At 42.7% G+C, this 576,716-nt stretch overlaps 1 protein-coding gene and 1 pseudogene across 30 annotated transcripts; one reads left to right on the top strand and one right to left on the bottom strand.

The window, feature by feature from the left end:
* Positions 1-125,643: 125,643 nt before the first annotated feature.
* CAMK2G (calcium/calmodulin dependent protein kinase II gamma) lies at positions 125,644-535,065 on the bottom strand. Of its 30 annotated transcripts, none has more exons than XM_073596628.1 (25): positions 534,664-535,065; positions 516,524-516,618; positions 358,453-358,512; positions 278,350-278,404; positions 268,510-268,575; positions 239,269-239,341; positions 236,326-236,428; positions 235,590-235,673; positions 234,454-234,548; positions 233,176-233,298; positions 232,867-232,950; positions 229,596-229,638; positions 216,447-216,485; positions 215,958-216,020; positions 192,869-192,909; positions 179,304-179,336; positions 166,226-166,294; positions 159,844-159,888; positions 156,700-156,748; positions 141,708-141,821; positions 137,835-137,960; positions 136,040-136,115; positions 132,102-132,196; positions 129,731-129,976; positions 125,644-126,831 (listed from the first exon to the last, which is right to left on the bottom strand). In XM_073596628.1, the coding sequence occupies exons 1-24, from the start codon at positions 534,726-534,728 to the stop codon at positions 129,744-129,746; spliced, it is 1,929 nt and encodes a 642-aa protein (XP_073452729.1). In that variant the 5' UTR covers positions 534,729-535,065; the 3' UTR covers positions 125,644-126,831; positions 129,731-129,743. The 30 variants fall into 30 exon arrangements, with proteins under 30 accessions (XP_073452729.1, XP_073452735.1, XP_073452739.1 ...); XM_073596634.1 differs by having other exon boundaries at positions 137,916-137,960; XM_073596638.1 differs by lacking the exon at positions 141,708-141,821.
* A 21,069-nt stretch (positions 535,066-556,134) lies between these two features.
* LOC141106933 (U2 spliceosomal RNA) lies at positions 556,135-556,267 on the top strand (annotated as a pseudogene).
* The last annotated feature ends 20,449 nt before the right edge of the window (positions 556,268-576,716 follow it).

The raw sequence follows: 576,716 nt of genomic DNA, 5'->3' as shown, positions 1-576,716 counted from the left end.
GATGGGATAATTGCCTGCTGGCGCTTGCTCCTCCCCTCCGCCCACCGGTGGCGTCATGGCCGCTGAGAACAGCGACTCACGTGTGGCTTCCCCGGCGTCCCGGAAGGCAAAGCCCAGACCACCGTAGTCACCTCCGTCGCAATACGTGTGATGTCACAGCGCTGTGCGCACGTCGGTTGAAAAACCGGACATGCGCACTTCACCGCAAAAAATCCAGGGGTGAACACGGGACGCCGCCGGCAAGGTAGTGCTCACCCTGGCGGCCAAAAATATTCTCGACCGCTGACAGAGCATGTTGGGGGAGATGCAGACCAACTCCACATCCCCCCACCTTGCCTGGAAGTCCAGAGTGATGCCAGAGTCCCCACCAGTGAGCCAGCGGGCGAACCGCACGAGCTTCCAGGACCAGTTCAAACCTGAAACTAAGATGTAATGATGTTAATAGTAACCACTAACAATGCAACATTGATTCACATTGATATACATTATACGAATTGGTTTAGTTTACTTTAGTCACATCCATAGGATTGACTGGTATTGAAGTATTGGCTCAGAGGCTGTGTGTGGGTGCAATAAGACCATCTCTTAAACAGTATAGTCAAAATTAATTAAATAATTATAATTGTATTAGGTACTGCATTACAGGAGACTACTATGGTCTTTTCTGCTGCATGCGGGGCATAAGGGTTCATTAGAATCTGGTCCCCCTCCTCGATAACGGGATCATACCCTGACACGAGGTTTGACAGTCATTCTTGAGAATTGCTCATGGTAAATGGACGGTCTAACTATAAAGTTGAGAGACTGGAAAAAAGCACCCCACAGCCAATGGCCTTGTCTCCCATGTGTTGTGGGGGATGGGGCGTTTAACCACCCAAAAAGAAAACGATAATGGAAAAAACACATGTGGAGGAGACATAGAGGCTGCACACCCCGAAAATGAATAGACAAACAAGGAAAATTCCCCCGTGGGGCTTTTTAGCAGCGATGTAACAAAGTGCAAAATGGAATAAATGTAGAAAATGTCATGTTACAATTAAAATATATAGAGAGATACCGGCTATAAAATACATACAATTTTCCAAGGTACAATAATGCAAAAGCAACTATACACAGTATTCCATGGTTGGATGTTTGGCTGTGTAGAGGACCCCAACGCGTTTCGACCTGTACATTTATGGTCCTCTTCAGGGGGATGAGTTGCTACAAAGATACATTTTAAAAATCTCAATTCTTACATAATAAGTTGTGCACCAAAAGCAATTATTGATAGTAGTGCTGTATTTGCCATTTAGGATTAGAATGGGTGGTCACATAGCCGGGGATATTTCTAAAAAACAGGTGAATGATCCAGAAAGCCCTGTGGCTCCACTCACTGCTAACGAAGGAGAGGGACCCAGCATTCAAAAGGGGCTTACAAGGAGTCAAACATAGGACACCACCCTCGGAGGGACTGAAGCAGCGGCGCCTGCGGCAAAATTCCCATGAAATAATAATATGTTAGATGAAAGGAAATAATCAAGATGATAAGTAATTAAAGTGTAAATGGACTAAGTACATGTTATTTAAGTTATCAGTATGTATATACGCTATTAGCATTAATTATGTAGACTCCTGGTTGAAGAGTACATAATATACATAAATTAATTACTAATATTTTGGTGTTGGTGAAGATTATTGTATATTAATGAGGGAAACTAGTGTGATGGTGTAAAAAAAGGTGATAGTGAAAGTGATTAAGGGAAAGTGAAGATCGAGATAAGTGTATTCTATAAAACGTTGATTAATTAAAAAATGTGACTGGTGACAGAAAAATGTGACGAAAAAATAATGTAGTGTGAAATCTAAAGCGGTCAGTGGGTGAAAACCACCCACTGATCACTCGTGTAAAAGAGTGACTCGTGATGCCATAGCTGCCCCTTCTTCATCTCCTCCTTGGGTCACATATCTATTCATCGGTCCAGATGTGGAACTTACACTAGGGCGTGGGGATTTTACCGCTACCTCTCCACCCCTTCCAGTCTTACCCCTCATTTACGAAAAAAAAAAAAGGTATGGCTGGGATGTAAGATTTAAACGATTTTCCCCTTTCTGTTTTTTTCACTCTACCAGTCTCATTAAAGTGATGTTTATATATCAACCAGAAAAAATCATCTAGAATTCCAGTACAGTTATATCTCAGCAACTGTTGTTTGTTACACTGTAGGCAGTCTATAATAAATTTATCACGACCAGTGCAGTAATCAGGTGAAAATATCAAACAATGTCTCCTTTTTAATGCAGAAATCTCAATAGTAGTCAGGAAAGGAAGACAATAGTAACGCCTTCCTCCACTTTCAGTTTACACTTTACCAAATCTTGTTTTTCATATTAAGAAATTTAGCATATGATTGCAACTTGTTACTTATCTGGAGGGGGGTTGTGGTCCATTTCCCATTCAGATGTAGGCTCCAATATCCCTAAGCAGCAACTGTTGTTTGTTACACTGTAAGCAGTCTTTGAATAAAATTATCACGATCAATGCAGTAATCAAGTGTAAAAATCATACAATGTCTCTTTTTTCGTGCAGAAATCTCAACAACTTATCCCTACTTGTTACTTATCTGGGGGAGCTATAATCTGTTTCCCATTCAGATGTAGACTCCAATACAGTAGTCAGGAAAGGAAGACAACAGTATCGCCCTTCTCTGCCTCCAGTTATCACTTTACCAAATCATGATTTCCAAAAAAAAACCAAGGAAACTTAGGATATTGTTACTTATCTGAAGGAGGGCTGTAGTTCGTTTCCTATTCTTCCACTTCAGTTCGTCTCTCCTCGAGGAATCTCCTGAGTGTACCGAGGAATCAGGGATCGTGGTCTGGTCTTTCTTCCTTTTGATAATCAGCTGTTTTCCCAGGTTCTGAAGGCTGCTCACCTCCTTGCCTATCTCTGTCTCAGAGGGATGCGTTCGCTCCTTATCCCGAACCGTTCAGCTCCACATACCGCATTCAGCAGCTCAGACAAGGGATCAGGTGCGGGAGAGTGAGAGAAATGAAAACTCCTCAGTGCTTCTCAGCGCTTCCCCAGTCTGTCTCTCCCTCTTTTGGCTCCGCCTCTCACCTTATTGCCCTGACTGACCCTGCAATCTGCTCTCTGGTATCTCTGAAGGAGAGCGGAGGAAGGAGGATCTACACCGGCGACCCTATACACCGCGGCCGAGAGCCGCTACTAAAACTCCCATCCCCGCCATGGTCTCCCACACATCTCACCACCATACGTACAGGAGAACACTGCTTTTATCCTTGTTGTTCGAATGGGGGGTTCTTTACCGGGTGGGTGGGCAGGTTGCCAGAAAAGAGATGTAACCTAGAGGAGGTCCATTAGTGAGGGCTCATGGGGCTGGAGACCCGGCGCTCCTACGGCGCTCCCTTACTCAGTGCCATTGCAAGGCTCCTCACTCCAGCGGGCACTAGGCTTTTAACACATACTTCTGTGTGTGTTACTGACAGTTTAATGCCATATACTTCTGTGTGTGCTACTGCCAGTTTAACGCCATATAGTTTTGTGCATTACTGCCAGTTTAACGCCATTTACTTCTGTGTGTGTTACTGCCAGTTTAACGATATTTACTTCTGTGTGTGTTACTGCCAGTTTAACGCCATATAGTTTTGTGTGTTACTGCCAGTTTTACACCATTTACTTCTGTGTGTGTTACTGCCAGTTTAACACCATTTACTTTTGTGTGTGTTACTGCCAGTTTAATACCATATAGTTTTGTGCGTTACTGCCAGTTTAACGCCATTTACTTCTGTGTGTGTTACTGTCAGTTTAACAGCATTTACTTCTGTGTGTGTTACTGACAGTTTAACGCCATATAGTTTTGTGTGAGTTTCTGCAAGTTTAAAGCCATATAGTCCTGTGTGCATTACTGCCAGTTTAATTCCATATAGTTCTGTGTGCATTGCTGCCAGTTTAATTCCATATAGTTCTGTGTGCATTGCTGCCAGTTTAACGCCATATAGTTTTGTGCATTACTGCCAGTTTAACGCCATTTACTTCTGTGTGTTACTGACAGTTTAACGCAATATAGTTTTGTGTGCATTACTGCCAGTTTAACGCCATATAGTTCTGTGTTTATTACTGCCAGTTTAATGCCATATAGTTCTGTGTGCGTTACTGCCAGTTTAACGCCATATAGTTTTGGGCTTTACTGCCAGTTTAACACCATTTACTTCTGTGTGTGCTACTGACAGTTTAACGCCATATAGTTTTGTGTGCGTTACTGCCAGTTTAATGCCACATAGTTCTGTGTGCATTACTGCCAGTTTAACGCCATATAGTTCTGTTTGCCTTACTGCCAGTTTAATGCCATATAGTTCTGTGGGCATTACTGCCAGTTTAACGGCATATAGTTTTGTGCGTTACTGCCAGTTTAACGACATTTACTTCTGTGTGCGTTACTGCCAGTTTAACGCCATTTACTTCTGTGTGTGTTACTTACAGTTTAACGTCATATAGTTTTGTGCATTACTGCCAGTTTAACGCCATATAGTTTTGTGTGCATTACTGCCAGTTTAACGCCATATGGTTTTGTGCATTACTGCCAGTTTAACGCCATTTACTTCTGTGTGTTACTGACAGTTTAACGCCATATAGTTTTGTGTGCATTACTGCCAGTTTAACGCCATAAGTTCTGTGTGTGTTACTGCCAGTTTAATGCCTTATAGTTCTGTGTGCGTTACTGCCAGTTTAACACCATATAGTTTTGTGCATTACCGCCAGTTTAACGCAATTTACTTCTGTGTGTGTTACTGACAGTTCAACGCCATATAGTTTTGTGTGCCTTACTGCCAGTTTAATGCCATATAGTTCTGTGTGCGTTACTGTCAGTTTAATGCCATATAGTTCTGTGCGCGTTACTGATAGTTTAACACTATATAGTTTTCTGCGTTACTGCCAGTTTAACCCCATTTACTTCTGTGTGTGTTACTGACAGTTTAACGCCATGTAGTTTTGTGTGCGTTACTGACAATTTAATGCCATATAATTCTGTGTGCGTTACTGCCAGTTTAACGCCATAAAGTTTTGTGTGTTACTACCAGTTTTTTTTTCTCCACTTCAGTGATCACTTTTGAGAGACTTATTTCAACTTGTCTTTCAAACTATGTCTGTTCTCAAATTCACATCATTGTGGCATCTTTGAAAAAACAAAAAATAATTTATTTTATTTGTACAAAAAACTACAAATTTTTTCTGTCCTACATCACCCACCCACTACCCCCCTCCCCAAACCTCCACCCGCCCCCCCCCCCTTTCTCACCGTTGAATTATTTCTTTCTTTCCCAAATGTTATCCTGTCTTAAGGCCCTATACCCTCCAACATCTTCTACCAGTAACTATCCGAGGTTTTGTATTTTTTCCCACCCGCCCCAGATAGCGTTGAATTTATCTAATTTCCCTTTATCCTTACAGCCTAATAGTTCCATTTTACTATAGTAATCCACTTGTCTGAACCATTCTCTTAAGGCTGGTCTTTCACTATTTAACCAATTTTTTGGGATAAATCACTTTGCAGCGTTTAATAGTTTTGACGTTACTTCTTTCATGTATTGCTTTTAGGAGTGTTAGAGTCGTGAAACAAGTCAATCTATTATTATCTTCTCGCCCGTTATTTCCTTTACACAATTGATTACTTCCTGCCAGAATGCTCTTATTTTTGGGCAGTCCCACCATATGTGTAACATTGGGGCTTTTTGTCCACAATTTCTCCAACACAGTGGTGATCCGTCTTGGTTAATTTTATGGAGTCTCTCTGGGGTCATGTACCACCTGACCAGGAATTTATAATTCATCTCGATGGTGTTCATGTCCCATGCTTGATTGTATCCTGCTACAACCATTCTCTCAACTTGTTGATCTTCTAAATTTATTTCCAACTCTTTTTCCCACTTTTCTATGAAGGAAGGCCTTTTTTGTCCTTCAAGATCCGTCAAGATTTCATAGACTTTCGAATGCCTCCTTTCAATGGCATTGGTACAGAGCTTTTCCAACCGGTTTAATCCTTCTCCGTCTCTAAACAGGTGTGGTGATGTATTAACTAAATGATTTAGTTGAAAAAATTCCCACTCACGTAGTTTCCCACTAAATATAATCTCCAATTCTTGTGCAGATTTCATCTTCCCCTTTCTAATAATATCTTTGATTTGTGGATTCTTTATTCCAAGTCTAGTGGTGAGTTATATACCCACTTTTGTTTCCGGTGTAGTGCGTCCCAAATTTTATCTGCATATAATGGTGGTTTGGTCGCCAAAAAAAATTTTACAGATTTACCTGTAACAACAAATCCAACACAACGGCGTCCCAGTGAGTCAGCAAGAATGGACTGCTGGCTATCCTATTTAAAGCCCCCCACCTGATTGGCAACTACAATTCGCCAATCAGGAGCAGACAAAAAGCGGCCTGTGTGCCTGCGCACTGACCACCGCCAGCCCTTTGGTGTCCATACAACCACGGGCTGTGACTGGGCGAACCAACCCAAAACATCGGGGAAGCCAGCAAGCCCCAAAGGAGACCAGGGCAGGTGGGAGGATGACAATGAGGTGGCAAGGGCAGGAAAAAAGGAGGGGGAGAACCGGACAAGGAAATGCCAGGCAATGCTCCTAAAGCCAGGCAGTTCAGTCAGCTGCACAGTCGCCGAGTAGTAAAGTGCACAGTGCTTAAAGTCAAATCATAATACACATTGATACAATAATAAGAATACAAAGGAAAAGAAACAACAAAAATATAATTTATATATATATATATATATATATATATATATATATATATATATATATATATATATATATATATAATATATATGTTGACTAAACAGTAAAAAAAAAGAATCAAAAAAGGGAAAAAAATGTACAAAGGAAAAATATGCAAATGAGAAGAAAAGTGAAAAATATATAATAATAAATGAAAAAACAAAACAGAAAATAGGGGGGGCTAGCACGTGCGTTGGGCCCTGAGGAGTTAAAAGGGCCAATGAAACAGCGATGATCATGGTATTGGAAGGGAGACAAGATGAAGAAGGGGAGGGACCAAATACAAAAATTAGATCAAATCACAGAAGGACCAAACAGGACCAACTAGATCGTAATTATGGATGTTATAGAAATGATAAATTATAAATTCTATAAAAAGGATTTGAAACTTATATATTCATTCAGGCCAGAATAATTAGTAGCATCTAGGCAGTGTATCCATCTAGTTTCCAATTGTAAAAGGACAACGTCAATACTACCTCCTCGAACATGTGCGGACACGTGCTTAAGCACCGTGAATCGCACAACATTCAGATCGCAGTTGTTTGGAATGACAATATGTCTAATTAGAGCAGTGGTGGCAAGTCGTTTATGAAGTGGCATAATATGATCTCTAATGCCCCGTACACACGGTCATACTTTGTTCGGACATTCCGACAACAAAATCCTAGGATTTTTTCCGACGGATGTTGGCTCAAACTTGTCTTGCATACACACGGTCACACAAAGTTGTCGGAAAATCCGATCATTCTGAACGCAGTGACGTAAAACACGTACGTTGGGACTATAAACGGGGCAGTGGCCAATAGCTTTCATCTCTTTATTTATTCTGAGCATGCGTGGCACTTTGTGCATCGGATTTGTGTACACACGATCGGAATTTCCGACAACGGATTTTGTTGTCGGAAAATGTTATATCCTGCTCTCAAACTTTGTGTGTCGGAAAATCCGATGGAAAATGTGTGATGGAGCCTACACACGGTCGGAATTTCTGACAACAAGGTCCTATCACACATTTTCTGTCGGACCGTGTGTACGGGGCATAATACGTTTAACGAATGGACGTTTCGTCTTACCGACGTAAAAACATCCACAAATGCACATAACCAAATAGACCACTCCAATGGTATTGCAAGTAATTCGATGTTTGACAGAATGGATTTGACCATTGGGAAGGGTAACAGCTTTAGAGTTGCTAATAAAGGGGCAGATATCACAACGCCCACAGGGAAAAGTGCCAGTGTTGACAACATTGACTGGATATTTTCGTGTATGATGGCTAGTGACCAAGCGGTCCCTCATAGAGGGAGCCTGACGGTATGTAGTTTACATCTAATTCTACGTTTAACCCATTCGGTTTCATAGAATTCAATTTAAATATCCAATAAGTTTCATTACGTGAAACCTCCCTTCTCAAGTTATTATTTATCCAATGTGGTTCTATTCTGTCAATGGCATAGAATTTGAGATGTTGGGGGTCTTTATTATGTTTTATTCTAAAGTGGTTAGAAACACTGTGATATTTGAACCCTTTCTTGAAATTTGTTATGTGTTGACTGTCCATCGGACTTTTTCCGCCGGAATTTCCGACACACAATGTTTGAGAGCAGGATATAAAATTTTCCGACAACAAAATCCGATCGATTAAATTTCAATTGTGTGTAGACAAATCCGACACACAAAGTGCCACGCATGCTCAGAATAAGTTAAGAGATGAAAGCTATTGGCTACTGCCCCGTTTAGAGTCCCGACGTACGTGTTTTACGTCACCGCGTTCAGAACGATTGGATTTTCCGACAACTTTGTGCGACCATGTGTATGCAAGACAAGTTTGAGCCAACATCCGTCTGAAAAAATCCATGGATTTTGTTGTCGGAATGTCCGATCAATGTCCGATCGTGTGTACAGGGCATAAGTGTAGTGCGTCTTCTGCACAGTGTGCACCTAAAGCTACCTGAAGAAAATTGGTGGTGTTCTTCTGATCCTATTAGTACTGCAGGCAGCTGCAGTATTTACAGTTAGTTTAGTGCATCCTCTGCACAGTGTGCACCTAAAGCTACCTGAAGACAATTGCTGTTGTTCTGATCCTATTAATACCACGGGCAGGCAGCTACAGTATTTACAGTTAGTGTACTGTGTCCTCTGCACAGTGTGCACCTAAAGCTACCTGAAAAAAATTGGTGGTGTTCTTCTGATCCTATTAGTACCACAGGCAGGCAGCTGCAGTATTTACAGTTAGTGTAGTGCGTCCTCTGCATAGTGTGCACCTAAAGCTACCTGAAGACAATTGCTGTTGTTCTGATCCTATTAATACCACAGGCAGGCAGCTACAGTATTTACAGTTAGTGTACTGTGTCCTCTGCACAGTGTGCACCTAAAGCTACCTGAAGAAAATTGGTGGCGTTCTTCTGATCCTATTAGTACCACAGGCAGGCAGCTACAGTATTTACAGTTAGTGTAGTGCGTCCTCTGCACAGTGTGCACCTAAAGCTACCTGAAGACAATTGCTGTTGTTCTGATCCTATTAATACCACAGGCAGGCAGCTACAGTATTTACAGTTAATAATATATGAGGAAGGATTTAGTGGGACTTTATATGAGGTATAGGGGTGCCGCTCAGGTCCCCCCCTCCATCCCGATTAGATGAAAATAATGAAAAATAAAAAATAAAAAAATAGCGGGACTTTATATAAACACACGGGAGCAAGAATAAAATTGATAGCTTTTAATGGATTCAAATTGTCATAGAGTTTTTGTATTCAAATAATTCAATGCATGATGCTATATAAAACCATTCGTACAACTACTGCAATCCATTGGAGCCAGAAAAAATATACATACATACATATTCCAACAAGGAATCAATACATAATATATAATATAAAAACATTTAAAGCATGAATACATGATTGAATGGAGAAAATAATCATATATGAAAAACAAAAAAAAGGGGGGGTTATTTAGGAAGCAGGAAACCAATTAATATGGAACGGCCTGACCAGATGCATCATTGTGTACACTAGGTTGATGTTGGCTCTACGCGTTTCAAGGTTTTTAACCTATCATCAGGAGCAAGGAACCATAGTGATAATCTAAAAAATGAAAATAAAAAATAAATAAATAAATAAAGGGAAAATATTTATTATTATTAAAAGAAAAAAAAAAAAAAAGGGAAAAAGAAAAAACTCAAACAGGCAAGAAGGGTCCTCCCTGATGGACCCGAACTGGCCGTACATTTACATGTGTGGTCCACACAGTGGTGGTGCGGCCATGAAATCCCCAGACCAAACCAAATATGCCCTGCACGGGAGCTGAGGGGACATGCCGCGGCGGGCCAAACACAAAAATGAACGACGCCCCGCAGGAATAACAGTGTGGAAAGGTGGTGGAACAATGGAACCGAATCTAGAAGGGAAAAAGGGAGGAAAAAAGAAAGTGTTGCTGTGGGGTGAATGAGGACAAAAAGTGAAAAAACAAAATTTAAGATAGAGATGGAAGATGTTAAAACAAGAAAGGGGAATAAGAAGGGTGAAAAAAATATAGGCGTGAATGGAAAAAAGGAGTGAAAATGTAGAAAGAGGTGAAGGGAAAAAGGGAGAATGAAACGAAAAAGGGGAGAGAGGAAAAATTTTGTTTTTTCACTTTTTGTTGATGCATCTGGTCAGGCCGTTCCATATTAATTGGTTTCCTCCTTCCTAAATAACCCCCCCTTTTTTTTGTTTTTCATATATGATTATTTTCTCCATTCAATCATGTATTCATGCTTTAAATGTTTTTATATTATATATTATGTATTGATTCCTTGTTGGAATATGTATGTATGTATATTTTTTCTGGCTCCAATGGATTGTAGTAGTTGTACGAATGGTTTTATATAGCATCATGCATTGAATTATTTGAATACAAAAACTCTATGACAATTTGAATCCATTAAAAGCTATCAATTTTATTCTTGCTCCCGTGTGTTTATATAAAGTCCCGCTATTTTTTTTTTTTTTTTTTTTTTTTTTATTTTTCATTAGTATTTACAGTCAGTACTGTGTCCTCTGCGCAGTGTGCACCTAAAGCTACCTGAAGAAAATTGGTGGTGTTCTTCTGATCCTATTAGTACCACAGGCAGGCAGCTGTAGTATTTACAGTTAGTGTAGTGCGTCCTCTGCACAGTGTGCACCTAAAGCTACCTGAAGAAAATTGGTGGTGTTCTGATCCTATTAGAACCACAGGCAGGCAGCTGCAGTATTTACAGTTAGTGTACTGTGTCCTCTGCACAGTGTGCACCTAAAGCTACCTGAAGACAATTGGTGATGTTCTGATCCTATTAATACCACAGGCAGACAGCTGCAGTATTTACAGTTAGTGTACTGTGTCCTCTGCACAGTGTGCACCTAAAGCTACCTGAAGACAATTGCTGGTGTTCTCATACTAATAATACTACAGGCAGGCAGTTGATTCTGCTAGCTGCAGTATCAGTATATATATACACCCCAGCTTTGTGCAGCTACATCTCACTGCAGGCCATTAGTATGTCTGGAAGGCCAACAAGGAGAGGCAGACAGTCACAAGCCAATAAAAGAGGGCAAGCAGGCTCTGTGTCTAGAGGCAGCAGTGCTGGTCATTGAGACGGTGCATCCTCATCAGCACGTGGCCGTGGGACATGCTTGTCCTTTTTTTCGGCAACTGTTAAGCAGCAACATGCGAAAGACTTGGTAGAGTGGATGACCAAGCCATCCTCATCCTCCTCATCCTCTTTCACCCAGGCTCAGGGTACTTTGTCTGGCAAAGCAGCTGCCAACGCGGCCTCTTCCCTCGGCTCAATGGCATCAGTCACTACTTCCCTAGCCCCACCATGTCCTCCTGAGGACTCCCCCGAACTGTTTGACCACAGTGTTGGGTACATGCTCCAGGAGAATGCCCAGCGTTTTGAAGGCTCCGATGATGGTACCCAGCTAGAGGAAGGCAGTAACGTGAGCCCAGAGAGAGGGGGTGCCCAAGAAGGACAGCAATCTGGCAGTCATGTTCCCCCAGGTGCAGCATACTGCCAGCTTTTCTCCAGTGATGAGGAGGGAGGGGATGATGAGGTCACTGACTCCACGTGGGTGCCTGATAGGAGAGAGGAGGAAAAGGAGGAGACACATCTCCAACGAGGCAGGATGCTCTCCAGGGGCCAGCTTAAGGGCAGCACACCGACTGCATCAGACCGCAGAGCTCCGCATGTGCAGGGCACTGCTGTCTCTGTGCGTTATTCCAAAAGTTATTCCAAAAGGTGTGGGCCTTTTTTAAGACAAGTGCATAAGATCCCACTGCTGCTATTTGCTACATATGTCTCAAGCGTATCTCGCGTGGCCAAAACCTCACCCACTTGGGCACCACATGCTTGACCAGACATATGTCGACCTGCCATGCAGTTCGTTGGCAAGCGTACCTAAAAGACCCACACCAAAAAACAAAGAGGACCTCTCCTTACTACTCATCAGCTGGGATCTCCAACCCCACTATACCTTCAGTCCTCTCTGAGACCTGCACTGAGAGGAATGAAGGTGTAGAATTAGGTGTGTCACAGCCAAGTACCTGCGGGCAATCTGCTATCAGTACACCGACGTCAGATTGTACCAGGCAAATTTCCCTGCCCCAGCTGCTGCACCGCCGAAAGAAGTTCGCTCCCAGCCATCCACATGCCCAGCAGTTGAATGCTAGCTTGGCTAAATTGCTAGCACTTCAACTGATGTCTTTTCAGTTGGTAGACTCTGTCCCCTTCTGTGAGTTTGTGGAATGTGCGGTTCCTCAGTGGCATGTTCCCAAACACTACTTTTTCTCACGGAAGGCGATTCCGCCTCTCTACCGGCATGTGGAAGGTAATGTCTTGGCCTCGCTGGACAGGGCAGTCAGTGGTAAGGTGCATATTACCGCTGACTCATGGTCCAGCAGGCATGGACAGGGACGTTACTTATCTTTCACTGCTCACTGGGTGACTCATCTGGCAGCTGGGAAGGATGCAGGACAGGGTGCAGTAGTGTTGGAGGTTGTTCCGCCACCACGCCTCCAAAATTCTACTAGTGGTGATTCTGCCACACCTCTCTCCTCCACCCCCTCCTCTTCTTCTTCCTCCATGGCCTCTTCCTGTGCTGATTTGTCCTCGGAACCAGTGGTGCTCCATAGGCGTTCAAGGGGCTACACAAGTATGCAGGCAAAAAGATGCCATGCGGTGCTTGAGCTGGTGTGCTTGGGACAGGATTCACACTGGGGTAGATATTCTGTCAGCTCTGCAGGGGCAGGTTCAGAGGTGGTTGACACCATGCCAGCTTAAGGCAGGTATGGTGGTTTGCGACAATGGCACCGACCTCCTCTCCGCCCTCCGACAGGGACAACTGACCCATGTGCCCTGTTTGGCTCACGTCCTTAACTTGGTGGTGCAGCAGTTCTTGGGCAGGTACCCGGGCTTACAGGATGTCCTGAGGCAGGCCCGGAAAGTCTGTGTGCATTTCCGCAGGTCAAATAATGCCAGTGCTCGGCTGGGTAACCTCCTAAAGGAATTTAACCGGCCCACGAACCGCCTAATCTGTGACATGCCCACCAAGTGGAACTCAATGTTGGCCATGCTGCAGTGGCTGCACATGCAGCAGAGGGCCATCAATGAGTACCTATGCGAATATGGCACCAGGACAGGGTCAGGGAACCTTGTTTTTTTTCCCCACGCCAGTGGGCTATGATCAGGGATGCATGCACTGTCCTGTCACCATTTGAGAAGGCCACGAGGATGGTGAGCAGTGACAGTGCATGCATCAGTGACACTGTCCCTCTTGTCCACCTGTTGGAGCACACGCTGCGTAGAATAATGGACAGGGCACTTGAGGCAGAACAGAGGCAGGAAGAGGAGGACTTCCTTGCCTCTCAAGGCCCCCTTTATCCAGACAGTGTTCCTGCGTGCCGATCACACAGGAAGAGGACGAGGAGGAGGAGGAGGATTGTGTCAGCATGGAGGTGGAGCCTGGCACTCAGCATCAGCAGCAGTCTTCAAGGAATCATTTACAGTCCAAAGAAGCCCATGGACTTGTACGTGGCTGGGAGGAGGTGGCTGCGGATCATGTCGTCCTTAGTGACCCAGAGGACTCTGGACCGAATGCCTCAGCAAACCTACGCTTGACTTATTGGGAGGTCAGGACTGAAGGTGTGGTGTGTGACTCGGCTCAGCCAGAACCAATTTGCCCTTGCTGGAACCTATCAGAAGTTTACATCGATTGCCATATAAGAAGTATCCCTGGGATCGCATCCTTCGTATTGCTCCTTGGTGTTGCTGATTAGCCATTCAGGAAGGAGGGTGGAGGAACGTCTACAGAGTTCCCTGTGGGATATCCCCTGTGGTCTATACACTTCTACTGAGCCTGTTTTGACCACCCTGAATAAGGGTGGTCGCAGGCTGTCTGGTAAGCCTCCATTTCTCTATCACAAGGTGGTGGGCAGCACCAGCGGTGGAACATTGTTCCAGAATGTACATCTGAACACCAATGTTTATGGATTTTATTTTTTGCTTTCACTTTATTACATTGATTGTTGTTCACTTTTTCTCACCCTATTATGCCATTTTTTATGAGCACTTTATTGATTGATTAATATATATACCAGTCGTTACAACTTTAATGGTTGTTACTCATTTCAGTTGAAAATGTATTTATTTATTTAACACATTTCACTCATGTGACATTTGTCCAGCGCTGCACTGTTTTGTCTATATCCACTTTTGTGCCCTCATATCGGGGTTATAGTGTCCAGCTGCAGGACTCCTCTCTCACGTATTTCAGTGATTATTTTTTAATTTTTCATATCTTATTGTTTATGCACCAAGCGCTATTCTTTCTTTTTATATTTTAAACCTACGCTGCAAGATGGCGATCTGAGAGGACGCAGGTTCTAGAGCTCTGCTGGAGATTCGTTCTTTATCCTTACTCCTGATTGACTTTCTTGCTATAAACTACCTAGCACTGATCTGGATGCCATACAGAACAAGGCACAGGGGGAAGAAGCTTTGTTTTCTGCCGGGAGAGGAGGATACAGCCCCGCAAGTGGCTCCCCACGTGGCAGTCTCCCCCAGGCACGCAAGAAATATGGCGTCACAGACAGAGATGGAGGAGCAGACGGTTGAGCAGCGGCTTGGCTTTCAGGAATTAATGGCTGCGATAGCCACATGTCAAACTGCCCTGATCAACACAATAGAGGCTGTACAACTGGATGTTAGCCTCATCCGACGGGACTTTGACAAACTCCGTATACGGGTTTCGGAAGCAGAGCAGCGTGTGGGATTGGCGGAAGACACTGTCACAGAGCATACAGCATCGATCCGCACCCTACAGACGAAGGTCAGAGCGTTGGAATATAAAGTCGACGACGCGGAAAATAGGAACCGGAGGAACAACCTTCGGATCGTTGGCATGCCAGAAGGTGCGGAGGGGAAAAATCCCACGGTATTTGTAGAGGAGCTACTGAGGGGTCTACTGCTGGCTGCGCAGTTCTCGTCGTATTTTACAGTGGAGCGTGCACACAGGGTTCCCCCGGTCCCGGGACCGCCTGGATCCAAACCTCGTACTCTGATTTTTCGGCTGCTTAACTTTAGGGATCGGGATGAGATCCTCCAAGCAGCTCGCAGAGCGGGTGAGTTAAAATACCAAAATGCCAACCTGATGTTCTTTCGTGATTTCTCCATTGAGACACAAAAGCTACGCAGATCCTTTGATCAGGTTAAAGTGGGGCTGCAGGCGCGAAACATTAAGTACAGTATACTTTTTCCCGCCAAATTGAGGGTTCAGGATGGAGAAACTGTTAAATGTTTTACTGCGCCCAGTGACGGTGCGGCCTGGTTGGAATCGCTGCCTACTAACCGTCAAGGATAGATAACAAGAGCAATTAGCCTCTAGACATGTAGCTCACTGTTGCTTATAAAACGTTTTTGCTTTTAGAAGTTTTACTGCTTACAGAACATGCTGTGGAAAAAAGAATGACCCACCCCAGATGCACACAAACTTTAGCTGCACAGGACTTCCATACACTATGATGGACTTGGGGAGGAACTGGGGTCGCTATTTCTTTAGTCATTTCAATGTGCCCAAACGGCTGCAGAGTATTGATCCCTTATTCATGCTCTACCTTGGATATTGGGGCTAGGCTAGTGGCGTTTACCGTGATCACGTGCCCTGTCCCTGTTTCGTGTCTACATGGGTGCTCTGTTCGTTGGACTATAACAAATGACCTAAGTACGGGGACCGGTGATATTACGGGGTGGATCCTGCTAACATAGCAGCACTACTGTCTAGCCTATCCCAATGCCCTGATGGTCTCATTCCTCGTGTATCTCTTTTGGGCCAGAATAGGGTCTATAGCCTTACAGAAAGGCATAGAAGCTGCAAGTGGGGTATCCACATTTCACGATTATTCTACTACAAATGAAGGATTTGCAATCTTTGGATTGGGCCCTCATGAGCCTGCAGCAACTGCCAGGAACTTGTATTTCTATTTTCAGTTGTGTCTCACAGGCTGGGGCCTCTGGAAGGCTGGATCTTGCTGTATGATGCATAATGGAGCATTTTTACCTTTTCCTGAAGCTGAACCTGTGGGCTATCTCTCCAGCAAGTTTCAATTTAATTAAATCATAATCTTCTGTTTACAACTGTAAGGTTGTTTAGTAACTAAGTTATGTACCCCTGGGGGTCACCCAGGAGAGAATCTATGCAATTTTAACCAGCATCTCTGTTGCCCTGTTAGGTAACACCTCTCGCTATAAGCGCTCGCCCTCTTTAAATTACTGTTCTGTTTGGGGTTCGGGGGTATGATACATCATCAGATTGTGTTGGTGATGTGGGGAGGGGGTGGTTTTCTCTGCCGTTGCAGAAACTCAGGGAAGTTATTGTTCACCTATGTTTTAAACTGGAGTTGCTTTCTTGTATTTGGAGTGTTACTATTTCACATAAGCACTATGTTCATACTACTGTACTGCATAATGTATTCTTAGGCCTAATGGGGACTGTGAGATGGTTTGAATTTCTACCCTTGAGAGACTGGTCAGGGGGGAGGGGGGACGTGCGGATCCTATTCACCTATTTGCACCCACTAGATGATGGCTGATCTCTCTGTTATATCTTGGAATGTCCGGGGCCTAAACTCGGCCACTAAAAGAAGGCTGGTTTTTAAATACTTGCAGAAATATAATCCCCACTTATGTATCCTCCAGGAGACTCATTTGATGGGCACGCTTATCCTGGGTCTCTGGAGGGCATGGGTGGGAACTCATTTCCATTCCACCTACTCTAATTACGCTAGGGGGGTAAGCATTTTGATCCGCAAATCCCTTCCTCTGCAGATCTTAGATGTCAGAACAGACCCGGGGGGTAGATTTGTTATCATAAATGCCTAGGGGGTTGGTGTTGGTGAGTCTATACCTCCCTCCCCCCGCGGATGTACAACTATTGAATAATATAATGCAGATTGTGATGGGCTTCAATATACCGGAAGTATTTTTGTTTGGCGATTTCAATATGGTAAAAATATATATAAAACACAAAGCGCTGTGATGCTAAATAGCTGATAATTACACATAAAACCAAGTGAGGCTGCTATCAAAAGAGAGTGTTTTCAGAGTCACTTAAAAAGAATAAATAATGATATTTGAAGCGCTTCACAATGTGCATGAAAATGAATATATAAGAATAAATATAAATAGTCAAATAAATCCAGCGGTGAGTAAAAATTCCTATAAAATCCAGCAATCAAAATAGTGTAGAAATTATAAAAAATTAGTGACACCAAATGTGTAAAAAATTCACATAAAAAATCCACGTAAAAATAAATATATAGGGATGTATTCAGAAGGTTCAATTATACAGGTGTAGAATCCTGATTGGTATAGAGCTTTTGATCACTAGCAAAGCTGTTTAAAAACACTTGCTTAATTAAGGTGCTCATTGATAGTACCAATGTGTTTTTTGCTTCTATTCACAACCAATGTGAGAATCATAAACAGGCAGATAAGAGAAAAAAACCAATCATTGTGCAACAGTTAGGATACCAAGGTACACAGGCAAACTTCAATCCACTCACATGTGCCTTATAATGATAAGGCATATGCAGGTTTTACTATAGCAGTCAGCCGCCTTAGACAGGAGCAGATTCAGTGCAGTACACTGTGTGAAACTGCTGATCTGCACAGAGCTTCCTTGGCTCCTCCCACGCGTTACATCACAGTCACGTGACTTTTTCAAGGATCCTTGAAAAAGTCACGTGACTGTGATGTAACGCGTGGGAGGAGCCAAGGAAGCTCTGTGCAGATCAGCAGTTTCACACAGTGTACTGCACTGAATCTGCTTCTGTCTAAGGCGGCTGACTGCTATAGTAAAACCTGCATATGCCTTATCATTATAAGGCACACGTGAGTGGATTGAAGTTTGCCTGTGTACCTTGGTATCCTAACTATTGCACAATGATTGGTTTTTTTCTCTTATCTGCCTGTTTATGATTCTCACATTGGTTGTGAATAGAAGCAAAAAACACATTGGTACTATCAATGAGCACCTTAATTAAGCAAGTGTTTTTAAACAGCTTTGCTAGTGATCAAAAGCTCTATACCAATCAGGATTCTACACCTGTATAATTGAACCTTCTGAATACATCCCTAGATATTTATTTTTATGTGGACTTTTTATGTGAATTTTTTACACATTTGGTGTCACTAATTTTTTATAATTTTACACTATTTTGATTGCTGGATTTTATAGGAATTTTTACTCACCGCTGGATTTATTTGACTATTTATATTTATTCTTATATATTCATTTTCATGCACATTGTGAAGCGCTTCAAATATCATTATTTATTGATTTCAATATGGTGCCATCACAGGATCTGGACAGACTGCATGCGACAACCCGCCCCTCCTCGGCCTTGGGGGGACTGGGCAGACACTTTTGCTCTCACTGATGTATGGCGACACTTTCATCCAAGTGAGAGAGAGTATACGTGTCACTCCACTTCTTATCGGGTCCTTTCCCGTATAGACCTAGTTTATGCGTCCTCTGGGGCCTTGTGCTGGGCCAAAACGGTGGAGCACCTGCCCCAAGGTATTTTGGATCATGCCCCCATCTGTCTCACAATCTCCTTGATTAAATCCCCGGGTCTGAAGCTATGGCGTCTGTCCGGATTCTGGGCGAAGGATGACAGAGTCCAAGAGCCAACGATGGAAGCTATTTGTAATTTTTGGAATGTTGAATGGGGACTCTGTTAATGCCACTACATTGTGGGATGCCTTTAAATCCTGGGTAAGGGGGGAATATATTGCCCGCATTTCCTTTTTGCAGAGAGAGGCTTCCCGGTCACTGGAGACACTAGTGGGGGAGGCTGCTAGGTGTGAGACAGAATATATTCAATCCCCTAATGAAGCCAATTACAAAATATGGCAGAGGACCCTCCGAGATCTCTCTTTACATAATATTGAGCAGACCAAAAAATCTATGTTACATACCAAGCACAGAGTATTTGAACATAGGAATAAGAATGGGCGACTGTTAGCGTGGTTGGCAAAGAACCAGATGGCACCCACTCAGGGTGGTAAGACTCCAGGTGCAGACGGCCTGCCAACAGAATTTTATTCGCAGCACGCTGACCTTCTTGCCCCTAGATTAAAATCCCTCTTCTCCAGCCTGGCAGAGACAGGTGCTCTGCCTGAGTCCATGGAGGAGGCCATAATTGTCTTAATCCCCAAGCCTGGTAAGGACCCACAGGAATGTGCGTCATTCAGACCCATCTCACTGCCTAACGTCGATGCGAAAGTCTTGGTGAAGATAATAGCTAATCATCTGTCGGTAATTTCTACACTGATCCATGTCGATCAGACCGGGTTTATGCCAGGCAAGGGCACTGACATAAATATCAGACGCCTCTTTTTAAACATGTCAATCACCCACAACACAGCTGGTACCCAGGTGATCGCCTCCCTGGACGCCGAAAAGGCGTTTGACTCTGTAGGGTGGGCATATCTATGGGGGGTGCTGCAACACTTTGGGTTTGGCCCCAATTTTTTACCCTGGATCCAACTTGTTTATAGAGCACAGAGGGCAAGGGTACGTACTAACGATCGGTTATCAGACTCCTTCCCACTACATAGGGGTACTCGTCAGGGCTGTTCCTTGTCTCCCGGTTTGTTTGCCCTGGCTCTGGAGCCCCTGGCAATTTTGATTCGGGAATCTCAGGAGGTCTGGGGGATACAGATTGGCAGTTTGGAGTAGAAAATATCCCTAGACGCAGATGATGCTCTGCTTTACCTGAATGATGCTGGCCCATCATTGTCTGCCGCTCTGGTGCTATTCGATAAGTTTGGGCTATTCTCGGGCATTCGTATTAATTGGAACAAGTCAGTCCTATCTCCTCTAGATAATCAGCCCCAGGTCACGCACAGTTCTACACCGCTGCAATGGGTTGTAGAGTTCAAATATCTTGGGATAAGAGTGTCTAGAGATGTCAACCAATATTATACCTTGAATGTGCTCCCCTTGCTCCGACTCCTGCGGGAGAAATGCCAGTCTTGGTCCGGACTCCCTTTGAATTTATTAGCCATATAAATATCCTTAAAATGATCATCCTACCCAAATTTAATTATATCTTCCAGAACAGTCCGATTTGGATACCAGTGTCATTTTTTCAGGAGATAGATAGATGTATCATCTCTTTTATATGGAACGGAGCCATACCGAGACTGGCAAAATCCACACTACGCTCACCAACGCACTTGGGGGGCTTGGCCCTCCCAGACTTTCGGGTCTATTATTGGGCAGCAATGCTGGTCACAACATATTGGTGGTTTGAGGTGAGAAGGTCCAATGCTGCGGACTGTCTAGAAGCAGCATGGCTGGGCTCACTGCAGGCATTACAAAATCTGGTGTATAGAGGAGTGGGGGCAGATAGGGACCTCCCTGCCGCGACTAGGGTGACGATCAAAGCTTGGATTGCGGCTCGGCGCAGGTTTTCCCGGGCAGATCGCTGGTCTCCGGTCCGGCCTCTCTGGGGAAGCCCTAACTTGCCCCACTTCAGGTCAATACCGGATCCTCTGGTATGGGCAAGATTCGGCATCAAGACATTAAGTGATATTATGCCTACAGGTACTTTGCTGTCATTCTCACAATTAACTAGGAAGTATGCTCTACCTGGGTGGATGTTCTTCCGCTATGCCCAGCTTAGACATGCGGCCAGGGCCCAGTTCCCTACGCCCCCTACTCCGCAATTAGACCTGGTAGAGGACCTACTGTCCTGTGGTGACCTGAAGAAGCCTCTCTCTGCTCTATAGGGTACCTTGCTTCCAATTGGCACTATAAAAATGGATAGACTTTGGGAACAATGGAAGGCTGACATCCCGGCACTAGAGAGGGAGGATTGGGAGGATAGTCTGGAACAAGGCCCCAAGTTGGTCATATCTGAAGGGGACAAACTCATACAAAGTTTCTCCACAGAGTGTATTTTACCCCGGTACGTATGTCTAGAATATACCCTGATAGAGACCCACATTGTCCTAGGTGTCTGGCACAATTGGGCACATACATGCATATGTTCTGGGATTGCCCCATGTTATCGACCTTTTGGGCAGGAGTATTCGACCAGTTGAATGTTCGTCTTGAATTGGCTGTCCCTATGATGCCTGAAATAGCTTTACTGGGTATCCATGACCAAAGATCACATCATAGCAAACTGCTGATCTCATATCTGCTTTTTTATGCTAAACAGGAAATATTGTGTAAGTGGACTTCTTCCGTCCCCCCAGATATAGCTACATGGGAAAATAAGGTTAATGCTGCCCTTCCATTATATAAGTTGACGTACATTAGTCGTTGGTTCCCCCTGGAAATTTGACAAAGTGTGGTTAACATGGACATCAATTTAACCAACAGGATAAAGAGATCCGAGACCTGTCTGTCTCCCTTCTGTCTCCCTCCTCATCTCCGCCCCCCCCTTCTTTGCCAGTCTCTCCCCTCTTCTCCTCTTTCTCCTATCCTTCCCTGTCAGACTTTACTTACCAGACTGGTGAGTCCGCTTAGGCAGAGGGTGATCTCCCATACGTATCCCACTCACGGCCCCTGGTAGAAAGGACAGGAGGCACAGGAGTAAGGAATGGTAAGAGAGCCTGATGAGGGATCCAGGTGCTGGATGGAAGAGGAACTTCAAGCAGCAGATGGTGAACTGGAACACAGGCAAACAGGTGCTGAGCAGGAGCAAGCAGGCAGGTTAGGATACAGGCAGAGTTCGGCAACAGACAGGCAGCACAGTACAAAGGAGCAGGCAGCAGAAGGGTCAAACAAGCCAAGGTCGGGTATGGGCAGCAATCAAAGGAGAGTCAGAGGCAAGCCGGGTCATCAGGAGATCAGGAACACAGGAACACTGGAACAGGTAATGGGGAGCTAAGGAACCGGAAGCTGATGATCAGGCAGCACCGAGCAGAGTGCATGGCAAACCTAAATAGGCCGATTGGCGCCAAACAGCGCGCGCACGTGCACGCCGATGCTCACAGGTGCGCGCGCACACCCGCACGCCAGTACACCGACTAGCGCCTGCAGGGACATGCACAGCAGCACGCACAGGAACGCGTGCACCGGCGCGCACCAGCACCGCGACCAACCAGGTGAACTCTCTGACAGCGCAGCCTCCGGACGCCCAGCTGAGCCAACTTGGAGGCATGAGCGTTCTTGAAAGACCGTAAAAGTTCCACACCTCTTCCTATCATACATCCTTTTGTTGTACTCTTGAAACTTGGCCATCATTTCCTGCAAAAGCTTATTGTTAGAGGAGAAAAAATCCATGGTTTCAGCAACTGCAGGAACGGTACACTCGGGTAAAGAGCTCGGCAAGAAGGCAGGATGAAAACCGTAGTTAGCAAAGAATGGCGTTTGGTTGATAACTGAATGCAATGAGTTGTTGTAACTGAACTCTGCAACAGGTAGTAGAGAGACCCAGTCGTTTTGCGAGAATGCAGAGAAGCAGCGAAGGTATTGCTCTAGGGTTTGATTGGTTCTCTCTGTTTGCCCATTTGTCTGGGGATGGTAGGCTGATGAGAATGCCAACTCTATTTCCAGGGAATCACAGAGAGCCTTCCAGAACCTCGAAGTAAATTGGACTCCGCGGTCAGACACAATACTTACCGGGACTCCATGCAGCCTCACCACCTCTTTAACAAAAATCTTTGCATTGTCCATGGCCGAGGGTGTGCCCTTCATGGGCAAAAAATGTGCCATCTTGGATAGCCTATCGATGACAACAAAAATGGTGGAAAATCCCTCCGACGGAGGGAGTTCTACGATAAAGTCCATCGATATCCTCTTCCATGGTCTCTCTGGAATGGGTAAAGGTTTTAGTAGGCCCCAAGCCTTTGTCCGGCTGTTTTTGCTTCGGGCACAAGTGGTGCATGAATCCACATAACTTTTGCAATCACTGGACAGTTGGGGCCACCAAAAGGTGCGCTGCACCAACTCTATCATTTTCAGCACGCCAAAATGTCCAGCTAATTTATGGTCGTGGCAAAGTTCCATCACCGTCACCCGTAAAGGTGCCGGGACTACGATTTTATCTTCATGCCAAAACAGACCGTCACTCAGATTGGTTTCAGGATATGGGGACATTCCCACAGAGGCCTGTTTTATCCGGGTCAAAAGGTCCACTTGAAGGAGCAAAAAGCTTCCAGAGGGAAGGATTGTGTCAGGAGGCAGAGTTTTTTCGGAATCCAAAAACATACGCGAAAGCGCGTCTGGCTTAATGTTCTTCGAACCTGGTCTATAGGTTATATGGAATTGAAATCGGGAAAAGAAAAGTGCCCATCTGGCTTGCCGTGGCCTCAATCTTTTGGCTGTCCTCAAATATTCCAGATTTTTGTGATCTGTATACACCAAGATGGGATGAGCAGCACCCTCCAGAAGGTAACGCCACTCCTCCAGAGCCGATTTGATAGCAAGAAGTTCCCGATCTCCCACATCATAGTTCCTTTCCCAGACTGAAAGCTTGCGTGAAAAAAACGCCACTGGGTACAAAAGAGCTTTGGCACCTTGCCGCTGAGACAGAACCGCTCCAACTGCTATTTCTGAGGCATCGACTTCCAGGACAAACGGTAAAGCAGGATAAGGGTGTTTCAGGATGGTAGCCGATGTAAAAAGCTCTTTAAGTTTCTCAAAAGCTGTCTGGGCCTGAGGAGTCCAAGAGAATCGGGTTCCCTGCCTGGTTAGTTTGGTTATTGGGGTGATTATTGCTGAAAACCCCTTAATAAACTTCCGGTAAAAATTAGAAAAGCCGAAGAAGCGTTGCACACCTTTTTTATCCACGGGCGCAGGCCAATCAAGGATGGCGGACACCTTATGAGGGTCCATCTTGATGCCATCCACCGAGATGATTAGACCTAGGAATTAGATGCTCTGGAGTTCGAATTCACATTTCTCTAATTTTGCATAGAGGCCGTGTAGTCTGAGCTGGGTTAGGACATTCCGGACATGTTTGCGGTGATTGTCCAGTGAAGAGGAGAAGATCAGAATATCGTCCAGATACACAATTACGTACAAATCCAGGTAGTCACGGAAAATGTCATTGACAAAGTGCTGGAATGTTGCAGGAGCGTTGCAGAGGCCAAAGGGCATGACAAGGTACTCGAAGTGCCCAAATTGAGTGCGGAATGCAGTTTTTCACTCGTCCCCTTCCTGGATTTCGAATTAAATTATAAGCTCCCCGAAGATCAAGCTTCGTGAACACGACTGCGGATCCCAACCTTTGAAAAAGTTCTGGTACTAAAGGTAGAGGATAGCGATTCTTGATAGTTATCCTATTCAGTTCCCGATAATCTATGCAGGGACGTAGGGAATGGTCTTTCTTTTCGACGAAAAAGATGCCCACACCAGCTGGGGAAGTAGAAGGGCGGATAAACCCTTTTTCCAAGTTTTCGTCGATGTAGGTTTTTAGTGTGTTTAACTCCTGCTCAGTTAGCGGAAAGATTCTTCCGAAAGGGACCTCAGTTCCTGGTAGAAGCTCTATAGGGCAGTCATAAGGCCTGTGCTCAGGTAATGTTTCTGATCCTTTCTTGCTAAATACATCTGCAAAGTCTTGGTAGGGTTCAGGAATGGACCGTCGTAGTTCCAGATCTGAGTCCATACCAAGGAGGGGAGAGGTTTCAGTAGAAGACCTGTACAGGCAGTGTTGTTGACAATATTCGGAAGGAAAAGTAAATTCCCCTGTGGTCCAGTTAATGCTGGGATTGTGGGCTTGCAGCCAAGGTATTCCCAAGATGATGGGAAAGAGGGGAGAGGAGATGGCAGCCAGACGAAGGAGTTCCTGGTGATGGGTGCCAATGATGGCCAGTAAAGGGACGGTCTCTTGGGTGACTGGACCAGAACGAAGGGTAGAGCCATCTGCCAGGTGTATTGTAAGTCCTTGGGTCTTAGGTTGAAGCGGAATGTGGAGATTGGCAGTGAAAGTCAGGTCGACGAAGCAACTACAGGCATCACAATCAATGATGGCCGTCACTGGGGTAGTCCCTCCTGGAAGCTGCAAAATGATGGAGAGAGCAAGGTGAGAACCAGTCTTAGGTACCATAGATGCACAAAACGAAGAAGCAGAAAGGCACTTACGCATCTTGTTGGGGCAGGCCCTCACGTAGTGCCCGGGTTCACCGCAATACAGACAAAGATTGCGGGCTCGTCTACGCAGCTTTTCCTCAGGAGTCAGTGTGGGACGGAGCAAACCAAGCTGCATAGGCTCTGGGGCGTCTAGAGCAGGTGCGGTGGAGATGGGAGGAAGCTGACTGACCGCACTGGGAACCTTAGGTAGCATCCAAGTAGGGCGGAACTGGTGAGAAGACCTTACTGACCGATGTTTCCTCAAACGACGGTCAATCTGGATGGACAGGTTCATGAGTTCATCCAAGGAAGGGGGTATCCCAACATGTGCCAGCTCGTCTTTTAGTAGATCCGAAAGTCCCATTCTGAACTGGTGACGCAAGGCAGCGTCATTCCAGTTGGTGTCAGAGCTCCAGTGCCTGAACTCCACCGCATAATCTTCCGCTGACCTGCGACCCTGCTGAAGAGAGTGCAGAGCGGCTTCTGCAGTCACAGTCATGGCCAGGAAGAAGGCATCTAAGCTATCTAAGGATGCTGATTTTTGTTCCAGCAGGCGGTGGGCCCAGATTTGGGGTTCACCGGATGGTAGTGAAATAACAAAGCCCACTTTTGTTGCTTCTAAAGAAAAGGTGCGTGGTTGCAAAGCAAAATAGAGCTCGCAGGCATTGCGAAATGCACTGTACTTGCTGCGTTCTCCGGCAAACCTTTCAGGAGTGGGTACTCTAGGCTCAGGAGGAAGCATTACCACAGAGGGTGCAGATGGAAGTCCAGCAGAAGATGCTCCCTGGGGATCAGAGGGAGCGGATAGGACCGAAACTCGCTCCTCCAATCTTGCATAGCCTTCCTGAAGGCTCTTCACAACTTGGGTAAGACCTGCCAGGTGTCTGCAAAGTTCATCCATGGGGGAGGCCCCCTGCCCGGACTCAGTCATGGCTGCCTGATACTGTCAGACTTTACTTACCAGACCGGTGAGTCCGCTTGGGCAGAGGGTGGTCCCCCGTATGTATCCCACTTGCGGCCCCTGGTAGAATGGACAGGAGGAACAGGAGTAAGAAATGGTAAGAGAGCCTGATGAGGGATCCAGGTGCTAGGTGGAAGAGGAACTTCAAGCAGCAGATAGTGAACTGGAACACAGGCAAACAGGTGCTGAGCAGGAGCAAGCAGGCAGGTTAGGATACAGGCAGAGTTCGGCAACAGACAGGCAGCACAGTACAAAGGAGCAGGCAGCAGAAGGGTCAAACAAGCCAAGGTCGGGTACGGGCAGCAATCAAAGGAGAGTCAGAGGCAAGCCGGGTCGTCAGGAGATCAGGGACACAGGAACACTGGAACGGGTAATGGGGAGCTAAGGAACCGGAAGCTGATGATCAGGCAGCACCGAGCAGAGTGCATGGCAAACCTAAATAGGCCGATTGGCGCGAAACAGCGCGCGTACGTGCACGCTGACGCTCACAGGCGCGCACGCACGCCAGTACACCGACTAGCGCCTGCAGGGCCATGCACAGCAGCACGCACAGGAACGTGCACGCCAACGCGCACCAGCACCGCAACCAACCAGGTGAGCTCTCTGACATTCCCCTCTCATTAAGAGATCATATCCCTGATCGCAGGATTGAGAATTGTACTACTTCATGTATTGGACCTTGGTCCACACTGATAGATATATTTCTAGTTATGTACTATGTGAAATGCTTATACCAATGGTACATATTGTATCTTTGTAACACATTGAATTGATTATGCTATACTGTATGTGTTCTTTCCTTCAATATAGCACACCTGATTGTTAAAAAAAAAAAAAAACCTACGCTGCATGGTCTCCCTGATCCTGCAAAGCCTGCGGAAGGATCCTCGTATTCGTGGTATCAAGGGGAGGGATGATTACTGGCTGGTAACCCTCCTTGATCCACGTTACAAGGGTAAGGTTGCGGACCTTATCTTGCCGTTGCAGAGGGAACAGAGGATGAACTATCTTCAGGAGGCCTTGCAGAAAAGTTTTTGCAACGTGTTTCCAGAGCCTGGGAGGTTACAATTTCCTGGTCCTCCTGGACAACGTGTTGCTGAGGCTTCGGTCAGTCACAGAAGGAGTGGTGGAGAAGGTGGCCGTCTGACTGATGCGTTCAGACAATTTTTTAGTCTGCAGCTCCAAGGTCTGACCGGTTCCAGCAACCATCGCCAGCGTCTAATTCACATGGTGCAGGATTACCTAGGGGCAAGATCAGACTTGGACACCTTTCCCACCAAAAATCCTCTGGGTTACTGGGTCTTGAGGATGGATCACTGGCCAGAGCTTGCACAGTATGCAATTGAGCTACTGGCCTGTTCTTTCGGAATGCACATTCAGTGCTGCTGGAGGCTTTGTATCCGATCACAGGGTGCGCCTGTCCACCGAATCGGCCGATCGGCTGACCTTCATAAAAATGAATCGGTCTTGGATCACCAGCTATCAAGCACCTGATGCTGATGTAACCGATTGATTTTTTTTTTTAAATGAATGTGAGATCCCTTCAAGACTGCCTATGCTGAGTGACTATCCTGTTATGCTGAGTCACAATCCTCTTCCTCCACAATTTTCATGCTGATAGCTTGTAAGAACATTTTTGGTTCTGGGCACCACTACCAGTGGCCAAGGCCCAATGTTTCTGCCCCTGTTTAACACGGGCGTATAATTACAATTTTTTATGCAATACTTTGCAGCAGGGCTCATTCCTGCTCTCCAACTATAGTATCTGTGAGGGGTTGCAGTGTTGTGGCACCAGTGCCTAAGGCTCAATTTTTCTACCCCTGTTCAACAGGGACATGTAATTACAATTCTTGCTCTAATATTTCACAGCAGGGCCCATTCCTGCGCCCACCAAGAGTAACTGTGAGGACTTACAGTGTTGTGGCACGAGCACCACCACCACCACCAAAGGCCCAATTTTTCTACCACTGTTCAACAATGGCATGTAATTACAATTTTTGATATAATATTTCACAGCAGGGCCCATTCCTGCGTCCACCAAGAGTAACTGTGAGGGCTTACAGTGTTGTGGCAACACCAACACCTAAGGCCCCAATTTCTGCAGAGTATATAGGGCAGGCCCCTACTTTCAAACATGCAACTTACAAACGACTCCTACTTGCAAACGGAAGGAGACAACAGGAAGTGAGATGAAATCTACCCCTAGGAAGGGAAATTCTCTCCTGTAAGAGTTAATATGGGGAAAACGTGTCTCCTCTTCACTGATGCTTTATCACCAATCCTTGTTTCACTAAAAACCCCAAATTTTCAAAAAACATTTGTCATTGGGACAGAAAGTGAGGTGAAATCTTCTGAAGAGTTGCACAGACAGCAAAACAAATGTTACAGGGGTGATAACCCTTCTCTATGTTTTCGAAAAAGCTTAAAAATTTTGGCTGGAGCTACACTTTAAAAATGTACCAGTTCAAAATTACAAACAGATTCTACAACAAACCTACAGTCCCTGTCTTGTTTGCACTGTATACTGCTGTTCAGAGTATATAGGGCCTGGGGGCCCCACGCCTTTCCTTTTTTTAATTTGGGTGTGGGGTTCCCCTTAATATCCATACAAGACCTAAAGGGCCTGGTAATGGACTGGGGGGGTGGGGGGTAGGGTGGGGGGTACCCATGCGGTTTGTCTCACTGATTTTCATCCATATTGCCAGGACCCGAGATTACATTAAAGCCGCAAGCAGTTTAAAATGACATTTATTCCTTTAAAAATGGCATTTTGTGCAGGGACTGTTCTAAGCACGGGAAACACGCGCCACTTTACAGGCATACTATAGACACCCCCCAGGTACGATATGTAAAGGAATATTTCACTTTTTTTTCACTATAAGCATCATTAAAATCACTGCTCCCGAAAAAACGTCCGTTTTTGAAAACATTTTTTGCATTGATACATGTCCCCTGGGGCAGGACCCGGGTCCCCAAACCCTTTTTAGGACAATAACTTGCATATTAGCCATTAAAATTAGCACTTTTGATTTCGAACGTTCGAGTCCTATAGACTTTAATGGGGTTCTAAAGTTCGCACAAACTTTCGGTCCATTCGCAGGTTCTGGTGCGAACCGAACCGGGGGGTGTTCAGCTCATCCCTATTGGTGAGCGTTACATATAGGGTATATAGGGCAGCATTACAGATAGGGTATATAGGTGAGCATTACATATAGGGCAGCTTTAGAGATAGGGTATACAGGTGAGCATTAGCGATATGGTATATAGATGCGCATTAGAGATATGGTATATAGGTGCCCATTAGAGCTATGGTATATAGGTGAGCATTTGAGATAAGGTATATAGGTGAGCATTTGAAATAAGGTATATAGGTGAGCATTAGAGATAAGGTATATATATGAGCATTAGAGATATGGTATAATAGTGAGCATTAGAGATAACCCCCAGCAACCCTCCTGGCACTGGCACACCCCCACCCCCCCACATGGGGATCATGGCACTTGCACCCCCACCCCGCGCGTGAGGTCCAGCACTTACCGGGCTGAAGGGCATCCTCTGTCTCCACCACACAGGCAGCGGCGGAGGCGTTCGCTCCTCTCATGCTTCCTCCACTTGCCAGAGCACCGCTAGGCATCCAATAGGTTTTGGCCAATCGGGAAACAGGTCTCACCTACCTGCCTCCTGATTGGCAGGGAGGCACTGTAGTGTGAAAATAGCGAAAAATTAATTTGCTATGGTCACACAATTAAACCACCCCCCGCCATAGAAATCCATGTGTCCAGCGTCCTGAAAGGGCTGGACGCATGGATAGGGAAGCGGCGGCATGGATAGGGGGGCAGCGCCCGTACGCCTTCAATGCATGGACCGCCACTGCAACAGTACTTTCAGGGTCTGGGCATTCCAATGGCACCTAAAGAGGGACTGGACCAGTTAGAATTCCCAATCACACAGGGGGAGGTGATAAAGGCAATAAAAAGTATGGCGACAGGAAAAAGCCCTGATGGATACACTATTATGTATTATAGAAGGCTCCAGAGATTGTTATTACCTAGGTTGTGTAAATATCTAAATAAACTTGGAGAGGAGCTAAAGTTACGGGAAGAGTCATTACTAGCATACTTAACCCTCATTCTAAAGGAAGGAAAAGACCCAACGACCCGTACAAGTTATAGGCCAATATTTCTGCTAAATGTCGATGTAAAGGTATTTGCAAAAATATTAGCCAATAGGCTAAAACCCTTGATGCTTAAATGGATCCATAATGATCAAGTGGGATTTGTGTCAAGACGGGAGGCGAAATACAATTGCCTTAAGACATTAATCCTGATCTATGAAGTTAAACGGAGAGGGGACCCAGTTCTACTCCTGTCAATTGATGCTGAGAAAGCTTTTGACAGGGTAGACTGGGGATTTATGTTTGCAACCTTAACCACTTGCCGACCGCTGCACACCGATATACGTCAGCACAATATCAGCGGTGGGCAAATGGGTGTACGGTGCCCACAGTGTTCCTGTGTCCTCCGAATTTCCTCCCCCCTCTCCCCTCACTCATTCAAAGTCTGTATCAGTGTCTCCTCCAGGCTGATGGGGGAGAGGAGAGAGTCACTTCTCATGTCCAGAAATGAACACGGGTAATCTCTCTACACACAGCACTGTGCTATATCAGAAGAGGAGACAAGGTGAGGAGCATAGTGACCTGTGCCCTATGTCTGTTCTCTGACATGCACACAGTGCTATGTGTATAGAGCATACCTGTATATAGGGATGAGCTTCGTGTTCGAGTCGAACCCATGTTCGACTCGAACATCGGCTGTTCGATCGTTCGCCGCATTGCGAACGATATGGGCCGTTCGCGCCAAATTCGTGTGGCGCGTCACGGCCCATAATTCACTGCGGCATCGCAGTGCATTGCTTGCTGATGATTGGCCAAGCATGCTTGGCCAATCACAGCGCCGCCTTAACAGAGAGCCATAATTGGCCAAAGCCAAGGAGACTTTGGCCAATTATGGCTCAGGGGATTTAGTACACGCCCCACACTATATAAGGCCGCCTGCACGGCGGCCCTGTGCAGTGTGTTCCGGTGTGCTTAGAGAGAGAGAGAGACAGTGTCATTTCATTTGAGTTAGCTAGATTAGGCAGGACAGTCAGTCAGTTAGCTGCACTTAAAGTGTATTGTGTATATATATGCATCCCAGGTGTTGCATATATATATATACACTGTATTCAGTTTAGCTAGATCCGTTCCTGTTATCTTCTAGACTATTTACATTTAGTGCAGTGCGTCCTGCTCACAGTGTTCAGCTAGATCCGTTCCTGTTATATTCCTACTGACAGGCAGGCTTGTCTTGTTACAGTATTTTGAAGAAAATTACTGGTGTTCTTTTGATCCTATTAGTACCACAGTCAGGCAGCTAGACTATTTACAGTTAGTGCAGTGCGTCCTGCCCACAGTGTTCTGCTAAACCTACAAGTAAGTGGGGTGCGTCCTGCTCACAGTGTTCAGCTAAACCTACAAGTTAGTGGGGTGCGTCCACCTCACAGTGTTCAGCTAAACCTACAAGCTAGTGGGGTGCGTCCTGCTCACAGTGTTCAGCTAGATCCGTTTCTGTTATCTTCTTACTGACAGGCAGGCTTGTCTTGTTACAGTAAATACAGCTACCTGAAGAAAATTGCTGGTGTTCTTTTGATCCTATTAGTACCACAGTCAGGCAGCTAGACTATTTACAGTTAGTGCAGTGCGTCCTGCTCACAGTGTTCTGCTAAACCTACAAGTTAGTGGGGTGCGTCCTGCTCACAGTGTTCAGCTAAACCTACAAGTTAGTGGGGTGCGTCCACCTCACAGTGTTCAGCTAAACCTACAAGCTAGTGGGGTGTGTCCTGCTCACAGTGTTCAGCTAGATCCGTTTCTGTTATCTTCTTACTGACAGGCAGGCTTGTCTTGTTACAGTAAATACAGCTACCTGAAGAAAATTGCTGGTGTTCTTTTGATCCTATTAGTACCACAGTCAGACAGCTAGACTATTTACAGTTAGTGCAGTGCGTCCTGCTCACAGTGTTCTGCTAAACCTACAAGTTAGTGGGGTGCGTCCTGCTCACAGTGTTCAGCTAAACCTACAAGTTAGTGGGGTGCGTCCACCTCACAGTGTTCAGCTAAACCTACAAGCTAGTGGGGTGCGTCCTGCTCACAGTGTTCAGCTAGATCCGTTCCTGTTATCTTCTTACTGACAGGCAGGCTTGTCTTGTTACAGTATTTTAAAGAAAATTGCTGGTGTTCTTTTGATCCTATTAGTACCACAGTCAGACAGCTAGACTATTTACAGTTAGTGCAGTGCGTCCTGCTCACAGTGTTCTGCTAAACCTACAAGTTAATGGGGTGCGTCCTGCTCACAGTGTTCAGCTAAACCTACAAGTTAGTGGGGTGCGTCCACCTCACAGTGTTCAGCTAAACCTACAAGCTAGTGGGGTGCGTCCTGCTCACAGTGTTCAGCTAGATCCGTTCCTGTTATCTTCTTACTGACAGGCAGGCTTGTCTTGTTACAGTAAATACAGCTACCTGAAGAAAATTGCTGGTGTTCTTTTGATCCTATTAGTACCACAGTCAGGCAGCTAGACTATTTACAGTTAGTGCAGTGCGTCCTGCTCACAGTGTTCTGCTAAACCTACAAGTTAGTGGGGTGCGTCCTGCTCACAGTGTTCAGCTAAACCTACAAGTTAGTGGGGTGCATCCACCTCACAGTGTTCAGCTAAACCTACAAGCTAGTGGGGTGCGTCCTGCTCACAGTGTTCAGCTAGATCCGTTCCTGTTATCTTCTTACTGACAGGCAGGCTTGTCTTGTTACAGTATTTTAAAGAAAATTGCTGGTGTTCTTTTGATCCTATTAGTACCACAGTCAGGCAGCTAGACTATTTACAGTTAGTGCAGTGCGTCCTGCTCACAGTGTTCTGCTAAACCTACAAGTTAGTGGGGTGCGTCCTGCTCACAGTGTTCAGCTAAACCTACAAGTTAGTGGGGTGCGTCCACCTCACAGTGTTCAGCTAAACCTACAAGCTAGTGGGGTGCGTCCTGCTCACAGTGTTCAGCTAGATCCGTTCCTGTTATCTTCTTACTGACAGGCAGGCTTGTCTTGTTACAGTATTTTAAAGAAAATTACTGATGTTCTTTTGATCCTATTAGTACCACAGTCAGACAGCTAGACTATTTACAGTTAGTGCAGTGCGTCCTGCTCACAGTGTTCTGCTAAACCTACAAGTTAGTGGGGTGCGTCCTGCTCACAGTGTTCAGCTAAACCTACAAGTTAGTGGGGTGCGTCCACCTCACAGTGTTCAGCTAAACCTACAAGCTAGTGGGGTGCGTCCTGCTCACAGTGTTCAGCTAGATCCGTTTCTGTTATCTTCTTACTGACAGGCAGGCTTGTCTTGTTACAGTAAATACAGCTATCTGAAGAAAATTGCTGGTGTTCTTTTGATCCTATTAGTACCACAGTCAGGCAGCTAGACTATTTACAGTTAGTGCAGTGCGTCCTGCTCACAGTGTTCTGCTAAACCTACAAGTTAGTGGGGTGCGTCCACCTCACAGTGTTCAGCTAAAGCTACCTGTAGAAGGTTGGTGGTGTTCTCATACTACAGGCAGGCAGTTGATTTTGCTAGCTGCAGTATCAGTACTTATATATATATATATGTATCCCAACTTAGTGCAGCTACAGGCCATTACTATGTCTGGAAGGCCAAGAAGGAGAGGCAGACAGTCACAAGCCAATAAGAGAGGGCAAGCAGGCTCTGTGTCTAGTGCTGGTCGTGGAGACGGTGCATCCTCATCAGCACGTGGCCATGGGACACGCTTGGCCTTTTTTTCGGCAGCTGGCCATGTTGAGCCGCAACATGCGGAAGACTTGGTCGAGTGGATGACCAAGCCGTCCTCATCCTCCTCAACCTCTCTCACCCATGCCCAGGGTACTTTGTCTGGCAAAGCAGCAGCCTCTTCCCTCGGCTCAATGTCATCAGTGACTCCTTCCCTAGCCCCACCATGTCCTCCTGAGGAGTCCCTCAAACTGTTTGACCACAGTGTTGGGTACATGCTCCAGGAGGATGCCCAGCGTTTGGAAGGCTCTGATGATGATACTGAGCTCGATGAAGGCAGTAACACGAGCACGGACAGAGGGGGTGCCCAAGAAGGACAGCAATCTGGCAGTCATGCTCCCCCTGCTGCAGCATACTGCCAGGTTTGCTCCAGTGATGAGGAGGGAGGGGATGATGAGGTCACTGACTCAACGTGGGTGCCTGATAGGAGAGAGGAGGAGGAGGAAGAGGCGGCACATCACCAACGAGGCAGGATGCCCTCCAGGGGCCAGCCTAAGGGCAGCACATTGACTGCATCACACCCCAAAGCTCCACATGTGCAGGGCGCTGCAGTCTCTGTGCGTTATTCAAAAAGTTCTTTGGTGTGGGCCTTTTTTGAGACGAGTGCATCAGATCGCACCGCTGCTATTTGCAACATATGTCTCAAGCGTATCTAGCGTGGCCAAAACATCTCCCGCTTGGGTACCACATGCTTGACCAGACATATGTTGACCTGCCATGCAGTTCGTTGGCAAGCGTATCTAAAAGACCCACACCAAAGAACAAAGAGGACCTCTGCTTGCTCCTCATCAGCTGAGATTTCCAACCTCACTAGACCTTCAGTCCTCTCTGAGACCTGCACTGAGAGGAATGAAGGTGTAGAATTAGGTGTGTCACAGCCACGTACTTGTGGGCAATCTGATTTTGGTACACCGATGTCAGATTGTACCAGGCAAATTTCCCTGCCCCAGCTGCTGCACCGCCGAAAGAAGTTTGCTCCCAGCCATCCACATGCCCAACGGTTGAATGCTAGCTTGGCAAAATTGCTAGCACTTCAACTGCTGCCTTTTCAGTTGGTAGACTCTGCCCCCTTCCGTGAGTTTGTGGAATGCGCGGTTCCTCAGTGGCAGGTACCCAAACGCCACTTTTTCTCACGGAAGGCGATTCCGGCTCTCTACCAGCATGTGGAAGGCAATGTCCATGCCTCGCTGGACAGGGCGGTCAGCGGTAAGGTGCATATTACCGCTGACTCATGGTCCAGCAGGCATGGACAGGGACGTTACCTAAGTTTCACGGCGCATTGGGTGACTCTGCTGGCAGCTGGGAAGGATGCAGGACAAGGTGCAGTAGTGTTGGAGGTTGTTCCACCACCACGCCTCCAAAATGCTAATGATTGTGACACACCTCTCTCCTCCACCCCCTCCTCTTCTTCTTCCTCCATGGCCTCTTCCTCGGAACCAGCGGTGCTCCGTAGTCGTTCAAGGGGCTACGCAAGTACGCAGGCCAAAAGATGCCATGCGGTGCTTGAGCTGGTGTGCTTGGGGGACAGGAGCCACACTGGGGCAGAGGTTCTGTCAGCTCTGCAGGGGCAGGTTCAGAGGTGGTTGACGCCACGCCAACTTAAGGCAGGAATGGTGGTTTGCGACAATGGCACCAACCTCCTCTCTGCCCTCCGACAGGGACAAATGACCCATGTGCCCTGTTTGGCTCACGTCCTTAACTTGGTGGTGCAGCGGTTCTTGGGCAGGTACCCGGGCTTACAGGATGTCCTGAGGCAGGCCAGGAAAGTCTGTGTGCATTTCCGCCGGTCATATAATGCCAGTGCTCGGCTGACGGACCTCCAAAAGGAGTTTAACCTGCCCAAGAACCGCCTAATCTGTGACATGCCCACCAGGTGGAACTCAACGTTGGCCATGCTGCAGCGGCTGCACACGCAGCAGAGGGCCATCAATGAGTACCTGTGCGACTATGGCACCAGGACAGGGTCAGGGGAGCTTGGTTTTTTTTCCCCACGCCAGTGGGCCATGATCAGGGATGCATGCACTGTCCTGTCACCATTTGAGGAGGCCACGAGGATGGTGAGCAGTGACAGTGCATGCATCAGTGACACTGTCCCCCTTGTCCACCTGTTGGAGCACACGCTGCGTGGAATAATGGACAGGGCACTTGAGGCAGAACAGAGGCAGGAAGAGGAGGACTTCCTTAGCTCTCAAGGCCCCCTTTATCCAGACAGTGTTCCTGCGTGCCCGCCGATCACACAGGAAGAGGACGAGGAGGAAGAGGAGGAGGAGGAGGAGGAAGATTGTGTCAGTATGGAGGTGGAGCCTGGCACTCAGCATCAGCAGCAGTCTTTAAGGGATCAGTCCCAAGAAACACATGGACTTGTACGTGGCTGGGAGGAGGTGGCTGCGGACCATGTCATCCTTAGTGACCCAGAGGACTCCGGACCGAATGCCTCAGCAAACCTACGCTGCATGGCCTCCCTGATCCTGCAAAGCCTGCGTAAGGATCCTCGTATTCGTGGTATCAAGGAGAAGGACCAATACTGGCTGGCAACCCTCCTTGATCCACGTTACAAGGGTAAGGTTGCGGACCTTATCTTGCCATCGCAGAGGGAGCAGAGGATGAAACATCTTCGGGAGGCCTTGCAGAAAGGTCTGTGCAACGCGTTCCCAGAGACTGGGAGGTTACAAACTCCTGTTTCTGGACAACGTGTTGCTGAGGCTTCGGTCAGTCAAAGAAGGAGCGGTGGAGAAGGTGGCCGTCTGACCGATGCGTTTAGACAATTTTTTGGTCCGCAGCCCCAAGGTATGATCGGTTCCAGCAACCATCACCAGCGTCTGTTTTACATGGTGCAGGAATACCTAGGGGCAAGATCAGACTTGGACACCTTTCCCACCGAAAATCCTCTGGGTTACTGGGTCTTGAGGATGGATCACTGGCCAGAGCTTGCACAGTATGCAATTGAGCTACTGGCCTGTCCTGCATCCAGCGTTCTTTCGGAACGCACATTCAGTGCTGCTGGAGGCGTGGTAACCGATCACAGGGTGCGTCTGTCCACTGACTCGGTCGATCGACTGACCTTCATAAAAATGAATGAGTCTTGGATCACCACCAGCTACCAAGCACCTGATGCTGATGTAACCGAATATTTTTTTTTGAAATCTCAGATCCCTTCAAAGACTGCCTATGCTGATGCTGAGTGACTACCCCTGAGTAATTATCCTCTTCCTCCTCAATCATCACGCTGATAGCTTGTAAGAACATTTTTGGTTCTGGGTGCCACCACCAGTGCCTAAGGCACAATTTTTCAGCCCCTGTTTAACAGGGGTGTGTAATTATGATTTTTGATGTAATACTTTGCAGCAGGGCTCGTTCCTGCATTCCAACTAGAGTGTCTGTGAGGGGTTGCAGTGTTGTGGCACCAGCACCAGTGCCTAAGGCCCAATTTTTCAGCCCTTGTTTAACAGGGGCGTGTAATTACAATTTTTGATGCAATACTTTGCAGCAGGGCTCGTTCCTGCATTCCAACTAGAGTGTCTGTGAGGGGTTGCAGTGTTGTGGCACCAGCACCAGTGCCTAAGGCCTAATTTTTCAGCTCCTGTTCAACAGGGGCATGTAATTACAATTCTTGATCTAATATTTCACAGCAGAGCCCTGTGAGGGCTTACAGTGTTGTGGCCACAGCAACACCTAAGGCCCAAATTTCTGCTGAGTATATAGGGCAGGACCCTACTTTCAAACAACTAACTTACAAACGACTCCTACTTGCAAACGGAAGGAGTCAACAGGAAGTGAGAATAAATCTACCTCTAGGAAGGGAAATTCTCTCCTGTAAGAGTTAATATGGGAAAAACATTTCTCCTTTCCACTGATGCTTTCCAATCCATTGGGACAAAAAGTGAGGTGAAATCTTCTGAAGAGGAGGAAAGACAGCAAAACAAATGTCACAGGGGTGATAACCCTTCCCTATGTTTTCCAAAAAGCTTAAAAAAGATTTTTTGGCTGGAGCTAAACACGTTAAAAATGTACCCGTTCAAAATTACAAAGAGATTCTACTTAACAACAAACCTACAGCCTGTATACTGCTGTTCAGAGTATATAGGGCCTGGTGGCCCCACACCTTTCCTTATTTTAATTTGGGTGCGGGGTTCCCCTTAATATCCATACAAGACCCAAAGGGCCTGGTAATGGACTGGGGGGTACCCGTGCCGTTTGTCTCACTGATTTTCATCCATATTGCCAGGACCCGACATTACATTAAACCCGCAAGCAGTTTTAAATGAGATTTTTTCCTTTAAAAATGACATTTGGTGCAGGGACTGTTCTAAACACGGGAAACATGCGTCACTTTACAGGCATACTATAGACACCCCTCAGGTACGATATTTAAAGGAATATTTCACTTTTTTTTTTTTTACTTTAAGCATCATTAAAATCACTGCTCCCGAAAAAACGGCCGTTTTTAAAAGTTTTTTTTGCATTGATACATGTCCCCTGGGGTAGGACCCGGGTCCCCAAACCCTTTTTAGGACAATACCATGCAAATTAGCCTTTAAAATGAGCACTTTTGATTTCGAACGTTCGAGTCCCATAGACGTCAATGGGGTTCTAACATTCGTGCAAACTTTCGGTCCGTTCGCAGGTTCTGGTGCGAACCGAACCGGGGGGGTGTTCGGCTCATCCCTACCTGTATACAGTACATAGGAGAAAGATAACTCCCCCACATCTAAAGTGACCCCTGATATGTCCCCAGATTCTCCTTTATTGTACATACAAATCACCTCTCTGTCACTGTCTTCCTATACAACATGTAATGACACTGTACGGCATGTGATGGCTCTGTTCGGCATGTGATGGCTCTGTTCAGCATGTGATGGCTCTGTACAGCATGTGATGACTCTGCACGGCATGTAATGGCACTGAAAAACATGTAATTACTCTGTACGGCATGTGATGGCACTGTACAACATGTAATGACTCTGTACAGCATGTGATGACACTGTACAACATGTAATGACACTGTAAGGCATGTGATGACTGCACGGCATGTGATGACTCTGCACGGCATGTTATGGCTCTGCACGGCATGTTATGGCTCTGCACGACATGTGATGACACTGTACGGCATGTGATGATTCTGCACGGCATGTGATGGCTCTGCACGGCATGTGATGCTCTGCACGGCATGTGATGGCACTGTACGGCATGTGATGGCACTGTATGGCATGTGATGAGTCTGCACGGCATGTGATGGCACTGTACAGCATGTAATGGCACTGTACGGCATGTGATGGCACTGTACGGCATGTGATGGCTCTGTTCGGCATGTGATGGCTTTGTTCGGCATGTGATGGCACTGTACTGCATGTGATGACTCTGCATGGCATGTAATGGCACTGTACTACATGTGATGACTCTGTACAACATGTGATGACTCTGTACAGCATGTGATGGCACTGTACAACATGTAATGACTCTGCACGGCATGTGCTGACTCTGCATGGCATGTGATGGCTCTGCATGGCATGTGATGGCACTGTATGGCATGTGATGGCACTGTATGGCATGTGATGGCGCTGTACGGCATGTGATGGCTCTGTAAAACATGTGATGACTTTGCACGGCATGTGGTGGCTCTGTACGGCATGTGAAACTGTAGTACTCTATTTACAATGAAGGGAACATTATTGCTCTAGGGGTACTAGGTAATACACCAATTATGGGGGAGCAAATCTCTGTCCATGTCTCAGGAGCTCTGTGGTTCAGTATGAAAATACAAGTAGATGTGAATGGAAGGTTTCATTGTCTCATATAAAAATCCAGATAGTCAATAAAAGGATTCATTCACAATGTCAGCTCTGATTTTATTTCATTTTACTATACCAGTAATGTATGGAATGCCTGTGTGCTGACACATCCATATGTGTATTCTGCTTTACAAATGTATTGTTTTCACTCTGGTAGATAGTAATATGCAGAGGACATTTATATACACAGCACTATCAGTGATTTCTCCTACCTTAGTCACTGACTGAAGTGCTCTTATCTCTGCCGACTCTTCTGACCATTGAAACATGCTGCGGGTGAGAAGGGAGGGGGTGGAGAGAGGGAGGCGGAGGAAAGAGAGAAGGGAGGGGGTGCAGCTACGCTCTGTGAAGTCTCGAGAGCAAGCAGAGAGCAGAGAACCAACATCAATCAACCAAAATGACAGGAAAGTGGGTGGATCCAGACTGCAGAGCCAGACCATTGTCTGTATTACACTGTATGAAAATCTGTAGACCCCCCCACAGGTATTTAGCTCGATTTTAACAGACTGGGGGAAATTCTGAGGGGGCTAGAAATTATTTTAGATATCAGCAGCTCACGTAGAATAGGTGTAAGCAAATAAAGGAAACCAATACAATTAAAGACAATTTAAATTCCTTGAAACATAGACCCATCTCCTGGTTGGGAAGAATAAATACATTTAAAATTAGTTTTATGCCTAAAGTGCTGTATAAATTCCAAATGCTCCCAATTTTTCTCCCGCAGGAATATTTTAAGAAACTTAGAATTCTTATATTGAAGTATATATGAGCACATAGACTTCCTAGAATTTCATATGCTGTGCTGGCCAAAGAGAATAAAGCAGGTGGGCTGCCATTGCCAGATCTTCAAAATTATTATCAGGCAGTCACTAACGTTAATAGATTGGATTCACAACAATAAAAATAAAAGTTGGGTGGAGATAGAGTTTGCACAAAAAAAAAGTAGATTCAGGTAAGATGGTGTGGATTTAATGGTCATATCGACATTTAACAAATAGCACAAATCCACTGACAGAGAATAATTATAGAATATGGGATAGTTTGTGTAGGCAATATCACTGGGAGCACAATTCACCTTTAAATTCTTTAATAGACACAAATTACTTTATACCTAGGAAAGAGGATTATTTATATTTTGTTAGATGGGCAAAAAAGGAAATACAGTTACAAGATGTGATGATAGGAGATAGGATCTACTCTTTTTTTTAATTAAAGCAAAAGTGGGGCAGTATGCCACTAGATGAATGGAGATATGCACAAATACAACACTTCACACAAGTGTTACCACAGCGACTACGTGGAAAAGATAGATGTAAATCAATAGAAAATAGTTCAGCTCTTCATCTAACGTCCAGCATAACATTTAAAAAATATATAAGGTACTAGTGAAAGAAATAGAACCTGAGTTCCTGCCTTATCTCAGGAAATGGGAGCAAGAACTAGGGGTAAGTCTAAAGCCGTGTACACATGGGCGGACTTTTCGGCATCAAAGGTCCGACGGTCTTTCCGACAGACTTTCGACGGACTTTTGACGGACTTTCGAACGAACGGACTTGCCTACATACGATCACACCAAAGTCCGACGGATTCGTACGGGATGACGTACGACTGGACTAAAATAAGGAAGTTGATAGCCAGTAGCCAATAGCTGCCCTAGTGTTGGTTTTCATCCATCAGACTAGCATACAGACGAGCGGATTTTTCGACCGGACTTGAGTCCGTCAGAAAGATTCGAAACATGTTTCAAATCTAAAGACCGTCTGATTTTTGCCCGAAAAAGTCCGCTGCAGGTCCAATGAAGCCCACACACGGTCGGATTGTCCGATGGATTCGTCCCGTCGGACCAGTCCGGTCAAAAAGTCCGCCCGTGTTTACAAGGCATAAATGAGCATCAGAAGAGGAAAAAACTTAAATTAGCATGCTTTTCATCAAGGGATGCTAAGACGATAGAAGTAAGTTTTAAACTCTTGGCCAGCTGGTACATGACCCCGCTGAGGGTGCGGAGCTTCAGGGCGGATGTATCTCCTCTATGTTGGAGGGAGTGCGGTTTTCCTGGGACTTTTGCGCACCTATTGTGGGAATGTACTAAGATACAGACCTTCTGGAGGGAGATTATTGAGGTTATTCAGGAAATAACGGTGGAGCATATACAGGCCGAACCCTGGAGATCCTTTTTTTCATAAAACTGATAAATCTATAACACAATATAGAACTAGATTTATTAAATGCAGCTAAGAGTTTGATCCCCAGGTATTGGTGTACATCGAAAATTCCCAGTGTGAAGAAATGGATATTGAAAATTGGGCAGATATGCTCCTTTGAAGAGATAAGAGATGCCAAGACCATACAGCGGTTTAACAGAACAGATTCCACTCAGAACAGGCCTCGCCATGGTTGACCAAGGAAGTTGAGTACACATGCTCAGCGTCATATCCAGAGGTTGTCTTTGGGAAATAGACAAATGAGTGCTGCCAGCATTTTTGCAGAGGTTGAAGGGGAGGGGGGTCAGCCTGTCAGTGCTCAGACCATATGCCGCACACTGCATCAAATTGGTCTGCATGGCTGTCACCCCAGAAGTAAGCCTCTTCTAAAGATGATGCACAAGAAAGCCCGCAAACAGTTTGCTGAAGACAAGCAGACTAAGGACATGGATTACTGGAACCATGTCCTGTGTTCTGATGGGACCAAGATAAACTTATTTGGTTCAGATGGTGTGAAGCTTGTGTGGCGGCAACCAGGTGAGGATTACAAAGACAAGTGTGTCTTGCCTACAGTCAAGCAGGATGGTGGGAGTGTCATGGTCTGGGGCTGCATGAGTGCTGCTGGCACTGGGGAGCTATAGTTCATTGAGGGAAACATCAATGCCAACATGAAGCTCTGAAGCAGAGCATGATCTCCTCCCTTCGGAGACTGGGCCGCAGGGCAGTAATCCAACTTGATAACAACCCCAAACACACCTCCAAGTGACCTCTGCCTTGCTAAAGAAGCTGAGGGTAAAGGTTATTGCCAAGCATGTCTCCAGACCTAAACCCTATTGAGCATCTGTGGGGCATCCTCAAATGGAAGGTGGAGGAGCGCAAGGTCTCTAACATCCACCAGCTTCGTGATGTCGTCATGGAGGAGTGGAAGAGGACTCCAGTGGCAACCTGTGAAGTGCTGGTGAACTCCATGCCCAAGAGGGTTAAGGTATTACTGGAAAATAATGGGCATACAAAATATTGACACTTTGGGTCCAATTTGGACATTTTCACTTAATGGTGTACTCACTTTTATTGCCAGCGGTTAAGACATTAATGTTTGTCTGTTGAGTTATTTTAGGGGACAGAAAATTTACACTGTTATGCAAGCTGTACACTCACTACTTTACATTGTAGCAAAGTGTAATTTCTTCAGTATTGTCACTCTAAAAGATATAATAAAATATTTACAAAAATGTGAGGGGTGTACTCACTTTTGTGAGATACTGTACATTGAATAGTGTTGTGTACATCTGCAACATGCATCACTGCCTGGTTAGAATTGTCATATCATGACATAGTGAGGTTTCAACACGGCAAGTGTAAATTTTACTATTTTGGAGGCAGCCGAGAGAAATGTTTTTATTAATATACAGTTGTGTTTGTACAAAAGTGTACTGTCATTGACAGTGTTTTTCAGCTGAACAACGTGATCACTAGATAATAAGAACAGCAGTGTGCAATCTGAATGCAGTATATTAACAGATTTATTGTGGTGAAAAGATAAATGGCGACTCACAATGTGAAAATCGGTTCATTACGTAGTAAGGGCTTCCGATGGACAGTCTCACAACAACAGGGAACAAGGAAACCAGACAGGAATACTGGGTGGATGGATACACCTGCAGGACCAAGAGAACACACTGGGGGCACCAAACTAAGTGCCGCATTAATTGTACTGAGAAATACTTGTAAATTAGCAACTCACATGGGAAGAAAAAAAATAACTTTTTATATGTAATATGTGAGCGATCAGCTCATGCATCTGGGATGAGGAGCCTCTTCCTATAACTTGCAGCCTGGAAAGTCAGGACATCAGGCTGGATGACAGCTTAGATGAGAAAGTAAAAACCAACAAGATGGCGGAGAGCTTCTAACCTCTGGACCTTCCAGGCTGCAAGTTGTACGAAGAGACTCCCCATCCCAGGTGCATGAGCCGAGAGCTCACGGCTCATATCCAAAAAGTGTTAGGTGGTGCCACATATAACACTGCAAAGCGCATATAGACGTCCTTTAATTAGTAAGGTCCATTCTAGCAGGTGAGAAGACACCCATAGATGGGGTGAAGGGCACTGTGGTGATCAGAAGCAATTACTGACAAGCTTTTGGTGTATGTGACTGCACTTTTTATTACGGATATTGAATCATTTATTTATGGACTGTATATATATTTAAAAGAAAAGATGCACTTTTTTGAAGGAGAGTGCTGCACTTTTTTGTGACTATACATATACAAAAAGCACCATCTCTTCTTCCCATGTGAGTTGCTAATTTACAAGCATTTCTTGTAAATGCTGCACTTAGTTTGGTGCCCCCCCCCCCCCCGGTGTGTTCTCTCTCAGAATAAGGTTCTGTTGCAAAAAGAACAGAAATGGATATTCCAGTTACAGGCCACATCACCTCCTGGCCTCAACAAATCTATTTCGTTCGTTCATTTCCTACGAGGAACCTCTTCAGTTAAAACACATTGATAATGGCATTTCTTCATCTAAATATCCCATAAGTTGTGAAAGACCATCTTGGGATATACATGCCATTCATTTAACATAATCAATGTCTCTATTATTCTTGAATCTTTTTTTATCTTTCCGACTATCCTCTTGATAATTTACTTGCTCCTGATTACTTCTTTCTCAATCTGTTTGTAACTGACAAACATCGGACATGTTGGTTGGGGGACCCCTTGGACTTTAAACCAGGAAATGCCCCTTATGCAACACTCTAATTTATGAATTTCTGGATGTTTCTTCTATACCATTCTCTCTCCAATTGGATAGTTAAGATGATATTATTATTTTATGTGGTTCCACGCCATTTATTGTATGACCAACATAAATTCATTTTGAATGCAATTAATAATATTCTATCACCTCTATCTACATATGGACTCCGTATCGCACTTTAATAGCTCACAGCCCTAAATAATTTTTCCATAATTCATGTTTAATCTTGTTTTAATTTTGTTTTCATAACTACCATTGTGTATTTTTGCCATTGGAAGTGCATATATGGCACATGTTGACAGATGATGTATTGACACTTACATTTGTTACGTTATCTGCTATACATCTGTAACCATCAGCCTCTCTTCTTTTGGTTTTCCTCTTGTTTTCCTCTTGTTCAATTTTACCCTCCGTCCCTGGCCTCGGCGAGTTTGAGACCCCTGCTACAGCGCACCTTCCTGGCAGGGTGGGGAGGCACAAAGGCCTTGTGCCTCCCCAAGCACCCACCAGGTGGCAGCACCACCTGAAGTGCATTTTCTTTCCCTGCCAGCGGCATCCTGGATCAGTCCCGAGTGCCGTGACCGTGCCCGCATGCGCGCAAATTCTCGCACGTGCATGTGATGTCACGGCGTCTACGCAATTGCGGCGGGAACAACGGCAGATGCCGAGACTCCCTCTTCCAGAACGCCAGGGAAGTCACGCTTGGAGTGACGCTGTGCGTCACTATCCCTACCAGGGGGGGATCAGCTGGAGAGGAAAGGACAAGCAGCTGCCTGTTATCATTAAGGTAATTGGTCTTACAATATAAGGAGATTGAGTATTGTGAGGACTACAACAAAGACATCCCCTATGCTCTATCCGGACGCTTACACATTTAAAGCACTATCTGAGGACTGGTAAGATTATTCATACAATCCTATATATCCAATGGTGTGTGCTTTTCACCATGGTTGCTAGCCTACATTTCACATTATGGACAATCTATTCATTGATATACTTTTGTGATATTGCAGGTTGCTCGACACCTTACACTGTGAACACATTAAGGGGGTACACCTATCGGTGCCCCCCGTTTTCCAAATGGAACTATTTTTACATCGATTAAGGTAAATTCACCGCAGCACATTCACTCAATGCACATTCATTTTTTCACATCCCTCACTCTTTTCCTCACGTTTCTCCAGGCATTTTGGGTTTGCATGGGATACACTGTTTACCATTCATTGTTGGTGTGGCCTATCACCGTCATGTTCTTCTTTTTTTTTTTTTTTCACCATCACACTTACTTACATTTTCACAGTCCCACTCACACACACACACCTTCATCTGCTTTCCTCACACCCTCATTCACCCTACACACAGTCACTTGCCTTTACAAGTAGTCACATTGACTTTAATCTGGATTTACATCAATACCCAACTAATGGTCGCTGTAGATTCGAGGGGGACATGCAATTAGAATAAAAACAACATTTTAGCTTGCACATGATTGGATGATAAAATCAGCAGAGCTTCCACTCATTTCAGATCTAACCCTTAGATTTAGAGGGACTGCACTTTCAAGTGCACTTGCAGTGCAAAGTGGATTTGCCTTTCGTAAATAACCCCCAACGCCACAATGTGAGTCGCCATTTGTCTTTTCACCACAATAAATCTGGTAATATACTGCACTCAGATTGCACACTGCTGTTCTTCTTATCTGTTTGCCTAGAGTTATTTCAGCCTCTTCAGAGGTGCTGCATCTGCTGCATTTAGATCAGCAGAACGTTACCCTGAAAACTCCAATTGGACTGAACGTTTTGCTCTTCTGCATAAACATGTATGTACACACAACACTTATTGCACCACATACCCTATTACTACAACAATGCAATCATTGCCTAGATTAAAGATGTTTGCACAGCCCAATCACTGCTTTCATACATACAGTGTGTACAAAGAAAAAGGAGAACCAGTGGGACTTTATATCAGGCAGTGACATGGTAAGGTCAATTGCCTCCATCCCTATCTATATGTCAAAAAGGAGGGGAAAGGGGGGCGTGGCTTCGGTATGCAGCAGTGAAGACATGCTTCTCTCGAGCTCTGGAGCCGACATCAACTTTCACAGAGTTAACTCGCACATCATTCCCGCTACTACCTCGCAAAACATGCGGAAAAGGGCAAGCAAATCCCTACCCAAGAAAGGACCCTCCTCGGGATCCATAAAGCGATTTCTGGTCACGGAACCAGAGGATATCCTTAACATGGATGGTCAAGGCCGATCTCCACGTGGCTTGGGCTCCGCTCCCCACCATAGGCCAGAACCCAGACACCACTCTCCAGCTTCATCAGCCAGCTCAGAAGGGGAGGGCAGCACTTCCAGACACTCTGGAGTGGCGTCGCTGGTTAGTGATCTGCCCACTAAATTGGACCTGACATCCTTGATTTTGGGACTGGAACGCTCCATCAAAAAAGAGCTCTCAGCAGTTCGCTCGGACTTATCACAGGTATTACATCGAGTGGAGGAGTCGGAACAGCGTCTCGATTGTCACGCAGCTGCTATAACAACCCTCCAAACCACCACTCGCAACCTCACCATTGCACATAGGATGGCTCTATATAAGATCGAAGATCAGGAAAACCGCAACAGGCGGAACAACATCAGGATAAGAGGCCTTCCTGAAGCTACCGGCGATGATGACCTCCTGCCATCCCTCTGAGGTATCTTTAACAGCCTATTAGGCCGCACGGCCGACCATCCTCTGATAATTGATAGAGCGCACAGAGCTCTGCGCCCCCGCAACTTATCATCTGAGATCCCAAGAGACATCATCTGTCGGGTCCACTATTATGAGGAAAGAGAACTTATAATGCGAAAAGCACGAGAAAAGGCCCCGATGGACTTTGATGGTGCCACCCTTCTGTTCTTCCCGGACCTGGCCAGAGAAACACTGGAACGCCGCCAGCGGCCTTTGACTGAGAAGCTCCGGGAGGCCTCCCTCAACTACCGCTGGGGCTTCCCAGCATCCCTTATTTCCAACAAGGATGGCAAGACATTGATTCTCTGCTTACTGGAAGAACTTGGAAATTTTTGCTCAGACCTCAATATCTCCCCACCAGAACTCCCTGGCTGGCAAGATTCCATCCCACCTCCACCTAACCAATTCGAACCGAGGTGGCAAAAGGTAGATCGCAAGCACCGATCGGATACCCCAGGCTCATCCTCCCAGCTCGGCTGAGCTGCAGATCTGAGAATCAGTGGGTGATGAGATGAGTCGACCGGACACTGCTCTTTAATGTTCGCAAGTATACGGGTGACTCATGCGTAATGTGATTCCCTTCGGGGTTATGGTTACACATCCAGGGTCCATGATGACCGTCTGTTTAGATTACTATAGGCTCCTTATTTCCAACAAGGATGGCAAGACATTGATTCTCTGCTTACTGGAAGAACTTGGAAATTTTTGCTCAGACCTCAATATCTCCCCACCAGAACTCCCTGGCTGGCAAGATTCCATCCCACCTCCACCTAACCAATTCGAACCGAGGTGGCAAAAGGTAGATCGCAAGCACCGATCGGATACCCCAGGCTCATCCTCCCAGCTCGGCTGAGCTGCAGATCTGAGAATCAGTGGGTGATGAGATGAGTCGACCGGACACTGCTCTTTAATGTTCGCAAGTATACGGGTGACTCATGCGTAATGTGATTCCCTTCGGGGTTATGGTTACACATCCAGGGTCCATGATGACCGTCTGTTTAGATTACTATAGGCTCCTGATAATGGACATAGTTTCTGTTTTATGTTAATGGGTTTTATTCATACAGTTTGTTATATTTTGGGTTAATTTCGTTATATGTTATAGGACATGGTGTTGGAACCGGAGCACAGAGACAGTGCCTGCACCTAATTTGGGTGCTCACTGTTCGTTGCCCTGGGCTAAATGACCACCCCTTTTGGGGCTCCGTGGGTCCTCATACTTGCGTGCGCTCGCCCCCACGGGGTCGGGGTGCATGGGGGTGTTGGGCTCCCGAGATGCCCCAAATAACCACAGCAGATTTATGCATGCACACTTACCTCCTATGACGGTATTTGGCTTTGTTGATATGCAATACTAATGCTCTCCCTCCTCTTCCTTTCTTCTTTCCTCTATCCCTATTCCCCCCCCCCTCTTAACCCTTCCCTTTCTGGTGTTCTGCCTCAGGTTGGCTCACTGCAGAGAATGTTGTGTACGGGTTTCCCCTGTCGATCCCAATGGCCATGACGAATTTAATATCCCTTAACATGCGAGGTTTATATGCACCAGGTAAGAGACATAGTTTATACAGAGAGCTGGATCGACTGCGGGGTGATGTTGTTTTCCTGCAGGAGACCCACCTTATGCACACTACCTCCGTGAAACTTTTCTCTCACCAATTCCCCACATGGTATTACAGCCTAGCTGATGTCCATAAAGTGAAAGAAGTGGCCATTGGGTTCCGTAGGGGTACCTCGTTTATTTTGGATTCAATGGTAAGTGACCCGTTGGGCCGTTATTTGTTCTTGAGGGGCAGCCTGGGCGGCGGTATGCCTTGCACCCTAGCAACGCTATATTCTCCCAACCGTGATCAAGCGAGTTTTATAGATTCCACCCTTACAAAATTGACCGACTTCGCTCAGGGTTGTGTCCTCCTGGCTGGAGATTTTAACCTCCCAATAGACCCCCTACTTTTGAATCTTGATGCTAAGCTATATGCCAAAGTTATAGCAAACAGGCTCCTCCCCCTGATCCCAAAGTGGGTCTCCTGTGAACAGACGGGGTTTATCCCCGGTAGGGAACAAGGGACATCTCTCTCCATACCCTTTCTTTGATGGCACATGCTCCGGGCTCTTCCCAGCCCACCCTGTTATTATCAACTGATGCTGAAAAAGCATTTGACAGAGTGGACTGGGAATACTTGTTGGCAACGCTATCTCAACTAGGTCTTGGCCCAAGGCTCTTAAACCATATATCAGCCCTTTACAATTTCCCCACCGCACAATTAAGAATAAATGGCACTCTAAGCAACCCCTTTACCCTATATAATGGTACTCGCCAGGGCTGCTCCCTTTCACCTATTTTATTCGCCCTATCCCTAGAACCATTTTTATCAACAATAAGACAAAACCCCAACATACACTGCATCAAAGTGGGGGATACAGAGCACAAATACGCAGCTTACGCGGATGATATCCTGTTTTACATACAACAACCCGTGATCTCCCTCCCCAACTTAATGTCGGCTTTTTCAAAATTTAATCTTATTTCCAATTTTAAAATAAATATGGCAAAATCTAAAATTCTAAATATTTCAATACCAAAAGACATGGTGACCCAATTGAAAGGAACATTCCCCTATAGCTGGCAGACCAGTTCAATGAAATACTTGGGAATTTTTCTCACCCCCTAATCCCGCTTCTTTGTTCCATGCTAATTTTATACCACTACTAAACACAATCCGATCTGATCTACAGAAATGGTCACAGCTCACTCACTCATTGTTGGGAAGGATAAGTGTGGTGAAAATGAACATTCTGCCCAGGCTGCTGTTCTTGTTTCAGATGATACCATATAGAATCCCTATAGGGTTTTTTACAATAGTGAGAACTATGATATCTAGATATGTCTGAAACAGAAAGCATCCTAGACTGACTTGCTAGAAGTCTCCTTACTAGACCAAAAAAGGAAGGAAGTCTGGCCCTGCCAGACATAAAACGATACTTTCTGGCAGTTATATTGAACAGAACTTCCAATTGGAAGTATCATAGGGATTCCAAGCTTTGGGTATCTTTAGAACTAGAACTCAGCGGTTGAGATCTCTACTCACAAATACGGATACCAAGGAAATATAGAACGCTAGCCAAAACTACATCTCCACTTACAAGCTCCACCCTAATGTCTTGGGACTCCCTGTGTAAAACACACAAATGGTCACACAACTCTCCTCTAATGCCTCTTACTGGACATAACTACTTTCCACCCAGGAATATAGATCCCAGACTTCACTCCTGGAATCTTGGAAACACGGCCCTGTTACACCAAGTCATTAATACATCTGGCATAGTGCCCTTCTCAACGCTAGCATCCATGCAAACAACATCAGTAATGGACCAATGGCGATATCACTAATTAACAGCTTTCATCAACTCTCTCCCAAAACCGATAAGAGACATTTCTAACCTAACACCAATAGAAACTGCCTGCATAGATGACCAACCAGTGGAAAAACCACTTTCATACTTCTATCAAGCATTACAACTACTTGCTTCCTCTGGTTATCCTAGTTTCATCTCTAATTGGGAGAAGGACCTTCACAAGGAACTCAGAGACTCAGAGATCTACAATCCTCCTTCTATTCCACTCATCGTCATTGTCCTCCAAACTGGCAAAGGTTAACTACAAACTTCTGACATGTTGGCACTATACTCCAGAGGTTTTACACAAAACATTTCCTGAAATATCACCACTCTGTTGGCGTGGTTGCGGGGAACGGGCTTCACATGCTTATGTGTGGTGGTACTGCCCGATTATCCAACCATCTGACCATTCTTTATTGTATTAAAGAGATTCAGGGTTCTGAGGTCCTGAATGACCCGTGGATAGTTTTACTGCATTGTACAGGCGGACCAATAGGACCATATAAGAGATCGATAACACCACATTTATTAAACGCTGCTAAAGCTCTTATGCCATGTTATTGGAAAAAGTCATCTACACCTACATTGCGCCAATGGCTAATGGAGGTGGACCACATATACTATATGGAAGATCTGACATATTCTCTTAGAAACAAAACTGAACTAGCAAAGAACATATGGTCCTGTTGGTTTCCCTTCAAATGCACATCTGCCAATGCGGAAATCATGGCAGATACGTATAGTATTAATACTTAAATTCATGATATATGAGAGCTGGCTGAGGCGAACACCCTCCCCTTAAAATATATATAGTGTAGTGCTGTGTGTGTAAATGGTAAAGGGTATAAAAACAGTGGGCTAGGCTCGAGCCATCTCTTAATGGCCAGCAAATAGACAGAAAATACTTCAAAATTAAATAAAAGTGACTCAATACAATCAAAAGTGCACTATATGTTATAAAATGACATGTAAATTATAATAATTACAACAAACCAGTGATTAATGGTGAACAAGAACAAATTATGTATAGATAAAAGTTCAGCCAAAAGAGTCCATAAATATTAGAAAATGTGTTCCTGATAAAAATCAAAAACCACCACCGAAAGGTCTCTGAGGGTCAACTGGTAAAAACAACGATGGAAAGCTTCTGGTAGATGAAAAGGTAGAGCACCAAAATGAAATGAGACGTCTAAATATAAGACAGGACCATCACCAGAGTATCTGAGGAGGCTTACCGGAAGCAGGGGACTTGAAAAGACATACGTCTTACAAGTCTCAGAAAGCTTAATGAGCCGCCAGGGCTGGCAAGATGGATCATCGGGTGTCCACAACTTCAAATGGGGGGAAAGGAAAATCCTTACACAGCTGGTGGAGATCCAGCTGGAGAGGGGGCTTCCCTTACTCCTCTTGACCAAAACTCCTGGCAGTGAGGACAGAAGGTGTGAAGACACAGAGTGGCACGAGGGCCGGTGTAACAAGCAGCATCAGCTGATGTTTGCAGGAAGCAGATGACTGTAGATCAACAGGCAGGAACCAGGAACCGGCAAATCAGCAGCACCTCCTCTTTGCAGCACCTCCTCTTCTTAGCAAAGAGGAGGTGCTGCTGATTTGCCGGTTCCTGGTTCCTGCCTGGTGATCTACAGTCATTTGCTGGCCATTAAGAGATGGCTCGAGCCTAGCCCACTGTTTTTATACCCTTTACCATTTACACACACAGCGCTACACTATATATATTTTTTGTTAATTTACTTCTACCTGTGTCTTAGAGGTGTGTTAGCTGCTTATTGTGTAACCATCTTTATAACACCATCGGAGCAGCGCTGTACTTATTCCCTATCGATTCGAACACCCTCCCCTTCCCTCCTATCATATCCCCCCCTCCCCTCAATCCCATTCCCCCCCCTTTTCTAGTTACTTTAGAAAAGGGGGGAGTACATTACAGAAAAGTACATTACTTTTCTATTTTTCTGATCTCTTACCAGAATGTATGTCAATGTGTATGGTAAGGTAAATGACAAGTTATGGTATAGATGCGAGATTAGGACGTGTTGACAATGAGAGTCTGGTCTTAGTTGAGTCGATTTGATATATCTATATGCGATTTATATGAATCTGATTGTAATTTCTGTTTAACCACTTCAATACCAGGCACTTGGACACCTTCCTGCCCAGGAACAATTTTCAGCTTTCAGCGCTGTCGCAATTTGAATGACAATTGCACGGTCATACAACACTGTACCCAAACACATTTTTTATCATTTCGTTCCCACAAATAGAGCTTTCTTTTGGTGGTATTTGATCACCTCTGTGGTTTTTATTTTTTGCGCAACAAATAAAAAAAGACCGAAAATTAAAAAAAAAAAAAAAAAGTTTTTCTTTGTTTCTGTTAAAAACTTTTGTAAATAAGTACATTTTCTTCTTCAATGATGGGCACTGATATGGCTGCACTGACGGGCACTGATACGGTGGCACTGATGGGCACCAATGAGGTGGCACTGATGAGGTGGCACTGACGGGCACTGATGATGGGCACTGATCGGTGGCACTGGTATGCAGCACTGATGGGCACTCATAGGCGGCACTGATGGGCCCTCATAGGCGGCACTGATGGGCACTCATGGGTGGCATTGATGGGTACTTATGGGTGGCACTGGTGGCACTGTTGGGTAATTATGGGTGGCACTGATATGGGTGGCACTGATAGGTGGCATGGATGGGCACTGATAGGTGGACACTGATGGGCACGGATGGGCACTGACAGGTGGCACCGATGGACACTGATGGGTGGCACTGATGACACTGATTGGTGGCACTGATGACACTAATGTGTGGCATTGCTGGGCATCACTGAAATATAATGGTGCCAATCAGTACCCATCTGTGGGCACTGACTGGCACAGATTGGGCACATGTGGATGGCCATGGGGTACATACCTGGCCATCCACATGTTGCCCCCTTCCCTGGTGGTCCTGGTGGCTTCCCTGGTGGTCTAGTGTGGGCATCCGAGGGAGGGCTGCGCTGATAAACAATCAGCACAGACCCCCCCTGTCAGGAGAGCTGCCGACCAGCTCTCCTCTACTCGCGTCTGTCAGACGCGAGTGAGGAAAAAACGATCAACGGCTTTTCCTATTGACATCGTGATCAGCCGTGATTGGACAGCCTCCGCCGGAGGCTCTTTACCAAGATCGGTGGAGCGGTGTGTCAGACTGACACACCGCTCCACCGATCGCCGCAATGCATGCCCCCACGGGCGCGCAGCAGCATGTTATCCTGCTGGACGTCATATGACGCCCAGTCAGGATAACTGAACCACCGCCCAGCTGTCAATCTGCTATAGGCCAGGCGGGAAGTGGTTAAACAATGCCTACTCGCAGCTAAATGTTAAACTAACTGTACTGTTCCACTTGTCTTTAATAAAAACTTATTAAACAAAAAAAAGGAGGGGAAAGGGGATTGGGACTTTGAATGAAGCATGTAGGTATAAAGAATTCAGTTTATTATATAAATTAACATACAAATGCATAATCATGAATGAGTGTATATCCAATACAATTAAAATAACTGGTACAATTCATAAAAATGTATAAACACAATACATACAATATGGACGGGTTGCCACATGATTATAAATGATTACTATAAAAAATTATACATACTGACAGATATCAATTGAATCATAGGGACACGGCATATAACTCTATGCATTTCATGGATTGATCCACTTTTCAGGAGCATGCATGTGAGTTCAATAAAAAATAAAATAGAAGGAGTTGTTGTATGGTCTGATCCTACCCAAGGAAAAAAAGAAAAATCATAAAGAATAAAGAAAAATAAAACCAAGTATAAAAACCCACTCTCTACCATACTTACAAGGTTGACTATATAATAAAAGTGTGGCACTGTATATCAGGGACCCCCAAAAGGGGGCCTCTTCACCGGGAACTGAGGTGGTGTGAGTGGCCTGCTAGCCAGCAAGAAAATCATCCAGGGGAGACAGATTTCAAAAATTTAAGTAGTCAGAGTGACCATAAGTGCTGAGACCATCAATGAAGGACTTCTGGGAAAAAAAATATACCTGTGTATATTTTATATATTTGTAGTATATGTGCAAGGTGTCCTGTGGTCGATAAAGAACAGGGGGATTGAAGTACTAAAAGGTATTGGTGGTAGCCAAGGTGTAAGAAGTGAAAAGTGATAGGGATATAAACGCATCACAAAGAAAGGTTGAATAAAACAATTTAGCAGTGCAGTGCAACTGGAAGTGAATTCTAGTTACCAATTGGACAGTGATTAGTTCATAGGGTCCAGGGATCCAAGGTGATTCATGTAGTGAACCGAAGTGAGAGATGACACACCAAAGTGAATCTGACGTCTCTGGGTGCACATTTCTTTGCATATCCATTGAAGCAAAATCATGCAGGCATTCAGGAATGTGCAAATTACTATCTAATCAAAGCTATATACTTTGATGCTGCAAGTATCGGCTTTTCAGAAATATTGGTCTTCTGCTACTGAAAGTCTTTAGCCACTGCACATAAACAGCCAGGTGGGCGCTTCCTCCTTCTGAGTGGACGTCCCTGGAGTAGGAGTAGGATCGCAGATTCGGATCACGCCCGCACAGCCGCACAACACTGATGCACTCGTGTCACCCATACACATAGCATCTTGGATCGGCAGGAGGGCTCTGTGATTGGCCCTTCTGATCACATGATGGCTGTGTCCAATCACAGCTATCATGTGGTGTAAATAGAGAGCCGGTTGCTAGGCAATCGGCTCTCCTTCTTCTGACACAGTGAGGAGATGGAGAGTGGATCTCTGCAGCCGGCCGGTGATCAGTGAGTATGAGCTTTGTCCCACATATGTCCCACATATATGTGCAAACATATTGTCCAAACACCTGTCCCACATATGTCCCAGTAAAATCATCTGTCCCAGTGATCATCTGCACACATCTGTCCGTGATCATCTGCGCACATCTGTACATGATTATCTGCACACATCTGTCTGTGATCACGTAAACCTATTAACATGCACTTATCAGGATTTTTTTTACCAAAGACATGTAGCAGAATACATTCTGGCCTAAATTTATGACGAAATTTGTTTTTATTGGATTCGAAAATAAACCATTATACTTTCTCTTGAAAAGGTTCAATTGGTTAACGTATACTGATCAAGTGCTAAGATATATTTTAAAGCAGAACTTCGGCTAAAAATAACAAGGTAAAAATGAACAGCCCAATAAAAGACAAAACCAATATATACCTTCAGCACAGAGCATTCCTCCCTCAAAACTTTTTATTCTATCAGAAGATGTCCTCAGTCTGATGGCCAGTATCATTCAACACACTTCCTCTGAGCTCAGGTCAGTCTAGACCAGTGTTTCTCAACTCCAGTCCTCAAGGCGCCCCAACGGGTCATGTTTTCAGGATTTCCCTAAGATGAAATGGCTGTGGTAATTACTAAGGCAGTGAAACTGATCAAATCACCTGTGCAAAATAATGGTAAGCCTGAAAACATGACCTGTTGGGGCGCCTTGAGGACTGGAGTTGAGAAACACTGGTCTAGACCCCCTAGCCTGTAACTGGATAGTAAAAGGAGAAGCAGCACGGTGACAAGCTCCTTTCTCTTCTATATCTAAATATCAGCACACTTCTTGTCAGCATCTTGCTTCTTCTTCTCATACCCAACTCTACTATACACAAACTGTTACCAAATCAAATTTCGGAATTTACACTGTTGCATCTAAAAATACATTTAGTCATGTATTAATGATTACAGAGCTGCATCAGTTTGTGTCTTTTATGTCTGCCTATAATTCTGCTTTAATATTGGCTCCTGAATTTTTTCTACTGAATTCTTCTGAATTCCAGACATACGCCACTACTGGCTGCTCACCAGCGTTAGTATTTACGTTGTTGTTGAATTGTATAATACAATATGTATATAGCTCAAACATGATTAGCTATTTTGACATATACAGTATAATGTGGTCCAACATAATGGAGTTTAAGGACTGCCTTTACCACTGTCATTTCCAAAGCCAACAGCTCCTGTCTCCAGTGTTTCCATTTTTGCTGTTGGGTGTGGATTCCACACTCTGCAGTGAGTTATGTCTTTGTAATGCAAGAGCTGAATTACCATAAATGTCTAGCTAGCAGAAATAATGCAGTTTTTACAATCTATTGCTGAGTTCCCATCCTCTCATCTACCTCTTGTTAAAATGCAGCAATCACATCATTCACTTTAAAGATACTGTGTCCTTCAGCTAGCAAGCTTAAGAACTGATCATTATTCTATCCAATCATGTATTTCTTTCCATACAGTAATGAATGCTTGCAATCAAACTATAGGAATTGTGAACAACAAGTTATAATTCAGCAGTTTATATGTGGCTAGAAAGGAGAAGGTTAATTCATTGCTTTTAATGTATGCTGAAAAGACAGTTGTCAAGACTTGGAATTAAATAGTGTTTCAACTGTGGAAGACATTTGTTTGCTTTAAGTCATGCACGAATAATATCATATAGATCTATCCCTATATCCAAATGGTAGAGCCAGATTACAACAGAGGTCTTTAAATTACTATCATTACAATATCCGTATCTGTTTGTGTTAGATTTTTGTTTAAATGGTTCTAGGGTTAAAATGTTTTTTACTTTAACGCATTCCCTGCTTTAAGGTAAAAACGTCCCATAACCTGTTCTGCAACATCCCACAGTCTTTAGAATAACTTTGTTTGACCCCACTTACTGTTCCAGCCTTTATGTCAGCACTGTATTATTATGCTTCTTGCTGCACTACTGTATGTTTTTGCATATGTAAGTGTGTATTGGAGTGTGTAACATTTTCAAATATTTGCAAAGTTATGAAACAGTGATTTCTTATGTCTGGATAGATCGCTGATATGGCAGTAAGGCTAATTTGGTTATCAAATGTCCATCTGTTTTCCCTACTGAAGGAAACCTTGATGCCAGTGGAGCTGAATGCTTATGGCAGGGGTCATAAATAAAAGATTTTATCTCCTGGATAAGATTTCATGCATAGCATCCTGCATTGCTTTACAGGGGTTATATCTGCCAAGGGTGATTGTGCATTACAGGCCCTGCTGAAAACATTTGAATCAGATTTGAAGCTGGACCTACCCTCATCTCTAACGGATGCATCGTAATCCTCTTCTGGACCGGGATCCTCTCGGCCTCCTCGATAGCCCTCCCAAGCATCTCAATGCTCTAAATCCGGATCCTAGGCACTGCGGGATCTACAGGCTCAACGTTTACATAAGTCCAACAATGGCTGAAGGTACTTTATTTACATCTTTGCGATGTTTAGTCTTTCTTGCTGCCTGTCCCTATGCCACAACCAATGAACCTGGTTTATCTGCTAGTATAACACCCGGAATAAGAGGATATGTTCTGGAACATGTCCCCTGTCTTACTAGCACCCTGCTCTGACATTTGCTCCAGAAGATGGAACTGGCCACACTGCCATAGGCCACCCCACCTGAGAGATCGCGGCGGAGGGTGTTGACTGCCTCCCCCTTGTCCCATGCAGAGGCACGGGCTGGTTTAGTGAGACATACCTCATCTCATGCCTCTGGTCTGTTTTTGTTGCCTTGTGTAGTATTCTCTGTCCCATACATGTTGTTCTTGATGCAATTGTTTACATGTATTTTTTATGTCTGATTTAACTATTCTATTTGGTGTATCTTGTATCACGTTTTTGTACCTTGTAATAAAATATCTTTTTTATCAATTATGAATCTTTTTTGGTAATGCCTTTAAAATCCCACCCCAGGGGAACCAATTGTTCATTTTCATGCAGAGGCACGGGCTACAGATGACATCTCATCTCTTTCCCACACAGCTGCACCCAAGATAAACTGAGTTTAACTACAGACTCCCCCCCCCTTTTTTTTTTGCACTAATCTCTACAATTGTTTTCGGGAATGTCATAATGTGGGGGGTAATGCATTCCTCACAGGGGTATTCTCCATAGATTTACCAACTTGGTTGTGGTTCCTGTTTCCGCATCATAGTTCTCCACTTTTGTTTGGTGGTTTGGCGGAACTAGGGGAGGGGCGGGGTTAAGCCGGTCCCCCCGGCCGCCTGTAGGCGATAGGCCTTTCGTCGTCGTCTTTGAGGGCCCGGGGGTCCTGGGTAGTTATGGCTTCACATGTTTTATATGTACTGAGTTAGTTACACGGTTTTAGCTGGTTTTAGCTGGTTCTTGATGATTGTGTTATCAGAAAATTCTTAGATTCTGTGCTAATAACATTTCAGTTGACTGTATTATTCTGCAACAGGCCAGTGGTTCAGATGGACCACTGCTCCCCCCCATGAGTTGGCAGTTGGCTAAGACGGCTATCTTGGCCAATGTCCCACCTTATTGTGGGCCTTACGGTCCACAAAAAGATGCATTTAAGCTCTTAAGGCTTACTCTCCTCCGAGTTCTCCTCAATACATTTATGCTGGATGTCTTGCTCTTTCTTTCCCTTTTTCTTCTTGTCTCTTCTACTCCCCACCCTCTCCTCCCTCTCAGTCCACGGGCTTTGCTGGAAAACTTCATAGGAGCACACCTCCGACCCCATGACACTCCACTGGTTGTCCCTGAATGTTCAGGGCATGAATTCCCCCCAGAAGCGGGTCAAGGTTTTTAAATACCTCAAACAACAAAAAATAGACATTGCCTGTCTGCAAGAAACCCATTTCTCTTCCTACTCCTGTCCCAAATATTTTGAGGCAGATTACCCCCATGTTTATCTGGCTAATGGTCCTACTAAGCAAAGGGGTGTCCTGATTGCCATATGCAAATCAGTCCCGTTTATTTGCAATAAACCAATAGCAAACCGAAATGGTAGATACCTAATTCTGCAAGGTACCGTTCAAGACAATGAGGTGACCATTATGACTTACTATGCCCCGAATAAGAATCCGGGGTCTTTTCTGACCCACATCAGCTCCCTGTTGAGATCCCATCAGAGAGGTACCCTTCTATTGGCGGGTGACTCTAATGTGACATTGAACCCTTCCCTTGACAACTACCCATCGGATCATAAACCCCCCTCCCCTGCCACAAAAACATTCTCACACTCCCTGCAAAATCACAACTTAATAGATATTTGGTGCGAACTCCACCCTCTGGGTAGGGACTACACCCACTACTCCCACCCTCATCACTCTCACTCCCGGATCGATCATATGTTTGTCCTGCATAGATCTATGTTTGACTGATGAAGCAGAATGCACCCTATGCAATGTTAGCCAACAGATTACGTACCTTTACCCCAAAATTTGCTCCCATTGCTCTGCGCACCCGCCACAACACTCTTACTGGGAACCCCCAGCGAGTTCTGGATGAATTCCGGCATCGCCTCACCAAACTTTATTCCGCCCCGATCATTCCTCTACCCAAGGCCTTGACACCTTCTTGACAAATTTATCTTTGCCTTCCCTATCTGAAACCCACACGTCCCTAATGGACCGAGATATACAAGTCTCGGAAGTCCTTCAGTGCATTAAGGAGTTGAAGGTGGGCAAAAGACCCGGCCCAGATGGCTTCACGGCACTTTATTATCGGAAATTAGCAGAAGTCATTGCTCCTTATCTAGCAAATATGTACAACTCAGTTAAAGAAGGGCATCACTTCACACCAAACCTGCCTACTGCTAACATAGTCATGCTCCCTAAATCAGACAGGGACCATTCATCTTGGGCAAACTTCAGGCCGATCTCCCTAATTAATATAGACATGAAAATCTTAACGAATATCCTGGCCAATTGCCTCAAATCCTTTCTTCCACGCCTGATAAAGAAGGATCAGGTGGGCTTTGTCCCAAGGAGACAGGCAGGTGATGCCATTAGACATCTCCTTCAAATACAACATAATGTCCACAGTAAGTCCCTAGAAACAATGTTCTTGTCGTTGGACATCAATAAAGCCTTTGACACCTTGTCATGGTCCTACCTGACACAGGTGCTTAGTCACTATGGATTCGGCACCTCCTTCATGAGCTGGGTTTCAGCTATTTACGATTCTCCCCAGGCCAAAGCGAAATATTATGGGTTTGAGTTGCCTACCTTCCCAATTAAACGGGGTACCCGCCATAGTTGCCCGCTTTCCCCACTCCTATTTATCCTGGCACTGGAACCCTTGGCGGAGGCCATCCGATCCCATCCGGATATATCGGGGGGTGGAAATAGCAGGTACTTCACACAAGTTGTCAATGATTGCGGATAATATCCTGCTGACCATCACTAAATCCAAAATCACCCTCCCTAACCTGCTCTCTCTTTTAAGTACCTTCGCCACGTTTTCAGGCCTATCGTTTAACCCAGCTAAATCCAAAGCATAGTCGATTAATCTATCGCCCTCTGAGCTGGAAACCCTGCAACCTGTATTCTCCTTCCAATGGTTAAATTCGTTACCCTACCTCGGGATCCGGCTCACCCCAAGTTACTCGGGCCTATATCAAGCCAGCTTTCCCTCATTATTTGGGAAATTGGCAACTATGCTCTCCTCCTGGTCCACTTTCCCGTTGTCCTGGTTCGGGAGGATTACAACTATCCATATGACCTATCTCCCAAAGCTACTCTATTATTTCAGGGTTTTGCCAGTCCAGGTCCCTTCTCACATCCTCCGTATACACCAACGCAAAATCATGCAGCAGTTTATTTGGGGTTCTGTGAGGCCCAGGATCAAAAGGCAGGTTCTGTATGCCCGCAGGATCAATGGTGGCCTCTCGGTTCCTAATTTACATGCTTACTATACAGCAGCGGCTATCGCCCCATTATCCCATCTCCAAGAGAAGCATCAAATGCCATTGTGGGCCACCATTGATCTGGTGGATTCTCACCCGATACCATTAGCCTCCCTTCCTTGGCTCCCTCGAGTCCATCGCCCACGTACTATCGGTCCATGTCTGGCCCACTCACTTCGGCCGTGGGACACGGTCAAATACTCGGCGGGCCTGATCTCCCCCCACCTCCACCTTTTTCAGTGCCCTTTATTCCCACCAGGTTGCGATAGTCCGCTGCAGTTCAAGTGCTGGACCGAGAACGGCTTTGTGGATGTCCACTCCATGTTCACCCCCACTAAGATCATTTCATTCGCTGCCTTACGGTCCTTACATGACATCCCCCTTAGGGAGCATTACAGGTACATGCAACTCCGACACTTCCTCCAATCTCTTATAAAATCTCAACCAACCCGTTACACTTTGACCCCCTTCGAAAGCCTTTGTAGATCATGACCCCAGTCCTCGGGTTTGATCTCTTTAATATATGCAGTCATGATAGGCTCCAAAAAACCACGCTTGAGACCATACCATCTCCAGTGGGAGACGGAATTGGGGAAACGATTAGACCCAGAGGCAGATCATGACTATTGCACTGTCCAAGCTCTCCAAGAACGTCCTCTTCTTGGAAAATGCTTATAAAGTGCTTTATAGATGGTATTACACCCCGGCTAGATTAGCGAGATTCATTTCAACATATTCTCCCTTATGTTTCCATGGGTGCTCTCAGGAGGGCACGATGGCTCACATCTGGTGGAAGTGTCCCAGGGTATGCAGATTGTGGGTTAGAGTCTATGCACTCCTCCATAACCTCTTCAACACTATTATAAAGAGGGATCCTTTTGAGGCCATTCTGGGGAAACCGATTACACAATTACTACGACCAGACACCAATTGGTGTTGCATATTTTTACTGTAACTAAATTGACCATAGAAAAAGCCTGGAAAACTCCAGCTCTCAGTTTTGAAGCAGTTAAAAATTGCGTAAATGACATCATGGTTAACGAGAAACTGACAGCCGTGTTGTCTGACACACATGACAAATTCCTCCGGACCTACCAACCTTGGGTGGCATATACCCACCCTTCCCGATTTGACCCAGCACTACTCTCTCTCTAGTAGGTCTCCACTCCCCCCACCCCGTGGACCCCCCCTTGTTTCTCACTACTCTTCCTTTTCTTTTCTTCTGCTTCTTCCCCTCTTTTTCTATCCTACTTACCTTATCCACTCTTCTTCTGGTCCTCTTCCTTCTCATGCCTTCTTCCTACCTTTTCTTTTCTATGTCTCTTTGGCCCACAGGCTGGGTCCTGCTGGGATTGGACACATGGTGAGAAAATGTTTACGGGTATATACTGCCTTTCTTTAAGTATGCTCAACAATTCCTTTATTTTTCTTTTTTTTCTTTTAATGCTGTTTTACATTATCTCTCGACACCTGTGCCATATTAGGCACTGCAAAACCATTTATACACAAGTGAAATCTAGCGTGTTACCACACCATCAGGATTTGTGGACCTCATAAGATCGCCCCTGAATTTTCAGCAGCTTGTGCAAACCCTTGCGTCTCGGACTAATATTTTTGACACCTGAAGTTTATGTGAATATGTATACAGGATGTGTCTAACACTGTTTCCTTTGTTTTTCTTTTTTGTGTTATTTTTCTATATTATTCTGTTGATCTCTATGTTCAATAAAACTCTTTGTACAAGAAAACATTTGAATCAAAGCACAATCATGTTGCTGTGTCCCACTGGTTCTGACAATCATCTCCATATTGTTCATCACAGAGGGATCAAAGAACAGAATGTAACCTAATGGTGACTTGGATCAAGAAACTTGCCCACAGTACGGCGGTGTCATTGGTGAGCACAGACGAATTGTATGAAAAATGCAGATTGAATGAAGGCCCCTTTAGGGCAGGGTTATGCAATTAGTGGACCTCCAGATGTTACAAAACTACAAGTCCCATCATGCCTCTGGGTGTCATGCTTGTGGCTCTCAGAGTCTTGCTATGCCTTATGGGACTTGTAGTTCTGCAACAGCTGGAGGTCCGCTAATTGCATATCCCTGCTTTAGGGGATCGTGAGTACACCCAAGTTAAATGGTGTTGAACTGGCTGTGTCTTAGTATCAATGTAGTCTTGTGTAAAATAAAAGTGCCAAGTTGCTGGCTTTGCAAATGACATTACTCCTTTACTTTAGCAGGTACCAATAAATAGGAGGACGATCAACCACAACTCAAGCAACCCCTATCAACCTCCTGAGGAACCTTAGGGTTTAATGGAACCCTGGTTGAGAATGAATGCTTTAGCTCAGGCTTGTCAAACTCAATTTCATTGACCTCAAAGGGCCAATTGTGTCTCTAATACTATATAAATGTATCTACTCTTGACCATAAATAATTATCTCTGCATTCAATTATTACTGTTGATAATAATAACTTAAGACTTAAGCTGTGAAGGGCAGGTGCAGACCAGCACAGAGATCACTCACACTCGTGTAGCAGATGATGCAAGTCTGAAAATAGGGTCTCACACCACAGGTATCATCCACAGAAAGCTTTATTGGAGACTGCTCAGACAGAACATGATTTTGCCATGGTGTTCTGTCTGAGAAGTCTCCAATAAAATTTCTTGTGGATAATACCAGTGGTGTGAGACCTTCCTTTTTAACCACCATTGTATTATTCTCATAATAATTATAAGCAGATGTCCAGAGCATCCCCCCCTACATCAGATTTTAAGAGTCCCCACCAGCAGAAGTCAAGAGTCTTCTCACTCTTACATCATAGTGTACCCCCCCCCCCCCCCTTATTTTGTACTCTAGCCAGGAAGATGCTGGGGCAGAGCAGGGAAGCAGAAAGTGCAGGGTTTAGCAGGGTCCAGAGGTGGGCTGGAGTCAGCTCCCGGAGTCTGCTGAATGCTGAGTTCTCTTAAGTTTTTATTTAAAAAAACTGAATGTTTTAATAATGATACATTGTTTTTATAGGAAAAAATGCCTGTTTACTAACACAACTTTATTCATGGGTCCATCATAGGCAAAGAGCACAGGAAGTTATCACCTCACAAGAGCAGGGTCAACAGATATTACAAAATGCTTTCAACTGTACATTTAATAGATCAAAAGGAGCAAAAAAAGAGAAGTTCAAGAATTTGGGTTTACATACACCTTAACTCCTGTTTTGTGGAAGCTATGAGTTTAAACTGTTGAAAACCAATACCTAACAAGGACACAACTGTCTTTACCAGTAAATAGACTAAGGTTTTATTAGTCTATGAAGGACAGTTATAAAAAGTCCACAACAGTATTCTTTTAGGTACAGCTGGTTCACTTATCCTAAATAGGATCTATATTAAAGTACATTACTGAGAGTCAAGATGTCTCAATATTTGGCATGGTCACCAATGTCCTTCAAATGTATAAGCAATTAAATATTAGAAGAGCCTAACCATAAAATGAATTCTATTTATATCCAATCAGACGGGCATTTGCACTGTACAGAATAGTTGCTTGTAAGAATTCTTGAAAGAGTGTTGCAAGGATGTGTTATGTTTCCCTGGTTTTCCATTTAAGTGTTCCCAGAGATGTTTATTTGGGTTTCTTGCTGATCTTCAATGCATTTTTAGGAATACTATTCCACTGTAAAAATTAATTCAAAGCTAGAGGAGATGAGATACAGTATATCTGCAGAATAAATTCATACTTTTGTTTTGATTAACACTAGCAAAAAGTGCCCATTCACTGAAAGGGCTTAATATGGAAGGGTGCATTGGTAGAGTGAAGGCAAACACTGAAATGCATGTGGGTGAAGTGGTGAGTGTAAGAGAGGTGGTAAGATCAGGGGTCAGATATGGCGGTGAAAGCAAGTCAGAAGTGCAAAAGTGTATGCAGGTGCGGTGACAAAGAATGCAGAATGTCTGTCAGTGGTGTGGTGGTAGGAGAAAAGGTGCCTGTTATTGGTGTGATGGGCTGGCAGCAAATGCAAAGGTGTGTGTTGGCAACTGCGAAAGTTAGCTTTGATGCAGTGACTGTGAGTGGGGCATTGCAGGGTGGTGCTGTGTCGGTGAGTGGAGCATTGCTCATCAGTGCAGTGGTGGTGAGTGGAGTATTGACATCATATTTCCTTATTGCGTATGCACAGTAATGTCTGTAATGTCAGCAAATATAGTGGCAATGATCCACTCATGGACAGTAGAGATGAGACTTTTAACTTTCCACTGTGTATGCCCGAGTAAATCACTACCATATCTGCTGACTGTTGTACACTAAGGTATGTGCTTATGTGTGCCATCATCCCTTTCATCACAAGTGTAGCCCTTACCCCCAAATGAGCTGCTGTTTTCTTGGGTCCCTTGTTCCCAGAGCTCTTGTCTTTATAGGCAGCACCACGATCTCCGACACATCCAAGCTGAAAAGGGGATAGTTATTGCAACAATATATGTATAAAATACTACAGTAACCAGAGAAATGGAAAAGGCAAAAACCCCTCAAACAGATATATAGAACTATAGTTGGGTATAATTGGGTATACAAATGAGAACAAGCAAACAGACCAGAGGATGGCCCCTAAACCCTATGCTTAGGAATATATAAATGTGAAAAAACTTTCCACGCTATACCTATGTGTAAACCACCTATTACTCAACTCTATATACTTTAGGTAGCAGCTAGCACCATTTTGCATCCAATCACCTGTACAAAATGCAATAAATATATATATGGTCACAAAAAAAGTGCAGTGCTCTCCTTCAATAAAGTGCATTCAAATTATAGTGCAAAAATAAAAATCTGAAAACAGTGTAAAAATCATCTACAGTATATATAATAAATTTACAAGTCCATCTTTTCTTTTGAACATATATACAGTCCATACATACAGTCAGGTCCATAAATATTGGGACATCGACACAATTCTAATCTTTTTGGCTCTATACACCACCACAATGGATTTGAAATGAAACAAACAAAATGTGATTTAACTGCAGACTTTCAGCTTTAATTTGAGGGTATTTACATCCAAATCAAATGAACGGTGTAGGAATTACAACAGTTTGTATATGTGGGATATATGGGACAGATTAACAATCATCCATCAAACTTTCACTTTTTAATACTTGGTTGCAGATCCTTTGCAGTCAATTACAGCCTGAAGTCTGGAAATATCACAGACATCACCAGACGCTGGGTTTCATCCCTGGTGATGCTCTGCCAGTCCTCTACTGCAACTGTCTTCAGTTCCTGCTTGTTCTTGGGGCATTTTCCCTTCAGATTTGTCTTTAGCAAGTGAAATGCATGCTTAATCGGATTCAGGTCAGGTGATTAACTTGGGCATTGCATAACATTCAACTTATTTCCCGTAAAAAAGTATTTGGTTGCTTTCGTTGTATGCTTCGGGTTATTGTCCATCTGCACTGTGAAGCGCCGTCCAATGAGTTCTGAAGCATTTTGCTGAATATGAGCAGATAATATTACCCAGAACACTTCAGAATTCATTCTGCTGCTTTTGTCAGCAGTCACATCATCAATAAATACAAGAGAACCAGTTCCATTGGCAGCCATACATGCCCACGCCATGACACTACCACCACCATGCTTCACTGATGAGGTGGTATGCTTTGGATCATAAGCAGTTCCTTTCCTTCTCCATACTCTTCTCTTCCCATCACTCTGGTACAAGTTGATCTTGGTCTCATCTGTCCATAGGATGTTGTTTCAGAACTGTTAAGGCTTTTTTAGATGTTGTTTGGCAAACTATAATCTGGCCTTCCTGTTTTTGAGGCTCACCAATGGTTTACATCTTGTGGTGAACCCTCTGTATTCACTCTGGTGAAGTCCTCTCTTGATTGTTGACTTTGACACACATACACCTACCTCCTGGAGAGTGTTCTTGATCTTGCCAACTGTTGTGAAGGGTGTTTTCTTCACCAGGGAAAAAATTCTTCGGTCACCCACCACAGTTGTTTTCCGTGGTCTTCCAGGTCTTTTGGTGTTGCTGAGCTCACCGGTGCGTTCTTTCTTTTTAAGGATGTTCCAAACAGTTGATTTGGCCACACCTAATGTTTTTACTATCTCTCTGATGGGTTTGTTTTGTTTTTTAAGCCTAATGATGGCTTGCTTCACTGATAGTGACAGTTCTTTGGATCTCATATTGAGAGTTGACAGCAACAGATTCCAAATGCAAATAGCACACTTGAAATGAACTCTTGACCTTTTATCTGCTCTTTGTAAATGGGATAATGAAGGAATAACACACACCTGGCCATGGAACAGCTGAGTAGCCAATTGTCCCATTACTTTTGGCCCCTTAAAAAGTGGGAGGCACATATACAAACTGTTGTAATTCCTACACCATTCACCTGAAAGTCTGCAGTTAAAGCACATCTTGTTTGTTTCATTTCAAATCCATTGTGGTGGTGTATAGAGCCAAAAAGATTAGAATTGTGTCAATATCCCAATATTTATGGACCTGACTGTAAATGATTTAATGTCAGTGAAAAAAAGGTTGAATTCCCATACACCTAAAACTCCTCAGTAATTGCCTCTGATTACCACAGTGCCCTTCACCCCACCTATGGGTGTCTTCTCACCAGCATGAATGGACTTCACCAATTAAAAGAGGTCCATATGTGCTTTGCAGTGTTATAAGTGGCACTACTCCCACTGGTGGTACAATCCAAATCCGTGGCTCTCAGTGTGGCGTCAATCATATATAAGGCAAGAGGAAAGAACCATAATGCAAATCACTTATAAAAAGTAAATAAAAAGGGCAACGCTAAGGTAATGGCTCAGCAGTCTTTGTACACTTTTTCCCTACTGGCCAGTGGGTTGGGGCCCAAATCTGGTATTAATAAATAATAATCCTCTGATCCTACACTGTATTCCAAGCAACCAATACTCTTCTTCTTTAATAGGGTGAAGTAGGGTTAGGCCAGTGTCCTCTCACCAACTTCTGGGTGATAACTTGTCTCCTTTCATTACCTGCTGGCAGCTCAATGAAGTCAGTGGCAGAGGCTTCCTGATCAGGCGGTAAGACCAGTCAGCCATATTTGCATCCTCATGTACCAGGAGATGTCCACTATTCTGCCTCTCTCTGCACTTCTGATGTTGTGATAAAACATTGTGCTAGCAGCTTGCTACACAGTCCTTCCCCCACAGCGTCTTCACCACATCTGCCCCAAGCCAGGGTACAGACCTTCCTTTCCTCCCCACCAAGTGATTCTGGTACATGCAGATCAAATGCCATTATGAAACACAGGCTTAGTTTGTGTGAGGACTACATCCCTTACAAGTCTCAGTTTTTCCAAACAGGCTCCTGACACAGCTGTCCACATCCCCTTGCTTTGTGTTCCCTAAGTGCCGGGCGGGCTTAAACTGGCTGCACAAAGCCCTATGACAAAAGTGTCCTCTTTCTCCTCTCCCTTCTCTTTCCCACAGCCATTTTTGTGCTTGACAGCTTGAGAACAGGAGAGGAACTGCAGGGTACCAGCAGTCTGTGCTGCCAGACAGAGTAGTGCCGTGGACCAGGGATTACACAGGATTTAACCAACCACATTTTCATGGAATTACACTGTTAACAACTGCACATGTGTGGTGCGATTACTGCCAGCTGCCATTACATGGGAGCCCTGTGGACTCCATCTTGGAGAAGTCCTAACGATAACATTATTCTTTCATTTTCCATCATTATTTACCTATACCCACCTAAAGTAATAATTATTATCTGACATTATTTTGACCAATAAGATTAGATTTCACCCTGAATTTAGGATGTAAACTAAAATGCAATTTCAATTCCTTTATTCATCCCTTGCACAACCTAAAGGAAAGGATGTAGTTGAACCTGTACAAGTCATTAAAGTGGTTCCAAAGCCTTAAGGTTTTTTACCTCAATGCATTATATGCATTAAGGTACATAGCCTTTGTATTTTTATTGAGCATCTTGTAATATGGCTATTAACAGCCTGACTTTGTTGTGTACATGTTCCCTTATACCTTCAATACATTTTTTTGTGGAACAAAAAAACAAAAACCTTCTGTTGCAGAGGATGCCCCCAGGCCCTCTTATATGTACCTAAGCCCAATCTTGATCGAGCAATGTGCACGAGAGCAGTGACACTCCTGTCTCTGTCCCGCTTCACTGGTCAGATTGATAGCAGCAGGAGCCATTAGATTTCAGGTTTATACTCAGCAGAGTTCATGGGTGCCATCTTTTAGGAGTTCTTCACTTTATCCTTATGGAAGGATCAGCAGCCATTTTTCTATAGTGCAAAAATGGCAAATAATACTATTTACAATAGTAGGGCGACAAAAAGCGCCTTTTACAGCACCTGGTATTCCCAGTTGGTATTACCAGTTTTTGCACTATAGAAAAATGGCTGCCAATCCCTCAATAAGTATAGAGTAAAGTAAAGGACTTCTAAAGGATGTCGTCTATAACTTCTGCTGAGTATTTGTTTAACTATAGTTGCATATGAATTTTAGACTAAGGAAACATGGCCGCTATATTTTGTCTTCTGTATGGACTCCAGGAAAATGGCACCAATGCATTTCCTGTTGAGTATAGGTCTAGCTATAGTGACATATGGCATGGGAACTAATGAAATACAGCCACCATAGTTTATCTTCTATTTAGACTCCATGAAATTGGCGCCCAAAATAAACAAACGCGTTATTTAGCAGGCTATTTAAAGGATAGGAAAGGACAGGTCAGCACTCTAGTATCCCCTGAAGAAGTGTATACGCACAAAACATGTTGGGAGGAGTTACGTGCTGATGTCACGCTGCTGCTTCCATTTTTGGGACCGATGACCATCTTAGTAAGTGAATGTCCCCACATGGCAGATTTACTCTCTGCTATACCTGTAATCCTTGCTGCATGGATTTAATGGATGGATAGAAACTGATTTTATGAATAAATTACTACACTATATACCCTTTTCTGTGGCTCCAGTTTGGTGAGCGTTCCTCCTAGGCTTGATATATTGGTGGTGCTGGCAACCCCCTGTGTGAGTGGAGGATTACAAGGCGAATGGATTCCGTTACTGTGATGTCCTGTCAGTGCTAAAAATGCTGTCTGCTGCATTTCTGATGCAGCTTAAAGTGGTTGTAACCCTAAAAAAAAACTAAGGTCATGTTCCTTTACAACATGATCTATAGCACAGTGCTTCTGCTGTGTAATTTTTCCCTTCCTATCCTGTAATATACCTGGTTAATCCTGCCTGTTCCTGTGTCCCCCTGTCTGTGCTGACCATCTGTGTTGCTGAGCCATGATTACCGTGGTCAGGTTATGTGCCTCTATCAGCCCACTGCTCTGCTGTGATAGTCTATTGAGAGTCTCTTGTCTCTCCCCTTTCCCCTTCCCTCCCTGCCTTACAGCCTGAGAGTGGCTTTCCTCCCTGCCCCTCCCACCACTATTCAGCTGCATCCGCTCCTTATCCACTCCGGATTATGCTGCCATTAATGATAGTGTATGTGTTTTTTTTTTTTTTTTTAAATGAAAAGGCTAAATAACTTTTCTCACACCGCCGCTGTGCGGTCATGTGATCCCCCTGTGCTGGCCGGCTGACATCACAGGGAATCCCGCTTCTCTCCATAGATCGGGAAAGACAAGCAGAGGGGATCATGTGACTGCACAGCTGCGGTATGAGAAAAGGTATTTAGCCTTTTCATTTAAAAAAAAACACATACACTATCGTTAATAGCAGCATAATCTGGAGGGGATACATGTAAAGTCACATAGTGACTTTACAAACACTTTATTATCTGGTGAGTCTGCAAAGGTGGTGGTTTTGAGCAACTCGTGGTAATATATTTGGACTGTTGGATGAATACTACAGACGAACAACTGTTGGAGTTATAATTTACCACTAAGAAGAGTCACAAATAATAATCTATACTACTACCATATTCACCAGTTACCCCGAGAGAGAATATGAAGGCTGCCTATACTGCCCTCTCTTTCTGAAAGTGCTAGATGCATATCCAGAGGATTCAATACTTTGAGTCACTGACCTGGAACAAGTATGCAGATAAGGAGCTCTGAATTCACTCTTACTAAATGTACTGTATACTGGTCAATGACTCAGGAAATATTGAAGCCAGAAACACATGAGTATTCTCAGGAGGTCAGTATTAAAGCCCTTGATATTTCTCTCAGTAGAGGTTTTCTTTAAAGCTGGAATGGGTGTTATTTTATTTGTATCTTTTTAAGTACTTTGCAGTAAAGCAAGGCAATGAAAAACCCTGTAGCACAGCCATGGCCAAGAGTTTTGAGAATGACACAAATATTAATTTTTGCAAAGTCTTTTGCTTCGTTCTTTTTTTGATCTTTTTTGTAAGATTTTACTATGGTATACTGAAGTATAATTACAAGCATTTCATAAGTGTCAGTTGTCAAAGGCTTTTATTGACAACTACATTAAGTTTATACAAAGAGTCAATATTTGCAGTGTTGACCCTTCTTTTTCAAGACCTCTGCAATTCGCCCTGGCATGCCATCAATCAACTTCTTGGCCACATCCTGACTGATGGTAGCCCATTCTTGCATAATCAATGTATGGAGTTTGTCAGAATTTTTAGGTTTTTTTTTTTTGTTCACGCGCCTAGTGAGGATTGACTGCACATTCACAATGGGATTAAGATCACAATGGGATTAAGGCCTGGGGAGTTTCCTGGTCATGGACCCAAAATGTAGATGTTTGGTTCCCCGAGCCACTTAGTTATCACTTTTGCCTTATGTTAAGGTGCTCCATCATGCTAGAAAAGGCATTGCTCGTCACCAAACTGTTCTTGGATGGTTGGGAGAAGTTGCTCCCTGAGGATGTTTTGGTATCATTCTTTATTCATGGCTGTGTTCTGTTGGCATGCCACAGGACTAATGGTAATGCTCACCTTTTCTTCTCCAGACAAGGTTTTTTCCGGATGCCCCAAACAATCGGAAAGAGGATTTATCAGAGAAAATGACATTACCCCAGTCCTCAGCAATCCAATCCCTGTACCTTTTGCAGAATATCAGTCTGTCCCTGATGTTTGGGATTCATCAGCGCTGAAACTTCACACATCTGGGGATAGCTTCAACCCTTCTTGTAGCACAGGGCAGCACTGTGCTAGGAGGACTGCAGAATCCTCAGATTCCCTTCAACTTTTAATCTGACACGTGTGGGCTGCAGCTTTTCTACAAGTTGTAATGCAGGTACAAATAACAGACAAACATGGAATAATAAACAAACAACACACAAATCATTTCTCTTCATTATGTAGAGTGCTGCAATATGGACAATTCTAGAGCAAAGGAGAATTCATCACTTACCATGTGATACACCTCCCAAACAGCTACTCCACTCTATGTTGGTCTACCACATTACACAGACTTTCTTTTGTTTTTCAAAGCTCTGATGAAGAAGGAACCCCTCGAAATGCATCAGCCAACCTTTGAGCACTTGCCCTTGCATGGGCATGTCTAATTGTTAATACATGTTTTGTAATCTAGTTTTTATGAATACGTAGTAACTTTTGTTTGTATTTATCCACTTTGTATAAGAATAAACTGTATTATTTTGATTCAAGCATTAGATCACGCGCCTTTCACCCCCCTCTTTTTCACTCGGCCTTCTTCGGACCACCCCTGGTCAGTTTAGGCAGCGGGACACGCATGATCATCCTTTACTTTCCACCATTTGAAAGTACTACCATTCTATACTTATACCGCCTACATGAGCCCAGGAGAAATACTTTTTCTGACCACATGAGTATGTTCCTAACTACCTCCTTTCTACATCACTTTCTATGAGGAAAACATTTCCAAATTTTAAACTCTAGATGGAATTGTAGTATCATACATGTCATAGGTCAAATATGTCAAAAGGTCAAGCTATTGTTGACTTTTATTGATATTTATCCTAGAAAAGCATAGATTTTATGTAAGTCTGAAAAAATCACATTCTGGTGAACAGTATACCTTGGGGAATAATGGGGAACCTTTTAAATAACAGGCAAGAATTTAGCTCTAATTATAAAGTATCTGCTATGATAAAGAGATAAAGAGTTCCTAGTTCCCATCCAGTTACATGTGTAACCTGAACCGTAGCTGATAACTGCTTTCTTTGTTGCTCCTGTATTATCCATCTACAGTGTGGACAGGGTTAAACTGAATATTCATTAATGCAGAAGTGCAGCAACCATTGTTAAGAAGACCACTTTGCAATGCTCATTTATAGAGTGTTTCCATTGCAGGGGGTAGGCATCTTGGCTGGGTCTAGTTCGACTGGAGCACAGTGATTGGCTGATACAACAAAGCAAGGGGAATTGTTACTGCAAGATGGTGAGGAGAGAGGGGAGGGCAGGCTTGGAGCAAGCAGGTGTGTTGGAAAGAGACTGAGCTGCTGCTGCTGGATGGACAGATCCCTGCCATAGCTGATCATAATCGGGTGAGATCTCATAGAAGTAAAGAGACTGAAAACCTTCTCATTAGGAGTGTGTGATTTGGATGCCTGGTGAGATCAGACTGCACTAGAGTACACGCCCTCCAATTGTAAGGTAGGAAAAGAGAGGTTGTCCTACCAGGATTGAAAGAGAGACAGCACAACAACTTTTATCCCTGTCTGACTTGAACTTGCCTTATGCTGAATCAGGGCACATGTCCGGAGACCCAGAGGAGGGTGCCCTGGGTCTGGTAAGAGAGTAAAATCATACAAGTTAATCTGTTGTCTGCTGCAGACTGTTAGGCTATCTGCAAGGGCCTACATTTTTTCTTTATTAATCACTGGTCAGTGAGAAAAACTGAGACTATTAGAGAAAGTTAGTATCTCTGAGCAACGTTATTGTCTTATGGATTGTTTGTATATGTACACTTGCTAATCATCTCTTGTCAGTAAGTGCTGGGTGAGCAAGGTGTGCCTATTCAGGTGTGCATGCAGATAAATCACTAAACAATTCAGCGGCTTCACATGCATGCTTTAATTTTGTCTTCTGAAGTTTTCATTATTAGTGGGACTGCTTCAGCAGTCCCACTATTGTTATTCATTTTTTATTTATTTATTTTTTTAATTTTATTATTCCGTACATTTTTTGGCTCTGCGTAACTTCTGCATACTTTCAGCTATTAAAACCATTCAACTTTTAAAATGTTCAGCTCTTTCAGCTAATTATGGGACTTCAACTTTTTTTCTACTATTTATACTTTTTAAAATATTAAGCTTTTTAACACTTTTTTTAACATTGAAGTGAATGAGAGCATGCTTCAAATACTTAAAATCTTCTTCCGCTCCCAAAAGTTTTGGCTACTTCATACTTTCACCTACAGACACCAAACAAACTTTAAAATGTTCACAAAATATTCAGCTATCTGGCTATATCTTTTCAGTTTGATATCTTTTACAGTTGTGAAAAAGCTGTTTAAGTTTATTGATCATTTCGGGAAATTTTATCGATTAAACAGAGTGTGTATTGGGCTGCTTAGAGTGGATGATGTAATAGGTAGAGCACAGAGCCTTAAAAAAATTATCTTAGTTCTTCTCTATAAATTGCTCTCACGCCCACAAGATCTACTTGTCATACACAATGTATACATCAAAACGTAGGTATTTTTGTCTAGTTTCAGGCAATGTGCTCAGTTTTGTGATACACTTTTTACTTTTGGCTGATTGAGCTTCCAAATGACAAGAGTTTGACACTAATAATAGTAAATAATAATAATAATAATAATAATAATAATAAATTTACCCATACGTTCACAAAGGCCATGTGTCTCTAACGGTGAAGTCGCTGTTTCGATAGCATGTACTGTTGTGGATTTATTAAGGCTTGTTTGAAGGGTTCTCTCACACTGTCTCTCACTCATTAGGTGTGGGGATTAATGATCAAAAAGCTTTTCAAAAAACCTTTAAATATTCCACATCTTTCATACATTAGTGGTGTTGTTAAACTTTTTTAATGAAATTCATGTTTATTTTAAAACCATTCCTACTTTGCCAACTATTCTCACTTCTTCAACTTTTTCTTACGGATTTAAGCTATTCATCCAGTTAGCTTTAGCAATTCAGCTATTCAGCATTCCCACTCATTTTTTTCAGGAAATGAATTTTCTAGTTAGACATAGAGTCTGTGTCAAGGTGGTTTGGGCTTGTGCCAATGGAATCACCTTTACATCTGTTTTGAGATATTTTTAAGATCATTCAAAATTCAGTGACAGATACATTTGGACTTAAGGGTGACCTTCTTTTGACCTGCTCCAAGTAGGTTATACATTTCTATAGGTTTGTATGAGGATGAAAAGCCTGTATGATGCAAACAAAAGCCCTTAAAAAAAGGCTCATACCGTATGTTCATGGTAAATGTATGTTTGAATTTTGGACAAAATTCCTCCTCCTTTAGGCTGGATTCACACCTATGCATTTTAAGTGCATTTTGCAGATTTGCACTACAGAACGTGTTCCATAGGAAACAATGTTAAATGGACGGTAGTGCAAATCTGCAAAATGCAAAAAGCACAAAAAATGCATAGGTATGAATCCAGCCTTAAACCATTAGGTAAAATCTATTTTCTTTTTAACATGGTTCTTGGAAGTTTATTTGAAATATGTATCATATACTGTATATGTGCAAAAGTCATTTGTTTAAAAATGCTGTACTGTGAAGATGCTTTCAAAATTAATGAAATTATTATTTATCAAATAACAACCTACCAATTGCATAAACATAAAAAGTACATCAAATCAATAATTGGTGGGTGCCCCCTTACTTTTAAACAGCATAATTTCTCCCATGTATGCTTGCATAATTAAAGTGGACCTTCACCTCATTCCTTAAGGCCATCTCTCCTGCCCCCCACGTTTAAAGCAAAAAAACAAAAAAAGGGAAATCTTGTTTTTTTTGGTTTGTATTCTCTACTCCCACCTAGGTGAGGACGATATAATCAGACTGCATGCATGTGCCGAAACCACTTGATGCTCGGTGAGTAAGATGACACACTCCGCAGTATGTACGTGCATAAGCAAGATGTCACAAGCTGCCTCCTCGGATGTCTGTCACACAGGAGGCATTTTGCAAGATCCTGAAGACATGCCATGTGGTCTCTGCCATTTTGAGCATGTGCAGTGGGTTCAGCAACATTTGAAGACATGCCACAGAACCAGCATCATGTCTGTACATGGAATGGATCTTAGTTCAAGATTGCAGAGCAGAAGAGCAGTTTAGGGAAAACTTTGCAAGCAAGACAATGCTGGACTCCACGGACTAGTAAGTAAAAGTACATCATATTTTACTAGTCATATATTTATATTTAAGAATGTTTGATATAACATATTGTTATCTTTATTACAGACAACTATTCAGCCATCTTTTCCTGAAGAAGCGAACGTTCATCCGAGAAACGTGTTGAAATTGTTGATATCCTGATACAAACCTGTTATGGAAATAGGAATTAGAATTTAACTTTTACATTTACAATGTACATGTACATTTGCTGTATTGGGATAGCTGGGGTAAAATATTTAGTACTTGAAATTGAATGTACTGTATAATGAATAGCATGAAATACCCATTTTATTTTGAATTTTTAAATGGAAAAATTCAAATTGTAACATTTTTATACAATTAATTTGTGACCTGGTACATTTAAAGTCCTTTAGCTGTTTTTGAATGGTTGGGGAGTTTCACATGTTTATGATGTGGTACACTTAATTAGGAATATGGTTGTCAAGTGCCTTCCCTTTGGTTATTTTTGTAAAAGGGGTGGACACACCAAATATTGATTTGATTAAGATTTTATTTTTCTGTTTTTGCACCATGTAGGCTGCTAATTCATAAAAAAAAGCAATTGCATTTTTTGAAAGCACCCACTTTACAGAGTATTTTAACACATGCCTAAATGTTTTGCACAGCACTGTACATACCATATACACGCAGATGTATTAATTCTCCAATATCATATTCTCCAACAACAAACCATGTGCAGTATTTGTTAATACTGTGAACTGCTAATTGTGCTGTAATTATTGACTGCATAATTTGGATTAAGAGCCAGTTGGAATCAACTTCCCTTTGCTGGCCTATCACAGAAAATGGCCTCACATCTTTTGCTAGTTGGATGGCCTGCAGTGAGAATACTTCTGATAGGAAGAAGAAACATTCTTTCAAGCTTTAAATGAGACCAATTAAGGAAGCCAGGCTAGTGCTACAGAGGGATTTTTACAGTTGAATTTAATGGCTTCTTTCTTTGCAGGGACACAGACTCTGTAATCATTTCTGATGCCCTGCAGCTAAAGAAACACAGTGAACTCAGCCTGTTTTTATTCTAACTATGTAGACAGATTGACAGCAGTATACAGTAATCATACTAAGTTGCTTTTAAAGGGTGCTATCATAAGTGTTTGTATCACTGGTATAAAAGATAAATGCATTACCACTTGAGGGAAAGTAGTTTATTTTCAGTGTGCACATCTTATATATATATATATATATATATATATATATATATATATATATATATATATATATATATATATAAAAACAAAACAAAAAAAAACTACAGTGCTTACTTAAAGGAAACCTATAACAGATTTCGATCATGTTTTTTGTAGTTTATGTGTTTTGAACGGTTGTTTATATCCGTTTTTTTCCTCAATATATATATACAGTGGGGACGGAAAGTATTCAGACCCCCTTAAATTTTTCACTCTTTGTTATATTGCAGGCATTTGCTAAAATCATTTAAGTTAATTTTTTTTCCTCATTAATGTACACACAGCACCCCATATTGACAGAAAAACACAGAATTGTTGACATTTTTCAGATTTATTAAAAAAGAAAAACTGAAACATCACATGGTCCTAAGTATTCAGACCCTTTGCTGTGACACTCATATATTTAACTCAGGTGCTGTCCATTTCTTCTGATCATCCTTGAGATGGTTCTACACCTTCATTTGAGTCCAGCTGTGTTTGATTATACTGATTGGACTTGATTGGGAAAGCCACACACCTGTCTATATAAGACCTTACAGCTTACAGTGTATGTCAGAGCAAATGAGAATCATGAGGTCAAAGGAACTGCCTGAAGAGCTCAGAGACAGAATTGTGGCAAGGCACGGATCTGGCCAAGCTTACAAAAACATTTCTGCTGCACTTAAGGTTCCTAAGAGCACAGTGGCCTCCATAATCCTTAAAAGGAAGACGTTTGGGACGACCAGAACCCTTCCTAGAGCTGGCCGTCCGACCAAACTGAGCTATTGGGGGAGAAGAGCCTTGGTGAGAGAGGTAAAGAAGAACCCAAAGTTCACTGTGACTGAGCTCCAGAGATGTAGTCGGGAGATGGGAGAAAGTTGTAGAAAGTCAACCATCACTGCAGCCCTCCACCAGTCGGGGCTTTATGGCAGAGTGGCCCGACGGGAGCCTCTCCCCAGTGCAAGACACATGAAAGCCCGCATGGAGTTTGCTGAAAAAAAACACCTGAAGGACTCCAAGATGGTGAGAAAAAGGATTCTCTGGTCTGATGAGACCAAGATAGAACTTTTTGGCCTTAATTCTAAGCGGTATGTGTGGAGAAAACCAGGCACTGCTCATCACCTGTCCAATACAGTCCCAAAAGTGAAGCATGGTGGTGGAAGCATCATGCTGTGGGGGTGTTTTTCAGCTGCAGGGACAGGATGACTGGTTGCAATCGAGGGAAAGATGAATGCGGCCAAGTACAGGGATATCCTGGACGAAAACCTTCTCCAGAGTGCTCAGGATCTCAGACTGGGCCGAAGGTTTACTCCAACAAAACAGCGACCCTAAGCACACAGCTAAAATAATGAAGGCGTGGCTTCACAATAACTCAGTGACTTCTTGAATGGCCCAGCCAGAGCCCTGACTTAAACCCAATTGAGCATCTCTGGAGAGACCTAAAAATGGCTGTCCACCAACGTTTACCATCCAACCTGACAGAACTGGAGAGGATCTGCAAGGAGGAATGGCAGAGGATCCCCAAATCCAGGTGTGAAAAACTTGTTGCATATTTCCCAAAAAGACTCATGTCTGTATTAGTTCAAAAGGGTGCTTCTACTGAATACTGAGCAAATGGTCTGAATACTTAGGACCATGTGATATTTCATTTTTTCTTTTTTAATAAATCTGCAAAAATGTCAACAATTCTGTGTTTTTCTGTCAATATGGGGTGCTGTGTGTACATTAATGAGGAAAAAAAATGAACTTAAATGATTTTAGCAAATGGCTGCAATATAACAAAGAGTGAAAAATTTAAGGGGGTCTGAATACTTTCCGTCCCCACTGTATATTCTTTTTTTCAAATGAACAGTGAAATGTGTTAAAAAAAAAGGGTTCCCAGAGCAGTATGGGTTAGTAAAACAGATTTCACAGCACAGCAGCTGGTTTTGCTGTTCCTTTTGTCTGATAGAAACCTCTGATGGGATCTGAAGGGATGGATCACTGTACAATCACTCATTTATTGTTCTGTATTGGGCTTCTTTCAGCACAGGCAAAAGGTAATTCTACTAGTAAAGTAAAAAGAAAACTAATCTCCATGCAGGGCACCAGAATTCTACAGGGTTTTTTTTTGCGAAGCACATGATTAGAACAGGAGGCTCTAATTGGCTACAAAAAAGGGGGTGCTCGGAGCGCAGAGCACTGCGCCCACCCACTTGTGACAATAGTGAATCAACATTCGCTATTGTCTTCCTGCTTCTTCTCCCAGCCAATCAGGACAGGAAGCTGGTCCTGAGACCGGATTGGCCTGGAGGAGAATCCAGGGAAGCTGGATGGGGTAAGTGCGGGGCTGGCTGGTGAGCAGGCTTGCGAGCAGGGCTGGCAGGGATTTGCTTATGTCAACCCCCCAAAAATGGAGCACCAGAAGCCATTGGCTAGGACTTCGATTCAGCTGGACTGCCTGGGAAGGCAGCAGCCCTCCAGGCTGAAAACTTTTCCTGGACATTAACAAGACAGATCCCAGACTATGCATGTGCTCTGCAACCTCTCCAGGGATTGCCTAAGACTCCATAAATATACAGGTTACTCATTTTACCTCCTCCACTCCCATGTTCTGCAGCCTTCCAAAAGGCAGGAAGAAGCAATCAAGCCTGCAGCATGTGAGACCTTGATCAGTCCAAAACAATCAGCAATTGCATCACTAATTACCGAACAGCCAAAAAGAACAAAATTTACTTAGCAGCCAAGCACCTAACTAGGAGGGTGCTACACATATTCAAAATATATGCATATGTAAAGTAGCTACACGTGAAGTTTTGTCATGAATTGTTAAAATTAAACATTTATTTTCCATTTCAATCTGTGGTAGTTGTAATTTTCTAAAACCATCAAAATGTTCAAAGGTAAATTTTTTACAATATGGCAACCAGGAGGAGATACTTTCCTGAAATCTCATTTTCTGCTTGTGTTTGGTTTACTGCCTTTTTCGGATGTCTACACTAAGATAGGGATCAAAGTTTAGGCATCTCCTGTAATAGGTATTTCATATTTGGTGAGATAGGACCATGTCACACTACCAATCTAGCTGATGCGAATAACTCACCAGTGTCAAGATCATTATACAGAGCTAAACAGGGTAGAGTAACTGCCCGGGCATGGGTAGCTGGCGAGGTCCCCGACCTGTTTCCATGTATCACTTTCTCACTGGTCGGATAAATGAGATGTCACTTCCTCACTGGCCAGATAAATGAAATGTCACTTCCTCAATGGCCGGATAACTGAGATGTCACTTCCTCAATCATCTGGCCAGCCAAGAAAGCAGGAAGCAGGTGGGTATTTTCTCTGGGGTTTTTTTTTTTAGCAATGGTGAACTGATGCCAGCCAAAGACTTTCATGACAGCTTCCTAGAACAGACATGTCCTACTCTAAGCATTGCTAAGAATTATAGGCCTACAATATAAAACGCCAAATTTCTATGCAGAACAATTGTATCGCTTTGAAATGCAAAAATCTGACATAATCATATCGCTAGGGTGGCTACACAGAACATATTATGTAGTAATGGTGGCTATTTTCCAGTTATATGCATTCTGACTCCAAACACAGTGCCACATAATCATACACTTTCATTAAACTGTATTGCCAGACTGTCATTTACTTGCCAATGAATAATTCTGTCAGCCTAAAAGTCAATATTCCCATGGTATGTGGTGTGCGTTTCCCGGTATGGGATTAAGTAGAGTATTTGTGAGGTAGAATTCTATACCCATCTTCCACAATTGCCTTAGACCTCACTGTGTGGTTACATTACATGTAAAAATGTAAAACAATATGAGGCCTATGCCATTAATATTGCCTAAAAAGTGACACAGAAATGTGTGCAAAAGCTATACTAAATAACAAAGTGTTCACAGCATAAAGACACAAACCTCTGTCATGAAAAATTAACAAAGCATATCCTTCTATAGCATGTTCTAACCTCAATCCAGAGCACCTAGTGTGATTTCTGTCTTGTTCCTCTGCTATCTGCATGAGTCATTCCTAACAGGTTGTGCCACCTCTAAGAAATTGTGGGGTGTAGGGGAAGGGGCCTCCAGCACACAGCCTGTGATTGACAGCCTTAGCTGTATATGTAAGGGTTTACATCCACTTTAAACAAGAGCTGGACTGAAGTTATCAACACAAAGCTTCAGTCTGGTTTACTCATTTAAGAACACATTTCATTTTATGGCAATATTGTTGTGATACTTTAGCAATGTCCTTGAAGGTCAGAACCTGTTCTTATTGATAACAATTACATTTTGATAGAACATAAAACAGAATCATAGAGCTTTAAGGCATCTCTCTGCTGTGGTGCAGCATATAGTTGGAAGCCCAGGCATGATTTATCCCAAGAGAGTGGCCCCATGGGGTTGGCAAAGGAGTTTGTGATGGGCTCAGAGTGTTCTCTGTGTGCAAAAAACATCACTGCCAGTGCGCATGGTACCAAGGCCATCCATCGGGCAACTAGAGGAAAAAAAAATTGTTTATTTTTTAAGTTTCTTGTGCTGATGTTTATGCATATCTGTATTTAAGAAGTATTACTATATATGTATATACCATTCAGATGGTAGGGTCAGAATTTGGTGTAAACAACATGAAAGCATGGATCCATCCTGCCTTATATCAATGGTTCAGGCTGGTGGTGGTGTAATGGTGTGAGGGGATATTTTCTTGGCACACTTTGTGCCCCTTAATATGAACTGAGCATCATTTAAACAGCCTACCTGAGTATTGTTGCTGACCATGTCCATCCCTTTATGACTACAGTGTACCCATCTTCTGATGGCTGCTTCCAACAGGATAATGCCCCAGGTCACAAAACTCAGATCATCTCACCACTGGTTTCTTGAACATGACAATGAGTTCACTGTACTCCAATTGCCTCCACGGTCACCAGATCTCAATCGGATAGAGCACCTTCGGGATTTGGTGGAACAGGAGATTAGCATCATGGATGTGCAGCCGACAAATCTGCAGGAAGGGCGTGATGCCATCATGTCAATATGGACCAAAATCCCTGGAGGAATTTTTCCAACACCTTGTTGAATCTAAAGAAGAATAAAGGCAGTACATAAAACCACCTATGGTGCTCTTCAGAAGTTGATCTAACAATTAATTTCTGCTGAATGGGACTGCTGGAAAACTTTTGTTGATCGGCAAGCTGCAGCATTCCCCATAGCTGTTTTATTTTTGCCTTGTCCCCAGATCCTACTCCAGATGTGGTGGTAACAATCTTTCATTTATTGTTTCCTTATTGCTGTAGCCTCATAACTCTATATGTAAACTGTGCCATTATAATGCCTTGTCTATACAAAGGGAAACAAAACGCCAACACAGTTTATAAACATTTATTCAAATAAGCCGCAACAGTACTAAACATTCAATCACATCCACTAAAATGTCCTCATATAAAATAGAAATTGTTTTATGTACACGTGTACAAACACAGGAAACAGAATGGGGAGGAGAAAGCAGCTGCCATAAATAGACTAAAAACATGACATAATGGGCCACTTTTATTGGAACATTTATGGAATGGTTATCATTTCTGCAGTTTTGTTTGGAAAATTGTTTATACATCATAAAAAAAATACATGCCTTGGCTTCCTGTCTTCTTTCCACTGTAATGTACACAGCTTTTAGCCTAATATTTTTTCACTAAAAACTGGAAAACAAGGTGTATCTAACAGGAGAAGACATGTAAGTGGTGTCATGGTGTTCTTTCATAGTCTAATGTGCATGCAGATGAGGAGGAAGATACAAAATGTAATAATAACTTCACCATTTTATCCTATCAACTGGTATTTGTCTGTGTATCAGAGAGATTTCCCATCGCTTCCTGTCCTGACATGACATTGGGGCAAATTTCCCTAATATATGCACAATAAAAACCTAAGACCCCTTTCACACTGGGGCGGTTTTCAGGTGCTTTAGCACTGGAAATAGCCTCTGCTAAGCGCCTAAGAAACCGCCTCCCAATTATTCCAGTGTGTCTTTTCACACTCGGGTGGTGCGCTTGCGGGACGTTCCGAAAAGTCCTGCAAGCAGCATATTTGGGGCCGTTTGGGAGCGCTGTATTTAGCGCTCCCAAAATGATGAATGAATGGGCAGTGTTTCCGAAGCACCGCAACATGGGAGTTTTCAACCCCTTCTTTTGGGGTTAAAAGCGCCCTGCTAGCGGCCGAAAAGCGCCAATTAAACAGCGCTAAAGCGCTGCTAAAACGAGCGGTGCCTTGCTGCGAACATGGCCGCAGTGTGAAAGAGGTCTAACTGAGGTTTGAACGTTTGGGGGGCACTTTGGTCAAATGTTCACACCGCAGCATTTTAATGAGCTGAGGTTGGGACTTCGCCTATTCTAAACTAGGAAGTTTCTTATGTTTAAACCTGTTGGTGAGATTTTTTAATTGTTTACTTGGGTTTGGATTATTGTCGTGTTGCAATATTTTAAGATTTAAAGCAGAATTCCAATAAAAAGAAGTAGAAGAGTGTAGTGGGATGCCATTTGTTGGAGGTACACGGAGGCTATTTTGGTTTTTATACTATGTAAGTGGCATCATATATTTTAAATAAAGATTAATATACAGTGAGCACTATTATGCCGCGTACACACGGTCGGATTTTCCGACAGGAAATGTTCGATGGGAGCTTGTTGTTGGAAACTCCGGCCGTGTGTAGGCTCCATCGGACATTTTCTGTCAGAATTTCCGACAAACAAAATTTGAAATCTGGATCTCAAATTTTCCGACAACAAAATCCGTTGTCGGGAATTCCGATCGTGTGTACACAATTCGACACACAAAGTTCCACGCATGCTCGGAATCAAGCAGAACAGCAGCACTGGCTATTGAACTTCATTTTTCTTGGCTCGTCATACGTGTTGTACGCCACCGCGTTCTTGGCGATCGGAATTTCCGAGAAGATTTGTGTGACCGTGTGTATGCAAGACAAGTTTGAGCCAACATCCGTCGGAAAAAAAACATGGATTTTGTTGTCAGAATGTGCGATCGTGTGCACGTGGCATTAGTCTTACCCTCTTTTGGGCCATACATGAGAATACCCATGGAGGGGACACAGGATGGTGATGGATTGACTTTCCAGCATCAAGTCTGAGGGCAAAGAAAGCACAGGAGAATAGCATCGTCCCCAAAAAATTGCTATTGATCTTAGTCACATCAGATCCATTCGATAAGGTGAGAGTGGTGGCACATTGGTGGTGGTGCAGACACAGAAAAAATACACAGTAGAATTCTTCGATTTCTAGAAAAAAAAATACAGCACTATAGTGAAATATGTATACAGTGAACGTTATGTGATAAGAGGACATATACCGATACATGTATGTACAACTCTTGGTTTTCTTCACTGGCACAAATTATTTAGTCATATAATGTGCATAATAAGTAATCACTGAGTGGTATATATAATTTAAATGGGGTGATTGCGCTTTGGACTCCTAAACACTGCACAGAGAGGACTTTATTTACTGTATATATTTATGAGTTTGGATATACAAAAGGGTGGATTTAATAACAGTGGATTGTACCTACATGAATTATAGCACCATTATTTTTTTAAAGCACTAGGTTACAAATAGCAGTATTAGATAAATCATTATATTGTTCAGCACTGTCACTTTATTTTTAAAGTACAGGCGGCGTTTGATGGGCACATTTGTCTACGTTTGATGGCACAGTGGCTGCATTTGGTGGGCACAGTGGTTGCGTTTGATGGGCACAGTGGCTGCGTTTGATGGGCACAGTGGCTGCGTTTAATGGCAAAGTGGCTGCAACTGATGGGCACAGTGGCTGCATTTGATTTGAGGCTGCAATTCGTTTTTTTTCAAGAATTTTTCAGTTTGTTTGCGCCCCCCCCCCAAATTTTTAGCACCAGCTCCCACTGCACCGCTATAGACATGAATGATACTGCCTGCACATGGATGCATGGACACTTCTGCATCTCATGCAGGTGAAGACCATCTTTCACATGGATCAGTACGTTCATGTGACTGAGGCCTTAAAATCATGCTGAGAGAAATAAAGAGACTGCCATTGCTGAGCTATACTTCTGTAAATGCTAATTGTATTGCCATCTAAGTGTCAGACTCCAGGGATAGCTCACCATCCAGCATCCTTCTGGAAATGCTAATTGCATTGCCATCAGATAATTATCGAGCACCAGCCACCACTGATGGCAATGCAATTAGCATTTCCAGAAGGATGCTGGATGGTGAGCCATCCCTGGAGTCTGACTGTGGTGGCTGGTTTGTCGGTCGGTCTTCCCCTGCTTCTCCCCTGGCCGTGTGTCTCCTCCTCCTGGCCAATAAGATTGATTTTGCTTCCAGCCAATCAGGAAACGGGGTCTCATGACCCGCTTCCTAAATGGCTGGGAGGAGAATCAGTGTGAGAATAGTGAATATTCATTTAAATTAACTTAATATTAAAAAAAGTAAAAAAAACAACACTCACCCCCCCGCCATTGGAATCCATGCACCTGGTGCCCTACATGTAGATTAGGGGGGCGGACGCCCTCAATGTAAGGGCCGCCACTGATTGCCATCATGCTGATCTAAATGCTTTTTATGTTTCTTGAGTCATTGATTAAAGTATGCAACAGGTGTTGATCTAGTTTCCCCACTTGCATATTTGTGACATGAGTTGTTAAAGTATTGAATTTAAAAAAATCAGAGCCACCATCAGCAACTAGCATCTTCAAGGTTTGTGTAAATGGTCATTTGTTCATATCTGAACTGCTTCTCTATACAGATTAGTGTGAATGCAAAAACAGCTGTTAAAGTGATTGTTCATGAACCACTTGACCTCCGGAAGATTTCCCCCCCCATCATGACCTGGACATTTTTTGCGATACAGCACTGCGTTATTTTAACTGCCATTTGTGTTTACATAGGCAGATTACAGTTCTGTCTCTCTGACTGATGATTGGCACCCGCTGTGTATAAGAACAGCGGAAGCGAGCCGCTGCCAGTGCACATTCTATCCAGAAGTAGGAAGTGATCCAGTGCACAGCTCCTGCTCTGTAGCTGTAAAATGGCTATAGCGCAGACCTAAAGTGCTTAACCACTTCAGACCCGGAAGAATTTACCCCCTTCCTGACCAGAGCACTTTTTGCGATTCGGCACTGAGTCGCTTTAACTGAGAATTGCGCGGTCGTGCGACGTGGCTCCCAAACAAAATTGATGTCCTTTTTTCCCACAAATAGAGCTTTCTTTTGGTGCTATTTGATCACCCCTGCGGTTTTTATTTTTTGCGCTATAAACAAAACAAAGCGTCCATTTTGAAAAAAACGCATTATTTTTTACTTTTTGCTATAATAAATATCCCCCAAAAATGTATAAAAAAGCATTTTTTTTCCTCAGTTTAGGCCGATACTTATTCTTCTACATATTTTTGGTAAAAAAAAAAATCGCAATAAGCGATTGATCGGTTTGCACAAAAGTTATAGCGTTTACAAAATAGGGGATAGTTTTATGGCATTTTTATTTATTTATTTTTTTTTTAAATGGCGGCGATCAGCGATTTTTATCGTGACTGTGAAATTATGGCAGACACATCAGACTTTTTCGGGACCATTGTCATTTATACAGCAATCAGTGCTATACAAATGCACTGATTCCTGTGTAAATGACACTGGCAGTGAAGAGGTTAACCACTAGGTGGCAGTGTAGGGGTTAAGTGTGTCCTAGGGGCGTGTTTAACTGTGGGGGGCATGGCCGTGTGTGACACGCCACCGATCTCTGCTCCAATGACAGGAAGCAGAGATCAGTGGACACTGTCACTAGGCAGAATGGGGAGATGCTTGTTTACATTAGCATCTCCCCGTTCTTCCTCCCCATGAGGCAATCGCGGGTATACCCACGGCGATCAAGTTCACGGGACCGCGACCCGGCTCATGGAGCTTGCCGCGCGCGCACACTGGCCGCCTCTTAAAGGGGAACGTACAGGCACGTGATTCTGCCTGTACGAGCCCTTCTGCCACAGTATATCTGCGTGAGGCGGTCGGCAAGTAGTTAAACAATGTTTTGAGTGCTAGATATGTGTGAGACCCAGTTCACCTTTGCACAGGGATTATATGCGTTACATATGTTAGTGTGATGCAGTTCCATTCATTCTTGATATGAACCCCAATGCACTTGCATTGCAGCACAGAGGAAAATGCTGTGTGCACCTTTTTGGGGCTTTAGGCAGGCCGTTTCGATGAATGGGCTGCAAACATGTGTTGACACATGCGCTAATGCAGCACAACAGTGTGAACCCAGCTTGAAGGTAGATTAATTTTTAAAGTGTATGTAAAACCTTAAAATGACACTTTGCTCCTTTTTGGTCTGTTAAAAATTCAATTGAAAGCGTTTTGTTACATCTGTTCTTTTAGTGCATGAAGAATTCCTGTTGATAAATCAACAGCTGCTCTGCCTCTGCTAGCTGCCATCAGTTATATTGTTCTCAGTAGTAGGATGACAATGCTGATTTTTTATAGACATAGGGGGTTATTTACGAAAGGCAAATCCACTTTGCACTACAAGTGCAAAGTGCACTTGAAATTGCACTGCAAGTGCACTTAGAAGTGCAGTTGCTGTAAATCTGAAATTAGTGGAAGCTCTGCTATTTTATTATCCAATCATGTGCAAGCTAAAATGCTGTTTTTTAATTTCCTTGCATGTCCCCCTCGGATCTACAGCAACTGCACTTCCAAGTGCACTTTCAGTGCAATTTCAAGTGCACTTTGCACTTGTAGTGCAAAGTGGATTTGCCTTTAGTAAATAACCCCCACGGTACGGTGAGTGAGCATTGTCACCAGACCTGGAAGAGGGAGGGGCAGAAGGGACATTTGCCCCAGGCACAGAATCTGTGCAGGAAGGTGTGTGTATTGGAAGCTCTAGCAACGCTCTTTCTCGTCTCTCACTCTTACTGCAGTGCCACTTCCAACAGCAGAGCTTTTTTTTTTTCCATCTGAAGCACATCAGTACTTGGTACCAACACCCTCCAGCAATAGCCCTGGGCTAATGCTGTCACATGTTATTTTAAGAGAAGTCAACTTTCTGTGCTGGCTTCTGTGTTTACAACTGGCAGCATGCCTCAAGTGATAGTTTGTCTTCTGGGCAGGAGAAGTGGCTGGCAGGAGCTTGGGATGTTATGCCGCAAAGCATGGAACACTCAGCGTAGCTAGGGGTGGATAGAAGAGCTCTGTAGTGGGATGGAGGTGGGAGGAGCTTTGTAGTGGTGTTTCTTCTAATGACATCACTGACCCATTAATTCCTTTTAGTGATACCACCAACACTGGGCCTTTTTTTTTTTTTTGCAGTGACACCACTGACATCGGGCCATTTTTTTTCCTTTCAGTGATACCACCAATCCAAGTTAATTTTTCATTTTAGTGACACAGACTCAGGAACAATTTGGTTTCTTCCAGTAACACCATTGACACCATTGATTCAGGGACATTTTTTTTCATTTTAGTGACACCACCGATTCTGTGACATTTTTTCCTTTAAGTGACACCACCAAACCAGTAACATTTTTTTCCTTTGCCACTGTTACCTCCATATTTGTGCACCAATTTTAAACTTATCAGTTCATTGTAGTGAACTGCAAACATTGGCACTATTTTCAGTACCAGTTTGTGCATGCCACAAACATTCTGGCATGCTCTGCTATTGACACCAAGAGCCTTCTCCACCCAACTGGAGGGAGTGACCAATAGGCGGGGGGTTAAGAGGTAGCGAAGTGACGGGGGAGCCTTTGCCCTGGGCACTGATCATCACCCTAGGACAGTGTTTCTCAACTCTAGTCCTCAAGGCACCCCAACAGGTCATGTTTTCAGGCTTTCCATTATTTTGCACAGGTGATATGATCGGTTTCACTGCCTTAGTAATTACCACAGCTGTGTAATCTGAGGGAAATTCTGAAAACACGACCTGTTGGGGCACCTTGTGTACTGGAGTTGAGAAACACTGCCCTAGGACAGTAAGCATCCTTTCACATGGGCTTTGCCAGTTCTGTTCAGCATGGGATCTGTGATGCTCTGCTGAATCAGAGCTGAACAGTTGTCTCCACATTTTGACATCAGACTCTAGTAGACCCGTGATGGCTCTATGAGCAGCAAATGTAAATAGATGCATGTCCATTTATACAACCCCTGGCAAAAATTATGGAATCACCAGTCCCTGAGGATGTTCCTTCAGTTGTTTATTGTTGTAGAAAAAAAGCAGATCACAGACATGGCCAAAAACTAAAGGCATTTCAAATGGCAACTTTCTGGCTTTAACCACTTAAGGACCGCCTCACACCGATGTACGTCGGCAAGGGCAGGCAAAATCACGTACATATACGTGATTTGCCTCCCGCGGGTGGGGGGTCCGATCGGACCCCCCCCCGGTGCCCGAGGCGGTCCTGTTATGTCCTCCGGCGATCGGAGGTGAGGGGGAGGCCATCCGTTCGTGGCCCCCCCCTCGCGATCACCGCCGGCCAATCAGATCATTTCCTTTGCTGCTGTATGCTAAACAGCAGCAAAGGAAATTATGTCATCTCTCCTCGGCTCGGTATTTTCCGTTCCGGCGCCGAGGGGAGAAGACAGGTATGTGAGTGAAAACACACACACACACACACACACACACACACACACACACACACACACACACACACACACACACACACACACTAGAACATGCCAGGCACACAAAACACCCCGATCCCCCCCCCCCCCCGATCGCCCCCCGATCCCCCCCCCCCCCTGTCACAAACTGACACCAGCAGTTTTTTTTTTTTTTTTTTCTGATTACTGCATGGTGTCAGTTTGTGACAGTTACAGTGTTAGGACAGGTACTGTTAGCCCCCTTTAGGTTTAGGATACCCCCCCTAACCCCCCCTAATAAAGTTTTAACCCCTTGATCACCCCCCGTCACCAGTGTCGCTAAGCGATCATTTTTCTAATCGCTGTATTAGTGTCGCTGGTGACGCTAGTTAGGGAGGTAAATATTTAGGTTTGCCGTCAGCGTTTTATAGCGTCAGGGACCCCCATATACTACCCAATAAATGTTTTAACCCCTTGATTGCCCCCTAGTTAACCCTTTTATCACTGATCACCGTATAACCGTTACGGGTGACGCTGATTAGTTCGTTTATTTTTTATAGTGTCAGGGCACCCGCCGTTTATTACCGAATAAAGGTTTAGCCCCCTGATCGCCCGGTGGTGATATGCGTCGCCCCAGGCAGCGTCAGATTAGCGCCAGTAGCGCTAACACCCACGCACGCAGCATACGCCTCCCTTAGTGGTATAGTATCTGTACGGATCAATATCTGATCCAATCAGATCTATACTAGCGTCCCCAGCAGTTTAGGGTTCCCAAAAACGCAGTGTTAGCGGGATCAGCCCAGATACCTGCTAGTACCTGCGTTTTGCCCCTCCGCCCAGCCCACCCAAGTGCAGTATTGATCGATCACTGTCACTTACAAGGCACTAAACGCATAACTGCAGCATTCGCAGAGTCAGGCCTGATCCCTGCGATCGCTAACAGTTTTTTTGGTAGCATTTTGGTGAACTGGCAAGCACCAGCCCCAGGCAGCGTCAGATTAGCGCCAGTACCGCTAACACCCACGCACGCACCGTACACCTCTCTTAGTGGTATAGTATCTGAACGGATCAATATCTGATCCCATCAGATCTATACTAGCGTCCCCAGCAGTTTAGGGTTCCCAAAAACGCAGTGTTAGCAGGATCAGCCCAGATATCTGCTAGCACCTGCGTTTTGCCCTTCCGCCCGGCCCAGCCCAGCCCACCCAAGTGCAGTATCGATCGATCACTGTCACTTACAAAACACTAAACGCATAACTGCAGCGTTCGCAGAGTCAGGCCTGATCCCTGCGATCGCTAACAGTTTTTTTTGTAGCGTTTTGGTGAACTGGCAAGCACCAGCGGCCTAGTACACCCCGGTCGTAGTCAAACCAGCACTGCAGTAACACTTGGTGACGTGGCGAGTCCCATAAGTGCAGTTCAAGCTGGTGAGGTGGCAAGCACAAGTAGTGTCCCGCTGCCACCAAAAAGACAAACACAGGCCCATCGTGCCCATAATGCCCTTCCTGCTGCATTCGCCAATCCTAATTGGGAACCCACCACTTCTGCAGCACCCGTACTTCCCCCATTCACATCCCCAACCAAGTGCAGTCGGCTGCATGAGAGGCATTTTCTTTATGTCCTCCCGAGTACCCCTACCCAACGAACCCCCCAAAAAAGATGTTGTGTCTGCAGCAAGTGCAGATATAGGCGTGACACCCGCTATTATTGTCCCTCCTGTCCTGACAATCCTGGTCTTTGCATTGGTGAATGTTTTGAACGCTACCATTCACTAGTTGGGTATTAGCGTAGGGTACAGCATTGCACAGACTAGGCACACTTTCACGGGGTCTCCCAAGATGCCATCGCATTTTGAGAGACCCGAACCTGGAACCGGTTGCAGTTATAAAAGTTAGTTACAAAAAAAGTGTAAAAAAAAAAAAAAAAAATAAATTTAAAAAAATAGTTGTCGTTTTATTGTTCTCTCTCTCTCTATTCTCTCTCTCTATTGTTCTGCTCTTTTTTACTGTATTCTATTCTGCAATGTTTTATTGTTATTATGTTTTATCATGTTTGCTTTTCAGGTATGTCATTTTTTATACTTTACTGTTTACTGTGCTTTATTGTTAACCATTTTTTTGTCTTCAGGTATGCCATTCATGACTTTGAGTGGTTATACCAGAATGATGCCTGCAGGTTTAGGTATCATCTTGGTATCATTCTTTTCAGCCAGCGGTCGGCTTTCATGTAAAAGCAATCCTAGCGGCTAATTAGCCTCTAGACTGCTTTTACAAGCCGTGGGAGGGAATGCAATCCCCCCCACCGTCTTCAGTATTTTTCTCTGGCTCTTCTGTCTCAACAGGGAACCTGAGAATGCAGCCGGTGATTCAGCCAGCTGACCATAGAGCTGATCAGAGACCAGAGTGGCTCCAAACATCTCTATGGCCTAAGAAACCGGAAGCTACGAGCATTTTATGACTTAGATTTCGCCGGATGTAAATAGCACCATTAGGAAATTGGGGAAGCATTTTATCACACCGATCTTGGTGTGGTCAGATGCTTTGAGGGCAGAGGAGAGATCTAGGGTCTAATAGACCCCAATTTTTTCAAAAAAGAGTACCTGTCACTACCTATTGCTATCATAGGGGATATTTACATTTCCCGAGATAACAATAAAAATGATTAAAGGAAAAAAAAAAATGAAAGGAACAGTTTAAAAATAAGATATAAAAGCAAAAAAATAATAAAGAAAAAAAAAAAAAAAAGCACCCCTGTCGCCCCCTGCTCTCGCGCTAAGGCGAACGCAAGCGGCGGTCTGTCGTCAAACGTAAACAGCAATTGCACCATGCATGTGAGGTATCACCGCGAAGGTCAGATCGAGGGCAGTAATTTTTGCAATAGACCTCCTCTGTAAATCTAAAGTGGTAACCTGTAAAGGCTTTTAAAAAATTATTTATTTTGTTGCCACTGCACGTTTGTGCGCAATTGTAAAGCATGTCATGTTTGGTATCCATGTACTCGGCCTAAAGTCATCTTTTTTATTTCATCAAACATTTGGGCAATATAGTGTGTTTTAGTGCATTAAAATTTAAAAAAGTGTGTTTTTTCCCCAAAAAATGCGTTTGAAAAATCGCTGCGCAAATACTGTCTGAAAAAAAAAATGAAACACCCACCATTTTAATCTGTAGGGCATTTGCTTAAAAAAAATATATAATGTTTGGGGGTTCAAAGTAATTTTCTTGCAAAAAAAAATAACTTTTTCATGTAAACAATAAGTGTCAGAAAGGGCTTTGTCTTCAAGTGGTTAGAAGAGTGGGTGATGTGTGACATAAGCTTCTAAATGTTGTGCATAAAATGCCAGGACAGTTCAAAACCCCCCAAATGACCCCATTTTGGAAAGTAGACACCCCAAGCTATTTGCTGAGAGGCATGTCGAGTCCATGGAATATTTTATATTGCGACACAAGTTGCGGGAAAGAGACAAATTTTTATTTTTTTTTTGCACAAAATTGTCACTAAATGATATATTGCTCAAACATGCCATGGGAATATGTGAAATTACACCCCAAAATACATTCTGCTGCTTCTCCTGAGTACGGGGATACCACATGTGTGAGACTTTTTGGGAGCCTAGCCGCGCACGGGACCCCGAAAACCAAGCACCGCCTTCAGGCTTTCTAAGGGCGTGAATTTTTGATTTCACTCTTCACTGCCTATCACAGTTTCGGAGGCCATGGAATGCCCAGGTGGCACAAAACCCCCCCAAATGACCCCATTTTGGAAAGTAGACACCCAAAGTTATTTGCTGAGAGGTATAGTGAGTATTTTGCAGACCTCACTTTTTGTCACAAAGTTTTGAAAATTGAAAAAAGAAAAAAAAAATGTTTTTTCTTGTCTTTCTTCATTTTCAAAAACAAATGAGAGCTGCAAAATACTCACCATGCCTCTCAGCAAATAGCTTGGGGTGTCTACTTTCCAAAATGGGGTCATTTGGGGGGGTTTTGTGCCACCTGGGCATTCCATGGCCTCCGAAACTGTGATAGGCAGTGAAGAGTGAAATCAAAAATTTTCACCCTTAGAAATCCTGAAGGCGGTGATTGGTTTTCGGGGTCCCGTGAACGGCTAGGCTCCCAAAAAGTCCCACACATGTGGTATCCCCATACTCAGGAGAAGCAGCTAAATGTATTTTGGGGTGCAATTCCACATATGCCCATGGCCTGTGTAAGCAATATATCATTTAGTGACAACTTTGTGCAAAAAAAAAAAAAAAAAAGTGTCACTTTCCCGCAACTTGTGTCAAAATATAAAATATTCCATGGACTCAATATGCCTCTCAGCAAATAGCTTGGGGTGTCTACTTTCCAAAATGGGGTCATTTGGGGGGGTTTTGTGCCACCTGGGCATTCCATGGCCTCCGAAACTGTGATAGGCAGTGAAGAGTGAAATCATAAATTTACACCCTTAGAAATCCTGAAGGCGGTGATTGGTTTTCGGGGCCTCGTACACGGCTAGGCTCCCAAAAAGTCCCACACATTAGGTATCCCCATACTCAGGAGAAGCAGCAGAATGTATTTTGGGGTGCAATCCCACATATGCCCATGGCCTGTGTGAGCAATATATCATTTAGTGACAACTTTTTGTAAATTTTTTTTTTCTTTTTGTCATTATTCAATCACTTGGGACAAAAAAAAAAAATATTCAGTGGGTTCAACATGCCTCTCAGCAATTTCCTTGGGGTGTCTACTTTCCAAAATGGGGTCATTTGGGGGGGGGGGTTTGTACTGCCCTGCCATTTTAGCACCTCAAGAAATGACATAGGCAGTCATAAACTAAAAGCTGTGTAAATTACAGAAAATGTACCCTAGTTTGTAGACGCTATAACTTTTGCGCAAACCAATAAATATACGCTTATTGACATTTTTTTTACCAAAGACATGTGGCCGAATACATTTTGGCCTAAATGTATGACTAAAATTGAGTTTATTGGATTTTTTTTATAACAAAAAGTAGAAAATATAATTTTTTTCCAAAATTTTCGGTCTTTTTCCATTTATAGCGCAAAAAATAAAAACCGCAGAGGTGATCAAATCCCATCAAAAGAAAGCTCTATTTGTGGGAAGAAAAGGACGCAAATTTCGTTTGGGTACAGCATTGCATGACTGCGCAAATAGCAGTTAAAGCGACGCAGTGCCAAATTGGAAAAAGACCTCTGGTCCTTAGGCAGCATAATGGTCCGGGGCTCAAGTGGTTAAGAAACACTAAAAGAAATCAAGAAAAATAATTGTGGTGGCCAGTAACAATTAGATTTATAGAACAAGCACAGGGAATAAATTATGGAATCACTCAATTCTGAGGAAAAAATTATTGAATCATGAAAAACAAAATAACACTCCAACACATCACTAGTACTTTGTTGCACCACCTCTGGCTTTTATAACTGCTTGCAGTCTCTGAGGGATTGACTTAATGAGTGATAAACAGTACACTTCATCAATCTGGCTCCAGCCTTCTCTGATTGCTGTTGCCAAATCATCCTTGCAGGTTGGAGCCTTGTCATTGACCATTTTCTTTAACTTCCACCACAGATTTTCAATTGGATTGAGATCCGGACTGTTTGCAGGCCATGACATTGACCTTATGTGTCTTTCTTCAAGGAAAGTTTTCACAGTTTTTGCTCTATGGCAAGATGCATTATCATCTTGATAAATGATTTCATCATCCCCAAACATCCTTTCAATAGATGGGATAAGAAAAGTGTCCAAAATTTCAATGTAAACCTGTGCATTTATTGAAGATTTAATGACAGCCATCTGCCCAGTGCCTTTACCTGAAATGCAGCCCCATATCATAATTGACTGTGGAAATTTGCATGTTTTCTTCAGACAGTCATCTGCATAAATCTCATTGGAACGGCACCAAACAAAAGTTCCAGCATCATCACCTTGCCCAATGCAGATTCGAGATTCATCACTGAATATGACTTTCATCCAATCATCCACAGTCCACGATTGCCTTTCCTTAGCCCATTGTAACCTTGTTTTTTTTGTGTTTAGGTGTTAGAGATGGCTTTCTTTTAGCTTTTCTGTATGTAAATCCCATTTCCTTTAGGCGGTTTCTTACAGTTCGGTCACAGATGTTGACTCCAGTTTCCTCCCATTTGTTCCTCATTTGTTTTGTTGTACATTTTCTGTTTTCAAGGCATATTGCTTTAAGTTTTCTGTCTTGACGCTTTGATGTCTTCCTTGGTCTACCAGTATGCTTGCCTTTAACCACCTTCCCATGTTGTTTGTATTTGGTCCATGTTTTAGACACAGCCGACTGTGAACAACCAACATCTTGTGCAACACTGTGTGATGATTTACCCTCTTTACCTACATACTAACAAGCAGATTTAATCTGATGCAGGTGTTAGTGTTTGTAATGAAAATTTACAGGGTGATTCCATAATTTTTTCCTCAGAGTTGAGTGATTCCATCATTTATTCCCTGTGCTTGTTCTATAAATCTAACTGTTACAGGCCACCACAATTATTTTTCTTGATTTCTTTTAGTGTTTCTTAAAGCCAGAAAGTTGCCATTTGAAATGCCTTTAGTTTTTGGCCATGTCTGTGATCTGCTTTTTTTCTACAACAATAAACAACTGAAGGAACATCTTTAGGGACTGGCGATTCCATCATTTTTGCCAGGGGTTGTACCAGGCTACCTCCGTTTCCTCGTGTTTAGATAAAAAAAAAAATTCTGACCCTGGATGGATTCGGAGGTAGGACACAGGTTCATTTACATCCACCTGCCCAAAGAGATGCATGAATCTTTCAATCAGGTCTGCCTGAAAAGCTGACAGGTGGACCTGATTGTAAAGGGGCCCTAATTACTGTCAGGATCACCAGATGAAACTAAATAAATGTAGCTTGAAAATAAAATCTAATACAACCACTACATCTAAGGATTTGCAAGCTGTAATATATTACATTGGCACAGTGAAGATACATGTGATGAGTTCCCAGGTTACGGCTTCACTTCAGATATACTGTTTGACCGACCACCGCAGACGAGATCTAAGGCAGCTGCCCATCAGATATTCATCCAGGCGTGTCTGACCCCCTGTAATTAAGGGGTCCATCCTTTCCGGTAAGCGTACCCATACAATTTTGTATATGAAATCTGAGACCCAGGAAAAGGGGACCAGTCTGTTTGTGCCAAGAAGAATTTAATATATGTCTTACTAGATGGACTTTTTATTTAATGCTTTTAACAGTTTGCGCTGCACTTTCATTTGTTTAGTTAAATATATTACATGTTTGTTCTTGGATTTAGCTATGCTTTAAGCATTTAAAAAAATATATAGAATAATGAAACGAGTGTTAATTAAAATGGTTCTAAGATTAAACATTTTGGGTATGAATAGTGTCTCTAGAACAAGACTGGTAAACTTTTCTAAAATTAATCATTGAGCGCCACCTCGTGGACACAATTTATGCTGCCAATATCATCTGATTCTATTTTTATACTGTACTGGAAATTACTTAGATGCTATCTAGAATTGATTTCCAGTTGGAATCCTTATGTTTGATGGTTTCCCTAGATTTTTTTTGTGTCCTGGGCTTTGATTCTAAATTTAAATGACCGAGTTTTCCATAAAGCTCTCTTTTTTTTTTTTGCAGATTTTAAGGAATGAGACAATCCATTAATGTTCTTTGGGGTTAATACTTGTTGACATATCTTGGATTTAGCTAGGCTTTAAGCATTTAAAAGATATATATATATAGAATAATTAAACAAGTGTTAATTAACCACTTACCGACTGGCTCCTGTACATATACGTCGGCACTTTGAAGATGGATATCACGGTAACGGCAGCAGCTGCTGCGACAACCGAGGTATCCATCTTTACAGGAGCTGGTTCTGTGTACGATAATGGTGGTCTCTGTGGCGGGTTCGCCGCAAGATCACCGTTACCGGCGGCAGGAGAGGTGAAACCCCCCCTCCCGCCACTCTCCCGCGCCCTCCGCCGCTTACCGGAGCGTTGGTAGCGGCGGAGGAGATCGGGACCTGTCACTGCTGAGGTAAGGAGACAAGTGAGGCTAAGATGGCCCCCACCTGTCTCCATACCATAGGAGGGTGGAAGCGACGTCATGACGTCAGCTCCGCCCATATGTCTTAAAGGCATTTTTTTTTTGTCAATTTTTTTTTTGCATTTTAGTGTAGATATGAGATCTGAGGACTTTTTGACCCCAGATCTCATATTTAAGAGGACCTGTCATGCTTTTTTCTATTACAAGGGATGTTTACATTCCTTGTAATAGGAATAAAAGTGATCCAATTTTTTTTTTTTTAAAAAGTGCAAAAATAAATATAATAAAGTAAATTAAATAAGAAAATAAAAAAAATGTTTTTAAACATGTCCCGGCGAGCTCGCGCGCAGAAGCGAACGCATACGTGAGTAGCGCCCGCATATGAAAACGGTGGTCAAACCACACATGTGAGGTATCGCCGCGACCGGTAGAGCGAGAGCAATAATTCTAGCCCTAGACCTCCTCTGTAGCACAAAACATGCAACCTGTAGAATTTTTTAAACGTCGCCAATGGAGATTTTTAAGGGTAAAAGTTTGACGCCATTCCACGAGCAGGCGAAATTTTAAAGCGTGACATGTTGGGTATGAATTTACTTGGCATAACATTATATTTCACAATATAAAAAAAATTGGGCTAACTTTACTGTTGTCTTATTTTTTTATTCAAAAAAGTGAATTTTTTCCAAAAAAGTGCGCTTATAAGACCGCTGCGCAAATACGGTGCAAAAAAAAGTATTTCAATGACCGCCATTTTATTCTCTAGGGTGTTAGAAAAAAACAATATATAATGTTTGGGGGTTCCAAGTAATTTTCTAGCAAAAAAACCTGTTTTAAACATGTAAACACCTAAAATCCAAAACGAGGCTGGTCCTTAAGTGGTTAAAATGGTTCTAAGTTTAAACATTTTGGGTATGAATAGTGTCTCTAGATAGAACAAGAGTGGTAAACTTTTCTAAAATTAATCATTGAGCGCCACCTCGTGGACACAATATATGCTGCCACTACCGTCTGATTCTATTTTTATACTGTACTGGAAATTACTTAGATGCTATCTAGAATTGATTTCCAGTTGGAATCCTTATGTTTGATGGTTTCCCTAGATTTTTTTTTGTGTCCTGGGCTTGGATTCTAAATTTAAATGACTGAGTTTTCCATAAAACTCTCTTTTTTTTTTTTGCAGATTTTAAGGAATGCGACAATCCATGTTCTTTGGGGTTAACACTTGTTGACATATCTGGTGGACCTTCTACACCTTTTCCTTTGCTGAGATCAAGTAAATTAAAAAAAAAAAAAGGACCTGTTTACAAATTAGATGCTCAGAATGAGGGTAAATAAACCTTTCCATTCTTCACACATAACATGACATGGATAAGAAAAAGAGGTTTGCCTTCAACCCATTCCTTTTGCGGGGGGGGGGGGGGGGGGGGCTGGGGGCTATACCTTGTCTGCACACTGTACCACAAATATTTCATTAAAGAGATTTATACATACATCCTATATATCCTAGAATGAGTAGCACCCAATGGCCCAGGCATGCAGGAAAGGTTCATGGGATTTTTGTTGTGCCCAGGATGTGGATGTTAAAATAACAGTTTAAGAGGAAGGCAAAGACCAAGGCATGTGCAAGAGAGTCTCTGTCTACCTGGCACTCTGGAATCTCGCAAGGGGAAAAAATGTGTTGATTCCCTGGACACCACTTCATTTAAAGGTTTTTCTCATGGTTGGGAAACCACTTTTGGTTTGATAAAGAAAACATGCTATTGATGAGATATACAGACCAGTGGCTGTGATTCTTCACATTTTCTGGAACGAATAACTAGGTCAAAAACTCTTTAGTCTAACTAAAAGCGTTTTTTTTGTTTTGTTTTAGGTGGAATAGAGAGGGATTAGAACTGGTTTTAAATCTTGTTTTTACATAGTTACATAGTAGGTGAGGCTGAAAAAAGACACAAGACCATCAAGTCCAACCTATGTGTGTGATTAAATGTCAGTATTACATTGTATATCCCTGTATGTTGCAGTCGTTCAGGTGCTTATTTAATAGTTTCTTGAAACTATCAATGCTCCCCACTGAGACCACCACCTGTGGAAGGGCATTCCAAATCTTTCCCGCTCCTACAGTAAAGAACCCTCTACGTAGTTTAAGGTTAAACCTCTTTTATTCTAATTTTAATGAGTGGCCACGTGTCTTGTTAAACTCCCTTCTGCGAAAAAGTTTTATCCCTATTTTTGGGTTACCAGTACAGTATTTATAAATTGAAATCATATCCCCTTTCAAGCGCCTCTTCTCCAGAAAGAATAAGTTCAGTGCTCGCAACCTTTCCTCATAACTAATATCTTTCAGAACCTTTATTAGCTTTGTTGCCCTTCTTTGTACTCGCTGGTGCCCAGAACTGGACAGCATACTCCAGGTGCGGCCAGACCAGAGTCTAGAGCGGGAGAACTATCGTTTTATCTCTGGAGTTGATCCGCTTTTTAATGCATGTCAATATTCTGTTTGCTTTGTTAGCAGCAGCTTGGCATTGCATGCCATTGCTGAGCCTATCATCTACAAGGACTCCCAGGTCCTTTTCCATCCTTGATTCCCCCAGAGGTTCTCCCCCAGTGCACAGATTACATTCATTTTGCCACCAAAATGCATTATTTTACATTTTTCTACATTAAACCTCATTTGCCATGTAGTTGCCCAACCCATTAATTTGTTCAGATCTTTTTGCAAGGTTTCCACATCCTGCGGAGAAGTTATTGCCCTGCTTAGCTTAATATCGTCCGCAAATACAGATATTGAACTATTTACCCCATCCTCCAGGTCGTTTATGAACAAAATAAATAGGATTGGTCCCAGCACAGAACCCTGGAGGACCCCACTACCCACCTCTGACCATTCCAAGTACTCCTCATTTATCCCCACCCTCGGAACTTGTCCTTATAACCTGTTTTCAATCCATGTACTCACCCTATGGTCCATGCCTTATTTTGTACAGTAAATGTTTATGGGGAACTGTGTCAAATGCTTTTGCAAAATCCAGATACAACATGTCTACGGGCCTTCCTTTATCTAGATGGCAACTCACCGCCTCATAGAAGGTTAATAGATTGGTTTGGCAAGAATGATTCTTCATGAATCCATGCTGAATACTGCTAATGTTACCATTCTCGTTACTAAAAACTTGTATATAGTCCCTTATCATCCCCTCAAAGAGCTTGCATACTATTGATGTTAGGCTAACTGGTCTGTAATTCCCAGGGAAGCGATGGGGGGAAAAGCGAACTTTGGACTTTAATTGGGACGCAAGGGAAAGTTTGCGCCCCCATCCTTAATATCATGAAAAAGAGGTGGGGAGGTTGGGACTTTAAATGAGGTGCGCATGATGCAGCCCAATCACACTCACAGAGGTGCAAACATATGTATGTTTATTAAGGACCAATGATCAACATGGCAAAAAAACGCATTGCAAACATTAGACATAAAATAATCACATATAAACAATAAATCTATGTATATACAACCATGGGACATGGGTAGGTACAATTATGCATCTTAATCCCCCAAGCAAGATAAAAGTCATGTGAAGTAACAAACATCTGAAAATTGGTCAATGTGTATTTGATGCATCAAAGGTAGGCCCGACGCTGCGTTTCATGGACTTCAATCCACTCTTCAGGAGCCGGATGCATCTAAATTCTATAAAAAATGTGTGAAAAGCAATATAGTTTCATGGGTCTAACAAAATCAGCAGAAAAGGGGGAAATGAAAAGGGACCGTGCGACAAAACAAAGCCAGGGGCGAGCCATGGAACCTGGCCCGGGAGCTGAGAGGGGGACCTCAATGAGGAACACCGGACCGCACACACCAACACCCCGCAGTGGAGGGGACTTCTATAATGTGGGAAATATATAAAATGTATCTATGATGATACAAGTAACAAAAAACGAGATGGTACAAGCTGCAGATATCACCAAGGTGATTGAAAAAAGCACCCGGAAAATTACCTTGAAAAATGCATGTGATGTTTGAAGCCACATAGATGGGAGAAGATCAGGGTGTACATAGGTTGTATCAGCACCATCTCTGAACACCATGAAGCAGGGAGTGAGATGCAGCCCCAGCATGGAACGCCAGCTCCCCCTCAGTGTCACGTAGGCACGACACAGTGGAGCAAAACCTCGGCAAACGCCAGAGGTTTTTTAAATATTGGTGCTACATTGGCTTTTCTCCAATCACCTGGTAGCATTCCAGTCAGTAGACTCTCAGTAAAAATTAGGAACAATGGTCTGGCAATTATTTGACTGAGTTCCCCACGTACCCTCGGATGCAAGCCATCTGGATCCGGTGATTTATTAATGTTAAGTTTCCCAAGTCTAATTTTAATTCTGTCCTCTGTTAACCATGGAGGTGCTTCCTGTGATGTGTTAGAAGGATAAACACTGCAGTTTTGTTTACTGAAGCCCCCCGATTCCCTCATGAAGACTGAGGAGGAGAATTAATTTCAATACCTTCACCATCTCCCCATCCTTTGTAACCAGATGTCCTTCCTCATTCTTAATGGGGCCAACATGGTCTGTCCTCCCCTTTTTTTTACTATTTACATACTTAAAGAATTTCTTGGGAATTTTTTTCACTCTCCTCTGCTATGTGTCTTTCGTGTCCTATCTTCGCCGCCCTAATTGCACCCTTACATTTCTTGTTGCGTTCTTTATAAAGTCTGAATGCAGATGATGATCCATCCTTTTATTGCTTTCTGTATCCCTGTTAGGAAATTCACCCTCTCTATTTGTCCTGGTGACTATAATTGAAAGTGACAGAAAATCCCAAATTTTGGGTTGTCACCAGAACAGAGAGAGGTAGCAGGTAGCTCCATTTCAACTTCTTTGGACCTCTGTGACTGGTGGGGATCCTGGGCAACTCTCACACTACACCACCACAATATTCCCGGATCTATGTGTATATCCTGTTCCTATGTACCTCTCCAGGCATCTCCAGATTTGCAGGCTGACAGGTGTTTTATCTAGGCTGATAAGCATATAACATCTTAGCTACAGTACTGTGCAGAAACTTTAAGCAGGCGTGGAAAAATGCTGTAAATTAAGAATGCTTTCAGAAATAGAAGTGTTAGTTTATTTTGATCAATTAGCAAAATGGAAAGTAAATGAACAGGAGAAAAATTTTTTCCTGCAAAAATATGAGCATTTATTATTTTTTCTGAATAAGTGAACTTAGCTTTTAAATGACATTGGCTGTATGTTTGGGGTCTTTGAACTGCTGCAGAATAAATTTGGGGCCAATCACACACCTCCTTGATGGTAAGGCATGATGGATAAGTATCTGCTTTTTTTTTTTTTTTTTGCAGCAGTGAGGACACCATTCAAATCCTGACCAAATCTGGCCAGATTTCTCTGGACATTAGATGGGTGTACCTGGGTCCCATGTGTTTCCACCAGTTCTGTGCTGATGGCACTGCTGGAAATTTTCCATTGTCAAAGGGAAGTAAACATGATGTGTCTTTCATCTGCTGTATTTCGTTTCCTTGGCCAACCATTGAGTCTATGGTCCTCAATTTTGCTTCATTAATGGTGTCCTTAATGCTGAGAAATACAAGCAGATACTTACCCTTCATGCCATACCATCAGGAAGGCGTGTAATTGGCCCCAAATTTTTTCAGCAGCGCATGGAAGAACTGGAAGTGATGGCTTGGCCCCCACAGAGCCTTAATCTTAACATCGAGTCCCTCTGGGATTATATAGGTTCTCATCCAGGATTTTACAATACATGGCCCCGTCCATGGGCCCCTTAATGCAGCAAAGTCAGTCTGTACATTTAGCAGTGAAACAGCCCCAAAGCATAATGTTTTCACCTCCATGCTTGACTGTAGAGATGGTGTCCCTAGGGTCATAATCAGCATTTTTCTTCCTTCAAACACGGAGAGTTAAGTTATTGCCAAAGAGCTCAATTTTGGTCTTATCTGACCACAGCCCTTGCTCCCAGTCTTTCTCTGAATCATTTAGATGTTTATTGGCAAACTTCAGATGGGCCTGTACATGTGCCTTCTTGAGAAGGGGGAACTTGCGGGTGCTGCAGGATTGCAATATATGGCGGCATATTGTGTTGCCAATGGTTTGTTTGGCCACTGTGGTCCCAATTGCCTTGAGATCATTCACAAGCTCCTCCCGTGTAGTTCTGAGCTGATCCCTCACGTTTCTCATGATCATCCATGAAGTAAAATCTTGCATGGAGCTCCAGACCGAGGGAAATTGATGGTTATATTGTTTTTCGTCCATTTGCAAATAATCACTCCAACAGTTGTCTCCTCACCAAGCTTCTTGCTGATGGCCTTGTAGCCCATTCTAGCCTTGTGCAGGTCTACAATCTTGTCCCTGACGTCCTTTCACAGCTCTTTGATCTTGCCCATGCTAGTGAGGTTTGAGCCTGCGTTCACATTGGGCTAATTTGGAATGCGATTTGACATGTGAAATCTGAGCCTATTGCTGGCAATGGCACCGTCCAAATCGGTGCAACGCCGACTTTGGGGGCAATTTCAATAGACATCTGTGCATGAACCCAAACAGATGTTTGTCAATTCGCCTCTGAAGACAGACGGAAATGCTGGTTTGAAATCATGCGAGTTCAGTTGAACGCGATTTCAAACCCGTCCTCAGTGTGAACGTGGACTGAAAGGAAGGAAGATTCTGTGGACAGGTGTCTTTTATACACATAACGAGTTGTCGTTAGGAGCACCTTCTTAAATTGACAGGACTAACCTGTTTACCACATGAGCACATACTGTAGCCGGTCTGTGGGAGCCAGAATTATTGTTGGTTGGTAGGGGATCAAATACTTATTTTACTCACTGAACTGTAACTCAATTTATAACATTTGTATCATGTTTTTTTCTGTATTTTTGGTTGATATTCTGGCTCTATCATTTAGGGCCCTTTCACACTGGGGCGTTGTCGACGGTAAAGCGCTGCTATTGTAAGCGGCGCTTTACCGTCGGTATGCGGCCGCTAGCGGGGTGGTTTTACCCCCCTGCTATCGGCCAAGAAAGGGTTAAAACCACCGCAAAGCGCCTCTTGCCGGCGGTATAGCCGCGCCGTCCCATTGATTTCAATGGGCAGGAGCGGTAAAGGAGCGGTATACACTCCACTCCTTCACCGCTCCGAAGATGCTGCTGGCAGGACTTTTTTTACCGTCCTGCCAGCGCATCGCTCCAGTGTGAAAGCCCTCGGGGCTTTCACACTGGAATTAAAGCAGCGGCTGTTTCGGGTCGGTTTGCAGGCGCTATTATTAGCGTAATAGCGCCTGCAAACCGCCCCAGTGTGAAAGGACCCTTAAAATACACCTATAACAATTATAGACCCTTCATTACTTTGTAAGTGGGCAAACTTACAAAATCTGCAGGGGATCAAATATTTATTTTCCCCACTGCATATCTTTTTGTGAGCCATGGCAAATTGGGGCCATCCTGTTCTTTTTGATTTTGCTATTCTTTGGCTGCATACTCCCAGCCCTCCTCTGCCAGTCTTTTATACACACTGGTTCCCGATCCAGTAAAATACACACAAGCCATTTGTCAAAATATTCAGAGCTGGACCTGCACATGCACAGTACATTCAGTTCAATTAATTGAATACCACTGGAACTCCAAGTACAAAACTATCCCATAGGACTGAATGGTGAGTTACTGCACTTGTGAAAGCTCATCTCAGAAGGTTGACAAGTGACTTTGTAGGGGAATATGTTACTGGTTCAGGGACAGGTAAGTAAAAAACTGGCAGGGAAGGCAGGAAACGTCAACATTACCATACATACAAAACGTTTAAATCTGATTTCCCTGTATATACAGTATTCTTATAGCACCGTAGATTTTTAATCAAGGGAATATTCAATGTCCTTAGGGGATCTATGTTGGAGCAAATTGGAACATGCTTTATAAGCATTTTTTTGGTCTTCTTTGGATCAACTGTGGCTTTAAGGTTCTGTGGATGCACGCTTTCATTTCATTTATATATTGGTTGAACTCCATAGAAGTGCCTTTCTTCAAACAAAACTATGTAACCAATTGCTTTATTAATAGAGTTCAGCCTTACGATAAGCACTTGGCAACATATCCAATCCAATAGCAGATTTGGACCAACCTATTGTGCTACCACAGAAAAGGGATATGTAAGAATGGATAAGTATTTTTAATGGTGAATGCTATATGTACTGTATGTGAATGCATGGGATCCCATGCTGTGGTATATATACACATTTAGTCTTAAGATTTTTCTATGCAATAAGAAGGTTAATATGTTATACAGTAGGTTTGTGTACCCTAAAAATCTGGAGATATATTTTTACCACAAATGCACAATTTTAGCTATTGGCATTTCTTCTGGCTACAGTATATGCAAAGAGCTTTAATATTGCAATCAGCTGGTTGTATATTCCTATACTACCATCTACTGGCCAAACATATATACAACTTTTTGCCAATAATGTTCTTCCTGAAAAAGATAACCCATCAAATTACTTTAACTCTTTATTGGCGAAGAGCCAAACTACTCTTATTGCCTGAAATCAGTTTTTGAACTATTTAATAATGAATCCAGGTGAATTACCTTTTTTCCCCCAGGACAAGTTGGGCCTTCATTTGGTGGTAAATGGTAATGGATATCTCCTGAATATTTTTTTTTTATCATCCATAGTAAATTGAGCCGAAATCATAAAAAAATAAAATTTTCGGTCATTCAGTCTCAGAAAACGTAGCCGCGCTCTTGAGCGCCTGTGGCATAAGACTAAGACCCAGGAAGACTTCACACAATATAAATCTGCCCTCCTAAAATACTACTCCTGCCTTCACACTGCCAAACAGACCTACTTTATCACACTCATCAACACCTTCTCATCCAGTCCACGTCAACTCTTCTCTACCTTCAACACTCTACTCTGTCCTCCACTGCCTCCACCCACCAACTCAATCACCGCCCAGGAGATTGCCAATCACTTCAAAACTAAGATTGATACAATTCATGAGGAGATCGCCAATGCGCAAAAACCTCCCCCATGCAACACCCCATGTCCACAGATACAGTCATTACTTCCCTCATTCAACCCTGCTACTACTACTGAGGTTGCTAAACTTTTATCTAGCACTCATCTAACCACTTGCCCCCTGGATCCTGTTCCCTCGCAAATGCTATGCTCACCCTCTGACTCAATTCTACGCTCTCTAACTCACATTTTCAACCTCTCCCTCTCTTGTGGCATCTTCCCAAACTCTCTAAAACATGCGCTAGTCACCCCCATACTAAAAAAGCCCTCACTGGATCCCACCAATCTCAACAACTTACGTCCCATCTCCTTACTCTCCTTCTCCTCCAAACTTCTTGAAAGACTGGTCTACAACCGATTAAGTGACCATCTGACCATGAATAAACTTCTTGATCCCCTTCAGTCCGGTTTTCGCCCTCAACACTCCACGGAAACTGCTCTCCTTAAACTCTCAAATGACCTACTATTGGCTAAAGCCAACGGACACTATTCTGTACTACTTCTCCTGGATCTCTCTGCTGCCTTTGACACAGTGGACCACCCCCTCCTCCTCGAAAAACTCCACTCCTTTGGTCTCCGTGACTGTACTCTTCGCTGGTTCTCATCCTACCTATCCCACCGCTCCTTCAGTGTCACTTACAACTCTACTTCCTCCTCTCCTCTTCCTTTTTCCGTTGGGGTCCCCCAAGGTTCTGTTCTCGGACCTCTCCTTTTCTCAATCTACACCACCTCCTTGGGTCAGTTGATTGCCTCCCACGGCTTTAAATATCATCTCTACGCTGATGACACCCAAATCTATCTCTCCACCCCCCAGCTCTCTCCACCTGTCTCCTCACGCATTACCAACTTATTAGCAGACATATCAGCCTGGATGTCACATCACTTTCTCAAACTCAACCTATCCAAAACCGAGCTCATGATATTTCCTCCCTCAGGTGCCACTTCCCCTGATCTCCCTGTCAAGATCAACGGCTCAACTATCAACCCATCTCCCCACGCCAAGGTCCTAGGTGTAATCCTGGACTCTGAACTAACCTTTCGACCCCACATTCTATCACTATCCAAAGCTTGCCGCCTCTGTCTTCGCAACATCTCCAAGATACGCCCCTTCCTAACCATCGACACCACAAAGCTTCTAATCCACTCCCTGGTCATCTCCCGCCTTGACTACTGCAACTCCCTCCTCATTGGTTTACCTCTAAATAGGCTATCCCCACTTCAGTCCATCATGAACGCTGCGGCCAGGCTCATCCACCACACAAACCGCTCAGCGTCTGCTACACCCCTCTGCCAATCCCTCCATTGGCTGCCACTCAGTCACCGAATTAAATTCAAGATACTAACTATAACTTACAAAGCCATCCACAACTTGGCCCCTAGCTACATCTCTAACCTAGTCACAAAATACCAACCTAATCGTTCTCTTCGCTCCTCCCAAGACCTCCTGCTCTCGAACACCCTTGTCACCTCATCCCATGCTCGCCTTCAGGACTTCTCCAGAGCCTCCCCCATCCTCTGGAATGCTCTACCCCAATCCGTCCGTTTTTCTCCTACTTTATCCACTTTCAGACGATCCCTGAAAACTCATCTCTTCAGAGAAGCCTATCTGGCCCCCACCTAACAACTGTACATTTATCTTCTCAATCAGCACATCACCCACAGTTATTACCTCTTGTATCTCTTGACCTCCCCTCTTAGATTGTAAGCTCTAAGGAGCAGGGCCCTCTGATTCCTACTGTATCAAATTGTATTGTATTTGTACTGTCTACCCTCAAGTTGTAAAGCGCTACGTAAACTGTTGGCGCTATATAAATACTGTATAATAATAATAATAATAATTTAATTGTATACTTTTTGCCATTACCAGGACCCACCACCAAATAGCCAATAATAAATTCTACTCCTGACAATTGCAGCAATACCACATTTGTGTAAGAGGTGTGTCTAAATGGTTCAGTGAATGGTATCAAAAAACAAACAAAACCGAAGATGCAAACAAATTACCTTTATTGGCCTTCAAAATGATCGCCATCCTTCACAACACACTTTTGGCAATGTTCATAAAGCTTCTGAAAACTGTCAGCAAAGGCCTCTTTGGGAATCTATCGCAGAACCGCTGTCACACATTCTTGGATTTCCTTTAGGATGATGCCATCGTTGTCGAACATCTACATTGTCTTGACCTTGGACTTTTGCAGGTGACTTTTTTGGGTCGTGGGGAAGACAATGAACGCCATTCCATCAATTGCTGCATGGATTTCAGATCGAACTGGTAGCACCAGGTCTCATCCCCTGTGATGATGGTTTGCAGAAAGAATGGATCCTGGTCACATATGGTGAAATCTCCAGAGGTTTCCATCTGTTTGTCAGCTTGTGCGGAACAAAACCCGGGAAGAGATCTTCCGCTTACCAAAATCTTTGCAGATAATGGTGCACTCCGCATCCTTGCTGATGCTCAATTCCTCTGCCATAAATCGTAGAGTGAGTCGCCAATCTCATACCAGCATTTGTCGCACTCGCACGATCATGTGTGGGGTTCTACTGGTCGACCCAGACATGGATCATCCTCAGTCATTTCCTTCCCGTCGTGAAATCGGTTGAACCAAACACATTTTCTGCTCACAGCTTCCGTCCTGTACACTTGCATCAACATTTCTTGCATCTACGTCGCCGGTTTCCACGATATGTAGCATAACTTGATATTCACTCGTTGCTTCATTGCACTGTGACCCTCTCACACTGATTGCGTGTGGCTGTCCGCAGCAGGTTTACCCTGACCGTCACGTGTACTCAACGCAAGGTGGCGCTTCTCGACTCATCTCTGGATAGCCATGTGCATGCACCTGCCCCATGTTGTCCTTGAGATATCGGACCATTCACTGAACTTTTTAGATGCACCTCATATATTATTTGTCGAAAGTACCTGTAGTAGGGCCCAAGAACAATAGTATGCATTTTTTTTCTTTTTAATACTCTAAAATACATTGACTTAGATCAAACAATGAGCTAGATATTTTAACTTTTTTTTTCTTTTTTTTACAGGCAATTTTGTTTACCTTTTTCTCCACTAGCAAGACGAAAAAGATACTTTGCATCTTTTTCTCCATTCAAGAGGAGAGAAAGTACAGGGGTAGGCTGTACAGTTACGGATTTCTGTGATAGCCTCTCACAGGATATTACAGCAATCATGTATCAAGACCTAGAGCTGTCGGAGACAGCTCAGTCTCTGTGCCAAGAGCACACTGTACAGAGCATTCCCAGCACATTCATAGGTACATACCGTATGCCATGCTACAGAAGACCCACTGCAGGGAGGTCAGATTTGTGCATATGCTTAGTGGCAAGGAGTTAAGAGAAATAAATTAACAGTAGAGGGTTTGTACTGCTGTCAAAAAGTAAAAGATATAAGACTTTGGTTTTGTTGATAAGCTGACTGCAATTTTGAATCGCTGAAATTAGTTGGCATTTCCAGAGTCACACAGTGCTGATTTTCATTTAGTGAAGTGGCCTCAAACCAGCTAAAGCAGTGGTCATCAACCCCGTCCTCAGGGCCCACTAACAGGCCAGGTTTGCAAGATAACTGAAATACATCACAGGTGATATCATTTGCTGCTCAGTGATTGCAGTATTCTAGTCTGCATCTCCCCAAGGTAATGCATAAAACCTGGCCTGTTAGTGGGCCCTGAGGACAGGGTTGATGACCACTGATCTAAAGCATCTTATAGTAGATAGGTAAATGCCAAATGATTGGCATGGAAAGCGGAATTAATCCCTCCTATTGCTTTCAGTCAAGGAACCCGCCATTTTGGCCTTTGTTTGATTTTCAACTGCCATAGTGCTGCACATGTGATCAGTTTTGACTCCAACCATTTGATGGTTTGACAGTTTGGTAGAGTGCACAAGCTATTTGACAGTCACATTCCCAGCATTTGCTGTGTTTACTTCCTCTTCTGAATACAGAAGAGACGTATCTTCCTCTCCTTGCAGGAGATGAAGCTGTAAAAAAAAAATTAATTAAAAAGAAAGAAAAATAAAAAAAAAATTATGGTATGCCAGGGTTAGTGTTAGGGTCAAAGGTCAGTGTCAACATATTTTGGGTATATATTTTTTTTTCTTTTTTAAAGTAGCATCAGTGTGTTTTAGGCAAGATAAAAAAAATGCACACCATTGTTTCTGGGCACTACTATAGGTACAAACAACATACACATATGTGGTACCGCTGCGATTGGAAGGAGCAGGAGAATATATTTTGGGTTGTTCTTTGGTGGTAAATTATGGTAATAGCAAGAAATATACAGCTAACAATTATTTTGTTTACAATTTTGGGCCAGTTTTCCTTTGATAATAAAATAAAAATCAGGAGATAGAAGAAGAAAGCCCAATTTGTCCTGACAAAAACAAGGTATAATCCACCCGGAAACACAAAGTACCATATTTATCGGCATATAACACGCACTTTTTTCCCCCTTAAAATCAGGGGAAAATCGTGGGTGCGTGTTATAGGCCGATGCCCGCATATTTGGTTTGATCTGAGCGATCGCTGCGATTGCCGCCGACAAACACAGCCGTGTGTAAATTCAAATATGGCGCCGAGACTGCAGGGACTCGGCAGAGCCGAGATACACATAGCCGAGTGTCCTCGGCTTTTCTCGGCGCCGCTCACAGTCCTGCCCAGTCCCGCCATTGGACCTGTGTTATGTCCATCAAAGGGCGGGACTGGGCGTGACTGTGAGCGGCGCCGAGAAAAGCCGAGGACACTCGGCTATGTGTATCTCGGCTCCGCCGAGTCCCTGCAGTCTCGCCGCCATATTTGAATTTACACACGGCTGTCGGCGGCGATCGCGGTGAGTACACAAAGCTGCACTGGCAAGGCTGCACTGGGGCAAAGCTGCACTGATATGGCTGCACTGACATGGTTGCACTGACAAGGCAGCACTGGGGCAAAGCTGCACTGACAAGGCTGCACTGGGGAAAAGCTGCACTGACATGGCTGCACTGACATGGCTGCACTGACAAGGCTGCACTGGGGCAATGCTGCAATGGACACTGGGGCAAGGCTGCACTGACACAGGGAAGGCTGCAGATGGACACCAACACTGCATTGATGGGCATTTTAATGTAAGTTTTTCTTCCTTAAACTTTACTCCTAAAAGTTTTTTTCCTTAAAATTCCCTCCTAAACTTGGGGTGTGTGTCATACGCCGATAAATATGGTAGTTGTGATATGTACAATTGTATTAAACACAATTCAAAGTTAAATAATGGTGCTTAGGCATTAAGGTTTTACCCTTAGGTGTGAAGAGGTTAAGTTATAAAAAAAAAAAAAAGAAAAAGAAATTGTTTAGGTAAAAGTATCACTGACTCACCACCCTCGAGTGTTTGATTTTAGCAGAGTGATTTGGAAGTTCCATTTAAGATATCCAGCAAAAGATATCCAGCAAAAAAAAAAAAAAAAAAAAAAAAAGAAGGGGGATTACCCTCGCTTCCTGGGTAAATCTCTAAAGAAACCCATTAAAAACTCAAAAGGAGTCCCCCCTCCTTTGAAAACTGGAACATTTTTTGGCTATAGATACGCCTAAAATATATCTAAAGCCAATTTTTTTTTCCCATTTTGGATAGAGTAGGAAAAGCACTGGCCAGACTTTGTAGCACTGTAAATAAAACTGGATTGCATTAAAATTGGTTTTCCCCTTCATATGTTCTCTCTTGCACTTTACACATTCTTTACACATACTGGTGTTGATTTATTAAAAGGTAAATAGATTGTTCACTTTACAAACAGAAGATATTTCACTATCCATTAGCTTAGTAAATGTGGCTAAAATGTATTTTACAAAGAATACCCAGTGACGTGCAAGGCTAAAAAAGATATTTTTGCACAGGATTTGATTATGGAAGTCATCAGAGCTTCACCTCATTCACTAAGCAAAAGGTAAACTCCCTTGGTAAGTTTAAATTACCTTGCAAATTGAACAGATAGTCTGCAAGTGTCAAAGAGTAAATACAATTAATCAATGCATTATTTAATTGTATTTACTAGTTCACTCTTATGTGACATTTGTTCTGCATATGAAATCACTTAACCTCCCTGGCGGTATGATTATTTCAGATTTTAGGTGCTGAAAGCGGTACAATTATTTTGCATGGAAATTTGGCGTTTTATATTGTAGGTCTGTAAATCTTAACAATAACACACTTAAATCTGTCCAAACCAGAGTCTAGTAGATATCCCGGGTATGATAAAGTTTGAAACACAAAAACATAAATTATAATATAATAAATAAAAATAAATAATTAAAAAACAATTTAAAAAAATAGTAATAAAATAAATTTCCCCACAATTCACTATCGCTCAATTCTGCAAGTGTTCTAATTTACTATCGCTGTTTTCTAGCTGGTCTAAAGCCACTTTTGACGTAAAGGGACACTTTTTGGTTGCTATGGACAATCTCCAGTTTCCAGGCAGAAAGAACAGTGCATATCATGTAAAACTGCATGCAGGGCATGGGCCAGAGCACTGGGGACAAAAGGGATGTGAAATCATTTCATACAGTACTGTAATCTGTAAGATTACAGTACTGTATGTGTTATGATTTTGTCATTTTTTTTAATTTGCCGCCAGGCTCCGCCCCCGTGCGTCGCGCCGCTCGCAGGGAACGGAGCCTGGCACGGAGAGGCTTCGGAGGAGGACGGAGCCCTCGGACACTGCGGGGGACATCGCAGGATCCCGGGGACAAGGTAAGTAACGCCGCCCCAGGATCCTGCAATGCGATCCCGAGTGTGGCTCGGGGTTACCGCTAATGGTACTGAATTTTAACCCCGAGCCACACTCGGGAAAACCGCCAGGGAGGTTAAAGAAACCTTACAAGTTGCATTTAAAAAAAAAAAAAAATGCAAAGCTATTTAACCCCTTACTAACCGGTAGTTAATTCTAATGAGTTCTATTAACTCCCCCCCCCCCATTAGCTATTTTTTTGCCAATTATTTTTACTACTATTATTTTTATTCATTATACCTTTTCCATGATTGCATAACAAGAAAATATGCAAAATTGAAATTATTTTCAAATAACTTTGCTATGCTTTGTACCAGAAGCATAATTTTAGTGTCATTTTAACAGACAATTTATAGAATAAATTGTATACTTTTTACAGTAAAACTACTTTTTTTTTTAACCACTTCAATACAGGCCACTTTCACCCCTTTCCTGCCCAGGCCAATTTGGAGCTTTTAGTGCTAGCACACTTTGAATGACAGTTGTGCAATCATGCAATGCTCTACCCAAACAATTTTTTTTTGAGACAGATAGAGCTTTCTTTTGATGGTGTTTAATCACCGAGTTTTTTATTTTTTGCTAAACAACTGAAAAAAGACCAGAAGTTTTTCGTTTCGTTTATAAAATTTTGTAAATAAGTAAATTTTCTCCATCACTAATGTGCACTGATGAGTCAGCACTGATGGCTATAACTGGCGGGCGCTGGCAGGCATTGCTGATGATCATTACACTGATTATTAGTGCAGATCCCCCGTCAGGAAAGTTGCGAATCAGCAATCCTCTACTCACGCGCTGTCAGCGTGAATGCTGATAACTGGCACTTCCTATTTACACTGTGATCAGCTGTGATTGGATACAGCTGATCACATGGTAAAGAGTCTACATCATAGGCTTTTTACTGTGATTGGAGATGCGGTGTGTCCGAGCGACACTCCGCACCACTGATCCCCGCCCATCCCCTGGGGGGCGCGCACGAGCGGCTTGTTCTGAAGAACGTTGTATTATGTCCAGTCAGAAAGGGAGAACCACCGCCTCGTCGTTATTTTGTTACTGGCTGGGCGGGAAGTGGTTAAACACTGGTCATCATTTTGTCTATAAATTTCACCGAAAAAAAATAATTTTTCAAGTCTGTATTACCAAGATAAAAGCGAGTTGACCCGAAATGGCAATGTACTTCTTACCCTGCTATCTTGGGTAAATGGAAAAGTTATTGCCAAATAGACAGACCCATAATGGAAATGTAAAATTTGCTCTGGTGTCTGAACTTTTCTTGCATTATGCACTATATAAAATGAGTACAAGCTATGTTGGTAGGACGTAACATTTTTCTGAACCACGATTATTTAATGATTCATATAAAATATATTGTACAGTTTCAAATGTGTTGTCCTGGGTCTCCCAATGTCTAAAACAATGCATACAGTAGGTGCTGTTATAGATTGTTGTACCATATAGAAACTATTATTTAATATAGGTATTTATGTAGTGCCGACAATTTATGCAGCACTTTTCATATACAGTGCGTCTGGACAGTATTCACAGTGCTTCACATTTTCTACATTTTGTTGTTACATCCATTATTTTCCTCAAAATTCAACAAACAATACCCCATAAAGACAACGTGAAAGAAGTTTGACATATTTTCAAATTTATTAAAAATAAAAAAAATCACGTACATAAAATATTCACAGCCTTTGCGCAATACTTTGTTGAAGCACCTTTGGCACCAATTACAGCCTTAAGTCTTTTTGAGTATGATGCTACAAGCTTGGCACACCTATTTCTGGGCAGTTTCTCCCATTTTTCTTTGCAGGACCTCTCAAGCTCCAACAGGTTGTATGGGGAGCATCGGTGCACAGCCATTCTCAGATCTCTCAGAGATGTGGAATTGGATTCAAGTCTGGGCTCTGGCTGGGCCACTCAAGGACTTTAACAGAGTTGTCCCATAGCCACTCCTTTGTTATCTTGGCTGTGTGCTTAGGGTCGATGTCATGTTGGAAGATTAAGCTTCACCCCATTCTGAGGTCCAGAGCGCTCTGGATCAGGTTTTCAAGGATGTCTCTGTACATTGCTGTATTCATCTTTCCCTCGATCCTGACTAGTCTCCCAGATTCTGCTGCTAAAAAACATTCCCAAAGCATGATGCTGACACCACCTTGCTTCACTGTAGGGATGGCATTTCCTCCAGACATGACGCTTACCATTCAGGCAAATGAGTTCAATTTTTGTTTCATCAGACCAGAGAATTTTGTTTCTCATGGTCTGAGAGTCCTTCCGATGCCTTTTACTGAGGAGTGGCTTCTGTCTGGCCGCTCTACCATAAAGGCCTGATTGGTGGAGTGCTGCAGAAATTGATGTTTTTCTGGAAGGTTCTCCTCGCTCCACAGAGAAACGCTGTAGCTCAGTTAGAGTGACTATTGGATTCTTGCTCACCTCCCTGACTAAGGCCCTTCTCCCCCGATCTCTGTTTGGCTGGACCGTCCAGAGGTGGTTCCAAACTTCTTCCACTTACAGATGGAGGCCACTGTGCTCATTGGGACCTTCAATGCTGCAGAAATGTTTGTGTCTGTGCCTCGATACAATCCTGTCTTGGAGGTCTATAGACAATTCCTTCCTGACATGCACTGTTAACTGTGGGACCTTATATAGACAGGTGTGTGCCTTTCCAAATCATGTCCAATCAACTGAATTTACCACAGGTGGACTCCAATCAAGTTGTAGAAACATCTCAAGGGTGATCAGTGGAAACGGGATGCACCTGAGCTCAATTGTGAGTATGTGGCAAAGGCTGTGAATACTTATGTACATGTGTTTTTTTATTTTTAATAAATTTGCAAGGATTTCAAACACACTTCTTTCACATTGCCATTATGGAGTATAGTTTGTAGAATTTTGAGGAGAATAATGAATTTAATACATTTTCGAATAAGGCATAAGGTGGAAAAAGTGAAGCGATGTGAATACTTTCCGCATGCACTGTATTCATATTACATACATTCACATCAGTCCCTGCCCTCAAGGAGCTTACAATCTAAGGTCTCCAACTCACATTTATACATACTATACATTTAGACAGGAGCCAATTAACCTACCAGAATGTCTTTGGAATATGGGAGGTAACTGGGATACCTGGAGGAGACCCATGCATAGGGATATATTTTATGGGGTTTCTGATTTAAACGTTTTTATGGGTTAGAGTTGTGTTTGACCATTCTTTTTGTTGCATCAGCGGGATTTGGCCAGAACCCATGCCATGCAGAGACAGCCTGAAAGCAAAAAGTTTTTGTTGTACTCGCTTTATAAAATATTTGTAAACAAAAATGATTTGTATAAAAATTGTTTAAAACAATTGGTCTACAAATGTACACTTAAGCCCCTTTCACACAGCCATTCCAATCAGGTCTGCCTGTCAGTTTTTCAGGTGGACCCGATTGGAAGGTCCCTGCAGCCCTATGGACAGGCGGGTGTAAACAGACTTGTGTTTGTTTACACCCACCTAAATGTGGGTGCGTTACAAAAAAAAAGGAAGAAGCAGGCCCAGTCAGAGGTAGCCTGGAATCCATTTACCAGGCCACCCAGAGAGATAGCAGAGCAAGGTCTGTTTGAGTCTGCGCTTCATAAACTGAGAGGACACGGATATGACATCTGTCCCACTCTGCTCTGGTCAAGAGGGGATCAACCCACAGATCACCTGATGATCAAAAAAGAATCCGCCAATTTAAGGCACCCTAAAGAATAAAATTGTCAGAAAGCCACCATCAATTACCTTTAATCTTAGGTTATGTGCTTTCAGAACTGAATGACCATTAAAAAGTACAAGACTACAGTAAGCCCTGTGAGCTTTTAGGCCCCATTTCCATCAGTGCAGTATAGTTTTCCATGTCACATTGTTATGCATGTTTTACACAGGTTTTTAGGTGTGCTGCCATTAAACACTATTAGAACGCGTATTTTAATGAAAGTCCTGTAGTCCTGCAAAGTCCAAGTCATGTAAGTCCTGCATGCTGCATCTTTGATGCGCTTTCATAAAATGGCTTGGGAGAGCAGTGGCCATCTTGCTGGAACTCGGGAACAATTTTTTGTGATTTACACTTCGCCTGAGACAGCTGGTAAATTTGCTATATAAAGCGATGACTTTGCGGTCAGCTCCAGTCCTTTTTGAATGTCATATTCTGACTAAACCAGTCAGGGGAATCACGCACATGATGTCATCGCGATCTGGATGTGTCCTTCATGTTGATGTGATTATTCAGCACTGAATCTGCCCATTTTCTGTGTAAGTGCAGTTATTAATTTTTAATACAATTGTGGTATCTGGTTTACACTATGTGGAGCATGGATCTCATTTTATGCATTTTTTTTTTGAGTGGCAAGTGCAAAAGAGTTTGGCATCAGAGGAAGTCCTGTCAAGCTCCTCTCTACCCTTAATGTAAGAACAATCTGACATCTTTGGGTGGCTTTGCATTTGAACTACTATCGAGTTGTGTCCTACGGTGTGCCAGGTAGCTTCTATCCATGCAAGTTATGACCTATTAATTTAGGAGGTCATGGAACTCTGGTAAGCCTTCATACATTCATTTTGGTGACATTTTATTACACTGGTGGAGGATGCACTAATTTGATTTCTCAGTGAAGAATGGATTCACTACGTCGACTGAGTTACAAGTGAACATTTTTAAAATGTATAGGGCTTGTATTTTTTTATGTTAAATAGCTTCTTTGGTATCTCACTATTCTTTTCCACTATAATTACTTTGTTTAGCACAGCACACAAAAAAAATGCATGTAAAACGTACATAAAAATGCAAGGTTGAAAAACTGTACAGCTCTAATGTGAACCCAGCCTTAGAAATGAGCACTTTCCCTGTTTAAATGAAATGACACTGGAATTTAGAATACTACTATACAAACATTAGTAATCAGCATAAGAAATACTCTAAGATACCACATGCAACCTTTTGGTTTATGATATACTGGATGACTCTCCTGACAGCATGTTCGCAGTTCTGCAAATACAGCAAACATTAAATGTAGTATTTTCAATTACTTCAGGCATCTATTCACACCTGAGCACTTTGTAGCTCGAAGTGCCAAAATGCTCAACATTCCAAAATCCCATGCATTACAATTACGGCTGTTCACATAGGAAGGCCTGAAGCTCCAAAAGCTACATGAGCTACTTTTGGGTGTTTGTAGCCCCACAGACTGCAATGGGAATGCCCGAAAATGCTCACATCAAGCATTTTAGAGACTGTACACTGTGTGCACAATTAGGCAAGTGAGTATTTTGACCAAATCATTTGTATGCATATTGTTCAACTCCAAGCTGTGTAAACTTATAGTATATCAGGTGATGTGTATTTGTGTAATGAGTGAGGGTGTGATCAACACCCTATAGCAAGGTGTGCAGAATGAATAGGCAGCCTCTTTTCCTCAGGCAAAATGGGCAAAAAAAAGGAGGTTTAACTGACTCTGAAAAGTCAAAAATTGTAAAAAGATTTTCAGAGGAATGCAGCACTCTTTAAATTGATAAGATATTGGGGCATGATCACAAAAACCATCAAGCGTTTTGTTGCAAATATTCAACAAGGTCGCAGGAACTGTGTTGAGAATGAGAACAAAAAAAGATGCAAATTAACTGCCAAAGATTTGATAAGAAACAAGCGTGAAACTACCAGGAACCCATTATCCTCCAGTGCTTTCATATTCCAGAACTGCAACGTACCTATTGTGCCCAGAAGTACAAGGTGTTGAGTGTTCAGAGACATGGCCAAGGTAAGGAAGGCTGGAACCCGACCACCACTGAACAAGACACATAAGTTGAAATGTCAAGACTGGGCCAAGAAATACCTGAAGACAGATTTTTCAAAGGTTTTATCAGTAATGGGCACAGAGCTCCACTTTGACTCAGATGAAAGCTAGGTGTAAGGGGGGTACTGGTATGGACTGGTATTATTATAGATGAGCTAGCTCGATCTTTTTGGGTTGAAGACAGATTTAAAATCAACAACCAAACCTACTGCCAGTTTTTAGAAGATAATGCAAAATGTGGACAAGGTATGGTGAGAAATACTCCTGCGCTAGTGATTAGTTGTAAGAACAGGATAGTATTGTAGAAGGTGGGAGGACTGGAGGAGATGGTGAAGCGAGTCCCGCTGCCTTAACTGACCAGGGGTGGTCTGGAAAAGACTGTTTAGTAGGAGGTGGATGGAGGGCGCGTGATCAGACGCTCACATAAAAGCAGGTTAGGTTTAATCAAGTATAAGGCATACTAACACATAAATATTAAATCATACAAATACTACTTGCATAAAAACAGGTAACAGAATAAGCACTAAAAAGTTAAAATTGGGGTATGCCCATGTTGAGGCAGGTAATTAAAAAAGGCTGATGCGTTTCGAGGGTAACCTCTTCATCAGGAGAACAGGAGCACAGTCTGTATGGGCCGGTAGGCCGACATGCGTACATGGGAAGGAGTGGCTAGTTGGAGGGTATGTCCTGTAATGGATAATTAGTTATTCTAAGTTCCATACCAGTCCCCGTCCAGGCGTTCCAGGTGGAATACAGATCAGAACAGTATAGTATGGGGCACATGGCAAGTATATACCATACACTACAGACGTATAGTAAATTTACATTAAAAAAGGTCAGATGTGTAGACTTAAATAATAAAAAAGGTACCATATCAATAAAGGGAATCAATGGTAGGTAGTAGACATTGAAACAGAAAACATGAGATTCTAAATAAAAATATATATAAATATATATACATAAAAATATATATAGAAAGGGGACATAGGTGAATGATGTAAAATGCATAGTGAAACTCTGAGAGATCTTTTTTCACCACATGGTGTAACAAGTTGTGCTTCTGTACGAAGGACATGCGCAAGCGTGTGAAGACATCTCCGCCAGCATATGAATCGCTGTGCAGGAACAAAGTGTGGACGCATGTCAATGCATGCAGAAATGAACGTGCAGTTGTCCAAAAAACAAATATATTCATATACACATGGAAACACACACACACATATATATATATATACACACACACACACACACACACACATACATATAAATAAAGGGCCCACGTATAAACACATAACATGTGCCTATGTTGAAGATGTGTCATACCAGTGGGGTGAGAATATACAGTTTATGTAGCATGATGGCAGAAAGTGACGGAAGTAAATGCGTTGGAGTATGAAGGTGTATGTAGGCTATGAAAGTACAGGAATATAGCGGTACTGGTTTGCAAAAAGTGAGAGTGGCAGACAGGTAGATTGATGAGGGATCGCACCTACCTACAAATGTAATGGGAATGTATATAATTGTATTTTCTTTGCGGTGGTGCTTGGCTGTCAGATGTGCCTGTAGTTTTGATGAAGCTGTTACCCTCAAAACACGTTAGCCTTTTTAATTACCTGCCTCAACATGGGCATACCCCAATTTTAACTTTTTAGTGCTTATTCTGTTACCTGTTTTTATGCAAGTAGTATTTGTATGATTTAATATTTATATGTTTGTATTCCATATACATGATTAAACCTAACTTGTTTTGATGTGAGCGTCTGATCACGCGCCCTCCATCCACCTCCTACTAAACAGTTTTTAGACGATACTTTCTTCAAGCAATAGTACAGAAAAAAGTCTGCATCTTTCAAGACCACCATGATATTAATGCAGGACAATGCTCCATCGCATGCATCAAAGCACTCCACTGCATGGCACCCCACTGAATGATGTGGCCCCCTTCCTCACCTGACTTTCAACCCCATTGAGAACTTGTGGGCCCTTCTTAAATGGGAGATTTATGGTGAAGGATAACAGTACACCTCTCTGAACAGTGTCTGGGAGGCTGTGGTTGCTGCTGCACAAAAAGTTGAATGCCAACAGATCAAGAAACTGACAGAATCCATAAATGAAAGGCTTATGGCTGCTATTGATAAGAAGGTGACTATATTGGTCACTGATTTTTTTTTCGAAATGTCAAAATGTTGATTTGTAAATTTTGAGTTGTTTGTTTATTCTCACTTTAACAAATGATCATTTAGCTGCATATTAATTCTGCACATAGTTGCCCAATAATTGTGCACACATAGATATCCTCCTAAGAAAGACAAAACCTCACTTTTAATCTTTTAAATATTCAGATTTGAGATTTATTAAAATTTTGGATTGACAGAGCACTGTACTTGTTCAATAATGAAATTAATCCTCAAAAATACAACTTGCCTAATAAATGTGCACAGTGTATTAACACTTGAGCATTTTTCTTCTCGTTTCCCTTCTGATTATGCCTTACAATGCAGAATCCCATTCATTCCAATTGTGCTTGTTCGCACTTGAACATTCAGTCACTATACGCTCAAAAAGGGTTTTTTTTTTTTTTTTTTAACATATTTGGGCTTTTTGATCCCACAGACTTCAATCGCAACTGCTCTGATCATGTGACAACTCGATTTTATAACGTGCCACCATCAAAATAAAAAAAATAATAATAATAAATTGAAGGGGCAGCCAAATTGTGCATGATGCAAGGAAGTTTATTTTACCCTTTGTAATGAGAATTTTCCTACAGTGAGTTTGCAAAACCCAATTTAAGTCAAAACTATTTTTCAGTTTTGAATAGGGTTATTCAAAACTCTTAGGCCTTATGTAATTTGTTCGCTTTATTTTTATTCCTTTGACCAAAACAAGAAATTAGGGGCTTGGTGAGTTACTGCCCCAGGATAGGAAGGCTAGACAGCAATAAAATCCCACCTAGAGATTCGAACCAATCCCCAGCCCGCCAAAAATGTTTTTTGTTGCTGTCTCTGTCCCCATTGGAGAAATTTCACTTCCTGTCTCTCCAACCTCCTGTTCCTGAGCCAAAAAGTGAGGGAAAAGTGGGGATAAAGGCAGCAGTAGAAACATACCAAAGTTTCCAATCCTTCCTGACTAGCAAAAACAAAATATAGGATGTTAAGTTTCAAATTGTGTAAAAATGTGAATCATCGTGAAAAAAAAAAAATGCAAAGAAATCATTTTATAAAAGTAACAAGAACATTCTATACAATTTGTTTCTTAAAGAAACCTTTGTGTGTGTAAAATACTGAGACAAAACAGAAAGCATGGTTTAATTGTTATTTTATTAAATACCTTCTTCCAAGGTTTCAATATAACAAAGCTATGAAGATCTACCAACATTCAGAACAAACAAACACAGGGTAATTGTTTTATTTTCTATTATCATGCAAAGATTCTGCATCAAATGCCTTTCCAAGTCCTGTTTAAAACGTGATATTTATAATATATATTATATATATATATATGCTTACATTAGCCCCATAAGATAACAGTAACAATGCTAGAAGTGGTTTGTCAGATAATGACCATACCAAGCTAAGTTTTTTTTTAATTAACTTAAAAAGAAAAAAATCCCCAAAGACAGTGCAAAAGAAAAGAAAAAAAAAATAACAGAAAAATATAAAGTTTTTTTATTGTTCTTAGAAAGATGCACTAAATACAGAGCGATTCTCATATTTTAATCAAGTAAACAGACAGTGACGGAGCAGACCTAAAGAAGACATGCATAACTTTTCTTAACTGCATATATTTTTTGTTTGGTTTTCCCTTTTAACTTAAAAAGCCAAAAGCTTTTCTTCCCAGCTTGTTAAGATTTAGTGCTGTTTAAATAAAAACTAAAAAAAAAAAAAAAAAATTCTCCCTGAAAACCATGAAAAAAAGCCCACCCCCCACCCATCCCTCCACCCATCCCTCCCCATCCCCCCCCCCCCCCCGTGTGCTCTTATAAATTTCACACAAGCATTCCAAACTGATTTGTATTAACCCCATTCTCGTTTACGTCAATATCTGATTTAATACTTAGCCATCTAATAATTTCTTTCCATTACATCTTGCACTGGTCATCTCAGGAATTCTGGAGAACATGCTTAGGCCATGTGCAAATTTTCACAAATACAAATGTCTTCTGTAAGCCCAACATACTATTAATTTTATCACAAGTGGGGTTGACATACCATGACATGCACCTATCAAAACATTTTTTTTTAAGTCCAAATTGTGCAACAATGGCAATTTAACAATTTCCAACAGCAAACCTTCAAAGAGCCTTCTTATTCATATTAGCTGAACTTCCATCTTTGCGTTTTTTTTTTATGCATTTTCCATGGCAATCAATATAAACACATCAAAATTCATGCTTCAAGATGCATGTTGATGCATCATAATGCACAACAATGTGTGTTGTGACACACACACTGACATTCAATAGAAAGTGCATTGAAATGCATTTTGGAAATACAAGACTATACGCGTCAACACGCATCGATGAGCCTTGACGTGGGTTTTGATCTGCTTCCATAGATTTCACTAGAAAACTTATGAGAAAGGAAAACACAAATTTCAATCGTATTGTAATTTTTTTTGTTTTATATTTTGTGCGTGTAATTAAGGCGTCCAAAGAAATTCAAAACTCATAAAAACAGACTTTCTGTTGCAGTTCTACATCAGCGTGTATAAATGCTCAAAGTGGATTGCTGTTTATTGGACTTGTGACAAAAAAGGCAAATTACAGTTTGTGCATTTGTATGCTTAACAATGCTTCAACGCTTGATATGCAAACTCTAGATTACACATCTGCTTATTCAGATAGGATACAAAGAAAGCCTAGCTCTCTATAAAGGACAACCCACAAACAAGAACATCAAGAGTTCTTTTGAATCTAAATGGCATTTTGCAAATGAGGTGAATGTCATTTTAGATACCGTTTATGAGGGAAAGTGGAGGGTTTTACAAAAAAAAAAAAAAAAGACGACATCTTAAAGACTTAGTTTAAAAAAAAAAAAAAAAAAAAAAAAAAATGAAGTTGTCAGACACTATTCACCCTCTTGCACAAAAAAGAAAAAAATGAGGGGCCATCAGAGCACACAGTTTAGAAGGTGCAGGCAAGTATAGAAAGACATGCATACATCTCTACGCATTTGAGTTCAGTGTATCGTTTCACTCATGACAGACCACACATGACTTACAAGCAGACTGTCTCCAAATCTGCTTAATAGTACACAAAGCTTTATCGCTGTGAAAATATATGAGCCCCCTTTACATATATACCACAAGGGAAAGTGTCTATGCATCAACACTTCCCATAACATGGCAGTTTCTATTTTTTGTCTATTTTCTCTGAAGAGTTCATACCAAAAATTAATTATATTAACATTGCCACTAATGAATGGTTCCTTCTGCAGGATGTACATTCTATATTCATTTCTATATAGCTTTGTATCTCTGTAATAATTCTCCCCTGCCCATTCCCTTCTTAACCTAGACCAAGTTCTGCTCTTGGGAGCCAGTTGGATGGATAACAATATCTCCAGCTCAGTGCTACATTGGAGGTTAACCAACAGCTCAGCTGACAATACCTAGAAGGTTTTAATAGTCATTAAAAATAAAATAAAGAGAGGATGCAACAAAATCAACACCTCCTTTCGTGGCTCTATCTTTTCATTTTTGAAAGTCGAAACTTAACAGATGAAGACGCCAGTCCTCAAACTACACCCCTTCTCTATAACAGTATTACATGAACCAGCAGCTTGTTCAATGAAAAGATCTGGTCCATACATATCTTACTAGTTTTGTAATTTTCCCCAAATGATGCTTCAGGTGGCAGTCTCAACCTTCCTCATTCTAAAAGAAGTTGCATAATCCTCAGCCTGATTTTTATCTAACAATATATATATACTATTTTATATTAGTTTTTGCTCATTTTGAAACTTTAAAAACACCTCCGTACAGCAGGAACAGACACGATGGATCCATGAAATACAACAAATTAGCCAGCAGCTGCTTCAGCCTCAGAATGCATGCAGGGTTTTCGTGCATTTTTGGCTACTGCCGGCATCAATATTTTTATTTTTTTTTAAATTTTATGTACTTTTTTATCTTTTTTAAAACTTCCGAACGAACGGGACAGTTGCCGTCGTTTGGGCGATCCACACTCGCTCAATAGAAAGAGGTTCTTCCAAGGGAGAGGCTGTTTAAAGAAAAAAACAAAAAACAAAACAAGGAACGTGGTTATAAAATGAAAGGAAAAGCAACATTATAAAAGAAATTAGGGGAACGATATACTATAACGTACACTACGGCAGCATTTGCTTTTATTTTATTACAGAACCTGGCACTTGGCTTCCTAAAATCGGACTGCAGCTACAAGATTTTGTGACAATTACAGTGTAAGAAGCCATATCCTACGAAGCGGATTCTAATTAGGAGTGGATCTAGAAGCTTGTGGAAACCAGAGTAACAGAAGTGAACACCTGTAAGCCATATTTTGCCATAACAGCTTCTATAGTATTGAGCATGCCAAAACTGCTGCTTGCTTCTCATCTATGATTCAGTAAAAATGTAGTGTCTTTAGTATTCTTAGTCATTACCTAATAAAAGCATTTAGCAAACAATCCTAAAGTCTATATGAAGGCCAGCAGCATAATTTACTGGCAGAGAAATCCCATAGTTCTGTAGTTCAGCAGGCAGGACTGACAATGCTGCTTGGTATTTCAGTATAGCAGAGACACTGGGGTTGATTTACTAAAAGTGAAGAGTGTGAAATCTGGTGCAGCTTCCAAGTTTTTTTGTCAAACCTTAATTAAACAAGTTGAAGTTAGGCCAGGTTCACACACTGGTATGACAAACGCTCCGACATTGGGAGCTCATGTCGCATGACATGTGAAAATCAATGTTTCCCTATGGGAGTCGTCTTAACTGGTCTGACACAAGTCCACTTGACTTTGAAAATGCTCCCTGCACTACTTTGGTCTGACTTTGATCCTACTTCAGCCCATTGAATATCACTGAAGTCGGCTCAAAGTCAGATCGCTGTCTTGACACATCCGACTTTGGCATACGACTTGTGCTATGATGATCTTGAAGGAGAACTTCACACCAAATATTTTTAAAAAACGGGCATGGGTTCCCCTCCAGGAGCATACCAGGCCCTTTGGTCTGGTATGGATTTTAAGGGGAACCCCCACACCAAAAGAACGGCGTGGGGGTCCCCCCAAAATTTATACCAGATCCTTATCCGAGCACACAGCCTGGCAGGTCAGGAAAGGGGGTGGGGACGAGCGAGTGCCCCCCTGAACCATACCAGGCCATATGCCCTCAATATGGGGGAGTGGGTGCTTTGGGGCAGGAGGGCCCCAAAGCACCTTGTCCCCATGTTGATGAGGACAAGGGCCTCTTCCCGACAACCCTGGCCGTTGGTTGTCGGGGTCTGCGGGCAGAGGGCTTATCGGAATCTGGAAGCCCCCTTTAACAAGGGGCCCCTCAGATCCCGGCCCCCCCACCCTATGTGAATGAGTATGGGGTACATTGTACCCCTACCCATTCACCTAAAAAAAAAAAAGTGTCAAAAATAAAACACATTACACGTTTTTAAAGTAATTTATTAAGGCAGCTCCGTCGTCTCTTCCGATCTCTTCTCCCCTCTCCGGCTCTTCTGCCTCTGCGGGTTCTTCTCTGCTCTCTCTCTGGTTCTTCTCAGTCTGTCTTCTGCCTCTGTTGGGTCTTCTCCGCTATCTTCTCGCTCTTTTGCTGGATCTTCTGTACTGTCTTTTCCCTCTGTTCTTCTTCCAATGTTGACTCAACGCTCTCTCCCGCTCTAATGCCGGGTATGTAGTGTGCCACTACTTATATTGGCATGGGGCGGGGTCACCGGAGACCCGCCCCTTATGACGTCACCACCCATCATGCCCCGGGTGGTGACGCCATAAGGGTCGGGGCCCCCGGATGACGTCACACGGTGACCACGCCTCATGCCAATATAAGTAGTGGCACACCACGCACCCGGCATTAGAGCGGGAGAGAGCGTTGATTCAACATCGGAAGAAAAACAGAGGGAGAAGACAGCAGAGAAGACCCAGCAAAAGAGCGAGAAGATAGCGGAGAAGACAGCGAACAGAGGGAGAAAAAATGTTGAGAGAGCGGAAAAGACCCGAAGAGGGGAAAAGAACCAGAGAGGGCTAGAAGATATCAGCAGATCAGAGACACCAGAGCTGCCTTAATAAATTATTTTAACACCCCGTGTGCTGTTTTATTTTTGACACTTTGTTTTAGGTGAATGGGTAGGGGTACAATACACCCCATACTTATTCACATAGGATGGGGGGCCGGGATCTGGGGTCCACCTTGTTAAAGGGGGCTTCCAGATTCAGATAAGCCCCCTGCCCGCAGACCCTGACAACCAATGGCCAGGGTTGTTGGGAAGAGGCCCTTGTCCTCATCAACATGGGACAAGGTGCTTTGGGGTGGGAAGGCACAGGCCCCCCTGCACCAAAGCACCCACCCCCCATGTTGAGGGCATGCAGCCTGGTACGGTTTGGGGGGGGGGGGGGGGCGCTTGCCGAGCTGTGTGCTCGGATAAGGGTCTGGTATGGATTTTGGGGGGGTGGGGGGATGTAGAGATTGGTCATTAAAAAAGAACTATACGTTTTTAAAGGCATTCCTCCTCTGTCTAGTCATACATTAGCAAACTGCTGCTTATTTTTCTTTGCGACAAGCATAAACTTCATTTTTTTCCTACAGCTCATTTGACTATATCTCAAACATTTTAAACGGTTAAGTTCAATGTCCTATTACTGTTGGTGCGTTAGATAAAAGCCTTTATTATCAGTGGATGGTGGGAACCCCCAGTGTTATTGGTCCATTAGGCAGATGATCACTTGGCCCAACAGTGTTGAAGGTACACGGCTGAGTTCTGGCATGCTTAACACCGGCTGCCAGTCTGCATACAGGGGCACAGATGTGCAAAGTGAAGGCCTTGTATTCAGGGCCTTCTCATTATGGAGGCTTTAAAAGACAAGCAGCAGGCATGCCCATAGGCCGAAGTATGAGGACTGCTGGTCTATATCTTTTCCCAACTTTTTCCCATGTACCTGAATTGGTTCCTCACTGAAGGGGGGCAGCTGGGGCCCCAGAGCAGTGATAGTGGACATTCAACCACTTGCCATCTCTACGATACCAGACCCTTGTCTCTTCTGATTGTGTAGTACGAGGTCGTCCCTGGGCATCAATGTATTGTGTAAGTCGGATATAAGCAATACAGGCAGCATCTTCCCCAATTACATGCACGTGGGGATTTAGGATGGTAGTATGGATAGGCTTAGTATTCTTGGACAACACTAAAAAGAAAAAAAAATAGAGAAAAAGTTATTCAATCCACAACAAAGGAAATCATATTTAAAAAAAAAAAAACAAAAAAAAATGCTTTGGGTGGGAGATAGTTGTTGATTCTACTGTAAGAACCACAAATCTAAGTGAAGGTTTTGTCAATAGCATATGTTGTGCTCACATTCTGATTCTGTAGCATATGTGAGTTACAACCTTTCCCCTTAGGCTGGATTCACAGCAGGAGTCCGGTGCATCTCTATTCACCGTTTCAGGTCCGATTTCAGCCCAAACGTTTGGCTGAATTCGGACCTGAAACGGACCAAAAGATGCACAGTATTCCTGTGCAATTTGCACTGGAGCCGCTGCAGAGATGTGTGAACCGGCTCCATAGAGAGCAGGTCACAATCTTCTGCTATGCAAATTGGATGCAGGAAAACCCACATCCAATTCACATAGGTGTGAACCCAACCTTAATCTCTCCAGTACATTTTAATATAGACAACCAGTTGGAAAAGAAAACAACCTCCGCTGTAACATTTGTACTAGTGAATGTTACCAAAGATGTAAAAAAAAAAAAAAAAAAAAGGTATTCAATGTACTGTATATATTAAACAGATTCTCCCAGATGTTCTCCACAAAGCTGGAAGTCAGATTACAGTCATCTGCAAATACAGTGGGGACGGAAAGTATTCAGACCCCCTTAAATTTTTCACTTTTTGTTATATTGCAGCCATATGCTAAAATCATTTAAGTTCATTTTTTTTCCTCATTAATGTACACACAGCACCCCATATTGACAGAAAAACACAGAATTGTTGACATTTTTGCAGATTTATTAAAAAAGAAAAACTGAAATATCACATGGTCCTAAGTATTCAGACCCTTTGCTGTGACACTCATATTTAACTCAGGTGCTGTCCATTTCTTCTGATCATCCTTGAGATGGTTCTACACCTTCATTTGAATCCAGCTGTGTTTGATTATACTGATTGGACTTGATTAGGAAAGCCACACACCTGTCCATATAAGACCTTACAGCTCACAGTGCATGTCAGAGCAAATGAGAATCATGAGGTCAAAGGAACTGCCTGAAGAGCTCAGAGACAGAATTGTGGCAAGGCACAGATCTGGCCAAGGTTACAAAAACATTTCTGCTGCACTTAAGGTTCCTAAGAGCACAGTGGCCTCCATAATCCTGTTTAGCACACAGCTAAAATAAAGGAGTGGCTTCACAACAACTCCATTGACTGTTCTTGAATGGCCCAGCCAGAGCCCTGACTTAAACCCAATTGAGCATCTCTGGAGAGACCTAAAAATGGCTGCGCACCAATGTTTACCATCCAAACTGACAGAACTGGAGAGGATCTGCAAGGAGGAATGGCAGAGGATCCCCAAATCCAGGTGTGAAAAACTTGTTGCATCTTTTCCAAAAAGACTTATGGCTGTATTAGATCAAAAGGGTGCTTCCACTAAATACTGAGCAAAGGGTCTGAATACTTAGGCCCGTGTGATATTTAGTTTTTCTTTTTTAATAAATCTCCAAAAATGTCAACAATTCTATGTTTTTCTGTCAATATGGGGTGCTGTGTGTGCATTAATGAGGAAAAAAATGAACTTAAATGATTTTAGCAAATGGCTGCAATATAACAAAGAGTGAAAAATTTAAGGGGGTCTGAATAATTTCCGTCCCCACTGTACCTTCCAAGACTCTAAGGCTAAGGAAAAGCAGATGATGCTTGTTTTTCTTAACCACAGCAAATCCTCAGATTTAGCATTCAGTTTAAAAAGGAAATGAAAGACGTCAATAAAATTGGTTAATATCTTTAACATGATTATAGTTCACCTGAGGAATTTTTTTTTTTTTTAAACAAAAACTGCAGTTCCACTTAAAACTACAGTTTTGTTTTGTGAAGAAAGAAGTGTGATGAGATAACGTTAATTCAATTTCGCTTTTTGGGGACCTAGGATTGTTTTCTCTATAGGGAAGTTTTCCTATGTTATTAAAATATATTCTAGTAAAACATTTCCTGTATTCTGGATTAGATTGAACTGATGTACTCCAGTGAGGTGCCATCATGAAAATTTGCATAGTGAGGTTTTTGTATCACAAAGAAAAACAAAAAGGTTAACACTCACAATTGTCAAAATAAAATTTATGGAAGTCCATTCCTTCAACAAGGTTACCAAGAGCTTCAGGTTCAAATGAAGTCAATCCAGGGTCACAGATCTTTCTGTGTAATGAAAAATAAATGGAATGAGTAATCAGATCTCATCATAATGTACAACTGCTAGCACCGCATCGCTGCAATGCTACAAATATAAATATATCCGTTAGTATTCCTTTTGGCATGTTTTTGCGGTAATGGATCAGCACAGTGGCTTACAAAAGTAAAATGGTGCTGATGAAAATCCATTACTATTGAGGAAATTAGCGCTTTTCCATGTCCACAATATAGGCTCATTAAATCGATACAAAATCTAACCAGCAAAAAAGCACTAATAATCAGTATTGGTTCACATCAGAACATGGTTTGGGAGAGGCGTGTTCTGTGCGTGTTTCCGGCACCACATTCAAAACACACCGCCTTTACAATCTGCTGTCAATACATTGCTAACGGCACCCAAAATGCAGATCGCCTGGTAATGCAGTGCCATGTGATTTGGAGCAGTGTGGTTTTTAAATTCAGTGCATGCATTATTTTGTGCGGTCCAGTGCAATTTGCAAGGCTGCTGAATCGCAGAGGAACATGGACTGCGTTCCTGTACGATTCTGGTGTGAACCAACCTTGAAAGCACAGGTTAAAAACTTTTGTTTTATAATCAAATTGTTAAACAGTCTTTTTTTTTTTTTTTTAATATGCTAGCTATCTGGTGAGTTGGGATATTTTTGTATTGTCCGTTTTGCAAAAAGTCCTGAGTTGACACTATTTTTGTTTCAATTTGATAAATTTGGTGTAGAGATACAATGGAATCCCCTAGACATATCCATCCTCAATCAATGTATTCTTTGATATACATGCTCCAAGATGGAGGCTCTCATAGAATTAGGGCCAAATCCAGGTTGTTAGTGTAATTTTTTATTTTTTTTTTGCTGGCTAGCTGGTTTTGTATTGTTTGTCCTTTCCATGTGCATACATTGCCTGGAGTGGTTGCCATTTTTGTTTCAGTTTACAACTTAGGTCATTGGCAGACATGCAATCCTATTACTGGCAAATGCTCTTCGCAACAGGGCTGCTAAAAAGTGCACAGAAAATATACACTTGCTTTCATGGTATGGCTCCTTTTCTGGCTGGATAAGAAAAAAAGTGTTGCAGTCTTGCTGACAAAAACTCTGCAGAATGTTATCAGCCACTGAGTGATGCCTCTCTCATCAGGTGAGCAAAGGAGCCACAGTAGAAGTAGGTGAGAATTTCTCTGCCCTGTATAGCAATCCTGTGAGCTGTTCTCAGTGTCAATATCACAAGTGTGACATGGCCCAGGACTGCAGACAGACCAGTTAAGCACCTGGTTTCTTCTACTATGAAGCCATTCGGTTAGCATAGATGCAGTATTATTAGTATACAAGATTTAAATAGCACCAACAGTTTGCGCAGCACTTTACAACATGAGGGCAGACAGTACAGTTACAATAAGATACAGGAGGAATCTGTATGTGGTTTAGCATTGTCCTGCTGATATATGAAAGGCCTTCTCTGAAAGATGTCGTCTGGATGGGAGACAATACTGCTCTAAAACCTGAATATATCTTTCAGCATTGATGATGTCTTTCCAGATGCTGCATATTTCATGCACAATAATTGCACCTCCCTACCATCACAGATGTAAGCTTTTGAACTGAGCGCTGATAACAAGCAGGAATGTCCCTCTTCTCTTTAGTCCAGAGGACACGGTACCAATGGTTACCAAAAATTTCACAATTTTGATATGACTGACCACAGAATGAGCCTAGGCCAGAAAAGATGCCAGCGTTTCTGGATCATGTTCAGATAGGACTTCTTTGCATGGTAGAGCTTTACCTGGCATTTGTGGATGGCACTGGAAGCTGTGCTCACAGACAGTCATTTTTTAAAGTATTCCCGAGCCCATACTGTGATGTGCCTGTTTTTAAAGAATTGGCGTTTGAGGGTCGAAAATCATGGGCACCTAATAATGCATTTTGGCTTTGTCCCTTGCACACAAGTCTCTGAATATTTTGATATGTACTGTAAAGGATAATATATTTAAAGTCTCTGCAATTTTACACTGAGGATTATTCTGAAATTGTTCAACAATTTCTAGATGCAGCTTTTCACAGATTGGTGAACCTCTGTCCATCTTTACTTATGAGACACTGAGGGAGATTTACTAAAGCTGGTGCACTCTGAATCTGGTGCAGCTGTGCATGGTAAGCCAATCAGCTTCTAATTTTACCTTGTTCAGTTAAGCTTTGCATAGAAACCAATCAGCTTTCAGGTTTTATTGCCAGAGTTGCACCAGATTTTGCACTCTCCAGCTTTAGTAAGTCTCCTTTCACACTGGGGCGGTTTTCAGGTGCTTTAGTGCTGGAAATAGCCTCTGCCATGTGCCTAAAAACCGTGAAGCTAAAACGAGCGGCACTTTACTGCGAATGTGGCTGTGACCCCAGTGTGAAAGGGGTCTAAATAACCCCCAATGACTCTCTCAGATGCTTTTTTAGACCTAGTCGTGTTATTGACCTGCTGCCTATTAACCTAATTAGTTGCAAAACATTCTCCCTGCTCTTACTTGTTAGTACCACTTATTTTGCCAGCTTTTTGTTGCCCTGTCCCAACTTTTTTTGAGATGTGTTGCTGCCATCAATTTCAAAATTACATGTTCTCTGTTTTCTATTGTGAATTAAGGGGTTACGAGATTTGCAAATCATTGTATTCTGTTTTTATGTAGATTCTACACAGCGTCTCAACTTTTTTGGAATTATGGTTGTAAAATGTCACCAACACTCCTTTGCGTGTCCTAGACTTCTGAAAGGTTTAGTAGTTGTGCTTTATAAAACAATCCTCATGGCGACATCTCTCTGAACCTTACCTATGTGAAGAAATTCCTTTAGCTTCACCTATGTATAATGAGAATATCTACTGCTACATGGCATTTCAAGAAAAAAAATTAGGATTACTGATTGCAAAACAATTTTCTTGGAGTACATTCCAGGACATGGGATCTTTGTTCTAGATGATTGGGTTAAGCAGCCATCTTTAAGTGACTGGACAATGGCAAACAAAGATGTAAGGGCAGCCCCAGCATAACCACAGGATCTTAGGCCGGCCATACATGATTCGAATCTCGGCGGGTTCAGCAGGAAACCACAATTTCATTTGACATTTTTTGTCGTAAGAAAGTTTGCTTTTCTATCATTAGTGGGGTCAATTCAAAGTTTGTTTAGACTGCAGTAAAGAAAAATTCAAGGGAGCAGGATGGCAAAGTTAACAAAATCTTGAACTACTTTCAAAATTACATTTGAATGTACTGAGAATTTTGTATTTATTTTTTTTCCAAACAAGTTTATTGTACTGAATTTTTTAAAGAATTTTCATACAAATGTTCAAGAATTTTCTTACGATTTTCGTTTAAAGATTCTACTACTGTATATTCAGCTTTAGACACTTAGAGGTCTCTACATCAGCTCTCATTCACCTCTGCTACAGATAAAGGTCAGCCTTCCTGAACAGGAAAATCTCTAATACTCCCTGGTCGTGATGGCATTTGTCAAGCCCCTCCCACCTTACAGATGGTCCTACTGGCCAGCAAGGCAGCTCATCACAGTGGTAGGCCAAAAGGAACGTAGGAGTTGAGAAGGACCAGGCAAGCTCTGGAAGTGAACAGAGCTTAGCTTGCTTAGAATGGCTGACATTCAGAGCTGAATAAGAGAGGCTGCAGGTATGTACAATATATCAAGGACGCAAACTATACTCTACTTGATCCAAACCCCCCCCCCCCCCGGAAAAAAAAAAAAAAATCTGACTTTAGACACACATTAATTTCCAATGTACCAACTAGAAATGGTGCAACATTTATGCGTGATGAAATAATCAATTACTAAAAAAAAAAAATTCACTCACGTGTAAGCATCAAAGTCTCCATTGTTAATAGCTTCAATCAACTGCTCTGTGATCTTTATAATCTCCTGTTTTCGCACTGGAGAAGAAGACAGAGACTTGGTAACATGGAATACACAGAACGATTTTGTCACAGTTGTAGTATTTCTAAAGACCTTATAAGGTTAATAACACAAACGAAAGTATGATTTACTGGGTTCATTGGGTAAATCAACTGGAAGACAAAAGGTAGAACATAAAGATGTCCAGCAGCAAACTCCACTCCAGTATCTAACCTCCTTGGGCTAAATCATGATAAACCCATAGTCCTCACACAAACTGTATATTTGCAATAGGAAATAATTTCAAACCAATAATTTTCAGCTGTAAGTCTCTTCTTGTAGTAAATTTACCAATACATTTATCTATAAAATTCAATAAATGGGGCTTCATATCTGTATATTAAAGCCTATAACGAACTATGGCTACATCTTATAAGTGCTGATGCTATTGATTTTAGTGGTATAAGGGAGATATGGGCAAAAATCTCATAAAAAGGAGGGAGAAGGCCTTATCACATTACATGTTCCTTACTTTGCAAGGTGTAGCATTCCTAAAACTACACACTTTTTTTTTTTTTTTTTTTTTTTACAGAACACAGATTTAGCAGTGCAAGCCAATATATGTATATAAACTAAAAACCAATGGACCACAGAAGCAAAAATGTCTTCACAAAAGGCATATTTTGTGAAATGTGCCACAGCACTCAAGTACAAGAAATTTACTTTTCTGCTGTTGACATTCACACAACACATACTATACTGTATGTATTGTCAGTGTCTGCCTAATGACGTTATCAAATGACAGTAATGTTCTGGATGTCAAGTTACCCACATGTGATAAACTCATTCTACCCCCAAAGTAATCCCCCCCCCTCCCCTATAAGATCATTTATACTTTCTTGGTCTGCTAAATTGACGGATGATTAGTAACAAAATATGGGTACACAATGGAAATGTTCTCCCTCTTCATATCCTACCAAGTCAACAAGAAAGGTTAAGACAGACTGCAGCAATTTTACACCACATTTTGATCCCAACACTTTGACTCATAATTGTAAGCTAACTAGGCCAAAAAAGCAGGTGAAAACACAAGATTTCACACCTAAAGTAGACCTTGTATGTATCTGAAAGCATAAAATAAAGGCCTCATCCTTTTCAATGTAATATATCAGCATTTCAAAGAACAAACTTTTAAACACCAAAAAGAAGAAAAGTACACCGTTTACGATATACAGCCATGTGATGAAGAAAATAGCACAAGAAGCCCATAGTGATCAGTTGAGCACAGGTAGACACTACCTACATTGAGATACAATAGGTCAGTACAGTTAACAGGCGAGGGCTGGCACGGGGCAAAAACCACACAAAGGACTTTAAATCTGTGGGGGCTCTCCATGTTGTCATGAGATTTTAAACACATGGTTTTAAAAGAGGTTTTGTGTTCTGCCGTGAGCATATGCAGAAGGCACTATGTTCAGTTAACTACTACGTCTGTATTTTTACAATTACATTTAACAATAAAAATTAGAAAAAAAGTGCAGTGGTTTTCTACACTGTGATAGCTCGTGACCCCATCATTTCCCCACAGGCTGAGGGTTGCCAGCCCTCCTCTGATAGGTAGGGACTATATAAAGAACTGCTAAAGGAAAAGGTAGGTAGGTGTGAAAATTAATAGTGATGATTAACATATACTGGTAACTAGGGTGGGTCAGTACCAAAAGACGCTCTACTGGGCTGCCATCTAACAGCTAACTTACACAGTGAATTGCTAAGTGAAAATGGTACAACTGGAGTGAGCATAGGCTCGGGCTGGGCATGCTCTATCTCCAAAGTCTGACCTGGGCTTTCCCAGGCTAGAACTTTCTCCTCGCAAGACTGGGTAGCTGTAAAGAAGCATACATGTTAGCAACATAATGACCACTAAAACAAATAAATCTACTGCAAATCAAAACAAAATAAAAAGACTTTAAGACAACAGCTGTGCTTTTCCGTTTAAAACAAATTATACACAAGTAACTCATTATAACTAAAGCTGATCATATATTGAAAACAGCAGTTAATTATTACCAATCTTTTTTTCATAGGCAACAAAATGTGGATTTTAGGTACTGCAAGAGAACATAAGGGGTTGGTCAAAAATATGGGAACACTACATGATTTGCAGGTGTGAAAGTGACATATTTTGCGTTGAAAGCAGAAGTGATGTAACATTTCTTTTGCTTCCACTGTGTGATGAGACACCTGAATAACAGATGGGAAGCCTCACGTTTGCCATTTACTGCATACTCTGCTAGTAATATGGAGTCATGTCAGAGCTTACGGTGTTTCAAAGAGGACAAATTGTTGGTTCCCACTTAGCTGGTGCCTCTGACTGAAGTTATTTGTGGTGTCGAGAGGTACAGTATCAGTTTCCAGGAAAATGTCATCCGATGAGCATAAGCGCAGTTGGCATGGTCAACTGACCAAAAGAGACAAAAGGACATTGCGTAGGATTGTTACCTGAATTTTTGAATTAAGAGTGGTATCAGATTCCACCATCCAAGACTTAGATTTGTCAATTCCCAGAATTCAGGCTGTCTTGGATGCTAAAGGCGCTCCAACACCATAATATGTAACCTATACGTTCTTTTACTATACTTGTTTCCATAATTTTGTCCAACCCTGTATCTGTATGCAGCTCATACTTGTTTCCATAATTTTGTCCAACCCTGTATCCATATGCAGCTCAGACACCCTTAGGCTTTATGTACAAGGACGCTTTCAGGCATCCGATGTAATCTGCTGGTGTATTTCCGCACCCAAGATACACAGCGCTAGTGTACAGCCACCTCTAGTAATCACTGGCTATACCCAGGTATATGCCGTGCTTGTGCAAACTACACACACACAAAAACATTTTTTTTTATTGCAGCAGAACACTAAGCTATCACTATATATATATATATATATATATATATATATATATATATATATATATATATATATATAATTTTTTCTCCCTAAGTGACCATTTAATAGAGTATTAATTAATATCCTATAAATAAGTGTATCTCCCATAGAAGCAAATCAAAATAGCCACAGTTTGTCATTATTTTGTTTGCATACTGGGATATTTAAATGCAAATTCCTACTCTGGGTGGGCACCAATGGTTAAAATTCCTTCTTAGGTTCTGATATTCTAGAGGTAAGATTTTTTTTTTTTTTTTTTTTTTAACAGATGCTTGTGTCTTTCCTTCCTACAAAGCTATAACAAATGTGTCACCTGAATTGCTAGTGCATTTAAACCCTAATTGCTCAATTGTACACCCTGTCTACATTTACAGTGGCAAAACGTTGCAAAATCGCACGTGGTTCTGCGTTTTCCCACAGACGGTGGTCAAATCGTTCCTATCCTGAATGCGATTTTTCCACATTCAGGAGAGGGAGGTTGGACCTCACCTAACTGCAGCAGCGCCTAAACTCTGCTAAAAGCCTATGTGTACACAGGCTTTTATGAAGTTGAGTTTAGGTGCTTTGGCAAAAAAAAACTCCAAAAGCTTTAGGAGCTTTAGGAGCTGCTAGTGTACATGAAGCCTAACAATGAACTTTGAATGAACTGTGGGTGGCTATGAGGAGGGGTGGAAATGAGAAGAGGTTATGTTCTTTGTAAATCATCAAAAATTAAACAGGGGGAGCGAATAACACATGCTTTGGAATTCAGGGAAAAAAAATAGTGTTGTCATGTCAAAGCAGAAGGTAAGGCAGGCCATAGATGGTGAGATTTTCTTGCAACCTGTGTTGCAGAAAATTGCTTGATTCCCTCCCACAAAGCTATAGTGTTTTCCTGGTGTGGGTAGCCATCCTTGCTGGGAGAACATAGTAAGAATTGCCAGTGGCTATAGCCACTGGCAATATTTGTATGCCAACAAGCCGACATGCTGGTTGATCGATGCATTGACTTGTGTACATTCAGCCTGCCCATTGATAGTTCGAATCCCGGCCGATCCCTGCTGAGCCAGCCAAGATTCAAACCATCTATGGCTGGCTTAAGAGCACAATATAATTTTTGGCACATCAACAGTGTCTGCACTTGCAGTGGCAGGGAGGTGGACATGTATGTAGAAGCCTTTTTTAAAACCACAGCTCAAAAAACACATTCAAACAGTTACCAAAATCAGTCACAACGTATGGAGCCAGAGTGGCACTGTACCTCGTGATCCAATCACAGCCATCACAAGTGTAAACACTAATGTTTACAAAACATTCAGCCCATTCGCTAAGGGAAAACCCCATTCTCCACTATGAATAGGCTGAATGTTTTTAAACACAGCAAGAAGGAGAGGGAGCTAAGTGCCACTGATCAATGATTGTGGGGATGTTTTTGGAGGTGTTTCTACAGTGCCACTGAACCCCGATTGTGGGATTTATTTTAAGGGTCGAGTGGGGTGGGGTTTAAAGTGCACCAGCAATGATTAGATCCCCCCCCCCCCCCCAAAAAAAAAAAAAAAAACAGTAGGGTGAATAAAGTGCCACTGGCCACCCATGATTGTGGGATTGTTTTTTTTTAAAGGTAAAGAAATGGATGGTAAATGTAAACAAATCAAATTGTCTTTTTCCCTTTATATAGTAAAAAAAAAAAATAAATAAAAGTAGTAAATAATTGCAAGCAAAAGAAAGCTCTGGCTGCCTGAAAAAAAATATATAAAATAAATTTGGGTACAACGCCACGGCCTGGTAATATAGGAGTATGTGCAAGAGAGTACTCAAGTGGGTAAAGGGATAAAACATGAGGAAATGTGCACATATTGCAGCGAACACAAAATTTCAACTCAGAAAAATCCTTTGAAATAACTTTCCCATCCCAGGGAACCCCTGCTAAAAATTACTATATCTACTACTCATGATTCATTAGTGTGATGGTTAGTGGGAAGAATGCACCTTACGCTTATGGACATCGAGAAGAATTACCTCCTTACAGGTAGATACAAAAATCAATGGTGTCAGTGGGAACTTATCTGAGAGGTAGAGATTGCTCAAGGAACCCCTAGCAACCTCTGGAGGTTGAGAAACCCTGACATAGGCTTTAATGCTTTTGTAGGAAATATATAACAGGAATAAAAAAGCATGGCACCATCAACAGGCCTTGTAAGATCTATGAAAGGCTCGTAAGAATTCTGATGGAGGTAAACTCAAGAGAAGCAAGAGGAGTCCCCAAGAGAAGTAAGAAGCCAGAATTTGACTCAACTTATGGACAAGACTGTTAACACGGACGTATCAATTTTAGATTAGGTTGACCTATAAATAGTATGCAGTAAACTCTTTTTTTTTTTTTTAAGAAATGCACTGACAGCAAACTAGAGGTAAGCATATGAGCCCTGAAAACTGTTTTATTCCCTTTGGTATTATTAGGTTCCTGAGCATTTAAATAAGTCCCTGGGTCTCTGAGCTTGCAGATCATAATGAACCGCAAAGCACTAAATGCTACATCATGCACTGATAAGAACATGCATGCTGAAGAGAACTGAACAAGTTATGGGGCAAAGGACTGGTTTCTCACACGGGTTCATCATTTCAATAGGTATCTATGAACAACGTACAACAGTAAAGGAAGAATGTGAGGGAAAGAACACAGCACTCCACTCAGAACTTACTGGCTGCAGTACACAAACCAAACTGTGACTGCAAGGACTGAGTCTGTATTTTGCTTTCACTTTGGCTCCATCCTTGGAGAAGCAAAGGGCCATCCCCAGGACAGAGAAGCGATGCTGATCCGCATGCAACAAGTTAAATGCACAGGAGACAGGAATGCAGTTATTATACTTACAAACAATAAGAGTTGTTTCCATTGTTGATCATAAACATAACATATAACAAGTAAAGTAATTTAAAGTGACAAAATTTCCCCTTTAATAACCTTAAATATACGCAAGAATAATAATACAGCCATATAAATGCATTTCTGAATTGGGTAGTTATCCTAGTCCTATATGCAGATGTAAAATTACCTGCATTCAGTGCCCTACCTACTAGTACAGTAACTTAGCTATGTAGAGGGGAGGTGACCATGTTTTTATCATCATTGTTATGTTAGGCTTTCAGTGTTAAAACCGGAACAGTAGTGCTAATCTAAATCAATTTATTACACAGCAAGATGATCTTATGTTGCAGCTTTAATGTAAACTAGTTCCTTGGCAATTCACAGCAAAGCAACCAATTTGCTTTAAAGGACAACTTAAACATTTGTTAAATTGTCTGGACCAGATAATGCTACTACCAACTCTGGTAAGTATTTATAAATTGAACCTGCATATACAGTCATTGCCAAAAATATTGGCACCACTGCATTTCGTCAGATAATGCACCACTTCGCCCAGAAAATTGTTGCAATTATAAATGTTTAGGCATTCTCATGTTTATTTATTTTGTTTGTATTGGTATGACACAAAAAGCCAAATCTGACACATTCCACGCAAAACTCCAAAAACTATTTTCAACATGACTAACACAAAATCCTCTTTTACACAACATGCACTCATCAAAGTCTTTCTTTATGTATGAAGATGTCAGAGTAAATACAAGCCTTAAGACATTGATACGTTCAAACACTATTTCAGCTACTCATTCCTCTGATCACCACATCTGACTATGTTAGCGCTATATAAACCCATTATAATAATTACAAATAAGAACTTAAAAATCGGTGGCAGGCAGGGGCGGACTGACTCATCGGGCACGGACCGAGGGCCCGTGCCGCTAGGGGGCCCGTGAGAGCCTCTGTATCCGCAATACATGCAGGGATTCAGGACACGTCTGTGATAATACCTCTCACAGCACGCTGCTCGTTGCCAACTCCTCCTTCCCTCCCGTCCACCCCAGGTGCTTGTACATGACATCACCTGGGACGGACGAGAGGAGGGGCTGGCGGGGAGCAGCATGCTGTGAGAGTTGTCCAGCATTGGGCGAGGTTCGCAGCAAGGCATCGCAGGTCTTTTTGCATGGCTGCCATCGCGGGGGCGGCAGCAGACAGTACAGGGGTAGGGGACCCGGGCCCCAACAGGACTGCATGAGGCCTCGTGATATTCTCCCAGTCCTCCACCCACCCAGTGTCCCCCTGTGCCTTCCACCCCCCCACAATGCCCCCTGTGCCTTCCACCCCCCCCACAGTGTCCCACTGTGCCTTCCACCCCCCCCACAGTGTCCCACTGTGCCTTCCACCCTCCCCACAGTATCCCCCTGTGCCTTCCACCTCCCCACAGTATCCCCCTGTGCCATCCACCCCCCCTCCAGTGTCCCCCTGTGCCTTCCACCTTCCCCCAGTGTCCCCCTGTGTCCTCCATCCACCCACAGTGTCCCCCTGTGTCCTCCATCCACCCACAGAGTCCCCCTGTGTCCTCCACCCACCCACCCACAGTGTCCCCCTGTGTCCTCCACCCACAGTGTCCCCCTGTGCCTTCCATCCACCCACTCGTGTCCCCCTGTGTCCTCCACCCACAGTGTCCCCCTGTGCCTTACACCCACCCGTGTCCTCCACCCACAGTGTCCCCCTGTGCCTTACACCCACCCGTGTCCCCCTGTGTTCTCCACCCACCCACAGTGTCCCCGGGTCCTCCACTCACCCAGTGTCCCCCTGTGTCCTCCACTCACCCAGTGTCCCCCTATGTCCTCCACTCACCCAGTGTCCCCCTGTGCCTTCCACCCACCCACAGTGTCTCCCTGTGTCCTCCCACCCCCCCACGGTGCCCCCCTGTGTCTTTCACCCCCCCACAGTGCCCCCCTGTGTCTTCCACCCCCCCACAGTGTCTCCCTGCCTTCCACCCACCCAGTGTCCCCCCCGTGCCTTCCACCCCCCCCCCAGTGTCCCCCCCCGTGCCTTCCACCCCCACAGTGTCCCCCTGTGCCTTCCACCCCCTTACAGTGTCCCCCTGTGCCTTCCACCCCCCACAGTGCCCCCCTGTGCCTTCCACCCCCCCACAGTGCCCCCCTGTGCCTTCCACCCCCCCACAGTGTCCCCCTGCCTTCCACCCACCCAGTGTGTTCCCCTGTGCCTTCCACCCCTCCCACAGTATCCCCCTGTGTCTTCCACCCCCCCCCAGTGTCCCCCTGTGTCCTCCACCCATAGTTTCCCCCCCCCCCGATGGCTGCCCTGAGAGACACTGTCCTGAGTCTGGAGGATCCCAGTGCTCTGCTGTGTGCCCTGTGTTTTGGTTTGTGCCCTGCTATTTGCCCTACTGCGTGCCCCATGGCCTGTGATGTGTCCAATGCAGTGTACCCCCCAGACGTGCCATATGTCCTGCTATATGCCCCATGCCCTACTGTGTACCGCCTGATGTGACCTACTGTGTGCCCTGTGATGTGCTCTACCGTGTGCCCCATGCCCTGTGATGTGCACTCCCTGATGTGCCCTACTGTGTGCCCCATGCCCTGTGATGTGCCCTGCTGTGTACCGCCTAATGTGCCCTGTGACCCATGATGTTCCCTACTGTGTGCCCTGTGATGTGACCTACTGTGTGCCCCATGCCCTGTGATGTGCTTTGTGACCTGCTGTGTACTCCCTGATGTGCCCTGTATGTGCCCCGTGCTTTGCTGTGTACCCCCTGATGTACCCTACTGTGTGCCCCATACCCTATGATGTGCCCTGCTGTGTACCGCCAAATGTGCCTGTTTCCAATGATGTACCGTGGGATGTGTCCTACTGTGTGCCCTACTATGTGCCACATGCCCTGCCGAGTACCTCCTGATGTGCCCTGCTGTGTACCCCATGATGTGCCTACTGTGTGCCCCCTGTGCCCCCTGTGATGCACCATGTGCTCAATAATGTGCCCTGCTGTTATGTACAGCATAATAAACCCTGCTGTGTGCCCCGTGATGTGCCCTGCTGTGTACCCCTGATGTTCCCTGTGCCCCCTGTGATGCACCATGCTTTGCTTAATAAAGTGCCCTGCTGTGTACTGCATAATAAAACCCTGCTGTGTGCCCCATGCTATGCTGTGTACCCCCTGATGTGCCCTACTGTGTGTCCTGTGATGTGCCCCATGCCCTGTGATGTTCTCAGTGCCCTGCTGTGTACCCCCTGATGTTCCCTGTGATGTGCCCCATGCCCTGTGATGTTCTCAGTGCCCTACTATGTACCACCTGATGTGCCCTTTGCCCCATGATGTGCCTTCCTGTGTGCCCTTTGATGTGCCCCATGCCCTGTGTTGTTCCCTGCTGTGTACCAGTGTGATGTGCCTGTGCCCTGCTGTGTGTCCCCATGATTTATGTAGGTGGGACTTTGTGTAGGTGTGGCTTGCATGTGGGTGGGGACACAGAAGGCCCCATAATCTTCTGTTGCCCAGGGGCCACATGAGTTGTCAGTCCGCCCCTGGTGGCAGGTAAAGCCAAGCCATGCAAAGTTCCCACTACAGAAATACAGATAGTTTTGCTTTTGAAGGGCTGCTTTTTTGCTCAATAGGCTTTCCATACAGCACGTGATTCTGTCTTATGGTTCATCTTTCTAAAATAACATTTTTATACATTCATATACATTCATGATCCTGACCAGTCCAAATGAATGAGAAGCTGCAGATGTAACTTAATGGTTTTGTTACAAGCTCAGATGTAGGAAGACCGAATGTAAGCATGCAGCCACCAGGGGGCAGAACAAGGCACAGACTGTGCAAACACAATCCCGGTGTCTTGCCGAGAAAGTTCCCTCGGCGGAGAACGACCCCCCTGTACTGCGCAAGCGCTGCGCTTGCGCAGTGCGAATGACTAGGAGCCGCCGAAAATGAAAATCTTCAATCAGCTGTACACGGCGCCTGAGCCCTGGCTCCAGGCTGAAGCCCCACCATCCAAGTGGACCTAGAGGGGGAATAAAAAAGTGGCGAGCAAAGCGAGGCCGTACCCGAAGCGTGGCGAGCGAAGCGAGGCCGCGTGGGGCCCTCTTACAGGCGCCGTGTACAACTGATTTCTTCTCTTTTTTGCTTCGGCTATTTCCGCCAGCTCCTACTGCGAAGGCGCAGAGGGGCGTCCTTATCTGCCGAGAGGAACTTTCTCGGCAGAACACCGGCAACACAAAAGTGCTAAAAATACAGACTGCCAACATTGAACAGAGATTTTTTAGTTTTTTTTTTATTGAATACAACATGCTCATCAAGGAGCTTTATAATAGAATATATATTTTTAGGATTAACTTATTTACTGCAATAGATCAGTAAAATATTTAAGTCCACTGCCAATGTAAAGTAGGACACATGCTATAAGAATTTCATGGCATCTGAATGGCTGAAAAGGTCAGACCTATTACAGCAGCTACAGAGATAAAGTTTAGCGCTTTGACAGCACAGCTGATGTCTTCTTGTAAGCCTATTAATCAGTCCAAGGATCAGTTTTCCCCAACTCCACATTGGGTTTGTTGTTTTTAACCTAAAGGCTACATAACTGTCATAAATGTAGGGCTTTCACATTTCAATATGTAAGCATATAACGGCATTTGTAAAAATGGAACATGTTAACAAATGCTAACTGTTCTACAAACACGATGAGACAAAAATCAATGAGTGATAATTAACGTGCCAATTCAAGGTGAGGATTTTTTCTGAAGACAGCACTTCACAGGCTGTCCAATGTTATTTTCCCATTTAGTGTTATAAATAAATAAGCACTGTCTTGTAGTTTAAAAGATTGATGCCTCTTCTCCCTATACTCTGCTCGATCTTGGTAAAGTACATGTTGTCTCAGCATTTCACTGCATCATTTATGAGATGCAACACATACTATTACAATGATCTGGGGCACAGCCTCCTAGACAGAGTTCTAAATACCTTGTACCATTGTCTCCTCTGTCACCGTTACACAAGATAATATGGTGGAGACCAATAAGTAGCCTTTGGGAAAAGGATGTCCAAGTCCTTGGATTAGATGGTATTTTAGGCTAACTGGAAGGAAGGAGCCATTACTTGTAGTAAACAAATAAACAACTGCATTCTTTTGCCCAAGGTTCACTTTAACCAGTGCCATAAGGCTCACACATAGGGTTCACACTGCGGCGATGGTGACTTTGCCCTCCAACTTCCTTACAAATTGGATGTGGAGCCAGTACAAGGCCTGAAATCGCACTCAAGTCAGACCAAAGTAGTGCAGCAATGTTTTGTAAAGTCGGAGTAAATTGCGTAATATTTTAAGGCGGCTCTCATAGATAAACATTGAATTTGACATGCCATGCGACTTGGTCTGATCACAAGTCTGATCTCATGTCGCAGCAGTGTGAACCAAGTCTTACTCTGATCTCTATCTTTGATTCTAGACATACATGACACACAAAGGTCTAATATTTGCATGTTCTCAAAGTAAAGTCTTACACAGGCACCCTAATGTATCAGTCTGTAACATTCCTGGGAAGAAAGTTTTGAAACATTGTCTACTAGTAACTTAAAGCACAGTTCCACCCAAAAATGGAACTTCCCCTTTTTGGACCCCCCCCCCCCGGTGTCACATTTGGCACCTTTCAGGGGGGAGGGGGGGAGCAAATACCTGTCTAATACAGGTATTTTGCTCCCACTTCTGGGCATAGATACCCGGTCCACCCGTGGGCATCTACGCCACTTCCGGCGCCTTCTCCGTCCCCCATGCTGACTACTGGGAGACACACAGGTCCCAGAAGACAGCAGGGACCAGTGGGAATGTGCAACGCGAGTCGGGCATGCACAGTATTGAACCGGGAAGTGAAGCCACAAGGCTTCACTTCCCGATTCCCTTACCGAAGATGGCGGCGGCAGCACCCGAGAGCAGAGGGACAGATCGGCTTCGGGTGCAGACATCGCAGGTGCCCTGGACAGGTAAGGGTAAAAAAAAAAAAATCGGCGGAGCTCCGCTTTAAACAAATGTTATATAAACACCAAAAAATAGGATTTTTTAAAACAGCTTACCTGTAAAATCCTTTTCTTTCGAAGGACATCACGGGACACAGAGCCACAGTAATTACTGATGGGTTATATAGGTATCACTGGTGATTGGACACTGGCACACCCTATCAGGAAGTTCAACCCCCTATATAATCCCTCCCCCTTGCAGGGATACCTCAGTTTTGTAGCCAAGCAATATAGTGTATTAGAAGAGGGGCGGGACCTCTGTGTCCCGTGATGTCCTTCGAAAGAAAAGGATTTTACAGGTAAGCTGTTTTAAAAAATCCTATTTTCTTTCTCGAACATCACGGGACACAGAGCCACAGTAATTACTGATGGGATGTCCCAGAGCAATGCTACCTGAGGGGGGGGAACCACGACCAAGTAGGGTGCAATCAGACCTGAGGACCCTGTACCGCTGCCTGCAGCACACTACGCCCAAAGGCGATATCCTCATGCCTTCTCACATCCACCTGATAGAATCTGGTGAATGTATGAACTGAAGACCAGGTTGCGGCCTTGCAGATTTGAGCCATAGAGGCCTGGTGATGCACTGCCCAAGAAGCACCAATAGCCCTTGTGGAATGTGCCCTGATCTGAAACGGAGGAATCTTCTGTTTCAAACCGTAAGCTTGAATGATCAACTGTCGAATCCATTTAGAAATGGTAGCTTTTGACACTGCCTGTCCTCTATTGGGACCCTCTGGCAGCACAAACAAAACATCCGTCTTGCGGATCTGAGCAGTTGCCCCTAGATAGGCCTTAACTGCTTTTACTACATCCAACGAATGTAGAGATCTCTCTTCCGGGGAACAGGGATCTGGAAAAAAGGAAGGTAGAACAATGTCTTGGTTTAAATGAAAATCAGAAACCACCTTCGGTAAAAAACTAGGATGAGGGCGTAGTACCACTCTATCCTTGTGTATAATCAAATAAAGCTCCTTACAGGAAAGAGCTGCTAATTCTGATACTCTTCTAGCAGAAGAGATGGCCACCAGAAAAATTAATTTCCTTGTCAACAAGACCAAAGGAATCTGACTTATTGGTTCAAAAGGCCGTTTCTGTAACACAGCCAGGACCAAATTCAAGTCCCAGGGGTTTAGGGGCGCTTTAACCGGAGGATTAAGACGCATCACCCCCTGCATAAAGTTTCGGACCAAAGAATGCGAAGCAAGTGGCCGCTGAAATAATACTGATAAAGCAGAGACCTGGCCCTTGATGGTACTCAAGGCCAGCTTCATCTCTAATCCCATCTGTAGAAAATCAAGGATTCTACCTATGACATATTTCCTGGGATGCCAACCTCTGGATTCACACCAGGTTATATAAGCCTTCCAGACTCTATGATAAATCATCCTGGAAGCTGGCTTCCTTGCATTAATCAAGGTAGATATGACAGGACCTGAGAGCCCACGACTCTTCAGAACGTGGGTCTTAATAGCCAAACCGTCAAATTTAGCGTTTGTAAGGCAGGATGGAACACTGGACCTTGAGATAACAGGTCTGGGCGTTCCGGTAGTGTCCACGGGGAACCTACCGTCATCCTTACTATTTCTGCATACCAAGTCCTTCTGGGCCAAGCGGGGGCCACCAGAAGTACCGACTTCCTTTCCTGCCTGATCCTGCGAAGGAGTCGTGGTAGTAGCAGAATAGGCGGGAATGCGTAAATCAGTGAGAACCGATGCCACGGAATCACCAACGCATCCGTCCCGCATGCAAGAGGATCTTTTGTCCTTGCCACAAATCTATCTTTTTGTTGAATCGGGATGCAAAGAGATCTACATCTGGAACCCCCCATCTTTGGCATATGGCCCAAAAGACGTCGGGATGCAGAGACCATTCCCCTGGAAGTAACTGCTGGCGACTTAGATAGTCCGCCTGCCAATTCTCTATTCCCGGGATGAAAACTGCCGATATGCATGGCACATGCATCTCTGCCCAGACTAAGATCTGGTTCACCTCTTTTTGAGCAGCTCGGCTCCGGGTGCCTCCCTGATGATTGACATAAGCCACTGCTGTGGCATTGTCAGACTGGATCCTGACCGGACAACCCTGTAGCCTGATAGTCCAGGCCTTTAGAGCTAGATGTATCGCCCGGATATCCAGAATGTTGATGGGTAAGGTCCTCTCTGTCCTGGACCATACCCCTTGGACCGCAGCCTGTTCCAGAACTGCTCCCCAACCTGACAGACTGGCATCTGTTGTTACCACCGTCCAGGTAACTGGTAGAAAGGATTTCCCCTTCTGCAGGTTTTCGGGTATGAGCCACCAATTGAGGCTCTGACGCACCGCATGCGACAGGTGTATCGGAAAGTCTAATGCCTGAACCTTCTTGTTCCAGGTCGACAGAATACTGTGTTGCAGCATTCTTGAGTGAAACTGAGCATAGGGAACTGCTTCGAATGAAGACACCATCTTCCCTAGTAGCCTCATACAAAGGCGGACTGAGGGACCCTTCTTGGTCCTTACTGTCAGAATCAGCTCTCTCAAAGCAGTGATCTTTGCCTGGGGTAGAAATATTTTCTCCTGGCTTGTATCTATAATCAGACCTAAATACTCCAGTCTTCTTACTGGTTTTAGGAAAGACTTTTCTAAGTTGAGGATCCAACCCAGGTGTTCTAGATACCTGACCGTGGTCCTCAAGTTTCCATTCAAAGAGGCTACCGACCGATCTATCAAGAGCAGGTCGTCTAGGTATGCTATGACAGCTATACCCTGAGCCCTTAATCTGGCCAGAGGAGGAGCCAAGATCTTTGTGAACACTCGAGGTGCAGTGGCTATCCCGAAAGGCAGAGCCACAAACTGGAAATGGCGCCCTCCTACCTCGAAGCGCAGAAACTTCTGATGAGCAGGAAAAATGGGCACATGCAGATATGCATCTCTGATGTCTATTGATGCCAGAAATTCTCCTCCCTGCAGGGTGGGAACTACTGTTCGAATTGATTCCATGCGGAAGGATTGAATCCTTAGGAATCGGTTCAGATCCCTTAAGTCCAAAATGGGCCTGACATCCCCATTTGGCTTTTGGACCGTAAAAAGGTTGGAATAGAAGCCCAATCCCTGGTCCTTTGCGGGAACTATCATAATGACCTCCTGCGACAAAAGTCGCTCTAACGCTAGAAGGAGCGACTGCTTCTTCTCTGGGTCTCTGGGAACATTTGATCTGAGGAACCGAGGAGAAGGGAATTCCTGAAACTCCAGCTTGTACCCTAAGGTTACCGTGGAGATTACCCATCTGTCCTGGAAGTCCTCGTGCCAGAGCTCTGAGAACTGTCGCAGTCTTCCCCCCACTCGAGTGAGTGGGGGCGCCCCCTCATGCAGAGGTCTTAGTGTTTTGCCTAGTAGGCTTCCCCAGGACTTCTTTTGTCCCTGGGGTTGACTCTTGTCTCTGGACCCCGATGGAGGCGGCCGTCGAGACTGCCTGGAGGCTGAAGCCCCCGGCGCTGGGGAAAGAGTCCGTTTGAAAGAGGGACGCTTACTCTTCTTCTTGACAGGTAAGAGAGTGCTTTTCCCACAAGAGATTCTCTTGATATAGTTATCCAAGTCCTCTCCAAACAACCTTACACCACGAAATGGAAACCCAGCCAGTAGCTTCTTACATGGTGCTTCGGCTGACCAATTTTTCAACCATAGGATTCTACGTATATGCACCAACCCCAGTGAAAGACGGGAGGTTTGCACGATAGAATCTCTAATGGCGTCAACCACAAAGCATAAGGCCGCTGGAAGGTTAGCAAACCCCTGGGCCTGCTGTTCAGGTAATACTTTGATGACCTGCTTAACATGGTCTCTTAAGTATTGACAGACTCCAATCGCTGCTACTGCAGGTTGGGCCACTGATCCTGCTAAGGAGAAAACATCCTTCAATAGGGATTCCATCCTTTTATCTACAGGATCCCTGAGCATCTGAGCATTGTCTACAGGACAAGTCAGGCTATTATTTACGGAGGAAATGGCGGCATCAATAGCTGGTATTCCCCCCATTTTAATAAACTTTTCTTCCATCGGATAAAGTGTTGAAAACTTTCTCGGCGGAAAAAAACGTTTGTGTGGGTGATCCCACTCAGAATAAATGAGCTTTTCAAGTAAAGTATGAACAGGAAAAGCATGTGCTGCTTGGAAAGGTTTCAGTGACCCCAAAGCAGAAGAGGATTCTTTAGCAGTTTCAGGTATGGGCAACTTAAATGTGGAGCGGACCAATCCAGTGAGGATCTGCACTAAGACTTTCTCCTCTTGGGAAGTCGCAGAGGGTCCCTCTCCACCTGATTCCCCCGAAGAGGAATCATCCGTCTCATCCCGATCCTCTGAAAGGGATTCATTTCCTTTATCCCAGAACTCCTCTGTCTGAGGGTCTTGGAGAACAGAGGAAAGCCTAGTGCGTTTTCTTCCACTGAGTGAAGACGTAATCACGGCCATTAATCTTTCCTCTAGACCATTAATGGTTGAGGGAAAAAACCTCTTGTGTAATATATACAGGGGCTAAAGTGCCAGAGGCAGGTGTAGCCCCTGACCCCGATGGCTCTCCCTGGCTAGCCGTCCCTGGCCCATCTTTAGGGGGGGAGGATGCTGCCGACAGGGGGTCCTCAGAACCTGAACGAGATCCCCTAGTGTCTCTGGTTCCTGGGGTGCTTGAACCTCTTCTACCCATAGTGCAAAGCAACAAGGTGTTAGGTATACAAATGAACACTGCCCGCTGAGCGATGTAGTCTGGCTAAAAGCCTTGCTACCCAATGCTCAGTCTGGTGTTACTTCAGTAAATGCTGCCTAGGAGAATGCCTGTGTCCCACCTTACATGCGACCGTCAGCTCTGTGTCTCTCAGAAGGCTGAGTGCACCTGTACAGAGTGCCTTTAATAGCCTGCAGCTGGCCTGAGTGGGAGTCTAAGCACTCTGTGCTGACGTCCCGCCCCCCTCCTCTACCGCCCCACCCTCGAGTTTTGAAAAAAACGAGCGCTTCCCGCGCTGGCCGACTCTCCTGTCATGCTTCTGGAGAAAGGCTGGGGATGGGGGGGGGGGGGGGGGGGAGAGGAGGGAGGCTGGTAACAAGATCTGCCTGAACGGCTATCTTCAGAGATGGTGGCCATTAGGCCGCAGAGCCCGGGTGGTATAACCACTTTCTAGACCCCTGTGGCCCCTCTCTAGCCTGGGGGGGAACATTCAAACATGAGAAATCCCCCCTTCCACCTTACCTGTTTGCAGCCTGCTTGAGACGCTGGGACATAATCAGCGATTACAACACCTGAGACAGACAGTCAGCATATGCAGGTTTGTGCTCTTGGCAGCCCCCGGTGGTCACAATAGGCATAGCATGCATTTACCTTAAAGGAGAAAAGCCACTAGAACTAAAAAATTCTGTGGAATCTCCTCTTACCTTATCCAGCTGCAGGGTGCTGTTTATACAGACCCAATCTTCACCTCTCACGGTGGGCTCCGTTTGAAAAAACCGTCAGAGACTGGGGCCCCCTACGAATAGGGGGATCCAACAGTTCTGGGACCGTAAAGCACCTCGCCAGAAATTAGGAAGTTTAAAGCCATTTTCTGATCTGCGGGGTCCAGCTCTCTAAAAAGAGAAGCATTATGGGTAAAACCTCGTTTCTTCGGACACGAGGCCCGGGTACCATTCAATTCGGCCATGAAAAGACACTTTGAATGGATCCGGTTCGCCTGGCTTGCCCCAGTATAGGATCTTAGGATATTCCCTTTGGAGCTCAGCACAGGACATCTTTACACGTCCATCACCTAAGACACTGGCGTAAAAACTGAGGTATCCCTGCAAGGGGGAGGGATTATATAGGGGGTTGAACTTCCTGATAGGGTGTGCCAGTGTCCAATCACCAGTGATACCCATATAACCCATCAGTAATTACTGTGGCTCTGTGTCCCGTGATGTTCGAGAAAGAAAAAGGGGACTTTAGAGGTGCACCAATGCAAACCCAAGAACAGAAGAAGAGTACGTACTCAAAGTAAAAACTCACAAACACTTTAATAATCCATAAATTAAAAACATGTAAAATGTTAAAAAGGTGCCCTGCCCATCCCTGGGAAAGGCATTAGGTTCCTGCTGGATCCCATTATAATAGTACATACAATATTGTTACATGGTCATTATACAACAAAACGGTCTACGCAAGAACACTGTAGTAGTGACCGACACATTTCACAAACATTTATTGCTTCTTTAGGATACATACAACAAAATAATTCAATGTGCTTGTGGGGTCACGTCCAGGGAAAAACCACCAATTTATTCAAATAACAGATTTATAGCTGCCTTAGAGCAATCCCCAAGACTGGGAAAATACTGGAGAAATTATGAGTGGCCAGATGGAGCCCCTGATTACAGGAACCAAACCATGGGCTTCAATATAAAGAAAAAACAGCCCACCATGGAAGGACAATTTTCCACTTAGAATATTAAAATACACTGCAACTACGTTGGACCACGAACAAAAAGGCCCTCCTACCTGCACCCCCTCCAAAATCATCCACAGGATGTATAGCGATGTTCCTTTCATGGCTGGCAGCCTTTTCTATATATTCAAGCCCGTGTTTTGGTTCCTATAACCAGGGGCTCCATCTGGCCATCCATAACTTCTCCAGTATTGTCCCAGTCTTGGGGATTGCTCTAAGGCAACTATATATCAGTTATTGGATTAGTGTTTTCCCCTGGACGTGACTCCACACGCACATTGAATTATTTTGTTGTACGTATCCTGAAGAAGCAATAAACTGCGAAACGCGTCAGCCCTACTACAGTGTTCCTGCATAGACTGTTCTGATAATTGTAAGATGACCAATGTAACAATATCGTATGTACAAATATAATGGGGTCTAGCAGGAACAAGAGTCTTTCCCAAGGATGGGCAGGACACCTTTTTTACATTTTACATTTTTTTAATTTGTGGATTAATAAAGCGATTGTAATATTTTGATTTGAGTACATGCTTTTCTTCTGTTCTTGGGTTTGCATTGGCGAACCTCTAATGTTCCCTCTTTTTTGCTGTTTAGAGGATTCTAGTAGTTTGGGATTGTGGTGCCAATTACATCAGGTCATGCCCTTCATTTGTGTTTCCTTAAATGAATGTTATGTTACTACAATAAAGAATATGTTACCCAACATTTCAAATTCCTGATACATGCCTGTTGTGTCATGTACTTGTATAAAAAAAGAGTATCCTGTTCTCTTTGTATTGCTTCCTTTGTGTAAAATCCCTGTTCCTGTCAGCCTGCTCTCCTCCAATGATTAGATGTTTGCTGACACACACTTCTTGCACAGCCATTAACTGGGAAGACCAGTGTGCTACTGCTTCTCCTCCCCTAGCTCTGAGCTTCTTATGCATCTGAGAACAGTAGGTGGCTTCAAACATGCTTGGGACAAACATAGATCTATACTCAAAACAAACAAAAAAAAAAAACATGTATACTTTAAAAAAATAATAAAAATGGGCAGACTTAATGGACCACTTGGACTTTTTCTGCCGTCAGTTTTCTACGTTTCTATGGTATCCAATCACTTATAAATTAGGAAAAAATGCATTTAGAATTTATTTTCAAGTGTATACACAAATGTTTTGCCTTTCTTTTCTATTTTAAAGTGAATGCGTTGTTTTTCAAGGTGAGGGTTCACATATGAATGCATAGAATGTATTAAGGTTAAAGAATTTACAACCACTATCAACTATTGAGATATTGGCTGCACACAGTTTGCAATTTTTCAATGAGTCGTCCCAAGCCCAGACTTGCATTGTGAGAAGCAGCAGTAAAGTAGAACTGAAGTGCAGTGTTGAAAAACAAGAAGCAGAGCCTACCACTGCAATAAGCACATATGGCTGTCCTGCGTACGGATTTTACTTAAAGGCTAAGTTCACCTTATGGGAAAAAAAATAAATAAATGCACATATTTCTGCAGAAAAACAAAAAATGGGCATTTATTATTTTTTTCCTACAGGAGCCTGGAAAGCATTGAACTTTTGATCAGTAGATCGTGGGTGCAATGCCAGGCTCCTGCAGACTCCTAGTATAGTGGTCTGCTTGTACCTCCTATATGGGCAGACATTTACTTAAAGGAAGAATCAATGAACTACAGGAGCGCTCACCAGGGCCCTTGCAGTTCATTGAGAACAACAAGCTGTCTGCCACAATGACAGACAGTAGTTGTAGTTCGTTCATTCATTCACAGAACTCTGTAAATGAAGGATGGGGCCCTAAATATGAGTGTAACATGTTCTCAAAAGGTGAACTAATCTTTTAAAAACAAGCTTTTTTCTTTAAAATAACATAATTATAATATTTCTAACATCAAGCTGATCACATTTACATGTATAATAACTATTAAAAAATAAAAGTTACTATACGCTACCAATTTTGATTCCTAATGTATGTAATCATTTGTTACACGTAGATATGAAAACAGCATCAGGTACTGCAACAGTGTTCATCATATTGGCTAAAACATGAATGTATATGTAGCCAATAATGAATATAAGGGTTTATAAATAATTGCATCGGGCTTTAACGGAACTCTGTAGTGATCTGGCCACTTGACTCAAGCATTAAGTGAATCTTTAGCCAATTCAGACACAGAGGTTGCCAAATTGTACGAAAGCCAGCCATTTTATCAGCTGCAGACTACAAAGTCCACAGAAGACAAATATATAACAGACTATTAAATTAGCTCCAGTTGTTGGTGTAGCCACAAATAAGTCATAGATAAATGCATTTTAGTTCAGCAAGTGTTCACGGTATGTGACAGAAATAGCTACCTTTCAAGTCTTCATCTTCAGTTGTGGTATTACAGCTCTCAGTTGATCCCTGTAACACAAAAACACGTGAGTTCATATGAATACAAAGAAAATACATAGTGCAGTAGACACCATCATTTTATAAGCAAATTTGGAAATTTTTCATTTAAATGGGTGTTAAACCCAAACACCGTACATACTAGAATATACCAATATAGTGCTCACAAAGAATTTACTATTTAACCAAATATTATCAAGTGGTATCTTTTCTTGTGGAACTGTGAGAATTTGAACACCAGCTGCAGTCCTGGAAATGGCAATTGTGTATTTTCAGGGTAATTCAAGTCCTAAATGTGGATATCAAAGCTACAATGTAACAAATTAGAGGCAGTAAAACTTCTCTCCCTTGTGCCTAGATGTACAGTGGGGACGGAAAGTATTCAGACCCCCTTAAATGTTTCACTCTTTGTTATATTGCAGCCATTTGCTAAAATCATTTAAGTTCATTTTTTTTCCTCATTGATGTACACACAGCACCGCATATTGACAGAAAAACACAGAATTGTTGACATTTTTGCAGATTTATTAAAAAAGAAAAAAAATGAAATATCACATGGTCCTAAGTATTCAGACCCTTTGCTGTGACACTCATATATTTAATTCAGGTGCTGTTCATTTCTTCTGATCATCCTTGAGATGGTTCTACGCCTTCATTTGAGTCTAGCTGTGTTTGATTATACTGATTGAACTTGATTAAGAAAGCTACACACCTGTCTATATAAGACCTTAGAGCTCACAGTGCATGTCAGAGCAAATGAGAATCATGAGGTCAAAAGGAACTGCCTGAAGAGCTCAGAGACAGAATTGTGGCAAGGCACAGATCTGGCCAAGGTTACAAAAACATTTCTGCTGCACTTAAGGTTCCTAAGAGCACAGTGGCCTCCATAATCCTTAAATGGAAGACGTTTGGGATGACCAGAACCCTTCCAAGAGCTGGCCGTCCGGCCAAACTGAGCTATCGGGGGAGAAGAGCCTTGGTGAGAGAGGTAAAGAAGAACCCAAAGATCACTGTGGCTGAGCTCCAGAGATGCAGTCGGGAGATGAGAGAAAGTTGTAGAAAGTCAACCATCACTGCAGCCCTCCACCAGTCGGGGCTTTATGGCAGAGTGGCCCGACGGAAGCCTCTCCTCAGTGCAAGACACATGAAAGCCCGCATGGAGTTTGCTAAAAAAAAAAAAAAAAACACCTGAAAGACTCCAAGATGGTGAGAAATAAGATTCCCTGGTCTGATGAGACAAAGATAGAACTTTTTGGCCTTAATTCTAAGTGGTATGTGTGGAGAAAACCAGGCACTGCTCATCACCTGTCCAATACAGTCCCAACAGTGAAGCATGGTGGTGGCAGCATCATGCTGTGGGGGTGTTTTTCAGCTGCAGGGACAGGACGACTGGTTTCAATCGAGGGAAAGATGAATGCGGCCAAGTACAGGGATATCCTGGACGAAAACCTTCTCCAGAGTGCTCAGGATCTCAGGCTGGGCCAAAGGTATACCTTCCAACAAGACAATGGCCCTAAGCACACAGCTAAAATAATGAAGGAGTGGCTTCACAACAACTCCGTGACTGTTCTTGAATGGCCCAGCCAGAGCCCTACTTAAACCCAATTGAGCATCTCTGGAGAGACCTAAAAATGGCTGTCCACCAACGTTTACCATCCAACCTGACAGAACTGGAGTGGATCTGCAAGGAGGAATGGCAGAGGGTCCCCAAATCCAGGTGTGAAAAACTTGTTGCATCTTCCCCATAAGACTCATGGCTGTATTAGATCAAAAGGGTGCTTCTACTAAATACTGAGCAAAGGGTCTGAATACTTAGGACCATGTGATATTTCAGTTTTTCTTTTTTAATAAATCTGCAAAAATGTCAACAATTCTGTTTTTCTGTCAATATGCGGTGCTGTGTGTACATTAATGAGGAAAAAAAATGAACTTAAATGATTTCAGCAAATGGCTGCAATATAACAAAGAGTGAAAAATTTAAGGGGGTCTGAATACTTTCCGTCCCCACTGTATATCATAACTGGCAATGATAGTTTAAAAAAAAATGTAGTATGCCAGCCATCCAAGTCAATAAATATACTAGTAAGACCCCTTTCACACTGAGGCGCTTTGCAGGCGCTATACCATTAAAAATAACACCTGCAAAGCGCCCTAAAACAGCAGTTCCATTCACTCCAGTATGAAAGCCCGGGGCTTTCACACTGGAGCGATGTGCTGGCAGGGCGTCAGAAAAAGTCCTGCCAGCAGCTTCTTTGTAGCGCATTAGGAGTGGTGAACTTACCACTCCTAAAGCGCCCCTGCCCCTTGAAAACAATGGGGCAGCGCTGCTATACCGCCGGCAAAGCGCCGCTGTAGCGGGGCGGATTTAACCCCTTTTCCGCCGCTAGCGGGGGTTAAAACCACCCCGCTAGCGGCCGAATAGCGGCGCTAAGACGACGGTAAAGCGGCGCTAAAAATAGTACCACTGACGCCCAGGGAGGCTCAGTGTGAAAGGGGTCTAAGTCAGCATGATTTGCACAACACATTTATTACAAAATTTCAGACAGTATCAAGGACACCTACACTCCAGTCTCTACTACATAAAAGGTATTCAGTTTATTTGACAAGCTTTAAAATGAAAGCTGGTTTAAAAGAGATTCTAAAGTCTTGTTTGTTTTTCTTTAAAAATAACAAACATGTTATACTTAACTGCTCTGCACAGTCGTTTTGCACAGAGTAGCCCAGATCATCCTATTCTTGGGTCCCTCGCTCGCTCCTGGCCCCTCCCTCCTGTCGAGTGCTCCCACAGCAAGCAGCTTATGGGGCACCCGAGCCAAGCCGCAGCTCTGCGTGCCCCACCCTCTCTCTCTTGATTTGCTAACTGATTTTGATTGACAGTAGCGGGAGCCAATGGCACTGCTGCTGTCTCAGGCAATCAGGAGGGAGAGTCCCAGATGGCCGAGGCACTCTTGGATCGAGATGGAGCTCAGGTAAGTATTAAGGGGGGGGGGCTGCTGTACACTGAAGGTTTTTTTTATGTTAATGCGTAGAATTACTTTAACATATAGGTAAAGATCTACATAAAAGTATGTATATTCAGAGATGGTAATACAAATGGCAAGGCTTACTTTTATTCCATCTGTGGCATTATGGACAACAGTTGTCTGAGGTTCCTATTAAAAAAAAAAAAAAAAAAAAAAAAAAAAAGGAAAAAAATAATAAAAAAAAAAAAAAAAAAAGGAGGAGTGGAGAGAAAAAGAAAATAATCAGGATAAGGAAAATGATTACGTATCACACACATTACAAAAGAAAGACTTCTAATTTAACACTATAGAGTGTATACAACACAAACACCACACCATAGAAGAACAGTTAACTTGTGAATACTACAAAACTGTGCAAAGAGGGCTAGCAACAGACGTAAAACTGCTGTGCATGTAAAAACTTTAAAGTACAGTAACAGCAAAAACACTATATAGAAAACTACAGTTGTGGAAAAAGTTAACGTAACACAAAACAAGCCACCATGTTTAACATTTTATGAGTAATTTACAGATGGGAAAATTAATACAAGCCCCGCTGAAGAAAATTGTATCATGTTTTTTTTTTTTCTTCCTCTGGATCAACTGTGTGTATAGGTGTGTAGGTGTGTGTGTTTTCCCCCTTCTATTGGTTGAACTAGATGGACTTGCGTCTTTTTTTTCAACCAGACTATGCAACTCCCCCCTTGATTTGTAAGGATAACCATAACTAATGGTGGAAGGAGTACAAGGAGCTAAGCCGAAGACCGGCAATATGGCAACTCTATTCATCTAAAATAGTGATGTGCTACTGATATTGCCCAAATAAACCAAAATGTAAGCATCTAACCACTCAAATACAAAATAAAATAAGTTAATTATAATGCTAATAAATTATCTTAATAGTGTGTCAATTACTGTGCTAATTTCAGTATAATGTAGTCACAGTGGATTTACACATTCAATACTATATTAAAATTACATCTCACCATCAATGTGCTAGAAGCACATACATCCTCAAGAAAAACATATATATAGATGTTTAAAAAAAAAAAAAAAAAAAGTTCCCCACATATATTAAGGAAAAAAACAGTCTTCTAGTGTCTACAAAAACAAAGATCACCAATTCTTTCACCTCTCATTCAAAGACCGTGTACAGCGCTTCAATCCAAAAGACCACCACAGGTCAGATGTGCCCTCAACGTTAACATAGGACCTATATGTGAATATAGGTCACCTGCACCTACCGTACAGCAATAGGGACAAATAAATAGATGTATGGACTCCTCACTCAGGGCTAGTGTCTCTTTAAATCGTCTGCTCGGTAACACTCAAACTCAACCTCAAGTTTCTGCCTGCTGAGACTCTGTTCCAGCTCCAGGTAGGCCAGCCTTTCCCTGACTGCCAAATTCAAAATCCAGGTAGATCAAGCTTTCCCTGACTGTCAAATCCCTGACCACCAGCAATAGACTCTGCAGTGACATGGGTGGAGCTGGAGCAGAGTCTCAGCTGGCCTAAACATAAGTTTGAGGCTGGGTTCACACTGCAACACGAAGCGGCTCACTGCAGGGGTCCGGTGCGTCCCTGTTCACTATTTCAGGTCTGATTTCAGTCCAAAGTTTTGGCTAAATTCGGACCTAAAAACAAACCAGAAGATGCACAGGACTCCTGTGCAATTTGCTCCATACAAAGCCGGTCACAATCTCATGACATGCGAATTGGATGCGGGGAAACCCACACCCAATTCGCAATAGTGTGAACCCAGCCTTAGCGTTACCGAGCAGACCTTTTAAAAAGGTACACTAACCCAGAGTGACTAGATGAAGTGTGAGGCGTCCATACACCTATTTATCCCTGATCCTACAACCCCTGGCAAAAATCATGGAATCACCAGTCCCTGAGGATGTTCCTTCAGTTGTTTATTGTTGTAGAAAAAAAATCAGATCACAGACATGGCCAAAAACTAAAGGCATTTCAAATGGCAACTTTCTGGCTTTAAGAAACACTAAAAGAAATCAAGAAAAATAATTGTGGTGGCCAGTAACAATTAGATTTATAGAACAAGCACAGGGAATAAATTATGGAATCACTCAACTCTGAGGAAAAAATTATGGAATCATGAAAAACAAACAAAATAACACTCCAACACATCACTAGTACTTTGTTGCACCACCTCTGGCTTTTATAACTGCTTGCAGTCTCTGAGGCATTGACTTAATGAGTGATAAACAGTACTCTTCATCAATCTGGCTCCAGCCTTCTCTGATTGCTGTTGCCAAATCATCTTTGCAGGTTGGAGCCTTGTCATGGACCATTTTCTTTAACTTCCACCACAGATTTTCAATTGGATTGAGATCTGGACTGTTTGCAGGCCATGACATTGACCTTATGTGTCTTTCTTCAAGGAAAGTTTTCACAGTTTTTGCTCTATGGCAAGATGCATTATCATCTTGATAAATGATTTCATCATCCCCAAACATCCTTTCAATAGATGGGATAAGAAGAGTGTCCAAAATTTCAATGTAAACCTGTGCATTTATTGAAGATTTAATGACCGCCATCTGCTCAGTGCCTTTACCTGACATGCAGCCCCATATCATAATTGACTGTGGAAATTTGCATGTTTTCTTCAGACAGTCGTCCGCATAAATCTCATTGGAACGGCACCAAAAGTTCCAGCATCATCACCTTGCCCAATGCAGATTCGAGATTAATCACTGAATATGACTTTCATTCAATCATCCACAGTCCACGATTGCCTTTCCTTAGCCCATTGTAACCTTGTTTTTTTTTGTGTTTAGGTGTTAGAGATGGCTTTCTTTTAGCTTGTCTGTATGTAAATCCCATTTCCTTTAGGCGGATTCTTACAGTTCGGTCACAGATGTTGACTCCTGTTTCCTCCCATTTGTTCCTCATTTGTTTTGTTGTACATTTTCTATTTTCAAGGCATATTGCTTTAAGTTTTCTGTCTTGACGCTTTGATGTCTTCCTTGGTCTACCAGTATGTTTGCCTTTAACCACCTTCCCATGTTGTTTGTATTTGGTCCATGTTTTAGACACAGCCGACTGTGAACAACCAACATCTTGTGCAACACTGCGTGATGATTTACCCTCTTTAAGGAGTTTGATAATACTCTCCTTTTTTTCAATTGACATCCCTGGTGTTGGAGCCATGCTTCATGTCAGTCCACTTGTTGCAACAGCTCTCCAAGGTGTGATCACTCCTTTTTACCTACATACTAACAAGCAGATTTAATCTGATGCAGGTGTTAGTGTTTGTAATAAAAATTTACAGGGTGATTCCATAATTTTTTCCTCAGAATTGAGTGATTCCATAATTTATTACCTGTGCTTGTTCTATAAATCTAACTGTTATTGGCCACCACAATTATTTTTCTTGATTTATTTTAGTGTTTCTTAAAGCCAGAAAGTTGCCATTTGAAATGCCTTTAGTTTTTGGCCATGTCTGTGATCTGATTTTTTTTCTACAACAATAAACAACTAAAGGAACATCCTCAGGGACTGGTGATTCCATCATTTTTGCCAGGGGTTGTATGAGTAAGGTGCTGGTGACCTATATTAGCATATAGGTCCTATTTTAAAGGTGAGGACACATCTGAAAACACCTGTGGTGGTCACTCTTTTGGACTGACGTGCTGCGCAGGATATTTGAATGAGTGGTAGAAGAATTGGTGATCTTTGTTTTTGGAGACACTAAAAGACTGTTTCTATTCTTATTTTTTTCCCTTTTTCTTGAGAATATATGTGGTTTTAGCACATTGATGGTGAATTGTAATTTAAATATAGTATTGAATGTATACATCAACTGTGAGTGCATTATACTAAAATTAGCAATAACTGACACAAATAAGATTATCATTTATTAGCATTATTATTTATTTGGGAGCTAGCTGGCAGTGCATCACTTTTTTAGCTGACTACTACTTAAAGGATATGTAAACGTTTGTTTATTTTTATTTAACTGGCCGCCTCTGTGCAGTTGGTTTTGCAGAGTGGCCCCGATCCTCCTCTTCTGGGGTCCCTCAGCTCCTGGCTCCTTCTCTTCTCGAGGCACCCGTGTGGGCGTGCTCCCGTGTCCTGCTGCTGCGTCCATTGACACAGACAGCAGGAGTTGGTTTCGCTCCCCCATCATTGGATTTGATTGACAGCAGCGGGAGCCAGTGGCTGCGCTGCTATCAATCTATCCAATCAGGACCCAAGACCTGGCTGGAGCAGGTGTGTTCATCCCGGCACAGGAACAATCGGGCTCAGGTATGTAAAATGGGGGCGGGGGCTGGTGCACTACAAGAGGTTTTCACCTCAATGCAATCATTGAGGTGAAAAACCGCAAGGGTTTACAACCCCTTTAAATTATATGGGAACACATTTGGTGATAGCAGCAGCTAAGTGAGAAAGTTCTTTCTTTTTTATTATTTATAGATGGTAGTGCACTAGTTTGTTTTCTTTAATATGACAACTCTAATGTCAAAAGAGGAGGTGTAGCTAAGAGTATCCATAAACCAAACAGTTGCCTGGCCACAATCAGTCCCTATGATACGTATAACCAATATCTGACTCCATCTTACATAGACCTTATACACATTCTGAATTGAGCTCACTATGCTGTAAAAAGCAAAGAGTGTTATCAGTAAATATTAAAGTGACCTCAGCAAAATAAGATTAGACAAAAATGGACTGGCATGTCTTAGTGTGTTCACGTTTCTGTTTAGTTTCAGTTTCTAGGAATAATTTATAATAAAAAGTGTAAATGTAAAGCAAAAATAGGACAATAGACTAGGGTTTAGGTTTATGCAACTACATTTTCCCACTTTGCAAATGACCCAGATTGTCTCTAGAAATCCAAACAACTCTGCATCAAGCCCTGTAATGTTGGCTCTCTGGAACTTTTTAAAGTTATTATTTTTTGTTTTTTTTACTAATACCAATCTTTCACTAAACACTTGTGCAAGGATCTCATAAGAAGGTTGTGCCTACAGCAAAGGACATCTGTATAAATGCTGCTAAGGAGTAAAGGCACTGAACTCTTAGGTGATCCTTGCATAAGGGCTAAGGCCAACATTATTGGGCCTGGCTATGAATAGGAATAATAAATAATATAAATAAATAATAATAAAATGTAGATTTATATACAGTCACCATAAAAAAGATAAAAAAAAAAAACAAACATTTTTTAGTGTAAGAGCTAGGAAAAAAAGAAAAAACAGCCACGCAAGACATGTGAAGACTTCACACTCCAAACAAGCATTGAAACCTGCAATACAGCTTTGATTCAGTTGTGTAATGGTCCACAGTGGACATCTGAAGGGAGGGAAGGACCATGGTAGATGTGGGTAATATTTCAAAGGAACAATTTATGAATGGATAATGGTTGTACTTTCTTTTGTATTCTTAGTATTTGGGATACACATCTGAAAGCACGTTGTAGCTCTTTATATAGAATGCTGTCCACCAGATTACATGGTCATTCCCTCTAAAGATTTATCTTCAGTGAGCTAATGGAAAGTGATGGGCCCAAGGCACTACAAAAATGTACCAATAAACTAAGCACCAATTATTGAAAATATAGTAGTAGCAGACAAAATTTGTCTGGAAGGATTACAAATTACCCTACTATTCTGCCTGCATTAAGCCCCACTACAGCCCATCACTGCCCCAGCCATATGAAATAAATTAATCCCCCCCCCCCAAAAAAAAAAGTTAATACCAATGAGAAGCTTTTCACCAAAACAATATAAACATTCAGGGTAATTGTTAGTTGTATACCATATTCACAAAAACTAATGATGACAATGACACACAGTGGTGAGTGATGACTGTTGTCAATGGTACTAATCTGGTGACTGCATGCATCTCTCGACAATAAAGCCATAGGTACTCATTTAGATTGTGGGCAGAACTATGGACGTTATGAAATCTGGAGGAGCCACAGGGCTTTGGGTACTGAAGAAAAAGTAACATTTTTAAGTAAAATTCTCCCGCTGTCTCTCTTAAAGTATGCAGGCTAAAGAATATGGGCTTTTTGGGTTCAAAACAGTTAAAGGTCTTTCTAAAGGGAATGCAGCACCAGCTTAGTAAACCATGACCACTTGGGGAATTTTATGTTAGTGCTGGCCTTACCACTCCTATATCTGGGGCAGCTGGCCACCTGGATCCTCTTCCCCTTTCACTACCAAATGTATTCATTAATTTACAGTCACAATAATATGACTGGGTAGTGATAGAGATTGTCAACTGGTTTTAATTTTGAATAAACCAACACCAGTCATGTAGAAATTCCAGGGGGTCAATGCCAAATCCCTTCCCAACATGTTACCAAAAAAAGGAACCATATACAACAAATTAAACATGAACACAAGTGCAGAAGTAAAATAAAATGCAAACATGAATTTTGATTAGCACACCACAAGCAGCATTCACACTGCTCACATCCCAGACACTGAAACCCCAGAAGAGTAGATGGGGAAGGTACCATTGTTGTCTGCAATGGGGGGTTTTCTTTTGCTGGGGTTATTATGCTGTTTTTGTTGTTGGTCTGTGGCTGAGACAGAAAAACAGATGGTTTAGTCCTACTGATGGTGTGAACTGGCTTACAATGTCACAAGGTAAAAAAAAAAAAAAAGCTTTGTTTCCTCCTCCCCAAAACTCTGAACTGGAGAAAACACTGGTTTCCTCTGAAAGCAAGAGATAACGAAGAAACCTCCAATAAAGCTGTTGAAGGAAATGAAGAGCAATGAAGCAGACTAAAATGTACTGAAGGCAAGGTGATCACTTCATATACTGGTAAACCCCTTGCAGCATAATGCACTATACACAGAGGTAAAATAATGAGCAAACATGGAAGATATGATACACAAAAAAGACAGGCATATGTCTTGTCAAACACTGTAAATGGTCAACTGCGCTAATGATGAAATTTAGGAACAGCTGTGATATGGAAGCAAAAGTGGGAAAACTTGAGCTGGTAATTGAATGGCTTAAAACTAAGACCCCTTTCACAATGACAGTGCCCACCATTAGCGCTAAAGCGCTGCTCATTTTAGCTGTGTTTTAGCGTTGTTTTGGCAGCACGGTTTTAACCCCCAAAAAGGGTTAAAACTCCAGTTTTGCAGGGCTTTGAAAGTAATTTTAAGGCGCTTTGGAAGAGCTGCCCATTCATTGCAATGGGCAGGGCGTTTTGGGATCGCTAAATACAGCGCTCCCAATCCACCCAAAGATGCTGCTTTCAGGACCTTTGGTAACATCCCGCAAGCGCATCGCTCCAGTGTGAAAAGTCACACTGCAGTGAATGGGAGGCGGTTTACAGGAGCTTAGAGGCCATTTCTAGCGCTAAAGCGCCTGAAAACCGCCCCAGTGTGAAAGGGGTCCAAGTCTGAATTTGTGCTAGATGTGGTGGTCATAAATAGAGCATCATGGGTAATCCTCTTTTTTACAGTTTACTTGCAGAATTCTAAGGACAGGTTGGTGATAATTGTAGCCCAGCAACATCACAAGGTGTAAATGGAGTGTAAACAGAAAACACATACCAATGCATGGTACATGTGCATGACTTACTCTATCCAATAAACCAGAATAAAGTCTATCACCACTTGTTCATGTGCCCCTAAACTTGGTTGATTTTCAGTAGGTAAGTCAGATATTTATGGGTGTGACCTAATGGAAAATAAGTGAATTGGTGAGTAGATGTTTCATTTATGGAAATTCAGTTGATCAATTTGCTCAAAACCAGCATCCGAGGAATATGAAAAGCCATACAGCCATACTCTGGGCTGATAATCACTAATGCCACTGGATCTTACCAAAACAGCTGTACCCTTTTCAAATCCAAACACATATTGTGCGGTACATAGGCAACACATTTCCTTTAGTATACACTCCAATCCTACGTATCTATATATGAAAGACCCCATATTTTCCAGAAAATTTTTTAACTGCAAAAGTCAAGCTGGTACAACTACCTTAGAAAATGAAAAAATAGAATCCACCGCTCAAGTAGATCCAAACCGAAATAAATGAATCCTTTACCTCCAGAGAAGGAAGAGCCCCAGGTGTTGGCTAAAGTCCTTGCAGATAGAAATGGACTTAGTCGTCTGGACAGCCGCACACCGGAAGACATTTCATATGCCTTTAATTGTAAATCAGGATCATAAAGTGCACAAGACACCACGGCAGAGTGGTACAGGAAAACACTGACGCGTTTCACACTTACACTAAGTGCTTACTTATAGCTGACATTCATGGAAATGAGAACCACATATATACTCTATGTTGTAAAACATGTGACCGTATAATAATACTCAAAACAGTTGGGAGCCAACCATATGAGATCGTCACACGTGATGCTGAGTAGTAGATTCTAAAGTGGGAATTCCCATGGTTGTATAAGCAACAGGATGGAAAGAAAAAAGTAAATGGAAAAAATAAAATAAAAGGCTTTAGTCAAAATAAAACGTAAGTTAAATTGTGAAGCGCATCAGGTGTTTTCCTGTACCACTCTGCCGTGGTGTCTTGTGCACTTTATGATCCTGATTTACAATTAAAGGCATATGAAATTTCTTCCGGAATGCGGCTGTCCAGACTTCTTCCTCCATTTCTACTTTAGAAAATGATTAAGGCTAAAAAGGATCTGGAGACATCACGTTTACAGCTTGGTTAAGTATGAGAAGTAGTCCCTGCCTTGAAATAGGGCTTTAAATCAACAATACCTATGACTTCCACAGGTCTTTTTCTATAAAACAATTTAGGGCCGTTTTGAACTTTTATCATATATAATTATTTTTTTCACCAACAGACCAGTCAAACTGAGCACCAGATACAGTACACGGAGTAGAAATTGACTCTGCTAAAAAAAGATGCTACCGCAGAGAGTCATATGCTTGTCACTGACCCAGAGCAAAAGTTCAGCAAATGAGAGATTTTTTTAAACAAATTGGATTTTTCCTTTATATTTCTGGGACACCATTAGAATACTTATTCCTCAGAGTGGCCTTGTGCTTCTGACTGTGTTAATCGATATCAGGCATAGCCAGGTAAAGTAAAATAAAGAGCAAATTGAGCACATTCAATCTACATCTGAATCTTGTGTACTGATTCAAAACACCTTACCAAATGTATTTTTGCTGCAACTAGATACATGAAATATTTAATGGCTGCCATGAGCGGCAGTGGGTTTCCCACTGCTATTTACCCTATTGAATCTATCTGTGATTACTCTAAGTCAGTGTTTCTCAAGTCCTCAAGGCACACCGACAGGTCATGCTTTCAGACTTTCCATTATTTTCACCGGTGATTTGATCAGTTTCACTGCCTTAGTAATTACCACAGCCGTTTCATCTGAGGGAAATCCTGAAAACATAACCTGTTGGGGCGCCTGGAGGACTGGAGTTGTGAGCACTGCTCTAAGTGTAGAGTTTTAAAACTATAAAAAAACATTATCCACAACACATCTCTATGATGTTTGTATACTGTGTAAGCCATTCAACGTCTTGAATGAAAACTAAAAAGTAGGCCAGTTGAGCTGAGCATCAGGCCTTAACAGTTTTTAGTTTTGTTCTGCATTCCTGAAGAAAAAAAAATAATTTTTCAGATTAATCATAATCTGCTAATAAAGTGATAACCATTAACGTGTATTCTATGACTACCATCTGCCCAATAATTAAATTATGTACTATATCAGGGGTCTCCAAACTTTCTAAGTGAAGGTCCAGTTTACTGTCCTTGAGGCTTTAGGGGGCCAGACTGTGGCCAATTGAAATAGAAAATGCCTCAGCATCAGTGTTCCATCATTGGTATTATTGAGAGGAATAGTGCCTCAATGTTGGTATCAATTGAAAGCATAGTACCTTGTTGATGGCGTAAGCAGGGGGAATGATGCCCCATTATTTGTGTCAGTTGGTGAAATAGTGCCCCAAGGGCCAGATAAATGCAAGCAAAGGGCCACATCTGGCCCCCAGCCACAGTTTGGAGACCACCATACTTTATGATTTTCCGTGAACACTTCCTTGATACCCTTGCTTCACTCCATTTTAAAGAGGGTTAACATGTCCCCACTATCCATTTTTAATTAAAACAACAGCTCATCTAGATGTTCATGAGCTATGAGTCACCATATAATAAGCTTCCTATTACAGATCTACTATAAGGTTTAGAACATTGAAGCCAACAGTGCTCATGCTCCAAGTAATCACTTTCAAAGAAAATCTGCATGACTGCATCTTAACTGCTGACCACTTAAATGATTGATTAGATGCAATGATGTAATCAGGAATCCAAGCTGAGTAGTGGTTTGTAAGAAATGCAGAATTAAGTATGCACTGCCATCCACATTGTACTGAAAGTTTACAGAAATGCTGTTAAACAGTAGTGAAAAAAACTAAGCTAAAGAAAAAGCAAACAGGAGAAATATGGCCATTCTGACACTTTTCTGCTACCACTATTTAATCTAATGTCCCAGCAGGGTTGTTTAACTGAAAAAAGTGAAAAAGTAATTTTATACACCAAATTCAAATTATAGCTCACCCACTAAAAATGACAAAGGTCTGAAGAGACAGACAATTTTAAGTTGAAAGCTCTTTAACCCTAGATCATTCAAATAAAGGATCTTTCTTTAAGGGCATTTGTAAACGATTCACTTAAATGCACCCAGGTAGGTTGCGGTAATTATGACATAAGGGCACATTCCTTGCTGACTTTGGAGCACTCAGCTTTTTCAGGAGCCATCCCTTAAGGCAAGTGCCCACCAGCGCCTACAGGAAGCGACCACAACCTGGGGTCCAAAGTAATTTTTTTTTCCTTCGATCCTTTGAATGTTTTTACCTTTTATTTCAGTAATAAGTAGGCCTTGCATTTTCCACTGAAGTGTTATTTTGGAATTTGTGATATACTAGTAAAGGTTCAAACATTGGCAAACTGTTTGTTTAGAGATGCATTATGTGTTTAGAGACTATAAATAAAAAAAATAAATATGGGAAAGCTCATATAGGAGGGGTTAGATTGTACACCAGCTACTTCATATGCATAGCAATGACCACGGCAGGATAGTTGCACCTGTTTAATCTACAAGACAACGTGGACTTAAATGAGCAATACGTGAACATGGCTGGCTATGGTAAGGTTACATAATCTGTATCTAAAACTTCTTGTTGTCCCCAACCAATCCGTGTGGTCCGCCCTGACATTTGTTCAACAGCAGTGATTATTTAGTGCTGCTCTGTAATTTGGCATTCGTATGGAGGAGGGTATCTTTTACATGATAAAACACTCTAATTTTCATCTGTCATGGCAGTTATTAGTTACAGTTCTTTGCTAGTGGTGGCTGAGAGTCTGCCAAAATAATAGAGTATTTTCTGCAGCAATGCACACTTGTTATTAAAAATAAATGGCTTGTAAAAGGTTTGCAGCCATCCTGGTACTGACATCACTAATAGAGGCTTTTCTATTATTGATCAAAAGGACAAAGAGAAAACAGTGTTTTGTACTCGCATTCAAATCTTTATGTTGGAGTCAGTTTAGGGACACAATGTCTTATAACCTTCGGGATATACTACTGCTAACAGCAGAACAGGACACTGGCAAACAATAAACTGTAGGCCAAAGAAGAATACCCCCCTTATTGGGACTTTAACAGACCACCAACTCTAAAGATAAAAAATATATGTTTTTAATGGTATACAGTAAAAAGACGTGCAGAGGTCTATAACAGATAAAAATACATTCCATACAAGAACAGAGCAGAAGATATACAAAATGCAAAATGATCGTATTATATGTACTCTGCTAGGGGTGATGTACCTCGATACCCGACGCGTTTCCAGTATTCTGATACCTTCATCAGGGATTTGAGAGTTGAGGAGGTTTTGCAAATCTGTGGTCTAACACATCAGGGCTGGGACCACCGTGCTCTCCATTTGATATGATGGAAGCCTCTTTTTCCCAACAAAAAACTGTAGGTCAGCTCAAGATAACCCCTTCCCACTACCAGCATCCCTCAGTTTTAGTAGCAAATTAGTACTAAGAGCATGATCATAAAAACTGAATTTTGTCCCTCAACTGACTCCAAAAAAAGATTTTGTGTAACGTACAAAAATCCAATTTTCTTTCTCATCCATTGAAGGGCACAGGAAGGCTTTAACCTAAGGGAAGTTCAAAAGCAGTCCAAATGAGGGGTGAGCAATGCAGCAAATAAATGCTAACAGTGCCTGCAGCACAATGAGCCACCTGAAGTACCTTAAAGCAAAGCTATACCTTGGCTCCAGCAATACGGTGTCCTGGAACTCCCTGCTGGCTGCTGACATTTTCTAGCTTCTGGGTATTGAAAGCCGGCTGACATCACTCCCACACATGCGCAAGAGTGCAGTCAGTTTTGGCATTGTCGAATTTCTACAGTGAGCTCCATGAGACCATAAGCTTGGAAGAGCCACCTAGAGATGATTGAATGAGACACAGGTGCACCCTTAGTGGTCTATCCAGAATTACCAAGCCCCCAGTCCAAAGATCGCAAAGGATCACGCTGCGCGTTTCAGTGCAATTTAGATGTGGTTCAATGCGGTGCAATATGAGCCTATTTATTTTGAATGGGCTCAAATCGCACCAAAAAGTACTGCATGAAGTACTTTTGGAATAAACTGCAACCGGATCGCATCGTACTTTTGTGCAGGCAAATGCATTGCAGTTGCGACTTGCGTTTGAGGTGCCGTTAACATGGACAACTGATACAGATCGCAAATGGAGTGTATTCTGAATGCAATGTGGGAAACACGCACGGAATGTGGGTTTCCAGCACTGCATCCTAGTGTGAACCTAGCCTAAAAGGGAATAAGTCTTCCTGAAAGAAGCAGAACCACAGCCCAAACCACATCCAGACAATAGAGAGAACTTTCCTTTTGGTCAACTAGAGCTGGGCAGAGGGACAGAAAAACGATGTCCTAGTTGAGGCGAATGGCTAAAACTACCATTAAGAAGGGAGTAAGTAGTAGTAAGAAGGGAGTCCTGGGTCCCAACACAACTTTGCAAAACCAGAAAGGGTTTTTAGCTTACAGGAAGAGCTGCTAGGTCAAACACTGGCCTTAGCAGAAGTGATGGCTACAAGGAAAACCACCTTGTGGGTAAGAGCAGAGAGAGAGAGGAATGTCTCTAATGCATTCAAATGGTATTTTTGTAGAGAACCACATTCAGAGTAAAGTAACAGGGAAATGAACAGAATGGGCTACAAGTGAGACTCACTATAGTAAGGTGTAACTCAAATAAAAGGCCAACAGTCTCAGAAACAGAACAAAAAGGGCAGAAACCTGTACCTGTGTTTAAATCAGACATGTTGCAAACATGTAATGGTAAGTCAATGCAAGGCTCAGGTTAACAGGCAACTTTAGGTACTCGTGACACAGCTGCTAGCAGGTGAGGGTCAGATGGCCAAAGGGTGTCAAAGTCACTGAAGGTGGGCACCGAGTGACTTTTTGCAAGCTACAGCAAAAGTAGGGAGAGGTTTCCTTTGGCACTTTGATGTGTGTGTGTGTGTGTGTGTGTGTGTGAGAGAATGTAAGTACGGTAACACTCCAACCAGCAGATGAAATCAGTTCTCAGTCTTACAGCATTAACCCATAGAAGCTAGTGGAAAACTGGGGATTTTAAAGGCGCCCAGCAACCTATAAAACTGAAGTAGCAGCGAATGCCCGGCTCAACTGGCTTACTCACAAAGTGAGTCTTCAGAGACAGGGCAAGTGCTAAGGTAAAATCAATGGTTCTGGAATCTCACCATACTCCGTGCCTGAAGGTCACTGCCAGGCTATCCTCACAAAGTCCAAACCAGTGTGGTCTGGACGTAGCACTCCTAAATCCAGGCTAAGGACAGCCATGGCAGAACCAAGAAAAAAAAAAAAAAAAAAAAAGGTGGTAATCAAAACAGGTTAGTCTTTCCACATAGCAGAACTGAAGAAAAATAATAAATTTTACTGAGACACAAAACAAAAAGTTTTTTTTCTTGAGCAGGTTTTTGTTTGCCAGTGTCCACTCCTCCTGTGGGTGGAAGTATAACCAAAAGTCAGACTTCCTGCATCTCTTAATGGATGAGAAGTACAGATTCATACTATTGCGGGTGTGCATGGAAATCAAATGCTTTCCTGTACCCGCAGGCAAAACGCTATGCTTTTTAGCAGATGTGCGGAGATACCAATTATTCGGGTGAGGCACCATGTAGTTCCCTGCACGTGCGTTTTAAGAAGAGAGTCAGGGACCTGTTCCCTGCATTTCCCACATGCATAGGCGCCTATTCAAATGAATGGGCTGCTGTCCTCCTGCAAATGCACCTGCACAGAACTCAATAGTGTGCACTTAGCTGAAAGATGCCTAAGCACCTGCTTCAACAAATTACACTGCACTTTAATTGAATCAGCTTCATGTATGCACACTTAACTGTAAATTGGTGTTTGTTACAGCATCTTTAAGCAATGGTGAAAATGGTTTTCCTTTTCATATCACTTTAATATAAATTGCCGAGGTCTAGCAACAGTCATAAGGTTTATGGAATACTTATGACCTCAGCGTACCTTTGGCAGAACGTTCATTCCCCTGTAAAAAAAAACAAAAAAAAAAACAAAAAAACTTTCTATGTCTATGTAAAGGTGGCCAATGTCACTAAAAAGCACTGTACATAATCTAGAAACTCAGTTCCCTCAATTACACTCACCTCTAGCAAAGCCACTACTTCTGTTGCGCTTTATGCCAAAAAACGCATTTACAGCGCTGCCCTTCGTCCCATTTTCACTTGGTATAGATAAAATTCTCCCCTGTGGGATGTCCTCATTCCCATGCCTTGCTTCAGTTCTCTCTCCTGGGGTGTGCTCTGCACCTTTGTCTTGCACCCCCCCAGCACCAGAATGGCAGCACCCGCTTTCTCACAGGCAGCACAGTGACATACACAGTGCAGTGTGTTTTACTGCTTAACCAGAGTGCAGCAATCACCTACTTCCCTGCAGTGAAGTGTTATTCTGTTATACCCAATTCAGGCCGGGTTCACACAGCTCCGACATGGAAGTCCGATGATCCGACTTTACCCTACCATTTCATGTCTGACTCCCATGCGACTTCAATGAATGGGACCTGACTTTGATCCAAGCATACAAGGCCCTGAGTCTGGTAGGAATCTTGAGGAGGGAACCCCATGCCAAAATAATAATAATAAAAAAAAACCCGACGTGGGGTCCCCCCAAAATCCATACCAGACTCTTATCCGAGCATGCAGCCTGGCACGTCAGGAAAGGGGGGGGGGGGGGATGAGCGAGCGCTGCCACCCCCCCCCCCCCCAGACCATACCAGGCCACATGTCCTCAACATGGGGAGCTGGGGGCTTTGGGGCCATGTTGATGGGGAGAAGGGGTCCCCCCCCCAAGTGAAGAATGGGGTACATTGTATCCCTGCCCAGTCATCCAAAAATTGTCAAAAACAAATAAAAACACAACACAGTTTTTTGACAAAGTCCTTTATTATAAATGAAGAATGTCCCCCGTCGTAGCGCCAACGTGTCCTCTTTCACTGATGATGTCTTCTCCCTCCGGTTCTTCTTCCTCCTCCACTGATGTCTTCTTTCTCCAGTTCTTCTCCCTCCACTTACAAATGCTTTCTTCCTCTGGTTCTTGTCCTGACACTAGCTACCGCACACTAGCTCCCTGATGACATCACCGGATGGCCATGCCCCATTTCTATATAAGAACCAGCAGAGAATGGAGCTGACACAACTGCGGGAGCGTCAAGAGAAGAACCAGCAGAAGAATCGGAGGAAAAAGACATCAGCAGCGGAGGGAGAATGGGAGGAAGAATAAGTACTGGAGAAAGAAGACACGTTGGAGCTACGATGGGGGGGGGGGACATTCTTCATTTTTAACAAAGGACTTTGTATTGTTTTTTATTTTTGATACTTTTAGAACCAACCCCCTCATGTTGAGGGCATGTGGGCTGGTATGGTTTAGGAGGGGGGAGCTCAATCATATGTATATATATATATATATATATATATATATATATATATATATATATATATACACACACATTCATATATACACACACACTAATATACTCCAGGTATAAAAAATTTAATTTACACATGTATTAATAGCCACAACACATACATTCATCAGCCATTACATTATGACCACTAGATAGAGCGAATAATATTGATTATCTTCTTACAGTGGCATCTAAAAGTGGGTGAGATATAATAGGCAACAAGTGAACATGTTGTCCCTGAAGTTAATGTGTTGAAAGCAGTAAAAATGTGCAAGCATAAGGATTTGAGCAATTCTGATAAGGACCAAATTGCATTGGCTAAACTGGGTCAGAGCAAGCCCAAAGCTGCAGCTCTATTGGGATGTTGACTTGACTTAAAAGTGTTCCTAGGAAAGAAAACCGGTGACAGGGTCATTGATTTAAGTGGGGAGAGAAGGCTAGCCTGTGTAGTCTGATCCAATAGAAGAGCTACTGTAGCTTCAATAGGTAATGCTGCTTAAACTATATGCTCAATAAATCACAAATAAATAACGTATACACAAGGCCTCCTGTGCACATATACCAATTAAATAAAGTGTTCTCAAAGTGTAACTGATATATAGTGCTTATGAACAGTTCACAGTTCATATGTAAAGTGCTCCATTCTTCATTGTAAATACACTACAAGTGCCTTGTGATCCACCTTTAGTGTGCCAAATACACACTCCAACATTGGTGATCAATCACATGCCAATCTCCCCTAGTGAAACCAAACTCAAGGGATTATGTGACCCCTTGCTTAATAAGAGGGTCTCAATGCGCGTTTCTGTATTAATTGCAGCTCTCCAGGATCCGTCTCATCTCCCTCGATTTTACCACTTGTCAACAGTTGCCAGAAACCTCCAACACCACCACAGAAAAAAACAGGAAAGATCCCTTAATTTTGTAATGCCACCTTATTAAAATTGAACAAGCTATCCCAAAGTGTGTAGTTACATTAGGTAGCAATACAAGAGCCTACGTCACCAGCTCCTTCCAAGATGGCTGACATGACATCACAGGTACAGGTGCAGCTCCGCTCAGCACGTTTTGTCTGCAGGACATCTACAGGGATAGCCCCTGATGATTTTGTGGGGAATCCCACTGCTTCTGCAGGTGAAATGCATTGCCCAGAGGAAGCTTACAATTTAATGTCTCTACCAGACAGACAAGCACAACAACACACAATCTAGGGCTAATTTTGTCAAACACCTGATAACCTACAAGTATACACCAATCAGCCATAACTTTATGAGCACCGTCCTAATACTGAGTAGGTCCTAGCTTTGCTGCCTTGACCTGTCGAGGTATGGATGCCACTAGCTGTGGTATCTGGCACCAAGCCGTCAGGAGCAGATCCTTTACGTCCTGTAAATTGCAAGGTGGGGCCTTCATGGACAGGTCTGGTTTTTCCAGCACATCCCAGAGATGCTCGATTGGATTGAGATCTGAAGAATTTGGAGGCCAAGTCAACATCTCAAACTCGTCCTTGTGTACCTCAAACCATTTTTGCAGTATAGCAGGGTGCATTATACTACAGAACAATGCTACTGTAATCAGGGAACATTGTTTCCATGAAGGGGTGTACTTGGCCATTAACAATGTTTAAGTAGGGGATAGGTGTCACATGAATGATTGGTGTCACATGAATGGCAGGAGCCAAGGTTTTCCAGCAGAGCAATGCCTAAAGCATCACACTGCCTCCGTCAGCTTGCCTTCTTTGAATACTGCATCTTGGTGCCATCTCTTCCCCAGGTAAGCAAGGCACACACACTTAGCCATCTGCATGACGTAAAAAAAAAAAATGATTCATCAGAGCAGGCCTCTTCTTCCACTGCTCCATGGTCCAGTTCTGATGCTCATATGCCCATTAAAGACATTTTTGTCTGCAAACTCGAGTCAGCATGGTCACCCTGACCAATCTGTTGCTATACAGTTCCATACACAACAAACTGTGATGCCCATTTTTTCTTCTTTAACACATCAACTTCAGGGACAACAAAACACTTGTTGCCCAATATATGCCACTACTTCCAGATATCAATGCAACTAAATAATCAATTTTATGCACTTTACCTGTCAGTGGTCATAAAGTTATGACTGATCCATGTATGTTTGAGCTGTGGAAGGAAACAAGTGAAAGTGGTGGAGTCATGGAGAGAAAGCACAAATGCCATGCAAATAGTTCCCCTAGTACCTGAGACCCAGCACTGCAGGTAACAGTATTAGACACTTAGGGACCCAATTTAAAACACAGCTTAATGGCCCAACTAAAACTGCTGCTTTGAAAAAAAGCATTCCAGCACATTTATACTGCACAGCTGTGTGTTTTAACAATGTACCTCCGCTTTGCATGCTTTGGAACTCTGAAATTAAACCCCATACAAAAAGGAGGCCAAGAGCCTGGTCACATGACTCGTCAATGTCATGGCATCGTACTCTATCAGAGTGTTCTCTGCAGCATTAGTCAAAAGGACACTGCAGGCTCCACACTGAACTGCATTTTAGGAACGTCACGTATAATGCAGGCACAATGTAGAGTAAAAAGTTTGGTGCCCAGCGTGTGGACTGCAGAACCAGCTCATGTTTTAATAGGGTTCTGAGACACTATGATGCTTAAATAATTAATGACAGAAATGACAGATGTTTGATTGGAAACTTTGGACCTTATTTGTAGAAACTAGAAAACTGGCCTGCTGATACTTAACAGATTCCAATTTTCACGTATATACAGTCAACCACAAAGAACATGGTTGCTCGGGGCAAAACAATGCTCTTTTGTTCAGTTTTTATAGATTATCTTACATGACACTATGGAATCTATTGATAAAAAAAAATAAAGAAAAAAAATGGTGTGTAAATTTCTGAGCATTCGCACAGCCATCACAAAAAACCCTGTAATCTATTTCCTTTGACTGTCAGCTCCATCTAGTGGCCATAACGCCGTAGTTTTCTGAAGTACAGCTTTAAGGAAAATACATTGTGGGCACTAGATGGAGCTGATGGTCATGGGGAAAAAAAAAACATATTAAACACATAATGGGGAATTCTTCATGATGGGTATGAGGATGCTTATATGCTCACAAGGCAGTTTTTTTTTAATAAACAGACCCCTATGTTTTTCCCTTTTTCAATAAGCTATTAAGAGCATGAAAGGACATAAAAAGAGCCCTGTTCATTCTTTAGCAAACATCTCAATGTATCAGGTGTCAGAAAACTATTCATTATAGAAATGCACTGAAGATATTAGGCATAATTAATATTTGTAACCCCTACCAACATTACCAAACTCTAAAAAATGTAACTATTTTATTTTAACAAGGTTTATGTAGCCTGCTTTTGGAATCACTGGAGAATGAAATGAACACGGAGTACAGACTACGGAGCAAAGACTTGGACCAGGTTCTCACGGTCACATGTTCTCAGATGTCTGCAGGTGCATGCAGTAGATGGTGATGAACTCAAGCAGGACATGCATGGAATTATGAGAAGGTGAGCCATGTAGTGATGCACAGCGGCTGAGAAGAGGTGCTCACCATTAAATGCACACTGGAACTTGACTTCCTTTTCTAAACAGACCAGAGGAGGGAGAAGAGTAAGAATAGAAATAGATAAAAAGAAGCAGATAGATATAGAAGGAAAGGGGCATGGTAATAAAAAGAACAGACAACGGTAGACCACGTTAGTGAGGCAAACGAGTGGGAGAGCCAATCCCAGCTGAGAGCAGGATAACAAGCAAACATTTAAAGTAAAACCACAAACAGAAACATATAGAAGCGCAGAAAAACAAATTCTTAGCCCCAGTATAAAAAATTACAGATAGTGAAATGTAGTGTATCTGATGTATGGAATTTATAGCTGTTCTTCAGTCTTCTCTTTAAGATTTAAAAGTCAGCAGCTACAACAACTGTAGCTGCTGATTTTTAATAAACACTCACCTGTCTAAGGAACCAATGCCGTCCTCACCTGGCAGGGGGGGGGGGGAGCAGAACTTCCCCTTTTGGGTGAAATTCTGCTTTAAGTACTACTATTTTTGTAAATGGTAAATAGCATCATTCATATAAACTGTGCTGTTTTGCTAGGTAATTGCAGCAGAATGAATTAGCTTCACCATTCTCATCTCTGCTGTCCCCCAAGCAGTTACATAAAACAAAACACAGAATGCAGCTTGGAGGGGGAAAGTCCTTGTGGCTGCAGCAGCAGGTGGAAGAGAACTCCAACTGTGCAAGACTAATGCAGCGTACACACTGTCGGAATTTCCAAAGACAAATGTTCGATGTGAGCTTATTGACGGAAATTCCGACTGTGTGTAGGCTCCATCAGACATTTGTTGTCGGAATTTCCGACAACAAAAATTTGAGAGCTAGTTCCCATAACAAACAAAATCCAGTGTCAGAAATTACGAATGCACAAAATTCCATGCATGCTCGGAATCAAGCAGAAGAGCCACACTGGCTATTGAACTATTTCCGACAACATTTGAATGACCGTGTGTATGCAAGACAAGTTTGAGCCAACATCCGTCGGAAATAAATCCAGGAATTTGTTGTTGGAATGTCCGATCATGTGTACGCAGCATTAGAGCGTTTATAGTGGACCAACCCAGTTTAAAGAACTACATCTTCCTAGAGAGCCAAAATTGTGGTTACCCCTTTAAGATAATGATGTTAACACCTGAATTTTTTTTCATATTCACCATAAAATCCTTTTCTTGGTGTCCATTGAGGGAGACAGGAATGTTATGATTTTCTGGGTTATACTAGAGGAGAAGTGGGCAATGGCAAAAAACAAAAACAAACAAAAAAAAAAAAAACCACAACGTCCAGCACAGCATAACTCCACCCCCTACAACCATGCCACAGGTTCTTAGCAAAGTAATTTAAGAGCATGATTATGAAACACAGAGTGATAGGATCTCCATTCCTCAATGGACTCCAAGAAAAGATTTTTACAGTGAGTGCAAAAATCCCAATTTCTTTCTCATCCATTGAGGGATACAGAAATTCTGAGGCTGTTAGGATGTCCACAACCAGCTGAACTGAGGATTGTGCAACATAGCAACAAGGCTAATAGATTCAGGAAAAAAAAACAATATGGAAAGTTGCTTGATGCCAAGAAGAGCAAGAAGCACTCACAGTTTTAGTAAAGTATGTGGTGCACCCTTCTGAGGTGCATCAGGGATAACAAAAAAGTAAAAAAAAAAAAAATAATCACACATCCAGAAAATGACGAGAAATTTCTTTTGGTGAACTTAAGCTAGGCAGTGGGACGGGCAATATCCTGGATGAGGTGAAAGGCAGAACTACCTCAGAACAGAAATAAGTCCATGGCCTCAACACCAACCTGTCCCCATGCAAAACAAGAAAGAGGATATGGTTATAAGTTAACCTTGTGGAAGTGATGGCTACAGGAAATACCCCCCTGTGGGTGAGAAAGAAAAGCCTCTAATGGGTTGTTCAACCAGTGGTTTCTGAAGCGAAGAGAAAACAAGATCCACATACCATAAAATCACAGAAGAAAAAACAGGGTGACCTATATGGGTATATTTTCTGTACAAAGGACTTAATCAAGGGGTGAGAGGTCAATGGTCTTTGAAACAAGAAAGACAGGGCAGAACCCTGGCCCTTGATAGTGCTGAAAGTCAAACATTAAACTGGACCCAACTGTTGGAAGGAGAGGATTCTACCTATGGAAAAACTCCTAGAGGGGAAGACCCGAGACACCAACTGAAGCATGCCTTCCACATCTGATGACAGAAGTAGCCTTCCTAGTTTTTTTTAGCATTGTATGAATTACCGATTTAGATATGTCCATCTCATGAAACCAGAAACCATGAAGCAGGATGGTAAATTGGTCCTTGAGACATAAGATTCTGATGATGTACAAGAGCCCACAAAACCTCCTCCAGAATTCTTACCAAGTTGGTGTAACAAATTCCTCTGGACCAGTTTGATGATATGAGAATCGTAGATGGAATCCCCTCTATCTTGATCCTATGAAGCAGACAAGGACGTTTTGAAGACACAGGCATGCATAGATCATGGTGTACTAATCCCCAAAAGCCCCCAGAGCATCCACGGTTTCTACTGGAAGATCCATGTAACTTCAGACAAACCTGTTCAGTTTGTTGTTGAACCTGGAAATTAGGGAGTCCACAACTGGCATTCCTACCAGCAACACAAGACCTGGAACACCTCTAATTGTATGGACCACTGCCCTGGGTCCAGGCGCTATCAGATAAAAAAGTCCACCTGTCAATCGTTCATCCTGGGGATATAAATGATGGACTAGCTAGCTAATTCAACCAAGTCTCTTGCACTGGCAGGGTGTGCAGGAATCTTTCCCAGCTGGACAGTCTGGCATTAATCATGTGGTTCTTCCAGAAGATGGGATGGAAAGACTTCCCTGAAAATAGTGCTGGATTACTGAGCCACCTCAGTGGCAAAGGAAACCTGATCCCTCAGTGACAAAGGAAACAGTCTGTGCAGGGGCTTGACTAACTTGTCCCACAACAACAAAATGTTGCAATGTAATGTTCTGGAATGAAACTGGACAAAATGGGAGTGCTACAAATTCCATGATCTCATGCAAAGGAAAGATTCAGGTGGCCGCAGGACTGGAGATCCAGAAACTGAGAAAACTGTGTAATGACACCTAGGCAAGGAAGTCCAGAGATCGCTTGAATGAGATCTGCTAAAAAGTGTGCGCTGACAAAGAAGGGACAGAAGAGGAAAACTGGGGAGAAGGCAGGAGTGGAACTTCAATTAGTAGTTCTCTTAACCCATTTCCTAAACCATTAGAAATGCAAGATTTGGAAGCCAATGTACAGATATTCTGTGCTCTCTAAAATATTTACAGGCATGCAAGAAAGGAACTGCCCTGACCACTTGAAAAACTGTATAAAGCACCCTGCTGAGAACACCTGTGTCTGGGATTGTACTGCTGCTTGGGAACAGTACCCCATGTGATATCCAAGGTAGCTCTTGTATATCAGAAAGTCAAACACTAGAAGTACTTAACGGACAGTGGTCTGTGTGGTAAAATCTGCATTAGCCAAAAGCCACTTGCTCAAGACTCCTAGAGCACCAGCACAACCAGCTCCCTTGGACAGCCATCTGTGGGAGCAATGCAATCAATACAGTGGAATTTAAACTTTTTCACCCCATAACAGGCACAGCTTGGAAACAGCGCTGTGCAGATCAATTAGCAGACTAAAACACCAGTGGTGGGCCCCTGACAAATATGAGGGCTAAAAGATTTCAGACTGCCATCTCCAAACGCAACAATTTCACTTTTCCACCTTTGTTGTTTAAGTGTACACAAGAGGCAATGAGGAAGCAGTAGGGGTACATGATACCTCTGAACTCAGCATGATAAGAGGTAGGAGAACTAAAAATCCTTATCTGCATGTGTGCATTCTCCCTGCTTTAGGTCTCATGCACCTGGAGCTTAAAACACCGCTTGTACAAGTGTCCAGGTTTTTTTTTTTAGCCTGTAAAAGCACTCTATGTTATCTCATGTGGCCATGCATACATAGGTATTTACAGGAGTATTTGAAGAGAAGTGTTTCCAGGCAGGAAAAAAAAAAAAAAAAAAACACCAGAGGAGCATTCTTAGAGGCCTTATATATCTGCATCTTCAATACAGGTACTGAAGAAGAAAGGGGGCAAGAAAGTAAAAACTAACGTTTCCCTTGTATGGCCAATAAAAGAAAATAAAGAGAAGGGTTCCCCCAACCGACCAACTTGCACAGTACATAATGCAAGCATAGTTAAAAGACAATTTAAAAATAAATAAAAGACATAGTAAAAAGACAATTTTAAGAGTCAGTTAGCTACAGTTGGCTAGAGTAGCAAACACCATATGCCTCAGTACTTTAACAGAGAGATCTCAGTCTAGCATAGGCCTGCTAGGAATATACAACATTGACTTGCAGAGACAGGAAAACTGCCTCAGCTCTAGACCAATAACTTAATAGGGAATCTCCAGACATCCTGTTTTGACCTTAATAGTGGACTCCTACGTGAGCAGGAACACAGTCAGTAGTCACTGCCGACTGCAGGACGGTCACAGAGAGAACAACAGTATAGAAAATTAACTGGGAACCTGTGCAGCATAGATAATTGGAGAGCTTTTCAGGAATTCCATTTACGGCCTGGGAGCCCCTTCACACCAGAATGTGGTGAGGGAAATTCACGTTCCATGTGCATTTCCTGCACCGGGTTCAAAATGCACTGGGTGTGCGATCTGCTGCAAGTGGCAATGTAATTTTAACAACAACCCAAATGCAGATCGCAGACGCAATGAGTTTGCATGCAGCGGATCGCATTGCACTGCAATTTATTTTTTTGCATACTTTGGGGTGATCCAGAGTGATTTCAGCCTATACACATAAAGGGCTGAAAATTGCATCAAACCAATCACATAGGAACCAGCACTGAATCTACTAGTAGCTGTAGTTGACTTAAGCAACCTACAGAAATTCAGGGCTGTTGTAGACAGAACACTAGTACAAAACTGGAAAAACCCACACTCGTAGATTGACTGGAGAGACTTCTAGCATTTCACATATCCATCATTAATCTACCAACAGCTGTAGAAAAACCTTCCAAATTAAAAGAAAGTAAAGCTGAAAAAACCGCAACCAACTCTCCTGAGGACACTAGCAAAAAACTGAGGCATGCTGGCAATGGTCGGGATTCTCTTATGCTAGTCAACCTTTTTTGTTGCCAGTGGCCATTTCTCCCACAGGTGGCAACATGCTCCTGACAGTCTAAGAATTCATGTGTCCCTCAATGGAGAAAAAAGGGTTACTAGTGTAAAAGTGTACAGGGGGCACCTTTTAAATGCATGCAGGAATGTAACTGGTTGTATTTTATATTGCTTGTATGTGCTCAGTTAAAAAAGAAACCAGTGTGCCCACATTCTACTGTCCTTTTATATGTGCACAAGCACATTAGGGTTTAGTATTGCTTATGTTACAACTATCAGGCAGACCAAAAGATGTTCTTCATAACATAGCCTTCAGGCAAAGAACCCAAAGGACAATGGCTTTCAACTTGTGTAATTGCTTCTTAAAACTATACAATCTGCTTCATGAATTAACAAGTATTTACAGACAGTGACAAGATTACAGTATGACATTTGCCAAAAAAATAAATAAAAATAAAGGCCATGGTGCCAATCAAAAACCGTTCCAAATAAACAAGGATTATTGGATAGGTGCATAAAGGTTTGGTGCATGGCAACTAAACGTTGCCAAGAAAAATAGCTGGTAAGTTGACACGTTATCTACACTGACAGACCATTTGGTTTATACCAGAAAGTCAGGGCAGCAAAGTATGGCACAAAATCAACTGCTACATCTTAAAAATGATTCTGTCCTAAAGGGATCCTTACACCAGCATAATCCTATTTCTGAAAGCCAACAGCATATTTCTAAACATACTTCACAAAGCAGTCTTTTCAGTATTTTTAAATATATATATATAAAACTGTGTTTAAAAATCCTGTGTCTGTATATAATTTGTAATATTATATGTAAATGGGGCAAGCAATATTTAGCCACATGCAAACTCTTTCTGCCTCACTACTACAAAATGTTTTGGCTCTACTGTTCTCTATCATAATGCAGTCTGAGAGTCAAATGACTCAAGCAAAACTAATAACTTCATCTTATTGCTAACCTATAAATATTTTATGTTAAATGAAATAACAATAGGGAAAAGCAATTGTGAAAAAATTAATATATATATAGTGGGTCTAATGCTGCAATTTGTGCCCACATTGCAGGTCGCCTCGTTTCCTTGTGGTGTCATCATCAAGCCACTGCCGTATTCTGTATGCTCACAGGACCCTACTGCTGATGGACTGCCAATAGGTAGTCTTCTGACCCTGCAGAGAGGAGAGCCCTTCTTATGATGTCCTCCTCCCTGTCTAGTGATGCCCTTGACCAATTAGGTAAGTATCTTAAGTGTTTATCTGAGGCTTCTTAAAGGCTGAAGGATTTTATGATTTCTTTTTTTGAGATTTTGAATCAAAAGGTTTTTATTTCAGGTTGTTTTTAGTGGTCACATAAAATGATGTACAATAAATAATCTCCTTTATATGGTCATTATTATTTTGTCACCAAATTAGAACAGGTCTTCCATTACAACGTATAAGGTGGTATTTAGAGAAACAAGGGCCCTTTTTGTCAAATGTTGTCTTATACAGCAAAATTTGAAGTGGTAATAAAGTAGCTTTGCTTCTGTGGTGAGAGCAGAGACCTTTCTAGTTTCTGCTTTGTGTCTCCATTTTTATAAGCATCTTCAAGCCATTGTTGTTATGGAAACAGACAAGACACTACTATCTGGGAGACACAATCTGCAGTCGCTGACTACGCATAGCGAGGCTTCAACGTACAGATTTGTTAAACCACATACTGGAATCACTGGAGAATCTAGTTAGCCTTTCTGTCTTTGAAAACACTGAATTATTACCGTAGAAGAACAATACATAGGCTAAAATGCTGAGGATACTGTATTTGGTTTATTCAGAAAGGAAACCAGCAATGTGCATCTTCCCAGACCCCAAAGAAACCACATCTAATTCATGTCTTAAAACATCCAAGATACATTATGCTGACCAGTTGCTATGTGTTACTACATACTGTAATTACTCATTACCTTACTGAATAAGCCTGGAAATGCTCTATTAGAATTAGATATACAGGAAATAAACATAGGCTGCATTCTTAGTACATATTGTATGAACCTAGTGTGGGAAACTGACTGCATGGAAGTGATAAAGCTCTTGCTTGCTCCAGACGATCTTAGATGAGTGTGCTTTGACTATACAGTCCTTGTCTAAACTTAATCTTGGCTGTTCTGAAATGAAAGTTCATAAAGTCACAGCGACCACACTGTGATTTACTTGTATAAAACCCCTAAAAGCCCAGTCTCCATGCTAAGCTGCACTTTTTCTGCAGCTATTACTTGAGAAATAACATCTAGAATGTTTTTTTCCCATTTTAAATGCTTTTATGAACACAAGTATCACTGCTACTGTAATTTGAACACATTTAGGAGAATTTATTAAAACTGAAGCAGCTGTACATGGCAACCAATTAGCTTCTTTTATTTTCAAACTGTAAAAGTGGCTGTGACCAATCAGTGATCATATGTCAGTTGTAAACCAACAATGGCTTGTCATTCATGGCCATTGTGTACTATTGAAATCTCTGTGATGGGCCACTGTTTTCATATGGTACAGGGCCAATCCCAGTGGACCTGTACCACGTGATAGCTGTTACCAATCACAGCTATCACAATTGTACACAATGGCACATGAATGGATACCATTCACAAAGTTAAAATGATTGCTTATACAGTGATCATCACTGATCACCGCACACCAGTCATATGGTGACAGTGTACTGCGCTGTTGACAGTACGTGAAATTGAATTTCTTAATTTTCCAAAAAATTGCGCCAGAAATACAACTTTAAAAAACGCACAATGCTTTTTACTAAATACCTTGGGGTGTCTTACCCCCAAATAACCCCTTTTTGGAAAGTATTTGTACTGTCCTGGCATTTTAGGGCCTTAATAAATGAGATAAGCTGTCAGTACATAAGGACTGGTCATTTTTCAAATATATATACCATAGTTTGAAGAATCTAAATCTTCACACAAACTAAATAATATACACTGATTTGGGTTATTTTTACCAAAGAAATGTAGCAGAATACATTTTCGTCTAAATTCATAAAGAATTATTTATTTTCTGTTTTCATTTATAGAGCAAAAAAAAACCCCAGTGGTGATTAACTACTTCAGGAAGATTTGGCTGCTCAATGACCAGGCCATTTTTTGCGATATGGCACTGCGTTGCTTTAGAAGAAGAGCGACAATTTTGAAAAAAAATACAATATCTTTTACTTTTTGCTATAATAAATATCCAACATTTTTTTATCAAAAAAACTATTTTTTTCCTCAGTTTAGGCCTATATGTATTCTTATACATATTTTTAGTTAAAAAAAAAAAAAAAAATTGCAATTAGCGTATATTGATTGGTTTGCGCAAAAGTTATAGCATCTACAAAATAAGGGGATAGATTTATGGCATTTTTAAATTAGTAATGGCGGAGATCTGCGATTTTCATCGAGACTGCGACATTATGGCGGACACATTGGACACTTTTGACACATTTTTGAAACCATTGATATTATACAGCAATCAGTGCTATAAAAATGCACTGATTACTGTGTAAATGTCACTGGCAGGGAAGGGGTTAACACCAGGGGGCGATCAGGGGGTTAACTGTGTTCCCTATGTGTGTTTCTAACTGTGGGGGGGATGGGACTGTTTAGGAGGAGAGAGAGAGAGAGAGATCGGTGTTCATACATAGTATGAACACACGATCCATCTCCTATCCCCTGAAAGATTTACGACATTTTTATTATTTATTTATTTTTTTTACTAGTAATGGCGGCGATCTGCGACTTATCAGGACTGCGATACTGCGGCGGAAAAATTAGGAGGAGAGAGAGAGAGATCGGTGTTCATACTTAGTATGAACACACGATTTGTCTCTACTCCCCTGAAAGAACCGGATTTGTGTGTTTACACACACAGATACCAGTTCTCTCTCTGTCACGAGCGATCACGGGTGCCTGGCACTCGCATCGGCTCGGGGCATACGCTGCGGGCGAGCGCCTAATGTGCTAATTTATGTGCTGAGCAATTGTCATTCAAAGTGTGACAGCGCTGAAAACTGGCCTGGCAGGAAAGGGGTGAAAATGTCCGGTACTGAAGTGGTGAAATAAAAAAGCCAGAGATAGAAACGGCTTGACTGCCATGCACTGCTGCTACAGATTCTGTCTGTTCCAGTTTTTAGGCATTCCCCCCATTGAAATGTAATCCATGCACATGGCACGTTCTGGACATTAGCCAAATTTCAAAGGATTTCTTTTTAGGCAATTGGAAAGAGTGAATGATAAATATATTTAGAAAGATTGTGAGTTATTTGTAATGCAAATAAATTAGACGTATAGAGGAGCCATGGATTTCAGTTAAGCTAGTTACTTCATCAGATATGGAAAAACCCGCTCTATCATGTATTGATGTTGGCCAGACATGATCTCGTTTTATGTATTTTTTCAAGAAGCTTTTTGAAATCACTATCACCCTTACACTGGGTGATACATTCCCAGTTTTTGCAACCCTAATTTCAGGCTGGTTTGCATTATAGTTATTATAATTGCATCAATATAGCTTTCAGATGGAAGACGCTTTCTATATCGTTTGCCATCCAATAATGATTTCTGAAAAGACTGATAGCAGAAGTAGTGACCCATTATTTCAAAATCTGGACTATGTTTCTTCTCCTGGTCTTTACTACATTGTGTGCATGAAACCCCATTAAGTTCACACTGAACATACACTCTTATTTGTCATACAGCCTATTCCTGCTTATAAAATCAGTTCTTTCTGAAATCAAGAGTTTTCACTTTGTGTAGAGGGCATTTTTACCATTTGAAGTTCTCATTATTGCGCACAAAGATTTTTCACCTCATTGGAAAAATCTTGATGTGAGTAAGCACCAAATGTTCCATTCTCTATATAGGAAGAACAAGATCTCTGTGCATGCACTGTTAACAATTGCTGCCAAAAATGCAGAAAAGATTATATCAAGTCCTGGCAGCGCAGTGATGGATTCAATGAGAAGAGTTTTACTTAAAAATTGCTGTCAGTAAAATTCCTACTTATTTTTATCAAGTCACGTGCAGCCAGCCTTTGGCTAGTCATAAGCAACCTAGCCAATTTATGTGCTAATTGGAAAAGCAAGCCACATAGGGATGGGGTACTAGGCACCAATATATATATATATATATATATATATATATATATATATATATATAAAAAATCCAACATTGCTTAGTGTATAAAAAAAGTTTTAACATGCAAGCATGCACGTAACGAGTATACCTGCTCGCTAACCTGGGCAAGAGATCGAGACAGTACTTGGCATTGTACAAGATATTGGGGGATAGTTATAAGTCTTACTGCCAGTCCTCGGTCTACAATAAAACATATGCACGCTATGGTCTCTCTAATGGGGTACAAGGCTGGAGACAATTCCAAAATGGGCCAAATCTTCTGCAATCCAGGATATAACTACAGGATCGACCGGTACCAGACCCTTAAGATCATCAAGGTCCTAACCATAAATACTATTCTTTTTTTTTTTTTTGCTAGCTGCGTGCTTAGAATACATTTACCGAGTAAAGCAGCATTTACCTTTGTTTCACACACTGCTATTCTGTGATCTAAAACTTCAGTTTCAAATAAATTTATGAAGACTAAACAAGCTAAATTTCAGCCATGTTTTTACAAACTTAGTACCCTTAAGGGTTGGATGAGAATGCATGAAATATGAGAGGCTCCATATAAAAAATATTTCACAAGGTCCTTGTTGCCTTAACTTATGCCAAAATGTACCACAGTATAGGGACTACAAGTCCCCGGGCTATAATCCACATAAACGTATTAGAAGTCCTCCTTCATTGTATGATATTCATATTATTGATTCATGAGCAGTCATAATTTAGCCAGAATAAGTGCTGTTTTATTAGTGGATTTGATTACACAGTTTACCAAGTTTACCAAGTTGAATAGAATATTAATATAAACAAAGCATTTGGCATAATGGGATAATTGACCCCCTGCTGTTCCTGTAATTCCCGTAAATCCATTTTTCTTTACTCAGCTGGAGAGGATCCCTTTATTTTTGAAAAAAATTAAAGGTAAGCAGCAGCACTAAACCAATTTAAAATGGATTTATGCTTTATGATAAAATGCAACGTACAGAGAATCATAATACAGCATTGATCAGATTCAACATAAATAATAATTGGGTGAAGAACACTGCTAGGGGAAAAAAAAAAAAGTTTAGAAGTGTTCTGTTTCAAAAATCCCAAAGCCCTAGAGATCTTTGGATAACTATATATTGTCCTTGTAGATGACTGCATTGTGATATTTCTTAACAGTAGTGCTTCCACACTGTTTGAAGGCACAGAGCTGTGGAATGAGCAATTATATGTCAAAACTGCCTGCATATTGTCACAATATTGTTAATATTAAACCCTTAAAGCGCTAATATTTTGGCCTCAACCCCAATTTGGCTTTAAGTGTTATGCAATCAATTTAGAAAGATATTTTACACAGCTAGCTTTACTTCAACTATCTCTACCCACCCATTCCCAGAGATTCTCTGGTTCACGAGTTTGTAAAAGTATGGCGATTATGTCTAAAAGACCTGGTAAGAATGCAATGTATGTGCATTTAAATAAAGCATTTATATGATACCATGATCAATATGGCAAATGTGATGAGCAAAACTGGGCCAATTTGCCTTTTTGATTTGTAAAATAAAGTCCACATGAAGTTAATGAGGGGACACTGAAACATCATGCAGACACTAAATATTTTTTCTAAGTGCATACTTATTCTACCATGATGCCCTTCCCACCTCACTATTTTTTGGTAAAGAGAACTCCCAAAAGTTACAAATAATACACTTTAAGCCTGATGGAATTGGGGGGGTTAAAATTATGTATACTCAAAGTAACCAATAGGATTTTACAGTCTCATTTTCTAACACTTCAAATCAAAGTGAAGCTTTTTTTTATCTGTTGTGGTTAAAGAAAAACTATTTTTTTCTCAAAATGTCTTTAAAGTTTAAGGTTATAGACTGAATTTTTAAAATATATCTTGCCATTTCTTGTAGAAAATCCTTATTTAATAAAAGGTGCTTCAAAGATACTTTGGGGATGATTTACTGAAACTGGAGAGTGAAAAATCTGGTGCAGCTCTCTACATAAAAACCAATCAGATTCCATTTTTTTTTGTCAAAGCCTAATTGAACAGGCTGAAGTTAGAAGTTGATTGGCTACCATGCACAGCTGCACCAAATTTTGCACTCTCCTGTTTTAGTAAATCAATCCCTTTGTTTGAAGAGCTTTTTAGTATTTCTTAAAAGAAGACCTGTTACCTGCCTATTACCCCGGTCTACCTGAAGATTCATAAAGAACCTAAATGAGCGAGCAGCAGGGTGGAGTCCATCCTATGGTCAATCAGCTTTGTATCTGCTATAAATAGACCTAACTTACAGAAGATCAAAATGAAAAAATCTATTCACTGTATAGCAGTAAATGACACAACATAACTGCAGGAGAGTTGCCTTGAGAACCAAAACTGCTGATGCAAGTGATAAGTAATATTTATATGCAATAATTAAAATGTTTGAACTTAGGGCTGGTTCAAACCACATAGTCTAGTGCATTTTTATTCTGCATTAAAAAGACATGGGCAGTGTTTAACATGGATTACAATGGCCCTAGTTCACACCAGCGCAGTGCGTTCCAGTGCAGTCAACAAAAGTAGAATGTTGCATTTTTTCTGTATGGAATGCATCTGGAACTCGGCAAAATGCCTCAAAAACACAACAGAACACATGTCCTCAATTGAGATGAAGGGGGGTGGAGTGAAAAAATGCACTGAAACCATCAAAAAAGCGCATGCAGAAATGCACCCGGAAGGTAGAAATTGTGGTGTGCACCAGCCCTTAAACAAATGTTGAAAACAACTTGTTAAACATAAATAGATTTAATATTTAAAAACTACTACACAGGGCAGTATTGTTTAGAATGTAGTATGGATACAATAAACTGAATCATGAAAAAGGACGCTATTAGAAGGTTATGGTCATCATGTGAATGAAGCTCAGAGTGTCAACCCAGATATAAACACAATTTAAAACCGATTTTCAACCAGCATTCTGACCTATATAAATTATAGTCACAAATGCAACCTCGTATCCACTGCACAGTTATTTATTTCTGTTGTGTACAATATCAGTAAATTGGAAGTGAGCAACTCTACTCCAACCTCTCTCATCCAATATTTGAAATGATAGACTGTAATAACCTAAAATCTCCAAAGCCTGAAGGGTAGAGCAAATGTTACCACATAACATCCAAGTCATCATTAGCTTCTGATGTACATTTTTTACAAAAAAAAGAAATTCATTGTTAAAACAGATAATTTAATAGCTTACCTTGACTCCATCTGTCTTCTTGTTTAATAGACTTTTGGCAGCTGTAGGGAAAAAAAATACAAAAAGTAGATAGTCATAAGATGTAAAGAAATCATACCATTTCAGTTTTTTAGTTGATATAAAATTGGTGGGTACCAGGGTTTTTAAATACATGACTTCCTACAACCAACTGTTAGCAGTACACAAAGAAACATCTGCAGAGAAACAGCCAACACAGTGTTGAACACTGTCACCTCTTTTCATCCTTCTAGCTCAATGTTCTCCAAACTGTGGCCCTTTGCTTGCCTTTATGCGGCTCTTGGGGCAACATGCCATTCACTGACGTCAATGAGGGGACACCATTCCTCCCAGGCACCAATGATGAAGCACTATTCCTACCTTTAATACGAACGATGGGGCACCGTTCCTCCCACTGATACCAACAATAGGGCACTAATCCTTCCACTAAAACCAATGATGGGGCACTGTTTACTCTCACTGACACCTGGGCATTTTCAAATTCCATTGGCCACAGCATGGCCCCCTAAAGCCTCAAGGACTGTAAGTCAGGCCCTTTGTTCAGAAGGTTTGGAGACCCCTTATTTAAACAAAGGATTGCATACATATATATATATATATATATATATATATATATATATATATATATATATACATATATATATATATATATATATATATATATATATATATCCATCCATCCAAGTACAGTACAGCCACCATTAGATACCCTCCTGAGTACATTCCACCTTGTCCATGCATCACAATCGCTGAGAGCGACTGACTGAGGTTCCACAGACAGCAAAGAAGTTTTGTGAAATCTGGCATTGCCAGTATCCCCATTACACAAAACCCAGGTGCTAATATCAAAAGTTTAGGGTACTAGAGTTATAAAACAGGCAATATGTAATTGTGAGCAAAGATGGTCCGCAACTCATCGCTTGCTCTTTAAAAATCTTCAAAATGTATTGATTCTCCATAAAATACACAGTAACAGACAGCAGATGTAAACACGTTTTAGCCTTGTGGGCCTTGTTCACTACAAATGCCATATACAAAAATGCCACAATATATAGTGTATAAACCCCTCCTGGCAGCACGTCATTAATTTGCCAATTAGTGAATAACCAACTAATTGGCAAATTATTGGATTATCCACTTATTGGCAAACAATACATTTTTTGAGAATCAATACATTTTTGAAAATTTTAAAGAGCAAGCAAGGAGTTGAGGACAATCTTCTTTCATGATTGCCATTGCAGCTGTGTGACTGACTGCCTTTCCACACCCAGGTAGCGCTGAAAAACATTTATAATCTTATTGGGTATTAGCACCCTACAATTAGAATATGTAATTGTATATAATGACAATAAAAAAGTAATGGGGAAGCTGTACACCAGGAATCCTAAACTGGTAAACTGGGTATACACAAAGTATTTTTTTCATTCAATTGGCAAGTTAAACAAAAAACCTCACAGATTCCTGCAGCAATGCAAGCGTTGTGGATGCAGGGATCTCCCCCACTGTGTTATTGTATTCTGACAGCAGGGACTCTCCACTCTGTCAGAACACACACATCAGCGCTGCAGTAGCTAAATCAAAAGCTTTATTCCAGCAGGACCATTCAACAGAAGCTGTAATAATCGGCTTCTGCTGAACAGACAGGGGTACACGCAGATTGCAATTCAGCCTGTTCCAGCAGAATCGGTCAAATTTTGATACTTGTATTTCCAGCGTTACAATTCAGAATACATCAAACAGGGCAGTAGAAACGGACTTATCTATGTGCTTCTTTTAAAGGTATAGAGGCTGTCCCCCATCCTTGGCCCGGTGGTTGTGAGAGTCTGCGGGCAGGGAATGTATCATATTCTGAAAGTCTCCTTTAACAATAAGGGGCCCCAAAATATTATCACCCCATGTGAATGAGTACGAGGTACATAGTTAAAGGGGGCTTCCAGATTCCAATAAACCCCCACCCACAGGGCCAGGGTTGTGAGGAAGATGCCCTTGTCCCAAGGTACCCCCCATGGTCATGTGGCCTGATATGGTTCAGGAAGGGGGGAGGGTGGCACGCTTTCCCCACCATTGCTGGCCAGCTAGGCTGTAAGCGCTGATTAAGGTTCTAGTTTAGAAGGGGAATGTAATTTGCCAATAAATTAAAACCATGTTTCGTTTGTAAATGTCAGTGCTTTTGAAAATTGAAAATCAGTGGGGTTTGGGTTCGGCATCCAAACTTTTTTGAAGTTCCTGAAACCCTGCCTGAACCAAACCAAGGGCAGATCGGCTCATCACAAGTCACTAGGATTAAAAAATTAATTCAACTAAATATTCCTGGTTATCTACCTTTTCTCTACACTGCACAGCTGGTAGTAGAATTACATCTTTTGTTACTGTTCGCGAACTGGGCTATACCTCTACCCTTTTAGCCGTTGCTGATGCAGATGTGCATATAGCAAGTATACACCAATCACCCACAACATTATGACCACCTTTCAGAATATTGAGCAGGTCCCCTTTTGCCACCAAAACAGCCTGGAACCATTACGACATAAACGCCATTAGATCTCTAAAGTTATGCTGTGATATCTGGCATCAAGCCGTCAGCAGCAGATTCTTTAAGTCCTATAAATTGCAAGGTGAGGCCTCCATGGATCGTACTTGTTTTTCCAGCACGTTCGACAGATACCCAACGGACTGAGATCAAGAGAATCTGAAGACCAAGTCAACACCTCAACTTCGTTGTTGTGTTACTCAGACCATTCTTGAACCATTCATGCAATATGAGGGCACATTATCATGCTAAAAGAGGCTACTGCCATCAGGGAATACAGTTTCCATGAAGGGGTGACCTTGGTTAGCAACATTGTTTAGGTATTTGGTATGTGTCAAAGTAACATCCATATGAATCAGTTTCTATTGTAACATCCATATGAATGAGCCAAGTCAATCTACCCTCGCATTACTAACAGACATATCAGCAAGAATGTCACACAACTTCCTCAAACTTAATCATTTTAAAACTGAGCTCATAATATTTCCTCCTGCCCATGCCCCCTCCCCTGACTTCTCTATCAAGATCAATAATATAACCATCAGTTCCTCCCCTCATGCCAGGGTGCTAGGTGTAATCCTGGACTCTTACCTGTCCTTTCAGCCCCAAATCCAATTGCTGTCCAAATCTTGCAGACTTCATCTCCGTAATATCTTCAAAATAAGCTTCTTTTTTAACCATTGAAACCACTAAGAAACGTATTCACTCCCTTGTTATTTCTCTCCTTGACAATTGTAACTCCATCCTCATTGGCCTCTCTCCCCACAAGCTATCACCTCTTCAGTCTATCATGAATGCTGGTGCCAGACTTATCCACCTTGCCAACCACTGTGTCTGCTACTCCTCTGCCAATCCCTCCACTGTTTTCCCATTGCCCAACAAATAAAATTTAAAAAAATAACAACAACATACAAAGCCATTTACAACTCTGACCCGAGCTACATAAACAATCTGGTCCCCAAATATCACCCAAACCATCCTCTCCACTCCACCAAAGACCACCTGCTCTATAGCTCTCGCCTCCCCCTCCCATGCTCATCTCCAGGACTTCTCCTGAGCCTCTCCCTGCCTCACTAATGCAATCTGTCCGGCTATCTCCTATTCCACTTTTAGGCAATCCTCGAAGACTCATCTCTTCAGGGAAGCCTATCCTGCCTTCAGCTAATAACCAAATATTTTTTTCTCCCATCAGTTCATCCCCCACAGTTATTGCTTTTTGTTCCACCAGCCCCTCCTTATTAGATTGTAAGCTCGCAGGAGCAGGGCCCTCCAAACCCTCCTGTATTAAATTGTATTGTCGCTGGATCGTCTCCCTTTTTATTGTAAAGCGCTGCGCAAACTGTTGGCGCTATAGAAATCCTGCTTAATAATAATATGAATAGCAGAACCCAAGGTTTCCCCAGCAGAAGATCGCCCAAAACATCACACTGCCTCTGCCAGCTTGCCTTCCTCCTATAGCACATCCTGGTGTAATCTTCTTCTCTGATAAGCAGTGCAGATGCACCCAGGCATCCACATGATATAAAAGCAAATGTGATTAATCAGCTCAGACCGCTTTCTTCCACTACCCTGTGGTCCCGTTCTGATGCTCATGTGCCCTTTGTAGGAGTCTTTGGCTGTAGACACAGATCAGCATGAGCACCCTGACTGGTCTGCCCCATACACAAACTGTGATGCCCATTTTTTTTTCCTGCTTTCAATACATCAACTTCATGGACAACCTGTTTACTTTCTGCCTTATATATTCCACCAACTTTTAATGGCCATTATAAAGAGATTATGAATGTTATTCACTTTACCCGTCAATCTTAATGGTATGGCTAATTGGTGTATGATTAGCAGCACCAACAGAGGACCTTGTAACAGAGGTTGTAAGGACACCACAGTTCAGATAACTTCCTTCCTGGTTGTGCAGGGGGCTTGCATCAAGACATACAACACTTACACTTACACTTAGGGATGCAAATTTGCACATACTGACATGTATGGCAATGCTAATGTATATTATACTTCTGGATATGACTGCAGTACTTAATTTAACAAAAAGCAACATATGAAGATCAGACATTTGTGGGTATAGCTGGTAATTATGGTAATGCAGACCATACATTTTCTAGAAAAGGGTGACAAACCAAACAGCAATGTCAAATGATTGCTGTGTTAACAAATAGCAGCCCACAAAATCTTTCTGTGTACAAGGAGAACAGATTGTAAAAGCATCGTATGCATTTTTACTACTTAAAGTAGAAAATATAATTCAATCACATACTAACTAAAATTCCGATGTGTCAAATTCAAAATTCCAGCACCTATACTAATAGCCAGAATATCAAATACTTCACATACAGAAGGAAAGTTGAATAACATTCGAACCAATATACAGGTGAACGTTTGATTCTCACTCTAATAAATTGTGAGTACACTCAAAATGATACTTCAGTATGGAAAAAGACATCAGAAGGATAAGTCACTCACTGGCTTTTTATTTCTCTGGTGGACTACAGTAGGGATATATCCCAGCTCCACCTACCTGCCATAGCTATGAAGTTTCTAAACTTTTAAATGTACCATATTCACTGCAGAGAACAAAGTGGGAGTAGACCCCCACCTGAAGCTTAGAGGTGGCAGGGGGCTAGGTTTAAGTTCAAACTATAGTCTTTAAGGCCTCATGCACACAAGTTTGCCCAGCTCTACTAGACACCTTTACTCCTTGTAGCAGCGTTTTGGCAGAAAAAAGACATTTGATGCTTGCGAATGTGTAATGCTTTTAGGCACATTTATACGTGTCACTTGCTTGCCCGTTTTATTTATTTCATTGGCCAGAATAATTTTTATTCTGGTCATTGAAATGAATTAACGCTCAAGCTCTAAACTCACCTAGTGTTAATGTGCGTTTAGACACGTCAAATGTTTTTTCTGGCAAAATGCAGCTTCACCTGGACAGCTGGCCTGGACACACAGGCTAACATGCAGGGGTGATTAGAGGCAGAAATAAATAAAACCACCATGTGGCCCTAGGAACAGCTTTAAAAAACGGCCAGTGTGCATGAGGCCTTAGAGATATTAGACTGCAGTTGAAGAGTCCAACTACCAATGTCCTTCCATACCTTGATATCACCACTGGGTGGACTTACTCTTCTATATACTTGAAACTGATCAATGACAACACAAGGACTACAGAAAAAAAAAAAAAAAAAAAAAAAAAAAGCTAAAACCAACATCAAACATCATGACATCATGATTCATACAACTGCATTACATTACCACAGTGCCACATATCATACTGGTTAATTGATACTGTGACATAGTTGTTCATTCATGCATGCATGCATTTTTTTCAATGCACAATGCAAAAGACAGACAATGCATTAACACTAAAGGGCACCAGATATGCAAAAATTAAAGGATCTGTGAACCTTGTCCAGCACCGATATTACAGTTAATACCACTGATATTGCAGTTAGGACACACAAAAAGGTTAAAATGTAATTTTCCCCTCTTTTCAGTTAGTGGTCACATGACTATTAAGATGCTACTAGGCTGCAAGCCAGGGCTGTGGGCAAGACAATGCCACAGCAAACGGCAAGTGATGGTTTCAAGACTACAAATTCTCATGCTCCCTTATGGCTTTCCCAGTGCTAGAGGCTGTTACGGTGTTGGCTGACCAACTTGAACTTAGAAGCACACTGTGTACTGTAAGCTCAATACAGGAACACATGCTGAGGAGAGCAATCATAATCTTGCTACTTTGCAACATTAGCAACTGGGCCAAGTGTTAACCAGTGTTCATGGGAAGGGTGGCTGCCTGCGATGGAACATCACAGTGTGCTGGCCATATCTTCAGGCAATTGTAATTTTGGATGTGGTAAAATAAATTGCTTGATTATTATATTATTATTATTGGAAGTGATTTTCTCCTCTTAGATGTAGTTTCAGAGCAACAAGAAAAAGTCTGAGACCCAAGCACTGGGTAAGCAAAGCCGAGGCCTAGGTTTCTGTAAGGACCCTGCACAGCAACACTGTGAAAAAAGAACAATGGGAGAGAGAACCACTTTTCAGGTTGTGCGTGTGTGTGATCAACGTATCCTACTGTCGATGGTGAAGTAGAGCAAAGAGTGCAGCTAATTTGCAGATAATATTATTATAAAGGAGAGGTTTGAAACTGGCAGAATCAACAGGGTAATAGGTATTTGCTAGCTGTAATAGAGTGCACTGTAAATGTAAGGTTTGTCTCTGATGGGAGATGAAAGGTGGACATTTCACAAATTACAGTTAAAGGATAAGTGCACCCTAACACTAAAATCTCTACATCTACAGACATCAACGATCTAACACTAACCTATCTAACCCTGTAAAGAAGAAATCAGTATACATCCCTTTTTCAAAGCTGACCTGATCAGATCCCACACTGAGCTGTCAGCTGCGGGTTCGCTGTGGAGGTGGGTGCAGAGGACACAGCCGACAACGGAATCACCATAGCAAGTCTATAAGTGACATCACTCCCCATTTATTTCACAGCCGTTGCCGGCTGTATCCCCTGAAGAGCTTCTGCCTCTGGAGACCGGACCGAATCAGCATAAAAAAAGGTATGTATACCGATTTCTTCTTTATAGGGCTAGATAGGTTAGTGTTAGAGCATGGATGTCTGTAGATGTAGCGATTTTAGTGTTAGGGTGGACTTATATAAATTTATATAACTTGAAGGAAGTTAAAATTTAAGAGTTATATAAATTTCATGAAGGGTTTTAAGTACAAATCACATGACCCTTAAACAATTTGAGACAGCCTTAGCATACAGTACTGTGCAAAAAGTTTTAGGCAGGTGTAAAGAAATGCTGTAAAAGAAGGCTTTCCTAAATATATATTTTAATTGTTTATTTTTATAAATTTACAAAAATGCATAGTGAGCGAACAGAATAAAAATTTACATTTTTCCATACTTGGTGTGACTACCCTTTGGCTTCAAACCAACATCAATTCTTCCACTTGCAAACTTTGTACACTTGCACAAAGTAAGGGATTTTGTAGGACTGGAGTCAGGTGTACCAATTATACCAAGCCGTTTCATGTCACAGGTCATACACCATGGCAAGACTGCGCAGAGGCAAACAAGACACGTGGTAGTTATACTGCATCAGCAAGGTCTCTCTAAGGAAAAGATCTCAAAGCTGGGGTTTCAAGAGGTGTTGTTCAAGCTCTTTTGAAGAAGCACAAAGAAATGGGCAACGTTGAGGACCGTATATGCCATGGTCGGCCAAGGAAACAATGCAGCAGATGAAAGACACATCATGCTTACTTCCCTTTAGCATCAGATGTCCAGCAGTGGCATCAACACAGAACTGACAGAAACCAGTGGGATCCAGGCACCCCTATATACTGTCCAAAGAAGCCTGGCCAGAAGTGGTCTTCATGGAAGAATTGCAGCCAAAGAGCCATACCTCCGACATGGAAATGAAAACGTAGAAACTGGGGTGCAGAAAAAGGGCAGCAGGTGCTCTGAACTGATGAGTTAAAAATTGAAATATTTGGCTGTAGAAGGAGGCAGTTTGTTTGCTGAAAGGATGGAGAGCGGCACAATAATGAGTGTTTGCAGGAAACAATGAAGCATGGTGGAGGTTCCTTGCAAGTTTTGGGCTGCATTTCTGCAAAGGGAGTTGGAGATTTGGTCAAAATCAATTTTTGTCCTTAATGCTGAGAAATACAGGCAGATACTTAACCATCATGCCATACCATCAGGGAGGCGGGTGATCAGCACCAAATTTATTTTGCAGCAGGACAAAGACCCAAAGATACATACAGCCAAAGTCATTCAGAAATATCTAATCATAAAGAGACCTGTAAGTGATGGTTCCCCCCCTCCCCCAATAGAGCCCTGATCTTAACATTGAGTCTGTCTGTGATTACATGAATAGAGAGAAGGATTTGAGACAGCCTACATCCACAGAAGATCTGTGGTTTGTTCTCCAAGATGTTTGGAACAACCTACTTGCAGAGTTCCTTCAAAAACTGTGTGCAAGTGTACCTAGAAGAATTGATCCTGTTTTGATGGCAAAGGGTGGTCACACCAAATGTTAATTTGATTGGATTTCTCTTTACCAAAATAGAAAGTAAACTATTAATACCTCTATTCCTGAAAGTATTCTTAATTTACAACATTTTTTTCGAACTCAAACCTGCCTAAAAACATTTGCACCTACCGGAAGAGGATAGTTGAGAATTGGCAAAATGCAGATACCTTTAACCATCAGATAGAAGTGAAGGACTAATGGGACACATAAAATGTAGTTAGCAAAAACTATATAGGAGTGACTTCAATCAAAGATATTAATAGTGAATGTGGTGTGATTACATTTGGTAGTAGCATGGGAAGTAGTTGTCTCGTAGCTCAGAGAACCAAGTGGTTAAAAAAAGCCCTGAATGCTGTAACAGATGCAATAAAAAAACAGTATTAAAAATGCATTGCAAAAAAAAAACTTAAGCTTCATGGATATGAACAATTATTAAAATGAATAATCTGCACAAGAAAGGTTCTTTATGTTGTCCGGTTTTAGGCACTGTCTGCAGCAGAAACTAGAAAGATGCAGAGGGGAATGGGTGCTGGTAGAGCAGTGTTGCTGCAAAAAATAGGATTTTTACGTCATACTTACCTGTAAAATCCTTTTTTTTTTTTCATACATCAAGGGACACAGAGTCAGGCTAATATTCATTACCTGCTGGGACATCCCAGAGCAATAGCCTTGAGGGGAGGGAGACACCCTGCCAAACAATAGCCATCAGAACTTATACGGCAGCCCGCAGTACACTGTGGCCAAAAGCCGAATCCTCGGCTGCTCGAATATCCACTTGATAAAATTTTGTGAACATATGCACTGAAGACCAGGTAGCAGCCTTACAAATCTGAGCCACAGATACCTGATGGCGAAAAGCCCAGGAGGTTCCAACACCCCTGGTAGAATGAGCTCTCACCCTAAATGGAGGAGCTTTATGTTTCAGACCGTAGGTCTGAATGACCATTTGACGGACCCAATTGGCAACGCAATGGAAGCTTTGGAAGCTGCCCTTCTTGGGTCCTTTTAGTAAAACAAAAAAGGAAAAAAAACAAAAAAACAAAAAAAAAACAAATCAAAACAAAAAACAAAAAAGTCTGATCCTCGGATCTCCGCAGATCTAGACAAATAAACCTTGACTGCCCGGACAACGTCCAAAGAATGCAGTCGTCTCTCTTCCGCCGAACGAGGCTGAGAGAAAAAAGGCAGCAAAATAATGTCCTGATTTAAATGAAAGGCCAACAATACTTTTGGCAAAAAGGATGGAACAGGTCGTAACACGACTCTGTCATGGTGAAGGATCAAGTACGCTTCCCTGCATTAAAGAGCCACCAACTCCAACACCCTTCTAGCCGAGGTGATAGCCATCAGGAAGGCTAGCTTGCATGACAGCAAGTCTAATGGAATTTCCTTAATAGTTCAAATGGTTGTTTGAGATAGTACCAAGTTCAAGTCCCAAGGACACATAGGTGACCTGATGGGGGGAAGCAAGCGAGTTGCCCCCTGCATAAAGGTTCGGATCAGTGAATGGGAGGCTAAAGGCCTTTGGAAGAATACTGATAGGGCCGAAACTTGACCTCTGATTGTACTCAAAGCCAATTTGATTTCCAAAGCTGACTGTAGAAAAGAGAGAATTCTCCCAATTGCACATTTCTGAGGATGCAATTTTCTGGCTTCACACCAAGCAATATAAGTCTTCCAGACCTTATGATAAATCTTCCTAGTGGACAGCTGGTCCCGAGATGCCATGGTCCTTTAACACCCTGGCTTCAATAGCCATGCTGTCAAATTTAGAGACTGTAAATTGGGGTGGAATATAGGACCTTGAGACAGTAGATCGGGGCAAAGTGGAAGCGTCCATGGCCAGTCTATCGTCCGTATATAGGATCAGACCTAAATACTTTAGACTTTGAGCTGGTCTCAAAGCTGACTTTTCGGTATTTATGATCCAGCCTAAGCTTTTCAAATACCGCACTGTGTATATTATGCTCTGTTCTAGAGCCTGTACTGAGTGATCTATGAGCAGGAGGTTGTCCAGATACCCGAGCACCAGGATCCCTTGGGCCCTTAAAAGATCCAGTACTGGTGCTAGGACCTTGGTGGACACCCGGGGAGCTGTAGCAAGCCCAAAGGGTAGAGCCACAAACTGAAAATGACGTTCCTCTACTGCAAAACTTAGGAACCTCTGCTGAGGCTGAAAGATAGGTACGTGTAAATACACATCCTTTGTATAGATGGAGGCAAGAAAGTCTCCCCTCTGGAGTAAGGTTACTACTGTGCGGACAGACTCCATCTGAAAGGACTGTATCAAAAGATACTTGTTCAGGGACCTTAGGTCCAAAATGGACCCTGTGTCCTAGTTTGGTTTCTGAGCCGTAAACAGGTTTGAGTAAAACCCTGTGCCCCTTTTGAGTACAGGAACCTCTACAATCACTCCTTGATGAACTGGATGATGTAGTGCCTGAAGCAATACATTTCTTTTTGGAGGATCCAAGGGGACGCTGGATCTTAGAAACCTGAGGGGGGACCCCCGTAACTCCAGCTTGTAACCGCAAGATATAATTGAGGTGACCCACTCGTCCTGAATTGTTGTTTTCCAAATGTCCGCAAAGTGCAGCAGCCTTCCCCCCACCCCATGGAGTGGGGGCGTCCCCTCAAAAGGAGGGCTTGGTGCTGGGTTTAGAAGAACTTTGGACCCTGTGCCTTTTCTGGCCCTGCGGCTTGCCCCTAGCCCTAACGCCCTGTTGGCGGCGAAACCGCCCTGACGCTGAGACATTTGAGGAAGCAGTCCCTGAGTTTTTACACGAGGGACCTCTGGTGCTTTTCTTCACAGGAAGTAGAGAACCCTTCCCTCCGGAAATCTTTTGGATATATTTGTCCAAGTGATCACCGAATAATCGTTCCCCATTAAACGGGAAACCTGCCAATAACTTTTTACAAGGAAGCTCGGCTGACCAGTTCTTAAGCCATAAAAGCCTGTGCATATGTACAGACAAGAGAACCAGATGAGAAACCTGCTGTATTGAATGCTTCAAAGCATCAACAGCAAAAACACAGCGCTCGAGGAATATGTGTCTTACTTTCAGGCAGATCATCCTCCTGGTTAGGCCTATCAGGCTGTTTGACCTGATCCTTTACGGACTGGCAAATACCAACTGCTGCAACAGCTGCCTGAATAGCTGAACTGGCCAAAGAAAAGGAAGCCTTTAATAACTCCAATTTCTTGTCAACAGGGTCTTTCAAGCTCTGTGCGTTATCTACTGGACGAGTTCTTGTTTAAGGAAGAGACTGCTGCATCTATGGCTGGCATGCTCCATTTTTTAACAAACTTTTCATCCATTGGATATAAAAGGGAAAACCTTTTAGGAGGCAAGAAAGTCCTGTCAGGATGTTCCCAATCACCATACACCGCCTGTTCCATCAGGGGGTGTAGCGGTAAAGTCTGTGTGACCTGAAAAGGCCTCAGAGATCCCAAAGAGGACCAGGGGGGCTCAGTCACCTCTGCAAGAGGCAACTTAAAGGCAGAACGAACCATTTCGGTCAGAGTCAGGATCAAAAGCCTCTGCAAGAGAGTAATAAATAGATTTGAGTATGGCCTTACGGAATAATGATCAATATGAGTTAAAAACGTACTATCATCCAAATTGAAACAGGGGAAATTAAGGGAGATGGAAGTGTGAGAGGGCAGTTGCTATTGCTGGCCAATACACAAAACCACCTAGAAAGGTTGATGTACTATCGCGGTACTGATACGCTGACCCAATAGTAATAATAAAAAAACAAACTTTAATACAATACAAAAAGAAACATACAAACATGTTAAAAAAATACACCACAATATCACTGACTACTAACGGGTTCCCCGTAGAGCTAATGGTGGAGTGGAGTATAAATATTTGTCCTCAGATTGCTCGGAAACAGACTCATCTGTCGGGCACTCCACCGAATCCTGAGCTATAAGCTCTTCCCCATCCTCAACCCATTCCTGCTCCAGACTAGGGGACTCCGGGTAGGGGGATCTGTCACGCTTCCTTCCACCCTGCGGGATGGAGGCAATCATGCCAGCAATCCTGTGCAGAGTACTTGGGTGTAGTATTAAAACACCTCAGAAGGGAGACCCTTTAATAGAGTTCACCGAGCCCCTATGTAACAATCCTGCTAAGCACCTTTAGCCTGCCAAGCAACACCTGGTGACTCACGTGACCAGGGTAAGCAAAAGTGAACCACTGCTAGTGTCTGTTCAAAGCCTGCTGTGTCCCACAGCTGCCTTCTGGAAGTACCACATGCTTGGCCTACACAGCTTAAATAAGCTGGGTGTGCGCCAGAACATTCTGTGCGTTCCCAGTGAACGAGCGTGACTATTTGCGTATGACACAAATATTCATGCGCCCAGATAAAGGCTACGGCGCATGTGTGGCAAAGCCACATGCGCCATGGAGGCCAAACAAACTGCTGAGCCCAGCGGCGCTCTTGCGAACGCATGTGTGCCATGGTGAACCAAGGCGAAATGGCGCACTGTCGTGCGCCATCATACAGGTAGATAACAGCTAGACACAAGCAAAAAAGGTACACTTTGCAGACACCAACAGTTAGCCCAAAACTCCCCCGTATGGTCATCGCACACAGGTGTCCAGCTTTTAGCTAGCTTGACTGTTTGTTACAATCACTGGGACACCCCACAATAATAAAATGAAGGGGCTGGGCCACTTAGAAACTAAGGGCCCAATCTTCACCCTTCACGGCGGGTTCCTGTCACTTGGACCTTCAAGGACTGGGTACCCTTTTTCATGTTTATGGTTCACTCCCTTGTACCTGTACAGCACCCTGCAGGAAATGCCTTAGCGCTGTAGTTACCAGGATTTCCACTCCGCAGGGTGCAGCGATCGGAGGCCACATTACAGTTCTTTGTGAGGCTCGGGTACCATTTATCTAAGCAAAAAAGCCTGTATCAAATGGATCCAATCGGTCAATCCCTTAATTCATTTTGGAACCGTTTGTGGGACTAGAGACCTGGAGCTCAGAGAGTTCAAACAAACCCTGCCATCCACCTTGCAGACACTGGTAAAAAACGAAAGTACTTCCTGTATGGGAGGGGTTATATAGGGGATCACTTCCTGTCTGAAGAACTTTGGTCTACTAGTGTCCATTCACCTAATGATGAAGTATAACCCAGCAGGCAATGAATATTAGCCTGACAATCTGTTCCATGATGTATGAAAAAGAAAGGATCTCCTGTGGCTACAGCAGTCAGAGCTATACATGTGTTGACATGGCCATTTTAGTGATTTTTAGACTTTTTATCTAAAAAATTACTGAGCTGTTTTACACTATGAATTCTCTTCCTGTGATTTCCCACTGAGTTGTAATACTGGGCTACAAAACTTAGCTGAGCGAATCCAAGAGGAGATGAATATTAAAGGGAAAATGGCCCACACGCACAATTGACCACACTAGCGATAGATGGTTGTGTCCATTTGTTGAGTGCAAATCTATGTGGGGCACTATATGCACCAGAGGAATAAAGCACCAAGTTATGTTTTTAAAGAGCACCAGCACTTTATTCACCTGGGAAGATGCATATGGAACTTTGAATTTGGTACTTATATTTAAATGAATTTATTAAACGCATAAGTTGTTTAGGATATTTTTTTTTCACCATTTGAGTTGAATTTGAAGTAGTGGTAATTATTGTGACACGCAGGGTTTGTTGAACATTTGATTAGATGTGTTACTGTAGTGCACATAGTAACTGTGGCAGTCACAATAATGAGTGTTTGAGGAATAGACAAGTATAGTATTTAATTTCTTTTTAAACTTTTATGCTATTTAGCATGTATCCAAGCCACAGAACAATTTTTTCATTATTACTAGCTATTTGTTTTATTATTTGCACTTTTTAAATGTAGACAGCCTCCACTCACCATACGTTGAAATGTTGAACACTTAACATAGAACTAATAAAACTTTTTTCTTTTTTTTTCCCTAGAAAGTTTTAGGGGGGCTTATAACTCCTGTGAGCTTTTTTGCCATCTGTGTCCATTGGGGAAGTTTTCCTTTGCGTCCTGTTCCAAAATGCAAAACAAGAAGAGGAAATCCCTCCAAAGTGAGGGAATTCCTGGTTGTCATGAGAGTCTTCAGAACTAGTGTCCTCACAGGAAATTTTTTCCCTTTATTATTGTTCTGGGAACAAACCAAAATTTGGGTCAATAAATATGACAAAGGGGGAATCTCTCCAATGGGGCACATAAAGTAATAAAAACCTGACATGTGTGCCAATCCCCCTCTACTCTGAAACTAAAAAAATGCCTTTAGTTATACTTTAAGCTCTACCCACCAACGTGGCACATTTAACCTTAATCTGCATAGGGGGTTCTTTACTGTAAGAGCGGTTAGGAAGTGGAATTTTCTTCCACAGGCAGTGGTTTCAGCAGGGAGCATCAATAATTTCAAAAAACAATTAGATATGCACCTGAACGACCACAACATACAGGGCTATGTAGTGTAATACTGACAATACTGATAAAATCACACACATAGGTTGGACTTGGTGTCTTTTTTTAACCTCGCCTATTATGTAACTTAAGTGGCCTCTCGGCGGGTGGGCTTTAAGGTGGAGAGGCTGCATATATGGGGCCTTACGTAAACATGCACCTTGCGTACTCCCAGCACAGTCACTGGCGGGGACTTAAAAGCTCCCAATGCATACTTGCGATAGAGAGCTTTCCGATCATGTGACCGCTGTGACAGCCGATCACAGCAGTCACATGACCTGAATGCCTGCCTCTTCCCGGCATTTAGAAGCTATTAAAGGGCTGGGGGGCAATGGTGGAAAGGGGTTAAAAAAAACACCTGTAGAATAAAAAGTTAAATAATACATACCTTTCTCCTGCCTTACACAGTGCAGAGAGTGACATCATCATACTGCTTTCAAGATCCTGAGCACGTCAAATCTCACAAGAAGATGCTGCAGTACAAAGCAGGATCCTTCTCTCAGCAAGATTTTGGCTACTCAACATTCCCCAGGATCTAGCTAGGAGGCGGATGTTGCGCTCACCTAGGAGTCAGGGAAAGGTATGTAATATTATCCAACTTCTCCCCCAATGGATGTTTTCATAGGCTTTCTTTGGCATTTCAGCAAAGAGGAGGGGCCACATTTAACAAGCAGACTTTGCATTTTTGGTGCAAGGTCAACTTTAACTTTTATTCTACATAGAAATCTAATATAAAAACCTACGTGTTGGAGCAGGATTGGCATTTTAAGCAGTCCTAACAGCCAATACATTTGAACACTTCTTCACAGCCTGTCCAGCCACAGGCAACTGTTAGATCTTTGTAAGCAAGTGCAAGTCTCTGAAATGCCACCAAGAGCTCCAAGGAATAACAGCTATGCATCCAGCTGTCTGGCTGTCACATACTCACACACATGCACACACAACTGCAACCGAAAATGAATATGAACATGTAAATTACAAAAAGTTATTAATAGAATTGGAATGTGCTCATCCATAATTTGCTGGAGAAAAACAGCATAAGAAATAGCGAGCAGCAAAACAGCAATAAGAATGATTTCTAATCAAAAACTGCTTCTGCATGGCGCTATGGTTGGAATGCAGGAAGAATTTACAGCAGCGAAAAGTGTCCCATAATACTCTTCTCTGTGACATTTCTACATTCCACACAACAGCAGCATGTACAGTAAACTCCCTTTACATAGAGAATTTTAGGTCTATATCATTTTATTTTGCCCAACAACTTCTCTATTTTCCTAACCTAAGTGGACATGGTTATGTAAGCAGGTTTTGCATTCCCTTACCAGTCTATGTGCTGCAAAACCCACTTTAAGTAGGTTAGGTAGAGTTCAGAAGTGATCAACTGCAAGTCATATGTACTGGTAAATGAGTTATAAATGATCTCTTAATAAACTGATGTCATAAACACAAGCCCAAAGTCTGCCGAGACAGGTTCCAATTCTCCTTAAAAGTTGGATGCGCAATTCTCACTGACATGCTTCTTACCCCATGCTGAAGATAAAGTAATAAATCATGGGTATAAATAAAAATTGGGCATTATTTAATTCTGCAAGTAGTAGGGGAATTTGAGAAGGCAAGCCTTTAATAAGGATTGTGCATTGCAAAGTTTATTAAGCAGGACATTTAGTGTTAACTATGTTTCTCGTAAACAGATTATGAGGCGTGTATGTTCTTTAACCTCTGAAATATGAGCAGCAAATCTCAAGAGCTAAATTCACGCCAGTCATTATGCTTCTGACCTTTTAGGAAGGACCAATCTATCCTCCTCTCTTATCACCTGCACAGACATGCACTCTCTCAGCTTACTTGTATAGTACTAGTGTCATAGAGATACTAGTATCTGTTCAAAGCCCAGAACAGAGAACTCAGTCTGGCCTGCTAACACTCCACTGTGTCACAAGGACTGGCAGATGACACCTCTGATGACATTCTATGAATGCCACGTGGTTTTCAATGATGTACACTCTTGTGACACTGTGCAACCCAGGACATTACTACTTACTGTAATTAGAAACTAAAGCAGCTGTTTCTGGTGTTGGCTGTTTCAATGAAGCATGAGCACAGACATCGTCAGTAACCAGTAAAAGGCAGCTAAGGTAAATTCATAAATACACTGACATCCTATGATTCCCCAATATAGATATTATCCCCAAAATATAAATATTACTACCAAAATATTTACTAAATTAACTGCTTGGTAAGCAAAAAGGCCAAAATACCACTGGAGCAGGCTTAAGTGGTGCAGCTTCTCTGCATCTTATCTGTTTTGTGTATATCCCACAATGACAGTATATCCAAGCGCAGTATTTCCTCCCTTTTTTTTTTTTTAAAGTGGTTGTAAACCCTCTCATATACCCAGTGAAGTGAATAGCCTCAGATGATACACAAAAGATAAAACAAATCCTCCTACATATGTTTTACTTGTTTATCTGCAGTCTTCTCTTTTGTACATCCCTTCAAAAGTGCTGATTTTAGAATAAATATTTCTGCATTTTTCAGTAGCACAGAGGAGGGGGTGGAGAGCTTCAGTCAGAGGTCTGAGACACTGTGTGAGAACTGACTGGAAGAAAGGAACACCCCCCCCTCCACACACAGCAAAACGGCGTTCTGAAAAGACAAGCTGTGTGCTGAGCTCTCCTCCCTGACACAAAATTTTTCTCCCCGGGAAATCAGAAGTGACTCATGCTGATAACAGAGGAACAAAGCACCAGAGAGAAACCAGTGTTAGGAAGGCCATACACGATGCAAATTTCTTTCCTGCAATCATGGGTTGCAGGAAAAAAATTCACACGATTCCCTCATCAACACAGACGGCAGGGGTGTGGGAATGGGCGGGGGAAGCCTTCCCCACCAGAAGACAGTGATTATCACTTGCAGCTATAGCAGTCGCTAGTGATAACCGCAAGAGAATCCAGCAGGCTGGTTGTACCCCAGTTGACCGAACAACTTGGTACATTTCTCTTGCCCATTAACGGTTAGACTCTCGGCCTGCTGAGCTGGCCGGGATTCGATCTGTGTATGACTGGCCTTAGAGATTTGGAGATGGACAAGTAAACACTATAGATTCATGTGTTTTGTTCAGATTTCTTGACTGAGGTTTATAATCACGTAAGAGTTGGATGGAATAGGGAAGTGTTAAAACTCCTGCAGTGTTTTTTTTTTTTTTTTGCTGTCTACATACCATTGGGAAAATTCCCTTCATTTGCTAACCCACAGATACAACAGGATGTTAGTGGAGATTTGCAAAAGTGAGGGGAACTCTCCCCTTAGACAGTTATCTCCATTAGATGATTTCTCCTCATCACTTGTTCCTGGGACAATTGTAAAATTGAGGATTTCCTCTCACTTTGTTTCTCTGTGACAAAGGTTGCCAATTCCAATAGAATAATGAATCCAATAGAGTGGTGAGGTTAGCAATAAAAGACTTGACTGAAGGTCTAACCTTCCTCACACTATCTAAAACAAAAACGACAAAAAAAGTTTGCCAAGAAATAAACTAATTTAAAACAAAATTCTTCTACCCTCCCAGTAATTAAAGGGCCATTCTTTCCAAAATAGATATTTCTTTTTTAGCTGAAGCTTCGGGGGGAAAAAAGGCGAAATTAGTTCCAGGCCCTCTTCCTGACCGAACCTTGGTCTTCCATTAATTATCTCCACCTTGGCCTTCCCACTCCTGCAGTTGCCTCCTTCTTAAAGTGATTGTACTCCCTTACATATAACCAGTGAAATAACTGGCCTCTTCTCTACATCTGTTCAAAGTGCTGAATTACAAAGCTTGTCTAAGAGTCTAGACAAGAGTCTTGTCTAAACTTGTTTGAAGTGATTCGTACTGATAGCAGAGGAACAAAGCAGCAGACAGGAATGACACTTCGTGCTCTTATTGAGAAAAGGAAACACTATAGAGGGATATAGGTTTTGTTTTATATTTAATATCTAAGGTGTACAACCACTTTAAAATGATAAAAACCTCCCAGGGAAAGTGGGGACCAGTTCTAAGGGTGGCAGTAGGTAGGCAAACCTTGGAAATAAAGTGTAAAAAGCTTAGCACTAGAGTTTGAGAGACACAAAAAACGGTTGGGTGGTTTAGCTCACCAGCATTTACTAAATAACAAAATAATCAGCTGTGGATGATAAGCCATTTATTTAATCATGGATTATTATTTTTAGTCAATACCTAGCTTTTCGTTTCTTACTCATGTTCTGAATGGTAACAATGTCTGGCATACTCCATATCGTAGGTACTAATTTTATTAGTGGAATACTGGCCATAAATTATACAATTTTCCTATTCAATTTCCTTTAGTTACCTTCGACTATGTAGTGCAAATACCTGCCCGATTGCATACAAATTGAAAGTGTTTAGGTTTGACCTCATATTATATGGTTTTGGTATATCTAAATGAAAATTGTTAAAAAAAAAAAAATGTATAATGTATGGTCAGGCTAGTAAAATTCAGCTTGTTCAATTAAGCTTTAACAAAAAACCTAGAGGCTTATTGGCTGCCAGGCACAGCTGCTCCAGATTCTGGCTACTCCTATCTTAGTAAATTCCCCTTACTGTGTCATTTGGGACAAGTGGAACCCCCCCCCCCCCTCCCCAACACTGCCTTAAGGACTGGCCAGTATTTGAACCGAGGACCCCAGCATTGCAAGAGAGAAGTGCTAATTTAGTTAGTCATAAAAAAGGTAGCACTTTTCTCCCTGCAAATGTATTGCTTTCCAATATGTTTTACGATTTTCCTGTGACGTACTTTTTTTGTCTTCTTTTTCCATGCAACAAGAGCGATCAACAGATGGTCAGCACAGTCAATCACTTGCAGCATGGGTAAGCCCACAAATAAACAGTGGTATGCACAAATTACTCAGGAATGAATCCTTGTATTGGTTACTAAGCTTACCAGCCCTGTCTGTAAATGAGTTATGTGAAAACAGAGATTGACAGAGCCCATCTTTCTATGAGAGTATGTCTGCACGATCTATCTCATCAACTCTGCGAAAGAGCTCTTATGCCCCGTACATGCGATTGGATTTTCCGACGACAAGCGCTGGACCGTGTGTATGCTCCATCGAACATTTGTTGTCGGATTTTCCGCCAACAAATGTTGGCTAGCAGGTTCTCAAATTTTCCACCAACAAATGTTTGCTGTTGGACTTTCCGATCGTGTGTACACAAGTCCGATGGACAAAAGTCCACGCATGCTTGGAATCAAGTACGAGCGGTCTTGTAAAACTAGTGTTCGTAATGGAGATAGCACGTACATCTTGTACATCACTACGTTCCTAATTGTTGGCCAACATTTGTGTGACCGTGTGTATGCAAGACAAGTTTGAGCTAACATCCCTCAAACAAAAATCCATGTTTTTGTTGTCGGAAAGTCAGATCGTGTGTACGGGGCATTAGTGTAGACAACCACATGATGCATTCTCCAGGCCCTAGTTCCCCACAGTGAGCACAGGCCATGTCTGGAATAAGAAGCCTGCTCATATCTTGAAGATTAACAATCTACCCTGATCATGTCCAAAAGCCATCGCTTTTTAATATTCTGATGTGTCATGTGTGCACCACAAATGTCTAGATAGAACACATCAAGAAGCAAGATTTTAAATGTATGTATTGCCTAAAACGTCTTGCACAAATATAGAAAAAAATCTAAAAACAATAAATGCATGAAGGTGTTTATCTACCTATTTCTAATAGTAAAAATGTAGAAATACAATTGTTGCTTTTTGCCTAATGTGAAATGGGGGCCAACCAATACTAAAGCTGGCCATACACTTGTAGAATATCGTTCAAAACTTTTTTTATTAAAAAAAACTATTGTTCGATTTTCTAGTCGTTATTGGGGCCAAATCTATGTTCATTTTTTTACTGTAGTGCCAAGAACATTTTTCTTGACTGCACAAATTGAATGTTGTTTTCCTTTCAGAAAGTCCATTCATTCCAAAATGAAATTTTGAAGTACTTTCGGATTACATTTGTTCAGTTATTGAATGCATTGGAAATGTTTGCATGAATGTTCATAAGAAAACCTAAAAGTGTATGGCCAGTCTAATGCCCCGTACACACGGTCGGATTTTCCAATGGAAAATGTCAGATCGGAGCGTGTTGTGGGAAATTCCGACCGTGTGTGGGCTCCATCGGACATTTTCCATCGGATTTTCCGACACACAAAGTTGGAGAGCAGGAGATAAAATTTTCCGACAACAAAATCCGTTGTCGGAAATTCCGATCGTGTGTACACAAATCCGACGGACAAAGTGCCACGCATGCTCAGAATAAATAAAGAGATGAAAGCTATTGGCCACTGCCCCGTTTATAGTCCCGACGTACGTGTTTTACGTCACCGCGTTTAGAACGATCGGATTTTCCGACAACTTTGTGTGACCGTGTGTATGCAAGACAAGTTTGAGCCAAAATCCGTCTGAAAAAATCCTAGGATTTTGTTGTCGGAATGTCCGAACAAAGTCCGACCGTGTGTACGCCCTATAATGCTTATCAACTTCCTATAATAGGATCAACTCACAGCATAGCTGTATATATTTTGCAATATAATAAAGATGCCCCATCCAACCCTACCAAAGAAAAACAGAATCCCTGTATTGTCCACATTGACTTCATGTGGAATCCCCCAGCATCAGAAATGCAGAAACCAAGTGTAAAAGAGGAATTATTTGTAGCACAGGATATCCACAATTAAAGTCTAAACCGAAAAACAAAACGGTATTACACTACAGTTTACCAGTGCAAAAATAAGACGGCTGCATTTGTTTTCCTTTTTCACATTTGTTTTCACCTAGTAATCCACTGAATAAAACTTTCTGATCACTACTGTATCTATAAAGGGAGCTAATGATTGCCACCCAGGCTGGACTTTTAAAGCAAGAAAAGATTCCGTTCAGCTCACAGGAAGTGACAAGGATGCTGCATTCTGGCAAGATCAACAAGTGTTTACTTTCTAAAAACAATCTTACCCTGAAAAACAAAAACGAATGCAGCCACCACATCGATGGTCTGGCAAACTGAAAAAATATACAATTTTTGTTCTTAGATTTAGATATCTTTTAAGTATTGTTTTACATATAGATTACCTTTATTGCCCTGTAAAAATCATTTCAGCACAGAAGTCTTCTTTAACCCAAGCAAAGTGTAGTGTGATCGTGTTAACATAAAAATCCTTGAAACTCAATTTTATTTGCTTATAGTAAAGCGTGATAAAGGCTGAAAAGGACATATGGACACCGGTCCTTACCTGGAAATCATAGTTTCAACAGAAGGGCTAAGAAATTTGATCAAGGTTTGCAAAAAAAAACAAGCCCTTTTTTTTTTTTTTTTTTTAGTAAGCCATCTACCAATGATATACGAGACTTGCATTTATGTGGTGTGGGATGTATGTGTCTGCTTCTGTTAAACTGAGGACTGCAAAGTAAGATACAGGGGCCAGTTAAGGGAACAACCACCAGATTTGACATTAACGGCTACCAAATAACTGAAAAGTTCTTTTTCCTTTATGTTTCATGCTTGAACATCTACATTGTTGCAGCGTACACTTACAACTCAATTCAAAGAAATGAAAAGAAACACCAAGCAACAAAGAAAAATTCAGGCTTCAAGCTCAAGAACACTTCTGGTATTTCTTGCCCATTTCACTTCTCCTCTTCCCATAAGAAACAAGAAAGAAGAGAGAGCAGTCAAGAGATGGTTAGCATGCAGGGTAAAGTTAGTAGCAGATCCATGGAAAGAAACTCCACAAAGGGGTCAACTGGGTCTTCATGCCAAAAGTAATTGTTACAGGGCACAACAAGTCCTGCCCCTGAGCATGCAGGCACTGGCATGCAGTTTCATCAGGGGCAGGAGTACAGAACAAGGAGGGAGAATAGGTACTGGAAGAAAAGGGAATCAGTAAGGACAAAAATCAAACTGAGGTATAAAGTAATTGGGATATGGGACAACTCATGCCACGTACCTTGCTCAGCCAAGTTGGCAGCGCTGGTTGCGGCTGCAACGGGGGCGGAGCTCTGCCTGCCAACTGATTGGACAAAATCATTCAGTGGGAAGAGCCGCAACAAAAGCCCATATGAGCAACAATAAAAGCAAGATGCAAGTCAAATAAGCATTAATAAAAAAAATAAAAAAAGAATGACAAAAAAACAGAATACTGTGAAGGTTCAATAGACTTTAAATGCACATGTACATTAATTTCATGTTTGTCTAGAGAAGTGGTTGGGGTAGAACTTGCAAAGCACAAAAGATAAAAGCCAAGTCTTAAGTGGTGCTGGAGGAAAAAAAAAAAGTCAAATAGAATCAAGCAATAACACCAATTATATTTCACCCTCAAGCAGCGAGTGGTAGCCAAGATTGTATGCAAAGCGAGCTTCATCTCTCATTTAACTTCGTTGGTGGCTGAATGATCAGACAGAAAGCAAAAGGATGCTAAGAAGTGCAATGTCCCCACCTGTAGTGTTTTCCTTTTTCTCTCTTCTATTACCTCCACCTAGTTTTCAATTATAGAAAACCCATTAGATGTAACATGGTCACACTACATTTGGACATGCTCTATGTGGCTTTGCATAGACACATGCTGGAATTAAGCACATTTTAATTACTCTTATGTGCTATAAGTTCCCCCAGAACTTCTCAAGCAAAAAATATAAAGAGCAAAGAAAAAAAATAAACTATTGCAACAAGCATAGAGGGCAGCAATGGAAGAGATGGATAGAATAAGAGCTTCTGACAAAGGAGATTCAGGGAAAAGTGAATAGTGGGAAGAGGAGGAAATCGTGGCAATAAACCATAGTGGCTCCATTGCAATTCTACCACTCCTGTATACTGGATTAAGGCACTGGAGGAGAAAGGAAACATCTTTTTTTACACATAGGTTATAAAAGTTACAAGTGAAAAAAATAATAACAGACAGGAAAAAAGAACACAAAACCTTTCATTGAATTAAGTTACAAATGCAGCCTTATAACATTTAAGCCACAGCTGAAATTTAACATTACATTTATTAAAGAAACAATTGCTTTTATTAAGTATTTTAATGTAATAATATAACCGGTCATTTGTGTACTCTATATGAAACCTGTCAGCAAACATTCCCAAGGAATAAAGGAGGTGCATATCTCCATTGGTATCTGCAAACAGTTTTAGTTTATGTGTTAGAATGGAAAAAAAAACTTTTCACAAAATGTATGATCTGCAACACAGGAACATTTTCTTACCCCAGTTGCTCGGATGCTTGTCTCCTCCACCCCTATAATGCATATGTTCTCCATAACTCCAAATATGTGAGATAATGAATGGAAAAATTCTGGGGACGAGGTAGTGACGGTATCATCTAGAAAAGTGGCAAAATGTATGCCGAAGACATGCAGTATGGGAACAGAAAGGCACTGTGGGAAAGGCTGTGCTAAAGCAGCCGAGGCGCTTGATCCACATTTTTAACGTCCACTGAACTGCCAAGTTAACATGACCAGCAGCAATATTAGTACACATTGCTACAGTCCCGGTATGGTGGAATTCATACAAAATGATGCTTTCATCGGAATAGCTGCAAAATGTGACCCATTTAAATGAATGTGACTGCAACACAACCACGTGTAATGCAACAGTTATGGTGTGGTGGGCTTTTAATGGTTAATGTTTTTTTTAAAGAAAATTACATATTGCCTCATATTCACCTGTCAACTGCTTCTGAAAAGCAGTCTGCCACTGATCACCTTTCAGAGGGTAAACTCTACTGCACATGTGAACAAGGCCTAAAAGAGGACTCAGTGATGATCATATCAAGGTGTGGGCTGTCCAGCCCTTAAATTTCAGCACACCTTATGTTAAAGGGTACGCTGTAAAAATGTATGGGCCCTGAAATATTTACTTAGAGTTAATTAATTTTGTAACTGTAATGATCACAATGTGTAATTTAAAGCCAGGAACCACTTGCCATACACAATACAAGGTTGTCAAACTATTATTAGGTAAAGTCAGGAAGCACCAGTTTCTTGCCCAGATGGATTTGGCCTGTGTTAAGAATGTTCCAAATATAAATCCGGATGTGATGCTTGACATAAGCATCTGATCACATGCAGATTCATTGTGAGAAAGGGACACACTGTTGTCTAAAAAAAGGACATAAGCAGATCACATCCTTCAAAAGATATAAACAGTTGGCTACTCTTTTTTTTTTAATCTGCAAACATACCCGATTCAAGACGTACAATACACAGACAGAAACGGTCATTCAGCCTACAGAAAAATCCTTAATCTAGATGATGACAGAAGAATAAGTAATATCTAACTACAAACTGAACTGAAAGAGTGACATGTCTACAAACGTTTTCATACGCAAAAATCAGGCTCCACTAATCTTGTCCTAATCTACCAAAATCCTGTCCAGGCCTGAACATCACATGTATACGTCATATGCAGCACAAACATATTCCTGGAGCCCTGGCCATTTGAAAGGTCAAACAGTGGAAATGTTAAGGCATGTGCAGTAAATAAAAAGAGTATTTCACCAACATACGGCAAACTAATTCTCTACTAAACTATATGTAAACCAAGCCTTACAATAGAGATAGTGGATAAGCCATTGTTCTACCCCAATATTTAACAAAAATTTTATAGAATTCTATGGTGCTAGTTTAACCAGTTCCTGACCAGCCGCTGCAGGTATAGTGCGGCAGGTTGGCTCCCCCCTGGGCTGTACGTCGGATCGCCTTTTCACCACTAGGGGGAGCGCGCGACGCCTGAGCCGATGCGCGTGCCCGGCGGTCATCCGCGTTCGCGCCACACAGACAGAACGAAGATCTGTCAATGTAAACAGACAGATCTCAGTGCTGTCAGGTGTGAGGAGAGCGATCTGTTATTCATGCTAAGTACGAACAACGATCAGTTCCCCCCCCCCAGTTAGAATCACTCCCTAGGTAACACAGTTAACCCCTTGATCGCCTCCTAGTGTTAATCCCTTCCCTGCCAGTGACATTTACACAGTAATCAGTGCATATTTATAGCACTGATCGCTGTATAAATGCCAATGGTCCCAAAAATGTGACAAAAGTTTCCGATCTGTCCGCCATAATATTGCAGTCCCAATAAAAATTGCTGATCCCTGCCATTACTAGTAAAAACAATAATAATAAAAAAAATGCCATCAATCTTTCCCCTATTATGTAGACACTAACTTTTGCGCAAATCAATCAATATACGCTTATTGCGATTTTTATTACCAAAAATATGTAGAAGAATACATATCGGCCTAAACTGAGAAAAAAAAATAGCTTTTAAAAAAAAAATTGGGGAAATTTTTTTATAGCATAAAGTACAAAATATTGTGCTTATTTTCAAAATTGTCAGTCTTTTTTTGTTTATAGCGCAAAAAATAAAAAGCGCAGAGATGATCAAATACCACCAAAAAAAAGCTCTATTTGTGGGAAAAAAAGGACATCAATTTTGTTGGGGTACAACGAGGCACGACAACGTAATTGTCAGTTAAAGCGACACAGTGCCGTATCGCAAAAAATGGCCTGGTCATTGAGCAGCCAAATCTTCTGGAGCTGAAGTGGTTAATGTCTCTGCTTGTATTGACAAACCCGATAAGTGTGAGCCCTTTGGCTTTCATGGGCTGGATAAACTGCCCATCAAACAAGTGTCTGAAAAAAGAAATGCCTCTGCTGCTCAAAGCATCCAATTCCTCCTTCTGGTACAGACATAAAAAGGAGAATCTTGCCCAATATTAAAACATTTTACAGCTTATGAACTTACAGTCACCAAAGCCTAACATATGCGTACAACCAAGTTATTAAAGCGGTATTAAACCCAAAAGCAAACATTATATTGCAGCCTACCAATTCTTAGATGTGGGGGCCACATTCGTTTTCTTTAGACTTACTTTCTTCTATTTTCATCTGGTGATCCAGCCAGTAACACTCATATTTTCAAAAGAAGAAGCTCTCGTCCAGATGTAGTAGTTACAGGGCTGGGACAAACCATTTCCCACTGGCAGGGGTAGCTCAATAATCAGCTTTTATATATGTAAAACCTTTATCCAAAAAAGGAACAAAGCGGTTTGCTGTAACGCCTTATAAAGTACGAGCTGGAGTTTGGCTTCAATTTGTTATTGTATCTAAATCTGCTAGTCCATCTAAGACTCCCCTCCCCCCCAGACTGACAACGCTGCTGTTCAAAGGTGCCCCTGTGCTCCTTCATCCAGAGTGGGAGTACTCTAATACACGAGGTGTAATACACGAGGCCAGATCACCAGGTCAAAACAGAGGGGGGAAATCCCCCCAAAAAAAGAAAACAAATGCAGCTGCTACACCTAATGATTGGTAAGCTGCAATATATCACATTTTTGGGTTTGGGTTTAATACCACTTTAAGCTGTATAGACCCCTGGTGCTCAACCTGCGGCCTGAGAGCCACATGCAGACCTTCGGTACTTGCTGTGAGGCCCTTTGCAGATCCAATTATTCAGTAGGGCAATCAATTATATGTAAAGAGGCTTTAAGGACAGTAATCTCTAGCAGTCGCATGTAGCATGTACCCCGTTCTCTGTAGTGTCTATTCACTCTCCATGCACCCCTGTTGTATGTCTGCAGTCTCTGACCATTTCCTCTAGTGGTTCTGAAGTCTGAGTCTTCTGTTGAATACTTACCATTATGGCCTCATGCTCACTGGGTCTCTTCTAAATGCTTTTCTCTGGGTCTCTTCTAAAAGCAGCTGCAAAAATGCTCCTAAACCACATGTTATTTCAAGCGCGCTTAGGCGTATCAAGCGATTGAGCATTTATTAATTTCATTGGCCAGAATATTTAATTTATTCTGGCCATTGAATCATTTATCCATGTTCAGATGCATCAGACGTTTTTTTAAGCTCAAAAGCTCCTCTCATGAACGCACAAGTGATGTTTTTTTTGTTGTTCTGCCACTAAACGCCACTGCCGCTAAACACCCTATAGTGTGCCTGGGCACATAGGTTAATATGGAGGGGAGTTTAGAAGCATAGAAATGAAAGCTCAAAGGCCTGTAATAGCAGCATTTTTTAGCTCAAGTGTGCATGAGGCCTAAGTGTGGCCCTTTGTAGCTCTCAGGGGCCACAGTTGAGCCCCCCCCCCCCCCAACTCCTTGTATGTGGACAACCACTGGTATAGACAGTAATCACCTTAATGGTAAGTCTACTTTTTCTTGTCTATGTAAAGATCTGAAGTGGCCTATGAAGCTATATCTACATTAACACCACAGATCCTCTTTATATATCCCCACAAGGCCACAACATTCTCTTCACTTACCATCAATAGGATCTTCAATCTTTTAAAAATATAGTGCAAAAAATGCAGGCTTGTGTAGATATATATTTTCCATTAAAGAAAGATCAGATTAGAAAATATTATGAATTATCTTATATCCTAAATGTATTTCAGAACAGTGCTTGTGTTACTGCAGGCATGCACTGACAGTACACAAATGCTTCAGACTTTCTAAGAAAAATTCCATTGAGCGTTAGGTCATGGAAAATGTTAAAATCCATGTCCCTTAAGCTGCATGTGCCAGCGACAAAAATAAAACAGGTGGGATTGAAAGTTACACTCACTGTGGTTCAGTAAGGACTACTGCATACTAGAAAAGCTAGACTATTATCTAAAAAGATTGCTATTTATGTGGAGACAAAATAATGCAGAACATTAAAGCCTTATAACCAAATAGTTTGGCAGCAGGATCGTCTCATGAGTCAGGAACAAAGAACTTGCTGAAAAGAAAAGACCACCTGGTGTATTGAGGTCTTTCTACTAAGAACTGGAGCTACGTCTCAGCAAAAATCTCAAAAAAACGCCTGAAAAACAAGCAAAATCACATTCACTTCAATGGCGCCTGTACACATCTGAGCGTTTTGTCACCTGAAGCAAAAACGCCTGAAAAATGCCTTAAGCTCAAAAAAGAACATGAACTTCTTTGGGGCAGATTTCAGGCATTTTTCTGCTTTTTACACTGGTGACCTTTTGACCTGTACAAAATTGCGGTAAAAATGTGCTGTCTGTGTCAATACTAAGGAGCTTCACCCTCTCTATTTATACTGAAGGCTAGTGTTGTTCGAACACATCTGCGTTCAATTCATCAGCAATATGGCAGTACAGGAAAATGACAGATTTCCAGCTGCAGTAATACCATGTGCAATCCTAGGTATCCTCTTTCATAAAGGCTGCTTTCACACTGGAGGAGTTTTTGAAGCGCTCTTGCTTTAAAAAAAAAAAAAAAAAAAGCACCTAAAACAGAAAAATGATTCCCTTTAAATTATATGTATGTGTTCACACTGGGGCGGTGCAATTTTGTTGCAGTGTAAGGCTACTTTCACACTAGTTGGCATCAAAACTGCCTGTAAAATGCCGGTGTAATAGAGCTTTTGCTGCGCGTTTTGTCATGCAACTCAAAAACTGCACCAAAAGTGCTTAGCGTGTGTTTTTTTTTTTTTAGGAGTTTTTGATGCGGTTCCCATTCATTTCAATGGTAAGGAGCGTTTTTGGTGTTTTTTAGCTCACCCAACATGCTCCACTTTCGGGCATCTTTTTTAACGCAAAAGTGCTTCAAAAACACCTCAGTGTGAAAGCAGCCTAAAAAATCCAGCTGGAAACATTATTGGAGCATGTTTGGTGAGTTATAAAAAAAATGAGTTAAAAAAAAATGAATGGGAACCGCATCAAAAACACCAGTTGGGGCAGTTTTTGAGTCACATCCTTTAAAAAACACACTGCAAACGGGCAATGCGAACCAGTGTGAAAGTTGCCTTAATGAGGTCTCTCAGGATTCTCATTGGTAAATTTAAATGACCACAGTTGGGAATCAGTTTGTGGTGGGAGTGCCGTGGTTCAGATCGTTGACTGACTGATCCTCATGATTGATGGGAATACCGCACTGATTACCTGGCTGTGACTGCCACTGGATTTACTTCTGGGGACATTATTAAAGGATAAGTTCATCTTAATTTGTTTTTTTAAATTCCATTTCCCTTATGTACCAATATAACATTAGTGTACATCTTTTGCATAAATACAAAAAATCAATTTATCTTCACAACCTTACTTTGGAGCTACCATCCATCTAATCACTCTGTATCCAAACAAGCAGGCCCTTGCACTACATAGGTGATGGTAGATCTAAAGGAAATGTATAGTGAGCTTTACAGAACCCAGGACACACTTCCCCTGTTTTCAATCACTTATTCACATAGGCTGTTGTCTGATCACTCAGCTTCCACACACTCTGCCAAGTGAACGATCTATGGCTGTGTATTTAATGAGAACAAAATTCAGTGATTGCACATAAAAAAGCATGCACCTGACAAGGGGTGGTAGTGATCTGCTGGAGTAAGGGGGTAGATAATGCAGGGTGTGTGCTAATGAGGTCAGCTGGTAAACTCCTTCCTGTCACATCCCAAGGTCTGTCCAGGAAGTAATGGAGACGTTTTTTTTATACAGCCAGCTGGACACTAAGGTAAGGGGTGTGTAAGAGAAATAGAAAGATTTTTTTTTATTTCTGCAAAAGTAGTTTTGGTATATTGGTACATAGAGGAGCTGGAATTTAGGAGGGGGGGGGGGGGTTGAACTTATCATTTAAACTTTATTTTAAAAGCTGCAAGTATATGTTTGTGTTTTATTTTTTTCACTTATTACTTTTTGTAAAAATTAGTAAGGGGTACTAATGTACTCATTCTCCTAGAATTTAATAAAGAGGAATTCCAGATTTCGCCATAAGTCCAACCCCTATCTCCTTTTCGGGGCAGGCGGGGGGGGGGGGGGTTACACCAACATTGAAAGGCTTTAATCAAGGGCACCTGACTATAAATGCCCTTTCTGCCCAGTTGCTCCATTTATAGAAACCGTACGACAGCTTCTATGAATTAAATAGAATCTAGAAATGTAGTATAGATCATGTTTCATTCATGGAAGCCATAGTACAGGATCTATGAATGGAGCAGCTGGACAGAAAGTGGGTATAGTTGGGCCCCTCTTGACGAGAGCTCATGACAGCCCTTTAGTTCTGTTAGCTGCTGTTGCACCAGAAGATTACGGCGTCATAGGTGGAAAAGGGGTCATTGGAGAAGGAAGATTTTGGCAAAGGGAGGACACAGCAACACAAGGGACACATCGCACTGAAGAAAAGTAATATCTCCCTTGTGCTGTTTTTTTTTATTTTAGGTAAACTTAGGTTTTAAATAAATGTTCTCTAGTATCCATACAATAGGCCACTGATTTATTGCATCAGTATGCACTGTAGAGAGTTTGAAGCTTGTGTAAAGAATACTTATATGTAAATATATATAAGACCGTATTTACACTTGCGATTAGGGCTATAGAGTAGATTCCGGTTGTAAAAATCTGAGGATTCTTGCAGCCAGAATGATAGGTGTTTGTACAGTATGCGGCTGCTCAGCCTACACAAAGCAATGACAGGGTGACAGTGTTTGCAGCCGTCTGCACATCCAGTGATCAACTGCAATTAAGGCAAAATGTTCATCCCTGGATGCGGTCTGTGTCCAGGGGGACCATCTGCACCTAACCACAGGAAATCGGTGGATGTCCGATTCCATCTGAACAGCTGCGGCTTCTCTCAGCCTGTCATTGCTTTCTACACACTGAGGAGCCAAAGCTTTTCGCAAACACATGACATTCTGGCTGCGGGAATCCTCCAATTCATGCCACAGGAATTAACACTATAGCCCTTTTGACAAGTGTGAATAAAGAATACAACTCATTTTGTCTGTTTTCTAAATATAGTAAACACATTAAACCTCTGGGGACTTCTCTAGATCCTATGCAAAAGAACCCTGTCAAAACAGAGTTTAAATTAAAAAGCAATGCTGCAAAAAACTGAAAGCCTCTGCAATATCTTGAAAACCACACTGGTACTGACTTTCTAACACTTCAGAGAAAGGAGATGACACATTTTGTGGTTTTCGGTCTGTAATATAAGGCAAGGGATCAAACCAAAGTGAATTAAGCATATCCAAAATCTCACTTTGGTTATTATTAGCTCTACGTAAAAAGAAGTACTCGACACCCCAGCATCTTACGTAGGAAACCCTTCATGCATGAATGGCCTTTGGTAACACCAGCACAGTAAACCTGGGTGCTAGATAAAGTTCTGTATTAAATACTGCCTGCACTAATACAAGTCACTATCACTGCAAGCCTCTAGTCACTTACACAGTGCATCTAAATGTGCTTGTAGCCCTAGTATGTACATAAAAAACAGCTTTAACCTCCCTGGCGGTATGATTATTTCAGATTTTTGATGCTCAAAGCGGTACAATGTTTTGCATGGAAATTTGGAGTTTTATATTGTAGGCCTGTAATTCTTAGGAATAACGCACTTAAATCTGTCCAAACAAGAGTCTAGTAGACATCTTGAGTATGATAAAGTTTAAAACACGAAATCATAAATTACATTTTAATAAATAACTACAAATAATCATAATAATATAATAAAAATTATTCAATAATGTAATCAAATCAAAAACACTGAAATTTGCTCAGTTACAGAATTGTCGCTGTCATTACTTTCAATGTTAGATGACAAATTTCCCCACGAATCACTATCGCTCAATTCTGCAAGTGATTCTAATTATCGCTGTTTTCTAGCTGGTCTAAAACTGCTTTTGATGTAAAGGGACGTTTTTTGGTTGCTATAGACAATCTCCAGCTTCCAGGCAGAAAGAACAGTATATATAATATAAAACCGCATGCACGGCACTGGACAAACCACTAGGGACAAAAGGAATGTGAAATAATTTGATACAGTAATGTAATCTGTAAGGTTACAGTGTACTGTATGTGTTGTGCGTTTTTAACTTTTTGAATTTGGTGCCATGCTCCGTCCCCGCGTGTTGCGAAGCTCGCAGGCAACGGAGCTCGGCACTGAGATGAATCAAGCGTAGACACGGCTCGTACACACAGCGGGGAGACATCGCAGGATTCTGAGGACAAGGTAAGTAACTTTGCCTGGATCCTGCAAAGAGATCCCGAGTGTGGCTCTGGGTTACCGCTTTTGGTACTGAAAATTCACCCCGAGGCACACTCGGGAATACCGCTAAGGAGGCTAACAAAAAGTTAGGAAAGAGAGATAACCTCTTTCTGCATACATAGGAAATCTTACTCAGAGACTAAAGCCTCATACACATGATCAGATTTTCAGCAGACAAAGCGTCAGACTTTTGTCTGAAGGGCGTGCGTCAGGAACTTGTCTTGCATACAAACAGTACACAATTGTCGGCCAACAAACATGAACGTAGTGACGTACTACGAGGGATTTCAGCTCGAGCGCCACCCTTTGGGCATCTTCTGCTAATGTCATGTTTGGTGAGCATTGATTCCGAGCATGCGTGTTTGTACTTTGGACTTGTGTGACGGACTTGTGTACACACGATAGGAAAATCTGAAAACAGACCGTTGTCCGACAAAAATTTACTAGCCTGCCATCCAACATTTGTTGGTGGAAAGTTGGACAACAATTGTCTGATGGAGCGTACCAACGGTCGGATTTTAGGCAAACAGTCTGTCATCGCACAATTCCCTGCCGAAAATCTGATCGTGTGTACAATCGTGGCTTTGGGCCCCATTCTTACCTGAGCGATTTTCAGCTTGAAGCTCTAAAATGCTCAATAAGCCAAATCCTATTCATTTCAAATGGCCCCTGTTCCCATCTGAGCATTGTGTCGCCTGAAGCAAAACACCTGTCGCTCAAAAAAGTAAATGAGCTTCTTTTTGGCAGATTACTAGCATTTTTGGCCCCATAGACTTCATTTAGAAATGCCTGAAAACACATGACTTAAGCGTTTACAGCTCAAACAGCAGCTCCTCACCCCTAATACTTTCTATTGGCTAAACAAAAACACCTTAAGCTGTAAAACGCTTGTAATACATTTCTAAAACTATTGCAATACATTTCTAAAAACGCTTGCAATAAAGTTGTAAAAACGCTCAAAAACTCAAATAAAAACGTTTGAAAGTCAATCTGCTCAGGTGTGAATGAAGCCTTACAGCTCACAACTCACTAAGGCCTGGTTCACACCTATGCATTTTTAGTGAATTTTATGGAAAGGGCCAGGGACTTTTTTCTGGTTTTTGGTTCCATAGACTTGAAAAGATTAAAAACGTGCATTGAAAAATGCAAAATGCACCTGGAATATGCAAACTGCAACATGCATAGGTGTGAACCAGGCATAACACTGGAGAATAATAAGCCTTGAAAAGCATTAGGCCTTGTCTGATAGGAACAGTGCTGGAACAGACTTTACAGGGCAGGTGTTATCTATGGCAGTAGTAAAAACCGCTACGCTTATGCAATGCAAATCAATTAAAACACATTTCAGTGAAATAGATTTATAAACATATATAAAGGTTCACATGAATAAGTAGAATAGGTGGAGATTCTTCTTTAAAGTTCATTAATAAAAATTGATCACCAGCAGCAATGTAAAACCTCTGTGTATAAAATCGCCAACCTCTAGTAATGGGAGCTCTTACCAGATACTGTTGACCCTCTATCTCTAGAGAGGTCTATAAGGCAATGTCAAAACCATCAGTGAAATCCACACAACTGTGTAGATAAAATCCAAACTGTACAGTAAATTCAAACCTACACTTCCGGGATTGGTAGATAGGCGATGATGTCCGCACGCAGCAACGCCCTACCCGTTTCATCATAGATGACGTCTTCCAGGAGAGGTGCCCAGGAAGGCGTCATCTATGACAAAATGCGTAGGGTGGTGCTGCGTACTGATGTCGTCATGTCCTTACTGATATCGGAAGTGCGGGTTTGAATCGTTTGCTGGCACCCTGGAAGACGTCATCTATGATGAATCGCTTAGGGCGGAGGTACGTTCTGACGTCATGTCCCTACCAATCCCGGAAGTGCGGGTTTGAATCGGTTGCCAGTGATTATACTGTACAATTTGGCGATTTATCTATACAGTTGTGTAAGTGCAATTTAAATGTTTTAATAAAATAACTGGAAGGTTTCACACTATTGGAGCATTTTTACTTTCATACTTATGTTTACGATGTTTGGGGTGTATCCCTATCAACAAATAGAGGGTCAACAATATCTGTTAAGCGCTCTCATTACTAGAGAGGTCTTTAAGGCAATGATCAAAGCCATCATTCAGATGTTGGTAGGGATACACCCCAAACATTGTAGACCGAAGTATGAAAGGAAAAATGCTCCAATAGTGTGAAACCTTCCAGTTAATTTATTAAAAAATGTAAACTGCACTTACACAACTGTGTAGATAAATCGCCAAACTTTACAGTATAATCACCGGCAACTGATTCAAACCCACACTTCCAGGATCGGTAGGGAAGTGATGACGTCAGAACACAGCACCGCCCTAAGCGTTTCATCATAGATGACGTCTTCCAGGGCGCCGGCAAACGATTAAAAACAGCACTTTCGGGATCAGTAAGGACATGAGGAAATCAGCACGCAGCAGCAGCACCACCTTACGCATTTTGTCATAGATGACGCCTTCCTGGGCACCTGTCCTGGAAGACGTCATCTATGACGAAACAGGTAGGGCGGTCATGCATGCCGACGTCATCGCGTATCTACCAATACCGGAAGTGCAAGTTTGAATATACTGTACCGTTTGGCATTTTACCTACGCAGTTATGTAAGTACAATTTAAATTTTTTAATAAAATAACTGGAAGGTTTTACATGATTTTTCCTTTCATACTCCTGTCTACGATCTTTGGGGAGGTTGGTCTAGAGGAAAACCAGTGATTTTACTATCCATAGGAGTGTATCCCTATCAACATCAGATCTCTCCAGAGATAGAGGGTCAACAATATCTGGTAAGCGCTCTCATTACTAGAGCTTGGCGGTTTTATACACATTGCTGCTGGTGATCGATTTTTATCAATTAACTTTAAAGAAGAATCTCCACCTATTCTACTTATTCACGTGAACTTTATTATATGCTTATAAATGTATTTCACTGTGATTTGCATTGCATAAACGCAGCTCTGCTTTTTTTCTATATGTAAGCACTATGTTTATATAACATGGTTGAATTGCTGCTCTGCACCATATATGTATTTTTTTATTTATATGGTTTTCTTTTGGCATTTGCACATTTTCTGCAGATGTATCTATGGCAGTGGCTCCTGTAATGACTGGTCCATCCCAGGAAGGATGATTTCAGATAAGGTCTCAGACTTCAAAAAGCCCTAGTTCCATTCAGCGAAAGGCAGTTAGCTGGGCACTGTAAATAATTGAATAGTTCCTCTCATAAGCTGCTGTAAAAACTTCACACTCCGTTTCCCAGGGACTGCAACTGGAGCCAAATAAACACTTGTGTGGAGGAAAAGATTGTTATGCAGAGTAAAGAAATTAATACTTTCTTTCATGCACCAGAAAACGACACTTGGAATGTGGCTAGCTGCACTTTATTAAACCGGTCACCTCCTTTAAATGTAGCCTAATTCCCATTGCCTCAGTTTTATATCACCATCCACTAATTTAATTCAAATCATGTCTGTATGTTTTACACTTATACACAGAAGCTGTTTTGTCAATGCTTCACATCAGAGCATCTTCGGTTCCACCCCAAACTTACCTGAAAAATTTCGAGATACCAGCATTGTAGTGAGAATTGCACCCTGCAAAGCACAAAAAAAAAAATTAAAAAAAAAAGATTACTGACTGGAATTCTGTATTGTAAAATAAGCAGTCCTGTCATGGATTTAAAGGTATATATTAAAAATAAAGTGTGTGTGTGTGGGTGGTGGTGGGTGATTCCCACATGCCTTGCTCAATTTAAACAAAAAAGGATCCCTCCTAAGCTCTCTCTCTCTATATATATATATATATATATATATATATATATATATATATATATATATATATATATATATATATATATATATACACACAGTATATACACAGTATATATATATATATATATATATATATATATATATATATATATATATGGGTCCATGCACCCATATGGCACCCAGGTGCCAGAAAAAATGCCAGAAAAAATGCCAGAACTACTGGCTGTAAAAAGCAGCATAAAATGCCTCTTTGAAACATATTATACAAGCATTTGCGTTTATAAGTGTTTTCCCCAAGAATCTAGAAAAAATGTACACTTAAAAAATGCTTGATGCACCTAAATGCTGCGTTTAGATGCATCAAGAGGTTTTTCTGCCTAAAAGCACCTCTCACAAACACATTTGTGATGGGGTTTTTTTTCCAGCTTGTAAACACAATTATGCCTGTAAATGTCGAAATTTGCATGGCTAACAGTGTTGCTTCTACAGGCTAAAAGAAAAAATGCCAAATGCCTGTATAAGCAGCATTTTTTTATGGTCAGGGTGCATGAGGCCTTAATGTGTTATTTGTGTGAAAGAATGGACTGCAATATCAGGTCTCAGTGGGTGTGGAGCTGCTATTTTAAGCTAGGAATGAAGACCTCATTCATGGAAAGGATGGATTACTCTGGTGACACCTTCATGTCACTACTTTAACAAGGGGATTCAGAAAAACGGCCAGTTGTTCAATCAAGGAGAATTCTCTTGACGACAGAAGACAAAGTTTAAAACAATAATGTAGACATCGCATGTTAAATTTCACTGCTTTAACTATTTTACCCCTGGAAGGTTTTACCCCCTTCATGATCGGGGTGTTTTTTTACTGTTTAGCACTGCGCTACTTTAACTGGTAATTGCGAGTTTGTGTAATGATGTACCCAAATTAAATTTATATCATTTTTTTTATACAAATAGAGCTTTCTTTTGGTGGCATTTGATCACCACTTTTTTTTATTATTATATAAACCAGTAATGGTGGTGATCTTCTCCCTGCTTAGCAAATCGCTAACAAATCACGTACTCTGTAAAGAGCCCACAGGGCTCAGGACAGGGATTGGACACAGGCGATCAGCAAGTTTCAGCCATGAATCATTGGCTGAAACCTGTTGACAGAATCCTACTGTGTCCAATCACAGCAGAAGTCGGCTGGGGGAGGCCCATACACACATTGAACCCGGAAGACAGTGCCGATGTACAGGTACACAATTGTGCCTGTACGAGCCACCCGCAGTAAAATGCAGGAGATAACTGTTTGCTAACACCTTCCCACCCGGCCTATAGTACAATGATGGCTGGGCAGGAGCACTGGTGTTCTGGGAGGACATCGGCACAATCTGTCACAGGCTGTGACTGCTGTCAGTACCATGTGATCGCTGTGACCTATTACAGCAGATCACATGACAATTGTAAACAATGGATGGCTTCCTTTCATGCCATCTATTGTATACAATTGTGTGGCTAGCTGTGATTGGTCACAGTGATCACATGGTACAGAGAGGGCCAATCACAGCCCATCTGTACCATGTGATAAGCTTTAACTAATCACAACAAAAGACACTGAGTGAACCAGTTTCATTCAGTAAAAATGGTTGCTTATACAAATGCAATTGGTGTAAGCAATCATAATGTAAAAAAAAAAAAAATCTTGACCACTTCCCCAGAGTAGTACAGAGTTACTATGGTAACACTGTATTGGTCTTGTTATACTGTGTTAGAAAAAAAAAAAAAAAAAAAAAATTTTTTTTTTTTTTTACATACGGTCACCAGTCAGTGACCGGCATACCAGTTATATGATAGTGAACTGGTGACAGCATGGAAAATTTCATTTTCCAGATAATTGTGACAAAAAACTCGCAATGCCCCTTACTAAACACCTTGGATGGTTTTTATTACAAAAAGAGGTAATTTGTTCTGTCCTGCCATTTTGGGCCTTGAGAAATGATTGGGCCTTGAGAAATGATAGGGCGTCGGTACATCAGGATTGAGCAATTTTCATATATATATAAAAATTTCCTACAGACTAAATATACACTGATTTGGGTTATTTTCACCGAAGAAATGCAGAAGACATTTGGACATAAATTTTATGAACAAAGATTATTTTCAAAACTTTTTTTTTTTTTTTTTTAACAGAAAACATATGTTTGTTTTGTTTAAATTTTTCCGTCATTTTTCGATTTAGCAAAAAAAAATAAAACCCAGTGTTGATTAAATACCACCAAAAGAAAGCTCTGTTTGTGTGAAAAAAAATGATAATAATAATAAGGGGGTAAAAGTGCCGGGTTTTGAAATGGTTAAAGAGAAACCAACCAAAAAAAAATATTAAAAAATAAATAAATAAATAAAAATCGATAACATGCAAATGTTCATTTTTGGTAGATAAGACTTTATAAGCCTTCTCTGCCAAAAAACCTGCTCTACCTGGCTATTAAACTTTTTTCTTGTGTACTCTACCGGCATCCCTAAGATGACGAGAACAGAGCCGGGTGTCAGGACAATGCAACTAGCGCATGCGAGTTGAGGAGTTACATTATCAATGGTGACCCAATTGGTCAAAGGCAGAAGATGCAGGAACAAGGAGATGACCAGAAGAAGATGGCAGATAGTGTGGATGAAGTGGTGAGGACCCTGCATCACTGGAGGTGGGCACGTTATGAGGTGCGTCTAGCATAATGTGCTAGGAAGCTGTGCATACTTGCAGTTAAAGGCAAATTCTTTGGGGGGGGGGAGATGCTGGCTAGTTCTGCTTTGAGATTTTGTTTTACTATTTGCATGAGATAATGTAACAAGAAAAGTTCATATTTTAACAGGGAATTCCTACATTCTGCTGGTAGTAATATCAGTTACAGTATTTTCCCTATGTATATTGTTAGAAGTGAAACCAAGAAGTCACATAACACCCACGCTTTTCATTTCCTCTACTCTTACTATACAAGGCCCACTCTCCTGCAGAGTCCTTGAGACTACATGCCAGTAGAAAAAAAAAAAAAAAAAAAAGAAGAAATAACTCACTTTAAGCTTTCTCCGTGCATTGAACTTCCTCAAGCATTCTACAGTCTCTTGTCTGTGCATCATTGACGCAACTGTTGATCGTTGCTGAAAAGAAAAAAAAAATGTCATTACTACATGAGGAACTAAAATTGCTAAACATTTACAACTTTTTTTTATTAACTCATCCATTTGTCTCATAATCCCTGAAAGAATTCCACAAAAAAATAAATAAATAAATAAAAAAAAAACATTTAAAAATCATCCAACAACAGCCTAGAAAATGTCAATATTCCCCCATGTTGACAAGCAAGAAACCTTAAAGAAACTTACGCAGACCCATGGGTGCTTCAGAGCCTGATCTGCTGTGATGCGTTTTGCTGGGTTTATTGTCAGCATCTGATTGATTAAATTCTTTGCTTCCGGGGTCACTGTATCCCACTCAGGTGAAGGGAACTATAAAGGACATTTTAATGCAACAACACAAACAAAACAGATGTTTGTTAGATTATACAGTCACACAAAACTTTATTCACCCTGCCCCCCCTCAAACGTCCGCAGCAGTTATCTTAACTGCTTTTTAGGCTTTTTTCCTCTTTATTTTTGTGATCAAGGTTTTACATACATAAATAAAAGCTGATCATTCTAAACACCCCTGCTAATGTTGAATGGTTTGTCTCATCCCTGTAACATATAAATAACACATAAATAAAAGCTGATCATTCTAAACACCCCTGCTAATGTTGAATGGTTTGTCTCATCCCTGTAACCGATACATTCTGCTGGAGAGCTTTTGTAAAACAACAGACTTACTGGCAGGATCACCAGGTGAAAAATAAGGGAAGTACATGAATGTAGCCATCAGAAGTAAACATTGATGAGCTGCAATATAATAAATGTCTGCTTTTGAGTTTTAACAGCACTTTAACAGTACAGACAGTGCCTACAACTCAAACTGACCATACGCTGATTGAAACTCAGCAAGTACAGCAGGGAACAGAGATTCTGTCAAAGGGACACGTTAGATCCCATCAATCAGCGCATTTGGACAGCTGTCAAAATACAATGTCCTGGCAGGTGGATTTCTCTGTCCATTCGCATGAATAGGAATCTTATTTTTTTTATTTTTTAATGAATAGCTTAAACCTCTTCTTCCATGTATTGATATAAGTCAGCACAATAGCCTCCTTGATTCTCCTATGACAGGTGTCTTGTAATAATCAAATAATAGTGGGCAAAATTTTCTAACCTATCCTACCGGTATCTCAACATCAAGCTGCGATTAATCTGTGGCCAAACATCCTATGGGTGCCTTTATATCTTACGGACTCTTGTTATAGGCAACTGCTGTATTTTTACTTTTCTCCAATTTTTACCGCAAGTTAAGTATTTGTTGAAAACTCCAGCTTTGCTGTACTTCTGAGACATGTCACACTGCATAGAACACTGCCTTTAGATTGCTCTCAACCAAGAATATGTGAACAACTTGTATCAACAAGAAGATTCTGAATATTTGTCATGAACCACACAATGGGGTCTAATTTATTGTGTTTCACAGTGAATGCCTGAACAATGTTTATAAGACGAATTTGTAGAAGCCAAATAACTTACGTCATATGCTCCAGCTTTGATTTGCTGGTAGAGCTTATGCTGATCTTCATCCCAGAAAGGAGGATAACCCACTAATAATATGTACAAAATGACCCCTAAAAAAAGAGAACATGTTTACTATCAAGTAACAATAATTTCAGGAACGGTTGATTTTGTCAGCAAAGGCTTGATTATGCTAAGATGTAACGCTAAACTCATGCAGACTGATGTACACTGTCGAAATGCAAATTTAAAATGTGAACAGTTCAGCTAGTCTTCTGATCCAATCAGCCCTGCCAGACAGCACAGTCAGGTCCCAGACTACCAGTACATTTAAATGGAACCACCTGTTCAAAGAACCAGACTGCAGAGTTACATTGTGCAGAAATGAGTGCTGACTCTCCCATTCTAGGGCTTGATTCACACCTATGCAAGTTGCTTTTGAGCATTTCAGCATTGCTTTTTGCTGTCCTTTCTGCTTTTTTGGTTTTTAATGAATATACAACAGGATCCAAAACTTTGTGAATATTAGAGTTCAGCTCTTTAGGATGTTATTTAAAGCAAGTATCTGAAAAAAGCCAATTCACACCAGTGGGCCATAATTTGTGGCGTGTAAAATGTGTACATGCTTTATGATGCAGTGCAGGATTTTTTTTTTTAACTTTATTTAAAGTTAACAAAAGAACACTATGTTTAATTGGTGATCCTGCCAAGAACACACTTCCTGTCCTGGGGTGACAATGCTCACTTACTGTACAATATCTATGAAGGAGCAGCACTGTCGCCTAGGACAGGTGGTGTGACTAACAGCATACTTCCCCATCTCCATTAGTTAGAGGGCTTCACAGAAGTACCTTGAGCAGTGCTGCAGCAGAGGCGCTGTACTGTCAGCTCATCACTGGACAGTACAAGCTCACTGGATGTCTTGGCAGGTTCAACAATTTTTTTTGTACTTATCAAGCAAATAGAACACATTGCTTTCAATGGCATATGTAGCAAACGAAAAGGAAGAAACTAAAAACTTTATTAGAATTTACAAAAACATCTTTAGGTTTAGGAACTCAGTTTGCTTGCTGTACGTAAATGCTCAGAAAAACAGACACTGTGCAGTAAGCCAACAATGAATCTGGTGCACACAGAAAATTCTGACTCCTTACCACAGGCCCATATGTCAACTGGCTTTCCATAAGGGTCTTTCCTTAATACCTCTGGTGAGAGGTATCCTGGTGTGCCAGCAAAACCTGAAAAAGCAGAGAAAGAATTATATTATACTGCATTTCTTTGGTCTTATGTAACTGCCTACTCTGTATCACAGGCAAGAGTAATACTGTAGTTTCATACAATTTCTCACAGCAGCCATAAAGGCATAATAAAATGCTGGGTTTAAAGATCCAAGACAACGCAACCAGAGAAAGGCTTTACATCTAAGGCATGCACATGTATGCAAGAAATGGAAAAAGACAGCAGACACTATTAATACATATCTATGATTTTATGTGCTTTAACAATTACACGACAAGGGATGTACATCTTTTTTTTCAACCTATGCAACTTCTTTTGTACATTTGGTACACTGACACAAAAGGATGTTAGTTTACAGAACTTATCTCTATGACCTCTTGTGTTTACGTGTTTTTGCTTGCAATACTGTAGTAGGCACTTTCTTAAAAATGTATCTTGGGTGTGCACATTTGAATAGTTCCATTGCCCACTATGAGCAATAACCCGACTACGGTTTCAACACATAGAACTTGTATGCAAATAGCAGGTTAAAGGCACCAGTGCATATTGGAGGCCTTACAAGAAACCAGAGGGTAAAACAGCTACTGTAGTATAGGAATCAGCTCTGCTGAATTCAGTCATTTAAATGATGAAAGGACTATGCATGCTTACCAAACCATGCTTGCTGGTCTCCCTGGACTTCAATGGCAAGACCAAAATCAGCCAGTTTCACAGCAGCCCCCTTGCATTTGCTAGCCAATAACAGGTTCTCAGGCTACACAGAAATAAGAGTTCAAGTGAGGTCAGACAAAACTGAACATAAACTGTTAAACAAAAATAAACATTCAACTCAAAGAAAATCCATTTAATATGACTAAAAACAACATGCTGCAAATCTATGGACTAATGATACTATAAAGAGAACGTGTGAAATGCACGAAATGAATATACTTGTAATACCATTGGTGATCACTAGGTGGCAATCATAACACTTTTATGTAGCAATGCAGAGGTATTAATCTTCCACTGCCTCAGCTATCTAGTGTTTTGCCTGTCTTATGATTAGCCCAAGAGGCTTATGTGTAAGTGCTTAGGAGTAAGAAGACAGTAATGCTCTGGTGAGTGAAGGGAAAACCACTGCTAGCAGATGTGTAAGAGGGCACTGAAGTGAGGGAAAGAGAACAAAAGTGCGCTTGGTTAATCATGTGTATGCAATCTGTAAGTATTGTGCGCTGGGAGTTGTAGTGCTTTGAAATGGTAAGCTAGTTGACCCAAACAAAAAGCTCATTCTACGTATGATACTCATAATATTTACAATGATATTCTGCACAAAGACTTTCTGGATGTACATTTAAGGGGGATGGCTCAGCAGCTTAGAGGTTAGCACTTTCTGCATTGCGGCACTGGGGTACAAGGATCAAATCCCGGCCTGGACACTATCTGCATTGAGTTTGCATGTTGTCTATGTTTGTGTGCGTTTCCTCAAGGTACTCTGGTTTCTTACTACACTCCAAAGACATGCTGGCCCTTAAAACGGTATTAAACTCAAATATTCACCCCTTCGAGACTGGGGGTAAAACAAGCCTGAACACAATTTTGGAAGTTTGACACATATCTGTACATATCGCAACTAGTTTGTTGGATTATCCCTTGTTTTCTTTTCGGGACAAATTGGGCTTTCGTTTGGTGGTGATTGGTAACAAATATCTTCTGATTTATTTTTTTAGTACAGGAAAAATGTCCCAAAATAGTAAAAATATATATTTTTTTTTTTTTCACGTAGCTGCATATTTTCTTGCTATTACCATGACCTACCACCAAAGAACAACATAAAATACATTTTTCTGCTCCTGACAATCGCAGCATTACCACATATGTGTATGTTATTTGTACCCATAATAAGGCCCATAAACAATAGTGTGCATTTTTCTTTTTTTAATCCTACCTAAAACACACTGACACTGATAGCTTTATTAAAAATTGCTTTTAAAAAAAACTAAAATACTAACAGAAATATCAGTCCTTTGACCCCAACACTAACCCTGGCACTGACTTAGATCAAACCTTGATCTCTTTTTTTTAATTTTGTATGCACATATGTTTACATCCTTCTCTCCTACATTCAGAAGAGAAAGAAAAAACTGGGGTGGACTATACAATGATTGATCACTGTAATAGCCAATCAGAGGCTAACACAGCAATCAGGTGACCGGGAACCAGGATTAGTACAAGACCCAGGGCTCTCGCATAGTGCGCTCCCAGCACAGAGAGGTACGCATATATGGGGCCTCACAGAAAACCCAATTCGGCAGGAAGGGGTTAATAAAACAACGAAAGGAAGGGTTTTTATGACAGAAGAGGCCCTAATGGTTTTGCCATATATGCTTCCCCCTACCTGTCAGCAATAATGCGCACTAAGCCGCTTATGCACAACTCAGAGTACATTTACAGCACCCGCTCTGTGCCCTGATGAAGTCACTCCTGTGTGCATGCGCAGGAGGGATGTCATGGCAGAATGGAAATTCAAGCAGCCGAACAGAGCAAACCCGGAAGAAAGGTCGGGAGAAAATGGGAGTGTCCCCTGTTTTGACAGGTAATTCTGTCCTTGTGCATACCAGCACATTATGGTATAAACCCGCAGGGAGCTGATTTATAAAAAAAAAATAATTTTGTGGCATTTAATGCTATTTTTAATGTATGGGTGCATGTGAGATATTGGACCTTAGATTTTTTTCTCCATTGCTTCTTGAGAGAGGTGACTGATATGAATGAATAGTATGTAAAGTACTGTGTCAATTGAGAGCACTATATAAATATGTGTAATACTTATACTTGCTAAAAAAAAACACTGATACAGCTGAACTTTCGTATACAATATGACATTCTGTCATGCAGTGTCCCTTCATCTTCCAATCCACCTGTTATAAAGGTTATCCCTGGACCTGCAGCAAGCATCTGTGATACAGCTGTGGTTGGCCCTGTCTATACCATGTGATCACTGTGACCAATCACAGCTAGCAACACAATTGTACACACTGAATGGCATGAATCAAAGCCATTCATTCATTACAACTGTCATGTGATCTTCTGTGACTGGTCACAGCGATCACATGGTATCTGCAGCAGGCCAGTGCAGTGTTCAGTCATGGGACACGGGAGCACGGCCCCACATCCATGTGCGAGACACGTTCCTGGAGGAAGTCATATGACGTCCACCCTGAATGACGAATGTCCCACCCAGCCTATTGTCAAATGGCGTGGTTCATCTTCAACTGCTTGGCAGAACTTGGGTGGAGCTATTACACGCAGAGTAGACAAATGCAATCTGCAAGTTTTACGTCATAGGACAAACATGGAACACACGGAGGTAAGGGTCATTTACTACTTAGGGGGAGGCCAGTTATGGCCTGCCACACAAATTCATTGCTTTCAATGGAATTCCAAAATTTTAACCATGTTGGTTTTCCCTCTCAGCCAAAGTCAACCTGTGATGTAATAATTTATTAGTAACGAGCCAGGTCAGAGGTCAAGGACAGACCCCTAAACTACTGGGCATAATACTTTAAAATGTATCCAAATGACTAAATATATGAAGAATAAAATCACTAGTATTACCTTAAGATCCCTGTGGACGATGTCATGTTGGTGGATGTGGTTAACACTCTCCAGAATCTGGTGAATACAGTGGCTGCAAAGCCAAAAACAGACAAATGGTAAGTAATCAGTGAACACAAGTGGCTTTTGTCTAGCTGCAAGAAGGTAGCAAACTGATGAGTGCGGTCAGATATACACTAGGGTTAAATCATTGTTAGCATTTCATTTACAACTAAGTGTGTGTGTTTTTTTTACTGCAGAAGATATTAAAGAAATAATTTTATGGCAACACTGGCGCTTCTGAAGGTTGTAATCCTGAAGGTTGTAGCCCACAGCAACCAGTCAAACTGCATTACTTGCTACTGGTAACAAGCCTTATATTTTATTGCTCCCCTTTTCCTAATTCATCTCCCAGAGTGTCACAATAGGTCATTTGTGAACTATAAGTAATGCAGCACTACAATTACAACTATACATAATGGGGAGAAAAAGGATTATTACATTTAGCCAATATCACATTAAATATTTTCTCTCTTCAACCATTCCCTTCTCTTAGCATGCATCAATAACCTTGTCAAGGAGTCACTGGAGGGCTCTTCCTCCCAAAGCAAGCAGTGACCTAAGAGCCACATTTCTATAATGAGGTCATCATTGAATGTTAACTGTCAAGTTGTTTAGTAAAGGAATTACATAATAGTTATTTTAGATTTAATAAGTAATACAATACAGGTTTTGCTTTTATGGGCTTACAGTTTGTCAATGACACCAGTGTCACCTGAATATTCCTGCACTTATAGCAGTGATTTGCCAACCTGGGCGCGTTGTGACTTTGCAAGGAAATTGTAAGGGGGTGTGTGTAGATAAATATTGCATGTACCCGATCTGACAAAACAAGAATCAGGCAAGAATCTCTATGGGAACACATTAAGCATCTTGTAGCATGGCACTGGCAGTAAGAGAAGGAGTCGCAGCACAGACCAAAGTTGTCTGCAGCTGTGTGCTCCAGTGACCATTTTGGGTGAGTCCATGTTGTATTTTAAAGCAAGCATTTGACCATAACAACGCACATTTGTGCAGAAGAAAGAAAATGCACCACTAATGGGAAGCCTATAGTTCATTTTTTAAGACATTCTTTTAGGGGACAAAATTGTACTCCTGTGACCCACAAAAATAGTATGGCCAAAATGAGCTTTAAAGAGAAGTATGGCTTCTTTTTTTAATTTTAAATCACACTTACCTAGGTGGATGCAGCATCAATCTGATGCTGCATCTGTCCCCCACCTTCTCTAAGGCTGAGAACTGAGCGATCAAACACAGTTGAACGCTCAGTTTTTCCTGCTGCTCTGAGCAGAGAGCTGTGACTGTCAGTCACTGGATCTTTGCTCCCCCCATGCTCACTGGAGCGCTGAGCTGTGGAGGGGGTGGGAGTGGCTGGCTCAGGCTCTCGGCGTTTCACTGAAAGGCTGAGCCAGGTGCCGGTCAAGGCAACTGGGTGAATCCCTACCATATGATCGTGATCTTTCCCAAGCCTGGACTGGCTGGAGTGATGTCAGACAACAGCAAGCTTTAGCCTGCGGGTTACAGGAGTGCAGAACTAACTGCACTCCTCTGATCTACAGGAAAAGTACAGCCAAATGAGCTTTGGCTGTAATTTTCCCTTAGCCATACTTGTCTTTTAACCACTTGACCTCTGTAAAATTTACCCCCCTTCCTGGCCAGGCCATTTTTTGCGATAAGGCACTCCCCATTACTTTAACTGACAATTGCACATGCCATGCAATGCTGTACCCAAATAAAATTGATGTCCTCTTTTTTTCCCCACAAATAGAGCTTTCTTTTTTTTGGTGGTATTTGATCACCTCTGCTTTTTTATTTTTTGCGCTATAAATAATAACAGACTGACAATTTTAAAAAAATTATATTTTTTACTTTGTTATAAAACACATCCAATAAATAAAAAAAAATAATTTACAACTAAATGTGAGGGGTTTTTTTACTGCAGAAGATATTAAAGAAATAATTTAATGTCCCACTGGCGCTTCTGTGGTTAGTTCAGTGGTTAATTCCAGCCATTTTGAAAGGGATGGAAAAATCCTGAGAATCCGATTTACATAAAACAACAATCAATGCAGTATGTAAAAGCAACCACTTGGTCCCACCTTCAGCAAGCACTTTAATGTAAACTTGCCAACAACCTAGGCAATTTTAACTGACAGTATACATAAACACCACCTTTGGTAAAAACTACACACTAAAGCAATCAGCAGTTCCAGCTATAGCTAGAAGCTAACAGCACTTTGTAAAACATTAAGCCCACAAATGGAAATGATGATTAAAGCTATTTATCTAGTACAAGTATATTTGCTCAGAAAGAAGCCTGAAGGAATTTGCCACAAGACTATAAAAAAAAATACAAATTGCTTTATTTTTTGTAGGGCGGGGGGGGGCACATAAAACAGATTTACTTGAAAAACTCTTTAAATACTTTCCGCTGGACCAGTTGTAGATAAACTTCAGGACAGATGCTCTCTAGTTCTGGCAGGATGTATCTGTGCGCTCTCCCAGAAGGATATGCAGCAGCGTGATCACTGTGTCCAGTCACACCTGGTACCATGTGATTACTGTGTCCAGTCAGACCTGGTACCATGTGATCAGTGTGTCCAGTCACACCTGGTACCATGTGATCAGTGTGTCCAGTCAGACCTGGTACCATGTGATCAGTGTGTCCAGTCACACCTGGTACCATGTGATCAGTGTGTCCAGTCGGACCTGGTACCATGTGATCAGTGTGTCCAGTCGGACCTGGTACCATGTGATCAGTGTGTCCAGTCGGACCTGGTACCATGTGATCAGTGTGTCCAGTCGGACCTGGTACCATGTGATCACTGTGACCATTTGCAGCGATCACAGATACAGTAGTAAATAAGTCAGTCATTTATGATGCCTGGCTACTAATGTGTGATTTAATGTGGGAAGTTGTGGAAACTGATGGCCAGCAGACAAGCAGAACAAGATTTTTCAAACAAGCTTAAATTGAATTGTCAAAATAACTATTGTTGGTTTTGATATTACAATGCTGATGTTAAAAAATGAAAGTGTATGTTGTGACTACAGAACTCCTTTAATAACTCTTTATAATGAGCTAACGTTTATCCTAATGTTAAACATTGTTTTCTAAGCAAATTCTATTTATAAATGTTTTCGCACAAGAGTCACAGAACTTCCACCCAGCATTCACACATTTATCTAATGAATTCAATTGAAAAATGTGTGAAACCAGAATAAAAGTTGTGTAAATCTAGTGTGAAAACATCTAACACTCAACCCCTAACTGACCAGATAAATAGCTTTAAACATAAAATTATTTGATGGCCTAAAATCTTTGCACAATACTGTATATGTACATCTCATCCTTTTTGAGTGTGGAATTGTCCATCTGCAAAAGCCTCATCTGTTGAGCCTTTACAGCAATGGGTGGTCTCATTGACTGGCAGGGAAGCTCAGGGGCAGAGCCAAGTTGGACTTTTAACCACTTGACCCCTGGAAGATCTACCCCCCCTTTATGACCATGCCATTTTTTTCAATACGGCACTGCGTCACTTTAACTGACAATTGCGCAGTCATGCAACGCTGTACTCAAATAAAAATTGTATCCTTTTTTTTCCTACAAATAGAGCTTTCTTTTGGTGGTATTTGATCACCTCTGCGTTTATTTTTTGCGCTATAAAAAAAAAAAACTGAAAATTTTGGAAAAAAATAAATATTTTTTTATTTTCTGCGGGACTGCGATATTCCATCAGACACTAACACTTTGCGGGAACCAGTGACACCAATACAGCGATCAATGCTAAAAATATGCACTGTCACTGTACTAATGGCACTGGCTGGGAAGGAGTTAAACATCTAGGGCGAAAGGGTTAACTGTGTGCCTAGCCTGTGAATACTTATGTGCTGCTTTTACAAGGGGAAGAAATGCTAGTCCCAGCTTTGCAGGAACACAAAATTCATCCCTTCCCCCCTGTCAGAACGGTGATCTGCATTCTTTACATAGGCAGTTCCCGGTTCTGGTTTTTTTACAGATGACAGAGACATCAAGTGTCTGGCACCCGCAGATCAGCTTCTGCGATCTTTGAAGAATCAGAGCATAAGCAGCTCGCCAGCGGTCCCTGCAGGCGGAAGAGCAAGATTGCGTATATTTACACGTGATCCTGTGCAGAGTTGCCGCCCTGTAGCTGTAAAACTGCTATAGGGTGGTCAGCAAGTGAGAAAAGACCAAGCTTTGCATAGCTACCAAAATATGGTATCTGGTAAAAAATGTTTTACAGTTTTTACTTGGCTTATGCATTTCTTTCTATATGGCCAGTTTGAACTGCCCAGGTTTGATAGTTTACTTTATACCGTAAAAATCATTCATGATCCCAGCCGCCTCCTCCTAATATTGTCAAGTGCTGTGACCAATTAAAGAAGAATTTCATCCAAAAGCGGAAGTTTTGCTTGCCTGCCTATTCCCCCCTCCTCCTCTAAGTATTGGCACTATGTTTTTTGGGGGGGTTTTGACAGGTACCCATCCGATCCCAGTGGAAGTTTGTCCCCCCACCCTTCAGCCTTTTGGAACACGTCAAAAGTCCCAGAAGGCTGCACTGTGGGAAGCCAGCTGTGAAGTTGCAAGCAGTCTCAGACAGCTTCCCAAAATAAACATGCTGGAGCCGAGAGGCAAAGACCGACAAAGAATTGGCCTGGGTGAGGACAGCGCTGGATCCCTAGACAGGCAAGTGTCCTATTAAAAGTCAGCAGCTACAGCTTTGCTTCTAGAGTTGAGAACCATTTTAAGCAAATCAAGGAGGTAGAAACTGATGCTTTTTTGTGAAATGCACACTAATCATTCATGTTAAATAAATTATACTTTCTGAATAGCAACATCACAGGACACCTACAAATGGGTTCAAAACATCTTCAAGGGTGTTCCTCCCATAAGAAGATACCTAATGTATAGTGATGTGTGTGACTACTGAAAACAATATCCCCTGTCCATGATACCTAGGGTTTTTCATTGTCTGTGACTTTAATATACTGGCTTGGGGGTCACTAGGGACATTGTATGGCCATACAGAACTGAAATTCCGAGTTCCAACTTTGGGTTTGCCATAAAGGTCAGTTTTGAATCATTTATCAGGAAAGTATAAAAACAATTTAGTTAAATTGACAGAACACTGGTTCAATCTGATCTTGAGTAGGGGGTTCAGTTTTGGGCACCAAACCTCAGGAAAGACATCCTTGAACTAGAGAGAGTAGAGAACGCCAACTAAACAGGCGTGGGGGACCTAGGGTATGAGGAAAAATTTTGGAAATTAAAATAGCGCTTGGAAAGAAGCACTTGAGAGGAAACATGATAGATTTATACAAATTTTAAAAAGATGACTGCAGTATTGGGAATAAACTGTTCAATCTAAGGACTCTGAAGAAGGCATGTAGTCACAATATGAAGTTGGAGGAGAAGCAATTTAATCTTAAGCTGCATAAGAGGTTCTCGAACGCAAGAACAGTAAAAATGTGGCAATCCCTCCCAGTGTTCAAGTGGTTATAAAGGCAGGTGTTTATCTTAAAGCGGTGTTTTACCCGAAAAAAAAAAAGCCAGCAGCTACACATACTACAGCTGCTGGCTTTTAACAATGGGACACTTACCTGTCCTAGAGTCCAGCGATGTCGGCACCGCAGCTGATGTTTCATTACGGCTTCACGCGGGGAACCCTACTGCGCATGTGCGAGGCCCCGCTCCTCTCTCCTACTGGCCCGGCAACAGGGGGAGGAGGAGGGAGCCACGCGGTGATGTCATGGGCCACGGCCTGGACTCCCGGAAGTGGGAACAGGATACCCGTCAAAGACAGGTATCCTGTCCCGCCCCCCCCCCCCAAAGGTGCCAATTATGGCACCGGAGGGGGAGAGGAGACAGATAAGCGGAAGTTCCACTTTTGGGTGGAACTCTGCTTTAATGCATTCTGAGCTGAGGGAAATGAGAGAAGATAAAGATTAAAAAATCTTCTGTGTGCAGCAGGCCCCTTAATACTTACCTGTGCCCCATCTCGCGATGTTGCACAAGAGACTCGGCTGTCCAGGACTCTCTCTCCTGATTGGCTGAGACAGCAGCGAAGCACCATTGACTCTCGCTGCTGTCAAAGTCAGTGAACCAATGAGTGGAGAGAGAGGACAGGGCCAGGCTGCAGCTCTGTGTCTGAATGGACACACAGAGCAGCGGCTCGGCTCGGGTGCCCCCTTAGCAAGCTGCTTGCTGTGGGGGCACTCAATAAGAGGGAGGGGCCAGGAGTGCCGAAGAGACACCCAATGCATTATATGGACATGCGTCTTTATTCACACCTACCAACTATATGTAAATAATTACAGATATATTCCTAAAATTACCAGGAAGCTGTAACAATTAAGCAATGTGTTTGGCCAATCCTGCAGTAGCATACATATAAGCCAATAAATTAAAGTCATCAAACGAAAAAGAAAGCTTTAAATGTCATCTCTCTACAGGCACATCCATTAAAAGATATAAGCATATAAATTACATGGAAAGGGGAAGGGATTTCCTCCAGGACGATCACCACACACCCGATTTAAAGGGAAATAAATATTTCACTTTTATCATAACCTGTCAGTGACGACTAATCGCTTTGAAATACAATTGCTAGAAGGCTGGATTTGGAAACCTCCACTGCTGCGCATCTGCAAACTTCAGCTCCGTCTTGCCGTTAGGAGCACAAAGGGTTTGTGCGAACACACATTACGGCAGAGTTCTTGAAAATTTGTTGCTTGGCAACCAGTGCAACAGCCTTTTAGAAGAAGATCAGATAGATTCTGCTCGTCTCATTTTCCTCAGCTGCATATTTTACATATTCCTATAAATCTCTGTTGAGGTTAAAACAAAGAATTGCAGGAGTGTGTTGCTAACATTAGGATTGTACTTGTTCTTGCTTCAAAAAGGAATGAAACATGGATTTCTGTGTAAGCTCAGCTTTGGAATCCCCAGGTCTTAGAATACGTAGCCGTACTGTTAGTCTCCACCGTTATCTGGAGGCATTCTAATAGTAGCACAACTGTCTTTAAAACTGGTTGCCTAATAGCTTCAGTGGCCCAAGAGAATGAGTAGATATTTTTATGCTCCAGAGATTTCCTGGTGGAAGGAACCATATAAAGACCCATCGGCTTCTGGCTGGATTCAACTGAGTGTATGCCATTGGTGAAAGCAAACTAAATATCAAGTGATAGTCTTGAGTCTAATCACAGGGCCATCATTTTTAGTCAGCACTGCTGCAATTACAAGTCAGCTCCAGTGGGTCATATTTTTTGGGTTAGGATATGAGGAATGCTTTTGCTATTGAGTAGCAAATCCATATTTTGCAGCTCAGGTTCCATAAATCTAGTGTTTGCCCTACCTGGTGTGAAGTGGGTATATACACAGGCAACTATATTGCATTAGATATATAAATTAAATATTCAGCACTTACCAAAGTGATTATGTGACCATTAATATTATAATTAGTTGTATAAACATGAAAAGATTGTGAAAAAATATATATGTGTAGGTCCTGCTACTCCCAAGAATTAAATACTCAATTCAAACATATGTAAGTATATATAAAGGAATTGCGCAATCCTAAATCACATAAACAAGCCAAGTGAAATCCCAAAGAGTGATGTTAAACAACCAGTGGTAAAAAAACTGATAAAATTAATCAAAAATTCAAAGTGTTTTTAAAGTGGATATAAACCCCAAAATATATATATTTTTATGTCATAATGGAGAATATAAGATTTCCTGTCATTTTAGCCCAGTCTTGCCAAAAAGAGTTAATCCAGCTCTGAGCAATCCTCTTTTATAGTTCAGTGAGATAAAACTTGACAGAGAAAAACCTGTCAAATCCTCCCCCTTGCTGTGAGTGACAGGTGATTTACATATCTGGTGCACTAGCCTAAGACATGCATTGTTTTTTTAATTCCCTCCCCCACTCCTTTCTTCAGCAGCTCTGCAAGGATTGGCTGTTCCACACCTCAGCATGATTTGGCATGCTGAAGTCATGTGGTTACTTTCCTGTCTTTTTACTGGATGTTAGAGATCATAGCAGAAGTTTAGCGTAAGAAATACACAGGAGAAAATGCATGTTGACAAGGGGAGTGTAGAGGTGGGCGGGGAGTCTACTGACATCACGACTCCACCCACCGAGCTCCAGACAACAGACCCACCCACAGAATATGCAGTTTTTCGGGTCTAATAACAGACAGAGGGGAGACACTTGACAGGTAAAGATACATGCAGGAGGCATGTATATCCTTATAGATAACCCCTATGGCAGTAGTTTAGAAAGGATGACATTCGGTTTACATCCACTTTAAGTCCCAAAAAACAAAACATAGATTAAATAATGGTGAGTGTTCATATAAGATTCCAATGCAACACCTGGATGGCTGCAATGTTCAATATGGAAGGATAAAAACAGAGGGCCTCTTACCGGACAAGATGGACCCCAGACTATAGGGATCAATTAACCAAGCGTGTTCGATCCCTATAATCTGGGGTCCATCTTGTCCGGTAAGAGGCCCTCTGTTTTTATCCTTCTCTGCTGGGATATAAAAGCACCTACTATTGAATATTGCAGACATCAAGGTGCTGCATTGGAATCTTATATGAATACTCACCATTATTTAATTTATGTTTTGTTTTTTGGGACTTTAATTTTTGATTAGTTTTATCAGTTTTTACCCACTGGTTGTTTGATTAACATTACTTTTGGGATTTCACTTGGTCTGTAATTTAGGATTGCGCAATTCCTTTATATATACTGCATTGCTAAAGCACTGGTCACTGCCTGTGCAAAATAAAGGTCACCTTCACTACGGTGGGACTTTAGGAAATGTCTGGATTAAAAACATCCGCATATTCCAACAAACACAGTATATCACTGAACATGCATTACAAATGAACACTATTTTGCATTCACCTTTTTACATGTACTATATGAGAATACACTCTGACTCTGCATTATTTTTCATCTGTTCTAGGTGAAGAATGCTCATAAATGCCCCATGGGCACAAATCAAACATTTTGCAGCTGCTTTTTTTAGAACAGGTATTAATCCCATTGGTGCCTGTAGGGCAATATATAGAACAGGCATTTACGCAAGACAAACCATGCCAGCTCTGGCAATTATAACATCTATGACTTGGATAACTTTTAGTGTTGCAACTCTAGTTGCTGCAATTTTATATAGTCTAAAAAAAATGTAAAAAATAAGGGCTGGTGAGTATGGCTGGCACCTGCTCAAATGAAAAATCCAATGGCATCCTCAATATTAGGGTTTCCAGATGAAGTTTCTGACTGTACCAGTCCCACAACTGAGATTTCTGCATTAGGGAACTATGTAATGCAAAATACATGATATTAAAGTGGTTGTAAAGGCTAAAGCTTTAGAATGCATGAAGGTAAAAAAAAACTTTGTGCGCTGCTCCCCCTACAGCTCCTCCCTTATGTTTACCTGAGCCCCCCCTTGACCCAGCTTTGTGCAGGGGAGCCTCGGCTGTCCCGAGTCTGTCTCTCTCCTCATTGGCTGAAAAACAGCAGCAGGACAGAGCAGGGGACGTGACCGAGCCGTGGCTTTATGTGTCCTATGGACACACAGAACAGGACTCGGGAGTGAGCACACACAAGTGCCCCCATAGCAAGCGGCTTGCTACTGGGGAAACTGGTCAAGGGGGAAGAGCTTGCGGGAGACCTGAGAAGAAGAGGATTGGGGATACGCTGTGCAAAATCACTGCACAGAGCAGGTAAGTATGACATGTTTGTTATTTAAAAAAATAAATAAATGAATGAACCTTCAGGAGCCCTTCAACCAAGTACAAGGCCCACCGTGTACTGGCTGCAAGATGTTGGTAGAGCGTTTTACTTATACACACACACACGTGCAACAAATATTCTAGTTTTTTGTTTTTTTTTTTAATTAAGGCTGGGTTTACACTTATGCAAATTGGATGTGGGTTTCCCCGCATCCAATTCACATGACCGGAGATTATAACCGGCTCTCAGTGGAGCTGGTTCACACATCTCCGGGGGCAGTCACGGAGAGCACAGCAGAAGGGTCCTGTGCATCTTTGGCTCTGTTTCAGGTCCGAATTCAGGCAAAAAAATTTGACCGGATCCGCCCCTGAAGCAGTGAACAGGGACACAGTAGACCCCCTGCTGCGAGCCGCTCCACACAACCCAGCCTGAGGGAGTGTGGCGTACGTGTATACTAAACTATATAGTCATGAAGCGCTATTAGCTTAATTAAGCATTGTGATGTGCAATAAATAATTAAAAATTTCACAAATACATCAAAGAATATAAACCATAGAATCATATATAAAGGTGTGTAAATCATATATATTGCATTTCAGAATTGTGCAGAAGTATCAGAAATCAGTAAATAAATGTGTAGTCCATAAGGAAGTCATATACACTATACAATCTCTGTTCAATCACTATATGAAAATCCGGAAAATGTCCTTAAATCCGTGTAGTTTCTTCACATCAAAACACACTGCAGTGCCCTTCACCCCCCTTCTGGGTATCTCCTCACCTGATACTGTGGACCCTAGGGTGTATAAATGGGGTCACATGCACTTTTTAATGCTCAGATGTTCATCCACTCCAAATGCTGGGACTTAGATCACAATTTCTAAGAAGTAGGTGCAAGTCAGCAAAAAAAAAGGAAAGCACAGACATCGAGTAGTGCAGACCATTTCATGACCCCTCTTTTGCCATCCTTTGAGGAAGCCAATCAGGGCGCAACACGTCAGTTGGACAGTGATGTCGTCATGCTGGGCGGGGTTAGAGACGCCATCCTTGAGAATGGCTTTTGCCAGTTTTTTACATTGCCTGTTTATTATTGAATACATGTACAGTAAATGCAATACCTATTTGTATGAATAAACTTTTGTGAAACGGTTTGCACTATTGGATGTCTGTGCTTTCCTTTTCTGGCTGACCTGCTTCTGAGAAATTATGATCTGAGGTCCAGCATTTGGAGTGGATGAACAGCTGAGCCATTACATTAAAAAGCGCATGTGACCTTATTTATATACCCTAGGGTCCACAGTATTAGGTGAGGAGATACCCAGAAGAGGGGTGGAGAAGGGCACTGCGGTGGTGTGTTTTGATGTGAAGAAAGCACACAGCTTTAAGGAAATTCTCCACATTTTCACATAGTGATTGCACAGAGATTGTATGGTGTATGGGACTTCTTCATGGACTACATATTGTTTTACTGATTTTTGATACTTGTGCACAATTCTGAAATGCAATATGTACGATTTACACACATGTATATATAATTCTATGGTTTACATTCTTTGATTAATGCATTTGTGAGATTAATTATTTTTTGCACATGTCACTTTATAATTAATTAACCTGAAAGCGCTTCACGAATATTTAGTTTAGTTTCCATATACAGTGTAGTGATAACACAGTTGGGTGGCAGCTCCTTTCGGCTAAGGAAGTTTCTTATTCTTATTTTCATTTTGATTCATATTTTTTTCTAGTTTACTCAGTAGCGTGGGTTTTTTATTCTGTACGTGTGTATACGCCCACAATCTGTAGAAATACAGATTTATTTTTTTTCACTGATCTACTGTATACACAGTACAAGTTTAAACACCTGTGTGTACACGTCCATTAAAAACAATGTGCTGCATTTAGATCGGTGAAAAAAAAATAAAAATCACCCGAATGCCTAAACATGCTGTGCAAGAGGCCCAACAGGTGGCATTCACCTGATACAAACTGCAAGACAACATTTTTTTTTTAAATATTGTTCACACAATAAAAATAAAAAGGAAAAAAACAAACATAATAATGTGCATATAAGAATATGAATCAAGATTAAAGACAATGAGTCCTACACTTAAAATACTACTGTTACTTAATAAACAATTACTGTTCCTTGACATGAACTGAATCTTCCTTTTAAGCTTGTTTAACATCTGCAAAAGATTTTTGCTATAAAAAAAGTCTATGTTTCCCAGGAGAGCCTTGTAGTATAAAAGCCCGGCATGAGGTCCCCAAATACCACCCAAAAGGCTTAGTGAGGGAGCCAAGCTTAACATGCAACATCTTGCCCAAAAATGGACAAAGTCTTCAAGTGTCTCGGGGCCTGGCACACATAGCAACTTAGATTTGGGAATGTTCCCTAAGTGGATCTCGGTTCCATTATTTTGCTAGTTTCCCGTCAGTTAAGCACAGCCTATTAGTGGATACCATATCAATCATGCTTTGTAGCAGAAACAAAAACTTCTCTGTTCCGAGTTTCTCTATGCCTTCGGGACTGGATCGAACAGGAAATGAAAAAAAAAACAAAACTTTTTTTTGTAGGTCACACATTTCTCTTAAAAGAGAATACGGTAATAAACTCAACACATTTCAAAGTAAGGCAAACGTTCTATTTTCTTGTTGATCCTCCTGACATGAGGACAAGTGTCTCCAGATTGCTGTGTGATTATTATTTTGCTGTGGAAACTCATTACTTAACCTCTCTAAACACCAAATAAAGGTATCCCTGCGTCTGACAACCATGACAAAATTCAATGGATAGTCTGTTCCCAGCCATGCAGCCACAACCAGTTTTTTATTAGTCTTTACAGATCCAGCAATGCCCCAAGTGTCAGCATTTCACATGCTTAGTACAACTGTGCCAATAACTATACAGAAATGAAAATGGTTATGGGAACGGAACTTGAGTTCAAAGATAAAAATCAATTAATAAAGTCATGAAAAGAAAAATTACAGCTATACAATCAACCACTTGATACTAAAGCTGTTAGGTTAGGGCTTTTCCATGATTTGCAGAACCAAACCACACATGTACAATATACACTATTTTACCAAAAGTATTGGGACTCCTACCTTTACACGCACATGAACTTGCATCCCAGTCAGTCCGTAGGGTTCAGTATTGAGTTGGCCCAGCCTTTTCAGCTATAACAGCTTCAACTCTTCTGGGAAGGCTGTCCACAAGGTTTAGGAATGTGTCTATAGGAATGTTTGACCATTCTTCCAGAAGCGCATTTGTGAGGTCAGGCACTGATGTGGATGAGAAGGCCTGGCTCGTAGTCTGCACTTTAATTCATCCCAAACGTGTTATATCAGGTTGAGGTCAGGACTCTGTGCAGGCCAGTCAAGTTCATCCGCCCCAAACTCGCTCATCTATGTCTTCTTTGTGTACTAGTGCACAGACATGTTGGAACAGGAGGTGGCCATCCCTAAACTGTTCTCACAAAGTTGGGAGCATGAAATTGTCCAAAATGTCTTGTTATGCTGACGCCTTAAGAGTTCCCTTCACTGGAACTACCCCAACCCCTGAAAAACAACCCCACACCATAACACCCCCCACCCCCAAATTATTTGGACCAGTGCAAAAATAAAGTCCATAAAGACATGGATGAGCGAGTTTGGGGTGGAAGAATTTGACTGGCCTGCACAGAGTCCTGACCTCAACCTGATAGAACACCTTTGGGATGAATTAGATCAGTGGTCATCAACCCTGTCCTCAGGGCCCACTAACAGGCCAGGTTATATGTATTACCTTGGGGAGATGCAGACTAGAATACTGCAATCACTGAGCAACAAATGATATCACCTGTGATGTATTTCAGTTATCTTGCAAACCTGGCCTGTTAGTGGGCCCTGAGGACAGAGTTGATGACCACTGAATTAGAGCACAGAAAGCAAGGCAGACCTTCTCTCCAACATCAATGCCTAACCTCACAAATGCGCTTCTAGAAGAATGGTCATACATTCCCATAGACACACTCCTAAACCTTGTTGACAGCCTTCCCAGCAGAGTTGAAGCTGTTATAGCTGCAAAGGGTGGGCCAACTTAATATTGAACCCTACAGACTAAGACTGGGATGCCATTAAAGTTCACATGGGTGTAAACTAAGGGCAGGCGTCCCAATTGTTTTGGTAATATAGTGTATATATAACAATACATGCTGCTCACTTCTGAATGATAAAAATGTTATTCATAGCATTACCCAACCTGTCTCTTATATCTTAAGCCTTAAAGTGAATGTAAACCCGAAAAAAAAGGTTTTTAATTAAGGCTTGCACCCTGTACAGTATAGGATTTCATGTCATCTGTGCCCAGTCTTGCCACAAAGAGTTACTCCAGCTCTGAGCAGTCCTCTTATCTTTTTTCAGTGAGATAAAAATGGACATAGAGAAATAGGAGTCGTTTCTCCCCCTTGCTGTGAGTGACAGGTGATTTACATATCTCATGCACAAGCCTGAGAGAGACATTCTGTGTATTTCAGACTTCCTTTCTTCTCCAGGTCTCATGCATACTGAAGTCATGTGGTGACTTTTCTGGGTTTTGTCTGGATGTCCGTGATCATAGCAGAAGTTCAGTGTAAGAAATACACAGGAGAAAATGCATTTGGCAAGGGGAGTGTAGAGGTGGGCGGGGAGTCTGACATCACAATTCCACCCACCGAGCTCCGGACAACAGACCCACCCACAGAATATGCAGTTTAGTTTAGAAAGGATGAGAGTGGGTTTACATCCACTTTAAATGTTGTTCATTTTTGGTTTTTTTAACCACTTACCGACCGGCTCCTGTACATATACGTTGGCACTTTGAAGAGGGATATCTCAGGTACGGCAGCAGCTGCTGCCACAACCGAGGTATCCATCTTTACAGGAGCCGGTCGTGTTTCCAATAATGGTGGTCTCTGCGGCGGATTCACCGCGAGATCAACGTTATCGGCGGCGGGAGAGGTGCCACCCCCCTCCCGCCGCTCTCCCGCGCCCACCGGAGCTGTCGGTAGCGGCGGAGGAGATCGGGGCCTGTCAGTTCCTTGGTATGGAGATATGGAGAAGAGTGAGGCTTAGATGGTGCCTACCCGTCTCCATACCATAGGACGGCGGAAGCGACGTCATAACGTCAGCTCCGCCCATATGTCTTAAAGGCATTTTTTTTTGTCATTTTTTTTTAAACAACTTTTTTTTTTTTTTTGCATTTTAGTGTAAATATGAGATCTGAGGACTTTTTGACCCCAGATCTCATATTTAAGAGGACCTGTCATACTTTTTCCTATTACAAGGGATGTTTACATTCCCTGTAATAGGAATAAAAGTGATCCAAATTTTTTTTTTTTTAAACAGTGAAAAAATAATTAAAATAAAGTAAAATAAATAAGAAAAAAAAAAATTTTAAAGCGCCTTGTCCCGACGAGCTCGCGCGCAGAAGCGAACGCATACGTGAGTAGCGCCCGCATATGAAAACGGTGGTCAAACCACACATGTGAGGTAACGCAAAACATGCAACCTGCAGAATTTTTTAAACGTCGCCTATGGAGATTTTTAAGGGTAAAAGTTTGATGCCATTCCACGAGCGTGCGCAATATTGAAGTGTGACATGTTGGGTATCAATTTACTTGGCATAACATTATATTTCACAATATAAAAAAAAAATTGGGCTAACTTTACTGTTGTCTTATTTTTTTATTCAAAAAAGTGAATTTTTTCCTAAAAAAGTGCGCTTAGAACACCGCTGCGCAAATACGGTGCGAAAAAAAGTATTGCAATGACTGCCATTTTATTCTCTAGGGTGTTAGAAAAAAAACAATATATAATGTTTGGGGGTTCTAAGTTATTTTCTAGCAAAAAAACCTGTTTTAAACATGTAAACACCTAAAATCCAAAATGAGGCTAGTCCTTAAGTGGTTAAATAAAATCAGCACAAAAGATGTTACTCACAATAAATGAAAAGTGACCCTTCTGCTGCCGGTTAAGGTTTTAGTTGAAATCTTCAGTCCTCTGGTCCTCCCTCCTCCAGAAGCGGTAATCTTTCACTGCTGCAGGGGTAAGTACAAGTCCAGAGACCTGCCATATGCACTCATCAAGAGTTCCGACTATCTGTCCTTGCAACCCACCTCCTCCATTCACAGCAGCTGTACTATAGCTTTTATAAAGATAACGCGACCTATAGAAAAAGCGGACCTTTCATTTACAGATTGTGTTTCATTCATCAAAGCTATAGTACAGCTTCTGTGAACAGAGGTGGTGAGCAGAAAGGGTGAGAACAGTCAGCACTCTTGACAAGTGCATGTTACAGGTAGCTAGGCCCATATTAACCCCCACGGCACCAAAAGATTATGGCTGCAGCAGTAAGGTGCTGGGGGGGCCGGGTCAGAGGATTTTCAATTAAATTTGCAATCAGCACCACAAGGGACAATTCTCATTAAGTAACATTACTTGTGCTGTTTAAGGAAAAAAAACACAACTTTAAACTAGAGCTCCACCCAAAAGGGGAAGCTCCGCTTGTTTGCACCCCCCTTCACTGCCACATTTGGCACTTTTTTGGGGGAGGAGTGGGTACCTAGTTTTGACAGGTACCCGCTCCCAGTTCCGGGTAAGTTTGCCACATGGCAATCTGCGACATTACCGGCTCCTCCTCCTCCTCCCCCGCCCCCCCCCCCCCCGCTGCCTTCAGGGACACACACAGGTCCCAGTAGACGGCGAGACCATTCAAAAAGCGCAGCGCGACTCCCTTATGCTCAGGAGGAAACAGGCCGTGAAGCTGCAAAGCTTCACTTCCTGTTTCCCCTAATACAGATGCCAGCACTTGCACCCAAAGCCGATTGACGAATCGGCTAGGGGTGCTGATATCGTGGGACTCCTGGACAGGTAAGTGTCTGTATATTAAAAGTCAGCAGCTACAGTATTTGTAGCTGCTGACTTAATTTATTTTATTTTTACAGACTGGAACTCCTCTTCAAGGACCCATTCACATCACTGTAGTGCAGGGGTGGTGAATAAAAATTCAAGGAGGTCCGGTACTTTCGGCCGAGGTCCACATAACAAGTCTTTGCCATGAAAGATTATACGTGTCTACTTTCCTTTTTTGGCACAAGCCAAGCTGTCTGGCGCTTTCCTTACCGTTTCCTCCACACACTCTGGTAATACTCTGTAAATGTAGATGTCCCCAATAGTGTTCCCCCTTACATCAGGTGCTCCTACCAGAGTAATTCATTACATTGGGTGTTCCCATCAGACTACACCCATTCATCAGTTGCCACAATCAGAGAATCATTTTAGATCAGGTGTCCCCATCAGAGTGCCTCCTTACATCAAGTATTCCCGTCAGAGTACCCTCTTACATCAGGTTTCTTCATCAGAAGGCCCCCTTACATCTGGTGTCTCCCATCAGTGTGCCCCCTTACATCATTTGTCCCCAGAGTGCCCTCTTACATTAGGTCCTGTCAGAGTGCCTCTTTACATCAAGTGTCTCCATTACATCAGGTGTGCCCATCAGAGTGCCCCTTTACATCAGGCGTCCCCATCACAGTGCCACCTTACATCAGGTGTTCCCATCAGCAAGCTTCTTATTTTATGTTAAGGGGCACTGATGGGTACATTTACATTAAGGGGCATGCTAATGGGCATATTTTGTTGTGTCCATCAGTGTGCCCCTCAACATAAAATGTTCCCATCAGAATGCCCCTTATTTTATGCTAAGGTTCACTCTGATGGGCAAAACAGAATGTGCCCATTAGCATGCCCCTTAACGTAAATATACCCAGAGTGCCCATTTTGTTGTGCCCATCAGAGTGAACCTTACATTAAATGTACCCATCAGGATGCCCCTTATTTTATGTTAAGGGGCACGCTGATGGGCACATTTTATGTTAAGGGGCATGCTGATGGGCACATTTTATGTTAAGGGGCACGCTGATGGGCACATTTTATGTTAAGGGGCACGCTGATGGGCACATTTTATGTTAAGGGGCACGCTGATGGGCACATTTTATGTTAAGGGGCACGCTGATGGGCACATTTTATGTTAAGGGGCACGCTGGCGGGCACATTTTATGTTAAGGGGCACACTGATGGGCACATTTTATGTTAAGGGGCACGCTGTTGGGCACATTTAATGTAAGGTTCACTCTGATGGGCACAACAAAATGTGCCCATCAGCATGCCCCTTAACATAAAATGTGTGACAGCAGCCATAAGGTGCATGGGGTCACTGATAAATGGCTGTCAGTTTTGAATGCGGATTGTTGGACAACCGAAGCATGGACAAAAATCAAACATGGTGCTATGCATTTATCAAGGTACGTGTGTTATATGGCTATTTAATGTTCTATCGAGTAATTCCAAGTTGAACTTCTGCTTTAGGCAACTTCTCTTCCTCTTTCGGCAATTTCCCTTCTTCATTTTCTTATAGCGCTGACCCAGGAAGGAGTAATGCTATACACTAAGTAGCAAAGAGATCCTATTGACTAGCAGAGATGTGCAAATCCCAAGAATGGCTGGGGAAAAAATCTAAATTCCTTTCTCAGGAAAAACAGTAAACATACATGTATTTCAACCCTGTATTTATCTGTTTGCCTGGAGCTCCACTTCAATCTTTTATGCTGCACTGTTACACCTACGCATGGGCAAGACGATGCAATACAGCTGCCTAGATAGATGTTAAAATTTGGGAAAGCTATGCAAAGAAAGAGGCGTAAAAATGTCTTACTAGAAAAAACATGACCAGTGACAGCGCAAAGTGCAATCAGGGAGGATAGCGAGACTAATTTTAGCTATGAGCATCCTCATAAAAAGGACATAAAAAAAAAATCCAAATCTAAACACATGCAAGGCATTTCACAAGCTGGCAGCCAAAGGCACATTTTGCTTTTGCTTCCAGATGGTATTTTATTGGCAAAGTCAGTATGTATGTGTGCTTAGAAATATGTTAGTGTTTTAGCATATGCCAAATCCATGCAAATATATAACTCTATGCCCAATTATTTCCTTCCTACATGTTACAGCATAGCAGATTTCACAAGTTCTACTCTATTGTATGTGTGCTGATTTTTCTGTGCCTGTTCCTCAAAGGTGTAATTAAAAAAAAAAAAAACAACTCTGTACTGAAAGAAATAGAGGATGTCATTGCTGTAAATGCTAGTTGCTTGGCTGTCTATGGATTCGATAATTTCTGAGACACCGACTTCAAACAACAATGCATATCAAAAAGGCAGCACCCCTAACCTGCAAGCTTGTTCCTAGTGAAAGCACTGAATGTAACGGATCAGTATGACGGGCAGAGAACCACAGTTTTCATACTTCCCCAATACATATTTCCTTTAACACCAAGAGTGCTAAAAAAAAAAACAGATTGCAAAAAAAAGAAAAAAAAAAGTTGCCCTATAGGATTTCATCATCCTTCTGACTACATAGGTGCTATGAACAGTGCTAAGATCAATTTTATAGGCAGAATAAACCCAGCAAAGATCCGGTGTAATTTGATCAGCTTCCAAGGTGCAAGTACAATTCAGTTCCATGGACTATAGTAAGCTACCCTTACATTGGCCATGCATTGGTAGATTTTCATATGAACATTTGTACAGAAACTTTACATCAGGATATTCGATGACACAATAAATGTAATTTGAAAGTACTTAAAAAAACTTTTGTTTTAACATTCAATTCGGGAGTGAACAGACTTTCCCAAACAAAATCCACATTCACTATTAGACTGCACTGAGATTGTACAACTGTAATCTAATACTTATGGCTATCTTAAGATCAATCTCTGAACTTATCTACAGGTTGTGACTTCTAACCTTTAAAGCGGTAGTAAACTCTGCTCATTTATTTATACGTAAAGGTAAGCCTATAATAAGGCTTAATTGTAGGTAGAGTAAATATCCCCATAAACATGCACCATTTAGGAGATATTTACTTTAGTAGCAGCTGGTGGTGTCATCTGTGCATGCGCACTGCGCTCTCAGGGGTAGACATGCCGTCCACTGAGATAGCTGTGCTGTGGCCGTGACTCCCACACGCATGCGCGGGAGTGATTTCATCGCAGCTCAGCCATTCATATGGCCGGAGCCCACAAACCCAGAAGGAAGACCAGGTGAAGATGGAAGCCTTGTCAGCTGTAACAGCGTGCTAATGGAGGCCTTTGTTTTAAGGTAAGTCTTTCATAATGTGCTAGTATGCAATGCATACCAGCACATTATGCTCTAAATTTGCAGGGTTTTTTTTTTTTGCGGTTTAAAGAGCAAGTCTACTTTTACAGAAAATAATCTGTAAACTGCACTAGCATCTCTGTAGCCTGTAAGCCTCACAATGGCGAGCTGCCACTGGTCACCGGGGCCACATGATTGTGCTGACCAATGAAAATCTATTCTGGAGGCTTCTTGTGGAACTGTGTCTCAGAATAAAGTGGCTGAGTTAACCAATAACCGTTCTCCACTGTGAGCATTATGATGCTTACAGGCTCCAGGGCTGCTAGTGTAGTGTATGGATCATCTTTAATAAAAGTAAACTTACCCTTTAATGGTTGACATGGAATGGGCTCTATTACACTTGAATAGGGGAGGCACCTAAACTTGTTGCACTAGCTAATTGACAATATAAAAAAAAAAATACAGTTTGATGTGAGGGAGCATCCTCAGGCTTCTCCTTAAAGTGGAGTTTCACCCAAAAATGGTGACCCCCGACATGCCACATTTGGCATGACATTTTGGGGGGGGGGATACCCTTTTTAGAGGCATCCAGCTCCCACTTCCTCCAGGGGCTCAGGGGAGCCGGAAGGAAGTTCACCTCTCCCCCCTCCCTGCAATCTTCTGGGACACATTCCAGGTCCCAGAAGAAGTGAAGCCACAGCCGGGGGCCCACAGTCACAATGCCGGCGCCGAGGAGAGGAGGGGGAGAGGAGCGGGGCTTCGTTCACCTGCATTGCTGGACCGTGGGACAAGCGAATATCTGATTATTAAAAGTCAGCAGCTACACTTTTTGTAATCGCTGACTTCTATAAGTGGTCCACATGTGCTGTATTATTACCTCCATGAGCTGCCAATCTCTACAATACTGCTGCAATGACAGGGCCATGACTGGGCCATTTTAGAATACAAATAAGCGACCTTTGAAAGAGCTGTAGATTCCGAAAAGCTAGCATTTAAAGCATCAGCTCCATCATGCAAAACTAGCATTTTAAGTATTTTAGATAGGCTAAGTGAGGATAGTCCCATGCCATACAGAGGTGCAATTTCCCCAATGCTTTAATACAGCTATGTAGGGTGCAGACTCTGTCAATGTTGACAGACAGTATGAGATGGTGATGCCTGTGACAGAGCTGAGTGGGGATCAACAGTTGGAAGTCACGTGGCATGCCTGTGATGCTGTCTATGCTCAATGGCAGGGCATAACTATGTAAGAAATTGTAATAGTGACTGAACCAGATACTGGTAGCAGTCTCTGAAATCAGATCTTCTAACTAGACTTTAAATTTGGAGTATTTATTGGGACCAGGTATCACAATTGAGATCTTGTGTTTATTCTAGACATGCCGAGCATTAAGGGTGTCATTAAAAATAGTAGTTTTTTTTTACTGAATATATTTCACTGTTCATACTTGTAAGCATGTGAATTTTTTTTTTTTTTCATTTTGGATTGTGGAGATTTGTCTTCACTTCCTGTACCATAGCCAAACAGGGAGTAAGAGTAAATCCCTGCAAATTAAGGGAATATCTTGGGGACCCCCAGGTCACCAGAACTAAAGTCCCCATTGGAAGAATTCCTCGCTATTACTTTTCTGGGACAACCCAAAATTTGGAATTTTCTTTCACTTTCAGGCCTAATGCACACTGGACATTTTTGGATGTTTTTACAGCAGCTGTTTTTGGCTTCAGATGTTTTTTTCTACAGTCAAACTCTACATCATGTTATCCTATATGTCCATGCACACATAGGCTGTTATCAGCAGTTTTTGGCTGTAAAAACAAAAAAAAAAAACAAAAAAAAAAACAAAAAAACAAAAACTAGTGGGTTCTGAGAGTAGTTTTTCAGCTGTTTTCAGCTGTAGAAACGCTCTAATGTAAAAAAATGCAGATAAACGATCCAAAACACGGCTCACCAGCGTTTTACGTTTTTGATCCATTGAAAAAAGCTAACAACCCCGCTGCAAAGCTACTAGCGTTTTTATAACGCTATTATAACGTCCAGTGTGCATGAGGTCTAAATGATAATGGTAAACAGGACAAATAGAGAGGATGAATCTCCCTAACGGGGGCACAGACAGAAATGAAAAATGACAGAAGGTCTAATCCATCTCCACTCTATGCAAAACTAAAAAAAAAAAAAAGTTTTGCCTTTAGTTATACTTTAAGGTTATAAATAATTGTATCTGCTAGTAGCCCTGACCCCAGATCTGAGTATGCCAACAGACAGATGTGTTTTTCTAAAAGCAATGAATTTCAAAGTAATTTTGCAAAAACTTTGGATACCTTAAAGTGATTGTAAAGTCTTTTTTTTTTTTTTCTAAAAATAACAAACATGTTATTCTTACCTGCTCTGTGAAATGGATTTGCACAGAGCAGCCCAGATCCTCCTCTTCTCGGGTCCCTCTTCGGTGCTCCTGGCCCCTCCCTCCTTCTCAGTGCCTCCACAGCAAGCAGCTTGCTACAGGGGCACCCAAGCCGAGTCACCGCTCCCTGTGTCCATTCAGACACGGAGCCCTGGCTCCACCCTGCCCCCTCTCTCTCCCGATTGGCTGACTTTAATTGACAACAGCGGACGGCCGAGGAACTCATGGACCTGGATAAGTATAGGCTCAGGTATATATTAGGGGGTGCTGGGGCGGCTGCTGCATACAGGTTTTTTATCTTAATGCATTAAGATAAAAACCTTCTGACTTTACAATCACTTTAAGACCACACTATCACTTTTGTGCAAGTGGTCAACCATTTTTCTGCTCTGTGCATTCCCAACACATTTATTTTCTTAGGAATCGCCCGATACCAGCTGACGTATACATGGCAAAAAAAAGGGGGCGTGGCCTACCGTCACTGAAGATGGACGCTTAGCTCCACAGCTCTGCAGTGAAGAGAGACACCGGAGCGAATAGAGCCCGCTACAGACACTCAATCGCCACCAGATTTGTGCCAGTGAACCATCACCCCACCGCCGACGATGTCCCGCAAGAGGATGGGAGAACACAGGCCCAAGAAGCTGACATCCTTCATGTTCCCTCCGGAGGACAGGGACTGGCAAGATGGCGGCGGCCTATCCACAGCAAACGAGGCTTATACAGATCTCCCTGATGACCCACAGGGAGAAATAGGACCCTCAGAAGAGAGAGTGTATCCTGCACCAGACACAGGTACTGATCCCCTTACCAGCAGCCCTGCCAAAGCCAGGATGCGGATGGATGCATCATACCAGAGGCCTCCCACTGCCCTAACAGAGCCCCAGGCTTTCACTCCCATGCAATCCGGCCAGGCCCTACACAGCTCTATGGCATCCTTCCCCACATCAGGCCAACCTGTAATTGACACTACTTTAAAAGACATGCTCATGTCTTTACAGACATCACTGATGACAGACTTGTCATCAATGTTCCGTAAAATCTCCACTGACATGCAGCACATGGGGAACAGAGTATCTAACATTGAAAGAGGCATGAGCGAATGCACAACCACAGTAAATGACCTAATTGATGCACACGATGAAATCAAGGAAGAGCAGGAATGGGTCCGCGCCAAGCTGGCCGATTTAGAAGACCGCTCAAGGCGGAATAATGTTAAATTACGCGGGGTCCCGGAGAACATCCCACCAGCAGACCTTCCCAAGTTCGCTAAAGATCTCATTCACACCATCCTACCAGATACATCCCCAAGAGACATCATCATAGACAGGATCCACAGAATAGCGAAACCCTCACATCTGGCAGCCTCAATACCCAGAGATATACTCATGCGTATACACTTTTATCACATAAAAGAAAAACTGATGATTGAAGCCAGATCCAAATCACCACTACCAAGACCGTTTGAGGGTATCCAGATCTTCCCAGATCTATCCAAATACACGCTACAACTCAGGAGGAACCTGAATTCTATCACTAAGGGGCTCAATAACCATAAAATCCTGTATAAATGGCGATACCCGGCAACCCTCCTCATAACCAAGAATGGATCCACCCATACAATTAATGATCTACAAAAAGGCATGCGCCTTCTGTACGAATGGGGCATCATAATAGAAGCACCCAAAAATGAAAATCCACCTCTACAGCAACGCAAATCACCACAATCACGCCGCAACCAAGGAACAAAAGATCTCCCAAACAAAACATGAACCCAAGCCCAGGTGGGCCAACAACACTGTTAACTAAGTTCTCTCTCACTGAACGCTGCGTTTGTTCGATTGTTTAGTGCAGTCATCTCAGTACGAACTGTTTTTACCCCCATAGCGGCTCAGCTGAAACCAGCCTTTTTCACGCCGCCTTACTATTTTATTTTGTTCTGTTCAAATTTTTACATAACTAAGGGGGAAGAAGGAGAAAGTGTTATACGTTTTCTTGGTGTTTTCTTAATTTCTTCTTCCCTCCCTTTCTATGCAGTACTACAGGTAACTAAAGTAAACTGAACTGCTACTCTCTACCATAGCATCGAACCCACATCACCAAAGACCACAGCCACCAACAGTTCCACGTCTGCAAGCAACATCAACCACCAATAAAAGAAAAAAAAAAAAAAAAAAAAAAAAAAAAAAAAAAAAAGAAATATAAAAGAATAATAAGGAAAAGCAACCGGACCATCTAACAGTAAGTAACTATAAAAATCTACACGCCAACATCTAGCAATGCCACTTAACATTCTATCCCTTAATGCCAAGGGCCTAAACCACCCAGCAAAACGTCACTCTCTATGGCTCACAGCAGAGAAAATGCAAAGTGACATTTTATGCATTCAAGAAACACATCTACTGCCCTCTTCCACAACACTTTGCACCAACAGCAAGTTTCCTCAAATCTATCACGCTACCTATTCTACCAAAAAAAGAGGAGTTCTAATAGCGATAAAAAAGGATGTAGAATTCCACCTACTTCAATGTATCTCTGACCCCAATGGGAGATACATAATCCTAATTTGTACCATAAACAAAACCACATACACAATACTGAATGTGTATGCCCCCAATTCTCAACAAATGAAATTTTTAAGATCTGTCCTTCACAAAGCCAACAAGGTCCGCCAGGGCCACTTACTTATATGTGGAGACTTCAATTTGGTCACAGACATTCATATGGATACAACATCGGCAGCAAAAAGAAGAGAATCCCCTTTGAAGCAATTCCTAGCAACACATGATCTGTTTGATGTTTGGAGATGTTACCATGGCTCTGAAAAAGACTATACTTATTTTTCACCACATCATAAATCATACTCGAGGATCGATATGTTCCTCACAGACAAATGGCTTTTACAAAATATAAGTGCTTCTGTAATCCACACCATAGCATGGTCGGACCACGCTCCAATCACAATTACCATAACAGACACCAATCCCCAGCGGAATACTTTCCTCTGGCGTGCCAACAACTACATAATACAACATCCACAATACTCTCAAACCATCAAAGAACATCTCACTGATTACTTCCATCTTAATGATGGTTCTGTGTCCGATCCTGCTGTGGTGTGGAGTGCACACAAGGCTGTCATCCGGGGTACCTTAATCAAACTAAGCTCTATTAATAAAAAGAAGAGGACGCAGCGTTTAGACAACATTATCTCACAAATTGCCAATATTGAAGCCTTACACAAAAATGACCCACGCCCTACCTACCTGGCCCAACTTATGAACCTGAGACAGGAATTGAGGATGCTCCTCCTCCATTCTTTCGAACACATACAACGTAAAATCAAAGCTAACTCTTACTCCACATCAAACAAAGCGGGTAAAAAATTAGCACAACGCCTCAAAGGGAAAAGATCTAAAACTAAAATCACACACCTAATCCATCCCCACACTAAGGAACCACTGACTAACCCCCAGGATATTGCCAACGCTTTCAGTACCTACTATAGCGATTTATATAATATTAAAAAAGACACCTCAACATTTCATCCCTCAGAAGAAGACATTAATACATTCTTACAGCAAATTACACTCCCTACACTTACAGAATCACAACTATCCTCTCTAAATGAACCTTTCACTGAACCTGAAATCCTAGACTCAATAAACTCACTACCTACAGGGAAAGCTCCTGGACCAGACGGTCTGTCTGGAGAATACTATAAGAAATTCGCCAATCAATTAACCCCATACTTAACACAACTTTTCAATAACGCTGCCTCCTCTTCACAGTTTAATAAAGAAACACTGAATGCTATTATTATAACACTACCAAAACCAGGTAAAGAACCATCATCCCCTCAAAACTTTCGTCCCATATCATTACTTAACATAGACATTAAAATTTACGCCAAAACCATTGCCAAACGTTTAATGAAGTTCATGCCAGATCTCATAAACAAAGACCAGTCAGGATTCATTAAGGGCAGACAAGCACCGGATGCCACAAGACGCATGATAGACTTGATACACTATGCCGAATCCAGCGGAACGCCTTCTCTGCTGCTTTCATTAGATGCAGAGAAGGCGTTCGATAGGGTTCATTGGACCTATCTCCAAAAAGTACTCCAAAAATTTGGTTTCAGAGAACACATACTCAGAGCCATCATGGCATTATACTCCAACCCATCAGCACGAGTATACACAGCAGATATGCTTTCACAACCGTTTGACATATCAAACGGCACACGCCAAGGGTGTCCTTTATCGCCAATTATATTCAACCTAATGATGGAACCCTTGGCGGAACACATTCGCTCCAACCCCCTAATTACAGGCTTAACAGTAGGCAAAATCTCTCACAAGATCAATCTATTCGCGGACGATGTGATTCTGATTCTCACAAATCCAACATCTTCACTAGCAGAAACCCAAAAAATTTTAGAATGGTTCGGACAAGTTTCTTACTACAAAGTGAACACGTCTAAATCACACATCTTAGATCTTAAAATGGACGCCACAACCAAAAATTTATTACAAAACCAATACCCCTTTACATGGTCAGATAAAAACATACCATACCTAGGGATACTTCTTACAAGATCAGTTAAACACCTCTTTTCAACCAATTTTAAACCACTACTTGACAAATTACGAATAGAATGCCAAAAAATAACAAAGATAGAACTATCATGGTCAGGGAGACTCGCAGCATTCAAAATGATCCACCTACCACAAATCCTCTACTTGTTTAGAACCCTCCCCATCCCCATACCAAAATACTTTTTTAAGTCTCTCCAAACAGTACTCAATAAATGCATTTGGAAAAATAAAAAACCTAGAAGCGCACACTCGATACTCATGAAACACAAATCAGCGGGAGGATCAGGCACCATTGATTTTAATGATTACTATCAAGCATCAATACTAGACCAACTTAAAGAGTGGTTTCACACAGAGCCTAATACATTATGGGGAAAAATAGAAAACTCAACACTTATTCGCCCAAATCTGCAATGGTGGTTAATGAGCACTCCCTTAGGTTCACAAATACCGTTAGCATTACCACCCACTATGAAAACAGCAGCCACTGCATGGAAAATCTTAGCCCAATCTAGCCAAACCTACCCTAAAAACCCTCCAATCCCTATCCCTATCGAAGCCCTACACCATCTATCACCAGACTTATTACTATCCAAATGGTCCTATCAGGGAATAAAATCCATCCAAGACCTATTCCAAAACTCAAAACCAAAACCCTTCTCTCTTCTACTACAAGAATATAATATACCCAAAACTGATCTTTTTACATATTTTAGAGTAAAACACTGCCTTGATAAAATACATATCCCACTATACACAATACACCCAAAGGCCTGGCATTTCTTAACTGATCCATCACCAACTACAAAAGGGATATCTATATTCTACAACATTCTACATCAAAAACGGAGATTCACTAAAGCTCCTCCCCACATACATTGGGAAAAGGACTTAGGGCAAATTTACACGGACCACCAATGGCAACAGGCATTACAAACAATATATAAAGCAACTAAATGCTCTGCTCTATGGGAACTAGCCCAAAAAATATCTCTCCGATGGTATATAACCCCAACAAAATTAGCCTTGTTTAATAAAAACGCCCCAAATTTATGTTGGAGATGCAACTCAGATAAAGGCGATATAATGCACATTTTCTGGCACTGCAATCGCCTCCAAAACTACTGGGAAAGTATCTTCAGAATACTAAGGGACATCACATCACAACATATTCCTCTATCACCCGATTTAGCGATTTTAAACCTAAATATAGACTCCATACCACAAACATTCAGACATGTAACAACACATATTCTAATGGCAGCAAGACTTAGCATAACTAGACTGTGGAAATCTGATAATATTCCTTCAATGGAACACACACTCGAATTAGTAAACACCCATTATAGCTATGAACTAATCATGGCTTCAAGTGCAAACCGGTTAACAAAAGAAAAAAAGCTATGGTTACCATGGGAACAATGGACAGGTGCTGAAAAATTCCTATGACAGAAAATTTCTGAGTAGAAAAAGTTCTCTTGATAAAAAACACTATTAACTACACTAGTCTTGATATAGTACCGAGTCAAAACAGTTACTCGATCATTTTCTCATCTTTATATAAAAATTCAGTATAACATAAACTTTAGTTACCCAATTCCATTAAATCTAAACCTTACCCCTAGGAGACAAAAGAGGTCCCAATGGGGGTCTCCTAGGGGGACAATAATATAATATCACATTATATTATATTATTTTCTAGAATATCCGTTTAACTAGTATTTTTCATCATACTAGAAATTCAAATATATGCTTCTTATTAGCATTGTTATTTAAGATAAATAAGCACAAATCATTCATGATATTTTTTCTTTTTTTTTTTTTTTTTATGTATTGTCATGCTTATAACACTCTGTACAACGTCTTACAATGTCCACATTGTATTAATTTTCTTTAAAACAATAAAAAATATTGGAACACTACATGGCAAAAAAAGAAAAATTTTAAAAAATTATCCCCCCCCCCCCCCCTGTTAGTCACGTATATCACCAGTATACACCATAGCATGACAATAAGTGATGGCCAGTGAAGGATGGATGCATTCTTATCCCTGAGAATGAGATAACACTCCACAAACCCATTCCTCATAGGAATGCTTATGTCACTGCAACAAGCGGGCTCACAGAGTAATAATAACGACAGTGAGTTGATATTTTCCATAGGCATCATGCCTCAGAGGCAAAAGATTTTCCCTTGAAAGGCAGGAAGATGACAGAGAAACGACTTCTCAGACTTCAGAATGTGAAGGATTTATTCTTACCTGGCATCTGCCTCACTGTAGTATTCTCTCGCTACAATGTCTTCAAACAGCTCTCCACCTGTGACCCTGAAAAATACAGACACAAAGACTACTGAAAAATGGGCAAAAATAAAGAAATAAATAAGCAAACAGCAAAGCAAAGCAGAGAGCCCTAGGGCAGCCTGTGGCTGAGCATTTTTTTTTCTCTACAAGAGCGAGCCATAAAGGGTCAAGCGGTACTGTGCTAAGAGCAGCTCTTAGGAACTGCCAACTGACTGATAGCAGGCACAGTGCTTCAGCCTAGGCATTAACTACCCAGGAGGGACCCTTAACATTTCCCAGCAGACAAACAAACATAATGTATCCCATTAGAAGCAGGGAAGGTAGAAATCACACTTGTTCTTTTTCTCTAAGCATCAAAGGGTTTACATTTTCATTATTTCAGGAAAATTGTATACATCAAGGCAGTGGTTTTTATTCTCCATCATAATCCCATCAGTGCAAATACATATGTATTATGCTGCAGAAACAACATAAGCAGACATGATAATTGATATGGGGGGGGGGGGGGGGGACGACTAGAGAGAGGCTTCATGTGCCCCCAATGCAGGGCAATCTTCTCCCAGAAAAGCCTACTTTCTGGCCCTGTTTACACGGGGCAATGACATGCGCGTCCCATGCAGGGTCATCTTTTCCTGGCAAGGGGATGCATGGGTATTGCATGCAGCCTCGTGCCAGCACCCCATTGTTCTCTACCGAGACACGTAGATGCACAGGGTGAGTTTGTGGTCCCCGTATCTCATATTAGAAGACAACGGCTGCGTCCATGCAGAAGCATATCCCAATAGATGTCAATGGGACGCCAGCATGGGGACGTAAGCAAAATCTGTGAATCCCTGTGCCAGGAAAAGACAGCCCTGCACTGGGTGAGCATGACATCTCCCCACGTAAAGAAGGCCAGATAGGAGACTTTCCTGGCAACATGTGAAAATGGTGAAACCATCACTATGATTTTGCGCTGCTCCACCTATATAAACCTTAAAACGGACCTTTACCTGAAAAATAAAACATTTTACCAAGCTAATCCCTCCTCCACAGTTAAAAACACTGACTTTTTTTGTAATTCTTTATTCACTTTTTTTCTCCCTTCTTTCTGCTGGCTCCCCAGCCAGCTACCTTTTGGTTACCTATCTCACATATCCCAAGGGGCATTACTTCCTTCACTCATAGAATAGTATGTAAACAGAGGTGGTGCCAGATAACACAAACACATAGAGATCTGGTGCTGTGACGGTTTTCATATTGTTCTAGCGATGAAGGAAAATAATGCGTCTTGGGATATGTGATGTTGATATTCCAGCAGGTATTTCTATCCTCCATTCACAGAATATGTAAACAAAGACACAGCACCAGATCTCTGTCTGCACATGTGTGAGATCTAGCACCATGTCATTGGGGAGCCGGTAGCAAGACCAAGAAAGAGTCAGGCGGCTCCCTGTGATGTAAAAAAAGGAAGATGAGGGCATGGGGCAGCACCAGAAATAGGAGAGTGGTGTGAGAATACAGAGCTGGGCTTGTAAGTATATAATACAGCATAACAAAGCACCAAAGGTGGGGGGAAGGGATTCTGAAACTTTGACTGGAAGAGTGACATTTTTCCTTTAAGAGAATACAGAGTATTACCTGTAGCCCTGTTGTTACCAAGGGCAATGCGATAATATTTTCAGCTGCTTTCCAGTGTTCTGGCCTGAAAGGTACAGGATGGTGTGGGGTGCTGAATCGTTTAGAGTAGTTAATTCTTTTAACTGGAAGTTTTTGGTTAGACGTGAGGTTTTGTTTTAAGACAGCAATATCAGTCTAAACTAGCTTCTGGAACAGATACTTTGCTCAGTTACTGCCACTGTAATCTACCCTCTGGGGCCATCCTAAATTATTTGTCCAGATTATGCTCTTCTTTTACAATCACCAATGAAGGGGATCTCTTTAAACGCCTGGAGCAAGTTGGCTGTAATTGATTAGGTCTTTTCGTAAAAGCTTGTATTGGACTTTACTACATTGCTTCTGGTACTTTCCTAGCTGTATAAGAGTGTTCTGGCCTGGTATGTAATGAGGTAACCTCCAACCAGGTGGGTTTAACTGTGTATTGTATTATCAAGTTTATTTTTGTTCTGAGGTTGATGTCTCTATACATTAAGCTGAGCTATAGAAACCAAGCCAAACTAAGGGATGCTGTGGCTGACCATGACTACTGCCACGTTCTTGGAGCTAAACAATTTTCTGATGCACATTTACTTGCTGGATATAGTATTCACACTAATGTGTATGTGGCTAAAATTTATGATGTGAATTTTTGCAACACACACAGGTGACACATCTACCCTATCCGTGATATTGCCATTAAATAGATCATACAGTGCCTTGAAAAAGTATTCATACCCCTTGAACTTTTCCACATTTTGTCATGTTACAACCAAAAACCTAAATGTATTTTACTGGGATTTTATGTAATAGACTAACACAAAGTGGCACATAATTGCGAAGTGGAAGGAAAATGATAAATGTTTTTTTAAAAATGTTCAACAAATAAACATCTGAAAAGCATGGCGTGCATTTGTATTTAGCTCCCTTTACTCTGATACCCCTAACTAAAATCTAGTGGAAGCAATTGCCTTCGGAAGTCACCTAATTTGTAAATAGTGTCTGTGTGCAATTTAATCTCAGTATAAATACAGCTGTTCTGCAAAGCCCTAAGACCCCATTCACACAGGGACGACTTGTCAGGTGACCTAGTCGCCTGACAAGTCGCCTCCCGTTCTGTACTATGGAGCCGTTCTAAGGGGAGCGACGCAAGTCGCTCCGACTTAGAAAAAGGTTCCTGTACGACTTCGGGGGCGACTTGGGGCGACTTGCATAGACTTCTATGCAGAAGTTGTTTTGCAAGTCGCCCGGCCATTCGTTTGCAGGTCGCCTCGCTGAGGCGACCGGCAAGTCGTGTTGCCCCTGTGTGAATGGGGTCTCAGAGGTTTGGTAGAGAACCTTAGTGAACAAAAAGCATCATCATCAAGGCCAAGGAACACATCAGACAGATCAGGGATAAAGTTGTGAAGATGTTAATAGCAGAGTTAGGTTATAAAAAAAGCTCAAGCTTTGAACATCTCACTGAACACTGTTTAATCCGTCATCCGAAAATGGAGTAAGGCACAACTTCAAACCTACCAAGACATGGCTGTCCACCTTAACTGACAGGCTGGGTAAGGACAGCCTTAATCAGAGAAGCAACCAAGAGGTCCATGGCAACTCTGGGGGGAGCTGCAGAGATCCACAGCTCAGGTGGGAGAATCTGTCCACAGGACAACTATTAGCCCTCGTTCACACTGAACAAGGCTTTGAAATTGTGCAACTTCGTCTGAACTCATGCGATTTCAAAGCCACATTTCAGTCAGACTTCAGGGGTGACTTGAAAGACATATAGTGCAGGAACTACTTCTAAATCGGTGCGGAGCAGCAAAATTGGTGTTGAACAGATTGGGACGGTGCTATTGCCGGCAATAGGCTGCAATTTGAACTGTCAAATTGCGTTGATGTGAAAGGGGGCTTAGTCGTGCACACCACAAAACTGGCCTTTATGGAAGAGTGGCAAGAAGAAAGCCATTGTTGAAAGAAAGCTATAAGTCGTAATATTTGTAGTTTGTGAGAAGCCATGAGGGGGACACAGCAAACATGGAAGAAGGTACAACGTGACTCTTATAGGCTTATCTCACTGCTCAACGTGAATGTCAAATTACTAGCACGGGTGTTGGCCACTAGACTGTTGGAGATTGTGGCGGAATTGGTCCATCACGACCAGTCTGGCTTCATTCCTGCTCGGTCTACTGCACTGAATAGCCGCAGATTGTTCCTAAACACTCAAAACCCAGTAGATAACCTGGGCAACAGGGCTAGAATTTTCCCTCAACGCTGCCAAAGCTTTTGACAGCGTGGAGTGGAACTATTTGTGGGAGGTTCTACGTCGATTCGGTCAAATTCATATCTTGGGAGAAACTCCTATATGCTGCCCCCACGGCGAAGATAAGGATTAATGATACCTTGTGGGAGCCTTTTCCTCTGTTTCGTGGGACACGGCAGGGGTGCCCATTGTCACCCCTGCTGTTTGCCCTTGCATTGGTACCCCTGGCAGCTATGGTGCGAGCCTCCCCCAACATCGTGGGCTTCGGTAGGGGGCAGAGGACAAAATATCCCTGTACGCAGACGACACTCTGCTGTACATGGGAGATACTGGGGACTCCTTGAGGGCAGTGATGCGCCTAATCAATCAGTTCGGGCAGTTATCGGGCCTTGCCATAAACTTGCACAAGTCAGCTCTTCTACCGTTGGATCCTCTACCGGTGCCTTTGCCGGACGATATAGCTCACATACAGGTAGTCACTTCATTCAGATATTTAGGTATAGTGGTAACCAGGGACCCACGGGAATATATAACTTTGAACCTGAAACCAATACTTCAAAAATTTCAACACAAACATGCCAGTTGGTGTAGGTTACCGCTTTCAGTAACCGGACGTGTAAATCTCATAAAGATGATACGGGCTCCGCAACTGCTTTACATTCTGCATAATGCCCGATCTGGATACCACAGTATTGGTTCCGACGTATAGACTCACAGTTCAGGGCCCTCATCTGGAGAGGTGGAGTGGCGCGCATCAAGCTTGCCACTCTGCAACTCTCCAAGGATCAGGGTGTAATGGCTGTTCCGCACCCACAAATTTACTATTTTGCAGCCCAATTACAACATTTCACAGGCTGAGATCTTGGGACGGTTGCAGACTTTTCCAGGGATCTGCTCCTCGGCCCTGACACAGGCTACACTGCCCTGTCCTACTATCAAATTTACAAGCTCCTGACCTTTTGCCCTGCAGGGAGGGATGGGAGCGAGATGTTGGCCCCATTGACGGTGAACAGTGGGATCAGATTCTGGGAGTGGGCCCGTTCATGTCAGTATCTGTGGTGCAGAGGCTGTCACACCTGTTTATATTGCACCGAGTATACCGTACACCAGTACAGCTACATAAATGGGGTAGACAAGAGACTTCCATATGTCCAAAATGTCAGGCTCATCCGCGTGACCTCATCCATATGCTCTGGAGATGCCCCAAGCTGATAAGGTATTGGAACAAAATTGTCGCCAAAATTAACAATGTATACAAGGTTCAATTAGCAGTGGACCTGTTGACGTGCCTGTAGGGGAATCTCAATGAGGAATTGTACCCCCCTTCAGTGTACATCACCCTCACAAGGCTCTTATAGCTAGGAAGCCGATTGCCCGACTTTGGCTTTCGGCACAGGGCCCGAAGGAGGCACAATGGATCCAAATGGTTAATACCATCTTCATCCGAGAAAAACACACCTATCATAGGAAATCGCCAAAAACATTTATAAATTATCTGGCAGAGTTGGCTGAATGCCTGTGGCACCCCCACAGTTGGCCCTAGACAGGTTACTGATGGGATGGATGGTTTCCTCTACTGACTTCAGATGCTCATATTGGAATATGGATGACCTGTCAGAAGTGACTTACCCTTTCTTTAGAACACAAAGTCTTGAATGTATACTACCAGTTGGACTGACCTTTTCCTTTTAATTTAATTTAATTTTTCTACTTTTCTGATTGTTGCTATGTTTGATTGTTTGCACTCTCCTTCTCAAGAGAGCTTGGAACTCATGGTATTATGCAATGCTTCTCGATCATAAGAAAGATGAGTTGGCTATACAGTTACTACCATTCATGTACTGCTATGAGGATTTAAACTCCTGTTTTCCATGGATAGTATATCTATGCAACTGCACCATGTAATGCCCTGTGTTCTATTCAATAAAAACCTATTTTATTGATAAAAAAAAAAAAAAAAAATCATGGAAGAAGGTGCTCTGGTCAGTAAAGACCAAAACTGAACTTTTTGGCCTAAAAGCAAAACGCTATGTGTGGCTGAAAACTAACACTGATTGCACATGACCCTGAACACACCATCCCCATTGTGAAACATGGTGGTGGCGGCATCATGTTTTGGGGATGCTTTCTTCAGCAGGGATAGGGAAGCTGGTCAGAATTGATGGGAAGATGGATAGAGCCAAACACAGGGCAAGAAGAAAACTTGTTTGAGTCTGCAAAATACTTGAGACTGGAGCAGAGGTTCACCATCCAGCAGAACGACCCTAAACATACAGCCAGAGCTACAATGGAATGGTTTAGATCAAAGCATATTCATGTGTTAGAATGGCCCAGTCACAGTCCAGACCTAAATCCAATTCAGAATCTGTGACAAGACTTGAAAATTGCTGTTCACAGATGCTCTCTATTCAATCTGACAGAGCTTGAGCTATTTTGCAAAGAAAAAATATGCAAAAAATGTCACTCTCTAAATGTGCAAAGCTGGTAGAGACATCCCCAAAAAGACTTGCAACTGTAACTGCAGCGAAAGTTCTTTCTACAAAGTATTGACTGGGGGGGGGGGCTGAATACAAATGCACGCCACACTTTTCAGATATTTGTAAAAAATTTTGAAAACCATTTATCATTTTTCTTCCACTTCACAATTATGTGCCACTTTGTGTTGGTCTATCACATAAAATCCCAGTAAAATACATTTATGCTTTTGGTTGTAACATGAAAAAATGTGGATAATTTCAAGTGGTGCGAATACGTTTTCAAGGCACTGTATAATACAATTGAATTATTTCTCAGGTATAAGGCTCAGTTCACATATATGCGAATTGGATGCATTTTAAACTGCATCCGATTCGCATAACGTGAATCGGACCGGCTTTCAATGGAGCTGGTTGACACATATCCGGGGCGGCCACGATCCGTTTCTTAAAAGGGTGATTTTTGGTCCGGTTTAGGTACGAATTCAAGTAAAAATTTACACCTGAACTGGTGAACAAAACCGCATTGGACTAAGGACTGCAAACTGCAGCCGCATGTGTGAACCTAGCCTAATGGATGTCTACAAACAAAATAAAGTTTAGTAGGGCTTTCTAACTAAAAATACTCCAATTAAATTCTAAAGGACGATAGATGAATGTTAGCACACCTCTACAAAACCCTTTATTTTAATTTGCAAATGTCTGCAGATTTCGGACAATGGGAAATACTCTAACATTTTAATGGCTTGTGGACAAATGTAACTGATACCATTTAAGCTTTTGAGACAAAATGTAATATGGGAGGGATGTCAATTTTTTTACCAAGAGGGTGTGCTATCATTTATGGATGACCCATAAGACCACAAATTTGACATCTTTATTTGCCAACTGATCTAGGGAAAACAAGGGAAAGATTTTGAGGGTTAAGATTATGCATTTTAACACCAAATCCCTATGTCCCTATGTGAAGCTCTCTTGCATATGAAAGGGGGAATTTACTAAAATTAAAGCAGCCAGAATCTGGAGCAGCTTTGAAATTGAAAGACAGAAGCTGATTGGTTGCCATGCACAGTTTTTCCAGTCTTAATAAATTCCCATTATAATATCTTAAAGATTAGGAAATTACAGAACCTGCATGCTGTCCACACACAAAATCACAAGTAGTATTTGCAAGTGTCATCACCAAAGCATATTTATTGATAACCTATTAAACCTGTTTCTGTTCTGTTTTACTAATTCCGGCACATTTAAATTGCATCTCCCTTCTGAGATTCTTAATATGCTATTCTATCAATTACGATAGAGGGAAAAAAAACCAAAAAAACGAGCTGGAGTGCACTGGTATAAACGTATCCAAAGCGCAGTCATGAACAATGAAAATGGATAACTTGGTTTGATTACAAAAATATAAAACAGACAGAAGGAGGTTAAGAAGAGAAAGTGATTTATTTACAGAACATGTTTTAATCAAGAACAATCTGAATTTTGACACCTTTAATTATGCTGTTGTCTGTGACTTTTATGTCCTGAGATATAATGAACCTGGTCTGTTAGCAAAAGCATTATCAGGAATTATGACATACAGTGTTTTATTTAATAACACAACACTAACAACTATCCACAGAAACTAATAGTATTATGGAATTGCAGTGTACAGAAAAATGTTCATTCTAGGTGAAGCTGGCTTCTGAGGTGTTACTGAACATGTTACTGTTACATGTTACTGAGGAGTTACTGCACACAAAGTGCTTGCCAAGATTTCCACCCATTTCCCAAGGTGCCCCAGTAATAGGAAGTGAAGAGGAACCTCTACAGTGGGGTCACTAGAAGAGAGATCTTTACAAAAGGGGCTACAGATTAATATTCAATTGATAAACAGGTTCTCATTATTCCTCCAGGAGCTTTCCACAGGGTCTGAGGGAAGAATATTTAAACTGATATAAACCTACACAACCAACCCACACACATTGTGAAGGCTTCAAAAAATGGCTTTAAACATGGACAGCCAAGTGGTAAAAAGGACCCACCACACACAAACTATAGCTGCAGAGAAGCCTACCTTCATCCTTACTGGGGAGGTGGTGTGGGGTTTACAGTATTACTATACATATAGCGCCAACAGTTTGCGCAGCACTTTACAACATGAGAGCAGGTAGTAGTTACAATACAATTCAATACAGAAGGAATCAGAGAGCCCTGCTCGTTAGAGCGTACAATCTAGGAGGGAAGGTCAAGTGATACAAAAGGTAATAACTGCGGGGGATGAGATGATGGAGAAGTCAAAGTACAGCTGTTAGGTGGAGGCGGAATAGGATTCTCTGAAGAGGGTGGTTTTTAGGGATCGTCTAAAAGCAAACCGAGTAGGAGATAATCAGACAGATTGGGGTAGGGAGTTCCATAGGATGGGAGAGGCTCTAAAAAGTCATGGAGGCGAGCATGGGAGGTGGTGACGAGGGAGCTAAAGAGCAGGAGGTCTTGGGAGGAAGAGAACGATTAGGCTGGTATTTTGAGACTAGGTTAGTAATGTAGCTGGGGGCTGAATTGTGGATGGCGTTGTAAGTTGTTGTTGGTATTTTGAATTTAAAGTGGTTGTAAACCCACTTTTTTGGACTTCTACCTATAGGTAAGCCTACAATAAGGCTTACCTATAGGTAGTGGAAATATCTCCTAAACGTGAGCCGTTTAGGAGATATTACACTTGTAGTCCACCGGGAATTCCAACGGCGCATGCGCAGGGAAGAAACAAAGTGCCGTTTCTTCCCTAGCCTATGCCGTTAATCGCGGCTCCCTGCGCATGCGCGGGAGTGACATCACGCGGCTCAGACAAATCACAGAGCTGGAGACCGCGGCCCAGAAAGAAGAGGGCCAGAAGATGGATGCTGCCCACACAGGGGACATCGCTGGATTCTTTTGCAGGCAAGTGGCACATAATGGGCTAGTATGCGATGCATGCTAGCCCATTATGCTTTTCAATTGCAGGCTGCAGCAGCGAGCAAAAGAGGAAGTAAAACCCATCAGGGTTTACTTCCTCTTTAATTTGTTGGGTGAGCAGGAGCCAGTGGAGGGATTGACAGAGAGGAGTAGTAGACATGGAGCAGTTTGTAAGGTGGATGATCCTGGCAAAAGCATTCATGATGGACTGAAGGGGTGATATCCTATGGAAAAGTAAGCCAATAAGAAGGTAGTTGCAGTAATCAAGGCATGAGATGACCAGGTAGTGAAATAGGAGCTTTGTGGTGTCATTGGTTAGACAGGGACGTATTTTGGAGATGTTGTGGAGGTTGAGGCGTCAAGATTTGGACAGTGATTGGATGTGAGGCCTAAAGAATAAATCAATGTCCAGGAATACACCTAGAACCTTGGGAGATAGGACAATTGCATAATATATACACAACTTTTAAAACCCAATTTGTTTTGTAATAATCAAAGGAAAGTACTTACAGGTCAAAAACAAGATAATGAAAACCTTCTTCTGAAATACTTTCATGGAGGCGCACTGCAAAGGAAAAAAGAAAGATTTCAGCAAAGGCACTCATCATTTAAATATCAAGTATTATGAAGTAAAAAACGAACTGGAGGAACAACAAAATCACAAAGATTATAGAATCAGACTACCAGATGTCCAGTTTTGCACAAATACACTATACATACAATTTTATGTGTTAAGCATTTGGCCATTAGTCTTCAGTGGCCTAAAAAAAGCTAGGGAGGTCAATTAAAGGCATGGCTTTAGACTTGGAAAAAAAAACAGTTCTCAGTAGTACCCCTATAGAGCAGGGTAGGGCAATTCTCTGAACAAGGGGGACCGAGTCACAGGCTGAAAAAACACAGGTGATGCTTGTGCCAGGTACTGTGTATCCAAACTGGAGGTTTGACCTTCGTGCTATCAAAAAGTGTCCTGAAGCCGCTACTAAAAGAGATGACCATCATATTTAAAGCGGAATGTCACCCAAAAGAGGAAGTTCTGTTTGTCTGCCTCCTCCCCACCTCCTCTAATTCGTTGCACTGGTTTTGACAGGTAACCGCTCCAACATCTGGTCGGGTCACCGTGGCGATCTGGCAAGACGTTTGCCCCTCTCCCCTTCCCCCGCAGCCTTCTGGGACAGGTCACAGGTCCCAGAAAACTATGAGACCATTCATAAAAGCGCAGTGTGACTCGCGCATGTGCAGTGGGAAGCCGGCTTCCCAAAGTAAACATGCCGGTGCCTGGACTAGAAGACAGCCGAAGAGACTGCTCGGGTGAGGATGGTGCTGGATCACTGGACAGGTCAGTGTCCTATTATTAAACGTCTTAATTTTTTTTCCCAGAACCGCTTTAAGCAAACCGAGATAGAAATTGATCACTAATATGAGGCGGATACACATACATGGTGACTGGGGATGGGAACAAATATGACTCAGAATGGCCCATACTAGAGCTGCACGATTAATTGTTAAGAATCGTTATCGCAATCATTTCCGTCTTGCGATCTTGACAAAGTATTTCCCGTCTCTTTGTATGCAGAGAAAAAAACACGGGGCAGTCTGCCAAGAATCACAACATTCTTTAGCAGTGGAACTCAACTATAAACATTCTAACAATTTGTCCTTTAGATCAAAGGAATACACTTTGGTGTTTAAATGAGGGAAGTTTAACCACTTAAACACTAAACCTTTTTCTGACATTTGTTGGTTTCAAGTTAAAATCATTTTTGTTTGCCTAAAAATGACTTGGAACCCCCAAACATACATATATTTTAGTAGAGACCCTAGAGAATAAAATGGTGATTGTTGCAATATTTTATGTCACACTGTATTTGCGCAGCAGTCATTCAAATGCAATTTTTTGGGAAAAAATTACACTTAAATGAATTTAAAAAAAAAAAAACTAACCAGTAAAGTTAGCCCAATTTTTTTTGTATAATGTGAAAGATTTTACGCTGCGAGAATCATGATCTTTTTATTCTAAGCAAAAAAAAATTGTGATTCTCATTTTGGCCATAATCGTGCAGCTCTAGGCCCTACCATCATTTTTTGTTTTCAGGGTGAAGAACTGATGCTGCATCTGTCCGTCAGCTTGAACACTGAGAACCAAGCAATCAAACACCACTAATCTTTCGGTTCTCAGAGCTCCCTGAGCAGAGAGCTGGTGACTGTCAGCAAATATTGCAATGCCTCAGGGGCAGGTGTCAGTCTGGAGGATTGGGCATCCCTACGGCAAGCTGCATCTGCATTTAGATTGTCCTGCTTAAAAACCACAACAGATATTGATGCCTCCATGATTGAAAGAACTGAAATTCAATGAATGAAAGGGGCAGGCTATGGGACAGTGATGCTGAACGTTCCCAGAAAAGAAGGCAGGCTCTATCTTGCTGCAGCTTCTAATGCACACTGGGAGAAGCTCATGGTGTTCAGTGAAATCACAGCAAGCAGTTTCAGTACATGAGAGGAGCCTGTATCACTGTGCAAGTAGCTTTAATCAAAAACTTTACTTTTTTTTTTAACTCATCAGTTCTATAAATGCATTTGAAAAACTACATACAGTACATCACTTTTGTGCATGTAAACTTGCTTTGTCTTTCATTTTGTTTAATGTTTTGCAAGAGTTTGGATAACTTCCATTTCTGTCTACAGGGCTTGAAAAACAAAAAAAAAATAGAATCAGAAAAAATAGTGTAGTAGATACATAAGTAAAGGCACATTCGGGCTGGGTTGTTTTTTAGGCGACTCGACATGCCTCTCAGCAAATAGCTTGGGGTGTCTACTTTCCAAAATGGGGTCATTTGGGGGGGTTTTGAACTGTCCTGGCATTTTATGCACAACATTTAGAAGCTTATGTCACACATCACCCACTCTTCTAACCACTTGAAGACAAAGCCCTTTCTGACATTTTTTGTTTACATGAAAAAATTATTTTTTTTTGCAAGAAAATTACTTTGAACCCCCAAACATATATTTTTTTAAAGCAAATGGCCCTACAGATTAAAATGGTGGGTGTTTCATTTTTTTTTTTTTTTTTCACACAGTATTTGCACAGCGGGGAAGATTTGCCGACCGCCGCAGGCGCTCCGGGGGGGGGGGGGGTCCAATCGGACCCCCCACCCGTGGGCAGGCAAGGACGTACCTGTAAGTCCTTTTGCCTGCCCGTGCCATTTTGCCGACGTACATCGTTGTGCGGCGGTCGGCAACTGGTTAAAAAAAAAAAAAAGTCATACTTACCTCCACTGTGCAGTTCGTTTTGCACAGAGTGGCCCCGATCCGCCTCTTCTGGGGTCCCCCGGTGGCGCTGGTAGCTCCTTCCCACATCGAGTGCCCACGTTGGAGAAGGCTCTCCTAAGGTGGACACCCGTGCAGGCACGCTCCCGAGTCCTGCTTCTGTGTCCATTCACACAGAATGCCGGACTTGGCTCCGTCCCCGCATCATTGGATTTGATTGACAGCAGCGGGAGCAAACGGCTGCGCTGCTGTCAATTTATCCAATCAAGAGCCGAGACAACGGGCAGAGAGGTAGAGGGGGGGGGGGCTGGTCAGTGTCAGAGGTTTTTTCACCTTAATGCATAGGACCCCTTTAAATTATGGGTTTTTTTTCCTATTAAGGCCCCTTTCACACTGGGGCAGGGGCGGCATCGACTGTAAAAGGGCGGTACTTTTAGCGGCAGTATTCGGCTGCTAGCGGGGGGGGTGGATTACCCCCCGCTAGCGGCCGAGAAAGGGTTAAAATCACCCGGCGCTATAGCCATGCTGCCCCATTGATTTCATTACACCGCTCCAAAGATGCTGCTAGCAGGACTCTTTTTTACCATCCTGCCAGCGCACCACTCCAGTGTGAAAGCCCTCGGGGCTTTCACATTGGAGACACAGCAGCGGCTCTTTCAGGGCGCTTTGCAGGCACTATTTTTAGCGCTGTAGCACCTGCAAAGCGCCCTAGTGTGAAAGGGGACTTAGAGTGCAAATTTAATATTGTTAAAACTTATACTAGATTTTTTGATAGGGTTTATATATACTTTAAAATGATTATATTTAATTTCATGGAGGTCATGAAGATAGTAACAAGGTCTGGTTAGAAGGGTAAATTAAGTGCATTTATAAGGAGAGAATTTGCTATGTCTCTGTATAGAGTATACGCAATCTACAAATAGTGTTAGCACTTTTCTTTATTTTGAATTTTGCCACTTTTTAACAGTTTACCATTTTTTAATCTTTACACAGCTATATAATTCACAGACTAATTTAAAGTCATATATGTTATTGGATGAGAGACTTAGGCCTCTTTCACACGGGGCAGATCAGTCATGATCCGCCCCGTGAACACACGCTGGCTCAGCGGGGATCGCTCCACCGATCCCCGCTGAGCAGGAAGATGACAGGTGCATCGCTGCACGCTGTGCAGCGACGGACCTGTCAGAGCGCCGCTCTCCCCTATGGGGGGATCGGATGATGACGGTCCGTAGTGTCCGTCGTCATCCGATCCGATAACGGAGGGAAAAGTAGGTTTTTCCTCCGTTACACTTTTCGGATCGGAGCGGGGTCGGATGTCAGCGGACATGTCACCGCTGACATCCGACGCTCCATAGGGATTACTGTATGTCCGTTTTTCATCCGAAAACGGATGGATGAAAAACGGACATACGGATCATCCGTGTGAAAGAGGCCTTACAACATGAAACATGAGAGCAAAGTAGGGCTGAAACAACTAATCGATTATGAAATTAATCGATTACTATTTCCATAATCGATTAATCGGCCAGTAATATAATGGGGTTGAAAAAATTAAAATGACCCCTTTATAGTACAAAAAGAGCAAATAATCGCTACTGTAGATGTTACTTTCACAGTTCTACAGTAAAAAAAAAAAATGAACCCCTTACAGTAGTGATTATCTGCTTTTTTTGTTTTTTTTTTTAACCCCATTATGTTACTGAACGTCTTAGACCTGGTTCACATCTAGGTGTTTTTTGGTGCAGATCAAAAGCAAACTGCCTAGGTGTGTACCGAGCCTTATTCTGGCCACATGGATCAATTTTCAGACGAGAATATTCAGACGAAAAATCTTTGTACATTCGCTGAATGAAAGAATGTTGTTTGAAATTTTCACTTGTTTTTAAAACGAATGTAATTTCTGAACGAAAACCACATACACTGTCTGAAAATTCCTTTGACCAAGAAGTTTTCTATTTCCAAATTTTCCCGTCACTGTGGTTGAAAATGAACGTCGACTTGACCCCACTAACGATTAGAAAATCGAACAAACGCTCTTAAAAATTTTTTTTTTGAAGGAAGACATTTGATCTCTGAGTCTGACAATATTTATCAGATTCACTCTTTTAATAGTATGTACAGTATATCTCTAACAGTTTATACAGTATATCTCCTCTAATAGTATATACAGTATATCTCCTCTAATAGCATATACAGTATATATCTCTTCTGTCTGTTATTCTCAGAGTGGATTAGATATTTTGCTCCCTAACCATATAGTTGGTTATTTATATTTACCGCTGCATAGAGATATTTAAGAATAAATTGCCTTTTTTTAAAACTTTACATATTAACTAAATTATACGCCACACACTTTTTTTTTTAAGGTTATTAACCGATTAAATCGAAACAATAATCGGCCAACTAATCGATTATGAAAATAATCGTTAGTTGAAGCCCTAGAGCAAAGTGCAACAGAGTTGAAAGAGGAAATGGCTCCTGTTTGTATGAAATATAGCTGTAATATATATATATATATATATATATATATATATATATATATATATATATATATATATATATATATATATATATATATATATATATATATATATATATATAGCAGATGGCAGAACAACTTTTATTGCATTTAGCACACAAGGATTTTACTGGATGCCTTATCTATGTCAGACAACAGGTACACTACACTAAACAGAGAAGCAATTACATCTTTTAAGGCTGTGAAGTTGTTAGGCTATTACTTGCAACAACTCCCCAGCGATTCAAGTATTGCTACTCAGTAGCAGTTAGTATCTATTTAGCATGCCATCCAATATTGATGGGTGTCACCCAAAAGGTGTAATCAACAACCAGAGCAGCTAATAAGTTGTTAAAGAGATAATTATCTAGCAGACACACAGTTACATACTTGATCTAACACTCGCTTTCATTGCAATTTTACCAATCTGACTTAACTCTGTCACATACCAAAATACAAGCATAACATTCAGAAAGAGCAATTATGAAAACTGGATGGTACTGGCCTTACTAATCTACTAATGATATATTTTATAGGGATTATCTTTGAATGAGAAGGACCTAAAATATTCTATCTATACTTTTATTTTTACAGCTCGGGAAAGCACAAGAGCAAAATTATATGAAATCTATGTGAAAATATACATTATTTTGGGTATGCCTACAAAGTTAAAATCCTATATATTAAGATTAAATCAAAGCTTTACAGATAATATTCATCAACCAAGTTGAGATAGGCAAGCTTTATGTGAGTATAAAACATACAAGTTAGGAATGCTCTCTTTCTACTGCTATATTTCTTGATTAGGGCATGAGTATAATGGCGCGTACACACGAGCGGAATTTCCGTCAGAAAAAACTTGGATGGTTTTTCCGACGGAATTCCGCTCAAGCTTGCCTTGCATACACACGGTCACACAAAAGTTCTCTGAACTTCCGACTGTCAAGAACTCGGTGATGTACAACACTACGACGAGCCGAGAAAATGAAGTTCAATGTTTCCGAGCATGCGTGATTTTTTTGCGCGTCCGAATTGCATACAGACGAACGCATTTTTGGATAGGAACTTTTTCCGACCGAAAAATAGAGAACCTGCTCTCAATATTTTTCTGGCTGGAATTCTGCCAGCAAAAGTCTGATGGAGCATACACATGGTCGGAATTTCTGACCAAAAGCTCTCATCCGACTTTTCAAGACAGTAGTAAAACTCCACGCTTAGGATCAAACCGGGTTGCAGCCCCCCCCAATGGGCTCCCCTAAGGGGCTATAATGAAAATAAAATTAATTAATATCACATGTTTAGTTTTTATAAGGTGTGGGTAGGTATACCGTTGTTGCACATATAGAGCATTACCACCCCTCATTATAATAGGGTAGCGCCACTCACCCCACCTCTTTTTATTCACATCCGACTTTTGCTGGCAGAATTTCTGATCGTGTGTATGGGGCATTGGAAGGAACATTACATTACGTACAACTAACAGTATATGCATTATTTGATTCAAATGATATGCATCTAACTTGGGATGAGTTCACATCTGTGAGATGTGTCAGTGTATGTGCATTGTTGCGCATTTTGCACGCATTACCCTGTGTTGCGGTAGGACAGCCCATTCGTTTGAATGGGCTGCCTACTGCATCTAAATCACAACAAAGAAGTGCACGATCATTTTTTACTTTATTACCATGCAATTTGTCTCAGTTTCTCACTCACTTTGGCAAGGTGTGTTTGGGTGCATTTATGTTTAGGCATTTGCTTTTTTGTTATTAAAAACTTTTTATTTTTATGCAAGGATGAAAGAATTGTTCACCTCTGAGCTTCTCTCATCCTTCTAAATGTTTCTTCAAGTTCATGAGAAACAAAACAGAGAGTCACATTACCAGTACCGCAAGCATCCTGAAAGTCCTTGTCCTCAAAATGGACCACCCACATCAGTATTTTAGTATATACAGCAATATCAATGACAGCAGCTACCTGTGTGGCACAATATCTGACCAAAGCATAGCCACCCCAGACATACTGTCCCTTGATCAGTATTTAGAACAGTGTGACTGTTAAAGCTGTGTGCACGGGTTTTCTTCTGATCTGTGAAGCAACTTAGAACACAGCATTTACATTTTGAACTGGATCTAATGGGGCAGTGCTTGCTTGTATATACTGTTGAATTTGCTTAAAGCGGAGCTCCACCTTCTGCCTCCCCCCACCCTGCTGGTACATTTGGCACCTTTTGGAGGGAGAGTGGATACCTGGTTTTGACAGGTACCCGCTCCAACTTTTGGCTCAGTTCGCAGCATCAAGTGAGCCGGAAGTTTGGCTCTCCCTCCTTCCCCCGGCAGTCGGCCTATATACAGAGGGATTTGTGCATGCGCAGTAGGAAACCGGCTGTGAAGCTGCAAGGCTTCACTGCTGGTCTTGTTTAGCTGAGATGGTGGTGTTAGCACCCTAGAGCCGATGCAATAATTGGCTCGGGTGAGGACACCGCTGGATGCCTGGATAGGCAAGTGCGGAACACCTCTAAGTTTATCAGGGTATCCCACTTTGACAAATATGAACTACTTCACACATTGCAGACAAAGGAAAATCAGAAACAGGACAGTAGCAACTGAAACAGACCTCAAACTGATCTTGAATACAAACCAATACTTGATAGATTTATACAATTTGGCTGCATTTGACTTGACCCCCCAACTCTAGCCACAAAATATACATATACTTTAAAATTAAAGCTTAGTGTCGCCAGCCTGCAGTGTGATGATGCCGATTTACTGTACAATGAGCAAGCAGAAATATGACTGGATGCTGAAAAGATGAACCTGACAACAGTGTGGCAAATATCTGTGAATCACAAGACTAACTGATCAAAACCCCAAATCCTTTGACAGGTTAGAAAAGCCCACTAATGTATTTACGTCAGGTTTATATTTAGCCATCGGCCCGGAGTTAAGCTTTAAAGTGGTATTAAATCCTTGTTAGGAACAAAATAGCAGCATACCACAAATACTCCCTTCTTTGTTACCCACCATAAGGTGGATATGCTGTGGTACAGGGTCCCTCTGGAGCCCCAGCATAGTCACTCTTGCATGCGTGAGCTCAGGCTGCATTTTGTCATGTCATCGCTCCTAGTGCACAGGAAACAAGAGCCCAAATCACCTCCTCAAAGGGTTTGGACTTGTAGACAGGAGACAACTTCCCTTTATGTAAAAAGTGAAAGGGATTATACAGTCCGGGCGTATGAATCTAAGTGACCTTTTAGTGAGGTAAATAGTGCATGCTCCCTTACCAGAAATTTACAAAAGCACAGCTGAAAATAATCGAACAAGAAGCTGATCAGACATGGAAAAAGTGTTCTGGGACAAAATGAGGAAAAATACTTTCTAAGTACACTTTCTTTGATGGCCCTAAAGCAGCAGCCCCTAACCTTTTTGGCACCAAGAACCCATTTTGTGGCAGCCAATTTTTCTAGGGACCACAGGGGGGGTGTATGAAGTCGGTCCTTAGCTCACCCTTTACATAGCAGTTCAACCTTTAAAGAAGTCCCACAGTGTCCTCATTCCCCCCACCCCCCCGGTTACATTACAGTGCCCCTTTACAGTACAGTCTTCTTTATATCCCCTTTAAATTACAGTGCACCTAGCAATCACAGCCCCCTCCCACCATCACACTGGAACTTGCCTCCTGCTGTCCGGTACAGTTACTAACAGGCTATGGACCGGTACCAATCAGCGGCCCAAGTGTTAGGGCTCCCTGGCCTAAACTGAAACCTGAATGGTGCAGTTAGGGTTTAATACTACTTTAGGCTAAGTTCACACTAGAAAAAAATTCTAATGCTGACACTAACGCGAACCAACGCGCCTATATCGTTAATGTGCACTTTTGCCGCATTTAAACCAACACGCCTATATTGTTAATGTGCACTTTTGGCGCATTTAAAGTGTAAGTCCATGCAAAATCCCTGCATCTACAGACACCAGAGATCTAACACTAACCTCTCTATCCCTGTAAAGAAAAAACACGAGTATACATACCTTTTTGGAAGCCGATCTGACCGAATCCCACGCTGAGCTGTAAGCCGTGATTTCTCTGTGTAAGCGGGTGCAGAGGAGACAGAGGATGACAGAAGCCCCATAGTAACGCTATGGGTGACGTCACTTCACATTAATTTCACAGTCGTTGTCCTCCGTGTTCTCTGCAGAGTTCTAGCACTGGAGATCGGGTCAGATCGTCTTCCAAAAAGGTATGTATAGTCATCTTTTCTTTACAGGGATAGAGAGGTTAGTGTTAGATCCCTGGTGTCTATAGATGCAGGGATTTTAGATTTTGCATGGACTTCCACTTTAAGGCTCATTAACCGCTTGCTGACCACCCCACGTACTGCGGAACGGCGGCTCTCATGGGCAGAATCATGTACCTGTACGTGATCCTGCCCTTCCGAGTCTGCAGTGCGGCATGTGCACCGCCGGCGATCCGCTCCTGCTGTGATTAGACACAGCGGGAGCCAATCAGTGGGTCAGGTGGCCCTCCGATCGTTCCCGACAGAGGCAGAATGGCGATCACCGTTCTGTGACAAGGAAAGACAGAGATCCTGTGTTTCTGCTAAGCAGGAACACAGATCTCTGTCTTTCCAGAGTTAAAAAAAAAAAAACACAGAGGTGATCAAATACCACCAAAAGAAAGCGCTGTGTGTGGGGGAAAAAAGGACATTGTTTATTTGGGTACAGCGTCACACGACTGCACAACTGTCAGTTTTTTTTATTAAGAGGGAAGTGTTTTTCCACCTCACTGATAACGCTTATCAAACATGCTGTAAATGATACATGCACATTTACAGCACATTACCATAGACTTGAATGGAAGGACTTGCCAAGTTTCAACTCCTCCCAGACTCGATATGTAGCTTCATTTTTCCTACAAAGTGACACAAAACACTTTTTTTTAAATGTGAACAGCTCTGCTTTGCAAGTATTGGGGAGCAGCAAAAACACACCCGTGGTGCCCTTTCACACTGGGGTGGTGGGGGCGTCGGCGGTACAACAGCGCTATTTTTAGCGCTGCTGTACCGTCGTTCTTGCAGCTGTATTCGGCCGCTAGCGGTGTGGTTTTAACCCCCGCTGGCGGCCGAAAAAGGGTTAAAATCACTCGTACAGCGCGGCTATAGCCGCGGTATAGCCGTGCTGTCCTATTGATTTCAATGGGCAGGAGCGGTTTAGGAGCGGTGAATACACCGCTCCTTCACCGCTCCAAAGAAGCGGTTTGCAGGACTTTTTTCACCGTCCTGCCAGCGCACCGCTTCAGTGTGAAAGCCCTCGGGCTTTCACACTGAACAAACAGCGGAGGCTGTTTAGGGGCGGTTTGCAGGCGGTATTTTTAGCGCAATAACGCCTGAAACCGCCCCAGTGTGAAAGGGGTCTAAGGTCAAAGTCACAAAGCAATCCAGGAAGGAAAAAAAAAAATAACCCAGTTCAAATGAGATTCACCTAGTTCCAACTAAAAAAATTCAGGTAGCCCATTGCGGTCAATTGGAGCACTTGTTTCCAGACTATGAAAGTACTTTTGGTTTCAGTCTTTTACAAGATAATGAGTTTGACATTTTAGTCATCCATCCCCTGATGAAGACACTCAGATAGCCATCAAAAATTAGTGCTATGCTGAAGAGCTCTTAGGCACTCTCTAAATAACCACAACATATGAATATAAATATATTTCTTCTTCTTTAAATCCAGGGAGTGCCCACAGAAAGAATCATTACAACATACATCACAGTACCATTAATGCACAAGTCACTTTAACCTTTACTATTTAAAGCGATGCAGAAAGTAGTTTTAAGAAAACTTAGATAGGATCTTTGAAGACATTGCTAGATTATATAAATCAAATATTATATTTATTTTTTACAATTCTTTAAAAAGGGAAGATTCAATTTCAGCTGTGCTAAAATGAACTGCTCTACAGCAAAAAAAAATGTTGAGCAATCCAAAATCTTAATTAGATGTCCATTGAAATACATTACTTGACCTGCCAGTACAAAGCAAAAATTCCACAATTGTAAATAGAGACTGCCTCGTATTTTCTTAAACCGTCAACTAAATCTGTAAAAGGTCCAGTAAAAATGGAATTTCTGTTGCCTTAACAACAGTCAATACTGTTTGAACTAATAGCTGTAGTCATGGCAACAAGATTCTGCAAATGCTTTGGCCACTGTATGATCCAAAATTATTGTATAGCGATCCCAGTACAACTCTTCAGTTGGCATGAGGATGGATCATTTGATTAGATATGATGCAATCACTTTCACCATTTGGTCACATCTGAGATTGTTTCTAAACCAGAGGGAAATAAAGAAGATCCTAAAACTCGGCAGTGCTCGCCTTTCAGAGGAGCTGAACAATGATGTGGCTGAAATGACCACTCAGGGGAATATGGAACTGGGCTTTGCCTTCTTAGTAGATAAACTTGTCATCCTGACAAAGAGCTGTGTTTTGTGGATGTTTTGGTATTACAAGGTATTTATCACCAAATGAACCTGCAAGCAATAAAAAACAGAATGAAAGAGCTCCTAAAATTTGGTGCAACAACCGTCCCAAATGCTAAGTGAAATACTTTTTCCATTATATAGGAAACTAACAAAAAATTTAGCAAGTCAGTCTCTGTATGGAGGGAGGGAGTAAACTGTTAGGTGCTACCATAGATGACCAATGTGCAGTTAAAGCACAACAAGAAAACAGAAAAAAAACTTTGCACTCAAGGTAAAAAAAAAAAAATTACTAGTGAATAGGCTGTGGAACAGCAGAACTCTACCATCATAATTCTAGGTATAAAACAGGTGTACTCGCCCTTTAATCACTTGCTTACTGGGCACTTAAACACTCTTCCTGCCCAGGCAAATTTTCATCTTTCATCGCCGTCACACTTTGAATGACAATTGCGCGGTCATGCTGCACTGTAACCAAATTACATTTTTATCATTTGTTTCCCACAAATAGAGTTTTTTTGGTAGTATTTAATCACTGCTTATTTTTCGCTAAGAAAAAAAAAAAAAGAAAATCCAAAAAGGAACATCAACTTTGGGGGGAAAAAAAAATGAGGCAGCGCTGATAGGCACCGATAAGGCAATACTGCTAGGCGGCACTGGTGACTCCAATAGGGGAGAAAAAAGCAGATTACCAATCTTCTGTTTACATCACGTGATCAGCTGTCATTGCCTGATAGCTGATCACGTGGTTAGGGGCCGGGATCAGCCTCTTACTCTGATCTGTGAGCAGCTGAGTCTCATTGACTTGCTGATCACAGGGCGTGCAGGCAGCTCATGCACAGGAGGATGTCTACTGATGCCCTACCGGCAATTAAGGTCCACACTGTAGCCATCATTCGGCTATAGTGCGGGCGGGAGGAGGTTAAAAATCAATCATTCAATAAAGGATATAACTAAAATGACACAAATTGCGCAATAAAGCGTAAATCACATTTAAGTGTGAAAGTAAGGTAAAACACATGAAAAGTTAAACCATGGTCCCCAGTCAACGTCTGCTATGACATAATGCGTTGGGTGGAGCTAGCGGTGACATCAGGCTCGCCAGCATAGTGCAGCGAGGCTTCCATGCTGGTCTCTATTTTTCATTTTGTGAGTATCATTACTTATTAAACGCTCATTGCTTTTAACGATACTGCACTATTGGGCCCCTCCTTGTCTTTCTTTAATGGTGGTATATTAGTATCTGGCAGGTAGGTTCATCGCTAATATTGGGCTATGAAAGTGATGCAGATAGTACTGGCTGGAGTTGCTGGGACCCTCTATTACAGCCTTTTTTTTTTACCATGGTGCTGTGGCACCCTGGAGTGCCTTCTGGGTTCTTCTGGTGTGCCTTGGCAAAATGCATAAAAATTGCACAAATTGTCCAAAAAATGTCAACAAGCTAGCAAGTGTATCAAGCCTGCCTTTATGTTACACAAAGTCACAGGTTTTTATTGTGCAACCTTTGGCACCATATGTTTTGTAGGAAAGAATATATACAACATATAAAACTTGAAAAGATTATTATTTATATATATATATATATATATATATATATATATATATATATATATATATATATATACACACACACACAAATAAAAAGGGGGGTGGAGGAAGGGGAAAAAGAGAAATTGTTGATCAAATAAATCTGATTCCTTGTGGTATTTTCCAGGGAGTAAAAGATTAAACAAAATTGGTCATCATGGGAAAAAAACACTTTTATTCTTTTTTCTCAAGTTTTATTTTATATTTTGTAACTAGCCCCCTTAGAATGACATGTACAATCCTTAGCATACATAGGTGCCATCACCACTTATTATTTCCTCTTTTCGCAATATTTTTTTAAATTCGTTATTTATGGTAAAGCAAATAAAGATTTCCCAAATCTGTACACTATAACCCGGGAAAAAAATCTAAATTTTTAGTTATGAATATTTCACAACCGTATTCTTAAAATAAGTGTGTCTGTCTCAGATTTAGATATGGTCTTGTATAAGAAAGAACTGCTGGGTGATACATGTTTCAAAGCACACGGGCTAGAGATTAAAGCTCTGACGTAAAGATTAATTGATTTACTCCAATATCCAGCCCTGTTCTAATTAGGAGAGGATAGAAGCTTATCTTGCATTACAGCGGAAGGTTCAAAAGCCATTACACAATAAACAATAAGAGAAAAAAGGAAATTAACACAAATGTAAATAATTAACACTTCAGGCTGTATTCAACATGCAAACAAAATATTTAGGTGAAAAGATATTCAGCTATAAAAAAAAATTAAGAAAATATTGGCTTTTTCCATCTCTGAAACCCATGAGATTTTGCAACCTCAAGTCCAAAAAAAGTGGGGATGCTGTGTAAAATCTACACAGAAACAGAATGCAATGATTTGCAAATCTCATAAACCCATGTTTTATACACAATAGAAAATATATCAAATGTTTAAACTGCAAAAATGTACTGTTTTAAGAAAAAAAAAAAAAAAAAAAAAAAGGTAATTTTGAAATTAATGTCAAAAACGCATCTAAAAAAAAGTTGGGACAGGGCAAAAAAAAAGTTGGCAAAGTAAGTGGTACTAACAAGGAAGAGCTGGAAGAACATTTATTAGCTAGTTATTAGGTTAACTGGCAACAGGTCAGTAACTTAGAGAGTCAGAGTGTCTCAGACGTAAAGATGGGCAGCGGTTCACCAATCTGTGAAATGCTGAATCTAAAAATTATCAAACAACTTCATAACAATGTTACCTAGTGTAAAATTACAGAAACTTTAAATATATCATCATCTAGAGTGCACAGTAGCAAAAGATTTTGAGAATCTAGAGAAATTTCTGAGCGCATGGAACAAGGCCGAAACGCAATATTGGATGCTCGTGATGTTTGGGCCCTCAGACGGCACTGCTTTAAAAACAGGCATGATTCTGTGATGGACATCACAGCATGGACTCAGGAATGTTTCCAATAATCACTGTCTGAACACGGTTCACTGTCCCATCCAAAACTGCAAGTTAAAGATCATGCAAAAAAGAAGCCATATCTGAATATGATCCAGAAATGTCACCATCTTTGGATTAAAGCTCATTTAAAATGGTCTTTTGCAAAGTGGAAAACTGTTCTGTGGTCAGATTAATTAAAATTTGACAACCATGGAAGTAATATCCTCCAGTCTGAAGAGGAGAGGGACCTTCTGGCTTATCAGCGCTGAGTTTGAAAGCCTGCATCTGGGACGGTGGGGAGGGGTGTATAAGCGTGCATGGAATAGGCAACCTTGCAAACCTGGAAAGGCACCATCAATGCTGAAAGATATATCCAGGTTTTAGAGCAGCGTATGCTCCCATTCAGACATCTTTTTTTTTTTAGGGAAGGCCTTCCATATTTTAGCAAGACAATGCTATACTGCATCTATGACAACAGCATGGCTTCGTAGTAGAAGAGTCCAGGTGTCTAACTGACCTGCCTGCTGTCCAGACCTTTCACCAACTGAAAATTTGTGGTGCATCTTGAAATGAAAAATACAATAAAGACGACCCAGGACTATTGAGCAATTAGAAACCTATATTAAAGCATGGGAATTTTTTTTTTCCCCACATGTCCTTGTTGCTGATCTTCTACCTTCACCAACTTTGCCATCCATGTTCTTCTGAGCTCTGTAATTCCTCTGTAATAGGCTGCTGAACTTGCAGAAAAACAGTTATTGCCTGCTGACATCTTGTTTGCAAGATCGCTGGCTGCTATCCCTCTCCTGAGCTCAGTCGGCGGTCTGACACGCCCCCTTGTAGTTCTCTGAAAGCTGAGCAGTTTCCATTTCCTGTAGTGGGTGGAGGGGGTCTCCCAGCCCCCAGTCTCTGCCGCCCATGGAGGAGGTGTCCTCTCTCCTCCCTGCCAGCAATCCACCCCCCCACCTGCTATCTCTGTGCAGAGTGGGGATTATCATCAGAATTCACTTGTATGACACAGTGGGGATGTCCCGCTGTGTCAGGTATAGAATAAGAGAACATAGATCGCTGATGCACCACCTCCCACCATTATGATTCCCGCTCTGCACTGGTGGGACTGACATGAGGCAATGGTGGTCCCTGACATTCGGCTCTGGTTTGGATTTATAAAGCTGTAACCTATCATGCCGTGTGTTATGTATGGGTCGCTGGCTGCAGAATGAGGGGTGTGATTTATGTAGAAGTGGGCGAGTTCACATTTCCAAGCCTAGTGTACCCCCCCCCCACATTCACTCCCATCCCAATTATTCATGGAAAACGTAGGCCGATTACAGTTAGAGAGAAGAGGATACGATGCAATCCCTGTTCTAACACCTCCTCTTTACCAAAATACAGGCTGCATATCTCAAATGGTAAGAAATTTCACAAATGTAATAACTGTTTAGTGTTTTGTGTGGGGGGTATACTAACAGGGAATTTTTTGAAATCCCAGAGTTCTGCTTTAAGCAAGATTCTGCCAACATTCTTCTCCCAAAACTCCAGCAACTGGTCTCCTCCGTTTCCAGACTTTTACAGAGTTTTATTAACCACTTCAGCCCCGGAAGGTTTTACCCCCTTCCTGACCAGAGCACTTTTTACAATTCGGCACTGTGTCGCTTTAACTGCTAATTGCGCGGTCATGCAATGCTGTACCCAAACGAAATTTGCGTCCTTTTCTTCCCACAAATAGAGCTTTCTTTTGATGGTATTTGATCACCTCTGCCGTTTTTATTTTTTGCGCTATACACGGAAAAAGACCGAAAATTTTGAAAAAAAATGATATTTTCTACTTTTTGTTCTAAAAAAAATCCAATAAACTCAATTTTAGTCATACATTTAGGCCAAAATGTATTCGGCCACATGTCTTTGGTAGAAAAAAATGTCAATAAGTGTATATTTATTGGTTTGCGCAAAAGTTATAGCGCCTACAAACTAGGGTACATTTTCTGGAATTTACACAGCCTTTAATTTATGACTGCCTATGTCGTTTCTTGAGGTGCTAAAATGGCAGGGCAGTACAAAACCCCCACAAATGACCCCATTTTGGAAAGTAGACACCCCAAGGAATTTGCTGAGAGGCATGTTGAGCCCATTGAATATTCATTTTTTTTGTCCCAAGTGATTGAATAATGACAAAAAAAAAAAATTTTGCACAAAGTTGTCACTAAATGATATATTGCTCACACAGGCCATGGGCATATGTGGAATTGCACCCCAAAATACATTTAGCTGCTTCTCCTGAGTATGGGGATACCACATGTGTGGGACTTTTTGGGAGCCTAGCCGCGTACGGGGCCCCGAAAACCAATCACTGCCTTCAGGATTTCTAAGGGCGTACATTTTTTATTTTACTCCTCACTACCTATCACAGTTTCGGAGGCCATGGAATGCCCAGGTGGCACAAACCCCCCCCCCAAATGACCCCATTTTGGAAAGTAGACACCCCAAGCTATTTGCTGAGAGGCATGGTGAGTATTTTGCAGCTCTCATTTGTTTTTGAAAATAAAGAAAGACGAGAAAAAACATTTTTTTTTTCTTTTTTCAATTTTCAAAACTTTGTGACAAAAAGTGAGGTCTGCAAAATACTCACTATACCTCTCATCAAATAGCTTGGGGTGTCTACTTTCCAAAATGGGGTCATTTGGGGGGGGTTTAGCCACCTGGGCATTCCATGGCCTCCGAAACTGTGATAGGCAGTGAAGAGTGAAATCAAAAATTTACGGCCTTAGAAAGCCTGAAGGCGGTGCTTGGTTTTCGGGGTCCCGTACGCGGCTAGGCTCCCAAAAAGTCTCACACATGTGGTATCCCCGTACTCAGGAGAAGCAACAGAATGTATTTTGGGGTGTAATTTCGCATATTCCCATGGCATGTTTGAGCAATATATCATTTAGTGACAACTTTGCGCAAAAAAAAATAAAAAAAATAAAAAATTGTCTCTTTCCCGCAACTTGTGTCACAATATAAAATATTCCATGGACTCGACATGCCTCTCAGCAAATAGCTTGGGGTGTCTACTTTCCAAAATGGGGTCATTTGGGGGGGTTTTGAACTGTCCTGGCATTTTATGCACAACATCTAGAAGCTTATGTCACACATCACCCACTCTTCTAACCACTTGAAGACAAAGCCCTTTCTGACACTTTTTGATTACATAAAAAAATAATTTATTTTTGCAAGAAAATTACTTTGAACCCCCAAACATTATATATTTTTTTAAAGCAAATGCCCTACAGATTAAAATGGTGGGTGTTTCATTTTTTTTTTTCACACAGTATTTGCGCAGCGATTTTTCAAACGCATTTTTTGGGGAAAAAACACACTTTTTTAAATTTTAATGCACTAAAACACACTATATTGCCCAAATGTTTGATGAAATAAAAAAGATGATCTTAGGCCGAGTACATGGATACCAAACATGACATGCTTTAAAATTGTGCACAAACGTGCAGTGGCGACAAACTAAATACATTTTTAAAAGCCTTTAAAAGCCTTTACAGGTTACCACTTTAGATTTACAGAGGAGGTCTACTGCTAAAATTGCTGCCCTCGATCTGACGTTCGCGGTGATATCTCACATGCATGGTGCAATTGCTGTTTACATTTGACGCCAGACCGACGCTTGCGTTCGCCTTAGCGCGAGAGCAGGGGGGGCAGGGGTGCTTTTTTTTTTTTTTTTTTTTCTTTATTATTATTATTTTTTTATCTTATTTTTAAACTGTTCCTTTCATTTTTTTTTTTTAAATCATTTTTATTGTTATCTCAGGGAATGTAAATATCCCCTATCATAGCAATAGGTAGTGACAGGTACTCTTTTTTGCAAAAATTGGGGTCTATTAGACCCTAGATTTCTCCTCTGCCCTCAAAGCATCTGACCACACCAAGATCGGTGTGATAAAATGCTTTCCCAATTTCCCAATGGCGCTGTTTACATCCGGCGAAATCTAAGTCATAAAATGCTCGTAGCTTCCGGTTTCTTAGGCCATAGAGATGTTTGGAGCCACTCTGGTCTCTGATCAGCTCTATGGTCAGCTGGCTGAATCACCGGCTGCATTCTCAGGTTCCCTGTTGAGACATGAGAGCCAGAGAAAAACACGGAAGACGTTGGGGGGGGGGGGCATTCCCTCCCACTGCTTGTAAAAGCAGTCTAGAGGCTAATTAGCTGCTAGGATTGCTTTTACATGAAAGCCGATCGCTGGCTGAAAAGAATGATACCAAGATGATACCTAAACCTGCAGGCATCATTCTGGTATAACCATTCAAAGTCGTGAATGGCGTACCTGAAGACAAAAAAATGGTTAACAATAAAGCACAATAAATGGTAAGGTATAAAAAATTGCATATCTGAAAAGCAAACATGATAAAACATAACAACAATAAAACATTGCAGAATAGAATACAGTAAAAAAGAGCAGAACAATAGAGAGAGAATAAAGAGAGAGAGAACAATAAAACGACAACTATTTTTTTTTTATTTTATATTTTTGTATGTGTTTTTTTTTTTTTACACTTTTTTTTGTAACTAACTTTTATAACTGTAACCGGTTCCAGGTTCGGGTCTCTCAAAATGCGATGGCATCTTGGGAGACCCTGTGAAAGTGTGCCTAGTCTATGCAATGCTGTACCCTACGCTAATACTCAACTAGTGAATGGTAGCGTTCAAAACATTCACCAATGCAAAGACCAGGATTGTCAGGACAGGAGGGACAATAATAGCGGGTGTCACGCCTATATCCGCGCTTGCTGCAGACACGACATCTTTTTTGGGGGGGTTCGTTGGGTAGGGGTACTCGGGAGGACATAAAGAAAATGCCTCTCATGCAGCCGACTGCATTTGGTTGGGGATGTGAATGGGGGAAGTACGGGCGCTGCAGAAGCGGTGGGTTCCCAATTAGGATTGGCGAATGCAGCAGGAAGGGCACTATGGGCACGACGGGCCTGTGTTTGTCTTTTTGGTGGCAGCGGGACACTACTTGTGCTTGCCACCTCACCAGCTTGAACTGCACTTATGGGACTCGCCACGTCACCAAGTGTTACTGCAGTGCTGGTTTGACTACGACCGGGGTGTACTAGGCCGCTGGTGCTTGCCAGTTCACCAAAACGCTACAAAAAAAGCTGTTAGCGATCGCAGGGATCAGGCCTGACTCTGCGAACGCTGCAGTTATGCGTTTAGTGTTTTGTAAGTGTCAGTGATCGATCGATACTGCACTTGGGTGGGCTGGGCTGGGCCGGGCGGAGGGGCAAAACGCAGGTGCTAGCAGGTATCTGGGCTGATCCCGCTAACACTGCGTGTTTGGGAACCCTAAACTGCTGGGGACGCTAGTATAGATCTGATCGGATCAGATATTGATCCGTTCAGATACTATACCACTAAGGGAGGTGTACGCTGCGTGCGTGGGTGTTGGCGGTACTGGCGCTAACCTGACGCTGCCTGGGGCTGGTGCTTGCCAGTTCACCAAAACGCTACCAAGAAAACTGTTAGCGATCGCAGGGATCAGGCCTGACTCTGTGAACGCTGCAGTTATGCGTTTAGTGTTTTGTAAGTGACAGTGATCGATCGATACTGCACTTGGGTGGGCTGGGCCGGGCAGAGGGGAAAAACGCAGGTGCTAGCGGGTATCTGGGCTGATCCCGCTAACACTGCGTTTTTGGGAACCCTAAACTGCTGGGGACACTAGTATAGATCTGATCGGATCAGATATTGATCCGTACAGATACTATACCACTAAGGGAGGCGTATGCTGCGTGCGTGGGTGTTAGCGGTACTGGCGCTAATCTGACGCTGCCTGGGGCGACGCATATCACCGCCGGGCGATCAGGGGGCTAAACCTTTATTCGGTAATAAACGGCGGGTGCCCTGACACTATAAAAAATAAACGAACTAACCAGCGTCACCCGTAACGGTTATACGGTGATCAGTGGTGAAAGGGTTAACTAGGGGGCAATCAAGGGGTTAAAACATTTATTAGATAGTATATGGGGGTCCCTGTCGCTATAAAACGCTGACGGCGAACCTAAATATTTACCTCCCTAACTAGCGTCACCAGCGACACTAATACAGCGATCAGAAAAATGATCGCTTAGTGACACTGGTGACAGGGGGTGATCAAGGGGTTAAAACTTTATTAGGGGGGGTATCCTAGACCTAAAGGGGGGTAATATTCACTGCCCTAACACTGTAACTGTCACAAACTGACACCATGCAGTAATCAGAAAAAAAAAAAAAATACTGCTTGCTGTCAGTTTGTGACGGGGGGGGGGGGGGGGGAATCGGGGGGCGATCGGGGGTGTAAAGTATGCCTGGCATGTTCTACTGTGTGTGTGTGTTGTGCACTCACATGTCTTCTCTCCTCGGCGCTGGGACGGAAACTGCCAAGCCGAGGAGAGATCACATCCTCTGCCTGTGTGAAACTACACACAGGCAGGGGAGGATTTCGATTGGCTGGGAGCGATCGCGAGGGGGGGCCACGATCGGATGGTCTCCCCCTCGCCTCCCGACGCTCCCAGTCAAATGACGACCGCCGCTGGCACCGGGGGGGGGTCCGAGCGGACCCCCCGCCCGCGGGAGGCAGATCACGTACGGGTACGTGATTCTGCCTGCCCGTGCCATTCTGCCGCCGTATATGTGCGTTAGGCGGTCGGCAAGTGGTTAAAAGAAGAGGGGATACTACACCATGGTAAACAAGGCCCTGAGCCAACTTTTACACAGAATACCAATCTTTATAGCAATTGAGGTTGTATAGCAATCTTATAATCTTGGCAGGCTTTACGATTCGTGTCAGTATAATTTAGCTGTCTCTTCCAGTTGGGCACCACCCAGCAAAACACGACAGAATGCTATGAATTTAAAGAGGTTGTAAATAAATAAAAAAGATCCTATACCTTTCAAGCATGTTAAACCGCATAGTAATTGTGCGGTGTCATTTGTCCCTTTCTATGTTGTAATATACAGTGCCTTGCAAAAGTATTCACCTCCCTTGGCATTTTTCATGCTTTGTTGCCTCACAACCTGGAATTAACATGGATTGTTTGAGGATTTGCATCATTTAATTTACAGAACATGCCCACAACTTTGAAGATGTTTTTTTTTTATTGTGAAGCAAACAAATAGGACAAAATAACAGAAAACGTCAATGTGCATAACTATTCACCCCCCTAAAGTCAATACTTTGTAGAGCCACCTTTTGCGGCTATCACAGCTCCAAGTAGCTTTGGATAAGTCTCTATGAGCTTGCCACATCTTACCACTGGGATTTTTGCCCATTCCTCCTTGCCAAACTGCTCCAGCTCCTTCAAGTTGGATGGTTTACACTTGTGAACAGCAATCTTTAAGTCTGCCCACAGATTTTAATTATTGGATTTGATTAGGCCATTCCAACACATTTACAGGTTTCCCCTTAAACCACTCAAGTGTTGCTTTAGCAGTGTGTTTGGGGTCATTGTCCTGCTGGAAGGTGAACCTCCGTCCTAGCCTCAAATCACACACAGAGTGGTACAGGTTTTGCTCAAGAACATCCCTGTAATTAGCACCTTCTATCTTTCTCTCAACCCTAACCAGTTTCCCAGTCCCGACTGCTGAAAAACATCCCCACAGCCTGATGCTGCCACCACCAAGTTTCACTGTTGTGATGTGATGTGTTGGGTTTGCACCAGACATAGCGTTTTCTTTGATGGCCAAAAAAGTTAAATTTTAGTCTCATCCGACCAGGCACCTTCCCCTGTACATTTTGGGAGTCTCCCATACGCCTTTTCGCAAGCTCAAAATGTACCATTTTGTTTTTTGCTGAAAGTAATGACTGCCTTCTGGCCACTCTGCCTTAACCCTTTCATGACTAAGCCTATTTTTGAAATTTGGTGTTTACAAGTTAAAATCCGTATTTTTTTGCAAACATTATATATATTTTTTTAGCAGAGAATCTAGAGAATAAAATGGCGATTGTTGCAATATTTTTTATCACACGGTATTTGTGCAGCGGTGTTTTCAACGCAAATTTTTGAAAAAGGGACACTTTCATGAATTTAAAAAAATCCAAACAGTAAAGTTACCCCAATTTTTTTGTATAATGTGAAAGATGATGTTACGAGTAAATAGATACCAAACATGTCACCCTTTATAATTGCACGCACTCGTGGAATGGCGACAAACTACGGTACCTATGAATTTCCATAGGCGACGCTTTAAAAATTTTTTACGGTTACCAGGTTTGAGTTACGGAGGAGGTCTAGGGCTAGAATTATTGCTCTTGCTCTGACGATCGCGGCGATACCTCACATGTGTGATTTGAACACCGTTTACATATGCGGGCGCGACTTCCGTATGCGTTTTCTTCGCTGCGCGAGCTCGCGGGGACAGGGGCACTTTAAAAAATTTTTTTTTTTTTTTTATTTATTTTATTTATTTTTTTACTTTATAAATTGTGTTTAAAAAAATTTTTTTTTTTTTACTTTTATTGCTGTCACAAGGAATGTAAACATCCCTTGTGACAGTAATAGGTGGTGACAGGTACTCTTTATGGAGGGATGGGGGGTCTAAAAGACCCCCCATCCCTCCTTTACACTTCAAAGTATTCAGATCGCCGAAAACGGCGATTCTGAATACTGTGTACTTTTTTAAATTCGGCGCCATTGGCTGCCGAGTAAAAGGGAAGTGAAGTCATGACGTCGCTTCCGCGTTTACAACGAGAAGGCTGGAACGAAGCCGCTCACAGCTTCGTTCCAGCCCGCCCCCAGCCGCCGAAGGTACCCGATTGGACACCGGGCCTCCCGATCGCATGGGAGGCCCGGTAACAGCAGCGGGAGGGGGGGGATGACCCCTCCCGCTCCTCCAGTATAACAACCGAGCGGCTTTTAGCCGCATCGGTTGTTATACACGGGTAGCCGATCGCCCGCTGTAAACAACGGTACCGGGATGATGCCTGCAGCTGCGAGCATCATCCCGGTATAACCCCGGAAAGCCGAGTACGCATATCTGCGTACGGTCGGCGGGAAGGGGTTTTAAAGCCCAATTCTATGGAGCATACAGCTTATTGTCGTCCTATGTACAGATACTCCAGTCTCTGCTGTGGAACTCTGCAGCCCCTCCAGGGTTACCTTAGGTCTCTGTGCTGCCTCTCTGATTAAGGCCCTCCTTGCCCGGTCTGTGAGTTTTGGTATGCTCATGGTCTCTTGGCAGGTTTGCTGTTGTGCCATGTTCTTTCATTTGGTTATGATAGATTTGATGGTGCTCCTAGGGATCATCAAAGATTTGGATATTTTTTTTTAATAACCTAATCCTGACTTGTACTTCTCAACAACATTGTCCCTTAATTGTTTGGAGAGTTCCTTGGTCTTCATGGCAGTGTTTGGTTAGTGGTGCCTCTTTCTTAGGTGTTGCAGCCTCTGGGGCCTTTCAAAAAGGTGTGTATATGTAATGACAGATCATGTGACACTTAAATTGCACAAAGGTGGACATCATTTCACTAATTATATGACTTCTGAAGGTAATTGGTTGCATCAGAGCTTTTTATGGGCTTCATAACATACGCACATGCCAATTATCAGTTTTTTATTTCTGAAAAATAGTTTTATGTATATATTTTTCTAATTTTAGTTCACCAACATAGACTATTGTGTTCTGATCCATCACATATAATTCAGATAAAAAAAAAAAAACATGGAATTAAAGGCTGTAATGTAACAAAATAGGTAAAAGGCCAAGGGGGTGAATAGTTTTGCAAGGCACTGTACCTAAGGGAGCCATCACATTTGTTTAAGATTTTCAAACTTCCTCAATCAGCATCAATCTTAGGGAGGGGTAGCTTTATGATACTTTGCTCTGTTTTGCTGCTCATAGTCAGCCTGTCCAAAATTATAGCTAAAAGGTTTACATATGAGTGTTCTGAGTCAACACCAAAAAGAAAAGGAACAGTACATGTTCTACTCCAAGTCCTCCTCTGCTTTGTCATGCTTATAAGCTTCTCAATCACCATTCTGCCACAATTTAACAGAAAAATACTAATCAGCCCTGTAACTTTCCAATGAGAATGAATGACTCCAACACTACAGATGTAAGTAAAAGCTTTGCCATTTCTCCAAAATCTGCACATTACTGAATTTTTACTGTAGATGTTCTCCCCCAAGTCCCAAAGCCCCCAGCAAGTTTTACCGATTCTGAATGGTACTAGATATTAAATAAATGGAGGTTGGTCATGTGTGCAGATTAGACAAATAATTTGACTAGAGTCAACACATATATTACATAATTAGCAGCACCTATGCAATCTGGCCACCCATTTGCTTAGGGCACCTTATATGCCTCTCTTTAACAGCCTCCAATTCTCACAAATAAATAAATATTTAATGAATATTTCTACAGATATTTTCATTCTTGCTATTGGCGTGTCTAACAATCCCCTTCAGAATTAATTGTCTTCATGTTGCTTCTGTTGGGACTGGCCTTTCACAAGCCAGCTGCTCACTTGTTCCTCAGGAATGCTTCAACAGCTGCTCAAGAACGACCGGGGCGCATGTGTTTTTATTAAGAATTATCTATGAAAAATAATTAAGTTGCGTAACAACCCCTTAGAATTGGTTTCCTGGGGGCGTGGCTTAGCTATGGAAGCGTGAGGATGCACCGACAGGAGCTCTGCACGAGAATGGGCCGAGAACCACCCGTAGCGCTTTCCAGACGAGCCAGCTTCACATGCCAGGGGACCGCAAACACCTGCCGGCCATCGAGGAACGGAGGGGACCCAAAATTTTGCACTATTTCCTGCAGCAGCACCAAGTCTCCTCACCGGCCGCACGGAGCAAGATAGCGCCGCCACAAGTTCCCCCGGCCAGTACCGCCGCAACATCAAGTAAGAAGGGCACGCAGGTGGATGCCGCAGCAGTGAACGAGGATTTTCCCCCTCTCCCTCACAGGGCGCACTTCCCAATACAGTCTCCTGCCAACCCGCTCATGGACACTCAGCTGACCACTGAGAGTGCAGGGGGAATGAGCGGCCTCATAGAAGGATCCCTAAGGGACATAGTCTTGGGCCTACCTACTAAGCAGGACTTAAATGCCATGGCAGCCTTGATAGTGAACGCTCTCACAAGAGAACTGCACGATCTGAAACAGCAAGTAGACACAGTGGAGGAGAGGGTAACTATTATAGAGTCCTCAAATGCAACCACTGATGCCCGCATTATATCCTTGGAGACAGAACATAAGGCTTTCCGCCGTCATCTTGTAGATGTCCACCTGCGGCTCGATGACGGCGAGAATAGGAGCAGGCGGAGGCAGAGGTATCCCGGAGGCCACCATGGGTCCAGATCTCCGCTCTACTGTTGTAGCTAACCTGAACCAGGTTGTGGGTAAGCCACCTACCGCTGACTTGGAACTTGATACGGTTCACCGTATACCAGGTCCCAGGGTCCCTCCTCCCGCACCGCGGGCATCAGCCGACGACGATCTCCCTCGTGATGTTCTGTGCAGGGTGCACTTTTTCACAATTAAGAGATCCTATGCCTAGCATAGGAAAAGGGCCCGATTGACTTAGACGGGGCCATACGTCTCATACGGATCTTTCCTGATATATCCAGGCAAACTCGTGTCATGCGAGGCCTGATGCGGCCACTGCTGGAGGTGATACGGGAAGCTGAAGCCACATACCGCTGGGGCCATCCCTTTCACTTGATTGTCAAGAAGCAAGGATCAGAGTTCCATCTCCGCACACCTGACCAACTTCCTGACCTGTTCCACTTCATCGCCAGGCCAGCAATCAGCGTCCCCAACTGGTTCGATTATCTGCTCTCACAAGAGACATCAGGTCCATCTTTGCCCAGGCAACAACGGGTCAGGCGATCGTGTTCCCGTTTCCCGAACCGAGAAGCCTCCAGAACACATCCAACATCATCTGAGGACTCCATACCACACGGACTGGTAAGACTACGCAGTATCCCCTTTATGCAGTTTTCCCCACTTTTTTGTGACCTCTTCAGGAACAACCCCAACAACTATCAAGATTTTGGCCAACATAGAAGACGTGTTCCTGCGGACTTTTTATTCTTCCCTCCTTTTTCTAATTGACTGGCCAGATATGCCTCCAGCAGGGGTAGACTTTTTTTTTTTTTTACCCTGAGTGATTTTTACACGGAGGGGTTTACTTGGCAGGGAGGGGGGGAATTATGCATCATACGATGGCTCACGTAGTTTAGTTTGTCATCTCCCCGGGCTGGCCTCCTTCCCTGGTGGGCAGAAGGGGGGGGCTGGCTGTGTGGGATGGGATCCGGTGGACTGGCCTCCCACCCCGAATCACGGGGCATATTTGGCATCCTTTGGCTGCTAATAAGAGGACCACGCTTAATCGCATTTCAGAGGGTCCTGGTATCAGGGTCCACCGGGGTGTTCGCCGGGCCTCATCCCTCTCCGCCCTCCCTCCTTTCTCAGCAGGGGTTATTTGTTGACTCACCCATGTCTGGGAAAAGTGGGGCCTACCCGGTAGAGACATATTTCAGGTTGCCTTAATATCATTATTTAAGATACTAGTCCTCTTGTTGCTTTCTTAACTTTATTTTTTTCTTCCAATTGCTGCGAGTGTTTACTTTCAAAGGAGGATGGTGCCCCGGTCCTGGTGCCTGGGGGGCGGGGCGTGGGGATTCTGTGCAAGCTTTACCTGTTGGTACACATGGGGTGTGCGGGATCCTCTCGCACCGGGCCCCAACCCCCTGGTGCATCAACACTGTGTGGCTGCAGAAGCCAGACTTCTTTATACGCTGTATGAACACAAGTCATTCATTACAGCATATTTGTTGTTAAGTTGGTTCTAAGGTTATATTTTATACGGTTCTTAATGCCCTCACCTAGTGCATCTCCTAGCATAATAACTTTTTTGTCTAACTTTTGGTTATACTGCTCTGACCACCCCTACTTAGGGCGGCCTCCCGATTGGACACCTCAGTGCTAATCGGGGGTCCATAGAGTAATCATATTGAAAGATCAGTCTTTCCTCTACCCCTCTTCCTCTCCTCCCCCTACCTTCTTTACTCTGCTGGGTGGGGACTTGGGCAATTGCTCTCCTCACTTTATTAATAGTGATTGCCATTGCGGTAGACGGTACTATGGGTCTCCTAAAGGTCACCTCCCTCAATGTACGTGGCCTAAATGTTTCAGAAAAGCGCTCACAGCTCCTAGCTGGTTTGCGCAAAGGCAGAACTCAAATTGCCCTTTTACAGGAAATGCACTTCCATTGTGAACGTATTCCTAAATTGACTAATGGGGCATTCCTGACGGCATACCACAGCCTATCGCCCATCTCCAAGTCCAAGGGGGCCAGCATCCTTGTAGCAAAGTCGGTACCGTGGACGTTTGGGGCGCAGCGGGTGGATCCACAGGGCCGCTTTCTCCTCCTAAAAGGGAGGGTGTTTGACATGCAGGTCACCTTCGCCAATGTTTATTTGGCCAATGTGGATCATCCACAATTCTTGCGGAAGCTGTTACCTCAGCTACTGGAGTTCTCGGAGGGGATGCTCATTTTCGGGGGGACCTTAATTTTACGATGGATCCATCACTAGACGCCTCACAAGGCGTATATTATCTCTCCTATGCGCGTCTTAAGCAGATGAAAGCAGATCTTCATGCCTTGCGCCTTATAGACCCCTGCGATTGTTACATCCCCAGGATAGGGACTACTCGTTTTTCTCCCAAGTCCATCACTCCTATTCGAGACTGGACTATTTGCTGCTATCTCATAAAGACTTAGCTAGGGTGGTGGCTACCTCCATAGATGTCATTTCTTTTTCAGACCATGCACCGATACACCTGACACTTCAGCTGGGTCCGGTGACCAGAATTCCACCCTCGTGGAGACAAAATGAGGCCATGCTGCAGTCGGAGGAGATTCGTTCAGAGGTACTGGCCAAGTTGCAGGAGTATTTCTCCATCAACGAAGCCTCAGTTACCAATCCCCTGGTGGTGTGGGAGGCCCACAAGACGGTTGTAAGGGGCATCTTAATTAGCATAGGAGTCCACCTTAAATGGGAGAGAACACATTGCATAGACAAACTCTTTACCCAGATCCATTTCCTAGAGTGCTCCCATAAGGCTAGTCTTGCGCGCTCCACCCATCAGGAACTCCTCAAAGCACGCGAAGAAATTCGCTCACTTCTATTTCATAAAACGAAACAAAAACTGGCATGGGCACGCCGTACGATTTACGAGTTCTCAAATAAACCCGGCTCATTACTAGCCAGGGCCCCCGTACCAAAACCTATATCTCTCACATCTTGATGTCATCCGGCCGGAAAGTGACCACACCATCAGATACGGCAGCGGAATTCCGGTCATTCTATGAAGGCCTTTATAATTTAGACGGGCCACCTCCTGAGGACCCTAATTCTGCTGGGGGATTCACCCCACGGTCATATCTAGCCACATCTGGTATGCCCTCACTTCCGACCGCTGTTCAGGAAGAACTGGAGGAACCCATTACCACAGCGGAGTTGGGTGTAGCATTGGCAAACTCGAAGCCAAGGAAAGCCCCAGGCCCTGACGGCTTCACACCAACATACTACAAGACCTTTTTTGAGATGCATTCTAAGCCTTTGGTATCTGCCCTTAATTCGATCACAGAAGGCAATTCCTTTCCTATAGACACCTTAAGAGCCTACATATCCCTTATCCCGAAGGAGGGGAAGGACCCACTGCGGTGTGGGAGCTCTCCTGAACACCGACCTAAAATTATTTACCAAGATACTGGCCAATAGGATACTCCTACATATACCAAGCCTAATTCATAAAGGCCAATCGGGCTTCGTACCACAGCGGGAACCCTGCAATAACACCATCAGGGTGGTAGTCCTAATCCATGCAGCCAAGACCTCACGGCGACCCCTTCTCCTGCTGTCAACAGACGCGGAGAAAGCTTTCGACCGTGTTGACTGGTCCTTTATACAGGCCACTTTGGAGCACATAGGACTTCGCTCGTCAATACTCGGTTGGATCTTATCCCTTTACTCCCACCCTATGGCTGCGGTCAAGGGCAACGAGACAAGATCGAGCTACTTTAACATTCGCAATGGTACACGACAGGGCTGTCCCGTCCCCGCTGATCTTCATACTCTCACTGGAACCCTTCTTATGTAGGATAAGGGCAAATTCAGGCATTATCAGATACCACAAAACTTCTGGGGCCCATAAAGTGGCTGCCTTGCGGATGAACTCATCTTTTTCATAGTGGATCCACTTGCCTCGCTCCCTATCTTACTTCACTCCATACAGGAGTATGGGGCTCTCTCCTTGTTCCAAATCAAAGTAACCAAATCCTCCCTACCTAACATCACAGTGGGCACAGACATAGTACGCCGCCTGCGTTCAGAATACCAATTTCACTGGGCAACCAACACTATCCCCTATATGGGAGTCAACATCACATCCGACCCTGCCAATTTGTACCAGGCGAACTTTGCCCCATTACTTCTACGTCTTAAAATGGATCTCCACCACTGGCATTCCCTTACTTTAACATGGTTTGGACGATGTAATGCCATCAAGATGACCACCTTGCCTAGGGTGCTTTACCTGCTACAAGCCCTTCCCATTCACCTCCCTCCTCCATTCTTTAAGCGAATTGACTCGATGTTTCGTAACTTTGTCTGGTCGCATCGAAAACCACGTATTAGACTGCAACTCCTCCATATGGCAAAGCACAGTGGGTTATTAAGATGACGATCAGGAAGCTTCCCTGGTTGAGCACGCAGACAGCTCCGTCATACAGTTTAACCCATATATGTACTTTGCAGAATGCATAACCGAGGGAATTGTTGTTTGACACCGATGATATGACATCTAACCCTTTATCTGACATGTTTTTATTCTTATTCTTGTATACGCTGTCATCTGTTTTTGACTACTAAACTGTACCATATTGGAAAGAAATAAAGGAATTACAAAAAAAGAATTGGTTTCCTGAAGACCACAGATAAATGCAGAGGATGGCATGGCACAGAAAAGACAAGGTACAAATAATATGTCTGAAATCCATAGTCTACTGACAACACCCAGGTGGACATTTACAAAAACTGGTCGCATTGGTACTGCAGAGGAAAAAAACGTGATCCATAATAAAGAGTCCCACTTTTATGAATATTAAATAATGCCAACCAGACAGTTGCTGCAGTAAAAAAACTCTACAATGATCCAAAGTAAAACTTCCGTCAAATCCTTTCAACATGGACAATCTAGATTTTTTTCTTGACTATATCTCCCACCTATGTCCAACTGCCTATAGTTGGTCCTTGAGATAACCGGTTTACTGCTCAATGAAGCTTCTGTGGCCCAATTTCTAAAGGTGATGAAATTATGGTGGGGATATTTTGATAATATATAAGATACCTAATGAGGATGCGGCTTATTTTCTGGACATATAATTAGACCTAAATGTGGGAGGAACGTCCTGCAAAATGAATTATATTGCTCAATGACACTCCTTTCTCTAACTCTCGATCTAGGGGTACAATAAGGAGACCCTTCCTAAAGTCTCCAGCATCCTAATATATTATCCTTCTGGCCTGAGATAACACTTTATATAACCTGTTAAAATATGCCCAAACTGTTTCTTTTCAAGCATAATATCTCTTTCCTAGTGTATCATAGATTGCTGCATCTTTGCTACATGTCCTCTACTGTGAAGAAGCAATTTTCACACAATAACATTAAAAATCATCATTAAGGGATAATCATTAAAAATGTATATTCAAGATGCGTGCATTGCTTTAACTAGTGTATGTTATTCCTTTTTAGCTTTACCTTGAGGATTTTTATATGCTGTATCATTTGCATAATATTAAAGCATTGCTTTTTTACCCACTAATTTGCCTTCAAAGTGGTGACAGATCACAGCAGTGGAGATAATGAATTACTAAATAATTGTTACATGAAGTGTGTGCACATATAATTACAGGTCAGCTAGATCATAATTACGGTACATAACATAACCTTAATGATAAGGTACACAAAAACTCTCTGGGGACTGATGTTTCATAAGTCATATATGGTTAAAAATATCCTTTTACAACTTGAGGACATTCATGTGGGATAAAGAAGGATACACTGGATAAACAAACAACCCTACAAACACACAAGATTACCTATGAACTCTTGCTCTCTGTGGCTGTGTTGTTAAAGACACCCGCACATTCTCTGTTTCTATGTCTGCGTCAGCCAATCAGGCTATATAACCTACTGTATTAGCAAAGGAAACAGACCTTGTAAACCAGTGCATTTAACCAACTTTATTGGTAAATACGTACTGTATCTAAAAGAAAATTCGCTGTATGTGCCTTTGTACATCTTTACCAAAAAATTAAGGAAAAATTATTTAGGAAGTGTCAGTCAGCTAGCTTGGAGTTTTATGGCTAGGGTTGTTGGTATCTATGTATGTACCTATATAGTAGAGACAATAAATATACAGTGGGTATAGAAAAGAATCGCCCCCTTCAAGATAATCACATTTTGTTGCTTTGCAGCCTGAAATGAACAGATTTTTTTTGTTTTTTCGAGCTGTATTTACTAATGCAACTTATAACATGTAAAAGTTTTAACATCAATGTGTCAAAAAAAAAAAAAAAAAAATTCAAACACAATCATTGAGTTGGAAAAAGGATCAACCCCCTTATGTCAGTATTTTGTTGAACTACATTTTGCTTTAATTGCAGCCTTTAGTCTGTTGGGATGTCCCTACTAACTTTGCACATCTAGACTTAACGATATTTGCCCACTCTTCTTTGCAGAACTGCTCAAGTTCAGTTAACTTTGATGGTGACAGTTTGTGGACTGCAGTCTTCATGTCATTCCACAGATTTACAATGGTGTTTAAGTCTGGGCTCTAAACTATGCCATGCAAGGACATTCAGCTTTTTTCTCCTTCAACCACTGTATAGTCATTTTGCTGTGTACTTTGGGTCATTCCCCATTGATAACTTTCTGGCAGAGTGCAGCAAATTTTCCTAAAGAATGTGAAGGCATCTTCCCCCACCCATTCTTCCTTCTACACTGACAAGTGCTCCAGTGCTCTGCATTCCAGTTTTGAGCGACCTCCTCATCCAGGGATGGTCAGTGTGGCACCAAATACTTCCCACTTCTTAAAAATGTACTTCACTGTGCCTCTAGGCATTGCAATTTGTTTGTATCCATCTCTTGGCTTGTGCCTGTTCGCAACTTTAAAACAGAGATCTTTTAACAGTGCCTTGCCACCCATAACTGTTTGCTTCAGTTGCAGTGATTAGCTATGCCTAATTGCCTGTACAAGTAATTTTTAGGAGGGGGGGTGATACTTTTTCCAAATCAGTGATTCTGTTTTTTATCTTTTTTTATTTTTTTCCACATGTTGGCATTCTATCTTTCACTTGGATGTTATAAGTTGCTCAGCAATTGAGTAAATACAGCTGATCAACAATATTGCAGAACATAGTTATGCCTTTTGATCTGGGTACAGGTGAGCTACGGAACTGGCATGTTAAGATGGGAACTTGGATATTGGAGGTACATAAACTGTTGTGCAGGGAAAATACCATATTCACGTATGAAGTCGAATTGTTTAAAGGAACCCTCTGTAAAGATCTTGTACAAATTTCACACATTTCCGGCTCAACTTGGAAATAGGCAAGTTAAATATTAGAGCCTTAAGGGACGTTATTGGTTAAAAAAAAAAAAAAAGAAAAAAAAAAAAAGGGGTTGTGTTAGGGCACCTATTGTGGATACCGAGCAAAGACTATTCCAACTACAGATGCTTGAATAGTTGGAGCCAGCTGAAGAGTAGGAGTTTGTCGTCAAGTATTGGCTAGGAGAAATGACGTGAGATAATTTACTAGAGATCATTCAATAGCACACCACATGATATCCGGCAAGAGTTCACCGGCTACAGTTTTTGGACATCTGAAATTTGGCCATTCATTTTTCTGAGCACTGTTTATTTCACCAAATCATTCCAGTACCCTCCCCCCTCTCTTCTGCCTCTGTCCACATATATTATTCCCTTGCACTTCCAAACTGCAATAATCTATCGACCTCCTAGCCCTGCGGCTGTCCTCTTAGATCATTTCTCTGCATAGCTTTTTCAGTTTCTACTGACATCCCTAAAATCAATATGGGTGATTTTAACAACCTCATTGCCACTAACAGCTCTACTTCCATTAAATTCTCACTTCCATCTTTGTTTAACCTTACACAATGATCTAGTGCGCCTCTTCACACTCACCAAACCTTTTACCATTCTATCCCCCATGCTACACATCAGCATTTTTTAACTTGACTTTCCCATGCTCTGATCATAATATACTACGCTCTCTGTTCCTGCCAAGCTTTCAGTAAAGAAGTGCATACAAAACACTCTACAAGAATTCTACTCTCTCTGACAAGTTTTCACTAAGGCTTCCTTCATATTGACAGTAACCAATCATTACTGCTGTAAAACAACCTCACCCCTTTTCTGTTCTAGTCACCAATAGCTACCCTTGTTTCATCCGGCAACCCTTGGTACCCTAGCTTTTGGTTATGAAAATCTAAAGCTAGATAGTATTTGCCAAAAGGTTTCAATGCTGAAAACAAGCACAAAGGTAAATTGAGTACCTACAACCCCTGACCCCCTAATTTAAGGATGACCTTTAGGTTGACCCCAATGCTGAATAATTCCGCCACCCAAACCCTAAAGCCTTATCCCAACATTTAAATTATGCTTAACCTAATATAAATAAACAGATTGAACAGCTATAAACATAAAAACAAAAAACACATACTGTCTAGGTACAGCTAAATGTATAAAGCTACACTGTGCAAAGTATATTTCTGATAAAACATTCACACTGATGAACATTTTTTCCTAATCCTGTAGCATAAAAAACAAAAAAAAAAAAAGTCTACTGTTCAATAAATCGTCAATATGGTTTTCAAGCTTGCAATCTAACAGCCCTGTTTCCTTTTAATGTTATCCCAAGGGCAAAATCAACTGACCGTGATGTTTATTATATAATTTCATTTATGGACATTAATTAGATAATCCTACAGCTCCACAGCTGTTGCTGACCAAGGTCTCCCATATTGGTCATATGTGAATGTCATAGGAAAAAAAAAAAAAGCAAAAGCAATATACTGGATATTCTATTTAAGCATCTTTCGGAAATCAATACCTTTTTTTCAAGAAAAATTAATGCTGCATGTAATAGTATCCTGCGTTTAAAAAGGCTCTGCTCAAAAGACCTAATTGCTAGAGCCTCCTAATACCCATCCCTAGAGCATTATGACTGAATTACTAACGAACAATCCAACGAAGTGTTTCCCCTCTTCAATACTTCTCATTGGTTTTGCGATCAATTTAGGTCACAGACATATGAATAAACAAGCTAAAAATCCATAGTATGATCTTCTTGTGGAATACAAAATCGACTTCAGGAAATTTACAATAGAGCGGATACAATAACAGAACTAAAACCTGAAAAGGAGCAGCTGTTTGAGCAAATTAACTTTTACAATAGGGTCTATTAAATACGAAGGTACAAGTTTACATTTATATACACGGATGTCTGAGATACTCTGGGGGGGCAAAGCTGCCACATCTGTGGCATTTACTGCTTTGCAATTATCTATTCAATAGGGACAGATTTTAAAGTGGGGTTCCCATTTAAAAAAAATAAATAAAAGTCAGCAGCTACAAATACTGCAGCTGCTGACTTTTAATTGGACACTTACCTGTCCCAGGGTCCAGCGATGCGGGGGATCGAAGCCCCGCTCATCCCCCCCCTCCGCTCAGCAGCGCCGGCATTCTAACTGTGGGCGCCCGGCTGTGGCTTCACAGCCGGGCACCCGCCTCGCGCTGTCACTGGCCCCGCAATCATATGGGACCGGTTACGTGTCCCGGATGATTGACAAGAGGGAGGGAGGGAGAGAGGCGATCTCCCTTCCAGCGCCGAGGGAAGTGACGTCAGGAGCCCAGACACCGAAGGAAGGCAGACTACGAGGGACCCCCTAGCAACAGGCATTTAGAGGTGAGTAAAAAAAATTTTTCTCCAAATGTTTTTTTTTTTTATTTATTTTTTTCGGGTTGGAACTCCACTTTAAAACCTGCCCAAATACTAGTTCCACCCACGAGTAGACAGCAACAGAGATTCAGTCTGCAAGTTTGACATCAATATGGTTATATATATTATGTACATACACACAGTAAAACCTTGGATTGCGTGCATAATTGGTTCCGGAAACATGCTGGTAATCCTAAGTATATCAAAGCAAATTTCCCCATAAGAAATAATGGAAACTCACATGATTCGTTCCACAACCATTTATTCATAAGTCCTTCCGTTTATAGTCCATATAAAAAAAATTATAACAATGTGATAGGTTGTGTAACCTTAAAATGTCCATCCACAAATGGAAGCCTCCAAGGGAATTAGAAGCAAAATCCAGCAGGCGCTACAGTGTATAAAAGAGAAGAGAGGCACCTCTAAGTGTAGCAATATGGTTACATTTAATGAAAGTACATTTAGCAACTCACACGGTTGATGATTATAAGAAGCACATCTAAGTATGCAGGCATCTGGGGTAAAGCTGGCCACATAGACCATCCTGCACACCGACGGCTCTCACTGCTGTCAGTCTGCAATTGTGACCAGGAAGACTACCCTGCAGTAGAGCGATTTGAATGTGAGGTTTGAACCGCTCATGGAGTGCTCTATGTGGACAGCCCGAATACCCCGAATGCCTGCATACTTAATGATTAAAACGGACACATTTAACCATGTGACTTGCTAAATGTTGTACCTTCATTAAATGTAACCATATTGCTACACTTAGAGGCGCCTCTGTTCTGTTTTAAACTCAGTTGGGACATGACGCTACTTGTATCAATACATCGCTCGTTTATCAAGTCAAAATGTATTTAAAAATTTTGCTTGTTTTGTAAAACACTCTCAAACCAACGTTTTACAGTGTATAAAAGTGCTTTGCTAAGCACTACTGTCCTATAAAGGCACATACTATCCTGAACTGCATTTTTGACTGCAGGGTGAATATACATAAACTATTAACCTAAGGCATTGCTACAAAAAAGTCCACAATCTAATTTGCCCACAGTCATATAAACACAAAAATGATCCACCCTGTGACAGTTTAATTAGTGACCAGAACAGCCAAAAGGGAACCTAAGCGAGCTAAGAGCGGAGATACACATTTACATGCCACAGCCTGAACTGAACAACTAAAGCTGGCCATTATTATAAATAATTTTTTTTTCCAAAAAACAGATTCCTCCATCCACATAAGCAAGATAGATGGAGGAATCCTTCCCAGTGGGACATTGTATTCTGGCAGCGGGGCTCTTCAACGCCAATACACACACAGCTGAGAAGTCGGAAGAGACCCCCAAAGTCGGAAGAGATCCCCGGAGCTGCCTAATAAACTACTTTAAAAACCTGTGTAGTGTGTTTTTTTTCTATTGACACTTTTTTCCCCAGGTGAATGGGTAGGGGTACGATGTACCCCATACTCATTCACATAGGGTGGGGGGGGTTGGGATCTGGGGGCTCCCTTATTAAAGGGGGCCCCCAGATTCTGAAATGCCCCACGCCCACCAACAGCCAGTGTTGTCGGGAAGAGGCCCTTGTCCTCATCAACATGGGGACAAGGTGAGTTGGGGTGGGGGGGAGCAGGCCCCCCCGCCCCAAAGCACCAACCCCCCTTGTTGAGAGCAGGTGGCTTGGAATGGTCCAGAAGGGGGGCGCTCGCTCGCTATGTGCTCAGATTAAGGGTCTGGTATGGATCTTGGGGGACCCCCACACCTTTTTTTTTTTTTTTTTTTTTTTGGTGTGGAGGTTCCCCTTAGGATCCATACCAGACCAAAGGGTCTGGTATCGTCTTGATGGGGGGACCTCACGCAATTTTTTTTTTTTTTTTTTTTTTACTTTCGCTGGGTTCCCCTCAAGATTCTTAGCACACAAGTCGCACCGAAAGTCCGACTTCTGGTGCAAACTCTATTCAATCAATGGGCTCCCATAGGGAACCATTGATTTTAAATAGAGGCAGAGAAATGCGGCTGAAAGCCAGCGCGGAGTAACGTGTATTGAATTCAATGCAAAACGCGGAAAAAAATCGCGTTTTTAATGTTGCTTTTTTCCTGGTGTCTGTACTGGCTTAACAGCCCGTTTTTAAAACGTCCGTGGGCATGTAGCCTAAAGGATCAGTTCACTTTTTTGGCAAAAAATAATAAATGCACTTTTTTCGCAGGTAAATAATTTTTTGAGCCTGTAAATTATTGCACCAGCGATCAGCATATCGCTGGTGCCATGCAGGTTTCCAGTAGATCTGGACTTGGATCAGGCAGCAGCTGCAGCAATGGAAAAATGTTACATGTTTCACCCTAAAACCAGGTGGAACATGTAACATGTTCCCAAAGGTGACCTTATCCTTTAATAAGACTAGCATGGATTAGAAAATCATTGCAAGTGGAGAAAAGCTGAGCAGTTTTTGCCATGTTTAGAGTGTTTGTAATTTGTAATTAAATAGTACTGCCATTCCTTAGGTAACCTTTTCTATCACCTAGGAAGCAGGCGTGTTGGAAAGCTGCAATGAGGAGTTGAACACAAAAAATTATTTAAGAACTATGCAGATATTATGCCCAGATAAGACCCCTCTCCAGAAGCATTTCAAATGTAGATCAAGTGTGCTGTTCAAACTAAAAAGACAGTGTTTAGTCAGATGAAGGAATTCAGTGCTTAAAAGGCAACATCAGTTATCAACAAAAATTTTATTTGATGACTAAACTCAAACTGTGTTTGCAGAAATGATGACTGTGCCAGGGCTCCCAGGATACACCAACATATGCCAAGATGGTATTCAGAGCTCCCAGTATACACCAACATGTGCCAAGATGGTATTCAGCAAGTATAAAAACATCTGTATTGAAATCCATTCTTCATAAGAGAAAGAAATATACTAGTTTCTTTCTTTTATTAGGATTTGATACTTGCGTAATTATTCATGATACCCAATAGGTAACTATAATGGTTCTGGTCTGAATACATTTTATGTTTAAGTTTTTTTTTTTAAATTCTTTATATCATTTTTTATTAACTATATAAATCGTCTACTTGAAGGCTTCATTTGTCTGGCTGGACCTTTAGAAGCAGCCATATGATGGCCGAGTAGCCGCTGCTAAATAATTTATTGTGCTGGTTTCAACTTGAGCTATTGAAGTCTGTACAAGTTTTTTTTTTTTTTTTTTTTACAAGCCTAAAGCTCAACCCATTGTCACAAAAGGAGAATAAAAATATTAATATGCAATATATAATTTTCCTACAAAAACATTTTTTATTCGTTTTAATAGAAAGCAATATTACCAAACCAAGTATCTACTTCTTTTAACCTTTTCACGACCTAAGGGTCATCGATGCCTACGTGCTCAGGACACATTTAGCAGAATCAGCATGCACTGGTTAAAGACCATCTCCAATTTAAATTACCTTTAGGCTGGGTTCACACTGGTCCGACAAACGCTCCGACATTGGGAGCTCATGTCGCATGACGTGTGAAATTTAATGTTTCCCTATGGGAGCCGTCCTAACTGGTCCGACACAAGTCGTTCCGACTTTAGAGATGCTCCCTGTACTACTTTGGTCCGACTTTGATCCTACTTCAGCCTATTGACTATCATTGAAGTCGGATCAAAGTCGGATTGCCGTCTCGCATGATCCGACTTCGGCACGCGACTTGTGCTCAGATCATCTTGAGGGGGAACTCCGCGCCAAATTTTAGATAAAAATCCGGCATGGGTTCCCCCTCCAAGAGCATACCAGGCCCTTGGGTCTGGTATGGACCTTGAGGGGAACCCCCTACGCCGAAAAAGCGGCGTGGGGGGGTCCCCCCAATCCATACCAGACCCTTATCCGAGCACGCAGCCCGGCCGGACAGGAATGGGGGTGGGGACGAGCGAGCGCCCCCCCTCCTCCTGAACCGTACCAGGCCGCATGCCCTCAACATGGGGGGTTGTTGCCTTGGGGGAGGGGGGCGCGCTGCGGCCCCCCCACCCCAAAGCACCTTGTCCCCATGTTGATGAGGACAAGGGCCTCTTCCCGACAACCCTGGCCGTTGGTTGTCGGGGTCTGCGGGCGGGGGGCTTATCGGAATCCGGGAGCCCCCTTTAATAAGGGAGCCCCCAGATCCCGGCCCCCCACCCTATGTGAATGAGTATGGGGTACAGCGTACCCCTACCCCTTCACCTAGGAAAAAAGTGTCAATTTAAAAAAAAACACTACACAGATTTTTAAAGCATTTTATTAGACAGCTCCGGGGGTCTTCTTCCGACTTCGGGGGTCTCTCCGGTTCTTCTCCACGCTCTCCGGACCTTCTGCCGGGCTCCTCCGCTCTCTTCTGCTCTTTTGCCGCTCTTTTGCTAAAGCGGAGGAGCCTGGTCTTCAATCTTCTGCCTTCTGCCTTCTGCCCTCTTCTCCTGATGTTGACACGACGCTCTCTGGGGCTAGAATGCTCTCTGTGCGCTCTGCTCTGACTTATATAGGCGGTGACCCCGCCCCCTTATGCCGTCACAGTCCCTGGGCATGCTGGGACTGTGACGTTTTAGGGGGCGTGGTCATCACCCGATGACCACGCCCCCTTATGCCGTCATAGTCCCAGCATGCCCAGGGACTGTGACGGCATAAGGGGGCGGGGTCACCGCCTATATAAGTCAGAGCAGAGCGCACAGAGAGCATTCTAGCCCCAGAGAGCGTCGTGTCAACATCAGGAGAAGAGGGCAGAAGGCAGAAGGCAGAAGATTGAAGACCAGGCTCCTCCGCTTTAGCAAAAGAGCGGCAAAAGAGCAGAAGAGAGCGGAGGAGCCCGGCAGAAGATCCGGAGAGCGTGGAGAAGAACCGGAGAGACCCCCGAAGTCGGAAGAAGACCCCCGGAGCTGTCTAATAAAATGCTTTAAAAATCTGTGTAGTGTTTTTTTTTAAATTGACACTTTTTTCCTAGGTGAATGGGTAGGGGTACGCTGTACCCCATACTCATTCACATAGGGTGGGGGGCCGGGATCTGGGGGCTCCCTTATTAAAGGGGGCTCCCGGATTCCGATAAGCCCCCCGCCCGCAGACCCCGACAACCAACGGCCAGGGTTGTCGGGAAGAGGCCCTTGTCCTCATCAACATGGGGACAAGGTGCTTTGGGGTGGGGGGGGCCGCAGCGCGCCCCCTCCCCCAAGGCACCACCACCCATGTTGAGGGCATGCGGCCTGGTACGGTTCAGGAGGGGGGGGGGCGCTCGCTCGTCCCCACCCCCATTCCTGTCCGGCCGGGCTGCGTGCTCGGATAAGGGTCTGGTATGGATTGGGGGCGACCCCCCACGCCGTTTTTTCGGCGTAGGGGGTTCCCCTCAAGGTCCATACCAGACCCAAGGGCCTGGTATGCTTCTGGAGGGGGAACCCATGCCGGTCTTTTATTTAAAATTTGGCGCGGAGTTCCCCCCTAAAGATTCATACCAAACACAGTGCCGGCATTGGCGGGGATCCAAGTCGGATCCCCGTTCATTGAAAGTCGGACACATGCCGGCTTCATGTCGCAGGGCAAAGTCGGATCCAAAGTAGGACGGCTGTCGTGTCGCACCAGTGTGAACCCAGCCTTAGGCTGGGTTCACACTGGTCCGACAAACGCTCCGACATTGGAAGCTCATGTCGCATGACGTGTGAAATTCAATGTTTCCCTATGGGAGCGGTCCTAACTGGTCCGACACAAGTCGTTCCGACTTTAGAAATGCTCCCTGCACTACTTTGGTCCGACTTTGATCCTACTTCAGCCCATTGACTATCATTGGAGTAGGATCAAAGTCGGATCCTTGTCCTAACCATCCGACTTTGGCATCCGACATTGTGTTATTTTCTGCCCCCTGCTGTAGCCCCTCCCATTGTGTGTTAGTTTTGATTGGTCAAAGGACAAGGCTGAGTTCACACTATACTACACGACAGTAGTACGACTTTCATCCTACTTTGCTCTGCGACATCAGTCCTACATTGGTCCTACATCCATCAGACTTTCATGAACAGAATACTACTTTGATCCGACTTTTCAGATAGTACACTTGTCCTTTGATCAATCAAAACTAACACACAATGGGAGGGGCTACAGCAGGGGGCAGGAAATAACACAATGTCGGATGCCAAAGTCGGATGGTTAGGACAAGGATCCTACTTTGATCCTACTTCAGTGATAATCAATGGGCTGAAGTAGGATCAAAGTCGGACCAAAGTAGTACAGGGAGCATTTTCAAAGTCGGACCGACTTGTGTCGGACCAGTTAAGACGGCTCCCATAGGGAAACATTGATTTTCACACGTCATGCGACATGAGCTCCCAATGTCGGAGCGTTTGTCGGACCAGTGTGAACCCAGCCCAAGTGTACTATCTGAAAAGTCGGATCAAAGTAGCATCCTGTTCATGAAAGTCGGATGGATGTAGGATCAATGTAGGACTGATGTCGCAGAGCAAAGTAGGATGAGGCTGGGTTCACACTGGTGCGACACGACAGCCGTCCTACTTTGGATCCGACTTTGCCCTGCGACATGAAGCCGGCATGTGTCCGACTTTCAATGAACGGGGATCCGACTTGGATCCCCGCCAATGCCGGCACTGTGTTTGGTATGAATCTTTAGGGGGGAACTCCACGCCAAATTTTAAATAAAAAACCGGCATGGGTTCCCCCTCCAGAGGCATGCCAGGCCCTTGGGTCTGGTATGGACCTTGAGGGGAACCCCCTATGCCGAAAAAACGGCGTGGGGGGTCGCCCCCAATCCATACCAGACCCTTATCCGAGCACGCAGCCCGGCCGGACAGGAATGGGGGTGGGGACGAGCGAGCGCCCCCCCCCTCCTGAACCGTACCAGGCCGCATGCCCTCAACATGGGGGGGTGGTGCCTTGGGGGAGGGGGCGCGCTGCGGCCCCCCCCACCCCAAAGCACCTTGTCCCCATGTTGATGAGGACAAGGGCCTCTTCCCGACAACCCTGGCCGTTGGTTGTCGGGGTCTGCGGGCGGGGGGCTTATCGGAATCCGGGAGCCCCCTTTAATAAGGGAGCCCCCAGATCCCGGCCCCCCACCCTATGTGAATGAGTATGGGGTACAGCGTACCCCTACCCATTCACCTAGGAAAAAAGTGTCAATTTAAAAAAAAACACTACACAGATTTTTAAAGCATTTTATTAGACAGCTCTGGGGTCTTCTTCCGACTTCGGGGGTCTCTCCGGTTCTTCTCCACGCTCTCCGGATCTTCTGCCGGGCTCCTCCGCTCTCTTCTGCTCTTTTGCCGCTCTTTTGCTAAAGCGGAGGAGCCTGGTCTTCAATCTTCTGCCTTCTGCCTTCTGCCTTCTGCCCTCTTCTCCTGATGTTGACACGACGCTCTCTGGGGCTAGAATGCTCTCTGTGCGCTCTGCTCTGACTTATATAGGCGGTGACCCCGCCCCCTTATGCCGTCACAGTCCCTGGGCATGCTGGGACTATGACGGCATAAGGGGGCGTGGTCATCGGGTGATGACCACGCCCCCTAAAACGTCACAGTCCCAGCATGCCCAGGGACTGTGACGGCATAAGGGGGCGGGGTCACCGCCTATATAAGTCAGAGCAGAGCGCACAGAGAGCATTCTAGTCCCAGAGAGCGTCGTGTCAACATCAGGAGAAGAGGGCAGAAGGCAGAAGGCAGAAGATTGAAGACCAGGCTCCTCCGCTTTAGCAAAAGAGCGGCAAAAGAGCAGAAGAGAGCGGAGGAGCCCGGCAGAAGGTCCGGAGAGCGTGGAGAAGAACCGGAGAGACCCCCGAAGTCGGAAGAAGACCCCCGGAGCTGTCTAATAAAATGCTTTAAAAATCTGTGTAGTGTTTTTTTTTTAAATTGACACTTTTTTCCTAGGTGAATGGGTAGGGGTACGCTGTACCCCATACTCATTCACATAGGGTGGGGGGCCGGGATCTGGGGGCTCCCTTATTAAAGGGGGCTCCCGGATTCCGATAAGCCCCCCGCCCACAGACCCCGACAACCAACGGCCAGGGTTGTCGGGAAGAGGCCCTTGTCCTCATCAACATGGGGACAAGGTGCTTTGGGGTGGGGGGGCCGCAGCGCGCCCCCCTCCCCCAAGGCAACAACCCCCCATGTTGAGGGCATGCGGCCTGGTACGGTTCAGGAGGGGGGGGGGCGCTCGCTCGTCCCCACCCCCATTCCTGTCTGGCCGGGCTGTGTGCTCGGATAAGGGTCTGGTATGGATTGGGGGGACCCCCCACGCCGCTTTTTCGGCATGGGGGTTCCCCTCAAGTTCCATACCAGACCCAAGGGCCTGGTATGCTCTTGGAGGGGGAACCCATGCCGGATTTTTATCTAAAATTTGGCGCGGAGTTCCCCCTCAAGATGATCTGAGCACAAGTCGCGTGCCGAAGTCGGATCATGCGAGACGGCAATCCGACTTTGATCCGACTTCAATGATAGTCAATAGGCTGAAGTAGGATCAAAGTCGGACCAAAGTAGTACAGGGAGCATTTCTAAAGTCGGAACGACTTGTGTCGGACCAGTTAGGACGGCTCCCATAGGGAAACATTAAATTTCACACGTCATGCGACATGAGCTCCCAATGTCGGAGCGTTTGTCGGACCAGTGTGAACCCAGCCTGAGGCTGGGTTCTGGGTTCTCTGCGACATCAGTCCTACATTGGTCCTACATTGGTCCTACATCCATCCGACTTTCATGAATAGGATACTACTTTGATCCGACTTTTCAGATAGTACACTTGTCCTTTGACCAATCAAAACTAACACACAATGGGAGGGGCTACAGCAGGGGGCAGGAAATAACACAATATCGGATGCCAAAGTTGGATGGTTAGGACAAGGATCCAACTTTGATCCTACTTCAATGATAGTCAATGGTCTGATGTAGGATCGAGGTCGGACCAAAGTAGTACAGGGAGCATTTCTAAAGTCGGAACGACTTGTGTCGGACCAGTTAGGACGGCTCCCATAGGGAAACATTGAATTTCACACGTCATGCGACAGCTCCCAATGTTGGAGTGTTTGTCGGACCAGTGTGAACCCAGCCATAGTCAATGGGCTGAAGTAGAACCAAATTCGGACCAAAGTAGTACAGGGAGCATTTCTAAAGTCAGAACGACTTGTGTCGGACCAGTTAGGATGGCTCCCATAGGGAAACATTGAATTTCACACGTCATGCGACATGAGCTCCCAATGGCGGAGCATTTGTCGGACCAGTGTGAACCCAGCCTCAAAGTCGTACTACTGTCGTGTAGTATAGTGTGAACCCAGCCTTAGGCTGGGTCCACACTGGTCCGACAAACGCTCCGACATTAGGAGCTCATGTCGCATGACGTGTGAAATCCAATGTTTCCCTATGGGAGCCGTCCTAACTGGTCCGACACAAGTCGTTCCGACTTTAGAAATGCTCCCTGTACTACTTTGGTCCGACTTTGATCCTACTTCAGCCTATTGACTATCACTGAAGTCGGATCAAAGTCGGGTCGTCGTCTCGCATGATCCGACTTCAGCACGCGACTTGTGCTCAGATGATCTTGAGGGGGAACTCCGTGCCAAATTTTAAATAAAAAACCGGCATGGGTTCCCCCCCAAGAGCATACCAGGCCCTTAGGTCTGGTATGGACCTTGGGGGGAACCCCCTACGCCCAAAAAACGGCGTGGGGGTCCCCCCCAATCCATACCAGACCCTTATCCGAGCACGCAGCCCGGCCGGTCAGGAATGGGGATGGGGACGAGCGAGCGCCCACCCCCCCCCCACCCCAAAGCACCTTGTCCCCATGTTGATGAGGACAAGGGCCTCTTCCCAACAACCCTGGCCGTTGGTTGTCGGGGTCTGCGGGCGGGGGGCTTATCGGAAAAAAAAACACTACACAGACTTTTAAAGTAATTTATTAGACAGCTCCGTGGGTCTTCTTCCGACTTCGGGGTCTCTCCGGTTCTTCTCCGCGCTCTCCGGGTCTTCTGCCGGGCTCCTCCGCTATCTTCTGCTCTTTTGCCGCTCTTTTGCTATAGCGGAGGAGCCCGGTCTGCTGCCTTCTTCTCTTCGGGGGTCTCTCCGGTTCTTCTCCGCGCTCTCCGGGTCTTCTGCTCTTTTGCCGCTCTTTTGCTATAGCGGAGGAGCCCGGTCTTCGGTCTTCTGCCTTCTTCTGATGTTGACACGACGCTCTCTCCGGCTGGAATGCACTCTGGGCGCTCCGCTCTGACTTATATAGGCGGTGACCCCGTCCCCTTATGCCGTCACAGTCCCTGGGCATGCTGGGACTGTGACGTTTTAGGGGGCGTGGTCATCACCCGATGACCACGCCCCCTTATGCCGTCACAGTCCCTGGGCATGCCCAGGGACTGTGACGGCATAAGGGGGCGGGGTCACCGCCTATATAAGCCATAGCAGAGCGCACAGAGAGCATTCGAGCCAGAGAGAGCGTCGTGTAAACATTGGAAGAAAAGAACATTGGCAGAAGTCGGGGCCACCGCTAGCAATAGAGCTGTAGAAGATAGCGGAGGAGCCGGCAGAAGATCAGGACACCGGGAGGAGATGCCGGAGAGACCCCGAAGTCGGAAGGTGAATGGGTAGGGGCCCCGCAGCGTGCCCCCCTCCCCCAAGTCACCAACCCCCCCCCCCATGTTGAGGGCGCTCGCTCGTCCCCACCCCCATTCCTGACCGGTCGGGCTGCATGCTCGGATAAGGGTCTGGTATGGATTGGGGGGGACCCCCACGCCGTTTTTTCGGCATAGGGGGTTCCCCTCAAGGTTCATACCAGGCCTAAGGGCCTGGTATGCTCCTGGGGGGGAACCCATGCCGGTTTTTTATTTAAAATTTGGTGCGGAGTTCCCCCTCAAGATTCACACCAAGACATCCGACATTGCATTATTTCCTGCCCCCTGCTGTAGCCCCTCCCATTGTGTGTTAGTTTTAATTGGTCAAAGGACAAGTATACTATCTGAAAAGTCAGATCAAAGTAGTATCCTGTTCATGAGGCTGGGTTCACACTGGTCCGACAAACGCTCCGACATTGGGAGCTCATGTCGCATGACGTGTGAAATTTAATGTTTCCCTATGGGAGCCGTCCTAACTGGTCCGACACAAGTCGTTCCGACTTTATAAATGCTCCCTGTACTACTTTGGTCCGACTTTGATCCTACTTCAGCCTATTGACTATCATTGAAGTCGGATCAAAGTCGGATTGCCGTCTTGCATGATCCGACTTCGGCACGCGACTTGTGCTCAGATGTTCTTGAGGGGGAACTCCGCGCCAAATTTTAAATAAAAAACCGGCATGGGTTCCCCCTCCAAGAGCATACCAGGCCCTTGGGTCTGGTATGGACCTTGAGGGGAACCCCTTACGCCGATAAAAACGGCGTGGGGGTCCCCCCCAATCCATACCAGACCCTTATCCGAGCACGCAGCCCGGCCGGACAGGAATGGGGGTGGGGACGAGCGAGCGCCCCCCCCCCTCCTGAACCGTACCAGGCCGCATGCCCTCAACATGGGGGGGTTGGTGCCTTGGGGGAGGGGGCGCGCTGGGGGACCACGCCCCCTAAAACGTCACAGTCCCAGCATGCCCAGAGACTGTGACGGCATAAGGGGGCGGGGTCACCGCCTATATAAGTCAGAGCAGAGCGCACAGAGAGCATTCCAGCCGGGGAGAGCGTCGTGTCAACATCGGAAGAAGAGATGAAGAGAAGAAGCGGCGAGACAGCGGCGAGAAGACAGCGGCAGCAGACCGGGCCCCTCGCTGGCAATAGAGCTGGAAGAAGATAGCGGCGGGGCCCGGGAGAAGAGGCGGAACACCGGGAGAAGTCGGAAGAAGATACCGGAGCTGCCCAATAAATTAATTTTGAAACCTGTGTACTGTGGTTTTTTTTATTGACACTTCCCTAGGTGAATGGGTAGGGGTACCATGTACCCCATACTCATTCACATAGGGTGGGGGGCCGGGATCTGGGGGCCCCCTTATTAAAGGGGGCTCCTGGATTCCGATAAGCCCTCCGCCCGCAGACCCCGACAACCAACGGCCAGGGTTGTCGGGAAGAGGCCCTTGTCCTCATCAACATGGGGACAAGGTGCTTTGGGGTGGGGGGCCGCAGCGCGCCCCCTCCCCCAAGGCACCAACCCCCCCATGTTGAGGGCATGCGGCCTGGTACGGTTCAGGAGGGGGGGGCGCTCGCTCGTCCCCACCCCCATTCCTGTCCGGCCGGGCTGCGTGCTCGGATAAGGGTCTGGTATGGATTGGGGGGGACCCCCACGCCGTTTTTATCGGCGTAGGGGGTTCCCCTCAAGGTCCATACCAGACCCAAGGGCCTGGTATGCTCCTGGAGGGGGAACCCATGCCGGTTTTTTATTTAAAATTTGGCGCGGAGTTCCCCCCAAAGATTCATACCAAACACAATGCCGGGCATTGGCGGGGATCCAAGTCGGATCCCCGTTCATTGAAAGTCGGACACATGCCGGCTTCATGTCGCAGGGCAAAGTCGGATCCAAAGTAGGACGGCTGTCGTGTCGCACCAGTGTGAACCCAGCCTGAAAGTCGGATGGATGTAGGACCAATGTAGGATCAATGTAGGACCAATGTAGGACTGATGTCGCAGAGCAAAGTAGGATGAAAGTCGTACTATTGTCGTGTAGTATAGTGTGAACCCAGCCTTAAGGGCTCCTGTAGGCTGGGTTCACACTATACTACACGACAGTAGTACGACTTTCATCCTACTTTGCTCTGCAACATCAGTCCTACATTGATCCTACATTGGTCCTACATCCATCTGACTTTCATGAACAGGATACTACTTTGATCCGACTTTTCAGATAGTACACTTGTCCTTCGACCAATCAAAACTAACACACAATGGGAGGGGCTACAGCAGGGGGCAGGAAATAACACAATGTCGGATGCCAAAGTCGGATGGTTAGGACAAGGATCCGACTTTGAACCTACTCCAATGATAGTCAATGGGCTGAAGTGGGATCAAAGTCAGACCAAAGTAATACAGGGAGCATTTTCAAAGTCGGACCGACTTGTGTCGAACCAGTTAAGACGGCTCCCATAGGGAAACATTGATTTTCACACGTCATGCGACATGAGCTCCCAATGTCGGAGCGTTTGTCGGACCAGTGTGAACCCAGCCTCAGACAGGCCATTTAGCTTGTCCTCTGTGCAGAGCCACTGGCAGATGCGTGTGCATTAATGTTGGAGTTCTGTTCAGGTAATCCATAGACGTGAATGCACATGCAGCGGTTGTATGGCCACAACTGCATGTCAAAATTCTACATGCGGAAATGTATACAGATCTGAACGAAGAACCTCTGCATTTGGATCCGTTCACCCACTACTGCCTGCAAAGTCAAATTCAGACATGTAATTGTGCACATGCCACTACTGGGTATACGTCCACTTTTATAGGCCGCCTGCACGCAACTCCGAGGTGGATGCACCCGCATCTCCTATTGGTTTTTCAGTGAGGATGGCCTTAATTGTTCGTGTGAATGAGTCCTAAAATAGTTAGTTCGGGTCAAGCTGGTCCAAACAAACTAATTAATTCATGAATACATGCTCCCACTGGCAGCGCTGTATAAAATGTATATGTAGAATCGGCTACATACAATATACAGCACAGTGTTCCAGCAGCGGTATGAGGCCTTCCTGTCCTGTGCCCGAAACAAAATCAAGTTGGGCTGAGCATTGATCAGCCATTCACAAGAAACTTTGTATTTTATGAATGATTACAAGGTTTCTCTGATTGGCTGAGGTGGAGATTGTGATGTCATTCACTCGCCTCTCTACCTCAGCCATTCAGAGGATACTATGCATTTATTCATTCATTAAAATACAAGACTTCATGTGAATGGACTCAATTTTGTTCCAGGAACAGGAGAAGTCTTTATTGCTGCCAAACCTAGCAGTTCAGCTTTAACCACTTCCGGACCGGGTCACGCCAATATATGTCAGCAAACTGAAGGGGGATAGCGTTGTTATGGCAGCAGCTAGCTACCATAACCCCAGTATCCTCCTCTTCAGTGAGCGGTCTGGTTTCAGATAAAAGTGGTCTCTGCCGCGGATTCCCCGCAAGATCACTTTCATCGGCGGCGGGACGGGGGGGGCCCCTCCTCCCACCGCTCTCCGGAGCCATCAGTAGCGGCGAAGGTGATCGGGTTCCCTTCCTGGCTTGGTATGGAGATGAGTGAGGGGAAGATGGCCCCACCCGTCTCCATACCATTGCAGGGCGGAAACAACGTCAAAACCTCCCTTCCGCCCATAGCTCTTAAAGCAATATTTTTATTAAATTTTTTTAATGACGTTTAATTTAATGTAGTTTTTTTATTGCATTTTAGTATAAATATGAGATCTGAGGTCTTTTTGATCCCAGATCTCATATTTAAGAGGTCCGTCCTGTCATGCTTTTGTTCTGTTATAAGGATGTTTACATTCCTTGTAATAGGAATAAAAGTTACCTTTTTTTTTTTAAAGAACAGTGCAAAAATAAAAAATATAAGGTAAAATAGATAAGAAAAAAAAAAAATGTTAAATGCGCCCCGTCCCGCCGAGTTCAGGTGCAGAAGCTAACGCACTCGTGAGCAGTGGCCACATATGAAAATGATGTTCAAACAACATATGTGAGGTATCGCCGCGATCGGTAGAGCAAGAGCAATAACTCTAGCCCTAGACCCCCTCCATAACTCAAATCATGCAACCTGTAGAATTTTTTAAACGTCGCCTATGGAGATTTTTAAGAGTAAAAGTTTGTCGCCATTCCACGAGCAGGCGCAATTTTGAAGCGTGACATGTTGGGTATCAATTTACTTGGCATAACATTATCTTTCACAATATAAAAAAAAAATTAGGCTAACTGTACTGCTGTCAAAGTCAAAAAAGTGTTTGTTTTTTTTTTTTTTTTAAAGTGCGCTTGTAAGACCGCTGTGCAAATACGGTGTGACAGAAGGTATTGCAACAACCTCCATTTTATTTATTCTCTAGGGTGTTAGAAGAAGAAAAAAAAATATAAATATATATATATATATATATATATATATATATATATATAAAATGTTTGGGGGGGTCTAAGTAATTTTCTAGCAAAGAAAACTGTTTTTAACTTGTAAACAACAAATCTCAGAAAGAGGCAGACTCAGTCCTTAACATGACAATAGGTTTTTAATTTTCAAACCTAAATCATTTTTCAAATATTTTATAGACATATAAAGCTTTTATTTGGTACATTGTTTAAAATGTAATACATATATGTATGAATACAGTATAAATATTCTATTTAAAATGTTTCTATTTTATCATGAATGTATTTAATACTCTAATGACAATATAACCGACTGTACTGCAGATGCGTCTGCAGCCTGACAGCGGCAGTGTTCATCTGCAAGCTTTCATTTTTTCAATGAGGTCTCCAGCCTGCATCATGTGATCACTGCATCATAGCATGACATTATCACCTTTCTACAACTGTGACTAGTGCAGAACACACAGCGTGATCAGTCCCTGCATGCAGTTCCCAAGTCATTTTCTTCTGCACAATAAAAAAATTCCCACCTACAAAAAGGAAAGTCGATTTTTATAGATATGTTATTTACCACTCAGCTGTACACATTTATCACTTTTCATTTAACCAATTTCCTCATCCAATTCACTGCACATAATATGCCTTCTATGTAACTTTTTCCTGCAAGTAAACATTCACTGCTCCTAGATTGATTTCAAATCAATGTTCAGCCTGATTAAACAATTATTAAATTTATTTAAAGATTATATCTACCAGATCACTGCAAATTGCTGTGTATGTACAATAAAACCTTGGATTGCGAGTATAATTAGTTCCAGAAATATGCTTGTAATACAAAGCACTCCAAAGCAATTTCCCCATATGAAATAATGGAAACTCAAATGATTCATTCCACAACCATTTATTCATAAGTCCTTCAGTTTATAGTCCATATAAAAAGATTATAGCAATGTGATAGGTTGTGTAATCAATAAATTGTCCATCCACAAATAGCAGCTTCCACAAGGGGATTAGAAGCAAAATCCATCAGGAGCTACACAGTATAAAAGAGAAGAGAGCCGCCAACAAGTGTAGTAATATGGTTACATTTAATGAAGGTACAACATTTAGCAACTTACATGGTTGATGATTAAAAGAGGCACATCTAAATATGCAGGCATCCGGGGTAAAGATGTTCACATAGACCTTCCCCCACACTGCCGGCTCTCACTGCTGTCAGTCTGCAATCGTAATCGGGAAGACTGCCCTGCAGTAGAGAGATTACACCACTCGAGGAGCGCAGTGTGGAAGGTACGTCGTCAATGGTGTTGAGGAGGATGATCTGCGTGGACAGCTTTACCCCGGATGTGCCTGTTTAAATCACCCATATGAGTTAACAAATGTTGTACCTTCATTAAATGTATAGGTATAGGCACACGTAGAGAAGAGAGAAGACTGGCCAGTCATTATGGGCATTGAATGAAGTAAGGGAATGAAGGGTAAGAGACCCTCAAAAATGCCCAATTTTTGTAGATTTGAGTATGCAGTTTATCACCCAGAAGGATACTCTGTATTCAAAGTCATTGGATCCTTTTTGCCCAGCTCAAGAAGCAGAGCTCCATGTTTTAGCAAAGCCTGTGAGCTATAAAAAGAATGTATATTTATATAGATAGTCAAGATATAGAGAGCTTTTGGTTCCATTTGAAAGGCCAGAAGTTTGTTTTTACTTCGGCAGGTAAACCAATAAAGCATGCCAAGTTAATTTGATTGGCTGTTTTCAGCCTTCCAGGTTCTTGCTGAGGTAGCCATATTAACTTTCACACATGGAAGCAGACCAGGTGACTAAGGATGCTGCATTTACAGCCCCGGACACTTGATGGGTCTGTGCAACTCACAGATTCCACCCTAGTTCTGGCCCAGTATAGCTGGGATTAATAATTCAACTTTAAGGACCCCAGAACGAGAAGAACAAGTGGTCCACAGGGGGCAACTTCTTATGAAATAGGACTTTGGAAAAGGTGATCATTTATGTCTGCCAGCCACTCTTTTCCCTCCAGCTTGACACATGGACCGTGTCATCAGTCACAAGCAGTTATGGCTGCCTTAGTAAATGAGCGTGGGATAGAGCCAGGGTTCTCCACAGTTGTTTTTATAACATACCACTTCTTGTTTTACCTGTTACCAAAGGTGTTACCAAAAGCTGAAGATCCCTTCCAGAGATTACAAAAAGATATATCCAGATGCCCAAGTTAGGATCTTACAAGTATGCATTTTGTCTGTATGGACATGTTTTTTGGATGTCCAGTGGCAAATGCTACTGCAAAGGCCACAGTAAAACGTGTTATCAGAAGTAGTTTGTAAATATAGAGTGCAGAAAGTACAGAGAGTAACAGGGGAAATCATGTTTATAGGAGAGTCCTTACTAGAAGTTTTGAGGTTTTATTTTTACAACCCCTACTGTCTACAATGTAGCGGAAAATTAAAGTTACGTACCGGTAACGTCTTTTCCTGTAGTCTTTCAGGACAGCCACAATAGAGAGAGATAGTCTCCTCCCCTTCCTCTGGAAACACTGCGCCAGCCCATAAAATCTCTCCTCCCCTGCCAGACCTCAGTTCTTTCAGAGTACCTCCGGCCAGCTGGGGAGACACAAGAACACATTAATAACATACCAATCAATATCATTACCATATTGCGTTCTGGTCTTTAATAAGACCCCCCCAAGCTTAGGGTGGGTAACTAGGGCTGTCCTGAAAGACTACAGGAAAAGACGTTACCGGTACGTAACTTTAATTTTCCCTTTCCGTCATTTCAGGACAGCCACAATAGAGAGGATAATCGAGCACTTACCAATTAGGGTGGGACTACAGCTTGCAGAACCTTTCGCCCAAAAGCCTGCTCACCTGCCGCCACCAGGTCCACTCTGTAATGTCTAACGAAAGTGGAGTAGCTGGACCATGTCGCTGCCTTGCATATTTGCTCTGGCGTTGCTCCAGCCTTCTCTGCCTGGGAAGTTGCCACTGCTCTGATGGAGTGTGCCTCTATGCCTCTAGGGACCTCCTTCCCTGCTAAAGAATATGCCTGCCCAATAGCTAATCTAAGCCACCTGGCAATCGTGCGTCGGGACGCTCTGAGACCCTTTCTGGCCCCAGAAAGTAAAATAAATAGAGAATCAGACTTCCTTATTGTTTTAGTCATCTCTAGGTATTGTAGGATACACCTCCTTACATCTAAAAAATGAAATTTTAGTTCCCTTTCACCTGAAGGATTGGGACAAAACGAGGGTAGGACTATTTCCTGGCTTCTATGAAAGCCTGACGCCACCTTAGGCAAAAAAGCTGGATCAGTCTTAAGGACTATCCTGTCTGGCAAAATAACACAAAAAGGAGGTCTAATTGATAACGCCTCAATTTCGCTGACCCTCCTGGCAGTTGTCACTGCAACTAAAAATACTGTTTTTAGGGTAAGTTCCCTTAACAGGCACTTGTCCAATGGCTCAAAGGGACTTCCCGTAAGGCTCTGTAAAACCAGAGATAGGTCCCACCCGGGAAAGGGAGGACCCCTGGTAGGTCTCTGTCTTGACAGTGCCTTAAAGAATCTGACCACCCATGGATTGGTAGCCAGAGACTTCTCCAGATAAGCACTGAGTGCTGAAACCTGACTTTTAAGGGTACCTACAGATAACCCCTTGTCCGCTCCACACTGCAGAAATTCCAACGCAGCTACGGGACTCTGCACCGAGAAGGAGTTTTCTATGCACCATTTGTTGAAAAGGAGCCAGACCTTTTTGTAAATCTTACGGGTCTCCTTTTTCCTACTGTTGAGGAGGGTAGAGATCAAGCTCTCTGAAAACCCCTTGGATCTTAATATACCCTCCTCAGTAGCCAGGCCGCTAATTTCCACTGCTGCACCTGTGGGCAGAGGACTGGACCCTGCGACAGAAGATCCTTTCGAGGTGGAAGGAAAAGGGGAGGTTCCGCTGCTAACTGACTGAGGATTGAAAACCATGCCCTTTTCGGCCAATGTGGAGCTACCAGAATAAGAGAGGTGCTCTCTAATTGAAACTTCCTCAGAACCGCCGGTAATAGTACCGGAGGAGGGAAGGCATAACATGTCCTGAAATGCCAATTCTGAGATAATGCGTCCACTCCCAGTGCTCCTTCCCCTGCGTTTAGGGAGAAAAAACAGGGGGTTTTCGCGTTGTCTCTTGAAGCGAAAAGATCCACTTCCGGGGGTCCCCATTTCTCGGATATGAGATTGAAAACCTCCTGGTTGAGGGCCCAATCTCCTTCCTTTAGACTCCTCCGGCTGAGAAAATCTGCGATTATATTCCTCTCCCCTCTCAGAAAAACCGCTGAGAGTGAGAGAGTGTTGGACTCGGCCCAGCTTAGAATGTTTTCTGCTAGGGCCAGCAGACTTCCGCTCCTGGTGCCTCCCTGCTTGTTTATATAGGCCACGGTGGATGAGTTGTCCGACCGTACCTGTACATGGTGGCCCTGGAGTTCCTTTTTGAAGAATCTGAGGGCTAGGCCTACTGCCCTCAGCTCTTTCCAGTTGGAAGACCTCTGCAGCTCGTCGCCCTTCCATGTGCCCTGCGCTAGAAGGGATCCCAGATGTGCCCCCCAGCCCTTGCCACTTGCATCCGTGGTTAGGATCTGCGGGACTGGGATGAGCCACAGACGTCCCTGTGACAAGTTCACTTCCTTCCTCCACCACCAAAGAGATCTCTTTATTTGATGGGGAACCTGTACTAAGGTGTCTAGATCCCTCTGACTGTGGTCCCATACTCTTAGTACATATGATTGTAGGGGGCGAAAATGTAATCCCGCCCACTGCACTGCTGGAAGAGTAGAAGTTAGAAGGCCTAATGTTGACATTATGGACCTCTTGGACACCAGATGGTTGCACTGGAGGGAGAAAACTGCTCTGTCCAGTTTTAGAATTTTTTCCCTTGGAAGAAAAACTCTCAAGAGCGTAGTGTCCAGCAGGTACCCCAGGTACACAATGCGCTGTGAGGGAATGAGACTGGACTTTTCTAAGTTCAGCAGCCACCCCAAACCTGTTAGAACCCTCTTGGTTAGATCGAGGTCCCTGATCAACTGTTCTGGGGATACTGCAAAAAGAAGCAGGTCGTCCAGATAGGCTATAACTGATACTCCCTGGAGTCGCAGGAAGGCCAACGCCTCTGCCAGTACCTTTGTGAATATGCGGGGCGAGGAGGATAGCCCGAAGGGCAGTGCTTGAAACTGCAGATGTAGTATTGTGCCCTGCAGGTCTACTGCTAAACGGAGGAACCTCTGGGAGGTTTCTGCGATAGGGACGTGTAAATATGCGTCTCTGAGATCCAGAGACACCATATAACAGTTGTGTGGTAACAGGGCCCTGACCGTAAAGATTGACTCCATGCGGAATCTTTTGTAGCAAATTGACCTGTTTAAGGGTTTTAAATTCAGAATCAGTCTGAATTTTCCCGAGGGCTTTTTCACCACAAATACGTGGGAATAGAACCCCTCTCCTTCCTGCCCCCTTGGTACTCTGTGAACTACGTTCTGAATCTCCAGTTCCTTCAGGGCGTCCACCAAAGCTTCGGCCTTTGCTGTGCAGCTGGGAAGCTTCGTAACAAGGAACCTTTGCGGGGGTGGTCTTGAGAATTCCAAGAGATACCCCCTTCTTATGACCCCCAGGATGAATCGATTGGGTGAGAGGGTCTCCCACTGTGGAAGGAAGGCCCCCAGTCTTCCTCCCACCGTCCCTAGAGAGTCATTGATCTTTACGGGCCTTCTCAGGAGGGCGAAAAATCGCCCCTCCTCTGCCCTTGCCTCTTTGGCCCCAAGTTTTCTTCCCTTGCTTGGGAGATTCCTTGCCTTTTTTCGGACGAAACCCCTTTCTCGTCTGAGCTGGGGCTTTCCTCTTAGGCGGAAAGGACTTCTTTTTGTCCGCTGTACGGTCTAAGACCGTCTCTAAACCAGGGCCAAAGAGTAGATCACCTGTCAGGGGTATCCCGCACAATTTGACCTTGGAGGCGGTGTCCCCCGGCCAAGTTTGCAGCCATAGCGCTCTTCTGGCCGAATTCGCCAGCGCCGCTGATCTGGCCGACATACGGACTGACTCTGCTGAGGCGTCTGTAATATATGCGATTCCTCGCAGAATCGTGGGGAACGAGGCTAGGATAGTCTCCTTGGCTGTGCCAGCTTCAATGTGCTCCTGAATCTGGAAAAGCCAGTGCTCTAAATTGCGGGCTACGACCGTAACAGCCATTTCTGGCTTTAAGTTACCCACAGTTGAGTCCCACGTCTTTTTTAGAAGTGAGTCTATCCTTTTGTCCATGACATCCGACAAAGCCCCCATATCCTCGAATGCCAGGTCTGTGTGTCTAGAGACCTGAGAGAAGGCGGCATCCAACTTGGGATTTTTATTCCAAATGGACGCTGGATCCTCTGAAAATGGAAACCTTCTCTTAAGGGAGCTAGAAAAAAAGGGTTTCCTCTCAGGATCCTGCCACTCCTTCTTAATCGTTTCCACCAGAACTTCATGTACTGGAAAAACTTTTCTTTTTTGATCTCCCAAGCCCTTATACATAAGGTCATGGAGAGATAGGGGTTTTTTATCCTCGTGTATCCCGAGGGTTGTATATATTGCCCCTAAGAGATCTTCCACCTCATCCAGGGACAATTTATACCTGGAGATTTTCCTGGACTCCCCGTCCTGGTCCTCCCCTTCCGATTCCTCATGGGAATCAGACGTGCCACTGTCCGGTTGCCTCCGCTCCACCCCGGAAGGGCCTGACATCTCCTCTGCTATAACTAAATTGGTAGATCTGGCAGGTGCAGAGCCCTGAGCATGAGGCGGGGTTGTGTCCTGCTGAATGGGTTTAGAGGGAAGCTTGAACGTCTCAAATAAGGTTTTAAAAGATGAAAAGGTGGATGACAGCTCTTTCACAGAAGCTGCCAACCCAGACTGCTGTTCAGATTCCCTTTCCTTAACCAGGGAGTCTATGCACTCTTTACACAAAACTTTAGTCCATGCTTCCCCTAAACTGTCTCTACAAGAGGCACACTTCCTTTTAGAGACATGAGTGGACTTTGTTTTTTCTGTAGATTTCTGAAAATACATACAAAAAAACACATATTACTTCCAGCAAGTTAAGTGGAAACAACCCTGGGGGTGTACCAGATCCACCTTAAGGGAACTGCGCTCACCCCCCCACCCCCTGACCACCCAGGGGGACTGCCCTCCCTCTAAGTAAGGAACCATACATGAGGGAGAGCAAACCTTAGATAGAGAGGACCCCTCCCCAGGGAACTCTTACCTTTGGAAGGCTGGAGACAGCGTCCGAATGAGCTGCAGCATCTGCCTCAGACATGACTGCAGGTGGTTGCCTGTGTAGAGTCTCACACTGTGTACATGTGAAGCGACTCACTCCAGCCTGAGCCCGGCCCCCTATCAGCCCCGCGACCCGGAACCGGAAGTCGCGGGTCAAAGGGAAAGCGTCCGCCCCCCCACCGGAAATGACGTCACCCGTCGTCCGGCCCGCTGGTTCCAAACTTTTGCGGCCTGTATGGATACAGGGGAGAGCGGACTGTCTCCCTGCTGCGGCCCTGTGGACGCGATAGGGGTCCCCCACGACCTGATGCCGCGCTCGGCAAGGAAGGGGTGGCTTCAGCTGCGGTATGTACCGCCACTCTTCATCCTGGAAGCCCCTGCTTCCCTAGGGATGATCTTTTAGAAAGAGGCCACAGTCTCCCTGACTGCACCCGGCCTGGTTCCTCTGCACAGTGTCTCCCCACCGGAGGAAACACTAATAACTGAGGTCTGGCAGGGGAGGAGAGATTTTATGGGCTGGCGCAGTGTTTCCAGAGGAAGGGGAGGAGACTATCTCTCTCTATTGTGGCTGTCCTGAAATGACGGAAAGGGAAAAAGTAGAGTAAGAAACTAGAAAACTTTTGCCTGAATGTTTTCTTATATTTGATGAAGCCCCTAAGGGGGATGTTGGACTCTCTCCCTATGGGATTTTGTTTGGGAGTGTGTTACTCACTTGCTTATATTTTGTCTAAGCAGCTGAAGTCCTCCATTCGGATCTCACAGAGAATGTTGCTGATCTTTTAAGGTTTTTGACAAATTAATTTATGTGTTTTCTCCCCAATTCCAGATCCTAAAAGTTTGGAAGGATCTAAAACTAAAGCCAGGTGACTTGTGGATTGTTAAGAGACATTTATATATAAGGAAATGTTTGGAGACCCAATACAGCATCTATTTCATGTACAGTTTTTGCAAAACTTGAAGGAAAAGTCACCTGGATCCACACCAGACACTGCAAAAATGACCTAATTAAAGAAATCTCTGTGTTTGATTTGTTTCCCTCTTGTCATCACAGTCTAGGGTTCTTTTTGATTCAATTACCGTATTTATCGGCGTATAACACGCACCGGCGTATAACACGCACCTCAATTTAGGAGGGAATTTTAAGGAAAAAAAACTTTTAGGAGGGAAGTTGAAGGGAAAAAAACTTACATTTAAATGCCCATCATTGCAGCCTTCTCAGTGCAGCCTTGCCCCAGTCCAGCCTTGTCAGTGCAGCCATGTCAGTGCAGCCTTGCCAGTGCAGCCTTGCCAGTGCAGCCTTGCCAGTGCAGCCTTGCCAGTGCAGCCTTGCCAGTGCAGCCTTGCCAGTGCAGCCTTGCCAGTGCAGCCTTGCCAGTGCAGCCTTGCCAGTGCAGCCATGTCAGTGCAGCCATGTCAGTGCAGCCTTGCTAGTGCAGCCATGTCAGTGCAGCCTTGCTAGTGCAGCCATGTCAGTGCAGCCATGTCAGTGCAGCCTTCCCCAGTGTCCAGTCCAGCCTTGCCCCAGTCCAGCCTTGCCCCAGTCCAGCCTTGCTGAAGCCTGTGAGCTTCAAAATCGCCGACCGCGATTTGAAAATGGCGCCGCCGGCGCCGAAATACACAGAGCCGGTCCTCGGCTCTTCTCGGCGGCTCTCGTTTACGTTCGGTTCCACTCGGATGGTGAGCGGAGCTATCCGAAACTAGCCGAGTATACTCGGCTAGGTTCGGGCAGCGCTCGAGTTAAACCGAAAGCCGCCGAGAAGAGCCGAGGACCGGCACTGTGTATTTCGGCGCCGGCGGCGCCATTTTCAAATCGCGGTCAGCGATTTTTTAATTCTGACAGGTCAGGATCGCAGGGGATCGGCGTATAACACGCACCCGCGATTTTCCCCTGATTTTAAGGGGAAAAAAGTGCGTGTTATACGCCGATACATACGGTACTTTAATTGTAAGGGATATATATATTTGAGAAGTAGTTTAGCCATGTGGAAGTCATATTTGGCTTTTGTATGTCTTCCATTTTATGTAGAATTGTCTGTGTTTACATGTGCTGATAAGTCAGCATGCCCACAATTCAGCTAGAAGGCCATTCTGGCCACAGGAGTGTACAGCCAGTACTCTGTAAATATGTCTTATCAATCATTTGTTTTTCACAATGAAAAGTCATTTGGTAATGAAAAAAGTTGCTCAGCTATTATTTTCTCCACAATGGAGTTTTTTTGCCTCTTTGGTCAGGACTACCTCCACCTAAGCGTGTGGAGGTTCCAGGTTAAAAGGTGATAGCAGGTATGGTTATTGATCAAAATATTGATCAAAAGAGGGGAGACTGTAATGGAAATTTGTACGTTCTGTATATAATTTTATTGTATTTTGTATGTATTGTACACTGCCCTCACTGTGCACACAGCACTAATAATGTTTTCAGTAAATGTTTACATTCTTTCGAGTCCTGATTAGAATTAGCCTGCCTATGTAACGCCCCTTGTTACCATAAATGTACAATTGTAATATTAATGTGATACCTACGTAATCATGTGCATAAAAACCTTCAATTGCGTCATAATAAAGCAGAACAGTTATTTGGAAAGATGCTGAGCGTATCTTTTGTGTCTGTTCCCTACTGCAGTAGTTATTATTAATTTGGAACCACTAATCAATATGAGGATAGGAGTTGCCTATCATCAATTTAACCGAGTCAAATGTAACCATATTGCTACACTTAGAGGCGCCTCGCTTCTCTTTTATACTCAGTTGTGACGTGACGTATATCAAGAAATCGCTTGTATATCAAGTCAAAATGTATTACAAAAATTTTGCTTGTCTTGCAAAACGTTCTTAAACCAAGGTTTTACTGTATAACTCTATGCAGCTGTATTCCCGTTGTCTTTGCGCCCCGTGTTGCAAGGACCTATAAAGTCCTGTGTGAGTCTCCACAATGTGTGCGCTCCCACTCTTAGAAACCTACATGCAGCTGTTCAGAGTGCTGCACACACAGCCAGCGCAAGAGAAACACTGCACCTTCAATACAGTGGTAAATGACAGCGCTTCTCATGCTGGCTGTGTACATGGTACTCTGAGTTGTAGTACAGAGCAAGGGAACACACATTGGGTAGACTTGCACAGCACTCCATTGGTCCCTTCTGTACATGGGGTTTAGAGAAAATGGCAATATAGAAGCGTTGGCAAGAGGCGTTTCAAAAAGTGGGACATGGAGGAGAGAAAAAAAAAAATCAGTGCATGTGACTTGTTACCTTTACCTGATTTAGGGAAAAAAAAAAAAAAACGTGACTTTAATACTTTTTGAAAACACTGTGTGAATGAGGAAAGTGGTATCCATTAAAATGGTCAACTACATTATCTATTGTTTGGGTATCTAAACCAAAAAAATAAACCCAAGAAAAAAGGGGTTCCAAAGCCTAAACATTTTTTACCTTTATGCATTCTTTACATGAAGATAAAAAATGTTTAGGTAGCAGTATGCCCCCCCTCCCTTATACTTACCTGAGCCTTTACTCGATCCAGCTCTGTGCCTGTCTGTAGCAGCTTTCTCCCTTCTCCTTACTCTCACAAGATTGGCTGAGAGTAGTGGGAGCGGTCAGTCAAATCCTGTGACGAGAGAGCGGGGCCAAAAGGCACTGCGTGCATCTATAGATACAGGCAGCACAGCTTGGGACCGAGTCCACGGGTGTGCCACAATAGGAAGCTGCCTCCTATGGTGGCACACCAAGTAGAGGAGGCAGCTAAAAGTTCTGGCGGGGGACCTGAAAGGAAGAGGCTTGGGGCCGCTCTGTGCAATTCCACTGCACAGAGCAGGTAAGTAAAAACTTGTTTGCTATTTAAAAATAAATAAAAAATTAGTTTACAGTCACTTTAAAAGCTTGCAGTTTACCAGTAGGTATATGTGGTGGTTGCAATTGTTTTCTTTTTTTTGGGTGGCTTTTTTTTTTTTCACCCGATGATCTAGCCAGTAACAGTTCCTGTGCAAACTGGGCAAGGCTGATACCACTGCTTTGAGAGAGCACTGCAGATTGCACAGGAGCACAAGCTTACTTGATTTTTAGCAGGATCGACAGGTATTTTTACTGCATTTGTCAAACAGATATACCAAAATACATTCAATGGCTCTTTTAAAAGACCAAAATAAGTCCATTGTTCGGGTTTTCACACACCAAGTTCTCTTATTTGTGAATAGTTTATTTTTTATTAATTGCTTTTAATGCAATAGTTTTGTTTATAAATTGTAAAAAGGATAGGGTATAAAAAGGATAGGATAAAAAAACTTTAAAAAATTTGCCTCTGTAGAGGACACTCCTAGTAGTAACACGAGAGCGGAGACAGCAGTGATCAGAGGCTTGTGATTGTATGACTGATAGCATTTATATGGATACGGCCTTTATGCAGCTTATTTAGCCGAGACTCTAAAAAGCCCTGCAATCTTCTTGTTACGATTCCATTTAAGGCTTTTGGCCAGTGAGAACATTCCGGTAAGGAAAAATCATGAAACGGGGTGACCGCTTCATACAATTACGTTGACATAAAGGACTGAAGACAAAAGGCATGTGTTTTACTGTGCAATCTGAATTAAACAGTCTGCTGCACAGTGTATTAATATGACATCCATAATAACTGTTTTGACAGTTGAGGGGTGAAGAAATGTAGGTTTCATTTTGACAGCTGTCTGAGCCAATCAAAGTGTTCCATGTACCTGAAGGATACTGTCTGCGAAAATTAGAGGTTGTTGGTGCAATGATTGCAGTCACCGGTCGGATGTAGACTACAGTTTATTCTCACATAATGAATACATTGCACTTAAAAATAGTCTAAAAATCCCATATACCTCAGAGAACATGGGTATTATGCCATTAAGCTCAAAAACCTAGCAAGGCATAGTATGAGGGACTTTAAGGGCAAGTGTAAAATTGTACTCCTACAATATTATTAGGTGCTGATGTCCCTGTGTACAAATAAAGCTTTACCTTTTCTTGGAGTGGAATGCTCCTTTTGAATTGGCTAGCCTATACAAAGACTGTTCACATCCTTCAGTGCTCATGATAGTGCCAGGCATCTACTTTAATGAGTACAAGGACACCAAGTTTCAAGCAGTTGCCCGGGGAGGCAGAGTTTCAAGCAGTTGCCCGGGGAGGCAGAGTTTCAAGCAGTTGCCCGGGGAGGCAGAGTTTCAAGCAGTTGCCCGGGGAGGCAGAGATCCTAGCAGGCTCAGGAGGCAGAGATCCTAGCAGGCTCAGGAGGCAGAGATCCTAGCAGGCTCAGGAGGCAGAGATCCTAGCAGGCTCAGGAGGCAGAGATCCTAGCAGGCTCAGGAGGCAGAGATCCTAGCAGGCTCAGGAGGCAGAGATCCTAGCAGGCTCAGGAGGCAGAGATCCTAGCAGGCTCGAGGCGGCAGAGATCCTAGCAGGCTCCAGGAGGCAGAGATCCTAGCAGGCTCAGGAGGCAGAGATCCTAGCAGGCTCAGGAGGCAGAGATCCTAGCAGGCTCAGGAGGCAGAGATCCTAGCAGGCTCAGGAGGCAGAGATCCTAGCAGGCTCAGGAGGCAGAGATCCTAGCAGGCTCAGGAGGCAAAGATCCTAGCAGGCTCAGGAGGCAGAGATCCTAGCAGGCTCAGGAGGCAGAGATCCTAGCAGGCTCGAGGCGGCAGAGATCCTAGCAGGCTCCAGGAGGCAGAGATCCTAGCAGGCTCAGGAGGCAGAGATCCTAGCAGGCTCAGGAGGCAGAGATCCTAGCAGGCTCAGGAGGCAGAGATCCTAGCAGGCTCAGGAGGCAGAGATCCTAGCAGGCTCAGGAGGCAGAGATCCTAGCAGACTCAGGAGGCAGAGTTTCTAAGCAGGCTCAGGAGGCAGAGTTTCTAGCAGGCTCAGGAGGCAGAGATCTTAGCAAGGCTCATGAAGCAGAGTTTCTAACAGGCTCAGGAGGCAGAGTTTCTAGCAGGCTCAGGAGGCAGAGTTTCTAGCAGGCTCAGGAGGCAGAGTTTCTAGCAGGCTCAGGAGGCAGAGTTTCTAACAGGCTCATGAGGCAGAGTTTCTAGCAGGCTCAGGAGGCAGAGATCCTAGCAGGCTCAGGAGGCAGAGATCCTAGCAGGCTCAGGAGGCAGAGATCCTAGCAGGCTCAGGAGGCAGAGTTTCTAGCAGGCTCAGGAGGCAGAGATCCTAGCAGGCTCAGGAGGCAGAGGTCCTAGCAGGCTCAGGAGGCAGAGATCCTAGCAATCTCAGGAGGCAGAGATTCTAGCAGGCTCAGGAGGCAGAGATCCTAGCAGGCTCAGGAGGCAGAGATCCTAGCAGGCTCAGGAGGCAGAGTTTCTAGCAGGCTCAGGAGGCAGAGATCTTAGCAAGGCTCATGAGGCAGAGTTTCTAACAGTCTCATGAGGCAGAGTTTCTAGCAGGCTCAGGAGGCAGAGATCTTAGCAGGCTCAGGAGGCAGAGTTTCTAGCAGGCTCAGGAGGCAGAGATCCTAGCAGGCTCAGGAGGCAGAGATCCTAGCAGGCTCAGGAGGCAGAGATCCTAGCAGGCTCAGGAGGCAGAGATCCTAGCAGGCTCAGGAGGCAGAGATCCTAGCAGGCTCAGGAGGCAGAGATCCTAGCAGGCTCAGGAGGCAGAGATCCTAGCAGGCTCAGGAGGCAGAGATCCTAGCAGGCTCTGGAGGCAGAGATCCTAGCAGGCTCTGGAGGCAGAGATCCTAGCAGGCTCAGGGGGCAGAGTTTCTAGCAGGCTCAGGAGATACAGTTTCTAGCAGGTGTATAAGTTGACGTTTCACACAAGCTCAGGAGGTGGAGTTTCAAACAGGCCCCAAGTTTCCTGCAGGCACAAGGGTTGGAGTTTCTATCAGCCTCATGAGCTGAAGTTTCTAGCAGGCTTGGGGGGATTAGAAGATATAAACACTGAAGCTTGGTAGTTCAAAGAACACTTTGTACTCTGAAAAGGTACACTTTATAGCTTCAGTGTGGCAACACATCACCTATTTAGAAATGTAACGAGAGATATGGAATACTGCCTAAAATCTACCTCTACTAGAATTACACAATCCCTGATCATCAGAAATCAGTGGTGGGTTATGCAGTAAGGCAGACAGGTTCTCCTGTACAGTGCAGAGTTCTAACGAGAGCTTATAGGAATCACAGAGCAGCTTGATCATTCTGGGGCTGGTATGCTGGAAGGTGACACATGTAAAGTTGCAGCAACATGTCACATATTAGACTATACAGTGTGGCAGGAGCTGCAATTCACAGGAGTGGCTGACTAGAATTACAAATATTTTGGCACGCAGAACACTATGTAATGTATTTGCACTATGTCATTTATTGTGTGGCTGGTGTTCGACATTCATTTTGCACTGTAACATACTAGACACTGAGTAAAGAACAGCAGATATGCTGAGCACACGACTTACACACTTTTCATAGCACAAACTCAAAATGTGAAAGCATCTCAAGACACATTTTTTTCTTTTCATTGTGGACAGGGAAAACTAGAGTGAATCTCCCTAAGGGCTCGTGTGTACACGGCGATTAGGGTTATACACCTCACAGATTAGTGTATTTCTGCAGCGGGTACAGCAGGGGTTTCTGATTAGCCAGACAAAACCTGTAGAAAGCAAATACAGGCTCACACTGCCCGCGGTCGTCCTCGCGCAATTGAACATGGATCGATTACCTGCTCTTGGGCATGGATATGCACCCCTGGACACAGACAGTTCATGTCCAAAGGCACAAATCCACCCCTACATTGGGTAATTGCTCCAGGTCGATTAAATGCAGACAGACGTGAACAGTGTCAGCCTATTATCGATTTGTACAAAGTTCCTGTTTGCAACCAATCGGGAACAAATTGCCAAATCCACCACAGGCATATGCTGATCTGTGCAATGCACAGCCCTAATTGGTCATGTGCATGAGCCTAAACAGTGATAGACAAAGATTAAAAAAAAAAAAAAAAAAAAACAGTCCGGGGTTCCAACTCCTCTCTATCCAAAAAAAAATATTGTGACTCTGAATTCACTTTAAGACCTACTTATTTGTCAGTTTTGTCAGACCACCCCAAAAATTATAGATAAGGGTGACACAAAGGATTAACTATTAAGGGATATAACGATCTTGTGCCCACACTTTATTTCTTATATGCTCAGTCTTTCTTCAGAGTCCCATCTTTACAGCTCAAAATGGAGTCAACATATTTCGGCACCAGGCTTTCCACGCAAAATTCCTTCAGTTGCAAGCTGTCTGTGAATTTCTATGCAAGCACTGCCTGCTTCAAATACCCCCACAACAAAGGGATTCAAACAAGGGCCTTGATCAGGCCAGTTTAGGTCTTCTTTTTGAGCCATTCTTTGATAGATTCTTTATTGTGCTTTGGATCATTATTGTGTTCAGACTCATTTCCGGTTCAGCTTTAACTTTTAGACACAAATTTTCATCAAGCACATTTTGATATGAAGCAGAATCCATAGATGACTGCAAACTGCCAAGCAGCAAAGCAAGCCCAAACCATATAATTTTCAGCACCATGGGGGTGATTTACTAAGAAGAAGGTGCTGCACCAGTCCATACATTAATTGGTGTGCCGAAAAAGTCAAACGTATGAACCGCTGCACATTGAAGCGCAAATAGCGATAAATACCCGCATATGAAAACTGCAACTGTCGCTAGGGTAATTGCGGTTTTCTCATTAATAATAGCGCACGCCCAATACAACTGATTAATTTCATGTCATTGGATGTGTCTTGTTTGGCAGTTAGTAGATGTTCTCAGTTAACTAACCCTTTTGATGCTATTCTTATTCCTATCACTGCTAATATATCTTTTAATTTTTTTTTTTTTTTTACCCAAATCTTTCAATACATTAGAAAGAACAGAGAAGAGTTTCTAAACCCAATAAATTAATATTTTCAGATCTTGATCTTTAAAGTAGTTGTATAGTCTTTTTTTTTATAATAAGGCTTACCTGTAGGTAAAAAAAATATCTCCTAAACCGTTGCTATGAGCCGCTGACTGCAGTGGCGCATGCGCACAAGGGACTCTCGGCTGAAGGCCCGGCAACTGCCGGACCTTGCCGGGAAAGAAATCTCCTGCGCGCATGCACGGGAGTGATGATATCGCGGCTCCAGCCACTCACAGCGCTGGAACCGCGATACCCGGGAGACACGCGGAGGCAACATGTCAGCTACCTCGGCGTGGACCAGGCAAGATACCGATGCCTTGTTCTAAGGTAAGTATTTCATAATGAGCTAGTATGCGGTGCATATTAGCTCATTATGCCTTTTGCTTTACAGGGGTAAAAAAAAAAATGTTCAGCGGGTATACAACCGCTTTAAAGGTGACCATACACTGCAATCAGTTAGATTTTAAATAAATTAGATTTAATGCAAGAGCCTGTTTGATTTCCTATAATTTGAATTCATTGTTCAAGTGCATCTTCCTATTACCTATTTTGCCTAAATATCGAGTTGTACAGAGATTGGCCAATCAGATTGCATAGTGCATGACCACCTTAAGTGTCAAATTTGGAATGTAGATGTGCCATGACCCACTTGTATTTTCCAAACGATATTTCTTGGCCATTATACAAAAACCACCTTTTTTCAAGACATACTAGAGTGATCAGGAATCTTCAAACTACGGCTCTCCAGCTGTTGTGGAACTACACATCCCATGAGGCATTGTAAAACTCTGACATTCACAGACTTGACTAGGCATGATGGGGATGGTAGTTCCTGAAAAACTGGAGGGCCGTAGTTTGAAGACCCCTGTGTTAGACCATTATTATGCCTCCAGAATTGGGAGTGTAGCATCTACCCAACTTCTCTCTGCTGGTGGACACAAGAACCTACATCTATAGATGGATATCATATATATATATGTATATATATATAGATATCTATCTATATCTATATATCTATCTATCTATATCTATATATCTATATATATATATATATCTCTACACACACACACACACACACACATACACACTGAAGCAGGAAGCAATATACATTGGTCTGGAAGTGAATCTGTACACAGGAAGTAGGTGTGTGTTTTGAGGCCTAATCATTTAGACATACACACATGACCCACATAAACACCACCCTTTGCAAAAATAAATTAAAAATGATCTTAATTTGCAAATAAGGATCATCTCTTCCTCAGAGAACAGTGAGCGGGGCACAGTGGTGGGAAGAAATTAGCAGCAGTACAAGCAACTTCCTGGACAGGCATGTTGTCATCCCCGTGTGCAGGCCACCGCTTCCAGGAACTAGATATGTACCATGGGTACATACCTCAGCGCACACAGCAGTTGCGCATCTCAAATACACAGTGGTCCCTCATCTAGCTGCAGGAACCCAATTTGTATGGAAATTAGCAGTAAAGTAGATGCAGATTTCCAGGACTGGACTAACAAATGTTTATAGTGAAATGCAACTGGTGGTTTCTATTAACCACTTGCTGTCCGCCCACTGTCATATGACGGTGGGACGGTGCAGCTGTTATTCTGGGCCGCCGTCATATGACATGACAGCCTTCCAGGCCCCCCAGGGGGCGCGCGCGTGCATGTGCCCGCCACGTCACTCGGGTCCCGGTGCACGTGTCCGGCGGCCGCGATGTCCGCTGGGCACCCGCGATTGCCCGGTAAGGGAGCAGGACTGTGGATCTGTGTATATGTAAACACACAGATCCACGTCCTGTCAGAGGAGAGGAGACCCATGGTGTGTTCCTTGTACAGAGGAACACCGATCGGTCTCCTCTCCTTTTCAGTCCCCTCCCCCCCAGTTAGAATCACTCCTTAGGAACATAATTAACCCCTACAGCGCCCCCTCCTGGTTAACCCCTTCATTGGCAGTCACATTTATACAGTAATCAATGCATTTTTATAGCACAGATCGCTGTATAAATGTGAACGGTCCCAAAAATGTGTCAAAAGTGTCCGATGTGTCTGCCTCAATATCACAGTCACAATAAAAATTGCAGATTGCCGCCATTACTAGTAAAAAAAAATTAAAAAAAAATAAAAATGCTATAAATCTATCCCCTTTTTTTGTAGACGCTATAACTTTTGCGCAAACCAATAAATATACGCTTATTGCGATATTTTTTACCAAAAATATGTAGAAGAATACGTATCGGCCTAAACTGAGGAAAAAATTCGTTTTTTAAAAAAAAAAAAATTTGGATATTTATTATAGCAAAAAGTTAAAAATATTGTGTTTTTTCAAACTTGTCACTCTTGTTTTGTTTATAGCGCAAGAAATAAAAACCGCAGGGGTGATGAAATACCACTGAAAAAAAGCTCTATTAGTGGGGAAAAAGTGATAAAAATTCATTTGGGTACAGTGTTGCATGACCGCGCAATTGTTATTCAAAGTGCGACAGCGCTGAAAGCTGAAAATTGGCTTGGGCAGGAAGGGGGTAAAAATGCCCGGTATTGAAGTGGTTAAACAAGGTCTAAATGGGCCATTGACATGCATCACAGTTGAACTTAGCAATGTGTCTTTGTAAAGTTAAACCAAATGAAATCCTTTCTTATTTTTGTTTGGGGATAGAGTGCAGAGGGATTTGAAGTCTTGTCAGTTTTTGGGGATGTCTGCATCCCTGAAAGGGTGAAGATACCTCTCAAATTTTGCTAGTTTCTCCTTCAAATTTATGAATTTCCTGTCACATAGCCAAACAGGAAGTGAGGGTAAAACCCTACCAATAAAAATAATAAGGGAAGGGTTTCCGCGCTCACGGATCTGAAGGCTTGCAGCCACCCCTTACACTTACCCCCGAAGGAGTGAGTTAAATCATAAAGAGAAATTAATTAGGGATAGATGGCGCTACCTTATCAGGGTACCTTGATTTATAATTTAATGAACCTCAAAGGAATCAGGAAAAATATAATAAATGCACCCCTTTATCCCTCATTAGGTAGTGGATCTAGATGTCCAACGTTACCTGAGTGGACTGTACTAGCAGGTAAAAAAATAGTGTATCAAAGTCCAATAGCAGGAAGTAAAAACGTCTGTGATAGGTGACTTTCGTGAACACAGCTGATCAAATCCAGTGACTTGCGGTGCTCCCCCTCAAAGATCCCCACTCACCAGCTCCCTGCACCCCTGCAGGGGTAGTAGGCATGTAGTAGTAAGCAGCAATAAGATGTGTATGGGTCCTCAGGATCCACCGCTCCAGCTGTGAGGTATCCTTCAGTATATCCTCATATAGAAGAAACAGGGCTCCATAGTGTGATACATTTTAAATAGTTTATTTATCTATCACAACAGCACAAAAAATAGCCAAATAAAGAATAAAAGTTTAAAAACCGGGCAAACTAGTCACACAGCGTGTAAGCTGTTTCGTATGGAGAGTGCAGGGCATCTAGAACCATCAGCTGCGCGGCGTGCGCCTCAGCTGCGTTCCACACTCTCCTACTTCCGCGTGTGACATCAGTGTGTAGCTCCGCCTTACGCGTTTCGTCAGACGTTATCAAAGGTGCCTTTGATAACGTCGATATCGAAGGCGATATCCTCATACCTCCTTACATCCACCTGATAACATTTTAAGGATGTATGCACTGAAGACCAAGTTGCGGCCTTGCAGATCTAAACCATGGAGGCCTGGTGACGCACTGCCCAAGAATCACTAACCGACCTGGTAGAGTGTGCCTTAACTTGAAACGGGGGAATCTTACCCCTTAAATCATAAGTTTGAATTATAACTTGCCCAATCCACTTAACGACAGTGGATTTCGACACTGCCTGTCCTTTCTTAGGACCCTCTGGCAGAATAAATAAGACATTAGTCTTACGAATCTGAGCAGTTGCCTTTAAATAGATTTCCACTGCTCTCACCACATCAAGACAATGTAGTGACTTTTCTTCCCTGGAACATGGTTTTGGAAAAAAACGATGGCAGGACGGTATCTTGGTTCAGGTGGAAACCTGAGACTACTTTTTGTAAAAAAAAAAAAAAACACGGAAGAGGGCGTAACACCACCCTGTCCTCATGAAAAATCAAATATGGCTCTTTACAAGAAAGAGCAGCCAATTCGGAAACCCTCCTTGCTGAGGATATAGCAACCAAAAATACCAGCTTCCTTGTCAGAAGGACTAAGCGAATATGCTGTATCGGTTTAAATGGCTGTTTTTGTAACACTGACAAAACTAAATTCAAGTCCCAAGGGCTCAAAGGTGATTTAACTGGCAGATTAATTCGCATCACCCCTTGCATGAAACCTCGGACTAAAGAATGCGTAGCAAGCGGTCTTTGAAATCGATAAGGCTGAGACTTGGCCCTTAATAGTACTCAGGGCCAACTTCATCTGTACGCCTAATTGTAGAAAGGCAAGAATTCTGCCTATGATATATCTCTGTGGGTGCCAACCCTTGGATTTACACCAGGAAACATAAGCCTTCCAGGCGCTATAATATATAGTTCTGGAAGGTGGCTTCCTTGCATTAATCAAAGTAGAGATAACTGACCCGGAAAGCCCACGTTTCTTCAGAATGTGGGTTTCAATAGCCAGGCCATTAAATTTAGCGATCGTAAAGTAGGATGGAATATCGAACCCTGTGAGAGCAGGTCTGGCCTTAGTGGAGGGGACCATGGACCCTCCACTGCCATCTTTACGATTTCTGCGTACCATGACCTTCTGGGCCATGCTAGTGCTACCAGAATTACCGGCTTTCTTTCCAGGTTGATCCTGCAAAGTCGTTGTGGCAGCAAATGAATAGGGGGAAATGCATAGATCAGTGAGAACTGATCCCACGGGGTCATCAACACATCTGTTCCGCATGCGAGTGGATCCCTTGTCCTGGACACAAAGTTGACTAACTTCTTGTTGAATCTGGATGCTAGAAGATCTACCTTCGGAGTCCCCCATCTTTGGCAAACAGCCCGAAAAATGTCAGGGTGAAGAGACCATTCCCCTGGGAATTACTGCTGGTGACTTAAGTAGTCCGCCTGCCAATTCTCTATTCCTGGAATGAAGACAGCTGATAGGCACGGAATATTCCTTTCTGCCCAAGCTAGAATATGGTTCACCTCTCTCTGTGCTGAAAGACTCTTGGTGCCCCCTTGGTGATTGATTGGCATTGTCAGATTGGATCCTGAAAGGACAATCTCTTAACCTGGAAGCCAGATGCACTGCCCAAATGTCTAGGATGTTGATGGGCAAGGCTCTTTCGGTTCTTGACCACTGCCCCTGAGCAGTAGTCTTCTCTAGTACTGCTCCCCAGCCTGCAAGGCTGGCATCTGTCATTACTACTTTCCAGATAATTGGTCCGAAGGACTTTCCTTTCAGCAGATTCTGGGTTAGTAACCACCAACTGAGACTTTAGGACACTCTTGGGGACAGCCGCATTGGTAAGTCCAAAGCTTGGATCGTTTTGTTCCAAGCAGACAGGATACTATTTTGCAAAAGTCTTGAATGGAACTGGGCATAGGGGACTGCTTCAAATCATCTTTCCTAACAACCTCATGCAAAGGCGAATTGAGGGATTTCTTTTTGGCCTGACCATCCACACCAGCTCTCGTATGGAGCTGATCTTTCCTGGAGGCAAGAACACCTTTTTCTGGGCTGTCTCTATAATCAAGCCCAAAAACTCCAGCTTTCATAGCGGTTTTAAGGAAGACTTCTCTAGGTTGAGAATCCAACCCAGACATTCCAGGTAACTGGTTGTAATGCATACACTTTGCTCCAAGCGAGCCACTGACTGGTCTATTAACAACAGATCATCTAGGTACACCAAGACTGTTATGCCCTGTGCCCTTAGCCTGGCTAGAGGTGGGGCTAGTACTTTTGTGAACACCCAGGGTGCTGTAGCTAGCCCAAAGGGCAAAGGCTACAAACAAAGTGCTGCTGTTCTATTTTGAATCACAGAAACCTTTGGTGAGTGGGAAATATAGGGACATGCAGATATGCATCCCTGATGTCGATGGACGCCAAAAGTTCTCTTTCTTGTAGGATAAAAACTACTGACCTGATTGACTCCATGCGAAAGGAGCGGATTTTCAGGAACTGATTTAGATTCCGTAGATCTAGAATGGGTCTGACATCCCCATTTGGTTTTGGTACCGTAAACAGGTTTGAATAAAACCCCAAACCTTGCTCTTTTGTGGGGATCTGTATGATCACCCCCTGAGCCAATAATCGGTCTAATGCTTGAAACAGGGATTGCCTATTCCCTGGATCTTTGGGAATGTTTGATTTCAGAAAACAAGATGGTGGAAACTCCCAAAATTCTAAAAACTTGTAAATTTATCCTATGCACGTTATATGAAGCGTGTTTAGCGCATGCAGCTGGAGGTAGCATAAGCAAGGCATAAGATTATTGTGGCTCACAGAATTTTTCCCGAAATTCTAGTTTGTATCCTAGAGACGTTGTGGAGAGGACCCATCTGTCCTGAATTTACCTTTGCCAGACTTTTGAGTAATGCAGAAGTCTTCCCCCCACTCTGGTGAGGTGGGACGCCTCTTCATGATGAGGCTTTAGTATTCTGCGTTGCAGATTTCCGGTCTTCTCTTGAGCCTGGGCCTCCCTGAGGTTTTCCTCTAGAGTCTGACAGCGGAGGCCGTCGCCACTGCCTAGAGGCAGATGCCCTTGGCGCAGAAGAAAGTCTGTTTAAATGAAGGATGTTTATACTTTCTTTTGACCGGCAAAAGAGTACTTTTCCCCACTAGAAATCGTTTGGTTGTATTTATCCAAATCATCGCCAAATAGTCGCTCCCCATGAAAAGGGAAACTAATCACAAGCTTTTTGCAAGGTGCTTCGGCTGACCAACTTTTTCACCACAGAGTCCTACGCATGTGTATTAGCACAAGGGCAAGGCTTGGTGAATAGAGTCTTTCATGGCGACTATGGCAAAATATAGCGCCTTTGGTATTTCGGCCAACTCACGGGCCTGTTGTGCAGGGACCTCCTTAAGGGCCTCTTTGAACTGGTCCTTTAGGGACTGACAGATGCCTATTACAGCGACTGCAGGCTGGGAAATGGCCCCTGCCCAGGAAAAAAAAAGGATTTTAACAGAAATTCCAACTTTTTATCTGTAGGATCCTTAAAGTGGGGTTCCACCCAAAAAAAAAAAAAAAAAAAAAATACATGAAAAATCCTAAAAAAAAAAAAAAAAATACAAAAAAAATTTGGATATATATTTTTTTTTTTTTACTTACCTCTAAATGCCTGTTGCTAGGTGGTCCCTCGTAGTCTGCCTCTTCCAGTGCCTGGGCTGGTGACATCACTTCCCCCTCGGCACAGGAAGGGCTCCGCTCTTCTCCCTCCCTCCTGTCAATCATCTGGGACCCATTACAGGTCCCAGGTGACTGAGCGGCCAATCACGGCGCGCGGTGCCGCTCGCGCATGCGCAGTGGGTGCCAGGCTGTGAAGCCACAGCCCGGCGCCCAGTTGCAATGCTGGAGCCACTGAAAGGAGGGGGAGACGAGCGGGGCTTTGATCCCCCGCATCGCTGGACCCAGGGACAGGTAAGTGTCCAATTAAAAGTCAGCAGCTGCAGTATTTGTAGCTGCTGACTTTTAATTTTTTTTTTTTTTTTTTTTTTACTGGACCTCGGGTGGAACTCCTCTTTAAGAATTTGTGCATTGTCTACTGGACAAGTTAAATTTTTATTCACGCTGGAAATCGCAGCGTCAACTGCTGGTACCTTCCATCTTTTTGTGAATTTTTCCTCCATGGGATAGAGAACTGCGAATCTCTTTGGAGGGAGAAAATGCTTATCCGGGTGATCCCATTCAGAATAAATAAGCTTTTCTAGTAATGCATGGACCAGAAATGCATGAAAAGGCTGTAAAGGTTTTAAAGAACCCAAGGAAGAAACTGAACTTTCAGCTGACTCTGTTAGGGGTAGCATGAAAGTGGAGCGAACCACCTCTGTAAGAGTTTGTACCATCAATCTCTCAGATTGCGAGGTTGTAAAAGGTTCATCAACTGTTCTTTCCTCCGCAGAGGAATAATCGGCTTGTTTTTCCACGTGATCGCCTGAGGGTAATACCTCATCCTGTGCCCACTGTTCCCTTGGTAAAGGGTTTGAGGTTGGGGAGGGGGATCTAGCACGCTTTTTATCCGTTCGGATAGAGGATGCGATTAAAGCCGCTAATCTTCCTTCTAAGCCCTGCAAGGCAGAGGATATATATCACATATACAAGGGCTGAAGTGTGAGAAGCAGTTGCACCACCAATAGGTTCCAATGACTCACCCTGGCTTGCCATATCTGGTATCTCCGGAGAGGATGACAGTGTGGAGGCATGACTAGAGTTCCCAGCGCCTGGGGGTGGAATTTTTGGCACCTTTGTGGTAGCTCTGGAAGTCATAATGCTAAGCACAAAAGCAGTGGTACTTTAAGACAAATATACTATTTGTTGAGCAATAGTCTAGCAACAAATGCTTCCATACAGATCAGTCTTTGATGCTGAATAACAATTGTATTTCCTGTACTGGAAATGTCTTTCTACACCCCTTACGTGCCCAGCGCTCCTGTGTGGCAGAGTCTTTACTTGAGCTGCTCTGATAGAGACCTTGTGTCATTAGAGCGTCTGCTTTATAGGAGACTTCTCAGGTGTAAGCCTGATTGGAGTCCCAGCATGTGCCGACTGCCTTAGGCCACGCCCCTTTCATTGACCCGCCCTACTCCCTTTTTTTAAGCTGAACCTCAGCGCGCATGGCAGGACGGTATTCGGATCTGTGATACAGACCCGAAGGAGAGGAGGCTGCAGCCGACCTGGCGCTCTTGGCAGGTCTCATCATGGGGGAGCTGGCTTCTTTGCTTTCGCAACAAGGCTTATCTAAGGTAAGAACATAAAAGTCTTTGTAACACTGACAACATCATTATGTAGATTAAAAAAACCGCCCCGCACCCCTCCGGGGGGGCTTATTTTCTTAGCAGTTGAGGCTTAATATTTTTTGTTGTAGCTTGTAGAACTGTACAAATAAGGGTGGATCAGCCTTAGCACTGTAATACCTTGCCAATTAGTTAAGTAACATTGCTCAACTGAAACTTGTGTCTTTCTTAGACAGATGGAATGTATAAAATGCTGTACCCCCTTGTAGCCCCCTGGGGTGAGAGGACACCTTGTTTTAATAATGAACCCCCTCCTGCAATACACACGCTGTTTTTAGCTGGACACAGAGCTGCTGAAAGGGTATGCGTATCTTTACTACCTCTGGAGGAGATTTTAAGGTATTACAATGTATCATATGGAAGAAAAGGCATAGGTGGACTTTGCAGTTCCTAAGCTTTTCTCTTACCTTATCCTCGTTGCAGGATACTGCTGAAAACAGCCAGATCCAAACTTCATCCATTACGGCGGGCAGCGTTAGTAAACCTTCAAAGACTGGGTCCCTATAATAGGGGTTACACTCCTTTGGACCTGTATAGCACCCCTTAGGAGCAACTTTTAGGTAATGTAGCATGACCAAAAAGAGAGTCCTGGTTCCTGGGTTCCAGCCCTCAAAAGAGAGGCTTACAGGCAAAACCTTGTCATTCTATGCGAGGCCCAGGTACCATCCTGTTGCCTCAGTGGCTAGGATGGATCCAGCTGTGGAGGTTATTTAAATCAAGCATGGATCCCTCCTGGAGCTCCTCAGAGCACATCTTCCAATCGTGACCAACACCTTAGACACTGGCGAAAAAACTGAGGTACTCCTGGGAGGAGGAGGGGTTATATAGGGGAGTGAACTTCCTGTATTGGGTATACCAGTGTCAACACCTGAAAGTGGCCCATAACCCATTAAGTTATTACTTAGGCTCTGTGTCCCAAGATGTGCTATAAAGAAAAATATTTGGCCACACTTCGTTATTTTAAATCACCTTTATCTGCAGGCACAGCTTGAATGAAAGTCTGTTTTCCTTGTTCAAATATGTTGAAAAAGTCAACAAGATCCGAGGGGTGTACTTCCATTTTTATATGACTGCAAATTACTCACTGCCCTACGCAAACCAATTACCCTTTCTGTGGTCAAATAAACCAAGTTTAGGATTCCTTCTTCCCATGTAACCAGCTACACATCATCTCTAAAGGGATTAAAAGCATTCTGAAAGGGTTGCCAATGCTTAGCACGATCATCACAGAACAGCATCTTGTTGTGTCTGTGCTTGCATGCCAAACTATCAGAATGAATGCCATTATAAAACATTTTGGCAGAAAAAAATTACTGCCCTGCAAACATAACCACCCTCATGGACAGCACTGGGAAATGGCATGCCAAAACAAGCATACCACATGCCTTCTGTCCATACCAGACTAGCCATATGTCATAGGCAAATATACAAACAGCTTTTTTTCAGTCTCTTGTGCTGTATTACTTGCTTTCCCTATTCAGTGTCAAGCCAGAGCTGCACAATGTTATTGAAGCTCTGCCTGCTCCTAAACAGAACAGCAGACATCTGCTATTAAACACAAAATCCAACTCTGTGTTTACAGCAATGCGCCACAAGCACAGTACTGTTTATATGTCTCCTTGTAATATCTACCAGTTACAACCTGCCTACTTTACATGGCTTGAGACAAGGTTAAAGTGGAAGTCCATGCTAAAACTAAAATCCCTGCATCTATAGCCACCAACATTCTAACACCAACCTAGCCCTGTAAAGATTAAAAAAAAACGAGTATACACACCTTTTCTGCAGAAAATCCGACCCGATCTCCAGCAGCGGAAGTTCTGCTGAGTACACGTCCGACAACGGCTGTGAAATAAATGAGGAGTGAGGTCACCCACTATGAGGCTTCCATTGTCGAACGTGTTCTCTGCACCCGCCTCCACAGCAAAGCCGCGGCTGATAGCTCAGTGTGGGATCAGAGCTTCCGCTGCTGGAGATCGGGTCGGATCGCCTGCAGAATAGGTATGTATACTGATTTTTTTCTCCTTACAGGGCCAGATAGGTTAGTGTTAGAATGTTGGTGGCTATAGAGGCAGAGATTTTAGTTTTAGCATGGACTTCCACTTTAAAATATAGTTTATGGAAGTGGTAATGTGCCACACCCCTTGTACAGCAAATCAATCAGATAATCATAGAGATCAAAGAATTGGGACTTTTGAGGCACAACAAATTTATGTTTAAAATATGTTTATTCATTTCATTAAAAAAATTGGACAAAGTTCCATAAAAACATTTTCATATTGCAATACATTGTTAGACATCGATCAACATTTAACAGTGGATTTCATCTTTGTCCATATCTGGTAATCATAGTAACATTTCTTCAGTTACTTCCTGGTTTCATGCATGCTTGAGCTAAAGGCAGATGGTTTCCAGGAAGTAAATACTACATGAATCATTTTGTCCTTACTCAAGATGACCATAGTAAAAAATGCTAGGGGGTTGTTTTTCAGAGTGATTTCTCAGCAAAATAAATCATGAAGACATGGATGGGGGTGTTTACTTTGGATATTAAAAATTAAACAGTGTTTTTTGTTTGTGGTGCTCAGACGCAGGGAAGGTCTGCTTTAAAAGTGCTTATTAGGAGGTGCACTGAAATGGAAATTTTGGTGTCAAAACCGAAAATTCAGGATGCACCTTTTAAAAACATTTGTATTATATTCAACTTTTGCATACTACTGAACGCTATATGTTTCTAAATAGCATGCAATCAATAAATGTTATATTGTATTTTATATTTCTAGTAGTTTTATGTACCCAAAGAGCAGAAAAGATCTCCAGCGGCAATTCTCACAAAATGAATATAGTAGCCATATCCATCCAGGAGAGACAGAGCCAGCTCTCCAAAGAAGCCCTGTATGCTGTTGACTCCTAACCACAGGGAATGTGCACGCCAACTACACAGAGAGTGACGTCACCTGGCGGCGCGGCCATTGCCACTCGGCATGGGCAACACAGGCATCCCCACTGCGCAGCCACGCCTCCACCCCAGCGTGACCCATGGCCATTATCAGCACTTTTTTTTTTTCTTTTGGCAAAAACACAATTTTTGGCTAATATGTTTCAGGCGCCGAAATTTCAGTACATCTCTAGTGCTTATAAATTTTGCAGACATTAATATAAACCATCATTTTACTTACTGAGGAATGTTCAGTTTACACTGGAGAAAAGGAGATGGTTATACATCACATCCCCAATACTTCAGTTCATCCAACCCTGTGCTGTGCAATCCTATACATTTAATTAAAAAGCTCTTTAGGTATTCAGAAATGAATTGGCTGCATACCAGGCTGGCAAATCAATAGAGGAGCTGATAGCTGGCAAATCAATAGAGATGATAGACCTCATTCAATTTATTACAAGATCACCTTTCTGTGTATCGGACGTCACACGCTTATTGTCAGCCAGATATTCTGCTCATCGTCCTGCTAAGATCATGCATGGTGCGCTGGCAAATCAGAGGCTACTAGGAGCAAAAGTGGGAAGAGACATTTTGCTCTTGAAGGCCAAGTTCACTTTTTTTTTTCCTTCTAAATTCCAGCTTCCCTATGTACCAATATAGCATTAATGTACTTCTATGCAAAAATAAAACAGCCTTCCATTTATTCAACACACACTTATCTCACTCTTCATGGCTGTTTAAAAACACTTCTCCATTACTTCTGCCTTACTTCCTGGACATACTTTAGGTCATGACACAAGAAGTAGTTGACCAGCTGAGGGTAGATGATGCAGGGTGTGTGCTAATGAGATCAGATGGTCAACTCCTTCCTGTGTCATGACCTAAAGTCTGTCCACAAAGTAAGGCAAAAGTAACGGAGCAGCGTCTTTGAACAGCCATAAATACAGGGAGGTAAGCGTTTGTCGAATAAATGGAAAGCCGTTTCATTTTTGCATAGAAGTACATTAATGCTATACCGGCACACAGGGGAGCTGGAATTTAGAAAAAAAAAAAAAAGAAGAAGAAGAGGTGAACAAAGCTGAACTTAGCTTTTAAGGACTCTGGACATTCTATACAAAATTTTTTTTTTTGTTTGTTTCATTATACACCTGTACACTTGGCTATCGAAAAAGTCTTCTTGTATTTTCCATTACATGAACACAATTAAAAAAAAAAAAAAAAAAACGATTGAAATAGAAATGTGGGAAATGACAACACTCACCAATATTAGGATGCTTCAGAAGGCGGCAAATCCGAGCCTCGCGTTCAAGCTTCTGGTGGTCTGCAAAAGAAAAAAAACGGTTTGAAGATATATAATATTTAAGAACTACTAATGAATTTTATAAAGTTACTGGAATAAAAATTAAACATAAATTAGAAAATGTAATTACAAGAAAAACAGTGGCTACACATGTTAAACTATGGCTTACATGCCAAAAAGATTAATCGGGACAAGACAGGCTTTAGAGAGACCTTTGGTAGAACTAGTGGGGCTTGTGAATTATATGCAGGACATATTTGGCAGCATCAACAAATCAGGTCCGACACACAAAGAAAGACCAATGAATATTGTATTTTAGAGCCAGTAATTTCAGCCTAGGAAACAGTGCCTGTAATGGTAATGAGTGAAATAAAAATAGAGGTCCTCAAAACAAAAAAAAAAACAAAAAAAAAAAAGTTATGTGCCAATTGTATCCCAGTAGAAGCCTTATCTGACTTTTGGAATTGTGCCAGCATACAGACAATTGATGCAGTAATGCTAAGCCACCAATCAGATTAGCTTTTCAACACTCAACAATCATAAAATGCTAAAAGCAGGTTATCTACCCTGCTACAGAGTAAGAACACACCATTCCTATCTGCACTGTGCACAAGTTATTTAGGGAGAAATCTTAATTTGCTAAAGTAGGCCCCTGACTTGACAGCTAAATACCCAGTTAAATGCATACTTGTGAACATTATTTCTTGACAAAATACCTGTAATGCTGTTCAGCCAATTCTGTGATTTACATAACTGTCATACTGTACAGATGAGAGGTTGACAACATTTTCACAATCCCAATTAAAGTAATATTGAAGACTTAGGTGTTTTTTTTTTTTTTTTTGCACAGAGCAGCCCAGATCCTTCCCCTCATGTATCTCGTCGGCGGTCCTGGCCCCTCCCTCCTGCCGAGTGCCCCCACAGCAAGCAGCTTCCTATGGGGACACCTGAGCCTAGTCGCTGCTCTGTGTGTCCATTCAGACATGGAGCCTCAGTTTGGCCCCGCCCCCTCTCTCACTGACTGACAGCAGCAGTAGCCAATGATACCCGCTGCTATCTCAGCCAATGAGGAGGGAGAGTCCTGAACAGCCAAGACTTGTGCAACATCGCTGGATCGAGATGAGGCTCAGCTAAGTGTTAGGGAGGGTGCGGCACATACAAGGTTTCTTTTATCTTAATGCATAGAATGCATTAAGATAAAAAACCTTCTGCCTTTAGAACCAGTTTAAGTAAGGAACACACAGGTGTCCCCTCCCTGCGTCCCAATGATAGAGCAGCAACCCACTTATAGGATCCCCTATGTTCCTGTAAGCAAGTTTACGGTGTTAAGGCCAGTGTTGACAAGCTTCTGTGTACTTCAAAATTGCTTCTTTCCCCATACAAGTCTATATTTGAGCTGCTTCCAGCTGATTTTGCATTCTTAAAAAAGGTCAACCACAACGAGTTCAGAATGATTTTAAATGCATCTCAAACTGATATTAAAAAGCACGCTGCATTTGCCCATTTAAAGTTATTGTAAACCCTCACATTGTAAAACAACCCATTCAGTTTAAAATAGAAAAGGGAAACATTTGTGTATAGATATAAGAAAATAAAATGTTTTCCCTTTTTACAAGTGATCACATTCTTTGTTCTCAGCTGAAAAAGAGCTGGGGGGGAGGAGAAACAGCAGAACACCGAAGTTCCTAGTAAAAGGCTGTGTGTGTGGGTGTGTGGGTGTGTGTGTGTGTGTGTGTGTGTGTGTGTGTGTGTGTGTGTGTGTGTGTGTGTGTGTGTGTGTGTGTGATATAAGGCCAAGTCTGATCATTGGAGAGCAGGGCAGGTTCCCAGCACAGCTAGACAACTGACCACAGTGTGTCCTCCTGCTTAGTGTGGTCAGTTTTTAATGGGAAAGCAGGAGGGACTGGCAGGAATACCAGGGATTTTACATATCGGAAGCAATACAAAGAGAACAGGATACTTTTTCATACAAGTACACGGTACAGCAGGCATATATCAGGAATATGAAATGTTGGGTTTACACAAGTTAAGCTGGTCATACACTGTAAGATGCATCTTGTTCAGTCTGCAACAGACTGTAAGATTTCTATTATTAACTAGTAAAATACATAACTGAACACCCAGCCTGAACTGCATTGAATAGAAAGACAGACATCAAATTTTCTATACAACACAAAAAATAAATAAGCAATTTTTCTCCATTACTTATCACAAAAAAGTAAAGCTTCGCCATGTATAAGTTTGGTTAACACAGAAAATTACTAGGCATAATGCTTCAAACCACGCAACTACAAGCTACAATTAATCACAAGGCAGCTCAGACAAAGAGGACAATGAACCTACTGCTGTTCAAACTGCGCCAACCAGAATAAAATGTGATTTGTCTGTGAAGTGTAGGATAAATACATTTATACCTAACAAAAGTCTTCATTAAAGTGTTACAAAGAAAATTACTGATCTGATAAAAGGTTACACTGAATCGACAGTTCTACAAGGAACCATGTTCAGCAAGTTACCTGTGTTTAGCTCCAGGGTACACTGGTTTTCATGTCGTTCATTTGGGTAATGATGCTAATCATTAACTTATGTAAACTGCAATGATACTTTCTAAGTGGAAATGGAGCATAACTAACTAGACGAGGGAGAGAAAACAAAGCTTATTATAAAAATAAAGGGGAGACTCGCATTTCTGCGATTTAGTCATCAGTAAAGCACTGAGAAGATAAACAGGCCGACTCTAAAATGGGTTAAAGGGAAATGGTCAGGAATGAAGTATGTGATCTTTCAATAATGAAGGTGCGCCTCACTCATCCTTATATCAATATTTAAAGGCCAACTTCACCTTTTATTAAAAAATTAAATAGGAAATGCACATCTTTTTTACAGGTAAAACTTTTATATCCAGCAGACTGTAAGGCACTGTGTACACACGATCAGCAGATCACAGGGGCAATGCCAGGATCCTGTAGATCTAGTATATTGTCTGCCCATATCTCAAAATCAAGGCAGCAGTGCAATCAATGGACCAACGAGAGTGTTCCGGCGCCCTCATACTTCATTGAGGACTACAAGCTGTGGCTGCTGTGGCTGACAGTACTTGTAGTTTATTAATTCACAGAACTCAGCTCACACACACAGACTACAGAAGAGACAGGGAGGGGGAGATGCAGAGACGCTGAGGAAAGAGCTGGATGACAGAGTCACGTAAACTAACCATGCTATCAGATCAAGCAGCCATGATAAACTTGGTCAGTTTACAGAGGGGAAGACAGGAACAGGCAAGATCAGACGGGTATTTTACAGCATAGAAAGGGACAATTGACATGGCAAAAGCACTGTGTTATATCTCGTGCCTTAAAAGGGACAAGCGCATTTTTTTTTTTTTTTTTGGGTTACAACCACTTTACATAATGATTGAACAGAAATAATCCTTTAGCAGGTACAACTGCACCCACATACTATATGTATTTTACCTGTAGTTTAAGTTGACTGACTGGTGTTCAGCTTAAGTCTCTCAAACGCAAATACTTGTCCCAGGTCAACTGAAATTCACCAATTACTGTCAGATCAGGAAACAATTTTATGGGCACTCCGTAACCTGTAGAGACCCCGGCCGACTAATGAGAAAGGAAAAAGCAGTCGGAAGGGTTAGATTTTATCAACCATCTAATTTGTTCAACTGATGCCTAGGATGATTGGCTGATGCATAAACATGGACACTTAAGTTGCTATAAGCATTCATGTTTATGTCATGGTCCTGCACTGTGCCAATACCTGTAAGAATACCCACAGAGGATTGCACGCTTGGACTCTAAATGCCTAATAAAGTCATCAAAGTAACTCGATAGAGCCAGAAGGGAGGTGAGATACCTACGATTATGTAAAGCCACAACTGTATTGCTGCTCCAGTGATAAGGTGCCTACTACAATACAGAAAAGTAATTTGTAAAAGTTGGGTAAGGTGTCCTAGCCACCCTCCGTTCTTCTGACCTCACAAGAGCCTATCAGCACATTTATATCAGCAGAGGTATATACCACTTGATCCTGTCTCCAGTGCATTACACATTGACGGCACCATCAGTGAGCAGATCTAGGATTAGGATAGAGTGGCCTTACTGCACCTGGCACATTGATGCAGAGTGAACAGCAAAGTGAGCCTGGGCAAAAGAACAGCTTCACAGGGCCTCCTGTAATTGTGATATCATTTAAAACTGTCTGGTCTTGAAATGTTTGAAGGAAAGGCTTGTCTGAGTCTAAAGTTCTAATGGCTGGGATTATATGTGTTTTTTCCTGGGACAAACCAACAATGCACCTAAGCATACAAACTTATAATATGCAATATTGCAACATTAGAAGCATGGGGTAGCCCAAGCTTCTCGAGGCAGGGTAACAGGATTGAGGATTTTTATACGCATATTATACCCTTCATTGATACAGAGTCCCCCAAATTCAGGAGTTTATAACTGTATCAACACAGAGCAGCTTTGTAGCAATGCACAAATTTAGCCTTTCTCCAGGTAGATCAATTCTAAGAGAATCAACAGAAGCAAATAATTAAATAAGAGATACCAGAAACTTGACCTTTTTGTGTCTTTGACACTCAGAAAGTGCAGGCCATCAGATGAAAAATAAAGGGGACGTTGTCTCATACAGTAAACGTAAATGGAGCTGCATGGAATATCCAAGGTCAGGACAGAGGGTTAACACCATTTGGTCGTCATAGCAACCAAACAGGCCAACCCATTCTGGGCATAGCAACACACCAGCCTGAGCCTAAAGGTTGTCCAAGCCCTTCCAGAGCAGAGCATGAAGCAGCATTCTAGAGTCATGTAACGCTGGTGTCATGTCTCAGTCTCATGTCCGGAGAGCTTCCAAGTGTGCTGCCATGGCAGATTCCTCACGTAATAGATATACTATTCCACGCTTCTTACCAATAATTATGTTGGGAGAGTGGCAACACTAACTCATTAGATGGAGTTCATTTAAACAGGAGCATTGATAGGTTCTGCTAATTGCACCTTTCGAAAAGCAATGTATCCATGACAAAAATGTTTTTCAACCGGCAATACATGTAACCCTAGGAGTACTTCTGTTGGTCAACTGGAATGGAACAGAACAGGACTTCAAGCCTCCTTAGGCCGGATTCACGCCGCTGTGCTGCAGTTTTGGTGCAGCAAAATTGTTTCCGCGTTCTAGAGGTCTATTAGACCATGCGTTTCCTGAAAGTGCATCACAGATGCAGCATGGCAGACTCTCCCAAAAACGCATTATGAAAACAGTCATAAATCATGCTCTATCCAAACCAGAGTGCACCGATGTGAACCCAGAGTTGTCCCTGCCAGGAGAAAACACAGTGATTATTGCTAGCAGCTATAGCCGCTGGCAATAAATCGCATAAATAATCCGGCAGGCTAGTTGAACCCAAGTTGATCAATCAACTTGGGTACAATAAGCCTGCCCATACATGGATCCAATCTCGGACAATTTGAACAGTCTACAGCCAGCTGTAAGGCTAGACATGTAAAAAAAGACCAGCTGAATTGTAAAAACATGACAAATAAATGTACATTTACAAAATACATTTTTAATTTATTTTTTTCAGTTGTAATGCTATATAGTATCTATATAAAAATAAAAAATAAAAAATAACACGTTTCATCCCCCTGGAAGTTTTCACATAACATTGAAATACTGTGGATTTAGTTTCATTTCACGTTTATTGATAAACAGACCCTTCCGTGCCAAAGTGAAAAAAGATATTTTCAGATCTCCTCTCAGTGGAAGGCAACCCTCAATGAAGCACAGTGGCACTGATGTGATGTGAAGGCACTCTGGTAAACGTTTGCTGTATATATTGCTCTGCAGACAAAGATTTAAAAGCTAAAGCCTTATTATTAATGTAAAACCTTTGGTGTGTGCACATTGGTACTGATGTCACTGATGAACCCACAGCTATTTGCTGTGTCCAACATTTACAAATGAACTTCGCTTGTATAACTGTGTGTGTAATCCATGGACACCAATAGGTCATATTTAAAAATAAATGTAGCTAATGCATGGCAAATGTGCAGAATATGCAGAATTAGCAGTGGCCTAGTAACAGCAGATGCGTGCATACCCTGAAAGCTGCATTGCTCAAACCTGTCCTCTAATCTTGCCATAAGTGTAGGTTTGTGACCTCACATATATATTAATGGGAAATGAATGACTCTTCAATTTTATTTAGTGATCGGCGTGGATAGCCTCAAAGCACAGCTGGTGGTAGGGCCTGAGGATAGGTATGACTCATAACATCTATGTAGCAAGGTCCCAGGCCTCCTTCAGTCTATGAGAACCTCCAGAGCCAAGAGCTGCTCACATCCTTCCATATAGAGTGGGTTGTAAGGCATAGTAGGTGTAGTGTAAAGTAGATTCATGGGCACCAGACACTTCTTGAATGCAAAGAGATTTTATTTCTCTTGAACAGAACTTTGGGAGAGAGGGTTAGGGCTAGGACACCCTTAGGCAGTTGCAATGTTAATTTGGCAGACTCCGACTTCTACAGGTAGACAGCCATGCAGGGAAAGGCATCCAGCAAGACGCCACATCTGCATGTGTAGAAATGCTGTCTCCTATGGCAACAGTCTTTAACAGTTTCTAACACAAGGTGTAACAGTTCCTTCACTTCCACTACAATCACTTCTTGTAGTTCTTCAACCCACTGAGCTCCCAGTCTCTCTCACTAGACTAGATGATTCACTGCCATTGAATCCCTTGAGCTCCTGGGTCCCTGGCTTGATACTCGACTGAAGTTTCCCGATTCGTCAGTCTCCAGTTGGTGAGAATTCTGCTCCGGTACTTGCTTCAGCTACTCACTGTGGTCCCTGGTAGTAGGGTTGATTGGTCCCTTAGTGGCAACAGCTTCTCCGCCCTCAAACAGCCTAGTAGCCAGATGTGCCTGGGATAGGTCCAAACTCCAGCCTGGAAGCAAGGGCAGCACAACACACGGCCACCAGACAGCCATCCAGGTGGCACAAAACATTGATTACCTGACTTCACCCAAAAAATACAAGATCTCCCAGCAGGCCAAGGGATTTAAGAAAACCCCTGCCCATTGGCTGAGATACCCCATATACTCATAATCTAACCTTGCATTGCCCTCGTCTTATAAAATGCCACCAAGTGCCCGGCCACCCAGCGGCAAAACAGAAAAGTGTTGCTGTCCCCTCAAAATAACTCAACACACAGCCATTAATGTCTACATTAACAACAAAAGGGAGTACACCTCTAAGTGAAAATGTCCAAATTGGGCACAAAGTGTCAAAATTGTGTGTGGCCACCATTATTTTCCAGCACTGCCTTAACCCCCTTGGGCATGGAGTTCACCAGAGCTTCACAGGTTGCCACTGACGACATCACAGAGCTGGTGGATGTTAGAGACCTTGCGCTCCTCCACCTTCCGTTTGAGGATGCCCCACAGATGCTCAATAGGGTTTGGGTCTGGAGACATGCTTGGCCAGTGCATCACCTTTACCCTCAGCTTCTTTAGCAAGGCAGTCTTGGAGGTGTGTTTGGAGTAGTTATGTTGGAATACTGCCCTGCGGCCCAGTCTCCGAAAGGAGGGAATGATGCTGTGCTTCAGTACGTCATAGTACATGTTGGCATTCATGGTTCCCGCAATGAACTGTAGCTCCCCAGTGCCGACAGCACTCATGAAGCCCAGACCATGACACTCCCCACCACCATACTTGACTGTAGGCAAGACACACTTATCTTTGTACTCCTCACCTGTTTGCAGCAACACACGCTTGACACCATCTGAACCAAATAAAGTTTATCTTCGTCTAATCAGACCACAGGACATGGTTCCAGTAATCCATGTCCTTAGTCTGCTTGTCTTCAGCAAACTGTTTGTGGGCTTTCTTGTGCATCATCTTTAGAAGAGGCTTGCTTCTGGGATGAGAGCCATGCAGACCAATTTGATGCAGTGTGCGGCGTATGGTCTGAGCACTGACACGCTGAACCCCCACCCCTTCAACCTCTGCACCAATGCTGGCAGCACTCATACGTCTATTCCCAAAGACAACCTTTGGCTATGATGCTGAGCACATGCACTCAACCTCTTTGGCCATGACGAGGCCTGTTCTGAGTGGAACCTGTCCTGTTAAACTGATGTTTGTTCTTGGCCACCATGCTGCAGCTCAGTTTCAGGTTCTTGCCAATCTTCTTATAGCCTAGGCCATCTGTATGCAGAGCAACCATTCTTTTTTTCAGATCCTCAGAGTGTTCTTTGCCATGAGGTGCCATGTTGAGCTTCCATTGACCAGTATGAGAAAGTGAGAGTGATAACACCAAATTTAACACACCTGCTCCCCATTCACACCTGAGACCTTGTAACACTAACGAGTCACATGACACCGGTGAGGGAAAATGGCTAATTGGGCCCAATTTGGACATTTTCACTTAGGGGTGTACTCACATTTGTTGCCAGTGGTTTGGACATTAATGGCTGTGTGGAGTTATTTTGAGGGGACAGCAAATTTACACTGTTATACAAGCTGTACACTCACTACATTACATTGTAGCAAAGTGTCATTTCTTCAGTGTTGTCACATGAAAAGATAATTAAATATTTACAAAAAAGTGAGGGGTGTACTCACTTTTATGAGATACTGTATATACTGTAGATAAAAATGCTTTTTTTTTAATTTTTTAAGCTATGTGGCTGCAGTAGAATTTTAGTTTAGATTTTAGCATTATGGTAACTAAATTGTCTGGATGACATCACAAAACTGTGTTTTAGTTGCCAAAATTGCAAAGCAACATCTGTAAGATGCTGTATGGAAGCCTGCCCTGCACATTGGGATTTGGATATATCTTTCCAGGTAACTAGTTGCTCTTTACCATATTTCAGAAGCCAGTAGAATCTTCAAAAACATGTGATAATAATTAATTTTAGCTTGTAATCTAACACTGCTGTAAATGTTTAAATTTAGTGAAATTTATAGACAAAAGTGTAGAGGGATATACCTTCCAGGCCAGCTGGTCGGTATGCTCTAGTATCAAGAGCCCTAGAGCCCAAAATGTGGTCTGCGGGCTGTATTCAGCCAGCCAAACCCCTGTGTGCGACCTTGCTGGGTGTTGAGCCGGCCATAGGACAGTTTGAATCTCGACCGGTTAGCCAGGGACCAGCTAGAATTTAAACCATGCATGGGCAGGCTGAATGTACCCAAGTTGATCGATAAACCTGGGTACAACCAGCCTGTAGGATTTTACATGCTATTATTAACAGCTATTATAGCCACTAGCGGTAATCACTGTATTCCCCTGGCGGGGACGGCTCCCAGCCGCCAGGAGAACACAATGGCAATGTGGGAGGGATTCCTCATCAAAACCGAGTGCATTGATGGGGGGGGGGGGGAATCAAGTGATTTTCTTTCCTGCAACCATGGTTGCAGGAAAGAAAATGGCTTGATCTATGGCAAGCTTTGGGCACCAGGTAAACAATGGCTCCTAATGTGCTTGCCACATCCTAGCACCAAAGCAGTTTGCTGATCCTTATCTGCACACTGGCTCTTGAGGTAAACAATAATTTCCGATGTGCTGGCTACAGTTCATCACCAATGCAGTTAATATGTAAACAAAGGCAGCCAGTATCCAGGCTGCTGACCCTTAAGGCCCATACAAGGGACAAACACAAATTTTTTTTCTCATACGATTTTTGTTTAATTCGTACAGTTTTCATCTGAAAACACAATACAAATGCATTACTTCCGAATTTTTAGTCTGTCGTACGAGAATTTTCATACTTTACCTGCACACTGGCTCCTAATATGCTGACCACATTCCAATGGATTTGGTATAAGTAGCAGAGCGCCTGACAATCCAAACGCCCAACTTTCAGCTGTGGGGGAAATTGGCATCCTGTACTACCCCGGCCAAATGGACTATCAGGAGGTGATCTGCCTGTGTATAGTAATGCAGTCTGTCACTCCTAGGAGCCAGAGGAGCAGAACTTTAACAGTGTGGGATGTCATTCAGAATTAACAGCAGTGCAATGCCAGCACATCGCTGCATGCACTACTGTGCCTTGTGATAACGTACAGTACAATATATGTGTTGAACCATGCATTAACACAACATAGCTTTATATTAAAAAAAAAAAAAAATGTATCATGTGACTTTCTAGACGTGTCACGGGGTCGACTTGAGGCCTGCTACACATTTACAAAGTTATCCACAATGGGTAAAGGAAATAGCCATCAACCGAAAAAGACCTACTATTTAAAACTAAATGTAAATGCTGTAACCACAGAAAAGGCAAGATGAGAAAGGTTTGCTCCAAATTCCCTTAATTAGAAAAACTAGTGGTAAGGTTCTCTAACCCCTTCTGGGCATGAAATGCACCTACAAACGGGAAATATAAACCAATAACATCGCATGTGACAAATCACACCCAGTCAGGTGTCTGGGCTTCATGCTTGGAAACGTCTGCCTGAGAAATGTTAGCACTTCTGACCTCATGCATCAACAAGCCTGAAACTAGAACTGTTGGTGCTGTTCCAATTTACGGACCGTATTAAGACCAGTACTGAAAAGGTGGATCCAAAGCAACCAATCAGATAGCAAATTTCACTGCAAAAATTACAGTTGGGATGAAAGTTTAAATCTCATGAACTCTTACAAATAACTTTTAAATCGATCAACAACGTCATATATATCTATATCTTTCTCTACCTATAGATCTATAGCTTATCCATTAGTCCTCAACTATACAACAGTAGATAGAGATAAATGCATAGTTAACAAATATGTCTTATCAGCACTGAAACCAATCACTCAATATCAATTCGTTAACAGCTTGAAGAGTAACCTTTTTTTGTTAATCTCCTCTATAGGTATGAACTAAAGCTGGCTATACATGGATTGAAATTCGGTGGGTTCAGCAGTGATTACATTAATGGGCAGGCTGATTGTAGCCAAGTTGATCCATCAATCAGCGTGGGTACAACCAGCCTGTCAGATTTTTTTTACAAGTGATTACTGCTGGTGGCTATAGCTGCTATCAGTAATCATTTTGTTCTGCCAGCAGGGAACATGATAGTGCTGCAGTAGGCATCCCCCATCAGCACTGACTGACAAGTAACCAAATATACCTGTGCTCAAATCCCAATAGCTTGTACATGTATATAATCCATCAGGTGCTAAAGGGGTGTGACCACATATTAACACTACAACTGAACTAAAAATTCCTGTATTTCCTTGCAAAGCTTTTGGAATTTCTAGTGTTACCATGTGGTCACAACCCTTTAGCACCTGATAGATTATATACATGTACAAGCCATTGGGATATGAGCACAGGTATATCTAGAAAATATCTCTTTTCTGTTGCAATGCAGGTCATTGGACCAGACCTGAACATAATAGCTCTCCCCCACCTTCTGTCTGCTCGCACCATATTGGCATTGTGTCCACCGTAGCATTTGCATTGGCAGAGCAGAGTAGGACTGGCTATAAGAAGCATTACTTTACATGGTTACATAGTTAGTAAGGTTGAATAAAGACACCAGTCCATCGAGTTCAACCTGAACAAGTGTGGGTGCGTGTCTACAACTATCCCTGTTTTTATCTAAGGTACCCAAATAGCGCTGTGTCAATTTTTACGCAGAGCTCCACACATATATCGCACACTCACATCGATCCCTACCCTCAAGGAGCCCACAATCCAAAGTCCCTAACATTCATATACTAGGGCCAATTTTGGACAGAAGCCAATTAACCTACCAGCATATCTTTGGAGTGTGAGAGGAAGCCGGAATACCCAGAGGAAACCCACGCAGGCACAGGGAGAACATGCAAACTCCAGGCAGGTAGTGTCGTGGTTGGGATTTGAACCAGTGACCCTTCTTACTGCTAGGCGAGAGTGCTACTCACTACACCCCACTGTGCTGCCCACTTTGACACAGTTGGCCAGCTTAAACATGTATTGCAATATGTGTGAACTAAAAATCCCTGTTTTTCATTGCAGAGTTTGCTAGAAAGGTAATATAGCAATGTGCAGAGGGTCCATCCAGAATTTGTAGTGTTAACATGTGGTCACACCACTTTAGCACCTAATAGATTATATACATGTACAAGCTATTAGGATTTGAGCACAGGTATATCTTGTTTTTGTTGCAATGCAAGTCAGTGACCAGATCTGAACCCACTTGCCCCATGTTGGCATTGTGTCCATCATTTGCATTGGCAGAGTAGAGTAGGACTAGCCATTAGAGAGATTACTTGGACGCAATTGGCCAGCTTAAAGTGGGAGTAAACTCCCTTGTATGATTTTTACCTATAGGTAAGCTTATAATAAAAGCTTACCAATAGGAACAGTAAATATCTCCTAAACGTGAAACGTTTAGGACAGCGGCCCCTAACCTTTTCGGTTCCAGAGATTTTTGTCATTGGGGGGGGTCATGGTGTCTTTATGTTGGTGACGACGGGTTCTGGGTGATATTGTTGCCACTCACTGATAGGGTTTTAACAGGAATTTCTGTGCAGTCAAACCTCTTTGCTAATGATCTATATTTACAGATCATCAGCAGAGAGGTTTGACTGCACAGTGACTTCTATGGAAACGCCATCAGTAAGTGGATTACTGCACAGAGCACCTCAAATCACCAGGCTCCTGCATCCATGTGTTTGTAGTGTTTTTGCGGGGTGTCAGAATGAGAGCAGCCGCCATTTATTGACATGCGGCAGAGCGTCACTCGCCTGCCAATCACCCCCTGCTGTGTGGCAATTGAATATAAGCTCTTCATCGTAGCTGCACTGAGTGGATGGTGTGGAGTGACCTGACTGCATGGCCCATTAAGACCTCCATGCAGCTACTGTATCGTCAGAACTGCACTAGAGGTCCGGGGGAGGCACTAGTGATTTGGCCTCTGCCGCCATTTTGGCTAAGACGGGCTCTCATGGACGGGAAGAAACTAGAAAGTTTTTTGATCTGCCTTGTGTCTTGCCAACCGCCTGCCCCGCGGCCCAGCCCCCAACAGGTCACGGACAGGCTTCAAGCCACGGCCAGGGGGTTGGGGACCCCTGGTTTAGGGGATATTTACTTTAGATGGAGCCGATGACGTCATCAGCACATGCACTCTGAAGGAACGACATACCTGTGCCTTCCCTTCAGAGCCGTGCTGTAAACAGTGACTCCCGCGTGTTATGTCATATTGCCAAAGCCCACGAACCCAGAAAGAAGACAGAGTGAAGGTGGAAGTGCCTTCAGCGGTGACAGCGTGCTGCTGAAGGGCTTTGTTACAGGTAAATCGGTCATAATGTGTTAGTATGCGATGCATACTAGCACATTATGACAAACTTCCCGGGTCCCAATTATTCTTTTTATGCGGTTTGCTACCACTTTAAACATGTACTGCAATATGTGTTTACTAAAAATCCCTGTTTTCCATTGCTAAGTTTGCTAAAAAGAGTATATAGCAGCGTGCAGAGGGTTCATCCAGAATTTGTAGCATCATAAGGATAACCGGAAGTGAAGCCTTGCGGCTTCACAGTCAGTTTCTCAATGCACAAGCTGCACTGTGCTTTGTGAATGGTCCCGCAGTCTTCTGGGACCTGTGGTGTGTTTCAGAAGGCTGTGGGGGGTGGGGGCAAACTTTCGCTCAGATTGCTGCTGTGATTTCACCGGAAGTGGGAGCAGGTACCCGTCAAAACCAGGCACCCGCGCCCCCCAGCCCCCCAAAAAGTGCCAATAATTAAAGGGGGGGATGCAAAGAAGTGGAACTTCCCCTTTTGGGTGAAGTTCCGCTTTAATTTTACATTTCACTTGATAATTAAAGGGCCATTCCACCTAAAACTAATTATTCTACACTTCTCCAACTGGTAAACACAGGAAGCAAGGCAATGTACGACACAGTCACTACATAGTAAAATACAGGCTTTGACAAATGGATACTAAGGTCTTAAAGGGATTATTGGTAAAAGGAGAAGTGAAGTAGCGGCTCAGTTTCAAGGGCTGTAGTCTGCATAATACAAGGCAAGAATGTGAGACCAGCTCTCATGGTACAAATAGCTTGGAAAAATTATCCAGTCCTTTGGGACACAAGGTGAGATCTCTGTACATACTATTACCTACCCAAAACCATCCAGATAGCATTAGGAAAATGGCTTTTTAATTCTCCTTAAAGTGGTTGGTTATGTTCCCTATTACTCTACTCTGCCTCCGGCTTAACAGGCACTTAGCACAGTCCTAAATAATTAATATTTCACCACTTCTGACCAGGCAAGCATTGTAGTCAGATTAGTGCTTGCTGCCTGTGAATGTTTTGTTTCAGAAATCAAATACATGAAATTAAATGTATCTCTATCACAGGGGCAGCACAGTCCTACCAGTGTCATTATGTAACAAGTCCACCGATTTAGCAGCCAGAGAGGACACAAAGCACGGTTTATTACAAAAACCTATAGCTGCCACGTTAATAGCCTGGGACAAAATAAACAAAAGCAGCAGGTAGGGAATATATATATATATATATATATATATATATATATATATATATATATATATATATATATATATATATATATATAATAAGACATTCCATAGACATTACACCATAATCGGAGATGCAAACAAATGGGGGGAGGAAAATCTGTGGGACTTTAAATAAGACATATATATATATATATATATATATATATATATATATATATATATATATATATATACATATACATATACACACACACACACACACATATACACACACAGTATATCACAAAAGTGAGTACACCCCTCACATTTTTATTTTTGTAAATATTTTATCTTTGTGCGTGACAACACTGAAGAAATTACACTTTGCTACAATGAAAAGTAGTGAGCGTACAGCTTGTATAACAGTGTAAATTTACTGTTCCCTCAAAATAACAACACAGCCATTAATGTCTAAACCGCTAGCAAAAAAAAGTGAGTACACCCCTAAGTGAAAATGTCCAACTTGTGCCCAATTAGCCATTTTCCCTCTCTGGTGTCATGTGACTCATTAGTGTTACAAGGTCTCAGGTGTGAATGGGGAGCAGGTGTGTTAAATTGGTGTTATCGCTCTCACTCTCTCATATTGGTCACTGGAAGTTCAGCATGGTACCTCATGGCAAAGAACTCTCTGAGGATCAGAAAAAAAAAAGAATTGTTGCTCTACATAAAGGCCATGGCCTAGACTATAAAAAGATTGGTAAGACCCTGAAACTGAGCTGCAGCACAGTGACCAAGACCATATATTGGTTTAACAGGACAAGTTCCACTCAGAACAGGCCTCGCCATGGTCGACCAAAGAAGTTGAGTGCACATGCTCAGCGTCATATACAGAGGTTGTCTTTGGGAAATAGACATATGAGTGCTGCCAGAAATGCTGCAGAGGTTGAAGGGGTGGGGAGTCAGCCTGTCAGTGCTTAGACTGTATGTACGCTGCACACTGCATCAAATTGGTCTGCATCGCTGTCGTCCCAGAAGGAAGCCTCTTCTAAAGATGATGCCCAAGAAAGCCCGCAAACATTGTTCTGAGGACAAGCAGACTAAGGACAAGGATTACTGGAACCATGTCCTGTGGTCTGATGAGATAAACTTATTTGGTTCAGATGGTGTCAAGCGTGTGTGGTGGCAACCAGGTGGGAAGTACAAAGGCAAGTGTGTCTTTCCTACAGTCAAGCATGCTGGTGGGAGTTTCATGGTCTTGGGCTGCATTAGTGCTGCCGGCACTGGGGAGCTACAGTTCATTGAGGGAACCATGAATGCCAACATGTACTGTGACATACTGAAGCAGAGCATGAGCTCCTCCCTTCGGAGACTGAGTCACAGGGCAGTATTCCAACAGAACAACCACCCCAAATACACCTCCAAGATGGCCACTGCCAGGACTGCAAGGTCTCTAACATCCACAGCTCTGTTATGTCATCATGGAGAAGTGGAAGAGAACTCCAGTGAAGCTCTGGTGAACTCCATGCCCAAGCGGTTTAAGGCAGTGCTGAAAAATAATGGTGGCCACACCAAATACTGACACTTTGGGTCTAATTTGGATATTTTCACTTAGGGGTGTACTCACTTTTGTTGCCAGTGGTTTAGACATCAATGGCTGTGTGTTGAGTTATTTTGAGGAGACAGCAAATTTACACTGTTATACAAGATGTGCATTCACTATTATTTCTTCATTGTTGTCACATGAAAAGATATAATAAAATATTTACAAAAATGTGAGGGGGTGTACTCAACTTTTGTGAGATATATATATATAGATATATATATATATAGATATATATATATCTATATATAGATATATATATCTATATATAGATATATATATCTATCTATATATCTATCTATATATCTATATATATATATATATATATATATATATATATATATATATATATATATATATATATATATATCCCTATTCAGGTACTAAAGAGGAGGGAATTGGGGACTTTGAATGAGACAATTTGACTTGATAAGTGTCATTTGATATAAGTTTATTGGTGTGTTGGCATATATATACACACACACACACACACACACACACATACTGTATAGCATGGATCGTCATATTAACATCCATATGCACACACACACAAAGGTTAGGCAGCACAATCAACTTTGCCGTACACAACAGTTTAGAATATAGATTAGTACCAGATATGTGGAAGGATGTATGAAAAAGAATGAAATAGGTTAGAATAACATAGTTATATATAGAGATGGAGTCCTTAAAAAGTTAGTTAGTTACATCCTAAATTTCTGTCGCGTTTCATGTATTACAACACTTCTTCAGGGGAGGCTGTTAAGGAATATCTGCAAAAGACAGAGTATATCTAGTTTTAAAACTAAATTTTATAACAAGAAACAGGATTACCAGTCCTAAATACACACACATATACATATTATATATATATATATATATATATATATATATATATATATATACACACACACACACACACACATATGCGCATATATATATATATACACACACACACACAGACATGTGGAAGGCGGGTACCGCCAGGGCTTGAAAATGTGTCTGTCCCGGGAGCTGAGGTATTGAAGAGCCACACGACAGTGGAACGCAGGCAAAACAACCCCACAAAAAGTAATATCCATTTTCATAATCTGGTAAGGCGTGATGGCCAATGGTAAATTGGGCAGAAGGGTCTGTATTGGATAAATAAAATATCCAGATGTTATACTTAGTGAAATAAAAGTGAATAGTAGCTAGATAACAAGATGAGAAATTGAAGAGAAGACATGTATAAACAGGGTTGGATAAATAAATGAATGTGCAGTTGAAAAAACTGACAGGGGAGGTGCCTTCACAGCTCATCGGCGCCTCTTATGTGACGTCACTACCAGGCGCCATGGCAGAGGCACGTGTCTTCCTTCTCAGGGAAATGTTTGGCAGCGGCTGTTGGTGGTGGTTACCGCACGGTCTGTTGACCCCTCCCTGCGATTGCCGTACTAGCGTGACGCTGGTATGGCCCATTGGTGGGTGGGACGTATACAAGGCACCTCCCCGGTCACAGTTTTTTCAACTGCACATTTATTGACGCTATACTTTGCAGGAGGATCTGGTTTACTAGTAGACACTCAAGGTAACAATCTCGGGATTTCTACATTGCTTTGTCCGACACTTTCTTCATCTTTCCTTATTGCTTGTTTGAGGTTCGGATTATCTAAGGTGTCCTCACTCATGGTCATTCATCACTCCCACTCCCCACACAGGTTGTGGTCAACAACAACAACCCTGTTTGTACATGTCTTCTCTTCAATTTCTCATCTTGGTATCTAGTTTCTATTCACTTTTATTTCACTAAGTAGAACATCTGATGGATATTTTATTTATCCAATACAGACCCTTCTGCCCAATTTATCTTTGGCCATCATGCCTTACCATATTATGAAAATTGATATTTCTTTTTGTGGGGTTGTTTTGCCTGCGTTCCACTGCCGTGTGGCTCTTCAATACCTCAGCTCCCAGGACAGGCAAATTTTCATGCCCTGGCGGTCCCCACCTTCCATAGCTGCATATATATATATATATATATATATATACACATACATACACATACATACACACACACACTATATATATATATATATATATATATATATATATATATATATATATATATTATTTTGCCTTTGGTTGTATGCAAGTATTTAGGATCGGGAATCCCGTTTCTTGTTATAAAATTTCGTTTTAAAACTAGATATACTTATACTCTCATTTGCAGACATTCCTTAACATCTCCCCTGAAGAAGTGTTATAATACACAAAACGCTTCAGGTATTGTTTTTATGTTTTTTTGAGGACCCCCATCTCTATATATAACTATTTTATTCTAACCCATCTCATTTTTTCATACATACCTCCACAGATCTGGTACTGATCTATATTCTAAACTAAACTGTTGTGTACTGCAAAGTTGATTGTGCTGCCTAACTTTTGTGTGTGTGTGCATATGGCTGTTAATATGACGATCCATGCTATACAGTGTAAATTACCTGTGTATGTGCTATATGTCTATGCTTTATGGTTATATCCAGCCATATGCCAACACATCAATAAACTTATATCAAATTAAAGTTATCAAGTCAAATTGCCTCATTCAAAGTCCCAAATTCCCTCCTCTTTTGTACATAATCAGAGAAGGCTGCAGGAATTATGTCTAAGCTGTACATAATACTGAAGACAGAGTAATTATTTTTAATAAACAATAATCAATGGGAGAAGAATGGATGCTGCGTCTTGCTGCAGTGATTAAGCAAGGGTGATCAGCTTCTGCACTGTTCCTTGGCAACCTGCAGCAGGAGCATGACGCAGTAAAGAGTGCTACACATGTTCATCCAGGTTCACGTACATCAAATTGTAATGTAATGATGAATGCCAGTCCTGCCTGGCACATATGGTCCATTCACTGTACTCCATATCAGCTTTGGCTGCAGTCTATCTGCAGATTTGCTCTTTATTTTTCATATGGAACCTGCACGTAAGAGTTGTGGGGATGTGCATTCACCCGTAGTTGGAAGAAAGGCAGCAACTAGGTGAAGGGGACCCCTTCTCTTCACCAAGACATCGTCACATTTATTTAAAAAGGACAAAGTGAAATAGTAACAGACAATAGTTTAATTAGTTTAACCTCTTGAGCTTCGGAAAATGTTACCCCCTTCGTGACCAGGCCAGGGAGAAAAAAAAATGGCATATCCCTGCTGTACAAATACCATCACTCGCTGAGCCGATCAGTGGGTGCTGTTGATCTGCTCATGCTGCAGCGAATGGCAGCACAGTCTTCCGGGGTCCGTGCGCACACGCAGACCCCAGGAGAAAGCCACGGTGTACAGATACAGGATTGTGCCTGTACGAGCCAACCTGCCTCAGTAATGTATTGCGGTGGGTCCGCAAGCAGTTAAAGAGGGACTCCACTTTTTTTTTTTTTTTTTTTCACAACAAAAACAGTCCCCTCTGGGTGATCAATGTACATTGGAAGGATTTTAACAACCTTTGTAGCAGAGTTGAACCTGTTTCTGCTATGAAAAAAAAGCTATGTTTTTGGTTTCTGAATAGGAGTGATTTAATCAGCTGATGCACTTGCAGGGCTCCATTGAGGAAATCTACACGGTCTGCATCTCTTTAGAAGTGATTAATCCTTTAGGAGCATCTCACCAAAAGTGAAATTTTGGTTGCAGCGGATGCCTAAAAATTTTACTTGCATCTTAGTGTGGACTTCTGGGAAAATCAGTGAGCCTATCACACAAGCATGAAATTACATTTCTGGAGGCGGTCCATACATCAACTGTGTACAGAAGGCCTCCAGGATGCCGTATTGCAGTAAATGTAGCTTAGCAAGGTAATAATTAAAGGAACATTAAATTACAATATGGCATGTATCACAATTATATATGCTATGTCAACTGGTTATATTTTTTCCCACTAAAGTGGAATTACCTTTAAAAGCAATCAAATGAGCACATCACATTTAAGGATGCATGCTAATCAAAATTAAACATGAACCCTTGAGATGTATACAAGAAAGCAGAACAGTGCACCAACTCAATTCCCTCCTTTTTTTACACACAATGCTGTAGTGTACCAATCTACAACATTTCCATTACTGATAACAGGATGATCTGGGAACCTTGCTTGTCATAAAGGAGAGTAAAGCTGGCCATAAACTGAGTGCAATTGAGCCAGTTCCTTATGAAGTTTTTAAAATCCATTCCATTGGTGGCCTTGTTGGCTCCCACCCACCATCCTTTGATTTTAAAATCAAAGCAGATGGGTGGAAAATTGTAAGCCGAACAGTATCTGCATCAAATCAGCTGCAGACACTGTTTGGGTATTTTTACAGTCGGCACCATCAACTGTCAGAATGCAATACTGCAGCTTGAGATTCATCCATTTTTTTCCACGCTGAATGGTGACTCTGAATATAACTAATGTGCCACAGTCATGAGCGCTTGCCTTGCAGTTGCAGTGCAGTCCAACTGACTTCAAAGGGCAAGTCTGAGAGGTAGTACTGCCTGCCAACCCAACAAGCTGTCTTAAATGTATGTACTACCTCCTCCAGCTATGTGGGTGGTCGAGGGCGATAAAACCACAGCTTGATTGCCTGATTTTACAGCCCCTGGCAGCTCATGTTTTAGAGGCCAAGATCAGTTTCTAAAAACTTTAAATATGACCTTATAAATGTCTCTGTTTTTTTATACGCATAATTAAGCAAGGACATTGTACTCTATCAGCAGTTCAAAACATCCCCTGCATATTCACAGCTACCGCTCTCCATCAGCAATGCCCATGCCTACCTTTGTATGTTGATCCCAAATAATGTGCAAGTGATCAGTTAACTCCGATTAACTCTGTTACTCACAATGAATGGGATTCAACTTCCTGAGGCACTGGTGATGTAGATCTGGCCTCACAGTTGCTCACTGGAAGGTTACTTCACCAGGATATTAAGAGAAGTAAAATCAATGAACTATAGTATATAACAGGGGTCTCCAAACTTTCTAAACAAAGGGCCAGTTTACTGTCCATTAGACTCTAGTGGGCCGGATTAAAGCCAGTGGGAGCAGAAAATGTCCTGACATCCAGTGGGAGTAAACAATGCCCTAACTTTGGTGTCAGTGGGAGGATTAGTGACTCATTGTTGGCATCAATGCAAAGAATTTTGCCCTATCAATGGTGGCAGTGGTAGGAATGGTGTGCCATTGTTGGTGGTAGTGGTAGGAATAGTGTGCCATTGTTGGTGGCAGTGGTAGGAATAGTGTGGCATTGTTGGTGGCAGTGGTAGGAATAGTGTGCCATTGTTGGTGGCAGTGGTAGGAATAGTGTGCCATTGTTGGTGGCAGTGGTAAGAATAGTGTGCCATTGTTGGTGGCAGTGGTAGGAATAGTGTGCCATTGTTGGTGGCAGTGGTAGGAATAGTGTGCCATTGTTGGTGGCAGTGGTAGGGATAGTGTGCCATTGTTGGTGGCAGTGGTAGGAATAGTGTGCCATTGTTGGTGGCAGTGGTAGGAATAGTGTGCCATTGTTGGTGGCAGTGGTAGGAATAGTGTGCAATTGTTGGTGGCAGTGGTAGGAATAGTGACTCATCGTTGGTATCAATGGAAGGAATTATGCCCCAGCTCTGGTGTCAGTGGAAGGAACTGTCCCCTTTTGATGGCGTCAGTAGGAGGAATAGCACCCTTTTGTTGCCGTCAGCGAAAGCAATTATGCCCCATTATTGGTGTCAGTGGATGGAATGGTGCGTATATTCATTTTATTTCTGCACAGATGATGCGCAACCAGGAAGAAGCTTACCTACAATGACAGATTGTAAAAATGGCGGCACAGGTTTTCAGGCATAGGGTGGACAGGGCAAGGTTATAGCAAGTCAGGTCAGGCAAGAATATCGATGTGTATTCTGGGGTTTATCCTGAGAGAAGTGGGGAGGGGCGGGGGGATATTGAGGTCTGCGTTAAGCACAGCCATTGTGTAGCATGCTGAAAGCAGAGCTGCATATGTAATGAGTAAATATAGCTGCCCCATGTACCTGTAGAATTACAAGCAATCTAAACTGACCACTATTTAAATTGTAAAAATAAAAGACAAAACAAAGTTAGTTTGAGGCTCGGTTCACACTGGAACCAGCTGCGGATCGCACAGGAGCACTGTGCGTCCCTGTTCCACGTTTCAGGGATGAGTCAGGGACGAATCTATGCCTGAATTCGGCCCTGAAACGGCCAAAGACGCAGAGCATTTCTGTGCAGTGCGCTCCGCAGCCGCAACGGAGATATGTGAACCGGCTCCATAGGGAGCTAGTCACATTTTCCTCATATGCGAATTGGTTGCGGGAAACCTGGCACAAATGGTTAATAAACCCTCGTTTTGTTTTTTTGTTTTTAAATAACATATCATACTTACCTCCTCTGTGCAATTAGTTTTGCACAGGGTGGCCCCGGTCCTCCTCTTCTGGGGTCCCTCAGCAGCGTTGGTGGCTCCTCCTCTTCTCGAGTGCCCCGTCGGAGAAGTGCTCTCCTTCAGAACACCCGTGCGGGCGTGCTCCCGAGTCCTTCTGCTGCATCTATTGACACAGACAGCAGGACCCGTCCCCAGCGCCCGCGTCATTGGAATTGATTGACAGCAGCGGGAACCAATGGCTGCGCTGCTATCAATCTATCCAATCAGGATAAGAAACACCGGCCGGAGCTGGTGTGCTCGTTCCCGTCATGTGAATTACGGGGCTCAGGTAAGTAAAAGGGGGACTCGGGGGGGCTTCTGCATGGCAGGAGGTTTTTCACCTTAAGGCATAGAATGCGAGGTTGAGGTGAAAAAACCTTGAAGGTTTACAACCCCTTTAAAAACACTGGCATTATTTGACATGGTCATCGCAGATCTAATAGTGCTTAGACGAGTTTTAATTGAATTGTATAAGTGCAGGAAGGAAGTATTACAGGAACGCAAGTTATGTTGAAACATAATACATTCTACACAAAATACAGATCTGGTTTATCATGTTTTGCGTCCATAAACACATCAGAGCAAACTATTCCTACGTAAGAAGAGAATTTACTTGAGAAACACAATCATTGAAATGGAATTCTAAAATGCTGCCAACTCCAACTTTCTCTCATATATATTCCCAAATGTCCAGCCCATAGTTTCCATTGCCCAATTACCACATTAACTATTAATGCCATTATTTGACTGCATTTTGACCAAAGACAAAGAACGAGATGCACCTCACATTTAATGCTTTTAGATTTTTTTTTTTTTTTTTAAACGTATGTGAGAAAACAAAAAGGTCTTTAACAGAAGAACGCAAATTACACTTTACTGGGCAGTCCACCCACAAATGGTATTTCGGTAATGGGTCAATAGTGGTAGGCAAACCTGGGAACTCAGGGGAAGAGATGTACAGTAAGACAACAATGGACAATTTAAACCACCGTCTTCCTATCAATCACACTCTAGGGATTTTTGGAGTACTACAGAAGCAGCTTTTTTTTTTTTTACTGACAAAAGCATGCACAGACCAGAAATCCAAAATGCATATGGGCCGATTTGATTTATTGTAAAATAAATCCTGGCCAAATGTAATGTCTTACGTATACAGTCTGAAAGGGAAGACCTACTTTCTGCTTATCTTCCAATCACTTCTCATCAAAACACTAGGCTCACATTTGTGGACAGCATACGCCTGGGTCCGAGCACCAAAACTTTTTGGGAAGGTGGTTAATACGCCCATATTTTTTTTTTCATATGCTTGTTACATACTGTTTGAGAATGGAATTGTCATTTATTATTAGACAATCTTTTGGGTACAAAGAATTGAGCACATACAAATGGCTGTGGTTACAGGGTGAGGCACAACAAATGTGCACTGCTGAAGACTAGTCCTAAATACCATAGCTGATCGTCCTGCTGATGTTACTGGTTGTTAGCCTTCACGGTGGTCAGTTCAACCCTTGTGATGTTGCAAGATAATCTGCGGCAGGAGAAAAACTATATTGTGCTGTGTGTGCAGAGTATTCAAGCTAACATTTAACATAGGTTTTAATTAAGATTTCATTATATACCCTGTGATGTCATAACTGGGTCTCAACATTTCTTTATGCAATGTAGGTAGATCATGGCTGGTGGGAGGAGCTGTCAGAATGCTGTACATCAGTGGTCCTCAACTCCTGTCCTCAGGACCCACTAACAAGGCCAGGTTTACAAGATAACAGAAATACATCACAGGTGATATCATTTGCTGCTCAGCTATTGCAGTATTCTAGTCTGCATTTCCCCAAGGTAATATTTGAAATCTGGCCTGTTAGTGGGTCCTGAGGAAAGGAGTTGAGAACCACTGCTGTACATAGATTCCTATCTAAGAGGAGTTATCAAAATGATTGTAAAGGTCATTTTTTTTCCAACAACAAGCATGTCTTTACCTACCTGCTTTGTGCAATGGAATCCTCTTTTTGGGTTCCCCGCCAGCACTCCTGGCCCCTCCCCTCTGTCCAGTGCCCCCATAGGAAGCTGCTGCGCCCATTGACACAGACAGTGGGACTCGGCCCCGCCCTCTCATCACTGGCTTTGATTGGCAGCATTGAGAACCAATGGCCCCCGATGCCCCAGCAAAGCCAGTGAGACCCGGAAGTGAGGGGAGAGAAGAGCTGCAGACGTGGACAGCGCTGGATTGAATGAGGGCTCAGGTAAGTAAAGGGGGGGGGGGGGGGGAATGCTGACACCTAAACATTTTTTACCTTAATGCAAAGAATGCATTAAGGTAAAAAAATATTTAGGCTTTACAACCACTTTAATGGGTGGGATTCAATCTGGAGGAGTGTGCATTCAGAGATGGATTACACTTGCATGCAGACCACCCTAAGTAACACCAACATGCAATGCTGAGTCACCAGTGCAAGCTTGGTCTTGGGGACCCTTCACACAGACCCCATCAGGTCCATTCAGCAGGGGATCTATGAAAAGATCTCCTGCTGAATCGGAGCAGAAGGGGACAGATGTCACTTTTTGTCACATTTTTGTTCATTACAGGTCAGAAAGCAATGGGATACCATTTCCTACTCTATTCAATACTAGAACAAACATGGTTTTCTTTAGGGATACTTTAATTTTAGAAAAACTGCATCCCTAAAAACAATGTATTAAGAAAGCTCATGGTACTGTAGTACTTGAACCAGCAGTTCCACAGACTGAGCTGCCTGCTGCAGTAGTATACACGCGTGAGCTCTATAAAACAAGAAAGTTTGAATACGGTAATTCTAAGCAGCCCCCCTACTTTCAAAACCCAAACCTTGGCTGCTTCCAAGTCACTGGCAAGGCTCTCCTTTAAAAGAAAATTGTGAGAAAAGTCAAGCAGGTCTGTGAGACCCAGCCACTATAGGAGTGAAAACACTGCACAGTATTGTGGAAAAGAGAAGTACGACGCAACCCAATTCTGGTTTAAATGCTGTCTTTTGTACTGAGAACATGGAATAAAAAACTAAATGCACAACTTTTATATCAAGAATAGCACAGTAACTTTGGCAAATTAACAGTGCGAAACAAGAGATTATATATATATATATATATATATACACACATACATATACACACACACACACACACACACATATATATATTTTTTTAATATATATTTAATCAAAACTATATATAACTTTATATATAAAAACATTGTTTTTTTTGTTTTTTTTTTTATTTAAGCGATTTGTAAACAACAACCCCCTTGTAAAACAACCCATTCAGTTTAACCACTTCAGCCCTGGAAGATTTGGCTGCTCAATGACCAGGCCATTTTTTGCGATACGGCACTGCGTCGCTTTAACTGACAATTGCGCGGTTGTGCGATGCTGTATCCAAACAAAATTGACTACCTTTTTTTCCAACAAATAAAGCTTTCTTTTGGTGGTATTTGATCGCCTCTGCAGTTTTTATTTTCTGCGCTATAAACAAAAAAGTGCAACCATCTTGAAAAAAACACCACAATATCTTTTACTTTTTGCTATAATAAATATCCCAAATTTAAATATATATATATATATATATATATATATTTATATTTATATTCCTCAGTTTAGGCCGATATTTATTCTTCTACATATTTTTTTTTTTTTTGGGGGGGGGGGGGGGGTCACAATAAGCGTATATTGATTGGTTTGGTCAAAAGTTATAGCGTCTACAAAATAGGGGATAGATTTATGGCATTTTTATTTTATTTTTTTTTTCTAGTAATGGCGGTGATCTGCGATTTTTATCAGGACTGCGATATTGCGGCGAACAAATTGGACACTTTTGACACATTTTTGGGACCAGTGACATTTATATAGCGATTAGTGCTATAAAAATGCACCGATTACTGTATAAATGACACTGGCAGGGAAGGGGTGAACACTATTGGGTGATCAAGGGGTTAACTGTGTTCCCTAGGTATGTTCTAACTGTAGGGGGGATGGGACTGACTAGGGGAAGAGAGAGAGGGATAGGTGTTCATACTTAGTATGAACACACGATCTGTCTCTACTCCCCTGAAAGAACCAGGATTTGTGTGTTTACACACACACATCCCTGTTCTCGTCCTGTAACGAGCAATTGCTGGTGTGCAACGGTCATCGCTCCCGCTGGGCACTCGCATCGGCTCCGGTGACACGCTTCGGGGGAGCGCACCGCCAGAGGCAGTACAGCTACAATGGCTCACACAGGGGAGCCAACCTGCCTCAGTATAACTGTGGCGGCTAGTCCGGAAGCGGTTATAATAGAAATGAAAGACAAAACATTTTTGCATAGATATATATAAAACATTATAAATACCTTTTTTCCTTTTGATCACGTTCTCTCTGTTCTCAGCTGCATAAGAGCTGGGGGGAGGAGAAGCAACAGTACACTGATTTTCCCAGTGAACGTCTGTACAGCGGGTGCGTGTCAGGACAAATCTGATCATTGGAGGAGTACACAGAGTTCCGAGCATGGCTAGAGAAGGACCACAGTGTGCTCTCCTGCTTAGTGTGGTCAGTGTTCATTAGGAAAACAGAGGGACTGGCAGGAACACCAGGGATTTCACATAAAGGAAGCAATAAAGGGAACAGGAAACTTTCTCACACAAGTACATTGTACAGCGGGCACATATCAGGAAATTGAAGTGTCGATGTAATAAACGCTTTAATGAACCTTACGATGAATCCCTGATGGGTTTTACTTCCTCTTTTTTCCCCTGAAACGTAAAAGCATAATGGGCTAGGTATGCCCACTATGTGGCACTTACCTGCAAACGAAAGCCGCAATCTCCCCACTGCAGGCCACATCCATCTTCACCCCTCTTCCTTCCAGGGCCTTGGACTCAGGCTCTGTCACGGGCCAGGGTCGCGTGACGTCACTCCCGGGAGCCGATAGTCTCCGCACGAGCCCCTTAGAAACGGCACGATCGTGCCCTTTCTTCAGTAAGCATGCACCGATATTGTCGGCACAAGTGTATATGGTAAATATCTCCTAAACCGTGCCCAGAAAGATCACATCCTGCTCATATGATTGGCTGACCAATCTACTCCTGTTACCACACTGGAATTGGTCTATGACAACAAGCAAATCCTCACAATTAGCACTCGGAAAAGAAAGTTTAATAGTGGACTGTATCTGACAGTTTAAACAGAAATGTAGCAGGGAAAACTCTGTAGTTTGATTTACTTCCTATAATTTCATTATAAATGTAAAAGGACAAGCTCACCTTTGGGAACATGTTACATGTTCCACCCTGTGACAGCAGTATAGGGAAAGGCTCCCTATACTAGCGGTCACTATTTGAAATCAGCAGGGCTTCGCCCAGCTCTGTGTGTGAATGAACTACAAGCCCTGACATACTTTGCGACTGTTGGCTTGTAGTTCTCAATGAACCACCACGGCGGAGCTGTGGTGCTGAAAAAGATTTTTTTGTTTTTCTTCCAATATTTTATTGCTTCCTTTAAGTGTTTTTTTTTTTTTTTATTTGGTGGGGCTGCAAGATCCACTTTGCAGTTGCTCTATACACTGCATGTTAATGTTAATACAGTTAATGCAGAACAGTGACACTGCATCAAAGCAAGCAGTCATTACAAAACACCATTTTTTTATACCTCCAAATGCAAGCAACGATATTTCTGACAAGCAGCAGACCTAATGCTTTCATGATCAGGACGCCACAATCTGTCAGTCTGGATAAAGGCTACAATAATGCCTCTCATCGACATTACAGAGAAACGATAAATCTGAGGACTACTGTATATATTAATTAAATGGCAAGCAGCGCTGGCTACAGCTTTAAGATCTTAGCACAGCAGAAACTGACGAATGAACAGAGAATCCAGGATTTACCACCTCCTTGGACGGACACCAAAAACATGTCTTAATCCCTTCTAGAAATCAATCTGCTCTCCATGCCAACGCTCCTTGTGCCCAGCCAATTTCCTCCGCAGCACAATGGGAGGGTCAGACACCGAGGGAGAAACGGAATACAGCTTCACTGTAGCCTGAGCAGCAGCTGCAAGAAGCACCATTGCAGAGACAGCATTTGTTGGGAACTTGTCATAACAATGAACTTGAGTCTAGCCTGCTAAAAGTCCTTGTAGGGTGTTGGAAATCCAGCAGCTCCCACACAGGGGCCGGCATCTTGTCAGTCAAATATGAAAAAGCAAATGGAAAAAACGCAGTGCAAAACATTTCTGCCCTTTTCCTTCCTAACAATCCTAAATAAATCCAATCATTGCTCACTGAAATGTGCTCAAAAAGAGGAGATAGATTTTCACATGTCCAATAGTACAAACGTAGAGAAATCTAGACAGGTATAAATGTCTCTAAGGGTTATGGTGGTCATATATGGAACAAATTCATATGCAATCATATTGTTTCAGATTAACTGTTTTATTGAAAAGACGATTGCAAAATAAAAAAATTTGTTTGATGGCATCATTTCACCCGATCAGGTTTCCTACAATCGCCAATCGGGTTTCCTACAATCTTCGATTAGATTGTCTACAATTTATAATCATATTTTCTATCCAGAAAGATCAACATAGTTTTAGACTGATCAGTTTTCGATTGCGGTTATCTCAGAATATCCACACCAGCAACCCAACCAATTCTTCAAGTGTTTCATAAGCATCAAGCCACTCTCTACTCGGAAACAGACACCCTTGACGGCACCCAAGCTGACTCCCTTCTCTCACACGCTGTTCTGCCCCCTCTCTCCTTTTCAACGTGATGGTCTCAAGAAACCCATTGAGCTAGGGGAGGTTCTGATAGCCATTAAATCCCTAAAATCTCAAACGCCCCGGGCCCGATGGGTTCTCAGCCATATACCATAAAAAAATATGCAGACCTATTGGCTCCCATGCTAGCTAAAGCCTATAATGCCATCCTTAAGGGCCGAGCATTCAGCGCTGAAACACTGATGGCAACCATCTCAATGCTTCCTAAACCTCAGACAGACGACTCCTGGTCAAATTACCAGCCCATATCCCTCCTTAACCCAAACATAAAGCCATTAGCCAAAATCCTAGCCACCCATCTTAACCCTATTATTGGTTCCCTTATACATGTGGGCTTCATTTCCGCTAGGCAGGCAGGAGACAATATCCGACGCACAGTCCTCTTGACTCCTATAGCTCATACCCGCAAAATCCCTTTACGCCTTTTATTTTTAGATATAAGAAAGGCTTTTGACACTATCACTTGGCCTTATCTCTACCGTTGGGGAGTTCGGTGCAAATTCTCTCCTGGATCTCAAGTGCTTATGCTAACCCCCCTGCCTTTGTGCGCTACATAGGGAAAGATTCAAATCTAAAGCCTATCAAAAGAGTAACACGTCACGGCTGTCTGCTCTCACCGCTCCTGTTCGCCCTAGCTATTGAGCCCCTAGCACACCTGATCTGCCAAAACCCTAATATACGAGGGCTGGAAATCAGTGGCCACCACCACAAATTATGTTCATTTGCCAATGATGTCACCACTAACCCTCCACTCCTAAACTCCTCAAACTACTAGATGACTTTGGCAGCATTTCAGGCCTAAAAGTTAACCCAACTAAAACCACAGCACTAAACATTTCCATCCCCCCATGCGGAACTGAATCATTTGCAGACGGCTTTACCATTCCCCTGGTCCCCCCATTCCATCCCATACCTCGTCGTACCCTATACTTACCTAAAATGGGAGGCAGCCTAGGCCTTCCTAACTTCACTAGATATTACCACGCAGCCCATCTGGCTCAATTGCTTAAGTATCATGCCACCACTGAAAAACCCCTCTGGGTAGCCCAACCTTCTCTGGCTTTGTACTTCTGATCGTCGTAACATACTTAACCCAGTGACTCGCCACTCCCTTTCTCTATGGGGTCGCCTCAAGTCCAAACACTCACTACAATCACCCCACAACCCAAACTCTCCTTCCTTCGCAACCCTGCGTTTTACCCGGCCTGGACCTCACCATCCTCTTTGCGTGTATAGTCATCTTCAAATCTTCTTCGAGCCTATAAACTCATGACTCCTTCTGGAATCAAGCCATTTCCCACTCTGAGAGTCAAATAATATACCCTCCTCTGAGATTTCTCCAGATCAAACATTTCCTTACACCCTTAATTCCTAAAGACTCCTCCGCTCCATGTCTATCTTTGAACAAACGTGCAATTGTGAGCCACATACTCTGATACAGTAGCCAAACATGAAGCTATATGGTCACCATGGGTGGTACACTTTCTCCCAACCAATTTTGACAAACCCCTCTTGCTTCCATGATTGGTAACACTATCTTATGGCTTACTGCATGCCCCACTAGGTTTGGTCTAGGGGCGCTTGGGGTTCCTTCCTCCCCCATCTTTTCTCACTCTATCCCCCCCCACCTCCACTACTTTTTCTCTTTCTGACGGCTCTCATCTATAGCTAATTTTATGAAAATTGCTGCTAAGCCTCTGTAGGCTTTCATGTATGCGTACATTTAGCTCCAAGTTGAGTAAGATTTACCTGTTCATCATAATGTTCTAATGTATTTCAGGCAAACTTCACACGCTCTAGTTTGCTAGACTTCAGGTTTTACTATACGAGACTTGACTTGTATCTTAAACCTACATATATACAAAAATTCTTATGTGTTAAATGCTCATGGTTACTGCTGTTTACTTTTTCGTAGTCCACGTAAGGACCAATGTTTTATTGTACCACCTCTTCTCTTTCCTAATAAAATATTTGAACAAGAAATTGATCAGTTTTGCATAATTGATTGTTGACATAGTATGCGCCTTTTCAATAATTCATAGATCCAATCAGATTATTTGGACCAGAACGTTACATGTATGGCCACTATTACATAAAATAGGGCACAAGCAGCCAGCTTGTAGAGCATTTACTAGGCTCAATAAAGATGTACAATCTCAAATTTAGCATCAGGTCCACTGTGGTCTTCTCTGCCTACATCCTACCGTATTATATACAGTATAGCTATTGGTCTGATCCAAATGGATGCCATAGTCAGCACTTATCCTAGGTATGGAATATCTCTGTACCATTCTGCTCTCTCAAGTGTAATCTGTCCTTTCATTACTCATGGACATTATGTTTGGTGTCCACTGTATTATTTCCTGATGCAATCTCGAATAATAATAAATTAACTTAAAAAAAAACAATAAAAGTGTCCAGCCACCCTTGTAAAAAGGACACAGCTACCCCCCGAATTTTACTAAGCTAACAGAAAAGAAATGGTCTCACCACTGAGAACATTTGGCATTTAAGACATTTTGCTATTTTGAAACCTTCATAGCTGGGGGTATTTTTGTGACCCAAGTGATTTTAAGCACTGTATAGCAGTCAGGAGTCTCTCTGCCCTTGACTGCTAAGGGTCAGTAGGGAAAGACTTGTGACACAGCTGCAGTAACACTGCTTTGTCAGGTGATCACCATCAAAATGACAGTGATTAATGGCTGGGAGGTTGTGTGGCTTCCTGCCCTTTCACTGGGACATAGAAGTCTAGTCACAGATAGGGTTCAGGGCATGCAAATGAGTACATCTCTGTACCTACAGCTATGAGAATGGATACGAAGCATACAGAAATAAGTACATGTGGATGTATAAGATGCATTGACATTTAGTAAGACATTATTTACTGCTTGGAGACTGAAGAAGTTTAGTAAGCAGCCCCACGAGATCCATCAGCTCACAGGTACTCTCATATAACAGCTCTTCTGGTGAATGGTAGCATTGCCAGAATATAAGTCTGGGCCTGTTTTTAAATGGTTTCTTTTTAACTCTGCCATAGACCTTTAATCAAAAGCAGAAATTTACTAGCAAGTTTGAAGGCTGCTTGACTATTATAACAGATTATCTGTGTTTATTAGCCCTTAGGGCCTATTCACACCAGCAGCTGTGTCGCAAGGAGGCCGATGATGTGCGCTGTGACATACACAGTACCAATGCATTGATTATAGCACATTGCGTGGTGTCGTTTTTTCAACTTTATTGGAATGTCACAAAATAGCATTCCATTCATGTTTATTAACCAACATGCTGTGATGCATTGTAGTTCGTCACCACACACTACAATGACAAAAAAGCAGTACATGTCCCTATTTTTTTGTCACACAGAATGGCAGTGGTGTGAACTCAACAAATAGAACACAAGGGAATTTGCCTTGTCAATGTGCTGGGACCAGCCCAACGCCCCTGGTGTGAATAGACCCTGAAACTTATTTATACCTAAATTAGCCAATCTTTTCATCTTTTTCCTCCAACACCAGTAAAGAGCTAAGCATTTCTCAGTCAACTCCTCTGCAGGATGTGCAATAAACTGCAATAATGCAACTTGCCATGTTAGTAACAAGGACTGAAATCCCAGGAATCTGGAGCACGAACAATTTTTCTGCAGTTACAGTTTCTGCATAGCAGAATAAAACAACCATACATTCTTAGTGGTCATTCTATTGACTGCCGGTAAGAATTATGAATATAAATGCAATCCCATATATAGTATTTCCTGCTTCTTATGGGTCCAAGGTGTAGACCATGGGTGCTCAACCTGTGGCCCTCCAGCTGTTAAGGAACTACAAGTCTCATGAGGCATTGTAAGGCTGGACAGTTACAAGCATGATTCCCAATGGCAGAGGCATGATGGAACTTATAATTCCACAACAGCTGGAGGGCCACAGGCTGAGTACCTATGTTGTAAACAATAGTGTGAGAACATAAGATACCTAGCAATAATTGACAATTTGTACATGCAATAAGGGTTGTTTGCTATTGGTGTGGCATGTTTATTTTAGTAGTTTATTGGGTGCAATAACTATCATTTAAGCAAGCAAACAATGGCACACTTTAAGACAGATAGCCTCCACACTCCACATGGAAAACGATCTCAACTCAGTGGGCATAACAAAGTGCTTAAAGCAGACTTGTCACTACACATGCTACACTTATGTCTGAGCTGGGGAGAGATACCCTTATGTTACAGTTCATTACAGATCATTGGGTGGTTCTCGATTTGCAGTTTTAGGAATACCCGCATAGGTATTCTCTATGCATACACAGAATAGTCATGTGGCTCTAAATGGCTCATTGCTGCACATGTCATTTGAAAAGTTGCTTACCACTAGAGAATTTTCCCAGCATGCACTACATGCTGCTTATAACGGTTACCTGACATTCTCAGTTCTTAAAATCACTTACCATATACAGGGAAGTTCAGACGGTTTTAGTTCTACAATTTCTCATAAAGGTGTGTGCACTTTATTGAATAGAGCAGTCTTTTGAATTCAAGTGATTTTGGTGAAATTTTAGCTTTGAACAATAGATGTGTACACCTTGGGTTTTAAATAAAGACTCAGAAAACACCGTGTCGCAAGCAGCCTTGTCACTGGTGACTTTTTTCTTTCTTACTTTCTCTAAAGAAGGGGAGAATATAATTGGAGGAAATTAAAGTGTTTGTAAAGGTTTTTTACCTTAAAAGGAGGTTGTAAAGTTTCAAGGCTTTTCACCTTAAAGCGGAGTTCCAACGTCAAATGATTTTTTTGTTTTTTTTAAACAATTCGTACCTTCATATAATTTAAATGTAACACTCACTTTTTTTTTTTTTTTAAATATATCCCCCGATGTCCGGTTTCGTCTAAAAAAGTAAGTTATATTATTTCTTCCTGGCCGTTTTCATCTTGCCTGTGGGCATGTGAAGCCCACAAGCAGACAGTTCCGGGATACGGTGATGCTGAGCTACCACCATGCACTGCCCGTTACCGCACATGCACATTATGTGCGGTGTGCAGCGCCGTAAACTTCCGACGTTGCCATCACAACGGGCAGTGGCGGTGGAAGCACCCGCCCCGTCGTGATGGCAACAAAGATACGCCTCCAAGACGTGACTGGCGTCATCACGTCACTTCCGGTTTCGGAAAATTGCAAGAATTAGCGGCGGCTAGACACACTGACTCCTGGGAATAATGATTCATAGCTCCCAGGAGACAGTGTGCTGCCGGATATGACAGCGATACCCGCAGGTGGCTGAGACAAGAAACGCCACAGAAATAAAGGCTAGACAGGTAACCCAATGATTGCACTATTGATCATCATAGTGTAAGATAGCAATATGCATACCAAAGAGTCCTCATTTTGGCATAGCTCTCAACTGTTCCTGATTTGTAACAAAGTCCCTCTTGTCCCTCTCTCCCCCTCATTTTGGTCTGCTCTATATAGTTGTATATAAAATGCATGTTTTATTCATTCAAAAAGTGTTTCACAGTGATAAACCTTTCATCCAATTTCTAAATTGCTGCATTTGTACATTTCAAAAGCCAATATAAAGGAATAGTAGTCATATAAAAAGCACTTGTGGATTTAACTAATCCCTGTTTTTTTTCATAATTCTCCTTTAAGGGGGCGTGGTAGGGGGTGTGCCCTATGCCTACATACTTTTGCTAATAGGTGTCCCTCGTTCCCATCTCAAAAAGCTGGGAGGAATGATTTTGGTAGGATATTGTTTACATATTTAAGGGACCCTTTTTTATTTTATGATGGCTCTAGTCAATCTAAATTTTAGGGTTTTTGTACAAAGATATACATACATTATTATGGTTTGTATGACCTTATTTCTTCAAGTAAATATTCATCTTCTCTCTTTTGGTGAATTAAATGATTATTTACCTTCTTTCTCAATGGCTGGTTCAGCAAGATGGGGTTGATCTATATCTAGTTTCTGTACGAAGCAATAAAAAGTGAAAAGGGGCCACCATCATTATAAATCAATCCAAGGAGGAGGGAAAGGAGACCTTACACTGGCTGAAAATCACATGCGTGATGGACAGCTCCCAGAATGCAGCAGTGACAGACAAGTCCCTGCAGATATAGCCAATATGACATTCCAATTTGCTCTGACACTCCGGCCTGGCACAAACATCACTTAAGAGACCATTTCTTCCTACAAAATTTGTGCTAGATAACTGTTTAGTATGCACACGCATTCTACCTACCAACATCGATTCTGGTATTTGTTATTGTTATCACTGGGAGAATATCACTGGACAAAAAATTGAGCTGGCAGTGGTTAGGCCTTCAAAACTACAGACAGTGGAAATTAGTTTATTACCTTTATCCAATCATACTTTATTGATCAACACTAAGGCTCATGCTGGGACATAGCCTGTAACAACCAATCAAAATCAAGTTTCATTTCTCAAAGGTAGGCTAGAAGAATGTGAGGTAGTTGCAACTAGTAATTGCCTGCTCCCATATCATATTATGGGTAATATATACATAATGAAGCAGGGTATCAACCATAATACTGCACAAAGCAATACAAAATCTTAAAGTGGAACTATTGGTAATATCAAAAATGACATATATGATGCAATCTGTCACTAGCATGGCCAGAGATTGAGACCAGCTAGTGTTGGACTTTAGACTGGATTCACACTTGAGAACGCAGCGGCTCACAGCAGGAGTCCGATGCGTCTCCATTCACCATTTCAGGTCCGAGTTTTGGGCTGAAATTGACCAAAAGACACAGGGGTCCTGGGCAATTCGCACCGGAGCCGCTGCAGAGATGTGTGAGCCGGCTCCATAGAGAGCCGGTCACAATCTCCTGGTATGTGAATTGGATGGGGGAAGACCTGCATCCAACTCGCAATAGTGTGAACCCAGCCTTAAGTGCTCATGCACACTGCATGTCTAAGAAGTGGCTCCTACAGGGTTTTGAGCTTTTTTGAGCTCTCTTTTTTCTGCCTGGAAACTCCCCTCTATGTTAGCCATGCACACTATATGACTTTTTCAGGAGTTTACAGGAATATGCTCTTAAGGTAGAAAAAAAAAAAAAAAAAACTCACATTTTTGAGAGTAGCCTTTGAGCTGAAAAGACACCCAAGTGCCCAAAAACACACGAAAAAGCTTTAAAAAGCTCAAAAGAAAAAAAATAAAAAATTAGCTGGAGAGGAGGGTTTATGGGAAGAAAAAAAAATCACACCACGCTTATGCTCAAAGAAGCTCAAGAAAAACATGCAAGAGAGCACAAAAAAAACACAAGCTTCTTCAAGCTTTTAGGCACAGCAGCTTTTTTTTTTTTTTTTTTTTTTTTTTTTGAGTTGCAATGTGTATGATCCCTAAATTAGCTTGATTATTATTTATAAGTAGAGATGGGCTCAGGAGAGTTTCTATCCTAGTTCAAGCCAACCTGAGCTATCCCACCAGGAAGCTGCACACCATCAGTTAAATGCCTGAGGCATTTCCCACCCCTAACTTATTGTGTTCTGGACGCCCCCCCCCCCCCCCTTCAACAGAAGGCGGCTGAACGGCCAGACCGGCAGCAGTACACACGGACCAAATGTCGGTTTCTATTGAACCGGCCGATTAGGCCCATGTGTGCGGCCCCTAAGTGCTAGATAGCTCAGGTGGGTATGGACTAGGCTCCAAACGCGCCTGAGCTCATCCCTGTCTGTGAGATCTTAAAAATTGCAAAAGCTGTCTGTATCAATCGTAAAGTCTATCTGAAACCAAATATATTGCTGCTTACCTGTTCTCAGATTATATTAGTTTTGTGTTATCACCCTAGGACTTGAAGTGCCAGGACAACAGAACACCACCCCCTTTTCTCAACGTTATAACATAGGGGGAAATGTACTATAGTGCACAAAGGAGAATCATGCAGTGTTGACAACCTTGTTTGAGATACTGAGAACACAGGATCACCGACAGGCATTTTTTTTTTTTTTTTTTTTTTTTTTTTTTTTAAGTACAGTATGTGCCCAAAACAAACACACTGCCATGGTATATTTAAAAGACCAAAATGGAGCAATTAAGAGAAGTTCATTAAAAGGGATTACATATACTTTAAGTTGAGAGTTACAAATATAGGAACCAAAGTATTAAAAACACTTTAAAGATAAATATATATTGATGCCAAAGAATTTATTAAGACGCCAGGAAAGGTGAGCAGCATTCAAAGACGAGCTTCTGGAACAAGAGGTCGAGTGTTGCAGCTCATACGCAAAGCTCAGGGGTAATGTAAGGAAGTACAGCATCACTGAAAGCGCAATGGATACATGAAATAGACTTCCGGTAAACAAAGCAGAAAAAGAGTTTAAGAATAAACCATGAACAGTTATGGAAAGGTTGACACATTAAGTGAACCAACTACAAGCCAAAATAAATGTCTAAACTGGAAGCCAGCACAGGAGCTGTACAATATGTTTCATTTATCGTGGCCAGATACCAGAGAATAACTGCATATTATTAAAATACTTCTCTATTGTACCAGGAGCTGTTTGAAACTACTTTAAATGTAAAACAAGTGTAGACACTGTTTCAAAATGGATAATTTTTAAACAAGTGGACAAGAAAACCTGTATTGCAACACATAAGATATCCAGGCAGGGTTCCATTATGTTCAGGAAGGTAGTCAAGAGTAAATATGGAAATCAGAATGGGAAGTGTAACTACTTCATTCGCCTCAAAGCGTGTATGTATAACCAAAACATTTTTTTTCCTGTTTTGGATAGAATAGGAACGTGTTACAATCCCCAACTGTTTATTTTTATGCCATTTGCTTCCTGCTGGGGAGATTTGCCTTCACTTCATGTCCTGTAGATGCGATGCAACACAACGTGAAAAGAAATCTCTACAAAGTCCCCACCCCCCCACCCCCCTTTCGGCTTAGACAGACACAGAGCAAAAGATACGGCTTAGGACTGAATAGATACTCAGAAAATTGACCAGAATGTAAGATAATGTTGGCCTGCTTGGAAAGAGGAGTATGTTTTTTATAATGACAATGTACCAACATTTTTACCTACACCATTCAGGATTGAGGTCATGTTCCTCTTTAAGCCAAAGAAAATACAAACTGAGCAGGCCAAAATTCTAACTCCTATCACAAATATTCCAGCATCTTTCAACTATCTAGATATGAATACTAACTGCACTTGGTCTTTTACTCAGAAAAAGTATAAAAGTGATATTAAAAAGTCTGTTTTTCTTGGGGTTTGTTTAAAAAAAAAAAAAAAAAAAACCCATCATACCTGCTCTGTGTGGTGGTTTTGCACAGAGCAGCCCAGATCATCCTCTTCCCAGTTCCCCCCGCTGGCACTCCTGGACCCTCCCTCCTGCCAAGTGCCCCCCACAGCAAGCAGCTTGCTCTGGGGGCACCCAAGCCTAGCCATTGCTCTGTTTGTCCATTCACACTCTGAACCGCGGTTTGGCTCCACCCCCTCTCTCTCCTCACTGACTTTGACTGAAAGCAGCAGGAGCCAGAAGTCAATCAAATGTCAAGGATGGCCACACCCTGATCAAAATTCCACCGCTGCCCCATGAAGCGGCCAAATATGGATCAGAGTAGCTAGCTTAGGACCCATTTTGTAGATAAGTAGTTCTTTTAATGTTAAACGTAATCTGTGTTTCTGGGTTACTTGACCTTTAAAAAGACAAAAAAAAGCGTTCCTCAAAATAGCAGATATGTTACTTTTAATACAACATCCTCTTATTTTTGTACTTCTCTTTTGCTAATAGGAAGAACGTCAGAAGAGAAGTAAACTATGCGCAATTATGTCATAATCTGGCAACAATAAACGTAGAGGAAAAAGGTTTACTACCAAGAAGAATTCTACATCTGAATCACAATAGCTTAAGCGAAGCATTCATGTGACAGAGTCCCTTCATTCCATATAGAATGTATACCAAATATGGTTAAAAAAGCTGTACAGTCTATGGATCTCTGGCTTACACCAATGTCATATTGCGTTTATTTTAAACATTTGAACTCCATTTATATGGAGAACATAACTCCTTTATAAATGAGTCACATTAACATAACTTGTGCACATTCTAGCATGGTTGCATAACTACTTAATTGTAAGATCGATCCACACGGTTTACAAACGAGGTTAAAGACCAGGCCCTTTAAACTTGGCAAGTTGTTGCACGCTTTTTGGCAGCTAAATCGTTCCGGTTTCCACAGTTTACGAATCCTTTTTTTTGTTTTCCTCCTATTGCTATTCTGAAGGGAAGCTATAGCCAAAAATACAAGCCAAAACATCATAAAAGCACGTATTGTAGGAAGCCCAAAATTAAGATATTTGGAATTGAGATGGTTTTGTCATAACGATTCAGCTGTCGTATAGTTTAGATGAGAAGGCCTGTACTGACATGTATACGTGGTTGCCATTACTGATTTTGTTCTAAAGCTGGCCATACAATGAGCAAATTTGCTTTATGGTTGGCCTTCGGACACCCTTCTGACCAACGGTCTTCAATTATATTAAAGGAGACAAGCAGGAAATTGTTGGACAAACAGCGGCTGCATCTAATCAGATGCAGTCACTATTTGGGTTTGCTGATAGCCTACAGTCAATGTCTTATAAAATACTAAAATGCTAGATAATCACTACGGCCTGGCAAGCAGTATTTTCAGAAAAAGAAATAATCAATGGCACCCTCATTATTCATTCACACTAGGGTTCCTGTAATCCAAGGGGTTAGACTTATGCAGGCCAAACATGGGTCAAATTTCCAAACAAATTTTCTTTCGAAAATCAGAAATTTAGGGAGTTTTGTGATCGGATGCCACCATTGATTTTCGAATTTCGACCAACCAAGCCTTCAATTTCACCACAGAATTTTCGTGGCCGGGAATCTTCTTTTCTTGCACTCATGCACATTTCTTTTTCAATTAGATTTCTCGCACAATTCTCCCAACGATGAGTAGAAATTCAGCTGTTTTTCAAAAAATTTCCAACATGCCCGATCACGCAAATTCGATAGCCCCACAAAAATGGCCCATTAATGGTGGGAAATTCAAAAGAAAATTCTTAGTTAGAAGTTTCGTAAAAGAACGTTCTTTCAGAATTCGAAAGTCCTGCTCAACATCTATCACATGCAAAATTCAACTCACACAATTCTATAAAATGTTAGTACACACCAAATTTAAAAATTAATTAACAACATATCTGGAAGAGGTATTACTTAACCACTTTACTACCCAGCTATAGACATATGACATCCGCAGATGGGATCTCCCATCCTGGGCGGGCTTCACCGGATTCCCAGCAGTATGGGGGGGAGGGGGGCGCGCAAGCCGTGTCACTGAGGAGCCAATGCCCGTGCCCGGCGGACGCGATGTCCGTTGGGCACCCGCGATCGCTCGTGACAGAGCAGGAATGTGGATCTGTGGGTGTAAACCCACAGATCTACATCCTGTCAGGGGAGAGGAGACAGATCGTGTGTTCCTAATATAAAGGAACACCGATCGATCTCCTTCCCTAGTCAGTCCCATCCCCCCACAGTTAGAATCACTCCCTAGGTAACAAAATTAACCCCTTGATCGCCCCCAAGTGTTAACTCCTTCCCTGCAAGTAACATTTACACAGTAATCAGTGCATTTTTATAGCACTGATCGCTGTATAAATGTCACTGGTCCCAAAATAGTGTCAAAAGTGTCCAATCTGTCCGCCACAATGTCACAGTTAGGATAAAAAATAAAAACAATTTTAACCTCCCCGGCGGTACGATTATGTCAGATTTTTTCCTCTCAAAGCGGTACAATTATTTTGCATAGAAATTTGGCGTTTTATATTGTAGGCCAGTAATAATTAGCAATAACACACTTAAATCTTTCGACCAGTATGATGAATCTTTCCGGGTATGATGAAGTTTGAAACACAAAATCATAAATTATAACATAATACAAAAATATAAATAATTCTAAAAAATAATAAAATAATAATAAAATTAATTTCCCCACAATTCACTATCGCTCAGTTCTGCAAGTGTTCTAATTTACTGAATCTGAATTAAGTGTATAAATAATGAAATACAATAAATGTTATAAAGTGCACTACATACGGTGCATATATAGTGTACAAAGCTATAAAGACTGAAATACTGAAAAAGAAAAACAACCAAATGCGGGTGATCGTGGATGCTGAACCGCCGCCCTGTTTTGTAATCTATTGAGGATATCTGAGGAGCTGCACCCTTCTGACCAGCTGAAGATAGAATCCCCCTTAGATTGGGACTTTGACAGACCTCCAACTTTTAAGATAAAAAATATTTTTTATTGATATACTTAAAACAGACGTGAAAGTGTCTATAACATAGAGTAAAAAATCATTCCATACAAAATAGATAGAAAATCAGAACAGAGAATATATACAAGGTGAAAATAGTAAATGTACTCTCACGGGGGGTGGTGTACCCCAATACCCGACGGGTTTCCAGTATTCTGGTACCTTCATCAGGGGTTTGAGAGTAAGTATTTTATACATGTATGGATTCCAGTGGAATGACTGTTCAGGTAGCACCCGTGGCCCCTAAGATCAAACAGCGTATTTTCATATGCGCCAGACCTAGGCCATATAAGGATAGTGTGTGTATTGTATGGCTGATATCCAAGAGCAATAAGTGAGCCAACTAGGTGTGAACGTTCGTTAGAACCTGTAACATGCCAGCTGCATGCCGGAAGGATAAATATCCAAAGACAGTCCCATGGTGGTTGGCTCCTAAGTGTCACCCTTCGGATGTTCGGGTCCTGTGAGGGGTGCCTTCCCCTGTTAGTGCTCACCTTCTTGCTTCCTTCTGACCAGCTGGTCTCAAAGCCTTTGTGACTTGGACGACATAAGTTTTCCCAAGTCAACATCATCTGGTAAGCCCCTTAATATCCTTGGTGGTGGCCTCTTCAACAATAATATCTTCCCTGCATACGTTGGTGGTCTCTAACTTCTATACAGCTTCTCCATATATCTGCTACTCCTACCTGCGATCCAACATGGCCGTTCAAAGAGATGTACTCTTGTGACCAGTTGGTCTCATAGCCTTTGTGACTTGGATGGCATAAGTCTTCCCAAGTCATTTGCTTCTGGTAAGCCCCCTAAGACCCTTGGTGGTGGCTTTTTCACTATTCTTACCTTCTCTGCAACGTTGGTGGACTCTGACATTTACAGTTTCCTGTGGTGTTAATCTCATTTAGGAATTTTTGGACTTTATTGGTTCTTACTGATTATGTTTGAATCACTGTTCAAATATTTTTAGTTGGATATTTTGTGTTTTTTCTTTTTAAGTATTGTCTTTATAGCTTTGTACACTATATATGCACCGTATGTAGTGCACTTTATAACATTTTCATATCAATATTTGATTATATTGTATTTCATTATTTATACATTTAATTCAGGTTTAAGACACTTTTTTCCTCTAATTTTTTATTTGGGTTCATAGCGCTACACTTATTTATTACTTGGGTCTATAGTTGTGTTGGCCACTGTTTACTTACATTCTACGCAGCGCTGTATTATCTTTTTCCTTATTCTAATTTACCATCTCTGTTTTCTAGCTGGTCTAAAACCACTTTTGACATAAAGGGACACTTTTTGCTTGCTATGGAGATTCTCCAGTTTCCAGGCAGATAGAACAGTATATATAATATAAAACTGCATGTAGGGTATTGGACAAAGCCCTGGGGACAAAAGGGATGTGAAATAATTTCACAGTGTAATGTAATCTGTAAGATTACAGTGAACTATATGCATGATTTTTTACTTTTTTGAATTTGCCGCCGGGCTCCACCACTGTGCATCGCGGCACTCGCAGTGAACGGAGCCCGGCACAGAGAGGCTTCGGGCAGAGGACAGAGCCCGCAGATACAGCGGGGGGACATCGCAGGATCCTGGGGACAAGGTTAGTACACCGCACCAGGATCCTGCAATGCAATCCCGAGTGTGGCTCAGGGTTACCGCTAATGGTGCTGAAATTTAACCCTGCGCCACACTCGGGAAAACCACCAGGGAGGTTAAAAAAAAAAAAAAAACGCAGATTGCCATTACTAGTTAAAAAAAATAAAATAAATAATAATAATGCCATAAATCAATAAACTATTTTGTAGGAGCTATAACTTTTGCGCAAACCAATCAATATGTGCTTATTGCGATTATTTTTTACCAAAAATATTTAGAATACATATCGGCCTAAGCTGAAGAAAAAATTAGTTAAAAAAAAAAAAATGGAATATTTATTATAGCAAAAAGTAAAAAATATTGTGTTTATTTCAAAATTGTCGTTTTTTTATTTATAGCGCAAAGAATAAAAACCGAATATGTGATCAAATACCACTGAAAGAATGCTCTATTTGTGGGGAAAAAAATTATAACAATTTCATTTGGGTACAGTGTTGTATGACTGTGCAATTGTCATTTAACCGCTTCAGCCTCAGATTTTACCCCCTTCCTGACCAGAGCACTTTTTGCGATTCGGCACTGCGTTACTTTAACCGACAATTGCGCGGTCATGCGAGGTTGCACCCAAACAAAATTGATGTCTTTTTTTTCCCTACAAATAGGGCTTTATTTTGGTGGTATTTGATCACCTCTGCATTTTTTATTTTTTGCACTATAAACAAACAAATCTATAAACAAAGACAATTTTGAAAAAAAAACGCAATATTTTTTACTTTTTGCTATAATAAATATCCCCCAAAAACATATTAAAAAAACAATTTTTTTTCTCAGTCTAGGCAGATATGTATTCTTCTACATATTTTTGGTTAAAAAAAAAAAAAGCAATAAGCATATATTGATTGGTTTGCGCAAAAGTTATAGGGTCTACAAAATAGGGGATAGATTTATGGCATTTTTATTATTAATTTTTTTTTTTTACTAGTAATGGCGGCGATCTGCGATTTTTATCAGGACTGCGATATTATGGCAGACACGTCAGACAATTTTGACATATTATTGGGACCATTGGCATTTTTACAGCGATCAGTGCTATAAAAATGCATTGATTACTGTAAAAATGTCACTGGCAGTGAAGGAGTTAACCACTAGGGGGCGATCAAGGGGTTGTGTTCCCTATTGTGTGTTCTAACTGAAGGGGGGAGGGGACTGTGTAGGGGAGATGACAGATCGCTGTTCATACTTTGTATGAACAGACTGTCTGTTCTCCCCTCAGAGAACCGGAAACTGTGTGTTTACACACACAGATCCCGATTCTCCACAAGTACTTCGAAAGCCACATTCCTTGGCTACGTTAAAAAAAAAAATGGCTAACTTTGGTCAAACTACAAAGACCACCTTGTAGTTTGCAACTGGCCAAAAGATAGCGCCCACTGCCATAGTATACACTCCCAAGCTTCATGAGTCGCTACTTGGTCCTGCCCCTAATCTAAAAACACGATACAGGGGACGGGACTCTGTGTCAGGCTGGACAACAATTATAAGCCAGAACAATTTAGGATATGGCTTCTGTAAATAACAGAAGTGAGACCCAATACAGGCCAACCAAAAATAAATCAATAAAAGTGACTCCACACAATTTGACTTCTAATAGATTTGGAAAGATAATTTGTGCTGCTACAGATGTAGGTAGAAGAGATGGTCAGTAAACACTTGGGGACATACATTCAGGTCTTACTATACTATAATCAGTTTTGTCTGTTATTATTCCTTTATGACTATAAACATACAAAAAGCCTAAAGTGGTTGTAAACCTCAGTCAGGAACTATGATATATTGAGTACTTGCCTAAATTAAGAGCACCAAGTGTCATTTCTGTCTGCTGCTAAATTCCTCTATCGGCATAAATCACTTATGAAAGTTTCCCTGACACCAAGAGAAAAAATGCTGACAGGGGAGGGATTTCCAGCTACTTGACAGTCTTATCTCTGTTCCTGTGCGCTGGGGGGGGGGGGGGGGGTTGGGGCTTGGGGAAGTGTCCCTTCCTTCCAATCAGCTCTCAGAGTTCTCCTCACTGAGCTCTGCAGTGTGTAACTTCAGCTCTCCGCCTCCCTTTTTCTGATAGCTCAGACAGGCTTTAAATATTCAGCACTTTGAGAGGATGTAGATAAGGGAAGACTGCAGATAAATCCTCCTACAAGGTGGCACCTGTTTCATCTGTGTGTATCGCCTGAGGCCAGTCACTTCACGGGGGGTATGTAAGCGTTTACATCCACTGTACATAAATAAAAAAATACTGTCTAGTCTATCCACTAAGGCCTTTAACAGAGCGTAGCATAAAATGAAAAGCAAACAGTCTTCCGCAGCCAGGACTTTGTGGCTGAGATCTGCAGTGTGTTGGTGGGAACATATGTTGGTAAAACCTCAAACTGAAGCAATGTAGACTAAAGTACGCCCTCATTAGCAGCTGTTACATCAAGCCAACCCGTTCTGTCAGCAAACTTCAGCAATAAAAGTATCATGGCAGTGCATAGAAGGGTTGTAAGATTAATACTGAGATGAGCATTTGTTTCAAAATAATTTTATAATTTCCAATGGCATGTGCTGGGGAAAAGGTTAGAAAGTGTGAAACTGGCGGACCTTCAGCTGTTCTAGAACTACAAATCCCATCACGCCTCTGCGAGACATGCTGGTAACTATCAGCCTTGCAATGCCTCATGGGATTTGTAGTTCCGCCAACAGCTGGAGGGCCGCCACTTTGACAACTGTGGGTTAGATGTTCCAGAGTTTAGCCTTGGTAGCCAGGTTGGCATATGGCACATGCCTGGCTTTGGGGGTTCCTCAGAGGTACAGATGATGATGTACAGGTTGTCCGCACGAGGCAGTAACTTTAAATGGCACATACTTTAAAAACATATTAAAAGAAAAAAAAATTGCAGCAAAGAATCAGCAAGAAAAGACTACTGTACTCCACTACAAATATTATCAGTATGTATGTCTAATACCATAGCTACATTTATTTTGAATAGACTTGGGATTTGATGTTTGTGCGACAAAGCTGTGAAAGGGTTAGCTATTGATGACTATGCAGCAAACAACAATCAAGTTTTATCTGACATTAGGCCTTAAAATCAAATTTATAGTGGCTGGAGCCCAGGAAAATACACTTGCCTTGCCAAGTTACAAATTGAATTTGATCTGACCCCATGCAAGGTAGCAATTTTATTACTAAACCACTTCTGGTCATTAAAAGGCGTCTGCTCAAAACTCCTGACAATGTTCACAGGCTCACAAGCCAAGAGCAGGTAAGTGGTCATGCTCAATTTAAAATCTGTATGTCTGAGATGACAAGTTTCAGTACACAAAGTTCATGACACGTGACATTTTGAAACATTAGCTTCCAAGAAAATCGAAGAAAGCGAAGTGCTGCCTCTATTCTGTACATAAAAGGATATACTAAAGTCAAAATCTAGGCTCTGTGTAATGTTGATACACATATGAAAACAGTTATGAAAAGGGATTCAGTAAATTGGACACGATCTAAGGTCTAAAATACATTTTTTTCGCCAATTTGTAGTTCGCCAAGCCTTGCAATAGATAAATCAATCAAAAAGGTACCACATCAATCTCCACTGTGATTGCTACGGAACCACTACAACACATCTAGCCATTAGTTTAGAGGTCTTTAATAATTATCAACCAATTTATTTTTTTTCTCATAAAAAGAAAATACGGGGGGGGCGTTCAAGTCATACCTTGACTTTTGAGTTTATATAATAAAAGAACAAATTTCAAAGAGTGGTAGAAACTGCATTTAATTTTTTTATCATACCCCCCTGCTTCATTTATACACTTATCCCAGCATTTAACGAATGCCTGCAAAGCTTCTGCATAGTAAGATCTATCCTAGAACAGCCTGTTTGACTTCATCATCAGAAAGATTGGTCTCTTGTGCAATTTCACAACAGGTTATGCACTGATTATCCAGGATCAGGCATTCCACGTGCTTAATGTTCACAGGAATGACTGCTGTGGACTGGAAACAACCACGGGCGGGATTGTCACCGATGGACGTACGGCCATCTTTGAAACATTTACCCCATTCAAATGTCTTACTGGGGCCGAGCGTCTCATCACCGTACTGTGCTTAAAGTCCTCTGTAGATATGCGTGGGTTTGGGTCTTCCTTCACAAGAAACTTCATCACCATACGATGTTCCAAGAACACACTAACACAGTTGTGTGTCATCTTGATTAACGGTCTTTGGACTGGCCGGCGACATGTGTGCCACCTATCATTATGACACACTTGCCACTTATTACTGCATGTAGTACCGCCGCACTAGCATCCCTCCCTTTTTATACCTGCAAAATCAAAAATCCTGGTTTGACTTGAACACACCTCATAGCTTGATCTACAAAAATCATGTTAAGTCAGCCAGAGATGGTGTGGTTTTCTTTCCTACAGCCACGGGCACACACAATGATTATTGTTAACAGCTAAAGCCACTGGTAATAGCATGAAAAATTTGACAAGCTGGTTATATCAAAGCTGATCAATCAACTTTGGTACAAATCAGCCTGCCCATACAGGATTCAAATCTTGACCAGTCCCTGCTGTCTATGGCCGGCTTTACATGAAGGCATTTCGTTCATTACATACGTAGACTCTGATTTGTAATGCTACACTATGGTTTTGCTTTACTACTCTCTCTTACAAAGCAGGTCTGAGTCAGCAGACTCATTGGAGTTTATGAACCTGATATCTTATTACAAACAGATAAACTGCACGCAGCCACTGAGAGTGACATCTAATGTCAGGTCTACAACTAAAACAATATGCAATTGTAAGCTTATACGAATGTGAGTCACGCTATAAATATACCTTACCCGCATGTCTTTTACGGGTCACTAGAAAGAGATTTGCAAAGGGCATTAACACCCTAAACATAAACGGGTGCAAAAAAGGGGGGCACTGGTGCAAAAAAAAAAAAGGGGGCAAGGAACGATAAACCAATGCAGAGAGTCTTTTTAGTCCTGGAGAAAAGTCCATAAAAGTCACTGTGGCATGAAGTTCACATTATAGCAGCGTCAGCTGAAGCCTGCTGTCGTCTGACATTAGAGAGCCAGTTCAGTCTCGGAAAGGATTAGGTCCACATCCCTGCACCGGCACCAGGCTTGGCCTCTCAGCGACCCGCTGAGAGCCTCAGCTGGCCAATCCCACCCCCGCCACAGCCCAGTGCCCCAGTGAGCACAGGGGGGCAGAGCAGAAAATCACCATCTCTTTGCTCAGGGAGCTCTGAGAACCAAGTGATCAGCGGTGTTTGATCGCTCAGTTCTCAGTGTTAAAGGCCCCTGGGGAAAAGATGCAGCATCCACCCAGGCAAGTAGGATTCTGAAATAAAAAGAAAACCCATACGTCTCTTTTAAAAACCAAAGATTTTTAACCACGTTAACATTTAAAAAGAAAAGGTCACTCCTAAAATGTCTACAAGAGAAAAAAAAAGCAAAAATAGCACTGACTCTTGTGGAGATATTTTAAACTAAATTTCCTTAAGATATCGTGAATTTACAAGCCAAAAGAACTGATGTAAAACATTCTGGTCCCAAGATCACTCTTGCATTTCAACCGATATAAAAAATCCAGTTTAGTTATCTCTTGTCATCCAGCTCATTTGTAATGTGTAACAGAGCCAACCGGAGAGCATACTGCATTGCAGGTTACTGTAACTGCAGGCACGTACGCTGAGAGAGAGCCTCTCTCTTATCTCAATATGAACCATCGCTAGACCAAAACAGAATACCCAACATCCCCAGCTATGCAGACATCAGTCGACCAACATTTATGTACTACATGTCCCAGCATTTTCTACAACAGGATAAAGAACACAAAAAAAGTGTGGCAGAACGTGTCAAGGGACAACTTATAAAATAACATTTAAAAAAAAATTAGAATTTTAAAAACTACATATTTAATGAAAGGAGTAACAGCTGCGCTCTTTGGTAACTGAGACAGCCATTTTACCAAAGAAAAACTGGCATCTTTACAAAACATGACAGTAACACGGAAAGAAACAGATTAAAAAAATTATTGTGCTGATTTACACTCAAAAGACAACAGGGAACAGATGATACAACATCCCAACCTCGATTAACCTCAGTTGTAGTATCTCAATCACAATAATGGCAGACGGATGGTGTTTGTCACTGGACAATTCAAAGTGCTGCTTCACCCTCTCAAATAATATTGATTCATTTTAATCCTCATGCTGCTAGCATTAGTAAATAGATAGGAAAGTATATCATATTTACATGTTTTAAACTTTCTTTTTTTTTTTTTTACATTTCTTCAGTTACTTCCTGATTTCTTGCCTAGTCAAATGTCGTCATACATTCCAGGAGTCTTCAGGAGAGGAGGGGTTTTCTCAGCTAAACACATTCCCTTGCGCGCATGCTTGAGCTAAGGGCAGATGGATTCCAGGAAGTAAACGCTACATAAAATCATTTGCCCTTACTCAAGATGGCCATGGGCAGAAATGCTGGGGGGGGGTTCAAAGTGATTTCTCAACTAAATAAAGCATGGAGACATGGATGGATTGAGGGGTGGGGGTTTGCTTTGAATATTAAAAATGAATTAGTGTTTTTGGTATGTGGTGAAGATCCACTTTATTTTAGAGTATTTTAATTTATATATTGGTTATAGACAGTCTGGCCAGCTCACTTCTTAAATTTCTTGAAAGAGATGTATTCCAGCCTGCCTTTTTATTTTAGGGCCCTTTCACACAAGAGGTCCACCTCCTCTATGGGGATATCAGATGAAAACAGACCGCCTCTCCCTTTTCATCCGATCCTCCAGACAGATGGAAAATAGGGTCACCAACGGTGGATGTCTGCGGACATGTCACTGCTGACATCTGCCGCTCCATAGAGGTGAATAGAGTGTCTGAAAAACTGACAGGTGGACCTGATCAGAAAGCCCATTTGAAAGGGGCCTTAGGGTGCTTTCAATGCTAATAACCCATTTTCCGTAAAAATGTAGCAGAGATATTCAGATATCCTAATGCCCCCGCAAGAGCACAGACCTGTAAGCTTGAGTCCAAAAATGTCACTTCTGGAGAAGCAAAGAGATGAAATGTTATGGGATTTAACTCTCCAGGATCTACTTTATTGGAAATATTAGGACAGACCCTTTAATTAAAGCCGACGTAAACCAAGATAATTCTCCTCTGTCTTTTCTAGATTACAAGAAGGACCTCTACCTGACCTGCAATGCCATGTAATATTGGGTAAACTGATCTTAATCTGATTGTTTAGCATGTCATTGTCTTTCATCTGCATTGTATTGAGCCACAGAACCTGTTAGCACATAAATAAATTATGGTTATAAAAAATATTCTTGTTACAACTTGGGCCAGCCAGCTTGACACAAAATGCGATTAGTTTCTAATTAGAAACTAGAGAACAGTCTTAGAAAATAAATTTAGACATTTGTTAGAAAACCAGCATATAGTAATAAGTAAAAAAAAAAAAAAACAATATTTAAAGTGAACATGTGCCTGAAGTGAAGTGTACAAATAATGCAACAGGCTAGTCCATTTTGCTGAAATTTCATTGCAGCAACTCAAAATGGTACTCAGTAGTTTGTATGGTCCCCATGTGCTTGTATGCATGACTGACAACTAGAGGATGTCGGACCATGTGCTCACTGCCCAGTACTGTGGAGATCGATTGGCATTGGCCATTGAACACCAGAATTGCCAAGTCTACCACCGGTGCCCTATGATTTTCACAGAAGAGAGCAGATTCACCCTGAGCACATGTGACAAACGTGAAAGGGTCTGGAGAAGCTATGGAGAACGTTATGCTGCCTGTAACATCGTTCAGCATGACCGGTTTGGTGGTGGGTCAGTAATGGTCTGGGGGAGGTATATACATGGGTGGACACACAGACCTCTACAGGCTACACAATGGCACCCTGACTACCATTAGGATGAAATCCTGGGACCCACTGTCAGACCCTACGCTGGTGCAGTGGGTCTTGGGTTCCTCCTGGCCTCATGCGGCGAGAGTTTGCACCCAGTTACTGAAGGATAAAAAGGTATTTATACCATTGAATGGCCCCTACGCTCGCCTGACCTAAATCCTATAGAACATCGCTGGGACATTATGTTTTTCAGTCCATCCAAGGCCGCCAGGTTGCACCTCAGTCTGTTCAGGAGTTTAGTGATGCCCTGGTCCAGATCTGGGAGAAAATACCCCAGGACACCATCCGTCGTCTCATTAGGAGCATGCCCTGATGTTGTCAGGCATGCATACAAGCACGTGGGGCCATACAAACTACTGAGTGAGTACCATTTTGAGTTGCTGCAATGAAATTTCAGCAAAATGGTCTAGCCTGCTACATCATTTTTTCACTTTGATTTTGGAGGAGTCTTTGAATTCAGCCCTCGGTAAGAGGATAATTTTCATTTCCATCAAACGATGTGGCATCGTGGAAAGGATTCGATCCTAACACATTACCCAGTCCATATCAGTATTAGAGGTCGACCGATATATATTGGCCGATTTTTGCCATTTTTGAATTAATGGGCATCGGCAGATTGTGCTACAAGTTTGGTCGATTAATTTATGCACTAGCCGGTTCACACAGTGGCGATCCGACTTGCGGGGCAACTCAGCGTGACCCTGCACAGCGCAACTTGCAAACGACTTCTGTAACAGAAGTCAATGCAAGTCGTCTGAAGTCTCCCCGTCGGAGAAAGGAATGAACTCTGGTGTGTAGAAGATCTCAGTTTAACCATTTAAAGACAATCTTTTCTGACATGTGTTTCTTAAAAGTAAAAATCCAGTATTTTCTGCTAGAAAATCACTTAGAACCCCCAAACATAAAATATTTTTTTTTTAGCAGAGACCCTGCAGAATAAAATGGCAGTTGTTGTAATATTTTATGCCAAACGGTATTTGCGCAGCGGTCTTTCAAACGCAATTTTTTGGGAAAAAATATTCACTTTAATGAAAAAAAAAAAAAAAAAAAACAGTAAAGTTAGCCCATTTTCTTTTCATCCAAAAGTTTTGATTACCTGTTTTTGTGTATTTAATATTTAAGATTAAATTATACATACAAGTGCACCGATTGGAGGCTTGTTGTGTTTAATAAATGTTTAGGGGCAAATGAAGCGAAGAAGGGTGCATACCTTAACATTCCAGAATCTAACTAGGAGATATTTTGTCCTGATGTATGAGGAAATAAGGCCCTATCACAATAAATTTTGCAACCTTACCAGAATGTCATTGTCCACTTTGACAGCTTACCATTGTTGGACTACCGTGTATAAAAGACAATTAGCGCCACCTTCCTAAAGTGCTATAAACTAAAAAACTGCAAACTATAAGAATAATATATTATATATACAGTATATACATACACACACACACATATATATATATATATATACACACATACACACACACACCTGCTATACACTTCCAGTGAATTCACCTCACCATACAACGTATAAATAAAAAAAAAAAAATAAGTGCAGCACTATTAATCTATCATGTAAACAATATATATCCAGATATATTAAAAAGTATTAAAAATAAATCAATCTATATAATAATGTGTTCTATTAAAGTTCATATATATGAAAAAACTTTTCTGCGTTGAATTATTGCAACTTCTCAATTCATACATCATCCACCACTGTGTTCATCGTGTCTTCGTGTCATCAGATAATGATATTATGTGCACACCATCACCAGCCGTTATACCTGCTCACCTCATACACCAGTCAGGTAGACTCAGAAACAATCCCATTCTCTCAGCTATGGGGTATCATCTGTTCCACATCCGACCTGCTACTTTGTACCCACTTCCAAATCAGTAGCCTCCCAGGTGAAAAAGATCTTATATACTGCCCCACTGTTTCTCTCCTTCCTCCACACCAGCATTATTGCTCGTTTTTCCTTATAGAATATGGCCCCAGATTCATGCATCAATAAAAAAAAAAAATAGGATACATAGTGCTCTCTGTTTGCAACATTAAAATGCCCCAAATAAATTATACACTTAGAGGTTATTCAAAACCGGCTCTGTACACACACAAACACGTCCGCCTGCTCACCACTGTGGCTGCGTGATGTCACAGGCTCAGCTCCTCCCCTCTACATGCGTATCGCCCTCTGATTGGGCTTTCTCAATAGATGCTATTGTTGGGCTACGTCTGCAAAGAATGAATACCAACCAATATCAGTAGGAATACCAAAGCTGCTTTTCGAAAAAGTCTTCTAAAAATGCAGCTAAACGCTGAAATTTAGACATCTGTGTGAATGTAGCCTACAGTCAGCAATGGCAGATCCTATATTTTTTTCTAGACAAATTCCCTTGGAAATAAAAGAATACCATGGCAGGTTTGCAACAGCTGTAGACACAAACTACCCAGGTCCTCCATATATACAAGACAATCCCATTGACCAAAGACTGAAATATCAATTTTGTGTGGACTAATCTTAATAAAGGACAATAAATCAACTTAATTGAACCACATGTTAACAAACATATTAACAGTTAGTGACGAGGGCTGTTCATTTATAGTCCTCTCGACATACAAGCTGTCGTGTTGCTTTCTAAAAGGCCAAAGGCTTGCAGCGATGGTGTTGTAGTGTGGATACTTGCTGGACGTCTTTTGTCAATACAGCTCCAGTCACATTATACAATCTCACAGCATGCTAAACAACCTTTCTCAAGCTTTAGTTTTATTTATTAGTAGGGTAAAAGGCAGTTTTCTAAAGTCAATTGACAAAAGAGAAACAAGGATCATCCTTTTAATTGTACTAAATTGTTTAAAGACCAACTCCAGGAAACAATTAGCATTAGCATGGGGAAAGTTTAGATCCCTTTTTAGAGATTTATTGAAGTCTGTATACTGGTTGGGGTGAATAACACTTCCTGTCCCCTTTAAGGGAATTATTGTAAAATTATTATAACACATTTTTTCACTCTTATGCCATAGGTCCCTGGTGCCCAACCTGGGGCCCTTTGGCACTTTTTTTTTTTTGTGGCTATCAGTACTCCTACAGATACCGATCTGTATTTAGCTATTGCCCCATTACATCAGTGATGTCTAGCAGTCTCATGTAATATGTCGGCAGTCTCTGACCATGTCTTGTATCATGTCGGCAGTCTCTGACCATCCCTTGCATCATGTCGGCAGTCTCTGACCATCTCTTTTATCGTGTCGGCAGTCTCTGACCATCTCTTGCATCGTGTCGGCAGTCTCTGACCATCTCTTGTATCGTGTCGGCAGTCTCTGACCATCTCTTGTATCGTGTCGGCAGTCTCTGACCATCTCTTGTATCGTGTCGGCAGTCTCTGACCATCTCTTGTATCGTGTCGGCAGTCTCTGACCATCTCTTGTATCACGTCGGCAGTCTCTGACCATCTCTTGTATCTGTATCATGTGTGCTGTCTCTGACCATCTTCTGTACCATGCCATCCACCTGAATCCGTGCTGTGTGTCTCTTGCCTCCAATAATGTATATTCACTGAATTTTATGTGTGGCCCTTTGGTGATGTCAAGCACTGCACTTGAGACCCCCCCCCATATCAAAATGTTGACCACCACTGCTGTAGGTATGGTTTTGCTACAGTTTAGGATAGAATTAGATTTTTTTTTTTATTCAATAAATTAAATCACTCAAGATAAACTGGTTTATGTTGACAGTTAAAAAGTGCGTATTAGACACTTATATTAAAGAAATAAATTAAAAAAAACCCTACAACCCCAATACCAAAAAAATTGGGACGCTGTCTAAAATCTACATAAAAACAGAATGCAATGACTTGCAAATCTCATAGACACATATTTTACTCACAGTGGAAAATATGAAACATATCAAATGTTTAAACCGCAAAAAAGTACAATTTTAAGAAAAAAATAAGGGTCATTTTGAAATTTATGGCAGCAACACTTCTCAAAGAGTTGGGACAGGGCAACAAAAAGCTGGCTAAGTGGTAGTAACAAGGAAGAGCTGGGAGAACATTTTGCAAATAAATTAGGTTAACTGGCAAGATTAGGACAACATCCCTCTCCCAAAACTCAAGCAACTGGTCTCCTCAGTTCCCGGACATTCACAGTGTTAAAAGAAGAGGGGATGCTACACTGTGGTAAACATGGCCCTGTCCCAACTTTCTTTTGGAACTGGAGTTGTACGTTGCCAGCTTTTTGTTGCCCTGCCCCAACTGTTTTGAGACCTGTTGCTGCCACCAATTTCAAAATAATCTTTTTTTCCTCTTAAAATGGTACATTTTCTCAGTTTAAACATTTGATATGTTTTCTAATTTCTTTTGTGAATAAAATATGAGTTTGAGATTTTAAATAATTGAATTCTGTATTTATGTAGATTTTACACGATGCTCCAACTTTTTTGGAACTGGGGTTGTAAAGTGACTAATGAAAAAAACAAAGCAAAGTCTATTTAATGCTTTTTCTAAAATTCTGAATAGTATTCATAAGGCAGAAGTTAATAACAGCAGATCATACGCCAAAGAACAATATATTATGTTGAGTAGCAACCAACATACAGCATTTCATTTGTACACTTAGTCATGGCATATACCACAAATTACAGGTGTCAAGAATAACAGGAGGAGATCCCAAAGAGAATAATTAATTTCTGACCCCTAGTAAGTGCTGTGTAGACCAGTACATCACTTGTTGGAAACACCTGTCAGTATACCCAGGGGAGATTCAGGTAGAGCTGGATCCAATAGAATAATTTCTAGCGCTATTTCATAGCAACCCATATTTACTTTTATTCAAGTAGGTGCTTGTTAGGATATAATATGTAGTAAACATTTGACTAGAGGCCTGTAGGAAAAAGGTGAAGAATTTCCACTAGCAATTTAACTGGAGGAGAGACATGAACATTACTACTGGGAATAAAAAATTCAAATCCACTAAAGCCGGCAGAATACTGTACAAAACATTTCTGATCGCCAAAACCCTTACACTAACTACTATCTCCATTCAAAGACTCTAGTGTGGGAGACTGTACAATGACCATGGCAAGAAAAGAAAGAAAGAAATAAGTCAAATTGTGAAATTTAGGGGAAACTATAGGATGGCTGTGTCAAAAATGTTCACACTGTGCAACAGTATTGTTTTGAGCATGGCCACAATATTTCTCCATCACCGCAAAATGTATTTTTTTTACTTTAGAGAAAGACTGTCCATTTGATAAAAGCTAAAGATTCTGATCCCAAATATTGCAAACAGACACAAAATTTTAGTAGAACTGAAGGCAAACTTTTTTTTTTTTGCTGTTGTTCATTTCTGGAAGAGTAAAAAAGTTATAACTCCTTGCTTTTTTTCCATCTGTGTCCCATGGGGAGATTTTCCTTCACTTCCTGTCCCATATTCAAAACGGAAAGTGATGAAAAAACGCCAGCAAGTAAGGAAATCCTTGGTTGTTACTAGGACCACCAGAACTATTGTCCTTGCTGGAAAATTTCCATCTATTCCTGTTCTAGTGAACACTCAAAATGTGGGATTTTCTTTCAATTTCACTTTCGGTGATAACAGTCTCCAGAACAAATAGTGATGATGAATCTCCCTAATGGGAACACAGAGAGGAAGAAGAAGAGGAAGAGAAAAAAAAACTGTTTTAATAATTCCCCCACTCTACCCAAAACTAAAAAAAAAGAAAAAAAAAAGGCAGCTTTGCAGGTCTTGATTGAGTAGCGTCAACCAACATGAGCTCCAAAAATGTTCTGCTACTGCAACATCCAAGATAGAGAAAATATTTCTTGTATTACAGCAACTAAAATGAAAGCACAACTAAGTTATTCCATAACCAGAATAAAGAATGCAAAACGAAGTAAAATGGTACGTAACACATAAGTGCTGCCATTAGGGCTTATGCACACTGCAGCTCAAAAAGAAAAAGCTGCTTTTACAGGCATTTGAGCTTTTATTGTAGCTTGAAGAAGCTCGTGCTTTTTTGTGGATGTTTTTATTGAGCTTCTTCAAGCTCCTTTGCGCTTAAGTGTTTTTTTTTTCACAAACCCTCCTAGATAGCATTTTCTTAACTGCAGTATAAACAAAAAGTTGGAATAAACGTTTGTGTGTGTTGGAGCTTCTTTGAGCACTTTGGGGCAATAGCTCCTCTCAAAAATGTGAGTTTGGTGAGGTTTATTTCTGCCTGTAGGAGCATATGCCTGAAAACACATGAAAAAGCCATAGTGTGCATGTACACATTGGCTAACGTGGAGGGAAGTTTCCAGGAAGAAAAAATAAGAGCTTAAAAGCCTATAGGAGCCGCTCCTTTGAGCTGCAGTGTGCATGAGCCCTTATAGACACAAGTAAGAAAAGCGATACATGGATGTCATATTTAAAGATAATGAGAAAGGATTAAAGCGCAACTCCACTTTTGTTGAGATTGTTGGGTGATCTATGTACATTGCAATGATTTTAACAAACTTTGTTGCAGAATTCTACCTTTTGTTATTCTGAAGAAATCCCTGTGTGTTTGTCTGTGACCATGTGGTAAAGTGAGTAATGGGAGTGGCTTCATAATTATCAAGCAGCTGCAGGGCACCAATAATAAGGAAAGCTGCTGGGCCTACATCCCTTTAGATGTGATTTCCTATTGGGAGTAGCTCACCAAAAATGACATTTTTGTTGCAGGAGATGCCTGAAATCTGACTTGTATCTTAGCGTAGACTTCGCTTTAAAGTACCACTAGCAGAAAGGGCCTGATATACAGCAAACCCGTTATATTCTCTGAATGGACAAAGGATCAGGTTAACTTAATGTAAGTAATCTTAGGAGTTCTATAGCAGCCTTTTTCAACTAGGGTGCCTTGGCAAAATGCCTAAAAATTGCCCCAAAATTGCATACAAGCCAGTGGGTGGATGAAACCAGCCTTTTAGTTACACAAAGCCACGACTTTTCATTGTACACCTTTACAACCTTCCAACTGCAGACATCATCAGCTGATAAAGAGGATGTCCATTGCCTGCATATCATCCTTGTTTGACCCTCCCCTGCCCCTCTCCATCAGCTTTGGGGTCTCATTAGCTAAGTAATGGGAAAAAAAACTGAGGGAGAAGAGAAACATTGGAATACTAGTCAGTACACTGCACAAAAGTGTATTTGCTTTGGAAGAATAAATCACCCCTGTTGGGTGTCCAACGTGTATTGATGTTACTGCATTATGTAAAACTATCAGAATAGTTTTTACAATTTAGCAGGGCGTGCCTTGAGATTGTCCAAAATTTTAAAGGGTGTCTTGACTGTAAAAAGGCTGAGAAACACTGCTTTATAGCATAGAGAAGAAAAAAAAAAAAAAAAAGATTTCACATTAAAGTTTGAAAGGGAAAGTTCTGGAATAAATCATGACTTACTACAGATACTCCTCGTTTAACGACTTACCTGTTTAGCGACTACTCAGACTTACGACCAGCTCTCCCCACTCTAACGTCGCGTAGATACATCATTGTATTTTACAGTACAGAATTTTTGTTTTTTTCTGTACTTATGCAAATTAAAACATAGTTATTGAGCTGGAGTTTTGTGTTTAGACCTTTTTAATCACAATACAGTAGTTAAGAATGCTTAAAATATCAATTTCCTGTGATTCCTCGTTTAACAACCAATTCGTTTAATGACCTGGTCATTGGAACGGAACCTGGTCGTTAAGTGAGGAGTACCTGTATAAAATCTAAATGGACTCCCAAGCTTGCATTCTTCATCCACTGAGTTAAAAACAAGGTATACAGACAGACGTGTTAGAAATGATACTCTCTAGCTTGTTCTGACGAGATCGGGTGTGAGGAATAGGAGCATTAAATATTCAGAGGAAATGACAAATTACATAATAGGTAGCATTTTTCCTCCTGGGTATGCCATTGGCATTTTCGAGCCTTTATCTCTATTCAATCAATGAGAAAAATATCATGTTCCTTTACTGCACGCATTAATATTGCAAACTCTGTGACTGAGCTAAAGGGGGAAAGTGCTCTGTGTGAGACCCCATCAACAAACAGCAATAAACTATTAAAAAAATAAATAGAAGATTTTATGAAACTACCAATCCCAGTACGTTCTGCTTTACAAATATGGATGATCATCAACAAAAAAGGCAAAATGTAGCTTTGATTTACCTGGATGGTCATGTTCACCACTATTGAAACCAACACCGGATTAAACAGATAGCCTGAGTAATCAACCTCAAAGAGTATCTCTCATTTAAGAGCAACCAAAACACTACAACATTTGCACATTCATTTAGTGTTGTACAATAACATAACATATACAGTATCTCACAAGAGTGAATACACCCTCCACGTTTTTGTAAATATTTTATTCTATCTTTTTATGTGACAACACTGAAGAAATGACACTTTGCTACAATGTAAAGTAGTGAGTGTACAGCTTGTATAACAGTGTAAATTTGCTGTCCTCTCAAAATAACTCAACACACAGCCATTAATGTCTAAACCGCAGGCAAAAAAAAGTGAGTACACCCCTAAGTGAAAATGTCCAAACTGGGCCCAATTAGCCATTTTCTCTCCCCAGTGTCAAGTGACTCATTAGTGTTACAAGGTCTCAGGTGTGAATGGAGAGCAGGTGTGTTAAATTTGGTGTTCTCGCTCTCACTCTTTAATACAGGTCACTGGAAGTTCAACATGGCACCTCATGGCAAAGAACTCTCTAAAGGGTCTGAAAAAAAGAATTGTTGCTCTGCATAAAGATGGCCTAGGCTATAAGAAGATTGCCAAGACCCTGAAACTGAGTTGCAGCACTGTGGCCAAGACCATACTGCAGTTTAACAGGACAGGTTCCACTCAGAACAGGCCTCGCCATGGTTGACCAAAAATACTGTATGAACACATGCACTGACAATATAAACTATCACAATGGCTTGGAACACCTCAGGCTGACTATGTGCTGTCCAAGCCAATAAAGTCTTTCAGGCTCATTTAGACACATGCCAATTACATATAACCCCGATAGACAGGGGGAAAGCAGGGGTTCTGCTGGTCAAATCCTTCCACCCCAACCCGACTGACTAAAGAATTGAACATGCAAGTCTGGATTAGTGCCGCTCAGCCAGACCCATCAACTTTGGTTGTGCATTAATACAGACAAATGCATGAAAGATGCCCATTCAAACTCAACTCCGATGGTATGGTTTATGATCTGCTCAACCATCAAAGCAAGACCTACCAAAGCCCCTAATCAAATAAGGAACTGCTCACAGTAGCCAAGCCCCTAACAAGCTGGCCCAGGCCCCTTCAAGCCTGGCTCCACCCCGCACTTGGCACCGTCTATTAGGCACGTCACTTCTGGTAGTGACAATACTAGGGAAAGGAAGGACACTCCCAACAGCCCATTGATCTACTGAAAGCTGTGTGGTCAGGTCACAGAAGGACTTTTAAGAGAAAATCAGGTACAAAGAAGCATAGTTAAAATATCTTTACTATGCATAATTGCTACTGTTGTGGCTAGTGAGTGTTTAGCACAGAATTGAAGGGGAACCTTTCCAGCTACTTTAGCGGTAGTAAAGTCTGCTTTGTGATTTTTACCTACAGGTGAACCTATAATTAGGCTTATTTGTAGATAAAATGAATATCTCCTAAACGGGCACCATTTAGGAGATATTCACACTGGATGCAGCCAGTGACATCACCGGCGCATGCGATCCGAAGGTCCGGCATACCACGTCATCATGACCCTGGCCACTCACACAGCCAGAATCGGCGAACCCAGGAGGAAGACTAGGGGAAGATGAAAGCCCTGTCAGTGGTGGGGGCTTCATTAGTACGCGATGAATACTAGCACATTATGGCATCGTCTTACATGGTGGCTGGTGCACTTTAGATTTATCAAGATTTCTCTCTCTGTGGACATTATTTCAGTTAACACTTATTATTCATTTATTTGTTTGATTTTTTTTTCTATTGTTGAAATTTTTGACAGCACAACACATATCTTTTATGAGTTGTTTGGATATTCGTGTATAATATCATTGAGTGCTGACGTCATTATCACATTTCTTATCACATACACATTGATGCTCTGGGGTCTCTCTATCGTGGGATAGAATTATATTCACTGGCTTCTCCTACTGCCCCTGCCTCCCCCACTCGGAGCTCTGCTGTACAATGGATTGCAAAAAGTTTACACCATGTCAAATTCAGGTACTTACACTACATGTATAGTAAAAAATACATCATAATGTATTTATGATAACAGTACTGCCATTTTTTTTGTCCCTGCCTGGAGCCTAGCTTTAAAGAAATATGCGAGAATACAGCTAACAGTTTTTCCAGTTCTGTGTACATTTAAATTCTATATTGATTGTTACTACACAGCATTATGGAAAATAGGAGGAAGCTATAAAGTACGCCAATGAGACATGCAGTAAAAAGAGAGCGAGAGGCAAAATAACTGGACAGAGAAGCAGCAGCTGAGACGGAAGGCTTGGGGAGATTAACATGTTGATCTCTTTTTTAAGTCTCTTACTGGCTAATGGTTACAAACATGGCAGTAGAAGGGGACTAAAAATGAGAGTATAGCACAGTGAATCACTCAGCTGACGACTACATATTAACAGCCAGCATACATGTGGGGATTTGACTTTAATTATGATGTTGTGTCTTCCTTTCAACAAGGAAAGGGTAATTGGATGTCATATCCACCTCTCATCACCACAATCTGTTTACTGGATGACTTCCTAACAGCATACCTACTTCATCAATTTATGAAAACTACAGCACAAAATGTCCATGATAACCAATCAAGATTTGTCTTTTAACCCCCCCCCCTCCCCCGCCAATGCAACATGCAATCTGATTGGCAGCTGTGAACAACACCTAACCTTTGGCTTTCCAGGACCTGCCCAATGCTCAAGGCCTCTTGCACACTGAAGTCTAAGCCCATGCAACAGACACTATATCACAAAAAGTATTGGGACACCTGCCTTTACACGCACATGAACTTTAATGGCATCCCTGTCTTATTCCATAGGGTTCATTATTGAGCTGGCCCACCCTTCGCAGCTATAGGAGCTTTAACTCTTCTTGGAAGGCTGTCCACAAGGTTTAGAAGTGTGTCTATAGCAGGCATGTCCAAAATCTGGCCCCCGTTCCGGTTTCGAATGGCCTGCCTGGTAATTTGGACATATATATCTTCTGTGGCCCCCAAAGAATCTCCGAGCGCCGGGGCCACAAAGGATATATATTCTGGCTGCCTCGGAGGGGACAGGGAGGGGACGGGACGAGTGCCGTACACACAGGATAATCTCCTGTTTACACGGCGGCCTTTGTAATAGGAAGTTCAGTCTCCTGCGCTGCCACCGGATGACTGTTTTGTCCATCATAGGAGGCGGGACTTTGTATTAAAGAGGCGGTTGAGAAAACAGGAGTTTCTCCTGTGTATAATCTGTTGGCGCTTGTCCCGCCCCCCTCCAAGGCTGCATAAGGGCATTGGTGAGTCTGCATGCGTGGCAATAGGGGGGGCTGCATGCGTGGCAATAGGGGGGGGCTGCATTCGTGGCAGTTGTGAGGCTGCAGATGGGCACTGACCCTTATTTTGCTTCACAGTTCTTTATTTAAAATTTACGTTTTTTTCCTGAAACTTCCCTTTTAAAGTGAAGGTGCGTGCTATATGGCGATAAATACGGTATATCCAAATAACACACCCAAGCTCATCTCTTCACCACACACAGTTACAACGGCAAGAGAATTCTTGTTGGGCAGTGTATTAGTGCTTGGACAAACACACTTAGACCGAATTTTAATGGTTGAAAGAAAGTCAGGCAAAATGGTCAGCCCTCACGCATGTTCACTTCATCAAATCTGGCCTTCTTTGAAAAAAGTTTGGACTCCCCTGGTCTATGGGAATGTTTGAGCATTCTTCCAGAAGCGCATTTGTGAGGTCAGGCACTGATGTGGACGAGCTGGTCTGGCTCACAGTCTGCTCTAATTTATCCCAAAGGTGTTCTATCGGGTTGAGGTCAGGACAGTCAAGTTCCGCCACCTCATCCATGTCTTTATGGACCTTGCTTTGTGCACTGGTCCAAAGCATTTGGTGGAGGGAGGATTATGATGTGGGGTTGCTTTTCAGGGGTTGGGCTGGGCCCCTTAATTCCAGGGAACTCTTAAGGCGTCAGCATACCAAGACATTTTGGAAAATTTTATGTTCCTAACATTGTGGGCCCTTCCTGTTTGTTCCAACATGACTGCGCACCAGTGCACAAATAAGGTCCATAAAGACATGAATGAGTGAGTTTGGGGTGGAGGAGCTTAAATGAAGACTGCGAGCCAGGCCTTCTCGTCCACATCAATGCCTGACCTCACAAGTGCGGAAGAATGGTCAAACATTCCAATAGACACACTCCTAAACCTTGTGGACAGCGTTCCCAGAAGAGTTGAAGCTGTTATAGCTTTAAAGATTGGGCAAACTCAATATTGAACCCTACAGACTAAAGCCCCGTACACACGGGCAGAATGTCAGGAGGCATTTGCTGGTACAAAAAATACCGGCCGACATTCTGCCCCTGTGTATGTTGATCTGGCCAGCTTCTGCCGGACATGCATGCTTAAGAACCAGCAGCCAACCAAATCCCGATCAGCGCTCTCTGCCAATGGCGGAGAGTGCTGATCAGAGTGGCGGGGGGTCCCCCTGTCAGAACACAACAGCTCAGCAGGGAGATCTCTGGACCATACTCGGTCAGTTTTTTTTCCTGCAACTGTGGGGTTGCACGAAAAAAAAGAAAAACCTGTAGTGTGTACCTGGCTTAACACTGGGATGCCATTAAAATTCATGTGTGTATCATGTGTGTATAAAGGCAGGCGCACCAATACTTTTGGTAACAGTGTAAATTCCAGTATATAATCCCTGTCAGGTGCTGCGTACAGCTGCCCCTAGACAAATAGTATTTGTGCATGGTTTTATACGTACACAAATAGACTATAAGGACGTATTCCAGGATGAGAATTTTCCATTTTTGAAAATGACTGTGTGCTACACATGTTTACACAAGCACCAATATATACCCAAGTACATCCACACATAGGTATTCATGTCTATGGGCAGTTGTACACAGCAGCTGGGATTCCCAGGCGGGAATGCACCAGAATTTACACTGCATGGGATGGAGGCCCATGTGCAAAAGGTCCTATTCTCTTGCTGCTGCTAATAGCTGTAAGGAATTGAAGAGAGGCCTATTAAACATATTATTACCTGATATATGCCCACAGTAGTGATAGTTCAGTGCTCACATTAATATCATGTGTGTAGACTACTGGTTATGCTGCTTTCAACCTGCAGCACCATAAATGGCCAAAAGAAAAGAGAAATCTTTATCTGCCAATATTGGCCAATGCTTTACCCTGAAAAGTGGAAGCACAGCAGCAGCCTCTCTCTGTCAAAACTATGCCTTGTATTAGCAAGGGATAGGTTCGCCTGTGCCCTAAATGACCTAAAATACCATTGGAGGGATGTCCAGTAATGTGAAATAGACTGGAAGACGTCGTTGAGCGCTATGTTGGTGATACAGAGGCTGAGCAGCAGCCATTTTACCACACTCTTATTTAAAGTTGTTCTGCAGATGTAACCTTTTTCCCTTTTCAAGTATCTGCTTCAGACCTATTCAGATAAGTTTTGCCACAAACAAAATGTTAAAGTGAAACTTTACCCATAGCAGGAGAAAAGTAATATTCTTTAGCAAGGAACATCCATTCCACATTAATAATTATGCTACCAAAATTAGTGTGTGCTGTAAATTGCCGCCTTTTGCTGGGGGTTGCCATTTTGTTGAAGCTCAGAGTAAGGCCCCTTTCAGGTCCACCTGTCGTTTTTTTAGGGAGGACCTGAACAGACGCTCCATATAGTTCTATGGAGTGATGGATGTCAGCAACGACATGTCCGCTGACATCCGATCCACTCCGCTAAATTCAGACTGATGGAAATCCTATCTGCCATCCGTTTGGCGGATCGAATGAAAAAGCGGACAGGCGGATCAGTTTTGATCCGATCCCCCATAAATCAGAGATCTGACAGGTCCGTCTCTGCAAAGTGAGTAGAGACAGACCTGCCATCCGCGGGATCAACGGATCGATCCCTGCTGAGCAAATGGAGTCTGTCAAAAATGAACATTATGTGTGATAGGGGCCTAAATCTTAAGGCTGTCAGCAGATCAGCCTCTACAAATATGGCACAGTGCCTAAAAATAGAGAGCAACTGAGCACGTGCAGAGCAGGGTAGTACTGGATTTTTAACCGTATAGACACTTATCTTTAATGTTATACATAGCTATACCTGCAAAAGGGGCCAGCCTGAAGAGATCTAGCAGGACCTCATTTTCTGACTAAAGTTCCACTTTAATTTCTTCTGAAAAAAAAAAAAAGTTCCACTTTAAAGCCCCTGATTGCAACATGCCAATAAGATTTGTAAAGATCCCGTGCTTTTTGGTTTACATGTTTTAAAACATTTCAGAACGTTTTTGTATTTTTACTATCAGTTATAAATCTGACATTAAGGAATTTGCAGAAGTGTTCTGATCATAATCCTATATAGCAGTCATTCATTAATAAACCGTCTTCCCATCTGTCAGTGCGTGCATTGTAGCTGCTCCTCCCTCTCCCTGTCTGAGCAGGAGCCTAGTAACAAATCAAATTCAGTAGTTATTATTATTAGCTACATTTAAAAAAAAGATTTAAACGATACATTATATTGATTGTATTCTTTTGATATCTGCCTGGTGTGTTTAGTTTTCAAGTAGATATTCTGAGCCGTGTAGACTATACAGGTTTGTGCATGTTCTATGCCAGCTATTGCTAATGCTCTCTTCCAATATTTATTCCACAAACATGACGCATACAACTTCAACTAATTGCTATGCAAACTGCACAGACATACTGTATAAACCGCTATTGTGAACCAAACTACGATTCACAAGCATAATAAATAATCTAATTCAATTACACAATTTTAATTAATTTTCTTCTCCCATTGTCATCTAGATCTAGTCCTCGAGCACAACCAAATACTTCATGTTTTTTACAATGCCAGAGAGTTACAGAAGTGTATCAGTGGAGAAGAAGCAATGGGGCAATATAAAACTAGCAATATGGTAAGAAAAGGTGGAACACAAGCACAGCTAGGGGTGTTTGAGGATTAGTAAATGATTTCCTACATAATGTTATTTTTTAAGTCAAAAGAGTAACAATCATGGAGGCCTTGAATCACATTTGAAACTTCTAATCACAAACCTACAATCAAGGTAAATGAAGGTAAATATAGGGTATTTATAAAATTGGAAAACTTAACTGCCAAAAATGAAAAGGCCACTTCCCCACATATCACAATTTACAGTAACCAGATTTCCCAAAAAGTTTAACTTTTTTTTATTATGAATATTAAAAAGCAGTCCTAAATCTTTAATCAGGTGACTTTGCCTGAGCTGGGATGCAATCTGTCTGCTGCAAGAAAAAGGATTTCCTGGTGTCTATTCTCCCACAGTGATCAGACTGCAACACTGTAACAGAAGTGTGGGAAATAGAAAAAAAATACATATATATATATTCATACTCGCCTATATAACTGCAGTGTCCCCCGCCAGCTCTAAGACAGAGAACTGAACAGATGACCGCTGATTGCTCAGTCCACACTGAGTAGGGAGCTCTGACTGTCAGTCAACAGCTCTCTGCCTCTCTAGCGCTCAATGGAGCGCTGGGCTGTGGAGGGGCTGGAGCAGCTGGCTCAGGCTCTCAACAGAGCACTAAGAGGCTGAGCCAGCTACCGGTCAGGCATTTGGGTGGATCCAGACATTGTCAAGATCCTTCAAGAGCCAGGATGGACTCTGTGTTGTCATCCGTCAGAGAGCTTTAGCCCACGGTCGGTTGATTTTGGGTCATCGAAGTGCAAAAGTAAGTGCACCCCTGTGACCCACAAGAGAAGTATGGCCCAAAAAGCTTGGCCATACTTTTTCTTTTGAAGAGTCACAAGGCAGAAGCAGATTGGTCTCAGACATTTGTGAACAAAGCCAAGAACTTCACAGGCACCATGATTTACATGACTGTCTCATCTGAGCCAGCATCACAGTTAAAGTGGTTGTAAACCCTTACAACACACTTTACAGGTAAGCCTATAGTCATCCGCACTAGCGCACTGAAGCAATGGCACATACGTATCGTTGCTTCAGTTAGACTGAGCCTTTACTGGCGGCTCCCGCGCGCATGCGCGGGAGTGACGTCATAGCAGCTCCGGCCAATCACAATGCCGGGGCCGCAATACCCGAAACTAACTGCGGGGAAAAATGTCGAACAAGGACCGCTGCGGGGACTTCGATCTAAGGTAAGTAATACATAATGAGCTAGTATGCTATGCAAACTAGCTCATTATGCCTTTGTCTTGCAGTTTTTTTTTTATTGGGTTTACAACCACTTTAAAGGAAGTGCATACTGACCCAAGGTAAAAATACCAGGTCTAACATACCGAATCGTTGACTTCATGAAAAAGAAATGTGCACAGGTATAGAATGTACAGAGAAAGAACAGCCTATTGACAGCAGGAAGCTTAACCTGAATATCCCTAACCTCTGATTTCAGGGAAAAGGTACATTATAAGGAAGATTTTACCCGATTAGACAACTACATTCATAAGATAACCAACCATTGATGCAAGAGCCCTCAAAACATAAAAACTAAATAGCTAGAGCAGAAAAAATACTTATGCTGGAAGAAAAATTGAAGGTACTAACTTTGATTCTTCCTGAAGAGAGAGTAGGGTGATCAATACCCATATACAAAGGGTGAACGGGTCTAAAGATCTACCATGATTCAGAATGGTTTACAAGAACATCAGGCTCAGAAAGACAATTCTGACTGGAAACTTAACATTTCTGGAAATTTTGAAGCCATGGAGGAAAAAAAAGTTTTTCCCTGTTTTTTCCCCAGAAAAACTGGAAATGTTCAGAAAAGTAAAATAAAAAAAATAAAAAAAATCAGTGTGGTATAGTGTTACAGATTGAAATCATTTTGATTTTCAGGTGTCATTCATCTACAAATGAAGGAATTGTGTATTTTTATGTGGCAGTGATTTGCAACACTTCTTTACTTGAAGATGCTGTTGGAAAAAAAAAAAAAAACAGCAGAAAAAGTTTCAGAAATGAGAACTCTGGAGGGAAAAGCTACTTGCACTTTCATTAAAGCGGGGGTCCACCTATTGTTTTTTTTTTTTTTGGAGTTCATTCACAAACTTTTCTTCTCATGATTATCTACTCACATGTTCTGTGTAATAAGTCCGCCTGTGTCCGATTTCGTTGTAAAGAATAACTTATAAAATTCACTGAAGGCGGTTTCCATCTTCATTGTGGGCATTTGAAGCCCACAAGCATGTATTTCCTGGATGCGGTGAATGCTGGGAGCAGAGATGTTGTGATGACGCTGTTGCACAATGCATGCTGGGAAGCCTGAGACTAGCTCCCAGGGACTGTGGGAGGTCTGGGAGAGGCTAGAAACACGCCTACTCCCATGGGAGGAAAACCAGGAAGTGCAAAGAAGAATAGAAAAAAAAAAGGTAATTACGGCGATTTAAATTTTTTTTACACAGCATGTCAGCATCTAGGCAAGGAAGAGAATGCATAGAGATAATGTTCAAAATTTGGGTGGAACCCCGCTTTAAGGTCCTCATCATTTCATTCCAGTCTTTAGGGCACCTCTGACATGCATGGATGTGTTCGGTCATCCTTGTAGCATTTGGAAAAGAATATTACTCAGCAGAAATTGGGCACTGAAAATGTTTCCAGACTCTAGATGTTGGTCTCACCATTTTACTGAGGGGAGGAAAAGATAAATAACTTTACTGACCAGAGTATAGGTAAGCATTATGCTGTGATGGTGGAGAACAATAGGAATCAAAAGATTATAAAGAAACTAATTTGTAAGACTTTATTCTCTTACCTGTCAATTAAGGTTTGGGAGGAGTGGTTGTAATATGTTTATTACAGCCCGGCACTATAATAGATGCCAGGAAATCACACTATGGTAGACATAAGGGCAAGTGCTATGAACAAAGCAAAATCAGGCCCTTGCTAGGGAAGGGATCTGTAAAACATATGTCTGTCAGTGAAACCATGAAAGGTGATATCAACCAATTCTGTTGTAGGTTTGTTAAGGCGGATCAATGGTGTGTGTACAGCGCGCAGAGTATTTAGCAACAAACCATCTTATAAAGGTAAAACGCTCCACTCAGAAAAGCCTCTATAGGTTGATTCTAGTCCTTATAGAGGAATGTTTTAAATATCTGGTATCGTAGGATGGTCTTTTTAGTCGTAAGCTTTAAAAGATCTTAGGCTTAAAACAGCATAATAATCCCCTAAGTGTAGGGTAGCGAATACTGTATCAATCAAGTTAAAAACAACCTCTTATAAATCTGAGTCATATGAAGTTGGCTGAAAAACGGCCTCTCCAGGAGTAGACTGATGACTAATTCTAAATCAGAGATGGCAATAAGGGTCTGTATCTACGGAGGGAGCCATGGTTGTCCCCCTAGGCTCCTCTACAGATATGGACTACAAACAGGTCTATGTCTCTTCATCTCCATTACATTATGGGGGGAAAAAAAAATGATATTTTATAGAAGATAGACAGGAAGCAAGATATTCTTCTGTGCAGCTTACATAACGTGATAGTGATATTTTCTGTATCTGCTGAAAATGTTCTTAGCTTACAACAACAAAAAAATCAAAAATGGATGCAGCCATTACATGTACAGAGTTTAAGCAGAAATATACTGTCTAATAATATAATATTATATATATACACACACACACACATATACATATACACACACACAGTATTCACAAAAGTGAGTACATCCCTCACATTTTTGTAAATATTTTATCATATCTTTTCATGTGACAACACTGAAGAAATGACACTTTGCTACAATGTAAAGTAGTGAGTGTACAGCTTGTATAACAGTGTAAATTTGCTGTGCCTCAAAATAACTCAACACAGCCATTAGGGCTCTTTCACATGGACAATCCGTATGTCCGTTTTCCATCCTTCCATTTTCAGATGAAAAACGGACATACATGTATCCCTATGGAATAGCGGATGTCAGCGGATGAACGTCCGCTGACATCCGACACGCTCCGATCCGAAAAAGTGTAACGGAGGAAAACCCTACTTTTCCATCCGTTTTCGGACCGGATCGGGTGACGACGGACTCTACGGTCCGTCATCATCCGATCCCCCATAGGGAGAGCGGCGCTCTGACAGGTCCGTCGCTGCACACTGTGCAGCGACGAACCTGTCATCTTCCTGCTCAGCGGGGATCGGCGGGTGTTCACGGGGCGGATCATCATGATCCGCCCCGTGTGAAAGAGCCCTTAATGTCTAAACTGTTGGTATCAAAAGTGAGTTGTATATATGTATTAAATTATATATATATATATATATATATATATATACATACATACATACACACACACACACACACACTGTGCTAAATTATGACTATAGCAAAGAATAATCATGATGCACATAATCCTGAGCAGTGGAGAACAGAGTGAACACCTGTGAGTTTCACATGCTGTTGTAGCTCTTACGTACTTCACCAGGGACTTGTTCCCTGACCAGGCAAACGTGTAGACTTGCTTTGTAATCTGTAAAACCTGGGACATCCCCACGTCTGACGTACATAGGACACACATCTTCTCACATCCACGCCTCAGGATGCTCCCTTACTTCTTGGACATGGAAATGTAACATCACAAAGCTGATAATTCCCTAATAAGATGTGACGTTTAAAAAGGAACCAGGTCATTCTTTTCATTATCCTACAGCCATCTCCTAGTTCTTTGGCTTTTATTCCTGCTGTAAGCTGTAGTCCTGGCAATTCCATGGTGCTGCCTACGGGTTACCTGCACAGCAGTAACAAAACTGACATTCACATGGATTCAATAGCGCTGACAGGTTACAATATAAAACCCCAATTCCCCAAAAAATTTGGGCACTGTGTAAATCTGCATAAAAACGCAATGCAATGACTTGCAAATCTCATAATCCCAGATTTTTTTCACAAAATAAAATAAAAATAAATATCAAATGTTTAACCACTCAACCTCCGGAAGATTTTATCTTTATTAGATTTTACCCCTTTACCTTAACTGGCATCTGCTTGATCATACAACACAAATTAAATTTTTATCATTTTATATTACAAAATAGAGCTATTTTTGGTGATATTTAATGACTGGGGTTTTCATTTTTTGAAAAATAAATGAAAAAATACCGAAAAAAATTTGAAAAAAAAAATTTCTTAGTTTCGGTTATAAAATTTTGCAAACAAATAATCTTTCTTCATAAATTAGGCAAAAATTTAGTCGGCTACATTTCCTTGGTAAAAATAACCAAAATCAGTGTATATTTAGTCTGTGTGAAAGTTAAGAGAGTCTCCAAACTACGGTATATAGATTTGAAAATCTATATGCCAATCCTGATGTACTCCCATTTCTTGAGGTGCTAAAATGCCAGGACAGTACAATTTCCACCCAAATTACCCCTTTTTGGAAAGTAGACAGTTCAAGGTATTTATTAAGAGGCATGGCGTGTTTTTTTTAAGTTGTAATTTATTGTCATAATTTACATACGGTCACCAGTGCAGTACAGCATGGTCATATGACCCGTGTGGCAGTGATCAGGGATACTGACTGGTGACAGTGTGAAAAAAAGAAATTACCTAATTTTGTATTCAATTTTTTTAAACTGGTATTTTTTTTTTAGCTTTTTGTTTTTTACATACTGTCAGAGTAGTTCAGTGTCACCGTAGTGGGGAAGGCGGAGGGTGATCAGGGACTTTTTTTTTGTTTTCTTTGTACACTGTTATTGCTTGATTATCACTGTTATAAGCAATAGTTTTAACGGTCATGCATGGCTTTTATCCATGACAGCTTGCTTACTACTGTAATGCTGTGATTGGCTACAGATAATCACAGGGTACAGAGTGCTGTGATTGGCCCATGTGATAGCGGTTGGTCAATCACAGCAGCACAATAGTAAGCAAACTGTAATGAATGACTTCCATTCATGACAGTTGGTCATAATCGGTCATAGCTATCACAATACCCCGGCCACTCAGTGCTGGGTACCAATCACCATGCTCTATTGTAACGGGATCACACCGGTGCGCGCCCCAGGGTATGTGCCAGTGTGCATATGCTGAGCGACATACCAGTATATTGCATAGGCTGGAGCTGCCACTTGCCTGCAGTAAATGTACTGTGGGTGGGCAGCAAGTGGTTAAAATGGGAAAAGGCACAGAAGAAAAAAATAAGGTAATTTTAAAATTGATGGCAGCAACATGTCTCAAAAAAGTTGGGACAGGACCAGGTTTACCACAGTGTAGCATTCCCACTTTCTTTCTCCTTCTCTGAGACCAGTTGCTGGTGTTTTGGGAAAGGAATGTTGTCCCATTCTTGCTTGAGCATATGCTGCATTAAAACCTGGATATATCTTTTAGTATTGATGGTGACTTTTCCAGATGTGCAAGCTGCCCATTCCATATACGCTTTCACGCCCCTATACCATTCACAGATGCAAGCTATTTAACCGAGCGCTGATAACAAGCCGGAAGGTCCCTCTGCTCTCTAGTCCAGAGGACACAGCACCCATGGTTGCCAATTCCTCTGATCACAGAATAGTTTTCCACTTTGCAACAGACCTTTTTAAATGAGTTGGCCCAGAGCAGACAGCAGTGTTTCTGGATCATGTTCATGTAAGGCTTCATCTTTGCATGATAGAGCATTACCTTGCATTTTTGGATGGCACAGCGAATGGTGTTCACAGGGAGAGATTTTTGGAAGTATTTCTGAGCCCATGTAGTAAGGTCTATCACTGAATGATTTTTTTGGTTTTTCCAGTGCCGTCAGAGGGCCCTAAGAACAAAAGCATCCAATATTGCGTTTCGGCCTTGTTCCTTGCGCACAGAAATTTCTCCAGATTCTCAAAATCCTTTGATAATGTACTGTAGATGATGACATATTTAAAGTATTTAAAATTATAAATTAAGGAACATTATTCTGAAATTATTCGACTATTTTTAGATGCAGCTTTTCACACATTGGTGAACCTTTGCACACCTTTACGTCTGAGACATTATTACTCTAAGATGCCCCTTTTTTTTTTTTCTAACCAATTATGTTGCCGACTTGTTGCCCTGTTCCAACTTTTTTGAGATGTGTTGCTGCCATCAATTTTAAAACTATTTTTATATTAAAATTTTATGTTTTCTAAGTTGAAATGTTTGATATGTTTTTTTACTTTCTATTGTGAATAACATTTGGGTTTTTGAGATTTGCACATCACTGTGTTCTGTTTTCATGTAGATTATACACAGTGTTCCCATTTTGAGAATTGGGTTGTATGTTGGGGAACACTTATTCATATAAATCAGGGTTTCTCAACCAGAGCTTCTACAGGAGAATGAGAAAACAAAGATTTTTGAAACCTCTTGTCAAGCAATGCAAAAGCTTGCAGTGGTCAGTAGTGACTGAGCATCCTTTAGTCTACGTTCCCACTAATGCGACTCCAAAGTTGTGTGATTTAGACTGTGACTAAGTGCTGCTTTGATCCGACTTTATACTCTCTGGATCAAAGTCACATTCAAAGCCTCTGTGACTTTAAAGGGGTTGTAAAGGTTCACGTTTTTTTACCTCAATACATCCTATGCATTAAAAAACATCCGACAATTCCGGCCCCCCTGTTTTACTTACCTGACCCCTCGAAAGTCCCGCGCTCACTCCCGACATCCTCTTCGCCGCTCAGCCTGGCCGTTGACTGGCTAGAGTGGATGGATTCAAAGCAGCGCAGCCATTGGCTCACGCTGCTGTCAATCACATCCAATGACGCGGCGCGCCGGGGGGCGGGGCCGAGTGGTACAGTCAGCGGCTATGGCCGTCGGCTGTATCACAGGAGCGCGCTGGCAAGAACCAAACACCATGCGAGAGAGCTCCCATGAAGGTGTTTAGTTCTGGCGGGGAGGAGCTGAGACAGCCGCCGAGGGACCCCAGAAGACTAGGTTCAGGGCCACTCTGTGCAAAACGAGCTGCACAGTGGAGGTAAGTATAACATGTTTGTTAGTTAAAAAAAAAAAATTACAACCCCTTTAAGTCGCACTGATTGGAATGGGTGCTATAGAAATCAATGGGCTACGACTTGTCATGCGACTTTGTGACCAAAGTTGCATGACACGTCACACTAGTGGAAACGGAGCCTATGAAATGTCATTCGAGATTGTGCAGCTTCTTATGGCAATGTGTACTTGTGTACATACTACATTAGAATGAAAACATTGCATCTGCAAATGTAAGAAGGGTCTACATTTTTTATGCACATTTGATACATAATCAGATAAAAAAAGAGCATTATCTGTACATGAATTATGTGCCAAGTTAATTTGTTTAAGAGTCCATTCTCCTCTTTCATGATAGGCAAGGGAAGCCACTGATAACTGATGAGCGCTTCGCTAAGGAGGAGAGTAGGTAATGGGTTAAAAAAAGCGCTCTATAATATGAGACCTTACTTTAAGGCCTACTTGGAGGTGCATTGGCAAGGGATGGCAAGAACTTACTGTCCGCCCTTTATTGTCCTCCATGTCCCTTTTGGGGAGATTTTTCTTAAATTTCTGACAGGACAGGAAATTTCTTCAACATGTATACAGTCAAAACAAAAACACACTCTGACCATGCTTTTCTGGCCCTGTTACACAGCTTCTTCTACAGGTATCACATAGATGGGGAGGGATAGAAAATCTCTGCAGCGGGGTTACAGTTCAAAATTTTTTAGCTCCTACCCAACTCTATTGGGCAAAAAACATGCTGGCTGAAGTCATATATATATATATATATATATATATATATATATATATATATATATATATATATATATAGATATCTATATATCTCTCTATCTATATATATATCTCCATCTATATCTATATATAATCTATGTGTAAATGCAGTATGAGAGGGAGAATTCTGCATAGGTTTTTTTTGGTTTTTTATGAGCCGGCTTCGCTCCAGCATTATCATCTATAAAAAAAAAAGAAAAGAGAGTAAGGAAAGAGCTTTGTCAGCCGCCTCTGAATTGACTGCAGTGTGAGAGCTCTGCAGTGCAGATCTGAGCGCATAGTAGTGGAATCCCCTGCGTTACTCTCAGTCTCAGATGTGCAGTAACACTCCCGGATTCTCTCTGCTGTATTCACACACAAGGTTCTGCAGACACCGCCGGTTACCCTTTCCAATCCTGCAGCACGGAATCCATGGCTTTACAGCTCAGTGTAATCATTTATGCATTCATATATCATACCAAGCAGTAAACACACAGCATGACATGCAATTGCGTACAATAAACAGGAGGAATAAGCCCGTATTGATGGCAATCCCTTATTCTGCAATGTCAGTGGGCAGCTGCTGTCATACACTCGCTTTCTGTTACCCGTTTATCTCTACATATAAAGAATGACAGTAATACAAGAACACCATGATTTTCACACGAAACAATAGGCTTGATTTAGGTGAAAAACCTGTTTTTTCCTCAGTAAGCTGTATTTAGAGCTAGGTAAGCAGAGCTGTTGGTGATGGAATTAATGAAAAAAGCAGATGCAGCCTGCACATGTTTGTAGCATCCACAAGTCACGTGTGCTACTAATCTGGCAGGTGCTGCTCCCAGGACCGCTGCCACACAGAGCAAAGAGCTGGATTGGTCACTCAATCCTTTCTCTACGGGTGTAATGCCACCGCAAGCCCTGGCAATACCATCCTCTCTCCTGATCCTGCTGTGCAATTTGAGTGTACTTGTGTAGCTGCTCAAATACCATGGAAATAATGCTTCCGTAATTGAAAGAAGGGTCTACTTTTCAAGTGCGCTTTGTACATATGCAGATAAACAAGAGCATTGCCTACATATGAATGATCGTGCGGTCACAAACCCCGCCCTGCATAATTAACAACACAACTCTGAAGCACATGTGCAGCACTAGTGTGAATGGGCCCTTTAGTAAACAGGTCACAAGAGAAACATGGCAATTGCCATTCTTCTACTTATGAAATTTTAATTTCCCAACTGTCATGCCTCATGCCTTACAGCAGGAGATCTAAAATTTTCCTGCCATTTTTGATCTAGATATGTGATCAAACCACACATAAAAAAATAAATAAATAGAAAAGATTTTCCTTCTTAGCATGTCAAGGCTTAAAAAGAGTAGTATGGGTTTAAATAAAAAAAATATCTATCTATCTATCTATCTATCTATCTATATATATATATATATATATATCTATATCTCCTCACCTAGGTGGATGCTGCATCTCTCCCCTGCTGGCTCCAGACTGAGAACTGAGCGATTAAACACTGCTGATGGCTCAGGTCACGGTCTTCAGACTCCCTGCACTGCCCCTCAAGATGCTCACTGGAGTGCCGGGCTGTGGAGGGGGTGGAGGCTATGAGCCAGCTGCAGGTCAAGGTATCTATGTGGACTACCTATGGATCGTAACATAAGAACAGGATCTTTTCAGAGCCTCGACAGCCTCCGCGACGACAGCCTCGACAGCCTCCGCGATGACAGCCTCGACAGGCCCCGCGACGACAGCCTCGACAGGCCCCGCGACGACAGCCTCGACAGGCCCCGCGACGACAGCCTCGACAGGCCCCGCGACGACAGCCTCGACAGGCCCCGCCTCGACAGGCCCCGCGACGTCAGCCGACAGCCCCCGCGAAGTCAGCCGACAGCCCCCGCGACGTCAGCCGACAGCCCCCGCGACGTCAGCCGACAGCCTCGACAGGCTCCGCGACGTCAGCAGACAGCCTCGACAGGCTCCGCGACGTCAGCAGACAGCCTCGACAGGCTCCGCGACGTCAGCAGACAGCCTCGACAGGCTCCGCGACGTCAGCAGACAGCCTCGACAGGCTCCGCGACGTCAGCAGACAGCCTCGACAGGCTCCGCGACGTCAGCAGACAGCCTCGACAGGCTCCGCGACGTCAGCAGACAGCCTCGACAGGCTCCGCGACGTCAGCAGACAGCCTCGACAGGCTCCGCGACGTCAGCAGACAGCCTCGACAGGCTCCGCGACGTCAGCAGACAGCCTCGACAGGCTCCGCGACGTCAGCAGACAGCCTCGACAGGCTCCGCGACGTCAGCAGACAGCCTCGACAGGCTCCGCGACGTCAGCAGACAGCCTCGACAGGCTCCGCGACGTCAGCAGACAGCCTCGACAGGCTCCGCGACGTCAGCAGACAGCCTCGACAGGCTCCGCGACGTCAGCAGACAGCCTCGACAGGCTCCGCGACGTCAGCAGACAGCCTCGACAGGCTCCGCGACGTCAGCAGACAGCCTCGACAGGCTCCGCGACGTCAGCAGACAGCCTCGACAGGCTCCGCGACGTCAGCAGACAGCCTCGACAGGCTCCGCGACGTCAGCAGACAGCCTCGACAGGCTCTGTTGGCTGAAAATGGGTCACGGGAGTACAGAACTAACTGCCCTACTATGATCTATAGGAGAAGTACAGCCGAAAAAGCTTTGGCTATACGTCTCCTTTAAATGTCTGAGGCAGACACAAGCATAGCATGCCTTCCACTCTCTTATAATGATCTTAAACTATAGTGAGGCAACAACTTATTCTGGTAGTCTAACTCAAAACATGGGTAAAGACAAGCAGATTTTGGGGTCACCTATTACTGAGAATCTGGGTAGACCCTTCAAAATAGACATGATAGACAGAGCCAATTCCATATCCTGGATCCCTGAGGCAGTATCTATGGAAGGAGGTTGGGGGGGGGGGGGGCAGTAATAATCATGTGTAAAAAGATTTTAGCAGAGATTGGTCCTACTAAAGCTACACCCCCACTGACCAGAACTAAAACAGATCTATACAATTTTATTCTTCTCTACACAGTAAGATTTTATTAAAAGTCAATTTCTACAATGTGCATGATTTACCAGGTTATAAAGTATATACTTTAGCCCTAAAAAAGGAAAAAAAAAATAAAATAAATAGTTGTCTCTTAAAAATGAAAAAACGCAGGGGACCAAAGTCACAGTGACATGATAAGATATCGTAGTTTTCTTCCACATTACCTTTTACAACTGACCTATAAACTATAAAGAACGTGCAAGGGCCAGGCATACCTCCACCCACACAACACACCTGCACACAATCCAAGGACATAGGTGACTGGCTCCTCATGCTATTCAATCAACTTGATCATGCTAACAGGTGGGAGGAAGGGAGTGGAGCAGGTGATAAGACACCCCCACCACTCTACTCTTTGCAATGATTGACATTTACTGTACTATAAGTAGTAACAGATATCTGCAGCAGGTCAATATGGGAAGGGACGCACTCTCATTGTACAAAATAGATTTCTACAACACATGACTAACATATCTGATGAGAAGCATTCATGTGACCCAGTCATCTTGTCTGAGATGTAAAAATTATAGCAGACTCGTATATCCAATCAACTTCTAAACTGAAACAAAATATTCATCTTAAGACCCCTTTGACACTGGGACAGTGTCGGCGTTAAAGGTAAAGCGCAGCTAGTTTTAGCAGCATTTTACCACTGATATAGCGGCGATTTTTGCCCGCTAGCTGGCCACTTTTTAACCCCCCCCAGCAGCCAAAGGATTAATAGCGCCCGTGTTTTGTGGCGCTTCGGTAGCGCTGCCGATTCATTTCAATGGTTAGGGGCGTTGCTTGCAGGACCTTTTTCCTGTCCTGCAAGCACACCGCCCCCCAGTGTGAAAGCACTCAGGCTTTCACATTGAGGTGGCTTGAGAGGCGCTTTTCAGGCGTTATTTTTGGCGCTAAAACACCGGAAAAGCGCCGCAGTGTGAAAGGGGTCTTATACTTTAAAACTGAACAACCAACAATCTGTGAGGACATGCGCAGAGCAAGCAACAGGCTTTGGGCTTTTGTTGATGGCACCAGTTTGAGACGCTTCTGAGATTTTCCAAGATTCACTCAAAAGGTGCATCTGACCTGCAGTTGATCTCCTTGAACTTGTAAAGTAGTGCAAACACTATCTGAAGCAACCAAAAACCTGTTGACACAAATCCTAAAGCATAGTACACATGATCAGAAAATCAGACAAAAAATAACCGCTTTCAGAGCGATCGTACGATAATCTGATTGCTAGTACACAGCTTTCCAAAGCCGATCACGACAGTTCATACAAAATTTACCAGATAAGACAAACACAAAAATTTTTCATACGATTTTCATTCAATCAGCACAGTATTCGTCTAAAAAAAATCTTAAGAGCAAGACCATGCATGCTCGGAAACTAAAGAATACATTACATTATTTTCTAGTTGTATTCTGTCATACGAGAATTTTCTTATGGTGGTTGTAAAGCCACTTTTCTTCCTACAATCCCCTCTGTTATATATATTACAGTATGTGCCCCAGTGCATGTTTATCAAAAACATGCCGCTTCACACCTAATTTTAGAGCGCCCGTCGCGGTCTTCCCCAATCAGACAGCTACAGCGGGCGGGGAGTGAGAATACCCAGTTGACGTGGTCATGCGAGTGCTGAGCAGCGCTCGGAAATTAGGCATGAAACGGCATTTTTTTTATAAACATGCACTGTGGCACATACTGTAATATAACAGAGGGGATAATAGCAAAAAACAATTTTTGCAGCAGGAGGGAATCGATCGGCCATGACACAGCTGACAGGCGGGGAGAGAGGGAGAAAGGAGAGACAGCGGATGACGGAGGCACGTAAACTGACCACAGTGTCAGGGGCTCAGCAGCCATGATAAATTGTGGTCAGTTTACAGGGGGAGGGCAGAACCAAGCAGGATCAGCCAGGTATATCAGGTGATACAAAGGGCCAAATTACACAGCAAGCAAGAGTTTGAAAAAAACGTCATTCGTCCAATATGGTCATCGTGTGCATAAAGCTTTAAGCCTCGTACACATGGGCCAAAAGTCAGCCGACATCGGCCGTGTGTACGGCAGCTGATCAGAAGCCGGACATTCAGCTGTCGGTCGAAGGCTCATAACCAGAAAAAGTCTGGCGACCGTGTCCTAATCAGCACTCTCCGACAATAACTGAAAGCGCTGACCAGTGTGTTCTGGCGGGGGGGGGGGGGGGGGGGAGGCTATCCCCCTGTCAGAACACAATAGTTCAGCAGGGGAGCTCGCTGCACTAAAACCGGATTGTTAGTACAGCGGCTCCAAACCACTGGAGTAAAATTTTAAATAAAACTAGTAGTGTGTAGGAGGCTTTAGAAAGGTCTTGCAGTGGTTGTACTGTGTCAATTTCTTATAATAGGATTAGGTAACTTAGAGGGTCTGTCCACCAAAAAATGGTAGATGATGAAAACCAACAACAGCTACCAACTGCTTTCTATGACCATCAACAATTTCAGCGAAGAGATCTGACTTCCCAGGTCTGCACATCTGCCTTTGTCATTACAAAGCCAAGGTGGGCAGAAACAAAGACAGGACTGGGACAGGGAGTCACAGCAGGGAGAACAGTGAATTGCATGAAAAATCTGACAGGCTGGTTGTACCCAAGTTAATCAATCGACCAACATGGGTACAATCAGCCTTGCCCATACATGGTTCAAATCTGCTGAACCTGCGGAGATCTGAACCATTTATGGCCTGCTTTAGACATAAGCATATAGTTTGTCCTTTAGATCAATGTTTCTCAACTCCAGTCCTCAAGTACCCCCAACAGGTCATGTTTTCAGGCTCTAGATTATTTTGCACAGGTGATTTGATCAGTTTCACTGCCTTGTAATTACCACAGCCATTTCATCTGAGGGAAATCCTGAAAACGTGACATGTTGCGGGTACTTGAGGACTAGAGTTGAGAAACATTGCTTTACATCATCTCAAATAATCACTTTATTCTATTAATATATACATTTGTAGTTTAAATATCACTGAAATGGTCAACCATTTTCAGGATAATATTTTCCTGGCTAGCAATAAAATCCTGATCACTTCATTTACTGCAACATAATAAAGAGCATGGCATGCCAAATGTGTTTATGATCTAAGAGATTCTGGCATTTTTTCAAGAATAGCAGGCAAGCGGCACACTACCAATGTTTCAAGAGCGCCATTCCCCTTTTGTCAGGATATCCTGCTGGCTACTGTGAATTACCGTTACATGTTTACACTGTGCTTCTAATGCATTTTGTGAGACTGTCTTCATTATAGTGCAGACTGGTCTTAGTACAGATGAGTGACTGAGTATAGGTACCCAGGGACTTACTAAATCAGCACTAGTTACTGAATCCTCATACTTGCACCATGCCCTATATACAGTGGGGACGGAAAGTATTCAGACCCCCTTACATTTTTCACTCTGTTGTATTGCAGCCATTTGCTAAAATCAATTAAGCTCATTTTTTTTCCTCATTAATGTACACACAGCACCCCATATTGACAGAAAAACAGAATTGTTGACATTTTTGCAGATTTATTAAAAAAGAAAAACTGAAATATCACATGGTCCTAAGTATTCAGACCCTTTGCTGTGACACTCATATATTTAAATCAAGTGCTGTCCGTTTCTTCTGATCATCCTTGAGATGGTTCTACACCTTCATTTGAGTCCAGCTGTGTTTAATTATACTGATTGGACTTGATTAGGAAAGCCACACACCTGTCTATATAAGACCTTACAGCTCACAGTGCATGTCAGAGCAAATGAGAATAATGAGGTCAAAGGAACTGCCTGAAGAGCTCAGAGACAGAATTGTGGCAAGGCACAGATCTGGCCAAGGTTACAAAAAAATTCTGCTGCACTTAAGGTTCCTAAGAGCACAGTGGCCTCCATAATCCTTAAATGGAAGACGTTTGGGACGACCAGAACCCTTCCTAGAGCTGGCCGTTTGGCCAAACTGAGCTATCGGGGGAGAAGAGCCTTGGTGAGAGAGGTAAAGAAGAACCCAAAGATCACTGTGGCTGAGCTCAAAAGATGCAGTCGGGAGATGGGAGAAAGTTGTAGAAAGTCAACCATCACTGCAGCCCTCCACCAATCAGGGGTTTATGGCAGAGTGGCCCGACGGAAGCCTCTCCTCAGTGCAAGACACATGAAATCCCGCATGGAGTTTGCTATAAAAACACCCGAAGGACTCCAAGAAGGTGAGAAATAAGATTCTCTGGTCTGATGAGACCAAGATAGAACTTTTTGGCCTTAATTCTAAGTGGTATGTGTGGAAAAAAACAGGAACTGCTCATCACCTGTCCAATACAGTCCCAACAGTGAAGCATGGTGGTGGCAGCATCATGCTGTGGGGGTGTTTTTCAGCTGCAGGGACGGGAGGACTGGTTGCAATCGAGGGAAAGATGAATGCGGCCAAGTACAGGGATATCCTGGACGAAAACCTTCTCCAGAGTGCTCAGGACCTCAGACTGGGCTGAAGGTTTACCTTCCAACAAGACAATGACCCTAAGTACACAGTTAAAATAACAAAGGAGTGGCTTCACAACAACTCCGTGACTGTTCTTGAATGGCCCAGCCAGAGCCCAGACTTAAACCCAATTGAGCATCTCTGGAGAGACCTAAAAATGGCTGTCCACCAACGTTTACCATCCAACCTGACAGAACTGGAGAGGATCTGCAAGGAGGAATGGCAGAGGATCTCCAAATCCATGTGTGAAAAACTTGTTGCATCTTACCCAAAAAGACTCATGGCTGTATTAGATCAAAAGGGTGCTTCTACTGAATACTGAGCAAAGGGTCTGAATACTTAGGCCCATGTGATATTTCAGTTTTTCTTTTTTAATAAATCTGCAAAAATGTCAACAATTCTGTGTTTTTCTGTCAATATGGGGTGCTGTGTGTAAATTAATGAGGAAAAAAATGAACTTAAATGATTTTAGCAAATGGCTGCAATATAACAAAGAGTGAAAAATGTAAGGGGGTCTGAATACTTTCCGTCCCCACTGTAACTGCAACTGCCTGCATAACCACTGGGCAACCTCTCAATTAGCTATAAATGCAGAATGAAACTTAGGCCGGCGATACATGGAGCAAAGTTCTTTCTTGCAACCCGTGGAAAGAAGTTTACTGGATTCTCCCATTAAGACAGACCGCGTTGATGGGGGAATCCCTCCTGTGGGGCCATTGTCTTCTCCCGGCAGGGAGAAGCTGTCCCCGCTGGGACAAGATAGTGATTATCGCTAGTGGCTGCTCTAATCGCAAGAGAATCCATCAGGCTGGTTATACCCAAGTTGATCGATCAACTAAAGTATGTCTAAAGATCTAAAGTCAAAAAGCTTTTCGTTTTTTTTTTTTTTTTTGGAAAGGGAAAACGGAAGTTGAGGTTATTAAAAAGAAAAACCTGTCTGCTGTTTTTTGTCTGATACTGCTCAACCGGAGAGAATTAGGAAATCCAAAAATTCATGGTTGTCAATGGAAGCGCACTAGAAGGGAAATCACCCTTTTATTCCGGTGACAACTGTCTTATGTGTGCATTCCCACTCACTTTGAAAAGATTTCCTTTCACTTCCCGTTATGTACCTGGGACAGGAAACAAAGAGAAATCTCCCTGATGGGACACAGACCACAAAGAATAAGGCTCAACAGGGCCATTCCCTATTCCATCCAACACAAAAAAACTGTTTGGGCTACAGGTACAATATAACGGTATAGGAAATGTAAATTATACAACGTATCTCAACTCTGCAAATCACCTAAAAGGCTCACTTTCAGATACAAGGTGTCCTAACAAATTTTAACAATCGTTGCCTATATAAGGGTGCCATATTTACCAGCTACATTTTTGAAGCTTAGCTACAAAATTTTAAAAAGGCGTGAAAAAGAGGTGTTTTGGGACTTTGAATGAGGTGGGCAAGGATCAGTCACCATATATTAAAATCATTTTATTGATAAACAATACCATAGTAACATGATAAATATCCAAGTATGGATTAGCAGTCACATCATATATACACCATGATTGATACATTGTGAACAGAGTAACAAGCCCCCAGGTGATACAGGGCAGCTAATCCTTGATAGGGGAGACAGCCATTTTAATGCACATAGTCACAGAGCTTCTAAATAAAAGCCCACTGGTATATAGACCTAGTAGAGGAAATAGTTGTTTGGTGCATGTCGTAAGCATGACGCATTTCATGTGTCAAAACACACTTCAGGGGCAGTTTTGCAGCAAAGTCTAAAAAAGATTAAGGATCAAATGAGTAAAAATGCAATGTGCATTGTTATTGGCATGTGCGTATCCATTGGGGATGAGTGGCCTTCCCTATATGCATACCCTCCCTATAACAATGCACATTGAATTTTTACTCATTTGATACCTATTCTTTTTTTAGACTTTGGTGCAAAACTGCCCCTGAAGAGTGTTTTGATACAGGAAACGCATCAGGCTTACGACATGCACCAAACAACTATTTCCTCTACTAGGTCTATATACTGTACCAGTGGGCTTTTATTTAGAAGCTCTGTGACTATGTGCATTTTAAAATGGGTCTATCACCTATCAAGCATCATCTGCCCTGAAATACATGGAGGCATGTTACACTGTTCACAATGTATCAATCATGGTGTATATATATGATGTGACTGCCAATCCATACTTGGATATTTATCATGTTACTATGTTATTGTTCATCAATGAAATTATTTTATATAATGGTGACTGATCCTGGGGCCTCACTTGCCCACCTCATTCAAAGTCCCAATACCCCTCTTTTTCATGTACGCACAGGGATGGAGACCTGTGTCTCATTCAAAGTCCCAACTTTTCTTCTGTAATTTTAAAAAGGCAAGCAAACATTTTACACGTTTGTTGCAGATCCCTGGAGATTTGAGATGCGGCTAATGGCATCTAAATTTAACTAATTAGCAAACACAAGACTGTGTATGTTTCTCCACTGCCGTACAAGCTAGGTAATCTAAAACAAACTTAATAACACAGGGGCACTAAAGAGTTTGCCTATTTTACACCGGAACCCTTCAATTTAACTACAGTAGGGAGGAGACAATGGCTTAAAGCTGGCTGCCCATTCCCTGCCTGGCAGTAAAAGTCACACTATTATTCACGGTTAGGCTCAATTAACATTTAACATGAGAAACTGGAACACAAAAGACTACAGCTACAGCCAACTATACCTGTATATTTGATTAAAAGGAAACCATCGCAGTAAAAATAATTGTCAGCCAAGCATACATTTCTAAGCAAAGCAAACCCAGGAGTTCAAGATTATCCCCTATACAACAAATTCTTTCATTAAACTATTATCAATCTGGATTCTAAAGCGATACTAATGCCCCGTACACACACGAGCAGAATTTCCGTCTGAAAAATCTTGGATGTTTTTTTCCAACGGTATTCCGCTCAAGCTTGTCTTGCATACACACGGTTACACAAAAGTTCTCTGAACTTTTGACCGTCAAGAACGCAGTGACGTACAACACTACGATGAACCAAGAAAATTAAGTTCAATGCTTCAGAGTATGCGTCGAATTGTTTCCCAGCATGCGTAGGAATTTTGCGCGTAGGAATTTTGCACGTCGGAATTTGTACAGACGATCGGAATAGACTATTGGAATTTCCGATCGGAACTTTTTCAGACCGAAAAATAGAGAACCTGCTCTCAATCTTTTGCTGGCGGGAATTCCGCCAGCAAAAGTCAGATGGAGCATACACACGGTCGGAATTTCCGCTCGTGTGTACGGGGCATAACAGGGCTTTTCTTCTCAGAGAGTAGGTGCAAGATCCCCCCCTTCTTAGTCACTCCTTGTCTCCACCCGCTACCCACCCCCGAGCACTGTCCTCTGGTCCAACCTCCCAGTACTGCCCCTTATAGAGAATATAGAACAAAGTATCATTCTGTGGTGCCAAGTAATCTGTATGAAATGTGTTAGATATAAACAAAAAAAATAGCAAAATAGATCCCCCCAGCAACAATAGATCGACCCGAGCAACAACAGATCTGCCAGCAGCCACCATCAACAGATCCTCCAGCAGCCAACAATAGACACCTCTCTCAACAGTAGATCCCTCCCAACAAGTGACCCCTGGCAATAAAAGACCCCTCCCAGCAACAATAGAACCTCCACCAGCAACAATAGACCTCCTATGTAAAAATAAATCCCCACCAGCGGCCATCATCAATAGACCCTCCAGCACACCCCAGCTTTCCTTGCCATTATATACATTTAGAGCTGGAGGTGCCGGAACTGTGTTCCCCCTGAAAAAAAAAGCCCTGGATAATAAGCACAGTTTAATATACATGATCCTTTTTATTTCCATATATGGATGATGTCACTGTATTCATTAAAATAAAAAACACACACTACTGTTGAGAGAGGTGTCTATTGTTAGCTGTTGGAGGATCTGTTGATGGTGGCTGCTGGCAGATCTGTTGTTGCTCGGGTAGATCTATTGTTGCTGGGGGGATCTATTTTTTTTCAGAGTCAATATACAACAGTCAGTCACTTTCTCCAGCTCTTTCTGCTCTTCAGGGAAACATTGGCGGGAGGAGCTTCTATTAAGTTAATAAAAGGTACACTCTAATAATATTTAGGGGGAGGGTTTTGACAGTCACAACCTGTGTTTATGTACTTAGAATTACTGGGAGGTGAAGCCTCCAATCAGGATGTAATATCCTGCCCCCACAGTGTAGAGCTGTTTAGTGAGTGCGGTGGAGGAAGAGAGGGAGTCAGCTTTAACTTCTCCCTGTATATACGCCCACATGTGAGACTCCATAGTCACGTGGGCTGCTCAGGGAGGAAAAGCTTGACATAGAAACGCACTCACTAGCTGTAGCAACAGCCGCCCTACAGAATCTCCAGCTGCAGCAGGGACACAGATAGGAGGAAGGGACAGAGAACGGCAGGATCTCAACGGTTTTATGCAGAATACAGAAGACAAATCCTACAGAGGCTAATGAAGTATGATCAGCATGCAATACAGCATTTATTGATGTGGCTTTAATGCCACTTTGGTTTGGGACATAATATGCAAAAAATTTAATTCAATAAATATGCCATGATTAGAAATGTAACGTTGCTTTATAGGACTGGGTATTCCACCCTGGAAGGAAATTGAGGAGTCTTCATTCTGCAAAGCACAAGCGTGCATTCAAGTTGCCCTATAAGAAAAGTTGTATGTATATATATACACACACACACAATAATATAAATATATATATATACACACACATACATTTTTTTTTCTTGTTAAATTAGAATTGGACTGGGTCACCTATTAACCCCTAAATGCATTTATTTTTGAGAGAGAGAGAGAGAGAGAGAGAGAGAGAGAGAGAGAGAGAGAGAGAGAGAGAGAGAGAGAGAGAGAGAGAGAGAGAGAGAGAGAGAGAGAGAGAGAGAGAGAGAGAGAGAGCGAGAGCGAGAGCGAGAGCGAGAGAGAGAGAGAGAGCTATATATATTTGTATGTTTTTTGTAGGCTGCAAGTACATAAAAGCGGGTCAGAGCCTTTGTACGCAAGTTAGGTTTTTGCAATTTCAGAACAGTGTTTTTGCTTTATAAGGTCCACTTTAAATATGGGGAAAAAAACAAGCTCAGGTGGGAATGGGAAAGCTTTTCTACAGGTTGCAAAGCTATATCAAATGAGACATTTATGTGGCTGCCTAATAGACACCTTGACGTTTACAGCGCTAAACAAATCCGTGTCAATACACGATATTGGCAACCTGCCACTGAGGCACAGAACATGGAGACTGAATACCGCAGAATGTTTGCTTTAGATGCATATTTTCCTGACATATATCAGCCTCTCGCATAAAAGGACAAAACAACCTTATAAATTCAAAATTCTAAAAACTGCCATTTAGTGAACAGCAAATACAACTCACAGCAGCTATTCCTGAAGACAGGGAGAATGGACCGAATGCATCTAAAAGCAATTCCAACAGCAAGCAGGATAATGCAAGTAAAAGAAAAAAAAATAATCACCCTATGTGGGAAAGAAAGAAAAAAAGAAGAAAAAAAAACACACAACTAGACAAAAATAAAAGAAACGTAGGTAAGGGGATGTCATCATAGAATAGCCTCACAAATCCATTATATTTTATCACATAAACATAAGCAACGACCCAATATATAGGCTTTGTATACACCATATGTGCATGAAAATGTATGGAAAAATACACAGATTTGACTTGAATAGAATATTTGGGGCTTGTGCAGAAAAAACACATACATGTTGCATTGTTCTGCACAGAAAAATTTTTTAAAATACATGCGACACCAACATTGTGCTGTAAACAGAGCACATGGAAAACAATTAATTTTCTTTGTGCCCTTTCAGAGATAGATGCAAAAAATGCAGTTCTGTGCATAAGGTCTCCATTACAACACAACATACCCCCAGTAAAAAAGAAAAAAATAGGGAAATGGTCATGAGGGTAACGTATGTGGTACTAGGCTGACTGGTATCCAAGTCCACCCAACATGATTTCATTGTCTGTCAAAAGATACCTCCTTACCAGGTAGCATTAAAGTTGCACACTACTGCAGCCTAAGAGCCGGTTCACACTGGGACGACTTGTCAGGCAACTTAGCCGCCTGACAAGAAGTGTCCCGTTCTGTACAATGGAACCGTTCTAATCGGAGCTACGCAAGTCGCTCCGACTTAGAATAAGGTTCATGTACTACTTTGGGGTGACTTTCATTGACTTCTATATAGAAGTCGTTTTGCAAGTCGTCGCCGCTGCTGTCATGTTCAACTCGCCTGTGGCAGTCGCGCTGCAAGTCGTGCTGCCTCAGTGTGAACCGACTCTAAAGGCTGGCCACGGGTGGCTTGCTTTATTTTTCAATCAGCTAGCAGGCAAGGGATTCCTCCATCAACACAAGTGAGGTGGACAGAAGAATCCTCCCCCACCGTGCCACGGAACTGACAGTGGGCCTACTTCAATGTCAGAATACTCCAATCAGCAGCTTTAACTGCTGATCAAGAAACATTTCCCAACGAGCCTGATCGACAGAATTCGCTCATTAGATCAACTTTTGTCCGAAGTATCAAAATTCTGCAAGTCACCTCTTCTGTTCCCTTCCTATCCCAATTAAGAAAGCGCAACTCCTGCGATTTCAATCTTCCATCCTGAGATTCATCTGGGGATCCAAGGGTAGACGATGTTCCAAGGAAACACTTTATAGACTAAAAACCCAAGGAGGACTTGCACTCCCTAACATTTGGTTGTATTACCAAGCAGCGCAAATCGGTCAGATCTCCTTAGCATATTCTAGGGGCCCTAAACCAGACTGGCTACGGATGGTACGGCAAGCGACACACAATAGATTACTTGCTTTGGGCTCATCCCCACCTTAGACCTGCGATATTAGTCCCAACACTCTCTGACTCGATGTCCTTGTGGGATAGGCTGCAAAAAAACGCCTCCCTAATTTCGTACATTCGCCCACTTGCTCACTTATTTAACAACCCAGAATTTCCCCCAGGCCAAAACATACATGCATTCAAATGGAAAGATATAGATTGCTACAAATGACTTATTTCCTTCGTGCCAAATGGTCCGATAACTCTGAACCCCCTAATTTAACTGCATACGAGACATGGTGCTCCAACATAAAGGATCAGAGGGGGGGGTATCTCCATTATCTACACCTCACTTGCCAGTAGTGATAGCAAAACCTCCCTATGCTCAAATGTGGGAACATGACCTGGCAGTTGAGTGGGACTTGAATAACTGGCATCGATGCTTTCACAGATCCTTCGAGGGCATCATGAACATCTCCCTTATGGAAGCTAGGATTAAAATTATCGCACGATGGTACCGAGTGCCTGCCACCCTGGCCAAAATATTTCCAGATTCATCCCCACTGTGTTTCAGGGGATGTGGCCATGAGGGGTCTCTATTCCATGTATGGTGGACGTGCCCACGACTCCGGAACTTCTGGAACAGCTTTTTCCACATACTACGGAAAATCACAGGAGTCGCTGTTCCACAGGTTCCAGAAATAGCACTTCTCAATGTCCAAGTAGATGAAATCTCCAAACACACACAATCTTTGATCTTTTACATGCTCTTAGGTGCCAAAATCACCATTGCCAGGCACTGGAAAAGGCACTCGGTGCCATTAATTGTGATGAAACGTTAAATCTCCTGGATCATGGCCCAAGAGAAGATTGTTAGCAAGCTGCTCGACAAAACCCACAAAATTTGAACTGATTTGGGAGCCCTGGGCTAAATACGTAGGGATACCAATACTTCCAGGCTATCGGATGACCCCGAATAATCCAACATGCTCTAGGTGACCTTCCTTTCCTTTCCTCTCGTTGATACTATTCGTCTTACTGATGCTCACTTTTCTTTCCTTTTCCCCCTTTAACTTTCCTTCCCTCTTCTTCTTAACATGGAGATGAAGCATCTCTACTGGTTCGTTGAATACAGGTGCAAGTTTGCCGATATTTTTCAATTGCATTGTTGACTGCAGAGGCTAAGGCCAGAATGTAAGGATCCCAGAGACGATCGCCCAGTAACATTCTGATCTGATTGTTTATTCCATGACTACATGTATCACCATAGCCACCACTATGAAACCTAAGGGGCAGAACAGGGCAGACATGATTCTCCCATTCTAGTGACAATTTTATTTAGAGGATTTGTCCGGGTCCGTCCTCTGCATAGTGAGTTCCCTTTGATGTGGAGAGACGTCTTAACCTGGTCAATCAACCTCTTTTTCAAGCACTAATTTAACCTTTGTTCGCTTGATCTGGAATGTTTTCCCGCTGCAATCGGTCAGTGGGTTCAAACGATCTAGTCTCCCTGGTCACGCCCGGACCTCAAGTAATTTCTTCACAGGGCTAGTCTGTCTCATACCTCTGCTATGTTATGTTCAAATTTTTTTTTTGTGTGTTTGATGTATACCTGTATCACCATGGTTCTCTCACCTGAATGACCGTACCTATTTTTGAATGTAACCTGTTTTTTATATACTTTGAAAGTAAAATCGCCCCCAAAAAAAATTCTGCAAGTCCCCGCTAAACCAGATGAAGTTCGATCCATCTATGGCCAGCGTTGGCAAAAAACTCAGAGTACGGTTACTACCACGTTGTTCCTCTACACACCTTTATATGAATGTCATGCTGCAAGTCAGTACTGGTAAGAAAAAAAAAAAAAAAACATAACTGCCCATGACCATCCACGATGGTTTTACTGTTAAACATACCTCTTAACCAGTTGGCTATTTAATTCCAATCATAATTTAGTAGTGCATACTGGGAAATATAGTGAATATTCTATATCAGGAGCCTTAAATAAAAGGTTCAGTTTACTGTCCTTTAGACTTTAGGGGGGCTGGATTGTGGCCAGTGGGGGTAGGAAATGTCCCAGGCCCAGCATCAGTGGGAGTAAACAATGCCACGGCTGTGGTGTTCAGTTGCATAGTGCCTGTGGTCAGTAGGAGGGGGAATAGTGCACCGTCATTGGTATTACTGGGAAGAATAGTGCCCTATCGTTGGTGTCATTGGGAGGAATAGTGCTCAAACATTGGTGTCAGTGGGAGGAATAGTGCTCAAACATTGGTGTCAGTGGGAGGAATCTTGCCTCATCATTGGTCTTAGTGGGAGCAATAATGCACCATCATTTGTGTCAGTTTGGGAAATTATGCCCCACTGTTGGTGTCAGCGTTAGGCATAGTGACCCAAGGGCAAGGGCCAGATAAAGGCTAGCAAATGGCCGCATCCAGACCTCGGGCCGCAGTTTGGAGACCACTGTTCTATATACTTAGAAGGACCAAGAGCACATCAGAACAAGGGCCTATTATAGCCTCAAATACTCACACAATCAGCTGTGTGATTGGCTGGAGCCCCAATGATGTCACAAGCGTGGGAGCCCCTGGTTCTGGCATGAAGCTCTGGCAAGGTATGCCGGACCTTCAAAGCGTGTGCGCTAGTGATATCACTGGCTGCATGCAGGGTGAATATCTCCTAAACGGTGGACGTTTAGGAGATATTCATTTTACCGACAGGTATGTCAAGGGGCTTCACTACCGCTTTAATACTGCTATGCAGGGCAATACAGGAGGGTGATATCAGGACAAAATCATGCATCTATACTAGTTATATTTAAATGAAATGTGATGATTTTTTTTTCATTTTGTAAATTTCCACCTAAAGATCAGCTTTTATTCATGGTAGGCCAGTGAATCACTCAAAGAGGGATGCAGGTCACTAAGAAGGAAAAAAAAAAAAAAATCTCCCCCAATACATAACTATGGTCCACTAGTACTGGAAAAGAGAGTGACATTTGCACGGTTGTCGCCAGCGTCTGGCAGACTATCCCTGAGCTCCTAAATATAGCCCCACGGCCAGTTTCCACAGCGAGGAGTGGAGCTGGTTTATATATGGTCAAGGAAAAATAATTCAATCAAGAGGGGGGGAGGGGGGAGAGAGGAGCAGAGGAAAGAGAAAGAACAGGTGTTCATAGTTAACTGGCATATCACTTCTAACCTTACTGTAAAATTTGTCAAATATTAACATAACAGTGGGCACAACTGGAAACAAGCTGCCGAGGGGGCAAATACGACAGAAGAACATTAAAAGGCATCAATTACACTGGAACAAAAGTGAACAGCTTTATACCCTTGAAAGTATCCATGGCATGCCAACTATGTGTTCCAGCAGTTATTACTTTTTATTTGACAATCAATAGCGCGCCTGTTACCATACATTTCTAGAATGTCTTTTAGGACAGTCCCCGTCCTCATTAGGGCTCGGTCTAACGTACAGCTACGCTGACGTTCATTTTGCTACTAAAATAAATGCTGCAGTACTTTTTAATCTGCATTCTCAAACCCATCAAATCAATGTGCCCCAACATTTCCCAGCGTAATGCGGTTTCTGAGAGCATATTTATGTATTAATATCTATTCTGTATTGTTGTCACAATTCCTATTAAAAACTTGCAGTATACCGCAGCAAAGTTCAATGCAACAAATGTGACATAGGACAGGAAAATGAAGGCAGCAGGTGCTCTGTCCCGACTTCTTTCAGACATCAAAAGGTACTAAAAACTCAGCCTAACGGCTGCTTCACAGCTTTCAGATTTCTCCAAAGCACAGTGGGTGACAAAAAGACCCATTCCTAAAGCTGAAGGGTGAAAGGTCTTCAATAACAATAAACAAATCCAGATGAATTCAACTACTACTGGGTATGTCATGACCTGCAAGAGGAAAACCTTCATAGGCATAAAGTTAGGTTGGGCTTTTACGGAGAGTGGATATCAATCTCTGCAGCAATAACTCCAAATGGCGCTTGCATTTTGCTTTTTGGAGCCTTCAGATTGTTTTGTACAGAGAACACCCCAGGAAAAGAAGCACATTGCCCTAACTTTGCAGTGATTAAAAGTAAACCTTTAACCACTTGCCCTCTGGAAGATTTACTTCCAGAGGACAAGTTTACTTTAACACCAAGCCATTGTTTTGCGTTACGGCACAGTTATTTTAACCGACAATTGCGCAGTCATGCATTGCTGTACTCAAATAAAATTTATGTCATTTTGTTCACACAAATATAGCTTTGTTTTGGTGGTATTTGATTACCACTGCATTTTTCTTTTTTTTTTTTTTGCACTGTAAAGAAAAAAAGACTTTCAAAAATTTTGAAAACATATCCAATAAAACGTAAAAAAAAAATCTAATTTCTTCATACATTTAGGCCAATATGTATTCTGCTACTACATATTTTTGCTAAAAAAAAATTGCAATAAGCATTAATTGGTTTGTTATAACATCTACAGACTATGGGATATATACTGGAATTTTATTTTTTTTTGTCATACTAGTAATGACAGCGACCAGCTGCTTATAGCGGGACTGCAATATTGCGGCAAACAATCAGCCACTAACTGACATGTTTGACACTTTGTGGGATCCAGTGACACTAATACAGTGATCAGTGCTGAAAATATGCAGGGTCACTTGGCTGAGGAGGGGGGAGATTGTTGTTTGTATTGTTAATTGTATTAATGTGTGAAGCTCGGTGCCCACAAGACTGTCATCTGGTCTGGGTACATTTTGTAGTAAATTAGGTCATGTTAATTAGGTTAGCTTTGAGTCATCCCTGCTGTATAAAGGTCTGAGATCTCAAAAATAAAGGTAGTTCTGATGTACTCCAAGACTGGTGTTGTCTAGTTCTTGGGGTTCCTATGGCCAGATCCATTGGACTCGTGTTCCAGAACTTAGGAAGCGGTATATGACGGAAGCACTCAAGCGGAGTGTGGGGCGTTCCGTGACATTGGTGGCAGCGGTGGGATAGCTTCCTGAAGTCTGAAGTCTGGGACATCCAAACCTCCAACTGGATCCAAGATCAGCATAGCAGACTTCAGTCACCCCAGCGGAGATATGGACCTGGCATCAGAATTCCCGGGGCTGCTGCGGATCATCCTTTCAACGTACACCAGGACTGTGTCTGAGGATGAATACCTGGAGCTCAGGCAGCTGATTCGGGTGGAGCTCTGGATTGCAGCCCTCCGTCTCGCTGGTATAAAACAGGGCAAGTGCTTTCCAACCCAAGAGCAACGGGCCAGTGACCAACTGGCATTGCGGATGGCATTCCTGGGAGAGCAGCCCCAGGAGCAATGGGTGACTGAGTTGGACAGGTTGGTCCAGCAGGAGATAGAGCTGGACAATCGTTATCGGGCTCTGCAATGGCACGCAGAGGAGGGATATTTAGGGGAGACAACAGAATGCTCTCCGGAGGGATATGACTTTGGCGGCCCTGGATTGCTGTGGGAGAACCTTACAGATCTTTTTATGTTTGGCGATGAGGGGGAACCTGACCTTGAGGACATGAGAGACTATAGAGAGTCTATGCTCAGTCTTGCAGGGGTCTCAGAGCTCAAACCTGATCTGGACCATTTGCTAAGGAAGGAACAGCATCTGGAAAGGGCATACAGGAAACTGCTAGAACAAGTTCAGCAGCATGCCAGAGAATCGGCAGTGGAAAATCCGGAGATTGCCGTCCCCAAACCTGAAGTGCTGACAACAGGGCAGAGCTCTGCTAACCTCTGTCCAGAAATGATAACATTTTCTGGGTTCCATGGACAGGAGATGGTGAACCTCTATTCCCAGACATCAGTTGCAGAGACATGGGATTTGATAGACTTTTCTGCTGAGGAAGAACAACCTGATGAGCCTCCAGCAGAAGAGCTGCTATCAGGGCCAAAGTTCACTGTGTTCTGCCCAGCACCAACAGTGGCTTCGGCCTTCCTGAGAGAAGAGGTAGTCGGCCTTTCTCCCACAACACTGACAGGGACATGTGATTTTCTGCCAGCAGCATCTATGGATTTAAAACAAACTTCTCCAGCTGAAGATCTGGTAACTGAACAGAGGGTCCAAGACCTCTGTCCCACACTTTTACCACTTCCAGAGACTGGGGATTTAATAGACGTTTCTGTAGAGGAGGAACCACCTGGCAAACCCCCAGCAGAAGTGCTGGCAACCGGACAGAGGGTCCAAGACCTCTGCCCCACTCCTGCAGCAATTGTGGAGGTCCAAGGAGAGAATGCAGTCATCACCTCACAACTGCAGCTTGATCTGGTGTCAGTTGATGGGGCTTCAGTCCCCACCTGTATACCCCAGGGATGCTGGGCAGTCGGCCCAGATCCCCAACAGCAGGATGGAGTGAGCCCAGTCCCCCTGTCTTCTCTCCAGCGGCAGAAAGGATTCCAGGGAGAAGGGTCAGTCCGGGCCTCTCCCCAGCGGCAGATATGTTCTCTGAGAGAGGCAGAGGATGGCTGGGTGAGTAATACACTGTTTGGAATGATTTGTTTGGGGTACTGTGTGGGTACAGGCAGTAGAGGACTGGAGCTGTGGACTAACTTCGGAGTCAACCCGTCTGGGGTCTCCTCCTGTGTTAGTCTCCTGCCGAAAGGGGAGAAATGTCACGGGCATGGCCAGAGCAGAGGCTGTTGGAGAGGACTGTGTGCAAGCCTGTTGCCCACCGATTATGGGCCCTAGCAGCATTTGAGGTGAATGAGAAATCCAGTCTGAACTGTATTAATCGGACTCAGTCATGTGTATATTGTATGGGGACTCCTTACTGTATATTTGTGTCCCTGAAGAGGGAGGGGGGATTCCTCCAGCAGCCCCCTGCTGATAAGACTGATTCATTCTGCTGGGACACATCCTGTGAGGAGATGCTGGTGTTATCAACATGTGTTTATGTTAATTGAGAGAGCTGATCACATTAGCCACCAGCCCTGGCTAATAGACGAATGGTCTAGGCTGAGGAGGGGGGAGATTGTTGTTTGTATTGTTAATTGTATTAATGTGTGAAGCTCGGTGCCCACAAGACTGTCATCTGGTCTGGGTACATTTTGTAGTAAATTAGGTCATGTTAATTAGGTTAGCTTTGAGTCATCCCTGCTGTATAAAGGTCTGAGATCTCAAAAATAAAGGTAGTTCTGATGTACTCCAAGACTGGTGTTGTCTAGTTCTTGGGGTTCCTATGGCCAGATCCATTGGACTCGTGTTCCAGAACTTAGGAAGCGGTATATGACGGAAGCACTCAAGCGGAGTGTGGGGCGTTCCGTGACATCACTGTTCTAATAACACTGGCTGGGGCGATCAAAGAGTTAAATGTGTGCACTGTTTCTACTTAGGGATGTGATGGATTATCACTATCCCCTTCAGGATGGAGCTTTGCATTGTTTACATATGCAGAGCTCCATACAGCCTTTCTCCTCGACGATCAATGGGTGCCGGTATGCATTCATTGGCCGGCACCCGCTGATCGGCTTCTGCTGTGGCAAATCACAGCGGAAGCTGCGTGCTCCCTACTCGGAAGTGCAGAATCAGATGGCGTATAAGGCCAGTCTAGTCTAAGGCAACCTATGTTTTGGGCTATACTCGTCGTATAAGACTACCCCCCCCCTTGAGGAAACACCATCTAAAAACATCAGATTTGATTTAAATAATTTTAATTAAAATGGTTATGACTTACCAGTACTTAAAATCCTTCAAATTCCTCCTTGTTCCTTGGCAAAGTTTAGAACTTTCAACTTGAAACTGGCTTTGTATTTACTTCTTCTTGCTGGAGCCATGATGGGGTCTTGCCTACCAGCCATTTTGTTTACACCCACTAATCTGTCAGCCAACTGGATGTGTGGTAATACTGTATGTATGGTAGCTTCGGCTACATACAGTATACCGCGCTATGCCAATCACGGCGAGTGATGTATTCTATTAATGAATGCAAAGCCTGCTTGGATTGGCAGAGGTTGTAAAATCATCAGCCCGCCTTTGAGTCGGCCAATGCAAGCAGGCTTTGTATTCATTAATAGAATACATCGCTCACCGTGATTGGCTCAGAGCGATATACTGTATGTAGCTGAAGCTACATACAGTATTACCGCACATCCAGTGGGCTGACAGATTAGGGACGGTGGTTTTGAGCCAGCTTGGCCCAAGCGAACTAAAGGTTCATATTTTATACCTAGTGTATAAGATGACTTTTTTAAGTATAAAAAATTGTCTTATACGTCACATATACAGGATTCTACACAACACGTGCGCCCTGTAGCAGTAAATCTGCTATGGGCCGGTCGGCAAGTGGCTAAAGCGAGAAAAAAAACACAAAACAGGTAATATATTGCAGCTTACCAATTCTTAAAGGCCCCTTAAAGTAGATTCAGTTCCAGGCAGCAGGGGCAGCTAATCCCCTGCTGATTGGAGCAGAGTGGGCGGATGACACATCGGTTTCTGCAAAGCAGACATAGACAGACCCCTCTCTGCTCTATGGGTGGCTGGGCGTAAACGGACTTTGCTGTCCCCGTTTATACCCAGCTACCTCCAAACCTCTGTACCAAAATAGAAGAGGGCATCGTTGGTTGCTCATGTATGTAGTGATATATAGGCACTTATATTTGAAGTTATACTGAATAAGTACCGTTGTTTTCGTTTTTGTACCTTACCGCACAAGCACAGGTTTTTACATATATTCAGAGGTTCGCAAGGGTGCCATTTAGTTTTTGAAAGGTACCCTACAAATCTGAACATGGCAACTGTACATCCTTTATAGGAATATTGTGTGTATGGGAATTAATGACAAGGGTGTTATATTTGATGGGTTTTTAAAAAAAAAAAAAAAAAAAAAAAAAAAGAAAACAAATGGCATTTAGCAATTTGTTAGAAGACCATAAGTCTCCATGGATACATCTTCACTGGTTGCCTTTCACTTTTCTCTGAGGTGGAGTCTTCTGGGCCCATCCACCCATGGAGCTTTCCATGTTAGGTGTGTTCTTAACCAGTTGCCCATTTGTTGTCTTCTACGCAGGTAGTATATGATGAAGGAAAAATATACTATTGTATATAGGAATTTGGCTATTGTTGTCTTTGAATATTTATTTACAGATACTCCTAAAGTGTTGGTCTTCCTGAAGAAGCAGACCCTAGCTATTGTTGTCTTTGTATATTCACAGATACTCAAAGTGTTTGTCTTCCTGAAGAAGCAGGAGTTGACCTGTGAAACGTTTTGAACAAGATGACCCCTTCTGGACAATTTGATTAGGGGTATTTGACTTGCATGTCTGCATTGTAAAAATAAACCATGTACAACATTTGGTGTGTATGAGCAAAATATGCAACTACTTGATGGGATTTTAATCTTTATATGATGAAATAAAATGTTTGCTATATTTTATACTTAACTGGTGTGGTGCCTTAAAGTCCTAAAGTCTCCTTGGGGTTTTCTTTTGCTATTTTTTTTGTAATGGAGGATGCAGTACCTGTAAATCCAAAATTTTAAGAAGGTGGCCATTGTGCCCTTGCTTCCTATATGTTTGTAATTATAACCATTTTTTTTTTTTTTTTTTTTTAGCCGACCCGGAGGTACTCGGGTTTAAATGGACATAAGTCTGTTTACACTCGCCTGTTCAAAGGAATGCATGGGCCTTCTGCTCAGGTCTGCCTGAAAAATGGTTATCCTCGCTTAACTACGGGTAATCACACACAAAAAGAACAAATATGAAGGATGGGAGCTCCATTTGTTTGGTCAGCAATGATGATTTCCATATTTGTATCCTGACAGAAATCCACTGTGCCAGCTATATTAAAAAAAAAAAAAAAAAAAAAAACACTCCACCCTATTCTACTTCAGTATTAAGAATAAAAGTTTGTAAAAAACTTGGAAACCATGACAGATCACAATATTTATCCCCTGAATGAAATTTCAGGTTATGCAAGCATCACTGCATACACTTTCTGCACGGACTCTGGGTGACTGTCAATGCCGGACAGAGGGGCTACTGTAATTGTCAGTAATAGAAGCTGACAGATCATTGACAAGACTCACTAAAGTTAGCCAAAGTACATGAGTAAGAGCCAGGTCATTGGCTGTCCACCAGTCGTCACATAGGAGGCAATAAATTAGGAACTCTTGTCTCTCATTTCAGCGAATAGAAGACTAACTGGCAGCTGTGTTGTCTTCCTGAGAAGTGATTTTACAAGAACGTATCTGAGTGGCTTATTCAAGACCCATTTAGTTTTGATGAGGCTTGATGAGGAACCTGGGAAGGACATTAGTATTACTATACTTTAAAATAAAACTTGAAATGTAACAAGGTTTGCAATTATATTGTTAGGGTACTGTATATCTAGAGGCCAATTTTTTTTTTCGTTTGATAGAGTCTGGTACCATTAAGGCCCCTTTCACACTTATACGACTTCAAAGTCACGCGATTTTACCGCGATTTCGTGGCCGCCATTTTGCTGCAATTTGACCGTGATTTTGCCGCGATTTTGCCGCGATTTGGGAGCAGTACTACTTTGTACGACTTTTCCACAACTTTGGCATTAACCATTCTCAGCTTGTGCTTACAAAGTAGTGCTGAAATTGTGTCTATATTATTCAGGTACGATTTGCATGCTACTTGAGGGTTTAACATTGAGGTCTATGGAGTACAAATCGTAGTGGAGGGACTACTTTGAAGTCGGCACGACTTAAAGTCGTGCCAATATGAATGGTAGTCATTGAAAATCATGGAGAATGACTTGTCATACAGTTTTGCAGTACAAAATCATGGGAAAAGTCGTATAAGTGTGAAAGGGGCCTAAAGCAGAACTAAAGTCAAAATCTTTTGTTTTCATTTTGGGTAGAGTAAAGCCTGGTATACACGAGTATTTTTTTTTGTTCAACCCAGCTGGGCTGAACAAAAACAAAAATGACAGCTACAGTGATCTCCCCTGCTGTTCTATTGTGTAGCACCCCAACCCCCCCCCCACCCCCGTGCACGCGCCAGATACTCCGGTCAGTGCTCTCAGCCATTGGTGAGAGCACTGATTGGCAGACCTTTTTCCATCATGCCCCTTCGACAGAAGCTGGCTGACTACAGTACACACGAGCTGGATGTCGGCCGGTTTCTATAGAACCGGCCAATGCCACCCGACATTTGGCGCTTCTGTACTAGGCTTAAAGAAATGTCATAATCCCATCAGTATTTTTTTATGTGTCGCACTGGCCCTATAGCAGTGATGGCGAACCTTGGCACCCCAGATGTTTTGGAACTACATTTCCCATGATGCTCATGCACTCTGCAGTGTAGTTGAGCATCTTGGGAAATGTAGTTCCAAAACATCTGGAGTGCCAAGGTTCACCATCACTGCTCTATAGTAAGAGAATTCCTAATTTTCACCAGATCCCCATTGAAAGGTTTACGTTCTAATCTTGTTCTGGTGGCAACTCAAAATTTGGGATTTTCTTATACTATTCACTCTTGGTGGTAACAGTAACAAGACAAAACAGAGTGCCAATCCCCCTAAAAGGGGGCACAACCTAAAAAAAAAAAAAAAAAAAGTTTTGCCATTAGTTATACTTTATTTTGTTAATAGGATAAATGAAAAGCATACATTTACCCGGTGAGCACACAAACAATAAGAACCTAAGAGATGTTCTAACTGTCCATGCAAAAAAAAAAAAAAATCTTTGTCTATAGATTAGATGCACTTTAATGTTTGTGTACGTGCAGACAAGAATATTAACACAGTTTGATGTAATAAGGTTTTAAAACAAAAATTCAATTCTGAAAACAAGTAGTGTCTTTCCTAGGAACACAAACCTGATACAAACTAAATGATAGGGATCAAAGATCCAGTTATTGACAACAAGATCTAATCATAGAGTCAGAGCAGAGAGTGATGGGATTGGGCTTTGGACCAAGAATCATCATCTAGCTTGCTGTAAAGGAAGACCGGATTGTTAAGTGCTGGTGAGAATGTCTCCTAGTAGTAGATTCATCATAATCTATGGCTAAGCTATGATTTGAGTACCTACAGAAGAGCCACATATCGATCTCATTTTAAAACACGGATAAGTGCCTGGAGACATCTTACCAAGTGAAAAAGCTAAACAAAACTTCATAGACTTTGTGATGTTGTACTTCTCAGAAAGCTGGTGTGTGGAGAAGAGGAGGAGTTCTAGTGGCTTAAAAAACAGCTCTGACCCATTGCTAAACTTCTCGAGAAAACTTTAAATACATCACAAGTATTTTTTTGCGATGGCAAGTGTGAATTCAGCTGAAATTTTCTTTCCCAGCTAACAAACATGGATAGAAAACATCCGAGACAATATTTCCAGAGAAGACAGGTTCAAAGGAACACACACACACACACACAATGTTTATAGCAAGGCAGGAAAGACAAAGTACTGGTTGCTCTAGTCAAACCAGTCTAACCTATAAGGTTAAGAATCTCTTAAAAAAAAAAAAACATTTCTTTTAAACATATGCATTCATTTTACCCAGTGTACTGCACCACCTTCAATGGCTCTCTTTGCTTTTCAGAACATAAATTAAGAATGAAAAGAATTCACAGCAAATACACACAAAAAAAAAAAAAAAAAAAAAAAAAAGGCCAACTCCAGACATGTAAATCTGCCAGACCGTGTTTTTTTTTCACCCACATTTTAAAGAGTCACTAAACTCACATCATAGACAACTATCAATAAATGGTGTATTACATGCTGTTCATACTCACTCTGTCACTGAGATTTGTTTTCTGTATTCTGCAAAAAATCTGGTTCACACACACCATGTTATTTACACAAAATAAAAAAAATATTTCATTTCAAACATATATATGTATGACAATTTAAAACAGATATTTATATAATTTTTATTACAAATTCCAAAGGGCCCTTTCACACGTGAGGACCGTTCAGATCCACCTGCCAGTTTTTTCAGGTGCACCTGAACGGTCGCTCCATACATCTCTATGGAGCGACGGATGTCAGCAGTGACATGTCCGCTGACACCCGATCCGCTAAATCCAGACGGATGGATGTCCTATTTTCCATCCGTCTGGCAGATCGGAAGAAAACGGACAGGCGGCCTGTTTTCATCAGATCCCCCCCATAGAGGAGAGCGGAGACCTGACACAGTGTGCAGAGACAGACTTGTCATCCGCCCACTCAGTGGGGATCAACAGAGCGATCCCTGCTGAGCAAGTGGATGGCTGAAGACGGATCCGCACATGTGAAAGGGGCCAAAGGCTGGGTTTTTTTTGTTTATTTTGAACATGTGACACGCAGCAGAGGACTAGAAGCTTCTCCTTATGTTTCCCTGCAGACAGGCTGGGAAAGAGCTGGGTTATGTGATAGCTGTATATCAATTAGGAAAAAAGGTACTTGAATGTTTTTTATTAAAATTACAGTGCCATCATCCACATACAGAAATGGAAGGGACAATGTTACTTAAACAGTGTGGTTAGTATCACTTTTTTTCACTACCATCATAAAGTCTTCCAGCAACAGGTGCAGAGAGGAAGTGGCAGCATATGAAAGAGGTGATTGGACTAAGGTCCCCCATTTGCAGAGTATCAAATGTGTACGGTAACAATTAACTGGGACGGAGTGTAGCAAATAGTCCACAAAAAATCAATGGTAAACTATTGGGGGGTTAACAAAATAACAGATCACCATCTGAAAGCAGAAAACTTTTGGCAGTTGGATGTAGGCCCGCCATTAAACCCTTGACTATTTGGATTCAGATCGTATCTTCCATGGTAAATAAACAGGGGCACCTTGATGTACCTTCCAAGTTAAACAAACAGGGGCACCTTAGCATGACATCAAAGGGCTTATTCCTCCAAACACCTGATTTGTTGATAACTAAAAGAGGGAAAATGCACTGCTAAATAAATATTTTCTTGTTATACAAGTCAATAAACATAGCCAGACACACTTGAACTGATCATCATTGATTCTCTTATATTGAATGATCCCAACGACAGATGGCTACCAGAGATAGTGCCTTTTTACACACCGTAAATTAGAAAATGCTGCATGACGTATTAAATGAAAAAGAAAATGCACGTGAAAACATCCTTCACTCTTATTTATTAGCCTGACATTCAGCCAAATCTATAAAAATGTCTGGAAATTCCTTCCCAAATCTGGATACAACAGATAGACATCACACACATAACAGCACACTGTGCGGGGGGAAAAGGAAAAAAAAAATCCCGTTTGTATCATCCAACAAGCCCGGCACTAAGGCAACAAGAGCTCTTTCTGGAAATATGACAGCAAGTTTATTTTTCAAGCTAAATAAAAGTACTGAATGCCACAGCATGTTCTGCAGTGAAGCGCACACACTCTGTGCCCCACAGGACTAAACACTGATGAAAAAGTGGAAGGTGGAGGAGACCTAGTGGACTTTACACAAAGAACACTTTCCCATGGTTCTACAGAGCTATAGGAGTTTTTCCCCTTTTCTTTTATCTCAAAAACAGACACCCCCATTTTCCCTTCAACGTGGACTTTACATTTGCAATACCATTTGTGCAGTTTATACTTTTCTATAATGCAGCTGTGATAGGCTGTGTTCCCCAAAGACAAGGCTAGCCAGTCTTTTGTTCCAAAACCGCACCCTAAAACTACTGCATACACTGCTCAGAGAGCCTTAAGCCATCACTGAATTCCTTACACAGGTTTGTAGTTAATAAATGCAAAAAGTTCACTTTAAAGTAGTAGTAAACAATGCTTGGACACTTGTACCTACAGGCAACCATATAATAAAGCTTACCTGTATGTACAAGATATATCTCCTAAATGTACATCGCTTAGCAAATACAGTACTTACAGTAGTATTCATACCCCTTGAGATTTTCCACATTTGGTCATGTAACAACCAAAAACATAAATGTATTTTATTGAGATTTTATGTGATAGACCAACACAAAGTGGCACATAATTGTGAATTGGAAGGAAAATGATAAATGGTTTTTAAATAAATATCTGAAAAGCGTGGCGTGCATTTCTATTCAGCCCCCCTTACCCCGATACCCCCAACTAAAATCTAGTGGATCCAATTGCCTTCAGAAGTCACCTAATTAGTATAAATACAGCTGTTCTGTGAAGCCCTTAGAGGTTTGTTAGAGAACCTTAGTGAACAGCATCATGAAGGCCAAGGAACACACCAGACAGGTCAGGGATAAAGTTGTGGAGAAGTTTAAAGCGGGGTTAGGTTATAAAATAATATCCCAAGCTTTGAACATCCAACGGAGCACTGTTCAATCCATCGTCCGAAAATGGAAAGAGTATGGCACAACTGCAAACCTACAAGGATATGGCCGTCCACCTAAACTGACAGGCCGGGAAAGGAGAACATTAATCGGAGAAGCAGCCAAGAGGCCCATGGTAACTCTGGAGGAGCTGCAGAGATCCACAGCTCAGGTGGGAGAAAGTGTCCACAGGACGATTATGTACTCCACAAATCTGGCCTTTATGGAAGAGTGGCAAGAAGAAAGCCATTGTTGGAAGAAAGAGAAGCAAAACGATACTCCAGCTCCACTGCCAATATGATGATCTATGAACTGTGATCCAGTGCTCTAGCCAGGACGTTCAGGCCCCAAAATGCAGTACTTGAATCAGAAAAGGGCTGGCGACTCGGATGCTCTTGAATAAAAGTCCTTTATTGGGTTACACGGGTACAGGCTATGCTGATGCGTTTCGGCTAAGAAGCCTTCATCAAAGCAGGCAATTGTTGAAAGAAAGTCATAAGACGCCCCGTTTGCAGTTTGTGAGAAGCCATGTGGGGGACACGGCAAACATGTGGAAGGTGGTGCACTGGTCACTGGCACTGGTGGAAAACTAACACTGCACATCACCCTGAAAACACCGTCCCTACCGTGAAACATGGTGGTGGCAGCATCATGTTGTGGGGATACTTTTCTTCAGCAGGGACAGGGAAGCTGGTCAGAGTTGATGGGAAAATGGATGGAGCCAAATACAGTGCAATCTTAGAAAAAAACCTGTTTGAGTCTGCAAAAGATTTGAGACTGAGGCAGAGGTTCACCTTCCAGCAGGACAACGACCATAAACATACAGCCAGAACTACAATGAAATGGTTTAGATCAAATCATATTCATGTGTTAGAATGGCCCAGTCAAAGTCCAGACCTAAATCCAATTGAGAATTTGTGGCAAAACTTGAAAATAGCCATTTACAAATGCTGTCCATTCAATCTGACAAAGCTTAAGCTATTTTGCAAAAAAGAATGGCCAAAAATTTCACTCTAGATGGGCAAAGCTGGTAGAGACATCCCCAAAAAGACTTGCAGCTGTAATTGCAGAGAAAGGTGGTTCTACAAAGTAATGATTCAGGGGGGCTGAATACAAATGCATGCCACACTTTTCACATATTTGTATAAAATTTTGAAAACCATTTATCATTCTCCTTTTACGTCACAATTTTGTGCCACTTTGTGTTGGTTTATCACATAAAATCTCCAATAAACTACATGTACGTTTTTGGTTGTAACATGACAAAATGTGGAAAATTTCAAGGAGTATGAATACTTTTTCATGGCACTGTATTCACGTTTTCTTCAGCCAGTGAGGTCACTGGCGCATGCACTCTGAAGGGATGGTATACTAATGCCATCCCTTCAATGCTCTATGTCACAGTAATGACATTATTGTGGCATGGCCATTCAAACAGCTGTAGCCCGCGAACCCAGAAGGAAGACTGGATAAAGATGAAGCCCTGTCAGTGGTGACAGCACGTTACTGGAGGGCTTTGTTTTAATATAGAAAAATTTTAAACTACAGAAATAGTATTGCAAATGCAAAATCAGCTTTGAAGGTATCCATACTAGCACATTATGTCTTTAAAACCTCAAACATGAAATATGAACAAAGCATATCCCTCTATAGTGTGTACTTACCTCAAACCAGAGCACTAAGTGTCATTTCTGTCTGCTGCTTTGTTCTTCTGCTATCAGCATGAGTCCCTTCTGGTGAGTTTTCCTGACACCAAGAGAAAAATCTGATCCTGTGTGCTGTGTGAAGGGGGTGTGTCCTTTTTGCTCCAATCAGCTCCCACAACTGTCCTCACTGAGCTCTGCAGATGGTAACTTCAGCTCTCCGCTCCCTGCTTTTCAGAGCTGAGATCTCCTGCATAAATTCTGCACTTTGAACTGATGAAGGGGAAAGATGACCGTCGATAAACAGGTACAACTTATGTAGGCGGATTGGTTTCATCTCTGTGTATCCCCTGAGGTCAGTCACTCCACTGGGTATATGTGAGGGTTTCCAAACACTTTAACTTGCAGGAAGAATTTTTTTTTTGTAAGCGTTTACTACCGCTTTAAAGGGAGTCTGGTCAAGAGAGAATAATCATTTTCTACATGCTTGTTTTAGGTCTGCATATCAAAGTACTGAAGACAGAGGATCAGGTACCCAGTTTCCATGAGGTGGTCAGCAATGGTAGCCTCCCCCTACTTCTCTCATGACAGATTCAGCCCCTGTAGCCCAAGCTGTACATGCTCAAGCCTGGTACACACTGAAAGCTTTTTTTTGTTCAACCCAGCAGGCTGAATGAAGAAAACCTGACAGATTGCCAAACCAACACAAGCAATGTTGGGGCAGTGCTCTCTCCTGCTGTGCTCTGTATCGCTGTATTCTGACAGGGGGACCCTCCCACCACCACCCATAAAATACACTGCTTGTGCTTGCAACCATTGGCTGAAATGCTGGTTTTCCAGCATGTCCCTTTGACAAAAGCCAGTCATTAGACCAGCTTCTGTTGGACAGACAGCTGTACACATTGACCGAAAGTCGGCCGGTTCCTGCTGAACTGACTGATTTTCGGCCAGCGTGTAAACAACTTCAGACGTAAAACCATGTAACTAATATTTCACAAAGATCAATTTCCTTATTCTGCAATCCTATAGAAGCTCAGAAACACTTTCTAATGGGTTCTTCTATCTGGGAAGAGAGGGAGGCTTGGTAACTCAGGTCTGTCCTTGAGGTCTTCAATAAGGATTGCATTATAAAATGAGGTAGACACCAGTTAAAGTGGACCTTTCAGGCACTTTACAAACCTGCATGAATAAATCCATGGAATGTCGTAATATACAGCAAAAACAAAAAAAAAACTGTCTTTTTTTTTTTTTTTTCATTAAAAGCAGTCCACAAACACCAACTCAAGTGAAAAGGAGCCATGCCGCAACAACCCAAAAATTGTATGCAATACAAGCAGTTGCAGTGTGGGCTTTACAGGGCTAATCCATGTGGTGAGGAAGCAACGTATCACCTTTTCAACACCTGTCAAAATACATCTGAAAAGCAATCCGCCACTGATCACTTTTCAGAGAAGAGGCAAAGTCCGCCGCAAGTGTAAACCCAGCCTTTTTGGTAACAAGTCACAAAGTGAGAAAATTAAGCAGGGACTGATTTGCGCCTTACATTCGTAAAGACAGCCAAGAACTGCACAGGCACGAAGATGATTGTGTCATCTCACAGCCAGCACCTTAGTCCAGGTAGTAGATCCTGACTCTGCAAATATGGAACAGCAGGAACACAAAGGTAATTGCAAGCTTTGTCAAGCGGAGCACTGCAACCTGTGTGAGAGGTAAAAAAAAAGAAAAAAACCTGCAAGTGCTAAATTTTCACACTACTTAAAGTGAAACTTTACGCTCCTAATCAACATTAGTTTTAATCCTTATGCTGCTACATAGGAAAATATATCATATTTACTTGTTATAAACTTTTTGTTTTACATTTCTTCAGTTACTTTCTAGTTTCTTGCCTAGGCAAAATGTCATACATCCCAGGAATTTACAGGAGGGGAGGTCGGAGGGGTTGTAAAGTCAGAAGGTTTTTTTTTTATATTAATTAATTATATAAATTTTTTTATATTAATGCATTCTATGCATTAAGATAAAAACCTTCTGTGTGCAGCCGCCCCATCACCCCCTAATACTTACTTGAGCCCATCTCTCTCCAGCGATGTTGAGTGCCTCGGTTTTCCGGGACTCTCCTGACTGGCTGAGACATAGCAGCGGCGCCATTGGCTCCCTCAGCTGTCAAAATCAGTTAACCAATCAAGGGAGAAAGGGGGGAATCACTGCTTCGTGTATGAATGGGGAATGACTCGGCTGGGGTGCTGTGGGTGCACTCTACAGGAGGGAGAGGCAAGAGAGCCAAAGAGGGAAATGATCGGGGCTGCTCTGCGCAAAACCACTGCACAGAGCAGGTAAGTATAACATGTTTGTTATTTTTAGAGAAAATAAAACTAGACCTTACAATGACTTTAAAGCGGAGTTCCACAAAAAAATGGAACTTCCGCTTTTCGGAACCCTCCCCCCCTCCGGTGTCACATTTGGCACCTTTCAGGGGGAGGGGGGTGCAGATACCTGTCTAAGACAGGTATTTGCACCCACTTCCTGGCATAGACTCCCACGGGTGTCTACGCCTCTTCCCGCCCCTCCGCGCTGTCTCCTGGGAAACACACAGGTCCCAGGAGATAGTAGGGACCAGTTACGATGCGCAGCGCAACTCACGCATGTGCAGTAGGGAAACGGGAAGTGAAGCCGCAATGCTTAACTTCCTAATTTGCTCACCTAGGAAATTAGGTGAGGAAATTAGCAACAGCAGAGAGTCAAGCGAGTGATCGGCGTCGGCTGCTGACATCGCTGGACCCTGGGACAGGTAAGTGTCCATTTATTAAAAGTCAACAGCTGCAGTATTTGGAGCTGCTGGCTTTTAATAATTTTTTTTAGGTGGACTCCCACTTTAAGCAAACTCTCCTGCCTGCAAGTTTGAGCTAAGGGCAGATGGATTCCAGGAAGTATTCAACATGAATCATTTGCCCTTACTCAAGATGGCAGCAGCTAGAAATGCTAGGGCGGTGTTTTTCTAAGTTATTTCTCAACAAAATAAAGCATAGAGACATGGATGGATGAGTCTGCTTTGAATATTAAAAATGAATTAAACAGTGTTTTTGATTTGTGGTGCTCATATGCAGTGAAGATCTGATTTAACATGCATGCCATTACCCTGAAAAAACATATCTGTTGTGGGATCCACGTTAAAGATGCTAAAATTGGGGTAGTGTAGACTTGCCAACAAAAATACACAAGGCATAAAATGCTTTAGAAACACTGAACATTACCATTCAGAGCAATAATGTAATCATAGTACAGATACACATGGAATTATCAGATCACAGGGTTTGCAAGAAGGAAACTTGCGATATTATCACACACATAGTTATCTAGTTCAGTGCAGTCAGTTCTGTACAGCAGAAGGCACACACTAGCTGCAGAATAAAAGGGTGCTTTATTTAGGTTTTCCCAGTAACAGGTTACAGCCGAAAAGGGATAGCAAAGCTTATTTCCGAGATCTAGATATAATGCATTATAGAGCACCTTCGAACGTGCCCAGGACTGCACTAGTTGGATTTTCCATCTCTCCCACGTGCTCTCCCTTGATTTACAGAACCTCTGCGGTAACAGCTGCATTGCAGATGAATCTTCTTAAAGCGGTCACGCTGTAACTGAGCCCTCAGGGCAAAGAGCAGATCCACTAAAGTGTGCCTGTTTAAACACTCCCTTTGTGTATCATGGGCCCTTTAATTACTGGAAAACAGCATGCATTAACAGGTCAGATATCATCAATACATTAATAAAATCATATGTTGCTAAAAAAAAAAAATTCTTCAATGATTGTCATCAAAAACAGACCTGGTCAGTTCGCAAGCCTGAAAAATAGAAAGGTGATTGTTCCAATCACAGAGCTATGAAAGCCAATATGGGTAAGGCCAGCCACAGACGGAGTGACCGCGGGTTGTAGGAAAGAAATTTGTTTGATTCCCCTATCAACACAGACAGTGTTGCTGCGGGAATCCCTGGGTGGATGGGGAGGGAAGTCGCCCCCACTGGGAGAAGACAGGGATTATTGCTAGTGGCTATAACAGCTACCAATATTCGCATGTAAAATCCAGCAGGCTTGTTGTACCCAAGTTGATCGATCATTCAACTTGGATACATTCAGCCTGCCCATACAGGATTCGAACCGTCTATAGCCGGCTTAAAGTGTTACTAAACCCAGGACCCTGTGTATATCTGGTCTCCCACAGTACACAGAACATGAAAATGCTATTTATTTTAGTAAATATAAAATGCTAAATACCTTTTCGGATTTGCAGTATCTAGCAGTCTTGTGACTTCTCTCAGTGTCTGGTTAAAGCTTGTAGGTAGCGTTTTAATTCTACTCAGACTGTCCTATGAGGCTGCAGGACCCCTGACCCTCTCTCTGGACAGTGTCGATTGGCCCTGTCTGATCACATGCACCCTCCCAAGAAGAAGGAAAAAAAAAAAAAAAAAAACCTCTCTAGCAATACACAAACTGAGCATGTGCAGAGCGACGCCAAAGACTCGGTCTCATCAGAAGATGGATTGAGGACAATGAAAAGGGGAAGATCACAGAAGACAGGATCAAATTGCCTTTTTATACAATGCAGATGATTAAGGATTAGGTTCCACAGTGAGTATAACAAGTATGCTTTACTGCATGTACAGACTGATTTTACTGTTGTGGGTTTAGTAAGACTTTAAGACTGCGTCACACGGGCTGTGAAGGCATTCCATGGACAAAAATTGCAAAGTTGAAAAATAACTTCCCATCTGGGCTGATAATTTACTACTAGTGGAAGCAAAACATAATGGACATATAACAGTGAAAGGGAGCACAAAAATCCGAATAATAAAAGGAGCAAGCAGGTAGGAAGAAGGAAAGGCCTAAATGAGAGGTAAAGTCGAGAGTAAGAGACAGATTAAGAGTGTAAAAGAGGAAGAGGGCAAAAGAGGAAGTGTAAAGATGGTCATACATGGTTGAAATGTTGGCCAACTCCTGAGAATAAGTCAAAAATCAAGCAGTGGGTAGGTGAAAAATAAAAAAATCGGCCAAACAAGGAGTGTGGTCAATCAGGTTGTTAGAGTATTCTGGTAGCTGCGGCTGCTAGCTGTCAGAATACAATAGCCGGCAGTAGAGATTCATCTATCCACTCGGTTTCCCTGAGCGTGAAAAAAACATAGCACACGTACATGTGTGGGTGGATGGTAATGCAGAGGGGCATCAGCGTTTACTCAAATACCACCACATTCATTTGTAGTGCTGGCTGTACATGTCAGCTGTGGCTAGTCCAGGTGCAGGAAAGCACCATGAGTTTTATACTTGAGGACTTTTGGGTTACTAAACGTCTGTGAGCATAAGGCTTACTGTAAACTCAGAGCAGTGATGTGGGAAGGGGTAGCTAAGCTGCTGAGAAAACGACCTGAAGGACATCAGTGCTTCTTCTGTAAACGCTTGTAGACTTTTGTACTACTAAATGTCCACGTGCATTAGGACTGGTCCATTTACACCCAACGGCTATCTGATCTGACAGGTGGATGGGTATCGTATCCTCATTCGTCTGTTTTTAGTGGATATGATCAGATGTCGGTAGGTGTCAATAGACACATGTCTGGTGACACCCGCTGTTCCACAGAGGGCAATGGATGGTCCGATAGTTTCCACGTAAAAAACAGATAGGCGGACCCGATCGGTCTGCCTGTGTGATAGGGACCTGAGGGATAAGAAAGCTGGAATGCTGACAAATCACTGCTGAAGAAGGCAGATGAGCTAAGCTGCTGCCCATGCCTACTTGAACAATTTTTAGGGCTCACGTATGAAGAGCTTTAAGCTGTTAACAGGCAGTGAGCATTTTTTTTTAAGTCTGTAAAAGCCCCTCTCTACAGTGTAAGTCTATGTGTCCATGTACACAGACATTTACAGGCTGAAAAACAAGTCCACTAAAGGCGCATTCAGGAGCGGAGCTGAAAAAGTCTAGATAAGCCTAAAGTTAATGCATTCCAGTAGCCAGAATAAATAAAATTCTCGCCAATAGAATGCATTAATACTCAAAAGTTAGAACGTGCCTAAAGGAGTGTGCAACACGTGGATTTTGCCACATTTTTTAGGCAGCTTTATTCCTGCCAGGAATTCTGATATTCAGAAAGGCCAAACAAACACTATGTGTGCATGGGGCGTTAGTGTTTCTGCTGTGAAAGTTAAGTGGTTGCAAAGTCAGAAGGTTTTTTTTTTATCTTAAAGCATTCTATGCATTAGAACAGGGATATACAAATTAGCGGACCTCCAGCTGTTGCAAAACTACAAGTCCCATCATGCCTCTGCCTCTGGGTGTCATGCTTGTGGCTGTCAGAGTATTGGTATGCCTCATGGGACTTGTAGTTCTGCAACAGCTGGAGGTTCGCCAATTGCATATCCCTGCATTAGAATAAAAAAATCTTGCGTGTAGCAGCCCCCCTAAGCCCCATCTAGATCCAGCGATGTTGCATGAGAGACTTGGTTGTTTGGACTCTCCCTGATTGGCTGAGATGGCAGAGAAGTGCCATTGGCTCCCGCTACTGTCAAAGTCAGTGAGCCAATGAGTAGAGGGGGGTCAGGCAATGTCTCCATGTCTGAATAGACACACAGAGCTGCGGCTTGGCTCGGGTGCCCCCATAGCAAGCTGCTTGCTATGGGGACACGCAACAGGAGGGAGGGACCAGGAGAACCCAAAGAGGGAAAAGAAAAAATTGACTCCTGCGCACAAGTGGTCAACCAGATGGATGGAAGGACGACACAGGCCTTGCTGCCCTCAAGGATGGGGAATCCTAACAAACAAAGAAATAAAAAGAGAGAGGGGCGCACCGGCCATGTGCATTATCTTTTGTAAAACATTTATTGAATAAAATGATAAAAGAAATTACTCACAAGCAGTAGTAAAATCTGGTGTCATAAAACTCGAGCAACAACAAGCAGCTTGGTGGTGATGATGAGCGAAGCCTTCCAAAGGTCTTAGAGGAACATGTAAGCTTCACTACTAGCTGACGCGTTTCGAAGGGCACGTCCCTTCTTCATCAGAGCTCAGCAGTGAACCCCTGAGCTCTGATGAAGAAGGGACGTGCCCTTCGAAACGCGTCAGCTAGTAGTGAAGCTTACATGTTCCTCTAAGACCTTTGGAAGGCTTCGCTCATCATCACCACCAAGCTGCTTGTTGTTGCTCGAGTTTTATGACACCAGATTTTACTACTGCTTGTGAGTAATTTCTTTTATCATTTTATTCAATAAATGTTTTACAAAAGATAATGCACATGGCCGGTGCGCCCCTCTCTCTTTTTATTTCTTTGTTTGTTAGGAACCCAAAGAGGGGCCTGAGAAGAGGAGGGTCTGGGCTGCTCTGTGTAAAACCACTGCACAGAGCAGGCAAGTATAACATGTTTTATCTTTCAAGGAGAAAAAAAAAACAAGACTTTAGTATCACTTTAATTGCTCCAACATACCTGCCGGTACAGAGGTCAGTAAGTTCTTGTTTTAAGGCTCCTAAAAATGTGTAAATGCTTGAATTTTCATAGCCTGGGCACAGCTTCACTTAAAGTGGTTGTAAAGGCTAGACTTTAAGGTTATTTCCCCCCCAATAGATTCCCTGCATTAAGATACAAAAATGTATGTATAGGCATGTAAGATAGGGACCTTAGAATGTAAGCTCCTTGAGGGCAGAGACTGATGTCAATATACAATATATGTAAAAGGGATGTGTAACTGTATATATGGTATATAACGGCGCTATATAAATACCAAACGTTCCCAAGAAAGCATAATGAATCTTTCAAAGCATTTCTGCAACATTCAAACACTGCAGGAATTTCCAGGGAAAAAAAAAAAGATAACTATGAATACTGCCGAGGATGAAAGTATACCTCGAAACTAGAAAGGTTGATAAGAATGCATGGTGAGCGTATGCAGGAATTCGAGGAAAAAAGAGAAAAAAAGCTAAGTAGCTAAGAATACTGCTGAGCATTAAAGAGGGTACCTTGGTATGAGAAAAAAATAAAACATGGCGAGCTTACACATTAAACAGTGAAAGGATAAAAATGTGTCAAACTGACTTGAACAGATGGCTTTTGTCCGCAACACATATAACCCTACTAGGGACTATCTTGGACAACAGCATTGCAGAATAAACTAAAGTTGATGCTGTTTGCTCTGCTTTCTCCTGTAGGTAATGTGTAAATAAATGTACCACACTACGGTTTGATTCTCTCAGGAGAACTTGTTAGCAATACATTACACTGACTCCCTGCCTAGGAAATATGTCTATGGAGTGGCCATGTGGGAAGCCTGGTTAGTGAACAAACCTGACATGAGTCAGTGCATGTTTTTAGATTTCTGGAACTCTCAAGGGGTGCTTTGTCAGCCTTGCAACTGTAGAAATAAGGTATATTAAAAGAGAATTTTTTGTTTCAGGATCAAAAAGCTGTTTCGGGAGTCCTTGTTTTACATTATTATACTTTGACTCCGTTTGGAAATGTTGTGTTTTGAAACGGAAAGGAAATGCATACATCACTAGCAATAATATATGTATTGAAAGCTATAAAAGTTGGTGAACAAAAGCAAATACTTCTTACTATGGCAAAATATTTTAATCAAAAAACATGTATGGCAATGATAAAGTAATCTAGCTGTCTACAGTGTTAAACTGAAATAGGCAACAAACATTACTTCCAACTACTTGATGTTGGCATTCAGGTGGAGGGGTCTTCAGGATTTGGGAACCACAGGACTGGACCACAGTTCTGGACTTGTGGGAGGGTGAGCGTCCGAGCAAGATCCAGTGCCCAAAGCAGGCCCCAAGTTCCCAAGGTTTTACAGAGGTTGCACTGATCCAAATGCACCGCTTTTATTTTTGTAGTAGAAGGCAGCAAAGAGGTTGAAGAGTCGACAAGTTGAATGGAGAATTTAAAGTAAATAAGACCTAGCTGAAAAGGAGTTCGGCCCCCACCCATCCAAAAATTTTAAGCAAGCAGCTATAAATACTGTAGCTGTTGACTTTTACTATTAGGGAACTTACCTGTCCAGGCATCCAGTGGTGTCCTCACCTGAGCCAAATCTTCTTGAATTGGCTCTCGGGTACTTGCGCCACCATCTTTGCTAAGGTAAACCAGCAGTTAGGCCTTCTGGCTTCACAGCAGATTGTTGACTGCGCGCGCGGGGGTGGGGGGTGGGGGGGGGTTGGATGTGAACATTCGGCTCACTTCGCCGTGGCAAACTGAGCCAAAAGTAGGATCGGGTACCTTTCAAATCCCACACCCCCCAAAAGGTGCCAAATCTGGCAGCGGAAGGGGGGAGGAGGCAGACAAGTGAAGTTTCTCCTTTTGGGTGGAGCTCCGCTTTAGGAATTGAAGAATATTCATAAAGGAGAAGAGGTTCATCACCTACAGGACAGTAGCAAAAAATAAAGCCAAGCCTGTGTCCTGTACAACAATACTGTGACAATACCGCTGCCACCTTGATAAGCCAGAACCTGTTTCCTACTTCCACGCTTTGCCTTTCAGTAAGGAGAGTTTGGGAGTAATGAAAGAAGTTTGGGGGGCCATAGTTTAGGGTAACAAATGTTAGGGGCATGGAATTGAGGTATAGCTAAAGCCAAACATTTTTACTTACCATTTTGTATAGAGTAGGAAATTAAGGTAATAAAATCTTGTACCTTTACAACAACTTTAACAGACAGTAAAGAAATTGGAAGCATGCCTTTCTGAAAGCTTTGTCCGGCTAAATCTCGTTAATGAGCCTTCTGATAAGGAAAGGTCACTGCAGTAACTCAGTGTTCTGTGTACAATATACTTTCTATAAACAGATTATTGAACATTCTCTGAATGCCATGTTAAAAGGGATTAAATGTTGCAGACTTGTCTATGAAAGCTTTATATCAGTCTTTTTCAACTAGGGTACCTTGGCAAAATGCCTAAAAATTGAACTAAAATTGCCCAAAAAACATGTACAAGCCACAGGTTTTTATTGTGTAACATTACCAACTTGGGCACTGTGCAGTCCAACCACCGACACCATAACAACCGCTGATATCCTCAGTGTTGATAACAAGGACGTCAGGCACCTGCACAGCATCCTTCTTTGACCATCCCTTCACCTAACCCAACTGGGGCCACGTTAGCTGCGTGGGGGGGGGGGGGTGAGAAAGAAGAAATGTTGGAATACTTGTGAGTACCTGAGTGCAAACGTGCAATTGCTTTGCAAGAATCGCCTCTAATGTTGGGTTTCCTACGTGTGTGGTGCCTGCATGGTGTAGAACTATTAGTTTAGGGTTTTACATTTTAGAATGGGGTGCCTTGAGATTGTGCAGAATTTTAAAAGGGGGCCTTGACTGAAAGAAGGTTGAGAAACGCCGACCATGACCATTATTTAGAATTACTTTGTTTTCCTGAGAAGACTCTTGGAGCCAAGAGTCAGACGTAATTTGGCTGCTGCCCTGTCAACTGTCTCAACACATGCTAATACTTAGAGCTGGAAGACAACATGAATTAACCATAAGGGTATTAAACACAGGGTCTTTTACTATTTTACATTTTTCTCAACTCAAATGGCTCTGTTATGCAAACTCAAGCCTCGTACACACTAATAGTTTTTCCTTCAACTCAGCAGGCTGAACAAAACAAAAACTGACAGCCTAGGCCAGAGTCGCTGTACTAACAATTTGATGTTAGTACAGCGATCTCCCCTGCTGTGTTATTGTGTTCTGACAGGGCCCCCCCCCCCCCCGGCAGAACACTCCATCAGCACTCTCAGCCAATGGCTAAGAGTGCTGATCGGCAGAACTTTTTCGGTCCTGCCCCTTCGACAGAAGCTAGCCGAATGGCCTGCTTCTGTCGGACTGAATGTCACCCGGTTTCTATTGAACCTGATGCCACCCGCCCAACATTCAGCCCATGTGTTCTAGGCTTTAGAAGACAGTGGGGTTGATAACTAAGCAAATAAGTTGTTAAGGACATTTTCCTTTGGCTTAGTGAATATGGTGAAAATTGACTTTACAAAAAAATACCCAATCAGAAAATGTAAAAGAATAAATAAAAAAATAAATAAATAAATAAACCAACAGTATTTTTGCTTGCACAAGATTGGACAACAGAAGTCAACAGAGCTTTACCTCATTCACCACACTAAGGGACAATTCCCTTGGAAAGTTAACAGCCTATTTGCCTTTAGTAAATCCACCGCCTGTGCACGTTATCAGATTGAGGTCAGGCAGTTGGACAGCAGCTTCCAGACCTCAGATGACCTCACTCCTCTAACCTCTACAAATCCCAGAACTTTACAAAGTAGGACTGAGTAAGATGAATATTAAATAAGCCTGAATAATCAGAAGTCCTGCAAGCAGCATCTTTGGAGCGGTGTATACCGCTCCTCCACCACTCCTGCCCATTGAAATGAATGTGCTTTTGCGATTCGGCAGCGGTGCTTCACGGGCGCATTTCATCAGCCGCTAGCTGGGTTATAAGCGCCCCGCTAGTAACCGAAAAGCACCGCTAAAATGACAGTAAAGCGCCGCTAAAACTAGCAGCATTTTACAGTCAACGCCAAGTGATAAAGAACATTTCTTACATTTAAACATTTATTAAACAAAACAAACCCCCAATCAGTTCACTTGTATGTACAATTTAGATTTAAAAAAAAACTATATCTTAAATATTAAATACACAAAAACAGGTAATCAAAACTTTTGGATGAAAAAGAAAAAAATGGGCTAACTTTACCGTTCTAGTTTTTTTTTTTTTTTTTAATTCATTAGTGTATTTTTTCCAAAAAAATAGCATTTGAAAGACCGCTGCGCAAATACCGTTTGACATAAAATATTGCAACAACCGCTATTTTATTCCCTAGGGTCTCTGCTAAAAAAATATATATATATATATATATATAATTTTTGGGGGTTCCAAGTGATTTTCTAGCAGAAAATACTGGATTTTTACTTGTAAGCAACAAGTGTCAGAAAAGATTTAGTCTTTAACCACTTCAGCCCCGGAAGGATTTACCCCCTTCCTGACCAGAGCACTTTTTACAAATTGGCACTGCGTCGCTTTAACTGCTAATTGCGCGGTCATGCAATGCTGTAACCAAACGAAATTTGCGTCCTTTTCTTCCCACAAATAGAGCTTTCTTTTGATGGTATTTGATCACCTCTGCCGTTTTTATTTTTTGCGCTATACACGGAAAATGACCGAAAATTTTGAAAAAAAATGATATTTTCTACTTTTTGTTCTAAAAAAAATCCAATAAACTCAATTTTAGTCATACATTTAGGCCAAAATGTATTTGGCCACATGTCTTTGGTAAAAAAAATGTCAATAAGTGTATATTTATTGGTTTGCGCAAAAGTTATAGCGCCTACAATCTAGGGTACATTTTCTGGAATTTACACAGCCTTTAATTTATGACTGCCTATGTCGTTTCTTGAGGTGCTAAAATGGCAGGGCAGTACAAAACCCCCACAAATGACCCCATTTTGGAAAGTAGACACCCCAAGGAAATTGCTGATAGGCATGTTGAGCCCATTGAATATTCATTTTTTTTGTCCCAAGTGATTGAATAATGACAAAAAAAAAAAAAAAAAAAAAAATTACAAAAAGTTGTCACTAAATGATATATTGCTCACACAGGCCATGGGCATATGTGGAATTGCACCCCAAAATACATTTAGCTGCTTCTCCTGAGTATGGGGATACCACATGTGTGGGACTTTTTGGGAGCCTAGCCGCATACGGGGCCCCGAAAACCAATCACCGCCTTCAGGATTTCTAAGGGCGTAAATTTTTGATTTTACTCCTCACTACCTATCACAGTTTTGAAGGCCATAAAATGCCCAGATGGCACAAACCCCCCCCAAATGACCCCATTTTGGAAAGTAGACACCCCAAGCTATTTGCTGAGAGGCATGTTGAGTCCATGGAATATTTTATATTTTGACACAAGTTGCGGGAAAGTGACAATTTATTTTTTTTTTTTTTTTTTTTTGCACAAAGTTGTCACTAAATGATATATTGCTCACACAGGTCATGGGCATATGTGGAATTGCACCCCAAAATACATTCTGCTGCTTCTCCTGAGTATGGGGATACCACATGTGTGGGACTTTTTAGGAGCCTAGCCGCGTACGGGACCCCGAAAACCAATCACCGCCTTCAGGATTTCTAAGGGTGTACATTTTTGATTTCACTCTTCACTGCCTATCACAGTTTCGGAGGTCATGGAATGCCCAGGTGGCACAAACCCCCCCCAAATGACCCCATTTTGGAAAGTAGACACCCCAAGCTATTTGCTGAGAGGCATGGTGAGTATTTTGCAGCTCTCATTTGTTTTTGAAAATGAAGAAAGACAAAAAAAAAAATTTTTTTTTTCTTTTTTTAATTTTCAAAACTTTGTGACAAAAAGTGAGGTCTGCAAAATACTCACTATACCGCTCAGCAAATAGCTTTGGGTGTCTACTTTCCAAAATGGGGTCATTTGGGGGGGGTTTGTGCCACCTGGGCATTCCATGGCCTCCGAGACTGTGATAGGCAGTGAAGAGTGAAATCAAAAATTTACGCCCTTAGAAAGCCTGAAGGCGGTGCTTGGTTTTCGGGGTCCCATACGCGGCTAGGCTCCCAAAAAGTCTCACACATGTGGTATCCCCGTACTCAGGAGAAGCAGCAGAATGTATTTTGGGGTGTAATTTCACATATTCCCATGGCATGTTTGAGCAATATATAATTTAGTGACAACTTTGTGCAAAAAAAAAAAAAAAAAAAAAAATTTGTCTCTTTCCCGCAACTTGTGTCACAATATAAAATATTCCATGGACTCGACATGCCTCTCAGCAAATAGCTTGGGGTGTCTACTTTCCAAAATGGGGTCATTTGGGGGGGGTTTGAACTGTCCTGGCATTTTATGCACAACATTTAGAAGCTTATGTCACACATCACCCACTCTTCTAACCACTTGAAGACAAAGCCCTTTCTGACACTTTTTGATTACATGAAAAAATTATTTTTTTTTGCAAGAAAATTACTTTGAACCCCCACACATTATATATTTTTTTAAAGCAAATGCCCTACAGATTAAAATGGTGGGTGTTTAATTTTTTTTTTTCACACAGTATTTGCGCAGCGATTTTTCAAACGCATTTTTTGGGGAAAAAACACACTTTTTTACATTTTAATGCACTAAAACACACTATATTGCCCAAATGTTTGATGAAATAAAAAAGATGATCTTAGGCCGAGTACATGGATACCAAACATGACATGCTTTACAATTGCGCACAAACGTGCAGTGGCAACAAAATAAATACATTTTTAAAAGCCTTTAAAAGCCTTTACAGGTTACCACTTTAGATTTACAGAGGAGGTCTACTGCTAAAATTACTGCCCTCGATCTAACCGTCGCGGTGATACCTCACATGCATGGTGCAATTGCTGTTTACATTTGACGCCAGACCGACGCTTGCGTTCGCCTTAGCGCGAGAGCAGGGGGGACAGGGGTGCGTTTTTTTTTTTTTTTTTTTTTTCTTTATTATTTTTTTGCTTTTTTATCTTATTTTAAAACTGTTCCTTTCATTTTTTTTTTTTTTTAATCATTTTTACTGTTATCTCAGGGAATGTAAATATCCCCTATGATAGCAATAGGTAGTGACAGGTACTCTTTTTTGAAAAAATTGGGGTCTATTAGACCCTAGATTTCTCCTCTGCCCTCAAAGCATCTGACCACACCAAGATCGGTGTGATAAAATGCTTCCCCAATTTCCCAATGGCGCTATTTACATCCGGCGAAATCTAAGTCATAAAATGCTCGTAGCTTCCGGTTTCTTAGGCCATAGAGATGTTTGGAGCCACTCTGGTCTCTGATCAGCTCTATGGTCAGCTGGCTGAATCACCGGCTGCATTCTCAGGTTCCCTGTTGAGACAGGAGAGCCAGAGAAAAACACGGAAGACGATGGGGGGGGGGGGGGCATTCTCTCCCACTGCTTGTAAAAGCAGTCTAGAGGCTAATTAGCCGCTAGGATTGCTTTTACATGAAAGCCGACCGCTGGCTGAAAAGAATGATACCAAGATGATACCTAAACCTGCAAGCATCATTTTGGTATAACCACTCAAAGTCGTGAATGCTGTACCTGAAGACAAAAATATGGCTAACAATAAAGCACAGTAAATGGTAAAGTATAAAAAATTGCATACCTGAAAAGCAAACATGATAAAACATAATAACAATAAAACATTGCAGAATAGAATACAGTAAAAAAGAGCAGAACAATAGAGAGAATAGAGAGAGAGAGAATAGAGAGAGAACAATAAAACGACAACTATTACTTTTTATTTTATATTTTTGTTTGTGTTTTTTTTTACACTTTTTTTGTAACTGTAACTTTTATAACTGTAACCGGTTCCAGGTTCGGGTCTCTCAAAATGCGATGGCATCTTGGGAGACCCTGTGAAAGTGTGCCTAGTCTGTGGAATGCTGTACCCTACGCTAATACTCAGCTAGTGAATGGTAGCATTCAAAACATTCACCAATGCAAAGACCAGGATTGTCAGGACAGGAGGGACAATAATAGCGGGTGTCACGCCTATATCCGCGCTTACTGCAGACACGACATCTTTTTTGGGGGGGTTCGTTGGGTAGGGGTACTAGGGGGAGGACATAAAGAAAATGCCTCTCATGCAGCCGACTGCATTTGGTTGGGGATGTGAATGGGGAAAGTACGGGCGCTGCAGAAGCGGTGGGTTCCCAATTAGGATTGGCGAATGCAGCAGGAAGGGCATTATGGGCACGACGGGCCTGTGTTTGTCTTCTTTGTGGCAGCGGGACACTACTTGTGCTTGCCACCTCACCAGCTTGAACTGCACTTATGGGACTCGCCACGTCACCAAGTGTTACTGCAGTGCTGGTTTGACTATGACCGGGGTGTACTAGGCCGCTGGCGCTTGCCAGTTCACCAAAACGCTACCAAAAAAACTGTTAACGATCGCAGGGATCAGGCCTGACTCTGCGAACGCTGCAGTTATGCGTTTAGTGTTTTGTAAGTGACAGTGATCGATCGATACTGCACTTGGGTGGGCTGGGCTGGGCCGGGCGGAGGGGCAAAACGCAGGTGCTAGCAGGTATCTGGGCTGATCCCACTAACACTGCGTTTTTGGGAACCCTAAACTGCTGGGGATGCCAGTATAGATCTGATCGGATCAGATCAGATATTGATCAGTTCAGATACTATACCACTAAGGGAGGTGTACGGTGCGTGCGTGGGTGTTAGCGCTACTGGCACTAACCTGACGCTGCCTGGGGCTGGTGCTTGCCAGTTCACCAAAACGCTACCAAAAAAACTGTTAGCGATCGCAGGGATCAGGCCTGACTCTGCGAACGCTGCAGTTATGCGTTTAGTGTTTTGTAAGTGACAGTGATCGATCGATACTGCACTTGGGTGGGCTGGGCTGGGCCGGGCGGAGGGGCAAAACGCAGGTGCTAGCAGGTATCTGGGCTGATCCCGCTAACACTGCGTTTTTGGGAATCCTAAACTGTTGGGGACGCTAGTATAGATCTGATCGGATCAGATATTGATGCGTTCAGATACTATACCACTAAGGGAGGTGTACGGTGCGTGCGTGGGTGTTAGCGCTACTGGCACTAACCTGACGCTGCCTGGGGCTGGTGCTTGCCATTTCACCAAAACGCTACCAAAAAAACTGTTAGCGATCACAGGGATCAGGCCTGACTCTGCGAACGCTGCAGTTATGCGTTTAGTGTTTTGTAAGTGACCGTGATCGATCGATACTGCACTTGGGTGGGCTGGGCCGAGCCGGGCGGAGGGGCAAAACGCAGGTGCTAGCAGGTATCTGGGCTGATCCCGCTAACACTGTGTTTTTGGGAACCCTAAACTGCTGGGGACGCTAGTATAGATCTGATCGGATCAGATATTGATCCGTACAGATACTATACCACTAAGGGAGGCGTATGCTGCGTGCGTGGGTGTTAGCGTTACTGGCGCTAATCTGACGCTGCCTGGGGCGACGCATATCACCGCCGGGCGATCAGGGGGCTAAATCTTTATTCGGCGGGTGCCCTGACACTATAAAAAATAAACAAACTAACCAGCGTCACCCGTAACGGTTATACAGTGATCAGTGGTGAAAGGGTTAACTAGGGGGCAATCAAGGGGTTAAAACATTTATTAGGTAGTATATGGGGGTCCCTGTCGCTATAAAACACTGACGGTGAACCTAAATATTTACCTCACTAACTAACGTCACCAGCGACACTAATACAGCGATCAGAAAAATGATCGCTTAGTGACACTGGTGACGGGGGGTGATCAAGGGGTTAAAACTTTATTAGGGGGGGTTAGGGGGGTACCCTAGACCTACAGGGGGGTAATACTAACTGTCCTAACACTGTAAATGTCACAAACTGACACCAATACAGTAATCAGAAAAAAAAAAAAAAACCTGCTGGTGTCAGTTTGTGACAGGGGGGGGGGGGTGATTGGGGGGGGATCGGGGGGCGATCGGGGGGGGGATCGGGGTGTTTTGTGTGCCTGGCATGTTCTACTGTGTGTGTGTGTGTTGTGCACTCACATTACAGTCTTCTCTCCTCGGCCCGGAACGGAAAATACCGAGCCGAGGAGAGATGACATCATTTCCTCTGCCTCTGTGTACAATACAGAGGCAGGGAAATGATCCCATTGGCTGAGAGCGATCGCGAGGGGGGGGCCACGAATGGATGGCCTCCCCCTCACCTCCGATCGCCGGGGGAGATTTGCCGACCGCCGCTGGCACCGGGGGGGGTCCGATCGGACCCCCCACCCGCGGGCAGGCAAGGACGTACATGTAAGTCCTTTTGCCTGCCCGTGCCATTCTGCCGACGTATATAGTCGTGCGGCGGTCGGCAAGTGGTTAAGTGGTTAAACTGAGAACGCCTCCACACAGAGTTTAGTTCATTGACAAGTGGAAACATTGTATCTCTTCTTGGTTCTTTTATCAGACTTGGCAGGCTGCCCAGAGAGGACAAACAAGTCGTTCCACAGAAGACTTTAGGCAACTTGCATTGACTTCTATTACAGAAGTCATTTGCAAGTCCCGCTGAAGTTATAATCGGCCTTTTTTATCAGCACAATCGGCCGATGCCAATTAATTAAAAAACACCAAATATCGGCCGATATATCGGTCGACCTCTAATAAATACTACTGCAGACAGTTGAGCAGCACCTTTATAACTATAGCTTAGAAGAGAGGCAGTGGCAGAAGAATGAATCCACAATGGACCACAAAAACTAGGAGAATAATAAAGTATTCAGGAAAAGGTTAAAAATAATGGGTATGACACGTCTTCCACAACAATCAGAAGCAAGCTTCTGTTTTCTAAGCTGCACATTTCCTTCAGGCGGTTTTCCTGGCATTCAAGGTTCTTGGGTTAAAAGGTCAGAAGCCTAGACTCATATGATTTACATGTCTGTGCTGAACTAGGTCTGATTTATTTCAGCCAAGCCTTGCATACAACCATCACAGCATAGGTGCACAGCAGGGGGCTTGGAACTCTGAAGGAGGAATATAAATATGACAGCACTGCTGCTTTCTCTTGCACTGAAAAGGAGATACCCCAATTAGAAGCACCACTGTCATAGGGTGTCAGACCTTCGTGGAATGCAGGAAGCTTTAAAAACAGAACTTGCAAGGCCAGGGAAAACCTAAAATCTTCTAAGGCCAAACATGCGTCTCTCTGGCAGCACCCAGGCCAAAACGGGATCTGGGCTTTAAATAATTGTCTCTAGGCAGAAATGCCACAAACAAAACGGGCCAAGGGTTGACTGATGTATGATAAGCTTTGCTGTTCTCAGTTTGATTGATTGATTCAATCACATTTTAGTGCTCATAATCCTGACAAAAATAACAATAAGAGGTTCTATCTGTCCTAATGATTGGGCGCAGCCCAGACACTTGACATTTCTGAGACTCAGCAATAAATGGTTCTTGACTAGGCTGCAAAAGGATTATTATAATATCTGAGATAAAGTCTAAGGATGGATATTTTGGAGCAGCATCTGATGTAGGATCAAATTTTCCATTCGGTTCAGGCTGTTTACAAAAGGAACATTACATCTACAACATTAAAAGAAAATCTGTCATGAGATGATAGGCCATCATTTTAGAATTCTCCTGCAACTGCTAGGTGCCTGGCTGTCATGATTTGGCTTTAAAACCATCAGTGCCAAAAAAAAAAAAAAAAAGCAGCAGAGATGAGGATTTCTAGCTTTTTTCTTACATTTACCAAATGCTTCTTTAAAGTGGAGTTCCACCCACTTTTACAACTCTTCAGCATCCCTCTCTAAACTGTGCACTGTAAACGAATTGGATATTTTTTTATTTTTTTTCTCAGCACCTACTGTATATCTGCTGTATTCATTTTTCACTTCCTCCTCCCTGGCCGCGGCCCGTCGCATCATTTCCTGTTTGCAATGCCTTCTGGGAAGGGGCGGCAACGTCCTCTGACACTGCCGTTGCTATGGAAACCTGACCTGAAACCTATTACACTGCTTGTGCTGCACTGAGCATGTGCGAGATCTGCAAGGATGAGATCCAGGAAGAAATACAGTCTGGCTTCAGATGCCCATACTTAAGATGGCCACGGCCTGCTGTAAGTTTATAAAATAACAAACTACTGCTATAAACTAACAAAACAGACCTTAGTTTACAGACTAACTTTACTAGAATACATTAAGCTTGTGTATTATAGGGATATTTTTATTTAAAAAGTATAATTTCGGCACGGAACACCACTTTCAGGTCAGCAAGCCAAAGTAGCTGGACATGAGGCAAAAAACATTTTCAGAAGGCCAGTAAGCTCAGTCTTTTAGGACAGTACACAGGTTTTCTTTAAAGTACTAGTTTTGAACAGAGATGAGATGAATTAGAACACCTGTCAGTTTTCAGTGCTGTCTGAGTCTCCAGGAGATTCGCCCTCTCCATTTGTCCTGTTTACCATCATCAGTGAAAGTAAAAGAAAATCCCAAATCAAATTTTGGGTTGTCCCCAAAAAAGTAATAGAGTGGAGACACTAGTTCCGGTGACCTGGGGGTCCCCAAAGAATTTCCTTAGCTTGCAGGGATTTTCTCTCACTTGCTGTTTTGACTAGGGGACAGGAAGGGAAGGTAAATCTCCCCCAAAGAGACAAAAAAAAAAAAAAAAACACTTTACAGAGGAGGGGTTATAACCCTTCCTTCTATTCAAAATTGGAAAAACATTTTGATTTTTTTAAAAAAAAAAAGCACACAAAAGGTGCAGACACCTATTGCAAAATCTATTTTTTTTTTTTTTTTTTTTTTAATATTGATCACTCCCCAATGCCATGCAGATATAGCTGCTGCCACAACTTTCTGAAGGAACTACTAGCTAGTATGCGGAACAGGAGTGCTGACTTCATATGCTGTACTGCTTGTTCTGGGTCATTGCCATGGAATGTACTGAAATCAAAGAATTAGCACCCAGAAACTAAAACTAGCATTTTTAGGACAATTTCAGTAATCCCAGCTCCCGTTTTACACTCAGTACATGGTTCCTTTAAGTTCCTTTACTTTGAGTACATTGTTTGCAGTGGCACTGGATCCTTAAAAAGAAGTGTGGGGCAAGGTTCTGCAGATGACATTTCTACTGAAAGCTATATGGGATAGTAATTGTGTTTCAGTAATTATATATTGTCATTAAGCTTTTAATCAGAATAAAAGTATTTAACAGTGATATTTGGCACAATTTATCTGCTTTAAATAAGGGCATGACTATGCCCATAGGGAGACCTTTAAAGTATAACGAAAGGATTTTTTTTAGGGTTTTGGATAGAGTGGAGAGGGATTGGAACACCTGTCAGTTTTTACTGCAGTCGGTGCCCCCCCCCCCCCATTAAGGAGCTTCACCCTCTCTATTTGTTCTGTTTACATTATAGAAATTGAAAAAGAAAAAAAAATCAACAGAAAGAGGGGAAATCTTCCAATGGGGAGGCTAATGGCCACAAAAAAAAAAAAAAAAAAAAAGATAGGGGTTATAACCCTCCCTTGCTCTATCCAAAATGAAAAAAAAAACACCTAGGTTTTGCCTATAGTTCTACTTTAAACACTTGTTCTACGGTTTTATTGCATACTCACTTTTCCCTGACTCGTTACCTGCAGTCTGAGCATTTATTTAAAATAGAGATCACTCATCTCTGTAGTAAGCCAGCTAAGGCTAGAGAGGCTAGGAAGACAGTCTAATCTAGTTTTTAAACTTCAGTCATTCACAAAAGTGTTGTAGGCCAAATCATCCTTCCTGCTTCTGAAGCAGCTACTACTAAGCATGTGTTTGCACACAAGTATCAAAGGCCTTGGCGTGCTAAATCCTCTCAGTGCACACCGATATTTCCCTCAGAAAATATACAAAAGGGGGAAATGAATGTTAGACTCCAGGCAGATATAAGACGCAAATTAATGCAACTACATGAATACATCATTAAATGTATTTTTTTTTTTTTAATGCAGACCATACAAGTACCTGAACTTGACCAGGTATTAGTCCCTGTACAGTAGAGCTGCACAATTAATCATTAAAAGATCGGGATCTCGATTCAAACCCCCACACAATCTTAAACCAGCATTTTCACGATTTAGACTGGGTTCACACTATTGCGAACTGGATGCGGGGACTGTGACCGACTCTCAATGGAGCCAGTTCACACATCTATGGGGCAGCCACAGAGGGGATTGCACAAAGGTCCTGTGTGTCGTTCAGTTTCAGGTCTGAATTCAGTCAAACATTTGGGCTCGATTGGTCCCCGAAACGGAAAACAGGGACATACCAGACCCCTGCTGCCAGCCGCATCCGTTTAAGGTGTGAACCCAGCCTCACACACGTGCAGGGCAGTCCCCGATTCACAGCTGTCAAAAAAAAAAAAAAAAAAAGTAGCTGGCAATGTTTAGTAACAACATTGCTCAGTGCTGAAAGAGAGATAAAAAGAAACATTGCATCTTTCTGTTCATTTACAGATCAAAGGGATGAACTTTGGTCTGTAAATAAAGTCAGTTTAAAGCAACCTTGTCAAGAAAAAAAAAAAAAAAAATTTTTTTATTTATTAACAGCTTCCGGACCGCCCACCGCATATATACTGCTGCAAGGCAGTGCAGCTGCGCAAAATCACCTACGTGTACGTGATTTGGCGCACAAGGTCTGGGGCAGGCAGGCGCGCGCCGCCAACTCACTCCCACTGTGATTGGACACAGTGGGAGCCAATCAGCGGGTCCAGCCACCACGATCGTTCAGAGGAAAGGCAGAACGGCGGTCTGCCTATGTAAACAAGGCACAACACCAAATAGGTGCATCCCTATTTGAATTTATACTGAAATATAGCAGTGTTTTTCCAGTGCCTCGAGTCTCAAAGCTGAATATCTGCAGAATGAGATCTAAAAAAAAAAAACAAAACTGCTGCTTCTCACTGCTAGGGTCTTAAAATTTGGAGTGATTTTCGGTGATGTCATTAGCATGCAGCTCACCATTTTCCTTGCTGGAGAGGGAGTTGTACCCGAGGCTCTGCAGTGCAAGAATCTACCTGCTTCTGCTTCATCCTGTGGATCTGTCACTTCTGCAGCTTTTTCTTGAATATTTCCCTACCAGTCTTCGGTGGGGGCGCTGTTCTGACACAAGGAAGCAAAGGCATGAACTTCTACCAAGATGGACACCTCCACAAAAAGACACAGAGCAGAACATGGCATGGCAAGTCAGTAATGGGGAGAAGATCAGCTGCAGGGAGCTTACAGCCAATACTAGCAAGAGGACCTTTATCTTCTGCTTGCTTATTTTGTGCACAGCTTTTGAAATTCCGTAACTTTTCAAGCCTAGGGATGTGTACAAGCATGGACTTCAGGGTATCTGCTAGGGGGTACGTTGCAGTTCAATAAATACTGTAATGTCGGCAAGTATGGGAGCACTGGGTCTGATCAGAATTACCTTAATGGTAATAAAAAACCTGAGAAAGATAAAGTTTAGGACAAGGGCAGAAGCTCCTGATGTAAGGTTTTAAAGTAACACACTTGTAACATGAAGCATTCATGAAGCATTCATAAACCCTTGTAAAAGAATAGCGAAGGGGCATTGCCATGACATCGCTGACTGTTTCATTTGCTGTGCCCTGTCTGTTACAGTATTTCTCTAGACCACTTGTTAAATCCCCAGCAAGTCTGGATTTCAAGATACTCTGATGTATGAATCTGGCAGCCCTTCCAAGACGTGTATGGGTTCACATGAGGATACTACTTATACATGCATGGTAAAGTACTTAGAAGAAACATCAGAAGACACAGAAATAAACAAATCTCTAATGGGAAAGCTCTTCAAAACCAAAACTTACTCAACTTTTTATTTTTATGCGGAAAAATTATGCTCATGTACCTCCCTCTCTCTCTCTATAGTAGGGGAAATGAAAAACCGCAGGGAAAAGTTAAAGGTTTATACAACTTCTCTAAAATCTACTGGCAGAAACAGAGCTGCATGGAACCAAAGGTCACACTGCACAAAGTAGGTAAAAGACCACATACCAGGGACACAGTATGCATTTCATTACTCACAAGTCAATGTTCAAAAAAATAAAAAATTGTGGATGTTGACAATTCCTCAAGCTTAGGGTCAGCACTCTAGTCATGCTTCACAAAGCTATGTGTAAGAAGTTTTCAAAGCCATCCTGACATACTGGTGATACATAGTCTGAGCTCATGCCAACCACACTGCTACAAGAGCAACCTTATAGCCATGTACCATCATAAGCAATAAAGAGTCTGGCAGAGAGCAAAAGGACAATTGCTTGTGGGCTCCCAGCATCAGGGCCCCCCCATTACTGACGGACCATTCCTTATTACACACTGTCTGTTTGGAAACAGCCATCTTGGTGAAGGCAAGGTTTTGTTTCTTGGTGTCTTAGCCTTCAGCAAGGAGAACAGCAAGCTGCAAAGTAGTGACATCAAATTTTTCTCGAAGAATTTTAAAACTATCAGTCAGAAGCACAGTGCCTTATATCTCACACAGCAGATATACAGCTATAGGGTTGTAGTACAGGTGTGTCTAGGTACATGAGATACCAGGAAGTGCTCTGCTTTTTTCTTTTTCTCTTTTTTTTTTTTTAAGCAGGTACAATTAACATTCCTAAATGTTCCCTGTAACATGGCAAATCTTCACTTTTTAAATTAAAGTCTACTTTATTATAACTATAAAGTATAAACAGCAATATGCAAGCTACCATTTCCTTCCTCGTTTTAGAAAATAACTGGGCTCTGTAAAAGTGGCTCTGATACCAGCAGAACAGGTTATTAAACTCATATTGTTTTTTTTCTTCCCATCAGAAACAAACGCAAGTAGTAAAGTATCTCAGGCTGGAAACGTAAAAGTAGCGCAACTGACCCAGAAACAGTAATAAACTGAAGGAATACTTCATTAAAAAGGTAAACAGCTTTACATGAACAGAGGAAAGAGGTTGAACTTCATTATATATTGATTTAATAATGATGGTGATGATAGCGATTGATGATGATGGTGAACGTGGCAAGTCAGCAGTTGTCATTGCAGCATTGGGGACCCAAATCCATCCACAGGGCACAACCTACATGGGGAGTTTATGTTCTCCTTGTTGAGAAAAGCATTCAAGAGATGCTGGGACGTTAACCACTTCAGCGCCGGAAGATTTTCTCCCTAAGACACCGGGCCACTTTTTTGCGATACAACACTGCATCGCTTTAACTAACAATTGCGCGGTCGTGTGACACTGTATTCAAACAAAATTGATGTCAGTTTTTTTCCCCACAAATAGAGCTTTCGTTTGGTGGCATTTGATCACCTCTGTGGATTTTATTTTTTGCATTATAAACAAAAAAAAAAAAAGTGTGACAATTTTGAAAAAAGCACCATTTTTTTTTTTACTTTCTGCTAGAATACATATGCAAAAAAAAAAAAAAAAAATGTATATTATTCTTTTACAGAGCAGTGCTCACTTTTCTTTGTTACTATGTTTTTGAGGCTCTGCTGTGCATTTAGATAAATACAGAATGTCCTGTTATGAAATCCATTTTTGCTTCCAAAGTGAAAGGGGTTGTAAACCCCCGCAGTTTTTCATCTCAAAGTATTCTACACACGGAGGTGAAAAACCTCTTGTAGTGAACCAACCCCCCAGAGCCCCCCTTTTACTTACCTGCACCAGGGACGAGCACACTTGCTCCAGCTGGTGTCTCAGGTCCTGATTGTATAGATTGATAGCAGCGCAGCCATTGGCTCTTGGCTCCCGCTGCTGTCAATCAAATCCAATGACTCTGGGGCGGAGCCAAGTCTTGTCGTCTGTGTCAATAGATGCAGCAGGACACGGGAGCGTGACTGCACGAGTGCCCCAAAGGAGAGCGGCTCTCCAATGGGGCACTCAAGAAGAGGAGGAGCCAGGGGCGCCGCCGAGGGACCTCAGAAGAGGAGGATCGGGGCCACTCTGTGCAAAACCAACTGCACAGAAGAGGTAAGTATGACATATTTGTTTTTTTGTTTTTTAAATGAAGGTTTACATACCTTGAAGGATAAAGCAACACAAAATCACCCATTCACCTTGTTTCTGAGTCATTGGGCATGACTTTAAGCAAAAAGCTGCATGTTTTGGAGGAAGAAATGGCTTATGTCTGAGATGATTCTGATTTGCTTTTAATTGCATTCACATTGTCTTGTATGGGAGAAACAGTTGAATGGGACAGGCTGTGCTTACTAAAACACAAAGCAAAGCCATGTAAAGGCAATGCCTGCCCTGTAAATGAAATACAATCCCCAATGTTAAAACCTAACTGTATCTGAGCACCACAACAAAGCAAAAAAAAAAAAAAAAAAAAAAAAAAAAAACGCGATTTAATTCATTTTTAATATCAAAGCAAACTTGCCCATCCATCCATGTCTCCATGATTGTATTGAGAAATCAGATTAAAAAACACTGCTCCAGCATTTCTAGCCACAGCCATCTTGAGTAAGGGCAGGTGATTCATGTAGCATTTACTTCCTGGAATCCATATGCCCTTATTGTGATGATGCCCCAGAAATCTTGCACATGCCCAGTACAATATACAGGGGTTGGACAAAAAAAATTTGAAAACAATACATGATTTTCAGGCGTGAAAGTGACGGCATGTTTCACGTTGAAAGCAGATATAATGTAACATGAGATGGTAGGCAGCATAAACCCCAAACATACAAAGAACACTAGACACCCCAAACTGGATTAATAACAACATTAGCAGCCTTGTTTATTGGTTACCAAAAATATAAACAATTCACCTATACTCTTAATAAATACTTCAACAATTCAACAAAATCAGTGGGGCGCTCTTCAAATATCCCTCTGGCGACTGACAAAGGCCCCCCCCCCTCAGCCTCTGGCTTACATAGGGGCCCTGTGATTTCTGGAATGTTCTGCAAGAAGGGGGAGGGGGGAATCAGGTGACCTTAAATGTCCTATCAAAGAGGGTCCCCAGAACATTCCCAATCAGCTGACCTAACACGAAACCACCCCCCTTGAAATCAATCAATGGGGGGCTTGAAGCGCCTACCGCCAACCATGAGGGAAAGGGGGGGCCCTAAAAAGAGGTTATCCCCCTTTCCTCTTATCCTTTTGCTTCCACTGCGTTATGAGACACCTACTGTAGCTAACAGATGGGAAGCCTCACATTCGTCATTCACTGCCTGCGTTGCTAGTAATACGGAGTCATGTCAGAGATTACCGAGTTTCAAAGAGGGCAAATTATTGGTGCCTGCTTAGCTGGTGCCTCTTTGACTGGTGTTTATTTGCGGTGTCGCGAGGTACAGAATCAGAGGTTACAATGGCATATACAATTTCTGGGAAAGCGTTGCCTGATGAGCATAAATGCAGTCAACATAGTCAACTGACCAAAAAAATACAAGACGACATTGTGCAGGATTGTGACTCGGAATAATATTTGTCAATTCCCTGGACAATTCAGCCCGTCTTGGATGCCAAAGGCTGTCCATCACCCTATTAGGTAACGATTTTGTTCTTTTACCATATGTTTCCATATTTTTGTCCAATCCCTGTACATGGGCTGTCGATACACTTTTACAAGGTTAGGCATGCAGGCAGGAGGGTGCACTCAGCTGAGAAAGCCCTTCCTACTGATGAAAGAAAAGAAATGCCCATGAAGACTCCTAGGATGTACAACATTATTTTGGCCTAGGCCAGAAAACAGGAAGCAACTGAAAAAATAAAAAAAACATTTTTTTTAAATTGTCAAAAAAATTTAAAGCGGTTGTAAACCGAAGTAGAAAAAATTAAAAATAAACCTGCAAGACAATGGCATAATGTGCTAGTATGCATCGCATGCTAGCACATTATAAAATGCTCACCTTATGAAGCCATAAGCAGAGAGATAGATGTCAAACAGCTCAGGCTTCGGCTTCAGGAAGTACCATCCCATTGCCCTCCTACTGACCCTGTGAGGATGTCTGTGTGTTCTGTGGATGCTATAAAGAACTAGGAATCGGCAGTGTACTGGAATTAGTAGCCCGATGATTGGTTTCTGGCACTGCATTCTAAACTGAATTATAGCACAAAAGTTTAAAACATAAAACTGCTTGCATTGAGAATTAAAGACCTGTACGAATGAATGGGATCCCAAAGCATTTAGAGAACTGAGATGCCATTTAATTATTTCCTGGATAGCAATGAGGAAATAATAGGAAAAGTGCTTGCCAACTTCTTGTTAAAACTGGAAAAATACTAACATCAGCTGAAACTAAAAATGTAAAAAAATAAAAATAAGAAAAAAAACAACTAGGTTTTACATTAAAAGTAAAATAAAAAAAAAAAATTCAACAATATTATGCAATAATTTGCCGTCTAGAAATATAAAAGCAAACCTGAAAAATTTAGCAAAGGATACATTAGTAAAGAACTTGTGAAAGGATGCTAATAAAGTTATTGCAAAGAAAAAAACTGCAGCACTGATATATAATCAATTGCAAGCCAATTGTGTGTCAGGGAGATGATAAAGTGGAGCAAGCAAACAGTGATTACTTTTTGGTCCATAACCAACCATTAACAGATGGAATCTTTGTTTTCATTACACAAAGCATACATGCAGCCTCCATTCACAACAAAGAAAAACTGTCCATAAAAGAGAATAATTCAGTCACAGGATCAGTCTGAGCAAAGCACACCTAAAACTCAATTCCAGCCTAATAATGAATTATTCTGCATATGTAACAATAAAAATAACATAAAAAAGTAGCTCTCCCTGTAATAATCACGGTTTCTCCAGCATGGTCCACCACAGACTCCGCTATGTAGTCCAGCATTAGGCCCCTTTTTGGGTTGAAAGATGCTTCCTTTGAGCCCAGGTCTTCATAGACATATCCCCTATAGAGCATATCATCAGGCACAGGGCAGTTATAACATTACATGTCTGATGTTCTCTGCAACATGCAGGACCACTCACCACTAGAAGATGATGAAAAGGAGCAGCCCGTGGGGGGGGTTGGGGTGGGAACGGTCACAGGGCAATTGCCCAGCCTAGAGTTCAGCTTTAATTAAACCTGAAATCAGGCAGAAAGAAACCTCAGACATGAAATATGAACAAAGCACAACCTTCTATAGCGTGTACTTGTCTCAATTAAGAGCACTGAGTGTCATATCTGTCTGCTGATGTGTTCCTCTGCTATAAGCATGAGTCACTCCTGACAAGTTTTGCTGGCACCAAGAGAAAAGTGGTGACACAGGAGGGAACTCCAGCTAATTGACAGCCACAGCTCTGTTCCTGTGAGCTGTGTGAAGGGGAAAGGGGGGGGGGGGTGTTCCCTTCCCTCCAATCAGCTATCAGAGCTCTCCTCATTGAGCTCTGCAGAGTGTATTTTCAGCTCTCCACCCCCTCTTTTCTGTCAGATTAGACAAGCTTTATAAATGCTGGACTGGTGTGGAGAAAAGAAAACTCCTAAAATCCCCTTCTGTCCGATTGGGGCAGACTAAATCCTCCCCCCCCCCCCTTTCCCCCTTCCCCTATCCCCCTCCATCTCCGTTCTCCCCCCCCCCCCCCCCACTTTTCCTCATTCCTTCCCTTTTCCCCATACTTTCTTATTGTGTGCGATCACTAATGATCACTATGTTTTACCATTTGGATTTTTTTTTTAAATTAATAAAAAAATAAAAAAAGGAGTAAAATCAGCCTGTATATGCAGTAAAGCATGCTTGTTATACTCACTGTGGAACCTAAGGGGTTAATCCTGCGCATTATGTAAAAAGGCTGTTTGATCCTGTCTTCTCTGATCCTCCCCTTCTTACACTGTCCCCAAACCATCTCCTGATAGTACAGAGCCTTTGGAGTCACTCTGCATATGCTCAGTTTGGTGTGTATTGCTAGAGTGTTTTTTTTTTCCTTGGGAGGGTGCATGTGATCAGCACAGGGCCAATCAGCACTGTTCAGACAGAGGGTCAGTGGTCCTACAGCCTCACAGGACAGTCAGCGAAGATTTAACCAGTGCTTGGCAGACACTGATAGAAGTCACAAGACTGCTATATACTGCTGATGAGAAAAGGTATTTAGCAGTTTATATTTACTAAAAAGATTGCATTTCCATGTTCTGTGTACGACCAGATATAGTGAATGCAGGGTCCTGGGTTTAGTAACACATTTTATTGTTATCAGTGATGAGAGTTCTGGGGGCAGACAGACCTTTAAATGTGGACCTTGGTAAGCAATAGTATTTCTCTTCTGCTCCATTTTGTACATTTGAAAAAGTATGCTTTTCCCTTAAAAGTCTGGTAAATCCGAGGTAATAAAAAGTAAATGTACCATGTACAGAAAAGTCTGGCTGGATCTTCTATCCCATCAGGACTTGCAGATCAAATGAAATGCAATAAAAGCTTGTTAAATGACAGCATACATAAGCGGTTATGGTTACCATTTATTTGGCCCAGTCCATAGACAAAACTTTACCAATTTTCCAAAATCATTTTCATCACATAATTATAACATTTAAAAAACTAAACCAATAACTGCGAGAGGTAGCTAAAAATGTCACTTTAGATCTTTGGCTTCAGGTTTTGTCCCTCCAGTACTGCCTGAAGCCTTTCCATATGGCTATGCAAATAATGACTCCATTGAAGTCTGTATTTGCATTGCTACCTCCCCATACTTGATAAAGAAACACAAGTAACTAAGGCAAGGGTGAACTGTTGTTTTTATAATGGTGGATGATGTGTTTCCTGTTATTAGATAGGCGGAGCAATCTCTCAATTCTGTCCTGGAAGACGACTTAAAAAATGATGGCTGCAAACAGAAGCTTCAGGTGAGTCTGTGGCCAGGCTATGGACATACAAGTATTTACAAATTTTGGCTGGTATTTTCAGCAGCTCAGCTCTCCCCGCTACCCTCTCTTAGGCTCCATTCACTACAATGCTGCCTGTGATTCCAAAATCACAGCTAAACACGCAATTTGCTTTTGGTCCCATTCATCTTGCATGACACCCCAAACGTGCATCGTGTGATTTTGCCGCGATTGTAGAGCGACAAAAAGAGCAAGAATTGCAGCAAAATTCAAGTACAAAAATTACTTCTAGCTCAGGGCAAAAAATTTGGTCCCTGAGCTTCTTGGGAGCGACAGTCCCACATAGGGCAGCCCACTGAAGTAAATAGGCTGCTCTTTGCAGAACACACAAGTTTCTGCTACATGTAAACAAGGCCTTAGCACCGACTTGGCAGTCTTCCAGCCATCATATGTAAAGTAGTACAGTAGGTAGTCAATGAGAGGGATTCAGGGTAAGCTCGGCTGCTGAGCAAACGATTTAGTCAGAATTACTTTCTCCACGGTGCCAGCAAGTGCAGGTCAGCGAGGGCTTGTTTCAAGTCCTTACAAATCTGGCTTTAAACCAGCCTTTTAAGACTATGAAATGCTAAAAGAAACTTGTAGTATAGCACTTTAGTGTTTATTGTTACCCATTCCCTATCCCCACTGTACTTACCTCTGCGGGTGCTGGGCTGTCAGTGCCCGTGCAGCTGGTCCAATGGCTTAAGGATTTATAAACCCTGCTCTTCTCAGGTTTCTCTCTGCAGCACCTTCCAGGATGGATCAGAGCAATGCTGTGTGGTCAGTGCTGTGTACAAAAAAGAGGGAGAAGAAGATCGAGGATTTTAAAAGGAGAAGTACAGCCAAATCTCCTTTGGCTGTACTTCTCCTGTGGATTACAGGAGTGCAGTACATTCTTCACTCCTGTGACACATTTTCAGTAGACAGCAGGCTGCAGCTTGCTGTCGGCTGACATCACACACACCTGATCCAGTCTGGGGGAAGTTTGCAACAATAAAGTCGGGGTCCGCCCACAACCCTGGACCGGCGCCTGGCTCAGGCTCTCAGTGAGCGTGAGCCAGCTGCTACTGCCCCCTCCACAGCTCAGTGTTCCAGTAAGCGTGGGGGGTAGGGGGATGGTAGACCAGAGAGCCGGTGACTGTCAGTCACCAGTTCTCTGCTCACGGAGCTCTGAGAACCAAGCGATCAGTGGTCTTTGATCGCTTGGTTCTCAGTCTTAGAGCCGGCGGGGGACAGATGCAGCATTGGACCAATGGTGCTTCCACCTAGATATGTATGATTTTTTTTTTAAATACCCACAACGGCTGCGTGGGCACCGACAGCTCAGCATCCCTGGAGGTAAGTACAGTAGGGACTGGGGGGGGGGCATGGGTGTACAGTGACTAAGGGTAATAATTTTAATGGCCGACTACAGTGGAAACCCTAGCAGGTTTCCAACACATACATGGGTTTCTTCACTAATACAAGACCATACTTCAATTGTACTGCACCACCAACATTTTTATTTTTTGCACAAGCTAAACAGGCCAATTTCTTTCCATAAATAAGACAAAGTAGCCTCCAATCTTACAATTCCAGTAGAGCACACAGCGACCTCAATTAACCCTTGATATACAGAGTAAAAACAAGTCATTCCTTTGAAATGCAGAGGGGATAGGGGGTTACTATAAAGAGGTCTGCACTGAGGACAGACACCACAAATACTGCGCTGTAATAAAAAGTAATATCGGACATATCGCTCCACAAGTGTGACTCAGCAATCTCAAATGGAGACTGACCTAAAAGAGAAATCTTGTAACAATCAGCCGCTGAGCTTTCCATGGCTCCTAGCCACTTCCTCAGAGAGATGAAAGCCATACTTGATAAAATGTACAGTGGCAGAGTCGTTCCAGGGACAGAACAAAAAACATCACGTCTTATATTTTAAAGGGTCACTGCATCCAAATCGAAGTATTTGTTATCATGCAGGGAGACTTTCCAACTGGTTAACATTTCACAAGTAAAGCCATTACCTTTCTTCTGAAAACCACTACTCCCATCAGGCCCCATGTAACGAAAGACAAACAAAAGGCTGGCAAGCATGGTTCCCTCCTCCATGGATACAATATAGTCAGTGAGAGTAGCCACCCAGGGTCATGAAGTGAATCATTAGGAGGAATACCAGGAATTTAAAACCAATTAAAAAGGAAAAATGCTTTAAATAAAGTAATCTACTGCTGTCTTTACAACTAAGGGCTTGTAAACTGCAATATATAACCTTTTGGGGGATTTAAACATGCTTTAAGATATGAAAAACTATAACGCAAACTGAATATTCTTGTTTCGTACAAAAACCGCATGAGTTGCTCACTACTCTATCCAAGACATGTTGTAATATGCCATGTGTCGCCATGTGGAGCTCATCCAGCATAACCTGAATAAAGTATGTGTTGCAATGTTTGAAAATTGAGCATCTACGGGCAGAGGTCTCCAAAGTACATCTAGCCTTCTACAAGATTTTACCTGGGCTGCAGCCTTAAGTGATGTTAAAACGAATATTTTTTTTTTTCTTAATAAAATGTCACTTATCTGCTCTGTGCAAAGCATCCCCAATCCGCCTCTTCTCAGGCCTCCCCCTTCTCAGGTCCCCCCTGGCGGCTCTCCTGGCCCCTCCCTCCTGTTAAGTGCCCCTATGGCAAGCACCCTGCTATGGGGGCACTTACGCAGACGCGCCCCCGATCCTCTGCTCTGCATTTCTATTCACACACAGAGCGCGGCTTGGCCCCGTCCTCCCCTTAGGCTCACAGGTAGTAATTGACAGCAGCAGAAGTCAAAGGATCCCGCTGCTGTCTCGAGGAAGAGACCCGGGAGAGCCGCTGCTCTCATGCACATCGCTGGATCGATTTGGGGCTCCAATAATTATTAGGGGAGCTGAGGCTGCTGCACAAAGGTGGTGTTTTTCCTTCATACATAGAATGCATGAAGGTAAAAAACATTGAGCCTTTACAACCACTTTAACGTCAGCAGAGGCTGCCTATGGTCTCCGGTTCAATCCCATCCTGGATGGGGCCCCTAATGTAACAGGGGACTCCAATAGGGATTTTTTCGGCCCACATTGTAAAATATATAATGTGGCCCTCCTACTGAAAAGTATTGAGGCCTCTCATCTATGGGTCTGACCTTTTGGAATCTTGTGGAAACGTTTAGGATATTGCTCACGGTGGATCAGTAAAGATTTTGTTTTTGGATAGTGCTTGGTTTCCCTTCTCCTTAATGTCTTTGGCATTCAAAGTCTGCTACCCTCTTAATCACATAATACACCTTATGTTTACTGTACTCAGAGGAGTAAAGTTTGCCTACCTAAAGCTAGCTTTATAGCCCACTATATTTTGTTACTTTCGGGAAAGATATTCTCACCTTTTAATGAACTACTCTAAACGGCTTCAGAACAGCGTGGCTTTTCCTGTTACAACCATCTGTCTTCAAAAAGGTTAAAAAAAAAAAAAAAAAAGGAAGAAAAAAACATTTTTAATGGGAAAATAGTTTGAACCCAACTGAACCAGGACAAATAGGCAAACTGTCCAAAAACAAGCTTGAAAAGACAAATGGATTCTATGTGCCTGCCAAGTGTAAACAACACTAAGCACTCGGCTCTTTACATTCACAGTATAAATAATGCACAGCCTAGACCGACCCTTATAAATTTTCAATCAGATCAAGCAAGGTATATTGGCAATCTCACTATTCGACAGGTAAAAGACAAATAAGACTAATGCAAATCGTTGATTCTAGTAGGATTTAATATTTTGAAGGAAGTATATGTATTTAGTATGCAAGTCCCCAGTTCAAACTACGGGCATTGCCAAGTCACACTGATGTCAGCTACAAATACAAACACACTCTTCAAACCACAGCAGAGACCTTTATCAGATCACAAGGATTAAATCTTGTGATACATGCTGAGATCCACATTACTAATCCATTCTGCATCCAATGATACAGACTTCACTGCATGTAACTTCAGAAAGACGTCCTATTACGGCATGCTCACTAAAGCACTGTGCAGAAAAGGGCATGAGGAGTTAACATTAGGAAGACAAGCACAGAATATAGTCAATAAGGATAACGCCTATGCAAACCTCTACATATGATAAAATGCAAAATCTCTAAAAGGTAATAACTCAGTAAAAAAAAAAAAAAAAAAAGGGAAGCATAAAAGATAAAAAGCACATTATGCATGGCGTGCAGAAGTTATTGCACAAGTAGTTTACCAATAAGACTTTAAAGCAAACCTTGCATTAAATAACTAACTATCTGCTAGACCAGTGGTCTCCAAACTGTGACCCTTTGCTTGCCTTTATCTGGCCCTTGGGACACTATGCCTGCCACTGACCCCAACAATGGGGCATTATGCCTGCCACTGACCCAAACAATGGGGCACTATGCTTCCCACTGGCACCAACAATGGGGCACTATGCCTCCCACTGGCACCAACAATGGGGCACTATGCCTCCCACTGGCACCAACAATGGGGCACTATGCCTCCCACTGGCACCAACAATGGGGCACTATGCCTCCCACTGGCACCAACAATGGGGCAATATGCCTCCCACTGGCACCAACAATGGGGCACTATGCCTCCCACTGGCACCAACAATGGGGCACTATGCCTCCCACTGGCACCAACAATGGGGCACTATGCCTCCCACTGGCACCAGCAATGGGACACTATTCCTTCCACTGACACCAGCAATGGGACACTATTCCTTCCACTGACACCAGCAATGGGACACTATTCCTTCCACTGACACCAGCAATGGGACACTATTCCTTCCACTGACACCAGCAATGGGACACTATTCCTTCCACTGACACCAGCAATGGGACACTATTCCTTCCACTGACACCAACAATGGGGCACTATTCCTTCCACTGACACAACTATTCTCCACCTAATACCAAAGATTGGGCATTGTTTACTCCCATTGGGCACAGTCCAGCACCCCTAAAGTCTGCAGAACAGTAAACTGGCCTTTTCGTTAGAAAGTTTGGAGGCCTGTATGCTAGACAACAACCGCATCATGCAAAATTGTTAGATGTGTATAAAAAAAATAATTACCTTAGAGCCGGCTTCCAGGCCGCTCGTCTAAGTGCAAGTAATATCGGCAAACCTGACCACGACCTCCTGGAAAAGCTGAAAACTTCAAATTTCACACTCTCAGCAAAGGGTAAAAGGTGTTGAAGCCAGAGATCACCAGGCAACAAGCATTTTTACAAAGAGGACAGCAATGGCAGCCCTCAGAGGTAATAAATAATTAAAATTAAATACCGTATATATAACATTTACTCTGGGTAAAAACACATTTGTACTGCATACAGAGGAAAAAAAAAGTAAGAAGAAGAATAGGAAGTATACAAGAGTCCACACTAGCTAAATTAAATTAAGGTTTCTAAGCAAGTTTTCTTTAATGTGAAAGAGCTTTGTCGTTTAAATAGAAATTGCTGGCGCCAACATATAGAGACTGCTTCAATCTTCTGCACTCAGATGTACTGAGAAAATGGCTGGCAGACAATCACTGCAACAGGTCCGCCTTTCATGATGAAATTAAGTCATGACATCATTGGCTGTATCTACGCTACAAAGTCTCTTGACATAAGAACTTTTCCAGGTCTGTCTCCCCATGGCATAAATGACCTCTGACCGACTCTTATATAATGTGTATAATGTGAAATGAAAGAAAAACTGGGAAGGGTTTCAGAGTTACCAGCAAAATATGCTATTGTGCTCGGTGAAAGCGTAATACTTAAGATCAAATAATGGCATGACTTTCAATAGGGTAAACAGAGAAGATTCCCCACAAACAACCACCAAGCACCTTGCAAAGCACAAGCAAGCAGATTACATAACATATTTACATTTTTAGAGCAATGGCTGGACTGTGAAATGTTCTTTTCCATAACTGGGCTCATCATTACTTGGCTGTGCCTGGTTTCTGAACATCCAAGTCATTGACCTGCCACAAGCAAGCAGCAAAAGATGATCCGAGGAAAAGTAAAATTATTCAACTCCATACTTATTCTAGATCAGTGATGGACTCTTGAAACCAAAGCATCAGCATGACAGCCAGGCAACTACTATTTTTATCAGATCAGCAATAGCAGCCAGTTCAGGGTCCTCACCGTCATTAATGTGGAACTAAACCCACCATTTTAATGGTTTCCCAAAACAATTACATTCAACGCATGTCTTGCATGATAACTAAGTTACTAGTATGCTTATGATTTGCTCTCAACTCAACTGTCAAGCCATTAAATGGCTGGGTGCCACAGCTGGTCAGATCAGATGCGCAGCATCCATGAAACTACAGATCAAACAGAAGGCTAAGATAGCAACTTCCTAGGCTGTACATGATAGGGGGGGGGGGGGTTTAGTTCCTCTTTAACAATTTACTCCAAAACAGAAAAGCATGCCTGCCTCGAATTATAACTGTTAGTTAGTAGCATGCTTATGTTAAACTCTTAGTTTGTACTATCCAGCCATCAAATGGCTGTCAGAAAAAACAAATACATTAAATGTGCAGCACTTCAATCTTAATGTACAAGATAATACATTCTGTAATGAATAATTATCCAAATTTACAACCAAAAAAAAAAAATCTTTATAAAAATCAAAACCAAACAAACATACAGTGAAATCCTCACAAATTACTGTGCATAATCAATTATACTGTAAAAATGTCCACAAACCTAAAATAATCAAAAAATAAGTCCACCCTTGAAAGTGATCATGCAACATATAATCTTCTTGAAAAGTGCTCTAAAACGAAAGACGTCTCAAAAAAGCCCAGACATAAACCTCCACCAAACACCACACTTGTGTCCGTGAGTCTTCTCAATTTAAATTGTAATATAGGAGGTAAAAATGGAACAGCAATCTGGGTAAGAACCCTCCTCCCAGATAATCCACTTGTACAGGTAAGCCTTCCCAATTTGGTTATACATATGCCTACCAACTTCACTTCAACATGCAGCAAGAGATCCTCAAAGAAATAACACCACATCTAGTGCTCTCTGTAAACTAAACCATCTCTTTAATTTTTCTAAAAACAGCTAAACATATTTACAAATGACATGCTTACAAGTCGTTAAAATAAATTGAAACCACAGCAGGATCTGTTTCCTCAATGCTTGGGGTAAACACAAGCAAGCCACCGTTCAAAAGAGTAAGCCACGTGTGGCTGTGCATGATGACGTCACTTGGTCCTTGCTTCCCTGGAGGGGGACTTCTTCATATGGTATGGCTAGCATCATTGCTGATCACTAGGGATGCACAGATACCATTTTTTTACAATGAGTACAAGTATCTGGATCTTTCAGCTGCCTTTGACACGGTTGACCACCCCCTCCTCAAAAAACTTTACTCCCTCTGTCTCCGTGACTGTGCTCTTCAGTGGCTCTCATCCTACCTATCCCAACGCACCTTCAGTGTCACTTACAATTCTACTTCCTCCACTCCTCTTCCCTTCTCTGTCGGGGTCCCCCAAGGTTCTGTTCTTGGACCTCTTTTATTTTCAATCTACTCCTCTTCCCTGGGTCAGCTGATAGCCTCTCACGGCTTTCAATATCATTTCTACGCTGACGACACACAAATCTATCTCTCCACCCCTCAACTCACCCCATCAGTCTCCTCGCGCATCACTAACCTACTAACCGACATATCTGTATGGATGTCACACTACTTCCTCAAACTCAACCTGTCCAAAACCGAGCTTATAATATTTCCTCCCCCTTGTGCCTCTTCCCCTGACTTGTCTGTCAAGAGCAATGGCACAACCATCCACCCCCCCTCATGTCAGGTTACAAGGTGTTATCCTGGATTCTGAACTCTCCTTTCGGCCCCACATCCAATCACTTTCCAAAGCTTGCCGCCTCAATCTCCGCAACATCTCTAAACTACGTCCCTTTCTAACCAACGAAACCACAAAGCTCCTGATTCACTCCCTGGTTATCTCTCGCCTCGACTACTGGAACTCCCTCCGCATTGGCTTACCTTTAAATAGACTATCCCTCTTCAGTCCATCATGAATGCTGCTGCCAGACTCATCCACCTTACAAACCGCTCAGTGTCTGCTACCCCTCTCTGCCAATCCCTCCATTGGCTACCACTCGCCCAACGAATTAAATTCAAAATACTAACAATAAGTTACAAAGCCATCCACAACTGTGCCCCCAGCTACATCACTAGCCTAGTCTCAAAATACCAACCTAATCGCCCTCTCCGTTCCTTCCAAGACCTTCTGCTCTCTAGTTCCCTCATCACCTCCTCCCATATCCGCCTCCAGGACTTCTCCCGAGCCTCCCCCATCCTCTGGAATTCCCTACCCCAATCTGTCGGACTGTCTCCAAATTTATCCACTTTTAGGCGATCCCTGAAAACTTTCCTCTTCAGAGAAGCCTATCCTGCCTCCATCTAACAATTGCACTATTTTCTCCATTAGCTCATCCCCCACAGCTATTACCCTTTTGTATAACTTGACCCTCCCTCCTAGATTGTAAGCTCTAACAAGCAGGGCCCTCTGATTCCTCCTGTATTGAATTGTATTGTACTTGTACTGTCCTCCCTAATGTTGTAAAGCGCTGCGTAAACTGTTGGCGCTATATAAATCCTGTATAATAATAATAAAAAACTATCGACTTTTTTTTAGTACTCGCCGATACCAATTACCTGATACCTACCGCAACTGTTTTGTTTTAACTTCAGCTGTCAGCAATGGTACAAAGCATTGAAAAGTTATTTACAAATTAAATAAAATAAGATTTTTTTTTTATTTAGCTCTTTTTCAATGTGAAATGTGTAAATATGTTAATATATACGTGTAAAAATATTCACCAACAATGCAAACAAAAAAAAAAAGTTTTAATTGTATATCGTTTATAAAATAGACATAGAAATAGAAAAAATAGAAGGAAAATAAATAAATGGAGGAAAATAGTGAGTTAAGGCTGATTAGAGTAAATTAAGGGTTATTAAGGGGTTAAACAGAGGAACATTTGTTCATCCCTTTGATCTGCATATGAAGAAACAGAAATATACAAAAAGAAACAATGTTTCTTTTTAATTTTAGTGCTTCAGGGGCTGCTTTTTTTTTTTTTTTTGACAGCTCCAATTACCGGACTTCTTTAACACGGGGAGGAGACCCACTGACAGCTCAAAGAACCAAGACTGAAAGTATCGGTTTCAGGTATCGGTGCATTTGCACGAGTACTGATACTTGTGCAAATACTCGGTATCTGCACCGATACCGTTACTAGTATCGGTGCAACCCTACTGATCACATATGCAGCACCATGGCAACTGCAGATCAAACAGATCAAATCAGATGTTAAGATTAAGATGGCAGCATCCTTGGCTGTAAAGGGGAGAAATGCTTTGTCCCGCTTTAAAGCAAGTCCTCACCCTTCTCCCTCACTCTGCTGCAGAAACATCTGGGGTTTTTTTTTCCCCCTTTACTTACTTTTTCTTTTCATTTTCATTTAAGAGGTTTCAGCTCAGCCCTCCATCCTACCTCCTCACCAGTGGACTGCATGTCATCCACCTAGAATGCCGGGAGCACTACAGGCATTGCATTCATTAAAGGAGGGGGGGGGGGGGAAGAGGCCTAGCAGCACATCATCGGGAGGCAACGCCTGAACCCAGAAGAGCCGGCAGCCTCCCGACGACATTACAGGAGAAGATGGCGGAACAGGACTCGAGCGGTGCTGTAGCAAAGTGGTTATTAGCAGGACAAAGCTGGATCCACTGGGTGTGTGAGTATCTGAACTGTGAAGAACTTAAAGTCAGGTAAGGTCAGCAGGGAATTAAACAAAAAATAAAAATTAAAAAATTAATAGGGAGGGCGACGTTCCTCTTTAAACATGGATCTTCACCCAAAAGGTGAAGTTTTGCTTCTTCGCCTACTACCTCCCTCATATCAATTCTGAATACTTTTTTTGGGAGGGGGGGCAGTACTAGGTTTTAACAGGTACCAGCTCCCACTTTATGCTCAGACTGCTTAGGTGATCCGAGCAAAAGTTTAGCCGCCCCCGCCCCCCCCCCACGGACATATTCCAGGTCCCGGAAGGCTGTGGGTCCATTCACAAACAACTGTGCAGCTCACACATGCGCAGTGGGAAGACGGCCAGCATCTTCCCTTAGTAAACAACGGATGCAGGGGACCCAAAGACCGGTAAGGAACCAGCCTGGGTAAAGACAGTGCTGGATGCTTGAACAGGTAAGTTCTCCTTTATTTAAAATCAGCAGCTACAGTACTTGCGTTTTAATTTTTTACATTCAGCCTGAAGATCCTCTTTAGGCAACACAGCTTGGTAAAAGACCCATCTAAAAGATGATCTGCACAATGGAGAAGCAGCAGCACATTGATGGTAATTCCTCCTCTCTCTCCTTCTGTAAGTATGCTTACTGTGTTAGACTGAGAGCACCAGCATATTTTTCCACAGTTTAATTATTGTTAGACATAGGATAGACACACAGATGGAAGAAACTGCAGATCTATAAAAATATTTTGAGTGGGGTGAAAAGATGAATATTTCAAACTGGCATAACCAGATATAAAAGAGCCCCAGCTGTGTAACCAAAATCCCGGATGGGCCAATAAATTCACAAGAGAGTAATTGCATACTTGGGAAGAACAAAAGTTCAGATTCTGCCAAGTATTTGTTAACAAAGAACAGAAGTCACAGATACAGTAAGTAATACAAACATTTGGTTTGCGTTTGCTTACATAGCTAATAGTTACTAAGCGAGCAGAAAAAGTATACCAGCAAAGACGGCAATTTAACAGCACCAGTCTTCCCTTTACCAACATAATAGACAGATTGCTATGAGATTCTCTCCAACAAATATGGAAATAAACGCAAATGGTATAAAAATGGATAAAGAACTAGTTCCTTGTTCAAGCAAGAGGTGAAGGATAATACGAAAAAAAAGGGAAAATGATTAAATCGAAAGTGCTATGGAACGCAATACTTTCTGTCTTGTTTTAAGGAAACAGCCATGTATGACCATATAGGCATTATGATCAAACATAAAACATGTAGCATTCTAAAAGTGTGGTATTATGATAGTTTTTTTGAATAATCTTTTTTATTATGAAATCAATACATCTTTATAAATAAATAATTTTTTTTTTTTTTTTTTTTTTTTTTTAGCATTGCTGTGTTTGCACAGAATATTATGCACTGATGAAAAATACCCTAACATTTACATACTGTATGGCTCTTACGTTGGAAACTGTCTCTGCCAGGGTGATGGTGCTTTAAGATGCTGGCTTACAATCCGTTTCACAAATCATCACTTAATACTGGACAAAGGATTCCTAGATCAGGAGGGTTAGCTTAAAAGAGAAGTAAAAGTTTTGTTTTTTTTCCATATTCACGCTTGCTTAGGTGGATACAGCGTGGGTCCCCCCGGCGCCTCTACACTGAGAACCGAGAGATCGAACATTGTCGATGGCTTGGTTCTCACAGCTGCCCGAGCAGAGAGCTGCTGACTGTCAATCAGTCCTCTCTCTGCTGAAAACGGTTCACAGTAGTGCAAATATGGATCACTCCTGTGATCTATGGGAGAAGTACACCCAAATGAGCTTTGGCTGGACTTCTCCTTTAAGAGATAACAGACATTACCTGCTTAGAAGCTTGGTGAAGCTGGCCATACATGGATCATAATTCAGCCAGTTCAACAGGATCAGGACAAATTTTAATGACATGCACGATCATTCCCATTCATGAGAAATCGATCAGTTGACTCTTCACAAAGGGGTTTGTTGGTATATTTTCGCTCGATCGGCACATGCAGCCAACCGGCTGCTGCGCCGATCAATGTATACTGATGACGAGGTGTTCCGCTGTCAGAATACAATGACACAGCTGGAAAATTTTCCCTGACTGGCGGATTGAAAAAAAAATGTAAAAAATTAGTGATGTATGGCCAGCTCTAGGCTATATGCAATTACCCAGGTGTGCGTTTACTATTCTAATGGAGACTTAAATGGGTATTTGGCAAGATTTTTGACCAGTTTTAGTACTGTAACCGTTTAGCATGTCAATAATTCTTCCCCATTTTCGCCATGAACCGCTGCAGTGGCCACTTTGATGTCCATCTACTGACCGTTGCAGTACGAGAGAACATTGTCTTATGCTCCTTTCACACTGGCGGAGTGCGCCAGCAGATCCGCCCGCTCAGCAGGGGATCTCTCCGCTGATCGGCGCTGAGCAGACAGCTCACAGGTCCGTGTCTGCTCGCCTGAAGCAGACTGTCCTCTTTGGGCTGTAGGATGGAAACGGACCGCCTGTCCGTTTCCACCCAACTGTCATTTAATCCACCAGATGGATGGGGAACGGATTCCCAACCAACTGTTTTTAGCAGACAGGATTGGATGTCAGCAGACACGTCTGCTGTCATCCGCCGCTTCATAGAGATCAATGGATGGTCAGATAGAGTCCCCCTGAAAATCTGACAAGCGGACCCGATCGGTCAGTCGGTGTAAAAGGGGTCTTAGTATGTTGGTTTGGTAAGGGGGATGTTTTATATATTCAGGCAGGGCAAGCTGTCCCTGCCGGGAGAACACAGTGATTATTGCTAGTGGCCATACCAGCTGCTAGCGAGAATTGCAAGTAAATCAGACAGGCTGGTTGTTCCAAAGTTGATCGATTGATCAGCTTGGTACATTCAGCCTGCCCATACACAGTTCAAAACTCAGCCGGTTCCTGCAGAATCGGCCGAGATTCAAACCGTCTATGGACGGCCTAACTAACATAAAGCATTTTCAACAAACTGCATCCAGTTTTTTCCTTCAATAAATGTTATTTTTAATCTTGCAGACTTGTATATGCTGGCTAAAAAAAGAATAATATTGACTAAACAATAAAAATATTTCTAAAAACATTGTAACCACCATAATAAAATAAGTACAAAACTATATATACGTTTCCTTTAAAATACCAAAGAAAAAAATATGCTTTGTTTTCTATAGAATGTTCTGGTTTTAGCATATTTGATGTAGTACCCCCTAAACTCCTAGAAGTGCCCTTTGGGGTACTTTTTCCACACATCAAGAATAACTGGTTTATACAATCAACAATATTTGGTAGGGTGGTTCAATGAGTAAGTGAAAAGATTAGATTCAGATCAATCAATTGGAAATAACATTTTACTAATTGGACTACAGTTAAGCCAGCCAGAGATGACTCAAATCTCAGCCGGTTCAGCAGGAACCATCTATGGACAGGCTGATTGTACCCAAGTCGATCCATCGATTGACTTGGGTACAACCAGCATGTCAGATTTCTAGAATGCGATTATTGCCCATGGCTATAGCCGCTAGCAATAATTGCTGTGTCCTCCCGATGGGGACGGCTCCATGTGGCCCCCCAGCCAGGAGAGCACAAACGCTCCGCAGGATGCATTTCCCCATCCATGCTGACTTTGTTGATGGGGGAAATCAAATGGTTCTTTCCTAAAACCCGTGGCTGCATGAAAAAAAATTGCATCATCTATGGCCTGACTTACTTGAACTTTGAATGGTTGTTGTAGGTTAGCGCTCTATGTAGAACCACAGACTCTATACTACTTAACTGCTGGATTGTGGCTACAGGTTATGTCTCTCTGAAGAACCCTTATATTCTGAATTACACTACTGAATGTTGAGAAGGAAGGGACCTGGCAGTCAGCTGGCAATCCTCACATAGAAAACATTACTGGCAGACTGAACCAATTAACCAAATTTATGACGATGGACTGAGTCATCTATCGATAGAATAAAACTCAATTACCTAAAGAAATCTTAGCAGATAGAGATATGTTAGCGTCAACTGTAATGGTTATTTCATAGCAGCAATTCAGGGTCAGATCGGCACAACAGCCAGTTCTGGGACTTAAAGCGCCCTACCCCAAAGATGTGACATTAACCAACCTTAGCCAAACCTGATATAGAACCAATGTGTGGAATAAGTATAGGCTGCAGTAAGCCATGTTGATAACTAAAGCCCACTGGTAGAGACAGGACAGATTGCAGGAGATACTCAGCGAGATACTCTATCACACAGCACTTGGAGACTGAAGAGCATAGAGCTGACCTCACCAGTATAATGCTGTACCTGCACCATCCAAACTTAAAATGGTTGTAAACCCCTACATACTGTATATCCAGTAAAGTGACTGGCCTCAGGGGATACACAGAGGTGAAACAAATCCTCCTATACAAAAGTTGTACCTGTTTATCTGCATCAATTTTTCCTCACCATCCTTGTTTTTTTGATCAGTATGTGGCCGTCCCTGCTCAACAGAAGTCGATCATTTCATTTTTTGGCATGAATTGCCCAAAATTCAAGCCGTCTATGGCAGCCGTTAGGCTCGGTTCACACTGCCGCGACTTGGGATCCGACCTGTGAGACTCCAAGTTGCATGACATGTGAAATCCTATGTTAGTCAATGAGGAGTTGTCTTAATTAGCACTACTAAAGTCGCTCCAAATTTATAAAATGTTCCCGTACTACTTCAAGGCGACCTCTATCTGACTTGTGCCCATAGACTTTAATGGAAGTCGCCTCCAAGTCAGTCGCACCAAAATAATACGCAGTCTCATAAAGTCGCCAGGAAGTTGCAGTAGTGTGAACTGATTACTAGTCTTGAGCAAGCTCTAGATTTTTTTTTACTGCTGTAAGGAAAAGTAAACAGCCAGGGCATTGCATAGGGCAGTGATGGCAACCTTGGCAAACCAGATGTTTTGGAACTACATTTCCCATGATGGTCCACTACACTGCAGAGTGCATGAGCATCACGAAAAATGTAGTTCCAAAACATCTGGGGTGCCAAGGTGCCATCACTGGTATACAGTTTAGTAGACGTATCTGGATTGGACAACTTCCACAACGGGTATGACAGATTACATATCATTTTCAGCTGCATATTTAGCGTCTTTTCAAAACGAAAAATTTAATATAAGCCAATTCAGTAAACTGAGAAAAACTGCAAAAGTTGGTCAAATGATGGAAATCTTTATCATGAGATGACAAAGCTGCCTTCAGAGAAAAAATAGAGAATGTGAATTGAATAAAATCTTGTCTAACCCATATGGGTAAAAGAGCAGATGTTGTCAGTGCTGAATAAGCCCAGACTGCGTGCCATGGAGCTTTCCCCTTTTTACGGATATCACACCAGCACATTGCATCCCTTCCCAAATAGATTACAATCTAATTTTAGGACCTGAGACAGATAAAATGACTTGCCAAAAGGTCACACAAAGTTAGAACAGGGTCTCTCCAAAAGCACTCCACCCACCTCATGGACCACTAATCACACCCAAGCCTCTTCACACTAAAAAGATATTACTGTATGCAACCGAACGAAGAGTACACCTGGCAGTTGATTACTTTCACAACAGGTTCTTGAAGTGACAGACGATTTGTCTTTGTGTTACTAGAACAGAATTTAGGAAGTGGTCATGATGGAGTGTTAATTCACTCCCAGCTTCAGCTGCCCCTTCCAACCTGCCTCGTAGACACCTTCTAATTACAGGACCCTGAAGATAATCGCCTACCATGTGCAGAACTAAAGATGGTGACGGACAGTTTTCCTAATAACACTACCCAGTTCATTTGTCCGATTACAGGGTAGGATGGCAGCTCTGGATGACCTAAGTACAGGACCTGGGAAGGTAGGGCAGTATTCATTAGATGGGATGTATACAATTGAAGTGTTTAAAGCCTAACTCTAGGCAACTAAAAAATGATCCTTTGCAGTAAGGAGGCACCCACACTGCAAGGGCTAATAACCTGTTTTGTCTTGGGGAGAGAATAAACTGTTTTACTTACCTGATCCAACCCTTCCCATCAAATTAGTTGTCAACTGTCCCTCGGCGTCCTCAGATCCAGTACAGGGCTATATGGACCCTGCTCTGGTCTACATGACGTCCGGATTCTAGACCGGTGGAGTGTAGGGGTGCAGACAATTCAGGGAGAAGCACAGGATTGGGTAAGTAAATCTTTTTATTGTTCCTCCAGACAAAAAATTGTTTTAGTTGCCCAAAGTTGGGCTTTAAAGTAGAATTCCATGCTATGCCCACACTGCAGGGGTTAACTTCTCTTATGTCTAAGGGACCAAGCAAAACAATTATTACCCGATCCTCCTTTCTGGCAGACTACGCCACACTGCTAAACCGGTGCCTGCAGACAGTCCTCCCTTGCACTCAGGTGGTCGGATGCCCCCGTCAGGGGTGTCCAGTCTTTTGATCTTCTTGGGTGACACTGAAAGAAGAGGGATTGTCTTGGGCCGCACATAAAATACTCTAACAATAAGGAAATCTGCAGGTTGGGGGAAGGGGGTGCAAGAGTGTATTTCCATTTTTTTCAGCCAAATTGGGAGAACGTTGGGACTTTACATCTGCAAAATGTTCCCACTCACACAGCATAAATGTAAAAATAATTAAACATTGCTGCTTACATATTTACTTGCTCTTTTCTGAAAACTCCAATTCTAAAGTTTTCCCCTGCTATGTTATGTTAATTAGTGGGCAGGAGGTAGTGTAAAGTTTATCATAATTATCCGGTCTGTACTGGGCTGGACAATCTCCTTATCAGTTGTGAACTAGATTTGAACAGCCCATCCTAAAAAAGGATTCAAGATGTAAGTTCTACATTGTAAGTTAATGAAAGGCAACACAGCTGATCCCTGCACTGTCCACCCACATTCAAATTGTTCAGAGTAGACTGCAGTCTTCCCAAAGGCCTGCTTTAAAGAAACTAGAGAGGTAAGAAATGTTTAAAAAATAGTTATAGGAATTGCTATAGTTTATAGTTACATAGTTAGTAAGGTTGAATAAAGACACCAGTCCATCCAGTTCAACCTGAGCGAGTGTGGGTGTGCGTGCCTACAACTGTCCCTATCCCTGTACATTGTGACTCATTAAGACACTCTATTGCTGTGTGAAGGGAACACTTAACATATTAAGGTTTTCCTAAATGTAACCGAAAAAAAAGGGATCTACGCTTTCACAAAAACGTTTGGATGGAATAGCTTTACATCCCAGAGAACCTCTAAGCAGAGCACAATAAACGCTAGCCAACAACCAGAAGGGATGCTGGCATTGGGGCAGAGAACACCTCCGCAGCACTTTACACATGGCTGCAGGGGTGGGACCAGCTTGTCCTAGACAAGAACAGCCTCCAGCACTGGGCGACAGCCAGCCAGGCAGGTTTCCTGTAAAAGGTAATCTGCACTGGCCTCCTAATTAAATTGTTAGTTAACTGGATATATCTGGCTTGAAGACTGGAGCCAACCGATCAGCATGACACCCAAGCAACTAGCATTTTTAAAAAGGAGAGATCAGCAACGGTGGTCTAAATTTTTCCATCAGTACCACTTCTGTAAATGTAGGACTCCAGGCAACAAGTAAACATGTAGATCTATGCCCACTCCAATCCCTCTGGAATGGGGGCCCAACCACACTATGAATCCAATAGGAAAAGCAGGAAGTTGCACACTGAAGAGCCCACTGCAGCACCACTTAGGACAGGTCCACCCCACACAGGCTTGATCACAGACAATGTCCTGGTTTAATAAGATGTCATCAGATCACAACTTCCTGATTTTCTATTGATTGAAATAAATTGCCATAAATCTGTTAAAGGGGGTATGTATTCTGTTCAGGAAGTCTAAGGATTCACATACCCCTATCACAATGCATCTCCGGTCTTTTTTGGTTCATCTTTACAACCACCTGTTTTATCTGCACTGTACAGTATAACTGTAGTAAGATGATTCAGAATAACTGTCAATGCATTGAAAAGTTGACAGAGGGAACCATTACAGCTGAATCAGGTAACAGGACTGTCACCTGCCTGATATACAAGTAAAGGCAAAAGGGAACTAGAGCAATATATATCCCACAGTATTATTAAACATAAATTAAAAGCATAGTGATCTATGCAAACATAATAATGAAATGACAATGTCACCTGCCTGGCTGCATGGTGTGAAAAGATGTGCAGGAATCCAAAAACAAGCCTGCCATCTTGCAGAATAATGGGTATTCGTAGACTAAAAGAAAAAGAAGGAGAGCGCACCGACCTAGTGCATTACCACTGGTAAAGCTTTATTAAAGCGTAAAAAACAGCAAAATATATACTCAAACACGAGCATTTGTATGAGGCTTTGACAATTTAGCAGGTTGTGATATCAGTTTGACCCACTCAACATCAGCTCCTGGCTTACCAGTGTTTTGAACAGCGAACCTGCTAAATTGTCAAAGCCTCAAACAAATGCTCGTTTGTGAGTATATATTTTGCAGTTTTTTATGCTTTAATAAAGCTTTACCAGTGGTAATGCACTAGGTCAGTGCGCCCTCCTTTTCTTTTTCTGCAACAAAAAATGTACATGAAGGCCTTCATGCTACAATTTCCTTAAATAGTATGATTCACCAAAAAATTAAAGCTCAAGCGATCCTGAAAATTAGTGCCAGAATTTTGGTAATAATCATGGAAAAAGATGATCAACAAAAACTGTACAGATGTTTAATACACACACAAATACATAGCTGCAACCTGCCTAGTGACAGGGACACATGCCAAGCACACAAAGGAGTAGTTAGCAGGTGCTCATTAATTGGCATTATTAATTTGGTTCTTGTTTGGGAAGCATCAAGCAGTGAAGAAGGAATTCTGGGACGGTCTCCTCGTGCTCTCTGCTGACTTGCAAAGGATTTCCATGACTGCTATTTTCCATCAAGGGACATATCATTTGTAACCAGCACACACAATGACACAGGATTTTTCTCTTATATATACTGTATATGGACCGGTGTTAAGACTACAGATACAAAAAGAATACTGGGGGGGGAGAAATATTTCCTTTGCCTCATATGGACATTCTGCATTTTAATACAAAGCCACAGGCTGATCTTTTAAACAAAACTTCATCACATCTGCAACGACATACTGAAAGCTACACACACACACACACACAATTATTTCAGGTAGGCAGCCGACTACCCAATCAATAGCAGTTGAACTACAATTCCCAGAATGTACATGTGGGTTGGTAGGTATATGAAAAGGTCTAAAACATTCACTAAAGAACCCTCTCTGACATAAGGATTAGCATGAAGTATCATACAACATCAAAGGCATGACAATGATGCTGGGTGGAAGAGATCTTCCATAGAAATCTCTGATGCCAATATTTGGGCAAAGAGGAGACTCTACTCAATGTTAATGTTTTTCAATATGCCTATGCATTACATCTCCAGTAATTCATATCAGTGATGGGGGTCTTTTTATATTTGTGGTCAGTGGGAAGACTGCCTCCTTTACAGTGGTGGTCAGAATGCCATCCTTACAGATAATTATAAAGATCACTGGTGTCATGTCACAGACTCTGCCAGGTGGCACTGGCCCTGGAAGTATGCAAGCACCATAAAAATGGGAGGTCAATCAGCCACAGCTCAAGGAAGCCTTAGCAGCCTCTAAAGGAACCAGGAGCAGAGCCTAAGGCCTAATGGCCGAAAAGCATTGGTTGTTTTACAGCCGTTAAATATGTTTTTGCAATAAAGCATAACCCCTGCTCTAAAAAAGCAATCAATTGCAAATTGTTCTTGAAAAAGTACTCAATCCTGTGCGTCAACGCACGCCCCGCCGGTAAATGCACAGTGGGACGTAGTATAACACAGTCTCCCCTCACTCATGCCCGCCTACTGAAGAACTTGCTTGACAGCACCTCCTGTTTGTGTTGCTGCTTTCCAATATAAGCACAGGCCATTGCAAGAACTCATGGCACTATGCACTCGGGAATATAGTTATATCACCACAGCCATGTGACTAAGTAATCATGCCATAATGACGAAGCACATCAGGGCGGGGGTATACAGCAACCGGAAATGAAGTCAACACTCTGTACTGGATGTAATGCGAACCGGACGTGATGCAGAAAGCAAGTTCAGCGAGATACACTGATCACTGGCTGCATGGTTCTGGCGTTTTTGACATTGATGAGCATAGGTTAGATTATGTGTGAGTGCAATTTTAACTGGGTATATGTTTTAAATAAATGTGGTTTAAAATGGGACTATGCTTTGTTAGTTATTCTTATCTCCCCGTTTGTGTGCAGTACTGGAAGTGGAACCATTATACGGATTTTGATGAGAGCCTTTGTTCTTTATAAAGTCGGTGAGTGTGACACCTTAAAGGGAGTGAAAATCACTTGGAGCGCAGTGGTGGATATAGTTAGTCCTGGTGAAGTAGACTACACTAAGATTGTTTGGGATCATTACATTGAATTTATTAATTTTATATTATTTTACATTGTGGTGGCCTTTGTATTGTTACACGTTTAGCACTGGGTGGTTAGTGTTTGCGAAATTAAGTGTAGCGCTACCCTAGAGTGTTAGTTTATTGACTGTATTTTTGGTTAATCATCTGAACTGGAAAGGGAGAATAAACAGAAGTTTTAGGTTTCAATGAATAAAAGGAATTTTTCGGCATAGACCAGTTATCCAACTGTTGGGGGGGTGAAATGCAAAACAAATATGTTAATTTTCTTTTGAGAGTTTAGGACTACTTTAACCAAGTCAATAAAAACCTTTGTTAGACAAAATGCAGCATCTTCCCAGTACTCTTTCCAGGTCAGCAATCAGTATTATACACCCAGTACTCTTTCCAGGTCAGCAATCAGAATTATACACAACGGCATATATGATTGTAAATATATGCGAGTTTATATCTACTGCTAGGAGTACAGTGCTAAGTGTAATCAGTAAAAGCAGTCAAGTGACATTGGGTAATCATGTATAAATGCTGAACCGTATCAGCCAACAAGAATGAAGCACCTTCCTTGTATAGCAGCCCACTTCTACAAATGACTGTATTCAGGAAACATCCAAATTAACAAAAGGACACAAATTTTAACTCTTGGGGCCATGTCACACCAGGAATCGCATTCATCAGTGATATCAGCCCATTAAATCTTATCAGCACCAAAAGCACTACTTCTGGAAAAACACTGCAAACGCATCGCACAGTGCAGAAGTACAATGTGATCCGGTGCAAACCCACTGCATTTGCAACTTGCGTTTGGGGTATTGTTAAAATTGACACCCACTGCAGATCGCAACTGTAGTGTGTTTTGAACACGGTATGGGAAATGTGCACAGAACTTGAGTTTCCCCCAATGGGGAAAAATCAAAACAATTTAGAATTATGAACTTTAATAAAGGAATCTCAAGGTGGTTAACATTTCAGATATTCCTCGACATCAAGGCAATGAGCCTGCCATATAATGTGGTTTCGTTCTCAGTACCATCTTACCTCTAGCAGACAGCTTCTTAGTATTGATAATCTTTGCAGCATATTCCTGACTGGTGGATTTCTTCACACATCTTCGGACTACAGAAAAGGCACCCCTTAAAAACACGGCAGATAAAAAAATATAGATTAATGAAAATATAAGCCAGACAAAACACATAAAATATTGATTTCATGTTAGGCTATCTGCACGCTAGGCATTTAACCCACATGCATGCAATACCAGCATTTTAGTAAACCAGAAGGCTTACAGCCCCGCTGCCTGCAGCCTGTCACAGTCCATGGCAGGCTGAAGTATGCTTCTTCTGGAATGAACTAAATGCTGTACTAAGTGGTAATTGCGTTTAGGGTTCTATACCTTCAGAGACATATGCCAGGATTGCAGGTATTCTGCATTCTGGGCATATTGTATGTCCCTGAACGCATAGGGGCCCAAATTAAAGTACCACCCTAACCCTATGTACAGCACTCAACGCTGCACCGTTGCCACCTGGGCACACTAAAATGCCAAGATTGGACAAACATGGGCTAAATGCCTAGCTTGCAAGTAGCCTTATAAGTAGTTTACAACAACATTTAAAAATAAGATTTTGAGTCAACATCTTTTTTAAAAGTAAATATAGTTACATAGTAGGCGAGGTTGAAAAAAAAAAAAAGACACAAAGTCCATCAAGTCCAACCTATGTGTGTGATTATGTCAGTATTACATTGTATATTCCTGTATGTTGCGGTCATTCAGGTGCTTATCTAATAGTTTCTTGAAACTATCGATGCTCCCCGCTGAGACCACCGCCTGTGGAAGGGAATTCAATATCCTTGCCGCTCTTACAGTAAAGAACCCTCTACGTAGTTTAAGGTTAAACCTCTTTTCTTCTAATTTTAATGAGTGGCCACGAGTCTTGTTAAACTCCCTTACGCGAAAAAGTTTTATCCCTATTGTGGGGTCACCAGTACGGTATTTGTAAACTGAAATCATATCCCCTCTCAAGCGTCTCTTCTCCAGAGAGAATAATTTCAGTGCTTGCAACCTTTCCTCAAAGCCAATATCCTCCAGACCTTTATTAGCTTTGTTGCCCTTCTTTGTACTCGCTCCATTTCCAGTACATCCTTCCTTAGGACTGGTGCCCAGAACTGGACAGCATACTGTAGGTGCGGCCGGACCAGAGTCTTGTAGAGTGGGAGAATTATTATTTTATCTCTGGAATTATTCCCCTTTTTAATGCATGCCAATATTCTGTTTGCTTTGTTAGCAGCAGCTTGGCATTGCATGCCATTGCTGAGCCTATCATCTACTACGACCCCCAGGTCCTTTTCCATCCTAGATTCCCCCAGAAATTCTCTCCCCAGTGTATAGATTGTATTCATATTTTTGCCACCCAAATGCATTATTTTACATTTTTCTACATTGAACCTCATTTGCCATGTAGTCGCCCACCCTATTAATTTGTTCAGATATTTTTGCAAGGTTTCCACATCCTACGGAGAAGTTATTGCCCTGCTTAGCTTAGTATCATCCGCAAATACAGAGATTGAACTGTTTATCCCATCCTCCAGGTCATTTATGAACAAATTAAATAGGATTGGTCCCAGCACAGAACCCTGGGGGACCCCACTACTCATCCCTGACCATTCCGAGTACTCCCCATTTATCACTACCCTCTAAACTCGCCCTTGAAGCCAGTTTTCAATCCATGTACTCACCCTATGGTCCATGCCAACGGACCTTATTTTGTACAGTAAAGGTTTATGAAGAACTGTGTCAAATGCTTTTGCAAAATCCAGATACACCACGTCTATGGGCCTTCCTTTATCTAGATGGTAACTCCCCTCCTCATAGAAGGTTAATAGATTGGTTTGGCAAGAACGATTCTTCATGAATCCATGCTGATTACTGCTAATGATACCGTTCTCATTACTAAAATCTTGTATATAGTCCCTTATCATCCCCTCCAAGAGTTTACATACTATTGATGTTAGGCTAACTGGTCTGTAATTCCCAGGGATGTATTTTGGGCCCTTTTTAAATATTGGTGCTACACTGGCTTTTCTCCAATCAGCTGGTACCATTCCAGTCAGTAGACTGTCAGTAAAAATTAGGAACAATGGTCTGGCAATTACTTGACTGAGTTCTCAAAGTACTCTCGGGTGCAAGCCACCTGGTCCCGGTGATATATTAATGTTAAGTTTCCCAAGTCTAATTTTAATTCTGTCCTCTGTTAACCATGCAGGTGCTTAACCATGAAGTGAAAAAAAAAAAAAAAAATCAGCATAAACCTATGTTAGGATAAAAGAGGTACTGTAAGGATCCTATTTTAATGGCACGCTCTCCGTAGGACCCTCAGAGCTCCAACAACGTGCCAATAAAGTATAAGGCAACCCCAATGGATGTAATTTATTGAGGCCCTGGCCTGTAACAATGGAATGTTTTATTTACCAGCTTTCAAGAAGTTGGCAGCTCAAAGAGCATGGATGGCGCTCTAAAGGGCCAGCAAGGTACATTTAGGTTTACCTCATATATAATGCCTTATATTTTCGGGTGGTAAATAAACAGCACTTTGTACTACTAGTTCTATCATAAACTATATCTAAAGCCAGGCTTTTTTCTTTATTTTGGATAGAGGATTCTCTTTCAGCTATTGGTGGCCAGATAGACACCAATAGCAAACAGACAGAAAATGTAACAGGAATGTGAATAGAATATGTTTTCTTTAAGGACCTCTTAAATATGGACGATTAGAGGCTTAAAAGCGCTCAAGTGTACAATCCCCACTCACTGGGATCTGCAAAAGGTGCATATAGCTGGCCACACATGTGGTTGTAAACACGGAAATGCCGATGCTCCTCTGCATCGCCGTTTACCCATGTATGCACATAGAACGTACTTCCCTGAATGCGAAACAAACACAGGAACGTGGAAAGCGCTGGGAATTTTACCCTTGAGTACTATTGAAAATCGAAATGGTCATGTGCAGGAGGCGTTAGTCTGTAAATATATTTACACTTTAGCAGCACACATTTCACAACGGGCAGATTTAATATTGTTTACCAGTAAAAACAGTTTTAATATGGTTTATTCTGTGACTCGTTCACTAAAAATCCCTAAAACAGAGAACACTGGTAGTAATGCTCTGTGACTGGTGGCATTTGTTTTATATTCCAATCTCACCATTCCATTAATGGGTGACCTCAATTAGTGGATTAAGGTTGCGGACCACCATATTAGTGAAGCACAGACTGCAGACACTTTCTCAGCAATAGTGTTATGGAGTGTGGTAATATGCCTCCACAATGCGGCCTAGGCAGGAGCCGTGGCCTCTGATTTAGTTAGTGAACTAACAGGCTAACATTTATTCAAGCTACGACGCTGCCGCCTCAGATGACTGGTCCAATTTACTGAAAAGCAAACGATAATCCCAATATTACAAAACCGTGCACACACACAGGATCAACTAGAAGGTCCACACAACGGGAGGGGTCAATATAACAAGCTAAATGCTGACAGAATCAGGTGCTATCTAGGATAAAAACCATCTGCCAGCCTTATTAAAAGATATGAAAAGGTTTGGCATGGTTTATTTCTTAAAGTGGTTCCAAAGCTAAAACTATTTTTACCCTTAATGCACTCCCTGCATTAAGGTAAAAAAGGTTTTACCACTAGCTATGCTCTACCAACAACCCCCCCCGCCCTGCCCCCTCCCCAAACACCTTAGTCATCTCTCTTTCTGCTCTCACGGGCTACACAGAGGGTGGGAGCCATTGGCTACTGTTGCTGTCAGTAAAATCCTGTGAGGAGGGAGTGGGGGAGGGTCGAACCAAGCTGTGTGCGTCTATGGACCCACACAGCTCAGCTCAGGAGCGTGCCAGCTTGTGGGGAGCACTGGAGGGGGACCCAAGAAGAGGAGCCGCTCTGTGCAACACCTTTGCATAGAGCAGGTGAGTATAACATGTTTATTGTTTTAATAAAAAAATAAATCCTTTACAACTGCTTTCATTTCTACATCTGTAAACTGGCAGATGATGCTAACAGTTTCACTGCGTCTGGGGAATTTTATATAAGACACATCACTCCTTCCAGAGAGCAGAACGGAAATTATTAAGCGCTGAAATGTCACCATAAATGTGTCTGAAATAATTCACTATTGACCTCCTCCTGCCCCGCCTCAATCATGCTTTAGTTGATAAATTACCCCAGAGACAGGGCCTAGTCCAGCTGTATTGATGCACCGGGGTGCTGCAGCAAAATGCATCTGCCTGGAATATGTGCATTTTATCTGTGCATGAACCAGTTTCAGAGTGCTGCCACATCAGTGTTGGACCTCCTTTCACATAGTGGTACAGGAGCAGCTGGCAGGCATTCCAGAGGCGATACAACCTTCTCCTGAAAACCGGTTTTATTTTGTTTTTTTATTTCATAATCCTAGCATTTGGCCTGCAGCTGCAGCTCACCCCCATTCACTTAAAGTGACGTTAAAGGCTCATTAAATAAATGAGGGGGCACTGGCTCCACCTCTTCATCCAGTGCCCCTAATAGCAAGCTGCTTGCTCTGGAGGCACTGGTGCATGCTCACTCCCAAGCCCCACTCTATGCATCCATAGAACACAGAGCTGCAGCTCACGCTCCCCAATCCCTTCTCATTGGATCACTGGCAGTGATTCATAGTAGCCGGAGCCAATAGATGTGGAATGAAAAAGGAGAGACCCAAGAGATGCTCAGCTCTGGTGCATGTCGCTGGATCAAGAGGGAGCTCAGGTGAGAATTGAGGGGGGGCCGCTGCACACAGGTTTTTTTACCTTCATGAATAGAATGCATGAAGGTAAATAACCTTAAAAAGCACTTTAAGGGTATGATTTTTTTTCCGTAGCCGCAAAGTAAAGCATCGTGGCCGCAGCATGTGTACAATCCCATCAGACCACTGTTGCAGCTTAAGAGGATAAGAAAACCACAACTCAACTGCCTATTTTTACCACCCCCCGCCACCTGTATATAACCTGTTTTTTGCCTTTAAGGGTACATATTTTTGTGTAAGCTTAGGGTAGGGGCATTAGGTTTTAAGATCCACCGAGGCAGAAGCTGATGTAACTAGTGACAGAGCAGGCACACCTATTGCTCATACCACCTGTGAGAAGAATACTGAAGACTACGATACCTGTGCGATAGGGACTTGGGTCATTGTTCACTCCTGCACCTCAGACATTCAATAAACACTTTGTATTTAAAAAAATAAACATAAAAAAATATACAATGAATACAAGATGTTGTCTGATGTGACAAGGTAGATAAAATGTTTTTTTTTTTTTAAATCAGGTCTTTTTGATTTAAATCAGATTTTTTTTTTCTTCAAATTTATTTTAATAAAATGCTTTTGGAGTAAAAATCTAAAGATAGTTTTCTATCTAACATCTAACATGCATTATTATCCGCTTCAGCCCCGGAAGATTTTACCCCCTTCCTGACCAGAGCACTTTTTGCGATTCAGCACTGCATCGCATTTAACTGGCAATTGCGCGGTCGTGCAACGTTGCACCCAAACAAAATTTACGTCCTTTTTTTCCCCCATAAATAGAGCTTTCTTTGGTGGTATCTGATCACCTCTGTGGTTTTTATTTTTTGTGCTATAAACAAAAAAAGAGCGACAATTTTGAAAAAAAAGCAATATTTTTGCTATAATAAATATCCCCCCCAAAAAAATATATATATATATATATATATATATATATATAAATAAAAAAAAACACTTTTTTTTTCCTCAGTTTAGGCCAATATGTATTCTACATATTTTTGGTAAAAAAAAAAAAAAAATTGCAATAAAGCGTATATTGATTGGTTTACGTAAAAGTTATAGCGTCTACAAAATAGGGGATAGTTTTATGGCATTTTTATTCATTTTCTTTTTTTTTTTTTTTTATTAGTAATGGCGGCAATCTGCGATTTTTATCGTGACTGCGACATTATGGCTGACACATCGGACACTTTTGACACTATTTTGGGACCATTGTCATTTATACAGTGATCAGTGCTATACAAATGCACTGATTACTGTGTAAATGACACTGCCAGGGAAGGGGTTAAACACTAGGGGATGATCAAGGGGTTAAGTGTGTCCTAGGGAGAGATTCTAACTTTCTGGGGGGATAGGCTTCCACTCACATAACAGCGAACACTGCTCCCGATGACAGGGAGCAGTGATCTCTGTCATGTCACTAGGCAGAACAGGGAAATACCTTGTTTACATTGGCATCTCCCCGTTCTGCGGCTCTGTGACACTAACACCGGGAGACTGGCGGACATAGAGTCTGCGGGTCCCGCAGGCACGGCCACGCTAGCCCCGCCAATTAAAGGGGATGTAGAGGTACTCCCATTTGCCCACGTATATCGGCGTGCATCGGTCGGCAAGTGGTTAATTTAGTTTACTCAGCATGTAAGGGAGCTTAGTTATGTAGCATGAGACTGTATATTTTGCAATATTTACATTTTTGGTAAACTCATTCAATGAATCCAAGCTCTGCAAGCTGAGATAACATGCACTGCATTGATGCATTCACACACATTAACAGTAACCATGAGATAAAACAAAGTTCGGGAATATTCCTTTATCCCATTGTTTTGCAAATGTATGTACACTACAAACTGTATGATTGTTTGAAGAGAAATGCATCTTTACCAGGCTCTAAGTGTGAGGAGGAAGGGCAAGCAGTAAAAATGAAAGCGAAACCTTTTAATCAGCTTATAAACCATGTGATCTTTCTGCACATAGCTTGAAGTACTTATTTCCTCCCTTAATGAGCAAAATGGCAGCAGGCCGTAAAAGAGAAACAGTTTGGGAATATTTTATTGAAGTTCCTCTACCCATGGGTAAAGCAGGTATGCATGCAAAATGCAAGCAAAGCAACAAGGAGATGCAAGGCCTGACCCAGCTGATATATTCAGTTTAAGGCTGACCATACATTATACAATTTGCTTGTACAACTTTCCTTTAGATTTACCAAAACCATATGAGGTCAAACTTAAACACTTTCAATTTGTATGCAATCAGGCAGGCCCTTGCACTACATAGTTGAAGGTAAATCAAAAGAAAATTGAATAAGAAAACTGTATAATGTAGAGGTCGATCGATATGGGTTTTTCTCTGGCCGATGCCGATATTTAGAAATCGGGGTGGCCGATGGCCGATATGATGCCGATTTTTGCGGCTGATATTTTAGGCCGATTTTTTATTTTTGGCAGGTGGCACTGGCAAGTGGCACAGGTTGGCGAGAGAGAGAGAGATAGATAGATAGAGAGAGAGAGAGGGAGGGAGGGAGGGAAAGGGGTGGGGCCACATACACGTAGCGGCCCACCCAGATCCCATCCCATTGGCTGGTGCTGGATAGCTGGGTCCCACCCACCCCCGACATCCAACCTCAATTTTGACAGCTCCTTTTTCTCTCCACACAGTTTCACACACTGCGGCGCTGCTCTGCCAACAGAGTGTGGAGAAGGGAGGAGGAACCCCACATTCCTCCTCCCTTCTCCACACTGCTGGCAGAGGTAAGGCCAGTGTTCAATATCGGCCTAATTTGGATAATAAATGGCTGATGCCAATTTCTCCAAAATGGCCAAATATCAGCCGATATATCGGTCAACCTCTAGTATAATGTATAGCCAACTTAAGTTTGTTTGTTTTTTCAAAGATATTTTGTTTATGCACTTCAGTTACTAAACATTGATGTTTAAGCAAATACAAGAATATGCAATAAAATGTTATTGTTAAAATAAATGAAAGAATTTGAGTAGTTCAACTATGTGTGATTAACCTAAAATCTGTTCTGATATTGCTGTTTTACTAACCTGACAGCTTATTATTCTAAATAGGAAACTTTCATTTTGTTTGCAATTATTAAAGATTCTAACTACCAGCAAGAATAAGTTACATTTAGTCCTTACATTTAAAGAGCACCTGTCATTTCAGATCCATCATGGCAGCGCCTGTTAGCGGGCATCCACTCACCTGCTGCTGCCACGTCCCTCACCTTGTGTCACCTCCACTTCACCAGCCATCCCATTAAAGTGAATGGAACGGTCGGTGAGTTAACAGCAGGTCAGAGGAGGAGCCGCTGAGGGACAAAGATGACAGTTGCTCTTTAAAAATGATGATTTAAATCAAGCCTTTTTACTAGTGATTTAAGTCAGAACCACCCTGCAATGTGGGGATGACATCATCCTTCCCTCCTCTCCAATAAAAGAGTGCCTTACATTCACTGAATAAAATCCAAGGCATTTCCCGAATGGCTGGGGTGTGGGAGTGAGTGATGCTGTGTTTAGTGTAAGACACGGGAAGTCACTTGAGCACCTGCTGTTAGCAGCCAGCACATACGGTATATAGCACAAGGTACTACAGTCATGTGCAGCATCCCCAGCAGCCCTCTGAAGGTGCCTTATGAAGCATTAGATTGCAACAAGCTGGACCAAAAGTTATCATTTAATGCAAGATAATTCCTGGGGTTCTCCTTAAATAAAGTATCCTTCCGCTCCCTATAGCCATATGCTGGTTGCGTAGTGCTGCATCCTAGGTTTTCAAAGCTGGCTCCTAGTTCTGGGTGACAACTGTCCACGATGGCTCTAACATACCGTATTTCACAAATCAGTAAGGACACAGATACCAGACAGGACAAAATCTGCTAGAATTCACTAATATGGATGGGATTGGCTAAAATGGTAGTTCCTGGAGCACAGAGAATCCTAGCTATATCTCTCAACTCCTCTCCAGAGGTCTGCTAACTACTTTCTTGAAGCAAGCATGCCTTCTTCTACTGGACTGCAAAGCGTGCCCTGAGCCTGACGCATGTGAAAAGTGTTGGAATTCAATACAGACTCGGTCACTGATTGAGGAACACAGAAAAATAAAAGCCACAGGAAGAAAGAAAGACAAGAATAAAGGAAGATTTGCCAATATCTGAAGACCTACTGTTTTCTGTAAGAGTGCAAGCATATACTGTATACACACACACATACTGTATATACACACCACACTAATGATTACATGCTCTGTTATGCAAGAGCTTCAAGAATGAGTTATCATAGTAAATCACTACATGATGAGTCACAGTTTTACATCCCCGTCGACAGATTAGACCTATCAGGGGAATATATAAAGGGTATCGTAGACTCCCTTTAAAATTCCATTGGCCCGATGCATCCAAATTGGCAGTGTGTGTGCACAAATCATGAGACCACTCAGACAGGTACCTGAACCTTTCAGGACACTACTACTTCCCGGCCACTGCGTTCATCACACCGACAGGTGGTAGGGAGGGTTTTGTAGGTTTTATAGTAGGAGTGACCAGTGTCTGATGGGGGACTGAGAGACTAGTTCCCCATCAAGTCCACCTGGCTGTTGTATGGATCCATAGCCACTATTCCAATAGCGGATTTCAAATCTGTCCACTGCCATGCGCTATCAAAAGTAAGGCTGACCTAATGGGGAACTGGATCCTCGGTTCCCCATCAGGCTCTGTGGCCAAATCCCACATTTGGGTAGTAACATCACCACTATACCTGGCCCCCTTTCTTTACATTTAGCTTTTGCCTGGGGAAGCTCCCGGCCAATGGCTGAATGAGCCAGGGATAGAGCCCTGTGAAAGAAGCGTTCACATTCATGACATCTCCCCGGCACAGATATGTACCACACTAATGTACGCCATCTCAGAGCTGGTCTTAAAAGAGAAATGTGGGAATGTACAAAACCAAACATACATACCATGCATCATGCATGGTATGACCACACATGGTATACATAAAACATACATACTCAACCAGATGGCTGCAACATCAATCTGATGCTGCAGCCGCCCCCTTCCGGCTCTACACAGAGAACTGATCCAAAAAATGTTGATTGCTCAGTTCTCAGGTCCACTCTGCACAGAACACAGATAGTCAGTCACCAATCTGTGCTCTGCCCCTCCAGCACTCACTGGAGCGCTGGGCTGTGGAGGGGGCAGGAGTGGCTGAGCAAGCTGCCCGTCAGGCATCTGGGTGGATTCTGACATTATTGTCGGATCCCTGCTGAGTATGGACCGGCTCTGCACTGTCAGCCGACAGCGGATTTTAGCCTGCTGTTGGCTAAATCTGGATCAGAGGAGTGCAGAGCGAAGTGCTCTCCTGTGACCCCCGCAGGAGAAGTATGGCCATTGCTGCCAAAGCAACATGCATCAGTAGTTAGAACTACAGTACATGAATTTGTTGCCTGTGTCGGTTATGTTATGGAGACTGGGGCAAGTGCTTGCCTGAGCTGCTAAGCATTTGTCCCAGGGCACATACTGCTCTAAACACAAGAACCACTCAGTGCACCATCCAGCCCTGTCCAACTACATCAGGTGTCAGAGTCTCGTTGACTTTTACAGGCTGCCAGCAGCAGGTAGTCCTAAAGGTCACTACCGACAAAAGGGTGTCATTCAGGCTTTACTAAATTCCTCTGAATGTGTTAATGCAAAATTCACCTGTCAATTTGCTGTGAACTACTAACCCCAGCAAGCCCTTGACCATGTACTACGAAAAGCCAGAAACACTTTTTACCTTTCCTAGCATAAAAAGGTACAGTGCGACATGATGTTCGGTCATCCTAGGATTACCTGTGTATAAATATACCTGTCACATTAACACTCGTTACCAACTGTTAAAAAAAAAAAAAAAACATGAAGCTGTAAGATTTATGGCTCACGTTACTATAATTAAAAGGCAATACACTATAACGCTATAAATTACAGAGCAGGGGATAATTACCATAACTGATTTCATGTAGAAATAATTAAGTATGCAATTTTCACACATTTCTATTACACACATTCATTAACTTTTTAAGCAACACGTTCGTTTAAGACAAGCCTGCAGGACGACGGAGGTTAATGACACAACGAACGATGAAGAAAAATGACAACGCATAAAATGTGGTCCTACTCTTTGGAAGCGATTAAGGTGGAAAAGTGGGTACGCCAAGTTGAAATCTTAGTCGGTGTGAATGATCTAAATCCCTTTTTTTTTTTTTTTTTAATCATTCTTTTTATACTAAAATTACCAGGGATCAGGCCATAGGAGCAGACAGACAGATAATTATGGAAGGTGAACAAAGGAAAAGGATGGGAGAGGGAGATTTGGCCAAAACTTCTGCAATGCAGTGAACAGAGGAGCCATATAAATGAGCAGGACCCACTCATACCTCTACCCAACACATGCTTTAACTCCCTCCATACCAGGCCTGCAACCACTGATAACAAAGGGATTAGGGTCTCCCAGCAAAGGCTCAGCTAGATGTTCTTTGTACATAATCAGCCTGAATTCTAGAGGTAAAGAAGCAATGAAACATACCTGCTACAGTAACAAAGAAAATAGCAAGCAGATGACATGTAGCAATATAGAAAATGTTATGTGTATGTATTAGAAAACCTGAAGACTAATATTTTCGACACACTCAAAAGAATTCATAAATACTGTGTTAAGCTACAACCTGCCAACTTTGCTTTTCCTTTATAGCAATGAAAAAACCTTAAAGGCCAAGTCTGCCTTTTCCCAAAAATATTATATTATAATATATATATATATATATATAGATATGAAAATGTGCATTTATTATATTTTCCAGCATTGCAACTGTAATCAGTGGTTTCCAAGTGCAATGCCAGGCTCCTGCAGACTCTCTCCAGCTCGATATCTGTACCAAGGTAAAGCTTTCAGTTGGAGAGCTAGAAAAGTGTTGATGGACTAGGAGTGTCTTTATCGATTTGGACCTACCGTTCCGTCTGCCACGGTGGCAGAGCCCTACACAACCATGCAAATTTCAAAAGTGACAGCTGCTATGAGGGTGCACAGGACGGGGGGTCCCATTTAAACTCCCTCTTAAAGTGGAGGTCCACCCACCACTGCAAAAATTAAAAGCCAGCCGTTACACATACTTTAACTGCTGGCTTTTAATAATAGGACATTTCCCTGTCCTGGAGTCCAGCGATGTCGGCACCGCAGCTTTTGTTTGCATCAGCTGCCGGGTGCTGCTGCTGCCGCCGCCATTGTGGGTGAGGGTACCCAGTAGTGTAGCCTTATGGCTTCATGCCAGGAACCCTACTGCGCATGCACGAGTCTCCATTCTTCTCTCCTACTGGCCTGGCGACAGGGGGAGGATGGAGCCACGCGGTGACGTCAATATCCGTGGCTGTGTCTCCCGGAAGTGGGAACAGGATACCTGTCAAAGACTGGTATCCTGTCCCCCTCCCCCCTGAAAGGTGCCAATTGTGGCACCGGAGGGGAAGAGGAAACAAATCAGCATAAGTTCCACTTTTGGGTGGAACTCCGCTTAAAAATGGAAGTTAAAGAGTAGTTCCACGACCCCAGCAAGAAATTAAAAGTCAGCAGCTACACATACTGTAACTGTTGACTTTTAATATTAGGACACTTACCTGTCCTGGAATCCAGCGATATTGGCACCCCAGCCGGTGTTTCTATCACCTCTCGGGTGCTGCCGCCACCATTCGTAAGGGAACCCGGCAGTGAAGCCTTGCGGCTTCACACCCAGTTCCCTGAAGCGCAAAGCACTTTCTGAATGGCCCGGTGGCGGGGGGAGGAGGAAGGGGACCGAACTTCCGAGTGATCGCGCCGCGATCTCCTGGAAGTGGGGATGGGTACCTGTCAAAAACAAGAAAAGGGGCCAAATGTGGCACCGGAGTCAGATAAGCAGAGCTTCCACTTTTGGGTGGAACTTCGCTTTGAGTTCACTTTTTAACTTACCTTTAAGGCTTACCTGTAGGTACAGTGAATATCTCCTAAACTTGCAGTGTTTAGGAGATATTCACACGGGATGCAGCCAATGACATCACCGAAGGATGTCCTCTGAAGGGACAGCATACCTGTAACATAATCACGGCCCCGGCCATTCATACAGCCGGAGCCCATGGACCTGAAAGGAAGATTGGGTGAAGATTGAAGTGCCAGGGAGGCTTGACAGCTCTGCGCTAGAGGGCTCCGTATGCAGGCAAGTCTGTCATAATGTGCTAGTATGCCGTGCATACTAGTACATTATGACTTAAACCTGCAGAGGGGCCCCCCTATTTTTTTTTTTTTTTTTGTGGCGGTTTACCACCGCTTTAAAGGCTAAGGTCAGCTTCATGAAAACAATTATAAATACACATTTTTTACAGGAACCTACCGAGCACTGCACCCATGATCACTGGATCATGGGTGCAATGCCAAACACATGTACACACTGCCAGCAGCTCTGTTTCCTGTACGCTTTTACAGTTATTCTGTTACTGAGCTGTAGACATTGTGAATTGACGTGTCCATTGTGAATGGCAAGCTGTCTGCCACGGTGGAAGACGGGACATGTCACTTTCTCATTCACAGATTCCTTTGAATGAATGACACAGCTGTGTGGTCAGAGCCCCACACAGCCAAGCAGTTTTCAAAATGTGACAGAACACGCTGTCACTGGGGGCAAATCAGGTTTGCAGGGGGCAGGTTTGGAATGTTACACCCCAAATATGGGTGTATTATATAACATGCTCCAAAAGGTTAACTTGGCCTTTAAATATGCCCTTGTTCTAATTTGAGCATTAAGATGTCTGAAGGCACATGAGAGATACTTTTGAAGCAGAATCAGTTGTTTTTAGCCCCATTAGCTTCAGAGGGAGTTTCCCAAAAAAAATAGCAAAAACATGTTATGCATGTTTTTCAGGTCCCTCCATAATAAAAGTCTAGGTTAACAAAAATGCTCTGCTCCTGTACGGCATTTCACTCCTTAAAATGTGCAAGAACCCACATAAAGCTTCAAAAATCGCCCGAACACTCGAGTGATTTCAACGTTAAAGTGACATTAAGAGCCCTTTCACACTGAAAGCGAGAGGGCGTGGGCAGTAAAGCGCCGCTAGTTTTAACGGCGCTTTACTGTCGTTTTAGAGGCACTTTTCGGCCACTAGCGGGGTGCTTTTAACCCCCACTAGCAGCTGAATAAAGTGTTAAAAGCACCGCTGCACATCAATTTCAATGGGCAGTGGCGCTTTAGGAGCGGTGTATACACCACTCCTGAAGCGCCTCAAAGAAGCTGCTTGCAGGACTTTTTTTGACGTCCTGCCAGCGCAGAACCCCAGTGAGAAAGCACTCGGGCTTTCACACTGGGATTGCAGATGAGGCATTTTTCAGGCGCTTTACAGTCACTATTTTTAGCGCTAAAGCGCCTGAAAAACGCCTCCAGTGTGAAAGGGGTCTAAAGGTTCGGGGGATACTTTTTTATTTTAACCCCTTGGAGCATCCTTTAAGGGGTTTAGAATGGTGGGAGGCGGGGCAAGGCTTACAGTCATGCGCCGTCGTGATTGGCCGTCACATCATCACATGATCGGAAAGCTCCCGATCGCAAGCAGCGAATGGGAGATTACCGTTAGCCATCGGTAACTGTGCCAGGAGAACTCTCTCAGCACAGCTCTTTTTGAACTATTGCACGCAAATGTGCGGCCGCTCAGCGCCAAGGCCCACCCGCTGGGAGGCTACATATTTCCATGCGCTTGGCGCCAAGAGGTTAAATAATGTGTCATACATAACTGCTCTGTGCAGTGGTACCCCCCCCCCCCCCCCCCACCTTCTCAGGTCCCCTCCCTCCTGCCTAGTGCCATAGCAAGACTCCCAAACTGCTGCTCTGTGTGTCCATTCACACACACAGTGTGGCTTGGCCCCGCCCCCTCTACCCTCCTTGGCTCACTGATTGTGATTGACAATAGCAAGAGCCAATGGCTGCGGCTTCTGTCTCAGCCAATGAGGGAGAGGCCCAAACCCTCGAGAGCCAAGGCTCTTGTGCACATTGCTGGATCGATATGGAGCTCAGGTAAGATTTTGGGGGCCACTGCTGCACACAGGGTTTTCTTCCTTCATGCATAGAATGCATAAAAGGTAACAAACCTTTGCAACCATATTAAAAGGACAAGTTTACCTTTTCATGAAAAATTAAGAGGCAAACCAACGCCAAATATCCTGACCACTCTCCAGACCCCACTGCACACAGTGGCTATAAGTGATGCCCCATACTGCGCTGGAGTATAGCAGTCCACACCCCAGGAATGAGTATCCATCATAATGCTCACAAAGCCCACGCACTCATTGGTCAGCACAGCCACAAATGAAAAGCACATCTGAGGATTCTTCTAGTAATGTGTCCCAGAACCACTTCTCATTGGTCAGAACAGTCACATGGTGATGCTGACCAATGAGCGATTACCACTGTGTGCAATATGACAGATACTGACTCCAGGGCCATGTACAGACCACTACACTGTCACTGGCAGCCCTGGGTATCACAGCCAATATGAGCAACAGGGTTCAGAGAGGGTGGCAAGGATATTCGGAGTTAATTCATCTTTTCATTTTTCATGAAAACATGACCTAACCTGTTTAAATGTATAAAAATGTTATAATATGGGAGGACCCAACTAAACTATGCAATCAATTCTTACAAAATTAGGCAAGCCTTTGTACTACATAGGTATTAGATCTAAAGGAGATTGTACAATTAGAATGTAACATCTATGGTGAGCTTTACTGAGCAAGCTAAACTGAGTTTCATTATACTGCCTACTAAACACAAACTGTATAAAACGTAGCACAAGTGCTTGATTTTCCCATTATAAAGTGATGAGGAGCTTCCAGATCTATGACTTGATACAGATCAGGCAATATTCCAAAGACCAATGCTGTGCCTGGTGTTGATGCATTTGTATCTGTTAACTCAGCGGGATATTATAGACCGTGTACCAATGGAGGAACACGGCCATTCAACCACAGTAGACGTTGACATCCATAGCAGCATTTGGTCAAATGACAGCACACATCCAGCACATTGTCATCACACAAAGGAAAATCAGGGATAAACGTTGGGATATTTATTATCCTGGTCTAAGCAATGGGGATGCCATATGAAAGGTCTCTGAATAAGGAGCCAAGGGTCTTCTATTACATAAGAACAGCCAATGAAAGAAATGTCTTTGTCCTATTGTCTAGGTACTACAGCTGCGATTGGTGCTCAGTCTTAAAATCTCTAAACCCCTCTCCCCCCTCCCTACAAAGACGAGACCGGCTGCTGTGTGTGCCGGGATGATCTGTGTGTGACGCTGTCACTGTGCCTGTCAGGTCACTAATCAATGTCACTATGTAGGAGCTGCCTTGTATGTCTGGCCTTGCTCTATCTGCATGCATGCGTTTACAACATTTCATTCACATCTTTGCTTCTACAAAACTACTCTGGGCCGGGCCATTATGTCAGCAGCCCACCCCAGATCAGGGTCTGGAATAAACCTGTGTCTGCAACCGGATGTTTCTGATCCTGTCCCCCCCCCCATGATCATTCTTATCCCCCCAGGCTGTGTGTGATCTCCATGAGCTGCTTGTCTGAGCTGTTCCCTTGTACCCAGGTGATCAGTCTACCTCTGCCCCCTCCTTCACAGGACTGACCTCACTCTTATCTGGTGTGCTCATCATGGACAGTCACTCTAAGCCCCCCCTGTGACAGTGTTCTCCTGGTGATGGGTGGGTGCTCTCCATGTGTAGGCTGCAGAGTCTCTGAGTGCTGAGAAGACATGTCTCTAACAGCACTGGGAGTCCACAACTACACGTCAGATCCCCTCTCCCCCGGTCATTGCTGTCACTGGAGTGTCCCTGCGCCCAGTCTGGGGACATTCTATCGCCTGTGCAACATGTTGTGTTCTGTCTGGGCATGGGCCCATTGTAAAACCCCTGTAGTAAGCTGTGCCCCCCATCCCACCAGTGTAGTACACCTCTAATCTTATCATACAGTGCGCTGTACCCCAGTCCGATGCCCATAGTATCGTGCGCTGTACCCCAGTCCCGTCCCATCGTATGGCGAGGTGTACCCCAGTCCCGTCCCATCGTATGGCGAGGTGTACCCCAGTCCCGTCCCATCGTATGGCGAGGTGTACCCCAGTCCCATCGTATGGCGAGGTGTACCCCAGTCCCATCGTATGGCGAGGTGTACCCCAGTCCCATCGTATGGCGAGGCGTACCCCAGTCCCGTCCCATCGTATGGCGAGGTGTACCCCAGTCCCATCGTATGGAGAGGCGTACCCCAGTCCCATCGTATGGAGAGGCGTACCCCAGTCGCATCCCATCTTATGGTGAGACGTACCCCAGTCTCGCCCCATAGTATCTTGCGCTGTACCCCAGTTCGGTCCCATAGTATCGTGCGCTGTACCCCAGTCCGACCCCATAGTATCGTGCGCTGTACCCCAGTCCGGTCCCATAGTATCGTGCGCTGTACCCCAGTCCGACCCCATAGTATCGTGCGCTGTACCCCAGTCCGATCCCATAGTATCGTGCGCTGTACCCCAGTCCGATCCCATAGTATCGTGCGCTGTACCCCAGTCCGATCCCATAGTATCCTGCGCTGTACCCCAGTCCGATCCCATAGTATCCTGCGCTGTACCCCAGTCCGATCCCATAGTATCCTGCGCTGTACCCCAGTCCGATCCCATAGTATCCTGCGCTGTACCCCAGTCCCGTCCCATAGTATCGTGCACTGTACCCCAGTCTGATCCCATTGCATGGCGAGGTGTACCCCAGTCCGATCCCATAGTATGCTGCGCTGTACCCCCGTCCGATCCCATAGTATCGTGCACTGTACCCCAGTCCCGTCCCATAGTATCGTGCACTGTACCCCAGTCCGATCCCATTGCATGGCGAGGTGTACCCCAGTCCGATCCCATAGTATGCTGCGCTGTACCCCCGTCCGATCCCATAGTATCCTGCGCTGTACCCCAGTCCGATCCCATAGTATCCTGCGCTGTACCCCAGTCCCGTCCCATAGTATCGTGCACTGTACCCCAGTCTGATCCCATTGCATGGCGAGGTGTACCCCAGTCCGATCCCATAGTATCCTGCGCTGTACCCCCGTCCGATCCCATAGTATCGTGCACTGTACCCCAGTCCCGTCCCATAGTATCGTGCACTGTACCCCAGTCCGATCCCATTGTATGGCGAGGTGTACTCCTGCCTGTGTAATGTGCCCAGCCTGCTCCCATCGCACAGTGTGCAGTCAGTGTGAGTCCACCGTCCAGTGTACAGTACACTCCCCATGGTCCGGTGCAGTCAGTGTGCTCCCATGGTCCGGTGTTCCCCTCCTTACTTGCCGAGCTCCTCGTAGAGCTGGTACTCGTCGGTGAAGCGGGTGCAGGTCGCGGTGGTGGCCATGGTGTTGTATTGGAGGAGACGATGTCACATCAGGCGGGCGGGCTGTCAGAGAGGAGGGAAGAGCCGGGACGAGCTCTGTTCTGCTTCTTCCTCTGCGTCTCGCCCTCCTCCTCCTCCGGGGCGGCTCCTGCTTCCCCTCCCTCCCGCTCACACCTTCTCCTCCTCTGGTATCTCCGGGCCTTCCGATCCTCCGTGTGTCCTCCGCTTCCCCCAGCTCACCCTGCCCAGATGACTGCTGTCCCTCGGCTCTGGCCGTGCACTGTCACTGCTGAGAGGCCAGAACCGCGAGACTTCCCCGGGACACGCCTCCCTTCCTGCGGACGCCCAGCCCAGGGGGGAGAGTGAGGAGGGGGAGGGAAGGCTGGCCGGGTTGTCAGTGTCCCCTGTGTGTACAATAAACACAATACATCCGTATGAGGAAACAAAGGGGACACGTCGTGTATGGGGACACGTATAAGGAGACACAGAATCATCAAAGTGTCTGAGAAACCTCAATCTAATTCTGAACTCCAGACACGCATAATATACACTGCTAGTGTGGGGCTCATTCACATAACTGAGGAGCGCTGTACACAGTGACCAATTAGAGGATCCCTACAGCACGAGAGGGGTCTACGTTCTAATCAGTGACAGGCTGGACGCTGCTTATCGCACGTTGCTCAGTCCTCCCTGTATACAAATAAACACCGGGTGTGCGGTCACCAGAGTACAGCCTGTCATTGATTTCTACGCAAACATCTGTCACTCCCGGGTGCAGAGTATGGTTGCCACCTCATCCCTTTAAACCCAAACACATATGAATTACACAGGTTCTGTGGCTGATTAAGGTGGTAATTAAACTCACTTGGTGTCTTATCTGCATTTAATTAGCCTCAGAACCTGTGTAATTCATATGTGTTCGGGTTTAAAGGGATGAGGTGGCAACTCTAGTGCAGAGTTAGGCCTCATTCACACAGGGTGTAACAATGTGCACAACCGTGCAAGGCCATGTTTACCTGCATGGGGATGTACGGATGTTCCGTGCACGCAGTCCCATTGACAGCCCATCGGTTGTTCCCAATTTCACACCCATGCAGGTACACGGCCTGGAGCGCACACTGTGTGAGCTCACCAACACTGCAAGGACACCCCCATGGGGGTACACGGCCTGGAGCGCACACCATGTGAGTTCACCAACACTGCAAGGATGCCCCCATGCGGGTACACGGCCTGGAGCGCACACTGTGTGATTGCACCAACACTGCAAGGACATCCCCATGCAGGTACGCGGCCTGGGGCACACACTGCGTGAGCTCACCAACACTGCACGGACACCCCAATGCGGGTACACGGCCTGGGTCGCACACTGTGTGAGCTCACCAACACTGCACGGACACCCCCATGCGGGTACACGGCCTGGGGCGCACACTGCGTGAGTTCGCCAACACTGCACGGACACCCCCATGCAGGTACACGACCTGGGGTGGCGGGTACACGGCTTGGGGCGCACACTGTGTGAGTTCACCAACACTGCACGAACACCCCCATGCGGGTACACGGCCTGGGCATAGTTGCCAACATTGTAAAAAAAATTATAGGAGCACTTTTTTGTCTGTGGGTGGAGTCTTATTATAATTAGGGGCGGGGTATGCGTTTTAAGGTGTGGTGTAGAGGGGGAAGAAAAATGCGCCATAGTTTCAACGGAATCGTGGGCATGGATTAAAGGGGTGTGGCTCAAAGGGGGCGTGGTCCGAGTTTGAGATGATGGAGGGAGATAGGAAGAAATAGGGAAGGAGGGAAGGAGAGAGAAAGAAGGAAAGAAAGAGGGATGGAGGGACAGCAGGCCCAGATCCTACACCACAATAGAAATGTGTATTTCATAAAGTTTAACAATCAGCATAAAGATACTCCAAACACCTGGTGTTAGCGCTTCAATTATCCCTGCACCATGGTTGTTATGGTGTGTGGATGATTGCCGCGCATTATTATTATTATTATTACATTGTAATATAAAATTAAATATTCTACATTATGGTGAGTTGAACTCAGTGGGAGCCCTGAGTGTGTCCCCTGCCACCAGATGCCATCAGGTGTCCCCAGTGGAGTCCCTCCTTACATCAAGTGTCCCCAGTACAGTTCCTCTTACATCAGGTGTCCCCAGTAGAGTGCCTCTTACATCAGGTGTCCCCAGCAGAGTGCTTCTTATATCAGTGTCCCCAGCAGAGTGCCTCTTATATCAGTGTCCCCAGCAGAGTGCCTCTTACATCAGGTGTCCCCAGCAGAGTGCCTCTTACATCAGGTGTCCACAGCGAAGTGTCTCTTACATCAGCTGTCCCTAGCAGTCAGTGTCTCCAATGGAGTGCCTCTTACATCAGGCGTCCCCAGCGGAGTGCCTCTTACATCAGGTGTCCCCAGCGGAGTGCCTATTAAATCAGTGCCCCCAGCAGAGTGCGTCTTAAATCAGTGTCCCCACCGGAGTGTTGACTACAGACGGAGTGTTGGCTGCAGTCTAGCTACATATCCTCTCGTTCCTCATGTTCAGTGGAGAGGGGAGGAGATACAGCTGAATACACGGGGAAAGCTCTCGCGGCGGCGCCAGCGGCCATTTTGTTGGAGCCAGCAGCCAGAACTGCTGCAGAGCCAAACATTCCCATTTTTCCATTGACAAAAGGCAAAATCCCAAATCGGGGCGGCCTCTGATCATGACGAGGGTCCCAAAATCTGGATTGTCCCAGCAAAATCGGGACTGTTGGCAACTATGCGTACAGTGTTGGTGAACTCACATAATGTGCGCTCCAGGCCGTATACCTGCATGGGGGTGTCCGTGCAGTGTTGGTGAGCTCACACAGTGTGCGCCCCAGGCATAGTTGCCAATAGTCCCGATTTTCCCAGGACAATCCTGATTTTGGGAACCTTGTCCCGATCGGAGGCCGCCCCAATTTGGGATTTTGCCTTTTGTCCATGGAAAAACGGTAATGTTTGGCTCTGTAGCAGTTTTGGCTCCTGGCTCCAACAAAATGGCCACCGGCGCCACCGCGAGAGCTTTCCCCTTGTGTTCAGCTACATCTCCTCTCGTTCCTCGTGTTCGGTGGAGACGGGAGGGGGCGATCTGTGCAGCCAATGAATTGGCTTCTCTCTTCACAATTCTCCAGCCAGGGTTAGCTGCATGGATCAGCCCCTCCCCTCTCCACTGAACACGAGGAACGAAAGATGATGTAGTTAGACTGCAGCCAACATTCCATCTGCAGCCAACACTCTGCTGGGGGCAGTGATTTAAGAGGCACTCCGCTGGGGGCACTGATTTAAGAGGCACTCCGCTGGGGGCACTGACCGCTGGGGACACCTGATATAAGGTACTCTCCGCTGGGGACACCTGATATAAGGTACTCTCCGCTGGAGACACCTGATGTAAGAGGCACTCCGCTGGGGACACCTGATACAAGAGGCACTCCGCTGGGGACACCTGATACAAGAGGCACTCCGCTGGGGACACCTGATACAAGAGGCACTCCGCTGGGGATACCTGATACAAGAGGCACTCCGCTGGGGATACCTGGTGTAAGAGGTACTGTACTGGGGACACCTGATGTAAGGAGGCACTCTGCTGGGGACACCTGATGTAAAGAGGGACTCTGCTGGGAATGCCTGATGGAAGGAGGCACTCCGCTGGGGACACCTGATGTAAGGAGGAACTCTGCTGGGAATGCCTGATAGAAGGAGTGACTCCACTGGGGACACCTGATGGCATCTGGTGGCAGGGACACACTCAGGGCTCCCACTGAGTTCAACTCACCATAATGGTCAATATTTAAATTTTATATTACAATGTAATAATAATAATGCGCTTCAATCATCCACACACCATAAAAACCATGGTGCCGGGATAATTGAAGCGCTAACACCAGGTGTTTCGAGTATCTTTATCTGCTGATTGTTAAACTTTATGGAATACACATATTTCTATTGTGGTGTAGGATCTGGGCCTGCTGTCCCTCCATCCCTCTTTCTTTCCTTCCTTCTCTCTCCTTCCCTCCCTCCCTATTTCTTTCTATCTCCTTCCATCTCTCATTCATCTCAAACTCGGACCACACCCCCTTTGAGCCACGCCCATTTAAGCCACGTCCACTACTTCGTTGAAACCACGTCACATTTTTCTTCCCCCTCTACACCACACCTCAAAATGCATGCTGCGTTTTTTTTACAATGTTGGCAAATATGTGTACGGACACCCCCATGCGGGTACACGGCCTGGAGGGCCTGGAGCGCACACTGTGTGAGTTCACCAACACTGCATGGACACCCCCATGCGGGTACACAGCCTGGAGCGCACACTGTGTGAGTTCACCAACACTGCACGGACACCCCCATGAGGGTACATGGCCTGGAGCGCACACTATGCGAGTTCACCAACACTGCATGGACACCCCCGTGTGGGTAAAAAAAAAGCAAGAAGCACCAATCTGAGTGCAGTATCAGTAAAACTTTAATGGGGTTATATAAAAGAACAACAGCCGAATGGCTACTCACAAAGATGGGATTAATAAAAGCAAGGACAAGTGGTGGGTCCAGGGATGTCCGCCTCAGATGTTGAAAAAGTGCATGGTGCAGGTTCACATGGAGGCGCTGTCAGCGTTGTAATGCGCAGGTGGTCCGTGGGGTCACCGCTGGGCGCTGGACTGCAAAAGCGATGGAAGTGTCCGCAAGGAGAGCCGGCATCTAGGCGGACATTAGGAGCCAGAGCCGTCGCAGTAGACAGGAACCGGAAGAGGACAGGCGTGGAGCGCAAAGCACTGATCCAGGAACCAACAAGGCGGAAGTGACATATGGACATGTCAGATGACGCGTTTCAATGCTTCCGCATTTTCTTCAGATCTGATAGGCTGATGCAACAAGTGTCCTTTATATGGGAGCTGTGGAATCAGTTACTAAGCAACAACTAAAATCGAACACAACATACTGAGTGCAATGGAGATGAGATAAAGGAATTGAGTTCAAAACACCAGGAAAATGTGAGAATGAAGTATAAGATGGTAGAAAAAAGGAAAGGAGAAGAAGATATTTAAATAAAAAAGAGAAAAAAAATCGAAAAATAATAAAAATAAAAATAATAATAAATGTAAACCAAAAAAATTAATAATAAATATAAACCAAAAAAATATAAACCAGAAAAATATATAAAAATAATAAGAAGAAAAAATTATTTAAAAAAAGGGGAATGATAATGAAAAATCCTAATGGTGAAAAAAAAAAAAAAATAATAATAATATATATTATATATAGATATAGATATAGATATAGATAGAGGAAAAAATATATATAAAAAAATAAATCTAAAAAATAATATTGTAAAATATAAAAATTATATATAAAAAAAGAAAAAGAAGAAAAAAGAAAAAGAAGAATATATATATATATATATATATATATATATATATATATATATATATATATATATCAAAAAACAGAAAAAGTCTGAGCAAAAATTAAGAAAAAATATCTATAGATCGATAGAAAAATAAAAATAATAAAAATAAGAGTAAAAGTGGAAATGCATATAAATGATAGAGCCAAAAAAGGGGTAGAAAGGGGAGCTATTGATTAAAATTTGCATATGGGCTATTGTTGTCGCAAACGTACAAATATAGGAAACGTACATGTAAACAAATACAACTAAAAAAAGAGGCATCCATATGCAAATGGATGGATCTGGTGACCTTAAGAAATTGAGAATTTTGAAAACACCTGAAAAAATTGTTGGAACACATGTAAGTGAACCTGTGTGTGTACATATATACATCCCCATGCACATACGCACACACACATCATAATAATATTATTATTATTATTATTAATGAATTCAGATAGTATAGGAGAAGTTTTACCCAAAGGTAACAAAGAAGAAATATAGCTATAAACTAAAGGATATAATAATGGGGTACAGTGGGGTGAGACCTGAGGAAAAGGAAATAGCATGAGATTAGGTAGAATGATGAATGTAAAAGTAAGAAAGAAATATGAACCTACATAAATCCTAGACCAGGGTCATACTGAACTAAATAACTGTATTGATCTCTATATCTTCGTTAAGACCATTAGGTGCCAAGCTGTTTAAGGTAAAGATCCAGAAGGTTTCTTGCCTGCAGAGGCGTTGGAATCTTTCTGCAGGGGTGAATTGGTCTGATATAGATTCGATAATCCACACATTTAGATCTGCAATATTTTGTTGATGATGAGTGGTGAAGTGCCGAGCGGTACTGTATAGGGGATTATTGGCCTGTACTGCTCTTCTGTGTTCCCCAAACCTGGCCCGTAGGGTCCTGATGGTTCTGCCTACATACAACAGCCCACAGGAACAGGAGATACAGTATATGACGTAGGTGGTGGAACAATTGAAAAATGATTTTAGAGTATATTGATTCCCATTGGTATTGAAAGTTTTCTGACCATGTGTGACATGGGGGCAAGTAAGACATAATGCTTTCTTGCACCGGTACATGCCTACCAATGGAATAAGGGTAAGTTGTTTAGATATAGATGATTTTTCCTGAACTGGGATTTTGCTGGGAGCAATCTTAGTCTTAATATTGGGGGCCCTTCGGTAGGCAAACTGGGGAACAATGGGTAAGGAAGGTGCTAGGTGAGGATCTTGAGCTAGAATCGACCAATGTTTTTTAATGATCCGTTCCATTCTTTTGTGACTAGAATGGAACTGAGTGATGAATCTAGTGGTAGGTTCTGTTTTCTGGGCCTTGGGGTTAGGTAAAATGTCAGTCAGATAAAAGGAGGCAGCTTCGTTGATGGTACTAGAGGGATAACCTTTGTCTGTGAACTTTTTAGAAAGAGTGGTGCATTGGCAACTGTAATCTTCCAGTCTGGTGCAATTTCTCCTGAGCCGATGGAACTGGCTCTTGGGTATGTTATTCACCCACCTAGGATGATGGCAACTGGAAAAATGTAAAAAAGAATTTCCAGCAGTGGGTTTGGTAAAGTTTTTGGTAACAATCTGGTCATTTATATGGAACAGTTCTAAATCTAGAAAGCATATCGATTCTGGGTCCATGGTCGATGTGAACGATAAGCCAAAAGAGTTATTCTTGCAATGGGCAATGAAGTCTTGCACGGAACTAGGGGGACCGTCCCAGATGATAATGATGTCATCTATGTAACAACCGTAGAAGACCAGGTGTGCAGAGAAGGGGTTGTTTTCCCAAACACACCTGGTCTCCCACAGTCCCATGGTCAGGTTGGCATAGCTAGGCGCGAAATTAGCGCCCATAGCTGTCCCCTGTTTCTGTAGATAAAATTGACCATCGAAAGTAAAATAATTATGTTCTAAACAGAACTTGGTGGCAGAAATAATAAATTCAATCTGGGATGGGTTGAGAAGGGGGTTGGAGTGAAGATAATGAGAAATGGCTTGGAGACCTACTTGGTGAGGTATGGAGGTATATAGTGAACAGACGTCCAAAAGAGACCCACAGATAAGAAGACTCCCATCTGTAGGGATGTAAAAGATCTATCAGATGGGTGCCATCTTTAATGTAAGAAGGGAGGGACTGGGCCAATGGCTGTAGAAACTGGTCAATATATAGTGAGTAGCTGGTGGTGATGCGGTTCATGGATGCTACTATGGGACGATCAGGTGGCTTATTGGGGTCTTTGTGTCTCTTTGGCAGGTGGTACAGGTAAGGGACCTGAAAGAATGGTTTGAGAAAAAATGATGCTTCTAGTTTAGTCAAGATTCCCTGTCCAAGTGCTAGTGTGACTAGAGTCTTAGATTCCTCAATGAATTTGGCTAGTGGGTCTGTTTTCAATTTATTATATAACCCCATTAAAGTTTTAATGATACTGCACTCAGATTGGCGCTTCTTGCTTTTTCTTACATTGTCTTTTCAGAGTTGTCTGCTTCCACTCTCAAGTGAGCTGCCGCTGGTGCTTAGTATCAGATTCCTGTGATTTATATATATTTTCAGTGACTATTATTTTTTATATATACATTTTTTATTTACTATCATTCCCTGGACGTTCTAGCAGAGTCCCTATATTATTATAATTTTTTTCATTCCTGACCTTGTATATTCAGGTCACATTCCCCTTTTACTCTGGACTTTTTATATGAATGTGTATTACTTCATTCTAGCTTGTTTGTATGTTCTCGCACCATTTATCCTTTTTGACCCCCATGTGGGTACATGGCCTGGGGCGCACACTGTGTGAGCTCACCAACACTGCATGGACACCCCCATGCAGGTAGACATGGGCATAAACATTTATACAGTGTACAGCTCTCTGCACCCATGTGAATGAGCCCTATTGCAGCTCTGTTTTCAGCAATACATCATGAGGTGTTTCTTCACACACGCCTACAACATTCTATTGCACAGACTGGTATTTGTTGTGTACCAGCGATGAAGAGATGCACTTTTGTACCATGCGATCCAGTGCAGGCAAACATAATGTGTTTGTGGCCTGTGTTTGGGGTGTCGTTAACCTGAACTGAACCCTGCAAGAGCATTGCAATCGGAATGCAGTGCAGGAAGCCATGCTGGAATGCAGCTCTCCTGCACTGTATTCTAGTGTGAACGGGGAAAGTCAGGTGTCCTGCCCTGCCAGTCAGTGCTATGTGCTGATGCAGAGTAGTGTTATGCCCCGTACACAAGGTCGGACATTGATCGGACATTCCGACAACAAAATACATGGATTTTTTCCGACGGATGTTGGCTCATAGTTGTTTTGCGTACACACGGTCGCACAAAGTTGTCGGAATTTCCAATCGCCAAGAACGCGGTGACGTACACCACGTACGACAAGTCTAGAAAAGGCCAGTTCAGAACCAAGCGCAGCACCCTTCGGGCTCCTTTTGCTAATTTCGTGTTAGTAAAAGTTTAGTGAGAGACGGTTCGCACTTTTTCAGACTCGTGGTTTTCAGATCGTTTTCTGCTGTTCAGTTTGTGCTTGTGGGTTTGTATCTGCTCTTCAGTGCGTGCAGTCAGTTCGTATTGTACTATTCAGTGCGATCTTGTTCGCTCGTTACTGTTTTTCAGGTCGCTCTTCACAGGCCTTGCTGTTCTTCAGTGCGTTCTGTTACTTCGTTCTGAGCAGCCAACCATTTTCTAGCCATGTTGTGTATACGTACTCCTCGTAGAGTTCGTGCTGTGTGGGGGCTTTGTGTTGGGGTCCTGACCTTGACACAAGTCCAGTCCATGAACAGGGTGGGGAGGAGTTCATGGACCAAGAATTGGTTGCTTCAGCGTGACCAGTTCTGTCATATGTCTTTGCTCCGTGAGAATAATCCTGATGATTTCAGGAACTTTCTCCGGATGACGGACCCCGTATTTCACCGTTTGTTGGCTTCGCTGACCCCCTATATCAGCAGCCAGGATACCTGCATGAGGCAAGCCATCACTCCGGAGCAGAGGCTCGTCCCCACCCTGCGGTACTTGGTGACCGGGAGAAGCCTGCAGAACCTCAAGTTCTAGACAGGCATCTCCCCCCAGGCTCTGGGGATCATTATCCCAGAGACCTGTTCTGCCATCATCCAGGTCCTGCAGAAGGATTATATTAAGGTAAGATTTATCCTTTAACATCACATTTTATTGTATTTAATGTTTGATAATATATTGTATTTCTTTCCTCATTCCCTAATTACCATGATTGGAATATGCTGTGAATGTGCCCTTTGTCCTCATGCATGCTGGATTTTTATCAAATTTTTTTTTTTTTTGTCCTTCATACGTATTTGCCTTCACTTACCTCCCCAGCATGGTCTCCTGGCCCTATATTGACCTCATGTAGTCACTTAACAATGTATTTTATCAGCTCCATAGTAGTGCTTTACCCCAAACACCCCCTAAAATGTTTTTAAATGTGATTTGTACTTTAAATTCAGGCAGAGTGCCAGAGGCTTTTTTTGGGGGGTCCCCAAATCATTTTTAACCCTCCCTCCCCCCAACTGCTAAGTCAGCTGATAACAATTCTCTATCTATCCTCAATCATCTATCTGCTGACTTTGCCAAACCCATACACACTATACCCACCTCTTTTTTGGTCAGATTTATGGATGAATTCCCCAAAGCATGTAGTGCAAGGGCCTGCCTGAATACTTTCAAATGGTACTGTTTCAAGTTTCTGTATACTATTATTATCTTGATAGGTAATAGCAGAATGTCCAAATGTGCTCAAATGTGTACAGTGTGTATTTATATCTTTGTATTATGACACTTCTTACCTGTCCAGTGGGGTGCCAATAGTGTAACTAAGGAGGGGCTGGCCAAAGTAATACCCATTATTTAGGCATTCATCTCTCAATGAAGTGGAGAGGGTTACCTGTCCAAGAGTCCCCCCCCCCTATAATGTTACAAATGGCCCATGAGGGGGGGGGGGTGAATCTGATAGGTGTACCTTATACTTTGGTCTTTAAAAACTCCCTCAAAGAAATGTTATCTTGATGTTGGCCAAGAATGTTTGTGTCTAATCAGCTTTCCCTGTTTATTTGCAAAATGACTACATTTTTTTTTTACTCCACAGTTTCCTTCCACGCCACAGGAATGGCAGACTGTGGCCTCCCACTTTGCCCAGCGGTGGGACTTTCCTAACTGCGGAGGGGCAATTGATGGGAAACACGTCCACATCGTCCCACCACCCAACTCGGGGTTGTACTATTATAATTATAAGGGGTTCAATAGTATTGTGATGTTGGCGGTGGTGTCGGCTACTTATGAGTTCCTGTATGTGGACGTGGGGAAGAATGGCCGGATGTCTGATGGTGGAGTCATCGCCCAGACGGAGTTCTACAGGCGTCTCCAGAATGGCAGCTTGGACTTGCCACCTCCAGAAGACAATGTGGAAGGACTCCCATTCGTCTTCGTTGCGGATGAAGCGTTTGCGCTGGGGGACCATCTTAGGCAACCATTCCCGATGAGGACCCTCATCCCGGACCAGAGGGTTTTTAATTACCGGCTGGCCAGAAGAGTGGTGGAGAACACGTCTGTAATCATGGCCAGCCAGTTCCGCCTATTTCTTACACCCATACATATGGTGGAGTATAAATTGAATCATATAATCCTGGCGTGCTGTGTTCTACACAACTTTTTACGGCAACATTCTGCCAACTATGCTGGCTCAGTTGGGCCTGAGGCTGGAATTCAAAATGAAACAACCCTGACGGCGCTTGAAAGTGGCCGTCCTGGCTTGCCCCCTCTGAGTGCCTGTGATGTCCGGCCAAGATACCTTGAATTCTTTGCGGGTAGAGGGGCTATCAATATGCCAGACAATGTCTGAAACCTGTTTCAAATAAAAAAAAACAAATAACTACTCAAATCTTTGGTGACATTTACTGCTTGTGTTTGTTTTAGCTGACCCTGACAGAAATGTGGTGAGTCCTGAAAATGGCATGATTGTGTAACCTTACAAAGCAGAGTTGGGTGTTATTTACTAAAGGCAAAGACACTTTGCACTACAAGTGCAGTTGAAACTGCACTTGTAGTGCAAAGTGGATTTGCCCTTAGGAAATAACCCCCATTGTCACAGAAAACACCAATTAGAACACCACAAAAGTGTTGAAGCTTGAGACAATAATCCACACATTCTTGATTAACAATCTTTTTAATACCAGCACAATTACATGTGCATTTAGAAAAGGTTTTTAAAAAAAACCAACATGTTTGTTGTATAACAATTTTTAGGGTCACATTAGAAAAAGTTGAAATGTCCATTTAAGAAAAAACAGGCATGTTTAAAACCAACAAGAAAGACACAAATCTTGAACTTACAAAGTTCACATTTGGTAGAACTTGAAGGCAATATCAGACATGAGTATTTACAAACCGTGTTTGATATTGTGTATAGATGGGGTGAAGTCACCCCAGGAAAAGCCAAATTTTGAAGATGCACACAAATTTACAAATGTCAACATGTGCTACCTGCCATCAAGGGACGTGTTTTGGGGGAGAAACACCTTCCTCTCAGCTACTTTAATATTGAGGAAGGGGTTGCACCCCCAAAACGCCTACATTGATCTCCCGTGATGGCAGATAGCACATGTTGACACACTGTGTGCATCTTCAAAATTTGGCTTTTCTCAAATTTGTCAAAAAAGGTCAATAATTTTTAGCACACAAAAAAACAAAGGAATTTGGAGGGGTTTTAAACTCTCCCTAAAACATCAATGATGTTCTTCATTTTTTGTTGAACATCATTGATGTTTTTCTGGATGTTTTCTAAGTCCCTATTACACCCCATGATCTCCCCGATTGGGATCAGTGCACTTTCCGAGGTGAAAGGATCTGGATCCACAACATCACGATCACCTAAAAAGATAGAAACCAAAAAACACCATGTATTATAAATATGCCGGCATCCATCTCTTACCTGAGCCTGTGGTCGCAGACACTCACCTGTTGTGGTGCAAATTTCCACCACGACTTCTTCCTCCTGCTCTGCTTGGCTTGGCTTGGGTGGATTTTCCCTTCTTCCAGAGGTGGGGGGTCTCTGGTCTCCTCGGATGAGGGGTGTCCTCTGAGTCTTTTATCCCCTATGTTAAAAAAAATAGGTATACTTAGCACACAGATATTTGAGGGAAGAACTATAAATATGAAACATTGCTTGGAAGTGGGGTACAATTGTCTGTTTTGGCAGAGTTCCAAGATGTTGCATTTTTCTTGTCCTTTGTCAAGCTTCAATACTTTACCTGTTTTGTACAAGCTTCACAGATGGAGACCCCCCTATAGTATCCACTGGAGCACCTGTGTGGGCCCCCTAATAAAAAGGGTGTTCTTGTGTCCCACACTAGTGCTCCAGCGTCCAGATGTGAAAACAGCTGCTGAGTGTCCTCTCCTTACACAGAATCTAGTTTTCATTTCATTCTAGTAACAAACCCATCTACACAACCAAATATTTTTCATACAATAGGCCCTAAAAAATGTGGGCAAATGCATATGGCCAAAACAATGGTGTTTTCTGGGCCCGAACGAAAAATGTTTGATACGAACGAATAATGTGCCCATGAACATGAAAGTTGACATTTTAAACTGGATAACAGTTAAGAAAAGCACACGGAGCAGCACGAACATAATAAACATAAAAAGAATAGGAACACAGCACAACTACTTACTTTTTTGCAGCACTCTCCGGATTTTTCTGTACTGCTCACGCTCTCTTAATTTGAGGTCCAACCACTGTTTCCTGAGCTGATCTTTCGATCGACGTACCCCGAAATTCCGGTGCAGACTCCTGAACACTTTCGCCATGATCTTGGCCTTTCTGACATTGGGGTTGGGGTAAGGTCCATACTTCCCGTCATAGTCAGCCTTCTTCAGGATGTCGACCATCTCCAACATCTCCCCAAAGGACATATTTGATGCCTTAAATCGTCTCCTTCTGGATCGGGACGTTTCAGGCTCCGGGCTTTCCTCCTCCTCCTCATTGGTGTAATTATCTGACACCTGCTGTGTCTCCGCCATGTGCTCTTCCCCACTGCGACAAACGAGAAGGGGTGGAGAATAGAATAGAAAGAACGTCAGGGGCGGGCGGAGTTTCACGCATGCGCAGTGTCTATAAAGCTTAACACGCATGCGTAGTACATATGATCTGTGAGCGGAGGAAGGAGTAACGGAGGCGCCGATGGTGATTGCGAAGGTAAGATTTAACATTGGGCCTATACTGCTTCTAGATTGAGGCCTGTATTTGCACAAGTTTAGAAGACTTTAGGCTGACATTAGGGTTTGTCTTGTGTTGTGTCTTGCAGTGAAAATTGATATCTTGAAAGATAAGGACTTTATGCCAATCTTCATTGATATGTTCAGGGAGCTGCCCTGTCTATGGGAGATAAACCACCCTGAATATAAGAACCAAAGAGGAAGGCAGCGCTGGATAATTTGTTGGAATTTGTGAAGACGGTGATCCCCACGGCAGACATCACCTATTTGAAGATCCTAATTGGTGGCCTGAGGAGCACTTATCTAAGGGAGCACAAGAAGGTCCAGGATTCCCAGAGATCAGGAGCTGCAGATGACATTTATGTCCCCAGGCTGTGGTACTATGACAGACTGCATTTTCTGGCAGGTCAGACTGAACCCAGGCCAGCACTCTCCACTCTTCCTTCCACGCTTCCTTCCCCCCAGCTGAGGCTTCTGACGCCCAGCTTGGGCCTTCCGGGCAGCAACATGTGGAGGAGCCCAGCTTGAGCCAGGTATAGCATTCCTCTAAATCTTCATGGTTGTCCAATCAATGATGTTAACTAGATGTTAGTTTGGAGTACTAATTTATGATTGTGATTGATGATGCAAAAACTAAAACCATGTCCCTTTTTCATACACAGGGATGTCTCAGCCAGGAGGTGGCCGGGCCAAGCAGGCTGCCTGATATCCAGGTCCCTCCCCTACACCTTCAAAGACAAAGTGGCAGGAAGAGGAGTAACCTGGAGGAAGCTGCCATAGGCCTATTTTGGAAGGCTACAGAGGCCCTGAGAACCCCCCACAGTGTGGAGGAGGACTTTGATGGCATAACTGCCTGCAAAATGATGCAGATGGAGGAGGGCCAATGACTCCTGTGTGAGTCCTTAATTTTGGAAGCTCTCAATAAGGGGTTGAGGGGCCAAATAACATGTGCTACCCACATTTGTGACCTCACACATAGTCCTCCTCCTCCAGGTCCTACTCCTCCTCCTCCTCCAGGTCCTACTCCTCCTCCTGCCACATCTCCAACACCAGAGCCACAGCCGGGAAGGAAGCGTGGAAAGAAGACCAGAGAGAGATGGCCCTGGGCTCAGTCTGGTCTGGCAAAATATGCAGGCTCTTGTAGTACCACAGCCTGGGGACACAGATGTCATCTGCTGCTTTCATGATCTCTGGGACTTCTGGACCAGACTGCACTCCCTTAGATATGGACTCCTCAGGCCACCAATTTTGCAGGAAAAGAATTGATGTGTGCCCTGGGGGTCAAAGGCTTTGCCAATTTCTGCTGTTTCTCCAGCATTGCCTCCCTCTTTGGTTCTGAGCCCTTAATAAAGGAATTTTTGTTTCAATTATACTCGCCTATGTGTGTTTTCCTTCAAAAAGGACAGTTTGTTTGTGAAGAGGCAGGTACATTTCAAAAATACAATGTGAAAATAACAAGGGACACCAACACCAAGCAATCTCCTTGAGATTAAATAATACAAGATATCAATGTTGTTGTGGTATCTTGACACACAAAACACACAGCCTTTAAAAGAAAAACAAACAAAAATAAAAAAACAAAAAAGAAATTTGGTCAGATGTGACAAATCAAAATATATTGAGGGAATAACAATAAATAATAAAGAAAGAAGTTTGAGCGAAGTCTGTGTGAATATGAGCAGCAAAACTACTTCATTCTTCTCACATTATAAAGAAGAAGAGAGTGCGCTGTATTAAACAATTTAAAACATTGCAGTAAAACATTGCAGTGTGACGAAAGTGCTGTATCCATTCCGAACGCTAATTTTACAAGACCGAGCTGTTCCGTCTCGGGAATTTCTTCTGAGCATGCATGGCACTTTGTGTGTCGGAACTGGCCACACACAGTTGGAATTGACGCGATCGGATTTTGTTGTCGGAAAATTTTATAGCCTGCTCTCAAACTTTGTCTGTCGGAAAATCCGATGGAAAATGTCCGATGGAGCCCACACACGGTCGGAATTTCCAACAACACGCTCCGATCGCACATTTTCCGTCAGGAAATCCGACCTGTGTACGAGGCATTACTCTCAGGACCAGATGGACAGAATTAGAAATCATGGGTCAGGTAAAGAAAGCTTCCTCCTATGTATCAAACTTGTGTATTTAGCAGTTTGCCTGGAGATTAGCTTTAAATAAGTAATAGTAAAGCCTAGCATGAACTAATCTTAAAAATGTTCCCTCCCCCTTTCCTCCTACCATTCCTGCCTACCTTTTGCAAAATAGAAAAAAATATCAGTGTAATTACCTTTTTTAATCCACTCTAGGCCAATCACATCATCCCACAGCTCTGGCTCCCCTGTGTCAGTCAGCAGCAGCTTCTGGGGAAAGGAGGGAACACTGACATCAACTAGGCCAGCCAGGGGAACCTATGGGTGACATCACAGCTCCCAAAATTCCCAGTCATTGTCAAGCGCTCCCTTACGCAGGGTGTCACTGTGGGGAGATGGGTCCCCTGGAGGGGATTTGATTTCTGAAAGGGGCTCTCCAGGAGACGGGCTTTCCAAAGAATGGAGGGCACTGCGGAGGCTAGGAGGCACTGAGGAAGGTTGGGAGGCACAGTGGTACATAGCTGGAGGTTAGTCCCCATGAGGGGCTGAAGGCTTTGTAGCAGGGGGACACAGCAGGCAATTATGGAAGGTTGGGAGCATTATGGGAGATGGGAGGCACTATGTAAGGTTAGGGGACCTGCCGCTGGATGAAGTCCTGGAAGGAGGTAGGATGTGGCCCAGCAGCGGACCCGGTGGTTGAGAATCGATGCTTTAGATAAACCTTAAAGTGTTACTAAAGGCAACATTTTTTCTTTATCGTACATTACGGGACACAGAGCCATAGAAGTTACTATGTGGGTTATAGGCCACCTTCAGGTGATGGACACTGGCACACCCTAAGACAAGAAGTCCACTCCCTATATAACCCCTCCCACTACTGGGAGTACCTCAGTTTTTTTGCCAGTGTCTTAGGTGTTGGTCATGAGTAAAGATGTGCTGTGCTGAGCTCCACTGGAATATTCCTTGCTGGGGCAGGCTATGCAACCGGATCCATTCAAAGGGTCTTTTCAGGCCCAATTGAATGGTACCCGGGCCTCGTGGCGGAAGAAACAAGGTTTAGCCCATAACGCTTCTCTTTTAGAGAGCTGGACCCCAGGATCCAGTGCTTTGGTTTTTTCAGCCATAAAGTTTTCCTGGCGGGGTGCTTTATGGGTCCAGGAGTGTGGATCCCCCGATAAAAAGGGGCCCCGGTCCTGAAGGTTTTTTAACGGAGCCCACCGTGAGGGGTGAAGATTGGGTCTGTTGGATTTACCACAGAATCCCTGGAGCGGGAAAGGTAAGTGGAGATTTCTAAGGAATTTTAAATTCTCTTATGAATTGTCTCCTTTAAAAAGTAAATGTTGTCATGCCTAAAAGTTACCACTGGGAGGTGTATAGAGCAAGTACCTTTCATGCTTGGCGTGTTGGGGGGGGGGGATTTTTTCCCTAAAAACACCCCCCACCTGGACAGAAGCTTTCCTCTCTGGATAGAGGGGGAAGCCAGAAACGATCGGCGGATGCAGCTCCATTTTCCCCGCCTGCACAGCAACCTCCTTGCCGCCCCCCCACACACAAACACATACGCTGATCTCATTGGATCGGAGGCCCGTGCCGGAAAGAGTAAGGGAGGGTTACTGTCAGCTTTTTTCTGCCATCTGTGTCCATTGGGAAGATTCCCCTTCACTTTCTGTCCCATAGCCAAAACAGGAAATGAGAAGAAATCCCTCCAAAGAGTCACCAGAACTTGTGTCCCCATTGGAAGATTTCCCCTCTATTACTGTTTTGGCGGCAACACTTAATAAGGAATTTTCTTTTACTTTCATTTTCGATGATAACAGTAAACAGGCCAAATAGCAAAAGTAAAATCTCCCTATTGGGGGAACAGACAGCAATAAAAACTGGCAGGTGTTTTAATCCCTCTCCACTCTATACAAAACAAAAACAAAACATTTTGAGGCCTCCAGTAATGAAAATGTTAAAGTTGCTGGTTTTGTTACACAACTTAGAGGTTTTAGTGCAGGTTCACACAGGGGCGGCTTCAGAGTCGTCCGACTTTGAAGCCGCCCCGTCAAGCGCGACTTCAGCGCGGCTTGAAAAACGACTTCTGTATAGAAGTCAATGCAAGCCACTCCGACTTGAGTCGCTCCTATTAGAAGAGTTCTATCACAATGCATGGAGTGCGACTTGCCAGGCGGCTAAGTCGCCTGACTGGTCGCCCCTGTGTGAACCGGCACTTAGTGTTCCTACACACGTTTGGGTGTTTCCACTTTTGAACCATTCTTCATAATATAACATAAAATCTTCCGGAAAGAGAAGGACCCCTCATGTAATGATTGTAGCAGACATGCCACCCAGGGAATTCTGCTATAGAAATATCCTTATAAGAGTCCCCAACTGATATGGTGATGTCCATAGAGGTAACTTGACCATCAGCCATTTAACAATTACTTCACTCAGCTTGATGAAAGCAAGACAGAAATACACTATATTACCAAAAGTATTGGGACACCTGCCTTTACATGGACATGAACTTTATTGGCATCCCAGTCTTAGTCCGTAGGGTCCAATAGTGAGTTGGCCCACCTTTTGCAGCTATAACAGCTTCAACTCCTCCGGGAAGGCTGTCCACAAGGTTTAGGAGTGTGTCTACCATTTTTCCAAAAGCGCATTTGTGAGGTCAGGCACTGACGTGGAGGAGAAGGCCTGGCTCGTAGTCTCAACTCTAATTCATCCCAAAGGTGTTCTATCGGGTTGAGGTCAGGACTATGGTGTTTTTCAGGGATTGGGCTTGGCCCCTTAGTTCCAGTGAAGGGAATTCTTAAGGCGTCAGCATACCAAGACATTTTGGACAATTTCATGCTCCCAACTTTGTGGGAACAGTTTGGGGATGGCCCCTTCCTGTTCCAATGTGACTGCGCACCAGTGTACGAAGCAATGTCCATAAAGACCTGAATGAGCAAGTTTGGTGTGGAGGAGCTTGACTGGCCTGCACAGAGTCCTGACCTCAAGCCAATAGAACACCTTTGGGATGAATTAGAGCGGAGACTGCAAGCCAGGCCTTCTCGTCCACATCAGTGCCTGACCTCACAAATGCGCTTCTGGAAAAATGGTCAAACATTCCCATAGACACACTCCTAAACCTTGTGGACAGCTTTCCCAGAAGAGCTGAAGCTGTTATGGACAACATATAGGGAAACATTATCCACACTGCCCTCAATCCCAAACAGTCACCAACAATCTATCAAAGATGTACTATATGGCTACTATACAGAGCGTATTCCAAGCAACCAACTCCATAAACAGAATCTTGCCATTCCTCTCACTAGTTGGCGCTTTGGGCAGACAGGGGGAGAACCATTTCATATATTTTTGACTTGCCCCAAGATTTCAGCTCTCTGGCAAGATGTGGTGTTGGAGGACTTGGCCCCTACTACTACTGAAAAGACAGTCTACTCCTTTTCTACAGCTATTGCCAAGTACTACAAAAAGCCAGGTCTTCCATCTTTTTTCTTCAGAAAAAAATGGGTAACTTTAACTAACCTCTATACATGGACACTAATGCAAAAAAGAGATTGTGCCCACCAAATTAAGGCTGTGTGGGCATCTGGGATTGATAACCCCTCAACAGCCAAGGATTCTAGCCTTCTGTAATCTAACAACAGTCTCATTATGGGATGATCTACTGTGTGTCAACCTCTGTTCCTCTTCCCCCTCTGTTCATGTTGCTGTGAACGATCCATCCAACTGGAATACCCCCCCCAGTTCTCATTTCTATGCTTGCTGTATACAATTGCCAATCTGTATAAAATGTAAGCTGTAGCTTTCTGTTTTGTTTTTTCTTACCAGAGGCATCTCTGCATGGATGCAACCCTCTGAAATTTGTAATTTCATTTATGACTGAAAATCTTTAACCACTTGCTGACCACGTTATAGTCAAACAATGGCTGCAGCAAAGTCATGCAGTTCTGGAAGGGCATCTATTGACATCCTCCCAGAACCTTGCCCCCCTGCGCGCCTCGGGGTGCCCATCTGGCACGCTCTGAGATCACTGTGTCCTTTGGACACAATTTATCACAGATCGATGTTAAGGATCAATCACAGTGGCCCTTTTCCATGTGATCAGCTGTGTCCAATCACAGCTGATCCCATGTAAACAAATGCCGGTTATTGGCATTTCCTTTCCTCAGTGCTGTCACTGTGTGAGGAAAGGAAAGCCGATAACCAGCAATCCTGTGACAGCATACATTTACATAATAATTAGGGCACTAAACATTAGTGTCCTTATTATAAGTGCAGCCCTATCAGTGACTATCAGTGCAGCTTATTAGTGTCAATCAGTGCCCATCAGTACCGCCTATCAGTGCCCATCAGTGCCACCTTATCAGTGTAGCTTATCAGTGCTCATCAGTGCCTCCTCATCAGTGCCCATCAGGGCCGCTTTATCAGTGCCTATCAAAGCAGCCCCATCATTGCAGCCTCATCAGTGCCCATCAGTGTAGTCTCATTAGTGCCCATCAGTGCAGTCATCAGTGCTCATCGATGCAGCCTCATCAGCGCACATTGGTGAAGAAGATAAATAAAATTACTTATTTGCAAAATTTTATAACAGAGACAAAGAAAAAGGTTTCTTTTTTTTAATTTTCTGTATTTTTTCGTTTGTGTAGCAAAAAAATAAAAAAATCCGGTGTTCATTAAATACCACCAAAAGAAATCTTTATCTGTCTCAAAAAATAATAAAAATTTCATATAGGTACAGTGTTGCATGACCGCACAAGTGTGAAAGCACTAAAAGCTGAAAATTGGCCTGGTCAGGAAAGGGGTGAAAGTGCCCAGTAGACAAATGATTAATAAAAAAAAAAATGATGTACTATGTTCCTACTTCTTGTCAGTAAAGAAGCTCACCAAGCAATGATATTTAGTGGCATTCAGAGGTAACAGTTGCATTATCACAAACAGGAGCCTCATACTAACTAAAGGAAAAAGCGCAGCTGAACTGTACCAGTTGAAATGTTCAAAGGCTAAGCTCACCTTTAGAACACGTTAGGGTGTAATGTGCAACATGTTGCAGCAGCTCATCCCCCGCACCCCCTCCTGTGACAGCGGATGGGGGTTCCTTTCCCCGCAGTCACTCTCACATTTAAAATTGGCTCCTTGCCTGTCATTCATTTACAAAAATCTGTGAATGAAAAAATTACAAGTCCCTTCCGCCACCGCGGCAAATGGCTTGTAGTTCTCAATGAACTATGAGTATGCTAATCAGCAGGGTCATGGTCCATTCACACTTCCTCTAGCATTTAACCTAAAAGCCCATACAGAGGTACAGGCAGAAACCTGGAGGACATGTCTGCAGGAGCCTGATATTGTATCCACGATCCACTGATTTTCTTTCTACAACTATGTACCAGCATATATGTGCATGCTCAGACATGCAAAATAGTCACAATTAAATTCCCATTAATTTTTTACAGAGTGCTATAGTAAATTTGCACGTGACTAAAAAACGTTTGCGAATGTGAAATGTGCGTTATATATAGCTAAATGCAAGTTTCAACCATTGCTTAAAATTGTACAATTGTTACTTCCACAAAAAAATACATTTTAATTTTGAGATTGTTTATTTCTCTAAAATAAATTGTCCTTGCTGGGTTTTTATGTTGCTTCTTCTTCATATTTTTTTTTAAGAATGCTAGTAATGTGTAATGTTTCGCTTCTCGGCCTTTTGGCTAAGATCAAGTGTAGTATCTGTTCTTATCAGTTTCCAGGAGGTGGCGCTTGCTTCCGTCCCTGATCTATGGCGAGATAGAGATTGGATGGCAGTTGCTATGCAAAACCTGCTGGAGTAAAGGTGACCTGGAGCGGTTTGTAGCCGAAAGGGAAGCCTTCTGATGGGGATGGAGAACCATGGGGTCTGAACCGGAGGGTCGGGACCCTGGCCTTCTGGCCTGGATTGGGGCAGATCTAGCTCCGGACAGTTATTCGGGAGAGAACGCTGGCTCCCCTTTCTCCCACCGGGGGAGCGGCCAGTATTTCCCGAATGTAATTAGGTAGGAGGGACGGAACGACGGTGAAGCCTGATGGCAAAGGGCTCTCACCAAGCTTCCAGAACTCCATGCCTTCCTACCTGGGGTGGGGTCTGCTGTGGTCTGGGCTGGGGACCGGGTTGGTCTTTGAAAGCCTATGGAGTAGCGCCCCTGGAGGGGCAGTCCAGGGGTGCCATAAAATCACTGTGAGTGGCAGTCACTTTGATTTGAGGCACCACGGTCACTGCACCATAAAACACGCTTTTTTAGCACCTGCCTCTTGGGCCGGGCCTTTTGGCTAGGACCAGAGGAATTTTTTATTCCTGGCCGGAGGGCCTGGTCATTGTTTTACACAATGGCCACCTTTTTCACTCTCCTCTCCACTATCCCTTCCCCACTTTCTATTTATTTTTTGATTGAAATCCTGTGTTTGTCACGTCTTGTTCACGTTTGTCACTGTGTGATGAGTAAGGACGGGTCCTCGGGCCAGCCCTGAAAGTCTTGGGAAGGGGTGGTCATGGCCTTTTGGCTTCGTCCGCCCTAACCCATGGGGTCTCCCTTCGGGGGGGCCCTAACTAGTACTTGGGTACACACGTCAGAAATGCAACGGTATAGATCTCTGGTTTGTGACAAACTGGGACACTCGGCGTATACACCCATTCAGGCTATACTTAGGGGGGAAAAAACACAAGGTCCCTCTACACGGTACAATGGGGGCATGTTAATACATCATCAAAGGGTATGAGAAATATCCCTAAAGAAGCAAAATGTGGGGAAATTTCACTCCCACACCCCACTGTGGCTTAACAGTCATATGCCGGAACTGGAAACAGTTTCAAATTCGATAGTTTGGGCTAGACATGGAATATTGTATCTCCATCAGGTCTTGTCCACCTCCGGGATCAAGCAGTTTCAGACCCTCAAGGAGGAGTTCTCCCTTCCACACCAATTAGCGTTTAAATACCTAAAGCTCTGCCACGCACTTAGAGCCCAGTTGCCCGACTTGAATGTAGAGAGGGAGCCACCCCCTGTGCTGAGTATAGTTATGGGAGATGACCCCTCCAAACTTATATCACACCTATATTATACAATAAGACAACGAGGTGCAGCGGCTATTTCACACAAGGCCAAAACAGTATGGGAACAGGACATAGGACTTATAGATGACGCTGACTGGAGCGAGATTTTAGAGGGAACCAAGACGGTGTCCCCTAAGCTGTCGGATAGACTGACACAACTATATATAGTACACAAAGCCTATCTGACACCGGTGAGATTGGCAAAGTTCCAGCACTTGCCGGAACCGACGTGCCGCCTTTGCAGAGCTGACCCAGGCACGTTCTACCATCTCATATGGAGCTGCACACATGTTCAAACTTATTGGATGCAGGTTGTCCGTTTCCTCCATGATAATATGGGATCCCCTGTGGTGCTGGACCCTAAGTTATGTATTTTGGGGCTATTGCCAGATGTGGAGATGGACAAATACCACACAATTTTAATTTTTGAAACATTATTCTTAGCACGCAAAGTAATAGCACAGAGATGGATGCAGAATATGCCCCCCACACTACAGTTGTGGAAAAAAGCAGTTAATGACACCCTGCCATTTAAGAGACTGATCTACACACACAGGGGATCCGCGCAAAAATATTCAAAGATCTGGGACAGATGGTTGGAGGACGGGGAGACCTGTGTATAATAGTTCCAAACCCAGTGCAGCGTTCCCCTACACCAAAACAAAAAAAAAGACATGGCATATTTATATGTTGGTCTGTACGGTTGCGTAGGTAATGACACGTGAATGTATGTATATGCATGCCCTGTAATATTTCTGCATATTTAATTTCAATGGCACACTATTTATCTGACCTTCTGTGGTTATATGTACCCGAGTGACTTGTAAAATGCGTGTTATATCAATAAAGTTGTTTTTTTCCAAGTAAAAAATAAAAACGGCATGGGATCCCCCCAGTCCATTACCAGTCCCTTTGGGTCTGGTATGAATATTAAGGGGAAACCTGAACCAAAATTAAAAAAAAAAAATGCGTGGGGGTCCCCCCAAATTCCATACCAGGCCCTTCAGGTCTGGTATGGATATTAAGGGGAATCCCACGCCAAATTTTTTTTAAAAAATGGCGTGGTGGTCCCCCTCAAAATCCATACCAGACCCTTGAGGTCTGGTATGGATTTTAAGGGGAACCCCACACCAAGATTTTAAAAAAATGGTGTGGGGGTCCCCCAAAAATCAATACCAGACCCTTATCCCAGCATGCAACCTGGCAGGCCGCAGGAAAAGAGGGGGGACGAGAGAGCGCCCCCCCTACTGAACCATACCAGGCCACATGCCCTTAACATGGAAAGGGTGCTTTGGAGTAGCCTTTTGGGGTTGCCTAGTAGTTGTGGGGGGTCTGCGGGCGGGGGGCTTATTGGAATCTGGAAGCCCCCTTTAACAAGGGGACCCCCAGATCCTGCCTTCCCTATGTGAAATGGTAACGGGGTACAAATGTACCCCTACCATTTCCCAAAAATGTGTCAAAATGGTAAAAATGACAAGACACGGCTCGGAACAAGTCCTTTATTACTAAATTAAAAAAAAAAAACGTCCCACGATCGGATTCGATCAGGAACCAATCAATCCCCAGGCCCAGGCCAATGATATCTGTCGATCCTGACGAATAAGATCCTTCCCCTGTCTGTGTAACGGTAAACACTGACAGGGGAAGTGATGTCATCTCTCGTCGTGTCTTTCTTTTGCGTTCCAGACCGAGAGGAGAGAGCATCTAGAGTTGCACCAACACTACACTGACACCAGGTCACGTAGGCACACAATTCACCCCCCGATCACCCCCCCCCCTAGTTAACCCCTTCACCACCTGTTACTGTGTCACCCAGTACAGCAATCTGATTTTTTTTTTGATCGCTGTACTGGTGTCATTAGTGACAAAAATCAGTGTTAGGGTAATTAGTCTTAGGCCCAGATAGGTCTAGGGACCCCCCTAACCCTCCTAATAAAGGTTTAACCCCTTGATTAACCTCCGTCACCTGTGATCACAGTATAAGTGTCACGGGTGACGCAGTTTACCTAGTTTATTTTTTATAGCGTCAGGGCACCCGCCGTATTTTACCCAATAAATGTTTATCCCCCTGATCACCCGGCGGGTGATATAAGTCAGGTTTTAGCATCAGATAGGGTCTGCGCCACCCCAAGCAGCTCCAGATTAGTGCCAGTAGTGCTAACACCCACGTACGCACCATATGCCCCCCTTAGTAGTATAGTGTCTGAACGGATCGATATCTGTCTGAACAGATCGATATCTGATCTGATCAGATCTATTCCGTCCCTAGCAGTTTAGGGTTCCCAAAAATGCAGTGTTAGCAGGATCAGCCCAGATACCTGCTAGCACCTGCGTTTAGCCCCTCCGCCCAGCCCAGCTCAGCCCAGCCCACCCAAGTGCAGTATCAATCAATCAATCACTGTCACTTACAAAACACTAAACATATAACTGCAGCATTCACAGAGTCAGCATTCCCTGATCCCTGTGAACGCTAACAGTTTTTTTGGTAGCGTTTGAATCAGTCGCTAACAGTCAGGAGCTTTTTTACCTGTGAGTCTCACTACTGTACCAGTAAATTTAGAGACCAAAATGTCAAATCGAAGGTACAGTAGTGAAGAGGCCTACACGTTTCTGAGCATGACAGATAGTGAAGAGGAAGTCATTCATCTGATCAGGCTCTCAGATTCAGGCTAAGAATACGAACCTGTAGACAGCAACGGCACCCTGACAGATAGCTCTGACGACAGAGTTGTGGTCCCTGCCAAGGTCAGGCGTACCAGACCACGATCTTCTTCTCCTGTCGTTGAGGTGCAAGAACCGCAGGTCCCTCGTATGGAGCAGAGAGCCAGTACTAGTGCCGCTCATCCTTCTGGTGAACTGGCAAGCACCAGCGGCCTAGTACATCCTGGTTGTACATCCAGCACTGCAGTAACACTTGGTGATGTGGCGAATCCCATAAGTGCAGTTCAAGCTGGCGAGGTGGCAAGCACAAATAGTGTCCCGCTGCCACCAAGAAGAAGACAAACACAGGCCCGTCGAGCCCATAGTGCCCTTCCTGCTGCATTTGCCAATACTAATTGGGAGCCCACCACTTTTTACTATGTTTTATTGTATTTGCTTTGCAGGTATGGTATGCTATACTGTAATGTTTGTTTTATTGTTAACCATCATTTGCTTAGCAGGTACGCCATTCAGCTGCAGCACGTGTTTATTTTTCTTGACAGCAACAGCGTTTGCTCCCACGATATATAAAGCTGTGACTCCAGCGTTGTCGGAGGTGATTTCACCACCACAGTTAAAAAAAACGGTGCATGTATGCCCATCATTAGAAGTGGGTGCATGAAGGGCGGTATTCTAATGGTGGGCATACCCACCGATCAATCTCTTTTTTTCATGCAGCCCACAGGCTGCATGAAAAAAAGAACATTACAATGTATGCCCAACAAGGACCAGCAACGTACTGGTATGTTGCTGGACTTCGAGTGGTTATACCAGAATGATGCCTGCAGGTTTAGGTATCATCTTGGTATCATTCTTTTCAGCCAGCAGTCGGCTTTCATATAAAAGCAATTCTAGTGGCCAATTAGCCTCTGGACTGCTTTTATAAGCAATGGGAGGGAACACCCCCACCCCCACCGTCTTCCATGGTTTTCTTGGGCTCTCCTGTCCCAACAGGGAACCAGAGAATGGAGCCGGTGGTTTAGCCAGCTGACCATAGAGATGCTCAGAGACCAGAATGGCTCCAATCATCTCTATGGCCTAAGAAACCGGAAGCTACGAGCATTTTGTGACTTCAGTTTCACGAGATATAAACAGCGCCATTGGGAAATTGTCAAAGCATTTTATCACACCGATCTTGGTGTGGTCAGATGCTTTGAGGGCAGAGGAGAGATCTAGACCCCAATTTTTTCAAAAAAGAGTACCTGTCACTACCTATTGCTATCATAGGGGATATTTACATTCCCTGAGATAACAATGAAAATGCTAAAAAAAAAAAAAAAAAAAAAAAAAGGAACAGTTTAAAAATATAATAAAAAAGCAAAATAAATAATTAAAAAAAAAGCACCCCTGTCCCCCCGTGCAAAGGCGAACGCAAGCATCGGTCTGGTGTCATATGTAAACAGCAATTACACCATGCATGTGAGGTATCCCCGCGAAGGTCAGATCGAGGGCAGTCATTTTAGCAGTAGACCTCCTCTGTATATCTATAATTGTAACCTGTAAAGGCTTTTAAAAATGTATGTAGTTTGTCGCCGCTGCACGTTTGTGCGCAATTTTAAAGCATGGCGTTTGGTATTCATGTACTCGGCATAAGATCATCTTTTTTTATTTCATCAAACATTTGGGCAATATAGTGTGTTTTAGTGCATTCAAATTTAAAAAAGTGTGTTTTTTCCCAAAAAATTGGGTTTGAAAAATCGCTGCACAAATACTGTGTGAAAAGAAAATTGCAACACCCACCATTTTAATCTGTAGGGCCTTAGCTTTAAAAAAAATATATAATGTTTGGGGGTTCAAAGTCATTTTCTTTCAAAAAAAAATATATTTTCATGTAAACAAAAAGTGTCAGAAAGGGCTTTGTCTTCAAGTGGTTACAAGAGTGGGTGATGTGTGACATAAGCTTCTAAATGTTGTGCATAAAATGCCAGGACAGTTCAAACCCCCACCCCCCCAATGACCCCTTTTTGGAAAGTAGACACCCCAAGCTATTTTATGAGAGGCATGTTGAGTCCATGAAATATTTTATATTTTGCCACAAGTTGCGGGAAAATTCGTTTTTTTTTTTTTTTTTTTGCACAAAGTTGTCACTAAATGATCTATTGCTCAAACATGCCATGAGCATATATGAAATTACACCCCAAAATACATTCTGATGCTTCTCCTGAGTACGGGGATACCACATGTGTGAGACTTTTTGGGAGCCTAGCCTTGTACAGGACCCTGAAAACCAATCACCGCCTTCAGGCTTTCTAAGGGCGTAAAATGGTGATTTCACTTCCTCACTACCTATCACAGTTTCGGAGGCCCTGAAATGTCAAGATAGCACAAAACCCCCCAAAATGACCCCATTTGGGAAAGAAGACACTTCAAGCTTTTTACTGAGAGGCATGTTGTGTCCATGGAATATTTTATATTTTGCCACAAGTTTCGGGAAAATTACAAATTTTTCTTTTTTTTACACAAAGTTGTCACCAAATGATGTATTGTTCAAACTTGGCATTGTTATATGTGGAGTTACACCCCAAAATACATTCTGTTGCTTCTCCTGTGTACAGGGATACCTCATGTGTGAGATTTTTTGGGAGCCTAGCCACATACAGGACCCAAAAAACCAAGCACCGCCTTCAGGCTTTCTAAAGGCGTAAAATTGTGATTTTACTCCTCACTACCTATCACAGTTACGGAGGCCCTGAAATATCCAGATAGCACAAATCCCCCCCCCCCCATGACACCATTTTGGAAAGTAGACACCCCAAGGTATTTTCTCAGAGGCATGGTGAGTATTTTGCAGATCTCATTTATTTTTGAAAATGAAGAAAGAAAAGAAAAACATTTTTTTTTTCTTCTTCTTTCAAATTTCAAAACTTTATGACAAAAAGTGAGATCTGCAAAATACTCAGCATGCCTCTCAGCAGATAGCTTGGGGTGTCTACTTTCCAAAATGGGGTCATTTGGGGTGGGGGGGTGGGGTTGTGTTATCTGGGCATTTCATGGCCTCCAAAACTGTGATAGGCAGTGAGGAGTGAAATCAAATATGTACCTCCTTAGAAAGCCTAAAGGTGGTGATTGGTTTGTGGGGTCCTGTACGTGGTTAGACTGCCAAAAAGTTCCACACATGTGGTATCCCTGTACTCAGGAGAAGAAGCAGAATGTATTTTGGGGTGTAATTCCACATATAACCATGCCATGTGTGAGCAATATATCATTTAGTGACAACGTTGTGTAAAAAAAAAAATTTTAATTTTCCCGAAACATGTGGCAAAATGTAAAATATTCCATGGACTCAACGTGCCTCTCAGCAAATAGCTTGAAGTGTCTTCTTTCCAAAATGGGGTAATTTGGGGAGGTTTTGTGCTATCTTGTCATTTCATGGCCTCCGAAACAAGCAGTGAGGAGTGAAATCAAATATGTTCGCCCTTAGAATGCCTGAAGGCGGTGATTGGATTTCGGGGTCCTGTACATGGCTAGGCTCCCAAAAAGTCTCACACATGTGGTATCCCCGTACTCAGGAGAAGCAGCAGAATGTATTTTGGGGTGTAATTTCACATATGCCCATGGCATGTTTGAGCAATAGATCATTTAGTGACAACTTTGTGCAAAAATAAAAAAATTCATTTTCCCGCAACTTGTGGCAAAATATAAAATATTCCATGGACTCAACATGCCTCTCATCAAATAGCTTGGGGTGTCTACTTTCCAAAATGGGGTCATTTGAGGGGGGGTGGTTGTGCTATCTTGGCATTTTATGGCATTCAAAACTGTGATAGGTAGTGAGGAGTGAAATCAAAAATTTACACCCTTAGAAATCCTGAAGGCAGTGATTGGTTTTCGGGGGTCTGTACGCGGCTAGGCTCCCAAAAAGTCTCACACATGAGGTATCCCCATACTCAGGAGAAGCAGCAGAATGTATTTTGGGGTGTAATTCCACATATAACCATGCCATGTGTGAGCAATATATCATTTAGTGACAACTTTGTGTAATTTTTTGTTGTCATTTTTCAATCACTTCCAAAATGGAGTCATTTGGGGGGGGGGGGGGGGTTGTACTGCCCTGCCATTTTAGCACCTCAAGAAATGACATAGGCAGTCAAACTAAAACCTGCGTAAATTTTAGAAAATGTACCCTAGTTTGTAGACGCTATAACTTTTGCGCAAACCAATAAATATATTGACTTTTTTCACCAAAGACATGTGGCTGACTACATTCTGGCCTAAATGTATGACTAAAATTGAGTTTATTAAATTTTTTTATAACAAAAAGTAGAAAATATATTTTTTTTCAAAATCTTCAGTATTTTTCAATTTATATCGCAAAAAATAAAAATTGCAGAGGCAATCAAATACCATTAAAAGAAAGCTCTATTTGTGGGAAAAAAAGGACACAAATTTCATTTGGGTGCAACATTGCATGACCGCGCAATTACCAGTTAAAGCAGCGCAGTGCCAAATTGTAAAAAGTCCTCTGGTCATTGAGCTGCCAAATCCTCCGGGGCTGAAGTGGTTAAGAGTTCAACAGCCATTGATTAGCAAAATCTGTTTTTGCTTCAACTGAATGCAAATTTTAAATGATCAAGTGTGCTTTAAATAGTGTTCCCAGAGTTTGGGTCCTAATGTACAGAATTGTGTTCTGCCATTCATGTAGTACAGAAAGCAAACCAATATCGAACTTGTACCATCAGATTGCTTGTTATAGCTTCTTCTTTGTAATCTTATTATATTTTATTCTATTTTCTGTTTGCCTATATTACTTTGCAATTTCTTGGAAAGTAATAAAAATTACAATCTAAAAAAAAAGAAAAGCAAACCAGAGCGCACAGGGTCACTATTTTACTCCTGTACTTATCATAGAGGAATATTCTGATAGAAAGGTAGTGCTGTGGAAACACTTTCATACACATTTTATAGCATATAGACTGTATACAGTCTAAAAAAAATTAAAAAAAAAACAAAAAAACCCCACCAAAAACGCATCAAAAACGCTGCAAAAACGCTGTAAAAACTCTGCAAAAACGTTGCACTTGCGTTTTTGATGCTGGTCCATTGAATTCTATTAGGCTCCATTCACACTAGCGCGTTTTTTGATGCATTTTGCATTTTGCAGAAATGCATGGGAATTTTTTAACATGGGTTCCTATGGAACATGTTCACATCAATGCCTTTTTGTATCTCTGCATTTTTGGAAAGGGTCAGGGACTTTTTTTCATGCAAAATGCAGCATTTTGCATGTAATAGAATTCAATGGACAAGCATCAAAAACGCAAGTGCAGCGTTTTTGCAGCGTTTTTACATCGTTTTTGATGCGTTTTTGCCGTTTTTTTTTTTTTTTGACTGTATACAGTAAAAAAAAACTGTAAAAAAAAAAAAAACGCAAAACGCAAAACGCGGCAAAAACGCTGCAAAAACGCCGCAAAAACGCTGTAAAAACGCTACAAAAACGCTGCTCAAAAACGTGGCAAGCATGAAAAAAAAAACTTCAAAAACGCTCAAAAGCAACATGCATAGGTGTGAATGGAGCCTTAGGCTCCATTCACACTAGCGCGTTTTTTGATGCATTTTGCATTTTGCAGAAATGCACGGGAATTTTTTAACATGGGTTCCTATGGAACATGTTCACATCAATGCCTTTTTGTTTCTCTGCATTTTTGGAAAGGGTCAGGGACTTTTTTCATGCAAAATGCAGCGTTTTGCATGTAATAGAATTCAATGGACAAGCATCAAAAACGCAAGTGCACTGTTTTTGCAGCGTTTTTGCAGCGTTTTTGATGCGTTTTTGATGCGTTTTTGCCGTTTTTTTTTTTAATTTTTTTAAAATTTTTTTTTAATTTTTTTTTTTAGACTGTAAAAAAAAAACTGTAAAAAAAAAAAAAAAAAAAAAACGCAAAACGCAAATCGCAGCAAAAACGCCGCAAAAACGCCGCAAAAACGCTGCTCAAAAACGTGGCAAGCATGAAAAAAAAACCTCCAAAAACGCCCAAAAGCAACATGCATAGGTGTGAATTGAGCCTAAGGCTCGGTTCACATCTATTCATGTTGATTTTGAGCGTTTCTGCAGTGATTTTTGCGGTGCTTGCCGCGTTTTTTGACACACGTTTTTACCGGGATTTTACAGCGATTTGCGTTTTTCTTTTTACACTGTACATAGCCGGTTGCTAAGGAGGGGGCCGGGAAGCCGTCCGCTGCGTCCTTAACAAACGATGAGTGATCAGTTGTCAGCGGGCATCCCGCTCAATGTAAAAAAAAAAGAATTGCCGGCTAAAAAAAAATCGAGACATAAAATGGTGTGGGGTCCCCCCCCAGGTCCATACCAGGACCTTGGGTCTAATATGGAATAGGAGGGAACCCCCATGCCAAAATTTTTTTTAAAAATGGCGTGGGGGTTCCCCCAAAATCCATACCAGACCCTTATCCAAGCATGCAGCCCAGCAGGTCAGGAAAGGGAGGGGACGAGCGAGCACACCCCCTCCTGAACCATACCAGGGCACATGCCCTCAACATGGAGGATGGGTGCTGTAGGGCAGGGGGGGCTCAGCCCCCCCACCCCAAAGCACCTTGCCCCCATGTTGATGGGGATAAGGGCTTCTTCCCGACAACCCTTGCCCGGTGGTTGTCGGGGTTTGCGGGCAGGGGGGCTTATTGGAATCTGGAAGCCCCCAGATCCCAGCCCCCCCCATGTGAATGAGTATGGGGTACATTGTACAGTTTATAGACAGTAGACAGTTTATGACAAGTTTTTTATTAGGCAGCTCCGGGGGTCTCTTCCGACTTTTCCACTCACTTCTCTACGCTCTCCGTTTCTTCTCCCGCTGTCTGGTGCCTTCTGCCGGGTTCTTCTGCTCTTTTGCCCGCTCTTTTGCTAGCTCTTGCCCATCCTCTTCCTCTTCTCTTCTTCTGATGTTGACTCGACACTCTCTCCCGCTGTAATGCCGTGTGCACGGTGCGCAACGACTTATATAGGCATGGGGCGGGGTCACCAGGTGATGTCTTCCAGTGACCCCGCCCCCTTATGACGTCACGGGCCGGGGCATGATGGGTCCGTGATGTCACTAGGGGGCGTGGCCTTCAGATGACGTAATTTGATTGCCACGCCCCCATAATTATTTAAGAAGTGCAGGACATTGGCGCTGACAGATCAGCGAGACACAGCATCGGAGAAGGGTCGTCGGCGGAAGGAAGAAGAACACCTGACAAACAAGACAGAAGAAGAGCGGAAGAAGAATCAGGGGGAGAAGGAGAAGACCGGAGGATGTAGATGCGGGAGAAGATGGAGGAAGACTGGAGGAAGAAGCGGAGAAGAAGAAGAAGATTTTTAATAAAAGACTTGTCAAAAACTAACTACTGTATTTTTTAACACTACACTACTTTTTTTCCAGGTGAATGGGTAGGGGTACAATGTACCCCATACTCATTCACATGGGGGGGCTTGTTAAAGGGGGCTTCCAGATTCCGATAAGCCCCCCGCCCGCAGACCCTGACAACCACCGGGCAAGGGTTGTCGGGAAGAGGCCCTTGTTCCCATCAACATGGGGGCAAGGTGCTTTGGGGCAGGGGGGGGCGCAGAGCCCCCCTGCCCCAAAGCACCCATCCCCCATGTTGAGGGCATGCGCCCTGGTATGGTTTGAAGGGGGGGACGCTTGCTCGTCCCCTCCCTTTCCTGACCTGCCGGGCTGCATGCTCGGATATGGGTCTGGTATGGATTTTGGGGGGACCCCCACGCCATTTAAAAAAAAATTTTGGCATGGGGTCCCCTCCGAATCCATACTAGACCCAAGGGCCTGGTATAGACCTGACGGGGGGACCCCGCGCTGTTTTTTTTCATGATTTTTTTTTTTAGCCGGCATTTTTTTTTTTTTACATTGAGCAGGAAGCCAGCTGACAGCTGATGACTCATCGTTTGTTAAGGACGCGGCGACTGGCTTCCAGGCCCCCTCCTTAGCAACTAGCTATATACAGTGTAAAAAAAAGAAATAAAAAAAAACGCAAATCGCTGCAAAATCACGGTAAAATCCAGCTGACAGCTGATGACTCATCGTTTGTTAAGGACGCGGCGGCTGGCTTCCAGGCCCCCTCCTTAGCAACCAGCTATATACAGTGTAAAAAAAAGAGATAAAAAAACGCAAATCGCTGCAAAATCACGGTAAAATCACAGTAAAAATGTGGTACTTGCATTTTGGATGCGGGTCCATTGAATTCTATTACAAGCAAAACACTGCATTTTGTGGGAAAAAAGTCCCCGACCCTTTCCAAAAAGCAGAGGCACAAAAATGCATTGATGTGAACATGTTCCAAAGGAACCCATGTTTAAAAAAATCCCTGCATTTTTGCAAAATGCAAACTGCATCAAAAAACGCATTAGTGTGAATCGAGCCTAATGGGAACATGTACAGCAGTCAGTACGTAATAGGGTTCTAATTCTTCCACTCCTTGCCTTTAAATATAGTTTTAAAGTTTGTAGTAAAAGCTGTAACATTTGAATTGCATATACAAATAAAGTTTATCTTTAACATGCAACTCTTTTTGTTGTAAGGTTTCAAATGAATACCATTTAGTTTACCTAAAATGCCTCAAAGCCCAGGTTCACACTGCTCGCGACTGCGAGTGGAAGGAAAATGATAAATGATTTTCAAAGTTTTTTACAACTAAATATCTGAAAAGTGTGGCATGCATTTGCATTCAGCCCCCTTTATTCCGATACCCCTAACTAAAATCTAGTGGAACCAATTGCCTTCAGAGGTCACCTAATTAGTAAATAGAGTCCACCTGTGTGTGTATAAATACAGCTGTTCTGTGAAGCCCTCAAAGGTTTGTTAGAGAACCTGTTGGGGAACAAACAGCATCATGAAGGCCAAGGAACACACCAGACAGGTCAGGGATAAAGTTGTGGAGAAGTTAAAAGCAGGGTTAGGTTATAAAAAAATATCCCAAGCTTTGAACATCTCATGGAGCACTGTTCAATCCATCATCCGAAAATGGAAAGAGTATGACACAACTTAAACTTACCAAGACATGGTCGTACTCCTAAACTGACAGGCCGGGCAAGGAGAGCATTAATCAGAGAAGCAGCCAAGAGGCCCATGGTAACTCTGGAGGAGATACACAGCTCAGGTCTGAGAATCTGTCCACAGGACAACTATTAGTCGTGCACTCCACAAATCTGGCCTTTATGGAAGAGTGGCAAGCAGAAAGCTATTGTTGAAAGAAAGCCATAAGAAGTCCCATTTGCAGTTTGCAAGAAGCCATGTGGGGGACACAGCAAACATGTGGAAGAAGGTGCTTTGGTCAGGTGAGACCAAAATTGAACTTTTTGACCTAAAAGAAAAACACTATGTGTGGTGGAAAACTAAAACTGTACATCACCCTGAATACACCATTCCTACCGTGAAACATGGTGATGGCAGCTTCATGCTGTGGGGATGCTTTTCTTCAGCAGTTACAGGGAAGCTGGTCAGAGTTAATGGGAAGATGGATGGAGCCAAATACAGGGCAATCTTAGAAGAAAACCAGTTAGTCTGCAAAAGACGTGAAACTGGGGAAGAGGTTCAGCTTCCAGCAGGACAACAATCCTAAACATTCATCCAGAGCTACAATGGAATGGTTTAGATCAAAGCATATTCATGTGTTACTCCAGACCTAAATCCAATTGAGAATCTGTGGCAAGACTTGAAAATTGCTGTTCACAGACATTCTTCATCCAATCTGACAGAACTTGAGCTATTTTTGCAAAGACGAATGGGCAAAAATGTCTCTCTAGATGTGCAAAGCTTGTAGAGACATCCCAAAAAGACTTGCAGATGTAATTGCAGCGAAAGGTGATTCTACAAAGTACAAATGCATGCCACACTTTTCAGATATTTATTTGTAAAAAATTTTGAAATCCATTTATCGTTTTCCTTCCACTTCACAATTATGTGTCACTTTGCGTTGGTCTATCACATAAAATCCCAATAAAATACATTTACGTTTTTGTTGTAACATGACAAAATGTGGAAAATTTCAAGGGGTATGAATACTTTTTCAAGGCACTGTAGAGACTGGAGCACATGAAATAGGAACATTTTGGGTAAACTAAATGGCACTGATCGTAATTTTTACTAAATTAACTTGCATATTTATATTTGATTACCTAGAATGGGACATTTTAATTGGTTATTAAAATGTGACAAAAGAGAGTGGGAGGCAGGATAAGGGAAAAGGGTGGTGGAGTAACAAAAGTATCCAGTGATTTTCACATCAGAATCACATTACTGACACTTGACTCAGACATCTGCCAGGTGACTCTAACAAGTGACTCTGACACCTGACTAGTCCAGTGGCGGCCCGTCCATTAGGCGCATGGGTGCTGCCCCCTCTCTCCTCCCCACGCCCTATATGAGTAATGTTTAGATTCATGTATAGCATGAATCTATCCATGGCTGCCGCCGCCACCCCCTATTTAGGCATCCGGCCCCTTTCAGGGCACCGGGCGCCTGCACTACAGCGGCAGGTATTTTTTTTTTTGAAGCACTTGATTAGAGCCATAGGCTCTAATAGGCTTCAAAATAGGGTGGCTCGTGGCACAGAGCATTGCGCCATGAACCCACCCAAGTGTTAACACTGATCCTCAATCCGGCCAATCAGAAGCGGGTGTGAGACCCATTTTCTGTTTGGCCGAAAAGAGAAGACTCCTGATTGGCCGCCAAGGGTGGGAACGGAAGCTGCCGCCGCTGTAGAGACCGGGGGGAATGGGAGGCCTCTGCCACCATGGGGTAAGTGCGACTGACCGACCTGGGGGGGGACTTTCTAGCCCCCTCCTCAATCATTATTCCTCTCTGTTTCTTCCTTCCTTATAATGTCATACAAAGCCCTGGGCAAACTCACAAGCTGACATTCCACAACCTCCCCCCGAATGGACTCTGGTTGGGAAATTAAGCTAATGGTCATTGATCTGGTGAGAGTTTTGTGTGTTCTGAATGTCAATGTGTTGTGATTGCTTGAGCAGACCAGCATTGTGTTGTTCTCTGTACAGGGTTTGGATTCAATTTTGTCTGCAAGAAACAGTATTAGAATATAACATTATTTTATGTATGAAAAGCAGAGTGTTATTGAGTAGTATATACAGACCTGTCAGTGGCATACTAAATCAACACATTCTAGTTGTGATAGAACTATACCATATCATAACTACTGTTCACACCCAAGGGGCCTAGGTGAAGACATATAAAATGCACTGAGTGAAGCGGTCAAGATAATCTGTACACTATAGGCATAGTATCTTAAGTATCAACATATATGGAAATTTAGAAGCAATATTCATATCTGGTCCCTAAGTAGGAAAGAAGAGGCAAGTCCTGCAAAGTAAATTCTGTATGGCTTGATCAAATTTGCCTATGTCAATCCAAGAACACCATATTTCCAAGCGTGTGCCAGGTTAAAGGCAACCTTAAAGCTCTTTCTTAGATGTACAGTGAAAAAAAAAAGATCAGGTTGAAATTGTAGCTCATAGTGGAAATTAAATGAAAGAACAGGATAAAAAAAAAAAAGGCAAAGAAAGAAGATTTACCACCGATCCCCATGCTCCAGACCACCCTATGGGGACTGAAGGTTACGGATCAAGGGATTCCAGACCTTTTCAAAGCGATGTTGTTGGTCATGAAGGATACTAGCCAATTTTTCATTGATCATGAGCCAGGAGATTTTGTTTTTCACTATTGCTAGGTTTATCACAGGAGTACTCCATGCTCTCGCTATGGTAATCTTAGCTTCCAGAAACATAAAGAAGGTGAGAGTCTTAAGATTTTTAGGTAACTCACTCGATAGATCAGAAAATAGTGCCGTCTTAACATTTTTAGGAATATTCAATCCAGTCAGTGAATATACCAGGTTGAATATTCTTGTCCAGTACCGTTTTACTTTTGGGCATGTCCACCAAATGTGGAGCATGCTTCCTTCCTAACCGCAGCCCCTGAAACAGACAGGGGATGCATCTGGGTAGATTTTTGCCAACCACATGGGTACAAGGTACCATCGTGACAATACCTTGTAATTAGCCCCCACCTGGGAAGTATTTAAAACTCCCCTGTGCACCATGGACGACCACTGGAACCAGACGTCCTCATCAATAGTGTCTCACAGATTTGACTACCAAGCTAGTTGGTAAGAGAGTTTAGAACCCTGATCCACAAACAGAGTGTACAACTTTAATATACTACTGTGGGTTTGCTGGATTTCTCACTGAAGTCTGAAGGAAGATGCTAGAATTTTGTGTAAGGAACATAGAGTAAACTGATGTTTGGAATTAAAATCTATACCATATAACTTGAACGTATCATATGTCTCATAGGACATTGGACAACTAACTCTGACATCTGACTAGTGACTCTGACACCTGACAAATAACTCTGGCAACTGATTCTGACTCCTAAAGGCCCATACACACGATCGGACATTTTGACAACAACAGTCCGACTGACCTGTTTTATCAGACAATCCGACCATGTGTATGCTATTCCGGCAACAAATGTCTGATGGAGGATAATCCGATCCTGTGTACACAAGTCCATAGGACTAAAGTCCAAAGTACAAACACTCATGCTCAGAACCAATGCTAAAGATCAGACAACAATAGCAGAAGTTGCCCAAAGGGTGGTGGTAAAGAGCTGAAAAACCACGTGATTTGGTGAAAGTTGGCTGAAAATGTTCTGCCGTGTGTATGCAGAACAAGTTCACGGCCAACGCCCTTCGGACCAAGATCCATGGAAAAGTCTGATGGAAGTCCGATCGTGTGTATGAGGCTTAACAAGTGACTCTGATGTGGTTTGATAGATTATTGATGGGACTGATCATAGTCTGAAGGAAGATGATAGAATTCTGTATAACGATCACAGAGTAAACTGAGGTTAGTACTAAAATCTACACTATATAACTTGAATGTATCATATATCTTTTTTCCCCATACTGCATGCATGTCATGTATCTTTTAGTTTCAGAAGGTTTCATTAAGTGAGAGAGCATTCAATATTCAGACATTTGCTTTTACCCCCCTTTAACATTTCCCACAAAGGGGGTAAAAGGTCATTGTTGTATAAAAGTTATATAGAAAATGGGTATAATGACAGTAATAAAACATGTTTCAATGAAGAGAACAATTGCCTTTGTTGCTTGTGTAGTCCAAATACAATGGTCAATAAGACAAGAAGATGACAGAGGTTGTTCAAAGCAGAATGTCATGTACCTTTTAAAAGGCCGTTTATTTTGCTTGGAAAAACTCTGTACACGTGTAGAAAGTAGTCATGTCTACTTGGACCCCTATCAGGTAAATATTTATTCAGACCAATAGGACATTTGATAGTATAAGAATTAACAGCATTTACATTGTAATGTTTAAAAAATGTTTAGAATAGATTATCTGTAGATGGTGGTGTCACATTGGATCTTTGTCTCAGAATTACAAATTCCATTCCAAAGACTGACCTATTGTGAAATGCATGGATTTAATGGTTTCTGGTCAGTAAAAAAATGTTTGAATTAAAAAGATGTGTGTGACTTGATGTCCGCTAATAAATTGAGATATTTCCTGTTTGCAGAGGCACATTATAAGTAATGGATGGTGTTGACATTTTGCAAATTTATGCAAATAGGACTTCTGCTTTTAATATATTTATTTTAATACGTCTTTTATGTTGCTGGTTAGCACATCTAACAAGTGCACTAAAATACCTAACAACTATAATGTGCACACCTACTTACTTGAAGTACTGCACATCTTTACTTTACTTACTGTATTAAACCAAAAACAAAAATGTCATATATTGCAGCTTATGACTAGTGGCTGCATTCGTTTTTCTCTCTTTTAGGGTTTTCTTTCATTTATTTTCACCTGGTGATCTGGCCAGTAACACTCCTCCTGTCTTATGCCCCATACACACGATCGGATATTCCGACAACAAATGTTGGATGTGAGCTTGTTGGCGGAAAGTCCAACTGTGTGTATGCTCCGTCGAACATTTGTTGGCGGACTTTCCGCCAACAAATGTTGGCTAGCAGGTTCTCAAATTTTCCACCAACAAATTTTTGTTGTCTGACTTTGCAATCGTGTGTACACAAGTCCGTCGGACAAAAGTCCACGTATGCTCAGAATCAGCTAGAATCAGCCGGAGCTATAACTAATGGAGATATCACGTATGTCTTGTACGTCACTACGTTTGTAATTGTTGGCCAACATTTGTGTGACTGTGTGTATGCAAGACAAGTTGCAGCCAACATCCTTTGAACAAAATGTCATGGTTTTGTTGTCGGAAAGTCCGATCGTGTGCATGGGGCATAAGGGTGGCTCTGCTCTATGGAGGAGCAAAGGAGCCACCTTTGCACAGCAGCATTGTCAGTTTGAGAAGAAGGAAGTGTTATGCCCTGTACACATGGTCGGAATTTCCGACAAGAAATTTTTGATGTGAGCTTGTTGTCGGAAAGTCCGGCCATGTGCATGCTCCATCGAACATTTGCTGGAATTTCCGACAACAAATGTTTGAGAGCAGGTTCTCAAATTTTCCGACAACAAAACTTGTTGTCGGAAATTCTGAGCGTGTGTACACAATTCCGACGCACAAAAGTCCACGCATGCTCGGCATCAAGCAGAAGAGTCGCACTGGCTATTGAACTTCATTTTTCTCTGCTTGTCGTACGTGTTCTTGACGCTCGGAATTTCCGACAACATTTGTGCAACCGTGTGTATGCAAGACAACATCTGTTGGAAAACAATCCATGGTTTTGTTGTCGGAATGTCCAATTGTGTGTACAGGGCATTAGACTAGCAGATTTTGATGGACATGACTAACACATTAAAGCCGAAATCCAGCTAAGACCTTTTAAGCAGTTACAGCAACAGTTTTTTTCTTTTCTTTTTTGGGATAAAGGTTTTACAAAAATGAATAAAAGCTGACCCATGTAAGTACCCCTGTCAGTTGTAAATGGTTTGTCTCAACTGCCATATTTGCTGCCCAGCTTCGCCTGTTCAGGGAAGTTGAAAAATAAGAGACTTAAGGCCCATACACACGATCGGACTTTGACAACAACGGTCTGACTGACCTGTTTTATCAGACAATCCGACCGTCTGTATGCTCCATCGGACAATTGTTGTTGCTTTTTCAATGGACAAATGTTCTCTGTGCATGCTCTCAAACTTTGACAACAAATGTCCGATGGAGGATAATCCGATCTGTGTACACAAGTCTATCAGACTAAAGTCCAAAGTACAAACACGCATGCTCAGAACCAATGCTAAACATCAGCCAACAATAGCAGAAGTTGCCCAAAGGGTGGCGGTAAAGAGCTACAAAAAACATGTGATTTGGTGAAAGTTGGCTGAAAATGTTCTGCCATGTGTAAGTTCACGGCCAACGCCCATTCAGACAAAAATCCACAGAAAAGTCCGATGGAAGTCCAATTGTGTGTATGAGGCTTTACTGGCTGGATCACTAGCTGAAAATAAAGGGGAAAAACTAAAAAATGAAAACTAATACAACCACTATTGGAACAAAGGAAGACGATCGGCTGCACTCCCACACGATGCAATGTTGGCTTTAATGCAGCCACTATATCTAAGCTGAAATATATAAAATTTTTGCTTTTGGGTTTAATACTGCTTTAAAGTACAGGTTCACATTTAGTAGAAAATTCCCCCAGCCCCTCTCTATAACCTCCTCAGCACAATCAGTTATGTCACACCCATATGCATGTCTGTATTTACCTCCACCTAAGGTGTAGCCTCTTGTGCTGTCTTCAAGCGGCTGGTAAAAATCAAGTCCCATGGACTTTAATGGGCCATACCCATTCTGCAGGAGGAATGCCCCACTTAGGTCTAACGTCAAATAATTAACTTGAGCCATAATTATAGGTTAACTGTACTTTCATGAAAGTACAGTTCAACTTTTTGCCTAGCTCCTTAACCCCTTAACAAAAACAAACCCCACCCCCGCTCCCACTCCAGATGGTTACATACCTCTATCTGACAGCCTTAGCCTGCAGCTGTCTTTAGGGCCTCAAGCTAAAATCCTATCACTGCAGTCATTCCCCAAAATTCTATGAAGCCTTTTTCCTGATATAAAAGACACTCAGGGATAGGCCTATAGGAGTCTAGCAATGGCAGTCGGCACAGGAAAATTTTTTCCAAAAAATTGTGAACACTGCTGCCAGCTTGGCCATGCAATATAGAGGTAAATATGCTTCTGGGGCAGGGGAGGATGGGTTACTTTTGTTAAGGAGGGGTAATCAATACATAAAAAAGCTTATTTGTTTTAAAAATGTAAACTGAGAAACAGCCATATCATATGGCTGTTTCTCAGTTTACATTTTTAAAACAAATAATGGCCCATATGGAAGGTAAAAGTGGATAATATTTAAAACATAAACATTAGGTTGACATGCCTGTTTTACAACATTTATCTTTGTACCGTTTTTATGTGGCTGAACAGGACTTTTGGAAAGAGAAAGTATAGATGAACTTAGATAAAAGGAA

This window comes from Aquarana catesbeiana, linkage group LG08 (genome assembly GCF_042186555.1).
Source record: "Aquarana catesbeiana isolate 2022-GZ linkage group LG08, ASM4218655v1, whole genome shotgun sequence".
Classification (NCBI taxonomy): domain Eukaryota; kingdom Metazoa; phylum Chordata; class Amphibia; order Anura; family Ranidae; genus Aquarana; species Aquarana catesbeiana.
Note: the sequence above shows the minus strand (reverse complement) of the source record. Positions and strands in the feature narration are given on the sequence as shown.

What these genes read in the sequence shown, in the direction of transcription:
- CAMK2G (XM_073596628.1), bottom strand. Translation starts at nt 534,728, where the DNA reads ATGGCCACCACCGCGACCTGCACCCGCTTCACCGACGAGTACCAGCTC. An exon ending in CATTATCTTGTTTTTGACCT is followed by an intron (nt 268,576 to 278,349) that starts GTAAGTACTTTC and finishes TGTATTTTTCAG; the next exon opens with GGTCACAGGTGGAGAGCTGT. An exon ending in TCAAAGCTGGAGCATATGAC is followed by an intron (nt 233,299 to 234,453) that starts GTAAGTTATTTG and finishes TGTCCTTTATAG; the next exon opens with TTCCCTTCACCTGAGTGGGA.